Here is a 487,587-nt window from a genome sequence, read left to right as displayed (position 1 = left end):
TAAGGAAACTCTTGAAATGGTTTTCTATATCTTTATTTAATAATCTTCTCATAATGAATCTGTTTTATAGAAATTGAGACGGAATTTGCACAGATAAAATCAAGAAATAAACCAAAAAGAAAAAACAGACAGGAAGCCACAAGCCTCGCCCCCTGAAACTAATCCTGCCCCTCCACGACCCCTCCCTCCACTATAGCCACGCCTCTTTGGGGCTTACACTTTTAGCTTCTCCCGGCTCTCACTGCGGGACTCCCTGCTCCGGGATCCCAGCCGAGGCTCATTTGCTCGCGAGAGTTCCTCCATCTAGCCGAATCACAAGGCGGGGGCCGGAAACGGTGGCAGAGAAGACTCGCGAGACTTGGTTCGATCGCCTCCTCTCCGGCCCCGCCCCTCTGTCCTGGCGCTCCTTGGGGGTCCAGCGTCCCAGATTGCACGTGTAGTTGTTGTGGTTCGCCCTCACGTGGCCACGGAAGTGCGCGCGCCACAGGACCCGCCTCCAAGATGGCGGCCCCCAGTGCGTGGGGCCGTGATCCTGCTCTGCTCAGCCTCGAATTATAGCCCTGACGCTGTCTCCTGGGCCATGGACCAGCCTGGCTTCACGACCTCGCTGGTGGTGAGTGCGGGCCGGTAGGGTGGGTGCTCGGAGTGCCGGAGTCCGGCGCTGGGGCTCCTGGGAATTTCTCTGCACGAGCACTTTCTTCCGGTTTTGCGTCCTGGGCTGTCCTCCGGTCATCGGTCACCAGGTCTGGGAGGAAGCGCGTGGCTCCTGGGCGGCCGCCGGGCATCTTGTCAAGACCATGTGTTTCCTACCCTGGACACCAGAAAGAGATGGGGGACTGGAGGAGGGGTACTTACTGTCTTCCGCACGACGATTTATATATGTATATATGTAGCCACATTCTGGAGAACTTGGGAATTAAAGAAATGTATGTAGCAAAACAAACGCTTACTCAGATCACTCAGAGCCTTCTTGTCCAAAACTGTAGTTCTCTTTTTGCTGTATCTTTTTTAGTCTCAGAAAATGACATCCATTCGTTTCATTTGGTATATAATGAATCTGCTTATTTTGCTTCCAACCATTCTTCTAGGCTTTGGGTATATTGATGAGCACAAATACCTGCGCTGTGGAGCCAGTAAGACAGTAGTGCTTAGTTCCTTAGAAAACTACGAGAATCAACACATTTTAACATCAAAAAGCAAGAACAGGAAAAAATCCTTTGATAAATATTTTGAAGCCTCCCTTATGGCAGGTGTAGTGGGGGATACTAGGTACAGCAGTGAACAAGACAGACATTGGCTGCCTAGGTTTTCATTGTGGGAAAGTAGCACAGGCACACAATAAACAAAAAACGTTTAAAAAGCTTCTTAGGAGAAATGGGAGCCCAGAGAAATTTCTTCATTTAATTATCAACTGTTTGTCGTTGCAGGTGTTGGAGATAACATGGTGAACAAGATAGACCTGCCCACATGGGTCAGGTGGAGACAGAGTAGTAAAATGACTGTTGTGTTAAATGATTTGAGGGCTAGTTTCAGAGTGTTTTGTAAAGATGTGGAAGGGGACCCTTAGCCATACTTTTAGGATGATGGTTTTAAATCTCGATTTGTTGAGATTTATATGAGTTAGGTTTTAGAGATGCAAAGAAATAAGTTTCCACTTTCAAGGATTTTTCCTGTCTAGCTGATGAAACAGGCGGAGTAGTTTTGACAGTTAACATTGCTATGCCAGGACCTGGGGTAAGCTCTTTACATGCATCATCTCATTTAATTCTGACGAACAATTGATGACTTATCTTACTTTTCCAAATGAGGGAACTGAGAGACTGAGAGGTTAGGTAACGTGTCTAAAGTCACGCAGGTGAGATCCATTTCATGTGTGTTAAGTGTGGGAGCTTAGATGCCAACCCAGGCAGTGTAATATGGGATCCCATGACCTTAGCTGCTCCTTGATAGTGTCTCTGAAGTCAGCAACAGCGGCAGTTGCTAAAAACAGGTGAGTGCCAGAGTTAACACAAAAACAGTGGTTTTAAAATTTATTCAAAATTTATTCAAGTATGGTACATATGCAGAAAGGTATACTTTTTTTTTTTTTACAATGTAGTTTCAGAGGCTAAAATGAGGATCAATGGGTACAAGTTTGAAGGAAGTTAGATTTCATTCCAGTTACAGACAAATCATCTTACTAATTCAGCACAGTTTATCTGCCATGTATTCTGTCCACCAGCCACTGTGATAGCCCTTGGAGAAACAGTGGTGAGCAAACCAAAGCCATTTGATAAGTCTTGTGAAAGAAATGAACTGAGGTGGGATAGAGAGAGAATAATGTTGGAGAACCTGCTTTAGATGGAATGACCCCAGAAGGCCCTGAGGAGGTGACATTTAAGCTAAGACCTAAAAGATAGGAAGGGGCAAGACATTTTGTTGAGCAGAGGGGAAAGTTCAGAGGGAGCAGCAAGTGAGAAAACCCCAGGTGGAAAGAGCTTAGAATGTTAAAGTGGTGGCTGAGGCCTCATGGGTTAGGGTAGTGTGGTAGTGGATGATATTGGAGAGAGAGAGTGGGCCAGCTGAGGGGAGTCTTTGTGGGCCACGGAAAGGAATTTGGATGTTATTTGAAGCATAATGGAAGCCATTGAAGGTTTTATGATCAAAGTAGTCCAGAAGTGGAGCGGCCATTTTTTAAGGTTGGGAATATCTTTGAGGCGGACTGAGTACTCTTGAGGGAGTTCTCATTTGCTCACTACTGTGTTACCAGTGCCTGACACTTTGTAGGTACTCAACACTGCCTGTTGAATGAGTGAATAAAAGGTAGGCCTCGATGTTTGCTCAAGTCTTGAAAGTCATAGTCTCAGGATTAAATGAGATGATGTCAGATATGCAGTCCAGAGCGTGGCTTGTAGCAGATATTTAAATGTTCCCTTCCTAAAGCTTCATGAGGGGGATTGAAAGGCTGTAGAGCTGAAGAAGGGGAGAGCCTCTGGAATGCTAGCTTTCGTTTGGAGCACACAGCAGGTTATTCAGAAAAAGACCTTCAAAGAGTATATTGATTGGTGCATGCTTTTAGGAAAGCAGTTTGAAACTAAGAATTAGCAACCTGAAGATAAGCCACTTAAAGATGAAACAAAAGAGGCATGGTTAGGTAAACGATGGTAGATGCATTTCACGGACTATTCAGGGGCCATTAGCAATAGTGCTTTTGAAGAGTATGTGCTTTAATAACATGGAAAATGATTGAGATAAAGAAAAAATGCAACACTGTACATATGTACATCTGTTCATGCCTAATTAAAACTACATAAAAATGCTATTCCATTCATTTAAGAAAAGCTATATTGAAATTCTCCAAGATAATATGAAATAATTTTGATAGTAACATTACTTTTTCATTTTTTTAATACAAAAAAGTACTTTAGATTTTTAAAAATAGCCCACCCTGTATCACATGTCTTTTCCTTCCTACCTGACTCCTCTTTCCCCTTTAGTAAGTATTTAATTATTTCATTGACCTTGTATTTCATCTATTTATCTGGCTTGTTACTTACATGAAACCAAAAACTTCCCTTCTGCAGTTAGTTTTAACCAGTCTTTTTTTGTTTTTGAGGAAGATTAGCCCTGAGCTAACTGCTGCCAATCCTCCTCTTTTTGCTGAGGAAGACTGGCCCTGAGCTAACATCCGTGCTCATCCTGCTCTACTTTATATGTGGGAAGCTTACCACAGCATGGCGTGGCAAGTGGTGCCATGTCCGCACCTGTGATCCAAACCGGCAAACCTCGGGCTGCTGAAGTGGAACATGCACACTTAACTGCTGCACCACCGGGCCAGCCCCTTAACCAGTCTTAAGTTACGAAACTGCTGGCCCTCCAGGACCACTTCAACTGACCCCATCTCTTATCAACAGAGTGATTAAGAATTGCCTTTTAGGGGGCTGGCCCAGAGCCATAGCAGTTAAGTTTCCATGCCCCAGGGTTGGCTGGTTTGGATCCTGGGCACAGACCTATGCACCGCTTATCAAGCCATGCTGAGGCAGGTGTCCTGCATATAAAATAGAGGAAGATGGGCACACATGTTAGCTCAGGGCCAATCTTCCTCAGCAAAAAGAGGAGGAGTGGTGGCAGATGTTAGCTCAGGACTAATCTTTTTCTTCTTCAAAAAAGAATTGCCTTTTAGGAGATCTGCAAAGTCACATAGCCAGGGAATGCACAAAAGAAGAAATCTTGAAATGACCTCAGAACCAAAGATCCTCCTTCCCACGGAACCCAAGGACTGGGATACAACTGAAACTTGAAAGTCAGACTCTTATCAGAAACGATTGGTCCCTCATTCAGGAAGATCCGGTGTTAAAATTACTTCCCCACCTCATAAAAAATGTTTAGAACCTCTTCGTAAATGTTTAGAACCCTGCCATAAATGTTTAAAACCTTACCATAAATGCTTGAGGCCTGCCAATCAAAACTGGTTCTACCAGTGTTTCTTTGTGCCAGCCTGTTTTCCTTAACCTCTTAAGTTTTGCCCCAAATCCTGAATCAGGGAGACAGATCTGAGGGCACCTGCCCCCTGTTCTCCTTGCAGATCCATCTTGCAGAATAAAGCTGATCTCTTTCCCAAAGGCTGATGCCATAATTAATTGCTTGTTTATGCACATCAGGCAAGTGAACCACAATTTTGTGCAGTAATCGTGACAGGTGAAAGAACTTTAGAAGTGTGGGTGCTATGCAGTGTAAATTACAGGCAGTCCTGGCTTTGCCTGGTAGCATGGAACTGTAAAAATGAATGTGCAAGCGGAAATCATGCACAGTGGTCTAGTAATTGATGAGAAAAATTATGATTATTTCATGGCCCTTAAAATTCTTGTTAAAATGTTAAAAATTCTCTTACGTCAGTTGTAAATGTATAGGGAATTGAAAAAAATAGTAAAACTAATATTTAGTACATTGTAATTTAAAACATTAGGACATTAAGAATTGTTTTCTTTGTAAAAAAATGTATCAAAAGTAGTTTGACCGGTACTACTTCTAGTTGTTTAACTTATGACACAGAACAACCATCTTTTTTATGCCTTGGCAAACTTGCCTTCTAAATTTGGATCAGCTCCATTTTATCCTGTGTGCTTTCAAAGTTGTGAAGTATCTCTGAGAGTTCCATTAATGTGCAGACTTTTGCTGGCGTAACTTCCGTTTTATCCTCCCTGTTACAATCACTTTCCTCATTTATGTTGTTAAGTTTGCCTTCACGAATTTCCTCTGGCTGCCTGTTAAGTCTCTCGAAGACAGCAGTGTCAATCTTCCCGTAGCCAGCTGTTTCTTCTCTAACTGCATTTATGTTTGATTTGAATTTCACTTTCAGTATTACCACTTTTCGTTTATTTGCTGCCTTTTCATCTTTAGTGGCCAATTCCCTCTTTCAGTTATCCCTTTTTGTACAGTGTCACTGTGGTAAGTGAGATTTGAACCAGGGCGTTGGAGGACTCGGGTTACTTGTGATGGCTGAAATTCATGCATGTGGGTACCATTTTTTTTCTTTCCCCTTAGGGAGGGGGTTCTGAAGAAGCTTTTTCATAATGCTCAGGTTGTGTCTTCTCACTGGCCCTGCCCTTCTCCTGAGAACCACTGGCAGAAGGGGACTTGAGGGGAGTGGGGTGGGTTATGCTGCCCAGGCTTTTTAGGTGGGATGAGGAAAAGAAGATAAGAATGAAATATTGGACATACTTTTAAGGGAAGTTTTCAATGTTCTTTGTTCCATTTCTTTCTTTTTGGAAGGTTGCCTCATTGTCTTCAATCTAGAGTAAAGGGAAGTTAGTGTCTAACAATGAAGCATTATCTCCAAATCTGTAAGGAATTGGGAATTGTGCTTCATGTTCTTAAGGTTGCTTTTTGTGACTTGTTTTTTTTGGCATTTAAGTTAGAGCGAGCAGGTCTTCCTTTTTTGCTTGTTTTTGTGTTGAGCAGGCAGTCTCCTAGACACAAGTATATTCTCAATCTTTTTTTTTTAAAGAGGCGTGGTTTTTATTTTATTTTCAGTTATTTTATTTATTTAGAGGAAAATTAGCCCTGAGCTAACATCTGCTGCCAATCCTCCTGTTTTTGCTGAGGAAGACTGGCCCTGAGCTAACATCCATGCCCATCTTCCTCTACTTTATATGTGGGACGCCTGCCACAGCATGGCTTGCCAAGTGGTGCCATGTCCGCACCTGGAATCCCAACCAGGAAATCCTGGGCCGCCTGAACAGAATGTGCGCACTTAACCGTTGTGCCACTCGGCTGCAATTTTGATCAGTCAGTGGAGCGTGCAGGGCACCGTTGGAGATCACCAGCCATCTAGGACCACAGTTGGGAACCATTGCTGTGTTGGAGGCATTTCTTCTGCATCTCAAGTACCAGGAGATGGGCATACCTTTCCTTTCTCATTTTTCTTTCAGTATAAGAGAGAGTACTGGAAAAGTTTTAGTATTTGATAATGTAGTTGTAAATGACTTGTTAGTGTGCTTTTGTTACCACTTTCAAACCAAATGCTATGTGTTCAAGTCAAATATAAATTTTTTTAAAAAGATTTTATTTTTTTCCCTTTTTCTCCCCAGAGCCCCCCGGTACATAGTTGTATATTCTTCGTTGTGGGTCCTTCTAGTTGTGGCATGTGGGACGCTGCCTCAGTGTGGTTTGATGACCAGTGCCATGTCCGTGCCCAGGATTTGAACCAACGAAACACTGGGCCACCTGCAGCAGAGCGAGCGAACTTAACCACTCGGCCACGGGGCCAGCCCCAAGTCAAATATAAATTTTAAATATTAAATTTTTTAAGATACAGACAGAATTTAAGTAATGTTAATGAAATGCCAGATAGAGGAAAGATAAAAGTTGCACCCACAGTTTTTCCACCTTCACAAATTAAGTATCTTTTACCTGTTAAACCAGACATGTTTGCTGGAGTAAGGCTTGATGATTTTGTGAGTTTTGTTCTGTTTCTTTGAATTTTGTTTAGTTTTTAGCTTAGGATTTTCAGTGTAAGCTACCATAAGTCTTGAAAGTAATCATTTGCCTGATAGCCCTTTGATAAATGATTGTAAATGAAGCAAACTTCTCAGGCTAAAGAATAAAAGAATTTGGTAGAATTCCTCCTAATTCAACTGATGTTGGCTTGTATATTTTGTGCATAACTATGTACAAAACAATATTGATGTAAAATTATAAGCATTACTTAGAGTTTTAAATTGGAAATATGTTGCTGTGTTGCTAAATATATAAGATTCTTATTCTTCTTCCTGTTCTCTGTTAACTGGTTTTTTTTTTCAGTCTCATGAATTTAAACGATGTTTGAATTATAGAAGTTTGAAATCCACAGAAGCAATTAGTAACTTTTGATTCATGTTTTACTAGATAAGTAGATGGAATCTGGTCGTTTTATTCTCAGAAGATAAGAATTCTGATGAAAGAAGGGGTTGAGAATCAATGCATGCAAAGTAGCCAAATAGATAAAAAGAGTAATTAACTTATTGATTAAAATTTAGCAGTAGATAGCAAGCATCTCTCTGAACACTCTCCTAAGATTAAAGAGAAAATTAGAATGAAGTGCAGCGTGTTTTTAAAGAATGCAGTCATATCAGACATTCTCACCAGGATTTTAGTTCTCCTTGTGTTTTGAGAAAATGAAGAGGCAGGCAAAATATTTTATTTACATACTGAATTCTATAAAATCCTTTAAAAATAAGTGAGAAGAATGTGGAAAAGCATTGACTTTTTTTTCCTTTTACTTTCCTATATTACTTATGAGCTTTTCCCCAAGACTTAGAAAAGGCCACCTTAGTATCCAGAAAGAAACCCCACATTGTGTTTTATTTGTTTACGGCATCTTGTGATTCTCTACCGCACATCTCTGTGTTTCTTTGGTGACATCTTTGTAGGTGGTTTGCAGAGTACACCTTCATGGTCTTTGAGGTTCTGTCATGTCTTTCAGGCTGATCGTGTAAGATTCCTGCTTATGGCAGTGTACCTTTCTAGTGTAAACTAATTTTTAATAATTTACCTACGCTAGTTAATTATTGGGTTTCTCATCAGAGTAATTTATTTTCCCAGTGAACTCTTGCACTGGTTTTATGGTGAGTGGTGTGTCGAGCAGACAGTAATGGCTGGGTACTACCCTTTGTACCACCTGAGCATTTTGTACCCCCAAAGGATAGAAACAACTGATCAGTTTGAACTTTGCCTGTGTGTTTGAATAACGTTGGTTCTTCTTCTGTGTCATGGAATATATAGTTTTTAATGTATATTTTTACCTTTTGAATAGGTAATATATTCACATGACTCAAAATTCAAATGTTAGGACAAGTGAACAATTCAGTTTACAAATTGCTGTGTGGGAACCACAGTGAGAGTCTTTGGCACTCTCTTTGTAGCTCTTTCATCATCTTACGGTAAACGGGTTTTGATTCATGTCTTTAAATGATGCCTTTAGGCCTTGCATATTGACTTTTCTTGGACAATGTCTTTGAGTTCATATTTTTCTGAATTTCTCTTTGCTTTGACTTAGGTGTAATCAGCCTTAAAATATTCCACATATGCTCCACTGTAATCGTGAAGTGCAAACTTAGTTTTTAAAGTGCAGTTTCTCCAAAGCAACGTGATAACTCTTGGGGTGTGCCAAGTTTTGGCCAGGTTGTAATGTCCTCCAGGAATTTAACTCTTTTTTTCGCCCCTGTTTATTCACTTAATTTAAAAATTATCAAGGAATTTTCAAATATACGCAAAGTGGAAAGAATACGATAGGAACCCTTAGATGTGTGACTCTTAAAATACAGATCTAGATTCACAAGGATCGTTACCTGTTCCAAAATGTAAGTCTGCAAAAAAATATTCTTACTGCAGATTCACTACTCATCAGTTGAAAATATAAAAATATGACATTTGGTCTGATATGGAAAGATCACCAGTTTATCATTAAGTGGAAAAAATAAGCTGCAGCACAATGCATATTGTCTGCACCTTTTATTTTTTCAAAAAAGGAGAATAAAATACATATTTGTATTTGCTTGTCTATGTTTAAAGCCACTTTGGAAGGATTCAGTAAGAAACCAGTAAAAGTGCTTGTCTGAGTTATTAGGAGCTGGGAAGGAGATTTGGAATTCTTTACCTTTCTTTGTTTGTTTGTTTACCTTTTTGACCATGTGAAGGTATTAAAAGTGAATTTAAAATTTATATAAAATTAATTCGTTAGAAAATTCATTTTAAAAGGGAAAATTATTAAAAAATTTACAACTTGAAAATGTAGGGCAATAATGGTTGTTTCCCCCTGAAATTCTCTAGGTTTAGGTAGAAGGTCCTTTGACTCTGCTAAATAGTCTGTGGACTGATAGTATAAGAAATATGCTTTAAAGACTACCTTCTTCTTATTCCTGTTCCCAAATGCCAGAGAGCTTATTTTACTGTAACCTTATTTTCCTTTTTCTCCTATTTTTGTCTTTTTTTTTTTTTAAAGGCTGGTGGGTTAGCAGGTGTCTCTGTTGACTTGATATTATTTCCTCTGGATACCATTAAAACCCGGCTGCAGAGTCCCCAAGGATTTAATAAGGCTGGTGGTTTTCGTGGAATATATGCTGGCGTTCCTTCTGCTGCTATTGGATCCTTTCCTAATGGTAAAAATTATATTGATATTCTCACTGCTATAAAGCCAAGATAATGAGATTTATTTTCAGAGTGGTATTGGTGTTACCCCATATAGAATTCCTTATGTGCTGTGGCTTATTTTCTGAATTTGCTTTCTATTTGTTAACCCATTACTTTTGAATCAGCTAGTGCTATAGATCCCATTCCACTGTATTTGTAATAGAAAAAGTATGAGCAATCTTTTAAAAATGGTTTTTGGTATTAAAATTCCCAGTTAGAATCCTTAAAGTATTATTCTGCCATTGATTGTGACACCTTTGAATGGTGGTTCTCAACCTTGCCTGCATGTTGAAATCTCTTGGGAAGCTTTAAAAAATACTAATGCCTGTGTCATCACAAGAAGTGGTGGTCTGGGCTTTGCCTGGGTATCAGGGGATTTCGTAGCTTCCCAGGTGATTCCATTGTGAAGCTGAGTTTAACAACTGTATCCTTGGAGATTCTTTGGGAGCAGATGAACCTGAGAGTCATCAAACATTTCTGTATTAACTAAATTGCTTTTAGGTGATGCAACTGATTCCCACTCACCTCCTCCTGGATAACCTCCTTCCAGTGTCTTGCTTTTGTTTTGAGTTTGATGTCTCATTATGTGATTTATGGCCCTCTTATTCTTTAATCAATATAATGTGTTTTATTTTATCCACTTGTTGGTATACTTTTTTCGGATACTTATCTCATTTTAATTATTTACTGATGCTTTGAGTGGCACTCAAAAGCAAACCAAGCAAACAAAAAACCACCACTACCATCACCACCAAAAACAACACCAATATCACCACCATGAACATCACCACCACACCACCAACAATGCCAACACCAATATCACCACCACCACCACCAAGAACACCACCACCAACACTACCACCACCACCACAATGACAACACCACCACCAGCAACACCAACGCCACCAACATAAACCGCCAGCACCAATACCACCACCACTACCAACAACAACAATGACAACAATTCCATCACCACCACCACCACCAACAGCAATAACACTACCACCACCACCATGACAACACCACCACCACTACCACCGTGACATCAACACTACCACCAGCAACACCCCCACTAGCAACACCAATAACACTACCACCCTCACCCCCACCGCTCTAGGAGATTTTTAAGTTCTGTCGTTTTTTCTTTTTTCTCAGGGTATTTCCTGAGAAATTCATGTTACCTTTACACTTAAATGTCCGTCTGTGTCCATCTGTGAGCACAGCATTCACATAAAGATTTGTAGTGCAAAGAGAAAAAATAGTGTTTTCATCTTTCTGTTTCTCTATCTCCTCTTCCCACTCCTCCAGCAGTCCTTAGAATAGTAAACTGTTTTGAGGTTATCCTTGAATGTTTGTTTGTCTTAATACTTTCAGTAATTGATTATAGCAAGTTATTATTGAGCACCCACTCCATGCCAAGTATAGCTCTATATGTGCGAGAGGGGCAGTGGTTCCTAAATTTGACCACATTGCAATCATCTGATTACCTGAAGTGAATAAATGAGTACTATTGCCTGTATCCCACTTCCAGAGATTGTGATTTCATTGGAGTGAAGTGTGGCATGGGCATTGGAGGGTTAAAAAAAAAATCCGCAGGTGATTTTAATGGGCAGACAAATTTGGGAACCTCTAAATCAGGGAATTGCAAAGGAATACGTTACTAGGTCCCTATCTTTTGGTCATCAGTTTTTAGGGTGTCTCTCTCATTGTTCTAAAGATCTTTTTCCCTTACTTGTTGTATTTAAGAGTTATTGTTGGTAGATGTAGTGTTAGTGATGGTCTATACGGTACATGGTGCCACATTAAGCTCACAGGACTGTTTTAGGTTCTTGCCAGCAGGAGTTTGCCTACAGAATGTGGTTTCGAGCCTTGTGTGTGCGGGAAAGTGGTGTTCTTCTTGCCCTGCTTTTCTTTTTGCCATCCCCAGAACATCAGTGAATATCAGATGCTGGATAAAAAGTGCCAGGGTTTCAGAAATGGCCTTTTGGTTTATCTGCACGTTTTTGGTGAATTGAAATTTTCTGTGTGGCACTTTATTTTTCTTTAGCTACTGGTTAAGGTTCTAGTCTGAGTACCGTACACCAGTGTAACCTCGGTGGCTGAAACTTTTTTGAGAATGTATTCTGCAGGGGTGAGGAGTTGGGGGTGGAGGGGACTGAAGGTCGAAAGAAGAGACAAAAAGACTAGTATTCAGGATCTATTTAGAAGGGAATGTAGCGAAACCATAGTGTGTGTGTGTGTTTGTTTTAAACAGCTGGAAAAGACTGTAGGTATCAGATTGCCCAACCCCCCTTCTTTGTTATAACTTGCCCCGAGACTCACTTAGAACCTTACTGTGCCATCATTTCCAGTTAGCGGGGGCTTTATTGGATGTCACTCAGGAGAGTGTTGAGACTTACATTTCCAAAGGGCTTTGTCTATCACAAAAGTAGCAATAAAGTCTGACCTGGTTGAGGTGGTTAACCATGCAAACCTAGAAACTTTTAGCACTCTGTTCTCCCTTCTCCCAGGAGGTCGGGGTGGGAAGATGGAATGTGTAGCAGGCAGAACTTATAGCTGAATGCAGCTGGAGATTTAGTGTACAGTTAGTGAGTGGGCCAAAGCAAGAAAAGCCTAATTAAGAACCACAAGTGGAAACAGGGACCTATGTTAACTTTTAAAATGGCTTACGTTGGTCATGACTCATCTGGGAACAATATGCCTCCTCATTGGCCTGGTGTTTGTTAGCTGCTGAGGAGGGTTTACGAGCTTGTTGACTTTAACTAGGGAGAACTGATTTTCACTATCAAACTCTTTTCTTGAGTGTTTCAGACTTGACTGTGATGTGTTCAAGTGTCCTTCAAAAGGTGAATTTGCCATTCATTTATCTTTCATGCTTTATCTTTTATGTAAGTGATAAACATATTTTGATTAACAGTACATGGAAAGTCTTAAAGCCCTCTTGTGCAGCTAAGATTAGTTCATGGTCATAGGGGTAGGCTTTTAGAGATTTTGACTTCCAGTCTTAATTAAATAGTTGATAGTTTCTTTGATGGAAAGGTGAGTTGATGTAGTAAAAAGTAGCCATGGTTATTTTGAGTAATCAGCAATACAACATTATGAAATAGACATTTTATTCAGTTAAAAAATATATTTGCAATTTTAACTTGTTCATGGATTAGTGTGGCTGATTGTTTTATGTAAAGATATTTTAGATCACAGAAATTCATATCCTTTTCTAGAACGCTTACCAGAAAATGTTAAGTGACTTGTCAGTACAAAATGGTAAATGCTGGGTTTGCTGTTAGGCTCCCTCAGAGCAAGGATCATGTCTTCTCCATTTTTGTTAAGTCCAAGGTTGGGCATATAACATGGTCTTAGTAAATTCTGCAAGAGCAAGGGAAGAAGGGGGCTGGCCCCGTGGCCGAGTGGTTAAGTTCGCGCGCTCCGCTGCAGGCGGCCCAGTGTTTCGTTGGTTCGAATCCTGGGCGCGGACATGGCACTGCTCATCAGACCACGCTGAGGCAGCGTCCCACATGCCACAACTAGAAGGACCCACAACGAAGAGTATGCAACTATGTACTGGGGGGCTTTGGGGAGAAAAAGGGAAAAAATAAAATCTTTAAAAAAAAAAAAAAAAAAAAGACAAGGGAAGAAGAGAATACATGTTTAACTATTATCTTTGTTATCTCATAATTTAATAGTTGGAGTCTTTTTTTTGTGAAACATATTTCTTAAGAGTTTGAATATATATTTAAACTTTGTGAAAGACTGGCTTGTTTTAAATTTCAGCTGCTGCCTTTTTTATCACCTATGAATATGTGAAATGGTTTTTGCACACTGATTCATCTTCATATTTGATGCCTGTAAAGCATATGTTGGCTGCCTCTGTTGGAGAAGTGGTAAGTAACAAGTTATGTATATAAAATACTTCAGAAGTGCAAATCATGTATCTTCCATACAGATATTACTTTATTTCATTTTTAAACAGATAATTCTTTTTTAAATTATGGAAGTCATAAAGCCCAATAAATGTAAGTGGATTAAACATAATAGGTGAGTCTAGACAGTATGAGAGAAAAATCCAGCTATGTGCTAAACAAGAGACATTCCTAAAACATAATTATACAGAAAGAATAAAATTAAAGAGATGGAAGAAAATATCCATGCAAATTGTGATGGCTTTGTGCTGTGTCAACATAGTTGAGCTGGAACTCCAATTCCTAGAACTCCCTTTCCAGGATGGTTCCAGGTTAGGCTGGCTACAAGAGAAATTTGCACAAGATTTGTAAGCTGGAAGTGAAGCAGCAGTTGTGTTTATGCTCAGAAGGTTGATGTAGGGTCAGGCACTGTTGCAGTTCATTCTCCTCATCACTGATCTGTTGGCTTCAGGCAGCAGCCAGGTCTGTAGCTCCTCCAGCTCCCACTGCTCTTCTTTTTCAGCTTCTCTAAGTTCTCAGATGTGTAGGCTCTGTGGCGAAGGGTGCCAGTTTATACTGCAGGTCACCCACATCATTAAGATTGGTGAGAGATAGATGTGAGTTCCAGTTTGTCCTTAACTCTTTCCCATTTCACATCCATCTTTCCTTGCTGTCTGCCTGCCCTCTGATTTCTATCCCAGCACTAGATGGAGAAGTGACACTTCTACATAAACTGCTTAACCAGCTCCCACAATTACTGTTCATATCCCTGTAATAACTCCTTTTTTGTTTGTTTTTAGGATGATTAGCCCTGAGCTAACTGCTGCCAATCCTCCTCTTCTGCTGAGGAAGACTGGCCCTGAGCTAACATCCGTGCCCATCTTCCTCTCCTTTATATGTGGGACGCCTACCACAGCATGGCTTTTGCCAAGTGGTGTCATGTCTGCACCCGGGATCCGAACTGGCAAACCCCAGGCTGCTAAAGCGGAATGTGCAAACTTAATTGCTGTGCCTCTGGGCCGGCCCCTATAATAACTCCTTATTCTTATCATTCTTAGGGGTTCTACTTCTCTGGTCAACCCTAACTGATACAGAAATATTAACTGAAAGAGAGCTGATAGAGTAATGTTAGTATCAAACAAAAAAGACTTGAATAAAAAAACAGAGACCATTGTTTAATGATGTAAGTAACAGTTCTCCTGGTAGATGTAATAAATCTGAACCTGGACTAAATAGCATGGTCTCAAAATATAAACCAAAAAAATTGCCAGGATTAGAAGGAGAAATGAATTAAACTATAATCTTCATTGGAGATAATTCACATCTCTCTGTCAAAGTCTTAAGACAGACAGGCATAAACTTGTTAAGACCATAGAAGACTTGAACATCACAATGGCAGCAGTGGTCTAATGGATATGCACAGAGCTCTGCACCTAACCATTAAAGATTGTTCTTTTTTCAAAGTGTACTTGGAAATGCTTATGACCCAAAAGTCTACAAAGCAACTTTCAACAAATAGTGTCTAGCCAAGTCATATAGATGATTTGGTGTCTGATTATAATGAAGTAAATTTAGAAAGCAATGACAAAAAGATAGGCATACCATCCCTACCATGTGTTTAAAAGATTCTCTCTCTCTCTCGTAAATAATTCATGAGCCAAAAATGAAGTCATAATTAAGTGATAAAATATTTGTAATAAAAAATAACACAGGGTTTTTTTCCCCCCCAAACTAACACAGAGAAGAGTATACCAATAAAGTAGTATTCCCCTACTCTCCTCACTGACTCACCTTTTCCCCAGCCACTCCTGCCTAATACTAAAGGACAGTCTCTATTAAAATTATTTTTATGGGGGGGTGGCCCCGTGGCCGAGTGGTTGGGTTCGCACGCTCCGCTGCAGGCGGCCCAGTGTTTCGTTGGTTCAAGTCCTGGGCGTGGACATGGCACTGCTCATCAAGCCACGCTGAGGCGGCGTCCCACATGCCACAGCTGGAGGGACCCACAACAAAGACTATACAGCTGTGTACTGGGGGGCTTTGGGGAGAAAAAGGAAAAAAATAAAATCTTTAAAAAAAAAACCAAAAACCTAGGAAAAAAAAATTATTTTTATGGGGCTAGCCCAGTGGCACAGCGGTTAAGTGCACACATTCCACTTTGGCGGCCCGGGGTTCTCTGGTTCAGATCCCGGGTGTGGACATGGCAGTGCTTGACAAGCCATGCTGTGGTAGGCGTCCCACATATAAAGTAGAGGAAGAAGGAAGATGGGCACGGATGTTAGCTCAGGGCCAGTCTTCCTCAGCAAAAAGAGGAAGATTGGCAGCAGATGTTAGCTCAGGGCTAATTTTCCTCAAAAAAAAAAATTATTCTTGTGTATCCATCCAGAAATTGTCTATTCTTTACTATTGTTATTTTCAAATCATATGATGTGGTATGTATGCAGTCTCAATCAGCCCAGAACCTTGTTATGGGCAGGGTACATTAACAGGAATGGACAACAAAGGAAGAGAAGGGTCTCAGTTTATGAGCTTTTTATCATTTTATCAAGTAATATATATTTTTTCTGTTTAGAAAAGTAGTGGTATATATTTATGTTAGGAAATGTGAAAAGTGAATCAGCCTGTATAAGATTTATATAAAAAACAATAATATATTGTGGTTTTGTTTTCTATGCACTATTTTCCTTTAGAAAATTTAGGTGAGAATCTACAAACTGTTTTGTAATCTAATTTTTCACTTGAGAATATAGTGAATGGGAGTGATGAGAGGAGAGAAATCCTGAAAGAAAAGTAGGAGTAAAAATAATTTTAAGAAAACAATTAAAAAAAATTAACAGCTGTACTGAGAAGTAATTAATATACCATATAATTCACCCATTTAAAGCGTACAGTTCAATGGTTTTTAGTATATTCACCGAGTTGTGCAACCAGCACCACAGTCAATTTTAGAACATTGTCCTCACCCCACAAAGAAACCTGGTACCCATTAGCAGTCACTCCCTATTTCCCCCATCTGTCCCCTGCTAGGCAACCACTAATCTACTTTTTGTCTCTATAGATTTGCCTATTCTGGACATTTCTTATAAATGAAATCCTTCAATATGTAGACTTTTGTGACTGGCTTCTTTTACTTAGCATAATATTTTCAAGGTTTCGTCCGTGTTGTAGCTTATTATCACAACTTCATTCCTTTTTTTTTTTTTCTTTTCCTTTTTCTCCCAAAGCCCCCCGGTACATAGTTGTGTATTTTTAGTTGTGGATCCTTCTAGTTGTGGCATGTGGGACACCGCCTCAGCATGGCTTGACGAGCAGTGCCATGTCTGCGCCCAGGATTTGAACCAGCGAAATCCTGGGCCGCCAAATCAGAGCACGCGAACTTAACCACTTGGCCACGGGGCTGGCCCCAGAACTTCATTCCTTTTAATTGCCAAAAAACATTCTCTTTATGCTTTTCTCAGTTGATGGACATTTGGATTGCATTCACGTTTTGGCTGTTATGCATAATGCTGCCATGAGCATTTATGTACAAGTTTTTGTGTTGACGTATGTTTTCAGTTCTTGTGGAACTGTACCTAGAAGTGGAATTATTGGGCATATGCTAACTTTATATTTAACCCTTTGAGGAACTGGCCAGACTGTTTTCTAAAGTGGCTGCACCATTTTATATTCTACCAGCAATGTATAAGGGTTCCAATTTCTGCATTTCCTTGCCACCACTTGGTATTATTGCTAACAAACAGATGTTCAGTGGCATCGTACTGTGATTTTGATTTTCATTTCCCTGATACCTAATGATTTTGAGCATCTTTTCATATGCTAATCGGTTATTTGCATATCTTTCGAGAAATATCTGTTCAGATCCTTTGTTCATTCTTTAACTGGGTTGTCTTTTTGTTACTGAGTTGTAGGAGTTCTTAACATATTCTAGATACAAGTCTCTTACTGGACATATGATTTACAAAACTTTTCTCCATTCTGTACGTTATCTTTTCACTTTCTTAATGGCTTCCTTTGAAGCACAAGTTTTTAATTTTGATGATATCCAATTTATATGTTTTATCTTACATTGCTTGTGTTTTGGTGTCATATCTAAGAAACCATTGCCTAATCCGAGATCATGAATATTTATACCTATGTTTTCGTCCAAGAATTTTACAGTTTTAACTCTTAAATTTGGGTCTTTGATCCATTTTGAGTTAATTTTTGTATCTGGTATGAGGTAGTGGTCTAACTTCATTCTTTGCATGTGAATATCCAGTTGACCCAGCACCATTTGTTGAAAAGACTGCCATTTGTCCATTGAATGGCCTTGGCACCCTTGTCAAAAACTAGTTGACCGTAAACGTGAAGGTTTATTTGTGGACTCTCAATTCTATTCTATTGATCTATATGTCTATCCTTATGCTAGTACCGCCCAGTCTTGATTACTGCAGCTTTGTAGTACATTTTGAAATCAGAAGTAGGAGTCTTCCAGCTTTGGTCTTCTCTATCAAGATTGTTTTGCCCATTCTGGGTTTGCATTTCCATGTGAATTTTAGAATTAGCTTCTTAATTTCTGCAAAAAAGACAACTGAGATTTTGATAAGGATTGCATTGAATCTGCAAATTAATTTGGAGGATATTCCTGTCTTAACAATAGTAAATTTTCCATTCCATAAACATGGGCTGTCTTTCCATTTATTTAGGTCTTTAATTTATTTCAAGAATGTTTTGTTGTTTAAGTCTAAGTTTTGCCCTTCTTTTGTTAAATTTATTCCTAAGTAATTTATTCTTTTTGATGCTATCATAAATGGACATTTTTTTCTTAATTTCATTTTCCGTTAGCTTGTTGCTATTGTATAGAAATAAGTTGATTTTTGTATATTAATCTTGTATTCTGCAACTTTCCTGAACTTCTTCATTAAAGTTGTTTAGTGGACTTCTTAGGATTTTCTAAATACAGATCATATCATCTGCCGATAGAGATAGTCGTACTTCTTTCTTTCCAATCTGTGTGTCTTTTCTTGCTTAATTGTCCTGGCTAAAACCTCTAGTATAAAGTTGAATAGGAATGGCAAGAGGAGACATTCTTATCTTGTTTCTGATCTTAGGGAGAAAGTATTTAGTGTTGCACCACTGAAGTATGATGTTAGCTGTGAGCTTTTCGTAGATGCCCCTTTTCAAGTTGAAGAAGTTGCCTTCTATTCCTAGTTTGTTGAGTGAATTTTTTTTTTATCATGAAGGTGTGAATTTTGTCAGTGCTTTTTGTTCATCTATTGAGATAATCACATGGTTTTGTTCTTTATTTTACTGATATGGTGTATTACATTAACTGATTTTCAAATGTTAAATCACTCTTGCATCCCTGGGATGTATCTCACTTGATCATGGTGTATAATGCTATTCCGTTGAGGACTTTTGCTTCTTTATTCATAAGGGATACTGGTCTGTAGTTATCTTTTCTTGTGTTTTTTGCTGGTTTTGATATCAAGATAAAACTGGCCTCATAGAATGAGTTGGGAAGTATTTAAGATAATTTCTTTAAAAATTATTTTAAAGAAATGCAGTCAAACTAATTACATCATTTTGATTGATCAAAACATGTCAGGTTATAATATGTCTGGAAAACCCAGGAGAAAGGGAATTATGGAGGAAGTAGTTTCAGTTATAAAGAAAAGCAAGTATCTCCCTGTTCTTGTGACAGTTGAGTTGTTGGGGTTATGATGTTTGATTTGGAAAAAAGATGACCTCTAGTTCTCTTTGGTATTTTTGCATTTTTAAAATTTATTTATTGATATATCTAGGATATGTAAGACTTTATCCTTTCCCATTACTGTAAGATGAATTTCTTGATCTAAAAAATATGTTGTGTGGTTCCTTAAAGAGAATGTTGAAAGAAATTAGCCTGAGAGACATTAAATTCACTGAAGTATTTTTTATAAAACTTCCTTTGACATTGGTTTAAAAATGGTTTTGCAGAGCCCAAGTTAATTCTGGATTTAAAAAAAAATTGCCTTCACAATTTATGGAATTATAAAAGTAATGGGACTAACAATATATTGATTTTTGAGTAGAAAGAACATAAAGCAATACTTCCTTTTATGAGCCATAGAACCATTTAGGAATATAGTGAAACCTATGGCCGTCTCTCCAGTAGAGTGAACGTGTGGACATTTTGCATATAATTTCTGGGGGTTTTTATTCCTTCCATCCATGGATTTTCATTCCCCTCCACTTTTACCCGAAGTAAGAACTTCAGTGCTTGAATCCTATCTGAAAATTAGCTTAAACTGCAATTTAGAAGTACTTTATACTTAATTAAAAAAAATCTTTTAACTTATTAGCCTAGGTTTAGATTGTTTTTCATGATTCTGTTCTGACGTTATAACCTCGTTAAGTGCAGTTATTTTTGAGTATGTGTACTAAAGAATAACAAATTGTATGTGAGAGTTTCAGTGTCTCTCAGGTTGTGAAAAATTCTCTCCTTATAACAGCTGTTGCCTCTCTGTTTTAGAATTGCAGGTTGCTTTGATTAAGTTTAAATATATTCTCATAATTCAATATTTGGTTTACATTTTCTAGTATGTTGCTGAAAACAAGCAGCAGAAAGAACTTGGCCACTTATTTCATTCCACATAGGGCTGTCTTGCCAGCAAACTAGTTTGCCATGTGAAAGACAAGCTTTCTTCAATTTATAAACTTTCCGTAGCTTAGACTTACCAAGAATATATAAGGTCATATGGTAAGGCAAATTGATAGCTGTTAGATTACTCATGTTAATGATATATCTTTTTATTTGTGGAAAATACTGTATGTTCTAATACTTTAATATCTGCAACTGACATTTTAAAAGTATTGGAACCTTTTTAATATAATATTCTTTGTGTGAACTGTTGGGCATAGGAGGTGGTGTAGGTAGACTTTAGTTAGGAAACAAGTATCTATAAGACTGGAAATATACAATTCTAGGATGTTATCTTTATTGCATCTCTTAGGATTTCCATGGTCCCTTAGTCTATAAGGCCTAATGTCAGATGCCTTTTTATAGTTTCTGTGATGCCTGGAGAACTTTATGAGGAGAACTGATCAGCAGCAGGTACAAAGATTGACTTCACAGGCGAAAGAGCTCTTGTTGACTTTTAATTGATTTTAAATTCAGTTAGAGTTTAATATGCTGAAAAAATGGTCACGTTTACGAAGTTTGTGAAAATGTTGGTTCTGATGCTTCAGTTATCTTTGAACTTTCTTAAAAAACTTCCTAAAGCCATTCAATATCCGTTTTCTCAGTAAATGCTTAAGAATTGTACATACCACTGCCTGATTTAGTAACTCGTTTTAGTTTCATAGAGCATAAACTTTTGGTTTCAGATTCCTACAGCGAAGTTGCTAAAAGTAAGAGAAAGAAAGAAAGGTGACTTTAGGAGAAGCGAATTTTCGTAGATAACAAAAAGGAATAGAAAACAAAAACGTTTATATCTGTCAATGGTTAGAAAGGTGTGGAGTGCTAGAGAAAATAAGCTATAGTTTAGTGTAGTCATTGTTCTGTAACACATTTGCTTTGACATGAGATTATATTGCAGATTCCTTAGAAACAATATTGAATGTGTCCACAATTACTTTATTGTAGCAACTATAAGTGTGTGAAAGAAACCTAGAAACAAAAGAACACTGCCATAATAACCATTCCCTGTAGCAGCAGCTTGATTGAAACTTAATGATGAATCAATAAAACTATAATTACAACCTTCTACCTTATGTTTGTAATTTGGAATACAGTAAAATCGATCAAATAAGATTTAATATGTAATAACAGTAAGAAGAGTCCCATTTGTGCCATTTTTATTAGGAAGTTTGCTGTACCAAATCTCTAAATCCCTACCTCAATTATTTTACAGCTCAGTTTTCATCAGACACAGAAAAAGCCCTGTGAGAAGCAGACTCTGTAATTAGATCAGAAGGTTTGGGGCAGGTTTGCAGGTTTACTTTAACACAACAGATGCTAGCAGTGATTTCTTTTTTCAAGGATTTAAGATGAGACTTTTCCTGGGTCTTCTCCATCTTTTGTCCTTAGTTCATGTTGTTTTCAGAAATGAAAGAATATTGATATTTCTTTGCAGCCAAAAGCAGCCACTGTGAATTTAATGTTTGCATGGGTGACATGTGTGGATATCCTCACACACATAGATGCTAGTGGGTTATCTTTTTCAGTCCCATTCTAACTTGGGATTGAGAAAGTTTGGAAATACATTATATCGTGTTTTGTAAATGCTCTTCTGACAGCTTCTAACAGTACTTGTGCACACAACAGTGTGGCCCAGGGAGCAGCTACGGTAGAATCAATTGCCTGGGCAGCTGGTTACAAATGAAGATTTTTGGAGATGGTGCCGGGGGCCCTGCATTTTAAACACGATTCCTAGATGGTTCTGGTGCTCAGTGATATTTAAGCACTACTGATTTAGCGTTATCAAGATTTTTGATTTGTACCCCAGTACTAAATATTTTTACTGAATTGACTCAGCAGTCCCATCCATAAGAATGTTTTAGTAGGTGCAGAACACGAGGAGTGCTACTCGCTGATCAAAGGTGTGACTCCTTTTGTCTTCCTCAGAATTACATACTTTTGGACTTACTAAAAAATCCTAGTTTAATAAACTGGTTAGTTTTGAGGGTGGCAGCATACTCAGACATGTAGATTTGTATTTTGAAGTTAGAGTGAGCATTCCCATCAGCTCTGACGTTTTCTTGAAGGCTCATGCCGTTGAAGAGCCTTGAAAGCGAAGGCAACTTATACTACAGTTCAGCTCCTCTAGCAACTACGGAGGTCAGTGGACCAACTTTGTACTGCAGCCCCCTGCAGTATGTTAAATATCAGCATATGGCTGGAGCACGAAAATTTTATTAGGCTTCGCCACTGAATTGGCTACTTGGAGGATTAGATGCATTGATGCTGTCAGGAGTGTTTATCAGCTACAAAGCACGATGCACATGTTACTTATCATTGTGTTTTCCCTAGTGGGGATTTGAGTTATTTTTGATTATGCTGTTACTATCATGTTTTAAAATGTATTTATAGTGTTTTTCATGGGCTTTACTGGCCTTTTCTAAGAAGAACCGCTGAGCGAGATAATAGAAGAAGGGTTGACAACTTTTGATATTAGTTTACCTTTTGAAGTAATCATGATAGATTTTGAAATATCCATAAATTAGTACAGATTAAGTCTCATTTGCGTTGTGGGAGTATTTCGCCAGACTCTCATGCAGTTGTATAGTCGGGTCATGGAAGGTAGGCTGAGTAGCCAGTAAGATGGCTGCCCCTGAAGTGCAGTGTAGTTATTAAGTCAGAAGGAAGCTCACTCTAATGCTGCAGGGGAAATGGCTTGTCTATGTAGAGAGATACATGAAGGCAGAAGTATCCAGATACTGCTAGGAAATTTGTTGTACGATTAGAAGCTGAAACCAAACTGTCAGATACCTAATAACGTGCAGATGAGTGCTTTTCTTTGTGATACATCTAAGCAGATGCCTGTGCTAGGGGGGCCTTCTGCCCTGTTCTCCTGTTTATTTTTCAGTATGCCTGGGAACCTTTTTTCACTTCAGGATGTTAAGTACGCAAGGAAGAGAGACTTTTTAATTTCTTCTTAGGAATTCTAAACTATAAGAATTACACAAAAAATTATCTCCAGAATATAAAAAATAACCTGCTTTCCATTGCCTTTCTTTAGAGTTTTTCCTATCTATGTCCTTTCCTCACTGGGACTTCTTTGATTCCTTGTATATGGGCTGCTTTTGTTAAGCTCTTAGTTTCCTCTACCACTTTTGTTGTCTTTAACTGGCAGTGTGGATTTAGATCTGAAAACCTTAATATGTTGTAGGCATTGAGGATAAAATGACAAGACCAGATACTGCCTTTAGGAGGCTCGCAGTCTAGACGTGGAGATGGCCCTGTTAGTGTGTATGTACACTAAAGTGTTACAGGTATTTTAAGAAAAGTCAGTACAGGTGCAGTGAGAGCCTGAAGTTAAGGAATGGGCAGTGTTGTCTGCACTGGAGCGGATGGATGCGTTTTGACTCGGGAAAGGCTTCGTAGAATAACTAATCTTTGAGCTGCGTTTTAGAAGATGATTGATTGTTAGGTGGGTGGGTGCAAGGAAGGCTTTTGAACTTATGAAAAGCCGTTGTTAGACACTTTCAGCTTCCCAATGGAGCACAAGTGTGACTGGGTCATCATGGAATGAAGCGGGGTTGGGTGTGCTAGAGAGCCCTGCCTGCTGTGGTGAGGGGTTTGGCTATTTTCCTTTGAAGGGCTGAGCAGAAGAGCAACGTTGGTTGGTATTTTAAGAGCTACCCCCCTGGCAGCTGAGTGGAGGTAGATGTGGTGTGTGAATGGAGGGGAGGAGACTGTTAGAGAAATCCCAAGGAGAGAGAGATGATTAGAGCCTCGATTAAGGCAGGGGCAAGGCGATGCAGAGGGAGAAGGTGAGTTCAAGAGAATCGGTGTAGAGATGGTAGTTCTTTTAAAAGCCCTTCCAGCAACATTCCTTCAGTGTATGTTTCATCGTGGATGCCTTTGTCACTATGTTGTGTCTCTGTGTGTTGTGCACATGCTTAAACTCTCCAACAGAGTCCACTGAGCAAAGTTCAGTAAGCGCACCCCAGCTTGCTGGCCGTCCTCACCCTCGAGCCTGAGCTAATGCCCAGAAAGGGCAAGAGGAGAGAGAGACAGGGTCAGGGCTTGGCAAGACCCATGTGTGGTGATGATCCAGCATGTAGTTATTCATTTAAAGTACAAACATGAACGCAGGCAGAGATTTTTTGAGGAGGCTTTTGTAAAGGAACAGCTTACCCCACTGTCCTTCCACTTGATGACTTCCTTCTCGAACACACTTCAGATGGTTTTCTCTTTTAGGGACTTTTTTTCTTTCCCTAATGTCATATGCAGCATGCATTCAGCTGGTATTGATTCCTGAGCTAGGACAAAGTATTTCATCTGATTAATAAAGTGAGTGGAGGAGAGGGAAGGGAAGCTGTGTGTTTTCAGGTAAGAGCAGCATCAGTTTATGGAATACAGTTAAGTTCAGCTTTATGGAAACAATGAATACGATTTTCATATAGGATGATGAAGTTGAAGAAACCATTTCAAGCCACGTGAGTATTGTCTGGTCAGTTTCTGCGACTATGTTGTAAATGGAAAAACTGAATACTTCTCTCCAAGGACCAAGCTGCTACAGTTAAGATTCGCCACTTTTGTGCGATTCTGCACATTGTCAGTGACAAACCTTTATTTTTTAAGATATTACTTTGTTAAGGTTAGGGTTCTTGGTAGCATAATGGATTAAATGCCACTATCACAAACTGGCTTTGATTTTTAAGTTGTATACTTTTAGATTTTTGAGTGCCTGTTATATATCTAGCACTGTGATTGGTGCTAAGAAACAGAATAAGAAATTTTGATCCTTGTCCTTGAGGAGTGTATAAACAAGTTAGATACATTTGTTAAATAACTGGAGAATATTTTGAGGACCTCTGTAAGGAGGCAATGTATGGATCATGAGCTGTCAAGTTATACAGATCAGGGTCAGAATTGTGACTTCTCTGTGTATTTGCTCTGTCTGTAGACCATTTACTTACTTAACCTTACTGAGCTGCTGTTTTCCTTATCTTGAAAAACAGGGTTAATGCTCCCTCACTCACACTTCTGGTAAGAATTAAGTGATACAACACTTATAAAGTGCTCAGCCTGGCATCTAATACGTAAAGTGCCCAATAGATGTTGGTTCTGGCTCCATGTCACAAAAATTGCTGTATGTAGCACATTTTTAGAATTTTATAGTTTTGGGAAGGCTATCAGTTCAGAAGATGAAGAAATTGAAATTCAAAGAAGTTTAGTGACTCGCTCAAGGTTTCCCAGCTGCTATGGACAACAAAACACCATTGCAGAATGAATAGTTAGACAAACATTTCTCTGTTCTACTTTGTATGTAGTATTTAAAAAATGGAAAAACTGATGCAGAACTGGAGAGAAGAAATGTTTTACTTGGGTGATAGTAAGAACTCGGATCATTGTGTGTTTCTTAAAATAAGAAAAGGTTAAGATTCTAAAACTTGCTCTTAGTTACGATGGGAAGTAAAATAACAGCCCCTCAAAAATGTCCTAGTTCCCAAAACCTGTGAATATAAAACCTAATGTGACAAAAGGGACTTTGACTAAGTTAAGGGTTTTGAGATGGGGAGATTTTCTCGCGTTATCCAGGTGAGCCCAGTGTCATCAAGAGGGAAGCAGGAGTGTCTGAGATTTTGAGATGCTGTGCTGCTGGCTTGAAGATGGAGGAAGGGGCCCAAACCAAAGAATGCAGGTGGCCTCTGGAAACAAGGAAATGTTCCCCTTGAAACAAGGGAAGATGTTTCCCTAGAGCCTTCAGAAGGAATGCTGCCTGGCTGCCATCTTGATTTTAGCTCATTAAGACCCATTTTGCACTTCTGACTTCTAGATTTATTAGAGAATAAATTTGTGTTGTTTTAAGCCACTGAATATGTGGTCATTTACTCTAGCAGCAATAGGAAACTAACACAATCTCCTCCATCTTTAAATCTTATATTGGTAGAAATCTGTAAATCTATCCATGAGGCTTTTGTCACCTAATGTGAGATCATGGCTTATTTCTGTTTTGGGAAGATATAAAAATGAAAAATCCATTTGAGGCTTACCTCTTGGGTTGTGTAAAATTGTGTGAACAGCTTTTAGATGCAGGACCTAAAGGTGATATAATTATTTTTATTGAGAAGGCTATTAACTTTCTGTCTAGAGTCTGGATTATCAAGGATGTTAGTTTTGTCAGGTAAGAGAAGACTAATACCTATAAGAATTTAAAAATTTCCTTCTTATGCATGTTGGCTATTTGTATACATGGAAACAGTCTTATAAGGAACAAAGATGTGATGAACTTATGCCCCCATATCAGTGAATAAAATTTAAACCCTTAGGAGGGTACATCAGGATTTATAAATCGCTGTTTGGATTTTATCAACAGCTGTGATTCCATTTGTAACCAGAAGATGGCAGAATTGACACACAGATGAACTGCTCAGTTACAGGGGTTTGATTTTAAATGGTAGTATAGAAAGATGTCAGATATTCTTAATTTGGAAACCTTTCTAGAAAGAATTTTGGGAATTACGCAAAGAATTTGGAATAAAATACAAATAAGTAAACCATGCATTTAAAAAAATGTTCAGAGTGCCATGAGGTCTCTCTCTCTTTTGCTAATTTGCCACTTTGAGTTTATACTGCAGTCTAAAGCAGCTTTTGCTTTGAATGTGATTAAACTTTGGCGCTATTCAACTCACTTAAGTTTCTGCTGAACTTATGATAGAGTTGCCCGTGTAAACATGAAGAAGCGGTTAATAATTAAACCTTGAACCTTTAAGTTCATTAGATGCATGTAAATATGATAGACCTCTGATGAAAAATAATTCTGGAGATGAGAATCAAAAGATTTGGGTTTCATCCTTGCTTCCTAAGTCAGGTAGCTCTCTGACCTTCAGTAACTTCTACTATCTTGATTGATTTGTATATAAAATACTGACATAATTAGCTTCTAATATCAGGAATATTTACAGATTGTTAATTAAGTTTCTTAGAGAAAAGTCTTAAATGCGGTAATTTTGGGTGACCCATCTTAAAATAGTAGGTAAAAGATACATTGTTAATGCATGGTGCTGTTAGTGATCTCCAGTGACTTTGAAGAGCATTTGGAGAGTGAGAAGATGGAAGTGAGACAGATGACATGTGGAGGTGTGGAACTTGGTTGTGGTAACAAAAGAAGCAGAGATGCTAAAATGCAGTATCTTTCTCTCTCTCTTTCCCTCCCTTCGCTCATTTTACCAAATGTGAGACCAAAGTTCACTGTCATTTTTTCCCTTTCATGCACCTAGTCTTATGACTTGTAGTTGAGCATCTTGGTGTTTAATAAATATTAAAAGGAGACATTCAGCTCTGCATTGCAAAGATAAATAAAAAACATAACAAAAGTTTTTATTTATGTCAAAGAAAAATCTTGATAGCAGCTTCATTGTGATCAATTTTTCATCTAAAGTTCGTCAACTTTTTGGTGCGTTTAATTCTAATGAGGCTGTTATTGCATTTTAATGTTGATAAAAGATGGAAGCATGTATTGTCTTTGTGGAAAACCTTAGTTGTCTTGTCTTTTGATAGAACTTTAACTTATAAAACATTCTTGAGTTTAATGAAAATGTCACCGTTCCTATGTCATAGATTCGTACCGAACTCCAGATTTATGAGGAAAGAATGCTCTAAAGAACGGATTTACCAAGAGACCCACAGATGACATTACCTTTATTTCTTTTCATAGAATCACAATACTGTAATGTGTTTTTGTTCTTGTGCAGTGAAATACTCTGTTATAGCTCAAATTCAAATCTAAGAAAGATCAGAGTTAATAGAAAACCAAATGGAAGGCATCGGAGTTATTGGAGGAAATAGACAGAGGCATTGCTTTGTGGCCTCTCTCTTTTGCCAGAATTGCCACACCGCAGAAGTCAGGAGGAAGCCGTGCTGGGTGCTTTGTACTCCATCTGTTAGTTAGATTGTTTTTCATCTGAGAACCTTTTCAAAGTTATTCTTCTGCTTCTGTATTTTTAAGAAATAAAAACGTAATGTAAGAACATGGAGGGTTATGAAGCGTGAAGTTCCATAAATATTTATGCCAAGTCACAAAAGTAGGCAATTCCTATTTTCTTGACATATTGGGGTCATATTTCACTCTTGACCTCTTGAATTGAAAAATACAAGGAGTTAGTGTACCCTTTTCTTTTCTCTTTCCTTTTTATTTATTTATTTTCATTCCTTTAATGAGTTTTAGATTCTGGGAGCTGTCCTGTTAGGTTCCTGTAAGTTTCAGTGGACTTTCTTTTCTATCCTGGTTTATACGTATAGATTTAAGTTTATGCTCTTGTCAGAAGTAACAATTTATAGCCACCTGTAGGCCTTAGTAGTAAGCTGTTTAATCTGTTTTTGTGTGTGTTATTGTCACTAAATTAAAAATAAATTGTTTTTGTTAAGCTTAATAAGTAGGATTGTATTAAAAGCATATTTTAAATTAACCTTTTCATTTTATTTTCTCCCTCACTTAAAATCTTGAGTCAGTAATAAATATTTTTGCCCTTTGAAATTATGTTAAAGAAACTTACAAAGTAATAATACATGTTCCTTGAAGAGAATTTAGAAAATGCGAGCAGGCAGCGAAGGAGAAACATCACCTGTACTCCCCCTCTACTTCTCCAGTCTTTGTCTAACTGTGTGTATAGACAGTCTATTCAGTACAAAGAGAAAAAAATCTGTATTTTAAAAATTTTGAAGTATTGATAAAGTTATTTCTGTGGAAATGATTGATTTTTGGCATTTCCTCTTCTCTTGGATAGCTCATTTGCTTTCTACATAAAACAATACAAAAAGAAAATACAGTAGATAGAATTTTACTTGTCAAGTATACCTCAGTAAAGCTTGGGAAAAAATGTAGTAGAGAGATTTTCCTCCTAGTTGATTAGTAAGGTTGATGCATATTTTCTTCTTGCCCTCAAGGTGTTTAAGGTTTAGAGGAAGAAAAAATAATATATTTTAAAAACCATATGGTAGAAGTTAATAAGTACAAAATGTCAGGTAAGATAGTTTATTTTGGGAGATAAGAAAAAGGAGGAAATAGTTTATTTGGAGAATAAAGAGGGAATCTTTTGAGGTTAAGAAGAGAAGATGTGATTGAGGAAAATGAAGAATTATGGAAATCAAGACCTAAATGAATATCATAAAGATGTCTGGTCCAAGTCAAATAAGAAAAGTTAGACTCAGGAAGGCAAAGGGAAAGCTTGAGAATCCCTTCCAGAGCTAAGGCCACAGTCTCGGTCTGAGGACCCTCAGCCAGACCACTGCCCATTCCATCCTGGAGTTGAGCCGTGAAGGAAAAGTCCAGTTCACATGCAGGGATGCACGCTCTGCTGGGAGGGGCAGTATGGGCAAAGGGAGGTAGTCACAGCAGCGTAGGCATGTGCTAGGGCTCCTGACTCTGTTTTCATAGCCTCTGGGGTCTTCACATTTTATCCCATTTCTATCCTAGATGGTCAATCTCTACCTTGCTGTTACCACTTTCCCTTATCCTATTTGCAAATATTTACCATCCTAAATAAAACAAGACAAAGAACTATTCCTTGGTCCCATGGCCACCTTTAACTATTAACCCATCTCTCCTACCTTCTTAGCTAGCTTCTTGTAGCAGTAGTCTACACTTGTCCATGTCTATCTCTAAATCACCTGTGAATTCACTGTAGTGGGTCTCCTCCCTAAGTGCTCTGTTGAAGCAATTCTGATGAACACTGTTAACTCTCATATGTGCACCACTTGAGACTCTTGACCCACTGCTCTGCAAATCTCCATTTGAGACTTCTGGCCCCCTTGTGTGTCAAGCATGGTTCTTGGTTGCTTGCAGTCACACTTCGTCTTGGCTAACCTATGGGAGAAAAGATTATTTTTTGGAAGGTTGGTAGACATGTTCAGTTGCCTTCCCCTTCTCTGTTGACAATAGAATGCTGATTTGGTTTGGGTGGCAGTGTCCTTAGCCCTTTGCTAGATCTGCATATTCTTAGCCTCTCTAACAAGGGATGGTCATGTCACACAATTCTGGCAACCATGAGCAAGTGGACACCTGTTGGGAGGCATCTGAGAAAAAAGAAGGAGGCCTGTTTTTTGCCTTGAACTCAGTAGTGTGATGAGGTGATGCTGGGGGATATAAGAGCTGTCTTTTACTCATGAGGCAGCAAGCCTAAGAATAAAAAGCCAATATACCAAGGGAAAAGGGTAGAAAGCCTGGTTCTTGCTCTCTTTGTTGAGGTTCTGCACAAAATGTTGAACTGCCTACCACCAAAAAACTTGTTAGGTCACGTAAGTAAATGTCATTTATTGCCTAAACCACCAGTTGGTGTTTTGCTACTTGTATCCAAAAAAGCTGTTACTTCTGTAATTGACTCTGGACACTATTTGATGGCTCTTGGAATACATGGAAAACTGGAGAATGAAGTATGGGAAATGAATGGGAAGGGAGAGCATGGCAAGAAGCACACCTTAGGAACAGTGTGGTTAGGGTACCATTGTCTATATATACCACATTTTCTTTATCCATTCATCTGTCAATGGACACTTAGGTTGTTTCCATGTCTTGGCTATTGTAAATAATGCTGCAGTGAACATGGGGGTGTGGATATCTCTTTGATGTGGTGATTTTGTTTCCTTTGGATATAAACCAAGAAGTGGAATTGCTGAATCACATGGTAGTTCTATTTTTAGTTTTTTGAGGACCCTCCATATCGTTTTCCTTAGTGGCTATACCAATTTACATCCCTACCAACAGTGCACAGTGGTTCCCTTTTCTCCACATCCTCACCAACACTTGTTATCTCATCTTTTTGATGACAGCCATCCTAAGAGATGTGGGGTGATTGACAAGTTCCTTATTGTTCCAATTTCTGAAACTAAGAAAATAAGTAGGCTACTGAAGGCAGAGTCCTGGAAGTGTGAGTTTGAGGTGGCATATACTTCACCCTGGCATATCACCAAGGGTGATGTTAAAATCATTTGTTGACTTGTCAGGTGTAAGTGTAGACCAATCAGGACCTATGTCAACTTGAATGCTGGCACAGGGTCTGAGAGTGCCCGGAGTTCCCTCTCAGTTGTTGCATGGTGGGGAGCTGTAGGGTTGGGAGCGGTCAAGGCTGGAGGCTGGTGAGATGGAAGGTTAGGGGTCACCAGCTGATGGTCGGTCTTGCCTCTACCAATATGTGCTTTACTTCCAGTAAAGCAAAGGCCTTTTTGGTTCATTCTTTCATCAGACATGTTTGAAATGGTTGTTATGTGAACACCAGATGCTATTGTAGGTGTTGGGAGTTCAAAATGAGTAAATGTGCTTCTTGCCATCGAGGGATTTATGAATAGATGTGCTTTGAACAACATCGCAGGAGGTGGGAGGATCTATAAGGACAAAGGAGGACAGGTTGTGGCCTGATAAAACGTGTATGTCCATTAAGGGTCAAAGTGTTTTAGTTCATAAAAGACAAACTCTTTGATATCTTGCACTAAGCCTGTACATTATGCCTTTTTTACTATAATTTTTGCTTATAAAACTTCAATTTTCATAGCAGTTATTTCTTTTTAGGATGTAATTAAATTTCTGTATTTTAGGTTGCCTGCCTGATTCGAGTTCCTTCTGAAGTAGTTAAGCAGAGGGCACAGGTATCTGCTTCTTCGAGAACATTTCAAATTTTCTCTAACATCTTATATGAAGAGGTGAGATGTGTTTTTAAGCTCTCTTTCTTCTTTATTGAGAAAGTTTTTATAGTAGCTAATGTGAACGCTGTGGGTCTCATATCAGGAGTCTTAGAAGAAACCTTAAAGCGAAATGTCCAATTATAGGAACTTTTTCTGCTAAGATTATCTTTGTCTTTCCTTTGTTTTTGAATTTTTATTTTCATTTTTCTTTTTCAGATTTCTAAACAAATGCATATTGATTGCCTCTACTGTATATGTGTCCTACGTTGTAATTGTCCAATAGTTTTTTGGAATCAGACATGGAATAAATAGCAGATATGAAAAGAGAATTAAGATATATTAAAACATCACTACAGAATTTGAGAGCCAGTGGAAGAGAAGTGTAGTAATGGACTGATTTTAGTGGCCAACATCATAATGTTTATATCAAACTGCGTGTCCTCTTTTACTGGTTAGTGTTAAGCTGTGGGTCAGAAATCACTCTGCTGGCCATGTGTTTAGGGACCATTGAGCTGCATTCTTATGTATTTTTTTTTTAAGAATTTTTTTTTTTTGGTAAGGAAGATTGTCCCTGAGCTAACATCTGTGCCAGTCTTCCTCTATTTTATATGTGGGACACCACCACAGCATGGCTTGGTGAGTGGTGTGTAGGTCTGTGCCCAGGACCTGAACCTGCGAACCCTGGGCCATTGGAGTGGAGTGTGTGAACTTAACCACTATGCCACTGGGCTTGCCCCCTTTATAGTTTTTACAGAAGTCTTTTTTTATAGAAATCATTTACATGGAAATTTCACTTAGTCTAGGTCTTAGAAAAATTATTCAGAATGGTCTCTCTGTCATCTAGGTGAGGGGATATTGAATGAGATCAATCCAATAGAGAGTCCCTGTTGAGTAATGTGGATGGTTAAATAGATGTCAGGGCTTGTCCAGAGGTATTTGTCACTACTTTATTGAGAGATGATTAATGAATTTGTGATGTTGTCTGATTGAAACTATGAGATATAATTCTGTTTTTATATGAAAGGATAATTGGCATTCTGTGTGCATTTGCTTTTGGAAATATATTTATTTAAAGCATCTCAAGTATTCTTTTCAGGAGAAAACATGTTGAAAGCAGCTAAAGCTAAATTAATACTATGTAGTCAGTTTTATTATTAGAGATGCTCTCATTTTGGAGGGAGCTGACCTGAGCTTTCCATACCTTAGTCCAGTTTAGAACCTTTAAGCTCTTATGCCTGTGGCCATTGTGAGTGTTTTAGAATTCAGACTGTAGAACAGGAAAATCTGCTTTATTAACGTCGTTCAGGAATCTCCTCTGCTGATCTAACTTTCTGAGCTCTTGGCCTTTTGTTTGTTCCAGGGCATCCAAGGATTGTATCGGGGCTACAAAAGCACGGTTTTAAGAGAGGTAAGTCATTCGGTTTCCAATAATGAACTACAAAAGAATAATGTGCTTTGTTCACTTAATTTATTTGGAGAGACTGTGTTTAAAAAATTAGAGTTACTTTTTACGATTAGTTTTTCAAGTGTTTAGTCTTGTCTTGGTTCCTACATCCAATGAATGGGTGGAATGGGTTTGCTGAAAGAGCAGTCCAGTGGTCAGAATGGCCCATCCTGTAGCTTCATTGTTATTTTAGGGTGGCTGGCTGACTGTTATAGCTGAAATATTAAGAAATAACTACTAAGGGTAAGATATCAAGTTAATCACTGTAATACACAGAATTAATGAAAAGTCGGCAATGAAAGAAGCACTCTAAGACAAGTGTCTCAAAAGTCTGTATCGTGCATTTAGCTCTTGTCTTCCTGATAACAAGGCGTGATGAGCTGGGAAGTTTAGTCGAGACTGGAGCCTGGCTCTGCAGGTGACTTGCACTACACTGTGCCCCAGAGCAAGCCATTTCACTTCTCGTTGCCTTCTAACTCGAAAATTCTGTGGTTCAGTATGTGGTAAATTGTTTTTTGGGTTTTTTTGGTTGAAAAAGCAAAGTAGGAGCCGGCCCTGTGGCTGAGTGGTTAAGTTCGTGTGCTCCACTTTGGCGGCCCAGGATTTCACTGGTTTGGATCCTGGGTGTGGACATGGCACTGCTCATTAGGCCACGCTGAGGCGGCATCCCACGTACCACAACTAGAAGGACCCGCAACTAAAATATACAACTATGTACTGGGGGTATTTGGGGAGAAAAAGTGAAAGAAAAAAAAAAATGGATTGGTAACAGTTGTTAGCTTAAGTGCCAATCTAAAGAAAAAACAAAGTGATTTCAGTATATGCAGGAAGCATGTTTTAATTTTTGTCTCACAAATAAGAGGCTGTTTTGAACTTCGAAAGTTGATTTATAGGTATGTGAGATATAAGAGTTCTTTGGTTTAGAATATAATTTTTTAAGAGTTTAAATCTTACATTTTTTTCTCAGCTTTATTGAGGTATAACTGGCAAATAGAATTGTAAGGTATTTAAGCATACAACATGATGACGTGATATATGTATACCATTGTGAAAAGGATTGGGACATAATTTCCTATTAAAGAAAACACAAATGATCATCCGTAGACATCCGCTCCATGACCTTGTTTTCTATTTGGAGTTCCTTGGATGCTAAAACATTTTCATTTATAAAAATGTTTTTAAATTAAGTCTGGTCGTAATTAGCAGAATAGTGAAATTCTTTGAAATCTCTAATTTTACACCCAGGTAGTTTTTTTGTTTATTTGTTTCTGTTATAGAGTACAGTCTTTATGAAGCACCAGCACTGCTGCGTGTTATTTAAAGCTTTGATTTCCACAAGGTAACAACCTTTAGTGTAGATGGTATAGTTGGTATAGATATTTGAAAAACTTCTTTTAAAGGCAAACTGAATGTTTCAAAATTAATTATTTGTGTGAAGATGACTTCTGCTTCTCAAAAATATCACCCCCACTATATCTTCATTCTGTACCTATTTTCTGACTCACTAAACATGTGTTATTTACTCAGATCTCACCTGGGTGCAGGAAAAAGGGGAAGGCAGTCAACCTTTTTGATTTTTCTGAGAGATACTGAATAAATGAATATGTTTACATGCCAGAGAATACTGGTTTTGCATACAAACAAATAGATAAAACACATGGTTACAACTGCATTCTATTCTTTTAAAAATTTGTTTTGACGTATGTCACCCTAGTAATTAATTTCTAGGCTGCAATTCTTGCAAATAGTATGACCCTAGTGAGACGACTTTGTTTACTCAAGATGGCGATGCTTTGTTGGAAATTTAATTGGGGTCTTCTGCATTATGCGTATTCATAAAAGATCCTTCAGAACTAATTTTAGTTGAAGTATTGCTTTTGTAAAGATTCTCTGATAGAATGAGAGACAAATTATTGCTGAATGCAACATAGCTTCTTTTCAAAACAAGAAAAATTACAAGTGATATATCTGCTTTAAACAAAATCTTTGCATTGTAAATAGTTTCAATTCTTACGTTATTCTGACACAAATATCAAACCTGCTTTGCCAAGAGCTTGTTTGATTGTCTCAATAAGAAAATGCATTGAAGCCTTAGTGAGAATCACCAGGAAACTTATACATTTATTCTGTGTACAATTTTTTCTTTAAAATAGTCTTATCTCCCTAGCGGTAGCCCATTAGAATGAGATTGAAGTTTGAATCCATGCATTATAAGATAGATTATGTGTGTTCTTTAGATTTTGTGAGTGCTGTCACTTGTTTTTTTTACTGCATTTGATGTTTGTGGAGATTGCATGCTTATCCCTTATGTTCTTCTAAATTATTTTGGTTACTGTGAATTTTAGACTGAATCTACCCAAGGTCAACAGATTATACTATTTACCTCACCCTTTCAGTGTTCATTTTCCTCATGATTTTGGACAAATTAGATGTGGCCAGGCATTGTGGTGCAGTGGTCTCTTTGCATTAGGATGGAAATGGGAAGCAAAATCACAGCTGCTTTCATAGCCAGGCTGATTTCAGAGGGTCCCGTGTCCTGAAAGTTCTATGGAGTTCTCATGATCTTGCATGTGAGTTAGGACTTCTGTAGAGGAAGAAAGCAGAAAAGGCAAGTTGTTTCGAAGGAAGTAGGAATAAGTTAAGCTCAGCAAATGCATTTTATCTTCAAATTCTACTCATCAGTCATTTTAAGAGTGCCTATTGTATGTTGAGTACCACACAGAACATTTCTGCCCTGAAGGATTCACGTTCTGGTGGGGAAACAAGAAGGGGAGTAGACACGTTCCGGTGCAGTGTAGAAGTGCTGTAATGATGTGGATGTACAGGATGCAGCTGGGATTGTGGAAGAAGCAGTGCATGAGTGGTATTCAATTAGTATTTGTTGCATTAATAAAAACGAGTCTTGGCTTAATTCTTGAAGGAGTGGCAATTAGAAGTAGTCAAGGAGACAGAGGAGATGTAACAACATGAGCAAAGGCATAAGCGTGTGAAAGAACACGTGTGTACCTTGTTACAGAATTGGGGTTTTCAGCTCACTGAAAAGGCAAGAGTGATTTTCCTCTACCTCAAGCCAAGTGAGGGCACTTGAAGAAAGCACTCAACCGAGTGGGCAATTTGCCTGGAGGAGAGATTGAGGCGCTCACCCAAGCTGAATGTTTGCCAGGGGACTGGAGTGGAACGCCTGGGAAAAGCCCTTGGAAGAGCCTGACATGTGTCCCCTGGAGTTTGGAGGACAGATTATTGGCGTTTGACTCTTGTGTATATATATATGATGGTGAGACACTGGTTGGAGCTGCCTCAATGGCAAGATGTTGCCATTTTGGTAGTGAATAATGCCTGGCTTCTTTTTGGTGGTTAATAGTGGCCACTAAAGAGATTTGAAATAGCTTAGGATTATCTCTTCCTCTCCCCCCACCTTTGCTACCAGGCTTCAGTGAAGACAAGTCTCTCACCAAATTCGGTTACACATGCAATCAAAGTCAAGCAATCAAGCAGGCCAAAACATATCATATAGCCTCTTCTGAAAGTTCTCTGAAGCCTCAATCTGTCCCTTTAGGTGCAAAAATCACCCCTCTGATTCAAAAGTTCACTTGCAAGTAGACACGGCAGCTTTCCAAGCTTGTTTACCCTTATTGTCTATTTGAGGCAATGAGAATTCCCCCTACTGTGGTGGCTGGAAACAGGAACTTTTAGGAATCAAGCCTTAAAGATCATCCTTCAAAGTCTCTTTCCCAGCTCTATTGTCTGCCCATTCAGTTCCTTTTCCCCAAAACGCCTCATTTATATAAGTCTCTTGCCTGTTTTTCTAGAGATACTCTATCCTAGATGTTCTGCATTTTGTTCATTTTTTTAACCAAAATATTTTCGAGATCATTTTGTATCACTTCATAAAGAACACCCTCTTTTTATGATTTCGTAAGTACTCCATTGTACAAGTGAGCCATTTTTTATTTAACCAGATCGTCTTTGGTGGACATTAAAAACGTGCTGCAATGAGTACTATTGTTCCAATGTCATTTTGTACATGGTTGAGGATGTTTGTAGGTTATATGCCCAGTGGTGGAACTGCCTGGTTAAAGATGTAAGGACATTTGTAATGTTGGTACATGTCGCCAAGTTGCCCTTCATGGAACTACCAGTTGACACTTTTGACAGCAGTGTAGGAGCTGTGTTCTCCCCTGCCTCACTAATGGTACTAGCAATCTAAGAGGTGATCTCACTGTAATTTAATTAACCACAGTGAGCCTATGAACGTATATTTGAGAACTATTTTATTCCTTTACTGTGAACTGATTATTTGAATTATATTGAAGTTATTGTGAGAATTAAATGAAGAGATCCATGTGAAGTGCTTTCTACAGCTTGTAACTTAGTATGTGTTCAAGAAATGTTAACTATGATTGTTAGTATTCTCGGTAATTGAAAAGGTTTTTGACAGGAAATGACACCTAAGGTGAAATGCAACTCTGCCCCTTACCAGTTGTCTGCTCTTGGCAAGTTACTTAACCTCGCTGACCCCCAGTTTGCCCATCTGTGCTAGGAACTTTGCATAGAGTATTCTCACTGAAATCCCACAGCAGTTTTGCTGTGAAGGAGGTGGTACAGCAAAATGGTCTGCTGGGAGATGCAGAAATGAAGAAACCTGCCTCCAGGTTGTTAGGTTCTCAAACAGGGGTGCAACCTTGATTGGTCTGTATTTAAACATGTGAGTGTCATGTCATGATGATGAGTAACAATAGTTGTGTTTGAACTGGAGGCCAGTTAACTGGTATTACTTGTAAAACTTCTCAGCTACAACTGGGCCATGTTTTACCCAAATGTCTTGTAGAGAGGAATTGTTTATTCAGTTAACAAGTTGCAACCTGCAACTTATTTTATGTTCACTGGCTACTTCTGTAGGAAACACAACATATGTATTGGTTATAATAATGTAAAGTTACCCTAATTGATGGCGAACTGATCAAAATTACTAATGTAACTGGGTTGGAAAACTTTTATGATTATTCTCTTTTGGGTCAGATTAATAATTTACTGGAATTTATTTCCCAAATAAGATTACTCATTTAGAGGATGACTGTATTACTGAGATTGCAACACTTGAATATTTTCCATTGAAAAATGTCTTGAAGCAACTATATCTAGAATTTGTATTACTTCCTATCCTTAGGCCTGTGTACTGTTTTCTGCTTTCATGATAGTAAAAAGAGAAAAAATAATTAGTGCTATGTGATAAGAATTTTTTCTCCTTGTATCAGTGCTGTGTATCTGTCTCTCTGTGTGTTTGTATGAAATTGTTTTCTTTGATTTACCTCTTCCTTTCTCTTTTAGTTTGTCTTTACAGTTCATTTCTGTGTGGCTACATATAATTATGCCTATCTTCCCAAATAGCATGTAGTGCCTCTTGAAAACAGCTATCAGATTTTTACCTTTTCGTAGCATGCTCAGGTTCTAGCATAATGCCTTCCACAAAGTCAGCACTCAGCAAATACTTGTTTTTTTCATTCCTTTAAATTTGATTATTTTTTGTTCAGATGCTGCTTGACACCATGATCATCTCAGAATGCTCAGGGAGCTCTAAGGGCACTTGGAATAATGCAGGGTGGTGGTGCAGCCTTTTGATACACCACATTATAAGATCTTTGCATTAGATAGGTGATGAAATATCAGAGTATATAGACATGCACTGAAAATGACATTTTGATCAGTGACAGACCACATATTTAAAGGTAGTTTTGTAAGATTAGTAGCATATAGCCTAGATGTGCAATGAACTATGCCATCTAGGTTTGTATAAGTACCCTCTGTGATCACACAATGATGAAATTGCCTAACGACGAGTTTCTCGGAACTTATCCCCATTGTTAAGTGATGCATGACTCTCTAATTTTCTAAGATTTCAGTCTTTTTGAGCCTTGAAAAAATAGTTTTTGTAAGACTGGTTTAGTTAGAAAAGTAATAAGCACTGTAATTAATTCACTTATTTTTCACATCTTAGTAATTCTACTGAAAAGGAAAAAAGTGATTATAAATTTTTCCAAACTTTTAATGTGAAATTGTTTTTCAGTTAAAATCCAATGCAAACATATTGAACCCTATTTTAATCCTACGTAATTCATTTTATTAACTATGACCAAATAGAACATCTGTTAAAATTCCATAATGTTAGCTTCATGGGAAAAGAAAAAAATCCATTTGTTCTTGGAGTTTGTCCATTGTTTTATTGTTCAGGCTTTCAGTAAATGTTTAATGAGACATTCTTATTAATGAGAATATTAAACAAATGAAAAAGAAATATCCCCTTTAATCACAGAGGTTTATGAAATCAGTCACTTAATTGCATTTACATTATTATAACTTTACTGTAGAGATGTTCTATGATGAATGAACAGTAGTTCATTTAATTCATTCTTTAATTCAAGAACCTAAATTATTACTCCTCAAATATGGATTTTAGTGTACAGTTTTATTTTGTTAAATAAACAAACATATTTAGAAAGAACACTTTAGTGAAATTAATGTAGAAAAATTACTTTAGCCCTTTAGTGCATATTTTCTCATGTTTTGTTTACATGAAACCAGCTGCTATTTACTTTTCCCATTCTTTGGACTCATTTCATTTCCACTGTAGTTTTGAAAAGGCTACATATATCCATTGTTGTGTACTGGTCATGTTATCCTGAAGGGACACCAGTTCCTGTGTATATGGTTTACTGGGATGTAAATGCAATAACATGACTCTTCAGTATAAACAAATAAGCAAGCTATTGAGGAAAGGTGGGAATTATCTCATAATTCTTTATTGTAAATGTCAGCATCATAAACCATAAGACTTAAACAGGCTCTGTCTTTGTTATTCCTTTGTGTTTTTCATCCCATGTGAAATATCCTCTTCCTTCATCTTTGTGTGTCAGTTTTGATTGCATTTAGGCTGCAAATAAAGAAAATCTGACTACAGTGGTTGCACAAAATAAGTTTTTTTCCTTCTATAACAAGAAATCTGGAGATGGTCTTTCTAAGGCTGGTGTGTTAGTTAAATGAGGGCATCCAGGATCCAAGCTCTTTCCTGTTGCTTGGCTGACCTTAGTGTGCTGGCTGATTTACTCGTGGTCACAAAATGGCTGCTGCACTTTTAGGCATCATGACTGTTGCAAGTATGAAGAAGGGGGAAGGGCAGGAGATGATACTAGCCTTATTTGTCACTCTGTTTAACTGGAAAACAAAAGTTTTCTTGAGTCAGGTGTCTTAGTGCCTTCCTGAGTTGCATGGGGATTGAGAAGTGGAGTATGTCTGTAGCTTTTTAGTGTAATAGGTGAAGGTGGGCAAAGAGGGGCTTGGGAATGCTGTTGCTGAGTCACCCTACAGAGTCTGCCATAATCTGTCTCTGCAAGTCCTTTTAGCTCAAGTTCCATCCCTTCAGAAAGGAAACCATTACGTGCACTTCTGTCTTCATCCCGTACTTGGTTGCCCCCTTGTTAACAGCCCTGAGCACTTGTCTAGACCACAATTTTTGGACATTTAATTCTACTCTGGAAACTGTAGTGTCTGTTCTTACTCTTTTTCTGCCACCTTTGTACTTTTTTGGGTACCAGTGTGGAAGCTCTTCTTTAAAAATCATTAGGTGGTCTCTGTAATTATTATTTTGAGGCATGAGTTTGCTTCAGAGTTACTTGTTTTTTAATACAGTTTTGCTTTTAAAGTTAAGATCTCAGAAAACCTGTATTGATATATGTAGAAAGAAACTTTCCTTAAAAAATAAGTAAATCACAATTGAAATAATAGCTAATGTTTACTAAACACTTAGGATGTTCCAGTGACTGTGCTAAGTTCCTTACATGCATTATTTTGTATAATCCTCACAGCATCCGCAAACGGGATCCCTGCTTGATAGAAACTGAGGCTAGTGAGGTTGTGGGTCACCCAAAGTCTCACATCCAGTAAGGGAGAGAGCCAAGGACTCTGTGCCCATGATCTTAACCCCTATGGTGAGCTCTGTTTTTGAATTTTATATGTAAATAAATATTTCTGGGGAGGAAAATATATCCTTAAAATTAATAGTTCTTATTTATATCTTTCTTCAGTCTTTAAACCTTTAGGTAGGCATTAATGCCAGGAGTTTGGGGAAAATAAGTTCTCGGCAACTGGAAGTCTACATGACATTAAAAGAAAAGTTAATCAGAGGACACAGACAAACATGGAGAATGTGCTTTGATAGAGATGTTTATGAAGAACAGTGGCTTGTAAGTGCACATTATCCCATATGTTTGCATGAGGTGTTCATATACTCCTTCTCTGAGGGGCCTCCTGTGACCCCTCTAGCTAAAATAGACGCCTCAACTCTGCTCACTCACCTGTTACCCTAGCATGCACCGTTATCTGAAATTATCTTAATTTCTTGTTTACAGATTTATTACCTGCCTCTTTTCCCCCACTGGAATATGCATCTCACTATGAGGTGTCTACTGTCTGTTTTGTTCCCCACTATTAATCTAACACCCAGAAAAATGCTTGACACATAGCACACTCAGAAAATGTTTAATGAACAAACCAGTGACTTAATCACACTTCCTTCTCAGAAGTAGACTAGTTTTAAGTACTCCAGCAGATTCCTGGGCTAAGAAGCATTTGGCAAGAATTATGGAGTCCTCACTTAATTCCCAGGTAGGTTAGTGGTTTTCTGCCATATAAACTTTCTGCACTTCCAGTGAGGTTAGTTTTCTCCTTGTCTTTTCTTATTGTATTTCCTGGTATTCTTGTGTCTTCCACATATACCCCTTATTTTAATTTTGTCATTTCTAGTTTTAAGAGTTGTTCCTATGAATATTTTATGTATGTAAAACACTTTTTGAAATGACATATGAAAATAGTAAACAACTCGTTCTTGAAGAAAATCTTTCATCAGATACATGCAAATTATGTACAATAAACACTGTGGGTCAAAAATTACTCTTGAGATCCTCAGTATTGTATACTATCTTATTGTCTGAACAAACACCATCTTATAAGGAGTATTAAGAAAGAAACTGTATGTATTAAAACCAAGTTTGAAGGAAAAAAAATCTAGAATTTTTGTGTGTAATTCAAGTATTGTGGTTGAAGGGAATCATTTAAAGGAATTACTGTTGAAAATAATTATCTGTGGGTTTGACTACCAGTTGCAGATTATCTTGGAATCATATAATGATAATAGTTACAATTTGAATTCTGATCACATACTTTACATATATTTTTCTAATCCTTAACTGGAAGATATTAACCTTTTTTTTACAGATCAGCGAGCTGAGGCTTGGAAATTTAGGCAGTACTGGTAGTATGTGGCAGGACTAGCAGCGGAGGCCAAGCCTGTGTGATTCCAAAGCCTCTCCTTCTTGTTACGCTTTGCTTCCTGCTCATGTCTTGCAGATGAATTCACTGTTCATTCCTCTTGGAATTTTTCAGTAAATTTTAGGAAAATAAAATGATAGCGTATCTGTAATACTTGAAACAAATCTGTTAACATGAAGTGGAGCACAATTTCTGAGTGTTAGACTATTCTGAAAGATAGAAATGGAACCCACCTGTATAGGCAGAAAATGAGGTGCTTCTAAATTAGGGATTATTATTGATTTCATCATACTCCTTCATCCAGCCTTTGTTATGGTTGCTTAAAATGCTTCAACTGATTTTAGACTCTGTCCTCGTTTCTTCCCTGGGCTAAGAAACAGTACAGTAGGTGGGAAAAAGTGTATAATCTTTGGCATTGAAATGATTTTAGTACTTAGACAAGTAATTAGCACATAATTTATTCACTAATGGAGAAACAGAAATTGGTGAGCGAGAAGGATATTTCTTTTCCTTTTTGAAAATACTCTGTTTTTTGTTATTGAACTTGTTGAATCAAAAGTTGTGTTATAGAATAACACACAAGAGGGCGCACAATGCCTATGTTTTAAATGTTGGTGACAAACTTCAATATACATGAAGCTGAAAGCTCTTGAGTTGATCGCTTGGCACATTTAAAAATGGTTCAAATTAAAAAATGGAAATCCAAGCATAATAGTGTTTTCAAATCCAAGGTTCCTGAATAAACAAGTTTATTTTAACTTTTGATACAAGTATGCACAGAAATTTATTTATTTGGGTTGTAATTTTTTAAACTTTTATCATAAAAAAAGTAAAGATACACAAAAATAGATTGGTAAAATGAATCCCCGTGGGCCCATCACTCAGCTTCAACAGCTATCAGTCTTTCGCCAGTATTGTTTCGTCTGTAACCAGAGCCACTTTCCCCACAAAATAATAGAATTATTTTGAAGCAAATATCCGACATTATCTTATTTCATCTGGAACTGCTTCATTATCTAAAAGATAAAAACTGGTAAATATTTTTAACTTATTGAAAATGAGTATCACAGTCTCACAGTATTTCCCTCAAGCTGTTTATCAATTACAAGGAGAAAAATAATAATTTCAGTGTTGGAAACACTGGCAGACACTCCCTTATTCAAGTGATCAAGGTTAACCTCACCAGTAATAAAATACAATGACGTAATACTCCTCCAGTATGATGCACCAGGAAGGACACAATATCGCTTCTTTGGTCTTCTTGCCAAAAAATGCATAATCTCAATTTGATCATGAGAAAACATCAGACAAAGCCAAAATAAGAGACATTGTATGAAATTGTCAAGGTCGTAAAAAATAAAGATGAAAGAACTGTCACTTATTGGAGGAGACTAAGGGGATACAACAAGTAAATGCAATATGGGATTCTGGATTGGATTCTAGATCAGAAAGGATATTGGGGGAAAAACTGGTGAAATAGCTATAATTTGGCTAGCAGTACTGCAGCAATAGGAATAGCTGGTTTTGATCATCATACTCTTGTTATTTAAGTTGTTAACATTAGAGAGCTAGCTGTAGGGTATATGTGAACTCCTATACTAACTTAGCAACTTTTAAAAATTCTATAAATTAGAAATTACTTAAATGTGGAAACAATGACAGATTTGGACATTGTATGAAATAATTTATTTTTAAAATGATCTTCTAAAATCATTATAAATTAAACTTAAAATGTAAATTTTTTATTTTTATCAAAGTAACGTATGCAACTGGTAACAAGTCAAATAATATAGAACTTAGGATCAAAAGCAGCAGTCTCCTGCCCTGTCCATTCCAGTCCTACTCTCTAGAGGCAACGTCTTTTAACTGTTTATATTTTTAGTTCTTCTTATTACATCCATATTTCTGGATAATATATTTAAGCATCTGTTTCTTAATTTGTCTACTGTAGATACAATCTATTGAGTCTTTGGAATGGGAGATGTGATTTAGCTCACGTTGTGCTCCACCCCAACCTTATGTCATATTAGCATTCTAGTTATATAAATTTCATTCCTCTGGTTATTTCAGAAACTTTGTCATGTATTTGTGTTTTTATTTCTTATCCCACAAACTTTTAGCATCTTGTAACTGTCTCTTTATAAGATAAGGCTATTACTTTTTGCCATCTTACTTTCCTTAACTTTTTTTTCCTCTTTCTTCTCCCCAAAGCCCCCAGCACATAGTTGTATATTCTAGTTGTAGGTCCTTCTGGTTGTGCTATGTGGGACACCACCTCGGTATGGCCTGATAAGTGGTGCTGTGTCTGTGCCCAGGATCCGAACTGGTGAAATGCTGGGCTGCCGAAGCGGAACATGCAAACTTAACCACTTGGCTACGGGGATGGCCCCAACTTTTTTTTTTTTTTGCTGAAGATTAGCCCTGATCTAACATCTATTGCCAACCTTCCTTATTTTTTTGCTGGAGGAAGATTAGCCCTGAGCTAACATCTGTGCCAACCCTCCTCCACTTTATATGTGGGTCACCACCATAGTATGGCTGATGAGTGGTGTAGGTCTGAGCCCAGGATCCAAACGTGCACACCTGGGCCACCGAAGCAGAGCATGCCAAATTTAACCACTATGCCATGGGCCGGCACCTCTTCTTGACTTTCAGTTCCTACTCTGGAATGACTTCCTCTCAGCTGCACTTTTTTCCTTGATTGTCAAGATGGCTGACTGTTTCATCCTGTCCTTCATCCACAATCACTTCTTCCATGATTTTTCTGGATTAACTCTAAAAATTGAATACCAGTGAACTAATGTTTGTATTATTTGAGACTTCATGAATGATCACCAGGCCAAATAGTGTGCTAGGGTTATATTTCCTTTTGTATTGGTCCAATGTTGCCCTGAAAGAGATGTTTCCAACATCAGAATCAAATAGACTGTCTTCTTGCACTCTATCAGTTGCTAACATTTATCCCATATTTTAGTTTGCTGAAGATTTGGGGCATGAACTTTCTTATATTCTTTTTTTGGAGTTTCTGATTGCCTTTTTGTTGGGTTTATTATTTGCCCATTTAAGTGTGACAACCTCAAAATTGTATTGGTTTTTGTACCAAGTTTCTTTTTACCTTGGGAATCTTGGAATCTTCCATCCTTTGTTCTAATCTGGCATGATCATTCACCACGTCTAGACTTCTCACTGCCTTCCTGGGTTGAATTTGCTCTTTCCTGGAGGCCTTGGAGCACAGTGGTATAGACCATGGGCTTTGCAGCCAGACCGCCTGGGTTTGACCACAGCTCTGCCTCTGACAAGCTTATGCCTCTGGTGCCTTACTGTCCTCATCTAACAAAGATATTTTAAGGCGTAATAAGTATAAGGATATAGCTCGTTTGTTTGAAGGCCTTTATTTTGTCTAGATTTTTTTGTGCTGTAATTATCTTTCTCTAGTGCCTAATATAATTTAAAAAGGTTCTTACTAACAACACTTGATGATAACCATTCATAATGATTCCTTGGCCTCAAATGTGTCTCATTGATTTTTTTTTAAGTAGGAAGGAATTATGTTAATAAGCCTGAGAGAAGCATTTTGATCTTATCAGTTTAGTGTGCATCCTAATTGTGTTTGGGAAATAAGTGATTAAATTTGACGGTAGGAGTCTTTTAAACTGATACCAAGTTTTCTTTATAAAGCTCCCCTATTCCTTCATCCACATATTGGAGACTTCCCTGCTGTTTATCTCTGAATTATTCCATACTTCTGTTTTGGGGAATGGAATGATAACCAAGTTAAAAACCACTTTGGGATGAAGTTCATTATCCTTTATAGTGGTGATTTAAGTATTTTTTTTTTGCGTGGTAGAAGATATCAGTAATATCTGTGTTTAGACAAGACTATGTCTTATATTGAGCAACAAAATCTTGTGAAAGTTGCACTCTGCTGATTTATCAGTTGGTTCACACAATTGTTTACAAAAGTTCTTTCTTCGTCCCTACAGACGTTTGAGTTTGAAAACATTGTGTGTTGTGTAGATAACACATCTCAACCATTAGTTTTGGACTAGTTTTGATTAAGTAAAGATACCAGACAAGGGGTCTGGCACATAAATAACCTCTTGGTAAGTGGTTAGGTTCTCATCATATTATTTTTCTGTGTTTGAAGGAGGAAGAAATTGAATTTATGCAGCATCTGTTGTATTCCAGACTAAGTGCTTTTCATGTTTTTCACTTAATTTTTACAGTAATCCTACAAAGAATCATTATTGCCAACTGAGTGCTTGGCAAGTGTGGTTCACCTCACCCCCATATATCTAGTCATGATTCCCAACCAATCTGTAATGTTTGTATATCTTGTAAACCATTTTATGAACTAACAGATATTTGCCTAGTTAATACAAGTAAGAAAACTGACACTCAGTGGTGTAAGTAACTCCATTAAAATAACAGTTAGCAGAGGGCAGAGTTGGGCTCTGAATTGTTTGTCTGAACTCTTATGCTCTTCATAACAATGTCTATATTTCCTTCTCTCTGTTGGGAGCATGAGTGAGTAGGTTTTAAAATGAGTAGTAGCACCTTTTCCTTTCCCTCTCCAACTTCTTATTTTGAAAAATTACAACTTACAGAAAAGTTAAAACATGTTCTTTTTCCAAGATTCACTGATTAATATTTTGCCTTGTTTGCTTTATCCCTCTTTCTGTCTATATATTTTTCCTGAATCATTTTCAGTAGGTAGCAGATATCCTGATACTTCATTATTAAATATTCAGCATGTCTTCTAAGAATGGAGTCATGCTTCTCATAACTACAATACCATTATCATACCCTAGAAATTTAACATTGATACATTAATATTTTTTTCCCTATTGTCTCAGTGATAAAAGCTTTATAACTTTTTTCCCTCTCTCTAGTAAAGGATCAGACACTGCATTTGGTTGTTAACAACCTTTTTTTTTTTCCGTGACATTGACATTCTTGAAGAGTCCGGGGCATTTGTTCTGTAAACAATCCCATCATCTGGATTGTCTCATTTCCTTGTGATTAGATTCTGGTTAAGTTTTCTCTGTGTGTGTGCATTGATACTACATGGATGATGTTGGATGCTTCGTATTGCAATATACCAGGAGGCACATAATGTCCCATACTTGATGAAGCTAAGTTTAATCATTTGATTTATTTGGTGTTCTCTAGTTTTCTGTACTCCAAAAGTTCAATTCTCCTTTGAAATTAAGAAGTAACCAAGGGGATAATATTTAGAGACAGTGTGATTATCCTGTTCCCCAATAATCTTTCACCCAGTGGTTTTAACATCTGTGGATACTTCTTGCCTGAAGCATTTATTACATTGGTGATTGCAAAATGATGATTTTCCTAATACTGTCATTTTTCTCTGAATTTATTAGCTGGCATTCTTCTGTAAAGAAGAGTTTTCCTCCTCTACCACTTTCCGCCTCCAACTCCTTTTTTTAGTATCCCTGTGGACTCGTGGATTTTTCTTTTTAACAGCTTCATTGAGATATAATTCATGTACATACAGTTCACTCATTTAAAGTGACAATTCATTGGGTTTTAGTATATTCACAGATATGTATAACATCACTTCAGGCATGGATTCTTTTCTGTTCAATAATTATAACCCATTATGATGATTATTCTTTTTGATGCTTGAAGTGTCCCAACTTTGTCCAGTGGGAGCCTCTTCAAGCCAACTCCTCCTTTCTTAGGACATTATCCCTGTTAGTCTTTGAGTCCTTCCTTACTGGCATAACTAGCTGTCCCAGTTTTACTTTATACTTTTCCTGCCTCAGTCCTGTAATCAGCCACCTCTCCAGGAGCCCTTGATTCCTTTTAGCGTAGAGTGGTATTTAGAAACCAAGGTCTGGACTCTTAGGTGTATCATTGTGTCTAGGCTCTTTTATTGGACAGAATTTTTTTTTTTTAAAGATTTTATTTTTCCTTTTTCTGCCCAAAGTCCCGTGGTACATAGTTGTGTATTTTTAGTTGTGGGTCCTTCTAGTTGTGGCATGTGGGATGCTGCCTCAGCATGGCTTGATGAGCGGTGCCATGTGCGTGCCCAGGATCCAAACCGGCAAAACCCTGGGCCACTGAAGCAGAGCGCGCGAACTTAACCACTCGGCTACGGGGCTGGCCTGACAGAAAAGGTTTTTAAAAAAAAATTAAATACACTGTTTTTATTCCTCCTTCGCACTTACCTATATTTATCTCAGATAAGAACAAGTAATTCCTTTTATTTTTTAAGTTATCATACTGTAAATGGCTTCTTTTTGTTGTAAATTTTAACACATACAGATTTGTATGACCACCATCACAATCAGGGTACAAAACATTTACGTAATCCTCAAAACCCTCTTGGGCTATCCCTTTGTAGTCGTGCCCATTTCTCTACTTCTAACCCCTGGCAACAACTCATCTGTTCTCCATCATTGTAGTTGTTTCTTTTTGAGAGTGTCATTTAAATAGAATCGTGTAATATACAACCTTCTGAGACTAGTTTCTGTCACTCAGCATCATGCCTTTGAGATTCATCCCAGTAGTTGCATGTATCAATAGTTTGTTCCTTTTAATTATTCCATTGTTTGGATATACTACAGTTTGTTTATCCACTCATCAGTTGAAGGACGTTTGAATTCTTTCCAGTTTGGGGCCATTATGAAGATAATTGTTGTAAATACTCATGTACAGGTTTTTGTATGAACATAAATTTTCATTTCTCTAGGGTCAATAGGAATGGCATTGCTGGGTCATTTGGTGAGTGTTCGGTAAACTTTATAGGAAACTGACAAACTCTTTTCTATAGTGCTTGCACAATTTTGTATTTCCACTGGCTCTGAATCCTTATTAGCACTTGTTTTTTTAAAAAATTATTTTATTGAAGTCATAATGGTTTATAACATTGTCTAGTTTCAGGTGTATGTTATCATTTATCTGTTTCTGTACAGACTGCATCTTGCTCACCACCAATAGTCTAATTTTATCCATCACCATATATATGTGCCCCTTTACCTCTTTCGCCCCCCCCAAACTCCAGCCCTTCTCCTCTGGTAACCACTAATCTATTCTCTTTGTCCATGAGTTTGTTTATCTTTCATATATGAGTGAAATTATATGATGTTTGTCTTTCTCTGTCTGGCTTATTTCACTTAACATAATACCCTCAAGGTCCATCCATGTTGTCACAAAAGGCAAGATTTTTGTCTTTTTTATGACTGAGTAGTATTCCATTGTATGTATATACCACATCTTCTTTGTCCATTCATCAGTTGATGGGCACTTGGGTTGCTTCCACACCTTGGATGTTATGAATAATACTGCAGTGAACACAGGGATGAATAAATCTCTTTGAATTGTTGATTTCAAGTTCTTTGGATAAATACCCAGTAGTGGGATAGCTAGATCATATGGTATTTCTATTTTTAATTTTTTTGAGAAATCTTCATCCTGTTTTCCGTGGTGGCTGCACCAGTTTGCATTCCTACCAGCAGTGTATGAGGGTTCCCTTTTCTCCACATCCTCTCCAACATTTGTTATTTTTTGTCTTGGTAATTGTAGCCATTCTGAAGGGTGTAACATAATATCTCACTGTAGTTGTGATTTGCATTTCTCGTATAATTAGCGATTTTGACCATCTTTTCGTGTGCCTGTTGGTCATCTGTGTATCTGCTTTGGAAAAATGTCTGTTGATATCCTCTGCGCATTTTTTGATTGGGTTGTTTTGTTGTTGTTGTTGAGTTGTATGAGTTCTTATATGCTTTGGAAATGAACCCCTTGTCAAATATATGATTTGCAAATATTTTCTTCCAGTTGGTGGGTGGTCTTTTCATTTTGTTCATGGTTTTCTTTGCCTTGCAGAAGCTCTTTAGTCTGGGGTGATCCCATTTGTTTATTTTTTCTTTTGTTTCCCATGCCTGAGTAGACATGGTATTCAAAAAGATGCTGTTAAGACCGATGTCAAAGGATGTACTGCCTATATTTTCTTCGAGGAGTTTTATGGTTTCAGGTCTTACATTCAAGTCTTTAATCCATATTAAGTTAATTTTTGTGTATGGTGTAAGATAATGGTTTACTTTCATTCTTTTGCATATGGCTGTTCAGTTTTCCCAACACCATTTATTGAAGAGACTTTCCTTTCTCCATTGAATGTTCTTGGCTCCTTTGTCAATGATTAGCTGTCCATAGATGTGTGATTTTATTTCTGAGCTTTTAGTTCTGTTCCATGAATCTGTGTGTCTCTTTTTGTGCCAGTACCCCATGCTGTTTTGATTACTGTAGCTTTGTAGTATATTTTGAAGTCATGAATTCTGATGCCTCCACCTTTGTTCTTTTTTCTCAGGATTGCTTTAGCTATTCGAGGTCTTTTGCTGTTCCATATAAATTTTAGTTTTCTTTGTTCTGTTTCTGTGAAGAGTGTCATTGGGATTCTGATTGGGATTGCATTGAGTCTGTAGATTGCTTTAGGTAATGTGGACATTTTTTTTTTTTTTAAGATTTTATTTTTCCTTTTTCTCCCCAAAGCCCCCCGGTACGTAGTTGTATATTTTTAGTTATGGGTCCTTCCAGTTGTGGCATGTGGGACGTCGCCTCAGCATGGCCTGATGAGTATCCGAACTGGCAAAATCCTGGGCTCCCAAAATGGAGTGCACGAACTTACCCACTTGGCCATGGGGCTGGCCCCTAATATGGACATTTTGAGAGCTTGTTTGGAGGTTCTAGCAGGGGAGCGCAGCTACTCGTATACCCTTGACCCAAGAACGGTCCTCCTCTATCGGGGAAGGTTGTCCTCTTCGACTGAGTGCGCGGCTTCGGGAGGGACGCACATGGAGCGGTGAGGGAGGAAGGGGACACCCGCCTAGCCAGCCAGATCAGCCGAATCAACCCTGGCGATCAATGGGGTGACAGATGTCGCAGCCAGATTGCCCTCACATCCCCTAATATGGACATTTTAATTATGTTTATTCTTTCAGTCCGTGAACATGGAATATCTTTCCATTTCTGTATGTCATCTTCGATTTCTTTCAGTACTGTCTTATAGTGTTCAGTGTATAGGTCTTTCTACCTCCTTGGTTAAATTTATTCCTAGATATTTTATTCTTTTTGTTGCAATTGTAATGAGATTGTATTGTTGAGTTTTCTTTCTGGTAGTTCGTTACTAGTTTATAGAAATGCAGCTGATTTTTGTAAGTTGATTTTGTACTCTGCAGTTTTGCTGTAGTTGTTGACTATTTCTAGTAGTTTTCTGATAGATTCTTTAGGGTTTTCTGTATATAGGATCATGTCATCTGCAAATAGAGTTTCACTTCTTCCTTTTGAATTTGGATACCTTTTATTTATTTATTTATTTATTTTATTTTTTTTATTAATGTTATGATAGATTACAACCTTGTGAGATTTCAGTTGTACATTTTTGTTAGTCATGTTGTGGGTACTCCACCTCCCCCTCTGTGCCCTCCCCCCACCCCCCCTTTTCCCTGGTAACCACCAATCAGATCTCCTTATCAATATACTAACTTCCGCCTATGAGTGGAGTCATATAGAGTTCGTCTTTCTCTGACTGGCTTATTTCGCTTAACATAATACCCTCGAGGTCCATCCACGTTGTTGTGAATGGGCCAATTTTGTCTTTTTTTATGGCTGAGTAGTATTCCATTGTGTATATATACCACATCTTCTTTATCCAATCATCAGTTTCTGGGCATGTAGGCTGGTTCCACGTCTTGGCTATTGTAAATAATGCTGCGATGAACATAGGGGTGCAACGGACTCTTGAGATTTCTGATATCTGGTTCTTAGGATAGATAGCCAGTAATGGGATGGCTGGCTCATAGGGTATTTCTATTTTTAACTTTTTGAGAAATCTCCATACTGTTTTCCATAGTGGCTGTACCCGTTTGCATTCCCACCAACAGTGTATGAGGGTTCCTTTTTCTCCACATCCTCTCCAACATTTGTCACTCTTGGTTTTGGATGTTTTTGCCAATCTAACGGGTGTAAGGTGATATCTTTGTGTAGTTTTGATTTGCATTTCCCTGATGATTAGCGATGATGAACATTTTTTCATGTGTCTATTGGCCATATTCATATCTTCTTTTGAGAAATGTCTGTTCATGTCCTCTGCCCATTTTTTGATCCGGTTGTTTGTTTTTTTGTTGCTAGTCAGTGTGAGTTCTTTGTATATTATGGAGATTAACCCTTTGTCAGATAAGTGGCTTGTAAATATTTTTTCCCAATTAGTGAGCTGTTTTTTTGTTTCAATCCTGTTTTCTCTTGCCTTGAAGAAGCTCTTTAGTCTGATGAAGTCCCATTTGTTTATTCTTTCTATTGTTTCCCTCAACTGAGGAGTTACAGTGTCCAAAAAGATTCTTTTGAAACTGATGTCAAAGAGTGTACTGCCTATATTCTCTTCCAAAAGACTTATTGTCTCAGGCCTAATCTTTAGGTCTTTGATCCATTTTGAGTTTATTTTGGTGTGTGGTGAAAAAGAATGGTCAATTTTCAATCTTTTGCATGTGGCTGTCCAGTTTTCCCAGCACCATTTGTTGAAGAGACTTTCTTTTCTCCATTGTAGGCCCTCTGCTCCTTTGTCGAAGATTAGCTGTCCATAGATGTGTGGTTTTATCTCTGGGCTTTCAATTCTGTTCCATTGATCTGTGGACCTGTTTTTGTACCAGTACCATGCTGTTTTGATCACTGTAGCTTTGTAGTATGTTTTGAAATCAGGGATTGTGATTCCGCCGGCTTTGTTTTTGCTCAGGATTGCTTTAGCAATTCGCGGTCTTTTGTTGCCCCATATGAATTTTAGGATTGTTTGTTCAATTTCTGTGAAGAATGTTCTTGGGATTCTGATTGGGATAGCATTGAATCTGTATATTGCTTTAGGTAGTATGGACATTTTAACTATGTTTATTCTTCCAATCCATGTGCAAGGAATGTCTTTCCATCTCTTTATGTCATCGTCAATTTCTTTCAAGAAAGTCTTGTAGTTTTCATTGTATAGATCCTTCACTTCCTTGGTTAAGTTTATCCCAAGGTATTTTATTCTTTTCGTTGCGATTGTGAATGGGATTGAGTTCTTGAGTTCTTTTTCTGTTAGTTCATTGTTAGTGTATAGAAATGCTACTGATTTATGCACGTTAGTTTTATACCCTGCTACTTTGCTGTAGTTGTTGATTATTTCTAATAGTTTTTCTATGGATTCTTTGGGGTTTTCTATATATAAGATCATGTCGTCTGCAAACAGCGAGAGTTTTACTTCTTCGTTATCTATTTGGATTCCTTTTATTTCTTTTTCCTGCCGAATCGCTCTGGCCAGCACTTCCAGTACTATGTTGAATAGGAGTGGTGAAAGTGGGCACCCTTGTCTTGTTCCTGTCCTCAGAGGGATGGCTTTCAGTTTTTGTCCATTGAGTATGATGTTGGCTGTGGGTCTATCATATATGGTCTTTATTATGTTGAGGTACTTTCCTTCTATACCCATTTTACTGAGGGTTTTTATCATAAATGGGTGTTGGATCTTGTCGAATGCTTTCTCTGCATCTATTGAGATGATCATGTGGTTTTTGTTTTTCATTTTGTTGATGTAGTGTATCACGTTGATTGACTTGCGGATGTTGAACCATCCCTGTGTCCCTGGTATAAATCCCACTTGATCATGGTGTATAATCTTTTTGATGTATTGCTGTATTCGGTTTGCCAAAATTTTGTTGAGGATTTTTGCATCTATGTTCATCAGTGATATCAGCCTGTAGTTCTCCTTCTTTGTGTTGTCCTTGTCAGGTTTGGGGATCAGAGTGATGTTGGCTTCATAGAATGTGTTAGGGAGTTCTCCATCTTTCTCAATTTTCTGGAACAGTTTGAGGAGAATAGGTATTAAGTCATCTTTGAATGTTTGGTAGAATTCTCCAGAGAAGCTGTCTGGTCCTGGACTCTTATTTTTGGGGAGGTTTTTGAATACTGTTTCTATTTCCTTACTTGTGATTGGCCTATTCAGATTCTCCATTTCTTCCTGATTCAGTTTGGGGAGATTGTAGGAGTCTAGGAATTTGTCCATTTCTTCCAGGTTGTTCAATTTGTTGGCATATAGTTTTTCATAGTATTCTCTTATGATCTCTTGTATTTCATTGGTATCTGTTGTGATTTCTCCTCTGTCATTCCTAATTTTATTAATTTGTGATTTCTCTCTTCTTTTCTTGGTGAGTCTGGCTAGGGGTTTGTCAATTTTGTTAATTCTTTCGAAGAACCAACTCTTTGTTTCATTGATCCTTTCTATTGTCTTTTTTGTTTCAATATCGTTTATTTCTGCTCTTATTTTTATTATTTCCCTCCTTCTACTGACTCTGGGCTTTGTTTGTTCTTCTTTTTCTAGTTCTGTTAGGTGTCGTTTGAGGTTGCTTATGTGAACTTTTTCTTGTTTAGTGAGGTGAGCCTGTATTGCGATGAATTTCCCTCTTAGGACTGCTTTTGCTGCATCCCAAATGATTTGGTATGTCGTGTTCTCATTTTCATTAGTCTCCAGATAAAATTTGATTTCTTCTTTAATTTCTTCAATGATCCATTGTTTGTTGAGAAGCGTGTTGTTTAGTCTCCACATTTTTGCACCTTTCTCTGCTTTTTTCTTGTAGTTGATTTCTAGTTTAATAGCATTATGATCAGAAAAGATGCTTGATATTATTTCAACTCTCTTGTATTTATTGATGTTTGCTTTGGTTCCCAAAATATGGTCAATCCTTGAGAATGTTCCATGTGCACTTGAGAAGAATGTGTAACCTGCTGTTTTTGGATGAAGTGTTCTATATATATCTATTAAGTCCATCTGGTCTAATTTTTCATTTAATTCTATTATTTCCTTGTTGATTTTCTGTCTGGATGTTCTGTCCATTGGTGTTAATGGTGTGTTGAGGTCCCCTACTATTATTGTATTGTTGTTGATGTCTTCTTTTAGTTCTATTAAGAGTTGCTTTACAAATTTTGGTGCTCCTGTGTTGGGTGCGTATATATTTATAAGTGCTATGTCTTCTTGGTGGAGAGTCCCTTTTATCATTATATACTGTCCCTCTTTGTCTTTCTTTATCTGTTTTGCTTTGAAATCTACCTTGTCTGATATTAGTATAGCGACACCTGCTTTCTTTTGTTCATTATTAGCTTGGAGTATTGTTCTCCATCCCTTCACTCTGAGTCTGTGTTTGTCTTTGGGGCTGAGGTGTGTTTCCTGGAGGCAGCATATTGTTGGATCTTGTTCTTTGATCCATCCTGCCACTCTGTGTCTTTTGATTGGGGAGTTCAATCCATTTACATTTAGAGTGATTATTGAGATGTGGGGGCCTACCACTACCATTTTGTGTCTTGTTTTCCGGTTTTCTTCAATTTCCTTTGTTTCTCGTCCCATGGTTTAATCTGTTCTGATGTAGAGCTGCTACTCTCTGTTGTTGTCCTTCTACTTATCTCCTCTGCTCTTGGTTTTGTAGCCCCTTTCCTTTTTTGGATTTTTCAGGAATGAGGGTTTTCCTGAGGATTTCCTGTAGAGGAGGTTTTGTGGCAATGAACTCCCTTAATTTTTGTTTATCTTGGAAAGTTTTTATTTCTCCATCGTATTTGAAGGATATTTTCGCTGGGTAGAGAATTCTCGGCTGTAGATTTTTGTCCTTCAGATTTTTGAATATATCATTCCACTCTCTTCTAGCCTGTAAATTTCTGCTGAGAAATCTGCTGATAGCCTGATGGGGGTTCCTTTGTAGGTTAGTTTCTTTTGCCTGGCTGTCCTTAGTATTTTCTCCTTGTCGTTGACTTTTGCTAGCTTCACTACTATATGCCGTGGAGTTGGTCTTCTTGCATTGATAAAGTTTGGAGATCTATTGGCTTCTGTCACCTGAAGATCCATCTCTCTCACCAGATTTGGGAAGTTCTCAGCCATTATTTCTTTGAACAGGCTTTCTGCTCCTTTCTCCTTCTCTTCTCCCTCTGGAATACCTATAATCCTTACGTTGCATCTCCTAATTGTGTCTGATAAGTCTCGGAGAGTTTCTTCATTTCTTTTTAGTCTTGCTTCTCTCTCCTCCTCTGCCTGCAGCAATTCTATATTGCCATCTTCCAAATTGCTAATTCTTTCCTCCGTATTATCGGCCCTACTGTTCAGAGCATCTAGATTTTTCTTAATCTCCTCTATTGTGTTCTTCATTTCCAATATTTCTGTTTGGTTCTTCTTTATCATATCAAACTCTTTTGTGACATAGCTCCTGAACTCGTTGAGTTGTCGGTCAGAATTCTCTCTTAACTCATTGAGAATTTTAATGATGGCTGTTTTGAAGTCATCATCATTTAGGTTATATATCTCATTTTCTTTGGGATTGTTTTCTGTGTATTTGTTACTTTCTTTCTGTTCTGGAGATTTAATGTATTTTTTCATATTGCTTGATGTTGTTGATTTGTGCCTCTGCATGGAGATAGAGTTTAGTTGCTCCTTTCACTTGTTTCAGCTGCTGCGGTGGGGGAGCAGCTGTTTATACTGCACCAACCAGGAACCCTGTCCGCAGTTGCTAACTGGGCCTGGGCCCCTCCTCGTAGCCACAGTGGCCCTTTGGATTCCCTCCTCTGCCGTGGGGGCCGTCACAGGGGGGCTTCAGGCTGCTGGTGCCTACTGTTGCAGCCCACCTAGATGTGCTCTCTCCTTGGGGTCTGCAACGGTGTTATGGGCTTTTCCAGCGGCCAGGGGTGGGATCACTTATATTTGTCGCTCCGTTGCTGTCAGCACCCACAAAATCTCACTTGTCCTCTATGGGTTGCAGGAGAGCTATTGGCATCTTCTACAGTCTGTGGTTAGTTCACCTAGCTATGCTGCTTTTGCCCTGGGGTCTTCCAGCCTTGTGGCTGGCGGCTGGGTGCCTTCTACTGGTGCTGTGCAGAGGCTTTCCCTAAGGCTGCTGTGAGCCTGTAGGGTTTCCCCCTAGGCTACGAAGCTGGGTCTCTGGAACTCCCCCCAGCCCCAGTCCTCTCTCAGATCTCCGGCTATCCCTAGTCCCATGGGGCGGGCAACAGCAGCTGGGGGTTGCCCCGCCCTCTGGGATTCTCTCCGGGCCTCTCCCTGAGCCGTGAATGCTGGGCGTGGCCCCTCTGCTAATGGCAGACAGAGAGTCTTGTCTGCTGCCCGGCAGAACTCCGGCGCTTCCCCTCCGGGTCGCAGAGCCGGCCTTTGAAACTTCCCCCAGCCCCAGTCCTCTCCGAGATCTCCGGCAATCCCTAGTCCCAAGGGGCGGGCAACGGCAGCTGGGGGTCGCCTCGCCCTCTGGGATTCTCTCCGGGCCTCTCCCTGAGCCGTGAATGCTGGGCGTGGCCCCTCTGCTAATGGCAGACAGAGAGTTTTGTCTGCTGCCCGGGCGGAACTCCGGAGCTTCCCCTCCGGGTCGCAGAGCCGGCCTTTGAAACTTCCCCCAGCCCCGGTCCTCTCCGAGATCTCCGGCAATCCCTACTCCCACAGGGTGGGCAACGGCAGCTGGGAGACCTCCGTACCCTCAGCGACTCTCTCTGGGACCCTCCGGGCGCCGCGAACACCAGGCGGGGTCTCCCTGCCAATGGCGGGGAGAGACTCTCCCCATGGGCTCAGGTGTGCAACTCCAAAGTTTCCCTCTGCGTTTAGGAGTAATTGCGGGGGGTTTAGGTAGGGTCTGGTCACCTGTTTCCACCATCGCTCCTCTGTTGTGTGCTCGCTCCTGCCCTAGATGTGTGTAGATCCTCTGGGTGCGTCCGTTGGAAGAAAGCCGCTTGCGGGTACTAGGCTGCTCCGTCGGGGTTGGAGAGTTTTCACCTATTTCCACATCCTCCCAGAGGAAAGTCCGTCCGCCTTCCGATGTATAGTCACGTGGGTATCTCAGACGTCCTGAGATGCTGTCTGGATATCCTTTGACAAGCGATAAGTGTCCAAATAATTGTAGACTTGATGGGGGAGAAACAAAGAGGACTACTCACGGCGCCATCTTGGATCTTCCCCCCCTTTTATTTTTTTTTTTATTGCCTAATTACTCTGGCCAAAATCTCTATTAATATGCTGAATAGGTTTGGAGAGAGTGGGCACCCTTGTCTTGTTCCTGTTCTCAGAGGGTTGGCTTTCAGTCTTTCACCGTGGAGTATGATGTTGGCTGTGAGTTTGTTATATATGGCCTTTGTTATGTTGAGGTACTTTCCTTCTATACCCATTTTATTGAGAGCTTTTATCATAAATGGATATTCGATCTTGTCAGATGCTTGCTGTGCATCTATTGTGATGATCATGTGATTTTTACTCCTCATTTTGTTAATGTGGTGTATCACATTGATTGAATTTTGGGTGTTGAACCATCCCTGCATCCCTGGTATAAATCTCACTTGATCATGGTGTGTGATCCTTTTAATGTATTGCTGTATTCAGTTTGCCAGTATCTATATTTTTTTCTTCTTTCATTCTTTTGCATGTGGCTGTTAGTTGTCGCAACACTGTTTATTTATTCATTTATTTAATTTTTTTTGCTGAGAAAGATTAGCCCTGAGCTAACACCTGTGCCAGTCTTCCTCTACTTTATAGGTGGGTATCTGCTATAACATGGTTGATGAGTGGTGTGGGTCTGAACCTGGGATCCCAATCCATGAACCCTGGCTGCCAAAGCAGGGTGAGCCAAACTCAACCACTATGCCATGGGGCCAGCCCCTCAATTTGCCAATATTTTGTTGAAGATTTTTGCATCTATGTTCATCAGTGATATTGGCCTATAATTTTCCTTCATTGTATTGTCCTTGTCTTATTTTGGTTGACCATGATGTTGGCGTCATAGAATGACTTGGGAGGTGTTCTGTCTTCAATTTTTTGAAATAGTTTGAGAAGGATAGGTATTAAATCTTTGAATGTTTGATAGGATTCTCCAGAGAAGCCATCTGGTCCTGGACTTGTGTTTTTTGGGAAGTTTTTGATTACCGTTTCCATTTCTTTACTTCTGATTGACCTATCCAAATTCTCTATTTTTCTTGATTCTGTTTTGGGAGGTTGTATGAGTATAAGAATTTATCCATTTCTTCTAGCTTATCCAATTTGTTGACGTATAGTTTTTTTAGGAAGATTAGCCCTGAGCTAACTTCTGCTGCCAATCCTCCTCTTTTTGCTGAGGAAGACGGGCCCTGAACTAACATCCATGCCCATCTTCCTCTACTGTATATGTGGGACGCCTACCACAGCATAGCTTGCCAAGTGGTGCTGTGTCTGCACCCAGGATCTGAACTGGTGCACTCTGGGCCACTGAAGCAGAACATGCGCACTTAACCACTGCACCACCGGGCCTGCCCCCTAGTTTGTTTGTTTGTTTGTTTTTAAAGATTTTGTTTTTGCTTTTTCTCCCCAAAGCCCCCCAGTACATAGTTTTATATTTTCAGTTGTGGGTCCTTCCAGTTGTGGCATGTGGGATGCTGCCTCAGCATGGCCCAACAAGTGGTGCCATGTCCACGCCCAGGATCAGAACTGGCGAAACCCCAGGATCCCGAAGCGGAGCATGCAAACTCAACCACTTGGCCACGGGGGTGGCCCCTGTGCATAGTTTTTCATAGTATTCTCTTATAATCCTTTGTATTTCTGTGGTCTCCATTGTAACTTCTCCTCTTTCATTTCTAATTTCTTTTATTTGAGCCTCCTCTCTTTTTTCTGAGTCTGGCCAAAACTTTGTCCACTTTATCTTCTCAGAGAACCACTTGTTAGTTTCATTGATCCTTTTTACTGTTGTTTTGATCTCTATTGCATTTATTTCTGCTGTAATTTTTATTTCCCTCCTTCTGCTTACTTTGGGCTTCATTTGTTCTTCTTTTTCTGTTAGGTGTAGTTTAAGATTACTTATTTGAAATTTTTCTTGTTTGTTGGGGTGGGCCTGTATTACTATGAATTTCCCTTTTAGAACTGCTTTTGCTGCATCCTCTAAGAGTTTGTATGATGTATTTTCATCTTCATTTGTCTCCAGGTATTTTTTGATTTCTCCTTTGATTTCTTCATTGATGCAATGGTTATTCAGTAGCATGTTTTTTAGTCTCCACATATTTGTGACTTTCCCAGCCTTTTCCTTTTATTTATTTATTTATTTATTTTTCTTGTGGTGAGGAAGATTTGCTCTGAGCTAACCTCTCTTGCCAATCTTCCTTTCTTTTTGCTTATGGAAGATCAGTCCTGAGCTAACATCTGTGCCAGTATTCCTCTACTTTGTATGTGGGTTGCTGCCACAGCATGGCCTGACAAATGGTGTAGTTCCGCGCCCAGGATCCAATCCTGTGAAGCTGGCCTGCTGTAGCAGAGTGTGCTGAACTTAACTACTATGCCATGGGACTGGCCCCTCCAGCTTTTTTCTTAAGTTGATTTCTAGTTTCATAGCATCATGGTTGGAAAAGAGGCTTGATATGATTTCACTCTTCTTAAATTTATTGAGGCTTGCCTTTTTTCACAACATATAGTCTATCTTTGAAAATGTTCCTTGTGCACTTGAGAAGAATGTATATTCTGCTATTTTTGGATGGAATGTTGTATATATATCTCTTAAGTCCATCTGCTCAAGTGTTTCATTTAAATCCACTACTTCCTAGTTAGCTTTCTGTCTGGATGGTCTATCCATTGATGAAAGCAGGGTGTTGATGTCCCCTACTATTATTGTGTTGCTGTCAGTTTCTCCCTTTAGGTCTGTCAGTTGCTTTATGTACTTTGGTGCTCTTGTGTTAGGTGCATATATATTCATAAGTGTTATTTCCTCTTGGTGGACTGTTCCCTTTATCATTATATACTACTCCTCTTTCTCTCTCATTGCCTTTTTTATCTTGAAGTCTGCTTTGTCTGATATAAGTATGGCAACACCTGCTTTCTTCTATTTGCCATTTACTTGGAGTGCCATTTTCCATCCTCTCACTCTGAGCCTAATTTTGTCTTTAGAGCTGAGATGTGAGTCCTGGAGAAGTATATTCTTGGGTCTTGTGTTTTAATCTATCCAGCCACTCTATCTTTTGTTTGGAGAATTCAATCTGTTTACATTTAGAGTGATTATTGATATATGAGGGCTTAATACTGCCATTTTATCTTGTTTTCTGGTTGTTCTTTATTTCCATTGTTTCTCTTCCCTTGTATTTCTGACTGCCTTTTCACTTTGGTGGTTTTTCTGTGATGGTTTTCTCATTATTTATGAATGTGTCTCTGCTCTGATTTTTTGTTTGGTGGTTACCACAAGTTTTGTATAAAAGATCTCATAGATGAGATAGTCCATTTTCCGATAGCATCTTATCTCCATTAACCTAAGCAGATTCCATTCCCTTCCTCTTCCACTTCTAAGTTATTCTTGTAATAAATTATTCTGTTTTGTGTTGTGAGTTTGTGATTAAAGTGAAGTGTTTATAGTTATTTTTGATGCTTTCCTTCCCTTTATCTTTTGTGTTATAGTTAAGTGTTTGCTGACCTGTTCTGATAGAGAGCTGCAATTTTCTGATTTTTGTCTATCTCCTTGTTCAAAGCTTTGTAGACTTTTGCCTTTTTGTTTCAGATATGAGGGCATCCTTGATCATTTCTTGTAAGGGAAGTCTAGTGTTGATGAACTCCCTCAGCTTTTGTTTATCTGGGAAAGCTTTTATTTCTTCATCATATCTGAGGGATAGTTTTGCTGGATAGAGTATTCTTGGCTGAAAGTTTTTGTCTTGCAGTATTTTGAACATGACATTCTAATCTCTCCTAGCCTGTAACGTTTCTGCTGAGAAATCCACTGAAAACCTGGTAGCAGGTCCTTTGTCAACTATTCTCTTCCACCTTGTTGCCCTTAATATTTTTTCTTCGTCGTTGACTTTTGCCAGTTTTACTGTTATATGCCTTGGAGAAGGTTTTTTCACATTGATGTAATTAGGAGTTCTATTGGCTTCATATACTTGTAAGTCCAGTTTTTTCCCCCTGGATTGGGAAGTTCTCAGTTATTCTTTCTTTGAAAATGCTCTCTACTTCTTTCTCCATCTCTTCTCCCTCTGGAATACCTATGATCCTTACGTTGCATTTCCTAATGGGTCAGATGTTTCTCGAAGAGTTTCTTCATCTTTTTAAAGTCTCCTCCTCCACCTGAAGCATTTCTACATTTTTGTTTTCTAAATTACTGATTCTGTCCTCCCTGATGTTGGCTCTGTTTCTTAAGGTGTCTAGTTTTTTTTTTTTTTTAATCTCATTCATTGTGTTCTTCATATCCAGAATTTCTTTATGGTTTTTCTTTTTACAGCCTCAATCTCTTTGGTGAAGAATTGCTTCTGCTCATTAATTTATTCCTGGGATCATTGAACTGTCTTTCTGAGTTTTCTTGTAACTCATTGAGTTTCTATATGACAGCTATTTTGAATTCTCTGTCATTTAGATTGTAAATTTCTGTGAGTTCAGGATTGGTTTCTGGGACTTGTTATTTTTCTTCTACTCTGGAGTGTTAATGTAGTGCATCATGGTATTTGATGAGGTGATGCTTTGCCGGCGCATAGTGGTATTATCAGGTCACAGATTTCATCTCCCACCTCTAGGGGTGGGCAGGAGCTGTGATTTCTGAACCTGCCGTGTCTGCTGGAAGTTCTGCTGATAGGGCTCCTCTGCATTTGCCTGCTGGCTGCAGCCACTTGGCAGGTCACACACACACATACGCAGGTACTTTGGTGCAGAACCGCTGCCTTGGCCAGTGACCAGCCAAGCTGCTTCACTAGGTGGAGGTGGGGGATGTTTTCTTTTGCAAGCAGGGTCCTGCTCTGCACTCCTGGGTGGTTTGCCTCAGCTCCTATGCTTGGTGGTGGCGCCCATGTGGTGGCTGAGCTGCACCACTAAGTTTGGAGCATTCCTGTGGGCTGGGCTGCAGTCTGAAAGCGAAAATGTTCACGCTCAGGCCTGCCTGCTCCCCCATCTACTCTTACAGTTGTGTACTGGCTGCTGCGTGAGGACCCACAACCTAGATTGCTGCTGCTGGGAAGGGGGAGGGTATCCAGTTACCTGCTCCTACTGCTTCCCTAGGAAACAGTACCCCCACCTTCAGATGTATGGTTTCATGGATCAATCAGATGTCCTACTGTGCTTTGTAGGGAATTCTCTGTTGGTTGATGAATGTCTATTTGGTTGTAGCTTAGGGGGAAGACATTAAGGGAACAGCTCACTCTGCCATGATGCTGACGTTGCTCTCCTTTAACACTTGGTTTTGGCAGGATTTTTTATTTTAGCTATTCTACTATGTGTGTCATGATGTCCCATAGTGGTTTTTATTTTCATTTCTGTAATGGCTAATAATACTCATAGCCCTAATGGCTAATGATACTTTTCATGTACTTATTTGCCATCCTTATATGTTCTTTGATGAAGTATCTTTTCATGTCTTTTGCCCATTTTTTAGTTGGATTCTTTGTTTCTTAATATACTGTTTTGTAAGTTCTTTGTGTGTTTGGGATGCTAGTCCTTTGTCACTTATGTGATTTGCAGATATTTTCCAATAATCTGTAGCTTGTATTTTCATTCTCTGAACCGTATTATTCATAAAATAAAATCTTTAGATTTTGGCAAAGTCCAATTTATCAATTTTTTTCTTCTATGAATTGTACTTTAGGTATCAAGTCTAAGAACTCTGCCTAACTCCAAGTCACTAAAGTTTTCTCCTAAAAGTTTTATAGTTTTATGATTGACATTCACATCTTTGATCTGTTTTGCATTGATATTTTATTTAAGGGGTGAGGTTAGGTTGAGGTTTGTTTTTTGCATTGGGATGTCTAATTGTGCCAACATCATTTGTTCAAAAGACTATCTTTTCTTCATTGAAATGCTTTTGCACCTGTGTAAAAAATCAGTTGATTTGTGTGGGTCTGGATTTGGAACAAATTTGTATTGGTTCCTTGCTATGTGCCAAGCAATGTCTTTGTGTTTCTTTTCCTACTCGGGTATTTGTGTTTGTATTTTTTAACATCCCAGTTGTGAAAGATATGTTTTGATTTTCAAAGACATTCCCCTTTGTTTACCTGTTACGTAGCAGGTAACAAACAGGTAACAAACCAACCTTAAAACTTAGGTATATTCCATCTTTTTTTTCCTAAAACATCTTCAAAAAAAAGTGATAGGAAGGACCGACTAAAAACATTCTACAGCTTATGTATATTTTACCTTTTTTCCTCCATTTTTCTAAGAATAATTAATTTTTTCCTTGAGTTACTGTACTTTTACTATGTATACATCAGTGGGTTACAAGCTTAGTTTTTAATCTAACTTTGATTCGGCATATAGTTAGTATTATTTCCTTATATAGATTGGGCCACTCATTCATCATTATTATTATTGCTGTCACATTGCCATGTAGTAGAAATAATCTTGACATTCACTTCCTTGAAGAAAGAAAAGGTGCTGTGTATTTTATTTTATCCAAGCATGAGGAATCTTTGTTTTGAGTTATCCTCTTCACTATATCCTATAAAATGTAAGACCTGCAGTGACTTACCAAGATCACTCTGCTAGCTTGTGGTGCAGATAAACTTAGAACCCAGATTATTTGTCTCTTAATCTGGCATGCCTTCCTAGAACGGCAAGTCTGCAAACCACAGAGTTATGTGAAGCTTTTAATGCAAAAGACAGATTATGGGAAATTTGTTTGTAATCTGTAGCTCGAAAGAAGTTCACTGTGGTTGCAAGAAAAGTATTGTTACTGAGATGATCCCTCAGTGGTTTTTACCTCACCTACAAATGTTTATGGAGTGAGTGCCGGGAACAGAGTTACACACTTAGCGGTGTGTGGATAGGACAGAAGAGATCAAAGATCCCGCTCTCAGAGAGTTTCTGTGACGTGTGTGTGGAGGGGCTTGTATGTGTGTGTAAAGCACTTCATCAGTAGCTGAATCATAGTGAAAGTGCTAAATTGCTGGCAAGCACAGGAATGAGCAATCAGTCTGGGAGTGAATCCTTATCTCTGGATAAGTTGAATTTTGGGTAATCCTTTCACAAATCTTAGAAAAAGGAAGAGGAGCATGATGAAACTGGTGTGTCGACATTGGGAAGCATTCTAAAAAAAAGTGCACTAACTACTTTTTAAAGAATATTTTTTACCTTATACTTCCAGTGGTACTAAAGCATTGAGCTAGGACGACTTGCTTGTAATCACATGTGCTGAACCCGCTTTGGGTTGGGACCTTTGTTAATTTCTTTTTTTTTTAATGCCTAACTCTTGCCTCAAGTTAGAAGGGCAAAATAGAATTGCACGCCAAGGTGGAATTTGCTTGGAAGGCTCTGTGTAATGTTCTTATGTAAATTACAGGAATGAGTCTTCTTAGAACATCAACATTATTATTATTATTTATTCCTTTTTAAAATATTTGTATGTATTTTTTTTGAGGAAGACTAGAGCCCTCAGCTAACATCTGCCAATCCTCCTCTTTTTGCTGAGAAGACTGGCCCTGAGCTAACATCCATGCGCATCTTTCTCTATTTTATATGTGGGACGCCTGCCACAGCATGGCTTGCCAAGTGGTGCCATGTCCGCACGTGGGATCTGAACCCATGAACCCTGGGCTGCTGAAGCGGAACGTGCAAACTTAACTGCTGCGCCACCTGACCGGCCCCACGTCAACGCTATTATATAGAAGAACTTTAAAAAATGTGTCTGGTAAAGACCAAGAAAAATCATGGTGATGTCAACCAGTTAACACTCTCCATTGGTAACCTATTTACTGTGGGTATTTCATTGATTACTGCAAGTGAATGTTAGGAAAATCTTTGTAGCAAATATGTCCATGAGGCACAAATGTGTGAATAGTAAAGGCAAACACTTTGCTCTTAGCTTCTATTGGTGGGATTTCACTTAAAAGATTGTGAATGAATTACTCTTTACAATTTAAAAAATAAAGTGTTAACCTCTTACTAGGAACACTTTTTTGATTCCTTACTTTGAAATAAGGTTAAATGAGTGCTAAATTTCATTAAAAAAGTGATTGGAATCAGAAAAAAATGTTGTCAAATTCATTTCACGCAGATCAAAACCCCAAAATCATTTGCATCCCATTTCATAGCTTGGAGATTATTAAATAGATATTGCTCATATTTGGGAGCTTTTTGAGGTATAATTCTACATATGTAACTTTATCAACTTGGACTAGCCTTTGCATTTTCTCAAGTTTGGTTGTGCATGTTTTTAAAACTTTTTTTTCATATTCTGTTACTTAAAATAAAGAATTGGAGCCATCAAAGTTGGCAAGCGTTAAGCATGCTAATTAATTAGTTCAACATACTGACCAATTCTCTGAATTATTAGTTCAAAGAAGCATGTGGACAGGGATGAAATTAGATTTGGGCATTTTTCACTCTAGTTGTTTTAGGATACTCAGAGTTGCTTTGATGTGTAAATAACAGATGCCTTTTCATGCATGGTTCAGGATACATCAAACATGTCTAAGACTTTGTCTCAGATTCAGGACTCATCATTCCTGCCCTAAATTAGATATATACACTTGTAACTGTACAGCAACTTTAGAAAAAGCTGTTTTGAGTTTGTGTTTAATAAGTAAAGCTAGGATATTTTATTTTTCTTAAAATGTATGCACAGACTATTTTATAAACTGGCATAGTTATAAGGCAAGGTGTAAAATTTACTTTGTCAGTGGTGAAAATATATTCACTTATTTAAGTGTCAGTTTTAAGAGTAAAAGCTTTGGCAACTATGAAGGCGTGAAGAGCATGTGTTATGCATACACAAACACATATATAATTGCATAATTTTGGATATCTGTGGTAAAGATAAACGTTTGCTTTATTTTTATCAGATAGCTATTCTCTTTAATATTATCTGTTAACTAGAATTAAAATCAAATCTAGTAGTCTTCACAAAAAACATTGTTTTTAATTTGTTTCATAATTTGCTACCTCTTCTGGTTTTTATGTGGGAAAACTTTAGTGTCATCGGAAATAATTTTTGTAAGGAATGGCATCAAATGAATGGAGGATAGTGGGTAAGAACTGAGAAAACCTTGAATTCCCATTTTACACAGTCCCTGATCAGAAGGCTTGATCATAGGCCCTGCTCCAGCCCCGGGTAAGATGCAAGGAGGCCATGTGACGTGAGTCCAGGCAGTGTCCTCTGCTGTGTAAGCCTCCTATTTAGAAATAATAGAAATATTCAATAATGGTGTCTTGTATTAATTAGAGAGTATTACCTATACTGTTTAGTGAAGTTTCTTTTCTTTTTGGTCATTAAACTACGTGAAGTTTTTAACACATTCTACTTTGTGACTTTTCTTTATCAAAATATTATCGTAACAGTAGCTTTTTTACTGCATCAGGCATAGGATACGGAAGTTCTAGTTGTAGTTATGTTACTTACTATCTTGTGCCTTTTGAAGATGTTTAATCTCCCTGGACATTGGTTTTCTCATTTTTAGAATGGTTGATAAACTTGTGAGCCATACCAGACCACAGTCTGTTTTTGTAATAAAGTTTTATTGGCACACAGCCACTCATTCATGTATGTCTTCTCTATGGCTGCTTTCACACTACAATGGCAGAGTTGAGTAGTTGTGACAGAGACTGTGCAGCTAGCAAAGCCTAAAATATTTATTCTCTGGCTCTTTAGAGAAAAAGTTTGCTGTATCTTGGACTAGACCATCTCTAAGCCCTATCCTTTTCCTGTTTTAGATTTCCTTTATGTTAACTTCTCTTTAATTTTAAGGATCAAAATTCTGTATTCCTATTAAGGATATATAGTGTATGACAAACCTTGTTTGCATTTATTTTTTCTCATTACCAACTTTACTGATTATCCAGAGAAAGAAAATATTGACTAGATCATTGGTTCTCAAAGTGTATCCCTGGGTCAACAGCAGTGGCATTACCTGGGAGCTGTTTAGAAATGCAAATTCTCAGGCCCTTCCCCACACCTTCTGCTTAGAAACCCTGGGGGTGGGACCTAGGGCCTGTGTTACAGGCCCTCCAGGTGATTCTGATGCACATTTAAGTGTGAGAACCAGTGGACTAGGTGATACTAAGTTTAGTTAAAAGATTTTCTTGTTCTATTTTGAAATAAAGAAAAGACATAAATTCTACAACCATTTGGTAAAGCAAGAGAAAAATGAAATGTTGGATATTATTACAGAAACTGGAGAAATTAATATAAACCTTTTGTCATAAATTGTGTATAATTTTTTTAATATAGGAAATTCCTGAAAGATGCATCTATGTCACCTTCAGCATAATTTTTTTTTTAATGAACAAAAAAGAAAAGTAAATGTTATGATTGATTTCTTCACGGGGTTTTCTTTTTTTGGTGGGAGATTACTTTGTGTTATTTTAAAACTAATGATTTGAAATAAACAGTTTTCAGAATAAAAGAATTTCATCAACAGTTACTTTGCTTATAAAGTAAATGCTTTAAGAAAAGAGCATTTAGAGGGTATAGTAGCCTGTTTGCTGTGGCGGCCTTTCTTACCCTTTTTCTTTTTTCTTTTTTTGGTGAGGAAGATCTGGGCCCGTCTTCCTCTATTTTGTATTTGGGATGCCTCTACAGCATGGCTGATGAGTGCAGTAGGTCTGCGCCTGGGATCTGAACCCACAAACGCGAGCCGCTGAAGCAGAGCGCATGAAACTTTAACCACTCAGCCACAGGGCTGGCACCTCTTACCCATTTTAAGTGAGATCAATGTTGGATTGACTTTTTCCTCAATGCTAAAAACCACTAGAATGAGCCCCAATCAGTCTACTCATCTCTGTTAGAAAGGATCACAAACATAGTGCTTTGTATTAAATCTCAAAGAGAGGAATAGCAAAATTATACATGTCAAGAAAGCATTACAGGATGATGTTGTTATTTAGAGAATTGCTTTCATCTTTGAGATATCTCGCACCTGCTTCATTTGGCACAGACTGTTTCCATCTCATGAAAAATAATCTTTTCTCTTCCCTAAACCCCAAAGTATGTAGATACAGCATGGTAATAACAGAAAACTTTTAACATATGAATTCACTTAATGGTGGCCTTTTAAAAATTCAAGGTATATAAACTGAATTAATTAATTTCATTTTCTTGAGAAGGGACCCTTAGTTGTGTGTGTGTTTGTGTGTGTACATATAATACAAGATGCATGTATACACCCTTACATCTACTTACACGTGAATATATAGCTTATTTAGTGTGTGAATTTTTATAAATTTTTATGTGTTGGAAACAATGCATGCAACAAACTTTCATGTATGTAATCCTCTAATACTATTTTTTAACTGCTTCTAAAATCTGTTAGCCCTCTGTCACTAACCAAGTTCTGTAGGCCAAATTTATTATGCTGGTTGCTTGTGCTTTTCTCCTTTTTTAATGCACCAAAAAAGTAAAGTAATTCAAGGGGGTCAAAATGTGTGTGTGTGCATGCACATGTGTATACAACCATCCTTTGTTATAGAGTAAGAGTCAAATATCTCCAAATAATGTGATAAATTCTGCAAAGTCTTCTTGAGATAAACAGATTTGAATTTTTAAGTTATACATGTTTTTTGTTTTTATTTTTCATTAAACATCATGGTTGTTTACATGTCATATAACTCCTTGAGAAGCTTCCTCATGCTAGCAGTTTTTGATAAAGGAAATATTTACTTCCTTCAGTTTTTCAGAGGGTGGAATCAGACTTGTTTTTCACATTTTATAGATGACACATTTGGCTGTCCCTGGCCAAAATCCAGTTAAAAATAATAGTATTTAATATTTAATAAACTACCAGGCTTTTTGAACCATCTGGAACTTTATTTTCTCTGCACGCAGCATCTGAGTTTCAGCTGTTAGCATTTCTCCTTTGCTCTGGGAAGGGTCAATTGCTTTTAAAGTCTTTGATGCTTGCTGTGTCAGCCCTTTTCATATTTTCAAAATGCCCGTGTAAAAGGGCTTTTCATCCATTCATGCTGATAATTCTTTTGAACTTGAGGTTTGAACCAAACTAATCAAATTTAATTATAGCTCAAATCCCGTTACAGTGAACTCCAGTAGATTTCTAGGCTAACTTTTTTTTTTTGTTGTTGTTATACTGGAATTCAGCCATTACCAATATTGCTTGAAGTTCGTGGGCTGTTGACTGCAGTTTGGGGGACCTTTTGTAATGCCCAGATTTTTTTGTGTTGACATTGGTAATATGATTTGAACTTTATTCTTTTCTAAAGGAAATATTGAATTAGTCTCAAGTACAATTTCTCATTCTTTGCGTATATTTCAGGTGATCTTTTCTTATTCACCTTTTAACAGTTTGAACAATTAACATCTGAAACCTACTTTCTTAAAGAATCCTTTGGTTTTGTTGTTGCTGATACTTGTCTTTTGTTTGTTTCGAAGATCCAAGACTGGGGATTTATATACATCCTCCTGGAGTACCACCGGGATCGATGCTTATTTGCCTCGTGTTCTGAGACAGATTGTTTTTTTCCTTTTTACTATTAAGAAAAAATGTCTGAACAGTGTTAGCTGCTGGAGAGGAAGTAGGAAATATAAATGTTTTAAGCTGCACCATATGTTAAAGAGAGGTGGACTATATTGATATTTTTAGTGCCTTCTTCACAATGATTGCTAGCACATCTATATTATATTTTAGCATCTTGTTAAATTCACTCGTTAATCTGTATTTATGCTTCTGTATGTGAAAAATTCTTTTTCCTAACACAGTTTAAATTTCTATCTATTTTTAAATTACATTTTGTTTAGATTTCTAAGCAGATTTGGGAGTAATGATATTTAAAATACTTTAAGTTCCTTTTCATCTCTAAATAAATTCTATACATTTTTGTAATATTGGACCAATTTTTGATCTTCAAGAATAAAATGACAGAACTCATTCTTTCCTCGGAGCTTTTGATTCTGAAATGAACAATAGAGTTCATGAATTAGAGCAATTAGCAGAGCTCCTGTTAAAGGTGAAAATTGAATTTTCTTTTTTTAATTCAATTCAAAATTGCCAGTTTTCCTGAATTTATTATAGCAAAGGCTCTTGTTTTAAAATGAAGTGAAATGTGAAGTTAATTTACACACTAGGTGCTTTAAAGTATAATTTTGCTTGCTAAGTTGTTAGGGATTTTGAGTACATACGTTTAAAGGAATTCTAGTAACGATGCTGCTTTGTGTAATGTCTATGCAATTGCCATGTGTAGGACGAGTTCATGCCATAAATCTTTGGTGGATTTTAGGATTGTTTGCCATAGTTACCACTCTGGTCAGAGGGAATAGCCAATTCTTGTCTGCCTTTTGACTTCAGTGCAAGAGAATGTGACATCTACATCTCTTTGTCAGTATTCTTACATAAGCATGAGCACAAACTGTCATTAGGAAAGTAAAACTTCAACTAACAAGAAGAACTGAATTTTGTACGGCCAACATAATTTCTAGAGAGGTTAACATTTTCATTTAGAAAAAATGCTTCCATTTCCATACATGTTTAGACAGAGTACACTGAGCATTGTTTTAGCTTTTTCTTTTCTAAGTGTTGCCATTAGGTTGATGAAACATATTTTATCTATAAACACAGGTTATGAGAGATATGGAACTTCGTGTTTACGGACATAAACCTGAGAATCATGATAGGTGGTGGTTAGGCGTGTGGACTCTGAAGGTAGCCTGTCTGGGTTCAGATCTCAGCCCCAGTACTTACTAGTCCTCTGTGCTTAGGCAAGTTATTTAATCTCTCTTATCTCATTCTTTTCATCTGTTTGATGAAGGTAATAAGAATACCTACCTCATAAGGTTGTTGGGAAGATTCCGTATGTTTATACATATAAAGTGCCTAGGACAGTGCCTGAAATATAGTCCTAAAGAAGTGTTCGTTATGATTTGTTGTTGTTGTTTGGAAGATGTCATTAGCATCATTACTAGGGCCACCCTGAAACTTGCTGACCTCATCCAAGGACCTCATCCTTTTGCTTCATCCTTAGTGTCTCTAGTTCTCCATCTGATGTACTTAGCATACCCTGAATTCAGTCTATTTGAAGTCTCTTCATTTGCCCTTATTATAATTTCCAGACCATAAATTTCAAAGAGGCGGTCCAAAATGTTGGACCCATAAAGTGTTTTAAAACTGTAAGCCAACATGTTAAAATTGAGTGGTTTCAAACATCACTCCAGATATCCAAGTTTTCTTGGAAAATCAGAATATCTGGCAATATTGAGTACACAGTCCTGTGGGGCAACAGTTGGCTTGAGCTGAGTAGCAGCTGCCTCTTTAGACAGAAGCTGTGCTTTCCAGATCACCAGAGTCTCTACCACTTCCCGTTGTTTCTGATACCTTCCTCACTTCAGCCATTTATATAATTTGTTTGGGCCATGTAATATTTATTTGCTGTCAATGGTTTAGACTAAGCAGTACTTCTTAACTATGTATTATGCATCCTCATGTTCCACTGGCCCTTCACTGGTAGGTGCCAAATTTTGATCAATGTGTAAAACATACATTTATTAAAATCAATTCTACATAGCAGTGTTTGGGTTTTGTCTATGAGAAGGTATATTGAGCTGTGCAGATGGGCCTCTGCTATTAAAGCAGGATACAACTTACTGAAAATAAGAGGTGAAAAATTTAGTCTGTGTTTAAGCTCAAGCCAAAGAAAAAGTGTTTAAAGCCCAAGCCAAAGAAAATTGGGAAATGGAGAGCTTTGCCTTCTGAGTGTGTAAGAGAGCATAGTTGGGACAAGTCACAGTACTAAATGTCACAATGGAAGAGATCAGCAAGGCTAAAGATCCCTTAAAGCAAGCTTTCTCAGCCTCAGCACTGCTGATATTTTGGCCTGATAATTCTGTGTTGTGGAGGCTGTCCTGTGCATTACAGGATGTTTAGCAGCATCCCTGGCGTCTACCCACTAGATGCCAGAAACACACCCTCCTCTCCCAGTGGTGACAACCAAATGTCCCCTTGGTGGCAGAATTTTCCCTGGTTGAGAATCACTCCTTAAAGATATGGAAGACATTATTACAATATAGTAGTTATTATGCTCTAGTTACCACATCGCTGCTTTAGAGCTGCTTTTAGTCTTTTAATCTTTTCCAATATCTGCTTTAAAACATACTTTTCGAAAGCAAGCAGTATTTATTTTGCAGGCATTTTAATGTAGTAGCAGAGAGAGGAGATACTCTTTCTCTCTCCCCCTCTACAGCCAAACCCAACTACTAATATCTTTAAGGAGAGGCCACCTGACAGACTGCTGAGGGGACAGCTCAACGTGCTGGAGAAGTGGGCCCTCGCTCTTCCTCCACTGCTCCTTAGCTCTGTGATCCTGGGCAAGGCAGCACCCTTTCTGCGGCTTGTCTAGAAGATGAGGTGGTTGCATCAGATAATGACCAAGATGCCGTCTAGGTACAGTTGTAGGCTGTGAGTCAGAAAATATTGTAAGATTTCTGAAACTTTAACAGCTTAAATATATATATATATGTGTATATATGTATATACAAAAAATATATATTTTGGCTATTCCCTGGGCTGAGATCAAACATTTAATAGTCCAGGTCATTTAACCAGAATATCCTACATTTTTCACCCTATTAAAATGAATAACCTCAAGAAGGTGTCATGAAATATCAGAATCACTTAGGGGAACATCTAGAAGTGCTTAGATGACTGTGTTAGTTTTCCATAGCTGTGTGATGAATTACTGCAAACTTACTGGCTTAAAACAACATCTATTTATTATCCCACAGCTAACTAGACCAGCAGTCTGGGCACAGTGTGGCTGGCTTCTCTGCTCAGGGTTTCACAAGGCAGCAGTTGACGTGTCAGCCAGAGGTGTAATCTCATCTGAGGCTTGGGGCCCTCTTTCAAGCTCACATGGCCATTGGTGGGTTTCTTTCCTTGTGGCTGTGTTGATATATTAGTATCAAGAAGATGATTTATGACATAAATTACGATTTTTAGGATCAAAAAGACTTGGTAAAGTCACCAACATTTTTCTCCATAATGTTGAGAAACCTGAAAGATTTTGTCACTGAAAAGCATGTCTTCTGGTTTTTATAAGAAGAGTAGTATCAGTGGGTAGAATCCTGGGATTTCTTATTAAGCAAGTGACAGTTTTCTAGGAGCTAAAATTTTACACTCGCAGCTGTTAAAAGCCACAGCTGTTTCCAAATGATCTTCGTCCCCTGCCCCAAAATAATAATTCATAAGCTCATTAAGTTTCTTGGGTTCTCATGCCTTTCTTTGGTGTTTGCATGGATGTGAGAAGTTTGGAGAAGCAGTGTCTAGATTTAGAGAATGGAGTTCTTTTCCATTATGAAATGTATTGCTGTAACTTAAAGCTGTATGCAGACTTCTCTTTTTTTCTCAAGTGGATCTGCATATTTTCCTTTTAAGATTTTCTTTAAGAGTGCAGGCATATCTTGTTTTATTGCGCTTCGCAGATACTGTTTTGTTTTTTACAAATTGAAATTACAAATTGAAGGTTTATGGCAACCCTGTGTTGAGCAAGTCTATGGGCGTGATTTTCCCAGCAGCATTTGCTCACTTCATGTCTCTGTGTCACATTTTGGTAATTCTTGCAGTATTTCAAACTTTTCCATTATTATTATATTTATTATGGTGATCTGTGATCAATGGTCTTTGATGTTACTATTGTAATTGTTTTGGGGCGCCACAAACCATGCCCATATATGATGTGGAACTTAATCAATAAATGTTGTGTGTATTCTGACTGCTCCATTGACTGACTGTTGCCCTGTCTCCCTCTCCTTGGGCCTCCCTATTCCCTGAGACCAATTAATAGCCCTACAGTGGCCTCTAAGCGTTTAAGTGAAAGAAAGAGTCACACATCTCTCACTTTAAATCAAAAGCTAGAAATGATTAAGCTTAGTGAGGAACGCATGTCGAAATCTGAGATAGGCCAAAAGCTAGGCCTCTTGCACCAAACAGTTAGTCAAGTTGTGAATGCAAAGGAAAAGTTCTTGAAGGAAAGTGAAAGTGCTATTCCAGTGAACACATGAATGAGAAGAAAGCTAAATGGCCTTATTGTTGTTATGGAGAAAGTTTTAGTGGTCTGAATAGAAGATCAGACTATCTACAACATTCCCTTAAGCCAAAGCCTAATCCAGAGCAAGGCCCTAACTCTGTTCAATTCTGTGAGGCTGAGAGAGGTGAGGAAGCTGCAGAAGAAAAGTTTGAAGCTAGCAGAGAGGTTAGATCATGAGGTTTAAGGAAAGAAGCCATCTCCATAACATCAAAGTACAAGGTGAAGCAGCAAGTGCTGATGTAAAAGCTGCAGCAAGTTATCTAGAAGATCTAGCTAAGATAATGAAAGTGGCTATGCTTAACAACAGATTTTCAGTGTAGATGAAGTAGTCTTGTATTGGAAGAAGATGCCATCTAGGGCTTTCATAGCTAGAGAGGAGAAGTCAGTACTTGGCTTCAAAGCTTCAAAGGACAGGCTGACTCTCTTATTAGGGGCTAATGCAGCTGGTAACTTTAAGTTGAAACCACAGCTCATTTACCATTCTGAAAATCCTAGGACCCTTAAGAATTATGCTAAATCTACTCTACCTGTGCTCTATAAATGGAATAACAAAGCCTGGATGACAGCACATCTGTTTACAGCATGGTTTACTGCATATTTTAAGCCCACTATTGAGACCTACTGCTCAGAAAAAAAAGATTCCTTTCAAAGTATTACTGCTCATTGACAATGCACCTGGTCACCCAAGAACTCTGATAAAGGTGTACAGTGAGATTAATGTTGTTTTCATGCCTCCTAACACAACATCCATTCTGCAGCCCATGGATCGTGGAGTCATTTTGACTTTCAAGTCTTACTATTTAAGAAATACATTTCGTAAGGCTATAGCTACCATAGATAGTGATTCCTCTGATGGATCTGGGCAAAGTCAATTGAAAACTTTGTGGAAAGGATTTACCATTCTAGATGCCGTTAAGAACATCTTGATTCATGGGAAGAGGTCAAAATGTTAACATTAACGGGAGTTTGGAAGAAGTTGATTCCAACCCTCATGGATGACTTTGAGGAGTTCAAGACTTCATTGGAGGAAGTAACTGCAGATGTGGTGGAAATAGCAAGAGAACTAGCATTAGAAGAGGAGCCTGAAGTTGTGACTGAATAGCTGCAATCTCATGATAAAACTTTAACGGATGAGGAGTAGCTTCTTATGGATGAGCAAAGAAAGTGGTTTCTTGAGATGAATCTACTCCAGGTGAAGATGCTGTGAAGATTGTCGAGATGACAACAAAGGTTTTAGAATATCACACAAACTTAGTTGATAAAGCAGCAGCAGGGTTTGAGAGGATCTATTCCAATTTTGAAAGAAGTTCTACTGTGAGTAAAATGCTATCAAACAGCATCACATGCTACAGAGAAATCGTTCTTGAAAGGATCAATTGATGTGCAAACTTCATTGTTGTCTTATTTTAGGAAATTGCTGCAGCCACCCCAACCTTAGGCAGCCACCACCCTGATCAGTCAGCATTAACATTGAGGCAAGGCCCTCCACCAGCAAAAAGATTATGACTCACTGAAGCCTCATTACTTTTTAGCAATAAAGTATTTTTTAATGAAGTTTTGTACATTGGTGTTTTGACATAATGCTATTGCACACTTAATAGACTACAGTATAGTGTAAACATAATTTTTATATGCACTGGGAAACCAAAAAATTCATGTGAGTCACTTTATTGCAGTATTTGCTTTATTGTGATGGTCTGGAACTGAGCCCGCAATATCTCTGAGGTGTGCCTGTAACATGATTGGATAATTTAATTAGTGGTGTAAAAACTGGAACTTTTGGTTAAAAGTTTTAAGATGGTGTTAACAGACCCCAAGTTTATATATTAAGGGTACAAGGAATTTTAGATTCATAAATTTGAGTGACCCGTACTCCCTCCCCATGTGGCTTATGCTGTACTTTCACTTAACACTGATATATTTTCTATATGCTGGAGCCTCTGGTTACAGCGTGAAGGCAGTCACAGCTACCTTAAGGAGCTTACAGTTTTGAGGTAGGAAATTAAGAGTCAGCATCATTTAAAACAGGTTAGAGGTTATAGAATCAAAATTAGTGAAGTAGAAAAGTATCAGATGCACAGCTTATTACAAATTTCTTACATAGCAGTGGCCTCATTATATAAGTTGAATCTAATATAAATTTTTTTAAGTACCAAATATATTGAAAGTTGAAGGATGCTAGAAGCAAATGAGACCATATACAACTGGAAACTCATATTTTGTCTTTATAACTTAAGGGCTCAATTAAACTGAAATCAGAGTACTGATATCAGCAATTTAATCTGTATTGGGCTTTTAGAACAAATAATTAAGATTAAACCATTTCAACTTTTTTTGATGGTAAAATATATATAACATAACATTTGCCATTTTAACCATTTTTAAGTCTATAATTCAGTAGCATTAATTACATTCATAGTATTATGGAACCATTACCATGATTTACGTCCAAAGCTTTTTTTTCCTCCTGTGGAAGATTTGCCCTGAGCTAACATCTGTTGCCAATCTTCCTCTTTTTGTATGTGAGCTGCTGCCGTGGTATGGCCACTTGACAGAGGAGTGGTGTAGGTCCGTGCCTAGGACCTGAACCCAGGCTGCTGAAGCAGAGCATGGCTAACTTAACCACTAGGCCAGTGGGCCTGGCCCTCCAAAGCTTTTTCATTACCCTACACAGAAAGTCTGTAACCATTAAGCAATAACTCCCCATTCCTCCTCACCCCAACCCCTAGTTACCTCTAATCTACTTTTTCCATCTGTATGAATTTTCCTATTCTAGATATTTCATATAAGTGGATTATGAAATCCTTGTCCTTCTGTGTCTGGCTTATTTCCTTTAGTACAATGTTTTCAAGATTTGTCCATGTTGTAGTTTGTATCAGAACTTCATTCCTATTTATGGCTGCATAATATTCCGTTGTATGTATATACCACGTTTTATTTATCTAGTCATCTGTTGATGAGCGCTTGGGTTGCTTCACCTTTCGGCTGTTGTGATTAATGTGGCAGTGTCTTAGTCCATTTGGGATACCGTAAAGACTGGGTGGTTTATAAACAGTAGGGATTTGCTGCTCACAGTCTGAAGGCTGGAAATCCAAGATCAGGGTGCCAGCATGGCCTGATGAAGTCCCTCTTCTGGGTTTCAGACTTCTCATTGTACCTCACCTTGCAGAAGGAGCTAGGGAACTCTGTGAGGTCCCTTTTAGAAGAGCACTAATCCCATTCATGAGGGCTTCACTCTCATGACCCACTCACCTCTCAGAGGTCCCACTTTCTAACACCATCACATTGGGTGTTAGGATTCCAACATGTGACTTTTGAGGGGACACAAACATTCAGAATGTAGCATGCAGTGAACATTGGTGTACAAGTATCTGTTTGAGTCCCTGCTTTTCATTCTTTTGGTTGTATAGCTAGGAGTGGAATTGCTGAGTCATGTAGTAATTCTGTGTTTAGCTTTTTGAGGAACCACCAAACTTTCCCACAGTCACGGCACCATTTTACATTCCCACCAGCCACATAAGAGGGCTCGGATTTCTCTCCAACACTTGTCATTTTTCCTTTTTGATTATAGCCATCCTATAGGTGTGCAGTGGTATAAACCACTTGAATGTTTAAAAGTAAATTTAAGATAATTTGTTTATGAAAGCTTTAGACTTTGTTTAAAAATGCCCTGAGTTAAACACTTTTTAAAAATTGCTGTACTTTAAAATATTATGCATAAAAAATTTGTTAGACCCTCTAATTATTTTATATGTTAACATTGGTCATTTTTATCCTAGTTGTCATGATCTTTAAAGTGTGTATAAAGTCCACCTAAAAAAGAAAAAAGATAAACTAATGAAAGAGAAATGTTATTTGGGGCAAAAAGGAACTTATGAATTAATGCCAACCTGTATTTCAGCCATGGGAAACCCACTGGGATTCTCCAAACAGGCCACGCACATCTACTTCTACCAGTGTTCCATGGACAGAGAGCATCAGCATCACCTAGGAACTGCATTTAAATGCAAGTTCTCAGGCCCTCCCTAAATCAGAAATCTGAGAATGGGGCTCAGAGTCTCTGTGTTAACAAGCCCTCCCGATGATTATGGTACATGCTAAAGTTTATACCATTCTCTCCCTGTGGAGTACTTTCCTTGTTCTGTAGACCAGGGTAAGAGTCTATGCGTCTTGACCCAGCTGCAGTGCTGCCCCAGCTAAGAAGCTTCGCCTCCCCAACCCCAGCCGCCTCCCACTCTAGGCTCCCAGAGTGTTCTACTACGGAGTGCTGATAGTTTGTTGGGAATCTCCTCCAGTTTGGGAAGCCCTTCAGTGTACGGATTTGCATCTCTTTTACTTCATCTATCATAATCCTTAACAGATTGTAGAGGTTCTTTAAAGGTTTGTGATTTTTTTTATAAATTTTTTTTATTGAGTTCATAATAGTTTACATCAATGTGAGATTTCAGTTGTATGTTATTTCTTCACCCCCTGTGCCCACCTCCCACCCCACTTCCCCTGGTAATCACTGAACTGTTTTCTTCATCCATGTGTTTGTTCACATTCCACATATGAGTGAAATCACCCAATGTTTGTCTTTCTCAGTCTGGCTTATTTCGCTTAGCATAATTCCCTCCAGGGCCTTCCATGTTGTTGCAAAAGGGATGAATTTGTGTTTTTTTATGGCTGAGTAGTATTCCATTGTATATATATTACTATGTCTTCTTTATCCAATCATCAGTCAGTGGGCACTTGGATTGTTTCCATGTCTTGGCTTTTGTGAATAATGCTGCAACAAACATAGGGGGTGCTTATGCCGCTTTGGATTGTTGATTTCAAGTTGTTTGGGTAGATACCCAGTAGTGGGATAACTGGGTCGTGTGGTAGTTCCAATTTTAGTTTTTTGAGGAATCTCCATACTGTTTTCCATAGTGGCTGCACCAGTTTGCATTCCCATCAGCAGTGTATGAGGGTTCCCTTTTCTCCATACCCTCTCCAACATTTGTTACTTTTAGTCTTAGTGATGATAGCCATTTTAACAGGCGTAAGGTGGTATCTTAGTGTAGTTTTGATTTGCATTTCCCTGATGATTAGTGATGTTGAACATCTTTTCATGTGTTTATTGGCCATCTGTATATCTTCTTTGGAAAAATGTTCATATCCTCTGCGCTTTTTTTGATCGGGAGGTTTTTTTTTTTTATTGTTCAGTTGTGTGAGTTCCTTACATATTATGGAGATTAACCCCTTGTCAGATATGTGGTTTTTATTCCTCAGTTTGTTGATGTGCTATATCACGTTGATTGATTTGCAGATGTTGAACCATCCCTGTGTGGTATGAATCCCACTTGATCATGATGTATGATCCTTTTGATATATTGCTGAATTCGGGTTGCCGAAATTTTGTTGAGGATTTTTGCATCTATGTTCATCAGCGATGTTGGCCCATAGTTTTCCTTTTTTGTGTTGTCCTTGTCAGGCTTTGGTATCAGAGTGATGTTGGCCTCATAGAATGTATTAGGAAGTGTTCCATCTTCCCTAATTTTTTGGAATAACTTGAGAAGGATAGGTATTAAATCCTCTCTGAAAGTGTCGTAGAATTCCCCAGGGAAGCCATCTGGTCCTGGGGTTTTATTCTTTGGGATGCTGTTGATTACTGTTTCAATCTCTTTACTTGTGATTGGTCTATTCAGATTATCTATTTCTTCTTGATTTAGCTTTGGGAGGTTGTAAGAGTCTAAGAATTTATCCATTTCCTCTAAATTTTCCATTTTGTTGGCATATAGTTTTTGGTAGTATCTCCTATAATCCCTTTTATTTCTGTGGTGTCTGTTGTAAAAGGTTTGTGATTTTGAATTGAGTGGCCAATGGGTGGAGACAGGGTACATAAAATAATTACAGGAAAGGAGAGAGGAAGCCAGTTGTTGCTTAACTTGTGGGGTAGCAGAAACCATGGCAAAGGTAGTTTTAAATTTAAAAAATTTTTTTCTGGTGAGATTTTATTATCTTGTCTCGTTACTTAGCTTCCTGTCTACTTCATTGCTTTTTGCCTTATTTTAACAGAGCTGTGCTATTTAGAATTCAGAATTATCGGAAGGAACTTGCCTTAAAATACTTACTTCATCTTTAGGATATAGCCAAATGTCTTTCAAGGAAGGAATCCTTTGTAATGTCACTATTCACCAGTTTGATACATACTTTAGACTTTAAAAAAAATATGTTGACCTTAAGCAAATAGACAGCCAGTTATTTCTCCAGCAGAAATGGGTTTATTTGAGATCAATGAAGAATTGCAATATAGGGTCTGCAACCATGGCAAGCCACATGCAAGTCCCCAAGTAGCAAGGGAGGAGAAACTCTTGTGTAGAGGGGAAGAGGATCTAGGGAGGGCTGTGGTAAACAAAGAATTCAAGGTGTAGTGGCTTTGTATTGGGTGAGACAGTCTATCTTTGGCTAAGCTTCTTGTTGTCAAGAAGAGGAAGTCTTTTTTCTTCCTGTTGGGCTCTGCTATGGACATAGGACGTGAGAGTTCCCCCTTTTGGCTTCCTGACTCCAATTTAATGAGGTTTCTGTTCATTAATTTCCACAGATAGGACATTTTTACCCTGCAAAATTTAAATATACCAGTTAAAGATAGCATTTAAAGTTTTGGCACACATTATCTCATTAAACAAGTAATGGCATCCATATTTTCCAATTTCTGGGATAAAAATAAAAACTTGGTCATTGGTTGTTACAGATTCAATCTCATTACAGCTGCACTGGAGTTTTCCCATTAAGACAAACCTCTTTTCAATCACAGATACACTTTTTAGCTTAGGCTTCATTAAGCCTCATGACTGGTTGTGTTGGAGTTAAGTATCTTGCCTTTAACACACTTCTAGGGCTCTATTTGTTTCCCACAATTTTCTGCATGTTCGTGTCAAATGAACCATAAAATGATTCAGTGCCAGCATGTGGTTTTAATAATAAATAAGCATTGGCAAGTGAATGTTGAATTAGAATTTCAAGTTTTATACATATACCATGATTTTAACTTCTAAGTCAATTTATATAGCTCAGCACTTAGTCACTGTTAAATAATTTATCGATTAGCATATGAAATTTTTCATTGTATGCATCAATTATTTGGAGTGTCTGTTGATGATTGAAAATCACACGTTTGTTGGTAGACGATTTTCTGCCATTTTTCATAGTACATTTATAGTCAGGTTTTATGATTAAGTGGAAACAAATTTCCCCAAGGCTCTTTTTTACCTTCTTGGGTTTTAATTATTATGGTTTATGTTGCATAAAAGTGGTGATTTCAAAATTATCTTAGTATTATAAAACTCGCTTCTTTACAAAAGTTGCTATTGAATATGAGGCTTTTGAAAAGTGGGAATTTACTCTAGTAGCTGCTCAAAGCGTTAGGATTAGGCGTAGTGGAGATTCCTTCACTTCTTCCCTCTCTGGTGGAATGGCAAAAGGCTGTTGTCTGTGTAAATCTGTCTCTTTCCTCAGATGGGTCGTGGGGTGGCAGGTGAGAGGATGGAAAGGGTGATGAGAGAAAAAGAGTTAATAGAGGCCACATGGAATTGAGTCTCTTGCCTTTAACAGGCTTTGGCTAATCTAAAATCATATTTTCCAATCAGCTTTACAGTTATCTTCTAGTCTAATAATAAAGAAATAATGTATTAATCTAAAAAGATGTTTTCAGTTGTTAAAGTTCATTAGTAAGCCCAATTTTGTTTCTTTTGCCTGTCAGCTTTTTCTTTTTTAACTCCTGGGACTAATATTTTGCTTTTATTCATGGTTTATCTTCTTCAAAGCACCTCTTCTTTTTAGATCAGTTTTATTGAGGTGTAATTTAACTATAATATATCCATTTTAAACATACAGTTCAATGTGTTTTGACATATTCATACAGCATTGTAAACTTCGTCATCCCTAGTAAGATAGAGATGAAGAACAGGTGTCAGTAAACTTTTTGTGTAAAGGGCCTTTGCAGCCTTTTGCCAATAAGCATGGTGTCAGCTGTATGCTTCTTATAGATGTTCTTTATCAGGATGGAAAAATTTCCTTCTATTCCTAGTTTGTTTATTGTAATGGGGTTTTAATTTTTCTAATGCTTTTCCTGTATCTATTGAGATGGTCATATGGCTTTTCTTTTTTAATCTGTTAATGTGGCAAATTATATTGATTTTAGAATAATGAAATAACTTTGTATTCCTGGGATAATCCTCACTTGCTTATGATGTAGTTATCATTTTTATGTCTTTCTGGATTCAACTTACTAATATTTTGTTGAGGATTTTTATGTTTATGTTCATGAGGAATAAAGGAGTTTGTGTAAGATTGGTATTAATTCTTCCTTCTTGTTTGGTAGAGTTCAACAGTGAAACCATCTGGGCCTAGGTTTTCTTTGTGAGAAGGCTTTTGATAAATTCAAAATATTTGACAGACAAAAGGCTCTTAAGGTATTCCATTTTATCTTCTGTCAGTTTTGTTTTTGTGGCAGTTTTTCGAGGCATTTGTCTGTTTAATTGAAGTTGTTTATCTTTTTAATGCAATGTCCCCTCTTCGAGTCCCAATATTGGTAATTTGTGTCTTCTCTTTTTTCTTCTTGGTCAGTATAGCTAGAGGTTTGTGAATTTATTGATCTGTTCAAAGAACCAATTCTTAAAATTGACTTTGTCTATTTTTGGTCTGTTTTGTATTTCACTGATTTCTGCCTTTATTATTTCCTTTTTCCTACTATTTTGGGTTTACCTTGCTGTTGTCTTTCCAGCTTCTTAAGTTGGAAGCCTAGATCATTGATTTGTAGATCTTCCTTTTTTATCTCATGTAAGCATTTAAATTTGTAAATTTTCCTCTAAGCGCCAAATTAGCTGTATCTCCCAAACTCTGATATATTGTGTTTTCATTTTCATTCGTTTCACAGTATTTTCTTAAGTACCCTTTCACTGATGCTGTATAAAACCACAAGGAGAAAAAAGCCAGATATTATATAAAATTATAATTCTTTTTCTTGCCCCATCATAGAGCTAAGGTGGCAGAGCAGCCAGGTAGACTGAATTACAGAGGGTCACAAGCCCTGCCAAGAAGAGTCAGGACACATGGACTGTTTCTCCTTTGGTAGACAGCATGAGGTGGCAGAAGGAAAGAAACTGAAGTCGTAACACACTCTTAAAGGCTCGGTGTCATCTATCCTGAGAGTTTAGAATTCCTGGAAGTCTCAGGCACCAGGAGAATCTGCACCCGTTCCCCAGCTCATTTCCTTATTACTCTGCTAGGTGCTTATAAGAAGGATTTGGGGCAAGGCAGGAGACCTGAGAGAGTCCCCTTGTGGCACAGATTTGAGGGTGAAGCAGCAGTTACCCAGAAGAGCCCATCTGTGCTCAGTGCCCTGCATGAGGACAAGATGTTGATCAGCTGTCACTGGGGAACAGACACAAAACTCACCCATGTGCCAGAATCTTCACTGAAATACAGCAGGAGTCACCTGCAGGGGGAGGGGCAGGTAACCTCTCCCCTCCCCTGCAACCTCAGTTCCAGGCAAGGGTTGGCTGCTGCTAGTGGAGGAAGGTTAGAAATCCTACCTCAGTCTTATAAATATACTAGGAAAATGCCATCTGCCACTAGGAGAGGGCCAGAAAATAAAGCCAAAGTATCATACTTCTTCAACTTAGGGAAATGCCTGATGCCATGTAGGATAGCTGGTGGACTTCTGGTTGCCTGTGACTCCAGGCCTTGCTGCAGGACATATTTACTTGGCACACTAACTCTTGCTTGAGATTACTGTTCAGGGTTCACTTTTAAGTATTATTGCGAGAATTGCTTGTTGACATCCTTTGTTAATTTTATGTTTGAGATGTACTTATTCTTGCTTGGATATACTTAGATTGTAAGGTGTACATATTTAGCATATCAGTCTTTGGTCGTGTACATTGTAAATATATGCCCAATTGTGTCAGTTGCCTTTTAATTTTCTGCAAAACTTTTATGTTCTGTACAGAAATTTTACATTTTTAGGTAGACAAACATATCATTTTCCCCTCCATCGTTGTTCCTTTGCTTTTGTGAAAAGGCTTGTAGTGATTTGTTCCTGAAGAATAATTTGCATATTCTGAAGTGCACAAATCTTAAGTGTACAGCTCATTGCATTGCACTTATGTATATACCCCTGTATGTACCACCTGGATCAAGATACGAAACTTTTCCATCATCCAGAGGCTCTCTTGAGTCCCTTCCCATTTCGTGTTCACAGCCCCTCTCCCCACGAGTTAACCACTGTTTTGACTTTCATTATCATAGCTGTTTTATCTGTTCCTGTCCTTCACATAAATAGACTCACATGCTATGTGTTCTTTTGTGTCTACCTTCTTTCGCTTTGAGAATCACCCTTGTTGTTGTATGTATAGTAGTTCTTTTGTTACTGTTTTATTTTAATAGCATTCCATTGTATGAATATACCGCAATTTGTATATTGGTTCTCCTCTTGATGGGTATTTGGGTTATTGGTAGTTTTTGGCTATTATGAGTAAAGCTGTTAATAACATTCTTGTACATGATTTTTTGTGAGTTTAGACACACAAACTCTTGGATTTCTCTTGGGTGTATTTGTATGGGTAGAATTGTGGTGTCATAGGGAGAGGTATATTTGGCTTAATAGATACTGCCAAACTTTTATCCAAAGCGGTTGAACTAATTTAAAACTCACAAAAAAGGCATGTGGTTATTATTCTTCTCTTGTTGGAGAGATCCTTTTGTTTTACGTATTTTTAGCAAAAATTCTATTTGAGTTCATCATCTAACTATAACATCCAGTGTGAGAAATATTATTTTGTATAATAGAGTGACAAAACACAGTTCTGTGGATTATGACAGTAGGTCAAGGCTTAGTAGTCCTAGCATATCCCAGTATTCTTAAAATGTTGTTTAGGAAAAGCAATTATTCTATTTCTAGGTCAGTACATTCCTTTAACAACATCATTTCAGCTCATGTAAATTCTTTAGGCAGGGTAAAGGATGTTATCAGGTAAAATTTTGTTGTGATTTCATTTAAGTGTCCCTGACATAGAGGGCTTTTCATGTATCTTATTTAGTAGATTATATTTAAATGAAAAAGAAAAACATGGTTTATCCTTTCTTAAAGGATATGGGAGAATAATAGTCTGTTGTCTCTGAGTTCTTCTTTTACATGGAAATCTGGAAATCACATCCTTAATGTATTTGAGACCCTCAAGACTGTTTGAGTCTTCTACTGACCCCCTGTAAAGAAAGTTGTTCTTTTGCTCACATCATTTGTACTTGATAAGTGAAATGGTACGAGTGAAGAGAATTGTTTAGAAAATGGCATTGCCACAGGGAAAAGAGTTTTTCTGTTATCACTTGTAGAATAGTTGAAGTGCTTTGAATGTCTTCAAACTCAATATCATAAAGAGCACAGGATTCTCTAAAGATAGGACCATTGTCTCTGTTAGTTACTAACATGGGGGGTGTTTCACACTGGCTTAGCCTCTGTAAATAATTTAGCGCCACCAGGGGGATCACTCCCGTCTCATTTGGCTCAATAGCTTCTGTGCTTTTATTCATATATTCATCAAGACATTCTGTGTGGGAATTTCTCATTTTCCCCTTTCATGCTCTTAGGCATGCCGTCATTGATTACCTATCAAGTGAGGGGGCAAGAAGAGCAAGAAGGGGCAAACTCTGCTATTACTGCTTCACAGTGCCCTGACATCACCCTGGCTCATAACACAGATGCTGTGGTGTGCCCTTGGTTCCTGACCACGAATCCAAACTTTACTCGTTCTCTTCTGTTTTTAGTCGTCTTGGTTTCTGGCAAGAAGTCCCACTACAATAGAGTAACGTTATGTGGTCTTTTAACTTACCCACAGACCTAAAGAGCCTAACCTCATGTGAAATGGGACTCCACTGAGAGGGTTACAAGAACATTACAGTAAGAAATGCCAGTCTGGGAAGACAGGAGGCAGTCAACTGTGCTCTTTTCTACAGCTTTCTAAAGAACAGCATGTATTTGGTTTTGATCTGCAAATCATGGATTTATTTTTTTCACGCATAAAAAATATTAATATATTCAGTCCCAATCTCAGGACCTCCAGTCACAAATCATGGATTAAATCCAACACCTACTGTGTGTCAGGCTCTACTCTAGTACATTCCACACATAGGAACTTGTTGAATTACAACATATACCTATGAGCATATATTAAAGTTAAAGAGGTTTAATAATAAAACAAAATGAGATAAACCCCATAGGCAAGTAGGCTACTTTAGAATAATGTTCGATCTTCCTTTCTCCTAGGAATTTGATAGCATCTTAAAGGCTGAATGGCTTTAATGCTCAAAGATCTGCATATTGCTTTATTCTTTTCTGTGCTTCAGCTCAGTGGTTCTCAAACTTTAGTGTACATAAGTTGCTTTATAAGGTTGGATATCCAAAACCAGTATCCTAAACCTTAAGCGTAAGTTAAGAGAAATTTATGGAAATTTTGAACTGACTTGAGTACTTTCTTTCTTTACTGTGTACCACTACTCGACTTAATAGTTTACTTTCCACCTCCACTTCCTCTTTCATTTGGATTTCTCACTTTATATGCTGGAGGGTGGTCAGAAAGTGATCACATTTAGTTTTTTGTTGGTCTTCTTTTTTAGTGCTGCCTCTGGCTCTTCTGGAGAATGGATCATGGTGGGGGAATGAAAGGAGGTTGGACAGAGATGACTAAGGCTGTTGCAGTTGTCCAGGTGAAAATTAATGGTAGCTTGGACTAGGAGTGCAATGGAGAGAAATAGGTTGAAGAGATATTTAGGAGAGCAAATTGACAGGATAGGCTGGCTACTAGCTTGTGAAGAGGAAGGAGGTGCCAAGAACAACCCGCAGGTCTCTGATACAATCATCTAGATGTATATTGTCCACGTTCAATGAGATAGAGAACCCAGAAGAAGGATGGGCTTTGGAGGTTGGGGCATTAGACTTTGAGGTAAATCATGGGACATACTGAGTTTAAGTGAATTGCCTGTGGTGTAGTCAAGTGGACATACTGAGTGGATAGTTGAACATATGCATCAGGAGCTGGAGGTGTTTATCTGGGTTAGAGACAGAAATTTCAGATATATTTTTTTAAAAAACATCTGTTTGGGTTGACCAGCTTTATGAGTCCTATAATTTTTAATGGGATGTCCAATATTACAGAAATTTGGAGATACCACAGATTATACTAATAAAACCTTTTCTCTCTCTCTTTTTTTTAAAAGAAAATCTTACATGACAGCAGCAGTTAGGGAAAGTGAAAAGATAAAAACTTTAAAATAAGGTTGTCTGTAGAGCTATGGGTAGGGAGGCCACCATTCATTGAATATCTACTGTCAGCCAAACATGATGCCCAGCTCTTTATATCTCTGATCCTCTCAGTTAGTGCCTCTCGCCTATGGATTAAATACTGAGATTTAGGGACAATGAGTGACTTGCTCAAGGTCATGTGGAAATCTGGATTCTCACAAGAGTGTATTTGGCTTCATAGCTTTTGCTCTTTCCACTAACTCTGTTGCAATCTAGAAAACAGTTAAACTAAAATAATAATCTACAGTCAGTTTAAAATCACTTTTTGAAGGATTTGTGGTTCCACAGATATGTGGAATGCCCTTTATTTCAGTAGCACACCTCTTGACTTCCCTGTCTGTCCTTTGTACCAGAGTTTTCTCAGGCAACAAAACTTAAAAACTTAGAACTTTAGTATGCTAACGCTTTAGTGTGGGAACAGACTTGAGAGATCTTGGTGTCTATTAGCCTTACTTTGTAGCTAAGGAAACAAAGACCCCAAGGTCAGAGATTCTGTTAGTAGGAAAGACAGACTGTAGCTCAAACCTCAAACTCCTGGTCCCTCTTTTCACCAGTATACTTCTCCAGTAAACAAACATGTTTCTCATCTCTGACTTCTCTTTCAGCACTCACATTGAACTGCCAAAGCTCCGTCAACTCTTCTTCCAAAACTCCTCTCATACCTGTTCCTATCTCCAATTCTTGCTCCTTGTAGCCCATTTCAGTCTCCCATCCTTCATTCACTTCCACACTGTTGCAGTATTCTCCCAGCTGGTCTTTTCCTACAGCACCACTGTGCCTACGCCCCTTGGCAGCTCGCACCGGCTGAATTCTCCCTAGAGCCTCCTGTTTTACGTCACAACTCTTCAGACTGCTATTTGTGGTGTCCTACAGTAGGCCCCTGGCCTACATATTCCCCTTGGGTAGGCCCCACTAGTCCTCATCCCCCGTGTGCTGCCTAACCTACACGAGTTTACTGGTCCTCCGTGGCTTTTCCTTATCTGTGCTTTTGTTTCTATAGTTGTATTTATTTTGCAGAGACCGTTACTTCAGTGTTGTATTATCTGTAATTTATTGAAAAGTACTTCTGAATACAGTATAGTATATGTGTATATGTACAAGTTGCTTCTCATCACACTGTAGGGGTTAACTTCTGAAATATCTGACAATAATAGCTTGCATTTGAAGGACCCTGATCGAGAGTCCACATTACAGATGTAGCTAAGGCAAGGACTTCACGTATTACTATCTAAACCTGTTCTAGAGGATTCATTAATTAACATAAAGAACCTTTACTGGTTCTGTGTCTCGCCACTTAAAGGAGGATTCTGGTGCAACCTTTTTTAAATCACTGATTGCTAATAAATGTCTCTTTGCCAATTCCATCTGAGACATCTTTTCATTGTAAGTACCGCTTTATAAGGAGGTTGTTGGGAAGGAGACCTATAGCCTTTAGCACCTACGTCACCTTTGTTGACCCTGCCAGTACTTAAATAAATTTAGTCAAATTGGCTTGGTCAGATCACAAGAGTAGGTAGAGAAATGGTGAGTAAAGTCCCCACCAGTGAACTTCTGTCCTTTTCTCACCCCCTTCTCCACCCCGCTCACCCCTGACCCGCCCTGCCCCCCGTTGTGATGGCTGGGGCTGGTCCAGGTAGCCTCACATCCTAGAGTGTAGGTTTGGAGCTTCTCACTTCTCTGCTTAGCTTTACCATGTCATCCATGTAGGTACTAAGGTTCCTGTCCGTATTATGTGGACCCTTGCGTTTATTTCGCTATTATTTGGGAATGAAATTTTAGATTGATTGACATGTTATAGCTGTGTGTTTCTTAAACTATCAGGGATTTTTTTTTATTCTTTATACTGAAAAGATCAATTATAGAAGGGTTCCACTAAATATTTTCCTTAATTTAGAAAATAAAACAAGCAAATTCTTGGTTAGTTCTGCAGATTCAGCATAGCTTTGTAGCTTATACAAGTAGAAAATAGATATTTCATCCTGCCCACGTCACAGCAATGTGTCTTAAAGAGTTTTGACCTTTTGGCAATTGATACTATTATTCTTACATAAATAATTAAATGTTTGGTATATATGTTTGTATATGCATGTATAAATGTACGTATGTATGTTTGCGTGTGTGTGTGTGTGTATACACACACATCGGTCAATATCTCTCCCTCACATCCCCTTTCCCTGTTTCTGTAAAATTTTTTGTAAGGTTACTTGTTTGTGAATTCTTTCTTATTTTTTTGACCAGAACTGAAATGGAATTACTAGACAAACCTACAGTGCCATCTGCCCAACTTTCTTATTTTCCTGGTAAACAGGTAACAATTGCAAACATGGAGGCAAAACCAGTTTTCATCTTTGTTATTAAACTAGTAGCAGAAATAGACTGGTTATCCTTCCTGTGGTCCAGAATCTGACTCTTCTTATCAAGGGTTGCCTCAGAACTGATATTCAGAGAAGAACTTTTAAAAATTTTTAAATGTTTTTTAAAACGAAATTTTAAAAAATACCGTTGGATTGTAGGCTCCTTGAGCTCAAAGACCTTGTTTTAATCATCCATGTATCCCTGGGGTTCACCTTAGCGCTGGATGCTTAATGGGCCTTCAATAAATGTCCATAGTGGAGATTGAATTAAACTAAGACTTTTTAAATTTTCATAACGTGTTTTACTTAAAAATTTTTTCCATAAAAGACAAACTTTTAAAAGAGCTTTTAGTTTTTTTAGTTCATTCTGTCATGACTGTCCTTTCCATTCATTTCTTTCTCATCTCATTTAATAATGGAAGGGCAAGTAATGATTTAGTCATCAAGAAAGTAAAGGTAGTGGGGCCTGCCCAGTGGCATAGTGGTTAAGTTTGGGTGCTCCACTTCTGTGGCCTGGGGTTTGCTAGTTTGGATCCACACTTATGTGTGAACTTATTTGGCACACACTTATGTACCGCTTATCAAGCCATGCTGCAGCAGGTGTCCTACATATAAAAAAAATAGAGGAAGATGGGCACAGATGTTATCTCAGGGCCACTCTTCCTCACCAGAAAGGGCAGGATTGGTGATGGATGTTAGCTCAGGGCTAATCTTCCTCCAATAAATAAATAAATAAATAAACAAACAAACAAACAAACAAACAAACTGCATCAAAAAAAAGTAAAGGTATTAACATGTAATAAAGTCTTTTCTTGTGTCAAACTGAAAAAATATATAATAAAAGTAATATGCCTTGTTAATAAATGTACTATATTTTATTAGGAATTTGATTGAAATAGTATTTTATGAAAGTATATTTTGTTCTCTTATAGTATTTGGTCATTGCTTGTCTCAATACATTTTAATTAGGAAGAAGAGTTTTCACAGATTCTTTAAATCGTGTTGATCTTTCTTAGTATTGTGATGATGTTTCATTCTTTCCAATGATATGGAAAGACAATAAAAGTTCTGTTAATATTAGCAAAGTCAAAGAATGGATTACTTCATAGCAAAGGTTTTTCTTTATGTTGGACTTCCACCCTTTTTCCTCTGAAGTTTTATTTAGTTTGAAAAACTGCGTCTGTGAGGCGCTTGTCACGTGAGTCAGTGTTAGACCCTCACGGTCTGAAGCTTAGCCATGTGGTCTAATGCATTACCTACCAATAACCAAGGGGTCAGCTGTGGCTCGTGTATATGTTCCCGAACAGCTCTCCTATTTTCAGGTGACTTCTTGTTATCCTGTTTCCTTTGATGGGGCTTTAAAAGGGTTGCCATCTGACACCTTTCTCTGTGCTATTTAACAATGCCTGCATTCATTTTGAGCTGTTAAAGTCATCTACTCTGTTATAAAATAGTTACCTTAAAGAAAACTCAGTGTTCAAGGAATCCCTTAGCGTCTTTATAAGAGTATTACCTTTAATCAGTAAAAATTGTGTCAATAAAACACCATTATCTCTTTCTCTTTACAAGTCTTCTTTTATAATTATTTGCATTTAGATTTGAATCCTTAATTTTCCATTTGTTGTCTAAATGGCACCATTTAAAATGTTTTAAGAAAGTTTTAACATTTCCTTATTGCATTATGAGAAAAGAATATCTTTAAGGAAAAATTACCCTGTCAGCAGATGACTTACAGTATTGTTGTCTGTTGGGTATCCTTTGTTAAAATCCATAGTATATGTCAGTTATTTTTTTAAGTTGCAGTGGAATTAGTTATACAGTATAACTATTTGTAAAGTATGTACAAGTGCTTCAAAGAGTGCCTGGCAAAGAGTGAGCACAGGGCTTTCCATTATTATTCTTATCTTGATTTTAAAGATGGAAATGAAATACCTTTTTTGGATTATTACGTTTAAATTCCACGTTGTCAGTGATATGATATGATAAAATTATAGTTTACCCTAAAGTTGTCTACAAAAGATTTTCTGTCTTCTTGTTTAATTTGTATGTATGCCATAATTTGTTTTTCCACATTTCCTCCTTTTGGGGTTTCTCTGTAGATTTTTTTAACATGTCATATTAAGAACTTCTTGATTTTTTTTTTAAAATTCTGAATCCTTCTGTTAACCAAACAATTTAGAAAGCCATTCAAATTTTATGCATCTAGATGGTACTGAATTTGAAAAGAAAAGGATTGTTTTTCCCAGGAGCACGCTGTATGGGATGCTATATAATAATGAAGAATACCGCAATACATTTGCTTTTAAAAATTACCCCTTTTTTCCCATTTACCCCCCTCAAAACAGTGAATGTAGGTGTTAGACAAAATCGAGATGAGTTTCCATTGGGGTTTTTAAAGGAATTTTTCATTATAAAGGAATTGAATATTTATTATATTTTAAAATATAAGTAAAATGAAAGTAGAAAACCCCTAAAAGACGGTTAGTTTTAATGTTTTGTGCAGATTGTTCCATTCTTTTTTTCTCCACTTTATTTTAATATTGATTTAAATGGAAATTATAAGTCAGCTTCTAGAATGAATAGCTATGGCATTTTATCCTTCTATTTTAGTATGTTTTTTCTGAGATCTATTCATTCATTTAAGAAATATTAAGAACAGAACAGATACTGTCCCAGGGACTTTGATTCATTAAGACACCCCACTCCCACATCGTCTTTAATTTCCCTACTTCCTCCTAATCTTCCAGTCCACTCTTGACTTCAGGAGTTTCCTTCCAGTAAGTTGGCCTGACAGAATATGGTTTCTGAGAGAAAAAGAGTGGTCAAAGATGACTCCAGGGTCCAGTTGGCCTACAATTGAAATTATATTAGCCTTTAACTAAGATGGGAGAAACTGTGGGTAGAGTAGGTTTGGGAGGGAGATCAGAGTTGAGTTTGGACATGTTCAATTTAAGATGTCTATTAGATATCTGAATGGAAATATTGTGTAGGCAGGTGTGAAAGAATATATATGTTGGTCTCTGTCCCTGGTTCCTGGCACAGAGCTCCTAAAACCCTTATGAATTCCTAAGTGGTAAGAGCACTAAGAGCATCTTTTGTTCTAATATTCGGTCTTTGACCTTCGTTCCTGACACAGAGCTCCTAAATCCCTTAGAATTTCCTGGGTGGTAGAAGTGTCTTTTGTTCTAATGAGGCAACTCTTGGTGGGCTGCTGGATAGCTTCAGGATGAGAGCTGGTCACCAGAAAGACCAAGCCATAATTAAATCTTAGAACTTTACACATCACCCTCCAGCCTCCAGGAAGTGCAGAAGAACTGGAGACTTGAGTTAATGATCCATCATGCCTGCATGATGAAGCTTTCATAAAATTCCAAAGTAGAGGGTTTGGGGAACTTCCAAGTGGTGAGCTCACCCATGTACTGGGAGAGTGGCACACTTCAACTCCTCAGGAACAGAACCTTGAGACTCTTCCAGACCTCCGCCCTATGTATCTGTTCTTCATCTGGCTGTTCATCTGTATAAACAAAAGTGTTTTTGAGCTGTTCTAGCAAAGGATTGAATCCAAGGAGGGGGGATCATGGGAACCTCTAATTTATGGTCCACTTGAACAGAAGTTGTCGGTAACCTGGGAACCTACTACTTGTGATTGGTGTCTGAAGTGAGGGGCAGTCTTGTAGGACTGAGCTGTTAATCTATGGAGTCTGCTTTAACTCCAGTTAAGTGTCAGAATTGAATTGAATTGAATTGTAGGATATTCAGCTGGTGTTGCAGAGAATTGCTTGGTGTGGGAAAAGCCTCCCATGCCTGGTGTCAGAAGTGTTGTAAGTGTGGTAGTAGTGTAAGAGTAGAGGAGAAACACAGGAATGTTTTTCCTATACAGCAGGGAAGAACACTGAAGTTCTAATAAGATAGGACAAGATGTCAGCCAGAATTTTTCAAAATTATTTAAATGTTATATATGTGTGTATGTGTTTTAAATATTATATGCTAGTCAATGCCTGTGTTTTAAATGCATATGCTACTTCTACTGTAGACACTGTGTCTTACCCTGAATTGTGCCTTGAGATAGAAGCTAATAATGTTAGTATATTGTATATATAAGTATGTAAGTGATCCTCAAATAAATAGACATGTAGGACTTTTTTTGTTATTGTTGTTTTAGTCAGCAGAGTACACAATCAAAGCTTGCAGACCACTGGTGCATTTGCACAAACTTCTACTTACTCAGTAAGTTAAATGAATATCGTGAATGATTCTATTTATAAATTTTTTTCAGCAAATATGAAGCTACCCTCTAAGAAAATTCTTTTGATATTGGAATCACCAAACTCATATGGGAGGAATCGGATCCATGATGTAACCACCAACCTATAGCAATTAATCTTTCAAGAGTAGAACCCATCAGCAGACCCTCTTGGTCAGGTCTTTTCTTAGGTAGATACGCAAAACAAGAGAACCTGCTCTATGCTAGATGCTGTTCTAGGGGCTTTGATTTATTAGGACCCCTCACCCGCACCATGTCCTTGATTTCTCCCAATCTTCCAGTCCACTCCTGATGGCAGGAGTTTCCAATAAGTTGGCCTGGCAGACAGGATGGGGTTTGTGAGAGAAAAAGAGCAGTCAAATTTAGTGAGAGTGAGAGTTTTTGTGAGAGTGTTTGTATCTTGGTCAATTTTTTAAATCTTAGATTTACTATATAATTTAGGTATAGTTTAAGTATATGGACCATTTTAAGAGAAGAACCTCATATAAATGCTTACTAATTATTGTTCCAGTTTTTATATCTGTAGACAATTGAGTGGTATTTTATTGTTCTATAACTTTAGTCTCATAAAATCAAGTTTTTCATTCTGAGCACTATTATAAATAGTCTCTTTTTTCACTCGTTTTATAACTGTGTAGGTTTAGCATGTGTCCTAATTTTAAATAGGAAACTACTTAATTAAAATGTTACCATAGTGGGGCTGGCCCCGTGGCTGAGTGGTTAAGTTCGCGCGCTCCGCTGCAGGCGTCCCAGTGTTTCGTTGGTTCAAATCCTGGGCGCGGACATGGCACTGCTCATCAGACCACGCTGAGGCAGCGTCCCACATGCCACAACTAGAAGAACCCACAACGAGAAATATACAACTATGTACTGGGGGCTTTGGGGAGAAAAAGGAAAAAATAAAATCTTTAAAAAAAAAAATGTTACCGTAGTTATAATAGGAAATAGAATGATCTAATAATATACTTTCTCATTTAGGGATATTTTCCACAGGGACAATAAACTGATGATTCCCAGGCTTATGGGTTTTAATGTATTTGAGAGGCTTCATCTTTATTATTTGAGAAGAGAAAAATGTAGATTTTTTTCTCCATTTATGGTTGTGCTCCAAAATGCAAATAAAATTGTAACGGTCTTCATATAAATACCTTTCTCATTTTATGCAAGGATATTTTTCATTAGCAGCTTTATCAAGGTATAATTTATATGCCATTATATTTGCCTGTTTTAAGTGTACAATTCAGTGATTTTTTGGTATAATACAGAGTTGGAATTACACAACACAATCTGATTTTCATTGCCCCAAAATTTTGCCCATTTATACTTACTCTCTAGGGGTATTTTTGTTTTTTTTTTTAAAAAAAACTTCAGTACTTGTTTTTTAATAAACTTTATTTTTTAGAACAGTTTTAAATTTAATCATTGCCAAGATAGTACAGTTACCATATACCCTGCACCCGGTTTCCCGTTATCAATACCTTATATCAGAACAATGCATTCGTTACAATTAATGAACCAATGTTGATACATTGTTATGAACTAAAGTCTATAGTGTATTTCGATTTCCTTCGTTTTTACCTGCTGTCTTTTTTCTCTTCTAGAATCCTATCCAGGATATCACGTTACATTTACTTGTCAATCCTCTGTAGCCTCTTCTAGGTTGTGACAGTTTCTCAGACTTTCTTTGTCTGTGATGACCTTGACAGTTTCAGTCAACTCCTTCAAGGAGCCCTGGTTCTCCCTCCACCCCCTACCTTTTTTTCTCATCCTGTAGTATAAAAACATTTTTTGAATATTTGTAATGTGCTCACCATTTATGGTAGGCACTGGGGCTCCAAGGTAACACAGGATAAATTCCATACTATTTTTCTGACATCTCAGACTTTCTAATATCCTGTCCTGGTGTATCTTTCTGGTTTTTCCTTTCTTTTTTAAATTTTATAATGTTTCTTTTTTCCATATATTCATATAGGTAAATTTTTAAAAATGCTTAAGGATGATTATATCATACCTGCTACGGGTTGCTTTTTTTTTTAAACTATTTTTTACCTTTTACCTCTTTGCTCAATTTCCCTTCCCCCATCCACCATCCATATTGATATAAACTTAATATGTGTTTGTATTTGTATGTGTATATATCCTTTTATATTTGCTTCCATATTATCATATCCAAATACGATGTTTGTTTTTTGCTTTATAAAAGGTAGCTTACATGACACGTACTTTTTTATATTTAGTTTTTCTGTCAATAATACGTATAGAAATCTACTCATGTCAACTGTTAGAGTTCTAATTCTCTCTTTTAAATGGCTGCTTACTAGTCTGTGGTAGGGGAATATTTTAACGTATCCATCTATTTCCCTATTAATGACATCCATATACTTTTCTTCTAGATGTTAGCCACTATGAACAATGTTGCAAGTAAACATTCCTGTCCAGATATGCTTTATTTGTGGGATACTTTTCTAGAGTGAGTTTGCTGCATCTCAAGATATGTTTTTTAAATAGATGTTTCTAGATTTCAACATTCTTTAAAAGCTAGTAATTCACACCACCAGCAGTGTCTAAGAGGACCCTTTTCCTGGCATTCCTGCCCACAATAGGTATAACAGGTCTTAGCAGTTTGGCCAGTCTGATGTTAAGCCATACCTCCTTGGTAGTCAGTTTGCACTTCCTAGAGTTGGAGTGTCGTCTTGTTTATTTGTTGGCAGCATGACCACTGGGAATAGGTCTTCTGTGAATTTGCCCCTTTCTGTCCTTGCCGTGTTTTTTTCTGGGTGCTCATCTTGTCAGTTTGTAAGAGCTCTTTGTATTTGTAAATATTAAGCCTCTGTTCTCTGCAATGGAAATATTTTCCTCAAATCTATTGTTTATTCTTTTGCTTTTTCCATTGTTTTCTACAGAAATTAAAAAATTTTTTCTGTAGTAAATATGCCTGTTTCTTCCTTTATATCTTCTGGGTTTAAAGTCTCCTTTGTCTATATAATGTACATATGTTCTCTTAGATTTTTTGCACGGTTCTTATCAAAACAAAATGTTTTGCATTTAATCTGTCTAGTATTAATTTTATATGCCTGGAGTAAGATGGGGTCCTGTTTTCTTCTAGTTGCTCTTAGTGAATTATGCTAGCACCTTTACATACGTTTTCATAAATTAAATTTTCATATATATTGAAATTTACTTGATGCACTATTCTATTATGTTAATAGTGTTATCTCCTTTTAGGCTAATAATGTGTTGATTTGATTAAAGTAGCTTTATAGTATATTCTGATCTCTGAGCTTGAATTCTGCCCCTCCCCCCACCCTCACCCTACTCTTCTTTTTCAAAATATTCTTGGCTATGCATAGGCATTTATTTTTCTAAATAATTGTTAGGATCAATATACACTTTTTAAAAAGACAGGTTTGTAACAGAAAGGATATTAAATGTATATATTAAGCTTGGGAGAAATGACAAGAATGTAGAATAGTTTGTACAGTTTTTCAGACCTTGTTTGCTGTTTCCTGATAAAAGTATATAGTTTTGTTCGTATATTATAGGTCATGATATATGACCTTTATAGGGTACCCCTCTTGTTGAATTTATTCCTAGGTGTTTGCTAGATTTTGTTTCTATTGTGAATGGACTAACCCTCCTCCCCCTACTATTAGTGTGGTTAATGCTGCTGACGGTAGGCGTCCCTATCTAGTTTCAGTTTTACTTCATTTAACTGCTGTGTTTTTGGTTGAGTAAGGGTTTATATTATATCTTCTTACAAACTGTGGCTTTTATCGTTACTTAATATCCTTTTTAAAAATCCCGTTTAGTCATTTTAACCTTTTAAACCTAGTTTCTGTGCTATCCTTTTATTTTAAGCATTTCTTTATCATTTTGTTTTATTTTATTTTATCTTTTTTTTTCCTTCTCCCCAAAGTCCCCCAGTACATAGTTCTATATTCTAGTTGTAGGTCCTTTTGGCTCTGCTATGTGGGACTTCCCCTCCGCATGGCTAGATGAGCAGTGCTAGGTCTGTACCCAGGATCCGAAGTGGCAAAACCCTGGGCCACTGAAGCAGAGCACGTGCACTTAACCACTCAGCCACAGGGCCAGCCCCATTTTGTTTTATTTTAAACAGAATATTTCTTTTAAACAGAATATAGGTAGATCTTTTACTGGGATAATTTACTTTCTTCAACTGTTATAGAAATAGTTTTTCTTGAACTTGATTTGTTTGATATGTATTTTAACTTGTGGTTTCTTATCATTTTTCTTATTTTTACTGGTTTGATCAAGTTATTTTGGATTACTTTTTTTGTTTTTTATTCTTGTTACTCTGGAAATTCTACTATACAATTCTCTTCTGTTAATGATTACCTTTTCTCCTGTACTCGTAATTAGAAATATTTATTTACCATTATTTGAAAACAAAATACTAGTAATTTTCTGCCACTGACTGAACTTAGCTATGATTGGTTCATTTTTATACCTCCTACTTCCACCTCTCCTCAGTAAGGTGAGAACTTTTTTCCTCCTCTTCTGCCTCTCCCGCACCCAGCGGAGAACTTTAGGATACTTTTACTCCTACTATCTGTAGCCCCTCTCCCAACTCCTAGATTTTCCTGAGACAGTGTAATACTTTTAGTTCAACTCTTAGTAGATATTGCTTTGCTGTTCATCTGTTTTGTTTCAAGAATTCTTATTTGGAATTTATTACATGCTGCTAGTTAATCATTATTCATCTAATCTGTAAATAAAACTACCATGTTTCATAATTCTAAAAAGCACATTTTTTTTTTTGCATTTTAGCACCTTCGAAATTAAGATGTGCCTTATAATTGATGGTTTTCTAGAATTAGACTTACAATTGTAATTGGCAGCATTTGTCTTAGAGTTGGTAGGTTCAGTGGGATTAATACAGACATGTGAAACTGTATATGTGGAGAGGAAGCAAGTGCGAGTACAAAGTTTGTTTCTTACTACTGTTCTCTCTTACGTCCTTCCCCAGAGGGTCTCTGCTCTAATTCAATTGTTCTTTAGTCAAAATTCTTTCACCAGTATTTTCCTGTATGGGGTATGTGGGTGGTACCTTTTCTGAGTATCCGCACATCTTTTTTTCCTGGCAGGTGCCAGATGTAGTGTTTGGACATTACCGTTTTTCTTCCAGTAATCTGTTAGAACCCTTGCTGTAACTTCTGATGTTGTGGATGAGAAGGGTGTGCCTCTCTGAAGTTTCACCTCTATAAGTAATATGTTCTTTCCACCTTCAAGCTTTTAAATTTTAGAGTTCAGGAATTTACTAGGTTATGCCAATGTCTGTGTCTAGAATAAAGTGAGCTGTTTTAATCTGCAGATTGAGGTCTTTCTTTGGTCTTATCAAATTTTCTCCTGTTGTGTGTTTTATTATTGCCTCTATCTGTTCATCTTTCTTCTGCTGGAACTGCCATTCATCTCATTTGATCTGTCCTCTAAGTCTCTTATCTTTTCTGTCATGATTTCTGCTTTGAGCTGTTTTTTCCATTTGATCTTCCAGACCACAAGTTTGGACCTTTCCCATGATCCATTCTTTCCTTCAGTTCATCTCCTGTCTGGTTTATGTGGAAAATCATGCTTTGAGATGCAGGAAGATGTCTCTCTGCTGTAGTTAAATCTCCCTAAGTTCCCTTATTATTTTTCAACCCGTATTGGCCTCTCTCTCTTCAAGCAGCTCTACTTGGTTGTGGGTTTGCTCCCTTTGTCCTGACTGATCACTGTCTTTTTGGATGCTCCACCTCCTTATGTGTTGTCTTATTTTCCTTGTCAGCTTCTTTGGGCTCAGTTCTGGTCTTGGCCTCTAATGATTGAGGAAGACATGCCCTCCACCCAAGTGTCTTCAACTCTCCACAGGTCAGATTTTTCCTAGAACTATTAGTTTACAGTCCTTGTTCCAGATTCTAAGAGGCTAGTCTCCAGGCACTTGCCTAGCTCCTAGATAAATAGAAAAACACACATTCCACTTCCCTCCATGCTCCCAAGAGCCCAGGCCTTCAATTCCGTTTAGCTGTCTGCAGGCTCTAGGCCTATATCTCTTGCAGCAGACAGATTGAAAATGGTAGTGAACCTAAAGGGGTTGAGTTTGTGTCATCATCTTACCAGGATCCTCTTTGGGCCTGGATTTTTCATTTTTTTAATTCCCTTTATGGTTGTGGACGTATGCTTTTGCCTATACTTACCAACAATGGGGAGAAAAGTATTAGGCAGGGAAGTTGGAAGATCTGTGGGATAAATTATACTTGCTTCTCTACTCTTTGCGTCTTTCCCTGTAAGAGGATTGATTATTCTTCCCGGTCTGTTGTTAAAGGATTTGCAGTGCCTCCTTGTCCCATGGTCAGGCTTGGTGTCATGACTGTTTTGGTCAGTGAAATGTGTAAGTGACAGTGTTCTAGTTCTGAACAGAGCTTTAAGAGGTGTAATACGTTTCTTTCAGTCCTCTTGCTTCTACCTTTTGCCTTGAAAATGGCTTCTGATTGGGTCTTGAAATGAGAAGATACATGGAGCAAAAGCCACAGCCTGAGGGCAGCCATAGCCAGCCTGTGGCTGTCATGTGACATGAGAGGGAAAAACAAGGTTGTTACATGTCACTGAGATTTGAGGGTTGTTTGGTACTGCAGCAAGCTGACTGATAAAATCTGGTTTAATTTCTTGTTCCTCCTTTTATTATATAATTTTTATTTTTCCTATCATCTTCTAAAATCTGTATCAAACCCTAAAGTCTATTTCCTATCTCTCCTAATTAATTTCTTAATTGGGTAATATGCATAAATTAGTATTATAATTATGGTTAAACACTAATTACTTGTGGTAGAGTGTTCACTAATTATATAATAGGACCGAACCCACATAACAGAACTGAGGAAAAGGAAACCAGTAAATTGGGGGCAATGTCTTGTGGCAATTTATTACACTCATTTATTTAATGCCCTAAATTCTACCCAAAATTACTCTTCTGGAAGCACGGCTTCTCTCTCATTGTTTTTTTGTTAGTGCCTGTCTAGTCGATTCTGACTCCTAGCGACCCTGTGGACAGCAGAGCGGAACCCTGCCCGGTCTTTTTGTGCCATCCTCTCACGTTCTGGCGCTGTATCAGACAATGCTCTGCTGCTAGTCGTAGGGTTTTCATGGCCAATTTTTTCAGAAGTGGGTGGCCAGGTCCTTCTTCCTAGTTTAGCTCTGCTGAAACCTGTCCACCATGGGTGACCCTGCTGGTGTTTAAAATACTGGTGGCATAGCTTTCAGCATCACAGCAACATGCAGCCACCACAGTATGACCGCAGACAGAGGGGTGATGTGGTTCCCTGACAAGGAGATGAACACGGGCCATGCTGGTGAGGATGCCAAATCTTAACCACCAGACCCCCGGGTCTGGCTTCTCTAGTTGTACAAAGTAGATTATAGAGTTCCCAACACCTGGGCTTTAATGCTGTTTTCTATTGTCATAAGTGAATAAGAGATTCATTCATTCAAACAGAGGTAAATAGGAGTTAACTGGAGAAGCATAGAGTGACTTTCCAAAGCATCTATTTCCTGGAATATGTAGAAGTATATGTATGCATATTTATCTGACATTTTGACTTTAACAAATATAACAAATGGGATCTACTTTTGTATTTTATCCCATTTGTATATACCTGATGTTCACTTTTCTTTTTTCTTATTATTCGGCTCTCAGAACATTATTCTAACAAATATTTGTAAATCAATAGTTGATAAGTAGAAAGAGTATTCATTGGGCTATGAGCCAAAAGACCTCGTTTCTACTCTAATTCTGCCACCAGCATTACTCCCTACTTTCTCTTCTTTCATTCCTTTGCTTTTCCTTCACTCATTCATGTAATAAATAGTTATTGAGCACTCCGTTATGCCAGACACTAGGATGTGATGAGAAGCAAGCTAGACACCACTGTCATCCTGCCCTCATCAAGCTTACTGTCAGCTTTTCTTCTGGTCTTGCAGCCCCTTCTTTCTTCTGTATATACTATACATTGGTCAGTGCCTCCTTGGTGTCACTTTATGTCAAATATGCTTTTAATCCTACTGGATTATTTTGGGGAGGTTGGGAGATGGTGCTGAGAGAGGGAAGGAGGTAGGCAGGAGGGAGAGAGGGAGCAAGCAAGTGAGCTACCCACATGGCGTAACACTGTAGAAACTTATTTTTATTTTTCATGATTCTTTTCAAGTAATTTTGCATAAATGCCCAAAGAATCTGTCCATACAAATGATTTGAATATTAGTTGAGATGTTTATTGCTCCTGATTAGTCTTTTAAATTTTATTTTATTTTTTAGAGTTTGGGAAACCATCAATTAGAACACCTTTATGACCAAGAAATAAATTGCTTTAGAAATGGGGAAAACCTGGATAGATGAGTATGTGCCTTTAGTTAACAAGGATAATTGATGGAATAATAAGTAATCTAGTTTCTTTTGTAGGACTTCTTGAGGGGTTGGTTACTCATTTTTACTCACCCCTCTTTTTTGCTTCCTGAGTAAAGAGTTAAAATGTGCTGGCTGGACAGGAAGCAACGAATTGTAGGTGGGAAAGAACTACACATCACATGCTAATGCCATTCTCAGCTGCAGAAAAAGATCTTAAGAACAGCCTGACTATATTTTGTAAGGGATTAAAGTTGCATGCAAATTCCAACTGAAAACATCTGTTTCCTGACCCTGTGCCAGAGTTCTAACATCTTGACAGGAGTTCTGGTTTTGAAATTTCTGAGTCTCAAGCACCTCCCTCAACTGCTCTCTGGCTGTTTTCTTAGAAGACTTAAATCAACGCTGCTTAACATATTGGAAATGACTCTGTGTAGAATTGAAAATGAGCTTCTTCATTTGCTTCTTATGCGCCAAAAGAAAATTTCAGGTTTCATTAGCAAAAATCATCCTAATTGCTGAGTGATTATTGTTAAGAATTGTGGAGTGATCCACAGTTCATTAAAGAAGCCAGTGAAGATAAATGAATCACTGAAGGAATCAGTGTGCATGTATATATATGTGTATGTGTGTATATTTATGAGAAGGTAGATTTTTTTTAACTTTCCTGAATTAAATGGAGAACTTTAAAAAGTGCTAATTTTATTTCTTAAGAATCCCAACTAAGAAAAATAGTTCCATTTTTTTCAGATAGGGCACAACTTGTATCCACTTATGACCTCATATTCTGCTAAGTGAAACATATGTTGGTAATTCCCTTTTTTTTTTTTGCTGAGGAAGATTCGCCTGAGCTAACATCTGGCAGTCTTCCTCTTTTAGTATGTGAGCTGCTGCCACAGCATGGCCATGGACAGATGAGTGGTGTAGGTCCACGCCTGGGAACCAAACCTGGGCTGCTGAAGTGGAACACGCCAAACTTAACCACTAGGCAGCCGGGGCTGACCCAGTAATTCTTGACAGCATAACTTCACTGCACAAGTAGTGTTTATAGACCCCTGGCAGCAGGATTAAATCTTTCTTATTTTTCCTGCTTTTTCTCCCCAAATCCCCCCAGTACATAGTGGTATATTCTAGTTGTAGGTCCCTCTGGTTGTGCTGTGCTGTATCCCTCGAATGTTCTCTGGAATCCCATCCCAGTCAGTCTGCCCACTCAGGTTAGTTTGGCCTTTTTTTAGAACTTTATGTAAATAGAATCATACAGTATGAACTCTTTATGTCTGACTTCTTTTGCTCAGCATAATGTATGCGAGGATCATCAATGTTATAGCATGTATCAGTAGTTCTTTCCATATTATTCCTAATATTCCATTGTATGACTATAACAATTTGCAAGCTTCTTTCCTATTTTTGAACATTAACTATTGTGATGACAGATCTTACAGTGGACATATAATGTCATTGCTTTTTTCTTTTCTTTTGAGGAAGATCAGCCCTGCGCTAACATCTGCCAATCCTCCTCTTTTTGCTGAGGAAGACTGGCCCTGAGCTAACATCCATGCCCATCTTCCTCTACTTTATATGTGGGAAGCCTACCACAGCATGGCATGCCAAGCGGTGCCGTGTCCACGCCCAGGATCCAAACTGGCGAACCTCGGGCTGCTGAAGCAGAACGTGTGCACTTAACCACTGTGCCGCCGGCCCCTTGTCATTGCTTTTGAATAAATACCTACGAGTGGAATTTCTCGATCAAAAACATAGCAAACCGCTTTTGAAACTGATTGTTGGGGCCAGCCCTGTGGGATAGTGGTTAAGTTCACATGCTCCACTTTGGCAGCCCAAGGTTTTGCCGGTTCGGATCCTGGGCATGGGCATAGCACCGCTCATCAAGCCATGCTGAGGCAGCCTCCCACATAGCAGAACTAGAAGGACCTACAACTAGAATTTACAACTGTGTATTGGAGGGCTTTGAGGAAAAGAGGAGGGAAAAAACCCCAGAAGATTGGCAACAGATGTTAGCTCAGGGCCAATCTTTAAAAAAAAGTAAAAAGTGATCGTCCTAAGTTCCCACCAGCAAAATATGAGAGTTGTGGTTGTTCCACATCTTTACCATTATTTGTTTTTTTTTCAGTCTTTTTTTTTGTTTCAGCTGTTTTAGTGGTTGTATAATGGCACTTCAATATGTGCTTTTTAAAAAATAGTTTTTAAATTGTGGTAAAATAGATACAATATAAAATTTGCCGTTTCAATCACTTTAAGTGTACACTTCTGTGTCATTCACGATGTAGTAAAACTGTCTCTACTATCTACTTCCAAAATTTTTTCCTCACCCCAAACAGAAGCTCTTTGCTCATTAAGCAGTAGTCCCTACTCTCCTCTCCCCTGAGCCCAGGCAACCTCTGGTCTAGTTTGTCTCTGAGTTTCCCTGTACTGGCTGTTTCATATAAGTGGAATGATGCAGTATTTGGCCTTTTGTGTCTGGCTTGTTTAACCTAGTCTGGTTTCAGGGTTTATCCATATTGTAGCCCATCTCATAACTTTATTCCTTTTTATGGCTGAGAAGATTCCATTGTATGGCTATACCACCTTTTGTCTATCCATCTGTATGTTGATGGACACTTGAGTTGTTTGGTTATTTTGAATAATACTGCAGTGAAGACTGGTGTACAATTATCTGTTTGAGTCCTTGTTTTCAATTATTTTGGCTATGTATCTAGGAGTGGAATTGCTGGGTTGTATGGTAATTCTGTGTTTAACTTTTTGAGGAACCACCAGCCTGTGTGTTTTAATTAACATTTCTCTGATGACTAATGATGTTGAATAACTTTTTATGTGCTTATATTAGTGATTTGTATATCTTTCTATGTGAAGTGCTTTTTTCAAATCTTTTGTGCATTTAAAAAATTGGGTTATTAGTTTTTATTATTGAGTTTTGAAAGGTTTATGTATTCTGACTAGAAGTCTTTTGTCAGATATATGTTTCGCAATATTTTCTTCCATTCTGTAGCTTGCCTTTTTATTAACAGTATCTTTAAAAAATTTTTTTAAAATTGTGGTAAAATACACCTAACATTTACCAGCTTAACCTTGTTTAAGTGTACAATTCAGTTGTATTAAGCATTTTCACATGTTGTGAACCACTCTCCAAAACCTTTTTCATTTTACAAAACTGAAGCTCTGTACCCATTAAGCAATAACTCCCTATTCCCTTCTTCTGGCCTCCTGGCAGCCACCATTCTACTTTCTGTTTCTATGAATTTGACTACTCTAGCTACCTCATAGAAGTGGAATCATACAATATTTGTTATTTTGTTCTGGCCTGTTTCACTTGGCATAATGTACTCAATTTCATCCATCCTGTAGCATGTCCGAATTTCCTTGTTTAAAGCTGAATAATATTCCATTGTATGTATATACTACATTTTGTATATCCATTCATCTATCAGTGGGCACTTGGATTGCTTCCACCTTTTGGCTATTGTGAATAATGCTACTGTGAATATGAATGTATAAATCTCTCTCTGAGACCTCGCTTTTAATTCTTTAGTGTATGTACCCAGAAGTGGAATTGCTGGATCATATGGTAATTCTCTTTTTAATTTTGAGGAACCACCATACTGTTTTCCAAGCGACTGCACCATTTTACATTCCAGCAATAGAGTACAAGAGTTCCAGTTTCTCCATATCCTTGCCCATACTTCTTATTTTCTGGGCTTTTTTGATGGTACTTTCCTAATGGGTAATGTTTCATTGTGCTTTTGATTTGCATTTCTTTAATCATTAGTGATTTTGAGCATCTTGTCGTATGCTTGTTGGCTATTTGTCTATCTCTTTTGGAGAAATGTCTTTTCAAATCCTTCACCCATTTTTAAAATTGAGGGTTTTTTTGTTGTTGAGTTGTAGGAGTTCTTTATATATTCTGAATATTAATCCCTTATTAGATATATTATTTGCAAATATTTTCTCCTATTCTGTAGGTTGCCTTGCCAATCTGTTGATTGTGTCCTTTGGTACACAGAAGTTTTAAATTTTGATGTAGTCCCATTTGTCTAGTTTTGCTTTTGTTGCCTGTGAATTGGCGTCGTATCCAAGAAATCATTGCCAAATCCAAGGTCAGGAAGATTTTCCCCTGTTTTCTTCAAAGAGTGTTACGGTTTTAGGTCTTAAATTTGGATCTTCAATTTATTTTGACTGAATTTTCGTATATAGTGTAATGTAAGGCTCCAACTTCATTCCTTTACATGTGAATATCCAGTTTTCCTAGCACCATTTGTTAAAGAGGTTGTTCTTTCACCATTGAATGGTCTTGGCACTCTTGTCAAAGATCGTTTGACCATGTATGCAAGGGTTTATTTCTGGGCTCCCTATTCTATTCCATTGGTCTATGTGACTCTGTTGGTGCTACCACCAGTTTTGCTTACTGTAGCTTTCTAGTAAGTTTTGATGCTCTCAAGGCTCCTGCCTTTGAGATCTAATAGATTTACTTGAGAATCAAACTGCTCATACGCTTTTCCTTTTCTACATTAGATTTTGATACTCTGATGTCCATTTGGTGCTTTCTCTAGAAAGATGCTTTAGGAATTTTAGTATGTTTTATAAACCTGAGGATTAATTAACTTTCAGTTTTTCCTACTTTTAAGAAGGCGAAATAAAGGAATAAAGGAAAGCTTAATTTCCTTTATTAGTATATGTTCTTTTCTCTATGTACCGTGCAGGTAAATGGATTATAGTTGTTAAAGTTAAAAATCATATATATTTATTGTTAGAATTCCTTCCAGGTATGTCAAATGCTAGCAGACCAGATTTGAATGATTTTCACTTTTTTTTTTTTTAATTTAAGGACAATGGTCATTTTGGGGCAAAAGGTTTTTAGGTCTTCAACTTCATTTGTCCTTGGTTACCACTGGGTTTAATGGGAAAAGGCAGAGTATTTAAGAGGAGAAATGTCTTTATCTGTGCGACACTGGAATGGAAAAGCCTAAATCAAGCACAGAGATTTGGACGCTGTTGTGCAACAAAAAGGAGACTGTCATGTGGGTCACTTGTAGGATCCCTTGAAAGTTAGAATGGGCCAGTGCTTGAACCAACCCCGATATCCATGGCAGACCTACCAATTCCATGCTGTTCTTCAAACCCCTTCTGATTTAAGGTCTTAGCAGCAGTTTCTGTCATTTTTCTAAATCTTATTGCTGGAGAATTTTGGGTTATTTCTGCCAAGTATAAGAGCTTTCACAGCTTTTTATTTATTTACTTACTTATTTTTTTGTTTGAGGAAGATTAGCCCCGAGCTAACTACTGCCAATCCTCCTCTTTTTGCTGGGGAAGCCTGGCCCTGAGCTAACATCTGTGCCCATCTTCCTCTACTTTATATGTGGGACGCCTACCACAGCATCGCTTTTGCCAAGTGGTGCCATGTCTGCACCCGGGATCTGAACCAGCGAACCCCAGGCTGCCGAGAAGCGGAACGTGCGAACTGAACCGCTTCGCCCCCTGGCCGGCCCCAATTTCATAGCTTTTTAAATGTACTTTCCTGTTCCTTTGGCTTCCTGGATCAATCATAGTAGTAATATGTTCATAGCAGCTTACAATCAAGTCTTATTATTTTTTTAAATGTATTGTTATTCTGATTTGATCTTTCCATTGAAAAATAGAATTTTAAAGCTAAGTGATACCTTAGAAGTCATATTCCCTCAGTTATATTTTAAATTACATCATTATTCGTTAAAAGACTATGAGGTTACAGTCATTTGTTTTAAGGTCACAGGCTTATGAGCGTGGATTGGCTTCCAGGATGATTCTAGTCCAATACTTGGTGATAGGTAAAGCATGCTCATGATGTGATTTGGTACATTCTTTATTTCATTAGTAATGCCCAACGCTTTCTTCCCTGCTGGCACCCCCGGATTTCATTTTATCTGCTTTATGGAGTCCTCCCATGCGCTCTTGTATAGGATTATTGCTGTGGTTATTACTAGCGGAAGCCATGTTGAATTTTAGCAGGGTTTCCCCTCTACATCTGCCTCTTTGATGGTAGCTGGGTTTACTGCTGCTCACTTATTAGTGCCCTGGGTCTTAACCACCTTACTCAAACAAAACATCTTAAATGGAGGCATTAAAAAGGTCACTACAGTGAGCCGTTTTGTAACTTTTGGTGCAATAAAATGGGTATGTTGTGTTTTGGAATATAAGACCTCTGAGTGCAGCTATTCATTTTCTTCATCTATAAAACATTTTAGAATAACAGCTTACATCTGTTTGGGGTTTAAAATTCCACGTTTTGAAGAAACATCACTGTTATGTAACTCCAAACCAGACATGGGGCGGGAGCTAGCTTTGTGACAGGCGCAGGCTCTGTAGAAGCTGGGGAAGTATTTGTGTTAGCTCTGGAGCCATGTTTGCTGGCAGGCCTTCCTTCACATGTGTTAAACACATTTTCATTATTGTTTCTTCGTATTGTAAGTGACAAGACGCATTCAGTATGATTTTGGCTTGAAGAATATTTGAAAAATTTTTACGCATCAGGAGTTTGTCTTATGAGGGATATTTCACTACCGGAAACCAGAAATAAATTTAATTATTTAAGCATTCACAGCACGTTTAATTACCTTAGACTGTCAATTAATCTTGTTTTAGAGAGTAAAGTTGGGATTTACTGTTGGCTCACTTTTAAAAATAAATACCCAATGGAATAGTTTGGCCATTTCAAATGTGTGATTTTTAAATTACTACTTTAAGTTGAAGGAACAATTTAATGAACAACTTTTAATAGAGGAAAATGGGCAAAATGTTCATCTACAGAATTCAAAATCTAATGTTACTTGCTAAGTACCAAAGAAGTGTTGATAACATACAATGCAGTTTGCTGAATTATTTTAATCAAGAAGTAAAGAATGCTAGCATGGACTGTTGCAGTAAATTATAAGGCGTTTTTTCACCTTAAAATGTGTGAAATATTTACATTCTTATTAAAATGTGATATATTTACATTTAGGAGAAGAGAGTACAAAGAAGAAAATTAAAATCATTTATAGTCCCATTGTCTGTTAGTCTTTTGGGGTATTTTATTACATATTGTAAATTTTTAAAAACCTAGAAAAGCCTTTAGGATTGTTACATAGTCCGTTTTTTGGGTTTAGATAATTAAGTTAATTGGAAATACAGCACTTCAATTTCAGAATGGACAGTGTCAGATACTTTTGTGTTTTAGTGACAAAAACCGCTAAATTTGACTCCTGTTGTGGAACTTTGACATACGGGGTGGAGTGCTGCTTATTTATGAAGGTGACAGACTTCGGTGAGATTGTAGTTTGTCACCTTAAACTAGTCTATTGACACTGATTTTTTTCCCTCACTGCCATTTCCTGCCTGAATGGCAGGGAGATTTTGTTTCTGTGGCCGCTGTCAAACCCAGGGCTGTCATTTGTTCTAGCAGAGTAAGACAGATGATGCTGGACTCTTAATTTCTGATCAAATATAAATATTTTAGAAGTAGTTTAATGCCCTTAATTCCTGGGAAGGTAAATACCCATTAATTCCTTCAAAATCGTGATCTCTAGTGTGCACGCACACACACACACACACTCTTACACGCTTAGATATCCATATGCATTTTGTTAATATTCAAAGTCCGCATTTACTTTTTCACTCACAACTGACCTGAGTACAGAATAGTAGGACTAGGGCCGTGGCCTGCTTGTGAGCAGGAGCATCCTAGTGCAGGCCCACTGGGCAGTGAGGGGATGTTACGTAGGTCAGTAGGTGGGGTCTGCTGGAGTTCAGGCATTTTTGTTTTAGGAAATATGGAGGTGGAGTTCTATTTTAGAATTTTATTTAAAGCAAATAGATTTATTAAAAGCAAATAGATTATACTGTGGGGGAATTTATATGCAGATAAATGCACTTAGATGTATTTTAGCTAGAATAGTAGTCAGACAGGGCTCTGGAATCATATTGTCGGTCTTCTTACTTCCTAACTGCGTGCCTTTAGGCAAGTTATTCAGCTTCTCTGAACCATCTCTCTCCTCATCTGTAAAATGGGGGTGGTGATAATACCTGTTTTAAAGGGTTGTTGTGAGGATTCACTGAAATAAAACAACTAACTGTAAATACTCATTTAAATGTAAGTGTGGAGATTATCTTCACTCATACTTCATTACTACAGATTGCTCTTCTCCCTGACTGTGCTTGGGACTAAATCAGGCGCTCAGGCCCACTTCTGCACCTGTCCGTTTACAGCCCTCTAATCCTCCAGCATTGGTAAGGTGTTCCTTCCTTGAGGGGTGCTGACTTCCCACGCCCATGCTCTGCCCCTCAGGTCCGTTTCTCTGCTTACTCTTGCAAGTGGCTCTATCTGTCTCCTTTCTCTCTCCCCTACCCTCTCGTGCCCTCTACTTGGCTTGCCCTCCCTCATTCCTCTCCTGCTTTTCTTCTTTCTCCTCCCCCTTCTCTCCTTCCTCTCTCTCTCCCCTCGTTGCTCCCCCTCCCTCTCTCCTCTCTTTACCCCTCCTCTCTTCCTCTCTCCCTGTTCTTCTTTCCTTCCCTTCCCCTCCCCTCCTTTTCTCTCCTCCTTCCTCCTGCCTACTGTCTCCGCCTCCCCGACTCTTCCCTCTCCCTCGGCCTTCCCCTCCATCTCTCTTCCGCTCCGTGGTGTTTCTCTTCTAAACCTTAACACTGGCCTGCTAACAAGTAGACAGGTCTGGTTCCTAAGCAGGAAAACGTCAAGTCTTTAAAATCTTTATTACTTGCGATGGGAAATATTTATTTTGTCATTTCGATAGCCAGAGCCTCTGCATATCATGCTTCTCTTTCCATTTCAAAAGGGCTTCACAGCATCATTTTGTGTCCCTTGGGCTCAAAAAGTTAGTAGAACTCTACCGGCAGTTACAGTTTAACTCGTTTTCTCAAAACTGTGTATACCATACCTATACATTGTTTAATGTTAGCTTTGTTGTATATATAAAGTTAAAATGAAATAATGTTTCTAAATAATTATAGATTCATAGAGTAATACTAGGCGAGCTCTGATTTTTCCTGCATAATTTATTTGATTTTTTTTCTTTTCAGATTCCTTTCTCGTTGGTCCAGTTTCCCTTATGGGAGTCCTTAAAAGTAAGTTTTCCAATCTTCATATAAAATTTCTCTCTAATTATCATAAATATCCAATAGTTTCAGTGTGGAGTAGTAGAATATAATATTGACCAGCAGTTTAAAAACTCAAAATTATTAACAATTGAAAACGTTTTTTGTGTGTGATTTGTACATCAATTGAGTCTTTTAAATATGTTCAGGTGTCCGTGGTACCGGGAAATAAGCCTGGCAGGCAGGGCTGAAATCCTCAGATGTCGAGGAGAAAACTTGCTTCACTTTCTTCTGTATTGCAGCTCTTTTTCCACCCAGTTGAGTTTTATTTTACGTCACTGGTGTGTGTGTCTGTCTGTGTAGAGGTGAAGGAATAGCAATGAAGGTAAATGGAAAAGGAAAGAAAGCAAGGCCCTCAATATTTGTAGGCTTAGAAGGCCGAGGCCTCTTCCACCCATATAATGGTGGACAGGATGGGAGAGAGGCAGGGGGTATGGGACTCTGACTGTCCCTTCTGTGTTTTGCTGCTCACCCCAACTAGGCCCAGGAACCCCCAGTGAGAAGGAGCAGAGTGTGGTGACGTTGTGAGTCAGCTTCGGGGAAGGTAGCTCATATGCTTGAAAACAAACATTAAGTGAATTTTAAAAGCCTGTGTTGAAGACACGCAGAGACCGTTCGCTGTATTCGTTTTTATCTTCTGGTGCAATGATTTTGAAAATTGTGGGTCATGATATGAATTGTGTGGGTGTTTGCCAACATTTTAAAGACTATAAAAAAAAAGAAAATAGAGAACATCTTCTGTGGTAAGGAGAAGTCTTATTTTGTAAAACTTCAGTGTTGAGCATGTGCGTTCACACACACCTCTGTACTGGGTCACAATGTAAAATGTATTTATCACGGTGGATAATGATCAAAAGAATCTGAAAACCTTTGTTCAAATAAAGATAGTTTATAAATGACCAAACCTTCAAAGGGCAAAGTATCTAGGTAGACATGTGATAATACAAAAAATGAAGGAATTACTCCCATAATTGTATGGAATTAGTAATCATAGAGTGCTCATAGAAAATGTCATTTGAAGAATAACAAATTATTTGGACTCTGAGAAATATTCTGTTGAGGTTATATACTAAGGATAATAAAATGCAGCAAAACATTACTCTTAAAAGGAATATTCAGTATTGAGAAATAATTCTTACAAGTCATGTGATTTCAAGAAGTAGTACAGCTTATTTAATAGATTTTTCTGGGTGTTTCATGGTCGTTGTTTTGTTTGTTTTGTTTTGACCATTTTCTGTGTGGTGCATGTGAAAATGAATTTCTCAGGCAGTTTCTGGGCGTGAAGCAATAGCTATCCAATGAGAAGGTCACATTGCATGAGCCTGACAGCTCTCCTTTTTTGTGTGTGACAAAAGAACAATGAAACAACAGCTGTCCAGCAAACAAGGCTCACTGTATTACTGTCTCAATAACCAGCATTCACACAGTTTCTGCATACTCTCTAACATCCTCGCGCCCTATCTCTGCATAGGAATGTTTTGAACCCCAAAGCCGGAAAAGCACGGGGTTTATTTCTTTTCAGTGTTAAGGACATTTGCAGTAATCTAGCTAGTTAAGAAATGTCTAGAATTTTTCAGAGTAGTCTCAGATAACAATGTTAAGCTTTAACAATTTTCTTTGAGCAAATGTTAAGATGCTATAGTTTTTTTTTTAAGTTGGCTTTATTGAGGAATAATTTTCATACTGGGAAATTCACTCTTTATAAGTGTGAATTTTTATGAGTTTTGACAAATGTTTATGATTACCACCATAACTAAAATATAGAATATTTGTAGTTTTCTCTTTTCCAGAATGTCATATAAATAAAATAAGACATTATATAGCATTTTGTTTCTGGCTCCTTTCACTGAATATGATGCTTTTGAGATTCATTCATGTTTTTGTGTGTACCAGTAGTTTGTTTCTTTTTGTCACTGAGTAGTATTTCATTGTATGAATGTACTACAATTTGTTTATTCATTCACTAGATGATACATATTTGAGTTGTTTCCAGTTTTTGATGATTATGAATAGAGCTGCTATCAACATTTGCATATAGGTGTTTGTATGGACATATGCTTTTGTTTTTCTTGAGTAAGTACCTAGGAGTGGGATCGCTGGGTCATAGAGAAGGTATAAGTTTAATTTTATAAGAAACTGACAAAGTATTTTCCAAAGTGGCTGTACCATTTTGCAACAATGTCTGAGAGTTCTAGTTGCTCTGCATCCGTGTCATTACTTGTTATTATTAGATTTAAGAAACAATTTTAGCCATTCTAATAGTTGTATACTGGTATCTCATTGTGGTTTCAATTTACAGTTTTCTCATATCTAAATAATGTTGAGCGTCTTTTCATTTAATAGTGCTTTTATTTTTTTTAACATCCAAATGTGAAATCACAGTGCTTTGTAGAACTTCTTTTATTTTTGTATTTATGATTTTATCCTTTGAAATTTGCTTTTGCGACCATAGATTTTATTATATGGAAGGGTTTCTCTATTATATTTATGTGGAAGTACTACTCAGGAAAATTTTTCTTGACAAGGACTTTAGCAGATTACATGCACATGCTGCAAGGAGTGGGAGTGTGGAGCTAGGCGGTGGCTACTATCATCTTAAACTTACTCTGCCTAAAATTGAGGGTATTACCTTTCAACTAAAATCACTTCCTCCTGCTGTATCCCTGATTTCTGTTAGTCATACCACCATTTTCCTGACCCTTTGGTCCCAAACCCCAGGTTAAAGTCTGATTCTCATCTTTCTCTTCCTCCATATCACATCACTTACCAAGTTTGGTTGACTCTGACTTTTTTGGAACCTGTGGCCTCCTTTTTATCAGATTCTTATTAACTTACATCTGAACTAAGTTAACAGTTTTTCTCCTTTCTCATGCATCCTACACCTTGAATTTGTGTGATATTGGTTAAATATCTCATTGAAGTTCTCAGAAATTAAATAGTTTCTAAAACATAGAGCTGTTGGCACTCAAGGATACTGTGTCCTTAACTGGTTTATTCAGCTCCCCTGCCCTTAAACTTTTTCCTTTATACTTTCCCTCTAGCCAGAATAGACTCCTTACTGCCTCTGTTTGTTGGCTCCTTTTTGAAATGTGCTTCCACGGATCCAAATATTATGCATCTTTCAAAGCTAGTTGATTTTTTTTTCTCCCGCTTCAAATCTTCCAATCCAGGCCCTGAAGATTTACCCTTATTTACCAAACATTTGTCCATATTGCTGATTGATGTTTAGTCACGTAGTATATTGTGTTTAAAATATTTTAGAACCAAGCCTTAGAGTATTCGAACAAGGCCTCAACCCCTTCAGTTTACAGATAAGAGACAGAAGCAGTTAGTACATGTTGCCTGCCTACTCTGAGCTAGACATGGTTCCATTTCACAGCAATGCAAAGATGAATGAGAAATGGCTAATGTCCTTGAGGGGCTTATAGTCTATCAGAGAGGCACACACTCACAGGTAACCTCAAGGTCATGTGTCTGTAATGGAAGACCAGTCAAGGTAGGTGGGAGCCAGTCCCCCGACTCTGCCTGTCTGTACACTACCTCATTTTTATGTTCTTCTTTTTTTTATAGTACATATACTTACAAAAAAGATTTTAGATCAAAGAAGACTAGACACCGTGAAGAGGAGGGAAAATAGAAGGGATAGATAATCATATCCAGAACCTCCAAGAAGATAATTTTCCTTTAAGGTTTATGTGGAGTTTGGAAATTTATGGCAGCCCAACAAGAAGAGAAACATGGTAAATTCTGTGGTTCTTATTACCCAACAAAGACCCAAAGACCCTTATTATTTCATCTTGTCCCTTAGTTTTGGATACCATCTTTATACGGATGACTTGTGCCTTTATAGTTCTCTTGTGGACCACTTCCTCTGAGTTACACCCTCATATAACCAGCTTCCTAGGTGAAGTCCTCACTCAAGGTGTCTCAGGGGAGCCAGATCAGAACAGAACTTTTGGGTTTTATTCCCCTTCTCCCTGACCTATTCCTCCCCAGTTGTCCCCTTCTCAGTAAATAGCACAAATATATATTGCTCACTAAAGTAGAAAGCTAAGAATTATTCCACAGTTTTCCTTTTCCCTCATCCCTTATATTCAGCCCATCAACAAGTCCACTATTCTAATTGAAGCCTCTTTCTTACCTCTTGCTTCACTTGTCACATTGGCTTCTCAGATGGTCTCTGAATTCCATTCTTGTTTCCCTGAAATATCTTCTCTTCACAGCAGCCAGAGTGATCTTTAAAGAAATGGATCAGATTGTACCGCTAAACCCTTCAGTGACATCTCTTTGAAAGAATAATAGAATCTACAGTTTAAACCATGACTGATGGTGCCCTATGTCATCTGGCCCCCTCCTACAGCACTGACCTTGTCTCACACTACCCGCCCGCTTTGCCTCACTGGCCTTATCCTGTACACCACCCACCTGCTACACTCGATCCGCACTGTATCCACTTACTGCGCTACAATCCTGCTGGCCTCGCCTCTCTTCTTTTTGGACACGCCAAGCTGGTACTTATCTGCAGAGTTTTTACATTTGTTGTGCCCTCTGCCAGAAGTAGTCTTTATTCATTCATTCTACACATGGTTACTGAGTGCCTGTTCTGTGCCAGCATTTTCTGGGGTTTTGGGCTTTAGTAATGAAGAGGACTGACAAAAATCCCTTCCCTTATCGAGATTTCATTCTAGCTCTTTCCCTAGGCTTTTTTCATGTCCACCTCTTTCTTGTTCCCCAAGTCTTAGGTCAGATGTCACCTCAGAGAGGCTTTCCCTGTCCACCCCTCTTTCAAGTAGGACCTTCCCTTCTTCCCGCCCCAGTAATCACAGCACCTGTTTATTTCTCTCCTAGCATTTCTGTAGTTGAGTTAATTTAGTTATGCACTTATTATCACCCGAATACTTATGAAAGATATCACTTGTGTGTTGAGCAGATACTGTATGCCAGGCACTGGGCTAAGCACTCCATATTCATTAGCATCTCATTCACATCACACATTAACCCAGGGAGGTAGGCTTGTTATCCCCACTAAAACAAGGAAACCAGCACTCAGAGAGGTTGTCTTTCATCTAGTAACCGAAGTCCTCGGTTTCCTGTCCAGCATGCTTTTGCTATGTTAATATTGTTAGTGATAATAACCGGAGTAATAAAAACAATCATAATACCTAACATTTCAGTTAAAATGGCCAGGCACTGTGATAAGCACTTTCCATGGATTATCTCCTATTAATCTTCATGACCATTCTGTGAGATAGGTGGTATTATGGTCTTCATTTTGTAGATGTGGGAACTGAAGAAGAGTTTGCATACCTTGTGCAAGGCTGCTGGAATATTAAATATTAAGGGGTACAGCCAGGATTTGAACCCAGGCAGTCCTGACGGCAGAGTTGATGTTCTTCATCATTTTACACACCACTTTGCACATAGCACACAATATCTTTAATAATGTTTTTGCTGTTTCATATGCTCGAAAGTTGAGGTCATATTATATCAAATCATCTTGTTTAAGGCATTCCTGCGAATTGTGTTGATTCCCTAACTTGAAGACAGAAAGCTTAAAAACGCTAGCTACCAGATTTCTTAGACCAACTGTCCCAAACGCCCCTGGCGCTGCTGCGCTTGGGTGGAGCTTAAGCAGTGTTCACTTCGGGGCTCAGCTCTTTGTGACGGGCCGCGGGGAAGCACAGATAGTTTGTGGTAATGAGTGGAGCCAGACCACATTTTTCTGTGTGTTTGTGTTTAGTTTCTTACAGGACGTTGCTTATTGGAGGAAGGAACTTTGTCTTTTGATTGTTTATGTTTATATTCTTTATAATTCCATCTTTTACACAGAAGGTGTTTATAACTATTTACTAATTGTTTGAAGGTTAGCATTCTTTCTTTTTCATGTTCAATGCAAAGTTGGATAACTGTATACATTCTTTTATTTATAATTAGTTTCTTTTAGAAGTATGTTCACTGCTACAACACACAGATTTGCTCTTACTGAGCTTTAGGTAAACAGTAAGCATATTTTGAAAGGATGTGATTAAAATTTCCTGTAAAAGTGTCAGATTTTTTCTGTTTTCTGAATATTCCACATCAGTGTCCAGTGCAGTGTAGAGGAGTGTTAAGAGTGCTGTCAGGTCTGAATCGTTTTGCCTCTAGCCAAAAGGTGTTAGAAAGCTGCAAAGCAGTACCTAGAAGAAATGCACGCTTTAAGCTCAGATGCAACGTTTGAAGCAAAATGAAAATAAAATCAGTTAGGTTTTGTATGACTGTGACATTACACTGATGATTTTATAAGATGAAATCATAGCCTTGTAATCGAAATCAGGGGCCAGTGTATTATCATTTCAATTATGGTCCCATGTATAAAATAATTACTTAGATTTTTCACTTACATTTTATAAATATTTTAAGCAGCCAGTACTTTATAAAAACTACATTTTTATTCAAGTTGAAGAGTAAATAACTTGTTTATTGTTGTTGATTCTTATTTTAATAACAGTTAAAATGTGTATCACCACCCTACCCACACCAAAATTCTACCATACCTCTAGTAATATAAACAAAATAATAGTAATTTAGAAGATGCTCAGGGTCTCCTTGTCGTTAGTACTGTCAAGTTGATTCCAACTCCTAGCGACCTTGTGTACAGCAGAGTGGAACCCTGCCCAGTCTTTTTGTGCCATCCTCTCACCTTCTGATGCTGTATCAGACAATGCTCCACTGCTATTCATAGGGTTTTCGTGGCCAATTTTTTTGGAAGTGGGTGGCCAGATCCTTCTTCTTGGTCTCTCTCAGTCTGGAAGCTCCACTGAAATCTGTCCACCATGGGTGACCCTGCTGGTATTTGAAATGCCGGTGGCGTAGCAACACACAACTGCCACAGTATGGCATCTGACGGATGGGCGGTGTGGTTCCCTGACTTGGAAATGAACCTGGGCTGCGGCAATGAGAGCGCCAAATCTTAACACTAGACCCCCAGAGCTGCCTCAGTTTCTCCACATACACCATTTCATTTGATTGGGAGAATCTGGTGTCTGCACAGACATGTTTGGTCAGAACATAGATTCCTATGAAGGTGTATTAAAGATTGAGAACAGAGTAAAGAATGATAACAGAGTAAAAATGTGTGTGTGTATGATTTTTGTTGTACTAAACTTGTTCCCCAAATTAAATATAACATGTCTGTATGGAAGAAAACACCTGCAAATAAGAGCAAAGTATTTATTGTGAAGTATTTATAGTGAAATCAGAGTCTAAGATGCCAATTAAGACTTTAGCGAAAGCACATTATAATGAAGCTGACGTCTTTTGACAATTTAAAAACTACAAGAACATTTGAATTCTTCATTTGCCTCCTGGAAAATATGGGACACTTCATACAAAAAGAAAAGAATTAGAATTCTACAGTATCCTTTCATTCAATTTATAAAAGTAATGGGTAACATTTTCTTGTTTCTAGGGCTACTGAGGGAGAGAGAAAGAAAGAGATCCAAAATGTTTAGAAAACGCTTGTATTTTATAATTTGGCCAATTAAAAGATAAAGACAGGTGGTGAGAGAGAGATGACAAAGAAAACTAAGTAGGGAATAAGGAGCATTATGTATAGCAAAGGCCTGAGAGGAAGAGAGGAAAGGGTGTGACTTCTGAGCTCTGGATTCCTCCCTTAGCTTCTCATTTAGACCTGGGTACCAGCTGCCCGACATCCTCCTGTCGTTAATGTGAAGCCAAAGTGATCACAATACCTCATACGTTCATTGCAGGTTCCATTACTTTGAGCTGAAGGTAAGATGGAACCATGCCTCATGAGTCCCACAGCCTTAGGGGTAGTGGGTTAGGGCCCTTTGTCAGAAAAAAATAAAAAACACAACAGTGTTCCTCTTTTGTTTCCTTTCTTCTATGCATTTCTCTCCTACTTATGTGGTTTTGTGACTAAAATGAGATAAATATCATTTAGATAAAAGATTCTTATAATAAGTCATATTGAATTTTGTTGGCTGAGACAAAGTTTAAAGACAAACTTTAATCAGATTATCAAACATAAACATATATTAAAAATCACTTTAAAAAATCCCTATAATGATTCCCAGTTCCTTTGGAGATGTAAATTTGATTTCAAGGGATCCATCTATAGATTCACATGTAACCTCCTTTAAAAAGTGGAGAAATTTGGGGTCTGGCCCCGTGGCCGAGTGGTTAAGTTCGCGCGCTCCGCTGCAGGCGGCCCAGTGTTTCGTCAGTTCGAATCCTGGGCGCGGACATGGCACTGCTCATCGGGCCACGCTGAGGCAGCGTCCCACATGCCACAACTAGAAGGACCCACAACTAAGAATATGCAACTATGTACCTGGGGGCTTTGGGGAGAAAAAGGAAAAAAATAAATAAAATCTTTAAAAAAAAAAAAAAGTGGAAAAATTTGTTCTTTAGACTTCCTAGTTATTTGTGAGCATTTTTGGTGTCTGCTTCCCAGCTAAACCTAAACAAAACCTTGGAGCCATCTTAGCACAGCTCACCAGAAAGCCTTGTTCTGTTAAGTAAATGTTAATCCTTGAAGTGGAACCTATTTGCCATTCCTGATTTATACGGTTCTCTGCTGAGCCAAGAGTGAAAATTTAGGATTATGATGTTGGGCCAGTTCATGTTTTCCCCCATTCTTTACACAAAGGTAAAATTATAGAACACTGCTTACATTTGAGGTATTTGTATATTTGCCTGCTGCAAATACAAGGAACTGTGCAAGGCCTTCTGGGAATCCAGAGATGAAGGTAGTGAGGTCCCTCCCTTGTAGAATCAAGGATGAGATGAGAGAGCTTTTGAAGATTATGAAAACAGTGGCTTATTACTATTTATATTTTTCTGGTGCTCTTGAGAATAGAGGCTTATCAGTATATGTTTCCAGATAAATAGAGCTTGTCAATGTAAGTCCGTCAATTCTTTCATTTTAACCACGTTTGATAAAAATCTTTGTAAAAGATTGTTGCATACTTAAACATAGCAAGCCAAGTGTGCCTTTGCAGATAAATGTATTAAAAATAATCACATCTTTTCTTGTTGACTCAATCAACATCATTTACGTCAGGTACAGTAATTTGTTTTATTGTAATTGCTATTCAGTGGTATATTGTTAACATGAGTGGGACCTTTTGTGCCTACCCAAAACTAATAAAAGACATTAAACCACAGATCTAGGAAGCTCAAGAGAAACCCTAATCAAAATAAATACCCCTCCAATAAAACCTAGCCACACACATTGAAAAATATTAATTTCTAACTATAAAACCCAGATATTACTAAGAAAATTCAGCATTTGAGTCCATCCTGCTTTTGCTCAAGAATAATAAGCAAAATTTCTTTTTCTAAATTGCTAACACAATCATTTGTTAAAGACTTTCTTACAATTTCTTATTATTTTCACTACCTTATTTATCTAGAAGGCAAGTAAACCAACTAAGACACAATTAAATCAAAAACAAGGTACAAATCAACCCACACAAAGTTGTTGCTATTTACGCATTTCGGAATAGTTTCAATCCAGCTTCTATTATAACCAAAATTAGCCTATGTACTGTGAATGATCCCCAACTGTCAGTTAGTTATATCCAGTTTTAATTATGAAAACTAGTTCTGTAGGAGACGTCTATTTTAGCCTTTTAGCCACTTGATAATATTGCTAGAGCCATGGTATGGCGGAAATGAGAGCTTAATTGCGGTTCCCAATTATCTTTAATATTGTTTTCAGTTTAAAACTTTGCTTTGGAAATCTCTTTTTGAAGGCATATTGTATATGAGTACTTCACAGAGAGATGGTTCAATTAATTGAATAATAAAATTATAGGCAGCTGTTGCTTTAATTGTTTTTCAAAGTATATGTGCGAAAGCTACACACCAGCGTGATCAACTACAGTACGGAGAGCATTTGCAGGAAATTGTCTGCTGTCTTGATTGTTTTTAAAATTCTAGTGGAAGACTGAGAGCAGTGAGACCTGCACAGAGGATTGTCTTTTCTGTTGTCTTAAACAAATTATCATCTGATGTTATTAATTTGGAATTGAGTAGATGATTCTGTACACATATCTCTCCTTGTACCATAAAAAGCACATGGTAAGAAAGCATGTGGTTTCATAATCTTGCAAAATTGGAAGCCACATAGCTACTTTTAAATACAACAGCTGAAAAAGTCCCAAATTATAAGTTTTCCTGCACTGAAGCCAAAACGTTTATTTTCAATTTGTTATTCACGCATAAAACAATAATGCACATTTGGGTGGGTCTTTTGAAGTGAAAAACCAAACCTTCTCTTCATGTTATACTTTAATAGAAGACACCTGACCCGTATGCAATGGCTTGGACTCGTAGCCATTGCATAGTATTGCGCCTGGCGTTGACTCTCTGTCCTATGAATGAGTGCTGGCTGGGGCTAAGCACTATAACTCTGGGGGGTGGGGAGGCGGGGAGCCAAACTGCTTCATGCTATTCTTCCTCTGAGAGGCCTTGAGCAATAAGCAATAACCACTCGGGAAGATAGAACAAGCTGATTGTTTTTGTAGTGATATCACTAATATTCAGGATTCCTTATAATATGCTAATGATAATAGAAATATCATTAATTTAAAAAACAAACTGATGTTTAAAAATTGCACACCTTTGAACAATATGAATGGTGAAATTCAGTTGAGGTCTGTATCTTAGTAGTATTGCCTAATTTAAACCCCTGTTTTGATCATTGTTACTATAGTTATATAAGATATCAACATTAGGGGAAGCTGGGTAAAGGATATGTGGGAATTCTCCTATTTTTGCAGCTTTTCTGTAAGTCGAAAATTATTTCAAAATTAAATTTTCTATATTAACTATTAGAAATATTTCCAATCAACCTATGTTAAGGAAACTTTACTGAAGAAAAACTGCAGAAGCGAAATTAAGAACATTTCTGACTGCCACTTTCATACTTAAACTTGAAATTTCATTAACATTAACATGGAATACAAACAAATGTCCATGGATTCATCTGAAAATTTCATTTTTTATTTGAAAACAAGGAAATAGGACATTGAATTAGGATAAATGAGCAAACAGCAGGTGAAGTACGGCCACCTGGCTTTTTATTGGTCTTCTGGCGCACAGCCTCCATCATTCCCGTTGAGACTAGCACTGTGGCTCTTCACATTTAGGTCCCCTTTCTGCCCCTCACCCCAGACTCGCTCATCATTTATCTTCCTCTACAGGAATGATCATTAGACCTCTGCGGCAGTGGAAATACTTACTAGGTTGAGAAATTATGGCAACTTAAAAATTTTTGGTGTTCAGACAGGTCCTTAAAAAAAATCCTGTATTCCAGACCCACATTATTTAAACGTTTATTGCTATCAAAATATTTTCTTTAATGACTTGCACATTATAATATAGCTTCTAGTGGAGCTAGAAGTGGAACTGTGGATGGTAGTGAAGTGTCTTACAATGTTGCATATCTGCTGTTGTGTCTACAAGGCGCTCGGCTTTGGGGAGAGCCTCACAACCAGCTTCGGTTCCTCTCTTTATTCTCTGTGTGACCTCAGGCAAGTTACTTAACGTCTCTTAGCACTGGCCCTGCACCTGTGTTTGTGAAATACATACTTTCCAAAATTAGTGCCTGGAACATGCTAGGTACTCAGCAAGATGGTGACTGATATTGTCAGTAGTGATCGTTCATACTGTTTCCTACACTATATTTTTATTCTATTTTCCAATCTAATCTTAAATTATTTAAAAGTCATAAGGAATAATATTTCCACGTCCTGTGGGTAACCTTTCCTGTCTTTCCAGGCAGTTTTTTGTTGATCATAATCCTCTGGTCCCTCCACATGCATGAGCAAATACATAATTTCAAAAAACTTTCATAATTCATATACAATACTTTTTTACCAATCAGGTTCTCATCATTATTGTTGTTTAGTGAATTTAAAGTTGCTCCCAAATGAATCATTTGTAAATAACACTCATCTTTTTAGCTTGGTCTCAATATTACTTTTCCAAAGTTTCTGTATTCATACAATTCCTCATTTAAAAAAATTCCTCATATTATTTAAGCAAGTTGTTTTGGGCACTGACGTAGTTTCATTTACTCGGATATTTTAATATCATTACAGTAGAAATATGATTTGTGGTGTGGAAATAAAGTGTCTTATCAAGGCCAGTCTGTTTGCTCTCAGGACAATTATAACCTATAGATCCAAATCCTAGTGTTTTGCTACTCTGTACCAGGTTGTCTCATTCAGATCCCAGTTCTGCTGCTAACTCCCTGTTGAAGCTTTGGCAAGTTACGTAACTTCTCTGAGCCTCAACTTCCTTGTCTATAAAAGGAGGATAAAATGGCACATACCTCGGAAGATTGTGGTTAGGATTACGTGAGTTAACGTATGTGAAGTGTTTAGTGTCTGGAACGTAGTAGGTTCAATGTGTAAATGTTTTGGTTTTTTTTTTAAAGATTGGCCCTGAGCTAATATCTGTTCGCAGTCTTCTTTTTTTTTCTTCTTGTCTCCAAAGCCCCCCAGTACATTGTTGCATATTCTAGTTGTAGGTCCTTCTGGCTCTGCTTTGTGGGACGCTGCCTCAGCGTGGCCTGATGAGTGGTGCTAAGTCCACGCCCAGGATCTAAACTGGCAAAACCCTGGGCCGCCGAAGCAGAGCATGCGAACTTAACCACTCAGCCATGGGGCTGGCCCCTGTAGGAATGTTTTTTGTGGTTGCTGTTTTAATTGTTACTTCTGTCATGCTTTGTGTGTGCCACTGAAGTTTCCTACTTCATTCTAACACCATTGGTTCTAGAGAATTTTTGTTTGTTTTAAGATATTTGTTAATATCATTTTAAAATCAAAATAATTTCTTTCTATGTTCTTATACTAAATTACTCTGGCCAGGTGATAGTGGAAAGTTATGCTTATCTATGGAGATTCTATTTTTGAACTGTGTCTTCAGCCGTCTGAGTCTATTTTGATTGTGTTTTTTCCCCCTAGCAACCATTTGTTTTCCTCCCTAGATTACAGCAGGTACCTCTGTAAAGCCGTCTGCGTCGCCTTCCGTCTGTCACAGCCTTCTTCTCCCCCACTGTATCCTCCTCAAATATTAGACCTGGAGACTGTTGTTCTTTTTCATTGACTGTATGGTGCCTGACACCTAATAGGTATTCAGTAAATGTTGAATTTATGCGTTACATAGTATCTTTGAGTTTGTCTTCCTATATGACATGTAAGTCACATCTTGTTATTCATTTTTCATTATTGCTTATACACTCAGCATCATTATTTTTCTTTAAAAATTTAAAAAAATTTTTCCTTTTTCTCCCCCAAACCCCCTGGTACAAAGTTGTATATTCTTAGCTGTGGGTCCTTCTAGTTGTGGCATGTGGGACGCCACCTCAGCGTGGCTTGATGAGTGGTGCCATGTCCACGCCCAGGATCCAAACTGGCGAAACCCTGTGCCGCTGAAGTGGAGCATGTGAACTTAACCACTCGACCCCAGGGCCAGCCCCGTCAGCATTATTATTTTAAGTCAGTTTGGAATAAACTTCTGCTCTTTAGAACCCTTGAAGATACCAAGATGACCTTCAGTCATCACTGAAAGTCTAGTTTGTGTTTCACATTCCTTTTTGAAAAAGTCAGCAAAGTAAGTAATGGTATTAAGACTGACATTAGCCTGATAAAATACAATTTTGACACCTTAAAAGTAAAAAGATGTTCTGTTGCTTTGTGTCTTATGCTGTCTCCAATGCTTATAAGAACTCTGGAGATGATAATGCTTTCTACAAAAGCACACAGATATATTTGCAAACGTTAGAGCAGTTACTGAAAATAGACCAAATCCTATGCTTAATGGCAAGACTATCTTTAGAAAGCTGTTTGTAATAAATTTTTTTTTAGTTTATCTACTTCCACAATTAAGGTTGCAAAAATATATTTGATAGCTACACTCTTAGTCTAGTGAATTTAATAAATATACTTTTCAAGTAACCGTTCTCATTAGTTAGGTGGAAGGAAGTGTTGGAGTCCTGAGACACCACACTTTAATATATATCTAATTTGTGAGGTAGTTTACATAGTTATGTGTCTGACTTAAGAAAAGTTGTTAAAGTTGACAAAATAAACAGGACATAATGTTTTGACTTGTTTCTATAGCATCTTCCCCATTTCTGTAGCAACTCTCTAGCCTTCCAGGTCTGTGTTTTCAGAGGGCAAGTATTGAGAGTAGGAAATTTGCACTAATTTCGCTGTTCTTTCAGCTGTGGTGTAGTTGATCACGCCTAAAAATGTCATGCCACTATCAGTAGGTTCTTATACTATTCTAACCAGTTTAATTAAAATAATCAAGAGATCCTTGTTGTAATCTTTGTGGTCATTATTGAAGTGCATACCATTATGCTAGAAGTCCTACCCAGGACAGTAAGGAAAGAAAAAGAAATAAAAGGTAGTGATTCAAGTTGAAAAGGAAGAAGTAAAACTGTCTTTATTCACAGATGATACAATTATTGATGTAGAAAATTTAATGGCATTTAAAAAAAAGCTACTAGACCTCATAAATTTAGCAAAGTTGCAGGACACAACATCAATTGTTATTTCTACATATTAGCAATGAACAATCGGGAACTGAAATTAAAAAAACCAGCAGTATACCTTTTATAGCAGCATCAAAGCATATTAAATACTTAGGGATAGATCTGACAGTAGAAGTGCAAGACCTATATACCAAAGACTACAAAACATTTCTGAGAGAAAGTAATGGAGGCTTAAGTAAATGGAGAGATGTACCATGATTACTGGTCAGAAAATTCAACATTGTTAACCCTCTGTTCTTTCCAAAATGATCTGTAGATTCAGTTAAGATCAAAATGTCATCAGACTGTTTTTTGGAAACCGATAAGCTGATTCTGAAATTTATGTGGAAGTGCAGATAACCTAGAATAGTCAGAACAACTTTGAAAAAGAACAGAGTTGGAGAGCTAACACTACCTGATCTCAGGATTTATTATAAAGCTATAGTAGTCAAGAAAGTATTGAATTGGTATCAAGATCTATAGATTAGAGCAGAATAGAGAGTCCAGAAATAGACCCACTCATGTACGGACAACTTATTTTTGACAAAGGTGAGAAGGCAGTTCACTGGAGAAAGAATACTCTTTTCCAATGACTGGAACAATTAAATTTCCATATGTAAAAACAAACCAACTTCAACCCATACCTTGCAGCAGGTAAAAATACTAACTCTGAATGGATGACAGAGGAGAGTGACATCAGCAACATGGCGGAGTGAGCTGTTCCCTTTGTCTGTCCCCTCTGAATTACAACTAAACAGACATTCATTGACCCATGGAGGAACCCACACAGCACAACAGGCTGCCTGAGAGACCCACTCAGCTATACATCTAAAGGTAGATGGACTGGGTCCCTGGGAAGCAGTGGAAATAGGTGAGTGCTGCCCTTACCCTCCCTGGCAGCAGTGAGCCAGATCATGGGTCCTCTCACAGTGGCCACTGCTACTCTAAGAGGTGGTGGGGACAGACCAGACTGCAGGTGAACTCTATCCTGGCCCATGAAAGTGTACACTGTGCTGCCGCCTGCCAGTGGAAACATATCCTGGCGTGATTAAGAAGAGGCAGTGGCTGCTCTGTGTGCATGTGCACATGCTAACCTGGCCTGCAGGTGGGACCCCCATGCTGCTGCAGCCCCCAAGGAGTGGTCCCAGCTTGGATCCCACAGAGAAGCCACATCCACAAAACACAGAGGCTGGCACAACTGTAAGCAGAGGTGGCAGGAGCCCAGCGCATGTGCAAATGCTTTCCCAGCCTGTGGGAGCACCCACTATACCTGGACAAATTCCAGCAGATGGGGTGGGACAAGAAATGCAGCTTCTGCTTCCCCCCAGTGGCAGCACATGGGATATGTGACCTGATACTACCACAAATGCAGCAGCAAAGGATCAGTTCATCAAATACCACGAAAAACTACAGTAACAATTCAGAGCAGAAGGAATATGACAGGTCTCCACAAACCAACCCTGAAGTCACAGAAATTTACAGTCTAAATGACAGAAAATTCAAAATAGCTGTCATAAAGAAACTTAAGGAGTTACAAGCAAACCTAGAAAGACAGTTCGATGAGCTCAGGAATAAAATGAATGAGCAGAAGGAATACTTCACCAGAGAGATTGAAACTATTAAAAAAAAAAAAGAGGGGGCCGGCTCCGTGGATGAGTAGTTAAAGTTCCATGCACTCCACTTTGGCAGCGTGGGTTCACAGGTTCAGAACCCAGGCATGGACCTGCTCCACTCGTCAGCCATGCTGTGAAGGTATCCCACATACAAAATAGATGAAGATTGGCACAGTTGTTACCTTAGGGCTAACCATCCTCAAGCAAAAAACAAAAAAAAATGAGGAAGAGTGGCAATGAATGTTAGCTCAGGGCAAATCTTCCTCTCTCTCTCTCTCTCTCTCACACACACACACACACACACACACACACAAAGAAGAAAAAAGAGTAATTCTGGATATGAAGAACACAATGAGATAAAAATTAATCTAGAATCCTTAAAAAATAGAGCTGACATTATGGGGGACAAAATTAGTGATTTAGAGGATAGAAATAGAGAAATGATTGAAGTGGAGGAGGAGAGAGAATTAAGATTTTTAAGAAGTGAAGGAATTCTTTGAGAAATATCCAACTCAATTAGGAAAAGCAACATAAGGAGTATAGGTATTTCAGAGGAAGAAGAGAGGGAGAAAGGAACAGAGAGCTTGTTTGAGGAAATTATTGCTGAGCACTTCCCAAACATGGTTAAGGAACCAGACTTAGAAATACATGAAGCCAATAGAACTCCTAATTACATCAGTGCAGAAAGACCTTCTCCAAGGCGTATAATGGTAAAACTGGCAAAAGTCAATGATGAAAAAATGTTAAGGGCAACAAGACAGAAGGGAATAATTTAGAAAGGAAACCCTATCAGGCTTTCAGTGGATTTCTCAACAGAAACCTTAGAGGCTAGTAGAGATTGGAATACTATACTCGAAATACTGAAAGACAAAAACTTTCAGCCAAGACTACTCTATCTAGAGAAACTACCCTTCAGATACAATGGAGAAATGAAAGCTTTCCCAGATAAACAAAAACTGAGGGAGTTCATCGCCACTAGACCTCCCTTACAAGAAATGATCAAGGATGCCCCCATACCTGAAACAAAAAGGCAAAGGTTTACAAAGCCTTAATCAAGGAGATGAATAGACAAAATCAGAAAATTGCAACTCTATCAGAACAGGTCAGTAAACACTTAATTATAAAAGATAAAGGGAAGGAAAGCATCAAAAATAACTATAAACACTTCATTTTAATCACAGACTCACAGCACAAAACAAAATAATTTGTGACAAAAGTAACTTAGGGAAGAGGAAAGAGATGGAATCTACTTAGGCTAATGGAGATAACAGGTTATCAGAAAATAGACTGTCTCATCTATGAGATCTTTTATACAAACCTCATGGTAACCACTAAACAAAAAATCAGAGCAGAGACACAAGTCATAATTAAAGAGAAAACTGAGAAAACCATCATAAAATACCACCAAACTGAAAAGGCAGTCAGAAATACAAGAGAAGAGAAACAATGGAAATAAAGAACAACCAGAAAACAAGAGGTAAAATGGCAGTGTTAAGCCCTCATATATCAATAATCACTCTAGATGTAAAAATTCTCTAATCAAAAGAGACAGAGTAGCTGGATAGATTAAAAAACAAGATCCAGGAATATGCTTCTCCAGGAAACACATCTCAGATCTAAAGACTAAACTAGGCTCAGAGTGAGGGGATGGAAGACGATACTACAAGTAAATGGCAAACAAAAGAAAGCAGGTATTGCCCCACTGATATCAGACAAAGTAGACTTTAAGATAAAAAAGAGACAAAAGGGGGAGTAAATATAAGGGACTTTCCACCAAGAGGACATAATACTCATGAATGTATATGCACCTAACACAGGAGCACCAAAGTATGTAAAGCAACTACTAACAGACCTAAAGGGAGAAATTAACAGCAAGACAATAATAGTAGGGGACCTTAACACCCCACTTACATCAATGGATAGATCACTCAGAGAGAAGGTCAACAAGGAAATAGTGGATTTAAATGAAACACTTGGTCAGATGGACTTAATAGATATATAGAGATCATTCCATCTAAAACCAGCAGAATACACATTCTTTTCAAGTGCACATGGAACATTCTCAAGATGGACCATATGTTGAGAAACAAGGCAAGCTTCAATAAATTTAAGAAGATTGAAATCATATCAAGCATCTTTTCCAACCACGATGCTATGAAACTAGAAATCAACTACAAGAAAAAGCTGGGAAAGTCACAGATATATGGAGACTAAACAGCATGTTTCAGACAATGAAGAAATCAAAGAAGAAATAAAAAAATACCTGGAGACAAATGAAAATACAACATACCAACTCTTATGGGATGCAGCAAAAGTGGTCCTAGGAGGGAAATTCATAGCAATACAGGCCCACCTCAACAAACAAGAAAAATCTCAAACAAGTAACCTTAAACTACACCTAACAGGACTAGAAAAAGAACAAACAAAGCCCAAATTAAGCAGAAGGAGAGAAATAATAAAAATTAGAGCAGAAATAAATGAAATACAGAAAAAACAGTAGAAAGGATCAATGAAACCTAGAGCTGGTTCTTTGAGAAGATTAAAAAAACTGACAAACCCTTAGTCAGACTCACTAAGAAAAAAGAGAAGGCTCAAATAAATACAGTTAGAAATGAAAGAGGAGAAATTACAATGGATACCGCAGAAATACAAGGGATTATGGAGATACTATGAAAAAATGAATGCCAACAAATTGGATAATCTACAAGAAATGGATAAATTCTTAGACTCATACAATCTCCCAAAACTGAATCAAGAAGAAGTAGAGCATCTGAATAGACAATCACAAGTAAAGAGATTGAAGCAGTAATCAAAAACCTCCCAATAAACAGGATTCCAGGACCAGATGGTTTATCTGGAGAATTCTACCAAACGTTCAAAGAAGATTTAATACCTGTCGTTTGCAAACTATTCCAAATTATTGAAGAGGATGGAATGCTTCCTTACTCATTCTGTTAGGCCAACATTACCCTGATACTACAACCAGGCAAGGACAACACAAAGAAGGAAAATTACAGGCCAGTATTGCTGATGAACATAGATGCAAAGATCCTCAACAAAATATTGGCAAACCGAATACAGCAGTACATTAAAAGGATCATACACCATGATCAAGTGAGATTTATACCAGGGACTCAGGAATGGTTCAACATCTGCAAATCAATCAATGTGATACACCACATTAACAAAACAAGGAGTAAAAATCACATGATTATCTTAATAGATGCAGAGAAATCATTTGACAAGATCCAGCGTCCATTTATGATAAAAACTCTCAATAAAATGAGCATCGAAGGGAAGTATCTCAACATAATAAGGGCCATATATGACAAACCCACAGCCAACGTCATACTTAACGGTGAAAAACTAAAAGCCACTCCTCTGAGAACAGGAGCAAGACAAGGGTTCCCACTCTCACCACTCCTATTCATCATGGTACTGGAGGTGTTGTCCAGAGCAATTAGGTAAGAAAAAGAAATAAAAGGTATCCAAATGGGAAAGGAAGAGGTGAAACTCTTGCTGTTTGCAGATGACATGATCCTGTATATAGGATCCACCCAATAGAAAACCCTAAAGAATCCACCAGAAAACTATTAGAAATAATCAACAACTACAGCAGGGTTGTGGGGTTCAAAATCAGCTTATAAAAATCAGTTGCATTTCTGTATACTAATAACGAACTAGCAGAAGAGATGTCAAGAATTCAATCCCGTTTATAATTGCAACAACAATAACAACAAAAAATATCTAGGAATAAATTTAACCAAAGAGGTGGAAGACCTTTACACTGAATACTATAAGACATTATTGAAAGGAGTGGAAGAAGACATAAAGAAATGGAAAGACATTTCATGCTCATGGTTTGGAAGAATAAACATAATTAAAATGTCCATGTTCCCCAAAGCAATCTACAGATCTAATGCAATCCCAATGACATTCTTCACGAAAATAGGACAAAGAATCCTAAAATTCATATGGAACAACAAAAGACCCCAAATAACCAAAGCAATCCTGAGAAAAAAGAACAAACCTGGAGGCATCACAATCCTTCAAAATATACTGCAAAGCTGTAGTAATGAAAACAGCACGATACTGGCACAAAAACAGACACACAGATAGTGAACCAGAATTGAAAACCCGGAAATAAGACCATACTTTTACAAAAAGCTAATCTTCAACAAAGGAACCAAGAACATACAATGGAGAAAGGAAAGTCTCTTCAATAAATGGTGTTGGGAAAACTGGACAGCCAGATGCAAAAGAATGAAAGTAGACCATTATCTTACCCCATACACAAAAATTAACTCAAAGTGGATTAAAGACTTGAATGTAAGACCTGAAACCATAAAACTCCTCGAAGAAAATATAGGCAGTACACACTTTGATATTGATCTTAGCAGCATGTTTTCAAATACCGTGTCTACTCAGGCAAGGGAAACAAAAGAAAAAATAAACAAATGGGACTACATCAGACTAAAAAGCTTCTGCAAGGCAAAGGAAACCATGAACAGAATGAAAAGACAGTCCACCAACTGGGAGAAAATACTTGCAAGTCATATATTTGACAAGGAGTTAATTTCCAAAATATATAAAGAACTCATACAACTCAACAACAACGACAAAAACCCTATCAAAAAATGAGCAGAGGAACCCAAAATGCCTTTGGAGATAGCACTTTCACTGTTGGGCCTGGAGAGTCTCTGCCCCATCGGTTAAGCTGTCTAGCGCAGCGGCCACAAGATCCCTCACTAGCCATGAGCACTATGAGCCTGGGCCAGCTCCTCCTCCCTCCCATCCCCCACGTTTTCCCAGCTGGCACTGGTTTTCTGCTATCCTGCCTTATTTCCATCATGCATTCAGATGACTGGTTTTTAAAGCGTAGTTTTCGTATCCTGAAAGATGTTTTAAGAAGCATTTTAAACATCGGTTATAATACAAGGAAAGATTTGGAAAGCAAGACTGGGAATATGGCTTATTTAGTGATGACTGGCTTTAGATAAGAGAGTTCTCAAACTGCATGTATTGTTCTGATGTGTCCTGAGTGTTCATGCTTTGTACCAAACTTAATAGGCAAGTATTCTTTAATGAAACTGCAACTATTGTCATAACCAACTTCCAAACAAGGGCTGCTATATCTAGGTGTTTGTCAAATTGAATTTAATCATAAGCCATGATCGTAATAATGTTAACTAAATAACTTTATGTGGCACTGCCTACTAAGGGAACTATGGCAAGGTTTGGATTCCTCCAAAATGGGAGAATTTTTCAAATACGAGAATAACCTTTATATCACGCATGTTATAACTAGGTTGTGTATTTCTCTTCGTTGATTTTTCTACCTTCAGCGTTGGATGTAGTTTAGTCACTATTGCCATAGCCAACCTATTGTTTTACAGAAACAGTCTGTTGTGGAATAATAGACATCTCCATTTTAAAAAAGCATTTTAAATGTAGTTTTGATTATTTTCCACAAGCTGCTACAATGTGAGTTACCACTTACTTCATTTATCTTAAAGACTAAACTGGTTGTCAGTTACATCTGACAGAAAAAAAAACAGTGACTGTGTAACCAGGTTGTGGTAAAATAATCCAGGTGTCAAAAAAAGTGTTTTGCTGACTTTAATACTGATTATATTTTTAAAAGGTATTTAAGAAAATATTACTGGAATTTAAATATATATATATATATATATATATGAAAAAAACAATTTTCTTTGCTCTGGCTGGCTTAAAATACTACTCTGCTTAAGTATTATTTTTTAATCACAAATAAATGCATTCTAAATTCAAAGAAAAAATGAGCACAGGATATGAACAGACATATTTCCAAAGAAGATATACAGATCACCAACAGGCGCATGAAAAAAGATGTTCAGCATCACTAATTATTAGGGAAATGGAAATCAAAACTACAATGAGATATCAGCCTACACCTTTCAGAATGGCTATAATTACCAAGACAAAAAACAAGTGTTGGAGAGGACGTGGAAAAAAGGGAACCCTCATACACTGCTGGTGGGAATGCAAACTGCAAAATGGAGATTTCTCAAAAAATTAAAAATGGAAATACCGTATAATCCAGCTATCCCACTACTAGATATTTATCCAAAGAACATGAAATCAACATTCAAAGAGATTTATGCATGCCTATGTTCATTGCAGCAACATTCACAATAGCTAAGACATGCAAGCAACCCAAGTGTCCTTCAACTGATGAATGGATAAAGATGTGGCATATATATACAATGGAATACTATTCAGCCATAGAAAAAGACAAAATCGTCCCATTTTCAATAACATGGATGGACCTTGAGGGTATTATGTTAAGCAAAATAAGCCAGCGAGAGAAAGACAAACACTGCATGATTTCACTCATGTTGAAGATGAACAAAACACATGGACGAAGAGAACACTTCAGTGGTTACCAGAAGGCAAAAGGGTTGGAGGGTGGCTGAAAGGGGGAAAGGGGTAAAGAGGCACATATATATAATTAGGGATAAAAATTAGACTATTGATGGAGAGCACGAAGCAGTCTATACAGAAACTTATAAATAATAATGTACACCTGAAATTACACAATCCTATGACTTCATAAAATTATGACTTCAATAAAATAATTGGAAGATGATCTAAATGTAAAACCTGAAAACATAAAAGTTATAGAAGAAAACATAGGAGAAAAATCTTTATGGCCTGAGTTAGGCAAAGATTTCTTAGATATCACCAAAAGCATGATCCTTAAAAGGATAATTTGGTATTCAACAAAATTAAATACTTCTGTTCTTTGATAGACATTGTTAAGAGAATGAAAAGACAAGCCACAGACTGGGAGAAAATATTTTCAAATGAGTTGTATCTAGAATATATAAAGAAGTCTCAAAACTCAATAATAAAGTAAACAGAGAACTTAATAGAAGTATGCAAAACGTTTGAACAGATACTTCACCCAAGAAGATCTATGGATGGCAAAGTACATGAAAACGTGCTAAACATCATTAGTAATTGGGGAAACAGAAATTAAACCACATTGACATATCACTATAGACATATTAGAATGGTTAAAAATAAAAAATACTGACAATACCAAGTGTTGGGAAGGATGTGGAGAAACAGGAACTGGTGAGAAGGTAAAATGGTACAACCACTTTGGGAAACAGTTTTGTTAGTTTCGTAAAAAGTTGAACATCTACCTTTCATGTCGTTCAGATATTTCAATCCTAGGTATTTCCACAAGAGAAATAAAGGTGTGTATCCATATAAAGACTTGTATCCAAATGTTTATAGCAGCTTTATTTGTAATAGCCCCAAATTGGAAAAATCCCAAATATCCATCAACAAATGAATACATGAACAGATTATGATATATCTACATGATGGAATATCACTTACCAGTTAAAAAGGAGTGAACTATTGAGACGGCAATGTGGATGAATCACACAAAAATTCTGAAGCAAAGAATCCAAGTTAAAAAGAAATCAATGTACGATTAGATTTATGTAAAATTCTGGAAAAAGCAAACTAATCTACAGTGACAGATCAGATTGTTTAGAGGGTGATGAGGAAGGGCAGCAAAGAGGGGTGACAAAGGGACACAACAAGCTTTTTGGAGTGAGGGATATATTCACTTTCTTAATTGTGGTGGTGATTTCATGTGTATTTGTGTGTATCAAAATTTAACAAGTTATATACTTTAAATCTGTGTAGTTTATTAGACATCACTTATACCTCAGTAAAGCTAAAAAACTTGCAGGCTGTGCTGTTAGAAAGCCTGGGTAAAAGTGGATAATAACAGGACCCAACTCTTAGGGTTGTTGTGAGGGCTGTGGGGTTTCATATATGTTCAGAGCTTAGACCGAGGCCCGACTCATAAAACTTTTCACCATTTGATGTGACTGTATCTTGTCTTCTAATAGAGCGTAAACTCTCAGCTGTCAAGGCATGGTGTCTGTGCCATCATTTTGCCTGGTTTGAAACTCGGCATGAGTATTAGCTTATTACGTGGACAGTACAAAAAGTGTTTTGGCAAATTTTAAATTGATAAGTAACAGAATTAGCATCCTCCAAATGCACAGCAAGGATAAAGATTGAAAAAAGAACTGAAGAATTTGGTGTACACTAATTTGCTCTGGACTAATTTGTAAATTATGGTATTTATGTTTAGAATTATATGGGAAATATTTAAAATGTTCCGTTGTCTTAACGATATATCTTTATCTATACACATAACACAAATGTGTGTATATGTGTGTGTACATCATACATTTTCTCTGACAGTCGTCTCCCCTGAGCACTCTAATGTAGCTGTCACCCTTGTTTCTTTGACTTATTTTCGAATGCAGTTAAGTCCTTGGGAAATCACTTACGTCATCAGTGTGGAATGCCACCAAAATAGCTTCTCACTTAAGTTCCCATCCCCAGAGCTAACCCACAGCAGGTTCCGAGAAATTCCAATATTTAATAACTTGTATTTTTCTTTCTCCTTAAACACAGGCCCTCTGGTCCTGGAGGCAGGATCATGTGGTGGATTCTTGGCAGTCAGCAGTCTGTGGAGCTTTTGCAGGTGCAAAGGATTATATTATACTGGGAAAGACCAAAGAGGGGGAGAAAAATGTGAAAATATTAACTATGCGAAAACAACATTCTTTAGAAATTCCAGATTGTTTAGATGAAGAGAGTTCCACAAGTTGTTTAAGAAAAGAAAGTGTCTTAGGGGGAAAAAAACCTGCTAAAAAGGTCTGCTTGAAAGACAACCAATTTGTTTTTGACAAATTTTTCTTCTTCTTTTTATCTTTATTAAAGCCTTCACTCAGGCCTTTGGATTATCTTAAAGATGATTTATAAAGTCCTCTGTGGGAAGAGACTTGCTGTGGGTGTGGGGCTAACCATGCAGCTGTCTGCCTTGAGCAGTGCTTGGGGCTTGAAGTGAGCTCTGCAGAAGGCAATGATTCACGGTTCGTGTGACATGTTTGACAGCGCTGTAGATTAACTAGTGTCAGGAGAGCAGAGGCTGCTCCACGGCTTACCGAAGGCTACACTGCTCTGTGTGGAAAATATGGTGTTCTGAACATCTGGGCATTTTCTAGACATTAAACCCAGAGCAAAGTGACAATGTGCAATATGGTGTTATCCATCACTAAGTCATATGAATTTTCCAGTGAGGTTTTAATGAGAACTCAGATGCTTTAAGGAATTTAATAAGTGATAGGTTTAATAGTCTAAGAAATACATTTTGTTGTTGCAAATAAAGGTAAATTAGAGTTACAGTTGAAATAAATTGAAGTGGAGATTTGCCAGAAAATTGTAAACGGCTAGTGTAGATGTGAAGCCAATAAATTGACAGATCTGTAGGCTTAGGATGTCAACTTTATTAGGAAATAATTCTTTTCCAATTTGTTTAATGGTAGTTGGATTGGGTTTTTTGTTGTGGTGAATAGGAAAACAGAAAATATACATTTTATAGGATTCTTTATTAATAATTGGACCCAACTGACTAGTAGAATTGGTAATCAAAAATAAGAATCTTGCCTCTAGACATGAAGCCAGCTCAGATTGATTATGACAGGTAATTGTTTCCAAATGACACATAGTTATTAGCTGTGTTAAATGAGTAGGTGGTCTTGATTCACTTTCCAGAGGTCAGGAGTCTTTACTCCCCAGTCCCTAAGAGAAATGTGAGTTTTTGTTGACTCCCTCCTGGGCCCTGGGGACAAAATGAGCATTAGGGACATTTAGTCATCCTGGATAAGGAAGGCCACTTCTTAAAGTTAACGATACCATAAAATTCCATGTGTTGAAGTAAGAAGCACATCTTCACCGGTCCCATTCATTGTGTAGCTCATTCAAAGATTTGCTTGCAAATGCATCATTTCTGTTAGGTTAATTTGCATTCATTACAATTTCTTTTTCCGAATAATGCTTTGTCATAGGTACTAGGCACTTAGATTAGTCAGAAGGGGGAAAGACAGAAACTCGTCAGAGCCGTCTGTTGTAGGGTAGGATCCTGTGGGCCAGGCCTTTTCCGTTGAGGAGGCTCACTTGAGGATGCAGCAACACAGCACTGTGCTTCAGGGACAGCCGGGGAAGCTGGGCTGCAGAGCAGGCGGGGGATTGCCCGGAGCCGCTCGTCAAGCACAGGCCGAGCTGTCTGGCTTACAAAGTCGTCAGGTCTCTGTTCTGCCCCCAACTAAGGACTGAGACTTTGGGGCCTTCCTGAGCACCAGTTTCCTTACCTGTAACGTAGAAGCAATGCTACGCTAAGGGATTATTTCAGGGATGGGTGAGATAATGTCTGCATTAGTCCTTTGTAAGCTATAAAAGTGAACAGATGTAAGGAATTATTGCTAGTTAAATAGAAGCAACCAACACCCAGAAAATGAAAAGCTAGTATCAGCACAATTCATATTCTCAATTGCCTTGAAAGAATAATTTCATATTAATAAATTTACTGTACATAATCCTCTTCTCTAATAGCATATAGATTTAAAAACTCTTCTGATACAGTCATCTTAGTTTTTCAGCTGAGATTCTGATAAGTGAAGGAGTTTGTCAAAGGTCTGCAAAAAATCCATTGTCAGTACGTCTACATATATTTAACAAAAGACAAACTAAATACCTTTTTCGTTTTTATCCCTTTTGTTTTGAAATTTTGGTTGATACAAACGATTCTGAGGAACAAGTTTACTATTTTAAAACCTTTCTGAAAGATAAACATCATTTGAAAATATTCCAAATCGTGAAAAAGTGATATTCTGTAAGAGTTTGTTGCAACACTGTGCATTACACAGCATAGAGAAGTGAGTGATGACTTGCCGTCTTGGGCAGCCCCTTTAAGATCTGCCACGCTCAGCCACAGCACTTGCTGCACTTTCAGACTCTTTAGCCTTATACGGCCATAGAGGCAGTGATGAAACTTGCCCTTACATCAGAAATCAGCTGTCTCGTCCTGGGTGCTTTTCCAGGTTTAAACTAGTTTAAATCACGGTAGATGAGCCACTCTCTGTGCCATCCTCGGCACTTTTCTGTGCCCATGCTTGTTTTATAAACTATTTGGCATAGATATCCAAAAATGTCCCTTGAGATTGGAGGTGTTGATAGCTTGTCATGCTCTGAAATTCCCTTGGCTTCTGGTCAGGGGTTAAACTAGGAAAAAAAAAAGGACTTTGCCAGCTTCCTCATTTCAAGTTAACTTCTAAACATGAAACCATCATTCAGTCTAAGTAATTATGACATTTGCTACTGGAGTGGTATTTGCTGTTCTAGTGTTCTTTGATCAGTTTCTTGGAACACCTACTTACATTCTCTAAGAGAGAGGGAAAGGGACAGAGAGAGAGATCTCCCCGTGGCTGGAAATTCTGACATAGGGTGCAGGGTTATCTGGGTAACAAATGAGAAGGTCTGCCTCAATCTGTAAAGCACATTTGCTGTTTGTTGTGGTGGCTGTTGAAGCCAGCCAAGTCTGGACACTCGTTTGGAGATCACAAAGATCTCTGTTCCTCTTGCTCCCAGGCTAATCAGGGGCGGGGAGGCTCTGGAGGGTTGACAAATGGCAGCACTGCCCACTGCTGCCCCCACCACATTCGCCGCTGCTGCTTGGAGATGACAGCTCCAGACCTGTTGTAGGAAGGTGGTCCCTTTGTCTGGAGAGGGTGAAGGACCTGCGTTTGTTCTTTAAGGACATGTGAGATGCTGTTTCATTGTAAAAGTCTGGTCTCCCCTGAATCTGGTCCTTGAAAGTAGTTAGCCTAACATTCAGTAAAAGCCTAACTCTAGTGGAGCCCATAGAAAATTGTTTCACGTGTGATTTGAGCACTAAAGCAGCCTACGGTTGCCGTACCAAGTAATTATTTCCTGTCTAATATGTTAGCATGTTCCTTGTATTTATTACCAGTGGTTTATAGTTCCCTTAAGTAAAATGTAGAAAATAACTACATTTTAACTGAAATTACAGGTCCCCTGCCCGTCTCCATTATGGCCAGTTACTCTATTACACGGTCTTCACAAGTCCTCCTTGCAGCCTCATAGAAACATTGTGAGGACTGCGACTCAAAGCGGTCTTTGATATTTGAAGACACTCTAATTGATTTATTAATAACTTTCATAAAAATACAGTTCCATCATGGTAGTAAAATTAGGACCTATTTAAGCATACGTGTTTTTGTCTTTAACTTTTCTTTATATTAATTCATGAAACAGAAATCTCTCAGAGAATGTTGGCAGGCATCCACAGTAAAGGAATGGTGAACTTTTGCTAACGGCCAAAATAAGTTTGATTTTACAGTATCCAAATTTATTAGAAGACAGATACTTTTCAACATAGGTGACTCATAAAAGCTTGAGTGGTCAGACAGGGGACGGATGATGTCCTTGTCAACTCTTAAGTCTTTTTAGTTGGTTTAGGGTGAACATTTTCAAATAGGAAAATGGTGTATGCACTTCTGAGTTTCTATAGTTGGACAAATTTTAATGTCTTATCTTGTATCAAAGCCATTATGTAGTGAAAGATCACTACTTTTGGAGCCAAGATACATGTGACTTTGAGTCCCAGCTCCATACCATCTGTGTGGCCTGGGCAAGTTGTAAAATGGAATAGTAATAACTATGAAAATGAGATAAAATAATCAATTTATCAATGAAAGTACCCACGTGCCAGATAGAGTAACGGAAAATATCATTAGCTCCCTTTTAGAGGACAAGTTGAAATCTTCAGTTTGTAAAAACTATAGACACTTGTCCAGGGCACCCAGTCAGCATTTTTGACGGCCTACTGTGTGTGCTGGGCTAGAAACATGAAGGAAATTGCACATTATCTTTGCCTGTCTGGAAAAGAGCTAATTTCTTGGAGCAGTAGTGTGGACCAGGCAGCATTCCAGACACTTTGCATAGACTCATTTAATCCCTGTGTCATAGTGCTATCTGCATTTTACAGATAAAACCTGAGGCCGTTAGAAGACCTGGTGGCCAAGGGCTCGGGTTCTAGAGTCAGACAGACAAGTTCATGTCTCAGCTTTCCACTAAGTAAAACCTTCTACGAGTTACTTCACCTTTCTGAGCTTCACTTTCCCCACTGGTAGCATAGGGTAGTAAGAGGATCTTTCTCAGAGGGTCCTTTAACTAGAGAACAAGTAATTTACTTGAGGCCAGTCAACTAGTAGAGCAGGGATTTAAGCCTGGGTTTTTTTAATTCTGAAGAATGGTTTTTTCAGGCTGGGCCCTGTGAACCCTTACAGTCAGTGAGGGAAACTAAAAGACCATAAGATTTTGGGTGGGGAGTTTGGGGTAGTTACGTTCCTTGCCCGCCTTTTCTTAGGATTTTTTTTTAATGGGTGCAAAGCCTTCCTGGACCCCTTTCTATAATTAAAAGAATATTCATCCTTTAGGGCAGAATTTGTGGTTAAAAGAAATCCAAAGAATAGGATTTCAGGACTGGGTCCACAAATTTTTTAAATACCCAAAGTTTAGCAAGTCTCTGAATTTCAGGCAACATTTGAATCTGGAAGAACACGTTTCACGTATTCATAACACAAAAGTGGTTAGAACAAGGGCCTCTAATATTCATGTTATTGATACTGTTTAGCCCCAAGGTATGTGTCACTCGTGGGTAATAAAAAATGGAACATAAAAGGTTACATCTTTGAAAAAGTCAGCATCATAAGAAATGTTAGCACATGGAGGAGGTTCGGTGTAGTGATCTTATTTCAGCAACATATTTAGAAAGATATTTGGCAGGGATCAAATGACCTTCTTGTCCACACGCCACTAAACTTAGAGGGAGAGGGGTGCTATTTCTGGAGCATCCTCACGCACATCTGCTCTGCTCAGCCCTTGTAAAACTGCCCATCCTCGCTCATGGAAGCTGAATCTTTGGAAGGCCCTTTTGGGTTTATTATTACTATCTCCTTTGGGCCTCTTGGAGTTTAAAATATATCTTTGTATCATATTAAATAAAATATTGATGCCATATACTGTGCTTTTCTGTTAAAAAAAAAAAATAGTCCTCCTATTCCTCTGTCTGTAGATATAGACCCCTTGAAAATGTGTGGATTTTAAAAAAATCAGTTTGGCAGTCACGGTATTTAAGTAAAGAGGACATGAGAGAGAAGGTAGGAAGCAAGCCGTAAGGAAGAAAGCCTGTTGAATCAAGACCGACTCTAACAAGATGCAGGAGGGAGCTCAGAAATGCTGTTACTCTACCTGGCCTGTTATCAGAAGCCTGGAAATACAGAAAGCTTTACTCTTTTAACTTGAAGAATCCAGCTATTTATACCAAAGATCCCCTCAGTGATACACATGTTTCTGCTTGCCCCTTTTGCCTCAGAGAAGAAACAATAGAAGCATTTGGGAGCTGGATTAAAGACCAGTGGCCCATAGGAGGCGTGGGCCCTCTGAGATGCATTGGGAGCAGTGCGGCTCATATAGAGAGTGGGGTCTCACCGTAGACATACACCCACGTACACACACAGGTTTGTTTGTTGCTTCATGTAAGAGCAAGATGTATTGTGAGGCCTTGTTTTTTTCACCTGAGTGTATAAAGCATTTTCTTGTCACCGCTTTTATATGCAGTTAGACATCACTACCAAAGCAGTGGAGCATGTGGATAAGGATTTTGCATTGTGTATCCTATGTTTGAATCAATCAGGTGGACATAATGATAAGTGATTTTGGCAGAGTTATGAGGAATTATACAATAAACTTTATAAATTACCATGTAAGACAGTAAACAGTACCTCACTTGTGTGTTGGGTATTTTCATTTACACAGGTGGATTCGCAGCTGTAGTCACCACGCCTTTGGATGTGGCAAAAACAAGAATCATGTTGGCAAAGGTAAGTGGTAAAATAATGCAACGTAGACACAACAGATGCTTATATCTATCTGTTAGCACAAGGGCGCATATGTATATAAAGTGGAGAAAAGTGGTATACACTTCCTGTAATGGCAGCCTTATGCTGCCTGTTGAACCACTGATGAAACAGACATTCACCAAACAGTAGCCACAGTAATCGCTGTGCCCACTGTCTGTATAGCATTTTACCTTTTCAAAAGCATTTTCACCTACGTTACGTAAGCAAATAGGGCTGATAGGGCCTCTGCCTGGTGATACTATTTTCACGTAACCTTTATTTGTACTGGTGACAGACCTGAGGCTCAGAGTCGAGTTGCTTCATGCCCCACAGCAGTTGAGCTAGAGGCTCTGCCCCTGGGCATGCGTGGCCTAAACTGGCTGAGTTAGGACAGTTGTCAGAATTGTCTAAAAAATTTCATTAGAAAGAAAAAACTGTTTTAAAAAAAGCTAGACCGAGACTTCAGGGAATGCCAAAACAATAAAAAGTAAAACGTCATACCCTTGTGGAAAAGTGGAACAAATAAGGGCAGAATTCTAGTATGTATGTTGGCAGGGCCAAACCTAAGCATGTCAGTCGTGTTTTAAATTGAACGTAGTCCTCTTTAATGTGTTTATTAGAAGGCTACCTAGGTAAGTTTCATTATTTCCCATCCTTTTCAGACCAATTAATATTGCTTTCAGTCTTTTTCGTGTTAAATAGTTGTACATGAATTATCTGGGTGAACTCTGCTCATAGTTTGATAATGAGAGCAATAACCTAGAAAAAGTACTTCCTGGATGCGGTGAGTTTCTGGGCTGGAGAGGCTCCTGATTCCCGAGAAACTCCCCAGGCTGTTTGAAACCGTGTCCTAGATGAAGGTGGTAAGGAGCCATGCAATGGAGGATATGTGAGAGCCAGCCGTGAGTTGGGGAGTTTCAGAAGGTAATGGCTTTCTCTTCTGTCTTCTCCTGCAGGCTGGTTCCGTCACGGCTAGTGGGAATGTCCTCTCTGCCCTGCACGGGGTCTGGCAGACACAAGGGCTGGCAGGGTAAGGACAGGCGTGCTTGACTGCCTCTCCATTGGCTCTTCCTCCTCTATCCTCATGTTAAAAAGATACCTTTCCTTCCTTCTGTTTATGGGGTCTCTTTATTTATACTGTACAAAACATCTTATTTGATGCTGCTGTGTGAGATAATATCGCACAGTCAGGTTGATGCAGTGTTCTAGCCAGGTGATTCTTAGCCTGTCCATCTTAATGTTAGATGCCTGACGTGTGTGGTGCCTCCCGGATTCTAGGATGCAGCGTTGGTAAAACTGGTCCAGCTGTGAAATGTGGGAATGCAAGTGAGCAAGGGTAACATAGTTAGAAGAAAGCATTTGTGGTTTGGGGTACTTTTAACTGTTAGTAGTAACACATTGCTTTCAACGTACCATAATGCGTGAAATCCACAGTTCTGTATCATCAGCTAAGTGCCTCAAACTTTCAGCCTCATTTTTCTTCAGCTAAAAAGCTCTCTCTTCAAAATGTTATTTTAACATGGTTTTTACAACATAAACTTGTAAAATTATCTAAATCTTGGGATCTGTACAGATATGAGAAATTAGGATTTTCTCCTAGGACGACTCGACCAGGTATTTTCCTGAGGGAGCACAGAAGCTGCCTCCTTCCATGCGGGCCGGGAGTGCGCCTCGTGGCGGGGTCTGGCTGGCGTGAGCAGCAGAGCTGCGGCAGGGACCCCACCTCACCGCAGTGCTGTGCTGCTCATTTATTCGATCGTAGTGTTGGCTACACTCAGCAGGTTTTATTTCAGCTCGTTGATGGCGTGGGGAACGGGAAACAGGTTGCTCAGACTCCAGGGAAGCCTTTCGCGGGAGAATTGCCCCATCCTCTGTTCACAATTTCCAACTTTGAAAAGAATGTTGGATGGTTTTGTTGAGTGTGACAATTCTGATGGATTGACACTGGTTGCCTGAAGGACTAAGATTTTGAGACAAGGCCTAGGTCTACCAGAAAGGACAAACTGAGCGTGGGAACGGCAGGGTGGTGGCTTGCATGCCATGAGTCGGCCCTTTATGGCTAATGTATTGTGAGGAAATAAGAATCTGGTTGCTCATAGCTGAGCACATTGATTTCAAAGCCAACTCCACACTGAGCACAGAAATGAGAGGAAAATGAGCTCTGCCGCAGCTGATTGAGTAGCAGGTGAAAGATTCTTAGTGTTTCGGGTAGTGACTAGGCCACACACAGACGGTGCATGCAGTCACTGTTTTAGATCATGGAGTCAAACTGCCGAATTTCATTATCTTATTTGTTTCACTAGAGTTCACATTAGATTCTACGGCAGCTTTTGGTCAAACCTCTGCTTTTGACCTTAGCTCTGTGGAGCCGGTGTCAAGCTGGACCCATCTGCCTCTCTTGAGAAAGTGGTGATGTGTGGGGATGGCACAATCTTCAAAACCGTGGCGACCGAAAGCTTGTAGCGAAGGAATTTCCCTGAGTAGATGATTGAAACGAACTCTTCCCTGTTGCAGTTGCGTGTAGTTGACGCTACCTAGCTAGGCAGTGCCAGAATTATAGGCGGGGGGTATCATAAAAATGCCAAGGGCCTATCTGTCCCCACTGTCAGCCCTGAAAAGGTAATTTGGATTTTTGCTTATCTTCTGGAAGCTTCTTAAGTCTTGGGCTCTCATTAGTATGCACAGTGTGGTCCTTAGCAGAGTATTGCAGGCAGCCAAGCTTATCACTTAGGAAATGACAGTGTTTGTTAGCTTCCTATTAATGTGATAAAAGGCAACAAATAATTTGATAAGAGAACTGTAACAAAAAGCAACCAAACAGAAAACCCCCTGCAAATGTGGGTCCTAGGCATCCTCAGCCCTGAGGGGTCTCGGCCTGCTTCCTCTGCCCGGTTTCCATGCGGAGAGCCCGCTGGCTCCTTCGCCACCCCTGAGCACCCCTGCCGAGTCGACTGAGTATTCCACTTGCCTGGCAGATGCGGTCTCCCCACCTTGCAGCGGACTGGTGCTGTGGACCCTTGGTCTCTCTGTGTTGGTTCACACACAGGAAGACCACGTCCTGGCACATATTTGGAATATGTGCTCTAGGGCAAACTGGTTTCTCCGAAATAACAATACCACACGTTCATTCAGCCTAGTAGCCAGAGAGCAGATGGGAAGCCTGCTTATCCTGCATTCCTCCTTCCTACCTTCCTTCTCTTGATCCCCTGGCTTTGGTTTTTCTTGACTGTGGCCTGTGTGTAGTAACTGCTGCTGTCGTGCGGGCACCCCCTTGGTGCCCAGTCCTGTGCCAAATGCTTTACGTTTGTTATCGCATTTGATCTGTGATCACTAGAACACAGCCCTGCTCTACTCAAGTCTGCCTCCGAGTTTGGTTGGGGCGCTCACTGTACAAATTACTCTCCTTTAAGGCTGTAATTATGTTAATAGATTCAATTGTCATCTAGTGAAACCATAAAGTGCTTCCATCTGCCTCTTGCCAGGAGCAGCTGAGCTTATTAGCAGCAAAAGCTGAACAAGACACTGGCTGTAGACATAAGTCAGTGAGGGAGGGAGAATTTTGTGGCACATGTGGTCTTCCACAGCTCGGCTTCTGCTGACCTCCCTGCTAGCCCCCTTCCCTGGGTGGGGCAGGGGCAGGGGCAGGGAGATTAATCTGTTTTTCAGGCCAGGACACAGTGGCCTCAAAGCAGTACTTTGTGAGTTTCTGCCCTCACCAGCCACATCATGTAAAAGCAATTTGCATGATGCTGAGCTGAACAACTTTTTTCCTGCAAGTGTATTTTTGTCTTCTATAGAATTTTCATGGTTATTTCTAGACAAGAAAAAGAGGTTCTAATTTTGTGTAGTATCTTACTGATTTAAATCCTTAGCTAACTAAATTAAGGGCCCCCTAAAACTACTCTAAAGTCTGTTTTCCAGAGAAGTGCTGAATGCTACATACGAAAGGGAGGCAAGTTGACCTCTCCCAATAAGTTACGCAGAGAGCAAGCAGCCAGGGCGCGGTGAACTGGGCCGCAGGCATTTCCTTCCTGTCCAGTTTCTTGGTGAGCCGCCATTTAGCTTGTCGTGGAGGTTTCTCCTATACCTTGGGGGTACACACACTACTATTGGCATAACCTGACCATTTCCGCTTTTCTCCCCTAGACGTGATCCGAAGTCTTTTCACTAGTAAATCCACTCACTATGATTTTGTAATTTTGTTTTTCTGCTTACAAAGTTCAACTATTACAGAAATATAGGCAGGGAATGTCTCCTGTATTCCTACCCTCCAGAGAAAGTTTAGGACACATTGCTGCCATATCTGTCAAACATGCAGTGATATTCCACAGGTGGCTTTGGGACCTCTCTTTCCAGAACCTACTTTGTGTATGATCTGTGTTGGTACCTATGGACTACGTCATTCTCATCGGCTGCAGAGACTCCCCTGTGTCTGTGCACTGTACAGCTGCTCCTGGCAAACTTATGTCACCAGACAGGGATTCTTGGCAGTTTCTCTCTCACGAGCAATGCCATGATGAACATCTGTGAATACCTGTGCATAGTTGTGGGAGCGTTTTTAAAGCATGCATTTACTTTGCATTTCTTAGATTCTTTCAAAGTTGCCGTTTTGATGGTGACTGGCCTTCTGTAGTGCTTGGGGACCCAACCCGCAAGGAGGTGCTGCTCCCTTCCCAGCTGGAGCCCATTGGCCTTTCTTGTCCTTCATTAGAGGAGGAAAAACCCAGGGAATCCATGGAGATTTGGTTTCCCATTGTGGCATCACATTTGTTGTCTAAGGACAAAGTGCAGCTGAGTCTCTGGGAGGACCAGCTGAGTCGTCCAAAAATCTCTAAACACCCAGGGGCCACCGTAGACGTCTGCGGGGCTGTGCTCTGCAGCCTTGCCCAGGAGTCAGCCCGTTGACTCCTTTAGGAAAAGGTCAGTTTCATCATCTCTAAAAGACAAAATGTCTAAAAGTCTGAAAGAGAACTGTTGTGGGGACAGAGTGACTCCTGACTAATTACTTGACTTCACTGTGAGTGCGCACAAGTAAGCTGTTTGGTATTTCGGCACGTTAGCCAACAAACAGCTGTGCTCAAACTTCAGCAAGTTCCTTGGGAATGTAATTTAGTGCCATTCTAAAAGGAAAACACACACACATTTTAAGTGCTGTGTGGGGTTTAATGAGCATGGGGTGTTGAGTTGAGCAAGCTGTGGGTGTTGGAATTTAACTTTTTTTACACACACACAATTTTTTAAAATCTCTCTTCCTGCTTCCCCCCCACCCCAGATTGTTTGCAGGTGTTTTCCCTCGAATGGCAGCAATCAGTCTGGGAGGTTTCATCTTTCTTGGTGCTTATGACCAGACTCGCAGCCTGCTGCTCAGACTCGGCAGAGAGAGCCCGTGAATCAGACGCCCCACGTCCATTTCTGTCAAGAAAGGGTACTGCTGTGGGAACTCTCTGCCTTCCGGTGAGCAGCTGTTCGGCCATCTGAACAACAAAACTCAGTGCTAAAATCCAATTTTGCTACGATTACAACACTGAGAATGCGTCTTTCATGCTACAGGCTGGCTGGAATGACGTCATCAGCCTCTTTGCCAGAAAGTTATGAAAGAGAGAAAATGACATCCACAGCAGTACTTTGAACAGTTTTCTCAGAGCCCATTAATAAATGAGTTTGGTAACGCTGAGTCCAGGCCCTTCAGAACTTTTATTTGATCTGGTATCTGATCTTTCATTTCCTGCCACCTGATAGTGGATTCGGCAGAGGCAGAGATGGTTATAATTGTAAAAGAATGGCTAGACTGGGCAAAGGAAGGAGAGGCAGGGAAAAAGTTACAGATGTGGGGTGCGTTTCTCCCTGGGTTGATTCCTATTGTGTAAGCTTATAGCTTTGTTTAAAGAGAATGAACTACAGGTGCACAGCAGGCATTCTTGTTGGGGAACCAGGCTGCTGCTGTTAATTACCTTCAGATTTCACCTATAAAAAACACAACTGTATTGTTTTACAGGGAAGTGTCCAGCGGCCCATGTGGTGTGTGAAAGCAAGCAAGCAGTTGCAGCTCAAGTGACTAGGCGGGCCCAGCTGGCCTCGGGCAGGAGGGCACAGGGGGTCCTCTGAGGAAGCTGAGCCAGAGTGCACTCTTCTCGGTTTCAGACTGGAAGGGCGGGCCTGGGCCGCCTTTGGAAAAAGTGGTGTTCTTTTCATTCCTAATCAGTAAGGTCTGTAGGCTGGAGTTTTAAGCTCAACATTGGGAACAGAAGGGATGGAATGGGCAGGTCACCATTGTAGAGCCTGACAAATCAGTTCCAGGTGTTAGAAAACTAACTTCAGAGAAAAATCTCAGGCATCTAGTGGTGTCATGTCTTCCCTGAAGCAATAGTATATATAATTCTGCTTTGGCTAAATTTTTTTTCCTTTTTGGGAAAAAAGGTAATTAAAGGCAGGATGACTGCATTTGTAAGGGAATCGAATCTCTGGAATTAAACGGGCTGAAGCAATGCTGGTTAATGCAGGGAGAAGAATGACCCCAGACACACACTTAACATTTTATAAATGAACCTTTATTAAAGACACTTCAATGCCATTTGTTAGACACTTCAATATTTTACATGTTTTTCAATGTACATTGTACCAAAGTTTCTATAAATAAATAACTTTGTACATAAAAGTAATACTTCCTCTTTCACATTGCCTCTCAGAAGCAGCAAATTCACATATTTTGTGGAAGTAACAATCAGTTAACTGTTGAGGACAAAATTCTAAATAATGTGCTTACCTTTCAGAACAGTGATGAGATTTGACAGTAAAATTTAACATAGGTAACCATTTTGTCAATACTCACCTTCAGCTTTTTAGCTAAAGGAACTTGCTTTCTGAGATTTTAAGGACCTTATTTGTTTCAATGTAATTTTTCCTGAAATACACATTGGCACTCACAAGATGGTTAGCTGCAGGTCTCAAAAGTGCAAATCTACCCAGAACCCAGGTCAAGGGCTAAGAAATCTTGTGCAGTCCAAGCCTGGGTCCCTCTGCCAGGGAAGGACATGGACAGGCCTGCTCCGGATCCTCAGTAGAGATAAGCTAGCCCTGAAAAGCAAGGACTCGATCCTTTTTCTCCTCCAAGGCCAATGTAATATTAGTAATATTGGCAGAACTAAAACATCACTATTGAAAAATCCACAGGTACCAACACCAGCAGCCTGTATCTTATTAAAAAGCCTCAAGTGACTCTCGAATGATACATGAATCATAGAAGGAAGAAAGGCAGTGCTTAATTGTTCGGACCAACTGCTTACGGTGGATTAACAACGCGCATTCTGCTTGTTAAAGAAAGCACTTACACCGACGAGAAAAAGTCCTTCACTGCAGAGGTGCCTGACGTGCACCTCTAGGCTCCACAGGGAGGTTCGCTGCAAGAGCATCCACACACAAGCAGTACTGACGTGAGTTACTTCCAATGCCAACGCCATCTCTGACTGTAAAGCATCCAAGGGGTCTGTCCTACCAAGTGCAATACAAATCCAAGGACTTTCCATCCTTCCCACCCCCCAGAAACTCCTAGGAACAAATGTGGTTTCAGCTTCTGTAAATTCCATCCATGCATTAAGGCACCAGAACTATCCCCCCTTCCAAAATTAAACAGCAACCTGATATGAAAAATAATATTGTCAAAACTGTACGATTTTTTCTGTTAACCATGCACTAAAGATTAAAATAGCCTCTGTAAAAGATATATAATAATATATATGCAATCTCTGAAAACTCTTATGTACAATGGTATCAAATACTTTTCTGCCTTTTGTACACAATAGCCTCTTGCATTTCTGTGCTTCAGCTGTAAGTCCTTTAAACTACTGGTACTCCACATGGAAGTTAAAACTATGTACAAATCAGTGACGCTTGAACCCAAGCTTCCTCACAGCCTCTCCTACCTCTCTTTCCTGTAGAGATTGACACGACAAGAGCTGAGGTAGACAAAGCCTAGATTTTCGGTGCAAACAGCAGTGGCACGCTCCGTTTCCCGGGGAGCTGTCCTGTCAGTGGTGTGGACTCAGGACTGGAGTCACATGCTTTGGGGAAGTGTCCGTTGGAAAGAAGCAAGTGCTGGCTCTCACTGGGGACAGGAGGAAAGGCTGAGGAGGCTTCTGTGAGCTCAGGACTGCCTGGAGTTAACGTAGAGGAAGGCTGGAGGTCTATGGTGTCTGGCTCACACAGCCTTGATAAAGTCCAAGAGGAGGCCCCTAGGAGAAAGCAGAGGGCACGTCAGACCCTCCAGCCTGGCAGTTTATGTTCTCCCTCCATCCCCACCTTCCGCTGGTGACTCAGGAGACAGTGAAAAGTTACCTTGCCCATCTAGAGGTGCCCCTGGCTTTTTCTTCAAGGATGTCAGCATTCTATCGTGGTTACTGGGGTAGAGGGACCCCCTGCAGTTGGTGTGGGACCCATCAATGGTCCCACTGTTCAGCTGATGTGGAGAATGTTCTCGCTCACTCCGACTGGGCTCCTGGCTGCTTAGTGTACCTGGCTGTGTACTGTCTCTGGACACAGGCTGAGGACAGAAGGCTTGTTCCTTGGAGTAACTGTCCATCTCAGTGTTGCAGTCACCGCATACAGCCGGGCCACTGGGCTCTGCGGGGCAGAGCGAGACACGGATTAGAACCATTGCCCTCCCCACGTAAAGAACAGGCTGTTTAACTCCCCTGCTGTGAGGCCAGAGCTTTGCTTACATCAGCTCTGTAAAAACTGTCCTCTCCTTCACGTATGTTCACAGAACAAGGACCGGGCAAATACGAAGCTATTGATGAAGACTGGGTCTTCCGTGTTGAGATGTTTCAGATTAATTTCTTAATCAGAGACTGCAGCCATACTACTGTGACCGCAGAAGAAACATCCCATGTGATCCCATTTGAAAGAGGAACTATGCAGTGTCAAGAGTCTTCTGAACAATCAGAAATTTAGCCTCAAAATAGCCCTGGTGAAAAGGCACTTTTGTTTGGGCCTCATCCTTTATTTAAGTTGCTTATAAATCTAGAAAATTCATGCTCAGGCTCACCATACATACCATAGACACCCTATTCTGGAATTAAAAGAGAGGCAGGCCAGAGCTTCCTGTTTCTATATTGAATATGAAATTGTGGGATAGTCTTACACCTATAATGTGTCTCCCCCTTTCATTTAATGAGTAAGTCAACCCAAATTTTTATTTCAAAAATGAAATACTTTTCCTGAGGGAAGTATCTCATACCCATCTTCTGTGGACCACGCATCCCATCGGCTTTCTCCATCACTTTCCATGGCTCCTTATTATAGCCGACACAGAGCTTTGGCGGCCTACACGTAATGCCATGAGCATCCACCTCTGGAAAGAGGCTGGCATCTCTCGGGCAAATACCTGCAATAGATTCCCACCCAGTTAGAAACGCTGGGCTCACCAGCTCACAGTAAGCCTTATGAAAAGAAAAGGCAAAGCCCCTGGGACAGAGTCATTCTTTCAAATGCTCTTTACAGTGGTGGCTTATTGGGCTAACCAAGAGGTCCAGCAAGGAACATTTTCTAATACTGCCTTCCCCAGGGGCAGGCCTCTGAGCATTCAGAGCCATGTTAATGAACAGTTCTTTGTAAGGGTAAACTTGTCCCAAACAAGGATACAGTCTCCCCCTCTGAAGTAGCTCTCCCTTGGGAGAGCTTTCCAGTATGACAGCCTGGAACACAGCAGACCTGGGCACTTCCCCTATTGAAGGAATGGATTAAGTTTCAGGCCCTCTAACGTCCTCTGCAGCTCTTAGGTTAGGCAATCGTACCTTTCCCTGACGAGGAAACACTAAGCCCAGTAGGGCCTGGGGGACGGGGATTGTAAACCTTGCAGAACTTGCAGAGGCTAGGTCCAGAAACACCCAGGAGAAGGCTTGAGTCACGCAGCCTTCTAGTTTAACCAACGTGCTCAATGTACTGCCATGCCCCTGCCCTGGGACGGGGCTGGAGGCCACCTCCAGCTCATGGGGACACAGTCGCATTAGGCAGTGAGGCCTTACCATTGCTCTCAATGTGCCCATTGGCCTGATGGCCACCCTCAGTCCTGACCACAGTTTCCTGTCGGTCAGAAAGGGTCCCCTGAGAAGAAAGGTAGCTCGGAACATCCGGTGGCACGATGGTTTCATCTGCAAGGAGACAGGACAATCAAATACCAGGGGTCCCAGTCCTTTGAGACACATGTTCACTGTCAGGCCCAGACACAGCAGCTGTCAAGGTCGTGCAGAGAGAGAGCATGGGGTCTGCGCACTGGAGAGACCTGCCCAGAACCCGCTTAGTCTTACTCTACACCCAGGTGTAAAAAATGTAGCAATCTGATGTCTTGAGTCCATTAAAGATAGAGAACAGCAATGGGAAGGGACATAACCTAACTGAAGCATGGCCCTGTGAGGTCACTGCACCAACAATCCACCATGTGGCCACAAAGCACGTGCCATAGATGCCTCAGAAAACTGCAGAGTTCATAATGTACCTATATTTGAGAGTATTCGCATTTAACGTTACATTCCTCGAAGTTAGAATGGTGCCAGTGAGACTAAAGCCTCAGCTATCCAGAATGACTCCATATTCCCAAAGGGTCTAGAGTTCTGAATATAATGAAATTCTTTAAAAAGCCTCTGGACCTGGTTTCCTTCACAAACGTCACTGCTATTCTCCTCCCCTGCAAATAAACTCAACCAGCAGTGGCCTAACCTGTGTTAGTGACACTGTACTCCTCACTCTTCTTCCTGGTCTGGTAGATGATGCACACCCACACCAGGGACGTCAGGACAATACTGCACACCACGGCGATGGTGAAGATGCCCACGGTGGTCCCGTCCTTCCTGCAGCCAGGGGTAGGCAAGATGCTCAGCTGGCTGTGAGCTCGCTCTGTGCCCAGGGCGTTGGACATCTCGCAAGTATATCGCCCTGCATCCTCTGCCACCACGTTCTGAACAACGAGCAGCTGGTTGCCGGGGGTAAAGTGGTGCCGCTCCGTGAGACTCAGAGGGTGGTCCCCCTTGAGCCAGGTGATGCGGGGTGGGGGGCTCCCAGTCGCTTTGCACTGGAGAGCCACCGTTTCTCCCACAGATACCACACGGTCTTCCAAGGGAACCACCAAGGACGGGGTTTCTGCAAGAAGTCGGGAGAGATCTTACAGTTATTCTGTGGGCCTCAGTGGCTGTGGATCTCCCTTGTCTTCTGGACAAAGGAAAAGTCGACACGTCAATGAAATGCCATATGGGATCTTTCATCAGATCAGCAAGCTTTTCAGAAAACCTAACACAATGACTAAAGCATTCCCTTTCTGGGGGGTGGCTTCAAAAAGGAGAATGAGCTAACAACTTCTGGCCACAGAATCCCCTGCTGTTCCCACGCTGTCATGTTACAGGCCTGTGTCTCTATTCTTCACCGAGACCACACTCGTCCTGCCCAAATCAGAGGGCAGTACTTATCTAGAGTGTTAGACCTAAGCCCTATGAAGACTCTCTTAATTCACTGGCTATTTTTCTCTTTTTAAAGAGATGGAACCACTTGTTCAAGAAAATCTTAGAACAGGGCCAGCCCAGTTGCATAGTGGTTAAGTTCGTGTACTGTGCTTAGGCAGCCCAGGGTTCAGAGGTTCAGGTCCTGGGCGCGGACCCAGCACTGCTCATCAAGCCACGCTGTGGGGGCGTCCCACATGAGGCAGAGGAAGATTGGCACAGATGTTAGCTCAGAGACAATCTTCCTCACAAAAAAAGAAGAAAACTCCTAGAAAGCAGCCCAAAATTTTAAACAAAGTAGAAACAGCCCACCATACTCCACCCCAGGCTCCACAGAGCAGTCTGAGAAGCTTGCCTCTAGGTACGTATGATATTTTAAGAGAATCTCTCTCTCTCTTTCATACATAAACACACACACATAGACATATATATATACTCAGTGGATAAGAGTCAAACCTAAGACAGTCAGGGTGGCGTTAGCTGAAATGGAGCCGGCCAAGTTCTGGGCGGTACAGCTATAAACCCCCATGTCATCTATTTTCACATCAGTGATGAAAAACACATCGTCGTCTGGCATGACATGCATGCGTCGCTCACGAGCAGCAGGGAAATCTGTGCCTCCATCCTTCTGCCAGGCAATCTGGGGGTTAGGGTGGCCAGTGGCAGCACATTCGAGGCGGGCCATGGTGCCAGTTCGGATGGCGATGTCATGGGGCATTTTGGTGAATGATGGCAACACTGCAAAATATATACATATAGGGTCAAGTTTTTGTAAAGCTAGATGCAAAAAGGCTGGGAAGATCCTCTGGCAAACAGACCTCCCCCACCATGTCTGGGTGTCATTTCACCCCCCAACACCCTTCATGCCAATGTCTGCTGAGAACCACTACTACCACCTTTCAATCAGGAGCAGTTGGCCTCCTAGGGGTGCCTAGCTTCTCGTTGCCACAGGTGGAGCATTTCCAAGAACAAGTCTCTCTTGTTCTTCAACCCAAGCTGGCTATAACCCCCTCAAACATAAAGGTTTTATGAAACATTTCCCCTACTATGCCTTATATGGTCATCATTCTATACAGGGATACTCCATAAATGCTAGGGCCTGATGCTTGCCTGCCTTAAGTAACCACCAGGTAGAGCCTGGGAAACAGAAATGTCTACTCCAGCAAGATGCAATCACAGAGGGAAGGATGACATGCCTTCACCCTGGGGAAGCAATGGGATAGCTCTTCCTCTTGAAGAAGTCTGTTTTAGAACAGTGATGTCAGGGTCATATTACTGTATGCACACGAGCTGAAAGCATTCAGCTAGCTTATTTATCCCAAATATTCCAGGGAATATTGGTAATACAGGAGTAAGCATCCAGCCATATGTCAGGCGTCACTATAATTCCCATCAAGGTTACTTCAGTGGAGAATCAGTTCACTGAGTTTGTGAGAAACAAGGACTACTCCCTCGGAATAAGCCAAGAGAACCCGCCAAAGTGTGGTCAAAAATGTGTTTTTCTGTGGTCTGTAGGGGCTTAAAGAGCATAGCAGTTCCAGCACTTCTTAATTGGAGGTTTAATAATCAGGAAAATCTTGTTAGGTTACTGGGATGGGGTGGTTAACTACTCAAGCTATTTACCTCTCTCCTTCTACTCTAAACTCACTACAACAAATAGCAGGTATGAAGAAAGCCACCTCAAAAGGCTCTGAAGCTGGTTACTGAGTAAAAGATCCTGTCCAACACCCCCATGACCATTCTGCTATCAGGCCAGCACTCACACCAGCCTTGCATTCCACAGCCTCAGAGAGGCAGGCACTTGGCTGCCCCACTGCTGACTGACCTGGCCCACCCAGGCTGGCCTCTGGCCCCAAGGCTCTGCCATCTACTCAGAGGGTAGCACCTTCCCCCAGGATCAAGATATGCTTGGAATCTGATGCCAGGCATCTTGGTTTATGGAAGATAATAAATGGATAAAAATACAAGGCTTGGGCCCACAATTTCAGTTAACATAATAACTGGATTAAAAAAAATCACCAAAAAACAAAGAATCCACTAAGAATAACCCTTCAATCTACAAACTTACTCTGGGGCCAACCCAGGCAGTAGTAAGATATAATGAGGTCTCAGTGAAGCTTGAGTGTCTCCTGTCTCAAGCATGTCTACACAGATAACTGAGAATGATCATGAGTGTGGCTTCATAAGAATCTTATACCAGAATAAACAGATAGCACTTCCATACCATTCACAGTGAGCCTGGCCTTGTGTGAGTAGGTGGAGCCAAAGTGGTTGGTGATGACACATTGGTAGCGGCCCTCATGCCCGAAAGTGACACGACGGAGGTGCAGAATGGTGGTGTATTCCATCACCTCCCCATCCTGTGCACGGACATGGGCGAAATTCTCCATGTCAGCATTGGCCAGGACCTCATTGTCCTTCTTCCAGGCAAAGGTCATAGGGGAGCTGCTGCTGCTGGCGGCTGAGCACGTGAACCGGATGTCCTTTCCCACCACAGCTATGGTCGTCTCTGGCTGGGTGATGATCTGTGGCTTTGGTAAGTCATCTGGGAGGAAGAGAGCCAACTGTAAGTCACCCAGGCTCCTAGGACACACAAGGACCAGCCACTATTCGAGCTAACAAGAAACTGAATCAGACACTGAACAGGGACTAGATCTTGCTGGGTCCCTATGCATCCTCAGCTCCACCAAATACTGTAAGGGACTCATACCATGGATATCTGGCCTTCTCCAAATACAGATCCATGAGCATTGATCACCTCTCTGATTACACTCCTTGATTACCAACAAATTGACCAGTAGTCAGTTATCAAAGCAATCAGCAATTTCCATGAGAAGACTACAATTGGCTTTATTTGCTTACTTCAACACAAAGCACACTTAAAAAGTCCAGAACCACCAGTCATGACTGCCCAGACCTTACCCACAAACTTTACTTCAAAAGAAGTGGGGTGCATAGCACTTCCGTTATGTCAGAATAAGGACTTCTGAAAATCTGCTCCTCCATTACAACAACAGAAAAACTAGCAAAAATGGTCACAGTCAACTTTTTCAGAATTCTGGAAAATAACCAAAGGCTACAACCCATGGAGTGCTGATTCAAGAAAACACCTGAATTTCAGGAAGAAAAGTGATCTTTGTGGCATTTTAACTTACCCTAAGTCACATCCCTCTTTCCCCAGCTCTATGGTATCCTTGGAACCCAACAGCCTAGCAATAATTGAGGGGGCAAAAATGGGTTTGGAGCTCCCCCCAAGCCCCATCCTCAGGGCCTGTATTTATTTGACCTGATACACTTTGCTCAGCAAGGGAAGTCCTATCCCCAGGGTGTTTGACGAAAACGATCAGCAGCCACTGCTGAGGCAGTAGTATCAGTTGGGGCCAAGAAGAGGCTAACCAAAAAACTAAAAAGGAAAATCAGGTGAATGAAATGTCAAAAGTGGGTTTTGAAAAGGTCGAACATATTCCTGAGGGTCTAGAAGGCCACATGCAAGTGCAGGGCTATGTGCATGCCCAGGAAAGACCTGAAGGGTCCTGACTGAGGATCAGTGCAAACGGGAAGTGATGGCACACCTCCAACACACACAGAGACACTTGGGCAAAGGAGAGGAGACTTGATTGGTTGAATTGCTTTAAGGACTCTCTGTTCAGTCATTAGCTAACCACTAAGCTAACCAAGGAGGGGCTTCAGTGGCTGCACAGAAGACACTTAAAAACCTTTGACCAGGGAAGTCACTAAACAAACTGTGACAAATAGAACAATAAACCCTGGGGTAAGACAGAGGGATAATCTGATTTCCAGAGTTGCCGTATTATTTTATTTTAAATGCTCAGTTTTCAATAGAAGCTACAAAACATGCAAAGAAACAGGAAAAAAGCAGTCAAGAGAAACTGTCCTTGAGGAAGCCCAGATCTCGGACCTACTAAAGAAAGACTTTAAATCAGCCTTATAAATATGTTCAAAGAACTAAAGGAAACCATGTCTGAGAAAATTAAAGGAAAGTATGTAAGTAGTTTCTTACCAAATACCAATAAAGAGAGAGAAATTGTAAAAATGAACCACACATAAATTTTGAATTTTAGCAGTATAATAACTGAAATGAAAAATTCATTAGAGGGGCTCAATAGCCAAACTGAGCTGACAGAAGAGAGTAAACTTGAGACAGGTCAATTGATATCATCCAGTCTGAGAAACATAAAGAAAAAAGAATGAGGAAAAATAAACAGAGCCATAGAGACCTGTGGGATAACATCAAACATGATAACATGCAAATAATCGGAGTCCAAGGAGGAGAAGAAAAAAGGAGCAGAAAGAGTATTTGAAGAAATAATGGCCCCAAACTTTCCAAATGCATCTACACATCCAAGAAGCTCAATGAAGTCCAAATAATATAAACTCAAAAGATCCACACCTAGGCTCATCGTAGTCAAGCTGTTAAAAAAGTCAGCACCAATGAATCTTGAAAGCAGCAAGAGAGCAGCAACTCATCACCATACAAGGTATGCTCAATAACAGTAACAGCTGTTCCCTGTCAGAAACCGTGGCGGTCAGAAGGCAGTAGGAAGACATATTTAAAGCACTGAAAGAAAGACTGTCAACTAAGAATTCCATATCTAGCAAAACTATCCTTTCAAAAATGAAGGAGAAGCTGAAACATTCTCAGATTTAAAAACAAAAACAAAAACAAACAACCTGAGACAATTAATTGCTACCAGACCTGCTTTACAAGAAATACTAAAGAGAATCCTTCAGGCTCAAACAAAAGGACATGACAGTAACTCAAATCCACACAAAGAAAGAATGCCATTAAAAGCAACTACATAGGTAAGGATGTAAACAGTATGAATGTATTTTTGTTTGTAATTCTCTTCTACTATGTGATTTAAAAGGCAACTACATAAGTAATAATTACAAAACTGTGTTGATAGGCTTATGATGTATAAAGATGTAATTTGTCTGAAAATAATACGAAAGAGATGAGAATGGAACTAAACAGAAGCAAAATTTTGCACACCATTGAAGTTGATTTCATTATTAATCTGAACTAGAGTGTATTTGGGCTGGCCCCATGGCTGAGTGGTTACGTTTGCGCACTCCCCTTCGGCAGCCCAGGGTTTTGCTTGTTCGGATCCTGGGCACAGACATGGCACCACTCATCAGGCCACGTTGAGTCGGCATCCCACATGGCACAACTAGAAGGACCCACAGCTAGGATACACAACTCTGTACTGGGGATATTTGGGGAGAAAAAGCAATTAAAAAAAAAAAGTTTGAACTAGAGTGCTTTAAGATGTTAATTATAATCTCCGTGGCAACCACTAAGAAAATACAAAAAAATACTAAGAGAAACAAGGGAATTAAAATGGTATACTAGAAGATATCTATTTAATACAAAATTAGTCAGTAATGGAGAATACAGGAATAAAGATAACACAAGATATCAATAATTACATTAAACATAAATGAATTAAACACTCCAACCAAAAGGCAGGGAATACCATAATGGATTAAAAAACCATGACTCAGCTATATGCTGTCTGCAAGAGACACTTTAGATTCAAAGTCATCAACAGGCAGCCACCAACAGTATTAGACTGTCTCTACTAATATCAGACAAAACAGCCTTTAAGACAGAAGTTGTTACTAAAGATAAAGAATAACATTTTATAATGTTAAATGGTCAATCCCTCAGGAAGACATCAAAATTATAAACATACAGGCACCCAACAGAGCTCCACAAAGCAAGAAGCAAAAACTGACAGACCTGAAGGGAGAAATAGAAAATGCAATAATAATCATTTGTAGTGTTAATAATGGATAGAACAGCTAGGCAGAAGATCAACAATGAAACAGAAGACTTGAACAACACACCATAAACCAAAAAGACCTAACAGATATCTATGGAACAAGAGAATAAACATTCTTTTGAAGTACACATGGGTCATTCTCAGGATAGACCATGTTAGGCTACAAAACAAATCTCAATAAATTAAAAAAGACAGAAATCATACAAAGTATCTCCAGTGACAGTGGAATGACACTAGAAACCAATGACAAAAGGAATATTGGGAAACTAATTTGTGGAACTTAAACACTGCACTTCTATCAGTCAAAGAAGAAATTACAAGGGAAATTAGAAAATACATTGAGATAAATGAAAATGAAAACACAATATACTTAAAAGCTGCAGCTAAAACAGTGCTTATAGAGAGATTTACAGCTGTAAATGCCTATAGGTCATTATTAAAGAAGATCTCAAATTAATAATCCCACCTTCTACTTTAAGAAATTAGAAAAACAAGCTATACCCAAAGCAAACAGCAAGAAGGAAGTAATAAAGATTAGAGAAAAAGTAAATGAAGGAAAATACAAAAACAGAGAAAATCAATAAAAACAAAAGTTGGTTCTTGGAAAATATCAATAAAATTGAAAACACCTGTAGTTAGACTTGGGCGGTAGGGGGATGGAAGCAGAGGGGAGAAGACTCAAAATACTACAATTTGGAATGAAAGAAGAGACATTACTACCGACCCTATGGCAATAAACAAGAATACTAGGAATAACTGTATGCCCACAAATTAGGTAACCTGTCTGCAATGCACAAATTCTGAAAAAAACATAAACTACCAAAACTGACTCAAGAAGAAATAGAACATCTGAGTAGATGTAACAAATAAAGAGACAATAATTTGAAAACTTCCCAAAAAGAAAAGCCCAGACCCAAATGGCTACTACTGGTGAATTCTACCAAACATTTAAAGAAGGATTATCACTAATCCTTCACAAACGCTTCCAAAAAAATAAATGAGGAGGGAACTTTTCCCAACTCCATTCTATGAGGCAAGTATTACCTGATAACAAACCAAAAAACATTACAAAAAAGGAAGACTACAGACCTTTAAGTATAGATGCAAAAATCCTCAACAAATAAAATAGCAAACTGAATCCCACAACATATAAAAAGGATTATACAGCATAAGTGAGTTGGGTTTATCCCAGGAAAGCAAGGTTGGTTTAAATATCCAAAAATCAATGTATTATACCATATCAATAAAATAAAGGAAAAACTCCCACATGATCACCTTAACAGATGCAGAAAAAGTATCTGATGAAATGCAACAACGTTTCATGATAAAAACATTCAACAAATTAGAAATAGAAGGGAAATTCGTCAACTTGATAAAGGTCATCTATGAAAAAACCCATAGCTAACATCATACTTAATGGTGAATGACAATGCTTTCCCCCTAAGATCAGGAAAAAGACAAGGATTTCTGCTCTCACCACTTCTATTCAACACTGTCCTGGAGGTTCTAGCCAGGGAATTAGGCAAGAAAAATAAATAAAAGACATCTAGATTAGAAAGGAAGAAGTAAAACTACCTTTTTGCAAATGACATGATAATCATATATAAAGAAATTCCTAAGGAATTTACTGAAAAACTATTAGAACTAAAAACAATTTCAACATAGTTGCAGGATACAAGATGAACATATAAAATTCAACTGCAATGAAAATTTTAAAATGAAAATAAGAACAGCACTTAAAATAGCACCAAAAAGAGTAAAAAATACAGGAATAAATTTAACAAAAGCAGTGTAAGACACGCACTGAAAACTACAAAACATTGAAGGAAATTAAAGAAGAGCTACAAAAAAAGGGAAAGACATCCCATGTTCATGGATTGGGAAGACTTAAGATAGCAATACTCTCCAAATTTATCTAGAGTTCAATGCAATCCCTATTTCAAGATCCCAGTTGTCTTTATTGCAGAGATTGACAAGCTGATCCAAAAATGTGTATGGAAAGGCACGGGAACCATAACAGTCCAAACAATCTTCAAAAAGAACAAAATTGGAAGACAACGCATAGGTGTAAATCTTTGTGACCTTGTCTCAAGAATTAGTTTCTTAGATATGACATCAAAAGTATAAATGACAAAAGAAAAAAAAGAGAAATTGGACTTCATCAAAATGGAAAACTTTTGTGCTTCAACTGTCAAAAAAATAAAAAAACAACATACAGATTGAATTTTATGGTATACAAATTATATTTCTCTTCTTAAAAACAGCTTTATTGAAACACAGTTCACCTACAATACAATTCACCTCTTTAAAGTGTACAATTTCATGGTTTTTAGTGTACTCACAAATATGTGCAACCATCATCAGTCAATTTTTAAAACATTTTCATCACCTCAAAAGAAACCCCATACCTTTCAGTTATCACCCCTTCTCCCTCCACCCCTCCCCAGCCCTAAGCAACCACTAATCTACTTTCTACATAGGTTTCTCTATTCTGGCCATTTTATGTGAATGGAATCATATAATATACGGTCTTTTGTGACTGACTTCTTTCACTTAGCAGAAGATTTCAAGGCTCATCTATGTTGTATCGTTGATTCCTTTCTTATGGCCTAACAATATTCCACTCTATGGCTATACCACATTTTATGTATCCATTCATCACTTGATGGGTATTCGGGTTATTTCTACTTTTTAGCTATGATGAGTAATGTTGCTATGAACATTCATGTACAAGTTTTTACGTGGACATGTATTTTCATTTCCCTGGCTGTATACCTAGGAGTGGAATTGCTAGGTCATGCTGTAACTCTATGGCTAATTGTCTGAGAGACTTCCAGACTGTTTTCCAAAGCAGCTACACCAGTTTACATTCCCACCAGCAGTGTAGGCAGCTTTAGATTTCTCCCCATCCTCACCAACACTTGTCATTATCTGAATTTTGATTCTAGCTATCCTTTGGTGGTTGTAAAGTGGTTATATTTAAAGTTTACAAAAAAGGAGTAAGAGGTTCCCATAGGACTTGAACCTTTGAACCCTGATCTTCCACCAAGTGTTTTCATGACTCCCATTAACACTTGATGATTGTTTTAGGGGGAAGCCTGAGCTAAACTGCAGAGGTGGGGGTAAGAGATGTGAAATAAACAATTGCTGCAATCCAGAATGTGCCAGGGCCCCAAGCCAGAGGTTGGGTGCATGTCAAAAGTCCTGCCCAGGCTCATCCAAAGGGAAAGATTATGCCCTATGGCATGAGGGAGGAGGAAGGGGCAGAAAACTCAATTTTAGAGAGCTCTATAAACAACTGAATGGCCAAGGAGCAGGTATTTGATGAACAATGAATTGCACAGCCATTCTGTCCTAGGGAATGGGAGCTATATGCACCCTTACGTTCTACACAGAAGTTCCCCTGAGAGTGATCAGTAAAAAAAGCTCATTTTGGAGGGCTGCTACCACGTTGATAGTGTTTTTAAGGCTTCTTGCTGGACTTGATCAGGAGAAAGGTAGGCAAGCCTGCTCTCAGGAGTGGTGGTGGTGGTGGTGGGTGGATGTGTAGAAGGAAGGCACTTGTTTCTTGACTTCAGCAGACACACTGGCTATTGCTATACCCAAAAAGTAGGACAGAGAAGTGGACCACAGAGGCTTCCATACCACTAAGGGAGCTCCTGGTTAGGCTCTTCTCAGCAGGGATCCCAAGGCTCAGGGCAGACTGGGAGGATAAAAGGCAATAAGGGACTCGCATCTGCACAGCAGTTCCAGTCAGGCCTGCAAATCCCACCCTCACTCCTGCCTAGAGCAGAAGCCAGGAACAACTCGAAATCCATCGCATTCTTTGACCACACCTCACTGACCATGAGGCTGCATCATTCCTATCTGAGCGTGTGTGTGTGTGTATCTGCGTATATGTGTGTCTGCGTACGTGTGTGTATTCAGTGGTTCAGCATTTTCTGTGCTCTTTGCAACCAAACTTGGATCTCAACCATCCCTGGCCAACAAGATGGCAAGAGCTAGGAAGCAACAATCAGAAGGAAATAAGAATTTAAAGCTACAAGTGCAGATTTCAGTGGTTTGGAAACAGCAAGAGTGCAAGTCAACATCAAGGAATTATTTTTACTACAGCAACTGTTCTCCTGAGACTCGTTCTTCCTGTATTTAACCTTTCATTCTTGGGGTTGGAAAGAAACACACATTAAAACCCCAACCTCATACACTGAGTAAATTCACAGCTAAACCCAGGCACCAGAACCCTCTTGAAACAACACAACGATCTTCCTGTAACTGATTATTCTGATTTGTAATTGAACCAACTCGTGCTCCCTTCTGATTAAATGCATGTACTCCGAGAACCACATAATGAGGCGACGGTACCGTAAATGCTGTGTGTGGTTTCAGTGGGAAATAAATTACATCCAGCCGCTGGTTGGTAACCATGGGTTGGGGTTTAACTGTGATCGCAGGAATCACTCCCATAATGAAGAGTTCCTCCTGACCTCCTTGCCCTTCATGGAAAAAAATATCACAAAGACGGTCTTACCACACACGAAACTCTCTGGCGGCACAGAGAAGATGCTCTGGCCCTTCAGTGATTCTGGGTGGGCACAGGTGGCTGTCACAAAGGTCTGCAGCATCCTGCTCAGTAACCACGGGGGCAGCCACTTCAGCTGGCAGTCGCACAGGAAGCTGTCACTGCTGATATGGCTGAAAGAAAAACAAAAGGAACGTTTGAGGATGAGTGACAGCAAAGAAGGGATATTCCCTCAGAAGACAGAACCGTCAGTCGCCTCCAGTCAGCTTCTGTCGTTCACACCAGCAGGCTGCAATGGGAAATAATTTTTCTCACAGTTCCTCTCCAATGACCCAGAGGAAGACATAGAGTCTACCTTGAGATTCTGATAAAACGCAGCTTCTAGCTCGACAGGTTAGGGGTGGAACCCAAGATTCTGCATTTCTGACAAGCTTTCAGGTGATGCTGACACCGCTGGGTCTAAGGACCACGCTTGGAGTAGCAACAACCTAGAGTTCACACATGTTCTAAGACAGACACTGCTCTTACATGACCTGGGGATGCCGCTGACTTCTTCAAGCCTCTGCCCATCCAATAGAGATGAGTAGCACTGTTCCCCTTCTGCTTTTCCCACTCTCCTGATAAGCTACTTGGAACTTCCAAACTCAATCTGAGACTTTGATCTAAATTCTGAAACAAGTTCTGGGAAGGGCTTTTTTCTGTATGGCAGTTATTTTTTTATTTGGCAAAGCTGCCTATTTTCTTACTTCCAAATGGAAGACTGGCCAACATGCTTCCCTCTTGTTTGTGTATTTCTCTCTACACCAGCGCTATTCAGGAGGCCGGCAGAATTCAGCCCGCTCCCTAAATAGTGCGTGTTAGTTAATTGCCACTGCCCAGGGAGCATGAGAATGCACAACTTTGGTTTTGTGAGGCTCCAACCAAAACAGAGAATATTTTCTTTTTCATTTCTCAGCAGCTGAGGATCTGCTTTTTAAACAGAAATCAGAACTGCCGTCTCAGCGGACATTCCTTCCTGAGGAGTCACTCGAAGATAAGTTAAGCGAAGACTCTAGCTGCCCTGTTCCTGGAAGACTTTAAGGCCATGAACTAAAGAACGGAGGCCAGCCCGTGACAAGGATGAAGACGGAGAAAGAAGACACACGGAATTCCCTGTAATAAACTCTCTCTGCAATGCGGGGACAAAAAGGAGGTGCGGTATGCCTAGAAATTCCAAAATGGCAGGTGGGCCAATATTATAGCAACGGCCTCCTTCTCCAGACACCGTTTTCCTCAGACATCAACTAAACAAACCAAATGGATTGGTTTTCCGTTTTCTTCTATTTCACTCTGGCCTTCTAATGAGCTGAGAAACTGTCAAACTAGTAAACAGCAAGGAAGAATGAAATTGAAGCCAGAAAACCTAAATGGCTGACTGAATTACGTAAAATCGACTCCTCCCTGTTCCTCATTGTTCCCAGATTAGTTAGGCACATTAACTTCCTAAAAGAGTTTTGGGAGGTGCTTTTTCAAAGACTGAAATAATTATCTCAAAGCCATTATAACTGGGATGCTTGCCCATATTGGACCTTTCAGTCAGCATTAGATTTTGTATTTTTATTTGATGGGCAGGTAGCTCTGTGCCTAGAGCCATGCAGAGGGCTATTCTGATGAGGAGTTACTGCAGGGGGTGGAAGGGCTCTCACGGCTAGCCATGAGGAAATGGCTGGTTCCTGCTCAGCATGTGGGGAGCTTCCCAGGATGGGCTGTTTATGGTGGTTGGATAGACTGCCGCCAGACACTGGAAAACTCATCAGCCTGCTGAAGAGCAGAAAGGAGCTCTCCCACTATCAGAAGCCCCGACAGCTTCCATCAAGGGGATCCTGGCATTACTGCCCCTGTCTGTGTACTCAGCAGGAAGGCATGGGTACTACACATGCAAGTCTAGAGGAAGATAGGGGGCCATCACTGTGAGTCGTTAGGCACTGAAGTGGTTGACAGGGACATGTCTTATTTGAGCCACAGGAACAGATTGGAGAAAACAAATTTGACATTTATCCTAGATCAGAAATGTGTGTGGAAAGAGTTAAGCCTCATACCACATATTCAGTGTATTTTGGGGGCCTGCCTCCCTTGAGAATTTCCTACCTCCTCTACAGTGAAAGCCACCTCAAACAGAGGAGTCCAGACCTCAGAAGACAGTGGGTCCTTGAGGTGGAGAGAAGGCTTTCCTGAAGGATGAGTTAAGACCAACAGGACGACAGATGGAGAGGAAATGGAACCTGACGGCGAGGACACTGACCTGCTGACCTCCCCTCCACACACACATTCTTTTAAAGACAAAGTCTAGGTTGACAGACTGGATAGGCGGATTGCCAGCACCTCCAAGGCTCTGCCGACTCCTGCTGCTCTTCCTGCACCAATTAAAAGTGCAGCCTCGTCAACTGCGAACAGCACGGCCTTCCACGGCTCCTGCCTCCAGCCATCCAGGCACTCTGCTGGCTTACATTGTGCATTTTCATGATTCCAGCTCAAAGTGTGTTTCTAATCATCTCTTGTGGAAATTTACCCAGAGGATGACTAAGTGCACAGTACAACCTGCCTTCATCTGATGGGGAAAGAAAAAGACCAAGTGGAATTAACTGTTTCTCCCATCAGAGGACTGGGCCCAGGGCCAGCCAGAGCTGGGTACATGCAGCCACTGATGGGAAACCCAGGCAGGGGGCCAAGGCAGAAGCATTTTGGGGAGGTCCAAGCACCTGCAAGGGTCCAGTTATTTCCAGCTAGAAAACTGTCTCAGGAAACCTGAATTTTTAGAAGGAAAATCTCCTCTCCCTTGTCCTTCCCTCTTTCTCTCAAAATACCCTCTTCCCATTTAATCAGATTTTTACTTCCAATATTATATTTGAAAAGTTTCAAAAGCAGTAGTGTTGAAAGAAAGGCACAGGGAACACTCACGTACTCACCAGTTTTAAGAAAGAGCATCTACTTGACAGACTTGAATCTCACAGCAAACTAAATGTCATGAGGCAAGTGCCCACACCGCCTCCCCTCCCCTCACTTAGCCCGAGGAAGGTCACCAGGGACCTGCTTCTTGCTCTGGTTTCCAACTGTGGGGACTGCATGCCTATTTCCCCATTCCTACCCCACCCCGCATCCATCTAGGGTCCACCAGGAGTGGCCTCAGGAATGAGGATGAGGTCAGGGTGCAAAGATGGCCATCATTTGGCATCTGCCATTTTGCCAGCACTTGTAAGAACCAAAAGCCAGACCTTTAGGGAACTCATATTATGGCTAGGACTTATTGGCTACAGAATTGGATGAATGTATAGGAAGGAGAAAGGAAACTTGGGTGTTGCTACCTGAATACCTAGACTGGGTCCTCTGCCACAAACTGGGACACAGGTAAGCTCTGCTAACCCTTGTCATCCAAGGGCCCATGGTGAACGACTACAGTGGCAGCACCACCACCTATGAACTACTACAGGGGCTTGGAAACAGATGTGGGCTGGGCACCGCTTCACTATTCTATAGTTAGCTGTGACCATCCCACAGACCTCTCTGCCCCGCTCACAGCCCACCAAGCTCCTTAAAGAAGCCTCTGTCGATATAAGCCCTTCCTTTTAAGCAAACCCAAAAGATGAAAACTTGTCCTTGACATAAATAAAGGGATGATGATTCATTTTATGGAAGAGAGCCTATTTCACATCGTCTAGAACAATGGTCAGCAGACTACAGCCTGCAGGCCCACTGCCTGTTTTTGTAAATAAGAATTTATTGGCAAACAGCCACACTCGTTCGTTTATGTATTATTTATGGCTGCTTTCTGCTACAACAGAGTCGAGTTGTCATGACAGAGACACTATGGCCAACAAAGTTGGAAATATTTACTACATGGCCATTTACGAAAAAGTGTGCTGACCTCTGATCCTGAATAAGCCCTCATAGGGCATTTGTTTTAAAAGACATCTTACACACAACTATAAGCGGTCACCGCTGTCTCATAAAGTAAGGCATGATGCAATTAAGGCATTGCTTACTCTGAATTTCTCTACTCATGTTAATCAGAGCCACGAAATCCCAGGTACTTACAGCTCTTTAAGATTCTTCATCTTCACAAAGGCATCAAACTGGACAGATCTAATTGCATTCTCACCAAGATTCCTGCAAAAGAGCATTCTTTACTTATGCAAAGAGAAACTCCAGGTACTCAAATCAGCCACGTGTTTGAGCCAAAAGGCTCAGGGATTTTTCAGAGCAGCCTTGGTTTTGTCAATGAACCACAGGTACTAGCCAGGCCCCCGTATCCTGTCCTAATTCCACTGTAAGTGGCTATCGTTTCACATATGTTGACACAAGCACAGGGAGTAACTCTGCAACTAAAGCCAGCCTTAAGGGCAGCATCAAAGCTAAGTCAAAGCCTGCTCAGCAAGTCAACAGGCAAACCTTTCCCCAAGAATTAAGGTCAAACTTCATTCAAAGACAAAATAAACTAGGAATCAAGTACTAGAGGCATCCGCCCCCGATGGTGACAATATGAACATCTCAGGGCTGGCTCCATCCACGTCCTCCCAGGCTCTCAGATGCGACCACACCAGAGGAAACCTCCAGCTAAGCCCAACATGTCCTTAGCACCGTTAAGATGCTTTAGTGGAGGTATCAGCCTAGGTCAGGATAAAGCACCCTTGTGGAAGTGGAGAGGGGACCAGGGGCCTGCGATGGTTGAGGCAGGGCGGGAGGAGGGAGGAGGGTATTTATCCAAATACCAATTGCATTAGTTGGGAGCTCAGTGACTGGCCATATGTTCTGTAACTGTTCCTGGCATGGGCAGAATAAAGGCCAAAGTTGAAGCTGACTTATAATGAGAAGGAAGCAGCTGGCGTTTCCAAATAGCCTGTTTCTCGGTTTACAAAGATGCGATTAAATTGCTAGCAGACTTCCCCGGCAGCCACATTTGGCAGGCCTGCGGGTCAGGGAAGGTCTGGCAAGATACTCACAGGTGCTCCAGGCCTTCCAGCCCTGAGAATGCTCTCTTAGCCACGGACTTGATCTTGTTTCCAAACAGAGTTCTGCAGTTTCCAAACATCCAGAAACAGGAGGGGAAAAAACCCAAAAAACAGAGGAGGGCGGGGAGAGACAAGGGAGGGTTGGGAGAAAGAGAACACACAATTAGGGTGGTGCCATCTGATAAGTCTGTCTAGTGAGAGGCAGGTGGAAATCCGACCTGTGCTGAGATCATGGGTCTGAAGTATGCAGGCATTCCCCTCTCTGCAATGAAATACTTTTATCTTGATTAGAATTTAACGGTGATGACAGGTCGGAATTGCACGCACCATCTTGCCTAAAAAGGCCCCTCGCAACGTTAAGTGGGAATCACCTTGTCCGGCCGGGGCTGTCTCTCTCCAAGGACCACCCAAGGGTCGGGGGGGCTGAAGTTTAGCGATGGCCTCGTGGGAGAGAGGACTGATCAGTGCTTCAGGGCGAGGAAGCAGAGTCAGAGAAGGGAATGAAAACTCTGGAACTAAAAACTACCACCCACTTCTGAAAACTGCTTCCAGGGATAAAGATTCCCGAAGTGAGCAAGAAGAGGGCAGGAAAACAGGCATCCATTGAGAGGATTCCCAGGCTCTTTGCATCCTGGCACCAGGATGCAGCCACAGTGCACTGTGTCCCTGCCCACAAGAAGGCCCCACAGCCTGCAGGGCACACCACAGCGCTTTGGTCTCTGTAGCAAGAGCCCAGATTTTAAATGATGCCAGTGGGCCCAAAGTTCATTAAATCCCAGATAGGTCCTCAAAAGTCAATTTCCAAGGTCATCTAATGTCTGTACCCATGGTCTGCCTACCCAGGAGAAGGGGCTCCTGCTTCCAGGCAATTCCAATCACAACCTTAGCACTAACTGCTAAGAGTTTTCTCAGCAACCCAAATCTGGCCCCCTGCAATACACATGGGAGAAAGGAAAGCTTCTTCCACTGGGCTGTGTAATCCACAGGAAAGTCTGTTTCTGGACGGGGCGGGGGAGGACACCTAGAGTATGCTTGACATTGGTAATGAAAGAATCAAGATTCCAGTTTTCCCTCCTCATTATCAGATGCTCTGATGAGAGCCCACCAAGGCAGTCCCTCTAACTCCTGCAGGCACAGGAGGCTGCCTGCCAGTGAACACCCGAGGGCAGTGCTGGTGGATATGTGGGCTCTTCAACTCTGATATCCATCAGGATTACCTGTAGGGCTTGTTAAGACCGTGGGCTGCTCAGAGCCACTTCCTGGGAAGTCTCAGAATCGCCAGGTCTGGGTGAGGGACTCCTAGGCAACAGGTGCAGGTGGCCTTTGGAGAAAGTAGGTCTGGTTCAGCCCCTCCCCAGGAGGGGCAACTCCTTGTCTCGGATCCCACCGAGAATCAGGGGAAAGCTCTACCTTCAGACCTGCGTTAAGACTGGGACCAACAAGGGAGAACAGCAAGCACCAGCCCCTCCCTGAAAGGAGGAAAGAAAGGAAATATGAGCCTTGAAGAAAACCAAAGATGGCAGGGCAGCCTGGGCATCACCCGCCACATGGGCCCCGAGCTTTGACCTAACTGCAAAGGGCTCTTGGGGCCACCGAGGCGAGTCCCAGGAGGCTGCCTTCAGGAAGACGGGATCACCGCGGACCAGACCAGCCAGCGCCAGGAGCCACAGAGGAGGCCCCTTCTCAACCTGCTCCCCGGGCACTGCAAGCCCGAGGGGACACTCTGGGGGCAGCCACACCACAGGGTCTTCCTGATCCCCTCCCACTTCATCAGGAATGGACCCCCACTCGGGTCCTCATTTCAGCAGCCCCACAGAAACTCTGAGTTCAGCCTTCAGACAAAGCCAGCTCTGTCTCCTGCCTCCCGAGGGTGAAGGGGCACAGAGGCCAAAGACCCCTCTGCCTTTTCTTTCTCTCGGAGGCGGTCTGCATGGATAAGAAAACAATCTCATCCTGAACATTTCCACAACCTCTCTCAAACTGAAGCTTTTATTCTAAAACAAATAAACCAAACACATGGAAACCTGGTGGCCACGCTGACTTGGGCTCCCTCCCTACAGAATGAGCACGTGGGGCCCTGAGGCCCCCCTCAGATGCCCAGGCCGAGTCACTGTGGGCTCCAGGTCTGAGGAAACGTACTGAACTGTTTAGTGAAATCTCCCGTAAACGAGATCCAGGAAAAAGCTGTGCTTTATTTCGTCCATTAACTATTAGTCACACTGACCTCTTTTACAACGAGGGCAGGCTGTTGTTTCTGATGGTGACAAAAGCAATAAAACAAATTCTCAATTATGCAGGGGCTAATCATGCTGTTGGTGGATTAAAACAGGTCCTGGCATTCTCCCAGTGGACACCTGGGGCTGGGGCCGGGGCTCAAGCAGGGAGACTGTGACGGCTCCAACGAAAGGCTGCTGCGTGGAGAGAGGAGAGCTGGGACGACAGGCCAGGAGGATGTCGTTCTGGCCACACAACAGTGGGCAGCTCAGACTGGCTGCACCGGATCCAGGGCTGCCCTAGAAGGGACAGCAGGCCTCATCTCCCGAATACCACCTGCTTGGAGCTGACAGTGACCCCAGAAAGTCACCTCTCAGATCCTCTCAGCAGCCTGGGAAGCCCAGCCAAGAGCTCCCAGAGGCTCTTGCTAAAGCAGCCTTGCAATCACGGGGCTGAGGGGGGTCCCTGGACAGACTGAGAGTAGCCGTGCCACCTACACCCCTCTTCCCCCTCCCCACCCCTTGTCAATGACCCTGTGGGCTGCCCTCACTCTGTGAAGATCAGAGGGGGCAGTCTTCCCCTGGCTGCGGGGCAGCACCTCCCCGGGCCCACTCCATCTTGCAGGAATCGAGGCTCAGCCTCATAATCCAATTCTGCACATGTCCCCAACACTCCCCTGCACACATGCCACCCCTGTCTAATTCCACACCCACCCCTACCAAGGAATGCGAGCAGCAAGCTGGGACCGTGGGGCCGGCACTTGCGTCCCTCACCGTACCCAAGCGGCCCACTGCTCCTCTCTGCCACTAATTTGTGCTCCAGAAATTCTCCCTTCCCTCCTCACGTGCGATGACACTGTGCAAGCCCGTGGGTAGGTGAGTATAATCATCACAGGCAAACTAGCAAGAAAGGAACTCGCTAGAGTCTAGGAATGTTCTCGCCTTGCCAGGAAGCTCCTGTCTGAAGAATTATCCAAAATGGCTGCGTTCAGCAGCTGGAAAAATTAGGGGCAGGCAACATCCACCCAATCTTCACAGGAGGAAGCCTTTTACGGCTATGCTGCTCACTTGTTCCTTTCTCAGAAAACATTTTCATTTAGGCCCAGCCACTTGCATGGCGGGAAGGACCCCAGGTTCTTGAGGAACTGAGTGAAGCCCAGAGAGTGTCTCCCTTCCCATTCTCAGGTGGATCCCTAACACCATCCCTCAAGGGCTTCAAAGGCGAACCCGCGCCAGGCCAGGGGGACTCAGGGCACTGACTGCAGCCCCATAGGATGAATGAGCTGATGACATGACACGACAGCCCTTCTCTATGCTAACACACTCCTACCCGCCTCCCGTTCCCCAGCCCGGCCGGACACCGGTGATACAAATCACAGGCATCACACTGTTGTCTTTTTTTATCCCAGAAGAAGAGGATTCTTTGTTTTCTTTTGCAATATAACCACCATACCATCCCACCTCAATAACTGACTGCACATATTTAATGATGTTAAGAAATTATTGTTGTTCCAATTTCCCCCAACTGTGTGCATCTCTCTGTTTTTAGAAACATGTACAGAGCTTCCAGCCCCACAATGCTGATCAGTGAGGCCAGGTGGGAGGAGGCCAGAGACTCTATATTTTAACAAGTTCCCTGGAGTCTCAGGCCCAGCTCAGTGTGGAGCCCACTGCTTTCAGGGAGACTGTCAAACAGCACAGTGCAAGCGAGGAACACGGGGCTCATGCTGACTCCTTGGGACTTCAGATAGAACCGCTGAACTTAGTCCAGCAGGTCGAAGTAGGAGAAAACGTCGGGGCACAGGCAGCAGACAATTCAGAAGGTGGCACCAGGCTACAGTCACAGGCTGGCTTCTGCGGAACCAGCAGTCCTGGCGCCCCCGAGGGCCAGCCGCACTTCACATGGTGAGGAAAAACCTCCTGGAAGCCACAAGACCTAATGGCTCCAGATTTCACTGGAGGGACATGCCCTGCAAAGGACCCAGTGGTGCGTCCACTGTCCCCACCCTGCCCTACCCATGAGTTACGGCTGGGGCCGGGGAAGGCATCGACTAGCAAGGCTTGTGCTGAAAGGCTGCTCAGGTGCGCTCCGCCCCAGCAACCGCACGCCAAGCCGGGGCTCCTCCGGTCAGTGGGGGCCCATGCCTGCCCCCCGTGCTGTCCTGGCTCCTCCCGAGCTTGCTGGGAAAAGGCACCAGGAGGTGAGGGAGCAGGGAGCGTTTTGTTAGGGAACAAAATGAAAGACTGACAGGCATTTTTGACATGCTATCGGGAGGCCCCAGAAGAGACACAATCCTCAGAGAGCCAAAATACCTTATTCTGACTCAGAACTCTCTGAGTATAAAAGGTGTGAAAACCCCACTTTTCAAAACAAATTAGAAACATGACCTGTACAGAAAGACTCTCCCCACCACAGGCTTTCCGGCTTTCTCTGAGCCTCGTGCTCTGCAGCTGCTTTCAAAATATTTACACACGCACTCTGCCCAGCTCACTGTCACCAGAACGGACTCGGGAAGTGGAGGGGTGACTGTCTTCTCCTCCTCTGAACCCTCCCTCTGAGTTGCTGGTAAGCAGTAACAATCGCTCCAGTCCCCACTCCCGTATGTTCCTTGGGTGGCAGCTGCAGAAAGTGCTGGAGAGATGCAGAGAGAAAGAGGGCAGGACAACACGTGGGAGACAGGCAAGTCCTGACCCTGCCACCTGCCAGCTGTGTGGTCTTGGGAAAAATCCCCGCTCCTCTGTTTCCTCAACTCCAAAAAGGCTGGATACCACAGCCTGCCCCCACGAGACCATTAGATATAACACACACGCGCACACCTGGCAGAATAACTGGCAAATTCTAGGAGCTTCAAAAACACAGAACAAAAACACCAGAAATCTGTAATAAAAAACAGCTACCACCTTACCTTTGGTAATGATTGTTTCTAAGATTATGATTGACAACAAAAACACTGACCGAAGATGCAAAACCATCAAGAGTTACTCAGCTTTAGACACTTCACACAATTTCTAGAAACTGAGTAAGAAGGCAAGACTCCTTTGTGCAAAGAACAACAAAAAAATGTGGCTGTTTTCATGTCAGTCACGAACTCAAGGGGAGAGAATATCCAACAGGCCTCCAGACAACAGGTCTTCAGCCCCAAAGAAACCAATGCCCAGGGCAGCAAGGAGACCACTGGCCAGAGAGAAGATGTGCTGCCTCCCGCTCCTTATCCAGACTTTTCTTCCCAAACAAAGGCAGAGAAATGCGAGCCAGCCCTCCCCAGGCTGGGCCCAGAAGAAAAGGGGCGGGGAGCCGCAGAACCATCTTCTGTGTTCGTGCTCCACAGAGCTTCCAACCCCGGGATACTCACAGCTTGCTGAGGCTGTCAAGCCCTGTGAAAGCACCAGTGGTGTCCTCTATGGTGCCCGAAATGTCGTTATGGTCCAGATCCCTGGGGAGAAGACAGACAAAGCTCACCATCGGTCTCAGTTCTCAACTCATTCTTCAACATGAAGTGGGAGAGCAGACTGACACCCAATCTGCCACCTTGAAGCTCAAAAAACACCTGGGTGTATTCTAGCTGCCCAGCCGTAAGGTACAGTGAAGAGAAGCGTGACCACTGAGCCCCGGGAAGCCCAGCTGTGCACACCTTGCAGTGGGCCCTGCTTTCTCAGTCGTCTCGCAAAGCTGACACACGCCTCAAACAGGCAGTTTCCCTGGCCCCATCTGCTGCTCCCTAGTCTGCTAAGGCCGGGCCCCAGGGAGGGTGGGGGTGCAGACAGTCCTCGGAAAAGCCTGCTTTGTATTCTGTCCCCAAAGAGAGGACATCTGGCTGCTGGCACTGAGAGTCAGCCCAAAAGGTTCCTTAAGGTTCGTGTCTGCTCTCACACCCACCAGAGCCCCTTTCCTGGACTTGACTGAGAAACAAGAGGCATGTGGAGGAAAGGGATGGCAAATAACGAGGCTTTGGCACAGGGGCCACTTTGATGCTGGCATGTGGGTTTGCAGCCCTGAGCCCCCATCTCCTCACACGGCCTGCACAGGCGCTGACTCTGAGCCAGGGACGACATCTGGGTGCTGAGTCAGACTTGTGGCCCACTTGCCAGTAGGGGAGGATAAAGCCAACTTTTGAGCCCAGTCTCCTCCAACAATGCAAATCACAAGGCCGGTGACTCAGCTTCCTCCCCCAGCTTCCAAGGACAGGTCATAGTGCCAGGCGAAACATCCCACCTGGTGACCTGGCCCCCATCTGCCACACGGTCAGCCCTCTCCAACTTTCCACAAGGTTCTTGGTTCCTACACCTCCCTCTCCCAGGTCCTTGCAGACGTGGGCCAGGAACAGAAAGGGATGCTATGCTTGGCTCCCATGAGAGCCTTCAGAAGGAACCGACATTGCCAACAGGGAGGGGAGCTCTGACTGCAAACTGAAATGCTTGCTCTGACCTTTATTTTACAGCAGGAAGCTCAAGGAGCCGAGATTCAGCTGCTGGAAGGGACCTCTCCTTTCACTGGGTTCCTCCTTGTTGTCTTCACACTGAAGGACCAGGGACCTGGGGCTGCGGCTTTGTGTGCCTGTCTCCCTGCTCCTGGCCCTGGCTGCCAAAGTTGTCCTCCTCTTTCTGGCACACTCAGTCTGAATGTTCCCAGCCTTGTTCTTCAGGCCCGCGCAGGCTCCAAGGCCGACCTCAGCTTGAATAGCCTGGCGTCCGGGCTCTTTCACACTCCCCAACAATGGCACAGCATCAAAGCCCCCTCTGCCCTCTCCTCCAGGTGCAAGTGCAGAGGCTTCATCCTTTCCACCCTGGGAGAGCTCGTCTCTCTGCAGCGGGGAATGCCTGGGAAGGAGGCCTCGAACTCACTACCACTGCCTGGTGGAAACGATATGCCCCTCTTTGGGGGCTTTATGCTCATAGTTGACTGGACGTTTTCGGACGCCAACAACTGAAAAATTTTCCTTTTTTTTTTGGTGAGGAAAATTGTCCCTGAGTTAACATCTGTGCCAATCTTCCTCTGTTGTGTATGTGGGTTACTACCACAGCATGGCTGGATGAGAGTGTGTAGGTCTGTGCCCAGGATCTGAAGCTGTGAACCCTGGAGCCACTGAAGCAGAGCACGTGAACTTAATTAACCACTATGCCACCGGGCTGGCCCCAACAACTGAAAAATGTGAAGTCCCAGAAAAGCATCCTGCAGCAACTTCTGGCAACCCCACCTAACTAGGAACTTACAGGGAAATGACATTATCACCTCCATTTTGTTAAATGACTCCCAGTGAGGCTCCAGGAAGGACACAGGACTCCCTAATTACCTTTCTCTTGGACATGGGCTGTGCTGAAGAAGTTCAAATGCTGGCCCTGAGAGATAAGCCTCAGTATTCCCTTGGCTCAGATAAAAAATACTTAGGATCTAACAACAGAAGTCCTAGCAGGCAGGCTCAGGGTCGGAAAGACCGACCCCACGGCTGCCACCCTGGAGGCCGCTCCAGCACTCGGCCTGGGGACACTTCCCAAGGAGTCCGCTAAGCGCAATGCGGGAAGTACCACTCCCATAACAAGAAGTTTCTCTGAGCCATCATCACTCTAGAGGCGCCCTCCTGAGGGGAGTGAGCGAGATTTTTCTGCCCGATCACTTCTTTTCCAGTTGATCATATGGAAGTTTGAGACTGCTAACAGGTCAGCTTTGGATCCCATTCTGACTCAAAGCCAAGGCTAAGGGAACTCAACAAAGCCGGTGGATGGCTCTGCTCTGCTCTCCCCGCGGGGGCCCCTTCACTCCGTCAGCCTCACAGTGAAAGACGTACAAGACGCGCAGGTTTTTGAGTCCCTTGAAGGCGCCTTCTGCGATGTGGCTGATGGAATTGTGGCTGAGGCGCAGGATGCTCAAGCTACTCAGGTCGGCCAGGCTCTCCTCATCCAGCCGGGTGAGATTGTTGAAGGACAGAATCCTGAGAAAGGGCAGAGGAAAGCAAAGGTCACCATCAGGTCACATGGGGTTGCCTAACTCTCTACTGAACGTTGAGCCACGGTCAGCAGGGTCTCAGTGGGACAGGACACTCACAGGCCCACAAGAATCCCGAGGCCAGAAGTGGTCACACAGCCAAACCCATCAGAGCCTGACAGCCATATAGTTTGACTCCTATGGAATGTTCCTGGAGGTCCCAGGGACTAAGCAAGGTGATACAGCACAAAAACCCTCAGGCTCCAGCCCCTTTCTGCTGGTGTCCATGGCTGGCCCTGCTTCAGGCTATAAAAGACCTCTCAGACAGTGGCCTGAGACTGGACAGGAGGTTCTGACAGGGAGCAAGGGAGCCCAGATAGACTCCCGACATTGGCCAGCAGAGGGCACCACGAGCCACTGCCTGGAGGAAGCCTTCCTCACAGGAGGTTACACCTGACCTGCACTGTGCCCCAGGGCCTGGAGTCTCCCATCAGAGCTTCCCTGACCCCGCCCAAGCCAGCCTGTTCACATGATGCCCTCCCGTAAGCAGGACAGGAAACGTGCCCCCAGATCATACACCTTCCCTGATGATCAGAACCAAACCTTCTTCCTCCCAGCACACCTCCTGAACCTCTGACACGGCACGGCCCTGGGTTGGTTACTTGACAGATTAGTCATCTATCATTGAAAAATGGGAAGTTTGGGTTGAGGCAGGAAGAAGGAAAATAAATTGGGAGAAGATTAATGAGTTTTTAAAGGCAGCAGGGAATAACATTCTTTCCCTCCTGGAGAAATAAGTCATGGTGTCAGTCGCAGAGGCCTGGCAGGAGACCAAAATTACACCCTCACCTGCAATTAAAGAACTTAGCTTAAAGGAGGGGCAGGGCATACACGCTGGGAAGCAGTCCCAAATCTGGCTCCGAGGTTACCTGGATGTCGGGCAAACTGCTATGCTGGTCAAGGCATGCTTCTGTGACCTTCTCTGCCCCTTCTAAAGGGCACAGAAGACAGTGTCACGCTGCCCACCTGCCAGAGAGGGGCCTCGGGAGCGTGCCTTTCACTGCTGCCTCCACATCAGGGGCTCGCAGCCCCTCCGGTGACTCAGAGCACTGCTCCTCCCCTTAGTCATCGCACTGGCTCAGGCCTGGGGGACTGAGAAGACCTCTCGTACTTCCCCACTGCTCCCAGGCCTGCACGACAGAAAACCATGGGTCCTGGGAGTTCCCGAGGCAGGTCAGAGCCTGAGCAAAGAGTGTGTCAGAAGCCATCCAACACCAGAAGAGAATACCGTGCAAGGACACTGCCCTGAAGGGTGAGGAAGCTAAATCCAAAGGGTTCACACCAACACACACACACACTCACAAAACCCAAGGAAAGGGAGCCCAAGGAAAGGGGCAGGACCACTGCTGTTTGCATTAGATAAGGATGGACTCGCTGAAATACAGACTGCAGTCAGTGTGGGGTGGTGGGCAAGGGAGAGAGGCGAGGAGAGGGAGAACACGGAAGAACAGATAAAATCACCAGCCGCAAGACTCAACACTGAGTTTAAACATCCCCAAGTGAGCCTGGTGAGGCCAAGAGGGAGCCAGGGTGCACAGAGGCTGGGCACTCTTAACGATCGTTCACATCAGTGCGTCAGTCTTTTCCTATAGTCAAGCCTCGGGAAAAAGAAAACGCACCCAAATTCCTCTCAAAAAAATTAAACATACGTAATGGACTAACCTAGAACTGACAAACCTTCAGCACATTAAACGGAAACAGCAAACATGGTGGGGATCTACTTTTTTCCTTCAAAACAACCAACCTTCTGGACATGGGACAGAGACAAGGGCACATGGATATGTCTGCTGAGTCCCTGGCAAGGCTGCTTTCATTATCAGTGACCCACCCCGATGTGGCAGGACAGCCCAGGCCCGGCCCTTCAGCACCCAGGAGAGAGCCTGTCACTACTGGTGTCGGGAACCACGGGCACCAGCTCAGAAGACCCCCGTCCCAGCTATCCGGGAATCTCCGTAAGGGAAGTGTAAACACACATCCACATCAGCACAGGAGCCTCGTCGCCAGGCCCCGGGAATGCAGGGTGGGGAAAAGGAGGAGCCAAGTGCCCGGCAGAACTACGAGGACATGTAAATTCTCCCACTGTCATGTGTCATCTCTCGGGTTCGCTGTCCTTTGTGTGTTTGAGCCCAAATAACCCCTTTCACTAAAGAAGCGCATGCTACTTGGGGTAGCCATTAACGTACAGTCGCTCTCCGAACAGTTGCAGGGAGAACACTTCTGTAGGCTGCCCCTCTACAAGAGAGCACTCTACCTTGGGAACTTTCTCTAAGGCCAAGAAGCCCCTGGGGGTAAGGGCTCCCTGCAGGGACCTAGAGCTACCCTTGCACCGCCGCTAATCTGAAAGCAGGGGACGGGGACACAGAGAGGAGACCAGGAAGGAGCAAAGCTCAGATCACTGAGGTGTGCTGGGCCCCAGGGCCCTGCTCGGGGCCTGCCTGGCTGGGTTCTGCTTCCCTCCACACCAGGCCACTGCGTGCCTCTGAGCACCCTCCCCCGGAGGCCTCCTCAGGTCCACTGTGCTGGGGAATGCGCCAGCCTAGGGCTTCCTGGGCTCTGGAGTATTCACGGACAGGTAGAGGACACTTACAACTCGTGCAGCTTCTGGCAGAAGCTCCAGCCGTCGCGGTTAATGCGAGAGATGGAGTTGTTGCTGAGGTGGAGCTGGTGCAGGGCCGTGAGCCCATAGAGCGAGCCGCTGTTCACTTCCACCAGGCTGTTGTACTCCAGGTGCCTGCAACGACAGCCCCAGGCAGGGTGAGGACAGACTCTCCCCGAGGTGCCCATTCACTCCCTGACGGACAGGAGATGAGCAACTACTCTGCGTCAGACACTGGTCAGCACCGAGGACCTAACAACAGTGTGCGAGACAACTGTGGGGTGTGCCTGTGCACATGTGTGTGTGCGTGTGTGCCTGTGCAGAAGACAGGCAAACCCACATGGATGCTCAGTCTACCCAGGCAGACTGAGAGAGAGTTCAGAGGGCAAGGGGATGCTTCCTGGAAGCAACCTTTTTAGCTGAGAACGAGTGAACCAGGCACATGAATGGGAAGAGGAGTTCCAAGCAGAGAGCAAGGCCCATTAAAGACAGAGAAAGAAGAGAGAATAGGAGGTAGCTCTCATTATTATCCCCATCTTACGGATGAGGAAACTGAGGCTGAGAGATGGTAGGGAACTTGTCTAAGATTCCACAGCTTAGCAAGTAGTGAGGGGCCAGAATTCAACCCCAAGTCTGGCTAGCCAAGTGTGGGCTCTGGACCACAGTGCCGAGCGTCACGGCTTCAGACCTGCGGTCAGACGACTTTGATTTAAATCCCAGTTTTGCCACTTTGCTGGTTGAATGAGCCTGGACTTCTATAGAATGGAGATATCCAAGAAGCATCCAGTGTATAGGGCTGCTGTGAGAAGAAAATAAGAAAACACATGCCAGAATTTCAGCACAGTGCTGAGGACTTAGCTCCCACCATGTTTCTAAGTGAGGATGTTATGACCCTGCTTCTCGACCCTGCACGCCCTAGCCAAGGACGACTCCACCCCAAAGAACTGGCCTCTTGAACAAGTGTTGCTCCACATTCAGTATCACAAGGGCTTTGGGCAACCAGATTTTGCTTATCTCCATCGTTCTGCCTCTGCTCAAAAGGTGAGAACATAATTTATAAATAATCTCTAAGGCAATTCATCACCCGCAATTTGTATGAATTTGTCCAACATAAAACCAAATGGTATGTGCTAACTCCATTTTCTTCTGAGAATTCTCCTTTAATCTCAGTTCACCTGGATTTCACAGTCCAAAATGAGTTTTAACAATGTCATGTAAAAGTGTCTTGAACACATAAGAACAGAGGTACAGCTGATCAAAGGCGGATGAGGAGGGGCCGGCCTGGTGGCGCAGCAGTTAAGTGTGCAGGTTCCACTTTGGCGGCCCAGGGTTCACTGGTTCGGATCCTGGGTACGGACATGGCACGACTTGGCAAGCCATGCTGTGGTAGGTGTCCCACATATAAAGTAGAAGAAGATGGCTACGGATGTTAGTTCAGGGCCAGTCTTCCTCAGCAAAAAAGAGGATTGGCAGCAGATGTTAGCTCAGGGCTAATCTTCCTCAAAAAAAAAAAAAAAAAGGTAGACAAGGAGAGTGAGCAGCAGGGGCGGGGTCATCGAGAGACAATTTGATAATGAGGATGCACAGAGAATGGATGGAACGGGACCTAGGGTTTTTGGTTTTTGTTTCAGTTACAAAATAGCCCATAAAAGATACAAACATCATGATATAACTTATAGTGACTAGGGGGCAGGGGTGGGCGTCTTGAGCAAGTTAAATCCTTGACCATAAAGTGAGAAATCTCAAGCTGACAAATCAAGATAGTGGTGTAAGTGCATTAACTTGGACGTAACCACGAGCAAAACCCAAAAACAGAAAAAAAAAAAAGAGAAATGATGAGAAGTGACTGCCCCTTGGGAGTCAAACTGGGGGGAAGGGGGGTCAGCAGCAACGACTGCTTCCTGTACTATCTGACTTTACTCAACTATGAGGATACGTTACTTTTGATTAAAAATAAACAAATTTAACTGTTTCACAATTGAAGGTTGGTAACTGCCTTTTCTGTAAGCTTTTTGGTGGCTGTTTTACGTTACTCTGGCAGGAGAGCAAGTTCTGCGATTGTGCACATCTGGCTGGAGACACTGCTCCCTTGATAAAAGTGGAACATCTGCACTGAGTGGCTTGATTAGCTCACAAAACATAAATAAATGTCTCAGGATGAACTATGCATTTTTGGCCCACCTGCACATCAAGGCAGACGGTCAAACCCAAATCGGGGAGAGAGGGAACTTCCTGTAGCGAGTGGGAGAGAGGAGAGGATGTGGGAAGGGAGCCTGCTCTGAGGTCCCACTGTTCACTAAGGAAGCGGGGGTGGGGGGGATGGGAGGGGAGAGAAGCCCTAGAAAAACGGCTCCCTCTTCCATCTTCACCAACCAACTCACTTGACCAAATCCATGAAAAACTAACCCCAAGAGATGTTCTGAACCTGGGAGGAAAACACCCTTAGATTTTGCAAAGTCCCAAAGACACTGAGTTGGGCCCAGCTGATGTCTCAAAGGGTAGGGGGCTGGTCCGGCTGAAGTCCTAACAATCCTTCGAGGCAGGGGGCTGAATGAACACATGCATGTGTGATGCAAACAGACCACGGGCGAGACCTCAACGCCCGAGCAAAGCCACAGCCACGCGAACCCAGCCCCACACTCACAGCACATGCATCTTGGACAGCCCCCAGAAAGCCCCGTCCGTCAGCTTGCTGATGTTGTTTCGCTGAAGCTTCAGCACCTCCAAACTGTCGAGCCCCTGGAACGTCAGGCCCTCGATCAGCCGAATCCGATTCCGATTGAGGTCCCTAAAGAGATGAAGCCAGCGGGTTCAGAGTGTCCCCTACACACACACCCCTACAACCATTCCCACACAGTCCCAGCTGGGTTTCCAAGCCAGCAGGGAAAATCCCGGTGAAGAGGTTCAGCGAGGCCTGGACATACAGTGGGAGCCCACTGTGCATCTCATGGCCACCCCTGCCCGCCATGCAGGCCCTGACACTCATAGGCCACCGCTGGTGAACGAGAGAGGAGGGCACAGAGCTCCCCAGAAGCCAGTCCTACCATGCCCCTGAATGAGCGAGTGCTCCCATTTCCTTCCTGAATAGCCATGACTGTGCAGTGAGGGGGTGGGTATGACTCAGGATGTGAACGTCTTAGGTGAGCTGTCTCTCAGCTCAGCAACAGGAATCCACACCAGATGTCTCAACCCAGGACAAATCTAACCACTGGATATCAGATGGCAATGACACTTTCCACTGGAGGCGTTAATAGGATCTCTATTTCCGGAGAGAAGTTACTGCCTATAGGGGGAGGAGGGATCCAGACACACCATGAAGCACACGCATTTGGCTTCTAGCCCCAGCATGATAAACCTCCGTTAACCAAAAGATTTCAGGAATGTGGGTGGGCTGGATCCCTCAGTGACACTGGGGGAAGGAGCAAGGGAACACAGGGCTAACCAGAGAGCCCTTGGTTTTCCCCAAATACTTCTGTCGTGTCTCATGACCCTGCCCCACACCACCTCCTGAGCATCCAGGGACCTTCTCCAGGACTGAAGAGAGCAGGGCCTGCATGCTGTGTGTGTGTGTGTGTGTGTGTGCGCGCGCGCTGTGTGCTGTGTGTGTGTGTGCACACACCTGTGAACACAGGCAGTGAGAGTGCTGGGGCACACCCTGTCTTGCTGCCAAACCTGGCCCTGAACAATTGTTTTGTTCTGTTTAAACCAAATCTCCAATAGTGGCTTCTTTTCCTGAGGTACACTCTTCTGCTACAAAGAGGACACAAAAAAACAAAAACCCAGGGAACAAACAATAGTCCATCAGGTTCTGCTAAATAGAGGTTTTCTTGACTCCAGACCTTGTACACCATTCAAGGATGGCACTCAGTTCTGGTCATCAAAAAACTAAACAAACAAATCCTTTCTTTAGAAAAAAATCCTAAGCCAACTACCTTCTAAGATTTAGGAGATGAAGACAATGGCCCATTTCTCACTTACTACCTCTGCCTACATGAACTTCTTCTCAAACTGCTCAAGAAGCATTGGACACCGTAATGTCCACGGTTCAGATTTTATGGGTACCTTTAAAAAAAACACAGGAACCCCTAAGATAAATACGGAACCCAACCCACACAGCCCTACCCATTAGCCAGGATCAGGTAACCAGCAGTATCCCTCATTTCATTTTGCAAAGTGCCAATGAGGACAAGCATATATTTCCTCAGTGGATCTTTTCCTCAGCAACCTTAGGCGGCCCGCAGGCACCAGACCCAGCTTCTAATTTGCTTTTATTAGGTGTTGCTATAGGGCCATTAATGATAGTTTATGCAGAGCTTGAGCGGGGGGAGCGGGAAAGGGGCTGCATTTGGTACGAGGTCCATGGGGAAATCTGGCCTCCATAAAGTTTGGCTAACCTTAATTAAAGTGCAGGTTTCTGTACTCACAGTTGTGTCAGCCTGGGTAACTTGAATGCTTTCACAGGAAGCTGGGTGATCCTGTTTTTGCTCAGGCGAAGCGTTAGCAGCGACCGTGACAGACCATCAAATGCTCCCGACTCCAGGGTGCCGATCCGGTTGCTGGCCAGGTTGCTGGAATGATTCAGGAGAGAAAATGCAGCGGTCAGGAGGAGGCCTTCCTCATTCCGTTACAGACACCAGACTCAGCCGAGTTGGGAAAATAAGCGAAAACACACCCACAGGGACAGGTTTCCAACGAGCTATTTGGCATCCCAAGGCTGTGAAGGGCATCTTCACTCCCAGATGGAGGAGCCAGGGAAATGCAAGTGTCAGGACTGTCCACCTCAGGCCTTGATGGGGCCTTGTTTTAGCCCACGGCACACCGTGCTTGTGGCAGTGGGCAACCCCAGGAGGGTGGGGGAGGAAGTCACTCACCTCTACTCCCTGCCTCTCTCACACGCCAGCCCGACCACATGGTGGCCACCTCTTTCTTCAACACCCACCACCCAAGGGTTAGGGTTCAAGGTTAGTGGGAAAAGCCCTAGGAAGCACAAAGTCAACTGCAAGGCTAGGGCAGAGTGGATTCACAATTTGGGGAAAGAGCTTTTAGTTCTGAAGTGGGTCTCATTATACGACTTATGTAATAAATGTGTGTAAACCAATTCATTTTAACAATTTTAAATGCGTCAAAGAAACGCTCTAGTTAAAGAGACCTGCCTGAAGTCCCTTAAGAAAACAGGCAATACTTCAATGGGACATCCACTTAACAGGTTCATGTGCATAAAGGGCACCTCCCCTCAAAACGCACTGCCGTATATGGCTAAGGTCTGCGTGTCCCATTGTGTGTAAATTATATCAAGCAATAAGAAGACAAAAAGAAGGGAAAAGAGAGAAAAGTCAGGGACAATATGGTCTTCCTATGAGAAGTCACCCCCAACACCTATCCTGCTCCCTTCCCCGGACAAATGCTGCTTTTTGTGGCTTAAGCAAAAAGGAAAAAGACCAGAGAGAGTCTTGTTTCTACCACATAGGGGGAAGGGAAGGAGGCATTTTGCATCTCTCCATCAGGCAGCGGCCCAGGACAGAGCACATGAGGATTCTTTGCAAACAGAGCTGGACTGTTTGTTCTTAACACTCCAGATTAAAGAAGAACAGTCTGTGTGATGAAGATATGCCGGCCAGTCTCTGCCAAACTTAAAAGTCCCTCCTGCTTTCGTGCAGAGAGAGAAGGTCAGTGCAATTCAGTTTAGCAGTTGCTGGGTTCTTTGTCCCAAGCAAGAAATGCCAGATGGCAGCTGGACACCTTTCCCTCGTTGGGGCCGAGAGCTGCTGCATTGACTTAACGAAGGCCACGGCCTCCCGTTTCCAATTCTGATGCCTTGATGCAGCCTAAGAAAGAAATCACTCTTCTTCTTGGGAGTCTTGGAAAATTTGTGCCAAGCCTTGGCCTCCCTGAACACATGGGTCACAACGACCCCTAAACCAGCCTCACAACGATCTCAAAAATTACTCAGGAACAGTAACAATGCAGGGAATGAAAACTCACGTGTCATGTGAAAATGTCTCTTTAGCCTGGTTTTCAGTTTCTTCCCTCAAGCAACATTTTTCTACAAACAGGCAGTGGGTTAAATACGTTTTAACTGTTTTTCCTCCCATCTACCATCCACTGGGTGTGAGATGGGGCATGAAAATGGGGAAAAAGTGAAACAGACCTACAAGGAAATCCAGAAGGTTCTGAGAACCCACAGAATGGAGTAACTGCCCCCTCAATTCAACCAAATGATGTATTTATAAAGAGTGCATGGTGCTAGAAAGATAAGATTGACAGGTGAAACCTCAGCAAAGAGGTCTCCCTCCAAAGTCATTCGTCTCGCTACTCCTGAATCTTTTCTCCAGGCTTTCCTGGAAGGCAGTCCAGTACATGGGAAAGAAAGCAGACTTTGTAGCTGAAAGAGATCCATACTTGAAGGCTAGGATCTCCTCTTCAGTGGTGAATCTGTTAAGTTACTACTTAATCTCTCCCCGCCTCAGCTTCCTCATCTGTCTGTAAAGTCAGAATAATGCTGCTGGTTTTGGAGATGCTCTCTAATTGGGCAAGTAGGAGACAACTTCCGGTGCTCTGGGTGCCCTGCTCTCGGCCCTGCTGGGCGAAGCCAAAGGAGGTGTGCGTCCATCCGCATGGACTCAGCCAGGCCATGGCCAAGAAGAGAAGGAAACATCTCCGCATCCAGACCTGGGTGCTGACAGCAGAGCAGAGGCACTTACAGCTCCTTGATGGGCAGCCCGAGGGGGAAGCAGGCGCTCCGGATCTCCGTGATATTGTTGGCACTCAGATCCAGCACTTCCAAGGAGAGGTAAGCCTTCAGCTGACTCCCCTCCACACTGCGAATCTTATTGTGTTGCCTAAAATACACAAAGGGAGGTACCTTGAGCATGTGTTTTTGCAAAGAAACTATTATTTTCCCCACATTTTTCCTAGCTGTTTTGCTCTTTCAGAAAATTACAAATGCACTGCCATCCTAAAATGGGACCTCCCATTCTTCTTTCCGTCAAGTTACTACCTGCTGGCTGGGTGCTAGACAGAACAGCGAATTCTTTGTCTGCGATGGGTTTGTCCGATCAAGTTCTAAGTGTGAGCTGCTCTCCCCAACAACACAGGGGTGATATTGTAGATGGTGCAGAGAGTAGCAGGACCAGAACTCAGAACTCACTGTTGCCCTTCCCATAAGGATGAGCACGGTGCAACCAGCCAGCTCCTAACGTGGCTCTCATCTCGAATCTTCAGAGCCTTGTCCACCCCATCACTGACAAGACTGCAGGCACCAGAGCCCAGAGTTCAGTTTGATCCAACTTAACGCTTCGTTACACACCTCACATTTCACCAACACCTACCATGTACCAGGAGTGGAGACCGGCACAAGGGATTCAAAAAAAGAAGAAGAAGATGACAAAATCCTGCCAACCTAACAAGGGAAATGGGAGCTCGGTGCTGAGTCTAACCCATTCCCCTGAAGCTCCTGACTCTACCCCTTGATAGCTTTGTTCCTCAGTTTCCTCTTCTGGAAGTTGGGGCTACTCCCCCTTATTTCAGGGAAATAGATGATCCAACCTGACACCACACTAAGCATCTGGCAGATGCTAACGTTGATGTTCAGAAGATTCACCCCCACTTTTACAACCAGGATTTATTCGTACCTTTAATGCTCTTTCTGAAAAACCCACAGTCTAACCAACCACCCAATATTTATTAATCAAGAGAAAGACAACGAACGTAGCCAAGCCCGGAGGGAACGGGCTGTCCCCTCGTGCGTTTGGCCCTGCCTGGCAGGTTCAAACCCCCATAGCTCTAATCCCAATATTCAGAGATTTAAGAATCTACTGGGTGGTAGCGCTGGGGCTCTGGGTTCCAGGCACTCACTCAGGCCAGTTTCTGAGTAAACAGTGTCAGGGGCTCCGGCCAATCAAAGCATTCTTGAACACAACACAAGTAAGCCAGGCCTCGCTTACCAAGTGGCATCTCTTTTAAACAAACACTTGACCAAATCAGTTCCAACAGGCATAAACAAGGCCCTCTTTCCCAGAAGCTCTGGGCCTTCTCGCCGACTCCTTTGTTTTTTTTCACAACTCTCCCAGGCCCTGAACCCAAAAATCCATTTACAAGGGCACATCTCCACGGCAGCGAATCTCCCTAGAATGAAAGCCCACTTTTCCCTTCACATCCCTTCCCTGCCCCCCAAAGCTATTTCCTTTGAGTTCTTTATTAAGTTCTTAATAAAGATAGTCTCTTCAGTTTTCTGACTCCAAAAGAAAAAGAAAGGAAAGAAGAAAATAAAGGAAAACCTTTATTATGTAAAGTATGGGGGAAAAAAAGAACAAGAAATAAAGGCAACGGAGCTGAGCCTCCTCCAGGAACTCTGAATGCAGTGCCAGGGAGCCAGGAAAAGAGGGCCTGAAAGAAGGAAGGGGTGCTGTGGACCCAAAGTCACACAAAGAGGGACCGTGCACAGTCGAAGGGGCCACAGGACAGCTGTGAGCCCCCGACACTTCTCCCACCACCCCGCCTCTCTCTCCTTACTGCCTTTTGTCTCGCACTTTCTTCTTCTTTCTTGTCAGTCCATTTAGTCACTAAACCAAACCTGTCTGGGCCCCTGCTCTGTGCCAGGCCCACTCTGTGATGAAGACAGTTCTCTTTCACACGCTGGAAAGAGTTCTCCATTTAGCAGAGGAGGCAGCCATGGAGATGAGAGACAACGGGGCGTGGGAGTGAGGGTTACAGAAGCAGGATGGAAGAAGTGAGCGGGGAGTGAGGGGGCACAGTGTTGAATTCTGCCGGGAAGAGGCTGCTGGGGCCAGTTTCAGAGGGCAGAATGCTGATGCTGGGAGGGGACAGGCAGGGCAGAGGCTGGGGTCAGGTCATGGAGCTGGGAGGGCAGGTGGGACCACGTCAGGAAATGCCCCACAGGCCAAGCTGAGGAGTAGGGAATCTATGTCATAGTGGTCCAAGTGAGAGGTGGCAGCAACAGAGAGACAGACACAAAAGAATAAGAGGGACGCCCAGGATCTGGAGATGACAGCTTGGGGGCAGGGGGTGATCCTAAATTTTCTTGTTTGGAAATGTTCAGATTACCAGGTTAGCAGGCTACTGGCTATACCTTCTGTCCTTGCCCACTTATGGCCTATTCCGAATCCAGCAGCCAGAGTGATCCTATTAAGGCATCCCACAGAATGGGAGAAAACATCTGCAAGTCATATATTTGATAAGGGGTTAATATCTAGGATATATAAAGAACTCCTACGACTCAACAACCAAAAAACCCCAAACAACCCAATTAAAAAAAGGGCAAAGGAATTAAATAGATGTTCCTCCAAAGAAGATATACAAGAGGCCAACGAGCACATGAAAAGATGTTCAACATCACTAATCATTAGGGAAATGCAATAGGATACCACCTCACACCCATAGGATGGCTACTATTTAAAAAAAAACAGGAGGGGATGGCCCTGTGGCCGAGTGGTTAAGTTTGCGCTCTCTGCTTCCACGGCCTGGGGTTTCGCCGGGTCAGATCCTGGGTGCGGACATGGCACTGCTCATCAAGCCATGCTGAGGCGGCATCCCACATGCCACAACCAGAAGGACCCACAACTAAGAATATACAACTATGTACCAGGAGGCTTTGGAAAGAAAAAGGAAATAAATAAAATCTTTAAAAAAAAAAAAAAAAGAGGAATAAAAAGTGTGGGCGAGGATGTAGAGAAACTTTCCAGCTGCTGAAGAAAATGGTAAGGTGATTCCTCAAAAAGTTATGCATCGAATTACCATACGATCCAGCAATCCTACTTCTGGGTACATATCCGAAAGAACTGAAAGCAGATCTCAAAGAGATGTTTGTATGCCCACGTTCATATCAGCATTACTCACAACAGCCAAAAGGTGAAGCAACCCAAGAGTGCGTCAATGGAAGGATGGATAAACACAATGTGACGGACACATACAATGGACTATTATTCAGCCTTCAAAAGGAAATTCCGACACATGCTCCAACATGGATGAATCTTGAGGACATTATGCTAAGTGAAAAAAGCCAGTCACAAAAAAGACAAATACTGTATGATTCCACTTCCGTGAGGTATCTAGCGTAGTCAGATACACAGACACAGAAAGGAGAGTGTGGCTGCTGGGGACTGGGGGAGGCAGGAATGTGGAGCTGCTCAATGGGTATGGAGTCCTAGTTTTGCAAGACAGAAAAAACTCCGGAGATCAGTTTTACAACAGGAGTGGTCTTAGCACTACGGAACTGTACACTTAAAAAATGATAAAGATGGTACATTTTGTGATATGTGTAGTTTACCACAATTTAAAAACAAAACAAAGCAAGAAACAAATCAGTTCACAGGACTCCTTTGCCTAAAACTCAAACAAGGGCTCTCGTGTCTCACTTAGGACTAAGTCCCCACAGTAGCCTCCAAGGCCCGTGCGATCTGCCACACACCCACCTTGCAGCCTCACTTTCTCCTCCTCTGCCTCACATGTTCACCGCACACGGCCCTCACACACACACAGCCCGCAGACTCCTGCTCAGGACCCGGGCACCTGCCTTTGCCACTGCCTGGAATGCTCTTCCCCCAGAGATCCCTACTTCCTTCCGGTCTTTATTCACATGTCACCTCCTCAATGAGGCTGCCCTGGCCACACTCCCTAAAACCACAAGCTCCTTCTCTCTCTCTCTCTCTCTCTTTCCACACACACACACACACACACACTTTCCACTCCCTTGCTTGCTTCATTCTTCTTGATAGCTCTAATTATCTTCTAATATACCCAGTATTTTGCTTATTTCTAGTTCAACATGTCCTCTTCCCACCTGGATGTGCCTCCGTGAAGGCAGGCATGTTTGTCTATTGTGTCTCCAGCCACCGGAGTCATGTGAGCCACATAACAGGTGCTCAATAAATAGTTTTGAATGAATCACGAAGAATAAATACAGGCTGAATTCACAAGGGCTGAGGCTGGACACAGATTTGGGATTTAAACAGAAGAAAACAATACAAGCAAATGAGTTCCATCAGAGAACGTGATGGAAAGAAGAGTTTGCCAAGTGCCCCATGGCAGCACTGCCAGACACAAACGACCAAGCCCACAGTGGCTTCAGAGGTCCCTGGGGCTCAAACACTGCTGTTCCCAGCTGCTGAGGATGGACATGCCACCTTCTCTTCCAGGGCTGGTGTCTCTGTGCTATAGCCCAGAGCCCTGATCAAACTCTTTCTGAACTCCTTGTCCACACAGCTCTGCTCTCTTGCAGGACTGCCTCCCTTCCCTCACAGAGCAAGAATCCCACTGTGTTAGATGTCTCTCTAGAGCCTGGTAACTCCACCCAAGGCCAAGAGTAGCACAACACTAAAGAAGAACACGCCATGTGCCTCGCCCTGCCTGAGTTCAAATCCCCGTACACCACTTACAGCTTAGAGCCCCGTCTATAAAGCCGAGTGTGAGGTTCCTATGCCCCATGGGCGGATGTGACCTGACATGTAGCAGCTGCTCAATAAAACAAGTTCATATTTTTATTAGTCATATTTGTATCCTCAGAGCCAGGCTCAGGATCTAGTTTGCAGGGGGTGCTCTGGAAAAAGAATGAATGAATACATCAATGACTGACTGGTTTCTGTCTCTTCCTCTGCCACATGTCAGTGCAAACAGGCAGCCTCAACTCCTCTCTCACGAACAAAGGGCTGACTCAGAGCTCTCACTCTTAGCTTTGTGTGTGAAACAAGCCTGCTCCAGCTGGAGAGTGTCAAACCCAGCCACAGGGAGACTGGGCCATCCTGGGGAGCCACGCTTCAAAGCAAATCCCAGACTGAAACTTCTGCAGGACTCAGGGTAGCTACAGATCTGATGGAGCCACACCCAGCTGGAGTACATTCCCCTTCCCACTCCCACAGCAAGTGGGACTCAGGCCCACGCCCCTGACCTCAGCCCACCACACCACACCCCACCCCACCCCATCAAGGGTAGCCGGCCTGTCCACAACATCCCCTCCAGACAATCATCCGTCATGGTTAGAGCAAAGAGGCAGTGCTCAGGGGAAGCGCTCCCACCTCCTCCTCGAGAGCGGACAGGTGTGAAGATGTGTTTGCTGCCCTCATTCAACCCAGTGTTCCACTTGTATGAAACTGTCCACGCTTTTAACGCCACATGCAACATGGGTGGTCATCATGTTACTCCTTTAACATAACTAACTGCCCAGTTTCCAAGAAGGTCCACCCTCATCTTTACAACCTCTGGGTTCTTGTCCCAGTTCTTCCGAACCGCAGCTGACCAATTACGGAACACCTGTATGTAGCAGGCCCTGGGTGAGGTCCCCATGAAATCACACAGCAATCTAATGAGGTAGGTACTATCATCGTCTCTACTTTATAGTGGAAGAAACTGGGGCTCAGAGATCTGCTGGAATTTGCCCAAGGTCACACAGCTGGGAAGCAGAGAAGCCACTAGGCAAACCCAAGGGAGCAGGTCTACACAGCCCAGCCGAGAGGCTCTCCCAGCAGAAGTTTAAGCGCACTACCCCAGATTCAATGGGTAACCCTTCAGCAAAGCCTGGCTAGATCCGAATGCTGGCTCGCTATTTCCTGTTCCACTCAGACTGGTTTGCATCATCGGCCTCAGCGAGGCCTCAATTTTGTACCAGCTTCCCAGAGTCCTGCGTGAGCGGCAAATTTGCAAAGAGCTTTGTGGGCCACTCTCAGCAAATAAGGCAGATGAAGCTCAAGTTCTCACTCCTGGATATTCTGGATGGAAAGAAGAGACCAGTTCCTTTGGGATCATGTCTTTATAATAAGACCTACATCGACAGGAGGAATGACTACCTTTATTCTTAGGGAACCGAAGCTGCAAAGGGTTGCCCTTAAGTTTACAAGAGAGTGAGGAAAGAGAAGGGGAGCAGAGTGCCTCTACCTGGCCTCATCAAAGGAGCACTCCGGCCTTTCTCTGCCACCAAAAAAAACGAGACCGATTCTGCAGTTCCGGGACCAGGGGGAAACGTGTGGCGGCCAGATCACGCGGCGTCCACCTCTGTCCAGGGTCGGCTTACCCCTCGGGCTGCCCTCTGGGGCGAGGAGAACTTAAGACAGCCGAAGTCTATTAAACCAGTACCTGTTAAAGGCTTCAAAAATAAAACCAGTCTTCAAAGGCGGAGAGCAGGCAAGATAAGCTCTCTTCACTTGGCTACATTTTCAGGGCCGATGTTAAATTAGACAGTAAAACAGACGGAGGCATTTGAAACCAACATTTACAACTTTTTATCATAAGTGATTATTCCACCACGGTCCTGGAAAGCCTGCTTCATAAGGTATTCCCGTTAGTGGTGGAAAAGATCTCATGTCACAGATAACAGCCAGGAAGAAAGGGAGAGGAGATCAAAGGAAGCAGGTTCAAGGTCGGTCAATGGATTACAGCTGGTTCCTGAAATGATGCACCTAGTGTTTACACCAGAGGCCAGCAAACCTATTCTAAAATGGGCCAGACAGTAATTATTTTAGGCTCTGTGGCTTGTAACGTCTCTGTCACCACAACTCAACTCTCACGCTGGAGTGTAAAATAGACAAGAGGTAAACGCGTGAATGTGGCTGTGTTCCAATAAAACTTTATTTACAAAAACGAGCTGTGGGCCAGATTTGGCCCACTGCCTGTAGTTTGCTGACCCCTGGTCTACATTACAGCAACCACTTGGGTTTCTGCAGGGCAGGGACCCAGATTCTAATTCTAGCTCTGATGCAGTTTTGGAACTGTATGTAGATCACTCTTTATCTGGTTTAACTCCCTGAAAATGGGGCTAAATGCCTCTCTACTGCAGAGAGAGAACCCTCCCATTCTCCCTCCAGTGCCCACATGAGACATCACTAATCACAGCCTTTCCCACTGATGTCTTCCCTACCTCTTTAGGAAGTGAAATGGAACATAAGTCGACGGCATTATTATGTTCTCAGAAAATGATCCAGGTTACTTACTGGAGCCAGTGAAGAGAGGTGGGCAGACAGGGTGACTTTACATTGAACAGACATTCACACTGTACATCCTTACTCTTTTTGGTTCTCGCGGTGAGGCAGGAACACATGGAAGCTGGCCAAAATGCCCGTCCTAACATCTAAGCAGGCGTGCTCTTTGGCGCTTCCAGAGAACTACGGTGACTCAGAAGTCCACACTGTCAGCTCCTACAGGGTTGACTCTTACTAGAAACAGCAAATCTTCCAAATGTTACCTCAACATCAAACTTTTTAAAATGTGTTACTCAACAAATCAGCAAAATTCAAATTACAGCTCTTGCCTCGTTTGAACCTCTGGCTAAGAGAAAGTTTCACACAATCTAGCCCTGAAATGGGAAAACGATGTAACACACCTGACATCCCCCCTCCCCCCTCCGCCGATCCCAGGGGTGCAGTCACTGAAACGCCACACTCTGCAGCCCGAGCCCCCGCAGCACTTCGCACCCGCCTGTCCTCCTGCTGCCCTGGAATTCTTAGCAAGGCTGTGCGTCAGCCCCTGCCCCACAGGGCAGGCACTCCCAGGTCTGATCTAAATGGAGGAAGGTGTGCATGCGTCCCTAAGTGCCACCTGAGCCTTCAGTGTAATTTTACATCCCATACGTGGAATCCACATAAGGTGAGACAGTCTGGGACCCTGCTATTATTGCTTTGTGTGAATCTCAGTGCAGGGCAGAGTGGCCCTGATGCCCACCTCATGGGGTTGAGTTTGTTGCCAAAAGTCATTATTTATTTTGACAGTACAGATAAAGATAATGGTTTCTCCTTTGTTACAAAATACAGTGCTACCAAATAAGCCATATGGTCAAATGCTGGCAGTTGTTCTGTTTATTTGTAAATGTTTTTATGGAAATACCACAGGCATACTGAGAAACGCATAAATTGTAAGTATAGAGCTCAATGCATTTTTACAAAATATGTGCGCCTGTGTAAACACCACTCAGATTAAGATATAAAGCGTTCTCAGTATCCCAGAAGGCTCCCTGCTCCTGTCACTTTCCTGGTCGTTATTCTTCCCAAAGGGCATCTTTAATTTCTGCTGCCAATGATTAATTTTGCCTACTTTCGTGCTTTATATACATAGAATCCCTCCATATATACTCTTCTGTGTCTGTCTCCTTTCACTCAACATTATGTTTATAAGACACATCCATGTTGTTACATTAGCAGTAGTTCTTTGCTGTATAATATTTCTATCGAGGGAATATACAGCAATTTATTTTTCATTCTGTTGATGGACATTGAGTTATTTCCAGTTTGGGTTACTGCAAAAATCACAGGTATAAATACGGACATGTCTCTCATACATATCTTTCGGTGCATATTTGCATGCATTTCTGGCAAGCATCAATGTCTAGGCGTGGCACTGCTACACAGTCATAAAGCATGCGTATGACACTTAGCAGACACAGCTAGTTTTCTTTTAAACCAAATTCCCCAGGGTTAAAATGAATCTGAAAAGCCATTTGATTCAAGTGCCATGTTACATGCTGCTTCATTCAACCACATTCTCAGATGCCTACGCCCTCATGTGTACCCCGCCCCCACAGAAAGCAAGAGGAATACAGCCTGGGGCCACACAGCATGGCCAAGCTCAATCCAATTTCGTTCAGGTGTCAAACAGAATTATTTTATTATAAGTGGGGCCCTCATGAACACCAAAAAAGGAAAAAAAAAAAAAGAGAGAATAACTCTAAGTCTCAAATTGGCAAGAAATAACATGAATAAACTTGATGCCAGGGTCAATGCCCATATACAACTTGAAAATCAAGATAAGGAGGTTTTACAAAGAACAAGTGAGTCCAGAAGAGTCTTCCTAGGCCAACTTGCAGAAAAGTTTCTCTTCTCAGAATGACAGTTGAAAGCATCACCCTCTCACTAGCCTGTTTCACATTCATCTTCTTAGAAATGAAAACCAAACCATCTGTTTTATTGCATAAATTGATAATTTGCTCTAAGAAATTGGTGCCTGGTAAGAAACGGCCCAGCCTGGGTTATTTGCTGGACAGGAAATGAGAATCAGAATAAGCAGGTCTCTTTCTCTCTCTCTTGCTCACCTCCCCAGCCCCTCCCTGCTGGTGAATCACCAGTTCCCTAGGGAATTTTGGCAGATTCTCAGCCTGGCTGCAGATGACGTTCCGGATCTGTTTATTCAGGTGGAGATGGGATAAAAAACAAGAGCAGCCCAGTGGCGGGATAAACAGCCTCCACCAGGCAGGGTCAACCTCTCCCAAGGCAGGACGGGGCTGTGTCACCCAACCTCCCGACCCGTTCACTTCCTTTAGGCCCATTCTCCCCTTTGCATTTTCAACGAACTGTTTCAATTAACTCCTTGCAAAGGGGACCTGATGTCTCATCCACACAGGAGTGCACGGCCCCAGGCACCTTGATACAGCAGATCTCATTTGGGGCTTATACATATGGAGCTGGAAGCTCAAGATGTGGAATGAAGAAACCTAGGCACAGCCAAGGGTCGGCTACCACAGTTCCGTGAAGTCTAGGGTGACCCACCCCATGAATGATGGCAAACCATCAGGATCCCATCCAAACTACCAGAGATCTGCATTCCATTTTAAGATGTGCAAACAAAAAACAAAACAAGGGGCCAGCCCGGTGGCCTAGTGGTTAAGTTTGGCACATTCTGCTTTGGCAGCCCGGGTTCAGTTCCTGGGCACAAACTTACACCACTCATCAGCAGCCATGCTGTGGTGGCAACCAACATAGAAAACAGAGGAAGACTGGCAAGAGATGTTAGCTCAGGGCAAATCTTCCTCAGCAAAAAAATTCAAAAAACAAAACTTCCTAAGGAAATGTACATTGTTGGGTGAAAAAAGCTAATCAGAAAAGGCTCCCTTGCTATATGATTCCAGTGTGAGACATTCTGGAAAAGGCCAAACTGTGGCGACAGTAAAAACATCAGTGGTTGCCAGGTTTTTGGGAAGAGACAGGGATGAACAGGTGGAGCACAAGAGATTTTTTGGGCGATGAAAGTATTCTGTATGATACTGTAACGGCAAATACATGTCAGTAAACATTTGTGGAAGCCCACAGAACGTACAACACAAACAGTGAGCCTTAATGTAAACTACAGGTTTAGTTAATAATAATGTGTCCATATTGGCCGATCAATTGTAACAAATATATCACACTAATGCAAAATTTTAATAACAGTGGAAACTGGAGCAGGGCATATGGGAAGTCTCTGTACCTTCCACTCGATTTTTCTGTAAACCTAAAACTGCTGTAAAAGTCTATTAATTATAAACAGAACAAAACAAATCCTCCTAAGGTATTAAGCAGTCCCGAGGTCATTACACCATCAGAAAGGATGCTGCACAGGGGCTGGGACTTTGAGCCAGTCCTCTTCACTGCTCTCTCCTTAGCACCCAGAACCATGCTTGGAACACAGGAGGCTTTCAATAAATATTTTTGAGTAAACAAGTGAATTACAACCGTAGCTCAGTCTTCTACATTCACCACCACAAACCTGAACTAAGGAATGTCATTCAGAAAACAACACTTGAGGCAAGACTAACCATGCAACTACAAAGTTTTAAAAAATAAAGGCGTAATGTAGAATTAACTTTTTAGGTAGGAAAGCTGATATATTCAAAAGAAAATGTCTAATAAAATGGATTTTTACATTGACCGTGCACTTCCCTGAATCTGACGCCAAGCACAGACATGCACTGACCGGCCAGGGCCGGCAAAGGGGAGACACTCTGCTTCTCATGCAGGGCTCACCATCCCTCCTCCCCCACCGGCAGCAGCGAGGAGCAGCTCCAGCGGCCCTAACGGAGTTCTCCTTCACACACACCGCTCCCCAACACCCGCTTCGGCCACAGCAGAGAAGGATCCTGAGGAATTCAACCACGGGAGTTCCAATCAGACACTGTTGACCGGAGGAAACCCTGCGAGCCACGTCTGGACTGCACTCCCCAGGGAGAAAGCCTGTGTCATTTTCACACTGGCAGGGACTTCTAAGGGCTGGCCAGTGCTTGGGAGTCGGTGCTGTGAGTACGGGGAGGAAGCTTGTCCTGGCATCTGGGCAGGGCAGAGTGGCACCAAGTGGGGCCAGGAGATGGAAAGCCAGGAACAAGGAACCACTTCCACTCGAAAATCCCGTGCACAATCGGGCACCCGTGGGGAAGAAAAGCCCGAAGTGTTTCTCTCTTCTGGTCAAGGCCAACACGGCTGCACAGCTCTTCCTCTGGGCATTATCTTCCCCTAAGTGAATCAACATATCCCTTGTTTTCTTCTCCTGTTTTCCCCTTTCCCTGGCAACCTGCTACCCTGCACACAGGTGGTGCTCCTCCCCACCACACCGGAGCCCCAAGGCGTGAGGGTCCTTGCCTGGAAGTCTGCAGAGCACCAGGCTGTCAGGTCGCATCCCGTGGAACCAGGAACCCGGCACCAGCATGGAGCCTGTGGGCGTTGCATGGCTGAACAGGACTCACCCATTTCTTCTCATTGCAACTTTCAAGGTCCTTGTGTCTATGCCTGTTCTGCTCAGCCCCTCAAGGGGAGCAGGGAGGAAAACGAGCTCACCTGACAACAAACGAGTGGCCCAGACTGTCCCAGACTTGAGGGGCTGAGCTACTGTTCCTGGCAAAGAAAGCTGGGCAAGGTGGGCAGATGGTGGCGGTCAGGAACAAGGTGGGAAGGGTACCCCTTAAGGCTAGGCTCAACCCCTAGAAATGTCCACCCAGGTGTGTCTACACAGCCCCTCTTGGAGGGTGTTAAGAAGCTGCACTGGGTGGTTCTCCTCAAGTTGATGGCTCTACACCAAGTGGGTGAGGTGGGAAAGTCTCCTGCCCCCTGTCAGGTGACACGACAGAGCAGCTGCGTTGCCCAGAGCAAGCACCTCTCTCCAAGTTCCAGAAATGCTGGTCAGCAGTTGGGTGGGGGGGCGGGGGGGTGTTCAGGGGGTCACCCAGGAATCTAAGATCCACAGGCTTTGTCATTAGTTCCAGTGGTTTCTGCTCCTTGTAGACCTCACCAACGAGGACTAGAATAAAGGAACCACCAAGGAGAAACAAAGCGGTGACCTTAGTCAAAATTTCCAGACAAAATATAACCACCTCCTCCTGCACCGAGTGCCTGCAGAACTCATGCGCTCAGGGGACAGTCCAGGGCACGAGGCTAAAGCAAAGACGGATGCAGAGCTGATCAGCTCACACGGCAGCCACGATCTCAGAGATGTGGGCAGAACAAAGGTAGGAAACGCTATAATACATTGCTCTCGGACACAGTATGATGATGATGCAAGTTTTCCCCTCCTCTCTTTTGCATATTACTCTAATGTGCGTTATCAATTATGTGAATAAATTAAAATGATATTCTACAAAGCAGTTAACGCGACCTTAGACACTGAACTTTGGGACCCGACCCTTGAGTGCAGAGATGCCTGGCCTGCGTGACAGTCCCAAGGCGAAGGGCCTTCCTTCGTGAGCACAGCCAAGTAGGCCTCTCCTCCAGGGGTGCCAGTAGGGCGAGGCCCCAGGGCCATCACACAGAGTCCCTGAACTCATTCCCCAGGCACCCGTTCCTCCAGGCAGGGATAGTGCTGGGTTCCAGTCTCCTCTTGAACCCCTTGAACTCCAATCATCTCACGCACACACGCAGCCTGCTCCTAGGGTTAAAAACTTCAAAGGGCCTTCATAGCTGGAGTTGGAATGGAGCCCTCGGGGCCCTGCGGTCCCCTGGAAAGGGTTCCAACACTGGTGTTGGCTGCCTGGGGCAACAGAAGCTCCCAGGGAGCTCCCTCTTGCCGCTTGGCCACCAAGGAGGCACACCACACTTCCTTCTCTGCAGAAACGGAGCCGGAGCCACAGCAGCCATAAAAGCAGGAACAGTGGTCACAAATCGCACGTTTCGTTAGTGCTTACCAGGATCCAGGCTCTCACTTAGCTCATTTAACCCTCATTGCAACCCAAGAGGTGAATCCTATTACCATCCCCATTGCACAGACGCAGAGGCTGAGGCATAGCAAGGTTAACAAAGTAAGAACAGTGCAGCTGGGACTGGAGCCCAGAAACGATTCCAGATCCCACAACCCTACTTGGTACACGGAACTGCCTCCTAACAGAACTAGGCAGCGGAACCCCTGGGGAAGAGAGCTTCTCTGGGCAGGACTTTGTGCTTCCCACCTCTTCTCGGCATCTGCCAGGGCCACCCTACGAATCTGTGATCTGAACAGAGGCAGGACCCAACTCTGCACATGCACAAGGGGCAAATCCTGCCTTGGGCCACTGCACGTCGCCCCTTCCCCTTCCACATGCACACGTGGGTCTCCCAGGCCCGCAGCAGGTGAGCACACAGTTGCTGCAGGGCCCAGCCAGACCTCCCCTATTGATATGGAAGATGACTGGTGTGGTCCCTAAATGGGTGAGTGAGAGTGGCTCTACATCCTCAGGTGGTAAATATGACAGGACGGAACTGGGCATTCTCCAGGGAGCAAAACCTGTTCATCCATCACTCTCCACCATGCCAGAGAAAGCACCTGTGAATCCAGATTCAGAGAGGGTATGGCCCTGGTCTGGGGTCACTCAGCTAACCAGCATGCAAGCCAGGTATCCACTGACTCCAGGCTGTGCTGCTTTTTGGAGGGACAGAGGCACAAGAAGCTGCATCGGATGGCCTGTGGCTCAGAGGACAGAGATGGGACTGTGGGTGCTGGGGTAGCCAAGAAATTCCCTTGGGGACCAGAGAAGGAACCCTCCTCTCTGTCGGCCACTGGCACAACCCCACGCTTCCCATGCCAGCTTCCCGGCAGCTCTGCAGTTCCAGCAGAAGAGGAGGCTGCTTCAGCACTTGGCTGCAGCTTCCAAGACAAGATCCTCCCCCTTCTGGGGAGTGATACCACTGATGTGCCTTTAAAAATAAAACCAGGCCTGCTTCCTGCCCCATCTGGAAGACTTTTGATCTCCCGATCATATGATTTGGGATATCTCTTACCACGCAATTTCCCGAGCCTTCAGCACAGATCTGCCTGCACTTGGGGAGGGGTGAGGATGGGGATGGGTGGGATTAAGGAGCTGGCCCTCTAATGCAGTCCTTCTTATCCACCCTGAGGATGATAAGACCCACTGCAACATCAAAGTGGCACCGTCCCCAGCACCCCTGCTTGCCACTCCAGAACCACACCATGCCTCATCCTGCCCGCTCTGGGTTCCTACGGGAGCCAACACTTGCTCTTTTTCTTTCTTGAAATCACAAACTTCGATTTTCTTCTTTGCTTCAGATTTTCATGGACCTAAATGTAAAACGTAAACCACAGACTCTTAGAAAAAACACAGCAGAAAATCTTTGGGTTCTAAAGCTAGCAAAGTTCTTAGACTTGACACTAAAAGCACAATGCATAAAAAGGAAAAATTCATACACCGGATTTCACCAAAATTAAAAACATTTGCTCTGAGAAAGATCCTGTTAGGATGAAAAGACAAGCTGCAGACAGGGAGAAAATATTTTCAAACCATACATCCAACAAAGAACTAGTATCTACCGTATATAAAGAACTCTCAAAACTCAACAGTCAAACACCAAACAATCCCATTAGAAAACGAGCCCAAGACAGAAATACACATTACTCCAAAAAGAATATGCAGATGGCAAATAAGCACAGGAAAAGATGTTCGACAACATCAGCAGCCACTAGGGAAATGCATATTAAAACCACAATGAGACAACACTGCATACCTATTAGAACAGCTAAAATAAAAAAATACCGACAACCCTAAATGCTGGCCAGGATGCGAGAACCAGACCACTCATACAACATTGCTGGTTGGAATGTAAGATGGCACAGCCACTCTGGACCAGCACAGGAGTTTCTGTAACAGCTAAAACACACAACTACCATACGATGTAATAATTATACTCTAGGGCATTTATCCCAGAGAAATGAACATTTATGTTCACACAAAAACCCATACATGAATGCTCCTAGCAGCTTGATTCATAACAGCCAATATCTAGAAACACCCCAGATGTCCTTCAGCAGGTGAACGGTTAAACAGAGCATGGGACATCCATGTCATGGAATACTATTCTGCAATGAAAAGGAATGCATTATTGATACATGCAACTGAGATGAATCTCCAGAGAATTATGCTGACTGAAAAAAAGCCAATCCCCAAAGGTTACACGCTGCATGACCCCTTTATGTAACATTCTTTAATTGAAAAAGTACATACATGGAGAACATATTAGAGATTGCCAAGGGTGTGAGGGCAAGAATGGAAGGAGCGTGGCTACAGAAAGCAACATGAGGGATCCCCTGTGGGGATGGAAATGTTCTGTACCTATACTGTATCAACGTCAATGTCCTGGTTACAAAAAGTTTTGCAAGATGTTATTATTAGAGGAAACTGGGTTGAGGGTATAAGAGGATTTTTCTACATTACTTTTTACAACTGCACGTGAATCTCAATTATCTCAAAATTAAAAGTTTATAAAAACAAACAAACAAAATGGTAGCACATTCACAGTGGAAGAAGATCGAGGCCCTGGTGGAATTGACCTGGAATCTGACAGCCGACCTGCTACCTCATTTAGTCCCCAGCTTTTCCTTCAAACCAGCAGGAACTTACCCAGTATGACTCAGTTCTAAAAGCCAAGCACCAAATACTGCTGGGCTCTGTGGGATTCTGAAATCTAGGGACATGCAGGAACTGCTTCATCACTTTCCACCGTTTGGGAAAGGACAGGGGTTTGGACTCCTAGCGAGAAAGGGGTTGCTGATAAAGCTGACAGAACACCAGTGGCCCCTGCCTGCCGTATCAGGAGCTGTCGCTTGGTTCCATGTCCTCTGGCTGAGTCTCAGTACAACCTGGCCAAGCAAGTGGCAGACACAGGTGAGGCCTGCACTGCCAGATGTGAGATTCCCAGAGTCATCCCTGGAGCATCAGCCTAGGGAGGAGTCCCATGTGAAGGGTTCTGGAATGGCTGCATGGTTCCTCCACCGGCCCTAGCAGATCCCAAAGCAGTTCAGCAAAAGAAATGTGTTGATGGGGGCTCCAGTAAAGACACCTTCCCATTCTGCTTGATTCTGCGTTCGCTAAACTTATAGGACCACAAGACCTTTTCTTCATGAAGCAATTGCTAATATCTCACAGAAGAACTGTTCCCGGGGGCTCATTTTATGAGGGAAGCACCACACTTCACCTCCTCATGATTAAAGGCTCTGACATGTCCCGTAGCAAAGAAGGCTGCTTACCTTTAACTCTGAGTTTTCTGAACTTTCCAACTACAGAAAGTAGCCAGGGTGGGCTGGATGCACGGAGGGATCTGCAAGGATTCTCCATCTTCACTTCGGAGAAAGCGCTTCCCCAAACACTGGCTGCCCCTCACAGGGGAGCAGTGACCAGGCGAGCCCTTCTCCTGGAACACCCAGGCCAGGACAAGAGCAATTTCACAGCCAAGCCAACCCAGGTTCGGAAAGCTGCTGCTAGAAGCGGGAGGAAGAGGATTCCGACCCAGATGATGGGACCCCAGGGCCCGCATGCCTCCCCTAAGCCGTGATGCCTCCCATGGGGTGGTTTCTATCATGACTTTCTCTCCTGTAACACTCTGCCCAGCTTTTCAAGAAATCAAGGAAAGGGGGATCTTGTCTCTTGGCTGACAAGAACCATGCTCTCTAGGAGCCCCCATAGACCATTTTTGTTATTACTTGTCCTAAATTTGTCCCTTCACCTTGACAACAGATATCTCAAACTGCCCAATATCTGCCCTATACTCCACAATCGCTTATTCTTGGACTGACCCATTCCTTGGGTCCTTCATTTATCTATTCATTCAGACACATATGGCATGCCTATTATGTGCAGCTGCTGTAAGGAAAAGGTAAATTTGACTGCCGTATGGTGTCCCCCTTACTCTGTTCCTCAATGCTCAAAAAGTGCCGACTCCAGTCGAGAAGACAGAGACACAGATGTGATGGGAGCACTGACAATGGGGACACAATGTTGTGGGGGAAGATGTCAGGAGACGGACCGCCACTGCAGACCAAGGCGACAACATGAACAAGGGGTGGAATCCAGAGCGACGGTCTGGGTGGGCTGTGATCATGTGCAGTTTAGTGTCAAGTTCGAGGTAGGAAGCAGAGAGAGACCGGGAAGAAATGGAACCAGGGGCCAACTCTGAAAGATCTGAGACGTGATCTTGTAGGTCATGGGGAAGCCACAAAAGGGTCCTTCATTCATTTCTTCACCAAATACGGTGGGGCAACCACGAGGCAGGCACCTCAGTGGATGGCAGTGATGAGGTCAGAGCCTTCTGGGGGTCACATGGGGATGGAAAAAGGGAAGGAAAAGAAGAGCCAAGTCTGGACGCCTTTGGAGCCAGGGCCGTGAGGACCCCCATGTAGAGATGAGGTACGTATCTCAGGTTTGGCAGTGGACAAGGAGAGCTGGCTAGGATGCTAACCGCTGCACCATTTAAGCAGTCTTTTCAGCATGGGTGCTCAGCGGGCCCACTAGACAGAACTCACAAGCATCTGAGCCTCCCACAGAGAGTGGGTCACGCACAACACCAGTTCTCAACTTGAGATGGATGTTTGTTCCAAAGAACACACACCCCAGGCCCTGCCCCAGGTCTACAGGAGAGGAAGTAGCCATGTGTATTCCTGACCCTGGCTTAGTGTGGCTGATAGGGAACCAGCCCCTTTCCTGACAGATGAGGGAACAGAAGCTCGAAGAGTAGAGGTGACTTGTGAAAGATCCTACAGAGGGGTCTCTGGCAGAGACAGGGCTGGAAAGTGAGTGGCAGGACACTGTTCCTCTCTGAACACTACTGGTGCTGATGAGGTGGAGGCCACGTGCACTCAAGGAAGGGATGCTCCCTCCCTGTTCCCAGGGGACCAGCACCCACCTCACTGCAGCCTGACTTGCATGCTGGAGGCAACAGGTAGGATGCGCCTTGTTGGGTGATGTCCTGACAAGACGACAGTGAGGGGGGCTTCTCCTACTAGCAGAGAAGTCACTTAACACTCCAACACCCAGCTGGAGGTGGGCAAGGAATGGACCACGGTTCTCTGCTAAAATGCCCAAAAAGGAGCCACCATATGAGAGGCAGGCGGGGTCCTCACCAACGGGCCTTCTCTTCCCAGAGGTGACTCAGCAGGCCACCAAGGCAGGGAGAGGATGAACCCTGGCCTCGCCCAGGAGACTGATCAGACGATGTCTGCGATGCACAGCAGCTCTTTGTTTCCTGAACTCATTTCCCTGGACGATTTACTGAGTCTCTCAGGAGCTAGAGCTCTTTCTAGGCGAACGGGGGAAAGTGAAGACAGGCATTAGACTCTTACTTGGAACCACACAATAGCTGGAGAGTCACCCAATCAGGGCTCTTGTTATCACAGCCTAGAGAATGAGGGAGAGGGGCAGGGGCCAGCCTGGCCCCTACGGAGCCCCAGGTGCTGAGGGGTTTATCACTGCCGTGGGCAAGGCTGGGAGAAGGGGGCGCCCCTGGAACAGCTGGTTCTCGCCCTGGTTCCCAAAACCAAACAACTACCAGGCAGAAAAACTTCACTACGCATGCTGATAACCACTGTTTCTCCAAATACAAAAAAAGAATACATTTAATTTGGAGAAAACGTTACATTCTCAAAAAGTCCAAGGGGATTTTTTTTCTCATATCCAACATTCTAGTTACTCTTTGCGACTTATTAAAGGGTGCAATTCCAAACACAACCCTAGCAAAATCCCATCGCATAATTACCCAGACTCAATGTTAGCATGAGAACTTTGCTATGTTACAACACAGCTTTTGAATGGCATCAGAGGAAACCTTCACTTTCTATAGCATATATGTATATATTATTTTCGTTTTTTTAAAGAAGAGCTAAGTCTTACTTTTGGAATTTTAAAGAAAAAGGTTTTTAAAGAGCCTAAAGTAAGTTTTACTAAAAAGAGGGTATTTTTTTTCCCACCGTCATAATGGAACTTCTCTGGTTTACTGGTAGAATGCAAGCGAGAGATGGGCGGGCTGGCTTTCAGGGAAAAGAAATGACCCAGATTAGGTGGCAAATCCATGGTCAAGTTGTGTGATCACCAAATGAGGGGGTCGTGTCTAATCAGACCAAACCCTGCCTCATACACAGGGCAAAAGCAGTCTCCCGGTTGTTGTAAGGGGCTAATGTCACAGGATCCTCCAACTACATCAGTGCTGAAGCAGGCCCCTAACCCTCTAACAGGGACCCCCCAGAATCATAAGCGCTAAACTGAAGGTCAGCCAGTATTTATTTCCCCTCTACCTGGAGAGACAAAGAAAAAGAAAAAAGAAGGAGCAGAGGGCAGCAAGGCAGGGAGACTGGGTATTTGAAGTGACAGGTATGTGAGGGAAGGAGAGAAGAGGGGACAACACCTCTCACCGGCAATTATCCAGTTTGTGGCTCATCAAAACTTCTGACTGCACGTTGAAATGAACTGGAGAGCTTTTAAAGAAACACCAGAGCCTGTGCCCAGTGGGCCTCCCCAAAGGCCCCCAGCCCGAGGTTTGGATTTAATCGGCCTGGGATGTGGCCTGGCATCCAGCTCCAGCTTTTACAAAGCTCCCCAGGTCACTCTACTGTGCAGCCGAGGAGAGGCGCTGCTTAAATCTTCCTGAGTGCTGTGCCGCACCCACCCACGTAGAAGAACGGGCACCGAGAGGAGAGGAGGGGAACCAACCCTACTACCGCTCTCAGCGGCCCCCAAAACAGGGACCAACACCGAGGAAGCTGAGGACCACGCACACGCACGTGCGTGCGCACACAGAGATTATCTGCAAACTTCAACTGGTTCACCAGGTGAGCCCTACGGGGTACCTGCGAGTGAGATCTGTTTTTAGGAGATGTAAACAGCCTCTGCCCCCTCTCCGAGGCCAGGCCTCATGGTCCAGCATGGAGAACACCTGACCCCCTCTCGACACAGCAGCGAATCAGGGCCAGCTCCACCCCCACCCCCAGAGGGTGCTGAACAGAAAGTGCTCAGTGATAAAGTAGTGTCTCCCAGTCGGTGTGAGTTCACTAGACTCGGGACACTGCACTGAGGATGTGTGGCATTCAGTGAAGCCTCACAGCCCGCTGTGTCGGCAAACCTCATGGTGCAAGTGAGCAAACTGAGGCCCAGGAGAACACAGCGTGGGCCATGAGGGCAGGACTTAAACCCAGATCCACCTGGCCCAGAGCCTTCTCTTCACCCCTGTGCAGAACTGCCCCTTCTCTCCAAGGCCCTATGATGCAGGAACCGATGTCAGGAGAAAAGATCCACGTGTATCCACTTTTTTCCTACAGCTACTCGGTCTGCACAAAATTTCCTAGCAGCCCTCCCCACATCCCTCCTCAAGGACAAACTTTTTTTTTTTTTTTTTGAGGAAGATTAGCCCTGAGCTAACTACTGCCAATCCTCCTCTTTTTGCAGAGGAAGACTGGCCCTGAGCTAACATCCATGCCCATCTCCCTCCACTTTATATGTGGGACGCCTACCACAGCATGGCTTGCCAAGCGGTGCCATGTCCGCACCCAGGATCCAAACCCGTGAACCCCGTGCCGCCGAGAAGCAGAACGTGCGAACTTAACCGCTGCGCTACCGGGCCAGCCCCTAAACTATTTCTTAGGCCCCAGAGACTCTACAACCACACAGCCGAGCACAGACCAGTGGCCCCTAGAGAGGACCCCCCATGAGTGCCACGTGGGTGTGCCCTACAGCCCTGCCCTCCTTCGAAGCACATTTTCATCTCCTGGTTGAAGGAGCTGGGAAGAAAGAAGCACAAACTGGCACCTTTTTCCCAGCTGTCTGGGTTGGAAAGGCATCCAGGAAGTGAGGAAACTGTGGAGGAATCCGCCTTGAAGCCATGTCTTCGAGGGCAGATAGCCGCCTGCGGCAAGCCGCTGGCACAAGTGAGCAACAAGTCTGGGCTCTGCAGAGACCTGACGGCAGGACGAGTTTTCCTCACGTGCCCTTAAAAGCCGGACGACCATCACCAGCTCAGAGGCGAGGGGAGGGTCAGCCTGATCTTCAGGGCAGATGCACTTCCAGTTCGTCTGCGCCACAGCAAGGGCTGCCCAAAGTCAGTTCACCTGAGGGCAACGCTGCAGAGGCATGCCCTCAACTGGAGGAGGTGCCTTTGTCTAGCAAGGAGCCTCCCAGCCCCACCCCAGAGCAACAACGGAGCTCTTTGGCCATGGTCCCGAGGCTTCCCCCTCCTAACACAATTTGATATGTCAGCACTTGAAATAACAAGACGCTCCCAGAGCACATATTTCCACGTACACAGTGAGCACAAACCCCAGATGTGGAGAGAAATAAGATCAAGACCCACCTTTGCCAATTCCTATGTGACCTCTGGCAAGTTTCTTGCCCTCTCTGTGCCTCAGGTCCTCATCTGTAAAATGTGCTTAACAACAGATCCTGTGTCTCCTAGGACTGCAGAGGCCATACAATGAGATGAAGCCTGGGAAGGCAGGTAGAGCAACGCCAGCCAACAGTACTGTGCCACGTACACTGACCATCACAATTTTTCATCTCCGAAGGCTCAACCAAATGAGATGGCCTATGTTTTGACCACATTTGAACTACAAAAAAATGGCAGTTTCATATGACTCAACTTACCACAGTGAGTAAACTATTCCACCTTTAAAACCCCCCGCCTTTGAACCAGCAGGGTGAATGTAATATTCCCCTCCGTATCGCCCAACAATGACAGGCCTTATGAAAGGAAGGCCCGGCATAAATGCAAACACATTTCCTCCACTTGGGCTATAAAAGCTGAAAATGGCTCCCAGGTGCGAGCAGACACAATAGGCCCTGCCTTCTCTGCAAGGTCACCACGCGGGTCAAAGTCAAGCCAGCCATTTTCGGATTAGGTGCACACGCTCACGAGCCTTCCCCTGTGGTAAGTGGATTACAGAAGCCACCTGCAGGAAGTGGGCGAGGGGCAGGGGGAGGAGGAGGAGGAGGAAATGGTCCCAGTTGGAAGGAGGCTGTTGATATGGGCAGGGGCCAGCTCCTTTCACACGGAAGATTGTGCAACCCAGAGGGCCGCTCCGCTCCCCAGCTCCAGCTCACGCAGCCCTGGAGGGTGTTGGGCACCCACTGCTGGAGGGGAGGCACCTCCTCCAAGAGCATCCCTGCTTCCCTAGCTCCCTATTCCCACTGGATCTCAGACTATATTTAAAGCTGACATGGTCATCAGAAAAAATGAGGGGGGGAGCCAAGCACACAACAAAAGCCAACTCCCAGCAACAGAACGCAAGCTACCGAGTTCCCAAAAAAGGCAGTGACCTCCCTGACCAAGTTCCTACTCCGCCGGCTCTCCCCTTCCTCGGCTCCCCAGACCCCACAGCTGGTGTTCACGTCACTTTCTCAGCAAATGACTTGCAGATGTGCGGCTCATCTGGCTGCCTCACCACCCCCACTCTCAAAGAAAGAGAAAAAAAAGGAAAGAAAAGGAAGATGACAAGTCATGACTGTGGGTAATTTGGCAGCCTCGCAGCGGAGGCCACGGCGGCCCCGTTCCCTGTGAAGGGCTCCCTCAGACTCCGGGCAACAGGCCGTCTGCATTACAGAACCCCTGGGAAGTTTCCGGCACAGAGAGCTGCTTTCTTTGTAAATTGGGTGTTTAATTTTCTATTTTGAGGCTCATTGGTGGCATCCAGCATCTGATGAGGCTGCGGTTCTAAGAACCGGGGGTCCTGCTCTGCCTCCCCACACAAGCTTGCAGCTCTTCATTCAGCCTGCCCAGCAACAAAGGAAAAACATGGGGAGGGGGACCAATAGGCCTTAAAATGGAACTAGCCCTGTCCCATTGGTACTCCTCCCAGTACCCACCGTGGTGGCCGGGCAAGCAGCGTGCACCATCTGCTGTCTGTAACTTACGCTCACTTGTAGGGGGAGAGAAAGGAGGTCCACACAAGGGCGAGCCTCGGCTATAGTGTCACCTTGCCTGGGAACCTTCCCTGTCTTGCACCCCATCAGTGACAGCAGTGAGGAGCCCCTTAGACGCTCCCGAGCCCTGCCTGTATTACAAGTGTCTGTGTACCCATCTTTCTCAGCAGCTAGACTGCCAGCTCCTTGAGGGCAGGAGCTCTGGTCCATGGGGCATGCTTGTTCATACTGGGCTTCATGTGGGGCACATGGTGATGTAATTCACAGGGCCCTTGTACGTGAGCCCCTGGTCTCCATCACGAACCACTCTGGGCTTCCTCCACTTTCCTTTCATCTCTTTTGTCCGCTGACGACCAGTGGCAGAAGGCAGGGAAAACAGGAGGGGAGTAAGCGGGTCATGAAAAATGCAGGTGGAGGGCAGGTGTGGGCCCTGAGTTTTTACTCCCCATGAGGGCAGGGGAAGACTGCCTAACTTTCAGACACTCCTTTAACTTCCACCTGGAACAAAGCGGTACCATTCAAGTCTCAGGAGGGCAAAGATTTATCTGATAATAGTGACTGGTAATCAACAGGAAGGCACGTGGTGCTCCGCCTACCCAGGGAGGCCGGGCTGAAGTGGAGCCGGTAACACCGCACATTGAGAGCATAACAGGTCTCCTGCAGGCTGGGCTGTTGGCTAGGCACTCTCTGCCTCTGTAGTAACTGGGGAAGGTCTGATCACCAGTAAACAGCAAATTAGGCAGAGACAAATTTATAACAGCCGCAGGCCTCAAACCCACAGCCACAGGTAGATCTGTCCAGCCCGTGCTCACTCCGTGCCCAGTGCCCCTCCCCTTTCCTCAGAAATAAATGCCTTATCAGGGCTTTTGAGCCCCACTGTCCCAAATGCCTGTTGCCACACCAGTGACATAGGGAATTTGTCTAAACAATTTACTGCCCTCCAAAAGCTGAGCAGCTTGGTAAGGACTCCACATATGAGCACTGGGGCTCCCTGCATCCCTACGTAAGGGCAGGCAGTGCGGCTCAAAGATGGGGTCCCCAGACCAGGAGCATGAGCATCACCTGGGAACTCGTGAGCAAAGCAAATCCTTTCGTGGCATCCCAGATCTGCTGGATCAGAAACTGGGGCTGGGGCCCAGCCATCTGTGTCTCAGCAAGCCTTCCAGGTGATTCTGACAGATGTCCAGTTGGTGAACCTCATAGGTGATGGGGAAGCCGTGAGCTCCCAGGGGAACGGGAGTGATGTTCTATCCAGAGGAAAGATTCCATTCACCCCAACAAAATTCCAGGCAAGAAAGTGAGCCCATCCCTGAAGACACAGAAGAGGAACCGCAGCCCTCATTTTATACACATTCTCCTGCTGTGCTGTTTTCTGACGAGGACCATACTCTTCCTTGTGGAGCCTGGGAACCTAACTGGACTCAAGGAACAAAAGACATTCACTTAAAACTCGACGTGGGGCTTTTTAAACACAACTTGTCCACAGTTTCTTCCTGAAGTGTTTCAGTCACTATTAATTCCACACTCTTGATAAGACTGCATAAAAAGACCCAGAGCAAATAAGATACCAACGGCCCAGTTTGGGTTTACTTTTACACCGACATCCTAGCGAACTGGCCTTCCTTCACCAGCAAGGCTAAACCGGACTCCGAAGTGGAGGAGGCCTCTCGGAAGCAGAATGGGGAAAAAAATCTGCCCATTTCCACATTTTCTCCCTGTCAAGCTTGACTAAGTCCACTCTTAACCTGATGCTTCGTGGATGGTCTACGAAATTCCTCCAAGGGAAGGACCGATGATCCTTCACCTCGGGGAGAATTGCTGCATCCACCTCACCTTGTATACAGACCTACCGTCCTCACAGGTCCAGCTACGTATCAGTGCACAAAGAGCCTCACTGTCTGAGGTTACCACGCAATGTTTTGAGACAAACTGTTATTTCATATGTACAGCAATAAACGTCTAGTGTAAAAGAAGATTTGAAATCAATTCTCTAGTATGTCTACAAGTGATGCCCTTCCTCCAGGTGACAGAATATGGAGAAAGTTTTAAGGACAGCTAAGTGAGGCAAAAGGCCAGGGGCCACGACCAATTCCTTAGGGGGAGAATAAATCTGCCATCGACACCCCCAAAATACCCACCCCCACATAGGAATGTCAGCCAACTACTTATTACTCAGCGTAATTTCACCTGTGCTTTACGCCCGATTATTAACAGCCTTAACTCAGGTCCTGAGACCCAGCCTAATTTTCCGAAGGTGAGTTCTGGTCCCTCTCTCCCTAGTGTCCAAGCTGGGCCCTCGGAGGGGCTCTAATTCCTCTCTGCAGTCCTGAGCAGCAGCAGCCAGATCATCACAGCCTCCCCTCCATGCCTGCTCTTTAATTACCATTTCACGTGAATTGATCCTCACACTAACAAGCCTGTAAAGAAGACTGATCTGGCCCCTCTTCTTTCTAGAGGGTTTGCTAGGCACGCCGAGAGTTAAGCACTGCTATTGATTTTCCTTCCCCAGCAGAGAGAAGAGGCTCCATCCTTCACAGCCTCGGGCTCCCTCCACTTCACCCAGAGCTCCTTCCACTGAACGTGTTCCCAGTGGGGTCACAGACAGGACACCAGGTTTCATTCCTTCCACGTTTTATTCTCCGGAAGTTACATTAAAGAGATGTTAAATATTCCATCCCTTTAACTCAATCAGTTTTTCTTCAGCTAAGAGGTCACAGCAAAATATATAACCGTGTGGTTAAACCGGCCTTTGATATTTTTATTTAAATTATTCATATTCTAAGTCTCCAAGGTACACTTGCTAACATGAGAGATAAATTTGATCCTCAAAAAAAACCAATTAGTTTTCAGATTAGTGGTTGCCAGAGGGCCAGAGAGAAGGGGGTAGGAGACGTGATTGCTTAAGGGGTATGGGATTTTTTTGGGGGTGATGACAATGTTCTGGAATTAGTGGTGATGGTTGCACAACATTGAGAATGTACTAAAAGCTGCTGAACTATACACCTGAAAATTCTTAAAACAGAGAGTTTTATGTTAATTTTATCTCAATAAAAAATTCTTTTTCAAGATTAGAAGTAAAAGGTATTTCAATGTGTTTTCAAATGCAACATAAACCTGAGAGAGTTTAATAGCACTATTACAAAGCCACAAGTAATTGTGTGCAACTCCTCTTTGCCCAGCTCTCCCACTTGGCCAAAGGCAGGCGAGACTGGATGACAAGGCGTGGGGGAGGGAGAGGGTCTGAAACAGACCACCGACTGGAAAAGCAGTGACGTGGATAAAGCCAAGGGCCACATGGGAATCACACTTCAGACAATAAATGGCAGACAAAGAGCTGCCCTCCTTTAAAACTAAAGTCGATTTCACAGCAAGCTTTTTTACTCCCAGGACTGAAAAAAATCCACCCGTTTCCACTGTAACTGATCTCCTCAATGACAGAAGTGCACTAACACCACGGGAAAAGCGGAAATTTTTCCTCACCAGAAATGTCACTTATGCATCACACAAAATTACTGTTGCCGTGGGAATCGTAACTTGAGTTTCCTGGACTTCAAATTAAAAAAAAAAAAAAAAAAAATCTCAGACGTGAAAATCTACCGGCAGATTTTGCCCCCAATGAACAAAAGTCTGTTGCTTTTTCTGAGAACTGTTTTCATCAAATTAGCTCCCTGACTCCAATGCAATCCCATTAAAAGCTTTCTTTGAGTTTAATGGTTTTCTGTTAAGGACGAATGGCTTTGGCGTTATCCTCAGAATGTGATGCAAATAAATCTGCTTTTTGACAAAGATTTTAATTGAATTAGATTCCTTTAATGAGAAAATATTAACCAATTGAAACATTACTGAATGACTCTCATTCCCAAAATGCTGGAAAACTCTGTTTTGAAGCCCTGATGGTAAAGCCAGGTGTGAAACAGACCTTTTTCCACAAGCCCCTCCCAACTGTGACCCCCAGCAAAGGAGGGTCCTGGTGTCTGGGGGATCAGAGCACTGTGCTGTGAGTAAGGAGCCCGGAAACCAAGCACAGAGATGAAGAGCTGACTTCCAGAACCAAACAAAACCCAGAGGCAAAAGTCTGTAATTACAGGTGTCTGAACTGAAAAACACAAACCCGCTACTTCTGCTAAGATTGAATACAGCAGGAGTGGTATGGGACAGTGAAGCAAGTAGTTCTTTTGTGACAATATTGCTCCTGCTCTCAGTCTCAAGGTCACAGAAGGAATATGAAAGCTGTGAGGGTACTTTTACCATCTGTTTCACCCCTTCATTCATCAAATGAGACAAAGGTGATGTGTCCCAGGTCCCAACAGCAGCAGAGACAGAGTTGGCTATATGCCTGGTCCACCCTTTTCCCTGAGGCACCTGCCTATAAACTTGTCCTAAGAGAGTTGTCCTGGCTCCTCTAACTCAGATGGCCTCAGTCATCTATTCCCTTTACTGACAATTTTTCTTAGCTTCCTTCTGCCCACAAAGGGGAGATGAGAAGGGAATAAGAATTTGGAGACTAAGGACTATTAATGTGGACATTTTTTGAGCTAACTGACCTACCACATTTTCAGACAATGTGTCAGGGGCTTCCCACATGGGATGGCAATGAATCCTCGTGAGGTCACTCTGGGATGGCCTCTGGGCCCCAACTAAAAGGGCATGGAAAGTGCCTACTAAATGTTTGTTGAACATGTGACACCTTTTAACTCTAAGGTTCTGCAAAGCCACAGACACTTCAGCAAAATATGCTCTCTGAAGCCTGAACGACTGGACCATCCTATGGGTGGAGATGCTAAGTGCTTGGTCTTCGCAGGTCAGAGTGGGAAGGTAACACTCCTCACTGCCCGCTCTATTATTTTCTCCTGTGTCCTTTTCAGGGTCCACTTGGGAAATACAGAAAGGCATGAAGAATGATAGCAAAACTGTCTCTAATCCTGTTACCCAGATGTCACACTGCTAACCTAACTTTGCAGGCACTAAATCCAGGCAGCCAGTTTAGGATCAGGGAACACAGGCCCCTCAGAGGAAAGGAAGATAAAGACCCTTCAGTTTCTGTAGTTTCAGAGAAATCATTGACCAAGTCAGATGGAGACCAGCTTCAGGCCAAAGAGGTGGCTGCCAATGCTAACCTGCATTTTCCAAACTGAATCAAAACCAGGAGGCAGTGTTTTTTTTTTCCCCCCTGCTTTACATATTTTAACGCTGTCTAATGGAATAGCAGGAACAAGGCCAACCAGCCCCACTGCTCCGGGCACTTGGGCCAAGGAAGAGAAATGTATTTTTAGTCAGCAGAGCAAGGCGGGATTCAAAGGGCCACAGGCCCTCGGGGCAAGCTGGGGGCCCTGCCCGTCTCTGGCAGTGAGTGGTTCAGAGTCACCTGCCACAGTCCTGCACCCAGTGGATGGGGGCAGACAAAGGAGCAAGGCATGGGCATTTGTGTCCAGTGTCAATTCCAACTCTCGATTTTGCAACTTACAGGAATTCAGGCAGCCTAGGTTTCCTGTCCAGTAACACAAAGATGTTCTCTGTGGCCCTGGCTTCCCAACCAAGCAAGGAGCAAGGGGAGTGAAAGCAGTGCTTCTCAAACATGAATGAGTGGGCAAACGGCCAGGAGACCTTGTTAAAGCAGCTTCGGATCCAGCAGGGCTGGGATGAGGCCTGAGATTCTGCGTTTCTAACAAGCTCGGCACTGAGATGACACTGCTGGTCCAGGAACTGTACCTTCAGTAGTAAGGTGCTAAAAGCATCTTCAAGTGCTTTGCTTTATGAACATACAAGGGATTATCACATCCCTAACTAGTGTCAGGTAAAGGAAACTCATTTAATTTATCCAGCAATTAGACACCTTCCAGATGCTGAACACACAGGCCTGTGGGCTAGCAATAGGAAAAAAAGTCAGACCCTGCCTGTCCATCTTGGGACAAAGGGCTACAACCTTCGTTCCAGCACTTCACAGGAACAAGGACTGACTCACAAATCCTGTGGCCCTAAAGATAAGATCAGGCCGAGGCCCAAGGGGCTATGTGACAACTAGCCACCAGAGAGAAGCAGTGGCCACCATTTGTCAAACACCTATGTGTCATGCATGATGCCAGAAACTTCATATACATTCCACTTCTCTCGAACCTCGGCCCCACTTTCCCCATGTGTAAAACGGGTGAAGAACACATTCCGTAAATGAGGAAAATGAGGTTCAGAGAGATGAAGTTGTCTGTCTGGGACAAGGACCTGGGCCACAATTCTAAAGCTCTGCTCGCCCAACCCCACAATGCCTTCAGAAGAGTTAAGCCCGAGACCATGTTTCCCAAGGATGGAGCACCTCTTGAACAAAGGCCTGTTGCCAACAAAAACCAGAGATCTGCAAGCGACAGCAGCAATCGTGTGGATGGCACCTTCCTGCGTAGTCCCTCTGCTCAGCCAGCTGAGCCTCAGTGTCAAGAAAAGATACATACAGGTGAGAAAAGGAGTTGTAACCCCAGCAAAATAAACGTCAAATCAAAATATGCAGAGCTGGAATGGAAACAGGAAATTCAGTGTGAAGAGGAAGGTGCTGTCCTGAGGAAGCTACTGATAAAATCTGGTCGAGAAAATTGCTGGATTCACGACTGTTTTATCTGGAAAGACCTCTGGGCGAGTTGCACCTCCCCCTGATGGTGGAAGACCTGGGGGTTACTCACTGTGCTTGACTCTCCAGCAAGGGTGCTTAACAGCTCCAACCTAATATCCCCCATGGCTTCCTTCCTTCCTTTTTCATTTAAGTCCCTTTATACCCTTTTCATTTCCAGTGTGTTGTCTAACACTTCATCATGACAACGAATTCCTTACTTTTATGTTGATTTCAGAGGCCTGGGGGTATTTTCTTTTTTAAAGCCATAAAAGTGAACTGAGTCACGTTGTCAAATTTGTTGGCACAAAGATGAGCTTACTGTCTTATAATTGAAACAGCTTCCTTTCACTCCAGCTTATTCACCCAAATTGCAGCTTAACTAACCACTAGGACTAAGAAATTTAAATCTATACGCCTCTGGGCATTAAAAAGACCAATTTCCCCCTAAATGGGAGATGAGGCAAAAAGCGCCAGGTTTTAATTCTACAAATCCCAAAACAGCAAGCAAGGCATCTGTCATGATGATTAGGGCTGTATTAAGAAAGGCTGCTCTTCACCAGCAAACAGAGGAACACGAGTTTTCCTGCCACCCAATGTCAGCAAGATAATACCACGGCCCCACCCCACCACCCAGGATCCCCAAAATGGCACCACTTACAGAAAGAGAGAGACAATGTGAGATGAAGCAGCACCCAGGGATGGTATGGCTGTCAACTCATTGTTATTGAGGTACCTGTAAGAAGAAGAAGAAATTAATCATTTAAATCATTTAAACTCGTAGATTTAAATTATTTAAAATCACTAAAAAAACATATAATTTGAAATGATATACATACAAGGGAAATTAAAAAAACAAGTTTGAGTTGACCATAGTAAGACTATACTGTAATGCTGAATAAAAGATAAAGAATTTACAAGCAAGATCTTAAAGGGAGAGAAGTCATGGGAGGTCACAAAAACTAACCATTTTTCACACCCATTGTTTAGAAATAAACACTCAGGGGGTTGTCTCTCATCTAGCCCAGAAATCAAGACTAACAAGGAATAGCGACCAAGGCCAAGATGCACAGTGCAGAACAAAAGGGCCCCAAGACCATCAACGAGAGCACTCCTCGTGGACTGAAACAGTCAAAAGAGGATTTGAGGAGGAAAGAACATCCCCTCCTGGTTGTTTTTCAACATCTGTGACACAGTGGTCTGTGAACCACAGCTCTAACTCTGCCGAAGTGCGACCTGTTTGGACCCAGGGCCGAGACTCACGCAGGCACGTGGAGTTCCGAGGGGCCTGGGACAATGTGGGGCAATTGTTCCAATGCCTCATCTGTGAAACAACAAGGGAGCTGGCCTTGGAGACACTCATCTGTTTGAGATTCCAACTTCTTTGAATTCTGGTGACAGCTCCGGACACGTTTTCCAGGAATACATACATACAGACACATACTTTTGTATGTAGATCTTTTGAAAATCTTCCACAGACCAGAGATGTTTTCCAAGCTCCCTTCCCGCTCGAACATTCTAAATCTGTATTTCCATAGTTCATATCTCTTAATGGAAGGGGAAGCCCGCAAACCAAAACACAGCTCGCCTGGTCTGCCCCCAGAGGCTTTGCAATCTGGCCTCCTTACATGGACATGTATTTCCAAATCGGGGAGGAGAATCCAAAAATCAGACTTGCGCAGTGAGCCCAAAAATCCTTAAGAAAGCCAAAGCACAGTGATCAGGCTTTCTGCTGGGTGATGAGTTGGAAAGAAATTCTATCTGAGATGCAGAATCAAGGGGATCAAGCTGGGTTATCTTATTCTCCTTTTCTTAAGAGAGTATGTCTTACATAGAGCATCTTGTTACTGTTTGAAGACAAGGCCACTGAAACGACAGCTGTATTCATACAAGTATACAGCCAGCATTTGCTTGAATAGAATAATCTGGTTGTATGCCATCTTTTATAGAAATGAATAGGGAAAAAAAAGGAAAAGGCCTTGAATTATCCCATTTGCTTTCTTCAGTGCCAAAGCCAGTTAGAGATGAAGCTTGGCAATTACTGGGCCGTGGGACACAGAATGCCTGTTTCAATAGCTTCATGACTGAAGCATCTGGCGGAGAGAAAGCAGATCCGTATCACGTGGCAAATCCTTTCTCCACTTAAAGGGCCCTTGTTTGTGTGTTGAAGTAGACAATTAATTACTTTAACAGTCTCTTATCTGACTGCTCCCTAAATCAGATTGTTTCTGCTTCACCTTTTCTCTCTCCAACCCCGCTGTGATCCATTTCCCATGTTGGTACAAGGATACTGAAAACTCTCCATCAGTCTGAATCTCTACTAATAATTTTCATAGTACCATCAATGTGCTTATTACTAGAAAGAGACCCTCAGATCTTATCAGAGCAAGAAAATCTAAGGTCTGGAACCTGTTTCTAGTAAGGCAGCTGGCTTAAGAACTCTTTATTTTTTAGAGATTTATTCTCAAACACAGATGATGGTGGTAATAATAGTAATAATAACAGCAGAAGCCAACTAATTGAGGGCATAGTGTATGCCAAGCACAGCTCTAAGAGCTTTTCGTGTATGAGGTCATCTTTAGACTCCTAGGGGGCAGGTCCCATGAACATTTCCCTTGTACCAATGAGGAAAGTGAATCACTGAGACGTTAAGTGATTTCACCAAGGTCACCTGTTAAGTGGCAGTGGCCCGGGAAGTCTAGGTTCTTACCCATCATCCTCCATTTCTTTATAATGCAGCACCAACTCTACACATACTTTGTAAGTTCATCATTATAACTCTGACTTAGGTACTAGGGATGACTACTATTCCCTACCTTATACGTAAGTTCTCTTAAGTCAAGTTTTGGTTGAAGTCACTAGCTTAGGGCCACAAAACTAGAGAGAGGCATAGACATGAGCTGAACCCAAGTATGACTGCCAATCAGAGGAGAGCCACAAGCGAAAAGGCCACCAAGCCAGAGAGCTCATAACCCCTTAGGCAACGTGGTAGTCGTGTTCCAGCCTGCACAGGATCTGACTTGATTTTAAGCCTGAAACAAACAGTATGGACTTCTCTGCAAGGGAACTTGCGCTGAATGAGCCTGGTCTCAGGCCAGCCCTACTGCACACATGACAAACTGCACCACTGAATTTCACAGAAATAAATGAATAGGGAAGAGGGGTATCAGAATAATTATTTCAAATCTTAACTGCTGGAAACAGAGTGTTACAGGAGTAGTGGACCAGTGCTGAAGATAAACGGGGCATTTAATGTCTGGATCAGCAGCCCCGAGTCAACAGGGTGAGGCAGAAATCGCAGGCTCTGACCTCACAGAGCTGCTTGATTTATGAAGAGGACAGCTGGAGCCCAAAGGAGAAGAACTGCATGGCCAGCTTACTTGTTGCTCATTTCTACGTAGAAAGAACCACTGGCTAAACGTAAGTCAGCTAGCTCCACCAGTACTCGCTTTCTCTTTGTTCACCCTGTCTCCTGCTGAAGCGAAGAACACTGTCCTCAGAAGGCAACGGAGGCCAAACTCGCTGAGACACGACCAACTTGCCAGACTGAAATAGGCTGGGCAAAAATAGCACGGCCCGAGCTTGGAGAGGAAGGGCCCTCGGGAAGTTCAGCACAGTCTCCACGAACGAGGAAGTTGTAGGAATGGAGGATACTGTTTGATGAGATCTGAATATCTAGGCTTGCACAGTCTGCCACCCTTCACACTCCCCCCTAGTTTACTTCCATCCAAGCCCCTAACGATCCTTCTAAAACGTCTGGATTCTATAACTGAAACTTTTCCTGATGATTCAGGACCAAAGTGCCCCAGATGCATCAGACTGTGAATTGTGGTCCAATCCTGGAGCTGGAAGAGGTGTGACTAAGGAAAGTGGGGGCTGCATGGGCTGCCTGAGCCCAGGGCAGCACCTGGGGCTGGGCCTTTCCCAGCACGGGCCTTCTGGGCCCTCAGATCTCTCTGAAGCTGCCATTTGCTTGGCTTGGTTAAAGGAAGTTTTTATACTTTGCAAAATGTTAAAAAGGATGTTTCAGAGTACTTTATTATTATCTCAATCAAATTAGGCTTCAACAAACAATGAAAAACACACCCAAAGAGTAATTTTGAGTTATAGCAGTTTTCCCCCCATATTTATCTATTGAATAGCTGATGTAAGCACACAGCAAAAATTGCAAACCATTTCAAAAAAGAATATCAGGAATATACAGTGAAAAATAAAGATTCCTTGCGCTTCAGCCCTCTGGTCTGCCTCCAAGAGGAAGCTTTTGCTGCCAGCTACTAGCGATATCCACATGTTTTTCTTTTACACAGATGCTTGTGTATTATACAGACTGTTCTGTACCACAGTTTCCCCTTAGTAATATATCTTGGGAGAGCTCCATAATTCTTTTAGCCAGCTGCAGAGTATTCCTCTGCTGGCATGAATGGTATGAACAAACCATAACTTATTTAGCCAGGCCGCTATCCGTAGGCATTTTGATTGCTTCCAAATACAAGTAGGGCTACAATTAATAATGGTTAAAGTTGGGCAGGGGGGTTGGAACTTCTGCCAATTTTGTTTCTTAAAAGGGAGAAAGTTGTCAATAGTAGGTAGGAACACAGATTTTGGAGTCAGGGCCATTTAATCAATCACTGCTGTTAGTGTTTATATACTGGAAAATAAGGCATACTAAAGAATTACTTTGGCAAGACTCTTTGATATATAGTTTCTATACCAGATGTCCAGCCACAGTTATTTTCTATGATGATATAGGATGTAGTTACTTTAACAATGATAAACAACAATAAGGGCAAATGTTTACTATGTGCCAGGCTCTGTGTCAACCCTTGCAGGAAGGTACTAAATTATCAACTCCACCTTAAAACAAGAAACTGAGGCACAGTTACAGAGCAGCAGAGCAGGGACTATTAGGAGGGGACTGTCCAGCTGGGGTTTTAAAATCAGAAGCCTGGGTTTGTTTGGCCCCAATCCTACCCCTTACCAATTGAATGGTCTTCAGCATGTCACTTATGCTTACCATGCCTTAATTTCCCCTTCCAAAAAAAGTGTAAATAGCACAAGTACCAACTTCATAGGGTTTTGGCAGGATCCAGCTGAAATAATCAAACCTAACAGCTTAGGAAAAAGCCAGTTATATAGTAAATGCTCAACAGGTGGTGGTAATTTACAGCCAAAAAGCAGTCCTGTCCCATCACCCCCCCAGCCCCGCCGGTTATTTCTCCCTCCCTCCAACACACCACACACGCACTGGTGGGAGCATAAACCTGACACATAAGAGGGTGAGCCATAAATACCCAAAGGCAGGGCACATGCAGGCTTCCTCGCCGCCTTCAAGAATATTCTAGGTCAATGGCCCTGGAAAGCACACGGCAGCACCTACATTAAGCCTTCTTGGGCCAGGCAGCAGTAACGTGACCCCAGCACAGTTTTGAGCAAGGACAGTATAAATAGCCCCTCTTATTAATAGAGGAGGCTCGCCATCCAAGACCCCTGGCTAGAGGCCCTCCCTGGTGGGCTTTCCTCAGAGTTGTGGGCAAGGGAGATCGTGTGGCTTGGCAGCAGCTGCACAAGTGTCCTCATGTCCTCCAGGGGCCTCCAGCCGGCTCGCTTTCTCTCTGCAACTGGCCCACGATGCTCTGTGGTTCTGGGCCTCCAAAATAAAACCACTGCTGAAAAACCACTGCCCGCCGCTTTGCCAGCCTGTGGTTCCCCTCTTTTCGAGGTTTCCAGACCCGGATGGCTGTGCAGGGTTTAGGAGAACTGACAGCTCCCGGGAAACCCTCAAGCCCGGTTAATTTAGAAGCAATTGTGCGTCAACTATGATTTTTTTTTCTTCAATATCCTTCTTGATCTCTCCACCCCTCGCTCCTGACAGCCTCTTTCTGCCTCCACAATATATTAGAATCTCCTTAGAGAAAGGCCTGGATCTTCATCAGTGAAGTTCCACTGCTCTGGGCACCAGGGAATTTGTATTGTCCATCCCACAGTGTGACGCCAGGGACTGGAGGCAGTCACAGTGGTAAAAGGTTCAACCTATTGGCCCTTAAGGATTTGTTTCTTAACAATGCACCCAGCTTGCAGAGCATGCGGTTCTGAAAGCAGCAGAAAAGAGAAATAACATTCACTGAGCCCTTCCCACATGCAAGGCCCTGGACATCATCTCTAATTATTATAATACCAATAATGTTATGTCCATGTAACAGAAGAGGGAAAAGAAGCACTGAGGGGGCTGGCCCCGTGGCCGAGTGGTTAAGTTCGCGCGCTCTGCTGCAGGCGGCCCAGTGTTTCGTTGGTTCGAATCCTGGGCGCGGACATGGCACTGCTAGTCAGGCCACACTGGGGCAGCGTCCCACATGCCACAACTGGAAGGACCCACAACGCAGAACATACAACTATGTACCTGGGGGCTTTGGGGAGAAAAAGGAAAAAAAATAAAATCTTTAAGACAAAAAAAAAAAAAGAAGCACTGAGGAGCTAAATAACTTGTCCAGGGACATAGATCGATAAGGGGCAAAACCAGAACTCAACCCACATCTGTTTGCTACCAAAATGTGCATTCTTCTCACAACACCATATTGTATCCATAAGATGCAATCTCTGTCTTTACCAGTCCCACAGTCAGGAAGGTGGTGCTGCCACAGAGAGCACGGGACAGGAGCACAGGAGTTAGACTGGAGTGGGCAGGCCCGGTTCTCCCACTTCCTAGCTGTGCAATTTCAGCCTTGGTTCCTTCAGCTGTCTGAAAAAGGTGGAAGTGACAATAAGGAGTACAGTGCATAGCACAATGGCCAGCTATGGTCAACCTTCATGAGTGCATTAGCAGGAGGAAGAAGTCACACACAAAACAGAAAGAGCACAAGACGGGGTTAGGAGAGGGGCTAGAGGGCTGGGCTTGCAGGCTAGTGAAAGTTTGGACAAGGGGTCTGGAGGAATAAGAGGAATACTCTGTACCTAGAAAGAGAACACTGGTGCAGGGAGAGGTATGCAAGAAGATAAACACTGGATTTTCCACCTTTTTTTAAATCTTCAGTTGAATGTTATAGGTTAAGATAAGGGATGGGGGAAGTTAGGGCAGTGCAAATTCAGGGTTAAATGCACTGGTTTTGGAATGAAGTGGAGTTGAGTTCAACTCTCAGTTTTACTAACCACATAACACCACACAGGTTTACTTAACCTCTCCGAGCTTTCGTGTTCTCCTCTGTCAAGCGGAGAAAACGATTGTAAAGAAAATAAGTTATATCAAAGAGTTGGCATGAGGATTAAATGCGATAGTATCACCAAACATTTAACACAGTGCTGCCGTGATTGCTGTGGCTGTTATGTGAGAAATTTATTTTTAAGACTCATAATCAGCATCCCCAATGAAGGACTGGTGAAGTCAGATGCTCTCAGTTCTAGATCTGGGTGGGGGATAAGTTCCAAAAAGCACCAAGTAGTAGAGGACTAAAGGCTGGAGGTCAAGGGAAAGAACAAAGAGAACCAGAGAGTGAGACAGAACAACACCGAAAATGCTCATGGGAGCATCTACCACACCCCCAACTGATGGGGGTGTCAATGATGGCTGGAATTATAACCTAACATGGCCCACAAGCCCTATAGGACCCAGGCCCTGGCCATACACCCCACCCCTCATGCATGCCAGGCATAGTGGCCCTCGGCCTGTTCCTTCCTTGAGGCCCTGTATTATTTGCAGTCCTTTCTGTCCACAGCATTCACATCTGTTCAGTTGTCATCTCCTGATCGCCCAGCTCCCTTATCACCCCTCCAAAATTACAAGAGAAAAAATCCTCCCATTACCCTGTTCTATTCCCACCTGAACACTCATCACCAGTAAGACTCAGTGGTTTCCTGGTTCAGTGCACATCTTCCCCCATCTTAATGTAAGCTCTGTGAGACGAGTGGTTTGTCTGCAGAGCCAGGATGGGTGAGGATGGGGTGAGACAGTGAAGGGGCCAGCAAAAACTCAGGAGCCAAGATGGAGAACAGTTTAACACAATGCTTATAAAATCTCAAACTGAATGCAAACAAAGTCCATGATAAACAAAATATCAAAGTTTTCATGTTAAGACAGGATCAGCAACAGTGCCATGTCAAGTCATACTGGAGCCCAAGGCCAAAGGAAAAATCAGCAACACTGATCCTGTCTTTAAACTTTTTATATTTTGCTCATCGTGGGGTTTTTTTTTTGCATTCATTTTGATTTTTTTAATTGCATTAAAATATCCTTTAGGGCCAGCCCAGTGGTGCAGTGGTTAAGTTCACATGCTCGGTTTCGGTGGCCCAGGGTTCACTGGTTTGGATCCTGGGTGCAGACCTAGGCACTGCTTGTCCAGCCATGCTATGGCAGGCGTCCCACATATAAAGCAGAGGAAGATGGGCAGAGATGTTAGCTCAGGGCCAGTCTTCCTCAGCAAAAAGAGGAGGATTGGTGGCAGATGTTAGCTCAGAGCTAATCATCTTCTTCAAAAAATATCCTTTACCTTGACTGCTGAGTTTTTGGCACCCCCTTAAATTTTGAGGCTAGCACTTCACTTGCCTCACCCTAGTCCCAGCCCTGTCTGTCTGTCTTATTCACTCCTGTACCCCCAGCACCCAGAGCAGTGCCTGGCACATGGCAGATACACAAGTAAATGTTAAATGAAAGATTGAATGATGCCAGAAGAAATACCCTAATTTTAATTTTGTCTAATTCTAAAGGAAATCACTAAGCTTTGAGACTTAAACACATAAAAGTTGAATATTCTCATCTCACCATAAGCATTAAAGACAGCGTGGATCACTGGGTTAAGAACCCAACTGGGTCCTTGATAGACTGGTTTATCATCTTGGGCGACAGTGATGGGCTAAACTGTGTCCTCGTAAAATTCACACGTTGAAGTCCTAACCCTCGGTTTCTCAGAATGTGACTATATTTGGAGACAGGGTCTTTCAAGATATAATCAAGGTTAAATGAGGTCATATAGATGGGCTCTAGCCCACTATGACTGGTGTCCTTTTAAGAAGAGGACCTCTTGACACACACAAGAGACATCGGGGATGCGTGCGCAGGGAGAAGAGGCCATGTGAATGAAGAGGCAGCAAGAGGGTGGCCATCTACAAGCCAAAAAGAGGGGCTTCGGAGGAAACCAAACCTTACTGGCACCTTGATCTTGGACTTCCAGCCTCCAGAACTGTGAGAAACTAAATTTCTGTTGTTTTAAGTCACCCAGTCAATGGTATTTTATTATGACAGTCCTAGCAGAACTTACACAGTGACCCACTTCCAACTTCCTTGCCCCCATCACTGGCCTATTGACCCCATGGGAAAATGAGGGCCCTAGACAATTCCCAGGGCCCCTTCTAACTCTGATGTTCCTTCAACTTTGCAAGTTTAAACCTTTTTAAGCAGACACAGAAATCATAAACACCAATTTGGAGAATTGGGAGATGGCGGTAGGGAATGCAAGTATTCTGCAAATTGTACCACCCGATAAAATTAAATTTCCTTTACATAAATCATTGACAATGAAGTCAAAGAATAACAAACAAGGATTTTATCCGTTACGTATAATAACTAAAATGTGTAAAGCACTTACCTAATAATGCTTAATAAAAATATCTAACAACAGAAGCACTTGGTGAATGAGTTGTGGAATATTTATGTGTGGCAGTTTTATAAAATTAAAACAGGATATTAAAAAAATTTTAATTTACATGCTAAAGTAATCAAAAATGTAAGGATAAGTAGAAAATAGATTTTAAAACTAGCCAGTTTGATCCCAAAACTATATCTGTATTTTTCACTAAATGTTCACAGTGGTTATATCTATAGTTTCCAAATTTTCTGCGGTGGACATGCATGACTCATAATCAAAGTTTCTCTAAAGTTCCTATGGAGCTAAAATTCCTGATAATCCTAAAATCCATGTGAAAAGCAGAATTCTTTACATTTAAAAGAAGAAGAAGAAAAGTTTGAGGCCTGATTTAAAGGACACTGGAAGAGGCAGCAAGCCTAGCGTTCCAGAGGCAGTAATACCTAGGTCCATTTGGAGGCAGAAGGGGAAAGGTAAGCCTCTATTGTCCATTCTTCTATACCTTTGTTTCCTGGGAAACAGAAGGGGTGGGCTGGCATCCTATGCCCCTGCCTTTAACTCCCTGGGAACTGTGGGGAAGGACCAGCCGAGTGTGTTAACCCAGCTGGTCCACAAGGCTTTCCACAAGGGAGAGGACTCTCCTGCACCCCACCATGTCAATGTGATTTCCAGTGACTCCATACCTATGGGAGTGTAACACACCCATCACAGACAGCCTAGGAAGAAGAGAGCGGCTGCAGTGAAGGAGAGCTAAGGAAGCAGTACAATCTGTCACTGACAGCCGTAGGCAAATGTCTCTTCTAACAAGTTTAGACTGCTGATCCAGGGGAGTGAGCGATGCTGCAATATGAGAGGGTTTTCCCAAGGAGCTCTCCATCCCCCGACCGCCCCAAGGTTTGGGGAAAAGCACTCACACTTCCTGTAGATTTGGCAAGTCCTCAAAACCAGCAGGGTCAATCTCAGAAAGTCTGTTGTAACTCAGGTTTCTGGTAAAGGGAGAGAAAACAAACAAACAAGAAACAATTGTATCAATATTCAGCATTACACTCAAAATTCAGGAATCTTCTACTTCCCCCCCCAAAAAGACTCAAGTCCTCTCTCTCATAAACACCCCTATCTCAAGCACTATTTTAAGTAACCTTATTGATACTGAGATATACAGACATACCTGTTCCCCACTTGCATCCATAAACAAATCACTATGAAAATCTCAAATTATCTGAAGTTGGCTAAACCCAAATGAATTTCAATTCAATACCATTTCGCCACTTAGCAACCTTTAAAGAAATTCTAAGGTAAGCCAGTCCTCTACCTACATTAGTGTACGCTGGTCCAAATACATTGCACCATATCAAGTCCAAGGCTATTCTTTCAATTAATGTTTTACTAAAGCATCACACAATATCAAGCAGTAGTAAAGAAAAGAGGGGTAGGAGGCTGACCCTTCATTGTCTATAAATCAGTGGTTCTCAACCAGGGATGACATTTGTAGCGTCTGGAGACATTTTTAGTTGTCACAACTGGAGGTAAGCAGGGTGGGGGTGTGCTACTGGCATGTGGTGGGTGGAGGCCAAGGGTGCTGCTAAACATCCTACAATGCATGAACAGCCCTTAGCAATAAAGAATTATCCAGTTCAAAATGTCAACAGTGATATTCAGAGGTTGAGATGCTCTGGTCTAAACAAGAGTTTAAGACTAAAAATTGCTCAGATGTATAGTCAAAGCTGAAGGGACCGTTCAGAAAGTCTATAAAGTAAGATCTATAAAGTAAGATCACTGTAAGATCCTCATCATAAGGCTACAGAAGAACATGGCATTCCTACCATCAATGAATAAACACTGGGAATGAGAATCACAGGAGAGGGGAGCCACAGTCACAGGAAATCACGTGGGTGTTAATGAAAGGCAGTGAAAGCTGCACATGAGGATGACAGCCTCTGTCACAACCATTCAGAATTACATCTCTCCCCTTTTCCCCCTCAGCTCTACCCTTCCAGGCAGATAGGCAGCAAGCGGGGAAGTGTTGAGTCAGCTGAGCTCCTCAGACGACACCCTCAACCAAGACAAGCTTACTCTTTCAGGAACAGAACCCACAGAGATGTGCAATAGCAAACCTGAGCTTGCTCCCTGCCACCAAAATAGACCTGGGCCTGTGTATGCCAAAGAGGTTAACAATTTTCATCTCAGCTATTAACTCCACTGACGTTACTGCCCATAAACTGTACTACAAATCACGAGTTTAAAGTCTGTCTCTTAAGCGGCATATAAGTGGCAACTATCTTCGAAACTTACTCCAGAGACATTCGAATCAATGCTAACCTAGAGCTGATAGCCATTTCACTGTCAACTCAAGACGTTCATCTAAATAAAAGTCAAACTACACTGGAAATTAATGGTACATCCGTGTTCAAGGCACAGCCTGAATTAAAAGCAATTTGTCCAGAGATTATGCTACTATAAAAACTGAAGGCGGTAATTTTTAAACCACATATTGATGTCAAGTGTGGGCTTGTCTGCGCTTGGGAGTATTTATGATCGGGTATGTAGAAATCAACAGGTTAGACTTGGAAAAGAAAACCCACAAATGGAGAGAATTCCTCCACAACATAAAAAGGACTGGGCAGGTGGAAACTGTCTACTATTTTGAGCATACTATATGATAACATGGAAAAGGGAGATGGAAAGATTGTTCCTGGTCAACAGCTAATGTGAGTTTACAATGACTATAACATTTATATCATCATAGGTAATGGGAGTTATTGAGCTGGAGGAGACATCAGAGAAAGACTCAGAAACCACAAAGGCAAGAGCCTAGAAAGGAAGTAATTAACATGGATGGTCACCCTGCCAGGTGTGGAATGAAGCCGACACGGCAGTGTCTGCCATCGGAAGGTGCACTGGCTCCTGTCTCTACAAACAAGACCCGTGCAGACTAGTCTTCTCAGTTTTCAAGAGAAGCTCAAACTCTGAATTCTTACATGAAATCTTTCCAATTCTTAAAAAGAAAAGTAACCCTGGATGGGCCAAATGTAACATATTTGCAGGCCACATTTGGCCTGAGGACCACCAGTTTTCAACCTCTCTTCTAGGCCACTGACTCCAGAGGCTGTTAGGTTCAAAAGGAATGACTTGCTTCTGGCTTACAGACGTAGCCAGGGGTGGAGCTGGGGCTCACAGGATCCAAGTCTCAGGCAATTAACTGGTGGCTCCGTTTTGAACTATCTGGAATGAAACTACTTTGCTCAATTCCCACCCCATGAGGGAATTCTTCAGTAACTCAGTATTAGGATAAAAGCATTTTAAATCATGACACCCCTTCATCCATCTTGCCCTTAGAGGGCAGGCAAAATTTATTTAAATTTCAAAAATATACAAATTCTTCTTTTTAGATAAGGCTGCTTGAGAAAAGTCTTCCATAAGCTAGTTTTATCAAAAAGCCAGACAGTATCAGGACTTAACACTGAGATTCCCATAAGTAGCAATAGAGATGAAGATACTTGTAAGTGGAAATTTAAGCTCTCACTGGGTCAGCCTGGATGCAGTAACTTCGACTTTCAATGAACTAAGAAAGCCGTGGATCAACAAACGAGTGTCAGCAGACGGGCTCTAAAGGGGAATTCTCCTCTCGGAGCGCCTACTAGCAACACAGAGAGAAGATAGCAGCTGAAGCTTGGGTCTCTAGGAATGGCTTCTACTTTCGGACACAGAGCTGCCTAGTTTTTAAGTCTGAAAAGTGACTAGTCCTAAACCCTGGGACAAACTGTTGATCATCAGGAAATGCTTTATTGCTTTATCAGAAAATGGGGGAAATATTTAGTGTATTCTCCCTGACAAATATAATGTAAAATAAAATCCTCAGAGACATTTCCTTGTTTGCTCATTTCAAGAAGAAAAACTTCCAGCATAATTTTTTTTATTGTGGTAAAATGTAAATAACATAAAATGTACCATCTTAACCATTTTTTAGTGCACAGTTCTGTGAGATTAAGTACATTCACATTGTTGTGCAACCATCACCAGTATCCATCTCTAGAACATTTTCATCTTCTCCAACTGAAACTCGATACCCATTAAACACTAACTCCCCATCCTCCCCTCCCCCCAGGCCTGGCAACCTCTGTTCTACTTTCCGTCTCTACGAATTTGACTACTCTAGATACTTCATATAAATGGAACTATACAGTATTGGTCCTTTTGTGTCTGGCTTATTTCATTTAGCATAATGTCCTCAAGGTTTGTCCATGCTGGAGCATGTGTTAGAATTTCATTTTCCTTTTTTGTGGCTGAATAGTATTCCACTGTATGGGGAGATATATATATATATATATATATATGTATGTATGTATGTCACATTTTGTTTATCCCTTTAACAGGTGATGGATATCTGGGTTGTTTCCTCTTTTGGCTATTGTGAATAATGCTGCTATGAACATTGGTTTACTATTTTTTTCCAGCACAATTTTTAAAGTTTCTTTTAAACCCTTGATTCCTATGCTTACTGACAGCACTCATTTCTCAATAGGAAATAGATTTACTCAGCCCAAGAATGGTGCAGAAAGAGGTGTGAATTCTCATCCCGGCCCTAAAGAGCAATCAAAGGGTTAATCAGTGAAAAACCTTTAATAAGGCCTTTCTTTCAGGTGGCAGCTGACATGCACACAAATCTAAAGCATCTCACTTATTTCTACAAACACAATCACCCCTTACCAGGCCCGACATCTGAATGTGTCTTCAGCTGAAGGTTTCAGATTCTCCTGTCAAAACAATTCATCTGTCAGCAAGACAGATGCTGTCAAAAGCATTTCTGCACCTTTCAGTAGCAAAGAGGAGAGGAAAGAAACCTCAGGGAATTTAGTTACTGCCAATTGCAGCTTTCATTAAACATTTTGTCAGCCATTGTCATAACACAAATTTTCCCTGTTCTTGCACAAAGGGCGTGCAGAGCTGCAAACAATTGAGCCCGGCCGTAGACATTCTTTCAGCTAAGCTGCTGAAAGATGACTATCCAGCCCACCCTTTGCAGAACACACAGGAGGCACCTCTTCAGAGAACAGTTCAAGATTTATCCAGGTTTTGTGTGTGTCTGAAAAGCAAACTGTTGATCAGTATATGACAATGATCTGCTTGCTGAACACTTTTCCCGACAAAATCCCCTAGCCCAATCCTACAGAATTAGAAGAGCTATGTCTTTAAATAGCTGAAAAATCCCCACCATTATGTAAACCTGTGCTGTCCAATTTGGTAGCACCAGCAATGTGGCTATTGACATTTATATTTAAACTAATTAAGATTACATAAAATTAAGAATTCAGTTCCACGGCTGCACTAGCTATATTCCAAGTGTTCAACAGCCACAAGTGCCTAGAGGCTACCGTACTACACAATGCAGACAGAAGTCATTTTCATCATCACTGAAATTTCTATTAAACTGTGCTGTATCTAAATCAAGGAGTGATCAACAAATATTTCTAAATCTTGAAGTAATCAACAAATATTTAATGTGAAATGGCACCTACAGAAGAAATTTGGATTTTAAAAATAAATTTGAATTTCCCAATAATTCAAGAGCTTTGTTGAAAACGTGGCTGGGGATGGACACCAGCATTAGCCCACATCCTTTAAGCACACAAAGTTCTTAACCATCCCATCAGAGGAAAAGGCCTCTGAAAACTCAGTTTACTAGGAGGACACTCAATAAAAATGCCCTCTGAGTGTAATTCTATAGGCTTAATCGGTATTTACATAATCTGACCAGCATCTTCCTGGATTACAACCAGAACCACATATTACAGACTTGGCAAAGGCTATTCAAAGCTGGCAAACAATAATTCACTGACTCCTTGGAAGCCGAGGGATAAAAAGTTCCGTTTACTTTTGAGTAAGCTGTGGTGAGGAAATAACCCCACGTCATTAGACAACATAATTAGCACTTCATCCAAAAAACAAGCATTGCTCACAGACCACTGACAATACAGGCAAAACCTCTTGCTAGAAAGAGACGCACAACGCATGGCCGTATTTTTCAACATCAATAGGAATCATAACTCAAGGTGGACAGAACTGGTCCTAAATCTGTGACAAGCATCCCCTGCGGAATGAGGTTTTCCTTTTCAGTTTGGTTTCTAGGCCAGCCTATTTCCCATTACTCAACCCTGTCTGGACTCCTGAATGTGACGGTACTTTGCATTTCTAAGCTTTCAAATGTTTGCTAAACTGAATAATACAGCCGGAAATAAAAGTGTGAAGCAATCCAATGACCCAACTCTTGAGCACTAGTGGGGTGCCCGAGACTAGCCTGGGAACCTCGTGTTTCTCGGGAAATTGTGGGCTCCTGCTGTACCTCTCTTCTTAACCTCAGAAACCACACTGTTAGCCACCCATTAAAAAAGGAGTCATTTGCTTAGGACTAACTGGGAAAAAGTGATCCGTCCTTTCAAATTTCAAGGGGTGCAAGTGAGGAAGAACATACAACTTATTAAAGTTATTTAATCCTTTAAGCTTTTAAGGCTGTTTCTGCTGCATTTTTACCATCTGAGGAATTACGTGTAGTACACATCAGGTTTCAATGAAATCACCACATTATGTTCCCTACACCCACATTATAAGCTTGTATGAGAATAAATTTCTTTTTATATTTAGAATATCAGATTTTTTTATATTGCGATGCTCCCCCCTCATTAACCAAAACCCACAACTGAACAGCCTGATAATACAAATGAAAGGCTTATATTGAGAATGATAAAATTGCATCTTCAACTAGAATCATTCCTCTGGCATCCTCACCCAAGAATTCCCACTCAGGAGGAGGTTCTGTACTTGCTGCCATCTTTCTTTATAAGCAAAACAGCCAGTATAATCCCTAAACTGAAGCTTTCAAAAGAAATACGTCCTCCAAATAATCAAATGCAAATGACTCGGATATCAATTCGATCTGTACAGCTCATTTTGTAAGCTTCTGGTCAGTTATAGTTAAGACAGTCGGTAATGAGTCATAGTCATTTCAATTTTTGAAAATGTTATATAGATAATTCTCTATGCAAATGAGGCCTACAAGCATCTCAAAAGAAAAGATAATACACACTAGCTATAAAAGGATCCCACAGTCACTGCCTATTTTTCACTCCTTACAATCAGCTATAGAAATCAGTGTGGGCCTCTGAGTTCTAATGCCTAAGACATCATCGGAGAGAAGTCACCAGGCCTGCCTCCGTAATCCCCTAGGTCTTCTATGTGTTTCTCTACCTTAATAGTGCACACATCTCGCTCCCCTTGTGGTTAATTTGAACACAGGTCTAGGTCGTTGTCCTCTCACACCCAACAGATGTCAAATTCAACAAATACTTATTGAGTGTCTGCAATCTCTACTGCATTGTGATAAATTCTGATACAAGTTAGGATAAGATCTAGTCCCTGAGATTAAGGAGTTTACAATCTACTGGTCAGATAAGACTCATGACCAAATAATACAGCCAAAGGCTCTAATATGGCAAGATCTGGGAATATGGCAAGATTGTGAATGGTAGACCAGGAGTTGCAAACTGGTGGTCCCTGGGCCCAAGCTGGGCTGTAGGGAAATTTGTTTCTAACTGAACAGTGTTAGGAGAAACAAAGTTTTCACCAAAAAAAAAAAAAGTTCCAGTTTCTCTTGAAAATAATCACTGGACCAGCATTCCCGATAGCAGCAATCAGCTACATTTACTTAGCAAGTACTCCACTTGACCACAGACCTTACTGCTCCTATTGTCTCACCCAGGACCTCTTTGCTCTTTTGCAGGATCTGCCTAGCCCCTGTAAGCATGTGAATTTATCATCTCTGGTATGGGTACCATTGAGTCCAGATGGCATTCAGAGCAGAGAAGATCAGCTGTGATGAGAAAAGTTTATTAGAAAATGCAAGACCTTAGCTTAACCTGGAAGAAGAGTAGAAGAGCATGGTTTTTGAGGAATAGCACCAGGAAATAAGGCCAGAAAGGTAAAATAGTCAGGAGGGTATGGAATTAAAAAAAAAAAAAAAAAAAGCCAAGAAGTCAGGACATCCTAGAACGGAGAGGCGCAAGACACAAATGGTTTCAGGACCAAGTCAAGAAGAGTAGCCCCATGTTGTCAGATCTACAACCTACCAGGCAGTTAAGTCAAGGGTTACATAAACCTTAACACATCCCAGTGCCAGGTCCCTCATGAACGTTAATCTACACGGCCATTAAAATTGATTTCCACAGGAAGAGAATATCTCCTTGTTCATCCACTTAAAGTTTTGACCAAAATGGTCAGAAAGCACACCATCACTGAAAGCAATCAGCATTTTCTTTCTGTATCATCCCTTAAAACAGGAGATTCTAGGATCTGTTTTTCCTACCAAAACCCCGTTTTGGCTAAAAAGAGACAAAGTAGTTGGGTGTGATGTGGTTTTTTTATGTAAGTAGTTTCATGCTTGGCTATGGGGGTGGTACTGAGGGGAAGCCCACAAATTTTCCTTAATAGTCTCTTGTTAAATATGGTACGTGCATCATTAACTCCTAAAGATTAATTAATTTAATTAAAAGGAGGCACTCCAGCTGCACCAGCCCTGCAGTTGGCGGATACTTTACAAAGGGAATTTGAGCTGCTGGCCACAGGCTGACCCTCCCACAAACCCGCCACAAAAGGAACACCACCCATGACCACCCCAGCAGGGAAGAGGAGCCTACAGCTGCCATTTGGTTTTGCTATTAGAGAAGGCGCTTTGCGGTGACATAGAAATGGGAAAGGAGGGGAGAGGGGTCAGAAGTCTGGTCACCTATCCTCTACTTTATCATCTCCGAAAGGGGATCACAAATTTGCCCTTTCAGAGAGTCCTTAAGCTTGAGAGGACTCTGGAAACTCATCACTTCCACAATAGGGCCCTTTCGCCCTTGTCGGGCACCACCCAGCACACAGCTTAATCTTCACCTCCTGAAAGCCCAGCCATTCTGTGGAACACAGGGTGGCTGGTGCCTCTGAGCCAGGCGCTCCTGCCCCATCCATCTCTTTTCCATCGTGGCCCTCACATCCTGAGGCACCAGGCACTCCAGGAAGGGCAGAGGGTTCATCAATCATGACCCAGAGGGAGCGGGAAACGCAGCAAGAACGCACGCTCAGCTCTGCAGACACTCAGAGGCTGGAGGTCTCCCAGTGAAACCAGGGAGGAAAATTCTACTAAAGGAAAACCACACTCTACTGAGGCAGGACACGGAGACTTTTGCTTCTGTAGCAGTTAAAACAAGTCCGGCAAAAGGGACAAGAAGTGAGGGACACATTAATCTAGTGGATAAATTTGGAATCCTCTGTTCCTCAAGTGCTTTGCAAAGTCCACCAGTGGCCCTCTGGTCACGGATTACTGTTTGCCTCTCCCATCACCTCCACCTGTACCCCTCTGCCCTACAAATGTCCACTTTCAGATGAGCTTCCTGTGGAACTACCACTGCAAAATACAGGGTGTTTATTAAAAGCATGATGCAGCTTTAAAATTCATTAACTTTGGGGTTACATATGAAAGATGTAAACTAGTGACATCTTACGAACACTTTTTTGATTGAACGCGTCACCCAACAGAATTTATGGGAACGATGGCACAACCACCAACCATATCTGATACTGTGATCAATTTCCTTTTGCAACACTCTGAAACGATTCTACACTGGACACTGAGTGATTTCACACACTTCATGCCCACACCTAAGGACCCTGAGAGGAACGTTGTGATCAGAGAGGGAAAATAACTATTTTAACACAGCCCCATAAAAAGTACTCTTGGTCACAAGAACAGGGTGGCCAAATTCCAAGCCTGTCTTTCTGGCAGAAGGTACAAGCGAGGATTTCACTGGGATAAAGGGATAAGGAAATTCTACACCAGTGACTTCAGACTCTTCAGAAATGAAACCTCCAATAACGTATTACTTCCAGAGTACAACAAACACTCATTAAAATATTAAAAACAAACAAAACCCCCCTTCCCTCTGAGTTCTTATATGCCGTTCTAATCACTCTTGTCTAGAGGTTTCCCAGAACTAGGAAAGGATCAAGGCATTCTGTGGCTTATTTAACCCTCACTTCTGACAATTCACTCTCTAACATAATCCAATCAATGAAAATAACAGCATACAAACCTCATGTTACAGAAACGTATGCCAAAAGATAAAAAAAAAAACTTGCAGCAACACACCTCTGGACATAGAACGATCAGGGTTTGTTGATGTTGTTAAAGAACGTAGCTAGAAGGGCAATTTTAGGCAAGTACATTTTTGGATTACAGAAGAGCAATATACAGTTGTCTATTTGTCTCCCCCTTAAAGGGGAGGAAGAAGGAAATGAAGTTTTCTCTTTAAGCAAATACATCTGTTTAAACAGCTTACCTTAGTGTTATCAGCATCTCTTTCCTTCCCCGCCCACACGCACAAAATTTTAAGGGACAAATGACATAAGTGGGTGTAACTGCCTTCCCAGAGGCTAGAGCCGTTCATAAGGAAAACCCTTTCTGGGAAGCCAGACGTTCCTAGGGGTGTGTGCTTGAGGTCCCCTATCAGCTTTCACTGGAAATTACATGCATCTTTATTTTTCCAAGCGAAATCACACCCACTACTCACGAATGTCTCTGACATCTCTTTGCGCCTGTGAGAAGCCCAAGCACCCAAAATCTATTAAGCTAATACACAAACCTAGATTTATGTGCATTTACCACAATGCTCTGCATCATAAACAGATGAAGTACAAGGTTCCTTCAAATATCATCAAACATTCTCAATACCATATTCTCTTCCAGTTTTTCAGTATCATCTTCTAGGTTTCAAATATTCAAATATTATCTCCTAGGTTTATCTTCCCTTTCTTTCCTGGCTACCTCCAAACTTAAAAAATGAAGACTGCTTGAATACAGAGAACAGATCCCTGGTGTGAAGTCAGCCAAATTCGAAAATTGAATTTACCCAAACTTTTCAAGAATACATCCGCTGTATTACAAGAAGGCACGCGAGCCTCTCTAGCTAAGTATTTTTTAAAGAAAATGCACATTTTTAAAAGGTCAGCCTCCTGGCTAACAGTTAAGTCGCTGACTTTATTAGCTAGCTTATCGACTTGGGATCTCGCGCTGTCAATTTTTCCATTGGGCTTTTTAAAGTTAATGTGTGTCATGAAATGCCTGGCTGAAGCCAAAAGACAAAGTTTTTCTGTCTATGATACTAAGACGTCATGAAACACTGTAAAGTTAAAAGCCCGTCTCCATCGCTTTCCCAGGGCTTTGGCGGCTTCTCTGGCTCTGGTTGTTGAAATGGCTAAGAGGGCACTAAGTCAAGGTGCAACCACCACACAATATTTCAACATGCATTATTTTACAGACTGCTTTCTGCTATTAGAATATGGAACTTCCTTTTCAGTGAAATTATAGGCACAAAGAATCAGAACCTCCATCCTTGAACGTATTAAAATTTTATGATGTCAAAAGGAAAGCTGGTGGTGAAAATGACTGAGCCACATATACTTTCATTTCTTCTTCTTTTTTTTCAATCATTCACCAAGGCCTCTAAAAAAAAGATGCCTCACCTCTTCCACATAGTCCACTCACATTCACCAAGGCCCAGTGCATCCTAACACCAAGACCTCCTCACACACACACACACGACATGCCTCTTGACAGTTTGCAGTTCCAGGTCATTTACTCCTAAAGATGTTACAGATGTATCTTAAAGGGTAGATCCAAGCGGTAAATTCCACTTGCTAAGCTATACCTTAACCAAATAATGAATACTGGTACCTACGGAAGGTGAGTCCATTTTTAAAGTCAATCACCAGCACAGGCGATTAAAAGCCCTACCAAAAATCAATCATAAGTGACTCCTTTTGGAGGCTCAGTTACAGGCTGGAGGAACCTAAGAAACACCACGTGTACTTCTGGATACGCCATACCCTCTCTGTGTGCTAGGGAGAGACAAGAGCCATTCAATTCTCACCTTAGCAGGACATCAAGGACCGCAGGTCACAGTTACCCCAGACACCCAAGAAATCAGCTACATTGAGGCAGCTGCCTTATGAACAGCTAGAACTTCTTTGCTTAATACTTATCTGATGAACACACGTCCCTCCAGCTTCCACCATCACTCCTTTTTAAAGATTACATACTCAGATCGAAGTTTGTTCAAGTCTCTGCTCAGCTTGCCCTAGTCAATGACGCCACCATGACTCCCCTCCAATAAGCATGCTACCTGGGGGGGGAGGGGAGCGGAGTCTGGCTGGGGAGAGGCTGACTTGCTCTCGTACGCTCCACACTGACTAAATCATAAGCCCTCTTCAGTTAGACAGTAGTTCAGCTCTGTGCCTCAAGATACAGAGGATCAAACAGTACGGTTTCGGGTAAGGCAGAGCTGGCTCGATAAGGCATTCAGCTACGAGACCCAGCCTGTCCTCCAGCTGAGACTCCCCAGGCTGGCTTCCCTTTTCCCTCACTCCTCCACACTCAGTCCTGAAACACTGTCAAAGCAAATAAAAGGTGTTCCAACCCCAAGTCCAGTCCACATGGCCACACAAGCATGACTTTGCAAAACTCTGCTGGCAACCACATTGACTTGCAGCAAACTCAACTGTGATCGATAAGCCAAAGCAGGTTCGGATTCGGGTAGGTTTAAGCTTGCACAAGCACAAAGAGAAAGCCACTCACTCTCAAACCCAAAGCGACCACAGAAAGCACCTGCACAAACTCGTCAGGGTGGCTGATAAGGTCACAAGCGCCTCAGAAAAGATCTTCTACTCCTAGAGGCATGAGACAAACGGGAGGCCTGTCACACTGCTGGTGTCAATATTTATCTAAGGCGTAGGTATTCGCGATGGTATAAATCAGGCACTTTTTCAATTCACTCGTTCACGTCATGTGCCACTACAAAGCCCCCAAACAGAGATCCATTTACAGCTTGAGTTTCTTTTCTTCCATTTCCATACAGAAGGCTGACTGCGGGGCCCACAGTCTATGTCAGCAATAATCCCAGCAGCTCGAGAATAAAGGGTTCAATGTATTTCAGAACTGCCAATATCAAATGGCACTGCACCCGAGGACAATAAAGAGATGGGGAAGGGAAACAAAGTGCCTGCTTTCTCCCTTCCCATGGCATGCATGTTTTCCGCACTGGAAATGAGCAAAGCTTAGCCCTTGCAGTAAAGTAACTGAACCCCTAGAACCACGCTGAGGCATTTTTAAGTGTGACTTACACTGCAGGATTAACCCAGCAACCACGACCCAAAGGTATGTGAAGCTCAAAGGAAGCCATGTGCTATGCAACAGCCCTGTTTGGTCAGCTCCAATTCTCCCAGACTACCTCCTCCTTCACCCTCTATGGAGTCTTCCTCCCTCAGCCTCCCCCACCCCCAAAATAAAGGCCTACACAATTTCCCTTCCCAGGTAAAAGTCAGAGGAGATAACTAGTCCATCATTATGAACATTAGGAGGCCCTTGCGACCTCTGAAAATAGCTGTGCATTGTGGAAACCAGGTTCACAAATGGATTCCTCCAAGTCTCTTCCCGTCACTCAAAGTCCTCAAGTCCCCTTTCTGCAGCGGATGCTAACCTGCAGCTCCCTCAGTCAGCTGTGTTGGCTTCTTCCAAGGAGACTCACTGCGGCGGCCCAGTGGGGTAGGCCGACTTCAGGTTTCCATGCTAAGGAAATCGAGGCACTGGACAAAGATGGCTCTCTCCAGTGACAAACTGAAGAACCTGCCTCAAAGCCTTCTTGCAAAATTGCTGGGAATTGACATTAAAAAGATTCCTTAAGCCAGCTTCCTTAGGAGCTCACTAAATCTCCTTTGCTGATCCCATATAGACAACTCTTCCCAACTAGATGGGTCTCCCTCACTAGGATTCTGGATACTCCATGCAGCCCGATAAGGATCATCATCCTTATTATCTGCCAACAGGCTACAAATCACTTCAATTCCTTTCTAAGCAAAACTGCGATGGCAAGTGATGAGCTATGATATATGAGGCGCGTGTGGTCTGTGAGGGGCCAACATTCCTACCTCTGCTTTAAATACGCCTGTTGAGTGAAAGCAGGCAAGCACTGAGCCCAAAATGGTAGCGGCCGAGGGTGTGGTCGGTTTTATTTTTTCTGGCATAAAAATATACATGACACTTTAAGTGGCCAGTATTTCCTCACGCACACTGAAGTTAATAATTCACAAACCAACTGACATTCATCAAGGATCAGAAAACTTAAAGGTGGTTTATGTAAACACTCCTGTTCTTGTTCTTATTTAACAGCTGGTTTATTTAACTGATGGCTTCTGTTGCCATTAGGGGCAGGTAGCACTTCAAAATACACACTACCTGGGTCACTTAGCCTCTGAGTTTCACGTTATGCAAACTCTGGCAAGTATTTTCCTCCCTGATGGAAGAGTTAGATGATTCTAGTAAGGTGAAAATACAGGACGAAATCATCCCGGTTTGCTGATAAGACTGTTGTAATCATGCTCTCTCAGTTCTAATCCAGCCCCTCCCAATGGACAATCCCCAAGACGCCAACACAGGAAGGAGCAGTAGGTTGGTTGGAACAGCACTTATCCCAGAGGCAAGCTGCCTGGATCTCAGAGCAGACTGTCTCACCCACATGAGGAAGACATGCCTCTCCACTCAGTCACCCCCAAAAAGGAGGGAATGCCCTCTCCTCTCAGACCGTATGCTCTTCACGTCTCTTTTGACCTCACTCAACTTCACCCTATCTCTAAAATCATCTGTATGTGTGGTGAGGATGCGGTGAGGGAAGGAGTCCAAGGAGGCCTTCTCCAGCCACTATCTGAGTGTCTCCAACCTGCTACAGGACAGCAGGATTACCAGGTGGTGGTGGTGGTGGTGTTTTCAACCAAAGGAAATTAACCTTGGGGGTATGAGTTATCTGCAAAGCCGTGGAGTTACTACCAACACATGATCCACAGCCTTGGTTTATGAATCCGCAAGGCCACATGAACATCCACATAAGCCTTGTTAAAGAGGTTACACATTAACCACACAGGATCTCAGGGAAGACCTATCACCTCCACCATCTCCACACCTTTTATATCGCGCCTTGAAAGGGCTTTCTGGAAGTTGCAACCATGGAATTTGAAATAAACGGAGATGGGTCCATTTTTTCAGTTTTTGTTTTTCATAAACTAATCTCAGTGGGTGCAGCTGATCCTTAAAAGACAGCGAGTTAATTCCTGAGGGGCAGAAAATGACAGCAAACCCAAAAGGGCAAACGTGGAGCGTGGCCAACCCGTGGTTCTTTCCACAGGTGTGTGTGGCTAGATGTCTCAGGGGCCCAGGGAAACGATGCTTGGATAACATAGCAGAAAAGCCAGTGGTCACTCACATTGGGTTTGGAAATGAATGAACACACAAATGCTTATGAAGCACCTGCTATGTGCCAGGAATGGAGCTGGACTCCAGGACAACGCCACAGCAAGGTGGCCTCTCCCCCAGGAGTTTACAATCAGGAGGGAAAGACAGACGCTGAGCAAGTCACCAGAGATGTGTTCCAAAGGCTCTCCTGGAACAAGACAGCAGCCACCCTTGCTTGGCTGTTCCAGGAAAGCTCTCTGAGGAAATCTTTAACCTCAGACCAGAAGGACTGCAGAGGAGGCACAGCTGTGAGAGCACAGGCGGGGGCGGGGGCGGGGGGGCCTGAGGAAAGGGTGTGGCTGGCGAAGGAACTACCCAGTCCTGTACAGCGAGCTCAGAAAGCCCCTGGCATCAGGCAATGGCGGAGGAAGGCAGGAGGCAGGGGAACAGTGACTTGGAAGCACAAAGACTTGTAGCTGAGTCCAAGGGAGCCACCGTCTAGGGCAACAGGTCTCACACTTAAGCCTCCAAAGCAACATCCCCCCCAAAGCTGTTTAAAATGCAGATTCCAAGGGCCAGCCCTGTAGCATAGTGGTTAAGTTCACGTGCTCCACTTCGGCGGCCCAGGATTCATGGGTTTGGACCCTGGACACAGACCCACACAGTGCTCATCAAGCCATGCTGTGGCAGCATCCCACGTGGAAAACAGAGGAAGACTGGCACAGATGTTAGCTGAGCAACATTCTTCCTCAGGCAAAAAGAAGAAGATTGGCAACAAATGTTAGCTCAGGGACGATCTTCCTCACCCCCTCCAAAAATGCAGATTCCCAGTCCCTAACACCATAAATTCAGACTCCAGAGTCAATGGAGGATTAGCAAATGCCTACTGGCTGCCTGGAGGACTAAGGGAGGGCCACCACATAATCACTACTTCACTTACTAAGCGAGATCAGCCTGCAGACCAGTCTACCTAAATTGGCAGATCACCAAAGGTGGGTTGTCACTATTTTTCCCAAGTGTGTACCTGCAGGCCTTCCCTCAAGCTCCCCTCCACCACCTGGAATCCCTGCCTCTATCTGTCCACTAGAATGAGACTAAAGATGACGAAATTAAAAACAAAAAGCAAAAGATTTGATCCTCCACACCCAGGCCCAAGGTTCTAAATGCTTGCAGAGTTTCAGCAGTAACCCCTGAGTAACCCAAGGAGCCACTCTCCCTATGGTTTCTTGTGTAAATGAAACTGTTGCAAGGCCTTGGCTTCCTTTCCTATTAAAAACCACCAGGGCCACAGTTTTCAATTAACTGTGTCAGCCCACCACCCCGAAGCAGCCCAAGTTCAATATGTCTTCCCCCTGCCCCCAGCTTCCGGTCTCCACCAAGCACTTCACACCTCCCTATTGTAAACCTGTCCAGAGCAATTACCCTGCCTGTGTTTGGACAGCCTCAGTACTGCATTTCTGTCTAATTTATAGCAGCAAAGCTCTGTTGGCAAAGGCAGGCGTGCCCTGGAGCAGAGGAAATGTGGAGAAAATGGTCAGACTTGGCTGTAAATGCATATGCACAGCAAATATCCTCAGGTTAGAAGAGGGCAAATGTTCCCACTCTCCTAGTGGCAAGCTCCTCTGTGATGAGCTCCCATGAAGCGTCTCAAATCTGGATTCACGGCAAGAAAACCACTGTTCTGTTCTACCACATTTCCTCCTTCACCTGGGATTACAAACAGGGACGCACATGAACCAAACCAATCAGGCAAGTACTGTCCATTGTATTTCTACTGGAAGATCTTGAAAGTCTCAAAAATCTTAAAAATACAATTCTTCTCAACTAGGAAGATAAGTCAGAGACTAGCATCCCTTCCTGGGGAAGATCCCAAACCATCCAAAATTGTACAACCTGTCTCTTTTTGGGCAAAGAATCTGAATAGACATTTCTCCAAAGAAGATACACAAATGGTCAATAAGCAGATGAAAAGATGCTCAGCATCACTACTCATTAGGGAAATGCAAATCAAAACTACAATGAGATACCACTTCACACCCACTAGGATGGCCATCATTAAAAAGACACACAGTAACAAGTATTGGTGAGACTGTAGAGAAACGGGAACTTTATTCACTAGGGGAAGTGCAACACTGTGCACACAGCCTCTGGGAAACACTCCAGCAGTGCCTCAAAAAGTTAAACATGGCTACCATATGAACCAGCAATTCCACTCCCAGGCACGTACCCAAGAGAAATGAAAACATACATTCAACACAAAACTTGTACACCAATGTTCAAAGCAGCATTATGCACAATAGCCAAAAATTGGAAACAATCCCAAGTCCATCAACAGATGAATGGATAAACAAAATGTGGTACATGCATAAAATGGAATATTACTCAGCCACAAAAAAGGGAAAGAATGGTTGATACACACTACAACATGGAAGAACCCTGAAAACACTAGGCTAAGTGAAGGAAGATTCCACCTACATGAAATGTCCAGAACAGGCAAATCCACAGAGCCAGAAAGTAGATGTTGTCAGGGGACGGGAAGGAACAGTGGGGAGAGACTGCTAATGGGTACAGGGTTTCGTTTTGGGGTGATGAAAATGTTCTGGAATTAGTAGTGATGGTTCCACAACTCTGGGAATATACTAAAAACCCTGAAACATATAATTTAAAAGGATGACTTTTATGGTATTTGAATTATATCTCAATAAAGCTGTTATTTAAAAAGAAGAAGAAAGAAAAAAACCTGCTGCCTTAGCAGGCTCTCAAAATTCCAGCCTAAAAATGCCACCTAGCTACTTCTGTACCACAAAAATGCAGAAATAACCTCTTCCTCTAAGTGCTAGCAGATAAATGAAGTGGGGAACAGGCAAAATAGCCACATTTCAGATGGCAGAGCCACGATTCCACCATCAAAATCTCTTCCATCGGATCAGCTTTCTTGCTTCCTAAACTGTGCTACCCTCCCTGCCACAGAGCTGCTCTCAAATCCACCAGAAGCAGAAAATCTCACTTGGAGTTTATCCTCCCACAGAAAACAAATTCCCAAGATTTCGAAAGATCATTTTTTTGCTTCATTTAATTATTTATAAGGCTGTGAAAAGCAGGGTTCCCAATGGCCAGTCATTCAAAAATTAAGAACAAACCAGAAGGTAGGAGGAAATGTCACCACAATGGGGAGAAAATAAATTAGTTAGATTAAGATTAAGATCTAAACCCCTTTCTGTGTTCTCGCAGGCAGATTTTAGAATAACAGCATGCTATTTCTGGAAATGTCCCTCCAGAGGAAAAGCTGGGAGGGTGGGGTGGAGACTCTACATTTCAGTTTTCGATTAAAATTTGCTGAAGTTGACGGAAAGCAGATATAAATGGCCAACACTCCCACCTGACCCCACCCACACACAGGTATGCTGGTCCTCCCTGGCCGAGAGCATGACCCTCCATGCCTCAGGTACCACACTGCAGCACTGCCCTCGCCAGCAAAGATGTAGTTAACTGGAAAGTCCGAAAGTCTACTGGGGCCAGGATGCGAACCAACATCAAAGAGATTCCAGTTGCTCCCCTTGTGCAATAAACTTCTTTCACCCAACATCATTCACACTTTCAGAGTGCAAAGTTCACTCTGATATTGGTGGCTTTCTCACTTTGTAGCTTTTTTGGCAAGTGCCCCTTGGCCTAGTTGTTCATTAATATATAATCAGAACATTAAAAGCATTGTTTCACCTTCTATGGAGGCTGGGGCCAACTGAATAAAGCCTACATTGTCCCTAGGGGGATGGGGGGTGCAGGAACCACCTTGCAACTGGCAGAGAATTCAAAGATGCACAGATCGGCGGGTATGGACATGTACACACACTCACACACACACACACAGAGTTAAGTATTTCACAAGATGTTTTTGATATTCCTACACGGCAAAGAGCTAAGATTAAAACGTTTATCTTACCACAGAAATTGACCTGGCATTTCTTTCCTTTTAAGCCTTTCAACACCAAATTACTCCCTACCTTTAAAACCTCTACAGGAAGTAGTGATATCTGTGGCAGGAAGACAAACGAGCGAGAAGGGACGTCTTCAGTGCGACCAGACTGCCTAAGATGAGGCTGGCTAGGGCACTACTTTTACTTTTCAGATCAGACACGCACGATGACAACTCACTTTTGAGCCCATGTTTACTTTGCTGGAAGCCACATTCTAAACATGAGCTCGTCTGTAGAAGGGAAGCAGCTTACGGTCCAACCTTGTTTATGCTCCAAGTAGGTTTGACAGAAAAACCACATCAATTTGTTTTAAAATAATTCCCGTTTGCTGGAAGCTGTTCCTGAAGGGCTCCCCGCCACGCTAATCTGCTCTGATTCCTACCAGCTGTAGGTACCAGGCACGCCAGCCACAGATAGGGTGGCCTGGGCACACGCGGGCTGGCTGGACAGGGCTGCAGCAATCTGGGGCTAACTTCTGGGGCTCCACAAAGCCACTGCAACATCCCCCTCCAGGACACACAATCAACATCGGGTTAAGAAGAACACAAAAACACTTCCTGGTTCAGAGTCAAAATTTGCAACACTCCCACACAGAGCAGAGTTCTCTGTGCAATTACACCTGGGGGGGTGGGGTAGAGCCTTTTCAAACTCTCAGAAACACATCATCTCTGGTGTTAAGGACATGTATTTGTGTCCAAGCCCAAAGTTTACAGTGGATGGTACTCAGACCATTTAGTTGGCTAAATGAGCATCAGAAAAAGAAGGAAATTTAAAAAAGGAACGTCTATGAATAACATATGCAATGATCTTCAGCCTCACCAACCAAAGAAACGCAGATTAAAATAATCCAATGCAATTTTCATGTATTAAACTGGTGTATGGTTACAGAAAAAAAAGCATCTAACGTTTGTGAGGGTGTGGGGAAAATGGGCACAATTTCACATGTAAATTGGTGGCTTCTTAGAAGCAGCTGTGCCAAAAGCCCTAAGAAGTTGCATGCCCAGAGTAATTTGGATTTACTAACTCATCCTAAGGAAATAAGAAATGTACAAACACCTATGTATAAGGATGTTTACCACACTTTAGAAAAAACCTAAATGTCCAGTATCAGGGAAAGTTTAATTGTGACTTAAACCGTATTTTAAAATATTTAAAGTCAAAGAAAATATTCATAATATTCAGTCTTAAAAAAAGCAGACATTATGTTGTACACCTGAAACCAATTTAATGTTATGTCAGTTATAACTCAATTAAAAACATTTTTTAAAAACTGAATTACAAATGAATAGCAACCCCAATTTTGTTTTTAAAAAAAGCCTCAAAATAGGTATTCAACCATAGGCATTCCTGGAAATTTATATACCAAACTGATAATATTTATCAATGGACAGATATCAATTATTCTTTTTTCTTTTGTAGTTTCCTCTTTATTCAATAAACATGTCTACCATGTGTCACCAGAAAATGAAAAGTAATTAAAATAAAAGCATGGTAACTACGTCAACAGGTCAACAGCACTAAACCCTTTAACATAAGGTCACCACTCTATCACAGCTTACTGGGTACAAAAGGGCCTTCCTACAGACTCACAGCCCAAGATCTCAATACCACTAAAGCAAACATTTGAGGCAGCGCTCACAGCCAGAACACAGCTTTCCCACTGCCTCTCTTTAGCATCTCCGGTAGACTGCGCACACCTGAGGTCCACGCCAAAAGGAGCCAGATTTAGAACCCTGTCTGCCCAAAGTCTCCTGCCATGGAAGCGTCTATAAATCTAAGTTGCTAGTTTGGCTTGAACCACCAAGGGCATGGTAACCTGCCCTCAGCGTTCTTATACCTCATTCTGGTCGAAGGGAGCAGCCTTTCCGCTCATGCCAGCAAAGAGGGAGAAAAATGACCTTGGCCTGGTCCACCCTTTTTGTCAAAGTAGAGGTCTTAGCAAAGTAAGGAAGAGCCAAGCAATCTAAACCAGCTGCCTGGCCGGGGCTCAGCATAAACTGAGCAGAGTAACCACAAGGGGAAGGGTGTCTAGACGGCCTCAGTCTATGGAAGAAGCAACCCTCCCCTAGAGTGTCAACTCTGTAAAAGCAGCCTTCAAACCTTGCTCCACCAAAAGAGCAGATGAGAGACCACGCCGACAGCTGGGAACTGCCCTGTGGGCTCCCTCGCCAAATGCAACACGGAGGAGAGCTGGCGGGTCTGGCCCACGCGCCAAGGACAGCCACTTGGGATCCAGGAGGGAAGCGACACCCAGGGACCCTATGTGGGAGACAGGTCACATGCAGTGCTTAAACTGAAAAGAGTTTCAGTAACGTTACTTGGATACAGGACTTAAAAGCCACCTTCCCAAAAGAGAGGGACGAGAAAGACTGTCAATGCTTAATGTGGTACGTAAACTGCCTACCTGGCATCTTCCAACTTCTGTTCTACGTGCTGCTTCTTCCTTTCCATTTTTCTAAGTTTCTCAACACTAATATGTGGTGGGGGATGGAGGAAACTATCAACTAGATGAGGGGTATTTAGGAAACGTACAGGCAGCCCTGGGAGGCCTAAATTATCTTGAGTGTCTGGGAAAGGTATTTCTATAGGACTTAGGGGACTAAACAGACTGAACACCAATAGTCCTACGTACATCAGTATCTGTACTGAGCATTTCTTGTGTCCCAGGCTTTGTGCTAGATTCTGGGACTACAACAGTGGATCAGAAACAAGGCCAGTCCCTGCTTTCAGGGAGCTTTCGGACTAATGGGGGAATGAGATATTAATCCAATCACGACGCGAAACTTCTGTATAAAGCGCTGCAGAGTCCTTCAGGCAGGATGCAACCCAGAAGGAAGGTCTGCAATGGCTTCCGGAGGAGAAACTTTTAGGGGTGAGCAGAAGTCGGCCTGAAAAAGAAGGAACGTTGCTCCAGACAGAGGGAACAGGATGTAAGGGACATGCGACACAGGCAGTATTCTAAGAGCCTGGAAAAAGTCCCACGTGGTGGCCAGGGCACATGGAGCAAGGTAGGAAAGAATGATGAAGGTGGAGCGGTAGCTGGACAGCCAGAGCTTTTAGGCAGTAGGAGTCACGTGTTCCAATTTGCAACTCTGCAAAGACCCCTGTCACTGGGAGCGGGGCAAGATAGATGTGAGTAAAAAGCTCTCTGCTCTCCCTAAAGTCTGCATAACACAAAGAAATAGTACAGAAGAAAAGGTGAACATAAAATTTATCAAAAAAAATCACTCATGAATTCTACCATTCTTCCTTCCATCTCTCTGCTGTGGTCCTTTTTTAAAATGAAGGGTGGGGGCAGTGGGTCACTGGTGGCCACAGCAGTCTCCCAGAACCACATATATAGCTCACAGGGCTGCACAACCCAAGGCATGCCAAGGATTTCAGGCAGAGTATAAACTCCATCGGCAGGCTAAACTGTTTATATGTTCTGGAGTTAAAAATACACCACTCAGGTCAGCGTTAACACCAGGGCCTTATCACCAAGGCTGTTTGTAAGCTGGTTACACAAGGCCAGCCTATGACTCGCCCATCTTTTAAATGTGCCTCGATCTGCAAATTGTCTAACGATACATCAGTGAGATTATAATAAAGCCACCAAATATACACGCATTTGAGAAAAACACTTTCCAAACCCAAGGATACTTTACTGTTTATAAATAGTTTACTTTTTTTGATCCCCAAGCATGTAATATTCGCAGTTGCTCCAGAAACCAAAGAAACATGGAATGGGAACACAAACCACAACCTAACAGAAACAATAAACAACAGATGGCGAGACATATGCGCATGCGACCACCCCCTTCACCAAAGGGGCACACCCAAAATGGATTGTGACACACAAGTCTGCCAATGAAGAAGCGTGCTCTTCAAGATCACATTCAGGACACCACTTACGGAGCACTGGCTCTACGGCCAGAACTGTGCTAGGTCCTTCAGGCCACCAGAGTTGAAGGACCCATCATCGGCCTCAAGGAAGTCACAGACTTGAAAGAGAGGCAAGACAAACACAAGACAGCAGTCAGTACTAGTCTCCCGGTATTCTTTCTACATACAATCATGGAGAATCAGGTTTGAGTTCTAACTCTGACAATTGCTAGATCCTGGGCAAGTCATTCAACCACTCTGGGCCTCAGGCACAACAGAGAGGTAACAGATTTCACAGTCAAGATGATAATCAAACTAGTTCATGTACATGTGTTCTGCTGCAAAAACGGCAATTGCTAGTACTGCTATAGTTATAATAGGTAACACTCCTCAAACTTCTGCTATGTGTTAGGCTCTCTTCTAAAAATCATAAATTATTTCAATTTTGTCCTCAACACAAATTAAGTGAGGTGGGCACGACAAGTATCCTCATATAAGATAAGAGGAAACTGAGTCAGACAGCTGGGCTCCAGAGCCACCACTCTTCCCAAGGTGCCACCTGACAGAATATGGCTGCCTCATCCCCACAACCACCACCCCTCATAGCCACACAAGCTGAACGAAGTGGGGCTTTGTAGAAGACGAGGACACTGCATTATCTTCCCCAGCAGACCCTGAAACACCACTCTGCTCTGGGCTTTTCACTGGTGAACACAGCTTGAACTTATTTGAAGAGTTCAAGACAAATGCTAAAATAAACTCAGACTCTCAAGTCACATTTGCCTTAACTAATGATTCTGATTAGTTGATGTTTACAAAAATTTTTTAAATGTCATCTGTCTCAAAACAAAGGGGAGGGGTCCCAATAAATACATGTGGTTCTCATATTGCTTTCCATATATGGACACATCTATTTTAGGTATCGCAATCTCATGTTCAATTATTCTGCCAATTTCACCTCAATGCTCATTTTTTTTTAAAACTCTGACTAGAATTTTCCAACTACACTGTAACTTTAAGCTTTTGTGTTTCTTCTACATTTAAAAAGAATGCCATTTCTCAATATATAACTCCCAGATGTAGAATTCACAGATGATTCATCTCACAGAACAAGTGTTCGGAGACATCAGCTCCAAATAGAGGAAAAACTTGGAATTCCCTTCTCTCTCAAAGTACGAACTCGCCTAGATCTGCTCTGCTCAACAAAGTTTGTTTTCAATTATATTTCCAAGTTCTTTTAACAATAACTGCATGGCGTCTGGCACTGACACATCTGATTCTTTGAAGTGGTTCGCAAGCAGAAAGTAGAAAATAAGGAGAAAGGGGAAAGGAAAGGAGGAGCATCCATAATTTTTGTTTTAGGTCAAATATTCTCTCTTTGACATAAAATCAGACAAACAACAAGCTACGACTTCTCACCGAAGGTCCACACTGCAAGGAGCACCACCAGTGATTGAAGAAAACCTCTGAATTGACCTCTTTATCCATCAGCTGGCTCTTGATGGGAAAACAAATCCTCAGCACAAAAAAATACGGCCTTTTACTCCTCATATCCGAATTCCAAAACCACTTTTGTAAAGTCCTCCCCACAGATCACTTAGGAGTGATCACACTTTGGGGATAAACCTCAGAACCTCTGAGAAACAATGAAAAGGAGGAATCCTTTCCACCCAGAAAAAAATGTACCACGCCCCAAGAAGGAAAGTGATAGGGTAATAAACAAGTAATTATCAATGGATTCCTAGGTACACGAAATTGGACAAGCCCTGCAGCATGCTTTCAAGTCGAAGTGGAGAAAAAAGAAGGATGTGTGACAACTTATCTAACCAGATAGATTCGGAGAATCCTCTGGGAGAAGACTAGATATAAGTAAGAAACTCACCAGAACATGTCAAGCGAGTTACCAGAGAAAATATCTGACAGTGACAACCGAGGCTCATGGAAGGGTGGGAAGATTATCTGGCCTATTTTGATTTCAGAAAGCACAAGGAAAAAGGCCACCTTTAAGTCTTAAAGGGAGAATGTTTAATAAAAAAAAAAAAGTCTAGTTCTTTGGTCAATTTCCTTTAGTCCTAAAGTAGTCCCTAATTCCTGTTAAATTTCCCGTTAAGAAGTTCCAAACCACTAATTGTGCCTCCAGCTTCGCTGCGTTTTAGCTGTATCCCCAAACAAGGTTCCAAATTCCCAAAATTTATTCTAAAGAAAAGACAGAAAAAAAAATCCAGAGGTTCCATCTTAAGAAAATTTACATGACAAAGAATAAGTGAAAGGAAGAGAAAAGCCCAAGAATTTCCACTGAAGACACTAACAAATTCCATGTGGAAAAAAGGTAGATATTGAGAATACAGAAAATAAAAGCTTCTAGATTCTGCATGATAAATAAAGTCTTTTAAGGAGACCAATTATGAGAGGGATAACGATTTTCAAGAACGGTGTTTGACCAAGAGGGAACCAATGGAAATTCAGGCAGATGGGTAGATTTGATATAAACTGAACCAAAAAGACAGCAAGAGAGACAGACTTCAAAATTGCAGAAAGAAAGCCACTGGGCTGTACATATTAAGCTGTTGAGTTTCCACCCTGAAGGCTACACGCGAAAGATCTCCCTGGTAAAAAGTTGAAAGCTACTCTGATATCCACCATGTTCCCTGCATGTAGTGAATGGCAAACCAGCTCAGAAAGGACAAGGTAGTACACAGCTGCTGGTCCTTTGGCGATTACTATCGAATGTTACAGATAGCCCATCCCATCGTTCAAGGCAGTTTATCAGCTTCCCCTACAACTTCACTCACCCCAACTATGCACAGAAAGCCTGCTTGAGATAGATGCTGCCTGCAGCGGCCCTAAGAAAGGCAGAGATAAGCGACTCTTTAGAAAAATAGGCCTTTAATTTATTTGCCTTTTTTGACCTAAGTTCTTAAAAAGCTAAATCAAAGGCCTAAAGTAGGTCTGCACCATCTTCCTTAGGTTTTCTTTGGGCCAAAGGAGAAAAGAAGGCAATAACCCAAGAAAGTAATACTGTGGAGTATTTGCTCCCCTCAATAACACCTAGGGTCCCACACACCCATTTCCCTTTGCAGCTCAGGATGTCCCTCTGAGGGTTTCACTCAGAAGCACTGAACACGCAGAGACTACTTTTAAGTACGTATCCTAGACACACAGGTCAACTTACTAACTCTTACCATCCAATCAGTAAGCAGTTTATTCCCTCTTTGCTTCACTTAGGATAGAATCATAAACCTGAAAACAAGGAGTCTTAGAAGTCAGACATTCCTTTACAGATAGGAAATTAAGTGATTAGCCCAAGGTCACCCTGCCACTCAGTGGCAGAGCTGGCACAAACCCCTAAGGTCTCCTGATACCCAGCCATGGGCTGTTTTCCTATCCTACTACATTCCTGCCTTTGTAGCTTCAACAAAATTAATTTTTTCCATTAGGTCAATAGTTTTTATCCCTCTTTGGTCAAGAACCCCTTTAACAAGCTCAGTGAAAATGTGGGCTCCTTTCTGCCCAGAAAGATGTATTGAGCTCTAAGATTTCACACATAATAAAGTTCCCTAGACCACTCCCACACCCCCCAAATAATATTTGAGGTAAGCCAGTATTTTAGGACAGTCTGGAATTCAATATAATTGAATCATTTCTAAGTATTATTTCAAATGAACTTGTGAAAGAATCCTAAAAATCTCCATAGAAGAGTTCCTGATTTTTCTCTTGGGCAAAGCACAGCCCCTCAATGAGGCCAAACCACCCGTGGCCAGGAGTCCTACCCACACACCAAATCTGAGAAAACATTCGGAGGAATTAGGGATGAGGCAGACCTTAATAGCTACAAAACATTGTAGTTTGCTTTCTGGATCTCCTCTCCTCCGAACTTGAGAAGGAAACCCTTGTCCCATTCGAGCGGCAGCTTCTGCATCCATCACTCCGTTGCAACAACAACCAACTTCCTGGAAGCAACAAGCTCTTCTGGCTGTTTATAAGTTTTGCAAGCACTGGGAGCTCGGGAGCCAGAAACTGACACCAGCCCAGGTGGAGGGAGGAAATCACAGACTCCCCCCTACCCCCAATATCTTTTTAATTAAAAATAAAACAAAAACTAAAATGTAAAGAAAGCGAATGGTGCTGGACCAAGGTAGTGCACTGCTGAAATCAGATGAAAGAACAAAGTACTACCAATTGCAAAACAGAAATTAAATTCACAGTCAGAATTTCTCAAGTGTGAGTTTCTCCCCCCATAAATTGTTCTTAAACCCTCTGGCATGTGTTTCCACTTTTCTAAACAAAGAATACACTGTAAGATGGTATCTAATCAAATATCATATAAATTTAATTAAGCTTAATATATTCATGAGTTTAACCCAACCATGTTGGACAGCTTTATCTACCGGAATTAAATTTTCACAAGTAGAATATGGAAATCATTCCATAAACTGTGACAAAGTGAATGGAACTTGGATGACTATGTAACTCCCATTCGGGTTCCTAACTAAGCTGCAGCCAGCATGAAATCTATTCTAAAAGGGAGTCCTAACTAACAAGGTAACAGGCTGTGGAGAAACCAAACTATGGACTTCTACAAAACAAAACAAAACAAAACCATTCTGCAGCTACTTGGAGAAAAGCATTTTCAAATCTGTGTGAAGTTTAAATCGAGCACAGAAGGTTTCATGAGCCTAGTTCTTTGCTTTTTGAGGATTTTCTTACAGGGTGCCTCTAACTCTATTTAAAGCAGCCTCAAGTAGCCACAGCTGGAGGGTCAGGCCTTGCAAAGTAAACAACAGTTAACTCAATTCAGACTCATGACTTAACTACAACCAATGGCTAATTATCCCTCTATTAACCAACAATATCTGAAATATCACTTTTTAAATGACCCATTCGTAATTACATTTGTTCACTAATGGATTCTAATTAACAATTAATAGCATAGTAGAAACCTCCCAATTAAGAGCTACATAAGAGAGAGGAGAGTTCATCAGAATTGCACATTTCTGGGAAAGGACTCTAGGACAAAAGAACTTTCTAAACACCTCCCACAAGAGAAGGAAAACGGAATTCTGAGAACATATTAATTAAGAGTGCCCACAGTAGATGCTCAATAAACATTCTGTAAATATACAGCTCACCAAAATTCCCTTTGGAAAAACATACTTAAATGTTGATTTCTTTAAGAAGTTGTTCACATTCACATCTCTTAAAACCACTCTATAGTGAATTGTATGATATGTGAATTATATCTCAATAAAGCTGTTAATAAAAAAAACTACAGGGGCCAGCCCCATGGCCAAGTGGTTAAGTTTGCGCACTACGCTTCGGTGGCCCAGGGTTTCGCTGGTTCGGATCCTGGGCGCGGACAAGGCACCGCTCATCAGGCCATGCTGAGGCGGCATCCCACATGCCACAACTAGAAGGATACACAACTATGTACCAGGGGGCTTTGGGGAGAAAAAAAGAAAAAATAAAAAATAAAATCTTTAAAAAAAAAAAACTATAAATTTACAGATGAAATGACATGCTTTGATTAGCTTCCAAAACGCACAGAAGAGAAGTGCATTGGGGCAGAGATCAAAGAAGAGCCAGGAGTTGATAACTGTTGAAGCTGGGAGAGAGTTAACTACATTATTCTGTCCATTTGTGTAGATGTTTGCTATCTCCATAATAAAAAGGTAAGGAAAAACACCCTGTACCAACAGAAGTGAATAACTTTATTTAAAAGTACCTGGCTGCATATCTAATGTTCCCTTAATTCAGATTTTGTTTTAAAAAATCAGACTTCTCAGATCTCGCAAGCAAAAGCAGCTGTATCTGCTACAGCCTACTTTCCCATCAGTTGTCACTGTCTCTGCCTAGGCAGGGCCCATGTGTCAATTTCTTTTTATCCAGCTCAAAGTGCTAATGCTTGAGACACAAAGATTTGGAACTAAAGCGAGATTCTCTCTCTCCCAGTTCAAAAGCGCTCAGTCCCTCTCATGATATCCAACAGGGTAGCATCACGTAGGCAATCCGGCGAGCAAGGACTGATCTGTGCCATGCATGCTCTGACCAAGACAGGTAGCAAAGTATTTGAACAGCAAACTATAAATGATGGAAGGAGCACAGGACAGGAAGCAGGGGTGGAGGGGACACTGGCTAAATGCTGCATAAAGGAGTCTTAGAAGATGAAGCTGTGAGATCTCTTATCAGCTAAAAACACCCCCTTCATTATCTCCACTGTATTTCTCAACATCTACATAACTCTGCTTACAGGACAGACCCTCACTCATTTCATTCATTTTCTTCCTAATAACATGAGACCTTGAGGAAAAAAAATACCTGTAGATCATGAAAGATTAGAGACCTACACAGCACAAAAGTTTAAAGAATAATCAATGCAAAGTCCTTAAAAAGAGACAGGCCAGGCTTTCTTTAAACTCTCTGAACGCCACCGTCTGCCAAGACAAACTCAACAAGCAGTGATTGGAACCTGTATCCTGGTTCACAAGGAAACCAAGTGTATTAGGACTTGCAGAGATGAACGGATTGGTTGTTCGCACAATGGGCTTTACCGGTTATGCTAGATTAAATAGTAATAAAGACGCAAACAATCGTGGCCGTTCATGTGGGCAAGGCTGTGAATCAGGGCCATTCACTGGGGAAGGGACGCAGGCACAGGTGCAGAAGTAGCAACAGCAAACAGCTTTTCAGGTGGCATCCTTGCCAGATGCCTCAAATGACCCTGTGCTCACCTCCCATGTCCCCTACAAAGTCACTGTACGGTTGCAAACAAACCAAAACCAATGAAAAACGGCAGAGCTCTGCAGCTCTCTGCATTGAACCCAACAATCGTCTCCCCTCACACCTCCTCCTCACTGAAATATTTCCAAACAGAAGTGGGCACAGCACAGGATTCGGTCGGCCCCACAGTCTGTAACCCAACCCCTGTTTGGAAGAGCACACCTGCATTCTTCCAAGCTATTGACTGAGGGGCGCTACTTGCACCTTGGTAGGGCTCGGTTTCCATGAAACCCTGGGAAATAATAGCATAAAATCATTAGTTTAAGGGCCTCTCACTTCTCTCCCTCCTTCCCACACCCCACCTCCCAAAAGGATAATGCTAAATAGACAGGAGTATTTGCACAACTGGAATACATTTATAAACCCCCTCAATAATTTCTGCTAATTGTATAATGTGTATAATTTGTTGCAACTGTTCATAGCTTCCCACCGGTTTGTCTGAAATTCCCAAGGGCACATGAAGTGTCACTTGTTTCACTCTATACTATCACCAAAAACTTTATGAGAGAAGGCTGCTGGCTTGTGAGCCTTGCCACCTGCCCACTCCAAAAGAGGCTTCCCATGAGAAAAGTAAACTCTTCCCAGGAGGCCTCTGTCACCAGGAAATCTGACCTGGAGAGACTGGCCATGCGAGGATGCAAAATTTGAGCTCAGGAGGCCTTAACCTTCCAACTGTGCTCCGGAATCATCAACAAATTGACCCACATTGAGGAACTGGGCTAAACACATGTGTCATCTGTCTTCACCTCAGCTGTAAGACAGAATGTTATCACCCCCTTAGTAGAAATGAAGGAAAGAGGTTCACCCCAAATCACACACACAGCTGCAAGGTGGTGGGGCCAGGAATGGACCCTAGAAATAATTTTCAGTCTCTTCATCACTATTCCCTAGTGAAGGGTGTGCGCTGGGGGGACCACCACAGATGAGGGCGCCTGCATATTTAACAGAGTAAAAGTGAAGAAAGCTTCTCCTCACTTGTACTCTTTTCCCATCAATAACCCAACCCAAGACCCGGGGTACAGTTGGGCAGCAAATGCCCATTCAAAGGACAATCTGAAGAGCTGAAGGCAGGACACAAAAAGTGTGAAACTTGAGGAAATGGAGAAACAGCTTTTTAAAAGAGAGTGACTTTTATAAGCAGATGGGGTTTATAGCTTGTGTTTCAGAAGACTGTGCATAAAGTACTTGGATAAAAATCACATAGAAAGTATTAAATAATATAAAACATAATAGTATAGAAATATATAAAGCATAAAGACTTTAGATAAGAAAAATTCAGAAGCATACTCCCTCCAAAAGAAAAACCAGGATACAAATTGGCAACTTACACTTAGATCACAGACAAACCAGAATTTTCATTTTTTTCTACAATCTTGACTTACCTATTCATTTTGCTTAGTGACAACAATGGTCATGTATCAATTTCTTCAGCAGAAAATTTCTAGTCCCACTCATGTAATTGGCCAATTAATTAGTCAGTCTGTACTGCTATTCTAACTTCTGCGGTTACATAAAAAATAAATGCAGGTTCCAAGAGGGGAAACTATGGTGAAAATTTTAACCTCTGGTCTTCAAAGTCCTACTTCTTTGCATGGGGAGCTAAGAACAAATCTGAGCTTCTTACTGATTCCCACAGTTTAACTTGAAATAAAAGCAGAAGACAATCACATTACTGACACATAACACAAACTGAAGCCATGAGGTAGATGGAATGGACCCCAAAAGCTCAATGTCACGCTTAAGTCATAAAAACACCACTAGCGATCCCTGAATTTCCCACAGGCCAGGGAACATCAGGGACTTTTAGATATTTTCCCTCCTCTGCCTGGGAATTTTTCTTCCACCCCTCCTCCCTCCAGTCTCAAGACAATGCCTTCAGCCTTTGAAACTGCATCCATTGTAAACAGCTCTGAATATTAACACAGCCCAGAGTCCTGTTCGCTTTTAAAAGACCCCCAGGGTTTCAAATTGCAGCCGTTGAGGAGGAGAAAGGTCCCAGTAAGTAAATGTCACCAAGCTCATTCAAAAGGAGTTGAAAATTAGGCTTGCTCATGAAACTTAAAAGTCCTTCAACCTATGGGGTAAGTTAGAGGAATCCCTTTGAGTTTTAAACAAATGAGAAAAAGAAAAAGAAAAAAAAGACCCTGGTACAACCAACATTATTTCTTGTGTATAGTGACTTTCAAATCAATGCATCCCTTTTCTAGATGTCCCTCTCCTGCGGCTGTCACTGTTAAAATAACCACAGGCTATTTTCAACAAGCTCCTTCTCCAGCTAACAGAGCTTCGGGGCTTTAGCAGGTGCATGAAACCGGGCCAGGTGCATTGTTAAGCCACACAAAACCCTAGCGGCTCTCTGCATTCCTGTCCACCCTGAAAGGGAGGATGCTGAAAAGACTTAGCACCAAGGAGACACCTCTGCAGGATGGGGAGAGGCCCTTCCATTGTGAGCACGGTGTCTGAGGGAGAGAAAGGTCAGCCAGAGGCCATCCCAACGTGCTCAAGGAAGGCTGTGTGGGGAACCCAGGCAAAGGAATTAACACTGCAGAGAGAGAAACCTTCAGGTTGAGGAGCAGAGCTGGAGGGCGCGGACGCTCGTTCACCCACTAGGAACCCGCTCTCCTTACACTGCACTGAATCGTCTTCATCTTTTTGGATAATACGTTCAAAAATCCGAAGTTTGTGAAATCTAGTGACCAAATGTAATTATGGAAAGAGATGAGCACATTTCTTTTTAAAACAGTCCCTTGAAAAGTGGGCAAGAACAGCTCTGACATATCCTAAAGGCCAGAGGGACACTGTGTGCCAACACAGTTCATTTACATTGGTCCCTGGCAATCTCTGGGCACTTCATAATTGCACAGTACTCAAAAATTCGATTTTACGGCCATAATTTCATATCAGAGGGACTTAAATAGCATGCCTTTCTCTCAAGGCAACCAATGTTATTTGCCAGAGACTTCCCCTTACTCAAAAAAAAAGTGTCAGAGAACTAGTGTTCCACCATGGAGGGGACGTGAGGCCCGGCTTCTGACACTTGTTGCAAAGGAAGGGACTCTGAGTTCAACGAAAGCTCCGTTAACCTTTGAAAGTGCTCAATCCTTTCAGATTTTCTCCCTGTCATTGCCCCATGTTTATGAGGCTCCCTCTTCCAAACGACTCTTTACCCATCCCCACAAATCGGAAGATGTTCAGGGTCTGCTGAGTTCTTCTTAAATGACATCGAGACACAAAGAGGAAAAGGGCAGAAGGGAAGACCTCAGGACAATCCAGACCATAATCTACTTCTTAAAAAAAAAAAAAAAAAACACAAGCATCTCAGCTTAGGTTCTGGAACAATTCGGTCATCTGCACTTTCAAACTAATTTGCATAAACAGGATGGGAAGTATTTTCCAATCCCTTAATTCACAACACTCTGCACACCTGGGCCTTCCAGCACAGCTGTAAAATTTGAAAGACAAAGGCACTCTTTGCTTCACAACTACAATGGCAGCCAAGGCTTGTGTTTATTTTCTAATGTAATAATAAGCACCACTTAGGTGCCCAAATTGACAAGCTTAGATTTAAGTCACCCAGGTTTGGTCCTGCAAGTACATAAGGAGACAAAATAGAAAGAGACCCAAATCAATATCTTCATCCTAATGTGGCGCAGGATAACCACACTTGGTGTCCTTCAGTCAACGTCCTTGCTTCTGAGTGCCATGGCCCCCCACACTGAGACAGACCCTCAGGGTTGGTTCTTCCCCCAGGGTCTGCCTTCCTTCCTATCACAATCCCATTAGGCCATCATTTAGTCCCTGGAATCTGTAAGCCAGCAAACTTCTATGCTCAACTTCATGCCACAGATAGAAGTATAAGGTAAGTTGTATTTAATACTTCTTAAACAGCTTCTGAAGCCATGCTCTCAAAAATAATTTCAAAGAAAGCAAACATCTGAGTTCTAAGAAGTTCAACTTCTTCTACGGTTCTGGGAAGTTGGAATAAGGCTTGGCAGTGCTTGGTGCTATTTATGAATGTGCTGGTTGGACTATGCCAATCTCACCTACGTAATGGGACGGCAGACTCAGTGATGGCGCGACTACTACAACTATAAGTTATTGTGCTGAACAAGTTATCCTCAGGCCCCAGGAATGAACGTATTTTTCCCCTCTACCAGCACCATTCCATTTCTTCTATTCAAACTGCACTTACATTCACTATTAAAAACTTTCACTTTCCTGACACTAGGCCTAAGAGCAACTCCAAAATTAGATGCACTGTTTACAAAAGCAAAAAAAAAAAAGAAGCTCCATAAAGCCACAGGTCCCCTTCTATCTCCAATCTACAGCCTGAAATTATTTGAACTAGCTGCAGTAAATCTAGTTCATGGGGTTATAAACTAGCTCAAAGCATTTCTAGACACAGTAGATTCAAAGAGTATAAACTTGGTGAAACTACAAAATACTTTATCATATTATATAGAGAGATTTTCTCCCCTAAAGTCTTGCTAACTCACAGCCAGAAATATAAACCGTACACATATCCTAACGGAAAATTTCTAATAAGGCTAATAACTTAAATGGAGAAATCTGAAGTCTAGGAAAAAAACCACATTTGCTTGATTTTTCTTTAATCAGAAAAAAATAACTTCACAAATATTTTCCAAAGGATTCCCATTTTGTCCTGAATACCATATTGCCACATACTCAGCAGAAGTCACACTATTCACATCTTGAAATCTAAGCAGTTAACACCCTATAATCAGTAGAATCAAGCCTGTTAAAGCTCAAAATACCTAGTTTGGTATTTACTGATCATCAAATGTGTGAGTGAAAAAAGAAAAGACTGTAATTTTAAAGGTATTTATGCCATGTGAAAGAAATGTCATGCAGGCAACAGAAAGCCCAAAAAATGACCAGTACTTCTGCTCCAAAAATTAAAGGGCAAGGCAGACCAGATCTTGTGACCATAGGAAAGAGCAAATAAGAGGACACCCTGTCCTCTCCGGGAAGTCACCACTTCTGAACTAAGTGTCTTCCCCACAATGCCACTGACACGTGGCATTAATAGTCACTCTTCCAACAGGGGAACACTTACGAAATTATTCTGATACTGCCCACATGACTTTAGTTTTTTAAGAGTATGTAAAGAAAAAACCACAACACCCCAGACTGCCCCAAGGAGATAAAAATACTACCTAAGGCAACGCGGGGCTCTATCTCCCATTACTTAACACAGCCACTGCCTGAGTTCAAACCCACACTAAGACCGCTGGTTTTCACTAAGTCAGTGATTTCACAGAAGCAGCAGTATACTGAAGAGAAAACCTAAGCGTAACTAACGGGTCCAGCTTCAGAACTCTGTAGTACTTGATCGTTAAGTAACGTGTAGTGTGGGCCAAGTTAAAGATCTGTGCCCCGTTTTCAGAGGTACAGGATCTTCACATAAGAAAGGAATTAACTTCTCTTCTTTCCCCTCAAGGCAGCCAGAAAGATCCCCAGACCACATTTTCTCAGATCAAGCCACAGGTGTTCATTAAAACTTGTGTCACCAGTATTGTTCCTCGTTTTTAAACAGTGAACGTCAAGCCTAAGGTTACTGTGCCTCTTCTATGTTCTAGGAAAGATGTCCAATTATTCAACTGAAAAGCAGACTATTCAAGATACGCCTTTTCTGGAAGGTACTAACAGTTCTGCAGAGATGCTAATTACTGATAACTGGACAGGATTTTTGACTCATGGACCAGATTTTTTAGAAGTGAAAAAAAAAGGCTATTACATTCTACCATATTTACAGAAATCTAATGTATTTTTTTCCAGCCTCCTGTAAGAAGCGTCCCACTAAGTTCTGAGAGGCCAAAATCCTGCCAGCACAGAAAACAGCCTCTTTCAGGTGAAACAAACTCTGCTTAAATGAACCAGGTCCCTGGCACCCTCTCCTGAAGTAGCACTGCTCCAAAACTAACTTGCACCATTTATAGAGGACACATGCTGAAGGGTGGGCCCTACCCCACTGGATCATCAAGCCCAAAGGGGGACCTAGAAAAAGAGAGGAAGCCTCTGGAACACAGTTCCCTAAAATGCCAGCCAGGTGGAAAGGGACAAACTCCCAGGAGTCACAGATCTCCAGGAACTCTCAAAGCCCCCTGACGCAGGGAGCCTCGAGGGAAGGCTGCCTTCTGCCCCAGCCAGAGCTAATTCAGGCCACCACGGTCCTGGGGGATGAGGAGGCGACTACACACACGCTCTCACTAATAAATAATGTAAATGGGAGACCGGAGCCAAGAGTCACCTTCATTCATTCCCCACTGGAAGGCCAAGGAGCTCAGACACCGGAGAGTTGGGTTACAGGAGGGGAAAAAGAAACACATACCCTCAGACCCCCAGACAAACTTCCTCACACTCTCCCCGCTCCAGATGTTTCCCACTCTCTCCACACACACATTCACACAAACACGCTCACCTCCAGAATCTCACTCAAGAACTTCCAGATCGCCCTCACGCTCCACGGCTCATTCACCTCCAGACCCGTGTGACCATGCTCGCTCACCTCCAGACCCCCAAGACCCATGACCACTCACCTCCAGAGCCACCAGGGACACGCTCTTTTCTCCTTCGGGCCCTCGCCACCCACGCTCACTCACCTCCAGCCCCTCACGACCCACGTTCGCTCACTCCCGGACCCCCACGAGGCACACTCTCTTCTGCACACTTCTCACGCACGCCTCTCCCTCCGGACCCCCGTGGACGACCTCACCGCTACGATCCCATGCTAACAGTTTCCCAGCCCACACAACTTCACACATACCTCCCTCAACCCGCACCCCTTCCCTGTCCCCAAGTGACAGCGCCCCGGGGCTCGGGGAAAGGGCGGCACTCACAGGCTCCGCGTCCAGGCGGGCAGGTCTCCGGGCAGCGCCGCTAACCCGCGCCCGCCGCAGTCCAGCGAGTCCCCAAGGCAAGTGCAGGCGGCCGGGCAGGGCGATCGCGGGCCGGCCGTGGCCGTGGCCGTCGCCGGCTCCGGCAGAAGCAGCAGCAGCAGCAGCCCCAGGAGAAGGCAAGGCGAGCGGCGCGGGGCCCCGAGTGCGCCCCGGACCGGCCGCGCCATCTTGTCTGGAGCGCGCTGCGAACTCCCGGCGCGGGGGCTGCGAGGGCCCGGGGGGCTCCGCTGGGCTCTAGGCTCCGCGCCGGGGCATGGCCGCCGGCACAAGTTGGCTCCGCGGCTGCGGCTCCGGCGCTCAGCGGGTCCCCGGTGCCCGGGCCGCTCCGCAGAGCCAGGAGGGGGCCGCGAGCCCCGTGCCCATCCGGGCCGACCGGCCCGTGCTCGCTGCGAACCCCACGGATCCGGGCCAGGGGTGCTCAGCGGGCACTCTCCGTCCTCCGGCCGCGCTCCGGGCCGGCTCCCGAGCCCTAGAGCACGCCAAGTGCCGCCGCCGCCGCTGCACGCCGAGGGCAGCGCCGCCGCCGCCGCCGCCGCAAGGCAGGCGCTCAGCCTCGCAGCCTGAGCTGTGCGCCCGAAGGCATCCTCCTCTCGGCTCGGAGCGCCCAGCTGCAGCCCCCGGGCCGGACGGCGCGCTCACGCCCGCACCGCTCGCAGGGCCCCGTGCGCCCTGCTGTCCCAGAGTCGCACGCAGAGCGCGCGCGCGCAGTTCCGGGCTCCGCACGGCACCTCCGCGCAGCGAGAGCCCAGCCGACCTCGCGGCCGAACAATCAGCCGCTCGCCGCTCGGCTCCCCGCGGCCCAGCCCGGGCCAGTCCCCGAGGCCCCGCCCCCGGCTGCTCGCCCTCACACACCCCCTGGGCTCCGCGCCTCGCGGCCTCCCGCCGGCCCACGTTGGATGATTTGCAACAGCGCCCCGCCACGCCCCACGCCTGCTGCTCATTGGCTGCCGGAGTCCACGGCGGCCAGCCTGGAGGGCCATTGGAGCGCTCACCGTGATCCCTCCCCTCCCGCCTCTCCAGCCGCCCCGCCCCACTCCCTTTTCCCACCCAAGGTGTGAAGGGCGGGAGACAGGGAGGAGAAAAGGAGAGAAGGCCTCCGACTCTTAAAGGGGACGTGCTGACTGTTGGTAGAGAAGGGGGATGCGGGCAGGGGGAGAAGCGCAAAGATCTGCCCTCTGGGTCTAGAGGAGGACAGAAGGTTGCTTAAGAGGGTAACGCCCCCGCTTTGGAGCTGTCTGGCCCCAGAATTTCTTCCCTTCTCCGCAGGCTGCAAACAGGGCCGGGGATTTAGAGCAAATCTGCACCCATTTTCCAGGTGCCCTCTAGGACCAAAGACACGGATTTAAAACTTCACAGATTTCCTACTGATGGGACATCTTTAGTTATTTCATTAGGCGTGGCAGCCTTCCTCTTCGCACAATCTGGAGTTCCTTTCTGCTCCTAACTGTTCTTGACCTCTTAAATCCAGCAATATGCCCTTGATTACCAAAATAAATGTGTACTGCAGAAACCAAGTCTCAAAAGTGCACACACTCCCACTCCCGCCCTAGTTAATAGAAGGGGACTTCTGAAAATGCTCCAGTCTTCAATAAAGCCGTTGCTTTGTTTGTTTAAATCAGAGCCTTTTAAAGTTAGTTTTCAAGATGACATAGAGTACTCTTAAGAGACAGAGTAAAAAGTAAAAATAATTGTTACAAAGCTTCTAATTTTGGCTCTTACATGTCCGAACATGGTAGCCATGTGTTATGACAGTGCATCTAAACAGTAAGGCTGGCGCCCGCGGACACACACACACACAGACACACACAGCGAAAAAGGGAAAAGATTAGCATGGTAATATATAGCTGCCTCTTCCGGGCATTTTTGGTTTGCTGATGTCTCATGTCCCTTCGCAAGAGTACGCAAGTTTCTAACATAACTGCACACATTGTCAGGAAAATTAAGCAAGTCAAGTTTGTTGAAAAACATTTGCTCCAGCATATGAAATCTGACTTGTGTTTTTATGGAAACGGAGGAGAGGAGATGTTTCTCAGGAAGAAAAAGGAAAAAAAAAATAATGTTAAGGGTTTTGTTCCATTTTTTACACATTCTAAGGGGTTTGCTTTAACTGGGATGTTAAACTTTCCCTCGTCCACAGGAGCACCCCTTTTCTTTAACCAAACTTGGATTTGGGGCTTGGTAGTCAAGTGGTTGCTGGCTTCCTTTCTTCTTATTCCCTCCTCCCCATTCTTCTGATTCATCGTACTATCAGACAATGGTGCCTCATTTTTCTTTCTTTCTCTCTTTTTTTTTTCGCCTGATCCCACCCATGATGCCCAAAGTAATGTTCAAATATGTGTATAAATCTATCCAAATATGATTCCTGAGAAACATCAACAGAAAAATGCTGCCCCTCACCCATTCTACCCAGAGCTTAAACCAGCTTTTATATTTCATTTGTAATCCACATAAACGTGCACCTTCCATCTGCACAGGAAGGAATAGATCTCTTTGTTGTAATGCCTTTTGGTAAAGTAATAATAAGCAGAGAAATGGAATTTAAAGCACCCCAAATTTATGAAGTCCTCTATGTCAATCTTTCTTATATTTTTCGAGACTGAAGAATACGAAACAGTAATTTAATGCAGAATACCCATGAACATTTCCTTAAATGAAACTGTCAGATTCTCCTTGCCCCACCCACTCCCCAAAATGAAACAGCATGTTGCTCAAAAAGAAATTGAACTCATTGAGCTTCTTGGGCTGCTGACCTAAAATTATCTTTCCGGTTTGTTCCATTATTGGTATTGTAAAATGGATATTTATTGTCCAAAGTTTTCCCAGTGCTTGCGGGTGTACCTGTGCAATGCTCTTTTGGGCCACGAGAGTTCTGGAGGATGGGAATTGAGAATCTGGAAGGTAAGAGTGTGCATCCCCTGTGGTCTGGTTACCACGCAGCCAGAGAGAAGGATTCCAAAACCCAAGAACACTTGGGGGGACTGGGCGCCCGAGCCTTGGCAGTTCCTCTCGTCTACAGCAGAGCATGAAGTCATGTCTGCTCCCCATACCATGTATGGAAGTTTGCCCACATTCTAGCAACCTGCTTGTGATTGAAGGGAGAGAGTGGGCTTGGAGAGCAGTGATGTCGAGCTCAGGGAAGAATCCATCTGTGTCGGCAACCTAAGATCAGGGAGACCTAACACCCACAATGGCAAGTTTCTAAGGGAATCTATGCCCCTGCTTCTAAAAGACCAACTCTTGGTCCATTCAGCACAGAGCCACAGTCAATTTGGTTCCCTGGATCCTCGTTTTCCTCCACTGCCATTTTCACAAATTTAAATAGTTACTTATTCCTCAAAGGGCTCATCCAGGGATTTTAGATTTTCCAGTTCGTTTTAGTCTACCAGAGACCAAACTTCAGGGCCAGCATGGAATCAAATCCCCAACGATAATCACTGGAGGTCTCTCTTAAATACAGAAGCCCTAGCGGCTAATCATCCTAAGTCCTCTGAAACAGAGGAACCCCAAATTTAAATAGCCTGAAATCACCAAGCAGGGAGAGAAGCAAATAACAAAACAACAAGAAAGCAGGTTGATCACAGGGATTTTTTTTTTTTTTTTTTACGCAAATTCCAGGGGACTGAATTGTGGCAGTTTGTGTTAGTTCTAGGTGGCGATAATTGGTGGTTTTATAGAACAAGAGATTCAGAGGTGCTTTCTTACTGCGAGAAGAGATTTCACATTATGTTCGGGACATTAAAAGAGCACCGGGACAGCGTTCAGAAGCCCTGGATCCTAGCCAGGCCTCATTACCCAGGAAACCTTTGCCCAGTCATTTCTTTGCTTTAAAGCTCAGTCTTCTCCTACAGAAAACAAGGATAAGGGTACTTCTGACCTGAATGCTGAGGAGGAGAGGGCCTTGATCAACTGTTTAGGACTACATTTATCTAAGGCTTAATTTTAAGATGTTATTGAATTTTAACTCTGAAAAAAATTGAGTCCACAGATACATACTACAGATGGAAAATCTTAGTGGGTGATTTCAACATAAAGGGTTTTATTTTTTTAACCAGGAATGCCACAAAGGGTTAATAATTACCTATAAAACCCCTGAAGACTAGCAGGGTGATGACAGCTCTGCTTTGAGCCTGTTTTGTATCTCTCTTCCAAGAAAAATAAAGCCATGTACTCATTAACTCCTTCCTCGCAATAATCTTGTCAAGGAGATGGATTGGTGGAGAAGGTAAGAGAGGAAGCTGATGAGTCCAGGGATGGACTATAAGAAGAGACAATTTTGGGATTTCTCTGTCCCCCATTCCAATGTTTGCCTTTGGTGGAGGTGGGGAGACATGTTTCATTGTGCGATCTCTGGTGATTGGAATATTGGTTAATGCCCGGACCATGCCAAGCTGTAGCTGCAGCATTTCCACAGCAAGGATGGCTGTTGCCTGTGGCTCAACGGCAGCCCTCATGTCCCTGCCCTCTTCTACAGCACAGCACCAACCAGGGGCCAAAGACCACTAGAGTCACCTTCGAACACAAACCGCACGCTTGTCCTTGCCTTATGAATTTGCAGTTTTAACCGGTTCACTGAAAGGGTGAGGAAAGCTTTTGTGGATGCTATGAACATTTCCAAATTCTGAGATTCTGGAGTGATGGTCAGTGTTAGAGGCAGCCTCTTAGCTGCAATGGTGAAGGGATGGACCAATTACATCATCACCAGAGACTGTACCTCTCACCCCCAATCCACCACTGTTCCAATCGTCCCTTGGAGCAGCATGTAAAAGAGGAGGGGGCAGGAAATCAGAGTTTATGCCTTCCTGCCAGCAACTCAGAAGCAACACTTCATTGTGTATAAAGAACAGCACATTTATCCTAACTTACAATAATAATCTTCATGAAGTCATATACCTTCTATTTTTCAAAGCAACGTCCCATCTTAGCAACAGCTATCATTTACTGAGCACTTATTATGTGTGTGTCACTTGGCTGAGTGCTTTATATACTTTCTGCATTGAGGTAGAAGTTGAGAAAAATGCTCAAGGCCACACAAGCTAATCAGTGACAAGGCCAAGATTCCAAGCCAGCTCTGTGGACACCAAAGATCCATTACGACATTTGAGCCTTATAAACTTTGAATATGACAGTTGTTATTGTTCCCCCTTTATAGATGAGAAAGCTGAGGTTAAATGATTGTGTCAAGGTCACACAGGGCCAGGAATAAATAAAACCTTAAATCAAAGTTCCGTCTCAACTGTTGCCACACATGCTTTGTATTCAGTGTACGTCTTAGGAAATGTGTCATGTCTCTTCTTTCTCAAGGATGTTGTGAGGATGGACATAATTCCTTTTCCATACTTACTAATAGCTTCCCAGAATTTCATCTATGATTAATAAGCTAAAAATTTTAATGATAAAGATATTGGCCTTTTTTCCCACAATACACAGCACTACTTTTATAACAATAATGGTTAATAATTCCTGAGCATTTATGCACTAGGCATTGTTTCACATTATGGCTTAATTCCATTGACGTCACATAAGAATTCTATGAGGTAGACAGGCACTGTGAAGATCATCATTTTATAGATGAAGAAACTGAGACTGGTCACTTGACTTACCCAAGCCACATCCTATTTAGAGGATGAGTCAGGAACCCGAAACCTGTGCTAACAGTTAACCCACCACTCTCTTATCACTCTCTATTTGAATTATTTTTTGTGTTTCTCTCTCCTTTTAGACTGGCAGCTCACAGAGTTCAGAGCCTGAATCTTAGCCCTATCTTGGTATTCCTATTGTCGAGCACAGTTTCAGGCACATGATTGCTGCTGAGTCCTGCCCACTCTGCCAGGAGGGAGACTTACCAAGCATCCCCCACTCCCCAACTTATACACTCTTGCTCTTCAAATCCACGCACCAGCGGCAGCAACATCCCCTGACGCTTGTCAGAAATGTGAATCTCAGCCCCTATCCTAGACCCAGTGGATTAGAATCTGCCTTTTAACGAGGTCCCCGGGTGTTGCATTTGTACGTTTAAAGATTAATAGGCACCAGGTTACCATATGTACTCCTCATACGTACCCCTCTGGTTGTCTCCCCCATCACTGCCAAAACGACAGACCATACACTTTGCGCTTTATGTATTTTTATGTGCTCGTGTGTGTGTTTACATTTTCCATATTTCACAAGCCCTTAATAAAATAATTTCAAAACTATAGGCAAGCATGTGGTTGGCATTATTGCCCCTTAACTGAAGAGCATTCAAAACATCTGCTGCCCATGAGATTCCGGTAAGATCCTCTCGTGCCATTCAACTCTCATTTTCTTTGAGTTGCATTCAGACTAATAAAAAGCATTTGAGAATTTTATGGCCTGTTATATTTGTTTCCAAAACGACAGTTGGATTTTTGACACATTTCAAATTTATCATAAACATATAGACAGACACATATTATATGCTTTTCACTGTCATTCTTATCCATGAGCTACATTCTTTAGATAATCATTTAAATATTTTTATTTCCCTGGGGGAGTTCTGATACTCTTCTTGGATTTAGATGCTATAAATCAAAGAAAAGTCTTTGTCTTGTCACCACACACCTCCACCCCCACCAAAAAAACGCTACTCTTTCTTCTCTCAGATTGGCGTAGACTAATTGCCTGCAAGATGGCCACCAATAATTTCTCTCCTCAAGAGGTGTTCCCTAGGTCCCCTCCCTTCTTGAATCTGGGATGGCCTTGTGATTTGCTTTGACCAAAAGAAAGTGGTGGAAGTGACACTGTGCCAGTTCTAAGCCTGGCAACTTTGAGCCTTGCCCCCATCCTACCCTAAGCTGCCATATAAAGAAGAACAGGCTCTCTCCTAGAAATAAAGGCCCTGGGGGCCAGCCCAGTGGTGCAGCAGTTAAGTTCACATGTTCCACCTCGGTGGTCTGGGGTTCGCTGGTTCTGATCCCAGGTGCGGACATGCCACCGCTTGGCAAGCCATGCTGTGGTAGGCGTCCCACGTATAAAGTAGAGGAAGATGGGCATGGATGTTAGCTCAGGGCCAGTCTTCCTCAGCAAAAAGAGGAGGATTGACAGCAGCTGTTAGCTCAGGGCTAATCTTCCAGAAAGGAAGGAAGGAAGGAAGGAAGGAAAGAAGGAAGGAAGGAAGGAGGGGGGAAGGAAGGAAGGAAGGAAGGAGGGAAGGAAGGGCCGGCCTGGAGAATAAGGGACCACGAGGAGAGAGAGAGTCCTCATGAAAGAAAACTGGACAGCTCAGCCAACAGCCAGTACCATAAACCCAGACAGGAGAGTGAAGCCATTTTGGACCTTTTAGCCCAATGGCTAAACGCAAGTGCCTGAATGAATGTCGCTAATACCACATGAGCAGAGAGAAGCCATCCCCACTGACCAGGTCCAAATGCCTGACCTACAAAAATGGTGACCAATAAAAACATACCTCATTTTAAGCTACTAAATTTGGGGGTGACTTGTTATGCAGCCATAGATAACTGAAACCACAAATGTGGTTAAGTGGGCATGCGATAAAACATAAGTAGATTTTGGGGGGGAACAAAGTCTAATCAAATAAACCTGTCATTAGGAGCATCAAAGAAATTAGTGTTACCCGTTGACCTTCCTGACATATTTGTCAGGACCCTTGATTGACTGCAACATGCCAACTGGCTGATGCGGTTGAACCAAACTTCTTGGGTAATAAATATGCTGTTTCTTCGCAGGCCACAAAATAAGCTCCCTTTCTCCTTTTGTGGAACTAGGTCTGAGAGAAATGCAGAGCATCTGCTTATTTTAAAAAGGTAGGTTCTCCTGTGTAGCTGGCAGCAAGATAAAATAACTCATTGCAAGGATGAAATAATGGAAATCCTAATATAGTCTCCCTGAAAATATCAGATAAGGCTTAAAGTGTTTATCCTATTTTTCCTAAGCGACAAAGGGATGAATCTCAAAAAATAGAATCCCAGCCATAAAATTGACATTGAGACGTAGAGTTTGGGTGTGTGTGTCTGGTAGGGGGTGAGGGTGGTGGGACTGTATTTCTTGGGCACAGACCAGCTCACCTACCCAACAGCTGTGTGCTTTCCTTTAAGGTCTGCAAGGCATAGCTTACTGCTTCTTTATGCATCATCTTGCACTTGTCACCAGCTCTCATTTAAGAGCCTTCGCCGTGCATGACATGGGGGAGGGGCAGGGCAGTGCAAGGTACAAAGCTAAGTTAGCTGAGTCCCTGCCATCAGAGAGTTTACACTCTTAGGGTTCTGTTGACTGCTAGATCCCCAGCATCTAGAAGAGTGCCTGACAAATGGTGGGTGTTCAATAAATCGTGCTGAATGAATAAATGATTGAATGAATGAAGGGTTTTCTGTACCTCATGTTTCTGTAAAGACCATAAGCAGATCACAGGAAGAATCACAGAATCACAGACTATGAGAAGACAAATGGAACTTGGTGATCATCTAGCGCAGTGGATCAGGTCCCGCCCCAAACCTGCTGGATCAGAAACTCTGGAGTGGGGCCCAGCATCCCGTGTTTCAACAACAGGACATCTGCATGCATGATGACGTTTGAGAACCACTCATCTAAACTCCTCATTTTACAGATCCAGAGAAGGGATGAGATGGCCTCAAAGTCACACAGCTACTTAGGAGCTGGAAGTAGAATGAAGGTGACCAACCATCTAGATTTGCCCAGAACTGAAGGGTTTCCCAGGTCACATGACTTCCAGAGCTACTACAGAGAAAGTTCTGGGCAAATCGGGACAAGCCAGTCACTCTAACTAGAAGCCTAGTTCCAAATTCACACCTCGAACCCTTTGGCCGCCATACAGCTAACCTGTGGGAGCACCAACTATGTGTCGGGGAATACTTAAACGAAGTAACTCATTTAATCCTCTCAACGGCCCTGGGAGGTAGGAATTATTGTCATCTTCATTTTATAAAATAGAACATTAAGGCACAGAAAGGATAAGGAATTTGCCTAAGATCACACAGCTGGGAAATTAGATTCTAGAACTCAAGCTCTTAACCAGCCCTCTCACAGTTTCTTTTTATGAGAGTGGATTCCCAGCTCCTCTTCCACTTTTCTTTTTTTAAAATCTCATCGTTTTGTTTGTCTTCATAATACTTTTGACATTTTGCAATTATCTTCACAATTTGTCATTCTGTTTTGCACCCGGATCTCTCTAATGGTAGAAATGGAGCCTGAGGGCAGGGACCACCACCCTACCTCAAGCAGCACCTGGCTTGGAGGGGGCTCAGGACAGATGTGTTGAGTGAATGTCATGGGTGTGCAAGTGGTAGGTTGATTGAATGACTAGCTGATTGAAGTGGGCTTCCAAACGAAAGAGAATCTAATATTAACCAAATGCCTATTACGATTCAGCCAAACTTGGCTTTCAGATGGGATTTACTTAGCCTGCTGCGTTTATTTTCAAAATTTGAATTTGACCTGCCTTTAGGAGGTGAGTATCTATTGAATGTCTGAATTCATATTTCCCGCCTGCCCACCGTGGCAAGCACATGAGTTTGCAACTATGATCCCAGGCTTTCTCTAACACTAATCCCTTCATTCTTGACAACAAGCCTATGCAGTCGGCATTCCCTTCTACACTTTATAAATAAGAAAACCGAGGCTTGGAAAGTATAGGTACCGTGGCCAAGGTCGCAAGCTCCTAAATTGGGGAAGAGAACTTAACTCAGCACTGACCCTTCTCCCTCTCTCCACCCCCCTACCCCACCGCACCCTTAGCCGCTGGGTTTCTCTAGGTGTCATGGAACGAGAAGGCCGTCTCGTCTCAGGGGAAGTGTCTGTTTCATGAGGGTGAGGCTTCTGCAAAGAGGATTCTCCTCCTGCATCCAATAGAATCAATCCCAATGTGTCCCCGGGTCTGCTCGTTGGTTCTTTCCCATACTTCAGACCCTTGTCCCCCAAGGAGAACGTGCTGTCCTGGAAGCTATTCCTGGAATGAATAGTCAATGGCGTCAAATACTTTTGGAGGGTAAAGGTGAGAAGTAAGGACTTATTGGCTTTAGCAATATAGATCTCGTCTGTGACCTTGACAAGAGTACTTTTGGTGAAGTAAAATAACGAAAGAGTGGTTAGAGTGTCAGAGAGAGAACTGAAGAGGAAAACTGGGTGCAATGAGAACAGACAGCGTTTCGAGGAGTTGTACTATAAAGGGGAACCGGGAAATGGAGTGGTCGCTGGAGAGGACGATGGAGTCAAAAGAGTTTGTTTGGTTTTGTTTTATTTTAAGGTGGGAGGAATAACATGATATTTGTAATGATGGAAATATTCTCGTAGAAAATGGGAAGAGCTCATAACGTACTAAGGGAAGGGGAGAAATGTGGGCGCAGTAGTGTTGCATAGGCAAGAGGGGATGGAGTCTAGTGGGTCAGTGGAGAGGCTGGTCTTAGCTGGAACCACAGAAGCTTAAACAAGCTGGAAGGCAGACTATAGGGCACAGAAGCAGGTAGCTATGGTGGGGGGAGTTTGTGGATGTTCTCTCCTGATGGCTTCTTTTTCTTAGTGAAATAGGAGGCAAGGTCATTGAGAGAAAGAATAAAGATGGAGGTGTTGGAGTTTAAGGAGCCATGAGAAGTTATGAAATAATCATCTATGAGAGTGGGAGCGAGAGCGATGGAGCAGGATTACCAGGAGCATAAATGTCCAGTCAAGGTTAGGGGGCCTGCATGAAAGTGAGAGCAATGTGCACAGCACAGCACAGAACTTCAGTCAAGTTCTGCTCAGGCATCAGCCATTAACTTCCCCTGGAATTAAAATAAACAGATATTTGGCTAGGCAGTCATCAATTTCAGGGGTCAACAAACTTTCTCGGTAAGGGACCAGATAGTAAATATTTTCAGCTTTGGGGCCATAGAGTTTTCATGGCAACTATTCTACTCTGCCATTGCAGCTCCATAGTAGCTGTGGACAATATGTAAATGAATATGTAACCTCATTCCAGTAAAGTTTTATTTACAGAAACAGGCTGCAGTCCAGATTAATCTTCAGGTAGAAATTTGCTAACCCCTGATCCATACCAGTGAAAAAAGCCCAACTAGGAAAAGGTCTAATGAACAAAAGTAGGACATGTTTATCTGAGGATAAAAGATTTTTTAAAAATTTAAATTTAGGATCCCGATTGCAAGCGGAGAAGCCATGTATAGTTGTGCAGGCTACACACTGCACAACCCCAGGGGGCACTATTCACTTAGACTACAATGTCAATGACTACCCTAGAAGATGTGCAGGGCATAATCTAGATGGCCACATATGACAGTCCTAGATGCAAGAATAGTAACTGCAAGAATTTTACTATCCGTAACAATCCATTTTACTATAATGAAGTAGTTGAGAGGATATCCTTGCTATTTCTAGAAAAACGATAACTACTTTTATTCAGCATCTGCTATGCATCACATACAATACTTGGGAATATATAAATATTACCTTCTACAATACTCCTAGGGATCCTGTAAGTATATATTTTCCTCTTTTTACTTTGAGGTTCAGAAAGGCTAAGCGATTTGCCTAAAGTACCCAGCTAGTAAATATCTAAACTGAGGTTTGCCTGACTTCCATGTCTGTATTCCTTCTATTCCCCTCTCCGTTCATATTGGTTACAAGGTTCCTTAATGATGACCTCGTAAAACATGTATTAAAAAAATTTCTTCTGGAGACCTAATTAAAAATAATTACATACCTTAAAAGACACTAAAAATATGGCAGGCACGCCAACAAGGAAGACAGTTCTTATTATATCAATGTCTTTATGGATTTGGATTCTGTTCAGAAAAGCTCAGGCTCAAAAGGTAATTGCTGGCAGCATGCAAAATCCATCAACCCATAATTAACATATGACAATTATTCTAATTGCCTCAAACAACATTTCTATGTTTTTAATTGTAGAGCAATTTGCCAATCGCATCATTAATTGGCAATTCATATTTTAAACATGTAAAGACAATGGGTCTTTATTTCCTCTGAGGCAACTGAACGCGTTAATTGAATTTTTAAAATACGTTTTCTTCTTTTCTCTGACCACAGGACCCTATTCAGATGGTTCTGATTGCAGTTTCTTCTGGCCAAAGAGTATTTTCTCTGGGTAACTTAATCTTATTTTAGCACTTTAATACATTTTCCTAACAATTCACTCAGGCCAGATCCTCGTTTCTCTCTAGACACCCTGAGCAGGGCTCCTGTGGACTTCAAAGGGAAAATAGTGGGTGCAGGGAGCACCAGGACTCCGGTTTCTGGTTCCAAAACCCTCCACACACTGTAAAAACTCACGGTGTCTTCCTGTGTGTTAAGGGCCAATTAATATATGTGAGTGAAGCCTTTGTACAAAACCACCCTGGCAACTGGTGAACTTTCTGGAAAGCCCAGCAGCCAACACAAAACAAAGTTTAGTGGACTTGGTTCCCATACAGACCCCCCATTTGCTCATAGGAGGGAGTGAGAATAAGAATTGCCTCAAAAGGCAGAAAGGCAATAAAGACAGCCATTGACTCCTTCATTCTCTCTCTCTCTCCATTCCTTCCACACGCCTTTATAGCCCAACATGGGCCAAACACTGAGCTAAGCATCAAAGATTAAAAAGAATTCATCACTCAAGCATAAGCCCCCGCCATGACTTTAAGGGTCACTTTCCTCTGGCATGTTTGGGAGAGAGGCTGCCTGCCTTACCTCTGCAGTGAGGCAGCCTGACACAGCTCCTTGAAGCTGTAGAATTTTCTCTCCGTGCTGCTGATTGTCCCCTGGAGCTCCTGGCTTCAGCCCTGTCAGACGGATGCTGCTTCTCCTCGTGGGCATTTGTGGAGAGGACCAGGAGGGTCAAGATGACTTTACCTTGTCCCTCTTTCCCCTGACCAGAACCACGACAACCACCACCACCACCATCTCATAAAGTTCTTCTAGACTATGAGAATTTAGTGATGGCCTGGAGGTATCTGATGGAAACTGGAAGATAAGACTTTTAATAATGTCAAGCTCTTCATAACTGTTTACATGATTGCTCCCTGGGCGGAAGCACAGAAAGTTAACACCTTGACTTTAAAAGGGAGTTTTAGCTTGCCCTTATTTCTCAGACTTCTGGGCACCCTCTTCCGGAGACCATCTCCTACTCCAAATGCACCCCTTTGATCTTGCCCTTGCACAGGGGGAGTTCAACTCCGACTGCAAAGTCCCTGGGGAGCTCTACTTGGACCAATTAAATCAGAACCCCTGGATATGAAGCCTGGGCGTCATACATAGTTTTTGCCTCCCCAGGTGATTTTGATGTGCAGGTAAGGTTGAGAACCACTGCCCGAGGATGGGTCCTATTCCTCCACCAGGCCACAGGGTGGGGTGGGCGTGGGGCTGCAGGAGGTCCCAAAGCTTGAAATATTCCGTCTAGACAAGAGTTTGCAAACTGGAGGCCCACCCACACGCTGGATCCAGCTAGCAGATGTGTTTTGTTTGGCCTGCATGGGTTTAAAAAAAAAAAAAAAAAAAAGAATTACTTGCCAACATTTATTAATGGGAATATATTGCATAAAAATCTAGAGATCTGGTTTCTTTTGGAAAATAAGAATAGCTGGCCATTCTCGATCTGTATTCCTGTGTGACAACAATTGGCTGGAGAGGGGGAACAGCTAGACTGTTAGGTGTAGCATGTGCTCTCTGGTTTACCACAGTCCTCACCACTCTCTATTGCCTCACACCAGTCCTGCCTCCCCCATTTACCTTCCTAGCCCCTGTGGCTCCGACTCCTGGAGGAGGGGGGAGGGAATAAGCCTTCTCTCGCATTGTAATATCTTCCCCCTGAAGTACAATACAAGGATTCTACCTGTCATCCACAGGATAGGGTCGAGATAAACACACAAGAGATTCCTGGATTCGCAGAGAAGTAAGGAAGAGAATTCTTTTTCTATACCATCTACAATGGGAAAGTACTTAATATTATTCTCACAGGGTGGTGTTGGTTTGAGGCCCACCCCATCATCACCTGACCTCCACCTGCATTTCTTTGCTAACCTCAGATTTCGGCTTGCATAGCGAAAACATTCCACCCCCGGACTCTCCACCTATTTGATGCTATATAGTCACTGTTGATCAATGCCTGACGTCAGGTCACATTGCCAGGCCAGATGGCCCCACACCTGTCTTCCTGGGGCAGTATTTCTCAACGTGTGGCTCACACACCTTGTGGCAGCTTCCTGTGCTCCACCCTAGGCTCACTGAATCCAGATCTCTGGGGGTGGGGCCAGGGGTTCACATTTGCCAAGTGACATTTTTGCTCAATAATAATAATAGCAGCAGCTAAACGCAGTGCTTCCTTCACGCTGTATGCGTGTGATCACATTTGCTCTTCCCACAAATCCTTGAGTTGGATAGTAGAAGCCCCACTTCACAAATGAGGAAACTGCAGCAGAGAGAAGGTAAATAACTTGCTCAAGCTCACACAGCCAGTAAGTAGCAGAGCTGGGATGCTGGTCATCTGTTCTAGTTGGTAAACCACTGCTCTGAGCAAAAGTGGGGCAGGAGGAAGATTCCTGAGCTCCCAGGTCAAGGAGGTCAAGCCGGTCAAGGAGGACTGGGGAGAAGTGATATGATCAAACACTGGCCTTGCTTTTAGTAACTTGAAACTGTTTGGGCTAGAGACTAGCCAAAAGCATGTTGTCCATAACATATGGTAGCATATGATTAAATGACAAAAATATCCTGTGTCTATAGGCTCTAGTCTCTGTGTGTCTCTCAGAGGTGTTCTTTTCCTCTTTGCTCCAGCCTTCCCACTTTCCTCCTGGTCTTTATACTGGGCCTTAGCATGTGTTGTTCCCTCTGTCTCAATGCCCTTCCCTTGTATCAAGGGTCAGCACACTTTCTCCTTAACAGGCTAGATAGTAAATATTTTAGATAGATAGAGGCCATAAGGTCTCTGTTGCAACTACTCAACTCTGTCATCGTAGTGTGAAAGCGGCTGCAGATAGCGCATAAGTGAATGAGCATGGCTTTGTTCCAATAAACCTTTAGGGACCCTGAAATTTGAATTTCAAATCATTTTTAAGTATCACAAAATATTTTCTACTTTAGATTTTTTTCCCCAATCATTTAAAAATGTAAAAGCCATTCTCAGCTGGCAGGCACACAAAAACTGATGTCAGGCGGGGTTTGGCGAGGAGCCCTCATTTGCCAACTTCTGCCTTAGATCTGCTCCTGGAGAGCTCTTTCTTGTGCCTGAGGCTCAGTTCCCCGCTCCTCAGAGAGGCCTTTCAACTCCTCTAGCTAAAGCTACCCCCTCCCTCCTCCTGTTCATCTCTCTCCCTTCACTTTTAAAATTGCTCAACAACGCTTATTACCATCTTAAGATTTTCTTGCTAACACATTAGTTTATTTGTGTCTTGTGGGTCTTCCTTTGCTAGAACACAAGTTCCATGAGAGCAGGGAGCTTGTCTGTGTTCTTCCTTGCTGTTTCTTCGGTGTCTAAACAGTAAATGGCATGCCATAGGGCGAGGACTTGGATAAACAACCAGGCAAAGCTTTCCAGTAGCACAACTCACATTTCCCTAGACTGATATCTTGCAAACCTTTCATCATGCTAAGCTCAGGGGCTACAGAGATAAAATATTACCAGCCACTGCCCACAGGAGGTCTAAGTCATAGGAAAAAAAAAAACCAATAACAACCCAATTTTTCTTGTCTAGAATTGAATAGTTTCCTCAACACAAAGGACTTGAATGGGGTATGAATTACGATGGCTACAATGGAATAATGTACATAATTCTTAGAGTTAGGCACACATTATTCAGAGAGCAAACTTTTCATCTTGGGCTAAACTGAGGATGTCTTCATTTCCTTATGAAAAGCTTAAACAGCCAGGGCTCATTATTTTCTCTTATGTAAATAAATAAGACAGGAAAGCAGCTCTTAAAAGCTGTGCCTCATCAGGGCGTGAAGAAAACAGACTCCTAACAAAAAGGCAGTAGTGTCTACATGAGAGAACAAACTTGGGTTGTTAAAACTGTGAGCAGTGGCCACCAGGCTCTGCGATCACAGAAGTTTCTCCGAAGGCTGTCAGGGTCAGCCAAGGCGCCCGGGTGGGGCAGACACTGCGACATTCATCTACTTGATGGAAGTTTTCCTTAAGCCATGTTGAAGAAAGCAGCAATCTTTCATCCCCACTGAGGACCTATGGGGGGCTTTTGTCCTCCCAATTGCAGACTGAAGCTTGGATGAGAGCCCATCTCAGCATTTCCGGGTGTGTGGCCCTGTGAAGGCCAGATACAAGATTGATTCCCTGAATGGTCAGCAGGTCCCAGGTGGTGTTAGTCCCACGTGGACGTCACCACACTGAATTCTCAGGCTGAAGGGAGTTTTGTAAAAAAAAAAAAAAAAAAGACAGCCACGGTTCTAGCCCAGCGGCCTGAAGCCTAAGGCAGGGTGATGGATGCTGTGTCCTCTGCGTGTCTATTTCAGACAACGAAATCCCAAAGGGTCCTGTGGGCACTGGGGCAAAGGCAGCATGTCTAAACACAGGATTCCAAAATTGAGATCTGCTCTCTCTCTGACAGGGCCCCGTTGTCCACAAAGTTTTGCCTCTGTTTCATTCATCGCATTCATTATATGTCATTAAAACGATTCAAGGATCATTTCTTGTTCCTCAGCTCTTGGAGCTTTAATTGAGCTTCTACTGAGCTCTTACTACGTACAAAGCAATAGGCTGGTGGACGGGGGGAGTGGGAGGGAGTGGAATACAAACATAAGACAGGAAGGTCTTGCCATGTTGGGGTTTCCAATTGGCAAGAAGGATGTATGTGTTGGACAACATATTTAGATATTTAGAAACTTAGAACTGGGGATTTTAAATCCTAAGTTCCATCACCACTAGAAAAGAATCAAGTAAGCTATTCTTACTCGCTACCAATGGCTCTCACTTCTTGAGTCCATGATTTGTGTCTTACCTCATTTAATTCTCACAGGCAACCTGTGAATTAGCTTCTCTTTTTGCCCCAATTTATAGATGAGGCAACGAAGGATCAGAGATGTTAAAGAAACATGCTAGTTCGTACAGCTGGTAAATGGCTAAGCTGGGGATCAAATTGGGGTCTGGTTAAAGTCCATATACCTGACCACTAAGCCTCTTTTGATAGTGCCCTCCTGGGTTGGCCTACCCCCTAGGTAAGGATGAAGGTCGTTATTCACTGTGATTGGAAGGGGACCTCCTTGAAGCATCTTCTTCCCTAACTCTGCCCTGCAGTCTTACTTCTGAGAGCTGTGATTTTACCATGAGAGAGTCATTCCTTTGGGGGAAATCTAGATCTCTTGGTAAACTGTGAATTCTCTATCAGAGGAATAATGCGTTATAACTTTATCCTTTGTCAACTGCTCATTGTCGTATTGACAAGGGGAAGCATGGAAAGGATAGTCCAAGAGGTAGGCATAGTTTAAAGAGTGAGCCTCAGAGGACTCCCTCATGAAGCTTACAGTTTTGGGTTCCTGGTACATCTGGCTGTAGGAGGGGAGGGGAGTGTGAACTCCCTTCTCTACAAATGGTCTTCAGGCCGCCACCAACATGTGTTTTCCTCTTCTTCCTGGGCACCCCACTGTGCTGCATTTCCCTGCCTCCCTTAGAATAGGGGCGGTCTCACTGAATCCAGGTCAACAGACTGTGAGTAGAAGTGAGATGAGAGTAAGATGGAGAAGTCTGGGTTCCTCTGTGAGTCACTGACTGAACACTGAACACCTGCCCCTTTCCCCGCAGTGAAATGTGGGCTATGAGTGAGGAATAAACTCAGTGCATTAAGCCAGTGAGCTCTAGGGACTGTTTGTTACAACAGAGAGCTTATCCTACTACACAGCCTGTGCTCTCTCTACTGTTTTGCCTCTTCAACGTGCCAACCCTTTGCTACTGTCCTCACAAGTCATATGGAAATAAATGGCTACCTATTTAGAGCTGACTGTAATAAGTTGGACTGGGCTGGATAGTGTCCCCCCAAATTTATGTCCTTCCAAGAACCTCAGAATATAATCTTATTTGGAGACAGAGTCATTGCAGACGTAATTAACTTAAGATGAGATCATACAGGAGTAGGGTGCGCCCTTAATCTAATGTGACTGGTGTCCTCATAAGAAGAGGAGAAGAGACACAGACAGAGGCACACAGGGAGAACGCCACGTGACGATGGGGACAGAGATGGGAGTGACGCACATACAAGCCAAGGAACACCAAGGATTATGGCACCACCAGATGCTAAGAGAAGGCATGGAACAGGTTCTCCCTCGGAGTCTTCAGAGGGAGCGGGCCCTGCCAAGACCTTGATTTCAGACTTCCAGCCGCCAGAAGTGTGAGAAAATAAATGTCTGTTGTTCTAAGCCACCAAGTTTGCGGTAATTTGTTGTGGCAGCCCAATGAAACTAATCCACAAGGGAGTCAGCCACCATCACTTGCGTTTGGCAAAGACTAAAGGGTGTCGGGGGAGTGGGAAGCTTTATAGCGAGACAAAAGAAAGGCTTCTGGTGTGCTCTCATCAGAGGCTGCTGGCCTGGGGAAGCTGGGGGCTGGTTACCTAGAAGCAGGGCAGTTTCTGTGGTTTAGAAGCGTCCTTGGCTTTCTCTGGTTAGTCGTGAGCCGAGAGTGAGGGCAAAAAATAGAGACGTTGGCAGTCACTGACTGAGTCTTGACTGTTCTGGGCCGGTGACTGCAGAGGTTGTGGTTTGGCTTCCTAAACTCGTTGCTGCAGAGGCCGTGGTTTGGCTTCCTAGGTTAGTTGTGGGTCAGAATTCTATTGACATGTATGGTCTTGCCAATGTCCATTGGTATATTCAGTCTTTCATTTGAAACCCTTTCAGGCCAGGATCCTTTGAGAAGACGTCATCGATCTCAACCTGTGCCCCCAGTGCATCTCCACTGATGTCCTTTACCCCTCTTTTCTCTTCTAAATCTCTCCTAATTTTCTGCCTTCTGTCTCCTCCTCTGTTCTCTCCTCCTCCTCCGTCTTTCTCTCTCTTTCTCCTCCTTCTTTTTCTTCATGCCTTTATTTTTTCTTTATTCCTGGAATGTAAGTTCTTTAGGGACAGTATCCTTACTAAGAAACCATAAAAAAATAATAAAAATGATAATAATAGCTAACATTTACTGAGCACTCACTAGGTGCCATACATGTACATTGTCCATTGAATCCTTTTGACAACCCTGTGACTTAGACACTGTTAGCTCTGGTTTGTGGATGAGGAGAAACAAGCTCAGAGCGAGTAGGCAGTCGAAGTGGTCTTTTTCAGGTCCATGCTTTCTTATTCTTCACGCTGCCTTCTAATAACTTTCTCTTTATAAAACTATAATTGCCTTACTATTATGGTTATTATCTTATTACTATTATTAATTTTTTTATTTCTGTAAAACCTTTTCAATGTTCTTACAAAAAAGAAAGGTAGTGTTTTCATGATACAATGATGGCTAAAATTGGAAGAGATGCTGCTAAATGCATTTTGGAAGGAAAATTGTAAATTTAGACAAAAGGTTTTAATTTCTAAAAGCTGATACTGTATAACCTCGGAACAGACTGCTGATAAAAACCAATTTAATGGCAAGCACTTCAACTATTTGGTAATTACAGATTTAAATTTTGATTGAATCAGCGAAACAAACCATTACGCAGCATTGAAAATCGATGTGAAATAAGTTTCTGTGTGACTTGCCCACTCATGAGCTGGAGTTTGACGGAGAGCAGGTGCTTCATTGGAATCCAATTAGAAAGATAGGTTCAATACAATCCCAAATTGATTACCCATGATTCACGTCATAACTGCTCTATAGTCATGTCCACAGTCTGCCCTCTAAAGAACAGGGTCATCTGTTTTATATATGTACATTTTCAAAATCTTTTAGGTGAAGTTGCAAAAAAGAATTCTAGCGCCCCCCACCCCCACCTTTTTTCACTCTATAGAAGGTAAAATTAAATGGGGTTGCTTTTGGCAAGAAGAATCTGCTAGGAACATTTATTCATTATTATGACAAAAATTACTGAGTACCTATTATGGGCAAAGCACTGTGCTAGGCACCATGGGAGCTGTTCAATGAATCACACTCCCAACTCACAGTCTTGGAGGAAAGATCAGGCACATATCTAAGCTCTTGGAAAATAATTTATGTTATTTAAAAGATGTCGTCAAATTCTGTAACACTCTTCCCATGGAATAGTGAGGTCTTCTTCTCCTTCTGTTACATCTGGTCTGTGACTGCTTTGAGTGATAAAGTAAGCAGAAGTGATGCTATGCCAGGTCCAGGCCTGCCTTTGAAGGGACTGGCAGCTTCCATTTTGGTCTGTTGGAGCCCTGAGCTGCCATGTAAAGATTCCCACTACCCCGTGGCCGCCATGCTGTGAAGAAGCCCAAGCTGGGCATGTGGAGAAGCTCTAAGGAGAGTGAGCAAGAGAGATGCCTGAGTCAACCTAGCCCAGGCTCCAGAAATCATGGAACAGAGATAAATTACCCCTCCTGTGCTCTGACCAGACTTTTTACCCAGAGAATCATGAAACGTAATAATAAGAAATTATAGTCTTAAGCCACTAAGTTTTGGCATAGTTTGTCGTGTAGCAACAGATAACCAGAACATGCTTAGTGTCCATAAAAAGGGATAGATGAGAGCCAGGAGAAATCAGAGGAAAACTTATTTCTAGCCTTGATGCTGGGAAGAAATAGGGAAGGTTTCAAGGAAGTGGTGACAGTTGAGTTGAGTTTGGAAAACTTTAGGATGAGAAAAATCAGAGATGGGGGCTAGGACAGTCCAGGCAGAGAAAAGAATGCGGTACAGAGATGAGGAAGGGTATGACGCGTGTGGGGAAGACTGGGTGATCCATTTTGGCAGAAGAAAATGTGTTGCAAGAGGGAATTGTGGTGATACGAACAAAAGAAACGCTGGAACCAAATACCATCACCGAAGACCTTGAATGCCAGGGTGAGGAGGTCGATTCAAATAAGTGGACAAGGAAGGGCCGTCCACTATTTTGAACAGAGAAGTGGTGTGGTTAACTCTGTGCCTTGGAGGAAGTTAATCCAGTGGGATTGTAAGTGGGAGTTAATGGAAGGAAGGAAGCCAGTTATGAAGGTTGAACAGTTGGAGAGCTGAAGTTCATCCTGACATCTCTTTGGGGTAGAAGAGGGGAACCAGAAAGACTGAACTGGCAGGCAGAATAATGGCCCCCAGCCAATGTCCACATCCTAACCCCTCGATCCCGTGAATATGCTACCTTACACGGCAAAAGAGACTTTGCAGATGTGAGTAATGGGAAGGATTTGGAGATGGGAAGATTATTGTGGATGATCCAGATGGGCCCAATTTAAGCACATGCACCCTTGAAATGAAGAACTTTTCCCAGTTGTGGTCAGAGACACGTGACCATGGAAGAAGGGTCAGAGAGATGTGACATGATGAGGACTTGACTTGGCACTGCTTTGAAGATAGAGGGAGGGGGCTATGAGCCAAGAAATTCAGTGGTCTTTAGAAGCCAGGGAGAACCCTCAGTTTAGAGTCAGCAAAAAATCTGGAACCTTGGTACTAAAACCGCCAAGAACTGAGTATTGCCAGCAACGTAGAAGAGCAAGGAATGGGCCCACAGCCCTGCTGACACCTTGATTGTAATCTAGTGAGACTTGTGTCAGACTTCTGACCTCCAGAAATGTAAGATAATAAATTTGTGCTGTTTAAGCTGTTAAGTTGGTGTCTATTTGTTATGACTATTTGTATGTCTATTCATAGTAGAAAATGAGTACAAATCCCAATTAGTGAATGAGATTTCCCCAGCACCACTGCACACTGAGTTAGAAAGCGGGAGTTGACAGGCCCCTGGGGAGCTCCATCTCCCTTTAGGCTTTGGTTCTATTTTATGCTACATAGAAACATTGGCTTTTTGTCCTGGTATGGTCTCTATCCAGCTGGGTGACCTTGATCAAGTTACCTAACCTCCCTGAGCTTTAGTTTCCTCATGTGGTAAATGAGAGGATTGAGCAAGAACAAAGGCTCCAAATTTAATTTTTTTCACTGTGACATGCTTGACAGAGAATGTTCCCATCTGCCAGGCATTGATGGCATAATCTAGGTTTGGGGAAATTTCAAGTGTTCTACAGACAACATTCTTTCCTCTTCACATCGAGAAATCATCTCAGAATATAAGTGACGTTTTGTTAGGGATAATCTTATATTTACTCCAATTAATTGAGCTTAGATGCAATGTTTGAAAATTTACGTATGTGTATCCTAATATTTTACAAAGGAGACACAGAATGTCATTAATATAATACATGACAAGAAATAGATCATATATTGTTAATATCAGCAGTGAATTATTACTATTAGTGTCACAATACCAAGAGTAGTGAGTGCTGGATTCGATGTTGGTAATGTTTTTCCCAAGACTGAAATGGAAGAGTTTCGGGAATTGAAGAGCGGCCTGAATTAGTTGAGAATGAACCACTCGCAGCTGAGAAGGTGGAAAGACAGAGAAGGGGAAAGAAAAAGTTTTCTAAACCTTTAAGTAAATCAGTCTCTCCCCTGCCTCCCGCCCCCCACCTCCTGACCAAACAAGCTGAACAAACGCTTAACATGGTAATATGTTATTATATTTGCAATTCTTTCATTAGGAAATAACACACAAAGCTCCATCCTAGCTTTGTGGACGGAGCAGAGGCTGAGGATCTCCTAGTAATTCTTAATGAGCTTCCTACTGAGTAAGAAAGAGCAAATAAAAGGTATCAAGGAAACCGATCAATATCGACACCAGGCCGGCTGGAGCTGCCGTCAATTTAATGACCCGGGAGCTGTTTCATGTTGAACAGCTGTGCCAGGAATAGCTCTAAATCTGGACATTTCAGTGTTTTCAAGGCAATTCAATTCGAGTTAGGCGTCCTAACACAAAACGCATGAATTTCTAGAAAAAGACATGATATGTCATTGGGGAAGAGAAGCCCTTATATAGAGGCAATGATAGTGCGACTAAGATCCTGGGTCGGGGGCCAGACACCTCTCCGTATACAACCAAGTTCTGCCACTTACCATGAGTCTGACACAGGGCAGTTGACTCAACCTCCCTCAACTTCAGGAGCCTCATCTGTAAAGTGAGGAGAGTCGTAGGGCCTCCACGTTCTGGGGGTTTAGACCAACGCCTGGTGGGGAGTAGGGACTCAAGTCAGCTCTCACTATTGTTAATAACACCTCAGATACCTCAAGGGAAAACCTGCCAAGTGGACTAGATTGTTTCTTGCCATGCATTCTATTAATGGAATTCCCTGCCCTCTTCATAAAATATTAGGGCATTTCTGCATAAAATTTCAAATCCTGCATCTATGCTCTTCATTACCTTTTGGAATTCTTTATAGTTTGGCTTTCATATCATTTTCTTCTTTAAATTCTGATTTTCGCCTTTCTGGGCTTCAGACTTCTCCTTTGAAAATGAAGAAGCTGAACTTCCCATTCTGGCACACACAAAACACTGGTGGTGTGTAGCACGGTTTAGGTAGTTTTGTTATGTATTTGCTTTACTATTTACTTGGAAAACACACTAAGCATATCAGACCCACCATTTCATGGATATTACTGCTTAAAACAAGGCTAAAAATGTATAAGTTTAGAAGGAAGAAGCAAAAATAGATGATCACATCTTACATTAGACACTGGTCTGATTTCCTAACGTGTATATCTCAGCTAATGACCTCGACTGGTGTGTATCAGTTATGTTATTTTCTACATTTTATGATGCGTTGACATCTTGAGGCCCTGCGAAGCCAGAGAGGGACCGCTCCTCCCAGGGTTAGCTAATTCCTGGAGATAACAAACAACGTGCCTGAGAACACGCCTTTAACATGCAAACCAACCAATCCCGAGTCCAGACTGCCCCTTCACTTCCTTTTATCAGTCTCCCGTAGTTCAGACACTCACCCTTGCCCTAAGTCACCCGAGGACCAAGTACCAGACAACACGGACCACCCCTGCAGCACAGAGCCCACCCAAATGATCCAATGGTCCAAACAATCCAATCCTAAACCTGATCAACTTGCCTCCCCTGACTTGCCCATTGCTTCCCAAGGAAACTACAATAGAGGCTCTTGCCCACGCTTTCCCTCACCCTCCGCCTCCTGACCCACCCTGCAGCTTCTCTGTATAACCCTGCGTTGTGTGGCATTCCCCCTCCTTTGAGAACTGTGAGGAACACACTATCTCTTCAATGGCACTTGTCTCCTCATCTGTTGGCCTCATCATGCCTGAATAAAAACAAAAATCTCGGCACATTTTAAGACATTGTGAAAGGACCCCTTTGGTCTACTCTGACTGGTTTTGAAGATCTTTTACTTCATGGCCCTGCAGGTTAGCTCTTTCTCTGTTTTAAAATTGTCCTGTTACAGAAAGATTAGTTGCCAGGGGCTGGGGAGGAGGGAATGGGGAGTGACTGCTAATGGGTCCTGGCATTCTTTTCGGGGTGATGAATGTTGTAAAATTTGATAGGAGTGATGGTTGTACAACTTTGCTAATATACTGAAAAACACTGAATTGTACGCTTCAAAAGGGCTACTTTTACGGTATGTGAATTATAGCTCAATTTTAAAAAATTATTGTCTTGACCACATTTCCTCGTCTTCTGTCTAACGCCTATTTGTCCTGCAAGATTCAGTTAGCTGAGGAGTCCTCCCCCAAAGCCTGTGCATGCATCACCTATAGTTACTATAGCTCTTCCTACTGTGTTTTAAATACTAGCTTATACAGGGGAGAAGGGTTCAGAAAAAGAAACACTCTGAAAGACCCTGCTCTACTGTATGTGGAACTCACCATTTAACACTTTCTCCCTTTCTCCTCCTCCCTTCTTGATCTGAGAAGTTCCTGGGCAAATCCTAGTTTTGATTTCAGCAAAACAGAATCCCAAATGTGTGATGTTCTGCTGTGACTTTTCCCACAGTTTTCTCTAGGGCTTCTAAACCAAAAAAAGGAGAGAAGGGGGCCCAGCCTGGTGGCATAGTGGTTGAGTTTGTGTGCTCCACTTCGTGGTCCTGAGGTTTGTGGGTTCAGATCCCAGGTGCAGACTGGCACACTGCTCGTCAGGCCATGCTGTGGTGGCATCCCACGTACAGAACAAGGGAAGATTGGCACAGATGTTGGCTTGAGACCACTCTTCCTCAAGCAAAAGGAGAAAGACTGGCAATGGGTGTTAGCTCAGGGCCAATCTTCCTCACCAAAAGAAAAAAAAGAGAGAGAGAGAGAAAGGACTCTGTTTTCCAGTTGAAGGCACTGTTTTTCAAAGATTTGGGGACAGATGAGTTTGGCAGTCAAGTGAGACCCAAAACTTATCTCTTCTGTTAATTTATACTGGAAAAAGGTGACTTTTTCTCGTAAAAAGTCTGTGACTTTGGGAAGAGCCCCAGTCCACAAATACTCATCTGAAGGGCCAGGCTTCAGGGTTAAGCAGTTTAAGCAGATGTTGACTCTTTAAAAGATTAACTGAGAGCTTTGATAGCTGGTTTCATCAGCCTGTTAATTGGTTCCCAGGGACGGGAAACCAGCCCTACTACTTTTACTTATCGGTCCGTATCTTGTCCATGTTAATTGTTTGTTATCTTTTTCCTTGAAAGGGTACAGCAAAACCCTTCATGACAGAAACACTGATGAACTGTAATGGTGCCCCTAAGATAAGATGGGATGCTCCATAGCCTCCTTTACTCAGGTCAAGAAAGCCACTGGCAAACTGTGGTCTCCTTGAAGAGCACCTGTCTCGCGAAGGGAGCGTTGTTTAGGAGCAACCCGGCAGGGGAAGCCGAAGGAGGTGCAGTAGCCAGGGTGCTCACTCTTTCCCCCAAGCTGGGAAGATCCCAGTGCTTCTCAAACTGTAATGTGCACACAAATCACCTGGACACCTTGTTAAAAGGCAGATTCCACTTCAGCAGATGTGGGCGGAGCCTGAGATTCCGCATTTCCAGCAAGCTTCTAGGTGACGTGGATGCTGCTGGTCCAGGGACCAGACTGAGTAGCAAGGAATAGCTCTGATTTCTTAACTATCTCTAAAGCGTAGTTTCAAAGAAGTTTCTGAAAGTTGACACTATGGGCTTCTTTCTTGCTGGTCCTAGTTAAGTATTAAGGATTGTTAAATATAAGGATAATAATTACAATAACAATGATGACTGACATTTATGGAGGACTTAGTCTGTGCAGGGCAAGCCTAGCCTAATTATAACTGCTGGCATCTTATAAAAGCACCACCTGTGGTTTAGAGACACTAAATAACTTGCTCAAGTTCTCATTGATAGTAAGTGGCAGAGCAGTAACTCAAACACTATCTGGCTGTACAGGTGGGCCGTTAAATATGACTATTGCCTCTCATTTTCCACTGTCTTATTCTGGGTTTAGTGGTGCTGCGCCTGCGAAGTTTGATCTTTGCTTTCAAAAAGGAGGATTTTCCTTGTGCTACAGAGCTAAGCCAATGGCACAAAGTTATCCATGAAATCAGATGGAAGGTACAGGCAGACAATGAGTGACACATAGGCAAAATCTCACCTGATAACGACCTTCAGACTTAGGCTGCCCTGATAGCAAAATGTTTTTCCCAGTGACCTGTTTTTTAAGTTTATTTTTTGTGAGGAGGATTGGCCCTGAGCTAACATCTGTTGCCAATCTTCCTCTTTTTGCTTGAGGAAGATTGTCGCTGAGCTAACATCTGTACCAATCTTCCTCTGTTTTGTATGTGGGATGCTGCCACAGCATAGCTTGATGAGCATGGCTTGTTGTGTAGGTCCACGCCCAGGCTCCGAATCTGCGAACCCCAGGCCGCTGAAGTGGAGCATGAGAACTTAACCACCATGCCACCAGGCTGGCCTCATGACTTATTTTTCACTCTGCAAAGCAGACACTAGATGAAGAGAATGTTGCCACCATAATGTGAGGCTTATTCAAAATTGGTGAAGAAGTAAGCAAAATGTATCTACTATATATTTTTAAACCAAAATTATGTCACCTTCCTTGAACAAAAATAAAAATGCTTGGTAGAACACAAAAAGCACAACTGACAAAAAGAATTAACAAATTGGACTTCATCCAAATTAAAAATGTATACACTTCAAGTGGCATGGTTAAGAAAGTGAAGAGATGAGCCACACATGGAAAGAAAATATCTCTGTCATCTATCTGATAAAGGACTTGTAGCATTACAACTCAATAATAATCCAATTAAACAGAGACCAAAAGATTTGAACAGACATTTCAACACAGAAGATATACTGTTGACCAATAAACACATGAAAAGATGTTAATATCATTAGGCATGAGGGAAATGCAAATTAAAACCACAATGAGATACTGCTTTAGACTCACTAGAGTGGCTATAATAAAAAAGACAGACAATAACAAATGTTGGCAAGGATGTGGAGAAACTCTCATACATTGCCAGCAGGAATGTAAAATAGCTCAATTACTTTGGAAAACAGTTTGAGCCATGCAAAGGATTTTGTTTCCTTATTCTAACTTCCTTATGTATTGAAATGCCATTTTTGTGGCTTATTTCATGTTTCTTTTGATGTAAGAAATTTTTTACATCAAAAATATTTTAAATCCTTTGAAAAGTGAAATACCTAAACTTAGATCTTTTTTATTGTTGCAACTTCTGTTAATCTTATTTATCGCAAGCCACAGTTGATACCCGAAACTATGGGTAATTAAATTTAAAATTCAGCTTTATTTAAATAAACTTCTTTTAAAATTTGGATATTTGTTCATTTTAATTTGTATTTTGCCTTCTAAATTTAACCGATAATTTTTAACATTTTAGAACAGAAACCACTTTTATCTATTTTTTATTTTTATTTTTTTAATTGAGGTCATATTACCTTACAACATTATGTAAATTTCAGGTGTAAATTATCATACTTCAGTTTCTGTACAGACTGCATCATGTTCACCACCAATAGTCTGGTTTTCATCTGTCATCATACCTATGTGGCCCTTTTCGTCCATCGCCCACCCCCTTCCCCTTTGGTAACCACTAATCTGTTCTCATCGATGTGTTTATCTTCCACATATGAGTGAAGTTGTGAGGTGTTTTTCTTTCTCTGTCTGGCTTATTTCACAGGGTCCATCCATGTTGTCACAAATTGCACGATTTGGTCTTTTTTATGGCTGAGTAGTATTCCATTGTGTGTATATACCACATATTCTTTATCCGTTCAGCCATTGATGGGTGCTTGGGTTGCTTCCACATCTTGGCTATGGTGAATAATGCTGCGATGAACACAGGGGTGTATAAGTCTCTTTGAATTATTGATTTCATGTTCTTTGGATAAATACCCAGTAGTGTGATAGCTGGATCGTAGGTAATTCTATTTTTAAATTTTTGAGAAATCTCCATACTGTTTTCCATAGTGGCTGCACCAGTTTGCATTCCCACCAGCAGGGCATGAGGGTTCCCTTTTCTCCATATCTTCTCCAACATTTGTTATTTCTTGTCCTGTTAATTATACTCATTGTAGTTTTGATTTGTACTTCTCTAATAATTAGTGATATTGAGCTTCTTTTCATGTGCCTGTTGGCCATCTGTTTATCTTCTTTGGAAAAATGTCTGTTCATGTCCTCTGCCCTTTTTTGGATTGAGTTGTTTGTTTTTTTGTAGTTGAGGTGTATGTGTCCTTTATATATTTTGGAAATTAACCCCTTGTCAGATATATGATTTATGAATATTTTCTCCCAGTTGGTGGGTTGTCTTTTCATTTTCTTGATGGTTTCCTTTGCCTTGCAGAACCTTTTTAGTCTGATGTAGTCCCATTTGTTTATTTTTTCTTTTGTTTCCCTTGCTTGAATCAACATGGTATTCAAAATGAAGCCGCTAAGACTGATGTCAAAGGGTGTACTGCCTATATTTTCTTCTAGCAGTTTTATAGTTTCAGGTCTTACATAGAATAGAAACCACTTTTAAATATCTCAATATTTTATATTTACTATACTATCCTTTTTAAATAAAAATGTATGCATATTTACATAGGCTTTTGTTTATTAATTTTCCTTCTCTTCTTTCTTTCTTGTGCCATTTTTATATAGGATGTGGTATGGTGGTTAACTTTGCAGTTGAGTTCAAAGGTTTCATAATATTGAGATGGAATCCAAAAGAATTAGAGGAATGTCGCCAGGCAGAAATCCTGGATTTCGAGCTGGATGCAGGAACTGAACAAACTTTGTGTTGCCTTCCTCTGGGAAGTGGGTGAATATGTGGCTCTGTGGGATTTGGTTGAATAATATTAGCTGGAAATTTTTTTTTAAATATAAGTATAGAAAGGCATGTTGACAGCTAAAGGAGTGAACTGTAGCAGACACTGTTATTTGTCCAGCAGGTAACACCCTTTCTAATTTGGGAGAATTGCCAATTGCGTGTACTCCATCTGCTACTGTAGAAGCCAGAGAGAGATGACAGATTGTCCCTCTGTCTTCCCTCTGGATGCCGGAGTGGGAGGGTGGGAGCCAGGAGCAGCCACTCAGCTCAGGGCTTTGAATCTTGATTGAGTGTCGCAAGACGAATGTTAACGTTCATTCATGGTGGCAGTCTGTTCCTGTTTTAGGGCTGTAGTCTTAATGCTGTTCCCCTCACCTGGCACGTTTTGCTCCAGCTGTCCCGTGGCTCCTCCTTTACTTCTCTCAGGTCTCTTATCAAATGTCACTTCTCCAACCACCTCATCTAAAATGGCGATCTCATTTGCCTGTCATTCTCCATCCTCTAACTCTATTTTTGTATATGGCACACATCACTGCCTAGAATTATACATTTATTTTTAAATGGTTTATGGTTTACTTTCTTCTACTAACATGTATTCTCCATGAGGATACAAACATTCCGCCTTGTTCCCCACTTCATCTCAGAGCCCAAACTGTGCCTAGCACAAGCAAGTGCTCAATAAATCAATGCAAACTAGCCCAGTGCCTGGCAGCCCAATACAAACCTGTCAAGCTGAACTGAATTAGCATGAGTTCTCTATCAGGCTAACTTGGGAGAAAACTGAATCTTGAGCCAGTGACAGAGAGGTGGGCACGTGACGGGAGTTCACTCCAGGCAGCAACTTGACTCCTGTGTTAAGTTATGAAGCTATTTATTTATGAAGTTATTACGTTATTATCTTGTGAAGCATCAACATTTAGCCAGAGAGACTTTAATTTATAACGGCATCTTGCCTGCAGGCCCCGACACAGCATCTGCCAACTTCCACTCAAATACTCGTGAAAACTAAGAAAAAGATAGAAACCAGCCCTGATAGATGATCAAACGCATTACATCAGAGGAATTTTCACCAACTGTAAGTGAAATGGTGCAGAATTAGGAAGACAACTCGCAGTTCTCACACAATAGTGCAGCCTGCTTCCTCAAAGGAAACCAAAAAACACTTCCTTCACAATTAATCGACAAAGGTTAAAAGAGCAAAACTAAAATACATGCCTAAGGGAATTAAAGAGAGAAGATTAGAAATGAAAGGATGAGTAAAATTTTCCTGGCATATGCAAACAAAAAGAACACAGAGGTGGCACGGTTATTTTCTGACAATTTAGAATCTGAGATAAAAGCATTAGTGGGACAAAGAGGTAATATTGTACTGATAAAAGTTAGAATCCACAGCAAAGGTAGAACAGTCAATAACCTAAAGGCATCATTTATCACAGATCCAGAAAAAAGGAGAAGTGGATGGGAGACAATTGTTATGGGAGATTTTAAAACATTCTTTATATACTTTTACAAATCTGGTAGTTAAAAAATATAAACAGATAGAGGAGAAAATTTGTACAATAAAGTTAATAAGATTCAGTATGTATACTTGTATACGGAAAGTATATCCTCCTCTTGGGCATCCATTAATGTTTATAAAATTGACTCTGTGTTAGCACACTGAGAAAATAGCTTTCCAATAGAAAGTATAGAGGTCAGGCGTCCCGAACACAGTGCAATACAATTAGAAATGAATAGCAAAATGTAAGACAGAAATCTTAGAAGCAAATAAAAGTAGTTTCTCCCCAAATCATAGAGGTAAGGAGAAATAAAAAGTATACTTACAGACACTTTGGAATGAAAAGAGAATATTTTCAGAAAACCACCAAACTCCAACTCTGACCAAAATCATTGGCTTAAATATTTTCGTTATTAAATAAGAAAGAATAGAAAGAAATGAGGTGAGTGTTCAACACAAAACCTTACCAAAATGATAAAACAGACACATTGAAAATAGGAGAAAAAATAATACATATTAGAGCAAAAATTAGTGGATTTGAAAAAGAAAAACCATACAATTGATAAATAATTCTACGAGCTTAAAAAAAAGTTAAAATGACAAATCTCAGGAAATTTTCACCCAGAAAAAGAAAAAAAAACACAGTAAATGAAATTTCAAATGGAAGGAATAAAGGAAAAACAGATGCCTTTTTTCTGTTAACATATTTGAGGATTTCAAAGAAGTGAAATCTGAGAGCATATAAAACTACCAAATAATCTGGAGGAAAATTGAACTGTTTATCAAGAAATTATCTCTCAAGTAGTTTCTGAGGCCAAACAAGTGAGGTTTTCAAACCTCCAAAAAATAGATAATGCTTATATCTATTACATAAAGTTTTTCAGAGTAAGGCATACCAGGGCTGCCGTAACAAAATGCTACAGACTGGCTGGCTTAAACGACAGAAGTTTATGCGCTCACAGTTCTGGAGGCTGGAAGTGCATGATCAAGGTGTCAGCAGGTTTGGTTTCTCTGGAGGCCTCTCTCCTTAGCTTGCAGACGGCCACCTGCTCCACTGTGTCTTCACGTGGCCTTTTCTCTGTGTACGGCACTCCTGGGGTCTCTTCCTCTTCTTACAAGGACATCGGTCTTACCAGATTAGGGCCCCCACCCTTATGACCTCGTTTAACATTAGTTACCTCCCTAAAGGCTCTATCTCCAAATAGAGTCAGATTAGGGGTTAGAGCTTCAACCTCTTAATTTTGGGGGGGACATAATTCAGTCTGAAATAGATATAATTGTGGCTGAAGAGAAACTGAACTTGACAGTTCTATCTTACAGAGTACATACACATACAGTTATGTCATCAGTAGTAGTAATAACAAATACTCTTTTATACTTTGCTGTTTATAAGACTTGCTCATTGTATTATTTCTCAGATCACTTAAATGCCACCTCATCATTGAGACCGTCTCTGAATAGCACCCCCATGTATCATGTGCTATATGTATGTGTAATAGTACCCCTAACCATGCTCTCTAACCTGTTACCTGGATTTATTTTCCTTTTTGACACCTAGCATCATCTGCCATATTTACTTGTTTGGTTTTTTAGTGCCTGCCTCCTCTACCGGAAAAGGCTTCCTGAGAGGAGAGACTGCATCTGTTTCGTGCACGATTGTATCCCAGCACCTAGAACAATACCTGGCACATGGTAGGTGACCAATAAAATGTTACATGAAAGAGTGAGCTATAGGGTGATCATCTCAATTAGCCTTGTGTAGGTGCTGTTAACAGATGAGGGATCAGAAGCTCACACGGTCGTGGAGAGGGCTTCGGATTTCCAGTCCTGTAATCATTCCAGTATCAGATATTGCAGTCTTCATAACTCATGTGCTTGTCTTAGATGATTATGTTTTTTGGGGGGAAAGCTTCACTGAGATGTAATTCATATACCATATAATTTATCCATTCAAAGTATACAATTTGATGGTTTTTATTATATTCACAGAGTTGAGCAATCATTACCACAATCAATTTTAGAACAATTTTATCACCCTAAAAAGAAACCCCATACTCTTTAGGTAACACACTTCAATTCCTCCATCACCTCCAGCCGGCCCCAGGCAAGCGTTAATCTATTTGAAGTCCATATAAATTTGCCAATTTTTTTTTAAATATAGATATATAAATTCTAAAATTGCTTGTTGCAATTATTTCTGGATAGTTTATTTACTTATTTTTTTAAAGATTGGCACCTGAGCTAACAACTGTTGCCAATCATCTTTTTTTTCTTTTCCTCCTCCTTCTTCTCCCAAAATCCCCTCAGTACATAGTTGTATATTTTATTTGTGAGTCCTTCTAGTTGTGGCATGTGGGACGCCGCCTCAGTGTGGCCTGATGAGTGGTGCCGTGTCTATGCCCAGGATCTGAACCAGCGAAACCCTTGGCCGCCGAAGCGGAGCGCTGAACTTAACCACTTGGCCACGGGACCGGACCCCGATATTTTATGTTTTTGTTGTTATTTCAAAAGGAATTTATTGTGCTAGAGCTGCGCTAATAAGGTAGCCACTCACCACATGGGGCTCTTGAGGACTTGATATGTGGCTGGTCCTGTTTCTTTTTACTTTGTTTGAAGTGGCTAATAGGACATTTAAAATTACATATATGATTCTTATTATATTTCTATTGGACAATGATATTCTAGACATGACAAATTTATCAGATGAGTTTTAAGTATGCATTTTACTTTGCATTTTGTCATGAAAATATTAAAAGCTCTCAGAGAGAATTGAGATGTGCTGTAAGGGTAAAATACACACCAGATTTTGAAAGGTTAGTTCAAAGAAAAAAGAATGTAAAACATCCCATTGACAATTTTTAATATTGATTACATATTGAAATGTTACTATATTGGGTCATATATCTAAGCAAGATTTAAGGATAAAACATGTTATTAAAATTAATTTCACCTGTGTCTTTTTACTTTGTTTAAAGTGGCTACTAGAACATTTAAAATTACATATGTGGCTCATATTATATTTTTATTGGACAGTGATGTTTGATACAGTACAGATTTATCCAAGGAGTTTAAAATGTATATTTTACTTTGTGTTTTGTAGTCAAAATATTAAAATCTTTCACAAAGAAAAATATTTTGAAAGGCAATAGAGGAAGATCCAGGACAGGAAAAGATTGAGGCTATATCATAAGAAGTGGTGTTTGGCTTTATGTTCAACTGCGGCAACCAGGCATCACCTGCCCTGACTCATCCTAGTCTGGACCATCGCAATAGCTCTCCAGTGGCTCTTCCTGCTTCTGTTCTCGCCCGCCCCCAGAGGACAATCTCTACACCAGTCAGAGCGGTATTTCCACATCGCTTGTCAGATTACATCCCTTCCTTGCTCAGCACCCACCGATGGCTTCCCAAGGCCTTGCGTCACGTGGGCTTTCCCCTTCCTCCTCCCTCATCTCCCTCCACTCTCGGCTTTACTCCCTTGGCTCTGGCCACACTGTCTCGCCACTGTCCTTTCTTCTCCCGGGGATTTTCTCCCCGCCTGGTTTTGTCAGGGCTGGCTCCTTCTGGTCGTCCATATCTCAGCCTTCTTTGCAGTGGGTTTTCTGAGCGTCTCATGAAGACTGAAAACAGTGAAGCCATCCTTAAATTCAAGCGCTGGCAGCTGTGTGACTCTGGGAGACTTGACTTCTCTGTTTCACTTTGTTCTTCTGTAAAGGGGACAATAACGGTATCCTCGGAAGATTAAGTTAGTTATTACATGAAAAATGCTTAGCACAGTGTCTGGCACACAGTAGGCGCTATGTTCATATCATCATCATCATCACCACCACCAGGATCATCACTGCTATCATTAAATGTTTGACAATTGGTGTTAGGGAACTTAGAAAATGTGTATCACCATTGATCCAACAATTCACTTTCAGGAATTTATCCTAAATAAACAGCTGGACAAGGACATAAGGATTTGTGTATATTGTGGGATTAAAACATTTTTTCTAAATAAGGGTGAAAAATTTGAAATAGCCTATATGATGATTAAATAGTAGTAACAACGGAAGAATATACAGCCATTAACCTAGACCCCGAACAGGAATTCTTAACCTTTTCTTATTCCGTGGACCCCTTTGGCAGTCTGGCGAAACCTCATGGATTCCCTTCTCAGGATAATGTTTTGAACTGCATAAAACAGAATACACAGAATTGCAAAGGAAATAGATTACATGGAAATAAAGTTAGCAGAATGTTCAAAAAATGATAATATAGTAATAAATGTGATTCTCCCTTTTAAAAGCATAAAATAAAAAGATCTAGTAGCAGGTCTAATAGTTATAATTTTGAAGTAGTGGTAAACATAAATATATCAAGATATCTGTGACAAATTGGAGACAAATTCACAGGCAGTGCTAACATGACTGTCATTTGTTGCCTATATGAATAATTAGAAGAAATGTTAAGTTTCAGTTAGAATTGGTGAAAATAAAGATGGAATCTTTTTCTCCACTCAAATTCAGAAACCCTTAGATTTAAAACCCATGATCCAGGTCATGGGTGCCCCAACTTTTTCTGTGAAGGGCTAGCTAATAAACATTCTAGGCTCATGGGCCATAATTTCTTGGTCACAACTGCTCAGTTGTGCCATGGTAGTAAAAAAGCAACCACAGACAAAATGTAAACAAATGGGTGTGGCTGTGTTCCAACAAAACTTTATTTAGTCAAACAGGCAGAGGGCCTGATTTGGTTGGTGGGCCATGGTTTGCTTCCCCAATCTAGAGTACTATTTTCTCACACATAAAAATGTTCCTGAATGGCTAAGTGAAAAAAAAGCAGGTTATAAATAATCATGCAGTGTTTCATCTTGGTGAAAAAGTCTCTCTCTATGTATGTCTTTGTAGATATATGTATAAATACACAACTCTAGAAGGACCTACTAAAATGTCAACAGTGGTTATTTCTGGTGATGGGAATATGAACAATTTTTTTCTTTATACTTTTCTATATTCTCTCATTTTTTCCTCAATTGCTATGCATTAGTTTTATAATCAGAAATACAAAAATTAAGACAAATCAACAAATCAAAAGGTCCTAAATCATATGGAGCAGAAATTCCCCTACGCATCCCTGCAACCACGCCTCATAAGTCTTCAGTGAGAAGGAGCTCACTGGCATCCTTTTACTCTTCTGAAACAAGTACAAGTACTGATATTCTGTTTCTTTCAGTTCAAAACATTATCCTGAGAAGGAATCCATTAGGCTCCTCCAGACTGCCAAAGGGGTCCAGGGAACAAGAAAGAGTTAATCGATCTCGTTTAGGTTCATCCCACTGATCCTGGTTATAACCCTCCTGGAGTTAAATGACCCAAGTTGAGCTTCTTCTCTGCAGCTCTCTAAGGATTAAAAGAAAATCCAGATATGACGACATAAGGAGATGGAAAGACATTCCATGTACATGGATTGGAAGAATAAACATAGTTAAAATGTCCATTCTACCTAAAGCAATCTACAGATTCAACGCCATCCCAATCAGAATCCCAATGACATTCTTTACAGAATTAGAACAAAGAATCCTAAAATTCATATGGGGTAACAAAAGACCCTGAATTGCTAAAGCAATCCTGAGAAAAAAGAACAAAACGGGAGGCATCACAATCCCTGACTTCAAAACATACTACAAAGCTACAGTAATCAAAACAGCATGGTACTGGTACAAAAACAGATGCACAGATCAATGGAACAAAATTGAAAGCCCAGAAATAAAACCACACATCTATGGACAGCTTATCTTTGACAAAGGAGCTGAGGGCATACAATGGAGAAAAGAAAGTCTTTTCAACAAATGGTGCTTGGAAAACTGGAAAGCCACATGTAAAAGAATGAAAATTGACCATTCTTTTTCACCATTCACCAAAATAAACTCAAAAATGGATTAAAGACCTAAAGGTGAGACCTGAAACCATAAGGCTTCTGGAAGAAAACGTAGGCAGTACACTCTTTGACATCAGTATTTAAAAGGATCTTTTCGGACACCATGCCTTCTCAGAGAAGGGAAACAATAGAAAGAATAAACAAATGGGACTTCATCAGATTAAAGAGCTTCTTCAAGGCAAGTGAAAACAGGATTGAAACAAAAAAACAACCCACTAACTGGGAAAAAATATTTGCAAGTCATATATCTGACAAAGGCTTAATATCCTTAATATATAAAGAACTCTCGCAACTCAACCACAAAACATCAAACAACCCAATCAAAAAATGGGCTGGAGACATGAACAGACATTTCTCCAAAGAAGATATACTGATGGCCAATAGGCACATGAAAAGATGCTCATCATCGCTGATCATCAGGGAAATGCAAATCAAAACTACACTAAGATATCACCTTACACCCGTTAGAATGACAAAAATATCTAAAACTAATAGCAACAAATGTTGGAGAGGTTGCGGAGAAAAAGGAACCCTCATACACTGCTGGTGGGAATGCAAACTGGTGCAGCCACTATGGAAAACAGTATGGAGATTCCTCAAAAAACTAAAAATAGAACTACCATACGATCCAGCCATCCCACTACTGGTTATTTATCCAAAGAGCCTGAAGTCAGCAATCCCAAAAGTCCTGTGCACCCCAATGTTTATTGCAGCACTGTTTACAATAGCCAAGACGTGGAAGCAACCTAAGTGCCCATCAACAGACGAATGGATAAAGAAGATGTGGTACATATATACAATGGAGTACTACTCAGCTGCAAAACAGAACAAAATCATTCCATTTGCAATAACATGGATGGACCTTGAGAGAATTATGTTAAGTGAAATAAGCCAGCAAGAGAAAGATAATCTGTGTATGACTCCACTCATATGAGGAATTTAAAACTATGGACCAAGAACAGTTTAGTGGATACCAGGGGAAAGGTGGGGTGGGGGGTGGGCACAAAGGGTGAAGTGGTGCACTTACAACACGACTGACAAACATTAATGTACAATTGAAATTTCACAAGATTGTAACCTATCAATAACTCAATAAAAAAAAAATTTGAAAAAGAAAATCCAGATAGAGTCCAGCACAGAACTGGCAACTGGAGATCTTCTGTAAATGTTGATTCCATCCTCCTTTCTGTCTATAGGCCAGTGTTACCAATATTGATATCAGCTACCAGTCTCTTCTCTGAAATCTTCTGACTTCCAGAATGGAGACCTCTGGCTCTTTTCCCAATTCCTTGCCTATATCAGACCCAGAGTCACCTCCCCTGCTCCTCTCAAGACCTCTGCTTTATTCACTGTTGGCAGAGCCCTGATGGTGTCAGGTCCTGACTTTGTGATGTGTTTTGGGAAGCTGATCTTTCTCTATTTCCAGGGCAGATTGAGTGCTGATTAGTATAAATCAGTAGTTCTTCAACTTGGGTCATTTTGTCCTGCAAGGGACATTTGGCAATGTCTCAAGACATTTTTGATTATCAAGACAAGGGGGTGCTACTGGCATCTAGTGGGTAGAGGCCAAGGATTCGTCTGAACTTCATATAATGTGTAAGACAGCCCCCACAACAAAGAATTATCTTGTCCAAAAATGTCAGTAGTGGTATAGTTGAGAAATCTTAGTTTAAGTGAATCATGGTAATTCCATTTCCTTTGCCAGGTGGTGAAACTGTGGCCAATGAGCTCAAGAGGATGCTTGGAGAAAGTAACCTTTATCCCTGATATAAACAATGCGTGAGGAGACATTGCCTTTCCTTTGGGTCTTTGGGCGTTCCTAGGGAAAGATGTGATGAGTGGAGCTGAAGTAGCTTTGAATTGTTAATACAAAGGGGATGACAGAGATAAGATATGAAAAACGCACGGGTCCTCAGTGACTGCTGAGTCTTGGAACAACTCTGAAAGCTCCTTAGTGCTCCTGACTTCTTATTGGTGTGATAATTTTATTTTAAACTTTGCTCTTAGTTCTTTTTCTCTTACTGGTAGCCCAACACACCCTAATGGATATACTCCTCCACATGGCCTTGAACCCCAAGGCCAGCCCTTCCTGGTGGACAAATCTTCACTCTGAAGAGAAGTCTTAAGATCGCACCATGTGCAGGGCAGCCTCTCTCCCTCTCCTGAGACCAGGACCTGGCGGGAAGAACACTTCAACAGTGCAGTCCTGGCGCCCTTTCCTGCCAGCCCCAACAGCATTTTCTACGCACTCTTTACTAGGCTGGAGGCTAACTGAGGTGTTAGAATTGGCCGCTGTCTCTCTGAGCATTTGGGAGTGATTTCAGCAAACCGAAATCTGGGACGTAACAGCAAGCTTTCAAAGCCCATAAACTTCAGTTTGGGGAAGACCTCAGGAGCACCTGTACCCATTCTTTCAAAAGGTCAAGGCTGAGCTCTCAGCACTGTATTTGGAGAGGGTGACTGGAAGAGAGTCAGTAGGGTGAAGAAAGGACTTTCTGACGTAGGATGTCCCTGTATTGTGATCCCTGGTTACTTCTACTCCTGGTGATTTTAGACAAATTTTTTATGTGATTGTGACCGAGTATAAGGGTACTTTTGGTTATGATGACAAACCCACTTAGTGTGTAGCTTAGGAGCCATTACTGGGAGTTATTGGGTCCATCACTTGGAAGATGAAGAGAGGACCTGGCTTCATCCAGAGCCACAGGTGTTGATGTCAGCTATGTTGATCTGACTGCTCGTTGTTTCTCTCTCTCAGCTCTGCTTCTCTCTGAATGTCACCCCCTTATCTTCTAAATCAGAAGTGTTTTCTTCTCATGGCACAGAACATGGCCAAAGACCTCTCTGGTTTTACAAAATTTTAGCTTGGTGACCCAAGAGTGCTTGTCTGTCTCTCTCCTTTTGCTTAATTATAAAAATCCCAGTGGAGTCCAGCCCCGTGGCTGAGTGGTTAAGTTCGCGTGCTCTGCTGCAGGCGGCCCAGTGTTTCGTCAGTTCGAATCCTGGGCGCGGACATGGCACCACTCATTGAGCCATGCTGAGGCGGCATCCCACATGCCACAACTAGAAGGACCCACAACTAAGAATGTACAACTATGTACTGGGGGGCTTTGGGTGAAAAAAAGAAAAAAGAGTCTTAAAAAAATAAAAATAAAAATCCTAGGGAAGAACTCTGATTGGGCTAATTGAATTACACCCCCACCTCATGGGCCAATCATTAGTCAGGGAGGTGACGTATGAATCATGTATTCACCTCTGTCTTGAGTAGATATAATGTCTATCACCACCAGAAAGATTGTGGGAAATGTGTACAGGGCAGACACAAGAAATAGAAGGATGTGAAATTGTCAGCTGTCCATCACAGACAATAGATTTTTAAATGTTAGTGCTAGAGTGGATATGCAAGGTCACTTCCTCCAGCCTTCCACTTTATAGATGTAGAAATGGAGACCTAAAAGAATTAAGGTGCTTGCTCAAGGTCACATAGCTTTTTTATCAACAGAGCTGAGACTGGAAAGTCAACTGATATGGTTGAGCCCCTAGTGGCTTCACGATGTTGTGCAGGTACCCCCAAATTAAGTACAAGTTAATTCATAGGCTCTTCTGATAAAGATCTTGCACTGGAACAGCTGTAATGACGATGAGTTGGGCACCTTCTATGTGCCAGCTACTTCATATATTTATCTTGAACATTCACAATCTCCCTGAGTGGTTGGAATTATTTTTCTCATTTTGCAGACAATGAAAATTGAAACCTGGAGATGTTCAGTGACTCACCCAAGGCCACACAGTAGGATATCCATGGAATAAAGCCCACATTAGAGCTCACACTAATTCCACTGCACCACACTGCCTTCCTTCCTAAGCATCAGAGTTTACTGGTCTATCCATGGCTCTAGACCTATGGTGGGGGTGTTGAAGGGAAGATTTTGTCTTAATATTTTTTGCCAAATGGATGATCCTTCTCGGCAGTGACTTTAAGAGCAAATTAAAGAGGAAAGTTGAGGAAGATAGTGCAGATAGAACAAAAATCTGCCCCCTGTAGTTGAGAAGGGAGTTTTGGGCGGGTTGAGGGGGGCATGGCATAACGATGGAGATCTTGCTGGCTACTAGATCAGATCCCCTGGGGAGGCGCTCCATTCTCCTCTCTGGGCTCCTCTCAGCATATTAACAATCAACATCATGATGGTAAGAGCACAATAGCTGTCATCTCTTGTGTGGTTGCCAGTGTGGGTACTGTGCAGTTCACCCTGATAAGGATGAATAAACTAGAACTAACTTAGCTTACAGAATTTCCTTTAGTCCTCTCGAAACCAAGTGAGGTAGAGAACTTTAATGGGACCCAGACACTCAGTAAGGTGAAGACCTTTGCCCAAGGCAACAAATATGGCTAGCAGTGTAGGGAGGCTCATTGCCCATTACGCCTCCAGGCCTCTCTCTTGTCCCTCCCCACCTCATCCCCCTCTGCCTATTTCTGACTCTCGTCTTTGCTCCAGCTGAGCCCCTGCTCAGAAAGCCACCACTCTTCCTCTTCACAGTCCTGTGTCAAAGCTCAGATGAGATCCCACAGCTTTGGGGGAAACACGTCTGTGACAACTTTATTCCACAGAACTGGTTTCCTCCGCTGATGCCTTTAAAAAAAAAAAAAGGTTCTTTGAATTTTATTATGAATATCTTATTATACACATCTTGATTTACTTAACTTACCACTTAACATAAAAAAGCCTATACACTATTTTAAAATACTACTCCAAATAGCCCCCTAGGTTAGGAAACAGAAGGTCGACACTTGCCAGTTAGGCAGCTTTGTTCAATCCCTTTTGGAACCTCAGTTTCCTCTGTCCCCAAATGGGCATGCTCTTATCAGGCCCTCGATGACTTACATTGTTCTTGCGAGGAAACCGTTTATTGTAATTCTCTATACTAGAGACTGGGAAGCCAAATGCCCACAGGAGACAGGTGGCCAATGTAAACAGCGAAGTAGGCCTGAGTGAGGCAACAGGGATTGGTGGGGACTATGGCATCTGGAGGCCACATGTCCCATCTAAAGGGGACAATTGTTGCTCAGCTCCAGCCAATTGCTGCCATGTAGAAATGAGGAGCATGTAGGAATGTTGCCAGAGATTAATTTTCAAAGTGAAATCAGAAATAGACTCTTTATGACATTTCTTGATTTTTTTTCTTTCAGGAAGACTAGTCCTGAGCTAACATCTGCCAATCCTCCTCTTTTTGCTGAGGAAGATTGGCCCTCAGCTAACATCCGTGCCCATCCTTGTCCACTCTATATGTGGGATGCCCACCACAGCATGGTCTGCCAAGCCATGCCATGTCTGCACCTGGGACCAGAACTGGCGAACCCCAGGGCGCCAAAGTGGAACGCGCACACCCAACCGCTGCTCCTCCCGGCCGGCCCCTTTTTCTTGATTTTTGAAACACTTTGTGCCAAACAAAACCCAGAGTCTTTCCTATAGGAAGCCAACTTACAACTCTGCTCTATGTATGTGCATGTTGTTCCAAACTAGAAAAGGCACCTGGATTGGATCCCTGAGCTATTTTCTCTACAGTGTTTTTTTCAATACGTGATTTGTGAGTCTGTTTTGTTTTCTCAGTAAGACGATAAGTTTTTTGAGGGCAGTGCACATCTTCTGTATTGAAGTACAATTCAAGCCCGATTAATCATCTTGATAACTGAAACTTACTTGTTTGTCTATTCACATGGTTCTTAAATTTCAGCATCGCCTGAGTTGCTTGTTACAAACGCTGACTTGCCCCGGCAAGTCCACTCCTAGGTATATACCCAACAGAAATGTGGGTACATGTACCAGAGATGTACTAGGATGTTCATAGCAGCACTATTCATAATAGCTGCAAACTAAAATCTATCTAAACATCCATCATCAGTCTCAGGATAAAATTTTAAAAATTGTGGTATATCCACATAAAAATCTATATAGCAATGAAAATGAATAAACTGCAACTACATGCAGCCACATGGATGAATCTCACAAATAATAATGTTGAGCAAAAGAAACCAGACACCAAAGAATATATAGTATATGTTTCCATTTGTACAAATACAGAAATCAGCTAGACCTGATCTATGGATTATAAGTCAGGATAATAGTAACTATTGGAGAGACGTAGTGACAAAGGAGGGCATGAGGCACTTCTGGGGTGTGGCAGTATTGCTGGTTACATGGGTGTGTGAAATTCATTGAGCTGGACTCTTATTTGTACTTTTCTGTTTGTTGACATCTCAGTGAAAAGTTAAAACGCTAATGCCAGGGCCCCGCGACAGACTGACAGGCTCCTTCCCCAGGCACCACGAATGCCGGCAGGTCGAGGACGCCCCCTTTGAGAGAGACGGGGCACTTGAACAAACATGTATTTCCTCCTCCAAGGGGTCTCTGCAAGCACTCTTGGCTCACCCACCCAACAGCTGCCTTTCCTACTTTCTCTTGTCGTGTATTCCCACGTTTTACTAGAAGAAAAGAGTGACATAAAATTAAGAGGCATTATGGCCAAGTTTAAATAGTGGCACTTAAGGAAAGAGGGAGAGACAGCTCTGATAATGTGCCAGCTTATAAAATATAGCTAAATAAAATTAAAAGTTTATGGGGTGACTAATACGCCATATCCCCAGGGGAAAAGTCAAGCGTTCACCATTGCTGAATTCCGTCTGAATCCTGGTGTCTCTGGGGAAGGAGAGCCGGGTGGAGGACAAAAGGATCTGGGGCTTTTCCTGGAAGGAAAAAGGGGAGATTCTGTGACTGAGGTGGGGACAGGGAAGGACCAGCATTGTAGACATTTTGGGAGCTGCACTTTCAAACCATGCTTTTGTCAGTGTGAGAAAGCTGAAGCTGAGAGATTTGTTCAGCTTCCATACATTTACATTTTGTGCCCCTGTATTTAAGAATCCAGAAATAGGGGCTGGCCCAGTGGCGCAGCAGTTATGTTCGCCCGTTCCGCTTCAGCTGCCCAGGGCTCGCCAGTTTGGATCCTGCGTGCGGACACGGCACTGCTTGGCAAGCCATGCTGTGGCAGGCGTCCCACATATAAAGTAGAGGAAGATGGGCACAGATGTGAGCTCAGGGCCAGTCTTCCTCAGCAAAAAGAGGAGGGCTGGCAGCAGATGTTAGCTCGGGGCTAATCTTCCTCAAAAAAAAAAAAAAAGAATCCACAAATAAATTGAGTGTCAAAGGGAAACTAGGAATGAATCCTCTAATCAGTTGTAGGAAGGCCAAGATTGTATCTATCAGCTTCATCTTTGAATCCACAGCACCTGGCACCATGCCTGGCACATAAGAATGCTCAATAAATCCATTCATTCATTCAACATCTATTTACTGAGTACCTACTCTAGGTTAGGTACCGTTCTAAGTAGTTGAGACAAAACAGACACAAGTCCCTCACCTCAAGGAGCTTATATTCTAAGTAAAGAGAGATCAATGAATCAAATATATAGCATGTTCCAAAGTGATAAGTATTTGGAGGAAAATAAATCAGAAAGAAGAGGGGTTGGAGGATTGAGAAGGTTTGCAATTTTACCTACTTACTGAAAATTTGAGCAAAGACCCAACGGAGATGAGGGAGTAAGCCATGTGGATAAGTGAGGGCTAAAAGACTTTCAGGGAGAGGGAGAAGCAGGTGCAAAGGCCCTGAGGCAGGAGTATGCCTTGTGTCTTTGAGGATGTCAAGGAGGCTGGAGTGGTTGGTAAGGAATGAATGAGAGGAGGGTAATAGAAAGTGAGATCTGACAAGTGATGGGGCTTGTGGGTCACTCACTGTGAGGACTTTGGCTTTAACTCTGAATGAGACAGGAGCCATTGGAAGGTTTTAGGTAGGAAAATAACGTGATCAGGCTAAATATTGATTGAATGATTTAGTATGGCACCTTACACACCACAAACTACTTTAATATGCATTATTATATTTGATCTTCAGAATCACCTTAAGAAGCAGAGAGAAGAGGAATTATTAGCCAGATTTCCAAAGGATTACATCATAGAAATTAACAGCATGGGCTTTGGAGAAAAACAGATCTGGGTTTGAATCCTGACTCAGCCACGTAAGAGTCAGGACATGGTGCCGGAGTCAGCCTTGGTTTCCCCATCTCTGCAATGGAAATAATAACGCTCTTGGGAGAGAGGTTGGATAAAATGACAAATTTAAGTGCCTGGTTTAGTGCCCAGCACACACTGTGATCAATGAATGACACTTGTTGCTCCCTTTTTGAGCTGGAAGGGGCTGTAGAGATGATCCAACTCTGAGGATCTTGGAGACAGTCTCCAGAGAGCTGCATCAGCATCTGCTGCGGTAAAGATGCAGATTCCTGGGCCAGTACCAGACCTCCCGAATCCCTTATTCTGTTTCTTGGGATTCAGTGATTAACAATTTAAAGTGAATGTATCAACAGAACAGAACAGTGTAGAGGTTAAGGCAGCTCCAATACAATTAATGAGCAAGTTACTTAACCTCTCGGAACCTCACTTTCTCATCCTAAACTGAGAATAATAACATCCACCTCTGAGGGTGGAGGAGATGTTGCTGCAAAGCCCTGCCAGCTGTACCTGGAATGTACTACACGCTCCATCGGTGTTAGCTACTACAAAGCTCCTTAGAATCCTTCTCCGATGGTTGTGCCAGTTGGTTAGAAAGCCTGCTGGCTGATTTATTGAAACTGCTCCTTATTCTTTAAGATTCCATATTGTTTTCTACAGGAAAATGAAGATCAACACCCTCATAACTGGAGAAGAAGGTTACTGCAGAGAAAAGGCTGCAAAAGCCTTTTTCTGTTCGCTCCCAATATCCCGTCATCCTCACCAGCCTGGTGTTAGTGACTTTGGCTGTGGGAATTGCTGTCACAAGTGGAGCTTTTGACAATGTAGTAGTTGTCCTGGGGATCATACTTATTTTTCTGGGCATCCTTCTGACAGTATTTCTGGAAGTATAAACATGTGCACCATGTATTCACGCTTCCAGAAATCCCTGGGACCACAAGAAGCAGCTGAGAACATTCACCTTATCTGGTATCAATTCCACGTCAAGAACCTGAACTGTTGGCCAGGACCTGGTTATAATCTTATATTTAACCTGAACATCTCTAGGCCTCCAACTTTGTTTTATGCACTTGTCTCAAACCTGAAATAAAATTCTAAAAGAAAAGAAGAAAGTTTCTTAAAATTACATTGTCTTGACTTAAATTGACTCACTATAAAAAGAGAAAACGCATTTGCATTACTTTTTCACTTAAAAAATCTAAAATTTAGTTTGAAAGAAATTTCATGTCAAAAAGTTTACCTGTGTACCAACCAAAGTCACCTCCTGCAGGTTCCCTGGTGCCATGGGTACCACTTACTTGGAGAATCAACAGAAGGGGGACATCAGGGACGTAAAGGAATAGTTTTAGGGTCACATCTCTTGCTGGCGCTTTTGTCTTAAGGCTGGGGCAAGTATGTAGCCTGTTGCCTGGGGCCGAGAAGAGTAGATGGAGAAAGGGGCTGGTTCCTTCCAAGAAGGCTGAAAATAGACATGTTGGTGCCAAGCTCTGGAATATTTACACAAGACAGGAAACCTCACAGTACATGGGACTACTTTTGCCTAGGGAGACCTGGCAACCAATTAAAGTGGTTGTCAAGCTGTGGGGCTTGGAGTCTACCAGAAAGACCAGATCTGCAGAATTCAAGATTTATGCTCTAGGACCGCAGGAGCGCCACTCCGACTACACAATTCTTGTGGATTCTTGGCTGACTCCTCCTGGGTCCTCTTGCTTTTTTCTCTGCCTTCTTGGGTTAAAGTATCACTCAGGTATTTATGAAAAGGGAGCATAAAATTTGTCCGAGGCCCAGCATAGTTCAGTGCAATCAACTTGCACCGAGCCCTCCAATATGCTAGAGTACTGATTTTGTTATTAAATAAGCGAACAGGCATTGGAGAGAACCAAACAGAAGTACTACCAGCAGCAGCCATTTATCAAGCGCCTACCTTACGCCAAGAGCTGTGCTAGAGTCTTTGTACCGTTAGCTTATGCACAGTGACTTTATAAAAGGGGGTCTCATTAGCCCTATTTTAAGGATGCAGAAATGTAGCCAAGTGAAGGAACTTGCCTGAGGTCACATGCAACATAGCAGCAGAGCTGGATTCAAATTCCAGCATGCCTCATGCCAAAGCCTCAGTATGTGTATGTTCAGGCAACAGATAGGGTTTTAAAGACAGAGAGGAAGACAGGAAGACTCTGAGGAAGACCACTTTATCCGGGGAGTATGTGGAAACTGAGAATTTAATGGTATCTCTCTTGGTATTGGTTTGACTGAGTTCAGAACGAACGTGAAACAGAACTGTGCACAACGCTAGTCCAGCCATCTGGGTCTACACCTAACAGAGTGAGGGAGTCATTAATATCGGAAGACAAGGAGGCATGTTTCTTGGAATTAGCTTCTCTGCCAGCCAGTGACACACCTGCAGTGGGTCCACTAGCATCATGCCACTGTTGTACTGGGAAGAGTTCCCCCAAGCCACCTGGCTGTGCCCCTACACAATGGTGGAGTTTGGTAAGAATGGACAGAGTATTGGTAATCCATTTCTCAGTAGCTCACACAAAATGCCCACTTGGCTGTCAATTTCAACTTGGAAGGGTAGTCACGTGATCAGGTAAGAGTCAGATTTGAAAATCGTTCAACAGACTCTCGGCATTCTCAGAAGTAATATTTAACAATAGCAGTAACGATAACAACAATGATATGAACGTAGTGCTTAACCTGTGTCAGACACTATTCTAAGCATTTTTTTCCTATGATGATTCATTTAACCTCTGAGGACAGCATGATCATCCTCATTTTACAGATGAAGAAGCAGAGAAGTAAACTTATCTGGGGTCACACATCTACTAGACGGCAGAGCTTAAGTTCAAACTGAGACAGGATGCTTTCATCATATTCAGTCTTTATGAGTCACTCTGAAGATCCACGATACTGAGTTATTTGTCGTTCTTCAGAGGCATGAATTGAAATTCACTTGCTCTGAGGGGCTTAGTGAAAGAAGCAAGACACTTAGGTAGTGACTAAGCCCAGCTCACTGAGCAATATCTGGATCTCAGAAAAGTTTTACTGTTTTCCACTTAACCTAATGTGGATCTTTTATGGAAGATTATACCACAGTACATGTAATAATTATGATGCTTTTGACTACAGGCAACAAAAATACCAATTAATGGTAGTTTTAAAGTAAAGGCAATTAATTTTCTCATATAACGAAAAGTCTGGAGCCAGGTGGTGCTATGTTGGTAGAGTGGCTCAAAGATCCTTAGCATGTTGGTGATATCTCCCCTTGTGGTCCCAGTATGGTTGCTTCAGTTCCAAGCATCACATCTTCACATCCTGGCATTCCAAGAAGAAAAGAAGGAGGCAGAGCAAAAAATATTTCCTCTTTTTAAGGGGGAAAATGATTTCCTAGAAGTTCACCCACCTCCTTCCTGGCACATTTCGTTGTCCAGAACTGTGTCATGTGTCAACTCCCAGTCCAGTGTTTCTCAACCTCAGCCTTATTGACATTTTGCGCCAGATAATTCTCTGTTGTGGGGGACTGTCCTGGGCATTGCAGGATACTTAACAGCAACCCTGACCTCTATCCACTAGATGCCAGTAACATATTTCCGGTTATGACAACCCAAAAATGTCTCCAGAAATTGCCAATGTCTTACTGTTGTGTGTGTGTGTGTGTAAAATCACCCGGGGTTAGGAACCATTGTCCTACACCAGTGACTGGCAAAGAAAATGGAACAGTCATAACTGGCTTAGACAAATCTGGATCTCACCCTGGGGCTGCGCACACGCTGCCTGCAAAGAGCTTGTTTAAAGGAGGAAGTGAAATGGCTACGGGTTTGGCAATCATGCTCAGTGTTGCCTTTTTGTTGTTCAAAAACATGATCTTATTGGAAGTCCGAGGGGGAGAATTGAGAAGGAGGTTTTCTCTCTTTTCACATCCAAGAAAGCATTCATGGGGCCTCTCAGGAAGAATCAGGTGATAGAAATGGGAGTCTCGACGATATCTAATCTGCAGCTTTGGTGGCCCCAGGAAAACAATGAGGAGTCAGGATAGGCAGGCCTCCTTTTATTTAGAAAATCAACCCTAAGCTGCCTTTCTTTGGGGCCATTCCTTTCTTTTCTTCTTGCCCCACCTCCCTTTGCCTAAAACAAAAAACCAAACACCTGTATTTGTCCAGGGCTATTTGGTAAACGAGGACTTCAAGTGGAAAATTCCTATATTTGTTCCTCAATTACATACCTTGGACATTTAAAAATACATGCTGGTGAAAGTAGAATTGGCCATTTTATTCCTAATGGGAAAATAGTTATCCCATTGTAAATGTGATTATTGGAGGGTGCAAGTTTAAGAACAACAGCCAGCTCATACTGAGTATCAGCCATGTTCTGGATGCTTTGATAAATTGCAGGACCTGATGAGTGCTGTGAAGTAGGTGTCAGGACTCCACGTTCCAGAGGAAGAGCCATGGGAGTCCAGCGACTTGCCCAAGTTGCACAGCTAGTAAGAGAAGGGGCCAAGCTGTGTACTCAGAGAGCTTAAATCGTTACCCTTTGTAATTTTAAACCTACTTTCAAAAATGACGATTATGGTTGTATCAAGCCAATGTCAAAAAAACTAGCCTATTTTACGATTATACACACACACACGCACCCCAAATAAAAATCACCCCAAATTTTTCAAATTGTTTGTTTGAAAACCTTTGGTAAATTCTGTCACCCAAGGTCCTTTCAATCTCATGCTATCTATTTTTAAATTTTTAATCAGTTATATGTGGAAGGTGAGATTCAGAACTTTCAGCAAGAAAACAATGCTTGGATGTAAAGGGTTACAGGTGTGACCTCTCTGTGTTTTAAAGAACTGTTCTTCAGATCACGGTTTTCATCAAAGTCATTTTCTATGTTTTTGTAAACATGTTTAATAAAAAATTTAAATAGCATAAACAATATGAAAGATTGCTCTAAATATGGAAACATGCGGATGAATGTTATGTTTTAAAGGCTCTCACTCATGAAAACACTAATTAAAAAGCCCACACTGTGTATCCTGGGAAGGGAGACACCTCTTTATTGCTTTCTAAAAAAATTCTTTTTCCCTATCCTTTAGCAGTTAGAATGAAAGAATATCGAGAATTTTCAAATCGAAACCCAACTTTCATTACTAAAGGGAAAACCCAGAGTCAATATGAAATTACTTACATTAAGGGCTACAGATGCCAATGAAGGCTGAAAACTAATTATAATAAAAGAAAATTCTGAGTTTAATCCTCTGCAAAACCCTGGAGGCATACAAACTTCAAGAATTGATTAATTTTCTTTTACTCAGATACTTTATCATGATTCAGCAAAACAAAGTTATAAATACTTCAGTGCCGAATAACATTAAATTGGGAGCAGATCCGAAGCTATTCCCCAAAGCCAGCTTGCCTCAGAGAGTCAGCAATATCAGGACACACTTCAGCGGAAACGTTTATCCTGAATTGATTGGAGCAGAGAAAACAAAATCGGATACGTATATTTTTAAATGCCTGCTGCTTATCATGAGCTCAGTGCATTTCCCCCCTCGCTGCAATTTTTGAAAAATCTGATTCGAAACATTTGATTTGAAAACAAAGTTCATCAGATTTTGTAGGACTGAAAAAAGAATAACCTTAAGATGGGTGGATGTGTACACACAGTCGCTTCTCACTATTCGCGGTAGTTTTGTTCCACGAAGTTACAGCAAACGATGAATTAGTGAATAGTGAATCACTGCCCAAGGCGAGATACAGGGTTAGGTTCCTGTGAGCCTTTGGCCATAACGTTTTGTTAACCAGTCAACACATAATCTTGTTTTATATGTGTTTCTGCTTAAAGACATCTTATTTAATATATATTGTTGATTCCTAAAATTGAACTTGCAGCCAACAGCACTATAACTCACGTCTGAACGAAGCTTATCGAACACACATACTTTCCCTGGAAGGCACACTACAGCCTTTCTAGGCTTGGGAACATCAACTAGCACTTCAGCACTGTGCTTGGGGGCCACTGTAAACAGCAAAACCACCAATGAAAAGCACAAAAATGTGAAAACATGGTGCTAAACAGATTTCAAAAAGGACACTTGTTTAGAGTGTGAGAGCTGAAAAAAGAAGGCGGCGTCTCACTTCCCTGGACCTCAGCTGGAACGTGCACAACAGCGACTCAAATTTTTCACCGCTCTGAACTCGTCTGTGAATGATCCCAAAAGTGCTACAAGGATGGAATTTGTGGTTACAAAGGAACTGCCTGAGATACGGGGTCCTCAGAGAGCAGCAAATACAAATGACTGTCTTGTCCATTTTTTAAAAAAATAAATGTATATATTTCTTTTCTTGAGGAAGATTAGCCCTGAGCTAACATCCACCACCAATACTCCTCTTTTTGCTGAGGAAGACTGGCCCTGAGCCAACATCCATGCCCATCTTCCTCTACTTTCTATGTAGGACACCTGCCATAGCGTGGCTCGATAAGCGGTGCTAGGTCTGCACCCAGGATCTGAACCGCCAAACCCCAGGCCGTCGAAGTGGAACATGTGAACCCAACTGCTGCACCACCAGGCTGGCCCCTGTCTTGTCCATTTTTAAGGCACATCTCAGGCTTCCAAGTCAGAGAGCTACTTGCTGGATGTGTGTCCTTGGGCAAAGCATGTCACTGCTCTGTGCCTCAGTTTTCTCAACTATAAAATGGGACTAATTTTGGAATACACCTCTTTGAGTTGCTGTGAGGATTAAATGAGATAATCCACATAATGATTCGAAAGCACAAATCTTTCTCGGGACAACCAGGCACATGATAACTCCAAACCAGGCAGTATGTGACATACACAACCCTACCATGACATATTATTGCCCAAAATGGTGAATGCTGATCAAGCCCCAGAGCCAACCAGTGGGGAGGGAAGAACCAGTTCAACAGCTCCAGGCTTTGGAAGCAATTCCATACCTTCAGAAGGTAGGAACTGTTCTAGATCATGAGATGGATGGGACATAACAATCAAGTGCAACACACGGATAAACCAATCACAAAAAGACACTTTCCAGACAATTGGGGACATTTGCATACTCACTGGCTAGTAAATGGTATTAAATAATTACTGCTAATTTATTAAGTGTGATAATGATATTGCAGTTTTGTAGGAAAATGTCTGTACATTTTAGAGACTCATACAGAAGTGTTAAAGGGTAAATGACGCATCACGGATTTGCTTTAAAATATCACAGAAAGAAAAGGAAAAAAGGGAAAGACTGGGAAAAAATGTTGCCAAATTAGTTGTTTGACCGAAATTAGTAGTAAATTCCTTCCAAAAGATTGCTGTCTAATGTACTTTTGGAGCAAAGAGGGGAGTTCAGCTCAATTTTTCTATGTTGTTATTATTACTCAAAGAGTGAATATTTAAGTTTCAGAGAGAGAGAGAGGGAGAGAGAGAAAATAATAGCTCAGCCAGCAGAGAGCTGAAACCTCTGGGGTCCCTGAGATCTTTGAAGTGATTTGTGAGTTCAAAACTTTTCAAAACAATACTGAGGACATAAGCTGAGGCCTAAAAGCTAAGAAACAGGGAGTGTTCCAGGCAGAGGGAACAGCGTGTGCAAAGGCCCTGTAGAGCACTGTGCCTATGGAAGTTCGACTCTGAGTGGTTCAGTGTGATGGGAATGCACAGTTCACAGCACGGACGCTGAGAGCAATAGCTGATGGAACAGTTTGAGGGGAGGATGCCTCCACCTTACACTTGCTCATTGGCACAGGGTTGAAGCCTTGACACTGGGCTCCAAAACTTCTGCAAAGAGCTGGGAACCTGTCAAGGTGTAGAAGGTCTATCTTTAAGGTACCAGATGCTGTACATTTTCTCTTGTTTTCCATATGCCTAAAAATATTGTTCTTAAAGATATGCAGGTTTGGCAAAGTAAGAGCAATCATCCCAGTCTACCCTACAGGGCGCTCGCGAGTTTATAAAGCTCTTCCTTGCAAGCCTTTCTGCATTTTGATTTTGAGCCTACAAGGTAGGCACAGTGGGCATTATTGTCCCCAATTTACAGAGCAGGAAACTAAGCTTCTGAAACACCAAGTGTCTTGACTAGAGTCACCCAGTTAATGAGAAGCCAAGCCAGGACTTGAAGCTCGGTCTCAGGCCCCCAAATTGTTCATAAATTAATAAGTTCATTAAAATGCTCCTTGGTTCCGTATGATTGTGTTGTGTGTGAAGGCTGAGGTTGTCAGACGAGCAAGACATGGTCCTTCCCCTCCCATACTTAACCCTAGGAGTTCGCCACATATTTAAACACAGCAAGAGGTTACAGACCCGCAGAGGTCTGTGCTCTTCCACAACCATTCCTGACTCTGCCTTCACAAAAATGGTTGCTAGGTTCTGGCAGATGCGCCTGATACGGCATAGTAATAGTGAAAACGACTGGGGTGATGAGAAAGAATTGCCTCCTGGGCATTTCATACTAACCCATTCTTAGAATTACATACTCTAAGTAACATGTTTCAGGCCTCCTGTCTTGCCCCTTTCTAACCAACATTTCACACAGCTGCACCTGAGGTTTAAAAAAGTGCCAGTCTACACATTGCCCCTCTGCTTGGAGCTGTCGATGGCTCCCTACTTTCTAAGGCAGGAGTGGCAACTTGGTGGGTTCACAAGCCAAACCCAGCCCTCAGGTTAAATCAAGCTCGCTGACACAGAATTGGGGCCCTCCCCCTTGTTGGTTCTTCATTGTGTTTTAAATTTAAATTAGATTACCAACATTTACAAATAGGGAGAATGGTACATAGGGATCTGGATCTCGGATTCTCTTGAACAATGGGAAGATCTGGCAATACTAGTCTGATATTCTCCCATGGTAACAATAGGCTGGAGTATTGACTGGCTTCTTTAAGTGACTCAAGTGCACTCCTATTTGCCACAGTCCCCACCATTCTCTATTGTCCCTTGGCCACTACATTGATTCACATCACCTGCCTGGTCTTGGCATTCATGTACACAGACTAAGGCCGAAAGGATCAAAGATTGTTTCTTTAGTGCTACATCCATGGCTCTCCATGACCTGGCCTCAATTTACTTCTCCTGCCTCGACTCCATCCCATTCTGAACTTTATGCTCTGGCAATGAGGAGGTGATTGGGGTTTTCCAGAATACATCATGCCTTTGCTTCCTTTGAATGTCCTGTACCCTTTTCTCAGTTCTGTGGAACCATATTAATCCTTTAAGTCCCAGTTTAGATACCACCTCCTCCAGGAGGCCTTCCCTGATGCCGAAGGTGGGATAAGGATCTCTTTATGTTCCCCTGGCTGCTCGTGCCCCTCTAACCTATGGTATTGAAAAGATCTGTGTCCAGCACTCTCCCTGGGAAGCTCCTTCATCTGCCCACATTCACCTTTGTACCCCCAGCACCCAGTGCAGACTTAGGGGTGGCTGTCATAAGAAGTCAAAGACCCTGAGCCCAAATGTCTCCAAGGGAGAAGGCCCTGGGGTCTTAGATGGGGAACTTTCTTGGCATCTAAATCCTCTTCTGCAGCTTTTCCTTCCTTTTCTCAATCTGGCCGTTCCAAGAGCCCCTGGCTGTGAAGAAGGAGATCACTAGCTTGTTTATTGGGTACTCTGGGCTTTAGATAGGAGACCACTTTTAAACAAGCGAGTCTTCCTGGCTTCGTGCCTTTGCACACCTGGAGGAGGTGGAGGTGGGAGTGTAGGTGAGTCCCTGGGCTGCCTCTTGGCCCTGCTGCAGTGCAAGGCTGTGGAGGTCACTCCTCAGGAAAGGTGCTCCTGGCAGTGTGGGGAGGGAACTAGTCCAGAGATGGCAGCCGGAGGCTAGGATGGGTTAAATACTACAATTGCTCATTGCAGCTATTAATAACCACCCATTATTTAGATATGAAGTAATTAATTCACCACTCGTAAGTAAAGGTACCTAGTGAGGAATGAAATCCCTTGCCTGAGGCCATCTTTAGAGTAAAGGCAGAAAACGTGGCAGTCTAATTCAGAGATGCTCTATTGCAGGCCAACTCCAGGAAGCCCACCTGGACGATAGGATCTCTCTGAGGATGTTCGTTGTTTATTACGCTGCCGAATATCCTCCGAGAGCTCCAGGGAGACACTGATAGATAACTCTGTAGCAGGAAGAGTGGAGTTGTTCCTGGACAATGTGAGTTATGCAGCTGATCCCGTTTCCCTTTTTGTGTGAATTGCTGGAAAGCTCAGCCAAATTTATGACTTGCCTGTTAGAGCCTTCGTGGTATCCATTCTCAGAATAAGCCTCATCCTTAGCTCCCTAGTCTTATTTTTCTTTTTTGTGGTCTACCTACTTAAAAAAAATAGCTTTCCCACCTTGCCCTTGGACGAAAATAATGTAAGTCACTTTTAGAAAATGTAGACAACATAGAAAAACAAACACGAAATTTGTAAAATTTGCTCAATAATCATACACGGAGAGAACCACCATTTATTTTTTGGTGTGTCTTCCTCACATGTGCACCTACCACCCCCGCCGCCCCCGCCCACTCCATGGTATAGACATACGTTTTACAAAGTGAAATCATACCATGTAAAGTGTTTTACAATCGTCCTTCCCCTCACCTTGACTTGTTACATTATGCACATCTTGGGGCTTGTAGATGTCTCATAATTTATTCGACCAATGCAGGATTGTTGAATTCTAGTCTGTTTCTAGATTTTCCCTTTTATAAAAAGAAACATTTCGATAAACACTCTTGTAGCTGAATCTTTATGTATATATTGATCTTTCTTTCAGTCAAATCCTTAGAAATTCTCATTGGCTTCTAATTTTTGTTATCTTGCTTTATTGAATGCATCATGTTGAGCACCCTTACTTTCTGGAACAAGCCAAGATGCAATTAAAGAGAGAAAGTCAGACACACCTAATCTCTTGTCATTGGCTCAGCCCAACCTTCCATCAGTCAACGGGGATTAACAGTGCCCCACCTTCATGTTCAGTTTTTCTCTGAGGACACAAGATACAAAGAATAAGAGATGTTCTCTGCCCTCAAGGGGTTTAAATTCTACTAAGGGGACAAATATGCACAAAGTCACCAAATACAAGGTTGGAGAGAAGTTTCTATTAGTGACAGAATGTGCTGTCTGAAAAGTGCCAAAGGCAACAACTCAAGAAGGCAGGTTCAGCAAATATTTACTGTGCCAATTGCTCTGTGCAAACCTGGGGATACAATGGAGATTAGGACACAGTATTCGCCCTCAAGGAGCTCAAGGTCTATAGGGGGTGAAAGGGTGAAGGGGGAGGGGTCCCAGGGTACTTAGGTCCTTGCAAAACAACAGGGCAAGTGTACTTAGAGACACACACAGAATCTTCTGGAAGCTTGGAGGGCAGGCTCTTAAAGGGGATGAGGGGGCCAGAACAGGCTTCCCAGAATTTAGCCTCAAGAATGCAGAGGAGGACAAAAAAATGAGGGAAAGGTGTTTTAGTAACAAAAAGACTTTTGAGGAGAACAGTGAACTCAGACGGTTTGACTTTGATACACACTCAAGATATTCACTTAAAATCTTGATTCAGTATAGACACGTTTTCGTATACAGGTGAAACAAAAGTTCCATGTATTAATTCTTTCTTTAATACATGCAAAATACTCTTACTTTTAATTTTAATTCAGTAAAAAAGAGTAGAGTGCAATCCATTAATTTGTCTGCATGACCCACTAGAGTACTTACCTGCGGATTGACCAGTATGGCCCTAACCTGAAGGTGGGTTTAGGGCTTCAAAGAGCAAAAATCATATGGGATAGTGGCTCAGTTTTGTGTAATCGTTCCCAATCTCTTTCAGAGAGATCTGGGCTGTTCAGGATGGCCTCTACCAATGGCAGGACAGGGCAACGGAGTCCCTAAAAGTCCCTTGAGGAGATTCATACTAGTGATTAGGTTCAACATGGGCTGAGAATTCTCAGAGGTGGGCTAGTTTTGGCACAGTGTGCAGTTGACGAGCTGAACTCCCCGGCACCCAGCCATCTTGGCACAGCGGTTGTGCTTTGGTGAAAAATGGCTGCGTGTGAGAGCGAAAACGGAAAAAACCTGTAACGTTATAGCCCAAAAGGCGACTTCAGTGTGCTTCGGCAGGCGCCTGGACCAGTCAGAACAACCCGGTACGTAATTAAGGCGCCATCCTCAAGAAATGGTGAGGGATGAGTCTTCAACAGCGCCCCCGTGTGTTCACGAGAAGCAGTGGCAGAGGTAAAACGATCAGTGTAGAGAGCGTCTGGCCCGTGGAAGACGGGTAACTCCTTCTGACTTAGTAAGATTCTGGGGTTCTTGGTCTTGTGTACGTGGGGAGATGTCTCAAAATAATGATATAGAACATCTTACTATTAAGGCAGAGATTAACTTAAAAAAAAAAGATGTGACCAGATTTGAACCCTGTGTTTGCAGAGCAGGTTTCGCCACATTAGCCTAGGTCCATCTAACGCAGTCCGTGTTCTTGAGCACCCTACCAGCGTTCTTCAAGTCTGGTCCCCTGACCCGGAGCACCAGCATCACCTGGCAACTTGTTAAAAGTGCAAATTCTCGCGTCCTCAAGACTCATGAATCAGAAGCTCTGGGGGCGAGGCAAGGCCTCCAGTGGGTTCTGATCCACATTAAGTTCTGACAACTACTGCTTACTGGCCCCTCCTCACATTTCTTGTCTTTAATCATTCTACCCTGTGCCTTGGCTGGCTCCTGAAATTAAAATACTAGTGGAGGCAAATAAGTTGATCAAGAAGTTGGAAAGGAGAGCACTGAAGGCTCTGTGGGAGAGCTGGAGGGTAGTTGGACTGAAAGCTGGCAGAGTTTGACCAGGTGGAGAGCAGACAAGAGGACAATCTAGGTGGCGGAGGAGAGCGGTGTTAGAGTGAGGAAGGGGCCAGGCAGGACACAGGAAAGGCTGGCAGCCAGTGTGGCTGCAGTGAAGGTAAGCCTTTCCCTGTAATGGGCAACAAGTCTGCAGAGGTAAACTAGGGTCCGACTGACGTGGGCCTGAATTCTAGAATTAGATGTTAATGCTTTACCTAGTAGACAGTAAGCATGCATGGGAAGTTTTGAGCAGGAATCCTCACAATGCATTAATTTTTTTGAAAAAAAGCAACAACGCAAATTTATTAGCTTTCTGTGTCAGTCCCTGTGCCACAGTGCTACGGTCTTCTGTGCATGCTCTCATTTCATCCTTCCAATGACCTCACAAAGCACTAGTGTAACCCTCACTTTACAGAAGAAGAAATTGAGGCTTGGAGAAGGTCACACAGCTAGCTAGTGAGACCTGGGCTCCAACTCAGGCAGCCCAGCTCCGGAATCCATGCTCTTAACCATGAGCACAGTGTTTCTCAAACTGTTCTGGACTGAGTCTCAGAGTTAGAAACATAAATTACGTCATGATCCAGGACACACATACAGAAGTGCTAGGAAACAATACTTAACTGTCATGGACTCTGATTTGTTTTTCTATTTTCTTCGATGCCCTTCTATTTTATTCTTTGCAAGTTTTCAGTTATGGCTTACTAAATTGATTTTAAATCCCACTAATGATTGGGTTACAACCTATAGTTTGAAAAACACTGCATGAGTATGTACTAATTTACAAAGAAAAAGCCAACTGATGGGAAATAGCAAGAATGTAAGAAAGGATAGATGGCATTTAAGCACGTAATTGTTGGGAGCAGGTGAAAAGTGCTCAGGCATTTGGAGGAGAGAGAGGAGAGAATGTGGGGGTTCCAGTCCCCCTTGAAGACTTCCAAAGAGAGGAGGAAGACATAGTTCTAAGCCTTGGGAATAAACAGAATTTAGAAAAAAAAATCAGGGATGAACATATCTACAAACACTCCAACAATCTCCAGGCCCTGAGGGATTGAAGTCAGAACTACTAAATCTCAGTATTATCATCTGCAAAATGGGGCAATCATTGTCCTTACTGGAAGCGGTTACTCTGAAACTAGAAGGAAATAATACATGTGTCATGCTTTGTATTTAGATACTGTTCACTAGAGAGAGAACGAGAACCACATAAATAACTTAAAATTTCCGGGGCTGGCTCCGTGGCCGAGTGGTTAAGTTCGTGTGCTCCGCTGCGGCGGCCCAGGGTTCGGATCCTGGGCGCGGACATGGCACCGCTCGTCAGGCCACGTTGAGGCGGCGTCCCACATCCCACAACTAGAAGGACCTGCAACTAAGATATACAACTATGTACCGGTGGGGTTTGGGAAATAAAGCAGAGAAAAAAAAGGAAGATTGGCAACAGTTGTTAGTCCAGGTACCAAACTTTAAAAAAAAAAAAAAAATTTCCCAGTAGCCACATTTAAAAAAGTAAAAACACTGAAATTAATTTTAACAATATATTTTATCCAACTCAATATATCTAAAATAATATGTCAGTATGCAATCATATAAAATTATTAATGAGATATTTTACCGTATTTTTTTTTCTATTGCATCTTTGAAATCCAGTGTCTATATTTACGCTTAGAGCACAGCTTAGTTTTGACCAGCCACATTTCAGGTGTTGATTTGTCACATGTGGCTAGTGGCTGCCCTACTGGATGGTGTGGGCTTATCACATGAGTCCTCCATAAGTATTATTGTTGTTATAATTATCATCATCGTTACTCAGTGTTGAGTACCGGGACCGAGGACCTTTTTGCAGGAGGGGGTGGTTGGGTGGAGTAGGGCAGAGGAGCATCCTATTTTCCTGCCTTCTGACTGCCTGCTTGCTCAGACTTCAGTGCAGCTGAGGCCTCAAGTCAGTTAAGTCTGCAGGTCCTAGAGTGTGGCCGCTCGGGGCCCTTGGCACGATGCACAGACTGCGTGAGTATCAATGTTTGTAATATGGCCATGTTTATACTTTTGTTTCTGGTATGAATTAATAATTTACTTATGATATTTAATAAAAACCAGACATCACCTCATCGGTGTTTAAACAAAAACAGTGCTATTTATCTTATTAATGCTGGTGAGGTTGTCTTCTGCTGTTGGGTTCAGAGGGTGATGGGTCGGGGTGGGCAGGCAGCCTACAGGGATTTGTGCCAAATGGTCCTTGGGCCTCAGAATGTTGGCTTCCTGTCAGGTGGCTCCCTAGCAGGTCATTATTAAGGTGGGATAATGGAGTGGGGCTGGGGATTCAGGGCCTTAGCTGGGTAGAGGGAGCAAGAACGCCAGTTGGTGTGCATGCCCAAGAAAGCTAATGCTAGTGCATGGCTCGGAGTGAGGGCTGAATAGGTGCTAAGCACGTGATAAGCACCATCTCATCTGTTCCTTCCAACTCCACGGTGAGGGACCCACTTTACAGAGGAGAAAACTGCAGCTCAGAGAAGTTAGACAACTTGCCCAGCTCCGTAGTGGTTGAGACTGACCTCTCCCTGAGGGTGTCTTAGTCTGTGCTCTTGACCACTTGCTGTGCTGGAACTTCCTCTCCAGACCTTTCTCACCAGAGCCACATTCTCCTTGGCATGGTCTTCTCCTGGTTTGGAAGCTGACTACTCAGCCTGGTCAAGCTCTTTTCTCCTTCAGAACAAAAACTACTTTCACAAGCGAAGTGAACAGGTCTGAGCGGGATAGTGGATCCAGGTTTCCCAGCCTTCAGGGAGGAGCAGGTTGGAGGTTGGGTTTCAGGCCCTCCTTATTCTGCCAAAGGCCAGTGTCATTTCTATTGGGAGAAGCACGAGATCAAGTGCTATTCATCCCATTTTCAGGACGTGGATGTCACATCACCCACTATGTTCCAGCCACACTCTTCTCCTCTTGACTTTTTAAATTTGCCAAGCTCTTCCCTGTCTCAGGGCCTTTGAGCCGGCTCTCATTTCCTAGGTCTCAGCTGAGAATGTCCCCTCGTCAGAGTTGCCTTTCCCAGCCACCCCAGATATGTAGCTCGCTACCACGGCACTCTGTGTGGTTCAGGCTGTTTATCACACACCCATTTTTGGTTTACTGGTGGACTATCTGCCTCCCCCTAGAATGTAAGCTCCATAAGGGCAGACAGAGAACATATCTGTTTGGCTTCTCCATGACCTGCCTGTTCTTGGCACAGCGCCTGGCCCCAAACAGGCTCTCAGTAACTACTTCTTGCACAAATGAACAAATCAAGATGGAGATCCCTCAAGATGCTTGCTCACTGTGTGACCCTGGGCAAATTCCTTCCCTCTCTAGGTCTCAGTGATCTCATCTGTGAAATGGCCTTGAGGTGACCTCTAAGCTTCCTCCCAGCCCTGAAATTCCCCAGCTCTCTGATCTGACACTGGAAACTGCCGAGCCCCACCCCAGTGAGTTATTTCGCCTTTATCGCCCGAGTACTTCTTTAGAAAATGGGGTGGAGATGTTCTAGTAGAAGCTTAATTCCTTTTTGAGCATTTGGGCAATTTTCCAGTTCTTGTAATTGCATTAGAAACCGGCAAAGTGAACCGAGTTATTGATTCTGGAGTTTTGAGTCTCTGCTGGCGAGACCAAACCCACAAGCTGGCAGCTTGGTGTTCCTTTTTTCTTTTCTTTTCTTCTTCTTCTTCTTCTTTTTTTTTTTTTGGTAGTGTTGTGAGATTACAGGCCAGTCCCTGAATCAACAATTCTTTCACTCTATAATAAAGTTGTATCTTTAAATTTTGCTTTTGACTTTAATTGCAGCCAGGCGTGAAATGAGAGAATGAGGGTGCCGCTCCAGATGAGTGCACATTCAAAATCATTCAAACTCTGCTTGGAAGAGGAGAGGAAAATTAATAATGAGAACAAACAGGCCTTTGGAACCAGGCTCCCCCTCCTCCCTTCTTTGTAAAATGGAATCCTTCTCCTGACAGAGTAAATGGAAAAAACACAAAACAAACTGGGGGAGGTGCTAGCACAGTTGGTTCTTTTGGTCTACGCAGACCCAAATAAAGTGACCACTGAACTGTGTACATGATAAAACCGGGTAATTCAACATTCATTCATCGATTCTTTCATCCAACAAATGTTTATGAGTCACCTATTCTGTGCCAGACTTTGGGCTGGGTATGGGAAGAGAACAGTGAATGAGACAGATAAAATTTCTATCCTAATACACTAGTACTATTCATGATAATAATAATAATTGTTATTCATACTTATTACGTGCTCAACACACTATAAGGGCTTTAAATGAATTTTCTCATTTAGTCCTCACAACATCTTTATGAAGCAGGCTTTACTTTGAGTCCTATTTTAGAGATAGGGAAACTGAGGCACAGAGGAATGAGATGAGTTGTTCCAGATTGCCTGGATGGAAAGAGGAGCAGCAGGGGTGGCTCTGGAAGCTGAGCTCTTAAGCAATGGTTTTAGAGTCCAGTGGAGTAAGTAGGTGAGTGAATAGGTGATTCTAAGATGGTTTGAGAAGTGATAATATAGGAGACACAGAGAAAGGGCTGGCTGGAGAGGCTGGGAAGGAATTGTCTAAGACGTGATGTCTCAGCAGAGATCTGAAGAGTGAGAAAGAATAGCCAGGCAAAGAGTGTGGGGCGTTTGGAAGAGGTGAAAATATTTCAGCTGAGAGAGCAGTGGAGGAGAGGGGCAGGAGAGGAATGAGAGGTGAGTCTGGCAGGATGGACAGGAGGCCAGATCATGAAGGGTCTGGAAAGCCAGGTGAAAACCTTGGCAGTAGCCCCATCAGATTCACGTCTTAGAAAGGTCATGTCTAACTTCTCTGTGCACAGAATGTACCAGAGGGTTGGAGGTAGAGAGACAAATTAGGTCCAGGGAGTGGTGATGGTGGTCAGTCACGAGGCTGGGGATAATGAAGAAAAACAGTAGTGTATTGGTTTGAGAGCATTAGGATGTAGAAATTACAGGATTTGGGGGTAATTCAAATCTCCACTCCACATCAGGCAAGAGACTTAATTGAACTACTTTGGGTGCCTGTGATAACCGATACCTCTCCGCTTCACTTTGTGCTGTACTGACAGGGTTACATATGTGAAAACTAGGGAACCCTCTGCCCTGTGAGGTCATCTTTTCTCAAAGTCCCAAACAAAGTTGATATGAAGAACATCCCTACCTCTGTGTCACAAACAGTCTTTGCCCTTGTTCTTTGTACTGTTTCCAGAGTCCCTCATATGAATTTCTCTGCTAATTTATAACTAGGACCTGGTGTTTTTCCGTTTAACTGGTGCTTGAAAGTGGTTTAGATCTCCACGTTTTACTTTTGCCTTGACTATCGAGAAGTTCAGGGTGAAATTTTTTTTTTTTTTAAAGATTTTATTTTTTCCTTTTTCTCCCCAAAGCCCCCCAGTACATAGTTGTATATTCTTGGTTGTGGGTCCTTCTAGTTGTGGCATGTGGGACGCTGCCTCAGCGTGGTTTGATGAGCAGTGCCATGTCCGCGCCCAGGATTCGAACCAACGAAACACTGGGCCGCTTGCAGCGGAGCGCGCGAACTTAACCACTCGGCCACAGGGCCATCCCCCAGGGTGAATTTTTATACTCATCATAAATATATTAGCCTGGGGGCTTGACCTATATTTTTTCCCTTCTTTAGATTTAATTTCCATCATTTTATACTTGTGTCTTTTTTTTTTTCTTTTTTTGGTGAAGAAGATTGTCATTGAGCTAACATCTGTGCCAATCTTTCTCTTTTTGTTTGAGAAAGATTGTGCCTGAGCTAACATCTGTGCCAGTCGTCCTCTATTTTGTATGTGGGACGCTGCGACAGCATGGCTTGAAGAGTGGTGTGTAGGTCCATGTTTGGGATCTGAACCTGTGAACCCCAGGTCACCGAAGCAGAGTACACTGAACTTAACCACTACACCACTGGGCTGGCCCCACTTGTGTCTTTCTTATAGTCATAAATGACTATTTATAAATTACTATTTGGAAGAAGTGGTGTGTAAAATAATAAATACGAACTGCCTGTCTAAGAGTGAGGTCACAAGGTTTAGCTTCTAAACCAGCTCCCTCCTCACCTGTCACAGGTCCTGAAATTCCACCCTTGGACCCGATCTTTTGTGTTAGGGCATCATCTTCAGGAGACCCTTGAGAAGCACGTATATATCGTTTTGGAGGGTAACTTTTTTGCACTTATTAGTAAGCCAGAAGCAGTTAGTTGATTGAATGTCATGTCTGCCACTTAGCAGGGTGTAGGACTTGGAAGATGTGTGAAATAGGACAGGGAGGTTTTGGTGGAGACCTGGACATTAGGGACACTTTGGAGGCTGGAGCTTTGTGAAGTTCAGGGTGAATCTGAGCGGCAGGCCAGGTCACCACAAGGGAGGACGAGTCATTGGTGGGAGAAGAAGTAGAAAGCCAGAAATCTGGTCTGAGGAAAGTGGGTGAGAACGTGGCCACCCAGCCTTGTTTCCTGCCATTGTGTTGACACAGGCCAACCAAGGCACACTTTGACTGACTTGAACAGTGAATTTAAAATACTGCGATCAGATGACTGCCAATGTGAAATGACGTCTAGGAGGCTTGGAAAGAAATTCCCGCTTTCTCTTGTCCAAGTATCTTTATTGCGTTTCCACTGTTGGTGGTTCATTCATTGTATGAAATCATTGCTACATGATCTAAATGAATCATGTGAATATCCCTGAGTGGTGTCATACAACACCCTAAAATGTGAATATCCCTGAGTGGTGTCATACAACAAAGATAAAATCATAGAAACATAGGCCTTTGAGTTGGAAGGGATCTTGGGGATAATTAATGGCAATCCTCATGTATGTGATAGTTGGCGCAACTTAACCGCAAGGAGGTTGAGCTAATCAGACCAACTTCACAAAGCCAGTTAGCGACAAAACTTTGATTAGAATGCAGGTCTCCGCCTCTAGGAGAAGCTTCTCCCATATCTCATGATTCGAGGCCAGTTTACATCCGATGCCTTTCTAAAGTAACAGCAGAATAAAAGGGAATGAGATCCAGGGTGAACAGGTTTTGATATAGAAAGAGTTAAGAGAGACTGATGGTAATTATGCGGACTTGCTTATGGGGACCTGAACCATTTTTCTGAACATATGTTGTGTCTAAGAGAATTGTCTTTTATCCCCCCCACATGATTCTAGTGGGACCGTCAGGCAAAGATTCTAAAGTCCTCTGTACCCCCACATCCGTGCATATGGGAGAGGGCCTGTGACTAAGCCTGGCCAATCATCATTTTATAGATATTGGTACAAGCAGGGAGTGGGTTCCAGACCCAATAAGAGTCCCTCCATGAAATGGGATGTATGGAAATCTCACTTCCTCTGTAAAAACTACTTAGCCTGGAACTGCCAGAGGCCACCTTTCTTATGGCATTTGAAAGAGACTGTCTGAGTATGAAGCCAACACAGAAAAAAGCAGAGCCCAAAAGAAGAAAGAATGAGCAAGAATGAAAGGAAGGTAGGGAGAGGAGGAGAGAAGGAGGAAGAAATAGATTGAGAGAGAGATTAAGAGATTGAGACAGAGAATATAAGCGCAAGCAAGCATCTGGAAGAAATAATTTGAATAACTGGATCCAGCTACGCCTGAAGCCAGCTGCACTCCAGGATTTTCCAGTTTATGGGAAAGCCAGTAAGCACCTTTTCTTTTTTCTGTTTAAACTAGTTCAAGTTGAGGTTCTGCTATTTAACTGTAAAGATCCTGTTTACAATATAAGCTTTTTATATAAATTATCCCACTTGATTTTCTCAACCACCTTGTGAGATGGATATTACTATGGTCACCATTTTATGAATGTGAAAATTGAGGCTTTGAGGATGTCTAGTGATTGGCCTAAGGTTATAGAGCTTTATGAAAGAAGCCTGTGTTACTCTTTATAAGATCCTTTCTTTTTATCTATGAAAATCTTGCTGTTGAAGGGTTTAGGCTGAGAGGCCTGGACACTAGCTTTGTCCTTTCCTGGCATGGGGAGGGGCTAGCTGTCCTCTTTGCTGACTGTTCTTCCTAACCTGGTGTGTTCAAGCATCATTAGCTGCTAAGATGATGCTAAGTAGATGAGATAACTATACTTGGCCACATGAAGTGGAGTATTTGAACGCTGAGTCCGGGCATAGTACGCTCACCCAACAGTCAGAGGTAGGCTCGTCTCCAGTTTTGTGTGGGTGGACGCTGTGTCTATCGCCCAGGCTGCCGCCACCTCCTCCAGGACCACAGCAAGCCTCCATGGGAAGCACAACCATGAGCCGTTCTCCTTTGAGGTCAGCGTGTGGTGCAGCCGGAAGCCTGTGGTCAGCATGTGGCAACCCAAATAATATGCTCCACCAGTGTGAGAAAGCCACAACACAGCACGGAGGAAACAGTTGCCTAGAACTTTCTACCTCCTGTCTGCTGGGTAAGATGGCTGCCGCAGCTGGAATTTGAGCGACGCCTCTGAGTTCAGCAAATACACACTCCCTGGAGAATCGTGTTAAAAGACAGGTGGGCTGTGACAAAGGAGAGCTCCTATAAACACAAGCTTACAAAGCCTGACTCTCCCTGTCTGGTTTATTTCCCCCAGCAGTGGGGCTGGATGAGGACACACAGACACGTCCTTCTATTTCTGGGGTTTCTATCCGTTTCCTCAGAGAACACGCCAAGTTCTGCACCTCCCTGATGAAGACACCCAGCCATGCGGGGTGTGACTGGATTGTTTTTTGGACCAGTTCCTCAGATCACTTGGTGTGTCCGCCTCAGTGTTTCTTCCATGTTCCTGTGAGCCATATGGTCCAGCACTACAGGAAAAAAAGTCTGGGAGTTACCGGTCCTCTGACTTGTGAGCACATTTCGCCTCTGATGTCTTTTTCCTGAATGTGTTTCAGCTTGACTCTTCTGATTCTTTCTCTCCCATCTGGTTTCTATCTGACCCAAGCAGCTGTTTTTTCCATTTAAAATAACACACTTACCTCTTTCTTCTTTACATGCCGTGTTTTCGGTTTTGAAATGCTTTTTCATATGGACTGAAACAGATCAAGTTTTTTTTCTTCTTCTTCAAGAAAAGAAGTACCTGTATTTTGATTTACATCTGTGCAAATTCTTTAAGCAGACCCACAGAACAATCGCAATGAATGTCTTTGCTCCCCTGGCTAGGATGCCATTTCATATATCCATAATCACCGTGCTCTGTGCACAGAAAGACTTGAAGCCGTGACTGATAGCAGCAAAGCACAGTAGATGTAACATGGCCAGTTGTGTATCATAAATATTTATAAAGACCGTAGGAACCTCTCTCATACTGCAAAGAGATATGTCCAACAAGAGCTGAACACTATGTGCTGGACATTTTTGGAAAATGAAGAATAGATGACTTTTTTTCCAAATGACAAAATGCCCCTCCCTCCCCCTAACCTCTTGAATTTTAAAGATAGCTGGGAAAGCAAAGCCCTGGAATTTTCTCTGCTGATTGAAGAGTGGAGTGGAACACTTTGCCATCAGCGATGGAAGAATTTATTCCCATTTTAAGTAATGTTTACACTATCCAGCCACACCATAGGGAAAGGAATACAGGGAGAATTTGAAAAACAGTGAGGTTCAATATTCGAGACAGCGGCCGTTTAAACAAGAGGCAGGGGTAAGGTGCTGGGGTCAGAAGGAGAATCAAATCCTGACTCGCCGATTTGTCAGTCGTGCAACCTCTTTGTGCCCCTAGATTTCCCTTCCTTCTCAGGATCTTTGCACATGCTGTTCCCTCCATGTGCAACACTCTTCCCTCATTTTGCATGGTGGTTCCTTCAGGTCTCTGCTTTGATGTCACTTCTTCAAAGAGCCCTTCCCTGGCCACCTCATCCGTGCAGGCCTGGCCATTTGCCTTGTTTGTTTCCTTCATTGCATGGAGCACCGGCTCTGGTTATGTCTTTGTTTCTTTATTTGGCATCTGTTTCACTCTCTGTAGGTCTTCATAATGATAGGAAGTGTGGTCTTCCCTTCCCATTAAAAAAAAAATCAATAGACTTTATTTTTTTGAGCAGCTTTAGGTTTACAGAAAGATTGAGTGCAAAGTACAGAGAGCTCCCATATAACCCATCATACCTCCCTCTCCTAAAACTCCCCTATTATTAACATCTTGCATTAGTGTGCTACATTTGTTACAATACATGACCAATGTTGATGCACTATTATTAACGAAAATTCATAGTTTACTTGAGGGCTCACTCTTGGCGTTCTACATTCTATGGGTTTGTTAAATGTATAATGACAGGTATCCACCATTGCAGTATCATACAGAATAGTTTCACTTCCCTAAAAATCCCCTGTACACCAGCTATTCCTCCCTCAAACACCTGGAAAACACTGGTCTTCTTACTGTCTCCCTAGGTTTGCCTTTTTCAAAATGCTGTATAGTTGGAATCATACACTATGTTACCTTTTCAGATTGGCTGCTTTCACTTAGCAATTCTTTCCCTGCCTCATTTTTTTTTTTTTTAAGATTTTATTTTTTTCCTTTTTCTCCACAAAGCCCCCAGGTACATAGTTGCATATTCTTAGTTGTGGGTCCTTCTAGTTGTGGCATGTGGGACGCTGCCTCAGCGTGGTTTGATGAGCAGTGCCATGTCCACGCCCAGGATTCGAACTGACGAAACACTGGGCCGCCTGCAGCGGAGCGCGCGAACTTAACCACTCGGCCACGGGGCCAGCCCCACCCTGCCTCGTTTTTAACCCCTGTATTCCAGAGTCCCAGACGTAGGAAGTGCCCAGTGAATAATAATGAAGTGAACAAATGAATGAGGCTTAAGTTGTCCTAATTTGTAAAATGGGTCTACTTTATAGAGTTGTGAGGATTCATGAAGGTGACACACCGGAAGGGCTGGCCCAGAGTATGGCCCCTGGTAAGCCCTCAAAAGGCGTGGTTGCTGTTTTTTATCTTCTAGGCAACTAATCCAGGTCTTGGTGATGCTAGTGTGCAGATGGGGAGTGTTTGGGGGCTGATAGTGTGTTTATGAAACTCAGACTTTTTTCAAAGCTCTGGTAGGTAAAACTACAATTTCTCCATCAGCCTCTGTCTCAGGACGGTCACCCCCTAAAATTATGGGGCTCTTAAAAAGTCTTGGTGAACTGCTGATAGGAGGTCTCTGGTCATTGTTTTCAGTGGAAAATATTTCCACTATTTGATATTATTCTGAGAGATGCTTCTCTCATAATGATTCTGGGGCTCTCTATCTGAAATGCTATTTCTTTTCTCCTGCTTGCTGTTTAGTGACCCCAACGTTTCTTGAAGAAAATCTTCACATGGTGTTTCCAGTTCCACTTCCTTTTGCTGTGGAGTGGAAATTCTGATGGCTTTCCCAGTGGGATGTTGATGAGACTGGCTTGGTTTTAAAAGTGTGGCCTGCCTGTGTGATGTCTCTATATGCTCAAACTCTTCAGTCTTCTGAAAATTCCAGGTTGCAGAAATAACTTCTGACACGAGAAATGTGAAAAGCATTTCACAAGAGCTCCTATCCTCAGATTATTTAAAATGTTTTTGGGATACGGAACATTTCTGTGGTCCTTTTAGGCCAAGATAGAAGTTGTGTCTTCAGTTGCTATGTTTTGTCTATCTAATGCCATACATCTGGATGCTTGGCAATGGCCAGGTGATTTTTGCATGAGTGCTCTGGCATTTTCTGGCATGTTAGAATCACTGTTTTATAAAAATAAAGTGCAACTTTTTAGGTTTTTTACATGGCTTGTACCAGAACTGGTTACAAAAGTGTATACAGCCTTTGGCATTTTAATTGGAGAAAAACAATTCCCCTTTTTGCTCTGGAAAGAAGAAAGTGCTACATTCAAATTAACAGAGTGAAAATTTTAAAGCAAATCCTTCATGGAATAGTCTTATAATCTTTATAGGCTGTTAGTTCTAATAATTTAAAATCCCAGCTGTAGTTTTGCAACTTTAGACATAAATGGGATGTCTTCTTGGGACTCGGCCTGCTTGAAGGTCAGATGAAATTAAAGGTGAGACCAACTGGCAACGGGTTAGAGGAAGGGTTGTTAACACCATTGCTTGTAGGGATCATTCGGGCACTGGGTACTCATTAAAAATGCAGATGCCACCCCGCACCAAGATTCTCACTTAATTGCCTGGAATATGAGATGAGGTCCAAAATCCTTCATGCATATGGGACCCAGAAATTTACTGGATTAGTGTTGTTTAAACTAATATTTACAGAACACTGTTCTAGGAACTTTACTTGTATTCACTTATTTAATCCTCACAACCACCTCAGGATGTGGGTATCTTTATTATCCTCATTTCACAGGGGAGGAAACTGAGACAAAGGAGTTATGCAGCACACCCAGGGTCACATGGCTCCGGCTGGCTAGAGCAGAGCTGGGATTCAAACTCTGGCAGTCTGGTGTCAGAGTCCAAGCTTTTAGCCACTTTGTTACACTGCCTTTCATGGGTTATCACCGCTTCCTTACTTTGAATCTGGATGATAAAATTTTTTTTCTCACTTTTTGTCTGGATGAAAATTTGCATCCATCTGTGCAACTTGTGCAGCCATGGATTCTACCAAGATGACCAGGCATATAGACGTAGAACCGTTTAAAAAGAAATGGATGTACCCATTAGGATGGCTAAGAATAAGTGTAGGTGAGGATGTGGGGAAACCGGAAGCAGCATTGCTGGTGGGAATGTAAAATGGCACAGCCCCTATGGAAAACAGTTCGGCGGCTCCTCAAAAAGTTAAACATAGAATTGCCATATGATTCAGCAATTCCACTCCTAGGTGTATATCCCAAAGAACTGAAAGCAGGGATCTGAAAAGATTTTTGTACACCAATGTTCACAGCAGCATTATTCAAAATAGCTAAAAGGTGGAGCAGCCCACATGTCTACCAATGGATGAAGACATAAACAAAATGTGGTGTATGTATCCACACAATGGAATATTATTGAGCCACAAAAAGAAAAAGAAAGTTCTGACACATGCTACAACATAGATGCACCTTGAAAACATTTAAGTGAAATAATCCAGACACAAAAGGATAAATATTATATGATTCCACTTATATGAGGTGCCTAGGTAGGCAAAATCGTCGAGATATAAAGAAGAACAAAGATTACCAGAAGCTTGGTGGGGGAAGGGAGTATTGGGGAATTATTGTTTAATGGGTACAGAGTTTCTGTACGGGATGATGAAAAAGTTCTGGAAATATAGATAGTGGTGATGGTTGCATACATTGCAAATATACTAAATGCCATTGAACTGTACACTTAAAAAAAGTTAAAATGGTAAATTTTGTTATGTATATTTTATCACAAAAACAAAAAGAAAGAAAGAAAGAAAGAAAGGGAAAAGGGAGACCACCAGTCAAATGAGGAGAGACAGTGAGGCAAAGGGACTTTGGATTTGATTCAGATTCTTATCTCAGTTCTTGGCATTTTTTCCAGATCATTGTCCTCATTGTTATCCATTTCAATGTGTGTATAGACACAGCTGGGATAACTTTAAAGAGATATCACTGAAATCCATCAAATGTTTACCTTCCCTATAAAGAATAAAAGTGTTATTAATGTTGAAAAACTTTAAAACATTAAACTTCTAACAAGTCCTAAGCAATGTAATACTTGAGATGAAGAAAGCCTCTGATTCTTGTAGGGGGGTTTACCACAGCATAGCTCTGACTATCGAGGGTGTTGTAACAGCCCATTCATAAATGCAGCCACCCCAGTTATTGGCTGATCACAGCACGTGTTATTGGAAACAGAATATGCAACCTTGACCTCCGAAATGATGGATCTTTGCCAATTGCACTGAAAGAGCAACTTGTAGATTGTATCCAGCTAAGGGCTGTGGTTTGAGCAAAGACAAACATTACATAAAGCAGAGTTTGTTGTTCAACCCTGCTGAGGATGAGTAAAGTTCGCAAGAGCTCAGTTCAACATGTGTAACCAGATATGGACACCAAAGAATTAATTTGGATCAGGCAACAGAATGTTACTGTGCACGGGGACCGAATTCATTACAAGCCATGATGTTCAGAAGACATACTTCATGACTCAGGAATGAAGGAGTGGCCTCTGGTTGATAAAGGGAATGATCACACTTAAGAAAACTCAAAGTTATATCCTGATCAGGCTACTGTGAGGGATAATAAAGCTTATGATGAATTCTATTAAGTGCTTCCTACCACATGGTAGATAAATAAACTCACAGTATCTCTGTCCTCTTATATAGGGCACTTTCGTAGAGTCCTTTTCAACAATTCAGTTGAAGGAGCGATGTGCTAATCTTTGAGTCAGTTTATGACTTCTTAATGCTAGTGTCAACATCTCGACAGCTAGTATCTGCCAAATAACAGCGTTGATGAGAGCAGCTAATCAGAGCAATTTAGGAAAACTTCCCCCTAAAAAAAAACTATATAGGTGTGAATTACTTTATTTGCTTAACTAAGTGGACAAACCGAAAGTGTTTACTTTTGCTCTGTAGTTGTGCCTCTGGTCTCTCTGTTCAGGATATAGGGACAGTGGAATGATAGTCATTTCTCAAATCTCTCAGACTAGTTGTAGCTCTCTAACCATCACTATAATCCAAGCCACCCTCAACTTTCACCTGGGCTACTGTAGCGGTTTCCTAGCTGGTCTGCCCAGGGCCAGGCTTGCTCTTCTCGCTCCAGTCTCCGGTCCCCAACCTGAGGGATCTCTTCAAAATGGAGATCTTATCATTTCACTTCCCTGCTTAACACCATCAAATGGCACCCCGTTCGTTGTTCTTATAAAGCTCTTTTTTGAATTGAAGTATCGTTGACATACAATATTATGTTAGTTTCAGGTGTACATCGTTACAGTGATTAGATATTTACATACATTAGGAAATGATCACCATGATAAGTCTAGAAACCATCTGTAGCCATGCAAAGATATTACAATATTATTGACTATATTCCCTAAGCTGTATATTAAAACCTCATGACTTATTTATTTTATGACTGGAAGTTTATACCACTTAATCCCCTTTACCTGTTTTGCCCAACTCTCCACACCCCCTCCTCTCTGGCAACCACCGGTTTGTTCTCTGTATCTATGAGTCTGTTCCTATTTTGTTTTGTTTTTCAGATTCCACATATAAGTGAAATCTTATGGTGTTTGTCTTTCTCTGTCTGACTTATTTCACTCAGCATAATGCCCTCTAAGTCCATCCATATTGTCGCAAATGGCAAGATTTTGTTCTTTTTTACAGCCGAATAATGGTCCATTGCCTGTATATACCACATCTTCTTTACCCATGTTCTTATAAAGCTTTAAAAAATTATTAGGCCCTGCCAGATTTAGTCCCTCCTTGGCATTCAAGGGTGCCCGGTCTTACCCTTGACGTTGTACCTCACCCGGCTGCCCATCATAATTGCAACGGTCACACCAGCTTTCTTTCAGGTCTCTGAACTCACCTACCACTTTCCAGCCTCAGAGCCTCTGCCAATGCTCACCTCTCTTTCTGGAGCATCCTTGTTGTTAGTTGTGACTTGGCCTTCTCTTGCTTCACGTCCCTCTTGGTTTGTCACTTTCTCAGAGAGGCCTTTTGAGAGCACCCCGTCTAAATTAGATCCTCTGTTCTCTCTCTTTCTCTCAGATCCCTTTCCTCTGTAGCTCCTATTACAATTGGTAACTATATTTTTACCTGAGTGATTATATACTTAATGTCAGCCGTCCACTGCACTGTAAGCATAAAAGGGACAATGTGTATCTTATTTATTAATGTATCTTTAGAGTCTGGCAGATAGGTAATTCGGTACATAGCGATTCCTCAATAAATACTTGTTGAATGAGAAATATTTAATCATAGCATGCTCACTGCAGTCAGAAGGAAGATGTAGGTGGAGATGTCTTATAAACAAACCACATACATTCTTTAGGACTCGGAGTTAGTTTTATTAGTGTCCAGATACCTTGTTAAATTCTGAAATCTGATTAATCATTTAACGTTCATTTGTATTTAATGTGACTTTCCCAAACAAATGGGGAGCTATGCCAGCCTTGTAAATAGATTCATACAATTTGCACAGTCAGAATGCATACAAAGCAATTCCATCATTTCCCTCCTTTTCTGCTTTTATTCTTCTTCAGCTCATCATAACCCAGAATCAGTCTAGTATTTGGCAACAGAAGGTGTGGAAATGAACCGAGGACATGAGCATCCCTCCAAGCTCCCATTAGGTGCACGTTCTCAGGAAAGCCAATGCAAGAAGTGTATGGAGAAAAGATGGGATAATAAATGTCTTTTCTAACCATTGCTCAATATTTTTAGATCCACCTTGACCAGGGCTGCCAGAACTGTTTTAAAAAATGACCCATTTTATTCTTAAAGCTCTCCAAGAGAAAGGAATGCCACAATCTCCATAGGGATGAAGTAAAGATTAGATCAGATAATCCGTGGAAAGGATTTAGCAAAGTGGTCGTCATATAGCAAGCGCTCCATCACACTGTCGGCGAGGATTATTAGTATTCAACAATGCTGGGAGAGCCTCTTGCAAATCCTTAGTCTTGGAACCTCTCCTGATTATCTTAGAACTCTTGTGGCCAGAAAGGTTTTGATAAATCAAACCTAGAGTCCCCTCGCTATCATTCAACAGTCTTTTCTACACTTTAATATTTAATCTACTTTTCTTAAAATATGAAATTAGAAAATAGTAACTATTTCGTGATAACGATGTCTAAGAGAGTTGGGCTGCATTGTAGGATCCTAGCAATTAGCCGAATAGCTCAGCCTAGATTTTCCCCTCCTTTCTAACGTCGCCCTCCTTGTTTGGGTAATTGCATCAATTCTACACTTCATCTTGCATGTATCCCCAGAGTCTCAGCTGTGCGAAAAGGGATGTCCTTTAATGAGTTCCTTTGAATGGCTTTCCATCGAGGGAGGAAGAGGGCCCCTCTTGTTCAAATACAAAGGAACCATCCATCCACCAAGACCTTTCTTCTCTGTTAAGTATCTCTTGAATTTCAAAGGATGACTTGGAATTTCTCAGTCCCAGTCTTAAACTGCGGCTCCCAGAACTGCAGTATTTTTTTTCTTTTTTGTATCCCTTTAAGACCAGAAAACTCTACAGGCAATGAAATAACGGTTCGTATTTTTCTTGGGTTCAAAACAAGACCAGATTCCAACCTGCTAATGCTTACCATTTCACAGTAACCAGGCAGTTTATGATAATCAGCTCAAGAATACACTTTCCTTCCAAACAAGAATACGGCTACTAGCAGCAACAGCTGTATTTTGCTAGTCAATCCTCATGTTAAAGATTTACAGTTTTAAATTCTGTCACTTGGTTTGCCAACTGTTCCTCTTCCTGGAGCTGCCCAGTTGTTTCTGAGGGGCCTTGAAGTGGTTTCCTAGCTATTTAGACTCCCCCTGAATGACAATACATCCTTAGAGTCTGACTGAAGAATGGAATTCCCTGTTTATATCCACAAGACTTCACTCGCTCTCCTTCTTTTAAACATATGCAGAGTCACCGCAGAAACTGGAACCAGATTAAAAGAAAGGCTGGCTTTTAAGGCGAGTTTGAAAAACGTAAAGCTGGGAGCCGGCTTCGCGCTCTCTCCCTCATCCGCTTTCCCGGCTATGTGATTCATTTGTTCTAATCCATCACCGATTCATCATGCTCGTCCGTCAGAACCTTCAAAGCAAACCCCACAGCTGCTTTTGCCATTTATCAGTGGGAAATAAAAGAGAAAGGGGGGAAAGTAAGGAAAACACATCACTACGTCCTGGGATAATGGGTGTGAAAAAAGGGGGGAGGGTGAGCTTATCTAATGAAACCCAGAGCCTTCCTGGGATGTGAGTTCCTGAACAAAGGATTATAACCGAGAGCAAGACCAGCAGCCAGTCTGCAATAAAGCTGCGGGGATAAAGCCTGACAGAAACAAAAGGTGGAGCGGGAAACTAGAGGAATGTGGACAAAATGAAATCCACGCTAGTGGCGTTTAATACCTAGAAATATTTGCAGAAATTTATTCTCTGTGACCAGTCTCTCAGCTTTCAGCTGTGCAATATCGGCACTGGGGGTGGGAAGAAACATTTGACCTGCATGCCCTTCCTTGCAGACTGGGAAATGACTGATCTGGTAATTCACAGGTCTCGTTTTCCTAAGAGGCCTTGCAAATCGCCTCTTGCTTATACACGGCTGGCGTCTGTCTCAATCTGGAGTATACGATGCACCAAGTTTTGCTCCCAGATTTGAGAATCAAAAAGCAAGGGCTATGGCTCAGTGATTTCACTTCTAGGAATTCAGCCTATATATTTATAATCCATGGGAAATGCTAAGTGGAGAGATTAAGCTCTTTGTGATAGCAGAAGGTAGAAATAGCCTAAATGTCCATCAATAGCGGTATGATATGTAGTTAGTAAGAAGAATGAGGAGGGTGAGCAGACTGTGGGAATACTGTGGAATATATTCCACACTGTGGGAATACCCAGCAATAAAAAGGAACAAACTACTGATATGTGCACCAACATGGGTGAATCTCAAAACCAAAAGAGGACTCACTGTACGATTCCATGTATAGGAAATTCTAGAACAGGTCAAGCTATTCTATGGTGTGAAGAGAGCAACAGTTGCCTCTGAGGAGATATGAGTAGGAATTGACTGGTAAAGGGCGTGAGGGAAATTTCTGGGGTGATGTTAATTTTCTGTATCTTGATAGGGGTTTGGGTTGCACAAATGTATTCATTTGTCAAAACTCAGTGAATGTACACCTATGATGTGTACGTTTGTCAAAATTCAGAATATTTACTTAAAATTTGTGCATTTTATTATATGTATAGTTTACCTAAAAAGAAAAAACTGTGAATAAATATTGAACCCTAGCTGCACCTGCAGAAGTATTTGGGTGGAAGTGTATTGATGTCTCCAATTTACCTTCAAATGCATCAAAAAAATGATATGGTTTGACGGATGGATAGAAGATTGGCAGGTCGGTGGATATTTGGTAAAGCGAGCACAGTAAAATGTTAACGGTAAAACCTGGCTGGTGAGTATTCGCAGTAAAACTACTTAAACTGTGCTATGTTTTGAAATTGTTAAGAAAGTGTTGGGGAAACAAAGAATGAGGAAGCTTTTTATGTCCTGATGTGGACTTATCTCCAGTTTTATTGTTGAGTGAAAAAAGTAACAGTATTCGTAATATGCTACCAATTATAGAAACAAGAATGAATGCATATGAGTATTTGTTACTATATACTATATACGATATACTGTATATTTGTGCATATATAGGGAGACCCTAGAAACAGATTACCATAGCGGTAATCACCCTGGAAACACTTATCCTAGAAGAGGGAGGCAGGGATGAGAAGCCATATTTTAAATCATAAATCATTTTATACCTTTGGATTTTGTATAAGTGAATGGATTAGCTATTCAAAGAAAAAAAAACCAACAAAGACATATGTCTGAGCCATCTCAAATATCTACAACTGACTCCCCATGCGTGGCTGACACTTGGAATTTCTTTTCTTAACGTCCATTCATTCACTTAATAGTCACTAATCTCTGAGTGCCAGGCACTGTGCCAGACCCTGGCAATAGGATAAGGAACAAAAGCCAGAGGTAGTCCTTGCCCTCATGGAGCTAACTGACTGGTGGACCTAATTAAAGGCCAGGTACATGTCCTGTGGTGACCCCACCCAGTCTGGAGTGGGGTGGGATGGGTTGTGGAGGGCATTCTGGACAGGAAGAACAGTTTGTGCAAAAGTGTTGCAGTGGGAGGGAGCATGGTGGCTCAAGAGCCTGAAAGAAGGCCAGGATGGAGGGTCACAGAGAACACAGAGGGAGAGAATACACAGGGAGAGGAGGACGCACCAGGGTGGACCAAACGTTCATGATATTGATCTTTATCCTGTTATTTAACATCATAACTTACTTTCTGAAAGTCCTTTTTATGGCAAGATATATATTTTTTCTCTCTGTATTTGCAAGTTTCCCCCCCCGAAATTCTAAGAGGACACAGAGCAGGATTTGTTACAGGTCTTCCCAGGAGAAATGCATCTCACTAAACCTCCTGGCATATCAGACTTTCACATCTCTTTGTCCTTTCCACCTCGAGACACACTGGCCTGACTTCCAAGGGCCAGGGCCTGCATTTGTTGCCTGAGGCTTTCTCTGGTTGCTGACGTCCTCTTTGCCTCATGAGGCAGGCAGATGGGGATCCTTGAGAGTTAATGTCCCTGGAGAGCAGCTCTCAACCAATGACTGGGGAGAGCTGGGATATTCACACCCTCACTTGTCCACTTTGGCTTTCGCAGGCCTTTGTCCCTTTCCTCAGTGGGAACTGCGGGGAGTTGGCTTTGATGAGTTCAGATGCAGAATTTGGACTTGGTTAAGGTCCTAGGTCTTTTGACCTCCAAGCCTGAGTCTCATCAGAGGAGCATGTGTTGCTTGTCACATTATAACTTCTCAAGAGCACGGCTAGTTATTTCTTTGATCTCTCATCTCACTAAATATAGCCATAGAAGATACACTCACTTGGAAATTGTTTTGGCCATGGGCTGGCCCGGTGGCGTAGTGGTCAAGTTTGTGTCCTCCACTTGGGGGGCCTGGGGTTCACCCGGTTCAGATCCTGGGCATGGGTCTATGCACTGCTTATCAAGCCGTGCTATGGCAGGTGTCCTACATATAAAACAGAGGAAGATGGGCACAGATGTTAGGGCCAATCTTCCTCAGCAAAAAGAGGAGGATTGGCAGCAAACGTTAGCTCAGGGCCAATCTTCCTCAAAAAAAATAAATTGTATTGGCCAGTGGAATACTACTCAGCCATAAAAAAAGATGACATCTCAAGGGGCTGGCCCCATGGCTGAGTGGTTTAGTTCGTGTGCTCCGTTTCAACAGCCCAGGGCTTCACCGGTTCAGATCCCGAGCACGGACATAGCACCGCTCATCAAGCAGTGCTGAGGCAGCATCCCACATAAAACAACCACAAGGATCTACGACTAGAATATACAGCTATGTACTGGGGGGCTTTGGGAAGAAGAAGAAGAAAAAAAAAGAAGATTGGTAACAGATGTTAGCTGAGGGCCAATCTTTAAAAAAAAAAAGGATGACATTTGTGACAACATGGATGGACTTTGAAGGTATTATTCTAAGCAATATAAGTCAGAAGGAGAAAGAAAATTACGTGTAATTTTACTCAGATGTGGAAGATAAAGAAACAAACAAACACATAGATACAGAGAACAGATTGGTGGTTACCAGCTGGGAAGGGCACGGGGGAAGGGTAAAGGGGCACATGTGTATGGCGATGGATGGAAACTACGCTTTTGGTGGTCAACACGATGCAATCTATATAGAAGTTGAAATATAATGATGAATACCTGAAATTTATGTAATGTTATAAACCGATGTGACCTCAATAAAAAAAAACCTCATAGATTAAAAAAATAAAAAACAACAATGAAGGAAAAAATTTGCATTGGCTTCTATTTTCTATCAAGGTGTCTGACAAGTCATACTTCTAGCTTATGGTCACTTTATACTCTTCTGTAGTTCTCCTCAATGCACGAATACCATTATTCTTGAGATTCTCAAGAACCAAATAGACAGATGCCAAGTTGCCTGGTTGCAACAAAAATATTACCTCATTTGACTAAGTATTTCTGAAGGAATTTTGCCTTTAACTACTGTACATGCTCGGCACAGCTAATTCTCCACATCCTGTCTTTTACATCCTTCACTTGCTACTTTTGAAAAATTAGTGGAATTTTTTGCAGAGATCAGATGTGAAAAAATTCACGACCAAGTGAAATTTTCTAGCCTGGACGCTGCCTTTCTCTGAAGGTGTCATTTCCCTTGCTTAAGGAGAATGAGGCTGTTTTAGGGTGGGTCTCTGTGAATGACTCAAACCAAAACCCTTTAGTCTGGGAAGTCCAAGTACCAAGATAATTTTCACGCTGGGATTACTTGTCCAGATGGTCAGAGTACAGTTTTCTTGGCCTGCTTGTAAGAACACAGGAATTTTCAGGGGAAACCAGAGAACACAGGAGGGCGGAGGAGAGGTGAGGGAGTGCAAGCCGTGGCCGAGAAGTCAGAAAAAAGTTTTGGATTCCACAAAATGGCACTGGCTAGCTGAATTGGAATCAGTCCTAGTTACATCTGGCAGTGGTATCCGTCGCCCTTCTCCAAGAGCGCAGACTTCCCCTCTTCCCAGTGGGAGTTACCTGGCTCTCCTAACAGAGAATGAAGGAGGGAAGAACCAGAGGGAAATTCACAGTGCTTGATGGAGGTGGTAACTTCAGTACAGCAGAGACCACCACCATCACCAGGGAACCTGTGCTGCACTCCTGTGTGCCTGCTTGGGGCACTGAGCTAGGTGGGGAAGGAGGCCTGTCGAGGGAGAGGTCGTTTCAAACAGCTGGGTCCAACCTGGAAACACAGTATGGGTAGGTGACCCTCTTGGATAGCCTCAGCAGCCATTGTTTAAAAACAGGAATAAGGTGTGGTAGGCAGATCTCTGAGATGGTCCCCCAGATTCCGCTGGTGGACACACACTTCTCCCAGTTATTCAATCCATCACTATTCTAGGCAATGCTGTGAAAGAATTTAGTAGATGTAATTAAGGTCTCAAATTAGTTAACCTCAACATACGGTGTTGATCCAGGTGGACCTGACCTAGTCACATGAGTCCTTTAAAAACAGAGTGTGGCAGAGGTGGAAGTCAGAGAGACCTATTTCTGCTGACTGAGAAGAAAGCAATTGTGCATGTTTGTGAAATGCTTATGGAGGCCAGGTGGCAAGGAGCTGCGGGCCACCTGTAGGAGCGGAGAGTGGTCCCTGGCTGACAGCTAGCAGACAAATGGGGACCTCAGTCCTACAACTGCAAGGAAGTGAATTCTGCCAGCAGCCATTGTGCTTTGATGAGGACCCAAAGCTCCAAATGAGAACTGCTGTCCTGGCTGACGTCTTGAGTTCAACCCTGGGAGACCCTGAACAGAGATCTAGCCACCCCATACCCAGACCTCTCACCTACAGAAACTGTGAGATGATACGTTTGTGTTGTTTTAAGCTGCTAAATTTGAGGTAATTTGTTACTCAGCAACAGAACAATAGTACCTAAGACAATAGTCAGATTCATAGCCAGAGACACAGTGTAGCATGGTGACCAAGAGAACTTACTCTTTGTTCCAACTTCTCCGATTAACATCCTGGATCCGCTGCCTACGAGCTATATGATTTTGAACAGATTACCTAACTTCTCCAAGTCTCAGTTTCCTCATGTGCAAAATGAGGTTAAAATAGTGGGTGCAATTAACAGAATGCTATGAAGGTTAAGTAATATGTATCAAGTTCTAAACATGATACGTGGTACTTAATGAATGTTCAAAAAGTAAGAGTTAGCAGCAGCAGCCTCGCTTTGTGGAACATAGACCATGTGTTGGGCACTATGAATCTTCACAGAAACCCTGCGAAGTTGGAATTATTATACCTGTTTTACAGATGGGGAAAATGAGACTCAGAGAGGTTCAATATCTTGCCTAAGGTTATGCAACTAGTAAGTGGAGGAGCCAGGATTAAAATTTAGGGCTCTTTGACCATAAATCCTCTCTGCTGAACCTCTTAATATTTTCAGCTCTATTCGTGGTGAAGAGGTCATAACTTTTCAGAGTCTTCTTTGCAGGAGAACCACGGTGACCGGTTGGGATTCTGGCCTGCCAAGTCTCTCAAAATGAAGCCAAAATGATCCCCAGTGCTCCAGCCGTGGTCTCTGATGCATGGATGCTCTCCCCGGGGTCCCCCTGCCCGCAGGTCTGGGTACCTCTTGCTTACCTTCAGACCTCAGTTCAAGCATCTCTTCCCTAAGAAGGCCTCCCCTGACCCCACAGGCTGGACTAGATTCACCTTGACACATTCTTGTAAATTTTGTAATTGTTCTCACATTTTATCATTATGTGATAGACCAGTGGTTGTCATCTAGGGGCAATTTTGCCTCCCAGGAGACATGTATTCATGTCTGGAGACACTTTTGGTTGTCACAACTGGAGGAGGGTGCTTATAGCATGAATAGGGGTCAGAGATGCTGCAAAACATCCTACAATACATGGGACAGCCCCCACAATAAAATTTATTTGGCCCCTAGTGACAATCGTGCTAGGTTGAGAAACTCTGTGCCATATCTATATATGTCTTTAAAATAAAAATGAGATCACGTTGTACGTATACTTTTTATCACTTGCTTTTGCAAGTTAAAAGCAATCTCTGAGCGCTTATTTATTCTTTTATCTAATATTACTAGTTTCCTTCTAGTGTGCCAGTACACATAGGAGAGGAAGAATCATTTCATGTCATCACATAGCTTTCTACAGCATCATATTTTCATGACTGCATGTCATTAACGTCAAATGGCTGTGCTATAATTTCAACCAATACTCTATTGTTGGACACTCAGATTGCTTCCTCTCCCCTTTTTTTCTTTTCTTTTCTTTTTGGCTATCATAAACACCATCGTCATGAACATCTTTATGGCTTAACCTTTACATGTCTCTGATGACTTCTTGAGAATCAATTCGGCCCTCCATGCTTTGGGAATCACTTTGTGTCACTGAATTTAACCGAGATCACACGGCCATTTCAAGTGAAAAATGGATGTTTGCTCCCTCCTGATAACACTGATGGGAGAGCCACGGTAATCAGAGAAGTGACACAGGGTAGCCAATTCTCAATTGTGGTTTTCACATTGTCGAAACCTGCTGGGGCAGGCCAGCCTTTGGCCTTTGTAATCTCTTCTGCCAGAGGCTTCCAAAGATTCTGAACTTATTTTTGAGTTCCCAGTAAAGATTCTTGACATTCAGGGAGGGTTAAAGAAGAAAAAGATGTACTCACGGACAAATTAAAACAGCAAACGCCAATTGGCTAGAAGTCATCCTTTCTGTGTATGAAAGGTGGGGAGCCCAGTTGAAGCCCTAAGTAAACAGCTTATGAGACAGAAGACAACGTGTTTTCTTTTCTGAGCACTGGAAATTCAGGAACAACTTGCGTCAGATTTTACAACCTTCACAAGAGTTTGGGTATCATAACACAATGATATTACTCCTGGAACAGTCTCAGAACCAATTACTAGGTTCTTTTGCCTGAAAGCCAAAGATGGCCATGGAACCAACCCAAACCAGGTTAGGTTTGGGGGACTGGTGGAGAGAGAAATGGGGTTAGAATGAAGATGTTGGAGAGAACAAGGTGTGTTTGTAAAGATACAAAAATCATTCCTACTCTCAACTCTCACAACTGCTTGACTCTGTGTCAACATTTTGAGCTTGAAACATGCTCCAGGTGAGCACAGGACAAAGGGAGAAAGGATATGTTCTGGTCAAAAAAAAGAGCACACCTTGTCAATGAGGGAGGCGACTTCTGGCATCGTGTTCTCAGGACATAAGGGGCTGAGATGCAGAAGAAGCCACCCATCCCAAAGGCATTGAAAATCGTGTGGTTTTCCTGGTCATAAAGTGTAGGAAAGAATGCAGGGGAAGGGAGGAGTGTATTGTTCATAAAATATAAAGCTAAGCAAACAGTGCAGGTTGGAAAGGAATCATAATGTTTGAACATTGTGCAAAAGAATAGGTGATAAATCCATTTAGAATTGACAGGAGTATCCATGTGAATAATCCAAAAAGCATTGCTCCAACTCCTGAGAATGAATAATGTGATGTCTTGCCCCAGCATCTTTCTTTTTCTAAACTTGTTCCCTATAATTTATTGTTAAACTGAATGAGCCTTCCCTGAGTGGCTGGAGAAAGGTGACCTGTATGTTGGGCAGCACGAAGAGACTTCCCTGGGGTCCGAACATTCCTGTGGATAACTTATCCAGGCATCAGTGAGAGATGACTGGTGTGCTATTGTCTAGGACTTTTTTGAATTAAAAACCCTTGAATCCACTATTGCCGATTAACATTATTAGTGTATATTCCAGGGCCCTGCACTCTATTAACCACTCAGATTTTGTTCTCTGAAGAGGACATTCGCTGTCTCTTGTCACCTGGTTTTATTTTCTTATTTGATTACCACTAGATGAAATTATCTTATTTAATTTTAATTTTAGTTTTTTACTCAAACCAGAACATAGGCTGTGAGGTTCAGGAGCTCCTCTGTTCTGTTCACTGTTGTAGTCTTTATGTCTGATACAGTACTTAGCACATAGTAGGTGCCGAGTGAATATTGCTGAATCAATCAACACACATTGTCATCTGAGCACCTTCTGGGGAGGAAGTCAGGGCTCCCTGAAGACTCAATGTCAGCAGAGCTCCCTCGAATGATCTTTCACCCTCACCTCTTCTTTCTTTTTTCTCTCTAAAAATTAAGGTAGAAATTACAAACAGTAAAATCTGTTTTTCTTAATGTACAGTTCTGCAAGTTTCGACAAGAACTACATTTTATCATGTAACCAACACAATGAAGATACGGAACAGTTCCATCACCACCAAAATTCCCCGTGCTCCTTAATAGTTAACCCCTCCCTGCATCCTCCGTCCCTGGCCACCATTGCTCTGATTTCTGTCCCTATAGTAGCGAACTTTTTGAATCTGGCTTCTTTCACTCAGGGTAACGCATGTGAGAGTCATCGCGTTCTGTCATTAATTCTTTCCTTTTGATTGCTGAGCAGTGTTCTGTTGCGTGGATGGACCACAGTTTATTTATCCATTCCCCACCTGAGGGACAGGTCCTCGTCTTCTCTTACACGGAGAAGCTGTGCTCTCATGGTGGCTAAGAGCAGAGACTTTGGGGTCAGCCGGACATGGGATTGAATTCAAGCATTTAAATGACATTTCTTAGCTGTGTGACCTTTGGGCAAGTCAGCGAAATGCTATGACTCAGTTTCCTCAGGGAGAGGAGTGGAGATCGTTCATATAAAGTATTTAGCACAGGGGCTGGCCAATAACAAGTGCGCGATAAATGGCAGCTCCAATCATTTTTTGGGTGGAGTGGGAAGAGGTCCTGTTCAAACTTCCCTTCCTCTGATCACCTTACCAATTTTTGGTCATTTAGTCATTATTTAACTGGTCTGAACCTCAGTTTCTTTAACTGGAAAATGGGGGTAATAATACCAACTTCACAGACTTGCTCTACAGTCTAAGTGGGCTGAGATACACAGCTATCCTAGTGTGGTGGGCCTGGCCCAGAGAAGCCGCTCCAGAAATGGCAGTTAGAGCATGAGCACTGAGAGTCCTTGGTTAACGTGACTCATAGCATTTCTGGGTCTGCATGGATTAGAAGGAAGCAGTGATGTTTAGAGGGAGAGAGAGGATAGTGCTTACTTAGCACAGTGCCCAGTGCACAGAGATGAGGAAATGTCAGCTGTGAAGATGCTGCTCCTGATGCTTAGATACTGCACGGGTCTGACTCTCCTTGATCGCCTGCCCTTTAGGTATTTCTGTCATATCATGGAACAGCGCAGTTCCAGGCACAATGTAGGAGTTCAATGCACGTTTATTGAACTGAATCTGAATAACAAATCTCCCTTTGGGTCACATTGTGATCTCAAATTTTATTACATATATTGAAATGCAATGCAAAACAACTTATCAAAGGATATATTCTGAAAAACCATCTACAATGAGATTCAAAAAAGCCATTGAGAACATACATTACCCTTATAAGAGGCCTTTTGTTAGGATGGTCGTGTAAAATTTTTCATACCGGCACGTCTTTTGGAGACTATCATCTTTGATTATTCTAAAGAGCTCTTTGACATTTTACTTGTATTTTCCTCCACAGAAGAACAAACAGCTTTTGCGATGGCTCGGTGGCCTTTGGACAAATCAGGATTTGTCTGTTTTCTGGCTCCAGGACTGGCCTGCTGTGTGACTCCAGATAAAGTAATTGCTTTCTCTGTGCCATAGGTGCTCCGTCAGCCACCTTTGTGCGTTGCAGAGTTAAATCAACAATTCTTGTAAAGTTGCATGACATCCATAAAGGTTATGGGTGTGCATTTGGGGTGAGGGAAGACACTATAAAAGTTGCTGTGATTTGTTATAAAGAAGAGAGGGAGTTTGGGCTTTATTTGGTCAGAAGACAGGCTTGTGTAGACTATACTACTGATGCATGTCAAGTTACCAAGCCCTCATTGAGGTCTATTTATTCATTCATATTTTACACTCATCAAGCTCCTACTGTGTTGCCTGGTTATGAATAGGACAGTCTGCCCCCCAGGTGGGGCACATACCCCTGGGTGGGGCATAAGGTAGCTTTCACATCACATTCTGCTGGCGACTGTGAATAGCTGGCGTTTGTTATGCGGGATCGAAACTGGTCCAATTGGAGTGACTCCCCAAATTTTGGTGGAAACTGCCAGAAAAGACGCTCACTGTTTCCTCCTAGACTTGACATCGGAAGCAGCTGCTGGTGCCCATCCTGCCACCCCAGGGGAGGCTGTCCAAGAATGGAACCAATACAGAGGAAGCTGGCTCAAGAACAGAAAGAGAGAAGTGAGGTCCTCGTGGCAGAGTCTGAGGCCTGACTCCAAGTGTATCTGAAAGCCATACTTTCTATCCATGTGTCTATCAATGACCTTTTCAATTTGTAAGCCATTCAGCCCCCACCGCCTTTTGAGGGGGAGGGGTTATGTCAGTCTGTGTTAGGTTTTCTCGTAATAGAAAGAGTCCTATTTAATATTATAACTACTTACTGGTTATGAGGTCTTAGGGTTACTTAACCACTCTGAGCTTCAATTTCTCCACCTGTGAAATGGGGATAATAATTTATACTGTGTGGTTTTATTCTGAGAATTAGAAATGATCTTAGTATACAGTAATACATGAAGAAACAAATCTTTCTCAAATGTCACCTCCCCAGGGAGGACTATCCTCATCCTCCTGTTCGAAATTTCTGGGCCTCTGCACTCTCCAACTCGCTAAGCCTGCTTTATTTCTGTAACACTCATTTTCTATCTGTGGCAAAGTGATTTATGTAGTTGTCCCAACTAATAGCCTCCCAGTACCTGCGTCTTTTGCTCTGTAACTTTGCAGTCCCCTACCACTGAATCTGGGCTCGGTCGTGTGACTTTGTTTGGTCGATGGGATATTAATAACCATGGTGCAAGTGGAGACTTGAAAAGCGTGTGTGCATGTCTGTGTTCCCTCTTACAGGATTGGGCTGTTCACCTCTGTATGTCTGCCCAGGCCTGAGAACATGCCCTGGCTAGCCTGCTGGAGGCAGGAGAGACACAGGGGCCAGAACAGCCTGGTTTGCTCCACCTGACCCCAGGTGACCAAGCCCTCAGCCGCAAGCCAGTCAGATGCCTCCCAAACCTGTGAGCAAGCCCAGCAGAGACCAGAAAAACCACCCAACCTAAGCAGCTGATTTGCAGAATTAGGAGCTAAATAATGGTTAGAGTTTTAAGCTGCTGAGATTTGGAGCGGTTTGTTACACAGCAAAAGCTCCCTGATACACTAGCATACCATCTAGTTTCCTCATTTGCTATGTGTACTCTCTCTCTCCCCCACATAGACTCAGTCCCACAAAGGTAGGGACTTTTATCTGTTTTGTTCAGAATTATGTCCTGTGTCTAGAACAGAGCCTGGCAGACAGTAGGTACTTGATAAATACTTGTTGAATGTTAAATGAATAACATATAAAGTAAGCTATGAAGTGCCACTTGAGTTGATGTTTAACAAATGGTGGCTATTATAAGGCCAAGCCCTGGTGGTTTAGTGGTTAAGACTCGGCGCTCTCATTGCCTTGCCCCAGGTTTGTTTCCTGGTCAGGGAACCACACCACCCATCTGCCGGTTGTCATACTGTGGTGGCTGCATGAAAACTATGCCACTGGTATTTCATACACCAGCAAGGTCACCCATAGTGGACAGCTTTCAGTGGAGCTTCCAGACCAAGACAGACTAGGAAGAAGGACCTGGCCACCCACTTCTGAAAAAATTGGCCATGAAAACCCTACGACTAGCAGTGGAGCGTTGTCGGATACAGTGCTGGAAGGTGAGAGGATGGCGCAAAAAGACTGGGCAGGGTTCTCCTTTGCTGTACACGGGGTCTCCGGGAGTCGGAATCGACTCGAGGGCACTAACAACAACAAACAAAAACCTATTAAAATGATTATGTTAAATATTTTCATGCCAGAGCCACTATTTTTTCTCAGGGTCTTCTGTTATTTTTCCCACTGACGTTGTTCGGAAAGGAGAAAAAGACATGTGACCTCTTTGGGTGTGCGATGTGGGGTGAGGGCTGGCAATGCCAGACAGCAAGTTTAATTCTTTTTCTTGTCAAGTTGACTTGGGACTGTGGGTCTTATGGAGACACGTCCTCAGGCTCTTCATATGTTAACTGTGTGTGCCCCCCTAGCAGCCTCTGGGGGTGCAGCTGGGCTGATGTTCATGTGTGTGGTGGCACACAAAAAAAAGTGTCCTGTTGCCAGGAGTCCAGAAAGTAGACTTAGAGCAGAGACAATTTTCTTTCAGAGCAGTCACCACATTGAAGTAATTAATTAGTTACTGGATGCTCTGTTTAATTTCTCTCTTCTCTACCAGGCTGTGGGCTCCATGAAGGAAGGGATCACTTCTACCTTATTCACTGTGATACCCTCGCCATCCACCACAGTGCAGGTGTCCAAATCTGCTTGCTGAGGGAATGAATCATGACTTAGTTCATGTTAACAGTGTGAGCTTCTGGAACTGAAGGATACATCTTTTCACAAATACGGTGTGAACGTGGCACTATGGGAGCACTTCACAAGCATGCAATCACTCTCATTTTGGGGCAGATAATAGCAAGTAAGTTTTATCGAGCCATTATTATGTGCCAGGCACAATTCTAAGCATGTAATTCGTGAATTCACTGTGGAGAGAGGTGCTTTAACAAGTCACATTTTGGAGATGAGGGATCAGAAACACAGTAAGCCTCTCCTGGAATACTGTGACATACCTTGGGCAAGTCACACTCTCTCTGAATTTCTGTCCCTAATTTGTAATTCTAGCGGAGCAGTTTGGAGCTAACTTTCCTCCTATGTGTTCTAAGGAGAACTATAAGTCTGAGATGCTCTAGGGGAAAAATAAAGACTTTTGTGCTGAGCACTCCTGTGTGCCATTCCACTTCCCTTTGCTCTATCTTATTTCAGCGTAGCTGTGTGGAAAGTTCCATGCGTGTTGCCAGGGTTCCATGTCAAGTGTTTCCCTCAATGTCCCCTTGCTTTGCAGCCTCAGGGCTTTCCCCAAAGCTGTGGAGGGCTGCTCTGCCAGCATGCAGTGCAACTTGGGAAGTGCAGGGCACCCAAACCCCTGGGGCAACCTTCAACCAACCAGGAATGAGCCTAGTAGCTTTGACCTCTGGTGGAACAATTTTGAGTCACATTTTATATGGTTCCTCAGAGGTTCTCCAGGAGTATTGACTTCTGACTGGTCACATTTGTAATCAGCTCATTAATGCACTTTTCCTGCCTTTTGTTCTTTCTCTGCTTTGTTCTCTCAGCTCCTTCATTTTTTTTTTTCTTTTGGAGGCAGATTAGCCCTGAGCTAACATCTGCTGCCAATCCTCCTCTTTTTGCTGAGGAAGACTGGCCCTTATCTAACATCACACCCATCTTCCTCTACTTTATATGTGGGACACCTGCCACAGCATGGCTTGACAAGCAGTGTGTAGGTCCACACCTGGGATCCGAACCTGGGAACCCAGCAGCTGAAGCAGAATGTGTGAACCCAAGTCTTTGTCTTTGCTTTTGGGAGAATTCAAACTAAGACATATGGTCTATTAATTCAAGAAAATATTGCATGATACTGTCCTCTTTCAAACATTCAAAATGCACATTAACATACAGTCATGTGTCACATAACGATGTTTCAGTCAACAATGGACTGTATATATGATGGTGGTCCCGTCAGATTAGTACCATATAGCCTAGGTAGGTATGCAGTAGGCTGCGCGTCTAGGTTTGTGTGAGTACACTCTATGATGTTTGCACAATGATGAAATTGCCTAACAATGCATTTCTCAGAACCTATCCCTATTGTTAAGTGACACATGACTGTATTCAAAGCTCTGGGAAGTCTTGCTGCAAAGTAACCCGTCCGCCTCTCTTTAACTCAGGGTTTCCCAAACTTATTCACTCATAGAAATTTTTACCCTTAAGATCTTTCAAGGTTTCCCAGGATAAGTGTTCCATGGAATATGCTTTGAGAAATGCTGCTCAATATAATCTCCAGGAGCCTCTTCCATACTGTATTCTTCAAGTTCGTGGGTGGATCCAGTGGCCTCAGCTGCCATTCCCTGGCAGGGAGCCAACAGCCAGATAGAACTCCCTGGATGGGAAATTTCTCTCAGTGCCAGGGAGCAGAACCTTCAGACAAGGGCTCTCCGGAAACTGTCTCTTCCCCTTTTTATTATAAATGGGATGGTGAGCCTGCTGGTGGGGCCAGGAATGTTTGGCTCACTGGGCTGGGAATGCAGCTGTGGGCATCCTGAGAAAAAGCTTCACTTGCTGATGATGCAGGAGCCTGGATAAGATGAACAGGAAATGGATGCCAACCAGCCTGCCTCCCCACACGCTTCTGTTAACAGGCAGCCATGGGAGAATTTAATTGGCACAGGTCCAGAGGGGATAATTATTTCCTACGATGGTGCACAGAAGGGCACTCAGGAGACCCAGCGATGGCAGGATCAGGAGGATGTGCATGAAGGCCTGGAGCCTCGCGTTCGCAGCCTCCCAGCGGGGGCTGGCAGGTGGGAGCGAAGAAGGGTGACCAGCAGCTAGCTGGTCCATCTTCCTTCACTCCTCAAAATCTTGCATTTAAGTAACAGCATTTGGGTTCTTGGATTTTGGGGGTCAGGTTAGATGCATTTGAGAGAACTGCTTGAAAATTTTATCATCCTCTTGTTTAATAAAAATGAAACCCATGAAAATAATAACAAAAATGGTAATATCAATTTCTGAATTCTTTGTTGAAGGGTGTACACATGCAGGTTTTTATCAAATCCTCCATAATTAATGATTAGTCTACATAAGGCTTTCTCAGTCTCAGCGCTGTTGGTATTTTGGGCAGGATAATTAATCCTCTGCTCTGGGGGCTGCCCCGTGCACCACAGGAAGTTAGCAGCATCCCTGGCTTCTACTCGCTAGATGCCAGCAGCACCTTTCTACTCCCAAACTGTGACAACCAAAAATATTTCCAGACAGTGTCAAATGTTCCTTGGGGGGAAAAATCAATGAGAGCTGGGAGCTACTGGTCTATGTGGAAGGAGCAGTAGAATATGATGGTTAAAGCACAGGTTTCTAGCCAGGCTGTCTGTGTCCAGATTCTAGTCCTATCTTTTATTAGCTTTGTGACTTTAGGCACATTATTTAATCTCTCTGTGCCTCAGTTTCGTCTTTGGTACAATAGGGATAATAATAGTACCTACCTGGGTTATTGTGAAGATTAAATAAATTCATACACGTACAGGAATAAATACTTATAGTGTTTAGTACAGTCTGACACATAGAAATCTCTCAATAAATGTAAACTCTTATTATCATAATCCTCATTATTTTGCTTTTTCCTACTGGATTGCACACTCTTTGAGTGCAGAGGCTAAGTCTTTTTATGTTTTAATTCATGACGTCTAGCCCCGTGCACAATGAAGATTGAATTCAGGAAGAAAGAAGGGAAGGTAGGAAGGAAGGAGAGGAGGAGCTTGGCAACAGAACTTCCAGTGTGAAGCCTTGAGAGAGGAAGATCAAGAACCTTCCCCAGACAGCTGGCCTGTGCACCAGAGCCTGGGGCTGGAGCTCTCAGCGTTTCAGGCCAGACCCTCAGGGGCAAGAAGGGGCAGAGGGAAGATTCCACACAAAACATCAGGGGATGTGTAAAGGGATCTAAAGACAAAGCTTCAAAATGGGTAAACAGTTGCTTGGGGACATGCTTGAAACTTCCTGGTGCTGGAGGATGCAGGCAGGCTCTGTGATAAGTAGAAGTGATTGCCATAGTCTAGAAGAAGGAAGAAACAATGCAGGAATGGACGTTGTCTGCCTGTGCTTCAAGAAGGACTGAAGTATGGCTAACAGCATATTATTTATTCTTTCACTCAAAAACTCATGAGGATCATTCATGGACTTGAAGTAGAACTCCTTATACAGAGGGTTGGAACAACTTGGCAGAAGGGGACAAGGCTTCCACCGGCCACCAGAGCAGCATCTACCTCTGAGTGATAGGTCTAGGGAGGGCTCTGAAATGGCGCTGTCCAACTGAAACTTCTGCAGTGATGGAAATGTTCTGTATCTGCACTGTCCAATATGGTAGCCACTAGCCACATGTGGCTATTTAAATTTAAATCAAATATAATTTAAAATTAAGTTCTTCAGTCATCCTAGCCATCCCTCAAGTGTTCCAAGCTACACACTCAGACTCTCCAAGGACACAGTGAGAGACGGTGGGCTCACTGCTCTCAATGGAGAGGAGTGAAGCACAAATTGTTATGACTCCCCACCCATATACAGCTGCCAGCCACGCTAAACACTGTCCTGATCTGGACCACTCCACTTTCCTGGGCCATGAGGAACTGGTATGAGGGGAGAGAAAGAGACAGAGGCAACAGCAACAATGATGACAATGACTGTATTACTATTACTGCTGCAATCATTAACAATATTTATGGAACACTCAGTATGTGCCAAGTACTTTCCCAAGCACTTCACGTGACCAATTGTCATTGGGAAGGTCTATTCACTATCCCTGCTTTATAGCGGCAGAAACTGAGGTACTGAGACGTTACCCACAGTCAACCAACCAGTGCACTGTGGAGCTGGCTTGTTAAGTGGGGAGAAATGAGCTCTTTGGAATTAGGCAAACTTCGTATAAGAATGACTCATTCTGTTTTGGGAAGGGATCTATAAGAAAGTGTTAATGTTGGCTACCTTTGCAAAGAAGGCCTGGGGTTGAGGATGAGGGTAGGGGAGATTTTTTCCTTTTTCTGTATTTATGTCATTCTGTATCAGATGAAAAAAATTAATCAGTATGTGTATAACTTCCAGCTGAGAAAAATATATTGGCAGGGCTTATCTTGTTGCTGGGGTTGTGGTCATTTCAATTTTTATTATTTTCCCTATTAAAAGAGTCAACTTATTTAGGATGGAGAGAGGTTGCTTTGTGCGTGAGGGCCGCTGTGGGTAAGGCCCAGCGCTTCTGACGGCTTTGTGGGTTTGCATTTTCCTCTCTCTGAAGACGGGGCTCAGGGGGAACCCACAGCAGACAATCCCGTCTATGCCACAGCAGCTTCCTAGGCTGTTGACCTTGGAAGTAGGGTGACCAACTATCCTGGTTTGCACAAGGCTGAGGGGTTTCCTGGGACATGGGACTTTCAGTGCTAACTGGGAAAGTCCCCGGCAAACCAGGACGAGTTGATGACCCCACTTGGAAGTGGGAAAAAGATGAGCCTTTTTGGGGACTTCGACACACATAGGTCATGCAGGGAAAGGACAGCATCCCGGTAGGCCACTGTTCAGGTGGATGAGGGAATTGCTAAACCAAGGATATGACTTACTTCCCTGGCATTGCTTGTTGTATACTCAGAAATTCAAAGACAGGGCATCCTGAGGAAACACTATTAATTCCAGGTGCAGCTACGATATGACTTCCATGGGCTCTCAGCACTTGCCTTTGTGGGCCCCTTCCTCTTAAAAAGAAATATTAAAAATGGTATTTAAGACTGCATTTGGAAAAAGATAAATATAATCCAGGCTGGATTTATGACCATACATCCATTATTACTACATTCCTTTTTCTACTGATTTTAAAAGAAATTAAAATTAAAACATTTTTATGAGCCCTTCTAAGTATTCTGGACCCTAGGCATTGTATCTCCTGTGCCCAACAGGCAAGTTGGCCCAGGTTCCAGGGCTTCAAAGAGAGAATGGGAAAAGAGGAAGGTTTGGAAGCATCTTGTCAGGGGTTCCTAACCTGGATGAACTTGGATGAGAAAACATGTGTGTTAATTTTCAACCACCTCTAACTAAAATCTAACATTTCCTTCCATTTTGACAGGCAACAAACCAAACCTGCATGGCAGTACCTGCTACTCTGCCACCAGCAAAATTGACAGGTATTTCCCGATCATATTACAGTTGTGGCGAGTATGTTGAAATAGCATTTTCCCTCATCACTTCTTCAAAATTATGGTGGTTATTAGACTGGCTGCTAGATCACATATTTAACGTTACTAAAGAAGCTCACATGTTATTATATGACAACTTTTAAATTTAAACACTTTGCATTAATATAATTTTTTCTTTTATAATCCAACATATTTTGTGTTATGCATTTCAAAACCTTATTCTTAGAAGGGGTCCCCAGGCTTCAGCAGATTGCCAAAAGAAAAAGCTGACGAGCCCTACCCTGTCCCACAGGTGTTCTGTAGCTCATGAATCTGGTCCTTTCCTTGGTTTCATCCCTCCAGTGGGGAAAGTCTTACTCAGCTTTCCCCACCTGAAACTCTTACTCAGCTTTCCCTTTCCAGGACGGGGTTAAAGCCTGGCCGGTAGAAGATAAAGTCACACCCCAGGTGTGCAGCCTAATAAGGTGTTAATTGGGACCCAGCTGAGCTGAGAGAGGAAGCCCAGGCAGGTTGCATTGGGTGTTTTTTCTTGTGGTTTGGTTGTTGACAGAACAGCATCAATCCTCCTTCTGGATGGAAACAAGCTGGATGCCTCCCTTTGCAATGCTTCTTTTGCAGAAAACTCCACTGCTGTGGTCCTGGGGTAGACCTTGAGTTTTAGTTTAATATGTCTTATTTATTCGTTTTAAACCCTCGCTGAACACTTCCTGTGTCCCATGCAATTTGCTAAGTGCCTTACATGCATTACCTCATTCAGGCCTCACAACCACTCCATGGGGAAGGCACTCTTATTATTTCTATTTTTACATATGAGGCAGTAGGGGGAGGCTCAAAAGACCAAGTGACTTGCCTGAATCCACATAGGCAGCAAGTGCTGGGCTGGGATCTGAACTTGCTCTGACTCTTCCAAAAGCCTCTTGCCCTTGAACTTCTGGGTTACGTGTTTTTTTGTTTTTACTCAATAGAACTTTCTTAATTTTAAGGATGTGGCACCCCTCAGGCATGTTTGGCAATAGGCAGTGAGCACAGAAGCAGCTTGTCCAAGATAAGGCAGAATGTGATGGGTGGGCAAAATGGGTACAGGGGCCCATATATGTGATGATGGATAAAGAGTAGACTATTGGTAGTGAGTGTGATGCAGTTTACACAGAAACTGATAAATAATAATGTATACCTGAAATTGCACAATATTATAAACAATAATGACCTCAATAAAATAATTGAAAAAAGAGATAAGGTAGAATGTGACTACACAAACACAGTGGGGTCTTTCTTAGGATTCCACGCCCCTTGGAGTGGAGGACAACCTGAGTCACACCCAAACCTTATTGCTCTATGATAATCACAGAGGCTGATACTGGACAGGTGTTGTGTGTGTGTGTGTGTGTGTGTGTGTGTGTGTGTGTTGGTGGGGTGCTGGGGCTCAGAGAGAAAGCTATCCTCTTAGGTTGAGATAAAGGTCATACAACTCCTACACACATCCTTGTATTTTTAATTAAAAAGTCAAGAGGAATCAAAAGGTACAAACTTCCAGTTATAAAATAAATAAGCCCTGGGGAAGTAATGTGCAGCATGGCAACTATAGTTATTAATACTGTACTGCATATTTGAAAGTTGCTAAGAGAGCAGATCTTAAAAGTTCTCATCACAAGAAAAAAATTCTGTAAGTATGTTTGGTCACAGATGTTAACTAGGTACAGATATTGCATCTTTATGCTGTACACCTGAAGCTAATGTAATGTTGTATGTCATTTATACCTCAATGAAGAAAAAGAAAAAGTCAATGGGAAAAAGTCACCTTTCTGTTCTCTACAACTGTGTGGTCAAGTTCAAGTCTTCCACTGTTGGAACTTTGAGACAACTGGCTGGCTTTTCTCTGGGACGTTGTGGGTGGGGTGGGTTTGCCATCAGAGCTGCTCTGTCCCATGTCTGGGGCCTGCTTTTCTTTGTTCTATCTTCAATTACCCAGAAAGGTCAATGTTAAGATGCGATGACTCCACAAGGCACCCACCCTTTGTCACCATCTGTTTATATCCCAAAGAAAGATTTGACCTTGCAAAACACTGAAATTTAGAGTCAGTGGAGCAAGGAACAATCCATTCCTTGTTTTAAATCAAGTTGTCATAATCCAAAGGCAAGCTCTGACTTTAATAACAAACACCCAATGTTATGACATTTTACCTTTTCCAACTATTTATGTAGGCACAAATATTGTGTTTAAATTTTAAACTATACAGTTAACATAAAACAGTCCACTCACTTAAATATAGTAAAAATAAAGCTGGTTATTCCAATTTTGTTTCCCTTTTAGGCCTTACTCTTTAAATAATCATTCATTCAACAAACGTCTGCTGAGCGCTCAGTGTCAGACACCGTGCTTGGCGCAGCATATCCTAAAACGAACCAGAAACACTCCTTGTGCTCTGAGCAAAGTAGGGAGGCAGCAAGAAAAGGGGAGGAGACACTTTTACCCTGATCTGTGCTTTTCCATCTCTAACATTTCAAAAAAGAGATCAGAAAGATTCGCACTTCCTTCGCATTCTCTACGAAGCCCTGTCCCCCACATCAAGCTGTGATGGGGTCTAGAGGCTGTACGTTTGGAGTAGCACTTTTCAGCAGTTTTACGAACTCAGGCTGTGAAACACTGAAATGCGAATGGTGGAGAAAACAGTATTTCACAGTCACCCAAAGATAGATAAAATGTGTGAAGCTCAAGACTTGGCATCCCGACTCTTCATCCCACACTCAGATGGCAATTGGATTTTAACAAGGAGTGGGGTTTGTGGTTTGGGAAATACGGCATTTTTACTGCCTTGGGTCATATTTGAAATATTTGCAGGCGTTTAAAATAGCGTAATGTTATTTTTTCCCTTGTCTTCAAAACAAACCCGGCAAGCTTTTATAAGTCATAACAACAAGCATAAAATTGGGACATTGGAAAATCCATGGTGGGGCTTTGGGAAATCCATTCTTCCTCAGGACGAGCGTTTGGATTTGGGTGCAAAGGACCATGAGCTTCTTGGGGGCCCGCCTGACCTTGAATGACTTTGGGATGCTGAAGGAAGGAGGAAGGGCTTCAGGGGCAGCACAGCTGGGGTCCACCACCCAGCCCTTCTTCAGTGCAATGATAGAAGTATGCACAGGGGCTTTGGGACTTTCCTCTAGCCAAGATGTCCTGTTTTTGACTCTAGAAATTTCTTTGAAAGAAAAAATAACAGTAATCCAGAGACTCATATTTATTTAAGCAGATCAATTCCCAAAACCCATTGCACTGGAATTCTGTCCCATGAGCCATGCTGTCTGGGGCCTATTCCTGCCAAAGGGCCTCAGGTGGGGCCAACATTAAAACAAAGACGTGAACTGACCTCAGATGCAAGGGTACTTAGCTTTCTGTTTATTAGAAAAATGAAGGGTAATCCGTTTTTGCCCAGAAGGAAATATGTAAGTTAATATATACATATGTTAATATATAGTAAATGTGTAATTATTTAGTAAACATGTAAGTTAATATTTTTTGAGCATCTAGGAGGCCACACCCCAATTAATCCTAATAACAATGCTGTGAAATGTGTGCTGTTCTTATTCAATGTTATTGACAGAGAAAACTGGTGAACAGGGAAGTTAAGTAATTTGTCCAAGGTGACACAGCTAGGAGGCAGTAGAGCCAGGATTTGGATCTAGGCAGCTGGCCGCAGGGAAGGAGTCTGAGTACTATTCTATGTTGCTATTACCATCGTCAAGCCCAATTTTTAAAAAAATTCATATCTCAGGTATCTGAAATTCAGAAAACCTGATGGCAAAAGAAAGTGATGGCTTTCCTGTTCATTTTTAATATTAAAAAAAAAGAGAAGTACAATTCTCAGCTTATTTGGAAGATACAAGAAGAGCAAACAAATCGAGAGGGAATTAAAAGAGGTTTTCCCTCTATTGACCCTACCGCATCCTCCCCTGAAATTAAAAAGAAAGAAAAAGGAAGAGAAAAACCCCTTTATTTGTCCCTACTGTTGGATATCATCTTTTCAAAGTTTTAAATTCCTGGTCTTAGGAATGTGAAGAGGAAGGAGGGAAAAACAACGCAGAGCTGCTTTCAGAGCAGGGTAGGAGGAGCAGAACTCCGCAAGCTGTGAAGCGCTGGGGGCCGGCTGCCGGGCTGGAGTGTGGGAGAATCCTCTCTGGAAGAGGGACATGGCCATGCTTCCAGCATCCTGGGATAAAAGACTCGAGAAGAAAGGCGCCTCTCAATGAATGGTGCTCAAAAGGGCTGGAAAACAGGGGAAACGGGCCCTCTCAATGAAAAGCCAAAAAAGTGCCTTTTTTGTTGGTTCCCTCACTGTGAAGTGCAGCTCCCCCTTCCTGCCTGACCCCTTCCCCAGCTCATCTCATTGGGCTCAGAGAAAAGGCTTCTTGTTGTCATCCCTTCTGCCGGCTGCCCGGCGACATTCTTTTATCTCTGCCCAGGGCCTGGCAGTTGGGCTGGGGTTTCAGCTGCCAGAAATTTTGGGTTTCACATTGACTGTTCCCAAGATGGGCATCTGAGAAATGTCAGTTTACATCAAAATTGCCTTCTTGAACGAAGAGCCAGAGAGTTTTCTTTCCCCAGCAAGGTCGGGAAATTATTCTCTTTTCAAGATCTTGCCAATACAAACTCCAGTCCGTGTGTGGAAGATCTAACTTAAAGGGACAGTGATCACTTTGGTTTTACACTAAAACAAACAAACAAAGAAAGATTTAATTTTAAAATCAGACTGAAGATGGAAAATTAGTCGTGCTTTCTTCTCAATAGTGCTTGGTGTAGCAATATTGCACTGTAACAAATTCGTAAGAACAGGGTTTGTGGCTACGGTATGAGAGAGAAATGTGGGGGAAAGTTAAAAAATCACCAATAGAGGACACTTTGTGTGGTTGGCAAGTTAAAAAGGTAATGGAGGTGGGGATGGAGGTCAGAGGATAAAGGAGAGAAAGAAGAATCTCTTAGAGAAATTTCACTCATCTTTAGAAAGTTCTGGACCAAAGGGAGCAGAGCATTCTGTGAGGCATGGATTGGGCCCTTTACTTAGGGTCAGAATGCACAGAAGAAATTGAGAGAAAGACTGATTTTTAACCCTGCAGGAAATCTCTGCTCAAAATGATAATTTCAAGCATTGGTATATTTTTTCCCAAAGACTGGATTCTTGCAGTTCTGCAGAGAGAAATTCAGCGGCAGGGATGGGCAGAGCTGTCTCCACTCTGCAGGCAGATGTCTGCATTGAACACTGTTGCCTCATTAGTTCCAGGTCCCAACGTGGAGCAAGGCGTCCAAAGGCAATAAAGGACCCAGCCCCGTCCGCCCGGCAAACCCTGTTTGCTACCTGCCTCCCTTCCACGGTTGTCCTTTGTGGGCTGGAATTTTATCTAGGGGCAGATATGGGAGGTGGTGGGGCAGGGAGAGGAGGGGGATTAGGAGCTGGGAGCTGGGAGGGTTGGGGAGCTAGGAGGGTGGGTGTGTGTGAAGGAAACAAAACAACAGCCGTGGTCAGTGGGGCCCTGCAAACTGCACCCTGAAGGTGACACCTGAGGGTAACAGCTTGGCGTTAAGCACAAAGATTCTGTTAGGTCCTGAAGCCCAGGCAGTCCCCTTCCTACCCCCATTTTTTCCTCCCTTTGTGGAGAATAAGCAAATACCTTCAGGTCAGCTTATTTTCCCTTTCAGCAAGAGCTGAAATGCCTGAAGCTAGGGAGGTCTTTCTACAATAAAAATGAGAAGCTCACACTCCAGCTCAAAATCCTGCCAAGGATGGCCCATCGTCCTCGGAATAAGATGCGACCCTCATGGTGGCTCAGATATAGGGGGACTGTTTAAATGATCATCCAAAGGGGACATTTCTGAAAGTGAAAGTGAGTGCTGTGAAAATTATGCCAGGGCAATGAAGATACGCAGAGGGTGCCCCAGGCACATCAAGACGTGTGGTCACTAACCCAAGAGGCCCCGCTGCACCGTCTGGCCCCTGCCCACCTCCTCAGCCTCTTCTCATCTCCCTCTTCCCTCTGCTCCATCCATGCTGGAGTCCTTTGTGTTCCATGTGCCCTGTCCCACTTTGGGGCCTGGTGCACTCCTGTTCTTTTCAGCTGTCTCGTGTCTGTTCGTCTTTCCCCCAGAGTCCCACTCTGCCTGGGGAAGCTGTCCACAACTGTTCTGAGCCCCCTTGTTTTATGCTCCCAGGGACCAGGGGTGACAGCCCAAATACATAATCACTGCTGGGTAATAGGGATGAATGAACAAATGGATGAATGAAGGAAGAAGCATCTCCCTCTGTCTTAGTTAGCAGGGCTGCCGTAACAAAATAGCTTACTGGCTGGTTTAGGCTACAGAAACTTATTTTCTCACAGTTCTGGGGGCTGGAAGTCCAAGATCAGGGTGTTGGCCTGGCTGTGATCTGACGAGAGCCCTCTTCCTGGCTTGCAGACAGCTGCCTTCTCGCTGTGTCTTCATGTGGTGGAGAAAGCAAGAGCAAGCTCTCTGGTCTCTTCTTACAAGGGCACCGATCCCATCATGGGGGCCCCAGCCTCATGACCTCATCTAAATCTAATTCCCTGCCAGATGCCCCACCTCCAGATACTCCCACACTGGGGCCTAGGGCTTCAACATGCAAATTTTGAGGGGGACACAGTTCAGTCCCTAACACACTTAATTCTCTACATAAATTAAACTATATATTGAATAAATCTGCTTACTGAATAATATGTTGCAGTGTAAATTGTTCATCAAGTCGTTCTAATGATTTCCAAATCACTTTGTCATACTATTTATTGTGAAATAATTACAGGTTCATGGGAAATTGCAAAAATAACACAGAGGCCCTGAGTCCCCTTCACCCAGTTTCCACCAATGCTAACATTTTATGTAACTGCAGGACCGTATCAAAATCAGGACAGTGGTGCTGGTACAAATTCACAGATCTTATTCGGATTTCACCACTTTTACATCTACTTTACATTTGTGTAGTGTGCGTGTGTGTATGTGTGTAGCTCTATATAATTGTATCACGTGTATATTTGTGTAGCCCCCACCACAATCAGGATACAGCCCTGTTCCATCAGCACCTTGTGCTACCCTTTATCCTGAGACTCAATCTGTCTCCTTGCCACCCCCACCCTGTCCCCAGCCCTGCAGGCGCTGCTTTGTTTTCCATCTCTGTCATTTTGTCATTTTGAGAATGTAATATCAATGGAATCATACAGTATGCAATCTGTATTTTAAAGTCACACAGTATGTAACCTAAATTTTAAAAATAGTTGGTGTGGTGTGTTCTTTTGATGTGGCTATCATGAGCTAAATGTGTCCCTTCTGGGTGAGGATTTGACATAGGAATCTCTGTTTTTCAATAACTTCTCTATGAGTTGCCTGGCACGCTTTGTTCGGCTAGGGGTGCTCCCTGCACATTTGGGTGGAGCCAGTATGTGGATGCTAGAACTTCCCATGTGGACTGGAGAACCCTTGCCTCAGATGTTGACAACAGCGATACCTCTGAAGTCCCTTGCCTTGCTCCCCCATCCCCAGAGACACAGCTGCCCTGGAGTAGCAGGGGTCCTCCCAGGTCCTGTGCAGGCCCTGCCCATCCCTTGGTGACAGAAAAAACTTATAATATTTGCCAATCAGTACAGAAATATTTTAACAATCTGTGTTTGTACTGGTATGTACTTATTAAATATCAGCCCTGCATATAACCTTTTTTTTCAAACACATATCACCTTTTCAACGTCCTGTTCAATGTCTGTCCTCTAATCTTAAAGTCAGGAGCCTTCTTGTACTTGTCCACCAGCATCCAGTTCTGTGCTAGCCCACAGTAGGCACACAAGACACTTTTGCTGAAAGAATAAGTGGGAATCTGTTTTGTGGAGAGCTTGTCGAATCTAAACTAGTTTCATCTAACAAGAGACTATTAATTTCTTTCTCAAAAGATGCTTTCCCCTCAAATTCTACTGGAATCTTCTTTTCTTTTTTTTAAGTCAAGAAAGAGGGGAACGTGGCAGCAGCTGCTAGCCTGAGTGGCCTAGTTGTGGTGTTCACAATGTGTCCTGCCCTCCTGACTATTTTGAAATAAGCACAGGAAATTACGTAAATTGGCAATAAGAATCTGACAGTTGGGATCGGGGAGGTACGCATATTTGCTTTTCCAATTTTCTGCTCCCCTACCAAGCGAACACATGGAGCTTTGACCTTCCATATGTTTCTAATGTGTGTTAGAGATAAGTGTTCCAACAAGTTGGAAGCAACAGGTTGAGTGCTTTCCCCCTTATTCCATTGGAAGCTGCTTCAAGCAGGCTCAAGATCCATGGGAGAGACAAAACAACCTTCCACAGCACTAGGTCTTCTCAGAAAGTTCTGGACTGCTTTCCTCTTGAGTCGTTTGTTCTGGAAATCTTCCCTGACTTGCGGGGCTGGACTAGGTGAACCCCTTGCCCCCAGCACCCTGTGTTGACCTCTCATGGGACTGACCACTGTGCTAGAATTGACCATTTTCTGATGTGTCCCTCACACCAGACCGTAAACCCCAAGGGAGTTTGTCTTCTTTTCGACCTTATCCCCAGTGTCTGGCTTACATCTGACCCAGGGTAGGGGCTCAGAATGCATTTGTTAGGTGAATGAATGAATGATGAGAGGGGAAATGACCATCAACCAGAGCTTTATGGCAGTCAAAAAGTCACCTGGACTTTGGTACCCATATGTTCTGGTTCTTATTGCAAGAATCACTAGAGACCCTTGTCATTAATCCTGTAAGTCAGTAGTTCTCAACTTTGAGTGTGCATTGCAGTCATCTTGAGGATTTGTTAAAATACAGACCGATGGGCTCTATTCCCAGAGTTTCTGATTCAGTTTGTCAGGAGTAGACCTCGACATCTGCATTTCTAACACGTTTCCAGGAGATGCTGATGTTCCTGCTCCGTGACCACAGTTTGAGGACCAGCGAGATAATAACTAGAGGAACCGTGCTGTGATTGCATTTCTTTTAACATTTAGATTTGCATTGCAGGATTTTAAAAAATGGCAGCATTGCTGCTTATGATGTAAAATCAGCATTGTTAATTAAAGTGGGATTTAAAGAATTTAGGAAGCTGTATCTTTGACTTTGCGGTAGATAGGTAGATGGGCTTTTCATCAACATGGATTCCATATTTGAAAGGCACTTGGGAGAAAGATCATGGGCTTTGGAGCCAATGAGACCCACCTGACTTTGAATCTCACTTCATGGCTGACTGGCAAGGAGACCTCGGGTAAGTTCCTTCCTCTCTTAGGGTCTCAGAATCTTAATCTGTAAGATGGGGATAGTAAGAGACTCTTTTCACAGTTGTTAGAAGAAAGAGTGAAAAACAAAAAGTAGTCAAAGATTAATTGGATTATGAGACCAAAAATAGTGAACTTGTATATCAAGGGATATAGTATTTTCTAAAATTCAGCCTCTGAATTTTGGGTAGAGAGGATGTTATTGGAAAATTCATCTCAATTTATTTGGTTACTGAGCTTAGACAGTAAGAGTCTGGATAGAGATAGAGAGGGATATTTTCACAAGTAAAGTGACTTTTTACAGAGTAGATGCTCAATAAATGATAGAATAGAAAAATGGAATGTCAGAGAATAATGTATGCATAAGAAAGGTAGATCAATCCTATGGGGAAGGTCTTCATTACCTGAGTATTTGTTATTAGAGGACCTGCAGGCAGCATGTTGTGAATGGAAGTGGAGATCATGGTAACATGGAAATAGTCATCAAGGACATGACTATTCCAACTTTAGTTCCTACTCAAATCCTTCCTTGCTTAGCATCTATTTTGCTCATTGGATCACACTCTTAGTTGGTTCTCCTTTCTTGCTGCATATTGCATGCCCACCTAGCCAACAAGCAATCGCAATGAAAATCTACTTGAACGTGAACAGTAAATCCTATAAATGGCACAGGATTTCACAAAGTTGTTGAAAAGAACTTAGATAATTATTCAAGTCACATAGAGACAGGGAGCTAGCAAAGTTAGGTAAATTTACACGTATAGAAGAGAACGTCCAGAAGGATGACGTGATAACAGTTTCACAAGTTAATTATTTGGCTGTCGAAGGATCGTGAGAGGCCCTGAGAAAAGTGATGAGGCCCTCAAATATTTTTGCACAATTGACTCTCTTTTTGATAAAACTGCTTAAGTCAAACAGGAAGGGATGCTATTGTAGTGTGTTAGCACACATTTTGTCAGAACTATAATGTTAAAAAACCACATGATTCTTGCTTTTTCTAAGAATTAGCATACGTTTCATTTACGACCCAAATCGAACTATAGCTCGAGGGCCAAATCGGGCCTGCCACTTGATTTTGTAAACAAATCTCTACTGAAACACAGCTATGCCTGTTCTTTGACTTACGGCCCGTGCCTGCTTATACACTGCAGTTGAAGACTTGAGTAGTTGCAACAGACATCTCATTGCCCATAAAGCCAAAAATATTGATTCCTCGGCCCTTTACAGAAAACGTTTGCTCACTCCTGACCCAACATTTTAAAAATAAACTAGTCCTCTTTATTTATCCTTTTTAAAAAAAGATATAGTTCTAATAAAATTTTTTTCCTCCATTATTTACATCGGTATTTGATTTCCATTTTTAGTTGATTTGTTCTAGGTGATGCCTGACCTTCTCCCCCTCCCTACATTGTCCTTAGCTGATGAGGCCTCCGTGTAATTCAGGACAAAACGTGACTGTTCATAGAGATAAATTATTGCTGGTTCCCAATTTAAGAGCTCAGGGAACCAGACTGATGGTGTTCGAATGCTGCTCCTTCCTGGCTATGACTATGGCAGCTTCTTAAGCTTGCTGGGTCTCAGGTTCCTCCTCTGTCAAGGGAGGGGGTAATAGCATTAACCCTGGCCAGTTAGTGAAATAAAACAAGATAATGAAGGTCAGGTACTTAGCCTAGTCGCTGGCACACATACACACACAATGGTAGCTGTTGTAATTTCTATTTGGTTTGGAATGGCAGTTTACACAGCCTGGATTCTGAGCTCTAAGTGCCTCTGGGTATTCCCTGAGTTGCTTGCTAGAAGGCTCCTCTCTAACACCATGGTTTATAAAGCCCTACTAGGAGTGGAAGCAGGTCCCTTACCAAACCAACCATTCTGGTTTGAAAAAGTAAGACATGAGTTAAGAATGTATCTTCACTTTCAAAGGTGCTTCCTGTAGTCAGTTGGTGTCATAAATATCTGCAGTAACAGCAGCAATTCAGACACTTTTCACAACAATTTGTCTCCGGCGGGGGAATCCAGCCTAACACAGCTTGTGAATAAATATTCCCAGATGCTCTGACTTCAAGAGGGGCGGCATTTTGTCATCAGGAGAAGTGGATGAAGATGACAGTGGGATGGCAGTGATCGTAGTGAGGGTGGTAATCAGCAGGCCAGGGGAGAGCAACATGATTTCCCGACTAGATCATGGGTGAGGAACAATACTGGCTTTATTCTTCTAGACCTTGTCCTTGTTTGTGATACTCAGAGGAACAGTTCTCCTTAAGCTACCCTTCTAGGCAGCTTCTAAACTGGCCCCTGACAATCCTGCCTCTTTGTATTCATACCACGTGTAATCCCCTGCCCTTGAGTATAGACTGGACCTACTGACTTACTTCTAACCAACAGAAATGGCTAAGGTGATGGAACGTCACTTCTGTGGTTAGTTTACAAACCAGTCTAACTTCTGTCTTGCTAGCAGACTCTCTCTACCGCTTTCTCAGCTTGTTCATTTTCATGAAACAAGCTGCCATTGAGAGAGACCTACATGTCAAGGAACTAAGGCCCCATAACCCTCAATGAGCTGATCCTACCAATGACATGGAAGTGAGTAAGGAAGCAGATCCTTCCTCAGTCAAGCCTTCAGATGAAACTCCCACCCTGACTGCCATCTTGATTCTAGCATATGAGAGATCCTGAAACAGGACCCAACTAAGGCAGGCCCTGATTCCTGACCCACACACACTGTGAGATAGTGAATGTAGGTTCTTTTAGGGTAATTTGTTATGCAACAATAGGTAACTAATACAGATTTCTTCCTTAAATTTAAAAAGTAGATAAAAGACCTACATTTCTGCTGAGGGTTGGTGACTAGTTAGATTGTCGGCTATTTGGTTTTCTCTCAATTTTTCTTCATCTAACACTGGGCTGTATTTAAGGACAGTACACTGCTGATAGACCAATCTGCCCAGTGCACCCCTCTGATATTGCCCCTCCACTCTTTAAAAACCTTATTTGCTACCATGGACTGAAGGAAAGAAGCTCGACTTTTCCATTTGGGGTAGAAGGCTCACTTGGATATCTATCTCCTACCAGCTGCTAGAACAATCTTCCTAAAACACCAATTAGCATATGTCATTCTTATGCTACGAACCAGATTAAATCTGTATCCCACAGCATGGCAATCAAGGTTTGCCACGACCTGGCTCTCCTACCTTTCTGCCTCATTTTACCTCATTATCTTTTGGGAACACAGAACAGCTTGTCCAATGCACCCAATCTATGTCTTTAAGACACATGCTTTCTCTTGGCCTTCATTGCCTTCCTCTTTCTTTTATTCTCCAGATCCCCTTCTCTGGAAAATTCATACTTAAAGATTCAGTTCAGATCATCTGTGCAATAAAGAGGAAAAACAAAGAACCCAAACCACATTCACATATTTGGATCTGCGTAGATCATCTCTGGAACCATCCAGAAGAAACTAGTGACATTGGTTGTCTTTGTGGAGGGGAACTGGGTAGCCCTGAGGCATAGAGGCTGGAAGAGAGAATTTTCACTGCAAACCCTTTTTCACCTTTGCAATTTCCTCCCTCCCTCCCTCCCTTTCTTCCTTCTCTAAAGTGGAAGAGCTGGATCCTATGGTAGTTCTATTTTTAATTTTTTGAAGAATCTCTCTCCTGTTTTCCATAGTGGCTGCATCAGTTTGCATTCCCACCAACAGTACACAGAGGTTCCCTTTTCCCCACATCCTCTCCAACACTTGCTATTTCTTGTCTTTTTGATAGCAGCCATTCTGATGGGTGTGAGGTGGTTTTGACTTGCATTTCTCTAATAATGAGCGATGTTGAACATCTTTTTATGTGCCCATTGGCCATCTGTATATCTTCTTTGGAAAAATGTTTGTTCATATCCTCTGCCTATTTTTTAATGAGGTTGTTTGTTTTTGTGTTGCTGAGTTGTATGAGATCTTTAAACATTTTTGACATTAACCCCTTATTGGATATATGATTTGCAAATATCTTCTCCCAGTTGGTAGGTTGTCTTTTTGTTGGTTTCTTTTGCCATGCAGGAGCTTTTTAGTTTGATGTAGTCCCTTTTGTTTATTTTATTTTTTCTTTTGTTTCCCTTGCCTGAGGAGACATATTCAAAAAGATACTGCTAAGATCAGTGCCAGAGAGTATAATGCCTACATTTTCTTCTAGGAGTTTTATGGTTTCAGGTCTTACATTCAAGTCTTTAATCCGTTTTGAGTTAATTTTTGTGTATGGTGTAAGAGAGTGGTCTAATTTCATTCTTTTGCATGTGGCTGTCCAGTTTTCCCAATACTATTTATTGAACAGACTTTCTTCTCCATTGTATGTTCTTGGCTCCTTTGTCAACAATTAGCTGTCTATAAATGTGTGGGTTTATTTCTGGGCTATGATCTGTTCCATTGATCTGTGTGTCTGTTTTTCTGCCAGTACCATGATGTTTTGATTACTACAGCTTTGTAGTATACTTTGAAATTAGGGAGTGTGATCTCTCCAGCTTTGTTCTTTTTTCTCAGGATTGCTTTTATTATTTGGGGTCTTCTGTTATTCTATCTAAATTTTAGGATCCTTTCTTCTATTTCCATGAAAATTGTTGTTGGGACTTTGAAACGGATTGCATTGAATTTATGGATTGCTTTAAATGGAATGGACATTTTTTATGTTAATTTTTCCAATCCATTTCTTTGTGTCTTCTTCAATTTCTTTCAACAGTGTTTTATAGCTTTCAGTGTATAGGTCTTTCACGTCTTTGGTTACATTTATTCCTAGGTATTTGATTCTTTTTGTTGTAATTGTAAATGGGATTATATTCTTGATTTCTCTTTCTGCTATTTCTTTGTTAGTATAAAGAAATACACATTACCCTGATACCAAAACTAGATAAGGACAATGCAAAAAAAGAAAATTACAGGGCAATACTGCTAATGAACATTGATGCAAAAATCCTCAACAAAGTATTAACAAATCAAATACAACCATACATTAGAAAGATCATACACCACAATCAAGTGGGATTTATTCCAGGGATACAAGGATGGTTCAAGATCCATAAATCAATCAACATGATACATCACGTTAACAAAATGACAAATAAAAAATCACATGATCATCTTAATAGATGCAGAGAAAGCATTCAACAAGATTTAGCATCCATTTTTGATAAAAATTCTGGATAAAATAGGTATAGAAGGAAAGTACCTCAGCATAATAAAGGCCATATATGACAAACCCACAGCTAACATCATATTCAATGGTAAAAACCTGAAAGCCATCCTTCAAAGAGCAGGAACAAGACAAGAATGCCCACTGTCACCACTCTTATTCAACATAGTTTTGGAAGTCCTAGCCAGAGCAATTAGACAAGAAAAAGAAATAAAAGTCATCCAAATTGGAAAGGAAAAAGTAAAACTATCACTATTTGCAGATGATATAATTCTCTATATAAAAAACTCTGAACAATCCACCAAAAAACTATTAGAAATAATAAACAAATATAGTAAAGTGGCAGGATACAAAATCAACGTACAAAAATCCGTTACCTTTGCAATTTTCTAATATATGAACATATTCAAATGCTAAATAAAACAATTACAATGAAGGAAAAGAAGTTAATTTCTCAACTCACCCTTGCTGGGAAGCCTTCCCTGACCCTCTCATACTGAGTTGATTGTGTGATGACTTGTCTGTGTATCTGTTAACATCTGTGGTCTCTGAGGTCCTAGAGATCAGGAATCATCCCTTGTTCACCACTCATCCCTGTCCCCCACTATCTAGTACATGCTACTTCATAGGCCCTCAAAATATCTGAGGAATAAAAAAGCTACACTTCCTCACAATTCCCCAGCCAGACTGAACCAGGAACTGCCTCTTCTGTGGGCGCCCAACTTTCCCGCCTCTGGGCTGTGGCCCCTACTGTTTCCTCCACCTGCATTTTCTTTTCCCCCATTATCTCATTTTGGAAGTCTCCTCATCTTTCAAGACCCAGCTCAGATCTTACCTCAAATCATCTTTTCCTTCTCTGATTTCCTGTAGCACTTCTGAGGATTTTTACTATTTTCTCCTTTATATTAGGGATTGGCAAACTACAGCCCATGGGCCAAATCGGGCCCACTGCCCCTTTCAGGAAATGAAGACGCCCATTCTTCTACGTATTGTCTCTGGCTGCTTTCCTTTTACAATGGCAGAGTAGAGTAGTCCCAAGAGAGGCCCTAAACCCTGCAGAAAAACCCACCATATTTACTATCTGGCCCTTTATAGAACAACTTATTGACCTCTGATTTATATTGTAATTATATCCATCAACTATTCTTCTCATTAAGACACAAATTTGGATACAAACTCTGTCGTGGATCCAGCCAAATTCATTATCCTGGCAAAAAAGGCTGCCTGGCTCTCCTCAGGGCCTGCTGAGTACCGTCCCACGGAGCATCTTCCTGTTGCCCGGGCCCCTTGCATTCTTTCCTGCCTCGGGTTGGAATTTGCTGTCCCCCCTGCCTGGAACTCAGCTCTCCCCTGGCTCGTTTCTTCTTGTTCTCCTAGTCACACCCTAAGGCCCCTACTTAGAGAGTCAATCCCTGACTCCCTGGTCTAGGTAGGTACCACTGCTAGTCTCTATTGCCACACTGTGTGCTCCTCCATGGCACATGCTGCAAACTGTAATTGTTTGTATTTGTTGAATTGTCTCTCTCTCCTACTGGACCACGAGCTCTTTCAGGGCAGGGACCATAGTTATCTAGTTTCCCATTGTACTTGCAGTGTCTAGAACGGCGTCTGTCACACATGGGGTAAGTATTGTAGGACATACTGTTTACTGACTGACTAAACAGATGAGTGAATGAATGCATCTTTGTCTCCATCAGAGTGACTACCTGAGTGTCTAATAGGCACTCAAAACTATTTGTCGAATGAGTGAGTAATGTAAGAGAAGACATTTAATCATGATAGTACTGATAAAGGAAAGTAACTCACTGCATGTTTCTCTCGACCCTTTAATATCAGCTCATGGAAAAGAATAGCTTCCTTCGGCTGCATTTAAATTATTCAGGATAAAGGAAAGGAAGTAGGCTCTCAAGGGACATGCTAGGATATCCTTCTCTAATTGTGTGTGTGTGTGTGAAAGAGAGAGACAGATCAGCCTGTAGGTCTCGCTCTAGGTCAAGCTGCTGTCCATGGACTGGGGGAGTAGGGGAAGGGACCAGCTCTAAGGCACTCTGTGCAAACACGCTGCAAGTGGGCCGTGAATTCTGTTTTTTCTTCAAAAACAGCATTTCAGAAGTTGGAGTATTTATTTAATATGGTTTTTAAAGCAATATAGTTTTGGATTATAAAATTGATGCATGCAAAGAATTTAAAAGCTAAAGAAAATGTAAATAAGACAATAAAAATTACCCTTAATCCCTCCATCATAGTTGTCTAGATTTTTCTTACCGATGTGTTTTAGAGTCATTCCTTTCTCACCCCTCCACCGTCTTTCTTTCTTTCTTTGTCTGTAACACATTTGGGTTCCATTCAGCATTCTATCTTGAAATCATCTCCTAACGTTAAAAGTGTTTTGACAACAATTTAAAGACCTGTACTCTATTTCAGTGATTTTACCCCACACCCTTGCATGAGTTGTTTTCTGTTTATTGCTACTATAGTTCTATAACTAGCTAATATACAGTTCTATAAGGAAAGAATTTGGTAACTTTGTATTTCCTTTAACTAGGTTTATAGAAGTGGCAATATTGGCTAAAAGAGCATAGAATTTGAAAATACTGTTTATAGGTATGGCCATATTAATTGTGTGGGAATGATGTAGATTCAAGGTCCTAACCCCATTCATATCTATTTTACCACACCCTCGCCATGGACTTTCATCAGTATTATCACATTGTTATCACATAATTCTTTTATATTTAATTAGAGAGAATGAATTAAAGTACATTTATCATTTATATCTTTTTCTATAAATGTATTCTCCCTCTCCAGGTGCTTCTTTTGGAGCTTAAATATTCTAAAATTCAATTAAACTAAAATAATGATTGATATCATCTATGAGCTTGATTATACTTCCAATTAAAAGTAATTTTTAAGTATAATATTTGAGTCATTTGATTTCAATAATCAGACTGGAATAAACCACAAAAATACAAATGTACATTAATAGCTCACACGCTTGGCTGATTTACTCATCTGTTCAAACTATTTGGAATATTGAATACTTGGATAGAAGCAAAAGAATGAATTTGGGAGGCCTGAATCAAGATCAAAGACCACACTCTAAGGCAGCGATCCTCTAGATATGGTACAAGGACAAAATGCAACCAACTCACCTGGTGGGGGCTGTGCTTGGGGTGTTGGGCCTTACCCCGCACCCACCAAATCAGATTATCTTGTTGACAAGGTACAGGACCTGCATTTTAACAAGGATCTTGCAATTTCGGAATCATTATCGACTTTCCTCCTTTTGCTGACTCTCTTGTGCTTTACCCACAATCTAGTGGGCCTGATACGGTGTGCGGGGTACATATTCCAAGTGAGACGGTCTTCATTCAAATAGAATTGTGATAAGGAGGACTTGCCAGAAGGGCAAGATTTTCCTCTTTAAACATGAGATCTTGACTATACTCAAGAGAGGGTATGTGTTCTAGGAATCTAGATATAATAAATACAATACCCAGAGGATGATCTTTAATTTGAGAATCTATGAAGATGATCTGGACTTCTTCCCTGCCAATGGCAAGGCTGGTCTTTGGTTTGAGGGTGAAGCAACGCTGGGGATAGGGTGTAGGAGTGGGGTGTGGTGAGAGAGTGGGGGTCATTGAGCAAGGTGGAGACAAATCCTGGATGGGAAGCAAAAGGTTTACACAGAAAATAGGACGCAAAGCCCCAGAGAAATTCTGAATAATGTATACAGAGGGAAAGTGTCCTTCTTAGAAACGTTCTTCAAATGTTGTTGCTCATGTGACCCCTAAAATATTTTTGAAAAATTATTTATCCCTCACGATCTAAACTTGAGAGCTAAAATATTTCATCATAAGGGCAAATAGTCATGTACTTTCTAGCACACTTTAAATGTTGATGCTGTATCATAAAAATGGTTTTATTCACTCTTTTAAATTCATCCAGGGGAACTAACTATCACAGGGATTTGATACATTGCTCCTTTTCCTGTTTTCATTCCACTCCCTGCATGGAATTTACTATAATGCAATATATTTTAATACTTGAAAGGCTTTTAATTGATCGCTCTCAATTTTCTGTATCAAGATTCTGTACAAAGTTAAAATCTTTAATATCTTCTGTGAATTTGATGCTCTAAATGTTAATTTCTTTTGCATTATCATTACAATTATTTTTACTTGTACTTTGTTGGTCAAAACAACAAATGTATTATAAATTTTGGTAAATAATCATGAAACATGAGAAGTAAAATTTTATTGGAGGTGTATATTTTAAATGAGACTTTTCCCTCCTATTAACTCCTGACTATTTATTGTCCAAATGAGATAGGATTCAGCATCAATTTTACCCCCATTTTTTTCTTTTAATCATAATAGTAAGGACTGAAAAACTTAGCTCACATAAGTAGATGGGAATGAAAAGAGTTTTGTTATAGCAACATCACTCATTTCTTTGAACTCTTCCAAGTTGTTTGCCAAAAATCATATAGTGATCTATCATCAAAAATTATTTTTAATGAGCTACCACTGACAACTCTATCAGATCCTTCTTCAATTGTGTTGAAAGCACAGAATTGAAAAGGATTTGTAACCCAATCATTAGAATCACTCACTTTCTCAACACTAACAGCTAGATTTTGAATCACTCCTTTGTTTAGAATCCTGGATTTTCGTTTACTCTAGGGGAATGTACCACAGTAAGATTCAGGGTGGGTGAGAGATGGGCTTTTCTTCTGTAAAAGGAGAGAAAGGCAGCTGTGCAGGAGGAAGTGGGAGAGGGGACCAGCTGGGGCCTGTGGCACTGCCCCAGGGCATCCTTCATTCTGTGTTTATGGAGTCCTACAGGAGGTGTCCCCTGGAGTTGTACAGTTGGAGGCCCTGGAAGGAGAACCAGGACTGCACAGGCATGTTCTTAGAGCAGTTTTAGAAGCATCTAGAGGGGAGCTGACAATCTGGAAATTATTCCTTTAAAACCATTTATGCCAAAGTAGCCCTTAAAAATCTTTGTGGCAACTATCAGAGTAATAAGAGGTTCAGGCAAGAATCATCAGCGGAGGCTAGAACTGGTGGGGGAAAGTCTGACGAGGAACAGGAGAGGTACAGAATCTCAAAGTCTCTCTCCACAAAACATGAATTAATTACTCACTAATTGCTAAGTACAAAATACTTTACAGTGGCGAAACTGGCAGACACTGTATATAGACAAACGTTGGATACCTACTGATCAGAGACACTGAGAGAAATACAGCATCATTTCCCTGATAGTTCTGCCTAAAAAGCATAACCTGAATCTGATCTTGGGGAAACATTTAGACAAATCCAAATTGAGGCATGTTCTACAAAGTAATTGGCCTGTATTCTTTAAAAACGTCCAGTTACGAAAGGCAAGGGAACACTGAGGAACTGTCCCAAATGGGAGGGAGCTAAAGAGATCTGGCAGGTAAATGCAGCAGACAATTAGGTTTGAATCTGGACCTATAAAAGACGTTATTGGGATAATCAGCGAAACACAAGAGTTCTGCAGATTAGAGGGCATTACTGTTTCATGGCTGTACTATGGCCATGTTGGCGAGGGCTCTTGGTTTTAGAAAATATACACTGGAGTATTAAGGGGTCACAAGCTATCATCTCTGCAAGTAACTTTTAAATTGTTCGGGAAAACAAATATAAGTATACATATTGAGAGAGTGATAAGGAAATGTGAGAAATTTGGGTGACTAGTATGCAGGAACTCATTGTACTATTATTGAAGTTCTTTTGAAAGTTTGAAATTATTTTAAAATAAAACATTAAAAAATCTTATTCTCCTTGGGGACTGTGATGCCCCAGTTTGAAGATCACTGTTTTTTTAGAAGCCTTGTGGACAGAGATGAAGACTTTAGGAGTCCAAAGCCAATGTGGGCAAACACAAAAGGATTCATTAAGAATGAGAAGGTCTTCATAGTGTAACAGGAATGAAACACGCAGAGATACATGAGTGATTCTCAAAGAAGGGGGTGTAAAGAAGTTCCTTTGCAGACATGTAATGAGATTTTTGCATATGCAAAGAGAGGGTGGGTGAAGAAAGGTTGAGAAACACTGCTGTAGATATTAGCAGGAAACCCCCAAATCTGTGAGAGGCATAAGATAGAGACAAAACCATAGGCCATGGCATCTGATGCCCGTCTTTGGTATTTTTCATTGAGTAAAATGATGATAACCCTTGTTAATGTGGCCAAGGAAATTACCTCTGACCTGGTCTGGATTAGATTCTTCTAGTGTGTGTCCAACGATAATATGATCTGATCTCATACGAGCTCTTGCATGCTGTGGCGTGCATTTCTCGATTCTTGGTTCCTACTGTGAAATATTTGTCTTTAAGCCATTATCAATTGATTTCTGCTACAGGCTTTGCTTCTTTCCCATTGACTTGGCAAATAAAGGCTATTTTTGTGCCATGTTGTAGTTCTGTTTCCAACTAGAGCCCCTCATTTCTGTCCAGATTCTCAATTTAAATATTTCTGCCATAGCAGTTACTTGGAATAGTTAGTGTTTTAAATAAGAGCAGGCAAACTGGTTTTATCTCACCAACTGATTTATAGTAGGCCTCTTGGAGTCCTCCAAGTAGAGTTTTGAAACTCTCTGTAGGGCTTAGTTGGAAAGAGGGCCATAATTGATTAGTTGGCTGTGACCTCGGGAAGAAGGATGATAATATACGTGGTATGTGGGGTAAGCAGCCTCTATCATGATCCGCCTCCTCATATTCATCTCCTTGAGTGTGGGTGGGACCTAGTGACTTCTTGGAACCAATAGAATCCAGAAAAGATGATGGAATGTCCCTTCTGTGATTAGATTACAAAAGACTGTGACTTCCACTTTGCTAGCAGATGCTCTTTCTCTCTGTTTTGCTGGCTTTGATGAAGCAAGCTGCCTTGTTGGGGAGGCTCTTGTAACAAGGAATGAGGGTGGCCTCCAGGCAATGGCCAGCAAAGAACCCAGGCTCTCAGTCCAACAGTCCTTGTGGAACAGAGCCCTACCTCAGATTAGACCCTAGTCCTGGCTGACACCTAGATTGCATGTACTCATATCAAAGACCATGAGGTAGGGGATCCAGCTAAGCAGGCTGGATTCCTGACTCACAGAAACTGTCTGTTGTTTTAAGCTGGCAAGTTTTGGGGTAATCTGTTATGTAGCAATAGACAACTACTTTACTGTGTATTTGCCATTCGTAATTTAATCACTTTATGCACGTTACTGTGTAATAGAAAAACAGTAGGGGCAGCACCACACACTTAGCAAGCAGCAAGAAACTATAGCTGAATTTCAGGGAAGAGATACAGAGATTCCAAGATCAATCACAAGAACGCAAGACACAGCAACCAGAAGCCATTCAATGTAAAGGCAAAACATTCTGGAGAACTCAGCGAACTTTGGCAGAATTCAACTGTTCTGCCACTCAGTTCAACTTAGTTTATACTTCTCTTGTTCTAGCACTTATATTACTTCAGCGTGATTCCTTAATTATCTCTCTTTTCCACCAGAAGATAGGTTTAACAAGGCCGAGTACTCTGTCTCTTTCACTCATTGTTATATTGCCCACCCCTGGCTTAGCGCCCGGCACATACTAGGCTTCAATAAGTATTTATTGAATGAATAAATGTTTATGTTTCAGTGAATGTCAATAAGTCACAAAGTATTGCCAAACATTTTAAATAATAGGGACCAGAAATGGTTATAATAAAGATTTTCTAGTGCGTGAAGGGAGCAGTTCTTAGTATCTGGCCAATTCACTCATTTAGGGCATCTAATTCCCTGATACTGTCAGTTAAATGGGACATTACTGTAATAAGTACCATTAATTATTCATTGCTAACACAGTGTTCAAGGTCAAATGGAATCTGATGGAAAATCTCTTCACTGTGGAAAAATCACTTGCTGATTGCTATCTCCACTTTCACTGCTGCTGTATAGGGCTTATATCCTTCCAGCATGTTCAGCAGGGACTATAGCCACTAAGTCCATTTTATGGGAAATAAGGCAATTTCATCGATCCGATTGCACGTTTCTCTGCTGTTAGGAATTTCCTTACTCTTGTAAAGGGTATTATTTTTGTTTTGAACTATCAGAAAGGGAGAGAAAGAAATAAGCTATGGTGGGATAGAGGCAGAATAAATAAAAAATAGATTATCCGTGAAAAAGAAGCATAGAAAGCAAGAATCACCAAACTTCTGAGACAAAGCCCTGAACTGCCAAGTATAAATTAGCCAGAACCTGCACTAAGCGGGTGAGTTTAGTACTTACTTGGCTGGCAAAATGGCAAATGGTAGTGATGTCTTTATTCATGGAGACCCAGAAATGACATTTAGGCTTCTTCTGTTGTTCTGTGTTGAGAAGGCTTCTGAGGCCCAGTGGAAGAGCAATATAACTGATTACTCATGGCACAGAGTCTAGAGCAGATGTACTAATCAGTGTATTCACAAGTCTTAGATTTCTCTAATGTAATACAATTAGTTAATTTCAGGGTGAATTGTGAAATCCAATTATGATTTATTTTCCTTATTGCAATAGTATGACCAGACATGTTTCCAGATTCAAGGAACTTTTTTTTTTTAAATCTCTGCTCTTCTAGCCTAGACTTGGTTTATACGTACTTTGAACAGGTTATTTCAGCTTAGGGAAGGATTTCAAGCTCTGAAATGTTATCAGGTTTCCCATGATTGAAAAACACAGCCCATAAAAAAAATGAATCATTTTTCAAAGGTGACAGAATCCACTGATGCCTCTGGCTTGCGTGTTTGCATTTCACCATAAAGCAATAACTGTATGTCCACTGGTGATTTGCTTTAATCTTAAGATAAATAAAACCTGTTGGAGCAGAAACTGCGAATAGAATGGTCAAAGGGTAAACAGTATTGCTAGCACTTTGTTCTCACATAGAACGTGATTTCCTTGGGATCTCTGGCCCTTCACTAACCTAAATTAGGGCACCAAGCCTTGAAAAGAAGCATGTAAAACAAAATGAGCTGAAAATACTTTACAACATGGTCCTCAAACTCGTAACATGTAGATTGCATAAAGACAGTGAGTATTTTTAGACGACCTCAGCCTGTAAAACCCTGCTTCCTCACTCCATTGTGAAACCCGAGGTGGCCTCACACCGTGAGAGTAAGACCACAGGTTTCTTCCATTTGGCAATCCTAGGGATGTCAAGACTTATTTCCTCAAGTTTCTACTGAATAGATCAGCTGCATGCAGGCCTCCTACTTCTTCCTCTCAAATATAAGATGTGAAGTAAATACACTCTCCAAGGCCCTGCCTTTATCACTACGTACTAGTCCCCCAGCTCGCTGAATTCTCATTCATTCATTTATTCACATATAAATCTAATAAAAATGTATTGAGAGCCTAGTGATGCTAGCGAGTTGAGAAGATATAATGGTAAAGAAGAGAACAGGGTTGCTACCCTCATGGACGATACACTGTAGTGAGGGAGACAGAAAATAAGCAAGTAAACAAATATTGATAAATTGTGTGTCACAAAGGAAATAAATAGGAGCTGAGAAAGGGAAGAGGGAGGGATTTCTGTTTCTGGCCATATGGTGGACCAGATGTTTTCAGAAACCTGTCTCAGTAAAGTACAACTAAAATGCTAAATAAAATACTAAAGCCTTTAAAAAAAAATGCATGGTTGACTAGGTAGGAGAGTAGGGGAATTTCTGGAGGCTGGAAATGACCAGAAAGCAAGAATCATCAGGACAGAGGTGACTCTTGGCCTTTGACTGGGGTAAATCTTATCTCTAGCAGCCTGAATCCTGGGTTTTAATGGGCCATGTGTAGGAGACAAGAGGCAAGGCATAAGACTGAGCAGAGGTTGTACTGGTGGACCTCCACATGAAGCCAGGAGACAAAAGGGCAACAACAGTTTTAGTGAGTGAACCAAAATATCAAACCAAACCCTGGCCATGAGGAAGACACTGAGAGTGGAGTGCCTGCTTCAACCTTGGCTTTGGGTGAAGAAGAAAGATAACACAATCCCTTGATAATTATGGTAAGGGTGATTGGAGTTGGAATCCACTTAACCAACCAACCAACCAACCACCTCAAACCAAAAAATGTAACTTTGGGTGGTTCTAAGGTGGCTGGCAGAAGGAAAATCCCAAATCCTCTGTGCAGAAACACAACCAGGTTTCAACCCAGGTCTGAAATAATATCTAGAAATAACATTCACAATGAAAACAACTACAACATTAGGAAACAAAGTCATTGCAAATGTAAGGAGAAACAAAACTACATATAAAATTCCAAAACTAGTCAAGAGGAGAAACGGAATTGGGAAAGTCTTGCCCAGTCTGAAATGGAATACAGTCAATAGAAAGCTTAAGATAAGATTGTAGAAATAAATCCAATTATATCAGCAGTCACAATCAAATAAGTGAAAATAAACTAAACATTTCAATGACAAATCAAAGATTATTGGGTAACATTAAAAAAAAAACTCCAGTGATACAGAAAGATTGAAAATGAAAGAATGGACAAAATATAACAGGTATTTACTAATCTAAAGAAAGATGGGTACCTGTATTTCTAGAAACAATGCTCTAGAGATAAGGAGGGTCACTATATTTTGTTAAAAGTTTCAATTCATCAGAAAGATAGAACAATTCTAAACTTATGTTTCCAATAATTTAATTTCAAAATATTGGAAGCAGGAGTTTTAGGACCACAAAATAAAAATTAACAAGTCCTCCACTAGAATGAATAAAAACTTCTTTATCAATAATTGATAAAGATAGAGGAAATAAGAAATATAGTAGATAAACGAAATAAAAAAATAGTAAGACTACAGAAGATTTCAACAACATAGTTAGCAAGAATAATCTAGTGGACACATAGAACACCACTCCTAACAACTGGAATAAACCTTTTTTTGTGGATATATGCAATGTATCTAAAATTTGGCCATGTACTGGGGCGTAAAGCAAGTATCAGCAAATTTCAAGCAATTAATATCATACTGACCAAAGTATGCCGGTAAATTACCTTTGTTGGAAAAGAAAAAGCCCTGACTTGTAATGTTCCCAGATTTCTATGATGTAAATCTTCCTGCTAGAGCTGATTTCAAGCTATCCATTTATTAATAACAAGTTTGCAAACTTCCAGAGTCTTTAACAATCACGTCTTGAGTTAGCATAAGTTGGCTGCAGCACTCTCTGCCTATGAAAAATGAAGTTAGCTTTTAAAACCAAAGTATAACTACCCCTCCCCCTACTCATTTAGATATTAAAATCACACTTCTCAATGGCTCATATGTCAAAGAAGAAATTGTAATGGGCATTCAAACTGAGGGATGAAGAAAATACTATTGTGAAACTTGTGAGATGCAACTAAAGCATTCTTCAAGGGAAATTGTACCCTTAAATAATTATATTTAAAAAATAGGAAAGGTTGACATTAAATTGGCTAAGGTGAAACTTGAACAAAACAACACAAACAAACAAATAAAACCAGAAAAAAGCCAAAGAAAGTAGAATAAGGTGCATAATAATGAAAAAGCAGACATTAATGAATGATAACACAAATATACAATAGAGATGGTCTCCACAGACAGATATTGGTTGGTTTAGTGAAGTGATATAATTGGCAAACATCCTAAAAGATTAACCAAGTAAAAAGAAAACCCAAACCAAACAATTAAATGCGGAAAAAATGATAGATGCCTCAAAAAGTGAAAATATGAGATTAGTATGAATAATTTTATGCCAATAAATTAAAAAAATTCAGGTGAAATGGATACATTCTTAGAAAAATAAAAATTATCCAAACTGATACAAGAAGCAGAAAATATGAATGGTCCTATGCATTAGTATCTATTGCTGCATAACAAACCATCCTACCACTCCATGACTTAAAATAATAAATATTTACTATTGCTTAAAGGTCCAGGAGTCAGCTGTCTTGTTCTTCTGGTATTGGTTAGGCTTAATCATGTATCTTTGGTCAGCTGCAGGTTGGGTAGGTATCTCTATTGATTGAGGTTGGACTCTCCCTCACACACGTTTCAAGGGTAGCTGGCTGCAGGCTGGAATGGTGTGGCCTCAGTTGAGACAACTGGGCTGACCTCCACATGGTCTCTCATCCTCCACCAGGCTGGGCTGAGCTTGTGCATGTGGTAGTGGCAGTGTTCTGAGACAGTGAGCAGAAGTGTGAAAGGCCTCTGGAGGTCTATGGTAGAAACTATACAGTGGAAGAACTGTATTCTATTGGCTAAGAAATTTGCAAGGCTAGCCCAGAATCAAAAGGTGAGAAACTGGATGCTTTCTCCCTAGTGAGAGGGCATAGAGATAAAGAAGAATGAAAGATTGTAGCTATTTTTGTAATCTATCACATCCTCAAATCATCAAAGATGTTGATTCAGCAGTTAAAAACTCTTCTCACTAAGAAAACACCAGGCCCAGATGCTTTTATTGGCAAGTTCTGCTAAATATTCAAGGAGCGGACAAATTCAATCACACAGAATCTCTTCAAAAACAGAAAAAGGCGACACCACAACTCATTTTTTTATGAGGCTAGTAAAAACCAGACACCAAACCTAGACAAAAACTGTATGAGAGAAGAAAAATAGCCCAAATGCACTGAGGATCTCAAACACAAAATTCTAAGCAAAATTTAAGGAAACAAAATCTGTCAATGTATTAAAAAATTTAATGCATCGTAACCAAGAAGGTTTATTTCAGGAAAGCAAGGTTGGTTCAAGCTTGGAAAATCTATTAATTCACTACAGAAACAAAATATAGGAAATAAATTAACTTTATTAGATGAAGAAAAAGCATTAAATAAAATTCAACAAACATTTATAGTAAAAACTCATGGTAAATATTAAGACTAGAAGGAAACTTTCTTAATAAAAAAATCCCCAACAGTATCCACATAAACCTTTAACCAAACATAAGACTCAATGTTGAAATGTTAAAAATATTTCTCTTAAAACCAGAATCAAGAAAAGGGTAACAGTTATTTTATTCAATGTTGTTTTGGAGGTTCTAGCTTATGCAATAAAAATAAGAAAAGTAAATAAATGTGTAAATATTAGATAGGAAGAAATAAAACTCCCATTATCTGCAGATGATATGTCTATAGAAAAAGCAAACACATAAAATGATCCACAAGTAATTAGATATGATGTGAGAATTAAGCAAGTTTGTGGAATATATCTACATACAATTAATGACATTTTTCTGCACTAGCTATAAACAGAAATATAAGTAAGATTCTGTTTAATGTAGCAAGATTATCTTAGAAACAAATGTAATAAAATATGTATAAGATCTCACAGAGGAAATTACAAAGCTAAAGCATTTAATTGAATGACCCAAACCAAAGCACTGAACGACCCAAGTAAATGAAGAGTCAATCCTCACTTACGGAAAGATTCAATAGTTAAAGATGTCAATTCTTCCCAAATTAATGTATAGATATAATTCCAATGGAAATCTCAAAACAGGGTTTTTTTTTTGTTTCTTAGTCGAATTTGATAGGCTGTTTCAAAAATTTACATAGAAAAGCAAGAACTGGCAAGACACTCCATAAGAAAAAAATTAGTAAAGGGGACTTGCCATAACTTATGTTAAAACCATATAAAATAAGACAGAGTACTACTGGCCCAGGGATTGGCCAACAGACTACATAGACGAAATGTCCATGTGGGACCAGTGGGGGAAAACTGAACAATTCAATAATTGATGTTAAGAAGCCTAGTTATCCATATGGAAAAAATAAAGAAATTGAATCCCTACTTCGCCACTTTCACCAAAGTCAATTCTGGACGTCTCCAGGTCTTCGATGTGAAATGCAAAACTTTAAAACTTTTAGGAAGAAATATGAAAGTATATCTCCATGACCTTGGAGACGGGGAATGATTTCTTAAACAAGAAATGAAAAGCACGAACTATCAAGGAAAAGATCAATTTAACTCATTAAAATTAAAAATTTTGCTCACTGAATGATTCTATAAAGAAGGTGAAAAGATAAGCCAAAAACTGGAAGAAGATATTTGCAATACCCAGAATTGAGAAATGATTAATATGTAAAATATAAAGAAAAATAGAGAGAACTTAATCTTGGACACCTTCTGTGAGTGATGACGTGAAAGCTGAGGTCACAGGGTGAGAAGGAAGCAAGGGAGGAAGGCAGTGCAGCGAGAGGAAAGACAAAGTTCAAAGACTGAGGGGTGGAGAAGGAGACCAGTGTGGCTGGAAAATAGAGGAGCAGAGAGAGGAAGGCGAGGAGCTCGCAGAGGCAGCCACAGGCCAGAAGAAGCAGGGTGGCACGTGGAGAAGCCACTAACTCACGGGCTTACCTGAGCACACCCGGCCGCCACGTGAAGGGCTGACCTTGGTGCCTCGGGCATCCAGCAGAGCAGTTTTCACAGAATCTCAGAGAGGCGGCCACAGGGTCGCAGTGAAGGGCATGCACTCTGGAGCCACATTACCTGGTTTCCTGTCCCAGCTCTGCTCCTTCCTTATCAGCTCTTTGACCTTGGGTAAACTACTTAGGTTTTCTGTGCCTCAGTCTCCCAGTCCATGAAAATGAGTAATAATAGTGCTCACCAGGTATTCTTAATCTTTTCTATACCTTGAACACTGGGGCAGTCTGGTGAAACCTATGGATCCTTTCTCAGAAAAAATATTTTTAAATGCATAAAATAAAATACAGAGGATTCCAAAGAAAAACAAATATATCAAAATATAGTTACCAAAATATTTAGACACATATAGTTATATATACGTGTGTGTATATATATATACTTCTTTACGTCTTAAATAACAAGAGCTATTAAGGGGTATGATAGCCACCACAATTTTGAAGTTGTAATGAGTGAACATAATATTTCAAGACATCTACAACAATTTAATGTGATACAAAAAAATCAACAATTTCTACAGATTATAAAGTCACAGGTATGGCCAATTCTACAGTGTGGTTTGTAGACTACATTCATAATAGAAGGAAACGTTAAATTTCAGTTAGAGCTTCCTGAAAATAAAGAGATGTATATATTTTTTCCCTCTATCCGAGTTGAAGGATTCTGAACTCTAACCTCTAACCCCTTGGACATCAGTGGATCCCAGGATAAAAACCCCTTGTCTCAGGCAGCTCAGGTTGCTATAACAGAATATCATAGACAAGCGAGCTTATAAACAACAGAAATTTATTTCTCACAGTTCTGGAGACTGAGTGGTCCAAGATCAAGGATCCAGCCGATTTGGTGTCTGGTAAGGACCTGTCTGGGGTCTCTTGTAAGGAGACCAATCCGATTCATGAGGGCTCCGTCCTCACCACCTAATCACCTCCTAAAAGGCCCCACCTCCTAATACCATCACCCTGGGGATTAGGTTTCAACACCTGAATTTTAGGAGGCACACAAACATTCGGTTTATAGCACCCCTGTTCTAGGAAAAAGCATTTCTAATAAAACCTGGCACAAAGGAACTTCAGTTACTGTTGTTGCTCTGGTTATTACCATTATTTTGGGAGGTGGCATGGGCAACAGTGAAGATTTTCTATTACACCAGGGCAGACAGGGCCTGTGACCTGGGCAAGGCGGGCACCTCCCAGAGCCTCACGCCCCCACAGTGCCTTTCCCGGAAACCTTGATAGGAGAGCTAAGGAAGGGAAGGAGGGGAGAGGAGGAAAGAGCTCAGGCAGGTTCTGCCGGTTACACTTCGGCCTAACGATGATCATCATTCATAAACTCTAACTGCTCATTCTCTGGATTTTATTGCTTGTCAAGAGCTGAATGTAATGTCCTTAATTAGAGTCAGGAATTGGATGCATAAGAAAGAGACGTGGAGAACATCTGAAATTTTGAACCAGAAATAAAACTCTTTAAACAGATTATATTTGTAAAAACGAAGCTTCATATACTCATTGGGGAAAAATCTTCTGTGTGTTTTTTTTTAAATTTTGAGCCTGTGAAGTTTTTTCTGAACACAATGGTTCCATAATTCAGAGTTTTCCTGCTTCCTTGCAAAAAGCAGCCTTCCTGGATTTCTTTCTGGATTCTACCAGATATTTGCATTTATACTCTCAACTTTTGAAAATACTTTCAGGGGTCAGCCTGGTGGCTCAGCTGTTAAGTGCACATGTTCCACTTTAGCAGCCCAGGGTTTGCCGGTTCAAATCCCGGGTGCGGATATGGCACCGCTTGGCAAGCCGTGCTGTGGTAGGCGTCCCACATATAAAGTAGAGGAAGATGGGCATGGATGTTAGCTCAGGGCCACTCTTCCTCAGCAAAAAGAGGAGGATTGGCAGATGTTAGCTCAGGGCTAGTCTTCCTCAAAAACAAAAAACAAAAAAACTTTCATACCTGCTATTTCTACTATCTTGCTTCTTCCCAAAGGGGCTCGCAGGGTAGGGATGATCACCTTTCGCTTGAGTTGGCCAGAGAAGTTTATTTTTCTACAATCTACATTTCTCTGCTGCAGGACTTCTCAGAGCCTCTATATGCCAGCATGCATTGGGAACCGCAGAGATGGGAAAGAGTAGTCAGCATTTCTCAAACTTGTGTAGCCCATTTTTTTATGTGGAGCATTTCTCATAGGGCCAGTGGGGAAATGCTGCCTTAGAAATATACTTTAAAAAAGAAATGTTTTTGTTAAGGGATGTTTGTAGTCACCATACTTACAAGACACTTAAACAAGGGAAAAGCAGAGCAGAGGTATGACGGGGCTGAACGTACGGTGGGGACAGAGCTGCCTTACGAAGATCCTATGACTTTTAAAAGATCATCTTATTTACCTTATGCATTTTGTGATTGTTATAAAGACTGAAATAGCACTCGCAGGCGGCTTGTTCTCGCTTGTTCTGGGTTTGGAGCCATTTGCTAGGCCCTGGGTCTTCTCAAACAGCTCAGAACATCTTTCCTTTTTCCTAGGTCTGCCTCTGGGCTATACCAAATGGCCAGATATTAGCTCTTTCTTCTTCCTTCCCACATCCCTTCAACCCTGCTCCACCCCCTCCCACAGAGGTGCTGTTTGCTGAGCTTGTTTGTCTAAACCAGGTGGTCTCAAGGAAAAGCTGGCCAACAGGCCGGCCTGGTGGAACAGCACTGGTGGGTGTTAACGTGAGTCATGTGGAGCTGCAGAGCATCTGGACTGTCAACAACCCAAGGCTCTATCTCTGCCCAACATGAAAGGAAACGGCTGCTGAACGTTTCCCAGATGGGGAGTTGGCCTGGTGGATTACACAGGGGATTAAAAGAATTATTTTTTGTTTTCCCTGAAGAGTAGGTGTAAACCTGCTTCTCACTTCCTAAAAATAAAAAGTCAGTATTTTGAGAGGCATCTCTTTATCTATATGACCAACTTTAACTGACTATCTAGAGCAGTAAGCCCCAATCGAGGGTGAGTTTGCCCCCCAGGGGACATTTGGCAATGTCTGGAGACAGTTATGGTTGTCACGAATAGGGGTGGGTGGTGGGTGGGTAATACTACTGGCATCTAGCAGGTAGAGGCCAGGGATGCTGCTAAACATCCTACAACACATGAGACAGCCCCCACATGAAAGAATTATCCTGCCCAAAATAGTATTGTCAGTAGTACTGAGATTGAGGAACTCTGCTCCAGAGCACAGTGGTTAATCCCAAAGGCGCTGGAGAAAGGCCGGGGTTCAAATCCTGATGCTGTTACCTACTCCCTGCGTAGCCTAGGCAGATCACTTCAGTTAATTCTTTCATTTGTAAAAGGAAAATACCGGGTTTGGCCCGGTGGCGTAGTGGTTCAGTTTGCGTGATCTGCTTTGCCGGCCTGGGCTTCGCGGGTTTGGATCCTGGGTGCAGACCTACACACAGCTCATCAAGCCGTGCTGCAGCGGCGTCCCAGTTACAAAAATAGAGGAAGACTGGCACAGATGTTAGCTCAGAGACAATCTTTCTCACTAAAGGAAAAAAAATCCAGGAGGCTACTAAAATCTATCTCAGAAAGCGCTTATAGTATAAGGCCCTTGTTATGATAAGATTTTACTATTACTGCTTTGTAAAAGGTACTGGATTGTCCCCGTGAAAGACCAGAAGTTGACAGCTGTAGATAGAACCTCATGTACCAGGCACTACAGTATCTGTGGTAGATGGTGGCGAACAGTTTGTAGAAGAGACAGAGCATAAAGATGTGGCCTTAAGTCTTGTAGCATCTAGAACTGTGTTGTCCAATAGAACTTTCGGCAATGACAGAAATGTCCCATATCTGTGCCATCCGATATGATGGTTACTAGCCACATGTGGCTACTGAGAACTTGAAATGTTGCTCCTGCAACTAAGGAACTAAATTTTAAATTTTATTTAATTTTGATTACTTAAAACTAGGATGCTACACATGGCTCATGGCTCCTGGGTTGGACAGAGCAGATTTAGAAGAGGAGATGAGATGGATGTAGACCAAATATTCACCATCTATGACACGGTGAGGGGAGTGGCAGTTGGGGCACAGGAATTGAGGGGATGAAGGCACTGCTGATCAGGCACCTCATGGGAGAGACTCTGGGAAAGGTGAGCCTACAGGGCGGACAGGCTGTGATAGTAGGAATTGGGGCCAGTGATGGGGAGCAAATTCCAGGCAGAGGAAGCATGCGGGCAAAGACCGAGGCAGGAAGGAGAAGAACTCATCATGTCTGTTCAGAGGAAGATCAGGTCCAAGACAAGAATATGGCACCTTCTGAGCGCAACCAATGTGGCAGTCGCATGTACAGTACCCCAGATAAGCAACATCAGAGGTAGTTACTTGACAGCACCTCTCGCTTTAAGCCTGGGAGACTCAAGCACAAAATGGAAAGGAGTGACTCAAAAAATAAAGAAACGCCATGTTTTACAGGTCAAATTCTTACTGAATCGACCAGAAAGTGGTGAATGTGGGTCTTGAACTCGGGTCTGGGTGGGTCTTGAACTCGGGTCTGGGTGACTTCAAGTACGATGTCAAGTACAAGGCATGAGAGCGCCAGGTGTGTGTGTGGGCACAGAAGTTGTAGAACTAATGTGAGAAGCTGAAGAGCAATGAGGACAAGCTCTGACCATCTGACAATTTGCCTCAGGCTGCTCTGGTTTCTGGACTCCAGTTAAGGATGGGATGACATGGATGGGCAGAGGATAATTGCTACTTTGAATCTCCCTGTCTCAGTCCAGTTTTACTGCAGACACCTAGACACTGCCTAAAGTGTTTCCTAAAAATCTCTTAAGTATCACGACTCTACCAAACTGAACTTATTTAGCAGCTGCTGGGGCTGACTACGAGCGAGAATTGCTTTGAGGACTTTACCACTGGGGGACGGGAAAAGAATCTTTGCAGGTGAAACCTGAGGTTTGCAAAGCAGTTTGCTCCTTGAGAAAGCAAAATTAATCTCTTGCATAAGAAATATTTGTAAAATATGCCAAGCTGCAATGTTCACTAAAGACAAATAAAGGACAGTCAGGCAAAAATATCACGTGAAAAGAGGAAATCATCTTGCGCAAACCAAAACTTTGTCAGTTTTGGTTACTGGCTAACCAAAAATTCTTATATAACTGGAAAACAACTATGGCTCTCCAAACCAGGTAGATTTTTAAAGTTGCATATCTTAAAACATCTGGCTCAGTCAACAACCAAAACTTTTGATGAATAAAATGGAAACAAAAATTTCATAGTCTGTGGACTGCTCATTAATCTTGGAAGGAAAAAAATAACAGGAGACATCTCAAAATAAATATTTGGATGTTAAAAAGAAGAGAGAGAGAGAGAACGAGATGCAAACCTCGAAAACATCTTTGAAAACAGAACACGTTCCTCCTGACAGCCATCCCATAGAAGAGTTAAAATGATGTTAGAAAACCAGAAGCTCGATGGCGTTATCAATCTGCGGATAGCTTAATTCATGATTTTAGTCATCTGGTATTAATACAATAATTTCGTAACTTAAAGGGAAAATTCAAAATAACTTCTAGGTCTCCACTCCTTTAGGAGTTAAGGTTTGTGGAGTTTTATTCCTGCTAGAACCTAGAACAAGAACTCCAGGTGAGATTTTTCACCTCCCTGGTTTACAAAGCCCTAGTCCTGATCTGTGCTCAGACACTTTGGATTAAGTCAAATGTGTTTCCCAACTACTTTGCCTCTTAATTTTTAAACCCTTGTTTATTTTAAATAAAATTTAATCCATATGTTTCTGATTCATTTACACTTAACTCATCAAAATGCTGTTTCATAAAAAGCTCTTTGATGTTCAAATTGCCTTTGGAGCTATTTTTAATAAGATTTTTTTTTTTAAAGCTTCCCTACTTAGAAACAGAAAGTTTCATTTCATTGCTATTTAACAACTCAGGGTCCAAAGGGTTGGGTTCAGTTCATTATTTAAGTGAAATAATGTATGTAAAATGCTTCATAAATTCTTAAGCAATCGATGCCTGTTAGTGATTAGAGATGCTATTGTTGTTATTACGACCATGCAGAGGACATAAGGTTTGAGGTTTCTCCTTCTCACAGTTGGCTGGCCTAGATCATCTCGTGGCTCCCTCCTATTTATAACAGTTTCTTATTCTGACTTTCTCATTCTTAGCAACACATACAATTAACATGCAAATAGCTAGTACAGTAATAAAGGAATTGATCAGAGAGAGAGCCACCCACACAAATTGGACCCCTTTTAGCTGAGGTCTTGCTTGGACCCACTGTGTGCAACACATCGCTCTGCAGTGGGGTTCAGAATCTGGCCGGCTTTCACGGACTTAGGGGTCAGGGTCTTCTCAGTGTATTATTTGCATGAATTGATAGACTTTGATGGAAACATCATTCACTAAGAAGGAAGTCTTGTGAGAAGGCGCCTGGGGGCGGGAGGGAGATAACCAGCGCAAGGTGAGGTCTATTCCCCAGTCCCGCGTGTGCATTCTAAGCCTTGTGGAGAGTTCCGTGGGAAAGCTACAGTTGTTTGCAAGGGGGGCTCTGGGAGACACAAGCACATACAGCGATACTTAGGATGATACGGCAAAATGTGAAGCAGAGCATTCTCCCACTTCCGAGTGGAAGGTAGTCCTGCCTTGTCCTCATGGGAGTCCTCGTACATTGATGATAGTGTCTGGTGGAACAGTGAGGACAATGGCGGCTGCGATTCTATCTTCTGTAAGAGACGGCGGAGAAGTTTTGGCAGTACACAGCAGTTGCCTGTAGCAGCCTCATCCAGTTAAAGTTGGCTTAAGTACATGTGAGCCTTGTCTGAGGTCCCTAGAGTCACTCTGGGATGTGTGTGAGTGTGTCTGTCCCGGGGGTCTCTATGACCTCATTCCTAGCCAGAGTCTGATGAGGCCTGGGGGCCATTCAGGTTACATGCGAAAATAGCAAAACGGCTATTTTGCTTCTCCTGTCTTGACAATTGCCCAGAAGGTCTTGACCACGCTAACAAAAGTGAACAGGAAAGCTTTGTCTCCTGGAGGTTGACCCCGATCTTGTGTGTGGAGCATGTACTTTCAGCTTTTGCATGCTCTCTCTACGGCTTGCCCTGTTGCACACCAGGCTGCCTTTAGGAATTTGGAACCAAACATGAAACTCTTTATCACACAATGGAGGGAACCTCTCTCTGCCCTTTCACACATCAGTCTTTCCTGGTGAATGGCTCCCTAGCCTTCTGATTCTTGCCGTATGGAACAATTGGCCCCTTCAGTTAACTTGCCAGCGGTAATCAGTTTTTTTCTTCTAGCCATAAATTTTAACCATTCTTTTTTGAGGGGGAAGAAATTAAAGTAACAAAGGGAGGTGACTATAAAGAACAGAACTGTCAGAATAGCAAATGTTTGAGTAATTTGTTGGGTCCTTGGTTTAGGGTTGACTGACTTTACCACTAATTTTGGTTTGGCATATTTCTTGGGACAAAGAGGCTCTATTTGAATCTCCAGTGAAGACTGTGACTACATGTGTGGAAAAGCTTGTAAGAGGGGTTTTATTATAATTCACTGACTTAACTGATTTCTCTTTTTGAGAGGGAGAACTCAGATGGCTATCTCCTTTTTCATGAAACAAACCAGATTTTTCACAAGACCCACTAAACTTGGTCCATTATAGCCACAGCCTGAGAAACCAGCTGGTCCAGCTAAACTGTAATAACTGCTCTGAGCATCTAATTCCACCAGGTCTTGTTTGAAAAAGGGGAAAAAATTCCCCAACGACTAATGCTTTTAGGTCCGGCAGCAGTTTTTCATTGTCCTCAAAGCACCTGGTGTAACCTGCTTGCTTTCAATTCTTCTGAGAGCCTCTGGATTTGAAATGAAAAAAGAAAATAGGATCGCCTAAGTCCACAGGGCAAGGCAATCTGCTTTCATAAGAAAACAGTGAACGTTTCCGAACATGTGGCTGGCTAAGCTCCCCGTCAGGGTCAGATTTATGTATTTGCTCTGGAACCAAGATTTTTGTACACTAGGCACAATACCTTGGAGTATTTACAATGTAAGCTATTTTCCTAAAGCAAACAGCTGCACCGCCAGGCTCGGTAACCGCCGTCCCCAGACACAGGACCCAGAATCTTCTCGAGGAGCAGGTGTGCCTTCAGTAGGAGGAGGCCTTCCTTGGGCCTGAAGGTCTGAACATTTTCCCTCTTCCAGAGATGCAATCTGATGACTCCTGAGAGCCTTTGAAAAGACAATTCTTTTCTTATTTTCCCCTTGATAAGATAAAATAAAGAAGGGTCCAGTTAGTACAATCTGAAGGGAAGGGCTGGGTGCCTTCAAGAGGAAGCTGTAGATAAAGTCTGAGCTGTTACAAAGGCACTTTATCTTCTTTTTCTTTTTCTTCCTTTTTTTTTTTTTTTTTTTTTTAAATTATCCTCCCGCTTTTCTGGCAGGGAGGGTGGAGGCCTTGGTCAGGAGCAGGAATTTGAAGGGAAACAAAAGGCAGAGCATTAAACTGCTTTCCCGCCTGGACTCTCAGTGGTTCTTTTCGCTTGTGAGAAACTCCTAGCTGGCTTCTGTCAGCGGAGGTGCAAACCATCCACATTCCTGCAGACATGACCTTAAAACCAGGTAGAGGTGGAATGAGTGGATGGAGTGGTTCATTTACTTATTCAGTTCATAAATATTTATTAAGTGTCCACTTGGCATTGGGGCTGAGGTTACCGTTGTAACGCAGTTGGACATCATCCTTGCAAGGGACCAAAGATGTCTCCTTCATTAGTTGACCTCGAGACTTTCACAATTTTAACCATTCCTTACCCCTTTTGGAGAACAGACATGGAAGGACAGCCGTTAGAGTGGAAATGCTATGTGAGGACAGTTCCTATTTTTCTGTTAAATTTAAAAGTCTTATTTGAATTCTAGGATCTAATGTAACCTGCTATGGTGGGAGAAGCACAGTTCAACTGCCAGGAGAGTTGAGTTCTCATTCTGGCTCTGCTAATAACTAACCGTGTGATGTTACCACATGTCTGACATTCTTCCTCTGGGCCTCAGTTTCTCCATGGGTACAGTGAGGGGGGAAGGATTTTTAACTGCCTTCCTTCTTTATGATTCTACAATTTGTTAGAAGTTCAAAAGCAGATATCCAGATAGCATGATGGGTGGGCTGAAGTGCTTGGCATGTGGTCTAATCTGGAAGAGAAAAAGGCAGAAAGAAGGGAGTCCTATGCACGCGGGTTAATGATGCTCACTAGCAATACATCAGGATAACTGGGGACAGTGGAGGGGCGAGGGAAATGTGGAGGCTGTGCCATCTTGCTCCCTGGGTTTGAATTCTGGCTCTACCACCATGTAGCCCGAGACAAGTTATTTGCCTTTTCCAAATCTCAGTGTTCTTATCTGTAAAGTGGGCTAATATTAGTGATGAGGATCAAGGCTGCCCCAGGGAGAAAAGCCCAAGGCGTCCTGCCCTACATACCAATCTATATCATCCTCTAGGAAGCTTAGGACATCCTGACCTGATCCGATCTGATTCTTATCTAAAGTTATAGGACCACCCAATAACCAGACCCTACCTACACTGGTACCTTTTTAGTGACTTTTTTTACATAATCTTTCCCTTGTTTAGTAAAGAGATAACTCACATACCTATGCCTTAAATTTAGCCCTGCCCTCAACCCATATTTGCCGCTCTTCACTGCCCATGGGTCCTGTCCCCATGCCTGCAGCTCTTCTCTGCCCATGGGTCCTGTCCCCATGCCTGCAGCTCTTCTCTGCCCATGGGTCCTGTCCCCATGCCTGAAGCTCTTCTCTGCCCATGGGTCCTGTCCCCATGCCTGCAGCTCTTCTCTGCCCATGGGTCCTGGCCCCATGCTATTCTCTGAATAAAGCAGCACTGCTACCAGAATATGAGAGTTCAAGCAATCTTCTTTTGACTCCTCTGCTCGCCGAGCTTGCATCATTAGTACCTATCATACAGAATTGTTGTGAGGATTGTCAGACTAGCCATCTAGCGCCTGGAACACAGTCAGGTCTCTGTATCAGGGATCCTCACAGTGTGGTCTGGAGACCCCTGGGGAGTCTGTCAGGTCAAAACTGTTTTCATGATCGTACTGAGATATTCTTCGCCCTTTCATTCTTATTCTCTCATGAGTGTACAGTGGAGTTTTCCAGAGGCTACAAGACCTGTGATATTGTCACAGACTGAAGGCAGAAGCAGTTATGAGAATCTAGCTGTCTTCTGTTAAGCCAGTCATTAAAAAATTTACAAAAATATAAAATAATGCTACTCTTCTCTCCCATTTTCTTTTTGCTTTGGAAAATGCAGTTATATTTCATAAAAATATGCATTTTTTTGTTAACATGAAATAAGCTTATTATTGCTATTTTAAATACGATAATTACTTAGCACTTCTCAGTTTGAATTTCTAATATGGCAGATAGCAGTAGTTCTAACTCTAATAAACAAAAGCTATTTGGAGTTGTCAACAGTGTTTAAGAATGTGGTTTTAAAAATAAGAAAAAATATATTCCTGCCTTAGTTTCCTATCGCTACACAATTGCTATAACAGATACCATAAATTCAGCAGCTTAAATAAAACACAAATTTATTGTCTTAGTGTTTTGGAGGTCAGAGTCTAAAATCGGTCTCCAGGACTGTGACCCTTCTGGAGGCTCCGGGGCAGAATCTGCTTCCTTGCCCTCTGCAGCATATGAGGCTGCCTGCCTCCTTTAGCTTCTGGCCTTGTCCTGCCTTCTTCAAAGCCAGAAGTGCGGCCTCTTCAAATCCTTTCCTGCTTTTGTGGTCACACCATCTTTTTGTCTCTCTAATCTCCCACCTCCTTCTTATAAGGACCCTTGTGGTTATACTGGGCTCCTCTGGATAATCCAGAACCGTCTCCCCATCTCAAGGCCCTTAATTTAATCACATCTGCAAAGTCCCTTTTGCCATATGACATAATAGGTTCTGGAGATGAGGACACGGACATCTTGGGGGCCGTTACTCAGCCTGCTACAATTTCATTTGGAGTTATTTACAAATTAGATTTCTCACATATAAACCAAAAAACTATTAAAATTTTTAATAATAGTTTATCAAGTGAATGCAGGAATATCTTTTTTTGCTGATTCCATCCACAAATATTCTTAAAGGTCTACATGCAAGCCTTTGCCCAATCTTTCATTCGTCATCTTAAGAGCACCCTCCTTGATGATGTTTCCTCTACTTCCCTCAGGAGGGTTCCCTTTTCTGAGTATCTACAGAGCCTGGCCCAGAGGAAGAATTCTATCATTGTTAGCTGACACTATTTCAATACCTTTCCCTGTCTCTCCCCTCTAGTAGCCTCTAAGCCACATCCCCTAAAGCCTGTTTCACAAAACACTTGTCCCGTAAGATTATACCACATAAAAACAGTTCTATGGTCCAAACGTTTCAGGAAACACTACATATTTTATCTTCCTTTTTGGAGATTTCATGGTACGCATTAGCATATTACAGGCTCTGACATGTTCTGCAGTGTCCAGCGGTGGAGGTGGCGTTAACTTAACATGGCGTTTTTCACATTTAGTTCTCCAAGGAATCTCTTTTTCCTATAAAATTGATTAATGTCTCATTATCAGAAACACTGCTCTAAGCTCCTTGGGGTAAGGACCAAATTGTGTCCTTCTTGGTACCTTTTTTGGTGGACTTTCTCCTGGGACACTGTAAGGACTTGGTAAATATACGTTGAATGAATGCATTGAAGGAGAGGAAAACAAAATTGATAAGACAAGATCTCTTCCGTCAAGTTGCTAAAAATGAATAAGACAGACGTGTAAATAATTATTTCATACTAGTAGGTAAGTGAAAACGTGATCTAACCCAGGATTGTTAATAAGAGGGAGAAAATCAAATCCAAATGCTGACAACCAACCTAAGAGTTAAACAGAACCGAGGCAGGTAATTCAAGCAGCCCTTTGAACTTTGTGGACTGCCCTCTCTCAAAAAGGAAACAAGAAAATTAGATCTGTGTAGCACCGAGGAGAATGGAAAGAAATAGCTGTCTTCAGATAAAGAATGAAAATTATTATAGAAAAGATTAAGCTAGGATGAAAGCCCCACGTCAGGTCTCTATCGCGCCCTGAGTGATGGCTAAGAAGCCAAGACTCACATCCAATTGTGCCTGTGAACTGCAGGCAGTCAGTTTGTGGGAGTGAACCTGTAGCTCGCTGCCAAAGGCTACGCATGAATTTTTCAATCCCAACCACCGTCATTTATCAGAAATGAAGGTTCTCTTGACATGGGAAGCAGCAATGGCCCCACTCTGAGATGGCGTCAAAGGCCAGGGCAATCACTGGTTGAACCAGCCATTCCAACAGCTGCTCCACGGCCTTGCTGGGTTCCTCTGTTGGTTGACTCTGAGAGCTAATTCAGCCAAGGTCATGAGGGACAGCAGGCGGTCTTTCCTATGTGCTCTGCTAAAGTCACTATGGGGATTGGGGGAACAAACAAAACTAGTTCAAGCAAGAAGAGAAAGAAGTTGGTATGGCTCAGTGGAAGATGCAAAGGATTTGGGGGGCCACCAGGAAGATTTGGGTTTGAATCCTGGCAACCCTGACCACGTGCAAGTTACTCAACCTCTATGAGCTTGTGTCTTCAGTTGATAAATTTGAACGTAACTTCTGTGTAGGGTTGTTGTAAGTCCTAGAAGTAAGTTTTATAAAGTGCATGTGGTAGGCACTCAAATAATAGTAGGAAAGTATTTATAACAAATAATGTTTATTAATTAATATGTAACAGCATTATATTTTATATTAATGTAATAAAATACTATATATTAAAATACAATAAATGATACCTTTATCATAAATAAATCATAAATAATTTATCAATAAACAATGGCAGCTGTGGATTACTAATATTTATTCCCGCGTCCGTCTCTTAAGATTTCTTTTTATCCCACAAGCATGTTCTCCATTTGGGAAGTTGTCCATTCTGGGTTCATTGCCACAGGGAATAGATGGACTAGCAGAAAAGCAGATTAAAAAAAGGCTCTTCTAGGGGCTGGCCCTGTGGCGTAGCAGTTAAATTCATGTGCTCTGCTTCCGTGGCCCAGGGTTCGCCGGTTCAGATCCTGGGCCTGAACCTATGTGTTGCTTATCAGGTCATGCTGTGACGGTGTCCCACATATAAAATAGAGGAAAATGGGCACGCATGTGAGCTCAGGGCCAATCTTCCTCAAAAAAAAAAAAAAAAAAAGAAGAAGAAGAAGTAAAAAAGAGGCTCTTTTGGATTTTGATTTTCAAAAGTCAGAAAATGAAGGAATAGAAAGAAAGATTCATGGCATAGACTTGTCCTGCCTAATATGGTAGCCACTAGTGCCTGAAATGTTGCTAGTCCGTGTGCTGTCAGCATACAATATGCACTGGATTTCAAAGACTTCGTACAAAAAGGGAATGTAAAATACCTCATTACTAATTTTAAAAATTGATGATATATTGAAATGATAGTATTTTATTGGGTTAAATAAAATATATTATTAAAATTAACATCATCTCTTTTATTTAAAAAGAAATTGTAGTTACTATAAAATTACGTATGCTGCTCACAATTGTGGCTCACATTACATATTTCTAATGAACAGCACTGGCCAAGACAAAGAAGGAAGAGAAAAGACTTACGGTGTAGACAACAGAGTCAGGAGAAAATGTATTCAATCAGAGTGAGGGTTTTTGCTCCTGAAATTAGAAAAGCAGGGGCCAGCCCCGTGGCCGAGTGGTTAAGTTTGTGCACTCCGTTTCAGCAGCCCAGGGTACACTGGTTCAGATCCTGGGCACGGATCTATGTGCTCGCTGCTCATCAGGACAGGCTGTAGTGGTGTCCCATATAGCAGAACTAGTATGACCTACAACTAGGATATACAACCATGTAGAGGGGCTTTGGAGAGGGAAAAAAAATAGGGAAGATTGGAAACAGATATTAGCTCAGGGCTAATCTTCCTCACCAAAAAAGCATTTAAAAAAAAAAGCATTCCTGGCCTGGGTGAGGACAGTCAAAGGCATGCCATGAGGGCTATGATACAGGTTTATTCCTTTGATCTGCATGACCCTTAACTCTCTAGTCTGAGACCTGGAGAGGGGATGGCACTGTCCCCTGATAGGGTTTTGGGATCAAGAGGCAAGGGTCCCAAACTTTCCCAGGCAGAGTTCTGATGTGGTAGCAACTTTCCAGAAAAGAAATAACCATATGGTTGTCTCAGCCAGCTGAGTCCTAGCAGCCTCGCTAGGTTTACTGCCCTCCATGAGAAGACTTCCCATGCACCCCAGAGTGTGTCCACAGGCACGGTGGAGCAACTGCTGGATCTGGAGAGGCTTCATGGGTGGGAACAGGGGCTGACCCACAGTGAGCTGGACAGACAGCCTGCTGGGTTTGTAGGTGCTTAGCACAGATTCTCTTACCTGGCTGCTGCTCTCATCTCCCAGCTGCTGAAGGTGTTTATTGCTGCCACCTCGCACGTGCACTCTTCTAAGAGGATTGCCCATCACTGCCTGGAACCACTCCTCCCAGAGAAGCCTGGACAGTCACAGACGGGGCACCCACAGCATCTGCCACAAGGAGAGGCATAAACCAGGGAGCAGACGAACCTCTTTTCATCGCCTTGGCACAGTGTAATTCTCATCCTTGGCCCTTAGCAGCAAGCCTGGGGAGAGAGGGAAGATCCTAAATGGGCGGGGATTGAGTTTCTTCCATCTTGGTTGAAAGGGGACTTGAAATAGTAATGAAGTCCAGAGATAGATAAATAAAATTATATTCCTTGCATACCTGAACCATGAGATTGATTCAGTCTTTGTTACAATGATTGCTAAGGCACAGCAAACTAATATATATGTGGGACAAGGTGTATGTGAGAGAAAAAAGTACATCTGGTGACAAATATATATGATTTTCTTATAAAGCAAAAAAAAAAAAGAAAAAAATAATTATGTGATTTTGGGCCAGTACGACCGATGGGTAATGCGGGTGAGAAATATTTACACATTCCAGTGGTTACATGATGCAACATCCAGGTGGATAGTAAATGTCCTGTGACGAATCTAGGATGATGGTACTGACACCGTGAATATGTTGTTAACAGTGTGCTGCGAGCTATTCAAAAAAGCTGTTACCGACTTTATTCATGTGGTCACCATATTTTCTCAAGAATTTTATAAACATTTAGATTTGTTTAATTCAAGGGAAAAACAACGTGACTAGAGGACGTTGCGAAGAGCTCAGGGGCTTTTAATTCTTCATGTGTGTCATTTAGTGAATCCATGTAACAGGTTTTTCTGCTTGTAATTGTTGGACTAATTAATCAAACCAATTCCACTTTACATTTTTATCCCATCCTAATTTATTAAGTATCAAATAAGAACTTAAAACCCCCAAATTCAAAGACAAAAAAAGGTCAAACTCGCAAAGTTGTATAAAAAATAATCACTATTTTGCCAAATAGTTGCCAGCACGAGATGTACTAATGAGCTCTTCCTCCCATCCCGACTGTCCTAAACGCTCCTCTTCATTCACTAGTTTCCCTTAATTTGATTTAGAACTCTCATGCAGTCTCTACTATGATGTCCTGAACATTTTCTGCACCATTTATCTGATCCCTTTGGGTCATTCACTCATTCAATTCAAGGAATGTTTTCTGACTACCTCTTACATGGCAGGTACTGTGCTAGGCACTGGGTGTCCAGTGGTGAACAAACCAGGTCCTGCTCCTGGCTTCATGAAGCCAACAACAAGCAAACTGTCGTCAACTGGGCTGACAGAGAACATCAAGTCTACATTTTGAACCTGGATTCTTTCTAGTGGCTTTTGTTCAACCTAATATTTGTAGCTAGTCATGGAAACATTGATTGTTGTCTGCTAACTCCCCAGGGCAGGGGACTTGGGATTTTAAAACATGCTCATTAGTTCATCCTTACAATAATCCACTTATTCCCATTTTACAGAGGAGGAAAACTGACTCCAAGGCACGCGGCAGACCAGAATTGGTCCTACCTTCTCTATTTTATTGCTTTCCTCCCTTAAAGTCTTAAGCAGATTGTGTGTATTTGGTGTCTTATTCCTTCTGGTTTTAGAATCCCTCTATCTCCTAGTGGTAACATTCCTTTCTGCCCTGACATCCCCAACAAGTGTGATCTTGATGTCACAATGGGAGCGAATTGATAACCCAATGTCTGCTGAAGAATCGTGATGGTGCTTAATAGAGAGAGTTGGGTCTGTCGCTGAAAATCTTTCAGAACTAAAGGTCTGCATCTCCAACGAAGGACTTTCAGGTGCTGCAGCGGAGGTTGATAGCATTCTCATAGGTGAATTTGCCCCTTCTCCTTAATAGTGGAATTTCCAGTCTCTAGCTGAGACTATGCACAAAAGAAAGATTACATCTTCCAGTCTCCCTTGCAGCTAAGGTGACCATGACATTGAGCTTTGGCCAATGGTATGCAAAGAGAGTGGTCTGCATAACTTCCAGGAAGTATCCTTAGTAGAAGATGGTTTGATCTTTTATGTCCTTTCCTATTGGCTGGAACACAGACATGAAGGCTGGGGCTCAAGCAGTCAGGCTGGATCGTGAGGTAGGAGTAGTGTGTTGATGATAGTGGAGCAGGAAGCTGGCAGAAGCCTGTGTCTGATGATCAGGGAGCACCTACCAGCCCTGGGCAGCTTACCCTTGGACTTTGCTTATATAAGAGAGAATTAAACTTCCATCTAGGTTGCTGTTTCCTTAGGTTTTGTGTTACTAGCAGCTTAATCTAATCCTAATGAAACAGGCACTATGACAGGCTGGCGGGGAAATGCAAATACAGGCCAGTGACATTCTGGGTAACCTTGAGTCGGGTGGGGACCGATTCTACTACCTACTTATAATGTTTCTCTATACACTGTCCTTAAGCCAGAATGAAACTTGACAAGAAAACAGTTTATGAATGATCTAAATGCATTCTGGCAACCATTTTTCAGGTGGCAAAACCCCTGCTCCTGGAAAATCCTGGGAGAACCACCCTCTCCTCAGTCTGGCCTTTGTACAGCTCTCTCCCCAGGAAGCAAGCCTGTGTTTATGACAGCAGCCATCACCTCTATCACCTCAGCCCCTGAAGTTACTTAGTCAGCCCTGAGGAGTTACAAACTACCCTAATTGCCTCATACTCAAGATGACTTTGTGAAAAAGAAGCCCAGAGGACAGAGAACAAAGAACAGCAATTTGGAAATATTCATACAGAATGGATTGAAGACAGCAGGGGAGATGTCAAATTGGGGGCCAGGAGAAAAATTAGGAAGGCATTGAAATCATCCCAGAGACAGGTGATAAGAGCTGGAGCTGGGGCAGTGCCAGTTAGAATGTAAAAGAAGCAACAGCTTAATTGTAATTGTTGTGGGCATGAGATTTTTTAGCGATCTTTCATGGAGGGGAAAGATTGGCCAGTCACTAACAGAGTCAGAAGAAGGCAGAAGAATGAGGGCTAGCAAAGGAAATGGAGATGGTATAACCAAAGGTGGGAGGAAACCCAAGAAAGAGGGGCATCAGAGATCAGGGTATATTTTTAAAGAGGGGGTGGTAAACCAGTTAAAGGACTCAAGATATCAAGAAGGACAAGGAGGAAAATGTATCTATTGGCTTTGGCAACGTGGTGGTCATTGGAAACTCCCTCCTGAGCAGATCTGGTAGACTGATGGGCATGGAAACCTGATTGCAGCTGACTGAGGAGCTAAGCCTCTTCTCCATCCTAGAGGAATGGAAGGCGTGAGGTGAAGGGTTGTTTCTATAGGATTACAGAAACTGCTGGGACACAGACATCAGATGGAGGCAATTCTCATAAGAAGCTTGGTTTGATAACGTAGAACACTTCCAATTCATACTTATGTTGTCTTTGGCTCACTGGAAATGGTACAAATACAAAGACTTCAGCTTTGTGACTGCCCTCAACTGTTTTGGATATCTTGACTACTACCCAGACAGTTGGGCCAAAATCAACTAAGAAATCATGTGCGTGGGCATGATAGCAACATACCACATGTTTACAGTCCGCACCAAGCGAGAGTAATGAAAAGTTCTGTTAATTAGGTCCTGTTTATATTTCCATTACCATGGCTAATTACCTGTTTTATTCAATGATATCCTTCATTAATTAGCACTAGTGCACTTGTTTCTCAGCATATTTTAAACACCTTACAATGCTTTCTCTATCTTCTCGGTGTCCTTACTAGCCAAGATTTTATTAAAAAAGCAATAGATAAATGGAACATGACGGGTATATTGGAGAAGCTACTCCCTCTCTTTGCTTTTTCACTGAGAAACAAGGTCATCGGCTGGTCAAATTTTAGTGTCAGAAGGGATGAAATTATAAATATTATTTAGTGGAACAGTTCTCACCCCAGGAGTTGGGGGGCGATTTCTTGGTGGAACATGGGAATTTTATTCTAGTTACAAAGCAAAATTGGATGTCTCCATCTAATGCATTTCTGTAAAACTGTTACAATTTTGTTCCTTAAAACTTTTCATATATGGCCACTAGGACAATAGAATGCCTAGGAACTCGTATTTCTCTGAAAAAAAAGTAGACTTTTGGTTTCTATCAGGGTAAGTTCCAGTTTTTGAAAGAGTGATTTGTGGTTTGTAAAATAATTAGGGAAATACTTGCATTTTATGAATGGGAGGGACTGAAGTCTAGATAGGAAACGAGGGACTGTCACAGAACTGCCAAGTGTGGAAATGGCAAAGTTAGAACTGGAAGTCCAATCTCTTACTTTTTCCTGTGGACCTCTACCCCATCTAGTCCATGCTGGAAAGGCAGGTGTGCTGGTTACTTTTACGTGTCAACGTGGCTGGGCTAAGGGATGCCCGGACGGCTGGTAAAACACTTCTGGGTGTGTCTGTGAGGGTGTCTTGGGAAGAGATTTGTATTTGAATCCACAGATGGAATAAAGATCACCCTCACCAGTGCAGGTGAGCATCATCCAATCTGTTGAGGGCCTGAATAGAACAAAAAAGTGGGGGAATGGCAAATTTGTTCTCTTTTTGCTTGAGCTGGGACATCCGTCTTCTGCCCTTGGATGTTGGCACTCCTGGTTCTTGGATCTTTTAACTCAGACTGAATTATATCACCCAGCTTTCCTAGTTCTCTAATTGCAGATGGCAGATTGTGGGACTTAGCCTCCATAATTATGTGAGCCAATTCCTATTAACACTTTCCTCTCATATCTTTCTATATATATTCTATTACTTCTGTTTCTCTGGAGAACCCTGACTAATACAGCAGGATAGCTCACACAGACATCAATTTGAAGCCTGGATCCACTCTATACCTCATTTGCCTCATCTGGAGAATGGGATCACAGCAGTTACCACCCTCCTGGGATTGTTTTTGATGGTTGAATGAGGAAATATATGCGAAGTTCCCACCCAGTGCTTGGCACATGGCGATTACCCAACAAACATCAGCTGCCTTTAACAACACAGATCCAGAGCTGTCTGTGGCTTTGCTGGGTTTGTCACAATCCCAGAAAAAAGCCTAGAATCCCTGTCAACAGAAACGTGATCAGTCTTCACCAGATTGCAATCTGTTTGCTCTTCAGACACTTGCCGCTGGTCAGTTTCAACTTAGACCCGGTCAAGCCATATTTTAACATCAAAGGCAAGTGGGTAAAAACACACTCCCTTTTTTGTTGTTTTCCACTATGTATCTAACTGAATTAATTGGTTGGCTACTACCATATGGGATCCTGTGACTGACTGAGGCCAAACCTCTAAGGGTGTAGAGAAGAGCAATTAGGAGTATTGTGCTTCCATCCCGTTGTCTGAATGCTCTGGGCAAATTACTCAACCTTTCTGTGCCTCTGTTTTCTCATCTACAAAATGGGGATAAAAGAGGACCTACCTCTTGGGTTGTGAGGATAAAATAAGATGCTGCACATAAAGTGTTTAGCCAAAGAGAGCCCATCACAAGTCCTCAATGATTGGGCCATTAGTATTGTTTCTAGCTCCCCTACCATCCGCACCATCTCATTGTGGAACTTCGTTCTAATCAGGAACAGGATATACAAAGGTCACCTGCAATTTATGGAGTTGTAGAGCTATATTAACGGCATCAGGCAGGCTGAAAGGAGGCCCAGGCTTTCTCCTCTGCATCCTGTGCATCTTGAGGCTGTGCAGGTGTGAATATGGGGAGAAAAGACCTGCATCTAGGGTTCTCTGGGTCACTAAGTTTATAGCCTTAGATTTCTTACATAAACTGTTTCACGGGATTAGAGCATGACGGAAACATGGTCTCTCCTGACTGTAATTCCCCAGTCTCTCTGCTGTCAACCTTTCCTTGACTGGTGGTAAGAGATTTCCTGTTGTCTGATGGCTTACGTGTAAAGATCTCCATTCTGATTCCGGGTGCCTGTTCTAAAGATGATGAGGATGAGGAAGAGTCATATATGTAAAGCAACACTTTCTTTCTGTACTGTGCACACAGATCACAAGGTGAATTTGTTAAAATGCAGATGGCTGGCTCTTACCCCTGAGTCTCTGGATTCAGTCAGTCCTGCCCAGCAACCAGCATGTTGTCTGGGTACCAGACCAGGTGATATGATGCACCATCGTCCCTGAACCTCACTGTAAGAAACATGCTTCTAACCCATGCTCGCATCGATATTCTGTTGCTTTGAAGTTTGTTGCTTAAGTAAGAAAATATTGGCTGCGGTGACTTCTGTGTTCAGTCCATATTAGCACACCACCCATCCTCCCACAGCCAACCCATTTCCTGAGATATGCTTCAACATCAAGAAACACTTTTAAAGTCCATTTTAAAAATCACTTTAGGGGCCAGCCCCGTGGACAAGTGGTTAAGTTCACGCACTCTGCTTCAGTGGTCCAGGGTTTTGCCGGTTTGGATCCTGGGCGAGGACATGGCACCGCTCATCAGGCCATGCTGAGGCGGCATCCCACATGCCACAACCAGAAGCTCTTACAACTAGAATATACAACTGTGTCCTGGGGGCTTTGAGGAGAAGAAGAAAAAGAAAAAAAAAAGAAGATTGGCAACAGATGTTAGCTCGGGTGCCAATTAAAAAAAAAAAAGCACCTTAGCTTTTTAACCAAAAGAAATAGAAAAATGCATAGTATTTCAGCAAAAGGGTACCATTTAAGCAAAAAACTTTAAAAAAGCATCATCTTAAGATGTCAAGCTTACTGATTTGCTCAATTGAAGAAAATAAGGTATTTAAAACCCACCCGCCAATTCAGCGAAAATTTAATTTAGAATTGATTTCTATCATGTAGACCGAACTCCAGAAGGATAGAGCTAGCCTGGTGTAACAAAGAGAGCAGAGATATTCCTATCAGAAGATTTTGGTTTGAATCCTGGCTCTATCAATCCAGCCATGTGACCTTGACCTTTGAGGCTTAGTTTCCCAGTAGGAATAAGGGTGTGGTAAACATTAGTGATAATGTATATAACTTGCCTAGCCTAGTTACTAGTATTATTTATGATCATGGCTGTTGTCATTTATCTTGTCTTACCTTCAGTCAATAAGATGGGGAACATGATGGTATTATCTTATAACTTTGTTGTGAGAATTATTAAAATAGATAATTAATAAGCTACACATTTGATGCTTCTGATGTACCAGGTACTGTTCTAAGCACTTTATATGCATTAACTCATTTAATGCTCAAAACAACCCTATGAGGTTCTCCCCATTTTATAGAGGAGGAAACTGAGAATCAGAGAGATTAAGTACATTACCCAAGGCCACACAGCTAGAAGGGATTAAGCCAGACTATTGTATGTGAAGAATCCAGCTCAGTACCTGGCACACAGCAGTGTCTCATTAATGGGCAGTATTCATAGTGTTGGGTTTAGAGAGGAGATTTCCTAAGGGGTTGCCTTGGGAGAATCAGAATCATGGCTGGGTGGAAATTCCACATTAGTTGGTATGTTAGTACTGATGTCATGGAAGATGGGTTCAGCGTGCCCAGGCTGACGAAAAGAAATATCTCTGAGCTATGAGCTGCAAGAGAGGACATATATTTATTTAAATAGGGGTTGGGTCAAATTCATCCCCTGTGGTCCCCAAATTAATACCTGTCTACAAAGGAACTGAGTAATTGTTCTACATAGATATTTTCCCTTTGAGTCCTGCGAGAACAGTTAAGCTGCAAAGAAGCAATTCTTAAGACGGGCTGGGAAAAAACCCCTCTTTTGTAAGTTATATTTTGATGGGCCAGCATTAGACACAATAAAGGCAGTGATATTTGAGTTGATCAGGGACAGATGTTTAACATATTTTATGTAAGAATTGTAGACACGGTTAACTGCCAAAACAGACTGTTTCCCGAAACATTGGACAGATGGAACCTAGAAGATGTACTCCTGAGGAGTTTGAACTCCTCAAAGTGACCCTAATTAAAAAAAATAATTAGTTTTGATCAAAGCACTTAGAGATTTTCAATTCTTTTGTTTCTGTACTTTGTTCACTTTGTCGTGGCTACAAAGGTATTTGGGATGTAAAATTTCCCTCTCTCCCCTCTTCTCTGTGTATGTGTGTGTGTTACACATGTGTGAGTATTCCTGCTTTCAAAAGCATACTTCATTTTATTTTCTTTCTATCACTCACTGTGGGAAAATCGAGTGTGCTGTACATATTGTTGGCTGTCTCCCCAGCATCTGCTCCCCTCCCCTCTTCCCGACAGTCCCTGATTTCCATTTGGGGATCTGTGGTTCCAAGGATGTTGACTCCATGCCCAGCTCCATATCTTGTCACTACGCTGCTGGAAAGCCTCTGATTGCTCCCTTTCTTATGCAGAAGAAAAACCCAGTCTTTCCATTGGGCTGCCCGGCTCAGCGCAATCTGGCCTAGTTACCCCAACCTCATCTTCTACAGCTTCCCCACCCCTTCTCTGCTCTGACCTCCTTGCTCTTCCTTCAACATACCAGGCACACTCCCACCTTTAGGCCTTTAAGTCTCTGATCTGTTAGAGAACATCCCACCGAATAAATTAAGTGAAGACCTTGACTGAGTTGAACAATTTCCCCTAAATCCCTTGTCTTTGCTCACAGAAAAAAAAATCACAGTGACATCAGATTAATTTTAAGCATTCACCATTAAATGTTTCAAGAGGAGTTTGCACCAACATTCTGCCCTGGTAAGAATTTAAGAGGATGTGTATGAAGTCTTTCTTCTTATGTTCATAAAGAACAATGTGCAATTCAGTCGTGGAGAGAAGGCTTTGTTGAAAGCAACTGAAAGAGTTATTTACTGGGTGGGGTTTCAGTCTTGCTGTGTTTACACAGCATTGGCCATTCTGCTGATAGTCACTTAATGAAACTTCAAAATAAAAACATCTGGAAAGTGTGCCAACTGATACCTGCTTCACCAGTTCGGCTTTCTGGCTTGCCTCTAGTAATTTTTAATAAAGTATGTTAACTCTACCAGGGTCTTGAAAGAATTCATGTTCTATAAGCTGGCCCTCTCCATTGCTAAAAGAGTTTTGGAAATAGGCCCATGAATTTAATGAAATACTTAACATAATACTCCAGGAGACTTAAATCTTGATAATTACGCAGCGAGTTGTACTTCAGGTGTGTTATATATTTCTAAAATGAAGCATTTTGCCTAGAATTCTGGTTGTTGCACTCTAAAGGAGCTACAGTTACCAGGTTCAAATTTAAACAGAATTTTCAATTCACAGATGATCCAAAATGAAATTCATGCAACTAACAGTAGGGAAGGATGGAGCTACCATTCTCTGGAGTTTGCCTTATAATGACTCTGTTTAATTTCCTGTTTTAAAGAAAGAACTTGAATGGAATTTCTTCTTAAGGGGTTGTTTGGTTTAAACCTGATCCTCTCAAATGCTTTCCTAAATCCCTCCTTTGAGGATTTGGACTCCGGACTCACCTGAAGGTATCAGTTCAGTTCTTGGATGAGAGACACACTCTTCATCATTCCAAAGCGATCCAAGAAAGCCCCTCTCTGCCACAAATGGCACCAGCAAGTGTACAAAGTGTACAAGTGTACAAAGCCCGCTTTGTTGTGTGGGAAATGAAAATGTATTTTTCCCAGTGCATCCGTGGACTGAAATAGGAAGAGCCTCCACAGCAACATTAACTCAAGTCAGAATTATTCATGTTCCTAACAACAGTCACTGTCACCAATTACACACTTGGTGCTCAATGTATTGGGGTCTTGTTTGGTTTAATCACACAATATCTGCACTTGCTTGCACCCCTAATCTGGACTTTCTGTTATTAAACTCAGCTAGGAAAATTAGTAGTCACATGAGAGAGTCTAAGGTCAAGGCCTTCATTCTTTTTCGCCTTAGCTAGTTGATGGAGCCAAAGACCTCCCAGCCCACCCACCCAAGCTCTTCCCACTTTCCAGTCGAAAGATCACTCAGTGATAACAATGAAGAGTCAGTGTCCAAGCAAATTCTTTGGGATTATGTACATATGGGCTTTAAGAATACAGGTGATTGTGACTCATTTTAAACCAAAACACAAAAAATAAGTGCAAGTCAAGTTATTGGAAAGGGATAGGCTAGACATACTGCTCACACAAATAGGAATTTCTACACATTTCTGTCAAGTTAAGCGAACACCACTGACAAATTCAATTAATCATTGTGAGGCTAAACCAAGAGTAATTTACGATTAAAAAGAATACCACTAGGAGAGATTGAAAATTACAGTCGAGTGAGATAGCACAGTACAATATATTCTACCCCCATAGCTCAGGAATTGCTATCATCAGATGGTGCCTACAAGCAGAGTAAGAACTTCAGAGCTCTGTGAAACCCTACCTGTTAAGCAGCTTTCTTAGTAGAATACAGAATTAAAAGCTAGCATCATCTTCTAGTTCTAATGAATGAATATCAAGTTTTAGGAACTCTGAATAACTCATTTATTAGGTTACTATCAAATAGTCCTTAATTATACATAAAAATAAAAGTACATGGAATTACAAATTATTCACGTAGAAGCCCACTCCAAAAACATACACTTAAAAAAATTTAACTTTTTATTTTGAGATAGTTGTAGATTCACATGATCTTGCAAGAAATAGTAGGAAGAGTCCCCACGTACCCTTTACCCAGTTTCCACCAATGTTGATATCTTGTAAACCTATAACATAATATTACAACCACAATATTGACACTGATACAATCAAGATAGAACATTTCCATCAACACAAGAATCCCTCATGTTGTCCTTTTATACCCATATCCACTTCTCTCCCACCTCATCCTCCCCTTAACCCTGGGCAACCAGTAATCCGGTCTCCATTTCTCTAATTTTCTCTTCCCAAAAATGTTGAATCAATGGAATAACGTGGTATGTAACCTTTTGCAAAACTGCCAAATTGTTTTCCAGAGTGACTGTTCCATTTTACGTTCTCACCAGAAATGTCTGAGTGATCCAGCTTCTTCACACCTTCTCCAGCATTTGGTGGTGTCTTTATTTTTAATTTTAGCCATCGTGATAGGTGTATGGTGATATCTTATCGTGCTTTTAATTTGCATTTCCCTAATGCAATGCTGGTGATGTTAGACATCTTTTCATATGTTTACTTGCCAGCCCTATATCCTCGCCAGGGAAATGTCTTTTTATGTCTTCTGCTCACTTTCTAATTGGCTTGTTTTTTTTTACTGTTGAGTTTGAAAATTCTTTTCTAGCCTAGATGCCGGTCCTTTGTTGCATACATGTTTTGCCCGTGTTTTTTCTCAGTCTGTTGCTTGTCTTTTCATTCTCTCACAGTTTATTTTGCAGAGCAAAAGGCTTTAATTTTGATCAAGTCCAATTTTTTATTTTTTTCTTGTATGGATCATACTTTTGCTGTCAAGTTTATGAACTCTTTGTCTAGCTCTAGATCCCAAAGATTTTCTATTTTTTCATATTGTTTTATAATTTTCCATTTTATGTTTAATTCTGTGATCCGTTTGAGTTTGTTTTTGGATAAGGTGTGAGGTTGAGGGTGAGGTTCAGTTTTTTGCCTATGGATGTCCACTTCATTTGGCACCATTTGTTGAAAAGACTAACTTTTCTCCCTTGAATTGTTTTTACACCTTCGTTAAAATCAGTTGGCATATTTGTATTGATCTATTTTTGTTCTGTATTTGGTTCCATTGATCTACGTGTCTCTTCCTCTGCCAATACCACACAGTCTTGATTACTGTAGCTATATAATAAGTTTTGAAATTGAGTAGACTAATTCCTCCCACCTATTCTTTGTAAAAATTATTTTGGTTATTCTAGTTTCTTTGCCTTTCCAGATAAATTTTAGAATAATCTTATCTGTATCTACAAACAATGTGCTGAGATTTTGATACGAATTGCATTAAACCTGTATAAAATTGGGGGAGAATTGACATCATTACTATGTTGAGTCTTCCAGTCTATGAACACAGTATGTCTTTCATTTTTTTTTGCTGAGGAAGATTGGCCCTGAGCTAACATCTGTGCCAAACTTCTTCTATTTTGTATGTGGGTTGCTGTCACAGCATGGCTGATGAATGGTGTAGGTCCACACCTGGGATCTGAACCCAAAGACCCAGGCCGCTGAAGCAGAGCACACTGAACTTAACCACTATGCCATGGGCTGGCCCCATGTCTTTCTATTTATTCAGATCTCTGATTTCTCTCATCAGCATTTTGTGCTTTCAGCGTACAATTCCTCTACATATATTACACAATATTTTTATATTTTGAGTGATTTTAAATGCTATTATATTTTTAATTTCAGTGTCCATGTGTTCAATGTTAGTATATAGAAATAAAATTAATTCTTGTATGTTTATTTTGTATCCTATTACCTTGCTAAACTCACTTATTAGTTCTAGAAGTTTTTTGGTAGAGTCTGAGATTTTCTTTGTAGACAATCATGTCATCTACAAAGAGAGACGATTGTGTTTCTTCCTTTCTGATCTGTATTCCTTTTCTTTCCTTATTGCACTGACTAGAACTACCAGTACCATGTTGCATAAGAGTGATGAGAGTGACCATCCTTGCCTTGTTCCTGATCTTAGGGAGAACAGATTCAGTCTTTCACTATTAAGAATAATGTCAACTGTAGTTTTTTTGTAGATGTTCTTTATTGAGTTGAAGAAGTTCCTTTATTCCTATTTTTCTGAGAGTTTTTGTCATGATAGGTGCTGGGTTTCCTCAATACCTTTCTGCATCAAATAATATGTGATTTTTCTTCTTCAGCCACTGATATTTCAGATTACAGTGATTGGTTTTTGAAGATTGAACCGACCTGCACCCTGGGAATAAACTCCACTTGGTTGTGGTGTATGTTTTTGGAAAATTTTACATTACAAATCCAGTTTCCTTAAATTTTATGGCTATTCAAATGATTTATTTCATATTGAGTGAGTTGTGGTGAGTAGTGTTTCTTGAGGAATTGGTCCATTTCATCTAAGTTGTCATATACATGTGGGTAGAGTTTTGTGTGGTATTTGCTTATTGTTCTTTTGAGATTTGTAGAGTCTGTAGTAATGTGCCTTGTTTTATTCCTATTATTGGTAATTCATGTCTTTTCTCTTTTTTTCTTGTCACTCTTGCTCAAGGATTGCCAATTTTCGATCTTTTTTGATCTTTTCAGATAACCAGCTCTTTTTTTAAAAATATATTTTTCCCAGAGTTGTTTTTCTGTTTTCAATTTCATTGATTCCTGGTCTTACCTTTAATATTTCCTTCCTTCTTACTTTGGGTTTATTTTGCTCTTCTTTTTCTAGGTTCTTGAGTAGGGAACTTAGAATCTTTGAGATTTTTTTCTCTTTATGTACATTTAGTGCTATAAATTTACCTCTCAGCACTGCTTTGGCTGTGTCTAATAAATTTTGATATGCTGTATTTTCATTTTCATTTGGTTATATGTATTTTTAAATTTCTCCTGAGATTTCCTTTTTGACTTATGGATTACTTAAATGTAGAAAAACTCAAAGATTTTTTGAGATTCTCCTAAGTTCGTTTTATTGGTTTCTAGTTTAATTTCATTGTGGTCACAGAACATGCTTTGTATGATTTCAACTCTTTTAAATTTGTTGGTGTTTGTTTTATAGCCCAAGATATACAACATATTGGTGTATGTTCTGTGGGCACTTGAAAAGAATGTATATTCTGCTACTATTGGATGGAGGGTTCTATAAATGTTGATTAGATCCTGCTGGTGGATGGCACGATTGAGTTCTTCTACATCCTTGCTGATTTTCTGTCCAGTTGTCCTATTAATTCTTGAAAGGAATGTTGAAGTCTACAAATATAGTTTTAGATTTGTCTGTTCCTCTTTTGGTTGTATCAGTTTCTGCTTCCCATATTTTTCAGCTTTGTTGGTTGGTGCATACACACCATACACTATGACTCTTTGGTGGATTGAACCTTTATTATTATATAATGTTCTTCTCTGTTTCTGTTAATTTTCTTTGCTCTGAAGTCTACACTATCTGATACTAATATAACCACTCTTGCTTTCTTTGGGTTAATATGTTTGTCATATCTTTTTCCATACTTTTGCGTTAAATCTGCCTATTTTCATTATATTGACAGCAGGTAGTTGGGCCATTTTTTTAAAAAAATTCTCTTTGCCATTCTCTGCCTTTTAATTGGTGTATATAGACCATTTAAATTTAATGTAATTATTTATATGTTAGGGATTAAGTCTGCCATTTTATTTTATTTTTCTGTGTTTTTCACTTCTCTATTTTCTTTTTCTTACCTTTTATGGGTTACTCTAACAGTTTTTAGAATTTCAATTTGATTTTAATAGCTATTTTAACTCTTTTTCTAGTAATTACATTATATATACGTAACTTCTCAGTCTACTGGTGTCATTATACTAGTTTTAAGTGCAGTGTAGAAAACTTATCTCTCTTTATGCCCTATTAGCCTTCCCTGTTTAAAATTGTCTTAAAATAGTTCCTCTCCATATACTTAGAACTATAGTAGACAGTATTACATTTTTTCACTTCCACCATTAAATACAATTTAAAAAACTCAAAAAGAAAGTCTATTGTATTTATCCATATTTTTGTTTATAGTCCTCTTTCTTCTTTCCTGATGTCGTGAATTTCTTTATCATTTTCTTCTGTTTAGAGAACTTTCCTTAGCCATTCTTTAAGAGACAAATTCTCTTTGTTTTCCTAAGAGAATTGTCTTGATGTTCTCTGTATTGCTCAATGGATATAAGGTTCTGAGTCGATGGTTCTTTTCTTTCAGTACTTGAAAAATGTGGTTCCACTTCCTTCTTGCCTCCCTGGTTTCTGATGAGAAACACACTGTTGTTCAAATTGGCTTTCCTCCATCAGTGTCATTTCTCTTTTGCTGATTTCATGATTATTTTTTTATGGTTAGTTTTCAGAAGTTTGCCCATGATGTGTCTTGTGGATTTTAGGAGGTTTATCTCATTTGGAGTTTGCTTAGGTTCTTGAATCTGTAGGTTTATTTGTTTTGCAAATTTAGGAAGTTTTCAGCCATTAATTCTTCGAGTACTCTTTAGCCCTGTCCTTTTTCTCCTCTCCTTTGTGGACTTTGAAACCACAAATGTTATAGTTCCACAGGCTCCTGGGGCTCTGTTCATTTTTTTTCAGAATATTTTCTCTCCATTATTCTGATTGGGTAATTTCCACCATTCTGTCTTCCAGTTCACTGATTCTTTCCTCTGTCCCCTCCATTCTGATGTCAAGCCCATTCGCTGAGTTGTAAAATTTTGGTTAATGTGTTTTTCAGTTCTAAAATTTCCATTTGATTCTTCTTTATATTTTTAATTTTTTTGAGAATTTCTATTTTTTAAATTTGTTTAAATTTTTTTCATGATTGCTCATTGAAGTATTTTTATGATGGCTGCTTTAAATTCCTTATCAGACAATTCTAACATCACTGCCATCTTGGTGTTAACATATGTCGATTGTCTTTTTCTGTTGTTTGAGATCTCCTTGGTTCTTGGTGTGATGAGTGGTCTATGATTAAACATGGATAGTTGGATATTATATTATGAGACTCTGGATTTTATTTAAACGTTTTAAACCTTCTGTTTTAGCTGGCTTCCTCTGACACTATGACCCTCCCCTTCACCTGCCACAAAGACTTTGAGATTCATCCATGCTACTGTGTGTATCAATAGTTCATTCCTTTTTTTTTTTTTTTAACAACTGAGAAATATTCCATTGTATGTGTATACCACAGTTTATTTATCCTTTCACTGTTGAAGGAAACCTAGGTTGCTTCAAGTTTTTGGTGATTATGAATAGAGCTGCTACAAACATCAATATTTTGGAGTTTTCAGCAGACAGATCCTATTCATGTTCTACTATATAATATATATATTTGGAGCTATTGTAAGTGGTATTTAAAGAAAAATTAGTTTACAATTTTGCATTGCCAGTATACAGTTTAATTTTCTTATGTTCTTATACTTTGCAACCTTGTTAAACTCTGTTAAAGTTCCCAGAATTTTTGTATAGATTCCTTGGGTTTTTCTACGTAGATAATTACATCATCTGCAAATAAGGACAGTTTTATTTTTTCCTTTCCAATATGTATGCCTTTTTCCCTTTTATTATCTTATTGTATTGGGTCAGACTTTCACTTTGATGTTGAATAGGAGCGGTAAGATTGGACATTGTTAACCTGTTCCTGATCTTAGAGGAAACATTCAGTCTTTCACCATTAAGTATTATTTTGGCTGTAGGTTTTTTTTGTAGATATCTTTATAAATTGAAAAAGTTCTTTTTTGTTCCTAGTTTTCAGATTGTTTTTACAATGTTGAACTTTTTTGTATCAATTAAAATGATCATGTGGTTTTTCTTCTTTAGACTGCTAATATGGTGAATTACAATGATTGATTTTCAAATATTAAACCAGTGTTGTATTCCTGGGATAAACTCCATTTATTCATGGCATGTTACCATTTTATACAGTGTTGGATTCGATTTGATAATATTTTGTTGGGGATTTTTGCATTTATGTTCTTGATGTCATTCTGTAGTTTTCTATTTTTGGAATTGCTGTTTGGTTTAGTATCAGGTTAATGCTGGTCTGATTAAATGAGAGAACGTGTTCTCTCCTCCTTTATTTTCTGGAAGAGATTGTGTAGCATTGGTGTTATATCTTCAACTGTTTGGTAGAATTTGCCAGTCAAACCACATGGGCCTGGAGATTTCTTTTTTGCAAACTATTTTAAATACAAATTCAATTTCTTTAATAGTTTTAGGACTATTCATATCGTATATTTTATCTTGGGTGAGTTTAGTAGTTTACAGTTTTCAAGAAATTGGCCCATTTCTTCTATATTGTTGAGATTATGTGTAGAGATTTTTTTTTGTAGCCTTCCTTTATCCTTTCAGTGTTTGTGGAGCCTGTAATGATATCCTCATCTTATTCCTGATATTGCTAATTTTTTCTCCTCCCTTTTTTTTCTTTGTCAGGAAATTTAATTTTATTGCTCTTTTGAAAGAACTGGCTTTTGGTTTTATTGTTTTTCTTTGTTATTTTTGTTTTCAATTCATTGGCTACTGCTCTTATCTTTATCTTTTCTTTCGTTTTCCTTGCTTTGGATTTGTTTTCCCCTTTTTTGTTTTTTCAGTTTCTTGTGGTGGAAACAGATAATTGATTTGAGACCTTTCTTCGTTCCTTATATAAGTATTTAATGCTACATATTTCCCTCTAAGGACTGATTTAACTACATCCTACAATTTTTTTAAATGTTTTATTTTCATTTTCTTTCAGTTTGAAATATTTTCTTTCTTTCTTTTTTCTTTTTAAGATTGGCACCTGAGCCAACAACTGTTGCCAATCTTTTTTTTTTCCTTCTTCTTCTCCCCAAAGCCCCCAGTACATACTTGTATATTTTAGTTGGGAGTGCCTCTAGTTGTGGCATGTGAGATGCTACCTCAGCGTGACCTGATGAGTGGTGCCATGTCTGTGCCCAGGATCTGAACTGGCGTAACCCTGGGCCACCAAAGTGGAGCTCAAAAACTTAACCACTCAGCCATGGGGCCGGCCCCTGAAATATTTTTTAATTTCCCTTGAGACTTCCTCTTTGACCTATGGGTTATTTAGACATGAGTTGTTTAATTTCCAAATGTTTGGAGTATTTTGCTATCTTTCCTTTATTGATTTCTAGCTTAATTTTATGGTCTGAGAACATACTTTATATTTAGTTCTTTTAAATTTGTTAAAGTTTGATTTATAATTCAAGATATAGTCCATCTTGGTGAATTTCCATGTATAGTTGGACAAAATGTGTATTTTGATATAGCTTGGTGGAATGTTCTATAAAAATCAATTAGAGGGGGCCAGCATGTTCATAGCATGCTGAGGCAGCTTTCCACAAGAAGAACTAGGAGGACCTACAACTGGGATATAAACTAGGATATATACAATCTTCCGAAAAAAAAAAATGTCAGCAGCAGAGCAGAAACAGTCCAATGATATCATTAGGGAAAAAAAAAAAAGAAAAAATCAATTAGATCCAGTTGGTCAATGGTGTTATTGAATTCTACTATATCCTTGCTGATTGTCTGTCTACTAATCCGTCTATGACCAAGAGCGATTTGTTGAAGATTTCAACTATAATTGTGAATTTACCTATTTAGCCTTGCAGTTATGTCAGTACTTTTTTCATGAATTTTGAAAATATGTTATTAGACACAAAACATTTAAGATTATTAGGTCTTTTTGGCTGCTTGATCCTTTTATCATTATGTAATATCCATTTTTATCCCTGTTTTTATATGTGAAGTCTACTTTGTCTGATATTAATAACACCACTCCAGGTTTCTTTTGATTAGTGTTTTCTTGGTATACCTTCTTCCACTATTTTACTTTTAACCCTCCTATATCATATTTAAAGTGAGTTTCTTGTAGGTAACATATAAGGTCATTTTAAAAAAATCCATTGTGACAATCTCCATCTTTTAATTGGTGTTTTTAGACTGTTTAAATATAATGTACTTACTGATATTTATTACTGCAATTTTATTATTTGTTTCTTATTTTTCTCTGTGTTTTTGTTACTCTATTACCCCCTTCCTGCATTTTGGGAGATTTGAACACTTTTAGCATTCCATTTTAATTTATCTATTATGATTTTGACCATATCTCTTTATATAGCTTTTAAGCCATTGCCCTAATGATTAAAGCATATACATACTGAATGTCACAAAATCCCTTTAGAGGTAGTATTTTACCACTTTATGTGGACTGTAGAATCCTTACCACCATGTACGTCTCATTACATTCCCCCTTGTTACAGCCATGTTATGTGTCATATCTACATACATCAAAAATTCCACATGCAACGTCACAATTTTTGCTTTCAGTCACCAAATATATTCTAAAAAACCCAGCTGAGAATTCTTTATATTTACCCAGATATTTACCATTTATTTTGCTTTTCCTTCATTCCCAATGTTCCAGTTTTTCCTTCTGGTGTATTTTCTCTTCTGGCGAAGAACTTCCTTGGGCAATTCTTCTGGAGCAGATCTGCTGGCAATGGATTCTTTTAGTTTTCCCTCAGTGAGAATATTTTTATGTTACCTTCACTCCTGATGGATTTTTTCACTGGACCTAGAATTCTGAGTCGACAGTTCTTTACTTTTAGCACTTTAAAAATGTTGTGCCACTTTCTTCAGACTGAGAAACCTACAGCCGCTTGACTCATTGTTTCCCTCTAGATAACGTATTGTTTTTCTCTGGCTACTTTCAAGAAATTTTTCTTTTCTTTAATGCAGTAATTTTGTTATGTTTGGTCTTGAATTTCTTTGGGTTTATCCAGTTTCAGTCTTGCCAAGCTTCTTGAATCTGTAGATAAATGTCTTTTGCCAAACTTGGGAAGTTTTCAGCTATTGTTTCTTCAAATATTTATTCAGCACTGCACTCCTCCTTCTCTTCTCCTGGGACTCTTATGACATAGATGTTAGACTTTTTGTTAGTGGTCCATGTATGCTTGAGGCTTTGTTCATTTTTTAGAAATGTTTTTTCTCTCTTGTCCATATTAGATAATTCATATCGATCTGTCTTCAAATTCACTGACTCTTTCCTTTGTCATCTCCAATCTGCTATTTATCCCATACAATGAGCTTTTTATTTTGGTTGTTGCATTTTCCAGTTCTAAAATTTGTTTGGTTCTTCATTACATTTTCTATTTCTTTGTTGAGACATTCTATTTTTTAATTAATTAATTAATTAATTAATTATTATTTTGAGGAAGATCAGCCCTGAGCTAACATTTGCTGCCAATACTCCTCTTTCTGCTGAGGAAGACTGGCCCTAAGCTAATATCCATGCCCATCTTCCTCTACTTTATATGTGGGATGCCTACCACAGCATGGCTTGCCAAGTGGTGCTATGTCCACACCTGGGATCAGAACCGGTGAACTGCAGGCCACTGAAGTAGAACGTGCGCACTTAAGCACTGCGCCACTGGGCTGGCCCCTAATTTATCTTAAGTGTGTTTGTGATTGCTTGTTGGAGCACTGATATAACAGGTGCTGTAAAGTCTGTCAGATAATTCCAATATCTGTGTCATTGTGGTATTGATGTCAGTTGATTGCCTTTCCCATGCAGTTTGAAGTTTCTTTCATTCTTTGCATGCCTAGTAATTTGGATTATATTCTGAACATTTTGACTATTACATTATAAAACTCTGTGTCTCACTTAAATTTGATGAAAATTCTGGATATTTTTGTTTTAACAGTCAATCACACTGGTTAGATTCAGACCACAAATTCCAACCTATGGGCACTGTTTCCAATGTCATTTCAATTTTCAAAGCCTTTTCAGTGTTATTAGGATCTGTCCCACATGTGTGTCACTCAGTGGTTAGTTTGGGACCTTGGCTGTGGTCTATCTGTTAGTTCAGTTCTCATGGTCTTTCATAGTCTTTGGTCTGCTGATTAGAATCAGATTCATGCATACAGAGCTCAGGGTGAGCCCATGTATTCATAAATAACTTTATGGAGTTGCTTTCTTGAGTTCCTCCTCTGCAATTCCTCTGGTACTTCTCAGTTCCCTGGGGCTCCTCTTCTTGGCACCCTGGCCTGATAGTTGGGGCTTTAGTTACCCTCTCTCTCATGCACATCTGTAACTGCACCCATGTCTGGACCCTAGAAGTAAAAGTACAGAGAAAGAATTAAATGAAATGGAGGGTTTGCCCCACTCTCTTGGGATCACATCTCTACCTGTTGGAAGAAAGGCTCCTTTCCCTCAGAGTTTTGGCTCCTGCTAGCTCCAGTTGCTGTTTCTGTCACTGCCACTAGGGCATTACTTGGAGGACAGGGTGGGAGAGAGCTAAGAGAAGAAAAAAAAAGGTAAAACAGGGGATTTCCACACTATTTCAGAGTCGTAGGAGCTCCTTTTCCCCTCTTCTCAAGCCCAGACTACAAGACTTCTCTTGGAGCAACATCTGCACCTCAGTGTTCTCTTTGGGGTTTTAGACTGCGTTGTATTCAGGGATATTGGGAGGGACAAAGGATAAACTCACAACCATTTTGGTGGTACTTCAAATTCTAGTCTTCTTCCCCAATCCACCTGCTACTAATTATTTTTCAAAGTCCTCAAATGATTGCTTTACGCAGTCTGTCCAGATTTTATAGTTGTGTTCAATGGGAGATACAGCATGGGGCATGCCTAGTCCATCTTACTTGGAACAAGAACCTTAAAACATGCATTTTTTAATTCATTTAACTCTTATCATAAAAAGCCTTACACCATACTTTGAGAATCACCAGTCAAAAGCAAGTTGCCTCAATTTCCTATTTTTTCTAAGAAGAGAACATTACATGTTTATCAGTCTTTTAGTCACGACACAGGCACCATTAATTAAAAACGTGACTTAAGGTCTTCGATTCTCTAAGCAATTTAAAAAAACTATATACCTGGATGATATTACTTTAGCTCTTGGTTGAAACATACTCAAGACAGTGATTAAAAACAGACTTTGGTTTTTATCCAAAGTTGAGAAAAGAAAAAGTAATCTAAAGTTTGCTTTGTTATCTTTTGCATCTCTACTTTGGAAGACATTGTCCATTTTGTTCAACACTGTTTAAATAAAACATTCCTCTTTGAATTTCATATAAAGAAAAGGTTCATCACTTCTTATGAACTCGCATGCTTTTTATATGACTTAGGTTTTCTTTTTGTGCTGCCTTTCATGAATATCAGAACCTCATATACTCTTTGTCCAATTTCACTGGCTCTCCTTAGCTAGGTTTCTTGGAACAACTGTTTTTCCTCTATCATATTACATGGGTCTTACTATTTTATACTTATTTTATTGATAGAGACTAAGTCATAAATGAATAGGATGCAATGGTCAGATTACAAGTTTCCTCTCTTCTTTTTCTTTGTCATTTCTTTCGTGCTTTTTATCATGCTTTTTTAAAAAAAATACACTATTGAACTTGGGTGTTGAGTACATAGGATTTTATAATATAATCCTATCTATTTTGTATATTCTAGAAATTCTCCATAATAAAAATTAAAAGTTAAAAAAATACAAAAGATGAATTCTTTTCAAGTTCACACAATGTCTGCCAAGATAAATTATATTTGGGGATATAAAACAAATAAAAAGAAACTAAAAGAACTGAAATCATACAAATAATATTCTCTGATTGCAACTGAATTAAAAAGTAGAAATCCAATAAAAGATATCTGGTAAAGACTGAAGACACATATACACATGTTTATGATCTAGCAAGATAGCAACTGCTTAATACATCATGACGAAGTTGGGTTTATTCCAGAAATGTAAGATTTGCTTAACTTTAGAAAATCAGTGAACATAATTAACTTTATCAACTGAAAAGTCATATACTCATCTTAACATGGACGAAAAAAAGGTTATTAATAAGAGTTTAAAACTATCCTTCATAATAGATATTTATGAAAAGGGAAATCAAACTTAATATTGAACAGTGAAATGTTGAAAGCATTTCCTTTACAGTTTGTGTCAAGCAAAAATGTCTTCTTTCACCTCATCTACCCAACATTGTGCTGGAGATCCCAGCCAGCCCAATTCAACAAACACAAAAATAGTATAAAAATTAGAAAGGACTAAACAAAACTATTATTCTTGATAATATGATTATGTATGTTAAAAATCCAAATAAATCTGCAGCTAAATTGCTCACATTGAAAACGAAGTTTAATAAGGCTGCTAGAAATAAATATTATTGTAAATTCATTAATTGTATTCTTTAAAAAATTTTTTTTTCCAGTTTCATTGAGCTATGGTTGACATAGCACTGTACGGGTTTGGGTGTACAGCATAATGTTTGACTTACATACACTGTGACGTTAATTGTATTCTAAGTATGAGTGTGAAACAGAAAACTTTTAAAAATTTTGAGCTATCATTTAAAAATCACATCAAAACTATCGACTATTGAGTAATAAATCTAATAAAAGATATTTGAGAACCCTGTGGCGAAAGTAGTAAATGTGGGGCCTGCCCCGTGGCCAAGTGGTTAAGTTCGTGTGCTCAGCTTCAGCGGCCCAGGGTTTCTCCAGTTTGGATCCCGGGCATGGACATGGCACTGCTCATCAGGCCATGCTGAGGCGGGATCCTACATGCTACAACTAGAAGGACCCACAACTAAAATATACAACTATGTACTGGGGGGATTTGGGGAGAAAAAGCAGGAAAAAAAATTGTCAACGGTTGTTAGCTCTGGTGCCAATCTTTAAAATAAATTTTTAAAAAGTAGTAAATATATTAAAAACAGTTAAAAAAATAAATGAAATGATTATAACAATGTGACACTGGTATAAGGAGAAAAAGGTAAGCATTGAAATAGAATGGGTAGTCCTGAAACAGACCCAGCACCCTGAATTCTGACACCTATGTTGAAGACGCAATTATAAATCAGTGGGGAAGAGTTTTGACAAACGGATACCCAGCAATGGGTTAGTTATTAGTGGAAGAAAGTTTACTTTTCACTGGATATAAAACCTCAAAATCAATTCTAGGTACACCTAAGACTTAAATGGAAAAAAATAAACCACGAAAATCTAAAAAATAAGTGGTTATTGACTCTTTGTTTGAGGAAGAACTTTTTAAGGTAAAAACAAAAGACAAAATTCCCAAAGGTTAAAAATTTTGTCATGTAAACATTTCACACTTTGGTTTTTGAAAATAAAAAACACAATTAATAATTCAACAACAAACTCGAAATAATATTTGCCACAAATATCACTGGCAAAAGGTAAGTATTCTATATCAATGTTAAACTAAAAAATGAATAAAAATGAACAGCAAGACTTGAACAGATAAACAGTCAAATATTTTGATAGTTTACAAAATAAGAGATGGCTAATAAACATGTAAAACAAATATACTCTTCTTTAATAAGCTGTTTAAGAGAACTCAGAACTACTGGGTATTATTATTTATCTACTAAATATAATAAACAGTTTTAGGGAGAATGTGGTAGAAGTCTTTTTTGATAATAAAGATGAACATTTGATCAAACTACTTCGTCAAGAGCATCAAAGCTTTAAAATACTGCACATATCATCCAGTAAATTCACTTCGAGGCATTTATTTCAAGGATATGATAATAGCTATATAAAGTATATAATTATATAGTATGTACATGTGAATTATATACATGAATATACATATGGAATTATATGATAAAGATTTTATACCATCTATTATACAAATGCTCCAACAAGCAATTGCAAATGCACTTGACACAAAAAGAAAAATAGAATATCTCAGTATATAAATAGGAGCTATAAAGAAGAAGCAAATAGAAACATACACACACACGCAGATGTTTGCTGCAGTTTTAGGAAGAAAAATCTGGAAGCAATATAATTGCCCAAAATCATAAGAATGGCGCATATCCATAATAATAGCATATCTATATAAGGATATCCTATCCTATTATTTATCCTCTAAGTAAATAATAGCATTTCCATATAAGGAATATTTTATACTCAGTATGAAATGATGTTTAAAAGATATTATTTCTCTCCAGGGGCTGGGGATATGGGAGGAATGGGTATAGAGTTTCTGTTTGGCATGATGAAAAAGTTCTGGAAATAGATAGTGGTAATGGTTATACAAGATGGTGAAAGTACTAATGACACTGCATTGTACACTCAAAAATGACTAAAATGGTAAATTTTGTGTTATGTATGTTTTACCACAATAAAAAAGAATTATTCTGTGATATAGGAAAGTACTTATAATAAAAACAAGATGCAATATTAAAAATAAAGATGTTTGTATACATATTATAGGAAATCCATTGCTATTTTTTCTTCCCATTAGAGTGTACTAATTCACAACTGGTGATATTACATATCAGAATCACAGGATGAGCTTAAAAAAATCTAAAGATGCCCAAGTTCCATCAATCTCATATTTACTGAGTCATCATTTCCAAGGGAAGGCTTGTTTTTTTTTTTTTTTTTTTTTTTAAAGATTTTATTTTTTCCTTTTTATCCCCAAATCCCCCCGGTACATAGTTGTGTATTCTTCGTTGTGGGTTCTTCTAGTTGTGGCATGTGGGACGCTGCCTCAGCGTGGTCTGATGAGCAGTGCCATGTCCGCGCCCAGGATTCGAACTAACGAAACACTGGGCCGCCTGCAGCGGAGCGCGCAAACTTAACCACTCGGCCACGGGGCCAGCCCCAAGGCTTGTTTTTATTTTATTTTAAACTTAGTTTTTAAAAGTAACATCTATGATTGATTTTAATGTATGTCCCTGAGGAAGAATTGCTATTTCGGGTTATAGGTAGTCTTTAATATAGGGACTAAACGGAAACCATAATTGCAGTATAATCCCAAATGTGTCAAAGGAAAAAGAAAATAGGCACAAAAACTAAACATACACAGAGGTTTACCAAAAAGCTATCGGCAGAAATCTTTGTAAGACGAGATAAAAGATGACTGATATTTCATTATTTATTTTTTGTGTGTGTTACTTCAAGTTTTCTATATGAATATTAAATAGATAATCAGCAAAAAAATTTTATGAAAATTAGTAAATAAATCACTGAATTTCTTTTGGAGAAGAGTGGTTTCTCACTTTAGAAACTAGAGATCAGCCTAAACCCCAGCTTCTGCTACACTGAGTGTCCTCCTTGTCATTGCAGCCAAATGTGTTCCATCTGTGTCCAGAGTCAGCTGAGAAGTGAACAGGAGCATGTACCTTGTTGGGGTTATAAGACGACAAATGACCGATTCCCTCCCTCTCCCCTCCCCTCTCCGTCCTTGACGGTTACAATCACTGAGTCTGTGGGCTATTTTGGTTTCTGTCTTATAATGTTTAGGGTCAGGGATACAGCTATATCGGTCCTCAGGGCTGCTTCTGTGGCGGGGGGAGTAGCTTCTTTATTTTGATTTAACCTCTACCTTACCTTAAGGGTTTGAAATAAATCAGGCAGAGCCTCAAAAAATTCAGGTCCAGAAACAGACTTTTTGGCCAGCACTTCAGTGTGTGAAATAAAAATTTATTAAGAAAAAATTTTTTTTGGGGGGGGAATATTAGCCCTGAGCTAATATCTGCCACCAATCCTGCTCCTTTTGCTGAGGAAGACTGGCCCTGAGCTAACATCCGTGCCCATCTTCCTCCACTTTACACGTGGGATGCCTACCACAGCATGGCTTGTCAAGCTGTGCCACGTTCCCATGTTCGCACCCGGGATCCGAACCGGCGAACCTGGGGCCTCGGAAGCGGAACATGCGAAGTTAACTGCTGTGCCACCGGGCCGGCCCTGCATGCTTCCCTCTTGCTCATCATAAAATACCATGGCTATCTCCATCAGATTTCTCATATTAAATCTTTTTTCTTGTTGTACATCACTTCTTTCAGGTGAATGTTAACTATTTCCCAACCTAATGCAAAGCTCAATCCGATTTTCCATTATAATGTATCTTTGTAACATTTATGTTTATGCTTAAAGTGATAAGCTGCAAGCTTAATTTTCCCCTTTCCTATTCCGTGATAGAATCCCTAAGGCACAGACTGAGGGTTTGTTAACCTGTGTGAACTGCCTGGCCCAGTGCCTGGTTTATTGTAGGGATAGTAAATGTCAGTTCTCTTGTACTGGTTTCTTAAGTCATACACTGAACACACTTTTACAGAGCTGCTGTAACACGCAGGTTGGAAAAATGTCACTTGGGAAGAAAGATTTTTGGAAAGGAAGAAGACCTCATAAGTTGGTGAGCATGTTAGCGTTTATGAGCGTAGAACGTGAAGAGTAGCAGGTTGGTCATGCTCTCTTCCAAAACACCTTCCAAATTTAGGAGCTGGACAGCCAGTCATTTAGGAAAGGTTCCAAGGTCCAAACCAAGTGATATTTTTGTGCTGGGTATTTTCCATGTGTCCCTCCGGGTCCACTCTCCTTACTTCTTTACCAAGCTCCGTGCTCCCAGGAAGCTGATTTTCATGGCCTCCATCAATGGGCTCCCTTGCCCTCTGACTTTCTGTTGATTGCAGCCAACCAGGGGACTTGCCAAGAGACCTGAGAGTGAGATCACAGTGCTTACGTCCCTTCTTCCTTCCCTGTTCCTTCCTCAACAGTTTGGTTGTGTCTTTCCACTGAAGGCCATACCTCCCGTCACACAGCCCTCGAGTACAGTTAGAGCTCGCCTCTCGAGTTGCAGGGATGTTCTGCTTCTGTCTCTCGCCCCTTCAGGCTCGGCTGATACTGCCCCTGTGTAGCTAAGCATGGGGTTCTGTACCACCCCTTGCTCGTTTCCTTCTACCTTACCTGCACTTTAATGAACAACTCCATGCTTTTATTAAATTCCCCTCCACTGTCCCATGGGAGGGAGCCATATGTGTCCTGCCAAGACTCTGAGCCACTCTTTTCTTGATGTGAAGTAATTTTTTTCTCCATTATCCCTTCACTGAAGACTAAGCACGCGGGCTGCTAGCCGAACGGCAGTGATGGCTTCAAGATGAGGCCTGTTTACGGGATCTTGCGGGATGAAGAATGCTTCACAGCGAAAGAAAAGCATGTGAAGCCAGATGGGCACACTGAAGTCAATCAACACGCATCAAAGGCAAGATGCCAGTGCTCTCCCCCAGCCCTCAGTGATTTTTCTGATGTAAATAAGTGTAGCTTTAAAACTACTGGCCACTGATAGTTTCTATCCAAAGCTTGCGCCAATATCCAATCAGCTCAACATCCAACTTGAGAGGACAGTAGGAGGTTCCATTTAGGTAACCGACACAGAGTGTGTGTTGACTGTTTGTGGAGTATCAGTTACTCAGTCTACAAACCCACCACAGTTAACCTTCCCAACTCCCCATGCAGCAGATATTATTACCACTTTATAGGTGAGAAAAGCAAGCTCTGAAAGATTGGGCAACTGGCCCAGCACATACAATGAGCAGCAGAACCAGCATTCAGACGGCGGCCCAGGCTCTGGAGGTTTAGAGAGTGTTAAGAGAGAAGCAGCTTTGGACATCGAAGCCTTGTAGTTAAGTCCTGGCTCTCCTGCTCTGGTTGGGTGACTTTGAGGCCCTTACCTAGCTTTTCTGAACCTCACTTTCCTCATCCATAGAGAAGATAAAACAGTTTCTACATTACAGGTTAAATGAGACTATTAAAGAAACAACACGGAGATAAGAAGTTTTAAAACTCCTCGGGGCTGGTAGAAACATGACTCATTCCTTTGGTTGCTTTTTCCTAATTCCCCTCGACCTCAGAGGTAGTGAATCTGTTTCTGATTTCCATCTCCATTTCCATGAGCAATTCCAGGACAGACTAGTGAGGTTTGACTTCTAATAGTAAGGTGATAGTAATAATGATGCCAGTAAAAATAATAATGATTATGCTTCTAATTACAACTCACACTCTTGACCACTTCCCATGTCAGGCACTTTACTTGGATTATATCATTTAATCCTCACATCCACTCTGTGAGTAGACACCACTGTCATTTTCTTGGATGAGAAAAACCAAGGTGCAGAGAGTTTAAATCACTTGGCCAAAGTCACACTGTTATTAAGAGGGATTTGAATTGACCTCTGCCTTTAGAGCTGCACTCTCTAATACAGTTGTCACTAATCACATGTCACATAGCACTTGAAATGTGGCTGGTCTGAGATGGGATGTGCTGTGAGTATAAAACGCACACTGGATTTTGAAGACCTCATATGAAAAAAAGAATGAAAATATCTCATTAATAATTGATGTTGATTACACATTTTAGCTATGTTGCTTTAAACATCTATTATTAAAATGAATTTCAACTGTTTCTTTTTCTTTTTTGGGGGAGGAAGATTGGCCCTAAGCTAACATCTGTGCCAGTCTTCCCCTATCTTGTATGTGGGATGCTGCCACAGTCTGGCTTGATGAGTGGTGTATAGGTCTGTGCCTGGGATCCGAAACTGTGACCCCAGGCCGCCAAAACAGAGTGCACAAATTTGACCACTACGCCAGTAGGCTGGCCCCTGTTTCTTTTTACTTTTCAAAATATATCTATTAAAAAATCTGGAATTGTGTGTATGGCTTGTGTTATCTGTCCATTGGACAGCGCTGGAGTAGAGGAGTGGCTCCAAGGTACCTCATGAGCCTTGACTGGGCCCATTTCTAAAACTGCGCCCCCTACAGCAGTAACAAAGAAGAGGAAACTTTTGCTTTTGATAACATTTATGGGGAGCAGGGGTGGAGGAAGGAACCAAACCCATATTTGTGTGGCTTCGAGAAAGCCATAGCTTTGCAGGTTTATCTTCACTAAGAGAAGGATCTGCCTTGTGGGGCGACGGCATGTGCTTCTCTAAATAGTCTGATGGTTGCGTCCAGCCCGAAAGCAAACATTTCAAAGCCTTTGGCAGATGCGCTTTAGAGGGAGGCTTCCAAGCCATCGGGCCGGCAGATGATGTTTACTTCTTGTGACATAATAGTCAAGTCAAATTTTATTTTATAGCAGTTACTTTCATGTCCGGAGAAGAGAAAAATCCCTTCAGATGACCAAACACCCCTGCACAACCCAAATCCCATTAAATAAATCTGTGGCTTTGCCTCTTTTGTGGAAAACACTGATTCTTTTTTCCGGTCAAGACAGGTCCTTTAACCTCCTGAGAAGCTTCTTGCATTAGCAGAGGGAGTGCGTGTGTGTGTTTCTTTAAACAGATTCATTATGGCCGGGTTCAAAGGTATGCCACCAAGTTCAGCAGGGTGATTTGGAGAGCCCAATGCCCTCTGCAAATGCTTGACTGGGGAAAGACTAGTAGAAACAATGAGCAATGTTGCCTTGCACGAACGGCTTTAGATTTCCGCAAAGTCTTTCTATGTCCAGGATTTCATTGTGCCACCCTCCCTCCCAGTCTTGATGAAGGAGATGAGGAAACTGAGTCCAGGCAGGGTTCCAGCTCAGCAATGCGGAGAAAGGATAAGATTTGGAATCAGCGGGCTTGCACTTAAATTTTTGCCCTGCTTTTCTAGCTGTGTGACCCTGTGTTACTGAACTTCTCTGAGCTTGCTTTGACTTATCCTTAAAATACAGCCTAGACAGACTCAAAAGGCTATACACTATGTGATTTTATTTACACGACATTTTAGAAGAGACAAAACTACAGGGACAAAGAAAACGTGGTTTCCATGGGTTAGGGCTGGATGGAGGCGGTTTCCCTACAAACGTTTAGCACGAGGGCAAGTTTAGAGGTAACAGGGCTGTTTTGTATCTTCATTGTGGTGGTTGCACAACTTGGCGCATTTACGAAAACTCTTAGAACTAACTGTACAGGAAAATGAATTTTACCGAATGTAAACTTAAAAATATTTATATGGTAAAAAAAAATAACTGGGCTAATAAAAATGACTCTCTCACAGGGTTGTTGTGGCGTTTGGGTTTACACAGTAAACGGTGGAGCTAACAACTGAAACTACTTCTTTATTTTCCTAACTGGATCTTTCCAGGTTTGCGGCTGCTGAACACAAGTCTGAGAAATGGAACCAACCAAATTTAATTTCAACTCTTACAACTGGTAAAAAGGAAATAGGACAGAATCCAGGGCTCTAAATGGAAAGCTGATGTGGTGAGAGTTGAAAACAGGCAGGAGATGGGCAGCTTATCCGAATATGCTCCTACGTGGTGAATTTACCCATAGGAGAATTTAAAATCTCTTTGTCTTCCCGGCTTGCCTATTTTATCTTCCACCGGAGCCCCCCTTCCCTTCCCGACCAACGCTAAACTTTCTCACCAAGTTTCACACAGATCTAGTTGTTTCTTGGTTATTTGTTTCAGGCACACTGCCAGCTGGCTTGATCTGCCCACTGCTACAGAAAACAAATCTCTCCGCCATTTCTCGTGTGTTACCAACCTAACAAATAAACTACTGTCTAAGTTTTACACTGATTCCTGCAAATGACCCGGCCCTCTCCATGTGGAATGCTTTCTGCAGGCTGGGATTTTTAAAAAGATGAACTATGACTGGCAGCAGTGTGGTTCTCTGAGTTGGCAAAGGGTATTTTTAGCTGCTAGGTTTTCATTAATTACACTGGCTGCTGTTGGCCATTGCTCTTGGTTTCTTCTGTCTTGCCGAGGGGAGCTTGTGGCTTTGAAATATAATTAAATCTGTCTGAAGGGTTCCAGCTCCAGTTCTCAGGGATTTTGTTGTCACATCTTCATTTTTAGGATGCTCTGAATTTTAGATGTGTTTGTGGTGGGATACAAGCAGAGAAGTGGTTTCCCTGCCTCCCCACGGCTTGAGTTCTCTTCTGCATTTGCCTGGGAGATCGGTTCAACCTCTGGAGCTTCTCCCTCCCACCCCACTTCCTTTTAAGGAGGCGCTTGTCCATGCACACGATGTAGAGTTTTAAGGCTCAAGCATCCCTCGAGTTGGGGATTTAGACCCATTCTGGTGACCTCAGAGGACAAAACTAGGAACTTAAAGGGAGCTGGGTTGCGGAGGCTTCTAATTAGCCTTTCAAGCCCTCAAATGCCTTGAAAGGTAGTGATCTCCCTTTCAACAGAGGCATTCAAGAGGAGGTGGATGGCCACTTCCTCAGGATCCTTGAGAGAAGTTTTATGCATCCTAGAGAGGTTGGCACTTTCAAAGTTGCCCCAACCCAAGAGTCTGTGAGTCCAAATGACTGCTTAACTTGAAAAGTAAGATGCTGATTCAGGAAAGATGCGGAATAATCTTTCCCAGAAACTAGTTAACACAGTACCAGGCTGGATAACTTCTGTCTGGCCCTCCTGCTCTTCTTTCCACCCTTCCACAGGCTTCTGTGTTCCGGGAGGCTGACAGATATGAGTTATATCCACAGGCATCTATGTCCTCTGGCTTCCAGCTGAGTCTAGCCACTAGGGACCCCAGGAAGGTGATCAGAGGGAGGCAGGAGAGTGAGGTTGGGGTTCTATTCCCCCAGCTCTCCTTCTATGGATTTCACACATGGTGGATTTATTTCTTGGACAAAGGTGGCTGTCTCTCTGTCTGTCTGTCTGTCTCTTCTTTCCACTTCCTCCTCCTGTCGTTTCAGGCCTAGTGACAGTTCTCCCGTGACTATGCTGAGTTACTGCCCTATCCTCTGCCATTTTTCTGCACTCTGCCCACCCCTTTGCAACTGTCCCTCTATAAGACTCTCCCCAAGTGACTCCGTTTGAGTAGGCTGTCTCTTTCCTTGCAAGACGCTGACTGACACAAATATTAAACACCTACTCTGTGCAAGGGAAACCATGACAGAGTTCTTGCCCTTAAGGGCTTTCCAGGGTAGTTATGGAGATAAGATGAAGATCTGGGGGGAAAAACGGACAGACGTTTGTCGTGGTGGTTGTTGATTGCGTGAGCTCTTGTAACCCCAGGAGATGAGAACGGTGCCTAGATACATGAGCTAACAAGACCAAATTCAGCTAAAAATAAAACAAACCAACTCTACATGAATTCAGTCAAACAAACGTCTTACTTTTTGGCTTTCTGACAGACCAGATTGACTGAACGTTCTTTCTGCACTAGTTGTTCTGGCATGGTGTTCAGACACGGACTCTGACAGCATCTGTGTGATGACAAGGTTAACTTGGGAGGAACGGCACACAATGGGGACCAGTGGTTTCTGGCAGTCACAGGGTCACCTGGGAGGGTCAGGATTGGAACGCACGTGTTGGGGCTGCATCCCAGAATAAGATAAGGATACTGCCCTTCGGGAACCCCACAGCTGCCTGATCATGAAGCGGAACAAGGCTAATCCCAGGAGAGGGAAGCACCTGCAGAATCGTTAATGGGAGCAGGAAGTCACTGCCCCTGCAGGGAGGAGTGCAGCCGGGAAGAAAGAGGCACGTGAAGCAGCCTGAGAGGCTTCACACCCACACCCCACTTTACAGAATCGGGCAAAGCGCTTTGCACGTAGTTGGAGCACACAAACGTGTGCGTGGAAAGCTTTGATTTTTCTGTCAAGCTCTCTCAGTTTTCCTTAGACTAAAACCTATGAAGTCAGAGGTTATGCCCCATTTGTTCACTTTACCTCCAGGTTTTAACACTGTATCTGACACCTAGAAAGTGTATAATAAATAATTGTGGAGTGAAGGTGGCATTGCTATGCCTGCCTTCACCTGTGAGGTCACATTCCTCTTACTAGTCCAACTGCACAATTCTCATGCCCCATTCCTTATCACAGTATTTCTAAGGCATTCTACCTCTGGGTGTAAGTCTGAGAATTCCAGGGGTGTTCACTGGCATAAGGGGTCATTCTTGATCACTCTCCTCTACAGAGAAAACCCTGGAAAATATCATCAGTCTGCAAGTGAAGCTCACATCGCACTACTGTTTTTGTCATCATTGCCACATAGTATGGTTTTTGAAAGCAAGAGGTCCAGAAACGTAGGGTACACTTGGACCACTGAAGGAAAGTTTTTGGTTATCAAGGCACACTCCGTTGTTGGCCTAGCAGTAGTGTCATTGGGTCTTAGAAATGGGGGAAGTGACGTCTTTTTCTCCCTCAGTTACATCCATTATATCTTGTTCTATCCAATCGAGAAGAGCACCAGCCCCACCTCTCCAAGTCACTTTCTATCCCCTAACTTTGCAACCAAACTCTATTTTCTTCATAGCGCTTATGACAACTTGAAATCATATTTATTTATTATTTATCTTCTCTCTCTTTCTGTGGGAACTAAGGTCCATGAGGGCAGGGATACTATATCCCAGCACCTAGAATATGCTGGGCACACAGTAGGAACTCAATAAGCTTTGTTGAATGAATGAATGGGTCATTTTATGGTATTATGTTGGGGTATGGGCTCCTGATAATATATACAATTTTTAGTATACAGCTATTTTAGTATATGAGCACTCACCCATTTGGATAAGGGGGATTTCCAATTGCAGACGTATATCATGTTTGGAATTAATCTTCCCCCATGAAAAACAAGATCCTGGCTTTGAAGTGAATCAACAGGCAAGTCTATCTCATCCTGTGCGGTAAATTCTCCTTTGAGTGCCCCAGCCTCCTCTGATCTATCCTAGTTAGTCAGAAATACCATATAAGGTAGAACCTCAGAAGGTAAAGGGGGTCACCACTTTTTTCTTAAGATTCCCCTTGGTCCCTAAGTCAGAGATGACCACTCGTCTTCCAAACTCACTTTGCTCTCTCTCTGGGCACACAGCTGGACTACATTTCCCATCCTCACATGCAGGTAAGTGTGGCCCTATGACCAAGTCCTGCCCAATGCAGTGTGGGCGGAAGTGAGGTCTGTGGGCAGCTCGCTTTCTTCCTCTGTCTAGCTACTAGACTCAGAAGATCTGGCAGAGGCCACAGGGGAGGATGGACCCACAAGAGAGAATGAGCCTGGGTCTCTGAGGCAGCACCCCTGAAAAGTAATCTTTATGTGAGTGTGAAATAAAATGATTGAGTGAGCCACTGAGATGTTTAGGTTTATCTGTTATGGCAGGTAGTTAGTTACGCTAACTCACAGTCCCTAGCTAATACACAAAGTTGCCCTCCAGCCAGAAGTAGGCTATAAGTTTTGCAGAGGAGACATGGGGGAATGCTAGCCTTTCTCAAACCACAACAAAGAGGTCTTACTTGGCTTACACCTGCTAATTCCAAAAGGCCACTCTGAGCTCTTCCCAAGAAAAGAAAGTGTGACTGGATGTTTCAACCACTGTAAAACTCTGGCAATGACCACATGGAAAAAATTTTATTTTAATTTTCTTAAACGGGGGCTTCACTGTGAATGAATAAATGTACAAACTTTTAGTGACGGAAGCACTCGCTGTGGGGCAAAACCATATGATATGGTGAAAAGCATTTTTGGATCATTTTGTATTTGTTGGAGGGGCTAATGCAAACGGATAAGACACAGTTTCTGCCTTCTAGCATCTTCCAGTCTACTGAAGGAAGTAGATACTTGAATAACAAGCTACAACCACTAATAGGACCAAATGGCAGCAAATGATCAGCAATGTGATCTGGGTGTGTAAAAGAAGCGATTAGCTTTGACCTTGAGAATGAGAAAGGCTTCAATAGTGTTCCCAAAGTGCCTGAGAAAAAGGGTAAGATTTCTTAACGTGACTTACAAGGTCATGTATGATTTGTCCTCATGCCCCTAGTACTTCGTTGGCCTTATCTCTTGCTACTCCATCAACAATATTCTATGCTCCAGCCAGAGCCACCTATTTTTAGTTTTTAAGTTTGCTATATTGTCTCCTCCAAGTTTTGGACGCTCCTTTATCACCTCTCCTTCTATTACATAATGTGTACATATCCTTCATGGTTTAGTTCATAAGTCACTTCTTCTAGGAAGCCTTCCTTGATTCCCCTAGTCCAGGTTAGATACCCTTTGTACCATTTAGCATGCTATTGGCTATAAGTAACAGACACTGAAATACCATGATATTGTCACATAACAAGAAATCTGGAGATATACAGTTATAGGATTAGTTCTATGATAAAATAATGTCAAGACTTGGATTCTATTTTTCTGCAATTCCCTTGGCTTTTGCCTCATGGTCACAAGATGGTTACTGTAGCTCCAAACCATGCCTTCTTGTGAAACAACCAAGAGCAGGAAGGGAAGAAGACACATCTCTGTGATGACCTTACTCTTCAAAGAAAATCTCCCTAGAAGTCCTTTGATGGCTTTCCCTTATATCTCCCTGACCAGAAGGGGCTCATATGTACATGCCCTAGCTTAAATGGAGGCTGGAAAGTGAGCGCCTGGCATTTCCAGGGGAAGGGGCTCTGTAAGCATGGAAGGAACACAAAGGATATGACCGTTGGGTAAGCCAACAACAGAGCCTCCCTGTGTACTTCCACATCCCCCAGAACCCTCTATGGTCCATCATTACACAATATGTAATTGCTTACTTGACTGTATCCACTAGCCTACAATCTTTGTTAAAGAAAGACAATTGTACTGAAAGACAGCACTACTGAATAGCGTTCTTATTACCAATACTTCTAATAACAAAACAACAAATTGAAATCACCTCAGTCTGTGAGTAACTGTTTTTTACAACTCTTTACCGTGCAGTGGCTCCATGGTGAAATCATAACAGGTAAGACCTCAACCTCAAGGGCTACCAATGTTGACAAAAACACAACAAAGCACAATTGTCAAGTCTCTACCAGGTGGTAAGATGAGGTGGGGATAGTAAAAGCAGAGAACTTGAGAGTGGTGGTAGCAGAGAGACCTGAACTGGCCTGGTGGAGACCAAAGAGGAATGTGTATCATTTGGGATTCATTTGGTTTCAAGAAACAGAAAATTCAAGTTAGTTTACACAATAAGGTACCCTTGTTTTCTCAGTAACAAGACGTCTGAAGGAAAGGCAACTCCGGGGTTTATTCTGCTTTATTATCTGTAGTTTAGCGTCCCTCAGGGTTGTAAGTTGGCCACTACAGTTCCAAGCTCTATATCCACAGTGTCCACAGAGGAACACATATTCCCCTATGCTTCTTTTTAAGGGAGAAGATACTTTTTCCAGAAGCCTCTCAGCAGATTTTTCTTTATTTTTCATTAGGTGGAACTGGGTTACATGCTCATCCATAAACAAATCACTGGCATGGATAAGGGGATGATCATAATTGAATTAAACCAAGTAAGATTTATCTTTGTTACATGTGGACACTCCAACGGAACTACGGGCTCTTCAAGGAAAAAAGTAGGAACTGGAATGGCCGTTGGACAAGCAACCAATGACATACTACAAATGGCTACCATGGACCCAAGCAAATTCCAGCTTTGTGGAATAAGTCTTACAAGGCTGAGTCTCAAACCACACCTGGCCCTGCAAAACCCTTCAAATGAAAGATCAGCCTAGGTCACGATATTTGTCAACTGGTTTCTTCCGCTGCAGTTTCACATGGAGATTTGCATCATTATTTTGGAATTTCTAGGACATGACTACAGAATAACTTATTACACTCACACCCTGTGGGTTACTTCTTTGCACAGGGGCCAGTTTAGTCATTTCTAAACACCAGGAGTTCTGTACCCTGAACTATTCCAGAAAAGGAAGACACTGGCACTCACTCTACTCCTATGGTTTAAGTCTTTGCCCTGGCCTCCGACCTCTGTGGTACGTGAGCAGCATCTCCATTTCTATCTCATCACTTAGAAGAAGACTTCCTTGTTCCAGATTTGGAAGTTTCTTTGCTTGGTCCCAATCTGTGAAGCAACACCTTTATTAAAAGTTTTTAAACTCAGAGATGATTTTCCCACCAGGTGGGAGCAAAACAGTTTCAGAATGGGTCCTGGTCTGGCTGGTCTGGAGAGACAGAGTTGTTTATCTTCCATTGCCCACGGCATGGCTCAGTTCAGGCCAGGAACTACCTCTCAGCCAGAACTTTACCTGTGGACGCTGAATTATTCTTCTGCCTGGTCATCCGGGTCCTTTCTATTAAATATTTTGAGATTTTAAATCAGGGCTTAGCAAACTACAGTTTGTGGACCAACTCTGGCCTGCCACTTGTTCTTGTAAATAAAGTTTTATTGGGACACAGCCGTGGTCATTCGGTTACGTATTGTCAATGGCCGCTTTTGAGTTACAGCGGCAGAGTCGAGTAGTTGCGACAGAGACCCTAAGGCCTACAATGCCTGAAATATTTACTATCTGGCCCTTGTCAGAAAAGTTTGCTGACCTTTGTCCGAGAGGGAAAGAACAGGTGAGAAGCAAGAAGTCTATAAGGAAGATAGATTCCCAAACTCATATAAAGAAATGCTAAACAAAAACTGCAGAGAAGTTAGAATGGATTCAGATAGTTTAGCCAAAAACCAGCCACAAGAGATCAAGCCAGGCCTGACCAGGACTCTGTTCAGCCCCTGAGATATATGGGTGCTTCACAGGGAGCTGAAGCAGTGCCGTGGTCTCCCTGGGAAGAAGCATTACACTTTGCAAGTGTTTGTGTTCCCAAATGTGAAACCTGGAGGTGGTTTTCTAAACTGTTCAGTTTAACTGCTCCGGTCGGGGGTGTTGCAGTCTGACACACACATCCATCAGAGCTGTTCCATGGCACCTCTGGACTGGCCGTAAAACACTCAGCCACAGACCTCCTTGGTTTTCAAACAGGAGCCTGAGAAAGACCACAGCAGAAACCTGTTTATACAATTCAGGTTTGCTTAGTAACATAAGGTAGATGTCAGATAAGTCTTCATCACTAAAGGTGAGAATCAATTTCTGCTGAACCCTAAGGCAGACAGAGTTAGCTGCTTAGTGTTCTGGTTTCTTACCTTTTCTTAACCAAAAATAAAAAAATAAAATAAAGTCATGGAAAAGAATAATTATTAAGCACTCTTATTTTAGACACTGCCTTAGGCGCTTTATGTACATCATCTCACTTAATCTTCCCAATGGCACTGCGAAGGGGCTCCTATTACTAGAGCATCTCCTTTTCATACGTGAGGCAAGTGAGGCCTGGCACAGTGTTTCTTAAACCTGGCAAGCGTGTTAAAACATAGATTCCCGGTCCCTGCCCCTAGAGATGCCTATTTGGGGTGGGGCCTGAGATTCTGCATTTCTAACAAGTTCTCACAGGTGGTGCTGATGCTGTTGGCCAGGGCACACTGTGAGTACACTGGCCGAGCATTTAAGTGAACAACCAAGTCTCATGACCACTGTGGCAGGGCCAGTTCTCAAACCCAGGGTTGAAAGCGTGACTCTTTATCCATTCTTTTAATAATTTTTGATAAACTGCCTCCCAAGAGCTCCAAAAAGAAGTGCATGAAAGGTATTCAAACACACACTTAGAAAATCCTATCGAAAATTTGATGGATGCTATTTCCCAAATGACCCCAGGCTTTCTCAGTGGAGGTCTTGCATTTTGGATCATCTTCGGAAGGGATGTTTGGAAACTACACAGCCACACAGTCAAAGAAATAATCTAATTGGCCCATTACTTTGGCCTAGGATAGTAGATTCTTCAAAATGGTCAGTTCTAAGAAGTCTTACCCAAATAACTTCACCCTCATGCCTTTTTAATGTACTTTCAGGACTTAAGAAAGAGGTTATTGCGACACGATTGTGCTCCAATAGTTTCAGCTCTATACACCATACTCTCTCTTCCCGTATAGAATGGAAAGTGCTAAAGGGATTATTTTGTCCCATCCTAATATCCTAATGTTGTACTGTGCCTGAGTATTCAACATTCAAGGTTCTATAGCATGTAGAGCATCTGGACGGTATGGCTTAGTATTAAGAATGTGGGTTTAGCATTCAAATTTTGTATTCATGTACAAGCATGGCTACTCACCACGGGACTTTACTCAAATTCCTAAACTGTCTGTTTCATTATCAATAAAATGGAGCAACCATAAGGTTGCTGTGAGTATTAAATGTAAAGCTCTCAGCTGTGGGATATGGAGAGGCCTCAAAAATGCTAATTGTAAATTATTATATATGTAACCCTATCATATAATTATATACTTACATATAATTATATAATTGTATACTAATATTAATCAATACACCAATATTATTAATTATATTACTAATATATTAAGTAGTATATCACTAATTATGAATTATAATATTAATAAACATATTATGTAATTATATATGGTATACACTTGCACAGTTATATATAATTATGTAATGATAAATTATTATTTAAGCTCTAGAGAATGTGGTAACTAAATGTGTCTTTTCTTTTTGAGGAAGATTAGCACTGAGCTAACGTCTGCTGCCAATCCTCCTCTTTTTTTTGCTGAAGAAGACTGGCCCTGAGCTAACATCCATGCCCGTCTTCCTCCACTTTATATGTGGGACCCCTACCACAGCATGGCTTGCCAAGTGGTTCCATGTCCGCACTGGTGAACCCTGGGCAGCAGAAGTGGAACGTGTGAACTTAACTGCTGTGCCAGTGGGCTGGCCCCATAAATGCGTCTTTTAATCTCGTGTTTTGGCTAGAGAAACACACAATAGCCCTGGATGGATTGGTCAATATATAGCAGGGATGTAGTGAACATGGTTCCCTGCTCATTAGTCCTAATCCCTTTGCTCAGATTATCTTCTCTCTGGAATGATTTCTTCTTCACTCTTTGCCTGTCCAGTCTTCAAATCTCTCTTCTCCTATGAGACCTTCCCAGACCGTGGCCATACTCTCTGGTTTCTCTGAACACATGGCCTTTCAGATAAATTGTACAGATTAATTTGTACTCTTTCCTATTTCTTCCTGTGTACAATCTTGCCCCTTGAGTCAGAATATACTTTCCTTGAGAGCGATTTTTCGTGTCTGAGTTGTTTTGTACCTGCCACACCACTTGATAAATACTTGAAAATAAGCATGGAGAAATACAATAAATTTAAATGTATCCTTTGAAAAGAAGCAGGGTCTAAATTGTGACGCAAAACACGTTAAGTCCTTGCAGAATAATCACTGGTCCTATTTTACAAAGTAACATTGCCTTCAAACCAGTTCAAGTGCAAAGCTTGCTTAGGCTGTGAGCTCTGAACAGGTTAGAGAGAGAAAGAATGGGTCATTCTATTCTAGTGCCCGCAGCAACGACGCAGTTTGGCACATGCTGGAGACGGGTGGTATAAACATTTCTTAATGCAGATCTTAAAAAGGGCTGCAATCTTAAACTCACCTCTCCTTTCACAAAGTTATTATGTTTTGACATTAGGCTAGATTAAAATGTCACATGAATTTAGCAGCTGAACTCTGGATACCATAAAGATGGGTATTAGGGACATGCTCGAGAAAGCACAACGAATTATAAAACTATCCTTAGACAAGGTTTTATACTTTAATCCTAAGGCATGACTCTTTATCCAGAGAATTTTCAACTAACTTGAAATACTGATGTTGAGACAGGAGACTGGACCACCTTGGGGCAATGATTATGTGTTCATGGGAGAGAGTCACCACTATGCCCTGGATCCATGTGGTGACATTGCTCTGATTCACTTCAGTCAGGGTCTGTTGACCCATCTTGACATCTTTACCAATAGTCACAGGAGACAGAAGGTCCACTTTATGTGGCAACTGACAAGTAGGGCAATGCTTCCGAACTTTCACGTGCACACAACTCTCCTAGGGATATTGTTAAAATATAGATTCTGACTCAGTAAGTCAGGGGGAACCTGCCATTCTGCATTTCTAACATCCCAGGTGATGCTGATTCTCTTGCTCTAAGGACCACACTTTGAGCAGCAATTAGGTACAGAATGGTGGACTAGTTAATAAGTAGGTGCATAGACCAACCAGCCTGGCTGCAACAAATAGGCAGATGAACTGTTCTAAAGTGGATGGAAACAAGAACCTTCTAAAAATGAAGATCAGGGAAAGAATTCAGTGGACTTTACAACAAGCATCCTACCCAGTGTCTCCTGTCAGAGATGTCAGATTCACTAGCTCAAAGAACACACTTTCCTTTTTAACCCACAAAGCAATGACTCCTGAGATGTTGCTAGTTAAAAGGATGGAAAATGAGTGTGATTACCCGCAGTCACGGGCTCTAGAGTCAGTCAGCCCAAGTCGGCTCCCCAGCTCTGCCACTCATTAGCTGTGACTTTCGGAAAGCCTCCTTCTCTTGCTAAGCCTCAGTTTCCACAGCTGGAAAGTAGGGATAATAATCCTAGGGCTGCTGTGAGGACTAATGGAAAAACACTTGTAGAGCACGTCATTCTATGCATGGCACATACTAGTCAAGAAATTGTAGTCTTTACTTTTTATTTGGGAAATCAATCAGTCAAGAATGATTGAGGATTTGCTTACTGAACACTACCGAGGTGTTTCCAGGGAAAAGAGAACGGGAAAGAGAGGAGGAAGGGGAGGAGGACAAAGAGCCACAATCACAGTTCTCAAGTAAATCCCAAAATATACCTGGAGAGGCAAACACATACACATGTGGGATGATTTAATATTTCCACAGCAACCCGCCAAGATGCGTCGCGAGTAGAGTTATAGAGAACACATTAGCCATTTGGAGAAAGCAAACGTTTACAATGATATCAGTGGAGACAGGAAAACTGAAGGAGACTCTAGACAAAGTCAGGGCTCTACAAACTTTTAAAAAAATGTTTCATTCTTTAGCAGGATATTGACAAAAGCAGCTGTCATGTGGAAACTATTTTTTAGAAACACCTGGCAGGACTAATTTGGGGGACTGACTTTTTTCACATAGATTTAACACACAACAAAATGCAAGGTGTGTCTGTGATGCAGGCCTGGTGAGAGATTAGATCACCAGAGATAGATTACTGTAATTTCCATATTATTTCTGATTATGGTTTGAATGTGGGCCTTTTGGGTCATAAGCCACCATTTACAAAGAACCCAAAGAAATTTTTGTAAAGCTCATAATAGTCTGAAGGCTCTCTGTTTTGCTATTTTCTCATAGAGACAACTCTGCAAAAAGAAAAACCAAGCAAAACGTAAGAAAATCTTATTACTTTCGTAAAACTCCTCCATTAGTTTATTTTGTGATCAAATGTGACCATTTTCCTCGTCCTGCAGACTGACCTGCCTGCCTGCAACAATGAGACAGACTCATGGCTCCTGAAGAAGATGGAGATAGAAGGCTTTGGGGAATGAGCACTGCAGAGGTGACTATTCTGGTCGCTGTGTCTTGGCCTGTAGATGATCATTCTTCCCTGGAGAAAACAGAACAGAGAGAATCACACTTACAGTTGATTCTCAATTTGATTCCATCTGCTAGATGGGACCATTCATGGCTATTTCAAGTAAGTTTTTCAGATTAGTGGTTTAGAGTCATTGTTTTAGTTTTATTAAGGAAAATGGTAAATTTCATCTTAAGGATGAAGCAATTATTTTCACCTTTCCTCTCTCTTTCTGTTTGAAGTCCTATCTTCAGCTTCTCTCCTTTCTTTTCTTTCTTTCTTTGCCAATTGCCCATAGCTTCACCTATGGATTCAACAGGCACTGCAAACTTGGTTAAGCTCCGCCTACACGTGTTGTCTAAGACTCAGCTGGGCGGTGAACAGGCACAGATGACTGAGACATGGTCTCTGCTCTCAAAGAGCTGATTTTTAAAAAGGCAGACTGAGAACAGCTCAAGACGGCAACGTAGGAAGATCCTACACTCACCTCCCCCCACTGGCACACTGAGTCTACAGCTACATATGGGACCATTTCCTCATTAAAAAAACTAAAGGCTGGCTGAGTGACAACTATACATCAGGCACAAGAGATGTAAACTACACTGAAACAGGAAGGAGAGGCTGGAACACAATCTTACCATAAACCCCACACTTGATGCAGTGACCCACAACTGGGAGGGAACTCAAAACCAGGAGATTCTCTATGAGGAGTGAATGGTTCGAACTCTATATTGGGTACCCCAACTTTGAAGACCTTCTCCTGAGAGATGAGGCCCCAAGACATCAAATTTCAAAAACCAACAAGGCTCACATCCCTAGACCCACAAGATCATAGTGACCTGAGAAATAGCTCTTAAAGGGTTTGTGCTCTCGGACTCACTCGCCCCAGGGCCCAGCTCAGAGGCAGCCGGTCATGCCATCTTGAAGTGAAGGAGGCTCACCTGCTTATATGAAGGCATCAGCCTGAGGGGCAGGCATCTAATTTAATACATACGTCTAGGAGCCTGCTGGAACATTCTCCATGGATGGAGACTAGCAGGTGCCATCTTTGCATTCTCTCTTTGCTGTGCTCTGGAGCACCAGTCTCTCCTGGAAGGGAGATTTATATCCATCTGTTGCCCCAATTTTTGTGGTTGCCACTCAGGGGGGCCTCTTGACTACCTGGCTCTGGAGGCCAGGGGAGCTTGCGTTCCTGATCCCATGGGACTATAACAATTATAGTCACCTGGAAGGGAGGTTATCCTCCTGTCTGGTGTCCTGATCTTTGTGGCTGTTGCTAGGGGACACCTCCACATCGCCTGGCTCTGGTGGCCAGTGGCTTATGCTTGTGGGTCCCATAGGACTGTCACCAATGGAGAAGGAGTTCTTAAACAGCTGCTACCCCAAGGGCACAGCAAGAGGCAACAGACCCAGGAGCTCAGTTTTTCCTTGAAGGAGGCCTATTTGCTAATTATCACAGCTGCTGCAACCTGAGGGGCAGGCTTCTAATTAAACACACATCTAGGGACTGACTGTAATAATTTCCAGAGACCTTGGATGGCTCTCCTTCTGCCATGGTCCAGAGTGCCAGTGTTCCCTGGAGGGGAGCTTCACATATGTCTGGTGCCCTGTTTTTTGCAGCTGCTGCCCAGGAGATGCCCCCTGATTGCCTGGCTCTGGAGACAAGGGGGGCTTGCATTCCTGGGTCCCACAGGGCTGTAGCAATCAGAGAGATGGTTCTTGGCAGGCTACCACTCCCAGCCTTTCTGTGAAGGTGGCTCTTTGCTCATCCTGGAGCTTCAGCCTGAGGGGCAGGCTTCAGGCCTGGCAGACATCCAGTGGCCTGTGGAGCTGCCCTCAGGGAACAGAGGCTATTAACACCATCTTGGTGCTCTCCCTATACCTTGCTCCAGCTTGCCAGTATCTCCCAGAAAAAAAGCGTATACACTCATCTGGAGACCTGATTTTTGTCACTGCGACCCAGGGACACCTCCAGATCGCCTGGCTCTGGTGACCAACAGGGCTTATACTTGTAGTCCCACAGGACTGTCTATGTTTGAATACTTTAAAAACTGCTGCCTGAGGGTCTGGCTTCCAATCAGCCTGAATCTAGGTGCTGAGATCCTCCCCTTTGGCACACTGACAGGTCTTGGCCCCTACTTAACTACTTGGAGCCTAAAAATAGGCTGCTGGGACAAGCACAAAGATTTGAGAGACAGCCAAGAGCTAGAGCAGGGTTGAACAAAAAGTTTCATCTACACAAGGCCACTCCTTCAAGACTAGGAGAGGTGGTTGTTTCATGCACTGCATAGAAACCAACATAGAATCAAGCAAAATGAAGAAACAAGGAATATGTGCCAAATGAAAGAACAAGATAAAACCTCAGAAAGAAAACCCCTAATGAAATGGAGTAAGTAATTTACCTGATAAAGAGTTCAAAGTAATGGTCATAAAGATGCTCACTTTAGAATGGATGAAGGGGGAGAAGGATGGATGAACACAGTGAGAACTTCAACAAAGAAATGGAAAATATAAGAAAGCACCAAATAGAAGTCACAGAGCTCAAGAAAACAACAGCTGGACTGAAAAATACACTAGAGGGGTTCAACAGCAGACTAGATGAAGCAGAAGAAAGGATCAGTGAACTCAAAGACAAGGCAGTAGAACTCACCCAATCAGAGCAACTAACAGAAAAAGAATGAGGGGCCGGCCTGGTGGCATGGCAGCTAAGTTTGCACGTTCCGTTTCAACGGCCAGGGGTTCACCAGTTTGGATCCCGGGTGCAGACATGGCACTGCTTGGCAAGCCATGCTGTGGTAGGCATCTCACATATAAAATAGAGGAAGATGGGCATGGATGTTAGCTCAGGGCCAGTCTTCCTCAGCAAAAAGAGGAGGATTGGCAGCAGTTAGCTCAGGGCTAATCGTCCTAAAAAAAAAAAAAGAAAAACAATGAAAAAAGTGAAGATAGCTTAAGGGACTTATGGGACAACATCAAACAGACTAACATTCACATTAGAAGGCTCCCTGAAGGAGGAGAGAGAGAAAGGAGCAGAAATATTATTTGAAGAAATAATGGCTGGAAATTTTCCCACCCTGGGGAAGGAAACAGACATTCAGATCCAGGAAGCCCAGGGAATTCCAAATAAGAGGAACCCAAACACTTTACATCAAGACACATTCTAATTAAAATGGAAAGGTTGAAGACAAGGGGAGAATCTTAAAAGCAGCTAGAGAAAAATAAAGTGTTATGTATAACCCTTGTAAGACTATCAACAGATTTTTCAGCAGAAACTTCACAGGCCAGAAGGAAGTGGCACAATATTTTCAAAGTGATGAAAGAAAAGAACTTCCAACCAAGAATACTCTACTCAGCAGTTATTATTCAGAATTGAAGGAGAGATAAAGAATTTTCCAGACAAGCAATAGGCAAAGGAGTTGATCACCACTAAACTGGCCTTACAAGAAATGTTAAAGGAACTTCTTTAAGTTGAAAAGAAAGGGTGCTAATTAGGAACAAGAAAACATATGACAGAATAAATCTCACTGGGAAGAAAATTAAAGGCCAACATCCTTGATGGACATAGATGCAAAAATCAACAAAATATTAGCAAACCAGGGGACTGGCCCTGTGCCCTAGTGGTTAAGTTTAATGCACTCCACTTCGGTGACCCGGGTTTGGTTCCTAGGTGTGGACCTACAACACTCGTCACAGCCATGCTGTGGTGGTGACCCACATACAAAATAGAGAAATATTGACACAGATGTTAGCTCAGGGCGAATCTTCCTCAAGCAAAAAGAGGAGGACTGGCAACAGATGTTAGTTCAGGGCCAATCTTCCTCAGAAAAAAAAAAATTAGCAAACTGAATTCAACAATTTATTAAAAACATCATAAACCTTGATCAAGTGGAATTTATTCCAGGGATGCAAGGCTGGTTCCACATATGCAAATCATCTTAACATGACACATCACTGTTAACAAAATGAAGGATAAAAATCATATGATCATCTCAATAGATGCAGAAAAGGCATTTGACAAAATTCAACATCCCTTTATGATACAAACTTTCAACACAGCAGGAATAGAGGGAACGTACCTCAACGTAAAAAAAGGCCATATGTAACAAGCCCACAGCTAACAGCATCCTCAATAGTGAAAAGCTGACATATTTTCTTCTAAGATTAGGAGCAAGACAAGGATGCTCACTCTCACCACTTTTATTCAACATACTATTGGAAATCTTAGCCAGAGCGATTAGGCAAGAAAAAGAAAGAAAGGCATCCAAATTGGAAAAGAAGTAAAACTGTCATTATTTGCAGATGACAGGATATTATATATAGAAAACTCTAAAGACTTCAACAAAAAACTATTAGAACTAATAAACGAATTCAGTAACGTTGCAAGATACCAAATCAATACATAAAAATCTGCTGTGATTCTGTACACTAATAACAAAGTATAAGAAAGATAAATTAAGAAAATAATCCCATTTACAACTACATCAAAAGAGAGTAAAATACCTAGGAGTAAATTTAACCAAGGAAGTGAAAGTTTTGTATACTGAAAACCAGAAGACATTAAGAAAAGAAATTGATGGAGACACAAATAATGGAAAGATATTCCAAGCTCACGGATTGGAAGAATTATTATTGTCAAAATATCCATACTACCCAAGCAATATACAGATTCAATGCAATCTCTATCAAAATTCCAATGGCATTTTTCACAGAAATAGAACAAACAATCTTAAAATCTGTATGGAACTACAAAAGGCCCCACATAGTCAAAACAATCTGGAGAAAGAACAAAGTTGGAGGCATCACATTCCCTGATTTCAAAGTCTATTACAAAGCTATAATAATTAAAACAGTATGGTATTGGCAGAAAGACAGACATATAGATCAATGGAACAGAATAGAGAGCCCAGAAATAAACCTACACATATATTGTCAATTAATTTATGACAGAGGAGCCAAAACATGCAATGGGGAAAGGACAGTCTCTTCAAAAAAATGGTATTGGGAAAACTGGACAGCCACATGCAAATGAATAAAAGTAGATCATTATCTTACACCACACACAAACTCAAAATGGATCAAAGACTTGAACATAAGACGTGAAACCATAAAACTCCTAGAAGAAAACACAGGCATTATGCTCTCTGACATCAGTCTTAGTAGTATCTTTTTGAATATTTCTCCTCAGGCAAAAGAAACGAAAGAAAAAATAAACAAATGGGACTACATCACACTAAAAAGCTTCTGCATGGCAAAAGAAACCATCAACAAAACGAAAAGACAATCTACCAATTGGGAGAAGATATTTGCAAATCATATATCTGGTAAGGTATTATTATCAAAAATATATAAAGAGTTCATACAACTCAGCAACAACAAAAAAACCTGATGAAAAAATGGGCTGAAGATCTGAATAGACGTTCTTCCAACCAGACATACAGATGGCCAACAGGTACATGACAAGGTATTTAATATCACTAATCATCAGGGAAATGCAAATCAGAACCACAGTGAGATTTTATCTGATACTCGTTAGAATGGATATTATCAAAAAGACAAGAAATAACAAGCATTGACGAAGATGTGAAGGAAAGAGAACCCCTGCGTACTGTTGGTAGAAATGTAAATTGGTGCAGCCACTACAGGAAACAGTATGGAGGTTCCTCAAAAAATTAAAACTAGAACTACTGTATGCTCCAGCAATTCCATCTCTGGGTATTTATCTGAAGAAAATGAAAAACTAACTTGAAAAGATAAATGCACCCTCATGTTCATTGCAGCACTATTTATAATAATCAAGATATGGAAACAACCTAAGTGTTCATTGATGGATGATTGTATAAAGAAAATGTGGTATATATATACAATGGTATACTACTCAGCCGTAAAAAAAATGAAATCTTTCCATTTGCGACAACTTGGATGGAGTTCAAGGGCATATACTAAATGAAATAAGTCAGACGGAGAAAGACAAATACTGTACGATCTGTCTTTTATGTGGAATCTAAACAAACAAACAAGCAAACCAAACTCATAGGTACAGAGAATAGATTTGTGAATGCCAGAGGTGGGGAGTAGGGGGAGGGAGAAATGAGTGAAGGGGTCAAAAGGTAAAAAAAAAAAAAAAAATCTTATACATGTAAACCTTGCTTTATACAATAGGGTGTGTTCCTGGAAAAAAAAAAAGATGACACAAAAATAGGTCATTTCAAAACAATATGGTGACTACCAAGTTAGAGTTATACCCAGGGTGCAATGGGAAGCACGGAGGATGGCGCCTGTCTTTAGAAGGATGAGGTTTCATGGAAGAGATAGTACCCGAACTTAGTCCTGAACAAGGAATGGCTATAATTGCAAATAGCTTTATAGCTCTTACTCTATGTGCCTTAGTTTCCTCATTTGTACAATGATGATAATAATAATCATCAAACTTTAGGTCATTGTGGGGTTATATAAGTTGATAAAGGCATATCAATAATTTGACCAATGCCCAGCATATAGAGTTTAAGTAAGTGGCTGAGTTCTACATTGAGTGAGTGGTGACACTGGGGTTTGAACTACACGGTGGGGGTCTTGAGTCTGTGCTCTGAATCAAGACGCTATCCTGTGAAGGTGGGGAGAGATGAGGAAGTGTATGTCAGGAAGAGGGAAGAGTGTAGCAAAGGCATGGAGGGGTGAAATAGCACAGATAATGCTGGAGACACCAAGGGTCCTGACTTACTCAAGTGTACAGTCCAAGGGAGAGGCTGTCAGGGGATGATGCTGGAGCATTAGGAGGAACTGGGACACAGAGGGACTCAGACACAGAGGGACTCATACCCATGCTAAGGAGCTTGACCTACATCATCTGGGCAATGGGTTTCAAGCAGGGGGTGCAGGAGGTGTGTGTGTGGCAGGGGGGCGATAGGGAGATCTCCAGTTTTGAGAGATCACTCTTGCAGTGGTAAGAAGGATGAGGCTGTGGGCAGGAAAGCTGAGAATAGAATGACCTGTTAGACAGATACTACAATAGACTAAGTAGGAGATAAATACACTGCACTGGAGCAGTGGAAGTGAGATGGAGAACAGGGGCAAACTTTGAGGAATACGGAGGCTGAGGGGTAGGGCTTTGTAGCAGCCTTGGAGATGGCCCCTGATGGTGTCTGCTTCCTGATATTCATGCTTTCGTGTGATTTCCTCTCATATTGTGCCAGGGGTGGTCAGTATGACCAACAGCACACGGTAGAAGCAGAGATTGCTCACTCCTGAGATTAGGTTACAAAAGACTGTGCCTTCCATCTTGAGCTCTTTCTTTGGATCACGTGCTGTGGGGAAAACCAGCTGCCATGTTTTGAGCTGCCCTATGGAGAGGCCCAAGTGGCAGGGGACCGAAGCCTCCAGCCAACAGGTGGCCAGGAACTGAGACCTGCCAACAACACGAGTGAGCTGGGAAGTGGATTCTCCAGTTCCACTTGAGCCTTGAGATACCTGCATGGCTGTGGACAGCTTGACTTCATGAAAGACTGAGCCAGGGCCACTCTGCTAAGTCACGACTGGATGCCTGGCCCTCAGAAATTATGTGAGGTAATAAATGGTTGTTTTTTATACTGCTTACGTTTTCAGATAATTTGTTATGTAGCAATAGCTAACTCATACAGTTACTTAAGGAATGGCAGAAAGTGAAAGACATCTGTGAGGGCATCCAGGCTTGGGTGGCTGAGTGGATAGTAGTATCAGCAACTGAACCAGGCCCAGGGCCCAATCTGAACTCAAAGTCTTCTCCTCATGGGCTCCTCCTCCTGACTCCCCCATCCTATTAATGGTACCACTGTTCCCCAACGACCCAGGCTCATTCCTGTAGAGCCACCAGTACCTGTTATATAACAGCTATGAAGGTCTGTTGATACTATTTTCAAATGCTCTCCACTTCCGTCTCTCCCATTTTCCTCCACTCCAACTGTACTTCACTTCCTCATTACATTTCACCACATCTAAGCTGTAAAATTGCAAAAGTTTCTTTACTTTATCTCATTGCCCTTAGTTTCTTTTTGCTTTACACCGATAAAAGTTAATCCTCCTTGTCATCTACGACTGCCTTATCAAATAAAGTCCAAGCTGCTTAAGCTTGTGTTCAAATCTCCCTGTTCTGCCCCTAATCTCTCAGCTCAGCCCTCTCTCCTCACCATCCCCGCATTTGCCCGGCATCTGATTCAAAATGCAACAGCTGACCAAACCTTTGCTCCTGTTGTTTCTGCCTCTTGCGATGCTCTCTCCTCCTTTTGATCAAGCATTCGTTCTCTGTCACAGTCCAGTTTGAAATTTACCTCTTTCATGAAAACTTTTTATATCTAAATAACCAAATATGATTTGGCTTTCCTTGGAGGTCCTCATAGGACTTTTAGATCTCTTTGGTGGCACTTGTATTGCTTCTGTGTGTGTGTTCTTGCCTTTTCTCTCTTACTGGATTTTGCACTCTTCTAGGTTGGGGCTACAGCTTATTCATCTTTCCCTGGTATATGGACGAGTGCTCAATAAATGTTTGACTAAAGGATGAATTTGCTTTTGTGGCTGAGCCTCCCTAAACTGAGTCAACTTTCCATGGTTTGCTATGCTCTTTCTTACCCTCCCTTTGGTTGAAATTTTGTCATCCAACTACATAAATAAACTATATGAAGAAAATAATCAAATGAATGCAATTCACTGTATTTGCATCAAACTTGGTGCCACAGTGATCTATATCAAATAAGAAAAAATAAAACCACTTTAATATTTACTAGAAAGATCTAATCTGTGGATACGTATGGGTAAAATAGTTTTTAACAACCAAAAGCTACCATTTATAGACTGCTTCCTATGTTCCTGGCATATGTGGGTGCTACACAATTCTCATAAGTTCCATATTTAATTCTCAAAGAAACCTAGCAGGAACAGAGAACTTGAAGCTTAGAGAAGTTGAGTAACTTGCCTGAAGTTGCACAGCTAGAAAGAGGTGTAGCTGGAATTTGAACTAAAAATCTATGCTCTTAAATGCTAACCTCTGTATTACCATTTCTCTGGGGTGGAAATTAGTTTTGAAAATGTTTTTTGGGAGAGGGTTGTGTGTTTCTGATTTGTTTTTCAAAATTATTTGCCCTAATCAGAGACAAGATCCATGAGAGAAGAGGTGGGTTTCTATCTTCTTGGGCTCGCTGGCTATGCAAGAACATTCTTCCCAACAGCTGTGCTGTGCCATCTCTACGTGTCCCTCTCTATGTGCTTTTCCCAACACAAACTCTCTCCTCTTCAACTTCTGTCTCTCATACAACCTTTCTCAGAGAACAACCCAATTTGTCACAAACTTCATGCAAGAGTGCATCTACAAAGACCCAGCGTTGGCACACTTGGAGCCACCTGATTTCCTCTCTCTCTGTTAAGAGGCCTGAATGTCAGTAAGGCGGAGGAGTTAAGGTGAGCAGTCTATTGCCCCTGTCTGTACCAACAGCAAGTGTTTCATCTGTCACAGCCACCAAGATTCATAACCTTCTTAAAGAAATGACGATGCCTTTTTCATCACCGTACCCTCTAGCACAGTGCCTGGCAGAGGGCTCAGAAACTGTTGAACTGAATGAACCTCAGAGTTCAAGGCCAGTGCTGTTCATTAGAACTTTCTGTACACATGGAAATGTTCATTATTTGTGCTGTCACGGGTGGCTCTTGAGCACTTGAAAGTTGGCTAGTGCAACTAAGGAACTGATTTTTAAATGTCATTTAATTTTAATTAATTTAAAATTAAGTAGCCACATATAGCTAGGGACTATGTATTGGGCAGCACATTTCTTGACTATAAAATCAGGAAAAGAATTTGTAATCTGTTTATCTTACAGGGTTGTGGTCAGGAATACAGGAAACCATGGAAATAAAAGGCATTTATCATGTGATGAAATCAGATGACCTGGTTTCAATACCAGGTCCATCCCCTGCTATCTCTGTGACCTTCAGTCAGTTTACCTAACCTCCCTGAGCCTCACTTTCCTCATCTGAAAAATGGGTTTAATGGTAACTCTCTCTTACAGAGTGGTCAAGTAGATTAAATAAGATAATAGATATAAACTGCTGAGCATACCACTCGACACATAGTAAACCATGAAGAAATGACATATATATATTTTTTAAATTGAGAGTGTTCTGGAAAGCACAGAGCCCTGGATAGGGGCAAGATATGATTATTAGCAAGAAATGGCATGGCCCATGATTGCTGCCCTGAACTGTTCCTACTCTGGAGAGGACGCGGCTGTGTTGGCCTCTCCCGCTTCCACCGCCCAATTTAGTGGTCATATATTAGATAGCTCACACATATCTGATGCTTCAGATGCATCCCTGAAAGATTTCTCAGCTCCTAGAACTAGCTTGGCTCCTCTGGGATGACGTGCCCCGTGGTGGGGGATGGGATGAAGTCTGCCTCTTAGGTCTCGTCTCGCCTGCCTCCGACACTGGTTAGTTCTCCTTGGAGACTTTGGGGCGGAAGGAGATGGGCTTTGTCTGGACAAGCAGCGTCTGGTCTGGCTGCTGCAACAGGAAACATCCTCGATTGTTTCTCTGGTGTTGGCTGCTAATCCCTTTTTCTGTTTATGCCCTCAGGAGCCGAGGCTCTAGGCGTGTAGCATGCGGCTTTGCGAGAGAAAAAGCAGATGCGCCCTGGACTGTCATTGCCATGGGCGACAGCCATGTTTGTGGTGTTGTTATTGATATGGTCCTGAGACGGCAGGAGCTTCAAGTTGTCAAGGACAGCCCACTGGCTCTAGTTCCTGAAGCTGCCACCAACATTTTACAGTTCCCTGCCAGCTAGGAGCCTGGGAAAGTTCAAATCACATTCGAAAGAAGCACCTCCCCCCGCCCCGCCCCGGACAGATGCGGGAGCAAGAGAGTTGTTCACAGTGCCCGGGACTATATCCCAGTTCTTACTGCTGTATGGGCCCAACTTTACCCTCTGACCATTTTGCAGACTATTCCTCAGGAGGGAAGCTGAGGAAGAGAGGGACCGGCTCACAGACTTGCTTCTTTAGTAAATAATTGCTGAGGGAGAAGCAAGGACAAGTGCTGAGCGAGCCTGGAAGCCAATCACTTGGCATCTTATTCTATATTGACTTGTTTGTTCATTGTCTGTCCCTGCCAATGGAATGTAAGCTCCAAGGGCCTGCCTCTGGCAGCGTGGTTGGGCTCACACACCTGGGTCTGGCAGCCCAGGGTTCGCCATTTCTGACCCTGGGTGTGGACCTACACACTCTCATCAAGCCATGCTGTGGCAGCATCCCACATGGAGGAACTAGAAGGACTTACAACTAGGATATACAACTATGTACTGGGGCTTTGGGGGGAAGGAAAAAAAAAAAGATTGGCAACAGATGTTAGCTCAGGGCCAATCTTCAGAAAAAAAGAAGAAAAAAAGTAAGCTCCCTGAGGGCAGGAATTTTGTCTGGTTTCTTCATCACCATATCCCCAAATCACGGCACATTGACAGTCCTTAATAAATGAGTAAATGAATGAAGGATTTTCTCCTTATTGATGAGTCTTTTAAACAAAACATATATCCAGATAGCCCTTGACTGCAAGTCTGCCTGTAAAAGAACCAGGAATATTGACCTGGCAAACACATTAAATCCTTGACTCATGGGTGCTCAATCACTTCTCTCCCTCCTCCTTCCCTTCTCTCCTTTCCTTTCCTTTCTTTTCTCTGCCTTCCCTCTCTCCCTCCTTCCTCCTTCTTTCCTTCACTTGCTCATTTTTCTATTCATCTAATATTCACTGAACACATGAGCAGCAAGGTACTCTGTAGTGTACATCGGTAAGACATAGTCTTAAACACATTTGTCTTTGCTCATCCAATGTGTTTGGAAAAAACAGGGGCTTCCGTACTGTGTGAAGGATGAAGATTTATTGGTGCTTGGAGAATCTGTTGAAAGATGAGATTAAGACTAGAGATACAGGTTGAACTAGGCAGTTTACAGCAGTGTCCTGAAAATCACCCAAGGGAAAAAAATGTAAGAAGGGGAGATATAATCTTACTATGATATTTTTACAGTAGGAATATTTCCTGGACTAAGTCACAGATTCAAAATACACAAAACAAATCCATTCTACTGAAAAGCCAAACTAAATTCTTCTTGAACACGAAGGATATGATGTCAGCTGGTAATATGAGTAGTTTGGGATCTGGGGTGACCAAAATAGAGTATATTGCTCTAAAGCAGGAGTCAGCCATCTATGGCCCATGGACAAAGTATGACCCCAAAGCTGTTTTTATAAATAAGTTTTGTTGGAAGGCAGTCATGCTCATTTGTTTACGAATTGTCTCTGGTTGCATTCCTACCACAACAGCAGAGTTGAGTAGTTTGCACGGCCTGCAAAGCCAAAAACATTTAATAGCTGGCCCTTTGCAGAAAAAGTTCGCTGATCCTTGGTCTTAAGGAAAGATGGTCTGATGCCAAATGAGATCCTTTAAAAGAAAACACTCCTCACATTGAGCCTGGTACATTGATGTTTATACACCTGCTTTCCTTATCAATGAGAAGCAGCCAGCAGTTCATATCATTACCTCATCAACCCCCAGTATGTTACTGTTCTCTGTCACTCTTTCTGCTGTCTGGCCACTAAGTTAATGATCTGAGATAATTTTCCACAAACGAAATTGTCGAATGATCAAAGTCTTTTCACCGTAGGCTTCCTTCTGCGCTCTGATGCCAGAGCTGCATAAAACAATCATACTGACTCATGTTTATCCTGAGGCTTGACTTGGCAAACAGCAGCCTTCTAACTGAAGATTTCTTCACCTGTGCTTGTTTTGTGGTTACAGGTCTCAAAATGTCCGTAAACTTGATTAGACTTGTCCCTTGTATGCCTTCTCTTTTCGCATGCATATTGTTTACGATTTTAAGTTACATAATTCTTGATTTCTCAATAAAGAAATCAGCAGGTGGTATCCCTTTTTGTTTTCAAAGTTACCTCCCTGTGTAAAAACTTGGAGCCAGGTGTCTCACGCTGAGTTCATCAGACCGAAGTGTCCAGACCTCCTAGGCCTTCTTTCAAACCCGGCCCTGATTTTTAAAAATTTTAAATAAATATTTTCAAAGAAGGGTCAAAGCTTTTGGTCATTCTCTCTCCTCTTACTGTAATGCAGAAACTGAAAAATGGGATCCTCCTTCACTATTTTGGTGATAAACCCTTGCTGGAAAGATAATTTAAAGAGCAGTTTCCAGATACTCATTTAATATAATCCTCACAATTCCATGGAGTTATTTTCACCCGTCTACAAATGAGTAGCCAACACTCAGAGAGTTCCAGTAACTAACACAAGGACACACAGCCACTGAGATGCAGAGGCAGGATTCCAACCCACGCTCTTTCCACTCTTCTGTTCTTCCTCCCAACAAAAGCATGGAATGAGGACTACAGAGTTCTCTCTGACCAATATCCAGAGAAATGGTTGATATTCTGTAGTCAGAAGTTTAGAGAATCCGATCATAAGTGAAGTTGGTTTACACAGTCTTAACCGGTGTACAATGAACAATTATTTTGGTGTCATTTCAAGTGAAAATGGAGATGGTGGGTGGAATAACGAAGGATAAATTAAATTCAATTTTCACTGGAGAACCATTGTAAAAGAAGAAGCCAGATCTGGATGACAAGGTGAAGTGTGGTCAAAGTCAGTTTCAAGAACATACATGTTCTTTAAGTCAGGGAGCGTGTGTTAAAATGTAATGGATCTCACCAAAAGCTCGGTGATGATTGCTCTACAATCTCAAGTCTCTCCTGGCCTTTGGCCCCTTGCCTTTCCCCTTTCTTCTCCTTCTTTCTTCTCTCATTCATTCACACATTTATTGAGTGCTGACTAAAAGTCAGGCTTTATGTGAGATCTTGGGGACATAAAGACAATATGACATGTATCTTGCTCTCCAGAATCTTAAGTTTAGGACTTTTGTGTTGAAACCATTTGCCCCGTTTCCCCACTTGTGGGGATGAAGAATGCAGGAGATACCACTGAAGTACGACTCAAGGTATGTCCAGGGTCCAAAACATCATGGCATATACCAACAAATTTGCCCCTATAATTTGAAGTTTTATCCTAGGAATTGCCTACTGGACATCTCTTTCTGCCTCATCACTGCTCTTTCTTATCTTCCTAGCCCCTAAAACCACAACTCCAAGTTCAGCTTTTCTGATTCATGAGGACATAGGCTAAGGGAGAGGTGAGGAGTAGATGGTTTATTTCAGCTTCCTGAGTAACCCAAATGCAGGGAAATACTACCATAGTTAAAATACTGCTATGGTTAAACCCACACTTTCCCTTTTAATGATTTATCCTCCTTTAGGGATGGCCAAGATATTGGGGTAGGCGGGGATGAGATTTTATCATAAACATCTGCATTTCTATTAATAACACAGAATATGTCATTGATCCATAAAACCTTTAAAATACTTTTACTGTTTTTAAAAAATCATACATGTCCGTAGAATGTCCAACACCAAGAATGAACCCTAATGAAAACTATGAACTTTGGGGGGTAATCATGTGTCAAAGTAGGTTATCGATTGTAGCAAATGTACCACTCTGGTGCAGGATGTTGATGGTGGGGAGGCGGCGTGTATATGGAGCAGGACAGGGGGTATATGGAAACTCTTAGCTCAATTTTGCTGTGAACCTAAAACTGCTCTAAAAAATAAAGTCTATTAGAAAGAATCATACATGTTCGTAGGCTCATTGGAAAAACTTGTCAAAACTATAGAAAAGTACAAAGAGGAAGGTAAAAATCACCCAGCATCCTTCTGTCCCTAATATGAGATGGGTAGGTTAATGATTTGGTGACCATCCCTCAAGGCATTTCTCTGACCATACCTATATGTGTACGAATTCCCATAAATGGAGATGAATATGTGTGTGTGTGTGTATTTACGTTTCATTCAATATGTTATCATGTAAATTAATATTGATATACGTAATTTCTAATAGCTGCATGGTATTGCAAACATGAATGTGCCATAATTTACCAAACCAGCCTCTTCTTTGATAGGCATTTAGGATTTCTTTTTGCTCATACAAATAATGCTGCTGTGAACATTTCTGAAGGTATGTATTATGATCTTCTTTGAATCTATATATCTTTCCAGTTCACACTACATCTTGGGGGTGCTTATGAGTTACACATACTTAATACACACTGTGTGTGGTAGTTCTTCTTTATACAAAGTAAACTGCGAGGCAGAGAACCTGAAATAATTCTAAGTGGCACTTTTATTAGAGTAAAAGGGGAAGAAGTTCTGACTATGAGATCATGTGTGTAATGCCTATAGCTCAGGGCCTTGCATGTAGTTTGTGCTCAGTAAATAATATCCGCTAATAGCATCATTGTTGTCATTGTTTCTTTTGTTGTGGCCCATGTTTCCTTGCCCTGAGCATGGGTTAGTGTGGCCTGAATCACAGAACATGCGAAAAGAACCACATTTCTAGTCCTTAAAATATCTGACTCTGGCTGTAATCGGTGTGAGTTTTAGAAACAAATGGTCAACCTGAGAATGTAGTTCATTCAGTGAACTGGCTGTGAAACAGAGATGTGTAGACCATATATGCAGTGTGCCCATAATAATGGTCAGACATGTTTTCTCATTTGTGATAAAAGAAGGGAGCACAATTTTTCTAGCTTTTTATACATTATTTATCTCTGCTCTGACTTCCTTATTCCAAGGAAATAATAAGCATATTGGACTTTTGTAAGTATTATTCCCTGTCAGATTCTGAGCGTTATCACTGTGTTTTGGAGCTCAAGATCAGCTCCGGATCAGTCTTAGAGCCTTCCACAAATCCTTCTAGCATTGTCTGCTTTATCCTCTTTAATCATAACACAATTGTAAAAAGCCAAAAAAAAAAAAAAAAAAGAAAAACCCCAAAACACCTAATACCAAACTACTTCTGCCCCAATCTACCAGACTTTTTGTGAGCTCGTGGGTGGCTCCTGTTTATGCTATGAGTTTGAACATCAACTTCAGGAAAAAAATTCTTGCTATTGTTCTAGGCTCAGATTTATGGCTCTGTTCTTTGCCCTGAGGTGAGATGGAATCAAAATCAATGAGTTTAGTTTTGGATTGCCAGACGCAAGTAAGATGAGCCAATTTTCAGTGACCTAAGATGAGTAAAACAGGAGAAAAAAGTGAGACGAAGAGAGAGAAATCAAGAGGGCACTCGATCTCTTGTTTGTGTCTATGATAGAATTCATTTAAAAACTATAGGTAATCAAGTTTTATTCGCCCTAGAGAAAACAGAGTAGGTAGCATTAAATTTGATACTAGAAATATTAGAAATAGTAGCAAAAAAGCTTTGCCCTGGTGACTCCCTGACCCCCAATCAATAACCAGTCTCACCAGTCACAGCACCTCCCACACAAGTCTCTATCACCTCCTTCGTGGACATAGTGAGACTTTCTGAATCTAAATCTTGTATCATCTCAAACAGCTTTAGTTACAAATAATAATTATGACTATCATTCATTAAGCATCTATTGAGTGCCTGGCACCATACTAGATCTTTTAACATATGAGTCAATCAATATTTATCGAGAACCTACTATGAGCTAGGCATTATTCTAGGTGCTAAAGATACAACAGTTACAACAGTGAACAAGATACCCAGAGTCCTTGCTTTCTTAGAGCTTCCATTCTAGTAAGAGGAGACAACCAATAAGTCAATAAAACAGAGAGTCTGTGCTATGTAGAGAATTAAAATACAGTAATGTGACAGAGAGCGATTGCACAGTACTCCCATCAGAGGGGGTATGTTTAAGCCGAAACCTTAATAAAAGGAAGCTCCATCTGACTAGGGGTGAGGGGGTAGAATTTCATCCTCACGATAACTCTATTCACTCTATTTCAAAGAGAAGGAAAATGAAGCTCAGAGAGGCTAGGTAACTTCTCTATGGTAGGGTTGGGATTCAAATACTGCTCCGATATCCACTAACCCACCCACGTTGGGAATAATGATAGTTGGTCTGTTCACAAACGTCTCTCTCTCGAGATCACAATGAGCATAACTGCCACAAGGCGGGAGGGAAATAGAGAAGACAGGTGACTTGGGAAATGGAATCTCAGAGTTTATTATTGCAGGTGTGACTAGCCTGAGTGAAATTTATTTGAAAAGGGAAAGTGAGCTGACTTTCTGGTGAGCATCCAAAGGGCTTGTCCAGTTAGAGAACAGGGGATGGCCAGAGTCCATGCAGGCAGAGCCGGGCCAACACCCAAGTGGCCAGCGTTTGAACCTCCCTCTCTGTGGGTTTGGCACCTTCCATTTGCGTCACAGGAGGTAACTACTTTGGGTCCCTGAACCTCACATTTAATATCAATCTCTTTAAGAGGAAGAATCTCCAAGAAGACTGGCTGTCTTGTGGAAGTTTCATAATCTGTTTTTTTTTTTTTGTTTTTTTTTTAGCTCATTAGCTTACTGTCTCAAAGAGCAAAATACGAAAACAAAAATTCTCATTAGGCTCGAAGTCTTACATATTCTGGACTCATTGGTCATCTCTTCTTTCAGGGACATCTTTCTATTTTCTGCGAGCTCGTGACCAGGGATTTAGGATAAACTTAGACAACCTCCTTAGAGAAGGGACTTATTTTATTAATCTTTGTGTCATTCATGTGGTTGTATCAACGCATTCAAGTTTGAGAATCTCTGGTTTAGGACGGCAGTTTTCAACTTTGCAAACATGTTAGAGTTACCCAATGAGATTTTAAAAATCTTTAGGCCCAGGCCGTATCCCAGTCCAACCAAATTAGATGGTGTGTGTATGTGTGTGTGTGTGTGTGTGTGTGTGGGTGTGTATGTGTGTGTGTAACTCAAACATCCATAATTTTTAAAGCTCCTCAGGTGATTCTAATGGGTAGTCAAGATGGAGATGCACTGGTCTGGACCCTCTCCTGCCTAACTTGACATTGGGCAAAATTCAATATAGGGAAGTCAGGCCTGAACTGCATCTATAGAAATACATTATTTCATGTTCCCAAGAGCCACTCTGAGGCATTTGTCATTCTCTGTCCTTTGATCAGAAAGGTATCTTTACCAAAAAGGTAGAATTTATGCCTGTAGTTGTCTTTACAGCTACGTGAGCATAAGAATTACTTGGTGATCTTGCTAACAGGCAGACTCCTGGGTCCTAATCAATCAATTCATTGATTCAGCAGAGCCTGGGGGAGGCCTGGGAAACTAGATTCTTAACTTGCACCTGGGCAATTCTGATGCAATTTGCCTTTGTTCAGCTTTGAGAAATAATGCCTTAGACCAGCGCTTCTCAACTAGGGGTGATTTTTTTCACCTTCAGGGGACATTTGGCAATATCTGGAGACATTTTTGATTGTCATAACTGGTGTGTGTGTGTGTTACAGGGATCTAGTGAGCACAGGCCAAGGATGCTGCTCAATGTTTTACAACACAGAGGTCAGCCCTCACAACAAATATCTGGCTCAAAACATCAATAGTGCAGAGGTTGAGACACCCTGCCTTAGATTAATATCTCTTCTGAATCAACTTTCTTCTCTGCTAGCCTCAAATAAAAGATGTCACCTTCTTTAGCACTCCCATAGCTCTTTCTTGTGTTAAAAACCATCTTTATGTGTATGGCTCATCTCCCTGAGAGAAGAAACTTTTCTTTAGGGCAGGATCCTTGCTTCTTTCATTTGTGAGTCTGGCCTCATCCCTCTTCCAGCATATAGTCCTCACTCCATGAATGTTTACACCATGTCAAACAAAATGTGTTTCAACTCTTTGGGACCAACCATAAAAGTGGCTTTGTGACTGCTAACCATACCTAATATCTACAGGGAGAAAGAAACCCCAGGGGCCTAATTTTCAGTCTAAAAGTTTAATACTAACCCTCCAGGATTCATAAAAAAATGGCTCTCCATTCACCAAATATTATAGTTGTTTCTGGACCTGCCTGGGTTGTCTGCAGGCGAGTTAGCTGTATGAACAGGAGGACCACACAAGGAGCTCCACCATCATACAAGGAACCTCATTGGCTGTGTCCTCTGTAGCATCTGGCTACCAGTTGGCACCTTTGAGCAAACGAACCCAGTTCCTAAGCCAAGACTGAATTCCAGGAAATCAAAATCCAGTAAATAACTTGACCCAGATCTGCGAGGGAACTGGGCAAGGAAAGAGTGCCCTCAATGGTTCTAAAAATAGCCAGGTAATTACCTTTGAAGATCTTCTAAGAAGATGCACTTAACTGCAGAGCGAAGCAGCAAAGGGCTCCTTTGTTTGTTGATCGGAGCTGTCTCCACGTAGTCAGCAGACTTCAGAGTGTTGGAAACCCAATCAATATTTGGGTATGACGGAGTTACTATGCTACTGGGTTGACCATAGCTAAAAACAAGAAACTACCCTTAGTGAGCCTGACCTGACTACATTTTTACTAAATTGATCATGCTAAGTTTTCCTGACTTTGATTTCTGTTCCAAATTTAACACTTGGCATGAATATTGTGGTGAAATACATTCGCTACTTTTTCACTTTATGTATTGGAGCAATCTATCAGCACCATCAATTCTTTAAATGTTACTTTAAAGGTATTCCACTGCCAGCAAGATCTGTGGAATATAGAAATGAAATATATCACAGATTGGTTGTGAAGTTCAACCAATTTAGTAATTTTCCTCCTGTGGCTAATCATTCATGGAATACTTTGTTTGCTCTTTTTCTTCTTCGTGTTTTAATTTTCGGTCTTGGCAGTATCTGCTAAAAGGACTTGGAGTTATGAAAAGTATGAAAATGTGTTTGTTTCAAATAGTTGGCTGGGATCTTCAGCAGCCAGAGGCGCAGCACAGGTGTGAATATTTGTTTATAATCCAAACACAGCAAAGTAAACAGTCCCGTTTTGCACCCCCTTTTTTCCATACAATGCTTTGAATATTTTTTTTGTGATGGTCAGTGACTTTGTTTAACTTTAAAAGAACCTGAATGGAGAGGAAAGGCTTGGAGACTCCCAACTGTTTGTACAAGGGCCTGAAGTGACTGACGGCTAAACTAAGCTGGCTGTAGAGCCCTGACATTTTGTCAGCTCCCCCGAGGAGTCAGATGTGATGTCCACCACTCACCTGTCAAGTGCTGATAGAAAAACAACTCTGTCATACGTAGCCTTTAAGGCTACATAAGTGACCCTTAACCCTGGAACCCCTTCCGGAGTTTTCCACTGGGTATCAAAATCCTTTCAAATATTTCCAGCTGGACATCTCCTCGAGCTGTAACAGCAGCTCAGCATTTTAGCAGTGGTGGGCATTGCTGAGGGAATTCTCCCTCCCCCCTCTTATTTTTCCCCCTCGGCAAGGACCAGTTCTGGAATCTCATTGGTAGCAAGAGAGAGGGGCTGCCCTCATTGTCCAAAACTCAGCTTTCGCCTCCCAGGTGAATCCAACAGTCCTCTGAAAAACAGAGTATTTTTGAGGTCACTCAGATTCCTGTCCTCATCTCAAAGTTCTGAAATGCTTGAAGGATCTTTCAAGACAATAAACTTTTCCGTGCTATAAAGTTCGGTGTCTTCTACGGGCTTATTTCAGTTTTCCCATTTGCACAAGATGCATCAACAAAGATCAAGAAATCCAGACGTCCCTGACACCAAGGTCTGGTGTTAAAAAAACTTAGTCCTGAATTCAAGACAATTTGCAAGTCTTTTGATCTTTTTCTACTAAAGTGATAAACACCACCAAAGGTTATTTTAAAAAAAAAGGGTAAAAGGGAAAAGACCAACATAGGATACATCTAGGAGAAAAGAATTCATGCCTAAAGCAATAAATATCCTACAAATGGGAAGGTGCCTCTTCAGTCAGTATAGCAAGAAAATAAGTCAGGTGATGGAGTCTATTCGGAGTAATAATAAATGAGTTTCATGGAGGAAAACAAAATCACCTTAAAACTATGTCTGTTGAACTCCAACAGGGTTCTAGAAGTCCTTGGGTCGGTTACAGCATTTCTCAAGATAAACTAAAATGGCCTTGGACAGAGTGTCCACAAACAAAAAGATCTACAACAGTCTAGTTTAAGCCAGAATATTTCCACTGCTCCGTCCAGAGATGGTTCCTTTTTTCTCTGGTTTCCCAGATTGTCAGACTAAAGGACCCAAGCATTTGCTAAGCACATGGAAGCTCATGCTCATAGTTCCTCTACAGAAATTTCCATTGAAATGAGCTAAAAATAACCAAATGAAAGGAAAATCATGGACTGTATCTTTAGACAGTGTTAACATCATTTCCCTCATTTTACGGATGAAGAAATTGAGATCCAGAGAAATGAAGCGGCTTTGCCTCCAGATTATAGAGCTAGAAAATGGCAAACTCTCAAAAAGGGCTTGAATTTCCTTCATTTCTTTGAATTCTTATGCTTCAAAGTCACTGCTTATTTCTAATGCTAAATTTATGCGTTATTATATCCTATGGATACAAGCTATTTCATAACCTGTGATATTTTAGACATAAGCGAGAGACTCATAATAGTTACCTTTCTGGGAAAAATAAACTCTGAAAGACTGTTACTTTCATGATTTTTTTCTTTGAGCCATTCATGATACTATCTCCTGAGGATAAGAATACTAATTCAGCTAGTCCAGGTGCTTGAACTAGCTGATGCCTGTTCAAGTCACTGTTCAATCTGATACCTGGAGCATCAAATTTGTCTGACTGTTCTAGGACAACTCTGCGTGTAATAAGCTTTGTAGTCTGTCCAGCTTCTTTGGCAAGTCAGATTCGCCCTTTCATCTGCCCTGGTGGAGCCTCATCTTACTTTTTAGGCATTTTTCTCACATTTCCTTTTAAGAGGCTTGGGTACCATCAGCCTGACATGGCTTAGCTTCCTCAGCCACTGAAGCCCTAGACAAATCAGCCTAGTTCTCGTCATGTGGCCCAGGCACCTGCTTGGGCTGGGAAGTCAACCAGCTCTCTCACATCAGAGCAGTGGTCCCATAGCTTGTTATTCATGACTGAGTCTCACAATCTGGGAAATTGAAGTTAGGAGGGAAGGATCAATCTCTAGAAGGAAAAATAAAAATGTTCTGGGTCAAACAAAATTTTCTAGATTTCTTGGTTTGTGAATGTTCTTTCTGAGACCATTTAGTTTATCTTGAGAAACACTGTTCAAGTTTTGACTGCAAAGGTTGGTGTGCCATTTAGCTGCTCCGTACACCAGAAGCATCAGCATCACTGGGGAGCTTGTTAGGAATGGAGTATCTTAGACCACAGACCCACTGAATTAGAATGTGAACTTGAACAAGATCCTAGGTGATTTATGCTCACATTAAAGTTTGTGAAGAGCCCTGGGGCTGGGGAGATCCACATGGGTCCCTCTTCAATTTTGCCTCCCTTGTTCTTGGGATCCATGGTCACTGGCTAAGAGGTAAGCCCTTTCCAACCATCTCTTTTTCTGCTCCACTTCCACGTAGCTCATCCTTTCTTTTCTCTTTCAGTTTCCTGGTCCTGCCTGTCCACTACTGACTCCCTTCTACTTAACTCCTTAGAATCCTATTTGTTTGACATAGAATATCACTACATATTGCAGTCTTTTTTCCAGAAACCTCTCATGCCTTGATAGAAGTCTCTTTTTTCAACTAGAGGCCACTCACTCTTCCTTACTTTCTAAAACTCAGGACAAAAAGCAAGAGTCAGCGTTCCCATCCCTTATCATGGATGCTTCCAATCGCATTCACTTTAGAACTTGTCCTTTGAAGATTTCTTAAATACAGCACAGAAAAGCTTGATAAATTTGTCTCTGTGAAAATTAAGAACTTAGGTTCAGCAAAAGGCAGCAACAGCAAAACGAAAAAACAGAGTTTTTAAATGCATATACCACTCAGGATTAGTGTCTAGAATATACAATGAAATCTTATATATCAATAAAAAATAAATAATCCAATTTAAAGAAAATAGGAACAAGATACATCGAGGCAATCCACAGACCAGGAAACATGACCTTCACACACAAAAAATGAGAAGATGCTCAACTACACTACTCATTAGGGAAATAAATGCCAAAACCTTAGTAAATACCATTTCACACCCAATTAAGAAGTTGGACAATATCAAGTAGGGATGATAATATGAAGTAATGGAAACTCAGACTCCTGGCTGGAGTATAAAGGCTTATGACCACATTGGAGAGCAATTTAGCAATATTTAGTCAAGTTAAAAAAGCCCTTACTTCATAACCCAACAGTTTCATTGCTAGGTAAGTCCAGAGCAACTTTTATATCCAGATGCACAAGAAGATATGTACAAAAATGTTCACTGGAGCAATGTTTGAAATGACGAAAACTGGAAACAACTTATTGTTCACCAAGAAGAAAAAGGTAAATTACATATTCATATAGTGAAAAACTGTGGCAGTGTATATGAATGAACTTGAAGTATATATGTGTGTGTATATATATACATAGACATACATATATTACTATTTATATATCTCAGCTTTGGATGACTCTCATAATTTAATGTTGAATTAATAAAAGCAAATTATAGAAAACTATATAGTATATCATTTATATAAAGTTTAAAAACATGGGAAACAAAGCTTTGTTTAAGGGCACATGTACACGTAGTGAGAATATAAAGCAATGCTTGGCACTGATAAGCATCATTTTTAACAGAGTAGTTATTTTGGTGGGAGTAGGAAGGGGGATTAAATCTATGAGGGATTCACACAGGGGGCTGCAATAGTGTTGGTCTAGAGCTTCATTTCTTAAGTTGAGTGATACATGCAAAGGTATTTATTATATTTTCTTTATACTCTTTTGAATATACGAAATATCAATCGAATGAAATTAAAACAAAATAACTTTTCCCTTTGAGATCACATAAATCAGTCAGGTTACCCTCTTCCAACTCTTATCATCATCATATATTGATGAACTCTCACCATACCCAGTCTACAATTTTCCTCTCCATCCTTCCTACCATCACCTGTGTGGTTTCAGGAGTCCTGTTGCTCCAACATCAAATGACCCTACCGTTCCTGGTGCTCCAGCAACCTTGAACGTGACTTACTCTAGTAACTCACAGGCTGCATTTTGGATCTTGTCACTCAGAGCATCTCTGTCTGATACCCCCCAATTCCTGATTCTCTCCTCTTCTTCTACTCCTTCCATGCTCTTGCCCAGCTAATCTTCACTTTGACCTTCTGGTGGGCTCTATTTCCTTGACCCACTTTATTCCTCTAATTCTCTCCTGAGCTATTTTCTTTCTTAACCAGCCTGAACGTATAGCCAACATCTTAGAGCTCTAGTCACACCCATCTTGCCTAACTCCATCTATTTTCTCTAATCCTGGGCCCGGGATGCTGAGTAACACTAACAGAAACCACGTAACAGTCCTGATGTGCATCATTTCAAATGTGTTTTCTCCAGAGCAGCTGGGCTCTAGGCTCTGACACCAATCCTGGTCCTTGATACCACTGGGCGATGGCTCCCCTTGGCCTAAAATGGTGAGCTAACTGTGTCCTGCAGAGCCATGGTTGCAGGGCGGTACCCTGGGAGAAGCTGAGGAGGAGAAGTCTTCTCAGGCAGGCTCAGGGTCCCCGTCCCCATTTCAATCAGAGAAGGCCTGCTTTAATCATGCTAAATATTTGTCTTCCAAACAAGATTTCATTTAATTAAAAAAGAAGAGGAAGGAAGGTCCTGCTCTTTAAACCTTTTGGTGGCTTTCCATTGCACTGCATGTAGAATACAAACCCCTCCGCATGGAGTCTGTGGGACATGGCTCTGTCTCCTCTCTGACCTCATCCAGTACTAACCATCCTTGGTTTCCCACATTACAGTCCCAATGCCCTTCTGCTCCCACCTCTAGGCCATGTGCTATTCCACCTGCCAAAATACCTGTTCCTTTGCCCTGTGCTTGACTCTTCATTTTCAAATTCCTCCTTAAATGTCACCTCCCCTGGTCTTCCTCATTATTCTCCATCACACTACCTTACTCGTCTCCTTCACAGCGCTTCTTGCCATCTTCATTCAATTCTTCGTTCACTTCCTCATTTAGCGTCTAGACGGTAACTCCCTTGCAGGGAGGCATCATGTTTGTTGTGTTTAACATTTAGGAGCAGGGCCAACGGGTGCCTTCTGCCTCTCTTCAAATCCTCAGAGCAGGACCTTCATGCCAAACCAATCCAAATAAATAAGTCATTAAAGGAGAAGCAGCACCCTGGCTGTGCACATGTGGCTTTGTGGGAAGTGTCCCGGCCCTCCCCTCCCCAGCCAGATGCCGCCCCTGGACCTTTGCCACAGAGAAATCTGGGAGTGGCACTGGGATCAACGCATCCCTGGTGAATCCTATTCACATGCGTTGAAGCACTCAGGAAATATTTTGTGAATGAATCAATAAATCTTGGAAAGTTTGAAAAGCACCAACCTAGGAAATAAAGTTCAGGTCCCCTAGATCAATATGGTCAAGAAAAGCAGTTGCAGGTCAGCGCTCCCTCTCCTCTTCATCAGCCATCACCTATTCATCCATTCCAGGACCAAGGACAACGAAACAAAACAAACAACCCTGACTTCCAATATGTGTGCCTCCTTGAATCTTCGGAGAGGATAACTCGGGATACTGGCAGAGGTAAGTGTTGAAAGAGTTAACTGATTTGGGAATAAATTGGTTAATTACCTAAGTGTTTCAGGACACACTTCAAGCATCCTCAGAATCTTAAAATAAGGGGCAAGTCTTCCAAAAGGTCAGAAAGGCTGTCGTTATGGCAGTATGCAACAGCCCTACAGGGCACAGCAGTCATTCCTTCAAATACGTGAGGCAGATCAGATACGATCGGTGGTTAAGAAAGCCAAACCCCAAATAGAAAAGTCTCGATTACACCCCTGTGTGTACATGGGTTGTCATGCCGCACCTTTGCTTGGCAAGCACGTTCCAGTACATTCTCTCTTGAGGCGGCCTGTTATGATTGTCTGCAAGGCTTAGAAGGAAACATGGTGAGATAGCAAACATGTGGTTTGTGTGGGTGTGTTTGTCTTTCTGTGCAAACAGGATTCAGTCCCTTAGAAGAAATAACACAAACAGGAGTTGGCTTCAGGCAAAAACACGGTCGTACTGGTGGGGGTAAGAGAAGCAAGTGGTGAAGGTGGGGGCGCAGGGGCCTCGGGGGTGTGAGTTGGGCATCTGGTCAGCACAGGGATTGAAACTGAAATGGAGGTGGAGTGGAGGCTCTTAAAGTAGGGCAGGTGATGCCGGTGATCGTGTAGTTACCTTATCTTAAATTTAGCTCTCATGAACCAGGTCCTGTGCCCTTTACTTAGGTTGCTTCTTTAATCCTTTCAGAAAAACTGTGAAATAGGTACTCTTATGATTTCCATTTTACATGTGAAGATACTGAGGCTCTGAGAGGTTAAGTAATTTGCATAAGGTCACACAGTGCTGGAGCTAGGATTTTAATTGAGGATTGTTTACCTCTGAAGTTTGGGCTCATAACCGTTGTTTCACGCTCTGCCTCTAGTTGGCAGGATAGTCTGGAGCCTAAGGAAGAGGTTAAGCTTAGGGCTGTAATTACAGGGGCAAATTTCTCAGAACATAACAAAGACAGCTAGGAAAGAGTCAATCTCGGGCAGCTTCACTAAGATGTATTGTAAAGAGACCTGAGGAGTGCTGAGACTTTGTATGGGAGAAAGTGTGTTCTGTTGTTCCTTAACTTGGGGATAGAATAAAAGAAAAAAAATGTAAATCTATGGCCGAGGTGAAGGAAAGAAGGGGAAAAAATATAGGAAAACACAAAAAACAACAAGCACTAAAATTTCCTGACCAGTTTACCAAATGCTTAGAATGGCCGATGCTGGGTTTTGTTTTAAGACTTGCTTCTTACATGGGCAAGTCCATGTCCAGGGTGAGATCCATAAGGGATGTATATATTTACTGACTGTTAATGATATTCCAGAGCAGAAAGAAGGAGGTCAGCTGGTTCTCCACAAAAGAGGAGTCAGCAAACATTAACATACTGTACAATTCATGCCTCACTATTGTCCGATGCATTATAACCAATGCCCTTTCTACCTCTTAGAGCTTTGCTACTCATTGTGATCCATGGACCATCTGCATCACCTGGGAGCATCACCCTGGATTCATTGAAACAGAACTTGCCATTTAAAAGGATTCTGAAGTGATTCATGTATGCTGTAACACCTGAGAGGTACTGTCCTAGAATTTGTACTGTGCCATTTTGGTAACTTGGTGAACTCCTATTCATCCTTCAAAATCCAACTCAGATATCACCTCTTTTTTAAAGCCTCTTTTAGCAATGCATGACAGAGTTAATCACTCCTTCTCTGCTGTTTCTCTGGATCTCCTAGTTATCTATATCCTGTGCTCATCACACTGTGTTCTTTACAAGTCCTTGAGGAGATATATCCTTTTGTATTCTCTTCTTTGTATTCTAGTGTTAGTCAACTACGTCACTCCAACAAGGTAGGTTCTAAAAACTATTCAATTAAGTTACTGTTTTTCAATTTAAGTCCCTCTTGGACAATAGTTTTTAAATTTTCCTGTGCATAAAAATCACCTGGTAAGCTTATTAAACTGGAGGACTATGGACCCCACCCCCATGGATTCTCATTCTGCATGTTTAGTTGGGCCACAGGAATTTGCATTTTTAATTAGCAGCCCTAAGAATTTCCAATGGTCAATATAAAACTCTGGTTCAGAAACATTTCTAAACTGGAGTCAGGGGCGTTGAGCTTCTGGCCTAGTGGGCTGCTACTGTCCTGCTTATTGGATTGGTCTCTGCATCCTCCAGATACCAAGAGTGAGCCAATCCATCAGTGAGGGAGCTACCCCAGTATGTTTGGACTATGTTTCAGTAAGGATGTCTTTATGGAGAAATGAAAATGTGCTCAATTTCAGCCCATAAGAGTGTGAATTATTCGACACTGTTGGTGACCTCTGCTGTTCTAAAGCTCTCCCTCCCGACATTGACCCGCAGGCTCTTAGGACCCATTCTACTATTCTCCAAACACATGAATATTTTCCACATATGCAGCTCTGATTGTGCGAGTGCTGCTCTGTGCCAGGCAACCTAGGATATTTTATTTAGTTCACACAACAACCCTAGGAGGTAAGGGACGCTATTCCCCTTTTAACGATAAGGACACTGAGCCTCAGGGATATTTCGTAACTTAGTTGGAGCCGTACAGTTAGGAAGAGGCTGAGCCAGGGATCCAACTCTGATTTGTCTGATTCCAAAGCTGTTGCCTCCTTCTTGTTTGTCAAGCTGTCTCTCCGTTTCTTCAGCTATACTTTCCACACAAGATCCCCAGGGCTGGGCCCAGCTGGGGCTGGTTAGAGCCTTCCACGATGTCCGTTCACAGCTCTCCTGTTCCACGCTGCGTCCGTAGCCATTTTTCTCTAGCTGTAGAGAGTATCTGAGCTAACAGAATGTCTGGAAACACAAAGAAGTGACTTCTTTCCCTTCCTAAGAGAACTTTTAATTCATTTGCGTTTTCCCGTAGCTGGTGCTCGGAGTCCACGCATGCCTTCATGGCTGGGCTAACAGACACGCGGACACATATTTTTGAGTTGTTGTAACAACTGAATCAAATCATAGCAGAGTGGAGACAATCCATTTTTGCAGTTGATTGGAAACACAATTAAGAAATTGGATTGGCGGGGCCATAGCTAATTAACTATCCAAAATTCTCAGAGGACAAAGCAAAATAGTTTTTTCTTGGGGGGGGGTGTATTATTTTTGAGGGGTAGGAGGAAAGAAAGGGTTAAATAAATTAAGGTATATACATAAAATAAAATACTGTGCTGCTGAATCTTTTCAATGTCTACTACATACACGGCACAAAGATGAGCAGTAGGCACGATTCCTGCCCTCATAGAATTTTTTGTATATCAGATGAAGCAGAACAATGTAGATCTATATATACTATCAAAGAATTTTGCAACGTAATTTGCAGAAGAGTATATACAAAGAGAAAAAGGTAAAAAACGTCTATATGTTTGTATCCAAGTGCATTTGCCAGGTGGTTATACACAGGGTTATTTCTGTCAGTTATCTTCAAGGACTAGGAATGAGTTTGGGTTAATGATGGGGGAATGGATGGGAATGGTGGGCTTTATACATTTTTGTGGTAAGGACTGCCAACTACCTGCCTTCAGATCCCTTCTTCAGTCAAAAAACAAAACAGAACCGTTCTCACACTCCTTGTGGCTGAGCATAGCCATCTAAGTAAGTTCTGGGCAGGCTGTAAGTTAGAGGTGTTGTGGAGGGCAGTTAGGAAGGCTCCTTAGTAAGAAAAGGACTAGCCCTTTTACCCTTGTTCCTTTCTGCTGGAATGTGGATTCGTGTTGTGGCTCCAGCAGCCATCTTGGACCATGAGGAGATCTTGAGGTTGGAAGCCACAGACAGAGAACAGTAGGATGAAAGAGCATGAGTCGTCTCCATACCAGCCCACTACTGTGCTGCTGTCTCCTATGGGGACCACAAGCCACATGTGGATATTTTAATTTAAGTTACATAATTTAGTTCCTCAGCTCCACGAGCTACATTTCATGTACTCAGTAACTACCTGTGATGGCTAATAGCTGCCGAATTGGACAACACAGATAATAGAACGTTTCCATCCTTGCAGAAAGCTCTGTTGGATAGTGCTGTTCCTCTCCTTGCTTCCAGACTCTACAAAAGAGAATAAGTCCCCAAATATTTGTCTTTGTTACCTGCGGCTGAATCAAACACATACTATACAAAGTCTTTTTTTTACAAGAGCATATGTCAATTTTATGACATAAGATGAATACAGTTTTAAATACACAACTGAACATCCAATGTGGATTAAAACAGATAAAGATATACTATAAAAAATCTGGCATGATTGTTTTAAAAAATAGAGGAATATTGTATCAAAAAATAGATTTTTTAAAACCCTAGGTATATAAAAGATCTGGAAAATTATAAGCCTTTAGATTTGTTTCCTTGTTCAGAAGCAAGACCGGGCACCCAAAGTTTATACAACCTTCACTTCGAATTGACATAGACCACACACCAGGTAAGCACATACATTTCTATAGAGTTATTTTCTACACATTCAGCTACAGAGCATATTAAGAATGCTCTGAGAGATACAGCTAACATTCACGGGAGACACTTTTATAAGGATAAGCTATGGTCTGGTGCTCTTTAGCTATCCATCAAACTCTCTGCTGTTTGCATTTTGAAAATATACAATGACATTACATTTTAAATACACTGGGCTACATTGTGCTCTCTTTGAACCTGCAGCAAAATTATGATGCCATTGTGTATTTTTAAAGATTAAATATTTCTCATATTTTTGCGCTGCAGCAAGCAAACCAAAGGCTTTTAGCATTCCAGGTCATGTAGACGATTTCAACAAGGTTGTTTATTCTCCGTTCAACGTGTGCGGGATTCAGGGGAATCATTTCCATTCTTATAAGAAGGTGCCCCCCAGGTAATCTTTGGCAGATGAATGTCAATGCATACTCTGATCTGTCTGGAAAATGCAGCGTGTAAAACCCATCGCAGGGCTGAGGTGAGCAAGGACAGATAAACTAAGACTCTGTCGTGGAGGCTTATAATAAAGCAGAAAAACTTTAAACTTTCTTTCAACAGGGCAGCAAATGTAGTAAGCTGCAAGTCCCCCATAGGGTACTTTGCCAGCACAAATCAAGGATGTGTGTCATTTTTTTCCCTTTCCCTTTGTGTGTGTGTGTGTGTGTATTTTATCCTTCAAGTCATGATGGTTTGATATATATGCCGTTTCTGCACATTTTTATTTTCTAATTCTGCCGAGAGTCTTAGAGGCTTGTTGAGATGAGAGTCAAAAGCTGGACAAGCGTGTTCTTGGTCAGCGACCAGTGCTCTTACGAAATTCCTTTTTCATCACACTGGGAGAGGAAGTGGTTTCCACCTCAGGCTTTATATGACCACCGCCTCCTTTTTACCTTTGCCTGAAAAACGAAGAGTAAAGATGATTGAAGAGGACATTTTGGAGAGAGGGCTCCAGATCCTGCTCCTAACATTGACCTAACATTTCAGAGTGTTGTCTATCTCCTTCTGTCTCGATCAGCAGGGGAAATTTTTAGTGCAAATTTTAGGATCTTGGGCTACTGTCCATTCAACACAACATTGGCTAAATTTCAATTCTCCTTTTGCTATTTACCAGCATTAGCATGACTGAGGACCCGAGTGGGTGAGCAGGCAAACCCGGAAGCCCCCTGGGAAGCAATGAGAAGGAGAAAGCCTGAGAAACTCGCAGGCTGAATTTTGATTTTTGTGGATCTCTGCTACAAAACCTCTTAACGTCCTTCTACGCCACTCCCTCTTCTTCTGACCTCCACGACCCCTTCACCTTAGCTGGTCTGCAACTGTGCGAGTTTCTTTCCAACTACTTGTCCCCACCCCAAAGCTGGCAATTTGCTCCCTCCCTCTCTTCCACCTGCCTCTGCTACGTGACCTAGAGTGAGTCACCTGCCATCCTAAATCCTTGGTTCCTTCAGCTGGAGATGGTGCACCTGTTTTAGAAGGTCTCTGATGGTGCTTCTATTCTGAGGTTGTAAGATTCAGGTCATGCCTGCTCAAGAAAAACACATGTGACTTGGTTAAAAATGAGCATCTGGGCATGGGTTACTCTTTCTACTTGAAAGTATTTTTTAATGGCAAGAGTAACATATGAGCATTTTTTCCTACACAAAATGAAAACATCAGAGATAAGATTCAAATTGTTCTTTCCTGCAACCCCAGCTCATACCACCTCAAATGTTGAGATCAAAGAAATACAAAAAAAACCTCAAACGTTACCCACTTCACTACTTTAGGAGTTTGATTTGTACTTTTTCTGAGAATTTTCTGTTTTTATACACATTATGTATATCCAAAGAAACTGTATAACATTGTTTTGTGAGTTTTATTTTTAAAAATAAAGATGCTGTTTCTACACATTCCAATTTTCCAGTTCCACTGAATGTCTGACAGGCTCATCAAAATGAGAGTTGAAAGCTGGACAAGTGTGTTCTTTGTAGGCAATTGGTATACTGTTGTGAATATAAAAATAAAAATATAAATAGTATACTCTGCTTATTGTTTTGCATTTCCTTTTTGTTTCCCTAAATATCAGTTAATATTAACTGTTACTGCAGAAGAACATAGATCATCCTTTTTAACAGCTGCATAGTATTCCATATAATAATAATAATAATAATAGCTATGATTTGCAGGTTGCTAACTATTCGCCAAGAACTGTTTTCACTTAATCCTCATGAACTCCATGAAATAGGAAGCCAATATTGGTTTCATTCTACAAATGAGAAATCTCAGAAGCAATATAAAAATATGATGCATTATTTCATCTACTGCTCGATATTTAGGATGTTTCTAATTGCTTGCTATGACAAACATGCTACCAAACCTCCTTGCCCAGGTGCAGGCAGGATGAGTCAGAAGGGGAAGAGCCGAGGGGTAAGATACATGCCTTTTTAGGTTTAAGAGAGCCTTCCAAACTGCCCTTGATGATCTTATCAAAAGAGGCTGTGAACACTGAGAAGGAGGAGGATGGGATGTGAAACGGGGAGTGGGCTGGCAGGATGGTAAAAGGGGGATGGGTGAAGGAACACCTCAAACTCCAACTTCATGCACTTTTCAGTTGTGCATAAGGACCATCCTGGGCAAAAGGAGGAATTTTCCACTATTTCTCCTAAGTCTCCTAAACTCCAAGGCATCTTTTCACTTCTGCTCTGTCTCCCCAGCTCCTAGGACCTTCCCTCCCCCGGCAGTGCATCTGGGCGCCAGCTGTGCCAGTTTTGTTAGGCTTAGGAAAGAAGTCAAGCCCTTCAGTATTTACTTTATCCTGAGAACATTAAGGAAGGTAGACAGGCCTCCGTCCCTATGCACCATTTAAACAGATGTCAGACCGTGGATGTGGGCTCATTTTTCATTCTTTAATCCGCAGGTATGAATTAAACCATAACCTGCTTCCCCGACACCACGGCATCAATATTTTCTCAGACTGGAACATGGTCTCCCTGTTCTTATCCACCATTTAAAAATAAACTTAACATATGGCGTGTGTCTTATGGCAAAGGAATGCAATGTGTTTTTCCTGACATATGACTCAATTCAAACACTAGGCAAAACTTTGATATATCAGAGGAGTTTGCAGTTGGAGAGAATATGCTTGCTACCTTCTCTGTTAAACGGGTTAATTCCTTGACGCAAATTTCCTGGACCTGAGACGTCCCAAGTTTCTCAGATAACTGAGCTCCTTAAATCACAAATGTGTCATACAGACCCTAGGGTCAAGCTAAATACTGAACGAGGCGTCTTAAAATAGTCAAACTAATAGGTAAAATGCATCGAGTTGGGAGCATCCGTGATGATAGTTACACAGTTTTCTCAAAGACCCTGCAATGCTCCACCAATCATTCAACACACCCCAAAGTCACCGCGCAAACGGAGGCAAAGGAAAGAGGACCTCGGACACAGTAAAAGCTTGCAAATGCAAGCAGAACAATAATTAAAAAAAATAGTAACTACCACTTACGGGGTGTTTATAATATTCCAGGCACAATGCTTAGAGCTTTGCCTACATGATCGTATTCAATCCTCACAACAGTCCTCTGAGGTTAGTATTGTTATTATCTCTATTTTACATACGAGGAAATTGGGATTTAGAAGGCATGGTATTTTGCCCAAATTTATACATCTATTAAATGATAGAACTGAGATCCAAATCTACTTCTGTCTGATTCCAGAGCCTGGCCCCGCTTTGCTAATACACAACGAAGGCTTATTATTGTACGACATCAGAGATAGGCGTTTTTAAACCCCATCTCCCAAAATATAACTACAATACTGTGAATTTGACCTCTAAGCAACTTCTCAGCTTTCTAACTTGTTCAGGTCTTCCTGTTCTTCCCTGGGGCGCTCGGGTGGCCTCCTGGCTGCTCACTCTGTACCCTAATTCATCCTCCAAGGCTACCGGGAGAGTGATCCTTCAGGGGGAAACATATCGTGCACTCACTTGCTCAAAAATCTCCAGTGGTCCTTGCATGTAGCTCCTGCAACGGCCTGGACAGTGCCTTCAGGACAGTGAGTGCTCAATGGTACCTCTGAGTGACGAGACATTTTCCAACTATCTCTTTTCTTTTCCTGACACCGTTTCTGAAATTAGGTAACCGAGGTCACAACTATAGATCAGGCAATGTTCAATACTGGAAAGTGCTGTCTTTATTTAGAGTCTGAAAGATTTAAGCTCTATCCTTTTTTTCCTGAGGAAAATTTGCCCTGAGCTAACATCTGTTGCCAATCTTCCTCTTTTTGCCTGAGGAAGACTGTTGCTGAACTAACATCTGTGCTGATCTTCCCCTCCTTTATGTGGGACACCACCACAGCATGGCTTGACAACCAGTGCTAGGTCTGCACCCAGGATCCGAACCTGCAAACCCCAGGCCAGCCCAAGCTCTATCTTTGTTAGCTCCGTGACCTTGGGAAAGTCACCTTACCCATGATTCTTTTTCCTCATGTGTCCCTCTAACCTGGTCAGTGTAAAGTTAGAGGTGGTGTATGCCTGAGGTACATAGGATCCTAATATCATTATTAACAAACATTGTGAAAACATTTCATCAGTCATTCACACCTTAGTAAATCAACAGATCTGGACCATCTGCCCTGTGACAGTGAGATGGGAGCAGAGTATTTAGGGAAGAAAAATTTTTGTGGGCAGGAAGGAGGAGGAAGACTTCTTGGAACATGGAGCCCTGCCTGGTAGAGGACTGGTGGTGACAAGCTGCCCCTGTGGTGGTCCTGGCATCTTGGGAGTGTCTGTGGGAGGACAGAAGATTCTAGAAGAGGACATAAGGATGATTAACAAGAAAATAGAGAGGGCCATAGACACCCTTTATTGCTTTACCGTTTTGCTTAGGGCCAGCTTGGGATCCAGGCTGAGCTGTTGTGGGCCCAGGAGAAGGAGAAACACAATGAGGGTGATACAGCTATCTTGGCCTCTGGTGTAAGCCGCCCTTGCCTAAGACAATTTGATCCTGAAGACTTTGGGGAAATTTTCAGGTACCTATTTCTGAGAAACAGACCACCCTCAAACGGTGATGATTTATTATTTCCCCCAATTTGGTGGATTAGCAATCTAGGTGGTTGTTCTGCTGGTCTTGCCTGGGATCACTCACGTAGCTGCAGACATCTGACAGCTTGACTGGGCCTGGAAGGTCCAAATGACTTCATGTACATGTCTGGCAGCTGATGCCAGCTGTTGATGGGCAGGGTGCCCCAGCTCTCCACTACATGCCTCCCGTCCTCCAATAGGCCAGATGGGGCTTCTTCATAGCGTGGAGGTTTCAGGGCTCTAAAAGCTTAACGGCTGAAACCACAAGGCCTCTTACGGCCCAGGTTTCAGAACTTGTGCAATATCACTTCCGCCATATTTTATTGGTCAAAAGAACTCACCAGGCCAGAACTGATTGTTGAGGGTGGAGCAATTGATCCCGCCTTTTGTCGGGAGGAATGGCAATATCACGTTGCAGAGGTGCGTGGACAGGGAGGCATGATTCACTTAGGGCCATTATTGTAACAATCTAAGACAGGGGGTATTCTTTCCCTGGTCACTATTTCCAGAAATGTCTGCCCCTATCAGCCTAGGAGTTTTACCTACAAATTATAGGGTTATTTGGTTTTCTGAAGTCAACAGGATAGTTAATGGCCTTTGGTCAGTTACTGACCAAATAAGAGGCAAAATCAAGCCAGAAACTTGCTCCTAGAGCTTTCTGGGTCTTTGAATTGGCTTCTCCTACAGTCCTGCTCCTTATCCTCACTGAAAAGCGTGCAGTGCTAAAAAGCACTCTGGCAGTGTATGGTGTTGACCTAAGGCTTAAATAAGGAAAAAGCACAATTATTTTGACACTTTAGGATGCTTTTTATCATCTTTAGGAAGGGAATCTACTTCCAAGAACTCTTCTATAGCTATAATATAAACTCCATGGGCCCGGTCTTAGAGCAGTATCACGTTTAATGGTAGCAAAAAATATAAGTCCTTCTAATCTTAACTTGCATTTCTTGAGCAACATTAAAGAGGATTCAATTCCTAACCCAAAGCACCATTTCCTCTCAGTTGCTAACTCTCTCACACCTTGAAGCTGCCCCACCATCTCTTTCTGCCTAACTCTCTCTCTCCATTTCTCCTCAGACTCTCTGTGACAGTCCCAAATGGTAGGCCCCACTCTTCTCTTCCCTCACTCTTTCGTTTTCCACATGAGTCTTTTCCTTGCAGAAGTGGGCCTCGGCTCCCTCTGAAACAAATTCCCGTTCTGAGTCTTCCCATTGATTAACTTATGGTTTCTTCACCTTGGTACAAATGACATTTGGGGCCATAGAACTCTTTGTTGTGGGGGCTGTCCTGTGCATTGTAGGATCTTTAGCAGCATCCCTTGCCTCCACTCGCTAGATGTCAGCAGAACTGCCTCCCAGTTTGGGCAACCAAAAATGTCTTCAGACACTGCCAGACGTCCCCTGGGTGGCAAAAGCAGCCCTGGTTGAGAACCACTAGATCATCCCAATCCATATATTAAAGGCCCTAGGAGATTGAGGAGGAATGGCAGAATGTTCTGGGCAGTGGCCAATGCCAGTTTTCTGCAGTGGGAGGGAAAGGAAATCAACTGAAAATATATTTACATGTAATATTTTGTGTCTCTATTACAGTACCCTGATCCAGCAGCATGGTCAGGAAAGAAAAATGTTTAAGTATGAGTTCAATTATGTGCTCTGAGCTCCAGCCTGAGATGAGCAGGAGAAGCTAATAGGAGGTGACCACCTGGTATGCTAGAACAATCCGGGACTCTTGGGTTCAGGTCTGAGACCTGCCACTTGTTATCAGATTCAGCAGGTCTGGGCTGGGCCTTGGGCATGAGTATTGAAAAGATTCTTTAGGTGTTTCTGATGTGACTTCTGGTTAAGAGCCTCATATTAAAGGCTCAATAAGTGGAGGTGGCTATGGTGAAGAATACGCTAGGAAGGGAGATAAGAGAGCTGAAAGCTTTATCAGGTGGTTCACTAACTCGCTGTGTGACTTTGACAAAGGCATTTTACCCTCTGGGACTCATTTTTCTCATCTTCCAAATAAGGGGGTTGGACTAAACCAGTGTATCTTGAAGTGTGGTCCAGTACCACCTTGGACATTTGTCAAAATTCAGATAGCTGAACCCCAATGAACATTTAATGAATTGGAATCTCTCAAGGTGGGGACCCAGAGATCTACATTTGAAAAATGTACCCTAAATTTTTCCTATAATAGGGCAGTAAACATTTAGAGATTATTTCCAAGTATCAGATTCTATGATTATTTTGTTGTCATAATACCTACCTGTGACATAAGTGTTATTATTATTATACCCATTTGACAGATAAGGAAACCGAGGCTCACACTGATCAAGCAACTTTCTCAAGGTCTCAGGTGTGGTAAGTTTGGAGAGCCAGGTTCGAACCCAAGCAGTCTGGTTGCAGAACCCCAGCCCTCCAGCCCTAAGCGTTGGCTGCTCTGCCTCTCTTTTGAATACCGATTTTTCAGAGCCTCTGGACTTGTGATTTCTGAGGCTCTCAACACATTGCAAATTTTTTTTTTTTTTTGAGGAAGATCAGCCCTGAGCTAACATCTGCTGCCAATCCTTCTTTTTTTGATGAGGAAGAGTGGCCTTGAGCTAACATCCCTGCCCATCATCCTCTACTTTATATGTGGGATGCCTACCACAGCATGGCATGCCAGGCAGTGCCATGTCCGCACCTGGGATCCGAACAGGCAAACCCAGGGCCGCAGAAGAGGAACGTGCACACTGAACCGCTGCGCCACTGGGCCGGCCCCACCTTGCAAATTTTAAGACTAATTAAAATTCTTCCAGACTCTTTGCCTATACTGTAAGCAGTGATGGCTTCATGAAAAGGTAATTTTACGGGGGAGGAGGGGAAGAAAGAGGAGGATTCACTAAAATAAACATGAAAAGAACTTGGCTGCTAAAAACGAGCGGTTTTTATTATTAAGTACCTTTCTCCAAGCCATCATGGCTAATTCATTGCCATACTTCATTATAGAAACTAACTGAAAGGTTATAAGTAAGTACTCTTCAGTCAGACGTTGCAGTTAATTTCAACTTCAATACTTATTAATGTTTCTGATTTAATGCTGATTGATCATGGAATCCCAAGAAGGCGCATGGAGACTGGGCTGTAGTTTTGTACTCTCATCTTCTCTCCTAGAGAGACTATTGCAAACAGGCTTCTTGGAGAGGGCAGGAGAAGCATTTGTTTTGATTTTCCTCATTAATGTTTTATCTGTTCAGGATAAATCACGGAGAATGCATACCAGGCTGAACATTTGCAAGCGGGATCCGCAAAATAAAGTCAAATTCAGGAATAATCTGGTTACACCAATTCATCATGTCTAGCATTACTGACAATATTCAGACAATGTAATTCCTATTACACCTGCTTTTAGAAAAGAAAAATCTAGTCGGTAACCCTAAATTAAATTAACATTTTTAGTGTATATAATTTGTAGTTCAGAATGAGCTGTAATTATCATTTAGGGAAAACCATATGGAAAGCATTACCAGCCTTTGCTAAGTCTTGGGTTTTAACAGTGATCCATGACTCAAAATGCTTTATCCAAACAGGTTGTAAATTCTGAGACAAGCAAGATGCATTTCAATCATTTTTATATTAATTCCAAATGAAGAATTCATTGTCTTTTCAAATTATAATAAATTGGAAAGCAATTTCCCGCTAAACAAATCAAGGAAATTGAAAAATTACTTCTCTGGGAGCTGTTTTCTACATTCTGCTTTTTTTTAGGCTTTCTTTTTTTAAGATGTGCTTTTATCATTCTTGATGTGTATACTAATAGACATCTGCATTGTCCAAACCGTCTTCTTCCTCTTCTTTAAAGTGGAAGGTGAACTCTGAAAAATGGTTAATGTTCAATGTAATTTCATTCTGGGGGGAGTCTGGAGCCTGCAATGAGAGCTCACATTTAAGAACCTCAATTAATATTTAGAAAATTAGCTCCCGAAGCTACTGGCCTTCTCTCTCCATGATGTACTTTACTTCCCGGGGAACCACAGAAGTGTCTGTGTCACCGTGAGGCCAAGGCTTCACCTACATTGTGCCTTGTGGGCACTCAAGCATCCTTCAAATTCTTGGGATTGTTAAATTAATCTGAGATTTAAAACGGTGAACATAATAATCCCATTGAATGGAAAGGAAATGATAACAAATGAAGGACCTTATTGAAAACCAAAATGGGGAGAAAAAAACCAAAGCCAAGAAATAGTGTGTTGCCTAGAAGATAACCAAAAGCAAACAAAACAAGTTTTGAAAATGATTGCTTTGCCTTTTGAAAATCCATCCCCCACCGCCCCACTCTATTCTCCTCCTTCTATGTAGAGACGTGGGAACATTCTCTGATGAAAAGAGAAGAGGGGACTATCTGTGTACTGATATTTCTTAATCAATCCAGCAAAATACTTTGATTTACTCTAGAGATTGACTTGGTCTCTGTTTAGGTTATCTGCACCCAGGACTCTCTGTGAAAGGCCTATTTTCATGGCCATTGACACTATGGACATTTCTCACTTTATTTCACAGCCTTCTTAAAATGATGAAGGAGATTTCCATCCTGCAGGTTGCAGCTTCTCCTAAGAGACTGGCTGGTGAGCACCAGAACCAAAGCACCCTTGGTTTGAAGAAGAGCATCCAGTGGGTCTCAGGTGGTAGCAGGAGTTTATTGATTTTTAAAGGCCTTTTCTGAAGGTGTCATGCGGTTTCTTTGAAGGGTGCCCCGTTGGCAGGATTTGGGCTTGGCTTGGTCACTGGACATTAGGATACTTCAACTTGGTGCTTCCCAAGTTGGGATAAATCAAGTGACAGACATGTGACATTGAGCTACCAATTGAATGTTGGTTGTCTCCCATGGAATTGCCCTATTTCTGTAGCAGGAAGGCTATCGTCTTTCATTTCATTTTTATACTCTGGAGTTGGATGAAGAAGAGAGAAATCTAGAAAGAAGCTTTTTTTATACAGGAAATAAGTAACTGTCACTATGTGAACAATTTTCCTCATTGTTTTATTATTCCAACTAGTCCTCCCAATTTGTGTCAACACAAATACAAACACAGACTTTGTAGACTCAAGGGTGAAAGTCACCAATGTACCAAGGACAGCTAAGTCCAAAGCCAAGTCCAAGTCACAGACTGTCTTGGAGATCAGCTGTGGAACAATGTTGGCTCCAAAGCTCTATTCCAGATGGAAACCAAAGAGGATTTGCTTTAGCCCAGCATAGGTATGGCTTGCTACTGGCAGGCTCTTCCCAGTAGGATTCTATATAGTTTGGATAAAGACCATGAGAAAGCTCATTACAGCTCTTTACCAAGAGAAGGGAAGAGGACATTTCTTCTCGTTCTTTTCTTCCTCTCCTCTCCTTTCTCTTTCCATATATTAAGCCTGGTTTAGACACAGTAAAAATTTAAAAGCACTGGAAAAATGTTTAATATTTTCCTCTTGATGATTCTCAGAGTCGTAATCCACAGAGTTGTGAAAAAAAGTCTAAAGAGTCTGTCCTATTTTTTCTATGTCTATATATAAAGTGCTTACATCAGTGCCTATTACATAGCAAGTATTAAAAATAGGCTTCTATTAGCATGATGATTACTGTGAGAAATAAGTGAGATGATATACATAAATCCTTCAGCAGAATGGCTGCCACACAATATGTGCTCAATAAATGGTATTGGATATAGATAGACATTATTATAAATTATAGAATAAAATATTTAAATATATAGTTATTATTATTGCTATTGTTTTGCTTGACAAACTTCTATTTATCCCCTAAAACCTCAACTTGAGTCCAGGCTTCTCTGTCACCCCCAAATAGCATTAATTATTCTATATTCTACAGCACTTGGGTACTTATATATTATAGATATTTATTATATTGTACTATAATAAGTTGTTCACTGGTATGTCCCCTCTGATAAGCCACGAGGTCCTTGAAGGCAAGGATTATGCTGTATTCAGCATCAGACTTCCTACATACATATGGCAGTGTCTGGTCATGTGGTAGGCGCTCAATCGACATCTGTTAAATTAAACAAAAACATGAGACTAGAGACAAAGAGAACACTCCCATCTTTATGCCCAAATGAAGATGGGAATGTAGAGAATGTTTTTCTTTGAAAAAAGAAGTCTCAGGGGCTTACTTGAAAATAGCCTGAGTGCTTACAGAAATGAGTGCCAAAAGCAACGTATAAGCAACTCAGCCCTGGTGCAGCCCCAGTGCTAGGAAGTATCCCAGCCTCCTTCTTTGACTCAGCAGCTGCAGAACAGATGGGAATGAATGTGGCTCAGTCACGCTGCCACTGGACTGGGGAAAAAGGGCCAGGATCCAAAAGGCAAAGAATGTTTTCTCCCACGTGTTAGTTTGAAAATAAGATTTTCTTTCAAGATCGCCACCACTATACTATCACGACTTGATGTGAGTTTTTGTACTCACAGGGGGAAAGGAAGAGTCTATCAGTGCTGAAAATGATCCCACGTTCCCCCTCATGGCAGTTGTGAGGCTGACATGTGAGCCATCTTGCTTAAAGATGTCCTTTCATCTTCCCCAAGGTCTTGCATTTTCTTCAACCCACAGGGTGACGTGATTGGGACCAATGCAGTCAGAGTGGTGGGAAGGATTTGAGCAAAGAGATTTGGTCTAGAAAGTGCCCGTTTATGGGGCTGAGTGTGCAAAAAGTGCAATTGTTTGACCCCAAATCACTGCCACACAAGCAAAATTCTGAGCAGCTGTGTGTGGTGTCCCTCACCTCTAGCTCCCCTCAGGTTGAGAGAATGTTCTGTCTTTACTGCCTGGCTGCAAGAAAATTCTCCAAGTTAGCTGGTTACTGTTACCCACATTATCCTGAGCCCCATTCCCAGTCCACAAAACAGAGGGCAGCTTTTCTTCTTTGATTAATGAACTAACTGATTCATCCATTCAACATCAACCGGGGTGTGTATCAGACATGGAGTGAGGTGAGGTGACATACAAAGTTGATGAAGGGCTTGTCCTCAAGGAACTCCCAATTTGCTGATGACAGGGATTGTAAACACGTGATTGCAACATAGTTTTGATAAGTCCTCGAAGAGAAATATGTTCAAATAATTACTGACAGGGGCATAAGAAGAGTAATTCTGTTTAACTTTCCTGGTGAATTAGTGACATGAGGGTCTTTGGTCAACTGGGGCACACTGGAGGAGATTGGTACCAAGTATAGATTCTAGAAGAGGAATCCAGCATCAGAGTAGAGGCCATTTCTTTACAAACTGTTTAAACAGCTATCAACTACATGATAGGTCTCAGGGAAATAGCTGGTTTGCATTGAGCTTTGCCTCATAAAAGTGGGTGGGTGGTTTGCAGGACTTTAATGGCATTTGTCTAGCACCATCATACTCCTAATTGCCTCCAGGTATTAGGCCCCCGCACACATGGTTTCAATCCAGAAAATTTTTTCTGTATGATAACCATGTGCCTGAGCCTCCCATTCTTGCATAGTTCAGCAGAAAGAACACCTAAGCTTGATATTCCATTTCCATGCATTCTGGAAAGACAGCTACGTGTTCTAACCCCATCAAGATGCTCCAGGCCCTGTAAAAGATCTATATTCTTAAGAAGCTAGTGGTCAGGGCAGAGGAAATTCAAGACAGTTGATAGGAAGAATGTATTGTCTTGACTTCCAAGTACAAACCCTGCTAGCATCACGGGGGGGAGGGGGGATAGAAAGTGGTCCCTGGACGGAAGAATTTAGGGACCTAGTCTAACCTCTGGGTGGTCTCAAACTACAATGGACTTGTGAAAATTGCAGATGCTTGTGTCCTCAAGACATTCTGATTTGTGTCCTTCAGAAGCGTCTTTCACGGAAGCATCTTTCAGGACAAATAGATCTATGAGCAATAAGGATCATCTTTTACAGAAACATATCGATGTATGACAATGTTACTATGTCTTTATTTTGTTTCTCTGTCTTATTAAAAACCTTGTCTCTTTACCATGGCTACAGAGAGGTGGATAGGAAGGACTAGGATGGCTTGAAAGAAGGAGAGGGGAGAGGGACAAAAAGGAGCGAGAAGGAGATTGGAGGTGATGAGAAGTGACAAAAATTATAAGTTGCCACAAATGTATTACATGGCAAACTTATAAGCCAACATGTCTCAGGGGATTTTACTCTTTAAGAATGAAACGTAAAATGAGGACAATATAATTCTGACAATCAAAAATTAATACAATTCCTAGATAAAATGAAACTTTCTAGTCATAGTACAGGATTGGCAATTTTTTCTGTAAAGGGCAGATGGGAAATATTTTTGGCTTTGTGGCTCTATAGTCTCTATCACAACTATTCAACTGTGACGTCATATCTCAAAAGCAGCCACAGACAGTACATAGTGAATGAACATGGCTGGATTTGGTCCTCGGGCAGTGGTTTGCGAACCCACTCTTGCAGATAAAATAACTGCTATTTCACTTGTTCAATATATCATTTTTTCTCTCATATTTACAGGAGAAGATTCTCCCTAAGCTAGCATCTGTTGCCAACCTTCCTCTTTTTTTTTCCCCCTCCAAAGCCCCAGTACCTAGTTGTGTATAGTTGTAAATTCTTCTAGCTCCTCTCTGTGAGCTGCCGCCACAGCATGGCTACTGACAGACGAGTGGTGTGGTTCCACGCCTGGGATCTGAACCTGGGCCACTGAAGTAGAATGTGCCAAACTTTAACTGCTAGGCTCTCAGGGCCAGCTCCCTCACTAGTTCAATATATCTTTTGATTCT

The 487,587-nt window shown here is 41.8% G+C and overlaps 2 protein-coding genes and 2 long non-coding RNA genes across 8 annotated transcripts; 2 read left to right on the top strand and 2 right to left on the bottom strand.

The window, feature by feature from the left end:
- The first annotated feature begins 245 nt into the window (after positions 1 to 245).
- Positions 246 to 149,707, top strand: SLC25A26 (solute carrier family 25 member 26). 3 transcript variants are annotated; one of them, XM_070576866.1, is made up of 10 exons: positions 246 to 613; positions 9,461 to 9,617; positions 13,420 to 13,529; positions 31,765 to 31,869; positions 33,212 to 33,259; positions 112,955 to 112,999; positions 137,684 to 137,753; positions 143,951 to 144,015; positions 144,990 to 145,063; positions 149,306 to 149,707. In XM_070576866.1, the coding sequence occupies exons 1-10, from the start codon at positions 581 to 583 to the stop codon at positions 149,421 to 149,423; spliced, it is 825 nt and encodes a 274-aa protein (XP_070432967.1). In that variant the 5' UTR covers positions 246 to 580; the 3' UTR covers positions 149,424 to 149,707. The 3 variants fall into 3 exon arrangements, with proteins under 3 accessions (XP_070432967.1, XP_070432969.1, XP_070432968.1); XM_070576867.1 differs by lacking the exon at positions 246 to 613 and adding an exon at positions 739 to 926; XM_070576868.1 differs by lacking the exons at positions 9,461 to 9,617; positions 13,420 to 13,529 and having other exon boundaries at positions 300 to 613.
- An 852-nt stretch (positions 149,708 to 150,559) lies between these two features.
- Positions 150,560 to 265,363, bottom strand: LRIG1 (leucine rich repeats and immunoglobulin like domains 1). 3 transcript variants are annotated; one of them, XM_008524013.2, is made up of 19 exons: positions 264,399 to 265,363; positions 228,528 to 228,599; positions 218,706 to 218,780; positions 188,318 to 188,455; positions 186,041 to 186,184; positions 184,261 to 184,404; positions 181,608 to 181,751; positions 178,824 to 178,967; positions 176,394 to 176,474; positions 170,819 to 170,890; positions 169,914 to 169,985; positions 165,852 to 166,015; positions 157,741 to 158,061; positions 155,973 to 156,254; positions 154,744 to 155,163; positions 154,053 to 154,178; positions 153,266 to 153,412; positions 152,365 to 152,649; positions 150,560 to 152,261 (listed from the first exon to the last, which is right to left on the bottom strand). In XM_008524013.2, the coding sequence occupies exons 1-19, from the start codon at positions 264,623 to 264,625 to the stop codon at positions 152,002 to 152,004; spliced, it is 3,318 nt and encodes a 1,105-aa protein (XP_008522235.2). In that variant the 5' UTR covers positions 264,626 to 265,363; the 3' UTR covers positions 150,560 to 152,001. The 3 variants fall into 3 exon arrangements, with proteins under 3 accessions (XP_008522235.2, XP_070432966.1, XP_070432965.1); XM_070576865.1 differs by having other exon boundaries at positions 172,045 to 176,474; positions 264,399 to 265,240; XM_070576864.1 differs by lacking the exon at positions 264,399 to 265,363 and adding an exon at positions 239,574 to 239,894.
- A 148,961-nt stretch (positions 265,364 to 414,324) lies between these two features.
- Positions 414,325 to 463,037, bottom strand: LOC139076139 (uncharacterized). Its single transcript, XR_011527431.1, has 3 exons — positions 462,945 to 463,037; positions 443,661 to 443,791; positions 414,325 to 421,893 (listed from the first exon to the last, which is right to left on the bottom strand). It is a non-coding gene; the product is annotated as an uncharacterized lncRNA (long non-coding RNA).
- A 6,665-nt stretch (positions 463,038 to 469,702) lies between these two features.
- LOC103553444 (uncharacterized) lies at positions 469,703 to 475,811 on the top strand. The gene is made up of 3 exons (XR_545469.2): positions 469,703 to 469,822; positions 470,775 to 470,903; positions 474,898 to 475,811. It is a non-coding gene; the product is annotated as an uncharacterized lncRNA (long non-coding RNA).
- Positions 475,812 to 487,587: the final 11,776 nt, after the last annotated feature.

Source organism: Equus przewalskii, chromosome 15 (genome assembly GCF_037783145.1).
Source record: "Equus przewalskii isolate Varuska chromosome 15, EquPr2, whole genome shotgun sequence".
Taxonomy (NCBI): domain Eukaryota; kingdom Metazoa; phylum Chordata; class Mammalia; order Perissodactyla; family Equidae; genus Equus; species Equus przewalskii.
The sequence above is the reverse complement of the archived record's forward strand: the minus strand, read 5'-3'. Positions and strand labels throughout refer to the sequence as shown.

Bases quoted from the DNA above. Each gene is read 5' to 3' on its own strand.
- SLC25A26 (XM_070576866.1), top strand. From the start codon at position 581: ATGGACCAGCCTGGCTTCACGACCTCGCTGGTG. The intron at 614-9,460 runs GTGAGTGCGGGC...TTTTTTTTAAAG, and splicing joins GCTTCACGACCTCGCTGGTG to GCTGGTGGGTTAGCAGGTGT. The intron at 33,260-112,954 runs GTAAGTCATTCG...TTTTCTTTTCAG, and splicing joins AAAGCACGGTTTTAAGAGAG to ATTCCTTTCTCGTTGGTCCA.
- LRIG1 (XM_008524013.2), bottom strand. From the start codon at position 264,625: ATGGCGCGGCCGGTCCGGGGCGCACTCGGGGCCCCGCGCCGCTCGCCT. The intron at 176,475-178,823 runs GTACGTCTTTCA...TCTTCTCCCCAG, and splicing joins CTCAAAAACCTGCGCGTCTT to GGATCTGGACCATAACGACA. The intron at 170,891-176,393 runs GTGAGTATCCCG...TGGAAACTGCAG, and splicing joins CTTGACAGCCTCAGCAAGCT to AACTCTGTTTGGAAACAAGA.